General features: G+C 44.6%; 2 protein-coding genes across 3 annotated transcripts; both read left to right on the forward strand.

Annotated features, from left to right (window-relative positions):
* The first annotated feature begins 100,326 nt into the window (after positions 1-100,326).
* GCK (glucokinase) lies at positions 100,327-392,868 on the forward strand. 2 transcript variants are annotated; one of them, XM_085636115.1, is made up of 10 exons: positions 100,327-100,719; positions 253,707-253,869; positions 336,696-336,850; positions 338,220-338,339; positions 339,996-340,091; positions 340,263-340,362; positions 351,792-351,975; positions 369,089-369,244; positions 370,199-370,432; positions 391,519-392,868. In XM_085636115.1, the coding sequence occupies exons 1-10, from the start codon at positions 100,327-100,329 to the stop codon at positions 391,661-391,663; spliced, it is 1,746 nt and encodes a 581-aa protein (XP_085492241.1). In that variant the 3' UTR covers positions 391,664-392,868. The 2 variants fall into 2 exon arrangements, with proteins under 2 accessions (XP_085492241.1, XP_085492242.1); XM_085636116.1 differs by lacking the exon at positions 100,327-100,719 and adding an exon at positions 220,155-220,326.
* A 72,544-nt stretch (positions 392,869-465,412) lies between these two features.
* MYL7 (myosin light chain 7) lies at positions 465,413-532,605 on the forward strand. The gene is made up of 7 exons (XM_085636117.1): positions 465,413-465,527; positions 489,312-489,416; positions 491,734-491,809; positions 509,854-509,958; positions 511,368-511,446; positions 524,790-524,838; positions 532,124-532,605. Exons 1-7 carry the CDS (start codon positions 465,525-465,527, stop codon positions 532,226-532,228), a joined length of 522 nt encoding a protein of 173 aa, XP_085492243.1. The 5' UTR covers positions 465,413-465,524; the 3' UTR covers positions 532,229-532,605.
* The last annotated feature ends 44,111 nt before the right edge of the window (positions 532,606-576,716 follow it).

Genomic DNA, 576,716 nt, shown 5'->3' on the forward strand with positions numbered 1-576,716 from the left:
TCTCTCCGCCCTGTGGTGTTTTGCATAAATACCGCTTCGCGGCTCTACACAGTATGTGGGGGATACTAATCGCCCGATGCGCCACGCTGCAGAGCGCTAATTAAAGATGCACAGAGACCGTCGCTTGCTCTGCCGGCGCGTATCTGCTCTGACGCACAGACCGCGCCTTTAGACATTTATTGGGTGCGTTCTGCTGTACGCGGAATAAACTAACCACGCACGTAGGCGGGGAGAGAAGGCATCTCGCCCCTGTAACATTCACGATACGATACCAGTGGACTTTTCCACATGATATCGCGAGACACAAACATAACATTCCTCCTAAACAATTAAAACGAAACAACCTGCACGAGTCCATTACGTTATAATGGAGAAACCACACTTTCATTACTCACGACCTTTTCATGAATTTCCAGTCCAGATGAACATCAGTTCAGCAGTGAAAATCTCTCAGCTGGCTAGAGGGTGCCGGATTTCTTTGCAGACTGTATTGAGTGCGTTGACCTCGGCACTTGTCTCTGTCATTTGAAATAGCTGCTGGCACTTCTATGTTGGGCAGGGTTGATCTCTCACTTCCTGATGGTCCCTCTTGGGGCCTGGGGAACCTCTCAGATCCTTTCGGACTCGGCAAAGATAATTCACTCCCAGTCCATTCTTCCCACTGACGATCATCATCCGCGGACAGTTCTCTTACCTGGCACATCGTGATACTTCCTGAAAAATGTAACATTTCTGGTAATAAGCTTCATTCCTTTCTTAGCCGTGACCTGGGTGCCCTGGATACGAACAATGCACCAAGGATCTTTCTCAAAAGATAGCTGGAACTTGCTTCCCAGATGTCTATTTTAAACCAGGACCATGTCTCCCACTCCAAGGGTCGATGGCTGGGCCCGTCGTCGAGCACTCACTTGATCATTGGCATGCCTTTGCTGGCGCTCCACAGCACCGTTGTTGATCCCCTCGGGAGTCCATTGGGGGTGATGAGTAATGGAGTCATTCACGACCCTCCCCAGGGATAGATGTCCGGGAGCCCGCTCGGTTGTCACATGGGGCCTGTAGTCAGGCAAGAATTAATATATAGACTGTTCTACCAGATCTCCATTGGCTAGAGCAATGCAAATTACCTTGCTCAATCTTATCATAAGTCGTTCGGCCTCGCCATTCGCCTGAGGACATTTCGGGGTAACTCTCCGGTGGATGATTCCTTGTGAGGTCAGGTATGACGCAAACTCTTGACCCTGAAAAGGCGGACCATTGTCGGTTCTGATTTCTTTAATCAATCCATGTGTCACCATTTACCTTTTCTAGTTTGGGAATCACGTCTTCAGCCGTTAACGAGGATAGCACCTCAATCTCGGGATACTTGGAGTAGTCGCCCGTCAGGTAGACTTCCAAAATCCATGCTCACTTGCATCCAAGGACCCTCCGGACGCGGCTCGGTTATGATGGGTGCTGGAGCACTCGGTTCACTGGTTGCTTGACACCATCTGCACGATCTGACCGCTTCCTCAACTTTGCTGTCCATAGGGAAACCAAACTTTGGTCCGCAACCTGCTTTTCGTTTTCACCATTCCTTGATGGCCAGCATGGGCCAGCCTGACCACCCGGTCCACCAGGGAACTAGGAACCACCAGCCGGTGACCTCGAAGGAGACAGCCATTTGGGTCAGCACTGAGTTCTGTCCTCACAAGATAGAGACTTTCAACCATTTTTTTGGCTTCCGGGGTTAGCCTTGCCTTTGAGTCCCTCAGCTGACGCCATCTGTGCATCCTCACTGCTTCCAAGACCTTCTGTAGAGAGGCATCTTGACTGGTGGCTAGACACAGGTCATTGATGGAGATCGGAAGGGGACGTGATCTGTCAGAAACATATCTGACGTATGCTTCTGTTTCCTCAGCTTCCTTCACTTCACTTTGCGTGGCAGCACGAGGATGTCGAGACAAATAGCCGGGTTACTGGACCCTGGTTGATACTCAATCTTGCAGTGATAATCCCACAGCTGCAACATCCATTTTTCAATACGAGGTGGTGGTTTGGATGCGGTTCCAGCAAATAATGGGATGAGTGGCTTATGATCTGTGGTAACTAAAAACGGCTTCCCATAGACATACAGTTGGAAATGTCGGCACCCCCAATGAACGGCAATAGCTTCTTTCTCTATCTGTGAGTAGCGTTGTTCAGTGTCCGTCAGGGAACGGCTCGCAAAAGCCACAGGAGCCCACTCATCCTCATCCTTCTTCCGCTGCAGAAGAACAGCTCCTAGCCCCTTGTGCCCTGCATCAACTGCGATCTGAGTTTGTATCTGTGGGTCAAAATATCTCAGTGTGGTGGAGCTTGACAATGCTTCTTTGGTGCTTTGAAAAGCAGCTTGTTGTTCTGGGCCCCAGACCCATGGGACGGCTGCCTTGGTCAGTTCTCTCAACGGTATGGTCAACGATGACTTGTCTTTGATAAAGCGACCACAATAATTAATAATTCCTAAAAAACTGTGCATTTCCGTCACATTGTTTGGAGCAGGCGCTTCTTTTATGTCTCAGACCTTCTCGGTATCCGGAGCAAATCTTTCCGCGGAGAAAGTATACCCAAAGAACTGTAGTCTGCTTTGTAGAAACTCACACCTTTCCTTAAGAAGTGTGAGACCTGAGTCATGAATTCTTTGGAGTACTTGTCTCAGTCGGTCATTATGTTCCGTGATTGATTTGGCATGGATTAAAATGTCATCACTCACGTTGATAACTCCTGGGAGATCAGCCAGGAGCTCCCTGATAGTGTTCTGAAACACCTCAGTGGCACTCGATATGCCGAAACTCAATCTTCGGTACCGCCTCAGTCCAACATGTGTGAAGAACGTCGTTATGTACCTGGATTGTTTATCTAGGACTAGTTGATGATATCCAGCCCTCAAATCCAACCTTGAAAACCAGCAGGCCTCGCTCAGCTCTCCTAGGAGATCATCAATTGTCGGAGTGAGGTGTCGTTCTCGTTGATCACAGCGTTGGGCATCCTCATGTCCACGCATATCCTGACCTCCCCCGGTTGCTTGTGTTTTTGGGCCACAGGGATAGGTGACACCCAGGCAGTCGGACCTTTCACTTTCTCTATGATTCCCACGTCTTCAAGTTTCTGTAGCTCCTTTTCGACCAGGGGTCTCGGGTGGAACGCCACCTGCCTGTGTCGAAGGGCCACTGGTTGTATGGACGGATCGATATGGAGATGTACCTGTTTGTCCTTGAGGCAACCAATTCTGTCAAACACCTTGGGGAATTCTTGCAGTATTTGACTCACCCCTTGGTTAATTCCAAAAGCGAACTTGACAATTCCAAGAGCCTCAGCCGACTTACAACCCAGCAGCATTCCTCGCCCTTCCTCCGTGACGTACATTACCGTGTCCACTTTGTTCTGATCATATTCAAGGGTAGTTTTAAATTTGCCTTGATTGCAAGAGGTTTGGACTGTCCATAAGCAAACACTGTGATTTTGGCTGGTGTCAGGGTTGGTGGCATTTTCATCTCCCTATGCGTGTCTCGGGACATTATGTTGATGGTATCCCTGTGTCTACTATGGCTGTTGTCACATGTTTCCCCACTTTGATCTCACATTGTGGTAGTGGGCTCCTGGAGTTAGCTGCAGACCCTACCGTGAACACTGAATGAAGAACGTGTTCCTCTTGGGCATCCTCGTCCATGTCGCTGCAAGGGAGAGTTGCTTCGGGAATCAAGTTCACCTGGGGAGCCATTGCTCACCCTCTGTTCGATCTACAGACTTTCATGAAGTGATTCATCTTGCCACATGCGGTACATCTCTTTCCTTTGGCAGGACACGCTGACGGCCTGTGAGAGGGACCCCCGCAATATCCACATGTACGCGGCCTGTATTCTCGATGTTTTGTGGATTTCGCAACCCCTTCTGAAGTAACCGCATTCACAGGTTCTGTCTTGACGGGGGCCTTCAAAACTGCCTCCATATGTGCCGCCCAGGCCTTTGAGAGTTCTTTGGTTCTCCCCAGGGTAAGTAACGGCTTCCCTGATTCCTCTAGTATGCGTTCTCTCAGCTTCGCAGACGCACATCCCTGAATAATCTGGCCTCTGATTTCCTCCACCTCATCATGAAATCCGCTCGTGGCAACTATTTCTTTAAGCCTTGCATGAAACACATCTAGCGACTCCTCCGGTTGCTGTCTGGCTTGCCTAAAAATAAAGCGTTCATAGTCCCTGTTTGCCATGGGTTCAAAATAGGCATTCCAAGCAGCAATTAGTGTGAGGTGGGTCTTCGGTGCTGCTTCATTGACTGACTTGGCAATTTTGTATACATCCTTTCCCCCCAGCTGAAGTATCATTGCCCTTTTTTGTTCATCCTCCACTTGGGTGGCCTAAAAAAATAACTGCACTCGCTCTACCCACGCTCTCCTTTTTGGGGCTTGAGCTGATGAGAGGCTCCATTGCAGGGAATTGTGCCATGACGACCAGCTTGTCCAATCACCACACAGTCTACTGAGCACTTGATATGTGCACAGCGCAAAGTCACACAATTTGCTTCTACCTCTCTGGGAGGCGTCACATGCAGCGGCGCTACTCACTGGGCTGCTCTCACACTCAGGGTGTTTCCACCTGCCCCCGGGGCCTAGATCAGGGCTGACGATGGAATTAGCCTCCAGGCACTGCCCCCACCAGGTCCTTAACTCTCTTTGATGAGGCCTTTCTGGAGAACCCACAACGGTAATCGCCTGACTCCCTCCGAGGCGGTCACACCCAGCGTGAGGTTGAGGTCAAAGGGGGGGTTCACCACGGCACGAGCACTGCGCACACCAGGGGACACGTGCACAGCCGCCGCATGAGCTCTTTGTTCACCGCCGTCATCGCCAATGTGGTGTTTTGCATAAATACCGCTTCGCGGCTGTACACAGTATGTGGGGATCCTAATCAGCCCGATCAGGCCGGGCGCCACATGGCAGAGCGCTAATTAAAGATGCACAGACACCATGAGGTTTGCTTGCTCTGCCGGTGCGTATCTGCTCTGATGCAGAGACCGCGCCCACAACCATTTATTGGGTGCGTTCCGCTCTACGCGGAATAAACTAACATCACGCACGTAGGCGGGGAGAGACAGCATCTCACCCCTGTAACAGTCACAATACCAGTGGACTGTTCCACATGATATCGCGAGCCACAAACATAACACGCCCCTCCCACAGCCTCATAGCACAGAAATTTCCCTTTTTACATTTTAGCTAAGGCATCACAACTGTTGGAGTTAACTGTCCCTGTACGGTTAATTTTTTTAATACAAAGTTGGCAAACTGATTTTGTTAAATTACAAAAAAAGTTAGAGCATGTCGTGCCCCACAGATCCCACCCACTTTGACCTCTGTCTAATAAGCACAAGGGATGAATATGCAGTGGGTCTCGTGGACGACCAGAGCAAAACAGGGATCTGCTGATCATGGTGTCCAGATTCTACGTCACAACCAGAACCGAGGATTATGTATGAATTTCTTTCACTTTATTCTAAACAGGAGTTGTTGGCAAGTATATTCCTTAAATGCTAAAACAACGACATTTCTCAAAACACACAGGGAAATAGGAAGCAACAAAGTAACTACGTGCTCCACCAATAATGATAACCAGTCCCTAATATATTCCTCTATCCATGCCTTTGCTTTCTTTTTATTCACTGTTTGGAGAAAGTGAAGTCACTCTTTTCTCCTGACTTGTTTGCATTTGTGATGGTTTATGTTAGATGTATACTGTACTTAACTGGTCAGTCTCTTTTACTGTCCCTCTTTCAAGCTGCAGGAACACCAAGGGAAATAGGCTCCTCACCAGGCGCGCAACGCCCATTGGGCTCAAAGGGCTTCAGCCCCCTCCCGTCGTGTGTGTCAGCCCGGGCTGAGACAGCTTCCCGGGCAAACACACACAGACACACTAAGTACATTTACTTGTTAACGAGGCTTTGTTGTTTTTTCACCCCTTCTTAGAGCTCCTGGATCTTCACTCTGCCGATTGCTGAAGAATTAGCCCCTCCCCGAACTTTTTATTAGCCTCCCCCCAAAACAAATTTCACTCAAGTTGCGCCTCTGTTCCTCACCCATCATCAGGACGGGCCATTAGAGGGCACTGTGGTGGCCTTTCAAGTCTTTGGTCCTGACAGTATGCATTACCAGATGGGGCTGGGAAAATCCCGGAAAAGGCTCAGCTACTCTCACAGAGTGGCGAGTAACTTCTCACAATAAGCGTTTTACTTGGTGGGGTGACGCTACTCTATTCTAATGGAGGAGCCGTCCCTGGACGCAGCTGCCGCATTGTCTACAGGACTAATAATGGGGAATTACCACTGGGAACAGAGGCTCAGCTGCAGCACTGCCTAGAGTGCTTTGGGGGAGTTACTGACTGGACCAGAGAGGCTGCTGCAGCACTGCCTAGAGGACTAATAATGAGGAATTACAACTGGGAACAGAGACACAGCTGCAGCACTGCCTAGAGGACTTAGAATGGAGGAGTTACTGACGGGACCAGAGAAGCAGCTAGCAGCGCTGTGTAAAGGGCTAAGAATGAGGAATTACCACTGGGAACGGAGATGCAGCTGCAGCACTATCTGGAGGACTAAGAATGAGGAATTACCAGTGGGACCACAGAAGCAGCAATTAGCACTGTCCAGAGGACTTAAAATGGGGGGATTACCAATGAGATCAGAGAAGCAGCAATCAGCACTGTCTGGAGACTTAGAATGAGGAATTACCACTGGGAACAGAGACACAGCTTACAGCACTGTCTAGAGGGCTTAGAATGGGGAGTTACAGACGGGACCAGAGAAGCAGCTAGCAGCGCTGTGTAGAGGACTAAGAATTAGGAATTACCACTAGGAACAGTGACACAGCTGCAGCAACTTCTACAGCCCTTAGAATGAGGCACTACCGACTGGACCTGAGAAGCAGCTAGCAGCACAGTCTAGAGGACTTAGAATTAGGAATTACTGATGAGACCAGAGAAGCAGCTATCAGCACAGAATAGAGGATTTAGAATGAGGAATTACCAACGGGACCAGAGAAGCAGCTAGTAGCACTGTCCAGAGGACTAAGAATGAGGAATTACCACTGGGAACAGAGACACAGATGCAGCACCGTCTAGAGGACTTAAAATGTGGGAGTTACCGACGGGACGAGAGAAGCAGCTGTAGGACTGTTTAGAGGACTCAGAATGAGGAATTACCAATGAAACCAGAGAAACAGCTAGCTGCACCATCAAGAGAACTTAAATTGAGGAATTACCGACGGGACCAGAGAAGCAGCTAGCAGCACTTCCTGGAGGACTAAGAATGAGGAATTACCACTGGAAACAGGGACACAGCTGCAGCACTGCCTATAGGACTTAAAATGTGGGATATACCGACGGCAGCTGCAGCACTGTCTAGCGGGATGAAGAATGAGGAGTTACCGATGAGACCAGAGTAGTAGCTAGCAGCATTGTCTGGAAGACTTAGAATGAGGAATTACAGACGGAACCAGAGTAGCAGCTAGTAACACTGTCTAGAGGACTTAGAATGAGAAATTACCCCCTGGGACCGGAGAAGCAGCTAGCAGCACTGCCTAGAGGACTTAGAATGAGGAATTACAAATAGAACCAGAGAAGCAGCTAGCAGCACTGCCTAGAGGACTAAGAATGAGGAAGTACTACTGTGACCAGAGACACAGCTGCAGCACAGCCTAGTGGACTTAGAATGAGAAATTGCCACCGGGACCAGGTAGCAGCTAGTAACACTGTCTAGAGGACTTAGAATGAGAAATTACCCCCTGGGACCGGAGAAGCAGCTAGCAGCACTGCCTAGAGGACTTATAATGAGAAATTACAGATAGAATCAGAGAAGCAGCTAGCAGCACTACCTAGAGGACTAAGAATGAGGAATTACCACTGGGAACAGAGACACAGACGCAGCACCGTCTAGAGGACTTAAAATGAGGAATTACTGACGGGACCTAAGAAGCAGCTGCAGCACTGTCTAGAGGACTTAGAATGAGGAATTATCAAGGGGACCAGAGAAGCAGCTAGCAGCACGGTCTAGAAGACTTAGAATGAGGAATTAACTATGAGACCAGATAGAACTGCAGTACTGCCTAGAGGACTTAGAATGAGTAGTTACAAATATGACCAGATTAGCATCTAGCAGCACTGTATAAAGGACTTAGAATGAGGAATTGCCACGGGGACCACAGAAGCAGCTAGCAGCATTGCCTATAGGACTTAGAATGAGGAATTACCAACAGGACCAGAAAAGTATCTAGCAGCACTTTCTAGAGGACTTAAAATTAGGAATTACTGACGGGGCCAGAGAAGCAGCTAGCAGCACTGTCTAGAGGACTTAGAATGAGGAATTACCGATGACACCAAAGACACAACTGCAGTACTGCACAGAGGACTTAGAATGAGCAATTACCAATGGGATCAGATTAGCAGCCAGCAGCACTGTATAAAGGACTTAGAATGAGGAATTGCCACAGGGACAAGAGAAGCAGCTAGCAGCACCGCCTATAGGACTTAGAATGAGGAATTACAAACGGGAACAGAAAAGTAGCATGCAGCACTGTCTAGAGGACTTAGAATGAGGAATTACTGACGGGCCAGATAACCAGCTAGCAGCACTGCCTAGAAAACTAAACATTGGGAATTACCACTGGGACCAGAGAAGCAGCTGCAGCAATGTCTAGAGCACTTAGAATGAGGGAATACCACTGGGTCTAGCGAAGCAGCGGTAGCACTGTCTAGAGGACTGAGAATGAGGAGTTACCACTGGGACCAGAGAAGCAGCTAGTAGCACTGTCTAGAGGACTAAGAATGAGAACTACCACTGGGAACAGAGACACAGCTGCAGCACTGCAGAGAGGACTAAGAAAGTGGAATTACCACTGGGAACAGAGAGACAACTGCAGCATTGCCTAGTCAACTTAGAATAGAGGAGTTAGCAACTGGACCAGAAAAGCAGCTAGCAGCACTGTCTGAAGGACTTAGAATGAGGAATTACCACTGGGAACAGAGGCACAGCTGCAGCACTGCCCAGAGGACTTGGAATGAGGAATTACCACTGGGACCAGAGAAGCATCTGCATCACTGTATAGAGGAATTAGAATGAGGGATTACTGATGAGTCCAGAGAAGCAGGTAGCACTGTCTAGAGGGCTTAGAATGAGGAATTACCGACGGGACCAGAGAAGCAGCTTGCAACACTGTCTAGAGAACTTAGAATGAGGAATTACCGATGAGACCAGAGAAGCAGCTTGCAACACTGTCTAGAGAACTTAGAATGAGGAATTACCGATGAGACCAGAGAAGCAGCTTGCGACACTGTCTAGAGAACTTAGAATGAGGAATTACCGACTAGACCAGAGAAGCAACTGCAGTACTGCCTAGAGGATTTAGAATTAGCAATTACCAATGGGACCAGATTAGCAGCTAGCAGCACTGTATAAAGGACTTAGAATGAGGAATTGATACGGGGTCCAGAGAAGCAGCTAGCAACACTGCCTATAGATCTTAGAATGAGGAATTACCAACGGGACCAGAAAAGTAGCTAGCAGTACTGTCTAGAAGACTTAGAATGAGGAATTACTGACGGGCCAGAGAAGCAGCTAGCTGCACTGCCTAGAGGACTAAAAATGGGGAATTACCACTGGTACCAGAGAAACATGTGCAACATTGACTAGAGCACTTAGAATGAGGAATTACCACTGGGACCAGCGAAGCAACAGTAGCACTGTCTAGAGGACTAAGAATGAGGAATTACCACTGGGAAGAGAGACACAGCTGCAGCACTGACTAGACGACTTAAAATAGAGGAGTTACCAACTTGACAAGAAAAGCAGCTAGCAGCACTGCCTGGAGGACTTAGAATGAGGAATTACCACTGGGAAGAGAGACACAGCTGCAGCACTGCCTAGACGACTTAGAATAGAGGAGTTACCAACTTGACAAGAAAAGCAGCTAGTAGCACTGCCTGGAGGACTTAGAATGAGGAATTACCACTGGGAACAGAGACACAGCTGCAGCACTGCCTAGACGACTTAGAATAGAGGAGTTACCAACTTGACAAGAAAAGCAGCTAGCAGCACTGTCTGGAGGACTTAGAATGAGGAATTACCACTGGGAACAGAGACACAGCTGCAGCACTGCCCAGAGGACTTGGAATGAGGAATTACCACTGGGACGAGAGAAGCATCTGCAGCACTGTCTATAGGATTTAGGATGAGGAATTACTGATGAGACCAGAGAAGCAGGTAGCACTGTCTAGAGGACTTAGAATGAGGAATTACCGACGGGACCAGAGAAGCAGCTCGCAACACTGTCTGCAAAACTTAGAATGAGGAATTACCGATGGGACCAGTGAAGCAGCTAGATGCACTGCCTAGAGGACTGAGAAAGAGGAATTACCACTGGGAACAGAGACACAGCTGCAGCACTGTCTGAAAGGGGAATTACAGACAGACGGGACCAGAGTAGCGGCTAGCAGTACTGTCTCGAGGACTAAGAATGAGGAGTTATCACTGTGACCAGACACAGCTGTAGCACTGCAGAGAGGACTTAAAATAAAAAATTACCCTTGATACCAGAGTAGCAGCTAGCAGCATTGAGTAGAGTACTAAGAATGAGTAATTGCCCCTGGGTACAGAGAAGCAGCTGCAGCACTGTTTATAGGACCTAGAATGAGGAATTTTCACTGGGACCAGATGAGCAGCTGCATCATGTAAGAAACTGGCTCTATATATACTGCACCAAAGTGAGGTACAGTGTGTATAGAGTCCAAGGGTCTCCTGAAGTTTAGCAGACGTTAAAGTTAGATATAACCTTACTCTCTAAAGTGGTAGCTTGGTTGAGCAGTAAGGCAGTATCAGAGGACAGTGTTAAGTATTTGATGTACACACTCAGTCAGCAAATGAATTCACCCACTCAAGAACTGAACTCTAGGCTAATTGTTTTTGTATAAAAAATATACTGGTGTTTTATTTCTAGAACCAAGCAAGCCTGGTACAGGTAAGCATATAAATACTTTGCAGTAGTAAATTACTTGTATGAACACAGTTTAAAATAGCAGTATAACTTGTATTGGTTTTGTTAAAGTTTTAAGTAAGCAGTTTACAACACATTGCAGGTATAGTACATTCAAATGAATGGGCTTTTTAAGTAAAATGCAGTTAATTACTTTTCAGATTACTTTTACTAACACAGGGTTGGATCCTAGATTCAGCCCAGGGATATTTCCTGAAAACAGGTGAGTAAATGCGTTTTAGTTAGAGGTACGATTTAAAAAAAATATTATTGTATAAAAGTTGACACTTAAAAACCTTTTCACATAGAATCACCAATGTTATCCTATGGGAGGAAATTCACTTAGCAGGTAAGTTACTTTTGCGTTACTTTTGTAATCCTGTGCTGGACTCCTAGATTCAGCACTGGGACATCTACTTAAAACAGGTAAGTAATTAAGTTTTTGTAGTTTGTACGATTTTTAAAGAATATTCTTGTATTTCAAAAGTTGACACTTAAAAACGTTTTCACAAAGAACTCCCAAAGTTATCCTATGGAAGGAAATTCGATTCACAGGTAAGTTACTTTTTAGTTACTTTTCTTACTCAGTGCTGGACACCTGGGTTCAGCACTGGGACCTTTCCTGCAAACAGTTGAGAAAATTCGGTTAGGTTATTTGTGCGATTTTTAAGGAATATTCTTAGTTTTCAAAAGTCAACACTTAGAAACGTTTTGGAAAAAAAGTGTCAATGTTATTCTATGAGGAAAAAAAGGTTATCAGTTTCCAGGTAGGTAATCGGTATTTTGAATTAGGGTTATGGGGTTAGACTCAGGGATCTCCCAGGGTCAGTGATGCACTGTTTTTGCACCCCCAGTGGCACTAGGGCAGCCTGGTGCAGAGTGTTGAGGCTCAATGTTATCCTATGGAGGATAGGGGGCCTCCAGTTGGTGGCGGCTGGCAAGCAGGCCACGGTGTTGTGGGAGCAAAGCTCCTAGGGTTAAGCTCAGGGCAAGTTGGGGACCAGGTTAGCACAAAAGGGGCACCCCCACGCGACACAAGGGCGGCCGGGTGCAGGGTGCTGTTTTGAGGTTGGGCGCCCTGTTGATTTCAATGGAGATTCTCCAGGACAAAGAAACACTGCAGGCACGGGGGCGAGGATCTTCCAGGAGTGACCACCACTTCGAGGGGTAAGTTGGGATGTAGAGGGATGGTTAGGCACCTCTGGGTTGAGCACACAAGGCTTTGGGGCGTCGGGTGCAGGGGTCGGATTTTCTTACCCGCTCTGGTCGCGGTAGGGGGGGGGTCCTCTGGATTGAGGCTGCAGGCATCGTCTGGAGGCTTGAGGCAGGTCAGGGGTCGCCGGACCTCGGGTCAAGATCGCCGGGGGACCTCCTTGTGGTGTTTGTTCACTCAAACACGGGCCGGGCTCGGCGGGTGCAGTGTGCTGGATTCGCGGTTTCTGGCTGGCACCAGAAGCTGCAGTTTAAACACATCCGGTGTTCACGGGAGAAACAGCTTGGAAAGTGAATGCAGGCAGGTCCTCCGGGGTTTTTGAGGTTGCTGGCCGCTGGACACGCCAGGGTTTCGCAGGAGCAGGTTTGAGGGGAGACAGGCCTGTAGGGCTGGGGCCAAGTCAGTGGGCGTTGTCCTCTTGTTAGCTCTGCACAGCTTCTCGTCCTTTTCGTGTGGTTGCTGGATCTGAGGAAGGAAGGTTCATGGTGCCCCTATATACTAAATTTAGTGGGTGGGTACACGCCCAATTCTGCTACTCTCCAGTGGGAGGGGGGCAGGAGCCTGTCCCTGGTTGGCTGGGTTCCCTCATCCTCAAGTTGTCGAGGACTCGAGGTTGTGCTTCACCTCGCCTCCCCCACCTTAGGGGTGGAGTTGGCAGAGGTGGGCACACCTCTCTTCCTCACTTGTTTTTCCCACAGGTTCTCCCGCCCAAAGTGGGGGGTAGAACCAGTGGGGACCAGTTGCTGAAAGCAGCAAATGGTCTGGAGAGGCTCACAAAGGTGGCATGCCTTTGAACCTTCTCCTTCGTCAACCCTGCCCATCCTAGGGGAGGAGGCTTGGCACCTCGTCCCAGGATGTGCATTGTTTCAGGCCCCCGAGAGCAGCAGGCTCTCGACCCAGTGGTCCAGAAACATGTCTGGTGGGGGCAGCCAGCGCAGCCACTCAGTCAGGTCACTGGTAGTTGGTCGTTTCTCAGGGGGCATCTCTAAGATGCCCTCTGTGGTGCATTTTACATTAAATCCCACACTGGCATCAGTGTGGGTTTAATGTGCTGAGAAGTTTAATACCAAACTTCCCAGTCTTCAGTGTAGCCATTATGGTGCTGTGGTGTTTGTAATGACAACCTCCCAGTACCATATACTCTTAATGGCAGCACTGCACTTAGAGGGCCCAGGAATGGACCTGAGCACTGTAGGGGTACAGGGCTCATGCATCGGTACCCTCATCACTGGCATAGGGCACCCAGCTAGAGGGGTGACTGATGTATGCCAGGGCAGTGGTTCGTGGGCATGGCACACAGGGATGTGTGCCATGTTGACTCTTTGTTTTGTTCTGTACCCAGACACTCAGCCTGCAAAGGCAGTGTGTGTATGTCAGGGTACAGGCCCTCTAAGGGTGGCACAAAAAGTGCTGCAGTCCTTAGGGGCCTTCTCTGATCACAGTGCCCTGGTACCTATGGTACCATTTACCATGGGCTGACATGTGGCCAGAGATGCCAATTGGGTTTTGTTTTGGGGAAAGAACACAGGCCCTGGTCCTGATTGGCAGGGCCCCAGAGCACATCAAGTGAAAGAGCATCAGTAGTCTGGCAACACAAAAAAGGGGGGGTTTACTGCAACAGAAACCCACTTTCTCACACATCACTGCTAGAGGACTAAGACATGGGGAATGTCCACTGAAAACAGAGACACAGCTGCAGCACTGCCTAGATGACTTACAATGGAGGAGTTACAGACTAGACCAAAGAAGCAGCTTGCAGAACTGTGTAGAGGACTGCAAATGAGGAGTTAATACTGGGACCAGAGAGCAGCTGCAGCACTGCCTAGAGGAGTTGGAAAGAAGGAGTTACAGACGGTTCCAGAGAAGGTGCTTTTAGCACTGTCTGGATGACTTACAATAGTGAAATTACCAATGAGACCAGAGAAGCAGCTAGCAGCACTGACTGGAGGACTTAGAAAGAAGGAGTTACAGACAGGACCAGGGAAGATGCTTTTAGCACTGTCTGGAGGACTTACAATGGTTTAATTACAAAGGAGACCAGAGAAACAGCTATAGCACTGGATCCAGGTTGATTCAATTTAAATGTTTGCACTCCATCTGATTAACATAGAATAGATGTGGAACATGGACTCAAGCAATAATGATACGTGTTTGAGGAGACAGACTAATCCGGAGCTGTACAACCTTACACTCTCATTGGATACCAGTACAGGAGCTGTACAACCCCACAGTCTCATTGGATACCAGGGAGAAGGAGGAAGGCTGAGAAGCATGGGAGAAAGGGACGGAGGATGAAGTGGGAAGCTGCTGCTATGGAGAATTGTTCAGGCAGCAATAGGCCACCGGGTTCTCCCTCCCTGTATTTACATGTGAAGATGCCAGTGTCTGCACAGCCAGGGCCCGGCTGCGTCTGCTCCAGGGCATTGATTTACATGTAAGCTGGTGTCTGTTATGGAATGTTATATTTTAGCCATGTGCCTTCTCCTTTGCATGCCTTTTAATCTGTATCTTCAATGGGCAAGCAGCGACCTGGGGGGGATGGTGGGGGAAGGTTGCAGAGACGGGTGATGGTGCCACACTGGCAACAGAGTGCGACTGCAAACACAAAAGAAGCCACAAAAATAAACAAGAAAAGATAAGCGTGAAGCGCGTTGTTATTCAAGCAGCTGGCAAGCCACAAAAAAAGAAATACAGAGTATCATAAATAACTGTAAAAGGAAGAGTACACGTAACAGGGGAAATCCTTATGGGAAATTACAAAATCCCAAAAGGAGGGACTAGTAAGCTATTTAACCAATCAAAAGCCGGCATTTACGTAGGACAGACAGAGGAACCAATTGCGGTGCTGCAAACCCATATTTTAGATACAACATGCCTCGCAGAGCAGCGCATGCCCTGCCTAGGCTAGACCTAAAAATGTATAGAATGAATAAATTACTAGGCAGGCCTTTTAGCACCGTAGGCATTTGCAATACAATGAAGGCAAAGAGGAGTAATGGCTCCCTTTTGGGCACAACCTCTGGATGATATGGGCAAGAGGCTTTCCCTAGCTATTTTGGAGATTCTGAAACTTACTAAAAGTCAATTGCAGCCAGACTCTCAGAGCCTTTAACGGAGTAATCTCTCTCACAAACAGTTACAAGACAAACCATGGTGCAGTGACATCCAGTAGACTAGTAAGACCGCAGAGAACTGTAACGTGGGGCACTTGGAAGGATTCAACAAATTAAGGAAATTACTTGATACAAGTACGTGTATACTTAAACATTTACCCTCCACGAGAGGCTGTAGTCACTGGGGAGAATGGTGACAATGTTGCCCGAAAATTAGACCCAGCAGCAGTTCCTTCATTACAGCATGGGGGCGTCGAGCCACCACCCTGTTACAATCCCCCACACGTATTGCCATTGCCCAAAACCATGGCATAAAATTACCTACTGCAGCTCTCCGTTGTGTCGTCTGGGTAGGACGTTTCCAATCCTGCTAATTGGCAGTAAACAGCAAAAGTCTCATGCGCATGTCTGGTTGGACAGGTCTGTTACTTTGGCCAACCAGAGGCTAAACAGCCAGGGGATACACAGGACAGCTGCCCCAGTCTCCTTTGGAGCCCTGGGTTCACCTGCTCACACCAATCCTTGCCTTGCTGTCATTCTGTTTACTAATAAAACAGCATGAGAACAAGGCACGAATTGGTTGTGAGTTCAGGCTGGTCTGTCTCCACTGAGTGGTCTGAAGGTAGCGCGGGGTAGAATCACCAAATACACATACTGCCATATTTCTGCAGGCCGCTTGGTTCGGACATTGAAAGAAAACTCTTTGTTTGTAGTTTTGCACGTTACAGGCCTTCAGAACTCCTCTTATGAGGAATGATGGCGTGCGTCCATACAGGTGATTAACGTCGCTTTGTATAATTGAGGCCCACAGGAGGCTGTGAAGTACGTGTCTGCTTCGGTGATGGTGGAACAACTCGCTGCCTGGTGAAAATAGCTTGCAAGGCCCTTGTTGCGGCCTCCGTGCTCTGAGTGCAAGTAATCCAGGGTTGTGCAGCATTTCGTCTCTCAGGATCCTGGCGAACTTTTGATCTTTTTACAGCTGCCTGCTAACTGTAAGTTATTTAACTTGTATTACATGGCATGGAAACCTGGGTGGGTGAGAGCCACAAGGGTGACTTTATTAGTGCAATAACCCTGGCTATCAATACCATGTATATTTGAATGATTTGAAACAACTTAAAGTGTAAATTGTAAAGAGAGGATTTGGTGTAACTGCCTGAGCTGCTGACTTCGGAGCTGATGGGAACCATGTTTGAGTCTCGGCATCAGCATCAACAGCCTAATATGGTTAGACAAAGGACAAAGGACATGTGCAGTCCATGCTTCCACCACCCTATTTGTTTCCTATCTTACACAGTAGGGGCAGTGTGCCATGCTGCTGGGATGTTGGTGTTGATTACACACAGTGCAGGTGGATGCCAACACAGGCCATGGTCCTCTTCTCTGGTTTGTCCCACCCAGCACTGTGCAATAGTATTCCAGCACACGCTGCATCAGTTAGGCCCTGACATCTAGGTGCTTCACTTCGCCAAGCTGGCAAACATGTGCCAAACAACAGCACATGTACTCATTTTTTCAAACATTTCTCAGGGAGAGAACCGCCAAACTTCCTTTTTGTCCATTGGGCTCACTTGCTTCGCTTGCGACATAACACTCATCCATAACTTTTATGCCTCACCACTTTCAAATGTCACCAGCTGCCACTGATAGGTCCCCCCTAAAAGGGAAGGATGGCACTTATGATAACAAGGCCACACTGGAGGATGTACCATGGGGTAGCAGACCCTGGTGACCGAACCTCCACGCTGCCGGGACAGAGAATAAACCAACCACTTCAGAGCGAAGCTGAGGGTGAATTCCCCAGACCCTCTGCGGAGGACAAGGTGACACTGACATTCCATATTTATAATTAGATGTGCACACTTTTCTCCAAATACATGAAAGATCCCAAAAAGGAATTGGCTGTTCATGAAGGAGCCTCCCAGGATAAGCTCCAGAACATGGCAGGCACTCTCACACAAATCTTGGAATTAAATAAGGAAGCCAAGACCTCAGGCATTCCTATGCCAACCAAGGTAGTCTCTAGCTGGGCCTAATTGGTAGTGTACATGTTTGGCGATACCAGGTGGCCACGGTCAGCTGGAAAGCTAATTTCTGTCCTTATGAAGATCAGCCCCAAATGGAGTGGTCAGTCCACATCTGAGGTAGGACCCATGGCCGAAGGGAACCTTTTCAGAGACCCTTTTGTCAAGGAGTTGGGAAAGTTCATTGTGACTTTATTTGCCTTGGAGAAGGCTTAGGCATCCATTTACTTGTGAAGGTTTTTGCTGTGGGCTGGAAGAAGCAGGTCCCCTTCATCAAGGCTCCTTCCGAGGGCTACATAAGAGAATACTGGTAGACATTGCATCTGACAAGGTGGAACCTTCTTTCTTTTGCAATGCTTCTTGTGATGCATAGGCAGCAGAGGATTGTTTACGGGAGATGCTAATGCCCAATGGGATTTTTCTGGTAAGGTTTACCCATTTTTCCCTTCCAGAACTAGTTGGGGGGGGGAGGTTTTGAAATGGTTGAAGTACAAATGGGAAGCACTAACAAATGACCCATGGGTCTTGGAAACAGTACAAGAGTTAATCTAGAGTTGATTCAGCCTTATTATCTTCAGCCTCTGAGAGTTTCACAACAGGAGATGAGCCTCATCAATAGGGAAGAGATGGAGATCAAAGGAGCAATTTACAGGTTGGTATTACACCCCAGAGGTTATTTTAAGCAATATTGTTCTTGTTAAGAAAAAAGAGAAAGGATTTTGACTGATGATAAACGTAAGGGAGTTAAATGACTGGTTGGTTTACCGCCACTTCAAGATGAAAGGTCTCTATCTCTTGGGAGATTAGTTCTGTATGGGAGACTGGATGGTCAGGCTAGACCCGCAGAACACTTACCTGAACGTTACCATCTTTCCTAAGCATAGGAGATTCCTTCAATTCTGATAGCTTACAAATTTTGAGCACTACAGATGGGGCAGTCCTCAGCCCCACGGTTTTTTACCAAGTTGCTGCAACCTCTGGCAGAATATTTGTGGACCTGAGGAGTCGGGCTGATTATTTACCTCGACGACCTGCTCCTGATGTATCATTGCCAACAGAAATTGTTATCCAGTCTGACCATGACTATTGCAATACTATAGGTCCGGGGGTTCCTCATAAGCAAAGAGCAATCAGACATTCACCTGAACCAGACACTGTTGTTCCAAGGGTTCATCATAGATTTAGTGAAGACCAACTTCAGTATTCCAGAGAAGATGACAGTAATCAAAAAGGACCAACAGACTGTTATGTGAAGAGACAGGTTGTCCCTCAGGCAAATAACCGGAGAAGAGGGACTAATGTCATTGTTACTTCAGACTATCTTTCCGGACCATCTGCACTACAGAGTTCTTCAGAGATTGAAGGTGGGTCACCTTATGAGAGGTATGACGTTCTTTGAGTTCATACAGCTTGATCATATGGAAGCATGGATCTTGAGGGCGATATTCATAACCAGACATGGTCATAGAGTTGAACGCCAGCCAATGGGATTGGGATGTGGAGACTTCTCGGTTGGCGGGGAGGGTGAGATGGACAGACAAAGAATTGAAATTTGACATAAACTACAGGGAGCTACTAGCAGGTTAATTGGTGATAAAGTCCTGTGTAGTCCTGAAAATGGACAACCTGTATACAGTTAAATATTCCAGCCGATTCGAAGACACAATGTCTAGGAAACTTGCGGGGGTAGTAAAGGTTTTCTGGCATTTGTACCCGGAGAGACAAATATCGGTGACAACGGAACAATTGCCAGTGAAAGAAAACAAAATTGCAGATTGGAACCGCAGATTCAATTGGGACTCCAGCTACTGAAAGTTGAAACGCAAAGTATTCAAGGAATTAATGAGTTGGGGTCACTGCAAAACAGAACTTTTCACATCCAGGATCAACAATCAACTTCCAGATTAGTTCAGTTGGGAGCGACAGTGGTGAATGGATTCCTGCTGGATTGGTCACAAACACAGACGTATGCCTTTCTATTGTTTGCCAGGGTCACAGCCTAAATGAGTTGACAGCCTGTGGATCTAATTTTGGTGACCCAATCAAGAGATCACAGGTGTGGCTCTGAGCCTACTGGAGCTGTTGTAAGATGGTCCAGTAGCGCTCTTAGTCATTCCAGAAATTCTGGCAAACTGTAGAGGTCAATTAAACCCTCTGTTTATAGATGTCCATCTAAGATTGATGGTGTGTAGGATTTAACAAGATATTGGAAGGATCAAAACATTTCAGAAGTCACTGCAGATTTCATACAAAAAGCCTGGGCTTGCAGAAAAATCTAAAGATATCGATCTGCTTCGAGAAAGTGGTGTTGTTGCTGAATGAAGAAACATCTTTATCCTCTGGGGGCAGGAGTTATCTTCATCCTAAATTTTCTGTTGGAAAAAGCAGCAACAGGATTGACCTATAGAACGGTGAAGACTTCATGCCGGCGATCTCCGCTGGAACCTTTCAAGTGAATGAGACCCCTGTGGGAGAACACCCTTTGGTATGCAAGATAAAGAGATGAATAAGGTTATCTAAATCACCAGAATATAGATGCCAATTTATGGGATGCAGATAAGGTTCTAATCCTACTGTTGAATTGGCAATCAATGAATTTTTTCTCAGAATGAAACTATCAGCAAAACTGGCTATCCTTTTATGCCTAGTGTCTTCTGATAGGGCCTCCGATATCAGTGCTCTAGACATAAAAGGGCATATGTTCATGCCTGATGCTTTCACCTTCACGATTGCCAGAAGGACCAAGACTAATACCAGGTCCATATTTTACCTGGCTATTGAAAATAAGCTTAAAATTTGTACGATGTGACGTGTGAAGACCCATGAATATAAGATGCCAAAAGGAAGATCGTGAGGGAGAGACAACTCCTCATTGCATTAAAGAAACCATTCAAGCCTGTTTCATCACCATCCATAGCCAAGTGGGAATGGTGGATCATCCATGAAGCAGATATAGATGTGTCTTGTTTTGGAGCTCAGTGAGAGGGGCGAAGGCTTCCAAAGCAGTGTCAATGCGAGCACGACTGAAAGACATTGTGAACATTGTAAATTAGTAATCAGAATTGGATTTTCCGAGGCAGTTTCCTAGGTGGTAAGTAGGCTTTGAACATGCATAATCCTTACCTCTGGTTCTGACATAGGATGTGACATTTCCTAGCTATCCAGAAGGACATTTTAAGTTCTATTAAGGATGAAGAGACAAGGATTATCCCACCCAGGAATATCAGGGGAAAGATTCTTACCTCCCTTGAGTTACTTCATTCAGAGTAATTACTTTTATTGCAATTTAATAAAGATATTGTGGTGTATTGATATATTAATCAATGACTGTATTTAATAATGTTGCTTTAGCTGAAGTTATTTTGGTAATCAGTTTCGTTTTCATGATGTATCTAGTTGAGGTATTATGGAATACATGTTTGTTGAAACAAATTGGATAACTGATTTTGTATTGCCTGGTCAAACCAGAAGAATGAACATTGGGTGGCAAGGAAGATAGAAATTCCTCACAAGAAAGAAAAGAGACAGTATGGATAAAGAAATATATTATGGACTGGTTATCGAGATTGTTGGAACACGTAGGTAATTTATTGCCTCCTATTTCCCTGTGTGTTTGGGAAATATAGTTATTTTAGCATTTTGTGAATGTACTTGGCAACAACTGCTGTTTAGAAGAAAGACATGCATAATCCTCTCCTCCTTATCTTTAGTAGAATTGGAACTTTCCTTCTCCTTGCATAGGCAAATGTGCACGGATGCTCCGACGACGTCCTCACAGCTCCAGCATGAGGGGAAATCAAGCCACAGTCCTTGGTGCTCCCGGGGACCTCCTCCAACATAGGGGGGCCACCGCAATTCACTGTCCATGGGCTCCAGCCCAGTCAATATGGTAAAGTTCTCTATGCACCCCCTCGAAAGACAACAGACCATACTCATCCTCGAACTCCCCTATCGGGCCCACATTGCCCCCCACCTCAGGAAGCTCCATTGGCTCTCCATTCAGAAGAGATGCCACTTCAAAATACTGATCCGTAGTTACAGAGCCCTGCACAATCAAGGACCAGCATACATCAACAACTGCCTGAACTTTCACCAACCCTCCAGACACCTGCGCTCCACCTCCCTTCACCTCACTCACATCATGACGAAGCCACAGCCAAGGTCATTCCTTCTCCTATCTTGGGGCTAGGTTCTAGAATCACCTCCCTCTTCCCTTCTGGACCACACCCGCGCTGCTGGAATTCAGGAAAGGACTCAAGACCTGACTGTTCGAATGAGCCTCCGCAGCAAGATCCTCAGCACCTGGATACCCTCACAGTTGATTAACTGTGCTGTACAAGTCCTGATTGATTGATAGATAGCTAAGTAATTGCACATTTTTACGTCCCACTTTTGACGGAGGCCACGAAAATAGAAGTAGGGCTGCAATACTGTCAGAATATGCACACAGTTGGACTGTGAATATGACAAGTACAGATATAGACAGATGATTACTATCCAAAGACATTGTCATATTCGCAGTGAGGTGCTTCCTTCACAAATAAAATGTGTTTGTCAGAACCCCTTTCAGAGGGCCACGGGCACTCTGGGGCTCCTGGGCCCAACCATGGGGTTGATGCATTTTACTCCTAATGTTCCAAGGCCCGACCTACTGTGCATTCTGAGCCACTGGACAAGTACCCCTTCCGCACTTGACTCTCTCGGTTAGAGTGGTCCAAGCAGTCCAAGGCTCCCTCGGGGAGATGTGGACACTTGATAGTGAATACAGGCTCACAATTTAAAAGGTATGCAGCAGCAGCAGCAATAAATCATTGACCAGTAAAATACTCACTTTTACGAAAAAATAGATAATATTTCTACCCACACAAAGGAAGAATACAACTAGTGTTTCTCTGGTAGCTCCCTGTCTCACTCCTCATGTTAGCAAATGTGGATATTCCCCATTCAATACTGGTAACATCCAGGGTATGCCTCACTAATAGCCTGAGTCTCAAGAGTCCACTACAACTCTGATGAGAAGTCAGTGGTGTTCTAGCCCTATCATGCTTCAATTAAGACCAATTTCCACAAGGCCGACAGGCCCAAAGCAAGTCTTACAGACACTGGCAGGAGTGGAGTTTCTAGAGTCCTGGAGTGCGCCCCATCCACAGGCGTGGCTGCAGCTAAGTTCAGGTAAGCCGGCCACACGTGGCCCAGGCGGCTGCACTCAGCAGCTGGAGAGTCTCTCACTTGCAGTCACACCCCCTGAAGCGACTGCATGCTTTCTCCTGAAGGGTAAGTGTTTGTTTGGCTCCAACCGCAATGGACCGCACTCCGCTAGCCCCTCCTCCGGGTCGCCCCAAGGGAAGCTGGTACATGATGTTCTTGAGTGGTTCACCCCAGTGGGTGCAAGTAAGTACTTGTTGAACTGATGATCTCTAGACCCGATACATGTCCCGGGTATTAAAATATCGCCCGAGACATGGCTCGGGTTTCGGGATAACTTCCCTCATCAGTAGAGAAAATAGTTAGGGGTGGAAGAGAGGGCCGCCGAGCAACCGTCAAAGGCCTCAGTGCCCGCACAGGCACGCAGGTGCGTCGTCCAGGAGCTCGTCAGCTCAAAGCTCGAGGGAGCCATTTTTAGAAACAACCGCATTGGGGGATGGCTACGATGATCTTAATGACTTGAGCTCCTCGCCTAGGAGAAGGTGCATGGATGATCCCATGACATCCTCACGGCTCATGCTTTAGGGAAAAACAAGTCACAGTCCTTGGTGCTCCTGAGGACCTCCTCCAACATACAGGGTCACTGCAACTCACTGTCCATGGGCCCCAGCCCATTTAATAAGGTAAGGGGTGCTGGAAGCTACCGCACAAGACTTCAGCACTTACCGCACGGCAGTCTTTCCCGCGGTGCCCTCCTGGCATCAGGGTTGCTTCACTGCTACCACAAAAGGCTTCAGCCCATACCACAAGGCAATCTTTCCCATGACAGCCCTCCTGACATACGGGGTTGCCACACGACTACCACACAAGACTTCGCCCCTTACCTCATGGCAGTCTTTCACAGCTATTTTTACGGTGGCCCTGTTCTCGCATACAGGGGGCGCCGACTCTGTCCTGCACATGGGCAATGTCTCTTTCTTCACACCTGGCACAGGGAGTCCTCTTAATAGGGCTCCTCACTGGACCTCGCTCCCTCAATTGCTTTGCTCTTCCTCACAGGGCACACTGGTCTTGGAAAACAGGCAGGCGCTGGTGCTTCAGTCTCCAGGGCAGGTGATCTTAGATTCCCTGGTTGAAGTTCCCTCACCCAGCCTCACACAGCCACTCTGACTGCTTTGCAGATGACAATTTTTTAGATCTCAAACCCCCTTCTTATAGTCCATTTTCAGACACCCAATGTTATTTTTGGTCTTTGTCTTTGAAATTTTATGTTGGGGTTCTGCTTCTTTTGAATTGCCTACTCCTCGGCTCCCTTTTCCTCTTGAAAAGCAGTCTGTCACAGTCAGTGTCTCTGAAGCTGATAGTCCCATAAAAATAGGCCACAGGAGTTACTAGTCCCCACACATGGATGTCAGCCACAGTGATATGTGAAAGAGTAACCTCTGAAATGTACATGGGAGGCCTGGTACTCCCCTCCCCAGTGTGTGTCTCACCCAACTTACAGGAATGCAGCAATACACAATTCTGTCTTAGGGATCTCTCTACCTCCTCTTCATGCTTTCACCATGCAGACCTGGGTCTCCCAAAATAGAACCTGGGGCCCTCCATACAATATACCATTCAAAAGCACATTTACTCCCAGTATATGCATACAGCATACTGTACCACTCATAGGCACACATACATCCAACACCTGCATTTAACACGCATGCACTGCCCAGCACTGTATCCTCCAAGAACTGTACCCCTCATTGGCACATATACATCCAGCATATTCATGTAACATGGCGCACTGCTTACTTCATTTATGTATTGTCCCACTCCGAGGTACACATACACTCAGCATAAGCACTTAACATGCATGAACGGTACCCTTTGTCGGGAATTCCAGAGTCACCAAAATCCACGGGAGCGAAGATAATGCCTATTCACTCAAGGAAGGTCTTGTTACCTATGGCCAAGTAGGCACGCCAAAGGCAAACCAATGCCCCCAGGGAGTGAAGAGACCAGAGAGGACCACCAAACTTCCTTCAATGAGAATAAAGGTCGAGAAATACTGCAGAAAACAGAGAAGAGAGAAGAAGGGGGGTTATAATAGTGAAAACACCTTCACAACTTAATTAGGTAACTGATGGAATTAATTCACATTATATGCTTGCCCATACTCACTGCAAATGAATAGCTTGAAGTCAGAATCAGGTCTCTTGCACGAACGGAAAACGCCTTGTTACTCCTGTGACTTGTTTCGTTTCAGTCCCAAGAAGGCAAACATTGTGAAGACTTGTGATTAAAAAAGAAGTGTATTCCCCCAGTATCCACTAGAGGGGGGTGTTGTCTGAATGGTCTTTGTTTGCAAGGTTTAGACGAATGCTTCACAACATCATCACGTCCCACTACCATCGAGTGGTCAGCGTCTTACATAGCGCTGTTAAGTCTCAAGGTTTAACAAGCATTTGCAATGCAATAGGTCTCGCATTAGTCAAAGTTTGAGCTTTTGGCGTTGCAAATAATAATGCAACACCAATAGCTCTAATTTTTAGTAATGTGAGACCTAAGTATGCTACTATGGCACAAAATGCACACAAAGATGACAGGACAATGGGAGTACGTATTTGGTAAACTAAAGATATGTGATTACGAAGTAGGCCATAGAGACAACACATAAAACAAGAGTTTGTACTATTGGCATTGTAAATATCAATGCCTTTTAATTATATATGTTAAGAATGTGCAAGGGGTGCGTAAACACGCACTTTGGGCATATTTGTGCAGGCATTGCTTGCGAAAAGCAACTCTGGCAGTAACTATGCCTTTTTTACTGCCAGTCTTTCTTTTCGTAAGCAGGGACTATAAGTGCGTGTTTACGCACCGCTTGCAGCTTTTATGAACACATAAATAAAAGGCATTGTCATTACAATGCCAATAGCTCAAATTTTCGCAAATGCAAGACCTACTGCATTGCAAATGCTTGTTTAGAACCCAGAAAGTGCTGGTCACTGTTTTCCAACAAAACATTGATTTTTAAATGAATACTGAGTTATAGCACAGCTTCACAGGAGAGCAGTTACAGTACATTACCCCACCATGTACATACACATGCACACGTAATACTTTTTTACATTTTAAAGAAAGCTCTGGAGGGGTAACGTTGCACCTGCTACTTGTGTATGCAACATAGCTCCCAAAGTTTCAGAATGCTACGTGTGACATTTTTATAATTTCAGTGTAATTATGAGTAACATTCAACGACTATAAGTGACACTTCCCTCTTTCTGCAAGCAAATACATGGCTGCACGTACAATTTTTCAAAATGTTTCCAATGTTCTATTGCAAAGACCAAATGAAATGTTTGAGATAGAACCTTAGCCGCAGAAGAAGAAAATGTAGTACGGCGGTGCTCTGAGCGAAGGAGGGGCCGATGAGGGGAGGGAAAGCGAAAGCGTGCCATGCGCGCAACCCGTACGCGAGCCCGTTCTTACGGCAGAGCGCTCAGCCACCCACCTGTGTGCCCTCGGAACCTGGGAGAGATCTTGTTCAAGTCTGATGTAAAATCAGTGCCAGTCGAAGCAGTGATTTAAATGCTCCAGCGCGCTCGCTGTGGCCCCGCCCCCTTGTGTATGTCGCTGGCCCGGCTCCGGCCGGGTGTCAGAGGGCCGATGCCTGCGGTACTGAGCCGCTGCTGCCGGGTGGGGGGCGGGGAGTCCGGGGGTCAGAGCCGCGCCATGGAGGTCCGTATGGCCGAGCTCTTCTGCTCGGGCCTGGAGATCAGCGCCGCTCTGAAGCCCAAGGGTAAGAAGGCACCCAAGGAGAACCAACAACAACCGGCAGAGCACCGCGACCAGTCTGCCCCCAGAGGTGAGGCGGCGAGGAATGGGGGTGGGGGGCAGAAGTTGCGCTCTTGCCTGAGCTCCGTCCGCGGGAGGGCTGGTTTGTGGGGGCAGGTATCCAGACGTTCTTCTGTTAAAAGAGGATAAACAATGGGAGCAGGAATCACGGGACTGTGGAGGGGACCATGGGGTTAATGGTGATGATAAAAGAATTGAAAGTGAAACTTCATGCTGGCTTGCGAGGGAAGGGGGACAGGAGATGTGCACGCCGCGTGGCTGTAAGCGCGTACACCAACTCAAATCCGCCAAAAGCCTGCGCGTGCACATCTCCTGTCCCACTTCCGAGGCAAGTCAGCAACAATAGATCTCGCTGGCGATAGCAGCGCTTCGCGCTGCGTTCGCCAGGCGAGACCTAAAAAACGAATGACAAAAAAAATTGTGGCAGTGTTTAAATAAGAAACGCGTATCACACGCGTACAAGAATTCTTGTTACAGGGATGATTAATGGTGTGATCTCGCGCACTCCGAAAGTAGATCCACAGCACAAAAATAAGGCACCTTATTCACAACATTGTAAAGGGGAGGACGTCCGACCGCACTACCTCGTCCGTTGGGGGTGAACGAGAAATAATACCGCGGCTAAGCGCGGAGGTCCGATAGCGGTACAAGGAGAGGGAACGTTGAGAGCGCGTCCTCGCGCCGGCTTCAAACAGAGTTGCGTGCGGGATTTACCAAAAAGTAGGAAGGAGGAAGGTTGCACAGGAGGCGTCTTCAGCACGTCCTCACACTCATGAAGGATTTCTGCAGATAATATCCAACGGTGAAGAAAAGACAGCCAAGGCAGTGTTTCAGTATGGATCACTGGTCGGAATTCCACTTCGGAACGGAGGAAACAAGGGCGTGGTCCTGGCGTAGATAGAAAGCCAAGCACCTGTGAAAGGTGAGCAGGCTGCCTATATGCTGACAAGGTCAGCTGACCTAAATCAGCGCAGCATGGGAAGCATACAATGTGATAACCATCGCAATGCATTCTGGGAATGGTAGTTTCTGGAGGGTTCTTGAGCAAGGAAAGGGTGCACGAAGCCTGACGGTTGACACCCTTCATGTACTGTACCACTTACAGGTACACAGCACGTGTATTCATCATGCACATAATGCACAGCGCTATATCCTTCAGGTACTGTACTACTCATAGGCACACATAAATCCAGCACTTGCATTTAACACACACGCACTGCATCCTTTATGTATTGTACTACTTATAGGTACACATACAAGCAGCACATTCATTTATCTTGCACGCACAGCGCAACATTCTTCAGGTACTGTACCATTCATAGGCACATATATCTCCAGTACATGCACTCACCATGCACACACTGCTCAATACTGCAGTATCTCTGTATTGTACCCTTCTCGGGCACACATACACCCAGTGCAGATACACCACCTATGCGCTGTGCAGCACTTCACATCAATCTGATGTAGACCAAGTGTGAATGAAGTGTTCAGCAGCGGAACTTTAAAAATGAGTGAGCCTGTAGGCCTCACTCCCACAACACAGGTTAAAAAAGACCTATTGACTCCTACTGATCACTACATGGTATGCTACCACCACCGCGATCATGCTGCTTAACTCCTGGTGAAGGCGGTATCCTCCCACCACTATGAGGATAACGCTTTGGGCCCCACTCTCTGTCCAACCAGACTGCAATCTTTGAGACAGGCCTTTGTAATGGCAAACATGCATGATACGTGTTTGCCCATCACAATAAAAATCTGCATTCGTGATCCAGACTTCAGTACAGTTGGCCACTCAGGGCAAGAGTGCAGTCTATTACCATCCAGAGGACCTTTCTGTCCCAACAGGGTTTTATAGACATTTCACTGGTAATCAAAGATTACATGAAATAGGACGAGGCCTCATTTTGTTTCTCCATAACCATATGGGCTCTCATTGTGCTACCCAATATTGCTTATATGGGTTCCCCATTGTGTTAAATAAATGTGACTGTTTTGCCATAGCATATGGCCATTGGCTATGGGCAGCAGGGAGTTGAATGTAGGACCCTGGCTCTGGCTATGCCCTGCACTTAGGCCCAACCTACATTTGTACCCATCACTCAAGCTTCATCCTGTGGGAGTATTGCGGTACCTAACAGGAGAACAGCACCAGTTCCCACTGGAGAACCGCAGTACTAGTGGCATGAAAAGTATTTTTTTGACTTTAGCTCCAGGTTTGGGTGTTGGTCCCTCTAGGTCCCCCCTCCATCCTCTCCTCCCCCCAACAAGTGTCTGGGTGTCAGAGTGTCCCTACCCTGCCCCCTTATATCCTATTTTTGAAACATTTTCATGACATTAGGCTCAAGTCCCCGGGTCCTGTAATGGCAACATTTGCTTCTGAGTTGTGGCCAACAAATCAGATTGCTTGGTACAGTGGTACTGGTGCCGGTCCCACCGCACCAAAATAGCCGATGGGGAAAAAAGCTCCCTTGGCCAATCAGAGGGCCTTATTTTTTAATTTCCGGGACCTACTGTCCAGCTATGCATACTTTTTTAATCCCTCCAAGGGCAACCCGAGGCCCTCTTTTAGCATGAATATCTGAAAAAAGACAGAACAGATTTTCACCAAATGAAAAAAAGCATGAATTGTTAGTAAACGTTTTGCCAAATTTAATGTAATTCTGTTCAGCCATTCTGTCTGCAACAGACTTCCTGTGTATAAATCCTTAAAATTTTTCATGTTGATGCCATGTATACAGGACTTACATGTTTTGCATTTAAAGAAACCCCTATTGGTTTGTAACCATGAAGTTTTCTCAATAGTCTCCGGGCTAGTATCGACCAATCGGTCTTTCATGGATGGAGCCTTACTGAAAGTTATGGACGCCTTGCGAGGCAAGGTAGAGCCAATGACTGGATCGCTTAAGACAATGGGCCAATTAAAGTTAATAATTTTGTATAGCTCTGAATGCTGTTTGCTATATCCAGTAATTATTCTAAATGTGTTGGAAGGGGAAATGGTGTGGTCAGTAATTGTCAAGGCATGTTAGGGGGAACTGCTGGTTTATAGACATCAAGAAGTTCTTGTCTATTAATTCTCACTGATTTCGCCATGGCTGTATCAATGACATATTCTGAATACCCCCTTTCCAAAAACCTGTGCTTACTGGCCTGTTGCGCTATCCTTAAATCCATTTCACTGCTGCAGACCCTCCTGAGACGAAGTATTTCCCCGTACGGTATGCTTGATATCAGGTGTGCTGGATGAGCACTGCCTGCATGTAAAATCGTGTTACCAGCAGTACTTTTCCTGAACAATCTTGATTCAATTTTATTGTTATTGATATAGATCTCTGTATCCAGGTTTGTAACTGTGGATTGACTCATAGTTGCAGTGAATTGTAGATTGAGCTCATTAGTATTGATTTCAATGACAAATGCCTCTGCCTTCTCTTTAGTTCCCCTCCATACAATGAATAAGTCATCAATGAAACGTAACCAAATGACCACATTTTAATCAAAAAACTTCTTGTGTTTCACCTTGAGGACCAGTTCCTCCCAAGCGCCCATATGCAAACAGGCATAGCTTGGAGAGAAACTGGCCCCCATTGCTACACCCTGTAACTGTCGATAAAGCAAGTTGTTATACATAAATATGTTGTTGTGTAGACAGTATTTCAACATTTGGAGTAGCATATCATTGTGGTCATTAAACTGTTCCGACCTACGTGACAAAAAGTACTGTATAGCTGCTAGCCCATCCGTGTGCTTAATGCTCGTGTAGAGCGAAACGACATCAAGGGCAAGCATCCAATAACCCTCCTCCCAAGTAATCTGCTGGATCTTTAGTAAAAAGTCTCCCGTATCCTGTACGAAAGAATCCAAAGCTCTCACATGACATTGAAGGAAATAATCAATGTAAATTGAAGATTTCTCCAGTAGGCCCCCCCTGGCAGATATAATCGGTCTGCCGGGCAGTTTGTCCATATTTTTATGGACCTTGGGAATGAAATAAATCAACAGGGTTATTGGGTTGTTGATCTTGAGAAATGTAAATTCTTCTTCAGATAATAATCGTTTACTTTTCCATTTGGTCAATTTTTGATGATATTCGTTGTATGAACTTTTCATTGTTGCCTGGTTGATGCGTTCATAGCATTGTCTATTGTTCAATTGAAGATAAGCCTCCTTGTCATAATCAGCTCGTGTTAATAAAACAATGTTGCCCCCTTTGTCATTGCCCCTAATAATGACATCTTTATCTTTATTCAATTTGGCTACAAGGGCCTCATATTGTTGTGTTTGTCTGTCATATTTGCTCTTTTGATTGCATGTTTGTTTCTGTAATTTCTTTAATTGCGCCGTTACGTTTTCATGAAAGATGTCAATCGTATCTCGAGGCATAAGTGGATTAAAAGTTGATGGTGGCTTAAATAGAGTATATGGCGCTTCCTGTTTAGAGGACAAATCCATCGTCCTAGAATTGCTTTCAAATCCTGAAGGAGACCCATAGCCTGCGCCTTCTGTTACCCATAACTCAAAGATATCGCTGGAGAGCGATGTACCACTTGATACTGCTTCTTCCATTAAGTCTGGGTTGTGAGATGTAGAACTCTTATTTGTTTTCATCATATGATATTTGCGCAATTTAAGCTTTCTCACTGCTTTATAAATGTCCAATCTGGTGGTAGCATAATCAAACTTTCTATGAGGTGCATAAGAAAGGCCTAATTTTAATATTTTGTCCTCATTTCCTGTGAGTTCTAACCGAGTTAGATTAACAATAGTACAACTATTGCTGCTGCTTATTGTTGATTCTTGGGTATCCATTGGCCCCTGCCCCTCTTCTTGTTTTGATAAGGAGCGCCTCTTACTCGCCCTGTGCCTCTGGCGCCGTTTGTAATTTGCGAGTTTTCGCTGTAGTTTCGTTGGATCCTGGGTCGAAGAGACTGCATCCGCTCGTGACATAAAAAAAACCTTTCTCTTCTCCTGGCGATGGTTTGGCAGACTGGCCTAGAGCTTCTACATCACGAAGCTCTGATTCTGACCCACTGCTTATTGCTGAACTCAAATCTGATGTTGTTGTGTCCAATTGATCTTTATTTCTATTAGGTATTCTAGATTTGCTCTGTGTTTTCACATCGGACCTCGTAAGACATCATATTTTTTTCGAAAAAGTAAAAATTTGGCCTAATTCATAGTCATTGCGATCTCGTTGGAATTTGAAAGCTTTACGTTCCATTATTTTGGTCTCCTCTTTCTTAAGCCTAACCGTCATCTCATTGGTTAGTTTAACTTTTTCTTCGGTTTCATCATTTTTTTCCAAATCCTCATAAATTTCCGCAATCTCTTTAAGAAGCTGCGCTCTGTCAATATCAGCGTATTTAATTAATATTAAGACCAAGCGCTGCGATGATTCAAGATTGCTTTCCGCCCACTCCCGCATTAAATCAGGATTAGGATTTTCATAACTGGGGGCAGTTAAAATTCTAAGTCCTCTTGGAATTCGATTAACATTGATGTATCCTTGGAGGGATTTTGATTCCCACCACTTGCTTTGTTCATTTTTACATTTTTTCTCCAAGATTTTAAATTTGTCTTTAAGAGTACTACTACTGGAATTACTCTGAATGTCCCTTCTTCCTCGGATGTTAAGAGGTAACGGGAGGCTATCTGAAAACATACTTGTAGCCGCAGCCTCCCGGTCTTTCACATTGTCAGTAGACATACTCGTGATGCACTTTCAAAAAATGTATAATATATATATATTTCAACCATCCACGCTCGCGCAGAAGATTACGGAGGCACTCCATAGGCAAATAAATGATAAAGCCTTTATCATATATTTACCTATGGAGTGCCTCTGTGATCTTCTGCACGAGCGCAGAGGGTTGAAGGAAATGTGAACCGACTCACCATCGCGTTGGAGAGCACCCAGGGCGTGTGGTGCGGCGTCCGGTGAACTTTGTTGTGTGATATATATATATATGTATATATATATATATATATATATATATATATATATTAAATTTTTTTTCGCGTAGGAGAGCACCCGGGGCGTGTGGTGCGGCGTCCGGTGAACTTTGTTGTGTGATATATATGTATATATATATATATATATATATATATCCAAACAGGTTGCCCCAGTTGAGAGCGGCCCCAGGGGAGGTTATCTTCCAACTCTGGAGAATGGAGCACAGAGGGATAAAATTGCCAAGCCGTCTTGTGGCTCAACGCGTTTCAAATTTGACGTTCTTTCTCAAGAGCCTGACGACAAAGACATCACATGCAGCATACAAAGCACCACTCAAATTTATTAAAGGTCCCGCTTCAGTGGGCGTGAACTCCCGCCCGATTAGGCAAAGAGGAATCCGGTACCTGTAGTGCATCCTTTCGGTAAATGCCGCTGTGTGTCCAAATTAAGTCTATTAAATCCACAGTGGGTTGGTGTGGCAAAAAACCCCAAATGTGTAACCAATTACAAGTCTGCCAGCAGGAACCTCCGCTTCTGAACCGGCACCCGGGATTCCGGTTACCGCAGATACGCTCTCGGCGTCGGGCCGTTCTCGCGACCTGGCATGGCCGCTTTACAAAATCCAAACAGGTTGCCCCAGTTGAGAGCGGCCCCAGAATATATATATATATATATGTATATTCCAACCAAACAAGTTTGCCTGTCAAGAAGGAAGCGCTGATAGAAGGCAATTTGTCGGCACCATTAAATCTTCATAAGCACGCCCAGTGGGCGTGGTCACTACTGTGGCATGATGGTAAACGTAGTGCTAAATATTTCTCCAGTGAGCTGCCATCGTATCAACCTTGAATTTGTCCAATAAAACCACAGTGAGTTGTGATGCACAGCTCGAGTCCCCGCAAATATTGGTGTTGCTTCAAAATAACAGGCTGTTTTCCTGTCAAGAAGGAAGCCCACTGGGCGTGCTTATGAAGATTTAATGGTGCCACCAAATTGCCTTCTATCAGCGCTCCAAGTCCGGTGCCTTTGATAAAGTGGTCATCCACGAAACGCATCAGGCTGGACTTCAACTGGGTGATGCAGAGCTAGCGCTTCCTCGCATTTCGCTCAAATAAAAATTGTGGGCTACAGAACCTACCTGCTGTTGGCTTCCTTCTTGACAGGCAAACTTGTTTGGTTGGAATTTAGCGGCTGGCCTGAGCCACGGAGGGGGCCCGGGTGCTTTTCCAGCGCTCCAGCAGTTACGTCAACCGACGCCGCTGTTATGGCTGCAGGAGCCTGTTATTTGAAGCAACACCAATATTTGCGGGGACTCGAGCTGTGCATCACGACCCACTGTGGTTTTATTGGACAAATTCAAGGTTGATACAATGGCAGCTCACTGGAGAAATATTTAGCACTACGTTTAACATCATGCCACAGTAGCGGCCACGCCCACTGGGCGTGCTTATGAAGATTTAATGGTGCCGACAAATTGCCTTCTATCAGCGCTCCAAGTCTGGTGCCTTTGATAAAGTGGTCATCCACGAAACGCGTCAGGCTGGACTTCAACTGGGTGATGCAGAGCTAGCGCTTCCTCGCATTTCGCTCAAATAAAAATTGTGGGCTACAGAACCTACCTGCTGTGGGCTTCCTTCTTGACAGGCAAACTTGTTTGGTTGGGATATATATATATATATATATATATATGCACACGCAATCCGCCGCAGTACTCCATTTCACAGGTTCTGAATAAAGGACGGTACGGAACCAGATATAAGTGCAGATTTGTTTATTTCTTCAACGCCGCACTGCCGCCATGACGCGTTTCGGCTTCGAAAAAGCCTTGATCACATGACGCCATGAGGAGAGGCCATTCAATTTAAAGTGCCAGTGCAACAAACGTGACTACGGGCTCCTGGTCAGTCAAATGGACATAGAAAACATACTATTGCAATGAAACTTAACAAATGTGCAAATTGCTGCTTTCTTTGTGCAAATTCGCATAAGTTTTAAAAATGTCTATTATATTCATAAACAACTTAAAACATATTCTTCAATATTGCCATAAACATTTATCCGGCCCACCTTGGTACTCAGTCATAACAAACACTGTGCAAATACTGCAATATGTAAAGTGCAAATAACGTTCAATAAATATACCATAAATGTTTATATTCTATTTTATCACCATTAATGGAGAGAACATTATTGTCAGCTAAAATTCTTTTATAAATTACGTTAAAAAAGAAATCTTGCCAAGAGTTGATGTTAACCTTTGCAGCACAATGTGTTTAAGGAGTGTTGTAAATCTTTTGTAGTATTGCCCAAATCAACTAACTCGCCGCTCAAGCCCTTGTGGGCTATCACTATATCTGTCCCTTACAGATGGCCAGAACGAATTTTTAAAACACAACAACATCCCATAATTAAAGCATCATGTTCATAGTACCATCATATTAAGTGCATTGTTACTTAGTAGTATATATATCTTGCATTAGCAACAATTGTAATGTATTACATCCATATGGCTTTACTTTATCCTCCGCCATAGGTTTTAATTATCACATTGTATCAAAGACACCCGTATTTACAATTAAAAACGATATAAGTGCAAAAAGTGTGAAAATTTACAGTGCATCAACATGTGTTATAAAAGAACAATTGATTAGAAAATGTATATAAAATATTTTTTTTCATATAAAAATAAAATTTAAATGCAAAGGAGGTGTTTGACTGTAGAACATGATAACAATAAATCTTGATAAACAGAGTTAACAGAAAGCGCAACCTGTCACCTTATAAACACGTATAAAGATCATCACTGAAATTGAGCCCATTGGGCACTTTAGAATCCAACTCCAGGATATATTTGGTCTCTAGTTTCCTGAGTAATGCTTCACGGTTCCCCCCTCGTCTGAGCGTTGGCACCGTGTCAATCACATAATAACTGAGATGGTCAAGACAGTTATCATAGCATTCTTTAAAGTGTCGAGCGACCGGGTATGCCGCATCACTATTGTTGATTGCCCTTATGTGCTGGAGTATCCGTTTGTGAACCTGCAACTTGGTCCTACCCACATATTGCAGGCCACATGAACACTCCAGCACATATACGGCATATTCTGTTTTGCAAGTTAATCTCCTCGATATAGTTATGGGCGTCTCATTGAATGGACTGGTAAAAGTCATTTTATTTTTACCATATTTGCAAGCTTTGCATGTAACACATCTATGGAAGCCTGTTATGTTGTGGAGCCATGATTTGGTAGATGTGATTTCAGGACTACTTTTAACCAACATGTCGCTCATAGAGCGTGCCTTGCTGAAGGTAATGGCTGGTGTTTTAGGGAGTAATTCCCCTATTACTGGATCATTACGGGCTACAACCCAATTTCTGTAGATCAACTTACGTAAGGTCAAATGTTGCCTGTTGTAAGTTAAAATCAAACGTATATATATATGTGTGTATATATTTGTGTGTATATATATGTGTGTATATATATATGTATACATATGTGTATATGTATATATATGTTTATATATGTGTGTATATGTATATATATGTATATATATGTGTGTATATATATATATATATGTGATAATAAATCCTTTCCCGAATTCCCCGTTGTGTCCCTCACGTTCTTTGTGAGTATTAGAACGTTTTTTGGCATGTGTTTCGCGCTAGCCCTGAGCGCGATTAAGGTGACCCGCCTTCATAAAGAGGACAGAGCCAGCTGGGCAGCTTCGGCAACTTTTTCGATTTCACCAAGATATTGGTGTGGCTCTGACCCTCCACACCCTCGCTTGGCAGATGTGCCGCTGCTCATCGCAGTTCGTGACTTCACGGAGGAATCCTGGAACACTGTGTCCATGATTTTCAGGCCTGAGCCAACGTGGATCCATGTGGTTGAAGGCGTTGGGGACTCGGGAGAGGAAATTGCTTTTACCAACAACGTTCTGCCACAGATCACAGCAGCGTTCTTTATTTCATCCGGTACCCTTGATGGGACAAAAGAGGCTGAGCAAAGTAACTTACCTGGCATGCGGTGAGAATTGCATGTTGGGACTTGTAGTCAGCCAACGCGTCTGCAGGTCCGTTTGTAACTTTGACCCAGCCCACCTGGATGGCCACAAATGGCGGAACGACTGGGGTTATTTTAATGAACTGGCGGGAGTGCTTTGTTGAAGCTGGTATTTGAAAAAGGAATTGCTCCGTAACGCGTCATGACTCTAGCTTTTGCAGTGAAAATAAATCCTTTACCGAATTCCCGTTGTGTCCCTCACGTTCTTTGTGACTTCCTGGGGATTTCTTTATTTTCATAGCTATGTACCGTGACCAAGACCTTTATGGTCGAAACGCGTAGGTGGAGTGAGGTGGCTTGCAAATAAATGAAAATAACAAAATCTCCAAGAGAGTGCTGCGTTATTTTTGTTTTTTGGTGAACAATATAATTTCAAGGTCAGTCCAGCCTTGACGCATGCACCAGCTGTAAAGTGCGCCCTTCGTTTGTGGACTGTGTTGTTGGTAAAATATATATGTATATATATGTATGTATCGTTCCACAAGTTGCCCCTAGAGCAAGGATGCACTCGAACAGCAGCTTGCTTGTGAAAGCATTTAATTAAACAAAAACTGCAACCTGCATTCCAATTAAAGTTTCAGCCTGACGCGTTTCAGAGCTCCTTGCTCCTTTCTCAAAGGCTCAATACTGAGTTTTACAAGCTGACACACCTTTGAATGATTAGTTACCCGCCTTCTAATGAGCATTGCCTTCTGGGATCTGTAGTGTGTGCCAAAAAATACCTGCCCAAATGGGTGCCGTGCCTCTCAGGTTGTTGCAGATTTTCAGCCCTCCAATGGGCCTCAGAGTGCAAGATCCCAGAAGGCAATGCTCATTAGAGGGCGGGTAACTAATCATTCAAAGGTGTGTCAGCTTGTGAAACTCAGTGTTGAGCCTTTGAGAAAGGCGCAAGGAGCTCTGAAACGCGTCAGGCTGGAACTTTAATTGGAATGCAGGTTGCAGTTTTTGTTGAAATAAATGCTTTCACAAGCAAGCTGCTGTTCGAGTGCATCCTTGCTCTAGGGGCAACTTGTGGAACGATGTTTATCGCGGCAGCCCAGCCGTGGAGGATTGCACCACCCTGGCATTAAGGGGGCCACGAGGTTGGAATCATGCCAGAACCTAAAAGTGGAACAGCAGCATTTTAAATTGAAAAACGAACTTGCACTCTGAGGCCCATTGGAGGGCTGAAAATCTGCAACAACCTGAGAGACACAGCACCCATTTGGGCAGGTATTCTTTGGCACACACTACAGATCAGTGTTGAGCCTTTGAGAAAGGAGCAAGGAGCTCTGAAACGCGTCAGGCTGGAACTTTAATTGGAATGCAGGTTGCAGTTTTTGTTGAAATAAATGCTTTCACAAGCAAGCTGCTGTTCGAGTGCATCCTTGCTCTAGGGGCAACTTGTGGAACGATGTTTATCGCGGCAGCCCAGCCGTGGAGGATTGCACCACCCTGGCATTAAGGGGGCCACGAGGTTGGAATCATGCCAGAACCTAAAATTGGAACAGCAGCATTTTAAATTGAAAAACTAACTTGCACGCTGAGGCCCATTGGAGGGCTGAAAATCTGCAACAACCTGAGAGACACAGCACCCATTTGGGCAGGTATTATTTGGCACACACTACAGATCCCAGAAGGCAATGCTCATTAGAGGGCGGGTAACTAATCATTCAAAGGTGTGTCAGCTTCTGAAACTCAGTGTTGAGCCTTTGAGAAAGGAGCAAGGAGCTCTGAAACGCGTCAGGCTGGAACTTTAATTGGAATGCAGGTTGCAGTTTTTGTTGAAATAAATGCTTTCACAAGCAAGCTGCTGTTCGAGTGCATCCTTGCTCTAGGGGCAACTTGTGGAACCATAGATGTATGTATGTGTATATATATATATATATATATGTATATATATATATATATATATTACCTACTGGCGGTCGCCAGTAGATAGTTATAGTTAGGACCGAGTTCCCATAGGAAATCTGAAAATTCTATTTTGAATAACTTTGGCGCCGGTTCACGAATCCTCGCGAAATTTTCAAAACTAATGGGGCGCTCCGCTCAGCTCCTACCTCGAAAGTCTCGGGGTGATTCGTCAAGCGGGGGCTGAGAAAAAAGGGGGGTCCCAAAACGCGTTTTCCCCATGCATTTTCCCATAGGACCTTTAGTCGAAGGTACAGCCCGAACGGCTGAACAGAATTACTTGAAATTTGGCAAAGAGGTAGTCCTCAGGTCAGGCATGTGCCTTTTGCATATACGGTGTCAATCTGTTCAGTAGTTCCTGAGAAAATTGCAGTTAAAAGTACATAAATATCTATATGCGCGCACCAAATGTCCGCAAGCGTAATTCTGATTGGTGGTTAGATGTCAGTCAACATTCGAATCGGTCGAAATCAGGAAGTGTCGGACGCCATTTTGTGTGTGACAGTGAAAACGAAAGGTGGAGAACGTGAAAAGGGGGCAGGGTAGAGAGTTCTTGACCCCCTAGCCTTTGTCAGGGGGTCCCTGAAGGACCCCGGAGGGTGAAATTTTTTTTTTTCTTTTTTTCAAAAAATCGAGGGGTGCGCGCACCGTGAAAAACCCTTAAAAAAAAAAAAAGACATTTTACACTGTTTATAAGTTTATAGAAGATATTAACTATGCTGTTCAACTTTATCCAAATTCAAAATGAAAGAGCTGAGCCATTCCATATTAAAGGATACAGTCAATCTATAACTATATACATAGGTAGTTTATTGTAAAATAAATATATAAAAATTATAATAATACATACATAAATTAGCATTTAAAAAACCTTACAAATTCACTAAAAAAACCATAGGTTTCACACACGTTATAGTTAGGAATTAGCATTTAAAAAACCTTGCAAATTCACTGAAAAAACCATAGGTTTCACACATGTTATAGTTAGCTGGACATTTCACTCGTAAAAAACCATTGAAATTCCCCCGTTATAGTTAGTTCAGCTAACTATAACTCGCGCGACCGCAATCCACTGCTGATGACGTCACATATTACATCACTCATGACATGGTCAGTGACATCACTCATGACATCACTGATGACATCTCAAATGACATCACTGATGACATCACTGATGACATCATCCAGTGAATATGTGTCTTTCTGAAAAATAAATATTTTTTATATATGTATATCTAAAGGTTAATGGAAGAATAAATGGGTAAATAAGTGTCTAAACGGATGTTTTTTTTGTAAAATTAATTGTATAACTGACTTACTAACAGTATCTTAGTGAATACAGTGACGTAATATGTGATGTCATCAGCAGTGGATTGCGGTCGCGCGAGTTATAGTTAGCTGAACTAACTATAACGGGGGAATTTCAATGTTTTTTTACGAGTGAAATGTCCAGCTAACTATAACATGTGTGAAACCTATGGTTTTTTCAGTGAATATATATATATGTATATAAATATATATATATATATTAACTTAAAAAACCATAGGTTTCACACAGGTTATAGTTAGGTGGACATTTCACTCGTAAAAAACCAATTAAATTCCCCCTTTATAGTTAGTGCAGGCAACTATAACTCACGCGACCGCAATCCTCTGCTGATGACGTCAGATATTACATCACTGTATTTAGACACTTATTTACCCATGTCTTCTTCCATTAATCTTTAGCTATACATATATTACAAATATTTATTTTTCAGAAAGACACATATGTCATCAGTGATGTAATATCTGACGTCGTCAGCAGAGGATTGCGGTCTGAGGGGGTCAAAATCAAAGGTGGAGAACGTGAAAATGCACTAACTATAACGGGGGAATTTCACTGGTTTTTTATCAGTAAAATTTCCGCTAACTATAACATGTGTGAAACCTATGGTTTTTTCAGTGAATTTGCAAGGTTTTTTAAATGCTAATTCCTAACTATAACGTGTGTGAAACCTATGGTTTTTCAGTGAATTTGTACGGTTTTTTAAATGCTAAGTTACTTTACGCCATGCATGGGAAAAACGCGTTTTGGGACCCCCCTTTTATCTCAGCCCCCGCTTGACGAATCCCCCCGAGACTTTCAGGGTAGGAGCGGAGCGTAGCGCCCCACCTATTTTGAGAAATTCGCGAGGATTCGTCGACCGGCGCCAAAGTTATTCCAAATAGAATGTTGCGGTTTTCCTATGGAAAAGGGGTCCTAACTATAACTACCTACTGGCGACCGCCAGTAGGTAATATATATATATATATATATATATATATATGTATATATATATATATATATATATACTTGCAATTTGTCCTCTATTTGAAGACGTACTCAAAGGCAGGTGAATTCCATCGATTCTTTATTAAGACAAAATGAGCATTTCCATTTGGAATTGTTTCTTAAGCCTAACGCGTTTCAGGGCAGTAGACCCTTGTTCACAGGCATGTAAAGAGATTGCTCAGTAGTGTTTAAAAAGCACTTCCCTATACATGTAATTCATTTAAATTGCCCCCAGTGGGCTTTGCAGGTGAGTCCAACAAATGTTGCATGCTGGGTCCTGTAGTGCTTTTGTACAAATTATGTACCTCCAGTGGGTTCTGCGCTTTTCCCATATAGTTCGTACTGTTTCCTAGCCATCCAGTGGGCCTCCGAAAAAAAAAAATGTTCAAGTAGTTTATGTCTGTCTGCCTTTCCACTGACAGACTCGAACATTTCCATGTCCTGTGACACCCTGCTCCATTGTGGGGCAGTGCAGTCTTCCCGGCTAGACTGCCGGAAGAAAAAATGCTTACAATTTGTACTCCATTCGAAGACGCACTCAAAGGCAGGTGAATGGAATGCTCATTTTGTCTTCATAAAGAATCAATGGAATTCACCTTCCTTTGAGTGCGTCTTCGAATGGAGGACAAATTGCAAGTATATATATATATATGTGTGTGTGATCAGGGCAGGGGATCCTGCCGAAATGCGTCATAGCCCTTGAATATATGCAAATTAAATTAAATTTGGAGGAAAATACCTGTGTTGCTGTGTCAGATTCCGGTGCTGAGTGAAGACGCGCTGGTTTTTTGCTTTGATATATATATAAACACACTCCTCCAGGTGCAAGAAACACTCTTTTATTTCCAGGAACAGAGATGCAACCTCAATGACGATAAATCCATTTGCCTAATGCATTTCGGAGCATTCACGCTCCTTCTTCAGAGGCGAGTTGTCAGCACATCAATTAAGGGTTCCCAATATGCCCATCGTTACTGCACCTTTTTACAGGCCTCCGGTGTGCCATTTTCATGGTGCACGTTGGGATATGTAGTTTAGTACACACTTGAAACCTCCAATGGCTGTGTGCTGTGGGGCCCGCAAATTAAATTGAAACGTAACTCTGTAGCCAGGTCTACCTCAGCTGTGATGAGTTTTGCCAAGAAGCTGGGGGCAAGGCCTATGGAGGCCCTGCTGAAAGTCTATACTGCAAAAAGCCTGGCTATCGCCACTTACGGCGCGGCTCTGTGGGGCTATGTTACGCAGGATTTGATTCAAGTCGCAGAAAACAGATTCCTGCGTTCATTGCTTTCAGTTCCCCAATCAACCCCTGTTTTTTCCATTCATGCGGAGGTTGGGTTGGGCTATGTCTCTGATAAATTGAAGCTGGCCCCATTGTTATTCTGGGTGAAAACTTGGTTAAACCAGGAAATTTCTCTTAACCATCAGATTCTGAAGGACGTTTTAGCCTTAGACCATGCTAACAGAATCCCCTGGTTAGAATATATCAGAGTGGCGTTCTCTAGCTTGGGGCGTCCTGAGCTTTTTTCATCCCCCTCACTTATAGTTAAAGCTGATATTGCCTGGACCAGGCAGTTTTTTCTAGATAGGCTCACTATGGACCGCGAGGAGAGGGAAATTCGAAAACCAAGTGTGAGAGCGCATTTTCTGCTTCTCTCGTCTCCCTCGCTGGAACCCTATCTAAATATTGTTTCAAACCCGTTCCATAGATTTTTATTACTCCGTTTTAGATTTAACATGATCCACTATTCACTTGGCTCTTATTTGTCGTGGGCTAAGCCCGAATGTAGCACACCTTGCCATTGTGATGACTTCTCATGCCAGGACACATTGCACTTTATTATGTTCTGCGAGTTTTATTCTGCAAGCCGCCAAAAATATTTACTTCCTATTTTAAAGGAAGCCGGCTTGTTACAAGTCAGACCTGCTCTGTTGTTTCTTCAACAGCTGAGCAGCACTCGCATTATCTTTAGTGTGGCAAATTTCCTGGTGGCTGCTATGCGCTGCAAGGCGAAAAAACCCTTTAGCTTGTGCAATATATGAGTGATTTTTAATGAAATCTTTATTATGTTTGTATGTTGTTTTTACTATATGGATTTATTGTAACCTTATTGTGTATTGGATATGTTATGGTACATGCCTTTTTTACGATCTTCTGTGCTTTTATGATTTTTATTAATCGAATAAAGTGTTTTTTTGACTGACTGACTGACTTACTGGCTGTGTGCTTTCAAGTGTCCTGTGGACTGCGTTTCTCATTTTGGGACAAAACTAGGCAGGGATATATATATATATATATATATATATATATATATATATTCACTTAAAAAACCATAGGTGTCACACATGTTATAGTTAGGTGGACATTTCACTCGAAAAAACCCAATGAAATTCCCCCTTTATAGTTAGTTCAGATAACTATAACTCGCGCGCCCGCAATCCACTCCTCATGACGTCACATATTGCATCACTGATGACATGGTCAGTGGCATCACTCATGACATCACTGATGACATCATCCTTGTGATAGAGTGGCGGTCGGGCGAGTTATAGTTATCTGAACTAACTATAAAGGGGGAATTTCATTGGTTTTTTTCGAGTGAAATGTCCACCTAACTATAACATGTGTGAAACCTATGGTTTTTTAAGTGAATTTGTACGGTTTTTTAAATGCTAAGTTATGTATGTTTATTTTATTTTTTTTCTCCATGATTTTTCACCCTGCGCGCACCCCGCGATTTTTTTCAAAGAAACATAAAATGTTTTTTCTCCCTTCGGGGTCCTTTAGGGACCCCCTGACAAAGGCTAGGGGGTCAGGAACTCTCTACCCTGCCCCCTTTTCACGTTCGCCACCTCTCTTTTTCACTCTCGCACACACAACAAACAAAATGGCAGCCGACAATTCCTGATTTCGACCGATTCGAATGTTGACTGACATGTAACCACCAATCAGAATTACGCTCGCGCACACGGTGCGCGCACCGTGCGCGGTTATAGATATGTATGTGCTTTTAACTGCAATTTTCTCAGAAACTACTGAACAGATTGACTCCACACATGCAAAAGGCACTTCCCTGACCGGAGGACTACCTCTCTGCCAAATTTCAAGTAATTCTGTTCAGCCGTTCGGGCTGTACCTTCGACTAAAGATCCTATGGAAAAATGCATGGGGAAAATGCGTTTTGGGACCTCCCTTTTTTCTCGGCCCCCGCTTGACGAATCACCCCGAGACTTTCAGGGTAGGAGCTGAGCGGAGCGCCCCATTAGTTTTGAAAATTTCGCGAGGATTCGTCAACCGGCGCCAAAGTTATTCAAAATAGAATTTTGAGATTTCCTATGGAAACACGGTCCTAACTATAACTATCTACTGGCGACCGCCAGTAGATAATATATATATACATATTTTACCAACAGCTGTCATCCACCCAGTTTCAGAAGGAGCATCCCTTATGGAGAATTTCTCCGAACAAAGCGTAACTGCAGCTCAAATGCTGCTTATGCGAGAACTAAAAAAGATAAGGTGAACAGGTTCAGACAGAGAGGGTACTCAACCAAAATGTTACGCAAGGGAATTGCCAGAGCAGACAACACCAAAAGAGAAGAGGCTCTTTTTAAACCACCCAAACCCAAAACAGTGAACACCGACAACACTAGCCCAGTGAGACTTATTACCACATTTAACATGCAGGCTAAAGAGTTTAAACTCATCCTAAAAAAACGGTGGGATATATTAACACAAGATCTCCTATTGAAGGTGAAATTGGGTACTTCACCATCCATTATCTCTGAAGGACCTCCTAGTCAATAGCTATTTGAGACAACGTAAAACTAATTGGTTGGATCAAGGTGGAGGCTTCCGCAAATGTAAAAAATGTAAGGCCTGTAGCCATAGCGAGAATGTCAACACAGTGACATTCAACAGGACTAGGACACAATGGAAAATTCGCAAACCAATCTCATGCGGGACTTACATTTATCCCCTCCCCTGTAACACAGGGGTTAACAACTGTAGGGCCTCAAGAGACCTTACTCCCTACTAAAGCACTGCGAAACCTAAATGTTTACGTTTGATTACATGGAATATTGCTGGCGCCAGTTCTAAGTTGGGAAATCGGGTCTGGATAGGTTTTGTGAACTCTTTTGATATTATCTGCTACCAGGAGACATGGGCAACTGAGCAACTTCATATTGATGGGTATAGTGCATTGGCAGCATCTGCCCTCCCTTCTCCATCGGGTAGAGCTAAGGGTGGCATTGCCACTTTTGTTTCTATCCAATTGCCAGGTATTAATGTTACTTTTGTAGGGTCCTCTCCCTTCTGTATGGTTAGTCTATAAAATTTCCCCTGGAACAGGATATTCTCATAATAAGATTTTATTATAATAGGTTTAACCACAGAGTTTGTAATGTGGTTGATGAGTTACATTGCCTTCTAGAGGATTATATTGCACAGCTTACCCGTAAGCTTTTAATAATGTGGATAGGGGACTTTAATATTTCACTATGCCACCTTAGCAGGGAAAAGGTGTGTGGTTTCCTGGGGAAGGAAGACGTTCGGTCACATTTCAGGTACACAGCTCTTGTGGAAGCATTGACTGTGTGCATTTTGAAATATGATTTAATATTCATGAGCAACACAGTAGATAGGGCACAAAACGATATCCTACATTTGTAGGAGACCGTGGCTATAGTAAGATTAACTTTATTTTATTCTCAGCAGAACACTCACCCTTCTTCACAGATTTTAAAATCATCCTGAAGCAATCATAACCCGCTCAGTATCTCCCTAAATTATCACTCTATCAAAGCCCCTTGGGGAGAAATAAGGATATATATAGCCTTCAGAAGAAACAAGGGTTTGAAACTTAAATGGGACAAAGTGAACCTGGTTATTTTTAATCACAGGATTGTAAAATAAAACAAGCAGTTGGCTCTAAATTATTTAGAAGACGAAAGATGACCCCACTATATTAATAAGGTTTGATAGTCTCTGTAGATCAATCTCTAAAAATCTGTCTTTCGTTCAAGCCTAGCCAGATTCTAAACCATATAGCTGGTTTAATAATGCGTGTTCTAGCACACACAAACATCTGAAAAACACTCTAAATCAAAACCCCATTTGATTGATCAGGTGAGAAAAGCGTGGAGTGCCTATAGAATAACTCTTGAGACAAGGAAACAAGAAATTAGGAACAAAGCCTAGGACGATCTTATATGCTCAGCCAATACGTAAGATAGTGTTCAATTTTGGACAGATGTAAATCACCCCTTTTTCTCTGATGTAGAAGCCCCAAGGGTGGAGTGCATGATTACGGCCGATCAATGGGTATCCCATTTTTGGGAAATCTTTCAGTCAGATGCCAGCTCTCCATATACCATACCATCCCCATTTTGAAGGGCCAAGTGAGGACTTCAAAAGTACGTGTAACATACCTCTTATCGAATTAGGCAAAATCAAACTGGCCATAAATGAATCTCTCTCAGGGAAAGCCCAAGGCCCAGATGGGGTACCGGCGAATTTATATAAATCAAATATACATCTGTGGGCCCGACTGCTTACAAATGTACTGAGGAGTGCTGTGGCGGGCCCTATCCCAGCCTCCTACAGGACAGCCACCATCATCCCAATCTTTAAAAAAGAGGACAGAGGCAATCTCTCTACTAGATTCTACTGTAAAACTCTCAAGGAGAGTTATCTTATCCTAACTGGAATCCTGGGCCATTGAAAATAACATCTTATCAGAGGCTCTGTTTGGTTTTAGGCTGGGTATCGGCACAGTCGAGCAATCACAAAATCTTTTCTTTATAGCTGAGAAATATGTATTGGCCAAGAAGGGTACACCCCACATTGCATTAATTGATTTAACAAGTGCATTTGACATGGTAAACATGGTGAAGTTATGCCACATTATGGAAAACCTGGTGGTGGATTCTGGTCTTCTAGATCTAATAAATTGGCCTCATCAGAACCTAACAATTTCTATACGCTATGGCCCATTGGGAGAAAAGACCGCACAGATCAGCTCATTAAGGAGAGTGAGACAGGAGTGCATTCTTGCGCCCTTCCTGTTTCTTTTATATATTAACGGGGTCAGTAAGCATCTGATAGAATCAGGTAGGTCACGCCAAGGATGGGAATTACCACATACCCATCTTGCTGTAAGCGGATGATGTGGTTATCATGTCGCAAACAGAAAATGGTTTACAGGAAATGGTGGACTGTTTTTTGACTTACCTGGTTTCCTTATATTTAAAAGTTCACTACGCTAAAACACAGTATGTCACGCGGGAAATCTAATATGAAAACAAGGTTTTTTACGATGAGGGTACACACCTAGAGATGGTAAATACCTTTAATTATTCGGTCATTATCATAAGTTTATCCCTTGCTTAAATGCCCTTATTAATGTAAAAGTCCAACATTTTGGGAAGGAACATGGAGGCAATCTTTAGGTTTGCTAGAAAACTGAAAAGTAAGCCCATTAAAGAAATGCTTAATTTGTACAGAAGTAAAGACATATATGGTGCAGGAGTCTGGGGTTATGGGAAAGCAGGGCCCATCCAGTGATTAGAAAATGCTTTCGCTCGTAGACTAATGGCTATTCTGAAAAGTACAGCAACTTTTAATGCACATGAGGGACTAGGTCTTCCATAGATTGAGGATCAAATTGGATTAGCCTCACTTGTATTATGGATCAAATATTGGGGGAATCCAGAAGCATGTTAAGTCAGAGCATGCTTGGCTGACTGCCTGACATTAGATGGTGTAAACAAAATACCATGGGTTGTATATGTAAGGGATATTTGTAATAAGCTGGACTTGGTGGAGGGTTTTACAAACCCACAAGAATGCAATCTAAATTACAAAGAAACCATTAAAAATAGATACCTGGAGAGGTGCATGGGGACTAGAGTGGAAGGGATATCAGAGTTACAAACAGTCGTTTTTTAAATTTTTTTTATCCTCATTCAGCAATAGATTGTGTACGGAGTTGTCAGGGACCCTACAATTCTTGTTCAGACCCTTCACTGCCCCATGTTTCTATGTCTGATCTGGGGAGTTTCTCCTTGTTTTTTGTGAGGGTCCCGTTATTTCCATTACCAATAAATGTTTCCGAGGGGAGGGAGCTAGCCATCCTGGCTACTCAAACAAGCATTCTGCTTGTTTATTATTGCCATCACTTAATCATTGAACTTTGGACCTTCATAATTCAAGATTTCAATTTAAACATTATTGTGGTTACTGGTTGGACCGAATCTACTGTTCCCAAATTTCCCAGAAATTGTGTTTTTTACTAGGTTTTCCACTCCTGTCCAACCTGTTTATCTTGTGGATAGAAGCCTGCCATTCCCAGTGAGTAGGTGGTAAGGGGCTTATCCATCTGATACATATTTCCCTTCTTGCCAATAAAATTAACAGAAAGAGAAGGTTTTCTTGTTTCTTATTTAACTTATCTATGCCTTCTATTTGGCTCACCCTAAATATAATAAGGTCAATACTTACATCGACTGTTCTTTCTAGTAGAGTCTCTAGTGTCTTACCCACTTCATACCAGAATTTTTCGAGCTGGGGCACTGCCGAAACATATGCAGGTCATCTGCTTTCTCCTTTCCACATTTAGGGCAGTTTTTCGTTTTCGACCCGCTAAATTTGGATAGCCTCTTCGGGGTCCAGTAAGCTCTATGAGTGGTAAATAAATGGTTTCTCCTTAAAGCAGCAGATTTTACAATAGACAAACATTTTTCCATAGATACTTGCCATATCTTTTGTACTTCCAGCGTCGGCAGATCAATCCCCCAGATTGCATCTGGAATTGTGAAGTCCTCCTGTCCGGCTGATATGAGGGCCCAATACCAGATAAAATAGCCCAGATAAATTTTAATACATTTTTTGCTGAGATTAGGAAACTACTTAAAGTATGGGGGGGTCTCCCATTGACCTTCATGGGAAGATCAAACGTAATAAAAATGTCCATCTTACCTAGATTCACCTACATTTTTAGTTCACTTCCATTAGAGTTTAAGAGGGAATCAATAAAGAAACTACAAGGGGAACTAAACAGCTTCATATGGTCATCAAAATGTACACGAATAGCTTGGAAAAAGCTAAGGAGGAAAAAAGAACAAGGTGGGATAGCAAGCCCAGATATACTAGAATATTATAGGGCTTTTCAGTTCAAATACATGAGGGTTCTTTTAGATGAATATGAACAGTATCCCGCCTACTTGCAAGCTATGACTGGTGCAGAAGGACATTTATTATACAAATTTGGACATCCCAAATTTTTTTAAAAGGTTAAACTGAAGGTCCTCAAGTCATCAGCAAAATTATGGTATCACATTAGATGTACATTGAAGATACCATATCACAGTGAATATGCTCCCATATGGGACTCACCAGGGACTCCTGAATGCCTTAAGGATAGGCTTGCAATCCGGCCAAGGTTAGCAGGAATACTCAAATGGGGTCAATTGCTAATAGATAACAATATTATTGACTGGGACCAACTTGTAAAAACAACGAATGGCACTTTATCAAAATTTAAATATTATCAACTTTCAAGTTGGGCAAAGACTCTAGTAGACTGCAAAAAAGGAAAGAGTTACCAACAGTCGTGAGATACGCCCGGCCTCAACCACAAGATGTCTGGAGACATATTTGAGCTGGATAGAAAACCTATCCCAGCACCACATTTTAATGCTTTTTAGGCATAATATTATAAATTTGAAGGTGGCTTTCTCAATACAAAAAAACATGGTGCTATGACTTACCTCCATGTAGATGTAACAATATAATTAAACAAAATACGAGCCATTTCATTATGTTTGCCTCTTATACCAAAGTCCACGTAAATCGTTCTTGATCCCTGTCTGGCGTAGCCTAAAAATCAGAAAATACCAACTTGGGCTAGAGATGCTGCAAAGACTCCATACTGCGGAAATATGTTATTCTGTTTTTAATTTTTTCAAACAGGCTTTTGCAATAGAACAAGATATAAAGACTTATCATTTGAATAATGTATTTATGAATATTATTTAACACTTTATGGATTTGCACTAGACACTTTATGAATGTAATGCATGGATTTTATTCTGGACAGTTTTTTTAATACATTTTAAAATGAAATTTAAATTATCATTGTTACTGTAAGGATGATTGCATCTTTCTAAATTATGGAAATTGCACTGCTGCTTTCATGGCATTACGGCGAATAAAGTATTCTGAACCTGTATAATCACATTTTCTAAAAAAAACACTAATACAATTGAAGTTGTCAAATAATGAAGACATTACATGACTGTGAGAAGTTGGCCTGGTATATGCTGTCCACTAGTTATAGTGGGCACCTTGCACCATTCCAAATGACCCTTATTGATGATTAGGTTAAAGACAACCTTTATTGAAAGCTATCCCAGTGGTAACTATGGAGAGCAGCCTTCAGGCTAAGTCTCGAAGTAATGTAAAGCAGCTTGGTTTACCAGATTATAACCTCCTGAATGACCAAATGAAAGGAGAACCACACAAGGAATATATAAAATATATGTATTTATTACTAAACACTCTCTACTAACCTCTTTATGAGATTAGAGAACAAGATATACAATATTAAAGCACTAGAACGACAGCAAATAGCACAATACACAGTGGGCTCCAGGGGGAGACCAAACCATATACTGAGAAAGTGGTATAACAACCACGACTTGACTAGACACAGTGCCTATAGCACGTAGAATCGCTGGGACCCAAAGGAACCACCCAAGGCAGAGACACAGGAGACCCACGAAGGCCGGGTGCAGTGTGAGAACACAGCCGCGAGCTCCGTACAACTCTATGGGAAAGTTGCAGTTGGAATTTTAAAGATTAAGGACACTTAGGAGAGGACTTCAAGCAAACCCTTTGGAACATAGAAGGTTCTAAGGCCAGCACCCTTGAGAGTACCGAGGTACCCGTGTTACCTACCCCAGGAGAGCCGGGTGCATAGGGGTCAAGAGGTGTCGGAAACGCTCGTTGATTTCAATGGTGTGATGCGAAGAAGTGCTGCTGCCGGGAAGAGGAGAAGTGTCCAGTGTGATCCAAGCCTGGATCGGAGCTGAGAAGAACCTGAAAGTAGAGGGGACAGAGTCTGGGTTACTTCACAGTGACCAGGGGCACGACAGACGAATGCCCACCAATGTCGGGTGTTTCAGGTGAGAAGAGGTGAAGCTTGACTCTGCAGCCACGGGGACCAGGATACGTCGATGATGATCAAAGTACAGAGGTGAGCTGTTCCACGAAGGATGTCGAGTGCTGGGGGGGGGGGAGGGGGGGGGGGGGGGGTCAGTGTCCGGATTAAACACCAACAAGCCTTGGCAACTGCAACCCACGTGAGCAGAGGAAAGATGCTTCGGTGAGGACCAGCAAGGTCCTGGGGACTCTCCAAGCTATGGAGAGTCAGGGCATGTCTGTAGCAACCAGGAAAGCCCACAGAAAGTTACAGTTACCTTCACAGGGACCCACAGGTCTACGGACCAGGGATCGTGAAGGGACCTTGAGCTGAATCACAAAATACCAGCCCACGGAACACTCGTGGAGTGTAGGCCGAAAATCTTCAGTGGAAATACTGCTCGGGGTCAGGACTACAAGTAGCCCAAAACACAGCTTCAGGGATCACCAAAAAGCATTTGCTGCTGCAAATGGACACGGTGCACAGGGGTACGGGTTGCACGGTCCCCATGAGGGCTGCGGGTCTCAGGATTGCTGAGAGCACTAGTCAACCTCGGGGAAACTTGGGAACCCACCTCCTGTGTTGCAGAAATCTTCGTAGTCCTCAGGAGCTCAGGAGATGCAAACCGGTCAGATGCGTTTAAGGTGCCTGCCTTGTAGGGAGTAACTCCTTTACTCCAAGGTAGATTCTTCAGTCATCCAGCGTAGTGTAGATAGTCGAAGTACTTGGTTTCTGTAGCAGAGTTTCGTCCAGGTAAATCTAAAGTCCTGTAGTCAGGGGTTCCTACTTTATACCCAAGGAAGGGGTGGTACAAACTCGGGGGACCCACCTATGGGAGGGTGAGGACAGAGGGGTGGCTACACCCATGTCCTTTGTCCAGTTTCGCACCAGAGCAGGAGCAAATGGCTCCTGCAACCGGTTTGAGCTGGACTATGCACAGGGACACCAAATGTGCCCCCAGTGCAGACATCCAAGCACTCTCAGAGTGCACCCACCCAGCCCCAATACACTAAAGCCTGTCTGGGAGGTGGTCACACCTCCCTGTGACAGGAAACCTATTGTCCAGCCTTCCCCTGCCAGAGTGTCGACCAGCAGCAGGAGGGCAGACTCGTGTCTGTAGTTGGCAGCATCCATTTTGTGATGCCAGGGTCAAGAAAGCTGGTACCAGGTGTACCGGTGTTGTCATATTTCTCCCTCTAGGAGGGTGGAATTATACCTCCCACACCAGTTACTGGTGTGGAGGTATGATTCCAGGGTATTTAACACCAAAAACGACATGTTTCCATGCAGCCGTTTTAAAGTTAGCATTTACCGCAAGGTTATAATGCACTTAAGTATATATGGTTAGCTGCATCACAAACAACCCGAGAATATAGGTTCCGAAGGCTACAGAGGGGCTCTGCTCATGCAGGAGCACCCTCTCACATAAAACCCAGCACCCTGCCTTCAGGATTGAGAAGGCCTGCCATAGGGGTGACTGATAGGTTTATATGTGCAATGATATGGAGTAGATATAGTGAACCTATATCTAAGTAAGGGGTGCATGCACCACCTTACACAGGCTGCTGTAGCAGACCTGTTGTGTCATTTTGAATGGTCTCCCAGGGGTGGCATAATACATGCTGCAGCCCCTGAGAGGCCTCTGGGGTATCTATGCCCTGGGTACATAGTATACCATATACTAGGGACTGATAAGTGTACCCCAGTATCCAATCTGGAGTGTACCTAAAGTACATGCAATCAATTTAGAGGAGAAAGCAGCTAACCTGGGGTCCAGTATAGCAGGATCCTAGCCAGTCTAAGTCAAAAACAGTGAAACATCATTAAAAAGTGGGGGTAACTATAAGAAGCAGATCCTACTTTCCTACGATGACCTTCTGAGATTCATGAGAAACTTGTTATCTTCTATTGAGATTCTTTTGTAGAAGGGCATACACTCTTCCATATCTTTGGGTGGACTTGTGTCCTTACCGTTACACACTCTACTCGGGCTTCTGTGTTCATAATTTTCTGCTGTAGATAATACCTTGCTGTTGCTTCTTAACATCTTGGTTGCTATTAACAAAGAGGACCATAAGGACCAGACCTAATCTTTGTAGTCAGAAGTGCTGATTTTTTGACAGGCTCAAAGTTGCTTCAGATATTTTTTATTAGATAAGTTACAAGAGTTTTGCTGTGGCACTAACCAGGTCTCATCTCTTTCTTGTCTTCTTATTTCCAATTGCTTTCAGATTTTTAAAAACAGAAACTATATTTACCTTGTTAGTTGAATGTCAGTTGACCCTTGATGTCCGAATAAACATGCATTAGTAGGGCATGGCAGGACAAAACGTGGTGTTCACTGAACCTTGAGGCTCTGCTAAGTGACTTGGCCCAGCTCTAAAAACAGATCACGGTCCTGTTAATCCAAGTTCAATAATCGACCAGTAGCATGCAGGAAGAGGTGCTGACTGATGAGCTGTGGAGCCTTGGAACTACTGCATCCCCTACCTTCCTTCCTCACCCCTGCATCGACGACTTCTGGGGTGAGATCAAGGTGTTGACTTAGTAATCCATGCAATTAAGCAGCCTAGAAGTCAATGCACAGCACGTAAGTGCAGTACAGGACGAGCCTGCATCTGCATTGCTTACTTTTGTGGGGAGGAGGAGGTGCTTGAAGAATCAAGGACTCAGCCTTCGTCTCCAGCAGGAGGTGGGCATAGACCTGCTGTGCACCAGGAATGGTAACCATGAGAGATTCCAAGAGACGTACATGATGAAGAGCAGTAGGGGAAACTGCAAGTGATGGTGAGGACCGAGTGTCCTTGGGTAGAATAATCAGAGCCTGCATCTGACAGTATTCCCCATCAACCCAATAATTTTGGATCTGACAATGACTTTTTGAGGGTCATTGTAAAGTGCATGGAACATTAACGGTTAAGAGGGCCTATAAAGGAGGAGGTAGATTAAATAATAGTTGAGCCTCTGCTCTCTACTCTTGTGTCTTAAAGCTAGTGGTACCAGAAATATGCTTGTTGAGTCTCATGTCTGCAATGTCTAATTTGTCAGGAGTAGAGGACTAGGAGGTGAGGTTCATACCCAGTGCCTCCACAAATATGGAATAAAGGAGAGGTACATTGCCGGAGTGGAAATTAAAACCCATCCAGTCGAATCTCAATGTGCTCTTGCTCTAGAAATAACATCTAGAGGGTTTGCACCTAGCCCTTTCCATGAGAGGCTCCTGAGCGGGCTAGAATCAGCTCACATCCATAAAGAAGAGTGGGAAATCTATAGACTTGATCTGGACAAAGCCACATTGACAACCACGTCTGCAGTCTCTGATATGGCAACCACAAAAGAAGACACAGGGCCAGATTTATATAGGCAGATGGCTCATGTGTCCACAATGGTGACAGAGTAAATTACTCTGTCCCCATTTTTTACTACCCCATGGTAGTTAGTAAAAAATTACTACATGTCCGCTCATCTAAAGTGCATGGGCGGACATGTAGCCATTTCTCTGATGGCCCTTACTACCCAGGGTTGTTAGAGAAGTTTGGTCATGGCAGAGACAGAGTAGTCTCCGCCATGGTGTCATGTAGTTTCCACCCTAAGGTAGGAACTGCACATTTGTGCATGGCATAACTTTTGGGAAGGTGCCAGACTGATTCTATGCACCCCCTCAGAATAAGTTGTCCTATGAGCCAGCTAGCTCACAGTGCCACCATAAGTACCCCTAAACCCCTAAACCTAGGCAGATAGTGAATGGGTCTGGCAACCACTGAACATGACAACCCTGATCCCCCAGGGATCGTGGAAACAACACGACATGGCGCCCAATGTGGGGAGCCACAGTATGTAATTTCCACCATATGGTAGGAACTGCGCCTTTGTGGACGGCATAACTGTTGCGATGGTGGCAGTCTGATTCTATGCACCCCCTAAGGATATGTTTTCCTATGGGCCAGCTAGCTCACAGTGTCACCATAAGTACCCCTAAAACTATGCATGTAACATTGGTTCTAGCAATCACTGAACATGACAACTCTGATGCCCGAGGGATCTTGGAAACTCCACAACAATGGCCAAACTTAAGGTCCGCCCGCAATTAAATCAGGCGGGCGAACCATTATATTGGAGGGAAGGAAACTCCATTGCTGTTGCGACGGAGTACACTCTCCGACAAAATATAAATCAAGCCCATAGTTCTGACAAGGGATGAGCTTATACCTATCATTAAAAACTGCACAACAATTGTATGGTTGATCTCCAGCAAGAAATAGAGGAAGTCACAATGAGCTTCAGTGAAGCTGTGAGGCTGCCCACCTAATTTATAAATGACCGCCAATCGGACAGTCATTTATAAAGGCATTGGCAGGAACAGCCATCACACAGGTTCCTGTCAATCCATTTTACTGTTTGCTGCATGGCTGCGTCGGAAGAAGCAGCCCTGCATCAAACAGTATTCTTTTTTTTTTCAAAAAGAAAATCCCAAAACAGGATTTTATTTTTGAAAACAATGGAAATAATGCTTCCCTTGCTGTGGGAGGCTCCTCTGATGGTAAGGAACCGTAAAAAATGGCTATATGTCCGCCCATCTAAACTGGTTGGGCAGACCTGTAGCAATTTTTCCAACAGCCCTTATGCCCAAGGGCCATCGGAGAAGTTTGACCATGGGGTAGGCAGAATAGTCTCCGTCCTGGCCAAACTTGAGGTACACCCGCAATTAAATCTGACAGGTGGACCACTATATTGGTGAGGAAGGAACTCCGTTGCCGTTGCAACAGAGTACTCTTTCTGCCAATATATAAATCAGGCCCACAGTTCTGACACTGGATGAGCTTAAATCCTATCTTCAAGAACTGTACAACAATTGGATGGTTGAGCTACAGCAGGAAATAGAGGAAATCATAATGAGCTTCAGTGAAGCTGTGACTGCTCTACAACAGGATGTGGATCAAGATGAATGAGAGTGAGAGTAGTCAAAGTGGAAGGGCTGCTTAAAGCTATTATGAGCTGAAAGACCTGAAAACCCAAATGTAAATCCTTCAGCTGAAATACGAAGATCTTGAGAACAAGGCCCTAACAGGCAACAACTGAATTCTTACCGTGGCCAAAGAGGCGGAAGGGTCTCAAATTCATACTTATGTGCAGTCTCTGTTTGGCTACCTGAAAGAAAAGATGGTAAGAATTAAGAGGGCACACAGGGTAGGTCTTAGAAGGAGAAGGGGCTCCGTGTGTCCAATAGAGGTTGTTGTAAAGCATTTTACTGACTCACAGAAGGAAGATATATTGAGGGCATATTCAAATATATCACCTGTGCTACTTGGACTGATCTTACTAAAAGACTACACAAGTCCATGTTTGAAAAACAGGAAGCATCTCAAACAATTTGCAGAATTTCTTGATTACAATGGGTTACGTTTTAAGCTGTCTTTCCGTGTGGAGTGCACTTTCAGACAGGTGGCACAGTCCACCTTATCCACACAGTCCAAGAAGTCTTAAAGCATTGGACATGCTGACATGGCTTGAGAAGGACAATACGGGTCACAGGTCAAGATCATGTGAAAGGAAAACAAGATCCCCTTCCAGGAGCCAATGGCAGGGACATCATTCTACACAAAGTTGGCTATCAAGAACCAAACATATAAAGTGACTGGAGGCTTACCCGTTAATAAACATGAATGCCAATGTGATGATCGTTGGCTTACCTCAGCTAGTGTTCACCAATCTAAGAATGCTATCATGTCTGTAGGGAGCACCCACATACTCCCCCTCCGGAGGCAGTGAGGGATGGCCAACTGAGCATTTAAAAAGCCTGAGCAAAGGGATGTGGACTGGGGGAAACCTGGCCCCGTGTTGATACTACTTGGAACAGGTGGGAGTCTGGGCGCTGCTTCCTCGCTCACCCCACCCCCGGCCAATGGGATAAATGGCAATAGGTGTAAAATCTAGCAAACGTCTACAGAGGTGAAAAGGGAGACCCCGGACGAGGCATAAGTGGCTCGTAATTTGTATATCTGTTTAATATATAGTTGTTAACCATATATTGAAAATCAGTGTAAAAAGTTAATAGAATATTGCAGAATGCGCATCGGGCCCAATACAAACCTGGAAAATGAAAATACAATAAAAGACACAGGTGGAATCACATAGATAGCATCTAAGCTTACAAAATCCTAGAAACAGAATACGATTGAGTCAACGATAGGCGACTCTGTAAACTAATGTTAGAATTTACATGTTGTGGAATATGAGATGCTCTTTTGTATCAACCTGAGTACGAGTAATGTGAAATATGTGGTGAAATGTAGACTTGCATTAAATATTCAAAATGCGAATAACAAAGGTGTTTTTTAAAAAAAAGAATGCTATTATGTCTGTGTTGACAGATCTGAGACGTGTAATGCTTAGGTTCTCAATCATTTTGGCAGGATTTATGGAGGAGCAGGGGCCCAGAGCTGCAGATAAGGCCCACAATTACCCACAGCAAGACCTGAGGAAACTGAACATCAAAAAGGGTTGGTTTTGTTTGTTATTTGATCTGTTTTCTGTTTAACAAGCTAACTAACATGTTTAGTGCAATGGGAGCAGAGAGAGGGATTGAGCATGTAGACACAACAACTTAAAATAAGGGCAGAGTGTGACCTCCCATAGTAAAGAAAAAGTAGGACACTGGAAGTATAGTTCTATGTTCCGTCTCTTTATGCGCTGGGGTTTAATTCCTTTTCAAAGAGAATGAGGGTTCAAAACCATTTAGTATTTGAAAAAGCAGATGATGTGCTTTTGCAAGAAATCCTGTAATGAAAGAGTGACAAGGGAAGATTCAAGTCCAAAATGTTTCTTCATGCCTCTGCACCATCCAATCCTGTGGTGTGGACATTTTGATTTTGCAGTTAGTTATGGAAACACAGGGGGCTATAGAGGAAAGGTATGTTATGGTAAAGGGGAGGGAAGGAGCCAAGAACTTGACAGTTGTCCTTTTGTATGCTTCCAATCAGGATCAGTGCTGGTATTTAGAAAAGGCTATGAGGAAAGTAATGGATTTTACAGAGGGCATACTAGCCTTGGCTATGGACTTTAATACGGTGATGATTGAGGAAATAGACAGGCACACGTTGAGGGGCCTTGTGCAGGATATTTCACAGGAGTTTAAAGTGATTGCCCTAAGATGTTGGAGTATGCGCCGATGTGCAGGTATTGTGGTGCTCTCTTGGAATTCGATGTTAGAAACATTCATAGGCACAGAACCCCCACCAGTATAATGCTGCAGGGCGTTACCACATAACACATGCCAAACTGCATGTACTGTACCGGGGCACCCCCAGATACACCCCTGGTTGAGTGTGAGCACATGCATGGCAAGCAGCTACGTATGCACATATACTTGTGACAGAATTGAGCTTCATAGCCGTATAGGCGTGGACAGGAGTGAGTTAGGAAGGGAGGGAGGGGAGGGTGTAGGGGCAGGGGGTCAGGGGGTGCGGGTTGGGGCATGTTGATTTGATATGCAGATTGATACCATGAAACACTCAGTATGCATTGTTTTGTGACACTTTCACATTTACTCACAGACTTCATAGTTGGTGCACTCACAGTTAAGATGTAGTACATTGATGCTGGTTCCCCATCTGGGGCTAATGGTATGTATCTAATGACAGTGTATTCTTGACATGATATGGTTAACGAAAATCAATAAAGTATGTTTTAAAAAAATGTGTTGCTCTCTACATAGATTTTTGGGCAAGGACACTTTAAAATGTAAACCACAAATTCACTTTTGCACGTCAACTCCCTCTCACTTTAAAAACCTTGTTGAATGATGTTTTCATCTGTGTCATGTTCTCTCCCTGTTGGCAAGCTTTACAAAACCTTCCCTACGAGTAAGCCATGCCTCTTTCGGTCTTGGCAAGCTTAGGCCCCGTAGGGACCTAGCACTCTTGAAACAGATTTGTGGGTGTTTGGGTATGTTTTGTCCTATTGTCAAATAATTCTTGGTCAAGTGCCATTGTTTATGTAGAGCACTGCGTAACCTATCGTGGCCCACATTATAAGTTATTATAAACCTCTGTTTGTTATCCTTATTTTTCACTTTCTTAGATGTAAACAGAGGCCTCACCCTTTTTAATAAACCTTGCTCTCTTAGAAGCTGATTTTAAAATCCTATCTGAGTATCCCCTAGCTTTAAATTGTATGATCATTTCTGCTTCTATCTTATTATACTCTTCCTCATTACTACACAGATGTTTTACTCTCAAGAACTTCCCAAAGGGGATACTTTTAATCAGAGGGATCGGATGGAAACTCTTGGCGTGTAGAATTGTATTGCCTGCAGTAGCTTTCCTATACACTGTCATCAATAATTTCTCAACTTCCACCTTTACTAGTACATCCAGGAATTTGATTTCTGTTTTACTTATCTTACTAATAAACCCTAAGTTAAGATCATTCTGATTTAGACTCTTTACAAGCTCCTGTAAAGAGTCTAAATCAGCCTGTGTTAGTGTGCCTTTCCAAAGTAAGAACATACCATCGATATATCTGACTTGTAATACAATATGATCAGTCCATTGTTCCATAGCTCCAAGCACCTGCTCCTCCCACCAGCCCATATACAGATTTGCATAACTGGGGGTGAAGCAGATGCCCATTGCCATCCCTCTGATCTGTTTGTAAAGACTATTATTAAACATAAACATGTTTTTGTGAGACACCATTCCATCATAGTTACTAACATTTTGTATTGTTCCACAAACCTAATTGGTCTCATTCTTAAAAAATGCTTTGTAGCTTTCAATCCATCATAGTATCTTATACTTGTGTATAGTGGCATTATATCTAGTGTCATTAAATACATATCATTATCCCACTTAATGTCAAATTTTCTATTCAGCATGTAAGATGGCAACACTCTTACAAAGGGATTGAAAAAGTAATCAATGTATTTGGACACAGTTTCAAAAGTGCTTCTCTGGGCAGCAATGATCGGACCGCCAGTTGGCATACTAGGATTTTTATGCACTTTGGGAATAATATAAAACAATGGTATTCTAGGGTGTGGTTGTTTTAAGAAACTCAGTTCATCCCAACTTAAGAGACCCTGTTTGCTCCATCCCCTCAACAGGTTTGCAAACCCCTCATTAGCTTGTGAGTATTCTGTCTCAGATATTCCACAGTAACATTTGTCATTTGAGCTTGTAGACTTCTTCCAAGTATAGGTTTTTGTCCCACAACATAATATTTTCCTCTTTGTCAGAGGGTTTTACTGTAATCTTCTTTTGCTGTTGATTTTCTCAACTGTTTGACTGATTTTTGCATTCACAGTCCCTCTGTAAGAGAATTTCTTATTCCTTGTAGATATCTATGTCCTTTATCTCCTTAATCATGTTGTTGGAAAAGATGATATTGTCCTTTCATGTTTGTGGGATATATTTTGATCTCATGTTGAATGTGGTATCATCTCCTTCCTTCGTATTTATTTGAGATACTTTCTTTTCCATTAGGTTCCCTATGAGCATCTATGTCTCTGTTCTTTCCGTTTCAATTTCTAGCAATTCAATAGCAATTCATGGTCAGACACCAATAGGTTCGATTAGGGTTGTTCCTCCTCACTTGTTGCAACCATTGTCCAATTCCTTTAGTTTTTATGTATCTTTGCCAATTTTAACTTCCTAACAAAGGTATACAGATCTATTCTTGTCTGTGCATAATCAAACTCTGCTTCTTGACAAAAGGATAAACCAAGTGCTAGATTTTTCTACGTCCTTGTCACTCAGTTTCAAATCAGTTACATTTATTATGGTTTGAGGAGGGTTAGTTATTTGCGAGCACTCCTAGTGTTCCTCCTTTTAGGTTTCTGCCTTTTTGTCTTTTTGCTTGGCCTCCTCGTCTTTGTGTCTTCCTCCTCCTTTTGGCCTTCCCCTGCCTCTTTTGGGGTTGTATTCCACTCGCTGATTCCACCTCAAAAAACGGAATGCATCCGCTATCGTTGTGCAACTTGTAACCTTTTCTTTGCTTCTCGCCTCTCCTAGTTCTGAGCCAGGGTCGGAACTTAAATCAATGTGTGTTACGTCCTGATCTGTTTTATTCACACCTTGTACTCTTGGTCTTCTTAGAATATCAAATCTCTTGGCAAATGAACATATCTGTCCCTGTTTGCTGAATGTGGCTGATTAAGTATTGGTATGGGTGTTTGTATGGGTTTGAGAATGGTAGCTTGGGAATTGGAGTGGGTGAATGAAAGATTATATGGGGGTGTTAGTGGGTGTGTCAGAGATTCTGTGGATGTTGTCATTTGAGTTGTCATCAGTAATGTCACTGACCATGTCATGAGTGATGTAATATGTGAGGTTATAAGCAGTGCATTGCGGGGGCGTGAGTATAGTTAGCTAATTGTTGCTGAATTTCTCTGATTTCAGGGATGTTATAGTTAGGCTCAGGTTTTACTCGTAAAAAAACAGTGAAATTCAGCAGTTATAGTTAGCTGAGCTAACTATAACTCGCCCCCCGCAATGCACTGCTTATGACCTCACATATTACATATTACATCACTCATGACATGGTCAGTGACATCAATGATGACATCTTAAATGACATCACTGAAGACATCATCCATAGAATCTCTGACGCACCCACTCACACCCCATATAACCTTTCATACACCCACTCCAACTTCCACACTACCATTCTCAAACCCATTCACACACCCATACCAGTACTTACACAGCCACTCACTGGGTAACGTTCCTGTAACCTTTGGTTTTTTTAGTGAATTTTTAATGTTTTTTTTCATTCCATTTCCTAACTACAACGTCACTGTAACCTTTGTTATTTTTATAACCGGCTAGTTCTTGCCGGTCGCAGCGCGGGGGCGGGAATTTTGCTTTGACACCCACGCTCGTGGTGCTAATCTCTGAATCCTGTGTCTTTTTTAAATTGTTGTTGCTGCATTGAATTGAAGTGTTTTTAAAATTCGTAAATCGCTTATTTGCACGCAATTCTCCAGACCAGCTGCTGCTGGCTGTCACGCCCCGTCGGGAGCCTATCAGTGTGAAGCGGGGTGGAGCTAAGGCTGCAACCGGCTATTTCTTGCCGGACACAGCGCGGGAGCTGGAATTTTGCTTTGACACCCACGCTCGTGGTGCTAATTTCTGAATCCTGTGTCTTTTTAAAATTGTTGTTGCTGCATTGAATTGAAGTGTTTTTAAAATTTGTACATCGCTTACTTGCACGCAATTCTCCCGACCAGCTGCTGCTGGCTGTCACGCCCACTCGGGAGCCTATCAGTGTGAAAGGAGGTGGAGCTAAGGCTGCTACCGGCTATTTCATGCCGGTTGCAGCGTGGGAGCGCAGCGGACGTGCCGAAGGCCCGCCAAAGGCAAGCCTGTCTGCGCCTGTCCGCGCCCTTCCGGGGCCTGGGGCATGTCATTATGCCCAAAAAATTAGTTACACCGTCTTTGAGTTGATAGCACTTCACGAAGTCCCTGCCAAACTCAATCTCCTCATTTATTCCAGCTTAGTTGAACAGGGGATTTTGGCATCTAGAACAGCTTTTCCTGAAATCTGTGGTACTCATAGTGCTGGTTTTCCTCAGACTCAAGAGGGCAACGGTGATCGGAAGTTTTCTGTTAAATATATGAACACCCGCTCAATGGTTAAACACCAGATGGACATCTTTCTGTTGCTCAAATTCGAGCAGCCAGATTTTCTTCTGCTTACTGAAACCTGGTTATCTCAGGAGTCATCCCCAGACATTCTTTCTGCACTACCATCAGATTATCACATCATCCAAGCCAACCGCCCCCAGGAGAAAGTTGGCGGAGGAGTACCTGTCATTACAGTCCATGACTGTAAATATACTGTTCTAACTCCGCTAGATCTACCTTTGGTGGATAATCTGGTGATAAAATTTTAATTAGAATCTGATACTGCCCCTTTAGTATGCATCCTGCTCTATAGGCCCCCTCAGAGGATGCCTCTCTTTCCTCATTCTTTGGGTGAACAGGCAGCGCACTTAGTCACTAACTATGGGAAAGTCCTGCTGATTGGTGATTTTAATTACTGGGCCAATGAAACATCTGGCGGCCCCCAATCGGCTGAACTCGCCGAGCTACTTGCAGGACTGAACCTAACACAACAGGTGTCCACGGCCACACATATCAAGGGGCATATCCTTGATCAGGCCTGGACAGCTAACATCACTATGTCCTCTGTATCAGTCTCACCGTGTACATGGTCTGATCACCATGTAATCAAATTCACCATTCATGACAACCTCTTGACCAAAGCCCCTAGGTTAGGAGGGGGCACACGTAGAAACTGCAATAAGATTGAGAAACTTCCATTTCTTAACTCACTTGCCAACTCTATTCCTCTGGTCAACTCTTCTATTAACCAACCAACGCACACCATGACCGAACAACCACCCCCCACCACCACCCTCCACGCCTGGACCCCGATCAGCACCGAAGACACCATCCGCACGATGAACTCCATCCACTCAGGATCACCGACCGACCCCTGCCCTCACCACGTCTTCAACAAGGCCGACGCTGTCATCGCACCCCACCTGCGAGACATCATCAACACATCCTTCGACACCGCCACCTTCCCTGAGAGCTGGAAACACGCCGAACTCACCGCTCTGCTCAAGAAACCAACAGCGGACCCCACCGAACTCAAGAACTACCGCCCCATCTCGCTCCTCCCGTTCCCTGCGAAAGTCATCGAGAAGACCGTCAACAAGCAGATGGCCGCCTTCCTCGAGACGAACGGATCCCTCGACCCCTCACAGTCCGGCTTCCGAGCCAATCACAGCACCGAGACCGCCCTCATCGCCGCCACCGATGACATCCGAGCCCTGATGGACAATGGAGAAACAGCTGCCCTCATCCTCCTAGACCTCTCCGCGGCATTCGACACGGTCTGCCACCGCACCCTAGTACAGCGCCTCAGCAACATCAGAATCCAGGACAAGGCGCTGGAATGGATCATCTCCTTCCTCGACGGAAGAACACAGAGAGTCCGACTACCACCGTACAAGTCAGAGGCCTCCGAAGTCATCTGCGGCGTCCCTCAAGGATCATCTCTGAGCCCCACCCTCTTCAACGTCTACATGAGCCCCCTCGCGGCCATCGTACGCAAACACAACCTCAGCATAATCTCCTACGCCGACGACACCCAGCTGATCCTCTCCCTGACCAACGACCCCGCCTCCGCCAGAGCCAACCTGCACGAAGGGATGAAAGAGGTAGCCGAGTGGATGGCGACCAGCCGCCTGAAACTGAACTCTGACAAGACGGAGGTCCTCATCCTGGGCTCTTCACCCTCCGCCTGGGACGACTCCTGGTGGCCTCCCGCCCTGGGCGCCGCACCCAGACCGACAGACCATGCACGCAACCTGGGCTTCATCCTGGACTCCTCCCTCTCCATGACCAGGCAAGTCAACAACGTCTCCTCGGCGTGCTTCAACATCCTACGCATGCTACGGAAGATCTTCTGGTGGATCCCCACCGAGACCAGGAAGACCGTCACCCAGGCCCTCGTCACCAGCCGACTGGACTACGGCAACGCCCTCTACGCCGGTACCACCGCCAAGATCCAGAAGAGACTCCAGCGGATCCAGAATGCCTCAGCCAGACTCATCCTCGACATCCCACGAACCAGCCACATCACCGGACACCTGAGAGACCTTCACTGGCTCCCCGTCAACAAAAGAATCACCTTCCGCCTCCTCACCCACGCACACAAAGCCCTACACGACCAAGGCCCGAGCTACCTCAACAGCCGGATCAACTTCTACGCTCCCAAACGCCACCTCCGATCAGCCAACCACGCCCTCGCCGCCGTCCCCCGCATCCGAAGAGCGACTACAGGAGGAAGGTCCTTCTCCTACCTGGCCGCCAAGACCTGGAACTCCCTCCCGACCGACCTGCGCCTGACCCAAGACCACCTCTCCTTCAGGAAGAAGCTGAAGACCTGGCTGTTCGAGCAGTAGCGGCATCCCCCCCCCCCCAGCGCCTTGAGACCCTACGGGTATGTAGCGCGCTCTATAAGTGTCATTGATTGATTGATTGATTGATGCACAGTTAACTAACTGGTTACTGGCTGCTAGCGATAAGTTTGCACCCCCCCAGGAAGATTCATGCTACCTGTCGCCATGATGCTCAGAAATGTTTCTCCACTGAGCTGAAAAACCAAAAATTAGTTTTGCGGCACTTGGAAAGAAAGTGGAGATGTAACTATCTATCTGAAGACAAACGGTCTTACTTGAACACCTTGAAAACATATAAAAAAAACATTTTGACTGCCAAAGCAGCGTATTTTTCCTCTAAAATCCTGTCTGCAACAAATCGCTTGAGGGAGATTTTCTCTATTGTGAATGAGTTGTCTAACCCCGACAGAATCCTAATCAAGCCTACCCCTTCCCAAATTTTTGCAACTCATTGAATCTCTTCTTTATTGACATAATCAAAAAAATCAAGTCCAGTTTGACAAAATCTGGATTCTAGCTCCCATACCACCCAAAATCATAATATTTTTACGCATTTTCCTACAATTTGTGAGCACACCTTCGTGGACTTCCTCTCTAAAGTTAAATCTGGCTCCCCCACTGACTGTTGCCCTCTAAGCATCTTGAAGGAAATGTTTACTGCCTTCCCCAGTCCTGCCCTCAATCTTTTAAATGAGTCAATGTCCCAGGGCATTGTCCCTGCAACTTTTAAGGAGGCAATTGTTGTCCCCCTTTTGGAAATTATTGTCCAATCTCCCTTCTTCCTTACCTAGCCAAGGTCTTGGAAGCCTATGTCACAAGATGTCTCACAGATTTCTTGGAGGAATCTGAATTTCTTGATCCTCACCAAGCGGGTTTCTGCCCAGCTCATTCTACCGAGTCGGTGATCCTTACAGTGTTGGATACTCTCCGCAGTGAGGTCGATGGTGGCTCCTCGCAGGCCCTCGTCTTGCTCGATCTTTCTGTGGCCTTTGACATGGTTGACCATAATCTTTTGGTCGACCGTGTGAGGGACGTAGGAATCTCGAGACCTGCTCTGGGCTGGATCAGCTCCTTCCTGGAAAATCGTTCCCAAGCAGTCTGTACTGCCCAGTTCACTGCCCATAGAATCAGAATTTCTTGTGGATTCCCTCAGGGCTCCTCACTTTCTCCCCTGTTGTTCATCTCTACCTTCTCCCTCTTGTCCGAGTCCTGAAAGAGCGTCAAGTTTGTACATTTAACTATGCTGATTATTTCCAACTTATTTTTTCCATCAGCAACTCCTCGGAGTCGGTTCATGCCTTTCAGTCTACCATGCTGTTCAATAGTCAGTGGATGAACTATAACCATCTAAAACTTAATCCGGATAAGACAGAGTTGGTTTTAACAGGTGGCATCTCTAAAAATCCATGGGACCATGATTTCTGGCCTAGGGAGCTGGGTCAGCCCCCCTCTCCATCGAGCTCGGCCCAGAGCCTCGGGGTAATAATCAGTCAGGATCTCACTCTAAAGCTTCAGATTGGGTCGGTGATCTCCACCTGCTTTTTCCAACCCAGGAAAATAAAAAAGATCTGCAGATTTCTTACCCATGAAGCCCGGATTTAGGTGATCATCGCCATGGTCATGTCCCATGTCGACTATGCCAATTCGTTATACTTTGGCATCCCCCTTTATCTATCCAAACGTTTGCAGATGTTCATCAATCTAGGCACCATCATGTCACTCCTCTTTTAAAGCAACTACATTGGCTTCCAGTTGTTCAGCGCTGTGCCTTCAAGGTCGGGTGTCTTATTTTTAAGTCACTCAATGGAAGAAGCCCGAAATTGGTGAATAACTTGATTAACAAAAATGTCCCCACACGCAATCTCCGTTCAGCCCACAAGCAACTTTTGTCTATCCCCTATTTTAAATTAAAGTGCACTGGTGTTGCCAGGTTTGCTACTGTGGCTCCTATGTTCTGGAACTCCCTCCCCTTTGAAATTCGCTTTTGCACTAATCTGCTTGGCTTTAGAAGCCTCCTAAAAACTTGGTTATTCCGACAGGCTTTCTGAATAATTCTCCAGGACCTGGGTATCAATCAAAATAGCACCATGAAACCTCCCCGGTGTACGTGCGCTCTACAAATTTATTTTAACATAACAACATAACACTTTAGAAGCCACCAGCTTCCACCAACCATCTTTAATATCGAGTATCCCATATGGCGAATTCCTCAGGATTCGAAGAATTTGCAGTGAAGAAGAGGAATGACAGAGATATAGTTCAGTAACCGCGGAAAGATTCAGATGGAGGAAATACAACAAAAATGTAATCAAAAGGTGTTGGGAAAGAGCAAATGAGAAATCACGAGAAGAATGTTTGAAACCAAAAAATAAAGAAGGAAAACCTGACCCAGAACCTATCAGACTAATTATGGATTATTCGCAGTAATCAAAAGCGATAACACAAATCCTGAGAAAGAACTGGAGGATTTTACAGTTGGATGACACTGTAGGCAAGATAGTAGGTACACATCCAACAGTCACCTACCGCAGAGCAAGAAACGTAAAAGATCAGTTGATCCACAGCCACTTCAAAGGAAAAAGTAAAAGTGATACATGGCTGAAAACTGAGGGGTTTATAAAGTGTTATACCTGCAAAGTCTGCCAAATCGCCAAACCAACAAAAGAAATCAAATTAGCCAACAACAAAGTGTGGGAAATCAGAGATTTAATCACATGCAAAACTCAATTCACAGTGTATGTGACAGAATGTCCATGCCCATTGAAGTACGTGGGCAGTGCCATTTGTGAGTTAAAAAGAGGATAATGGAACACGTCAGAGCCACAACAAACAAGAATAGAACAAATGCGGTAGCACATGGAGCAATATCACCAAAGTAATTGGAAAATACTCAAATTCTATGGGATTGAAACAGTGCCAATAAATGAACGTGGAGGAAATAGAGAAAAACTTTGACGCCAAAAGGAATCAAGACACATCCTAAAATTACAAACATTAACACCTCATGGCCTTAATCAATCTGAGGAATTATACATTCATTTGTAAGTCATGATCAAACTACCCAAAATAGAAAAAACAAAAAACAAAAACCAGTAATCAAAATAAAAATAAAAATAACAAATGAAATTTTGTGTAATGGAAAACATGTTAGTGGAGGAAAGGGCCCCAACGAGTCATGAATGAGATCGATCCATTGGAGGAAATAAATACATAATATACAAACTCCTTTAAATCAAATAAGGACATAGAAAATGAACTCACATGACCCACTGGAGTGAACAATCAAAATAAGGACATTAGTAAACGAATCGATATTTCCCCTTATCCCCTCCTTTTTTTGAAAGGTAGTAATTTTTCACTGTTAACACATTAATTATTGTTATATATTGTCAATTTCACATTAATTTGAAAAATAGGGACACTACAACTCCCAAAATCCTCAGGGGTTGAGCGATCACCTGACAGGAAGTGATGTAATGAATTTCAAATGTATATCATTATTTCCTGTAAGCTTTATCTCGGGATCGTGCTCAAGGTATTTGCAATACCGAAACGCGTTGGTCTATCACCTTTCCCTTATTCGATGTAATGAGGAAATAAAACAACAAAAAAATTGCAAACTTTACGGGAGTGCGACCCGTCTTTCTTCATGGCTGAAGGATTTTGAGTAAATATATATATATATTCCAAGAACTCCGTTTGTATCTCCTTGCAGAAAACGGATACGGACCACAGTTAAGTGCAAATTCATTTATTAATTGTGCAAAAATGCCGCCATGACGCGATTTAGCCCGTCTGAGGGCCTTGTTCCCAATGCCTGCCCTAGTTGCCATGACCGGACAGAGGATCAGGAAGAAGGCACCAACACAGTTCAAAGGTTTCACAAGGTTAGTTTATTTTGTTTTTTAAATATATCACCAGCAAAGTGCAAAGTGCATTTAGGACAAAAGACCTACGCATTTCGGCCTACGGCCTTTGTCTTGCTCACAGAGTTAAAGTGCAGAGTGTCTCTTAAAGGACTGAGCCCAGCCCACCGATCACATGATCAAAAAGAGATTTTGAATAAAGTACAGGAAAAATATATTCTTCCATACACCAATTTCACATGATATTACATAATATGTTAAACAATCAAATATAAATTTAAATCTAAAAGTCTCAGGTCACATTGATTTTGTAAATATTGTATAGGTATAGGTGCAATGCTTATACAGTGAGTCTATATAATGTGCTGTACTTGTTTTGAGCCCAAACTAGGGATATGGTGGTAGCTGTGTTATGGACAATGATTTATGGCCCTGTTTATTCATATTATTATTAAGATGGTAAAGTGCCAAACTTCCAGCATATAAGAGTTCCTAGAACACAGCAAAAAGAGGTGTACAGAAATCTGGGAAAAGATTATGAGTAGATTTCAGTGATTGCACTTCACAAATCTCTGTTGTTTATACTCATAAGGTGAAGTACCTTTTTGTTTACCCCAAGACCATCTCTGGGATCTCTTATATGTTTATGTATATTAATGAGGTCATTTGTGGATGGAACTATTGCACTCTATATGGTATTTCAGATTACAGTTTGCACTAGCATAGTGTATTCTGTCATGCTGTGGAAATCGTTCATTCACTTTTAAAAGACAGGGGCTACCATATAATGGTATTAATCTCTAGAGTCCAAACTGTCAATGTAGGACCCCACTATATGGGCGGGCATCCATGCCCAACTTCTCCATTAAAAATACCCACTGTAAAGAAGGTCAATGTCAGTGTGATGTTAAAATATTTATATGTAAAGTGCAGGCGCAATTTTATACCATTGTGCAAAATAGTGCCAATGTCCCTAAGAGAGGGTGCAACTACGGCTTACTATCAAAGGCTCCTTCCGCCCTATAAAGTACAAGTGCAGTCTATTTAAACTAAAGTAGTTTAAAATATTACAATCCCCATGCATCAGTTTAGAACACCTCATCATTAACATTGACCAACAGCCCTAGTGAGTAAAAGTAGTTGTCCAACACTGTTGAGATGCACCTAAAATTTGCACTACTGGCATAGGTAGAGAGGTTACGTATTCATATGTCTACGAGCAGTGGTAGATAGTCAGACAAAAGTCCTACCCAAGTGGGCTAAAGTGCCTTATGTTTGTGCAGAGATGTCAACCATAGAGTCTGTAAATTATGCTCAGGATTGACGACGCACAACTAAAGTGCAGATTTAATGATTTGATTTGATTTTAGGTTTTATATAGTGCTCGAATGCACAGGGGCGTCTTGGCGCTGATAATAGTAATCTCCTGGATTCTTCACAATATGGTTTCAGAAAGCCCGGACAGAGTGATTCTTAATTATCAATAAGAGAACAGCAAGATTTTGACTTGCTTCCGAAAAATCACGAAGTCAGAAGAGCGTTTGATGGCTAAAGGTAGAGTGTTCCAAAGAGTGGCTGCCTTCAACAGGAAACTCCGGCCACCTCAGGCCATGAGTTTTGATCTAGGGATAGACAGTAGCCTCGCTTCCGAGGAGCTGAGCTTTCTGCTTGGCGAGTACCAGGCTAATTTACTACGGAAATAGCTAGGTCCAGAGTTATGCAGTGCCTTGAAGGTTATGCATAGTGTTTTAAACTCTAGGGGCCTCATGTAGGTAGCATACCAGTTACCACTTCTAAAATACCGAACGTTACCGAATCGGTATTTAAGAAGTGGTAACTCGTATGTAGGTAATGAGTCGGTATTTTTTACCGATTCGTTACAATTCGGTAATTACCGAATCGGTATTTACCGATTCGGTAATGAGGCATACCTTCCCATTGATGGGAAGGTATGCCTCATTACCGAATCGGTAAATACCGATTCGGTAATGGTGGAGAACATGCAAGGGTGGCAGGGTGTCACAATGACACCCTGTTGCACCCCTGATTCGGCCATGTGTGCACATGTGGCACACATACATGCCCTAAGGGCATGTATGTCTGCCACATTGCACACTGCTAAGCGCTTCAAAATGCATACACACATACATTAATTATTTACCACCAACTATAAGTTGGTGGTAAATACCGACTCCTAAACACACCCACACACTCCCCCTACATATCATTTCTGGAATCGGAATTTACCGATTCGGTAAAATTACCGAATCGGTAAAATTACCACATCGGTAACGTTACCGATTCGGTATTTTTACCGAATCGGTAAATTCCGATTCCAGAAATTGACCCCCTACATACCAATAGCCAAAATACCGGTCGGTAACGGTATAATTACCGAAAATCGGCCGTTACCGACCGGTATTTGGCTACCTACATGAGGCCCTAGGTGTTTTGCTATAGGTAGCCAGTGTAAGTTGCTCAAGGTTTGGGCCACTGACTTATGTTTAGGAATTTCAGCGAAAAGTCTCACTGCCGCGTTTTGTAATATTTGTCGTTTCTGTAGAGACTTCTTGCGGATACCAATAAATAGCGAATTTCCATAATCCAGTTTGGTCAGAACAAGAGAGGTGACGACCAGTCTTTGAAGTTCATTTGTGATGAAAGGTCTGATTTTTCCTATTAGTTTTAGCGTGTAGAATACGGAGGAAGATAAGGCTTTGACTTGATGATCAAAAAGGAGCGCATCATCAAAAATGACTCCCAAATTTCTTCCCTTTGGAGCTGGAATAGGTAAGGGTCCCATATTCTGGGGCCACCAGCTAGGAGACCAGACAGATCTATTGTTACCTAAAACTAACACCTCAGTTTTGCCAGAATTTAGCTTTAGGCAATTTGTTTTCATCCAATGATCAACTTGCGTCATACAAGAGCTGAACCTGAGGCCCGCCTCTGTAGAGTCTTTAGGTATAGACACCACAATTTGTGTGTCGTCTGCGCAAGACACTACTGAGAACCCCGGGGACTTTATCAGTTTCACCAGGGAAGCAACGTACAAATTGAAAAGGGTAGGGCTCAGTGAAGAGCCCTGCGGCACCCCACATGGCAAACTAAATTGCTCAGATGTGCAATTGCCCAGTGCAACATGTTTTCTTCTGTTTGTTAAGAAATCTTGTAGTAAGGTCAAGGCAACTCCTCTGATTCCCATGGTCCTTAGATGGTTAATCAATATAGTATGGTTAACCGTGTCAAATGCCGCCGAGAGATCGAGTAGTATCAGGACAGCTTGATCACTTTTATCCAAAGTCCATCTGATCTCTTCCGAGACGGCAAGCAGAGCCATTTCCATGCTATGCGCCTTTCTGAAACCGTATTGTGAAGAATCCAGGAGATTACTATTATCAATACAGGTCATCAATTCAGCATTTAGTGCCTTTTCAAGTATTTTGGCGGGAAAAGGGAGCCTAGAGATGGGTCTGTAACTACTGGATTCCAGGGGACTAAAGTTACTTTTTTTCAATATGGGGAGAATAGACGACATCTTCCAATCAGTAGGAATGTGTCCTGTGCTGAGCACTTTATTTAAAATTAATGTGAGTTGTTCCTTGAACATCTTGGCAGCTAGATGAATAATTTTAGAGGGGCAGGGGTCTAGTGGGGACTCTGATTTGCAAGCTGTGATAAGTTTCATAACTTGCTCTCTGTCAAGGGGGGAGTACCTATCCAGGATTATGGGAGAGTTGTTCACTGTGAATTTATCTTATTTCAAGATATGGAATTAGGGGTCTCTGCTGGTGACACTCTAGCCACATTATGTGATTGGGGGGGGGGAGGGGCTAATAGAAAAATATATAGCCTTGTGATCAGACCATGCTAGGGGAAAATATCGGTGATAACTTTGAAGGGAATGTTCAAGAAAATCCCATCCAATCTGTCGCCCGCTGAATGAGTAGGGGCTTCAATTTTTTGATCAAGGCCTATGGTCTTCATAAGTTCTGCCAGATGGACAGTATCCCGGTCATTATCGTTTTCTAGGTGAAAGTTAAAATCCCCTAAAACTAGGTCATCTGATCTTGTGACAGAGTGCTTGATTAAGATATTCAGATTAGTGAGAAATGTTTCTCTATGAGCAGGAGGGCGATATAGAAGCAAAGTGAAGTGCTCAAATGTCTACTCTCAAACTCATTCAGTGTGAAAACCTGTGTGGGAAACAAATAAAATAAGTGCAATTAAAATCAGTTTCAAGTACCATGCCACAGAAACCGCTAGAAAAGAAATTCATGTTACATAGTTAATCAAGATGCACAGTCAATTCTTCACTCAAGTTCAAACCCCCTGGATTTAAGTTTCAAAATCCACAATATATTTGACTCCATAACCCTCAATCTGTGTTCTCTGTTCCTGCCCCTGATGTCTGGCTGGATAGCATTAACAACCACACACATGAGAAGTTTTTCATTTTGGAAATGGAGTTCAGTGAAATGTCTCGCTACTGGGTACTGTTGGTCAGTATGTCTAATAGCCCGTTTATGTTCATGTATACTTTTTTTGCCTTATGAATGGTACTGTCTATGTACAGTTTTCCACATAGACAGATAAGGCAATAAACACAGTAGTCTGCGTTGCAGCTAAAGTTACCTCTGATGTTATGTACTCTCAAGCTAGTAGGGATTTTGATTTTGGTGTAGCTGGAGAGAGCTGTTACTACAGGCGTTACATTTCATGCAGCAGAAGAAACCTCTGATTCCCTCAGGATTTCTGGTGGTATCAAGTTTGGCTATATTGTGACTCTGGCTAACTCTAAGGAATTTGCTTTTCCTGAATGTAACTATTTTGATCCTGGAGTGTCAGAGTGATCCTTTAATTAAAGTCACATATCATATTGAACTATCTAAGTGGAGGTCATCAGGACTCATTACTCAGACAGAATTTTCTTTTCTTAAAACAGTATCACAGATTTTACCTATCCTGTACCTTATAGCAAAGGTACATAAGAATGTAAGCAAACTATTGGATCATACAATTATTTCTGCAATTGGCGGCCTGTTTGAAATACGTCTAAATATGTTGATTACTTTCACCAAGAATCTGTCAAGAATTCATCGTCTTATGTTCAAGACACTGAGGATTTTAAAAAACAAAGTGTATTATGTCAATTGGGAAGACGAGTATATTCTAATAACTTTGGACGAGTCGTCCTTATATACCAGCATTTCCCATGACGATGGGGTTAGAGCAGTAGAATATTTTCTCAGCTCTAGGCCAGTGTTTCCCAAACTGTGGTCCGCGGACCCCTAGGGGTCCCTGACACATTCCTAGGGGGTCCGCAGGCAGCAGTTTTGAAAGCACTGCAAAGTATCTTGTTTAAATAGCAGTTTTAAAAGAACAATAAAAGTGTCAAGAAAACACCAGTGATTAATGTCCCTGCTGGAGAAAGATGAGAGTTTTGTCCAGTGGCAGCTTCGACTTATCTAATGTAGCACAGAGGGTTAATATGCCTGCTGCAAAGAACGTGTACCATGTATTTCAAAAAACAGTGTTTTATATGCATATTTGTTACTGTGCAGTTCTTAAGTGACAATCGTAATCTAGCACAGTGACCTATAAACTGTCATCAAAGAGCTGCTTGCAAACTGCAAGGTACAAGTTAGTGACATTTTTTTTCCCAGTCTTTCATTATCCTGATGCTGCTAAAAAGGTTAATCTGGGTAGAAATACATTTTTATTGTTAAAGTCAATGCTAACCACTGTGTTATGTTCTGAATCCTGAGTTTGGGCTTCTCCAGACCAAGCACTCTTTAAAAATGCCTACCAGTATGAATGACATGTGAATTCTACACCTTGTAGTCCTCTTTGCTTTATGTAACATTTTTTATACACTGATTTACACATATGATTCACTGTCTCTATGTGTGTGTGATGTAAAGTGCTCTGACATCCTACAATGGTATGAGAGATGCTATAAAAATGAAATACAGGTGACAGAGGGGCTATGGGGAGATGAGAAGCACTTTTGGAGGGTGATAGTGGGGGAATCATTGAAGACCTCCCAGAAAGATTGTCGTATTCTGGTGCATAGTAAGGTCTTCATTTACTATTCTTTAAAAGCTAATACAATTCAATATATAATGATAAATGTGTTGTAGACTGCACCATTGTTTCCTAAATGTTTTGGGGGGAGAGCCTCCCAAAGACCCCTTTGTAGTGGTCAGGCTCACTCACTGCACTTGGTGTGCACAGTATGGGGACTGGTCTGAAATCATTTGCTAGGGCTGCTTGGATTTCCAGTCTGGCCCTGGCAGGAGCCTCATACTGCGAAATAAAACCAACCATTGAAAAGTTAGTCACGGAGATGCAGCACCAACCTTCCCATTAACTTTTTTTAATTTTTTGCAAATTCTTTCAATATAAAATACAACAGAAGTGGCGGAGAGTGTCGTTAGCCTCCTTGGCTTAACAACACACTCCGCCACTTCAGAAACGCAAGGCTGCACCATATTTACAAGAATATGATGCAGCCCTGCGTTTCCCCTGCACTGGCACTACACTTAACAGGGGAAGATTGTTTATGTACAGGAAGGTCCCCCTTCCTGCACATAAAAAAATCTTGAAATATCGTTTTGTCACTTCTATGTGTGTTGCTTAATGCAGCACATATAGAAGTTACAAAATGTCATTTTTTTTTTTTAAAGATTGTTGATGTGCAGAAAGCGTCACCTTCCTGAACAAAATCAATCCAAGGCGTTTTGCAAAAACGAGGAGAAATGAAGCATTTCTCCTTGTTTCGCCAATTTAAAACCAGGTTTTCCCTGGTCTTGATTTTGGCACTGCCTCCCATTTACGCTGCCCTTGTAAATAGGGGGCTGCATCAAAATCAATGGGTGTTGCAGGGGAAACGCCCACAGCAACACCCACTGCCCACCCATTTCACGCTAAGCATTGGGTGAAAGGGGGTCTTATTTACAAGCCAGCGTTAAGCCACGTTAAGTGGCTTAACGCTGCCTTGTAAATAAGGCGAAGCCCCTACCGCCACGGGAACGTCTTAAAAAGTGATGTTCCCATGGTTATAGGGGCTTGTAAATATGCACCTAAAATCATTAGTAATTTGAGTATTTGTTTTGTGTGCACACGTGTGTTCATTTTTTTCGAATTACTGTTTTAATGTTTGAAATTTATATCCTACAAATTGCTTGGGGGTCCCCGGCTTCCAGTGGTGAGTCAATGGGGGTCCTCAGGAGTCAAAAGTTTGGGAACCACTGTTCTAGGTTCCTGCGTTCACTTGGGACACTGCACACATATTTTTTTTGATCTTTCCTATGTACTTATTCCTTTTTATGTTTGAAACATAAAGATGCAACTGTCAAATACTGGAACATCGGTATATGTGGTTTCTTCCTCTTCTGACCTCAACCCAGCCCCTCATATTGCGATTTCGCACACTATTATCGATATTGGTTTTATTAGTCCACAGGAACCACTGATGCCCACATGAAATTGGCGCCCTGCTAAAGAGTAGGCCCATTGTCAGTAGCACCTGTCTCTCTGCTCACACATCCACAATCACTAGGCTCTGCCAACACCTGTCACAGACAACAGCATTCAGAAGCCCAAAGGTGTACGGCCTCCCCTTCCTCCCCTGAACGGTCCATTCACCAAATGCCCCCTGCAGTTAAATGACTTCAGTCCCCATGGCTAATCAGCAATGTCACAGACCTGCTGCCTGTCCGCACCGCACAAGACAAGAGCGTAACGCAAATACACTTCTGGACACGTGGATTCTGAATTTGCGCTACTATCCTTGCAATCTGTGAAGTTCACCTTCCTTAGGCTCACGATGGCTGAAAACAAAGGAAGAGAATCAAAAGACTACAAAGACCCCAAAGACAGTAAGGCTCCACATAAACGCCCTAAACCAGACCCCCCACTGCCATAATCTGCGATCAAAACCAAAGGGAACATGTCTGCCAACATTGAAGTCAACATACAACGTCTTGGGGCGCTCCACGACTTGGCGCAGGACACTAATCCAAGCCATCCACGACAACCTTAAGAGCCTCCCAGACAGACTCACTGAAGTCGAGTCTAGAATCAGTTCCCTGGAAAATTCTAAATCCTTGTCCGTTAAATGCATGGACCATTCCTATTGCTCAATGGAGAAAATAGCATAGGAACTCTCTGAGCTTGAAGACCGTAACCGTAGAGGAAATCTACGAATGTTCGGCCTGCCAGAGAACGTTGAAAATGATGCAAACTCCTGCGCTAAATTCCTAGAATCTTGGATCGCCCGCACCCTGGCCCTCAACTTCGAAAAGGACTTTGAAATAGAACGGCCACACAGTATTCCCACAGGCAAATCCTCAAGTGCATCTCGAAGTTCCCTATGTCTGAGAACAATGAGCTTCCAACCTTATCGCTATCGCCACACAGAAACAATTCTTGCTCATATGAGTAAAGTACAACAAATTCACTGGAATGGATGTCGAATCTCATTTGCCTGCAACTATCACAAAGAGACAGTTTCCATGAGAAAAGGCATACTGGAACTCCATCAAGTCCTAAGAGACCGTAACATTCCCTTTTCCTTCGCTGGTCTCGCGAAACTTGTATCAACTTTAAGGGCACAGCAATGTTCTTCAGTTCGACTCAAACTGGAATGGACGCCTGACCCTACGCTCACAGACCACACGTGCTCAAGTAGTTCAGTTTCTATCATTCTACATTTATAAACATTAAATAGACAAATAGTAAAATGGAGCCACAAATACCTAATTGTTGATGTTCCTCAAACAAGAATTCATAGTGTCAGCAAGAATGTTCTTACTCCAAGAGCCTATTCGAAGTACCTGTGCCCCATCAGGGGAGGTTACCAATGTTACTATTGTTATTCACTTATTGATTCACCTGTATGTCGGCCACATCGGTTTTCCTTACAGGTTCTACTGTTTTCTGCATTGCATGTTCATCTGCCTGCACTTCGCTCATTACCAAGCTTAAAAACTGGAAAGCTGTTACCATCCTTAAGAGGAGTTGTGACTGCTACTGTTGAGGCTTGGCCTTCTCGTGGCCTTTCACTTGTCTACTCCACATAGGGTGGGGAAATGACGCCTGCCAGGTTTAGGTGTTTTGAATTGTTCTGTTTTATTTCTCCTCTCTTTCCCTTTATCGCTTTCCCCCTTTCTCGCTCATCCTCCATGGTTCCACTAATCTCCCTTCAAGCCCGCATACACCTAGAGTTCATTGGCAGGCCTACTAGGTGTTCACTTTCTCAAACAAGTACTGTTTTTAATTGTCCCAGGAACCTATCAGTCATGCAGATGCAACTATTAATACCCCCACACGTGTCCATATCTCTTATTACTCCTACAGGTTTATCTTACACATACAGGCAAACCAGCAACTATGCACCGTTCCATAATAGATGCCCTATCACAGCGTCTCTTGAGTTTTTTGTCCTCACTACCTCGCTTTCCAACATCCTCCCATCTATTGCCGTGCCTCCACACTACTAACTGATGGTTGACCTTAGAATAATCTCACTAAATACAAAGGGTTTGTCACACCCTGTAAAACGTTAACAAATTGCTAATTACTGTGATTAACTGAGGGGGGGGGGGGCACAATACTACTTCAAGAAACTCATAGAGAGTCCACCAAAGGTGCCAGATTGTATTGCCTTTGGGTCGCTGACACCTTACTGTTCCCACCTGTAGATAAAAAGGGGATATCACATGGTTCTCCAAATCTGAAATTAAAGTCCTATCATACACACGACCACCAGGGCCATTGGTAATTTACCAGGATCTCAAGGAAAACTGGGAATTTGCCATTGTGAATATCTATCCAACTTATGGAAGGAATTAGACAAATGAATCTCGGAGATTCCAAAGAACATAGGCATCATTGTATGGGGGGATTTTAATCTACCTGTGGACGGCATTTTAGATAGACTCTGCTCACACAAATTCCAGGTCTCATAAAAAAATGATACTTTTCTGCAAAAACAAAGAATTGGTAGACATCTGGAGACTATTTAACCCCTCCGGTAGAGACTACACATTTTACTTCTCTCCCCATCATACCCTCACTAGAATCAACTACATCTTAGTAGACAAATCCCTTTTTTCCTCATCTCAAAATCCCAAACTCCATCCCATAAGAATCAGTGACCATGCTTGTATATCATGAGATCTCACCCTGACGATACCACCTCCCCCCTCCCCCCCCCCCAAAAAAAAAGCATGGCGACTCAATGACGTCCTCCTGGAGTATGAGAACTCCAAAACCGAGATCGGAATAGCAATACGCCACTTTCTGGAAGAAAACAAACCGGGGATACCTCAGCCGTAACCAGGTGGGATGCCTTGAATGCCTATCTTAGAGGCATCTTGATGAACCTAGCAGCAGCCAGAAACAAATCCCTGAATAAACAGCTTGACTCAATTCAATTAGAAATTAAAATCTTAAATTCATCGATCAGACACTCCATTGGCTCTCAGGATGTCCCTAAGCTGTGCAAACTACAATACCAATATAACCAAATGCTAAGAAAAGTGCGCACAAATAGGTGCACTTGTCCAACGTGGAGATACTGACCTATAGAAATAGAGTCGGAAAGGCTTTGCTAACTATCTGAAATTTTCCAAAAACAGGACTAATACCTCAGCCATCAAAAAAAAGCCGGCGTATCTTGGAGGCCTTTCATAAATTCTACTCTAATTTATACACCTCAAGTTCAATAATCAACATTGTGGAATGCCGAGGGTCTGGCTTCACCGCAGAGAGTGATGGCCACATTGCCTTAGGGCTCCGATAACCCTCGGGCTTTGTCCCAAATTTTTCCGTCAGCCATCCATATGCATGGCAGAATTACGACTCTGCAGCACTCCGATACCAGCAGGAGGTGAATGCAACCTGCAGAATAGCGCAAGGAATCGATAACAATGCGCTCTTTGAGTGCGGCCTCACTCTGCGCCTGAAACACCGGCCTTGATTTCCAGCGCAGCCAGCCGGAAAGAGGAGGGACTGCGGGACGGAGTGGCGGCCCTGCAGGCCAGCTGGCCTGCAGGCCGTCACTAGGCCTGGGCATAGTTTGCGAAGCTTTGCTATGCGGAACTCCGGGAAGTTACAAAAAAACTCTGCAAAGTTCCGTGAGTGGCGGAGTGAAGTGCGAACTGCAGTTTGTGCTGGTATTCCTGCAGCTTGGGTAGAACTTACCGTTTGCGATCGCGAGCGGGGAAAAAACTCTGCTGCACATCGCAAAGCGGAGTTTTCTGCACTCCGCGAGCTCCGTGGAGTGCGGAATGCAGAAAACTCTGCAAACTCCAGGAACGGAGCGAAGTTTACCACCCAGGCCTAGCCATCACAAGGCAGGAACTGCGGACCCTCATTGAGGGCCCCCGACAGGGTAGAGGACGTGCGGCAGTTGCCAATAACACCGCAGGTGCAGAAACGTCCCCGCTCGAGAGACAAGCATAACGGGCAGTCAGAGGTGAGAGGAAGGGAGTCCACTGTGCAGAGATTGGACCCATTGCACATCCTTTTGGATCTCCCTCCCGCCCTCATTCCCCTCATTGGCACGAAATTCAGTACCAGTGTGAAGGCTTGGCGGAGCCATCGGAGGTGTGAGAAGGGGAGGCTCCGGTTATATTGGAAGGACGGCTCCCGCAACAGCTGCAATGATGACGTGGCTGTAATTATATTGCTGTATGCTCCAGGGGCAGGGGGCAGTGAGGCTCAGTTCGGGGCAGCGCTAGTTGACTGCAGAGCGGCTTGAACCGCAGTGATTTCTGGGGAGCATTGACGATGTTGGCATCGGTGTGGAACCGAGCTGAATTAGAGAGCTTCCCCCTCGACCAAGGCGCAGCAGCAAAAGGGGTGCACCATAATCCCACAGACCGTGCGATAGTGCCTGACCTACTCTGTGTCAACAGCGCATAGCCAATAATTATTTGGACTCCTCTGCCCTAATCGCGTGCCTGCTGCTGGTGGCCTGCAGGGGTGGGGCCTGAGGCCTCGCGAGTTGTTGGGAATTGCGGTGCCAAGCATAAACCGGGGCCCCGTGAACTGCGGATAGCCGACACACGGGAGAGGACTACGGGTGGACCAGCTCAGTACAATATTATAAATACGCCGCAGAGACCGCAACTCTTGACTGGAGCCGCCAAGTTACGGACAGCGAGGCATCTACCACGATGTCCGTCAATAAAGGGGTGAGAGGATCCCTCTAAACCAAACTGGATAAATATGCAACATAGAAGAGACCCGAGTCGGAAGAGCCAGGGCAAGACGGAGATGGTGTGCCGCGGGGTACAGCGACTGAGGAGCCCTCCCTCAGGGACATCATGGAAGTGTTGGTTGAAACTCGCGCATCGCTGAAATTGAGAATGGATGCATTCACAACCAAGATGACTCTGAGGAGGGCTGATTTACAGAACATTAGTGAAAAAGTGAGGAATGTGGAGGTGGTCACGGCACAATTAAGCGGCAAGAGTAAACAGATGCAGAAGCAAATCAAAGAACTCCAAGACACTAGTCAGAGGATGGAAAGGCTGCTCGATGATTATGAGGGTCGATCTAGATGGAACAATGTGAGAATTCTTGGGGTCCCGGAGAATGCGGAAGGACGGACGGCTGATCTATTTGTGGAATAATTGATCTGCAATTTCCTCAAACCAAAGACTTTATCAAAAAATGTTACAGTTGAAAGAGCGCATAGAGTACCTGGAGGTAGGCCAAAAGCAGGTGCCCCACCTTGGCCTCGGCCAGACTGTTGAACTTTAGAGACCGTGACAATATTCTGCCGACTGCATGCGCTGCCCCGCCAATACGATATGAAAACAGCGAGTATACATTTTACCCAGAATTTACCAAAGCGGTGCAGAAAAAACAACTTACTTTTCTGGATGTTAAGAGGCAATTGCGTGAAAAGGGGCTTAAGTACTCTATGATACTCCCGGTGAAGCTTAGGGTGGGAAAGTATGGTAAGCCCTGGTTCTTTGACACTCCAGAATCGGCAGCGGATTGGCTGGAGGGCTGGCGACCTGCGAGGGTGCACAACACTGGAAAAGCAAAAAGCCACACGGACATGGGTAAAACCCTGCAACAGGGCAGGCGGAAAGAGACATCAGAGATAGCGACCGAAGGTGATGGATTGTACGGCTGAGCCCAGAGAACATATAAAGACGTGGCAGACCGGGGAGGTCGGGAGCAGGATAAGTGACTTACTTTGTGCTAGCAGTAAACTTGTACAAACACTGTTATAGATATTGAGTGGGGTGGAACCTGAGGAGCCGGGCCAAAGCCTACCCTTTCAATTTACTTGTAGTTAGTTGCGTAGGGCGATAGGCACACTGCATGTTTGGGGTTCTGGGTAGTTCAAAGCCCAGTGTGCAGGGGAGCAGGGTGGGGGGGTCAGTGGGGTTGTATGTTTTTGGGTATGTTTCATTATTGCAGATTCAGGCAGTAGATTGTATGTTTTTATAGGGCCAATGCTGCTCGCACTGGAGTTGCGGTCACCGGTTCAATGGGGAGACACAGGGGCCCCTCCCATTCTCCCCTTGAGGAGGTGTAGAAAACAGGGAGGACTTGCATATACATGCGTCCTTATGAACTGTGACAAATACGCGTATGAGGAATGGGAATGAGGCACAGTTCAAATTGTTATCATGGAATGTAAATGGGTTGAGGGGTAAATTGGAGAGAGGAGTAGTGTTACAATTTATCAAAAGGCAAGCGCCGGACTTACTGCTTCTTCAGGAGACACACCTGATAGGCAACATGGGCAAAGTCCTGGGACGCATAGGGTACCGCCTAGTGGCACACTCTGGATTTACCACGGGATCACGTGGAGTTGGCATACTGCAGAGATAGTCCTTCTCCATGAGTATTGATCAGGTGCATACAGACACTTTGGGGAGATATGTGGCAATATCGGCGACTTGGGAAGGAGAGACACTGAATGTACTATCGGTGTACCTACCACCAGGACTCCAACAGGTGGCCTTGAGAGGCCCGGGGAAGGTGCTAGTGACAGTCCCTACAGGAAAGTTAGTCATGGGTGTGGACTTTAATGCGGTAGTTTCAGGTAGTATAGATCGCTACCCTCCTAGGATACTTATCACGACACAGGCAGAATTCTCTCACTTCCTGGAGGCCATGGGACTAGTGGATAGTTGGAGAGTACACCATCCTAATGAAGTAAATTTCACCATTTTCTCAGGGGCCCATAACAGCTTCTCCCGCATTGACTACATCCTCACTTCTTCTGATCAGATCCAATATACTCAGCAGATCAAGCACCCAGTGAGAGGCATATCGGACCAATCCCCAGTATAGGTGCAGTTTACGATGCACTATTGTAGTACTACCCGTGTAACGCCCATAAACCCATGCAAAACCAAAGGGGATGATGGACGGAGTGTTGAACATTGCAAGCACTCGCCCCCAGTCAACTGATCTGGGTTTAATCCATCATCATTCTTTAGCTCACTCCGCCACCCCAGTTCAGACATGGCCATATGCACATGAGTCTGACCTGGTGTCTCATGGGAACAGTCCAGCCCGAACTGCCAAGCCATGTCTTCCCTGGACCGGAAACAAGCATCCTCGGACCGGTTTCGGGTTCATAACCATCATCAGCCAGCTATCTTGAATCCAGTGGCAAAGTGAGCAAGGGACCCATGTCTGGGCATACCCTGCCAACTTAGGGCGAACAAAGCAAAACCAAAGGGGATGATGGACGGAGTGTTGAACATTGCAAGCACTCGCCGTCAACTGATCTGGGTTTAATCCATCATCATTCTTTAGCTCCCTCTTTAGGTCTTTTGCTTTCTCACCCTAAGTGTGCCAGGTATGCCCAGACGTGGGTCCTGGGCTCACTGTGCCACTGGAATCAAGCTAGACTGGCTGAAGAGGGGTGAAACCCCGAAACCGGTCCTAGGATGCTTGTTTCCGGTCCAGGGAGGACCTGGTTGGCAGTTCGAGCTGGACTGTTCCCATGAGGCACAGGGTCAAGACTGATTTGCATATGGCCAGGTCTAAACTGGCATGGCATGGTGAGCAAAAGAATGATGGGTTTAACCCAGATCTCTTGACTGGGGATGAATGTTTTGATTTGTTCTGCATTCCGTCCATCAATTGTGTGTCTTTTGCATAAACCCATGGCACATTGGCACCTGCGCAACCCAGTAATTAGACAAAAACTCACCAAAGAAATAGATTACTACTTTAAGGAGAATGAAGGAACTGTAGACTCAGCAGGTACCCTCTGGGAGGCCTTCAAGACAGTCATAAGGGGCCAGGCTACTCTGTTTAGAACTGGAGATAGCACAGCTGGAATGGGTAGCCATCAGTGGGGGGGACAGGAACCCGCACATACTCATACGCTTAAGCAAAATGAATACAGGGAGAAGGCGACGGAAACCACAAAGGCATTAGCGAGGCATAAACTGAGCCGTGTTTACGAATTAGGTGACAAAGTTGGGAAATTGTTGGCATGGCTCGATAAGAGGGAAATGGCGAATTGGCTGGTGACGGAGCTGGAAGGAAGTATGGGTGACGTCCTTAGAAACCGCCAAGACATCGCTAACGAATTTGCATTATACTATGAGAACCTGTACAAGTCCAAATCCACTAGGCAGGTTTGCGAGGTGACTGACTTGTTGGAAATGCAATTAACACAATTAACAGAGGAGGACAAAGTCTCCCTAGATAGTGACCTCTCCCAAGATGAAATAGCCCAGGCTATCTGGACTCTCCAGTCGGGATAGGTGATGGGCCTAAATGGGCTTCCCATTGAGCTGTACAAATTGAAGACAGATAGGATCACCCCATACCTTAGGTCTACGTATGAAGAGAGTTTATTGAAGGGATGCCTCCCACAGGATCAGAGAATGGCCACACTTGTGGTCATTCATAAAGAAGAGAAACCCAGGAGTAAATGCTCTTCCTACAGGCCTTTTTCCCTGCTAAATGCAGAAGTCAAGATATTAGCCACGCTCTTGGCAACCAGATTGGTGCGTGTGATTTCCGGACTGGTCCATCCGGACCAGTATGGCTTTATGCCAGCTAGAATCATGTCACTGAATCTGATAAGACTCAATAAGGTCATGAGGAGGGTAGGTACACTGAGGGAGGATGCGGTGGTGATGTCTCCCGATGCCACCACGGCGTTCGACACCGTAGAATGGCCGTACTTATTTGCAGTATTGAGGAGATTGAGTTTCAGCCCTAGATACATAGGCTGGGTTCTACTTCTATACTCAGCACCACTTGCCCAAGTTGTGGTCAATAAAAAAAAATCTGTGATTTTCCAACTGCACAGAGGCACGCGACAGGGGTGTCCCTTTTCCCCACTGCTGTGTGCCCTAACTTTTGAGCATTTGGCTTATTGGAGCCGTAAAGATCTGATAATGTGCGGGCTGCGATGGGCGGAAGGCTGTGAGGATCGCATTTCCCTCTATGCGGACAACATTTTACTGTATCTGGCTTCGCCAACTAGGTCATTACATCGGATCCTCGATATTTTTATGTATTGTGGCACCTACTTAGGGTACGCAATAAATTGGACAAAGTCGGTGGTATTCGTATTGCATGGCAACCCCCCCTCCCTTCCCAGGTGCTGTCCAGTGGAGATTGCTGAGGATGGCTTTAAATACTTGGGGGTGTACATCACCAAGGATCCTAAATTGTTCTTCAATGCCAACTTACTACCACCATTACAGCGGTTGCGGCGTGATGTAGAACATTGGAAGGCGTTGCCGCTCTCTCTTCTGGGCAGAGCAGCATTATTCAAAATGATGTCACTGCCCCGTTTCTTGTATATCCTACATAACGCGTCAGATAAGGTCCCAGCAGCCTATTTAAAGGAAGTGGAGAGCGCACAGAGAGCTGCTCTGGGGTAACAGCCCACCCCGAACTGCGATCCAGAAATTGGCACAGAACTGGTATGACGGTGGCATTGGGCTACCGGACATCAAAAAGTATTATTGGGCGGCGCAGTTAACCTTCATTAATCATTGGGTATATAAGCCCCATGACGACACTGGGTATGCGAAGGACAGTTGGGTATTGCCAGGTGGTAACTACATGAGAGCCTTGCATTCTAACCCATCTAAATTGGGACTGACAGGACCCACTTACCATGCAGTTCAGGTATGGCACATGCCGCAGAAAAACATGGGATGGGAAAAGACTGTAACACTCGCCACCCCATTGTGGGATGCTGAACAGCTCAGATCCCTCTGGAAAGCGAAAGGCTTTGCTGCATGGGACACTATTGGATTATCACGTGTGGGGCATCTTTAGAAAAAGGGAGAGGTAGCAACCTTTGAGATGTTACAAAGGGAGTGTGAGCTGGCAGAGAGTGAGAGATTTAGGTATTTGCGGGTGCGACATGCATTAAAAGCGGTATCGCCTCGGGAGGGTGCGATTCCAGAGGCCTCCCATCATGAGGATCGGCTGATAGATGGAAATCTGCCTCTCAGGGTGATCTCACTGACTTATGCCAAACTGATTAATAACACCCCAGATCCACTTCACCAGATCCAGATGAAATGGGAACAAGAACTACATGAATTAGATGAGGAGCAGGGCCGTGAGTCCTTAGAATTGCCCAGGGAGGTGGCGATCTCGTCGAAGGTGAGGCTAGTGCAATTGAAAGTGTTGTATAGAATATACTATTCAGGGCACACGCTAGTGAAGATGGGCAATAGGGAGGACGCTAATTGTAGACGCAACTGCGGTCAAGAGGGCACGTCCCTGCATATATTGTGGGCATGCCCACTGATAGTAACGTACTGGGAGGCAGTCCTCAAATGCATGGGGGAGGTATTGGGCACTCCACTAGAGCTGAATCCGAAACTGTGCCTTTTGAATATCTGGAACCCATCGGACACTGGAACCATGGGTGACCCTAGGGGGAATTGTAGCAAAAAGAAACATCGCAGGAAAGTGGGGCGCACAGGCGATGCCAACAATGCGGGAATGGGTGGAAGATATGGACTGGTGTATGTTCCGAGAGAAAACAGTGTATATCGCAAGAGGGTGCCCCAAAAATAAATACAAATATGGGGTAAGTGGAACCCTTACAGAGGAGATATATGTGCTCCGCCCAAGCTGCCAGATCGCTCCTTCTCAGAGGACATGGAGATGTAGGTGGGGGAGCCCTTATACATGTTGTTGACTTAATAATTGTAGAGATTCATAGTGAAATGCTAACGCAGCCCAAGAACGTGATGTCTGCAATGCCTGTATATCTGTATTGTTTATTGTTTGTTCTAATAAAAATAATTAATTTTAACAAAACATTGAGGAATGCCGGTAATAACTGAACTCTTGCATTGCTTCTTCAGAAGACAAATGCAGGCTGGTATCATTAATCAATATCGACTGTAAATTATAAGCCAAAGACCTGGCATGAAGATTAGAGAAGGTGATATCAAAACTTATCGCTCCGTCCCAGACTGAACTCCTGAAAGGCAGGCTCACTGCAGATAATTTCCGGGTCTTCTGTCATGCACTGGAAAAAGCTCGGTCACCGCACTCACCAACTCCTGTGATGGCTCGAAATGCAGAACGAGCCTTTGATAAAGTTTCCTGGACCTTTCTGCACGAGTCGTTAAAGGAATTCCAGCTAGGCGATGATTTTATCAATATGGTCATGGCACTCTACACGGAACCAGTAGCGAAGGTCATCAGAATAAAGGGGCATATCAGCAACAACCGGGGATAATTATCGCTAAGCGCACTTAGCGCTAGGATAATTATCGCCGGCTAGCGTGGATTTTTATCGCTGAGATAGCGTGCTATTAGCAACGCTTATCTCAAAAGCGATAAAAATCCTCATACTAACTGTCTAACATGAGATTTTCGCTGGAAACCCAGCGATAATCTCACGGAATGTGGCGTTAGCTTGATTATAGGGACTCACAAACTTAGCCATGATATCCACCTTCCATAGGATATCATGGCTAAGTCAGTCCTGAAGCAGGCGTAAGGAAAGTAGCGATAACAGGGGTTATCGCTACTTTTCTTGCCGCTATGCTTCATAGCGTGGGGCTTGATGATAGGAGAAATGTCGCTTAGCGACATTTCTGTCATGTCAGGTCAGGAACGGCCACTTTGCATCTCATTAGAGATGCAAAGCTGGGCGTTAGGAATTCCTACGCTAACACAAGTTTTCACACGTTAGAGTGAGCTTGCTAATTAGGCGATAAAATTATCACTGCTTTTCGGCCGAAAACGGACGCAAAAGCAGCGATAATTCTATCGCCTCGCCTTGCTGATTGTTGAGTTGTGAGCTGTCTAGTAGTTGGTGTGGGCGGAGCCAGGAGGCGAGAGGAAGGGGCGGAGAAGTAGCGGGAAGCGGGCAGTTAGGATAAGGGCAGGGACCGAGTGAGAGCATGAAAATAAAGCTCCTTAGAAAAGCATGACACGTGTCTGTCATTATTAGTCGTGGATGCGACAGCTGGCGACGAGGGTGGGATGCTGTGGCCCAGTGTCCCAGTTAAAGAAGAGTCCCTGGTCCCTGGTGCGACCGAAGAAAGCGCGTCCATCTGAGAGCGCCAGTTCGCGCCGAATGCAGTGCCATCCTTGAGGTGAAAGCTGAGGTGCAAACGCCAACGAGAGAGCGGGAGCTCACCCCGATGACTGCTGGCAGCTCCTGCGCTGCCTGACGGTTGCACCGGAGCCTCAGGACATCGTGGCTGAAGGAGCGCTGTTACGCGCCAAAGTGAAACCTCAGCCCCGATGCGTGAGATTTGGCACGCGAGAGAAGAGTAATGTCGGGAGCCCACCCCGAGCTCGCTGTATCAGGTGAATGACCGTAAGCGATGTGCGAAGCACTATGAATGACCTGTGACTGCGGGAGTGCTGAGGGCAGTGTGGCAAGCCTGCTAAGAGGGACAGTCAATACCTCGTGGGGAGTGAGAGGCCTGGTGCAGCGGCCATCTTGGAGTCAGGCAGTCACCTGCGAGACATCCCTATGGAATCAAAGTGGCGGCCATTTTAAAGTCAGGCAAGAAACAAACAAGCACTTGGCAATTAAAAAAAAAAAAAGAAGGGAAAAAGGAAGAGAAGCAAAGAAAGCAAACAAGCACCTGCCAAGGCAAGCTGGAAACGACCAAGCGCATGAGCAGATAAGACGAGCTCAGTAGTGCGCGGCCAAGATGTCGGACCATGGTTCACCGCAAAGAGTTGAAGTCAAACCGACTGTGACGGGGGTGTCACATTTGCGCCCACCAGAGCCATTACCACTGACCGTTGGGGAGAGCATGGGCCCCAGATGGCAAGAATGGCTTGAAGACTTTGAGGATTACATTAAAGGGTCGAAGGTGACCGAGGATGAGGACAAAGTGATTGCACTGCGCAACCTGGTCGGCAAAGAAATTAGCAAGATCATCAAAGAACTACCTCGCGCAGACACGGGAACTTATGATAAAGTGCGCGATGCGCTAAACAGGAAGTTTCTGCCTAAAAGAAATGTGGATTATGAAAGATATGCCTTTCATCAAGCCCGTCAAGGGAAAGAAGAGGTGATGAGTTCATTCATAACACGACTGCGTCGATTGTCCAGATATTGCGAGTTCGATGCGTTTTCAACGGATGATGCCATCCGGTCGCAGATAATTGATGGGTGTCAGTCTGAGACACTGAGGAGGAGGCTGTTGAGGAAAAGTCACAACCTAGAGGAAATAGAGGAGATGACTCGAGTGTACGACCAAGTGGAGGAGCAAGCCAAAAGCATGGAAGCAGGGCGCCCTGAAAGACGTGAGCAGGCATGCCGGGTGCAAGACAGTCACAGACACAGGCACTCGAAGGAGCGCCGGTACCACTCTAGGCCTTCCTCTCGCCAGAGGTACACCGAGCACAGGAGACACGGATCAAGGAGAAAAGACAAGAGACAAGATGGGGGAAAGAAATACTACAGATGTGGGTATGATTTCCCGCACAGAGAAGCGTGTCCAGCCATGGGGCAGCAATGTCGGAAGTGTGGACGAACTAACCATTTTGAGGCGACGTGTGGCGAATATCTCAGGGAGAGGAAGAATGAAGCGATGAGGCCAACTCGCTCGGACACCAGGCGACACCACGTGAAAGCTGTGCAAGATCGGCCAAAATCGTCTTCCAGCACATCACATTCCAGCCGGGAGTCGAGGAGATCTCACAGGGCGAGAAGGTCACCATCCCCGGACTCTCGATCAGGGTCGGGTGAATCTGAGTACACGGTCGAATATGCCAGCATGGTTGCCGATCCAGATCAATTGAAGACTTACCCGAGACTGGACATCAGCGTGGGCAATCATGACACTCAGTTTGTCCTGGACAGTGGGGCATCACTGAATTGCATCCCGGTAACGGAGTACAAAAAGATGAAGTCACCCCCTCCGTTGTGCCCGGCGTACGTCCGGGTCTTCACCTGGATGTCAAAGAAACCGCTCCCCTGTCTAGGGAAGTTTCAAACGAATCTTCGACATCAGAACAAGTCGGTGCCCGCTGTAATACACGTGATTGATGGCCCGGAAGCTGACTGCCTTCTCAGCCTACCAACGGCAGAGAGACTTCGGTTGGTTGAGATCTTATACCGGGTCAGTGGTGATCAGGACATATTACACACATTCCCCAAGCTATTCACCGGGTTGGGAAGATTGAACAAATGTCAAGTTTGGCTCCACATCAACGAGCAGATCCGACCTGTCGCTCAACATCCCCGACGGGTACCATACCACCTTCAGCAGGCTGTGGAGCATGAGCTGCAAGAACTGCTCGCGTCAGATATCATTGAACGGACTGACGGCCCCACTCCATGGGTGTCACCCGTAGTCATCGTGCCCAAGAAGGGCACTTCTGGAAAAGTGCGACTGTGTGTAGACATGCGGCTTCCCAATACCGCGATTGAACGGGAACGACGTCCTGGGCCTCATTTAAGTGATATGATTGCCGCGTTGAATGGAGCCAGAGTGTTCTTGAAGCTGGACTTAAACAAAGGCTATCATCAGCTGGAACTACATGAACGGTCAAGGTATATAACGACGTTCGCGACACACCTGGGTCTGTTTCGTTATAAACGGTAAAGCTTTGGCATCTCTTCCGCGGCGGAGATCTTTCAGGAAGCAATACGCCAAACCATATGCCATATACCTAATACGCTAAACTACAGCGACGATATCCTTGTGTATGGGTCCAACGTCCAAGAGCATGACAAGGCCCTCGATCGAGTATGCCACGCTCTCTTGGACGCCAACTTGACATTGAACAAAGAGAAGTGCGAGTTTCATCGATCCACACTCAAGTTTTTTGGGCATGTGTTTTCTGGAGCAGGGATGAAGCCTGACCCTGAGAAAGTGATGGCTTTAAATGACACCAAGAGCCCTCAAGATGTCAGTGATGTCCGTTCCTTTCTGGGTATGGCCAGTTATTGCGCCAGGTACATCAAAGACTATGCCACCATCAGTCATCCACTTCGCACTCTCACAAAGCAGGGACAATCGTTCGACTGGACCCATCAATGTGAGCAGGCCTTCCAGGACATCAAACGGGCAGTTGAGGCAGCTGACAATCTGGCGTACTTTGACCCCAAACGGAAGACGGAAATAACCGTGGATGTCAGCCCGGTGGGCCTAGGGGCGATCCTGGCTCAGTATGACCGAGAGGAAGACCAGCGCCACATCATAGCGTATGCGAGTCGCAGTTTGTCTGACACTGAAAAGGCATATTCTCAGCCAGAGAAAGAGAGTCTGGCGGTTGTCTGGGCCTGCGAACACTTCCATGTGTTCATTTATGGCAAGCACTTTACGATGGTGACGGATCATCAGGCGCTCGTTACCATCTTTGGAAATCCCCGGTCGAAGATGCCACCTCGGATCGAGCGTTGGGGCCTGCGATTGCAAGAGTACACCTACACCATCCTGCACAAGCCGGGCAAGTCAGCCAACCTGGCCGACTACATGTCTCGCCACCCTAGAACTGAGTCAGCGCCAAGGGCATCAATAGCAGAGGAATATGTCCATTTTGTCGTGGGCCACGCTCAACTGCCTGCGGTTCCCCTGGAGGCCATTCTGGAAGCGACGCCGCAAGGCGTCATTCTTCAGAAGGTACTTCGGCGTCTGAAGACCAACAGGTGGAGATCTGATGGTGATGAGGAACCGGAAGATCCAGTAAGCCACCAAGAGCTGCAAGCATTCAGACATGTGAGTGAGGAGTTGTCTGCCACCTCGGAAGGGCTTCTGCTGAGGGATCACAGGATCGTCATCCCGACGCAACTACGACAAGGGATTGTCAATCTAGCTCACGAAGGTCATCGTGGTATAGTTGCAACGAAGCGAGCTCTGAGAGAGCGAGTGTGGTTCCTGTTATTAGACCAGATGGTGGAACGTACTCTCAAAGACTGTCTGCAGTGTCAACTTGTCAGTCAGGGAAGTCCCCCGGCTCCTCTGCGAATGACCGAACTACCCAGTGGTGTGTGGCAGGAACTTGCTATGGACTTCTATGGACCTCTTCAGTCAGGAAAGTATGTCCTAGCAATTATGGATGAGTATTCACGGTTCCCGATAGCTCAGTTCGTATCTTCCACTAGTGCAGCAAGCACGGTTGCGGTGCTGGATGAAGTGTTCGCGGCGTGGGGTATTCCGAAAGTACTCAAGACAGACAAAGGACCTCCGTTTAATGGACATGAGTTTGGTGAGTTTGCGAGACACTTGAACTTCACGCATCGCAAAGTCACGCCCCTCTGGCCGCAGGCCAATGGTACGATAGAACGGTTCATGGCCACTTTGAAAAAGATGTTTCAACAAGCGACGGTTGAAAAGAAGGATCTTCAGGTGGCTCTCAATGAAGTCCTCAGGGCCTATAGAATGACCCCACATGCTACCACGGGAAAATGCCCTGCCACCATAATGCTGGGTAGACCAATCAGGAACCGGATACCCACCTGGGAGGGTGCTCTGAGAGCGGTCTCACCGGCTCGCATTCATCGAGAAGTCATGTCAGCTGATCGTCGTGGAAAGGATAGAATGAAATCATACGCAGATGCTAGAAGGCGAGCAAGATCACCATCCATCCATGAAGGTGACTGTGTCTTAGTCAAGCAGGAACAGCAAAGGAAAACAGACTCCAGGTTCAGAGCTGAGCCTCTAACGATCATTCAAAAAAAGGGCACCATGGTTACTGCAGAATCTGACAGTCGGAGAGTCACCCGAAACACTTCACACTTTCAGAAGTGCACTCCAGTTATGCAAGAGTCGCTCCCTAGGATGCTGGGGCCTCAAGAGCGTGACGTCGGAGCACAACCTGATGGGATGATTGAAAGTCAGCATCCTGAGACTCCAGGAAAACTGGATCTGAGAACAGAAACGATGACACTTCGACCGAGACGGGATATCCGCAAGCCGAAACGACTTATTGAAGAACTGTAGACAAGTCAGTCATTTCATTTTGTTAAAAAAGGGGAAGATGTTGAGTTGTGAGCTGTCTAGTAGTTGGTGTGGGCGGAGCCAGGAGGCGAGAGGAAGGGGCGGAGAAGTAGCGGGAAGCGGGCAGTTAGGATAAGGGCAGGGACCGAGTGAGAGCATGAAAATAAAGCTTCTTAGAAAAGCATGACACGTGTCTGTCATTATTAGTCGTGGATGCGACACTGATATGTCCCAAAGTGTCACCTGTCAGAATCACTCCCTTTGGGGCAGGGCACCAGACAGGGATGTCCACTCTCTCCACTCTTATTCCTTCCAGCTATCGAACCCCTCCTCTTCTCCCTTAAAACAGAACGACAATATTCAAGGTGTATAATTCAAATCAGGCAGGCAACTAGTTGCGGCCTATGCCGATGATGTCCTAATCTTCACTGAAGACGCAGAATTTAGAAATACTCCTGGGTCTCTGGCTATACACTCAATCGCTCCAAAACCGAGATCTTCCCCAAGAGCGTTCTCTGTACCCCCTCGATTCTGGGCAATTCCGACATGAAATGGCAACCTGATGCTCTGAAATACCTAGGTATCTGGTTTGCAAAAGATCTGCAACCCTCCCTCACGATTAACGAAAATACAACACCTTCCAAAATCAAAGATCTGTTAAACTCATTGTCCCCCAAACACATAACATGGGGGGGTAGGACAGACACCACAAAAATGATGATCGCGCCGCTAGTCAACTTCTTCTCGAGTATGCTTCCCACAAACCTCTCCTGCACCTTCTTTAAAACTGTTGACAGGCACATTTCTGAATTCCTCTGGAAGGAAAAAGAGCTAGGTTCGCTGGTCCCCCTTAAATTAAACAAGAGCAGGGGTGGCTTGGATATGCCTGATTTTCACAGATAACAAAAGGCATTTTTTAGGTGCCCAGGGCAACTGGTGGTTTAGAAAGGTGGATGTCCACTCCCCACCGTGGCTCCAAATTGAATCCCACTTACCATCTCCCATCCCTCTGAGCTCCACCCTTACCGTCCGAGGTCTCCAGAAATTACCCCTGGCTCACCCACTTCCCATAAATGTGGTTACGGTCCCCGCCCTCCTGCGATTCGATACAACTCTGAACAAACGCATCTCTGATTCCACCCTAGCTTCTTTATGGCACAAGCACAAAATAAAACTTGAAGGTAAATCTATGTTTTGGCAACAGTGGTCCAAAAGGGGCATCAACTCAATTGGAGACTTAGGCACCACACTGAATCCCATCCCCTTTGCTGACTTGAGCACATGGCATGAGCTTCCCCGGACCTAAAACTTAAAAAAGCGATTACATCACTGCTGAAACCACATGCCCCAGATCTGCCTGGACTACTGGGAAATCTTAAAAGACTAGGCCACCCCGCATCGCATATCTATAAGTTACTGGACCCCGCTTAAGCACACTGCCTCAACAACTTGAAAAAGAAATGGTCCCCATACATCCCAGAAGATGTCAAGTCACATTTTTTGGGACACAAAACATACTGGACTCCATCCAGATTGCATAAACTAGAGATCCTACAATCAGATAATTGCTGGTGATGGAAGGAATCCCCCGGTTCACTTGAGCATATGTTTTTCACATGTAAAATGGTTCAGCCTCTCTGGATCAAAATACACCAGCAGATTTATGACATATTTAACATTCAGCCCACACCATCTTTCTAAACCTCTACCTTAGGTCTTGAGGCACACCCCCTAAAACACTGATCTCCCTGCACGCGACTCTTTGCTATTCGATCTTATGCTAGCACTGGGCTCCACAACAGTCCTGTTAGAGAGGAAGTTCACCACAGAAATTATTTCAACAAATGGTGTAACACCATGTGCGCCAGCAGGAGTGCGGACAACATAATGTACAAGAAATTACATAACACATCACACACACGCTGCCTATGGAATGTACTTGACTTGTACCTACAAAATCTGGATCAGCCGTAGCCCAAACACCCCTCCCGCTCACACAATTCCGCAACCCACTGAGACAGAAAGAAACCTACAACACACACTTAATAGACCGGCACTCAATGCAATCTCTGTTGACTCAGTCCCCTCTCCCCCTGTCCCTCCAATTGCACTCCCCCTCTCTTCTCTCACTAGTCACTTCCCTTCTAGTGCTCTATTCTCACCTCTCTCTCTCTCTTTCTATTCTTTTTATTTTCTGCTCACACATATTGTGCACATTAGGGTCTTCAATTCTCATCTTACATGGAGATTCCGTACCTAACTCCCTACTATCCTATGTTTTTTTAAAAAAATTATTTATTAGGTGTTCCTCCAGCACAGCAAACAGTGTACATCAATCAACAGCAATCGTTTCCTCCTCTGCCGTTCTTGTGATTATACAAATCAGGAATTAGACCACCAGTCTTATCAGTGGAGGAGTCCTCCCGGTCACTTTTCGTCATTGTTCTTATTCAGTGTTATAAACATCATCAAAACTTAACTGCAACTTATCTCCCCCTCCCCAACTAACCCTCCCTGAACCCCTTCCCGTCGCTTCCCATCCCTTCCCTCCCCTCTCCCCCCCCCCCCCATCCTGCAGGGTCTGGGTAACTCGAGGTCCATGTGTCGTATCGCCTATACTGCGTCCCCTTGCGTCTGTTCCCTTGAATCTTGGGCCGCCCCCCCTGCAATGCGGCGGCTCTGAACCTGCCTGTGTGGATTGTGCGGTGTGTGTGGCTATCTCGTGAATCATAACTCCCCACGCCAGCAGCACTTCTGGTAGTTTGTTATCTCTCCTGGTGTTACGCATATGCACTTCTTCTGCTAGTGCCCACTCCCTTAAATCAGTCCTCCACTTCGCCACTAGTGGTCCCTGCTGGGTTAGCCAATGGATCGCGATACGCCTTTTGGCGATCACGAGGCCCAGAACCAGGAACCGCCTACTCCTCTTGTGCTTAGGATCTCGTGGAATCAGGCCCAATAGCCAAGCGCGCGGGTCCAGATCAAGTACCCAACCCGTTATCCTGGTCAGGTCCTCTAGGACCATTCGCCAATATGTCTGGATCGTTGGGCATGACCACACCATGTGCGGGAAATCCGCCGGAGCACCACGACACCTGGGGCAATGTGGGTCTCTGGAATTATCAATGGCCTGGAGCCGTTTGGGTGAGAGATAAGTCATATGTATTATATTATATTGAATTTGTTTAAAGTGATTGCATACTGACACCTTCCAGACCCCTTCGTGTATCTTTTCCCAGTTTTGAGTCGTAATCTCTTGCGGACACACCCGCTGCCAAGAATCCTCTATTTTTAGGGGCATATTTTTCTTATCCTCTTGTAATGCCCTATAGAGGTGAGTGACAAATTTTCGCCCCCCAGCCATGGCGAGCATAGTGACCAGGGTGTGAGTGTGCTCTGGGGCTTCCGGGAATGAGGGCCACAGGTGCCGCGCCGTTGCCGCTATCTTAGCATACTGCAGAAACTGCCCAGAACCCAGCTAAAAGTTACTCACCGCCTCCTGATAAGTAATGAATATATTATCCGGGTAAAGGTCAGACAACATCAGGCAACCCCCGTCTTTCCATTAATCCGTGGACATCACCTGATCTATGTGAGCAAATGGTGGCATGAGCCAGAAGTCTGCCTCCGGGGCAATTGGCCGACCCTGAATCAGGCGTCGTGTCACTTGATGCCACAGTGCTGCTACGAGTCTCACCAATGGAGGTCTCTGATCCCGCTGTCCCCCCGGTCGCCAGAGGAGCGCTCCTAGTTGTCGATTCCCATAAGTACCCTCTAGTAGCGACCGCTCGCTGGAGTGATCCATGTCCAGCCAGGCTATAGCATGTTGTAATTGTGCTGCGAAGTAGTAAAGCTCTAAATCCGGGACCTCTAGACCCCCTTTTCCCCACCTGCACTTCATGATATCAAGGCTGACCCGGCATCTCCTCCCATTCCACAATAAGAGTACCAGGAGTGCATCCAATTCTTTGAATACTCTGTGCGGGAGCTCATAAAAGGACCCCTGCATCGTATAGAGGCAGCGAGGCAGGACCACCATCTTGATCAAGGCGATCTTCCCCATTAAGGAGAGGTTAAGCATGTTCCAAAAGGCAATACTACCCCGCAGCCCATTAATAATCCTTCCCATATTGCGTTGATAAAATACTGCCTCAGTCCTGCCGATCCATATCCCCAAATATCGGAGCGTGTCCGTCGCCCAAGGGAGTTCCATCACCGGATGCTGGGTCACCTCCCAGTCACTCTCCGATCCAATCGCATAGAGTCGCGACTTTATCTTGTTGACGGAAAGCCCAGAGGCGGCAGCAAAACACGCTAGTGCAGCGATCAAGCTACAAAGCAATAGGGGGTCCCCTACAATATTATGGGGCGCGACGCCACGCACATCTGCGGACCCATGCCAAGTGACATACAGGGATATAAACTACTGACGTGGAATGTTCGAGGGCTCAATAACAGGGTCAAGCGGATCCTGGTGGCCACCTATCTGAGGCGCCATGGGATAAGTATAGCGCTGCTTCAGGAGACGCACTTATGGGGAGACTGTCTTAAATACGTTCAACGTAGATGGAGGGGCCAGTTTTTCGCTACCTCCTACTCGGGGTTTGCCAGGGGCGCGCTTATATGGGTGGCACCGGGGGTTTCCTTTAAGGCCTTGCATACCAAACAGGACCCTGAGGGGAGGTTTGTGATAGTGGAAGGGACGCTGGATGGGCGCAGAGTAAGTGTAGTGAATATCTATGCCCCGAATAGTGATGATGGGGGTTTTTTAAGTCTTGGGGCAGTTGGATCTGGATCCAGACACCGAATTGATTATGGCGGGAGATTTTAATTGTGCCCTTGATGGGGAATTAGACAGACACCCTCCAAACTTAGGTGCCAAACCCAAAACCAGAGAAGCGATGGGCCAGATGCTTCATAACTATGGCTTATTGGATATATGGCGACACCGCAATCCCAATAGTCGGGTGTACTCGTGCCATACACCTGCTGCCAACACCTATAGTAGACTAGATTACTTCTTTGTCCAGAGGACGGCAGCGCACCGGATAGCAGAAATGCACTATCTGGCCCGCTACTTGTCTGACCACTCTCCACTACTAATAACGTATTCGCTAGGCCGACCGCGGTCCAAGATACCGCTGTGGAGGCTCAACACTGAAGCTTTCGGGGACCCGACCTATAAGAACGCTATATCGACCGGGTTGGAAACCTATTTTGAGACTAACTGGGGCTCAGCAGGTACCAGGGCGATCGAATGGGATGCAATGAAATGTTATGCAGATCCAGTCTTCAAGGAATAGGTCCGCTGCCGGCCCTTCCACTTTTTCTGGAAATCCCAAAAAACTGAGGTTATTTCTCCACGACCGGCCTTCTGCATCGCCTGCCCTATCTTCCAGCCGAGCCGAGTGGTCCCGAAGGGCCGTCACCATTTCCCGTAGCTGACGGACCTCCGTTTGCAAAGCATTCAGGTCACCCTCGGTTGTGGTAACCCTATCCGCCACCTTCCAGAAATCTAGGCGCAGGTGGTTAATGTCCATGGTCATTCCGTCCATTTTGGATTCCAGCACGGTTCTGGAGTCACGAATTGCTTCCAGTATGTCGGCCTTGTCTCGGGCCGCTGCATCCTGCGGAGTTTCGTGGTCTGGGACTGTCCTGTGATGATCCGCCACCGCCGGGCCCGGAACCGTGTATTGCATTATTTTATTTGTTTGGTTGCCTCGAAGGGGCCTGTCCTTGCCCATATCCGGCGCGACCTCGGTATGCCGTTTCCTGGGGTCCCGTTAGGTCAGTTACTTCGTGTGGATTTCCACGGGATCCCCCCTCAGGCGCAGGTCACCGCCGTCAAACCAGAGCCCTGGTCTCCAGTGGTGACGCTATGTCCCCGGTCGCGCCCTGCTCCAGCTAGGATTGTTGTATGCCCCCACCGGGCCTCTCCACGTGGACCGCCACTCTGTGCAACTCCAGGGTCCGCCAATGCGCGAGGCAAGTGCGTCTTCGAGGAGCTTCTGTCCCAGACCGGCCAGGGAGGATAACCCAGGCCCTGTCTGTGCGCCTTGTGGTCCTTCAGGCATTAAGAGATCTCTTGCGCTATGGGGGTGGGTGTCTCCTCACCAGTCCTCAACGTGGGCCAGAGGAGTGGGCGTTTCCGGCCTTACCCCGGGAGGGGTGAGGAAGGGGGGCACCGCACCTTCAGTGCTGGGGCCTCCGTCACAGGCCAGCAGCTCTATGCCCAGACCCGTCTTGCAGGCCCAGGGCCCCTTTCGATTTGCTTCTGGATCTATCACCATCCCTGACAACTGATATACCAACAGATGTTTTTTGCACCACTGTACATCCCCTATCATTGTCATTTTTCCTATACTATATTCCCCATCTTTACCTATGTTCAACGATGTTATACAATGTACCCTGCAGTGTGCCATCACTACCTAATCTGTAATTGCTTATTTCTTTTTCAATAAAAACAGTTTGAACTTAAAAACAGTTGTTAGAATCAATAAAATACTTTAAAAATGTAATTGCTGGAGATGAGCCTGTTAAAGTGAATGGAGAAGAAGCCATTTTGGAAAGGTGATGAGTGTTTGCAAATTGTATAGGCCTGTTAAAGTCTATGGAGGCGTTACGCTATTTTTCGAGTCAAAAAGTCAATGAAATGAGGGTGAAGTACTCCAAATGAGTGTGAATTGCCAGGTATGCTGGAGTCTCTGAAGACAAAATAATGGTAAACAGTTTTTTGGGACTATAAGGGCCCTTGGAGTGGGAAGCAGAAGCCCTGGCCACCTTGCACGGGGCAAGGCGCCCCCTGCACTTCTTGTGAATGCCCTCCACACCCGTGCTTACCTTTACCCGACATGGCACCTGTTTTCTCGTTCGCTCGACCGCAACAGATTGGACATGGCTTTTTATGACGTCGTGGGCCGATGGGGTTGCCTCGACGACAGAGGAGACCCGGTGCAAATACAACGTAGAGTTAGGAGCGGTTGCCGAGCTCGCCAGGAGATTGCGGCTGTTATGGCCCTGCCCTTCCGCCTGAGGGCACTAATGGCGGGAAGGAGCCAGCGTCATTGCCGGAGGGGCCTTAGGAGACACCGAGGGGCGAGGGCTGACAGGACGGTGCAGTGATTGCAGGAGTAAGCTGGTGACACCCGTTTCAGTCTTACCGGGAAGGCCCACCTGAGCTTGAACGTTCAGCACCTTGGAGGCCAGCCTTGTCAGCAAGGCCTCGGGACCGAGGCTGTCGAGCAGCGGGCAGGAGACCAGTCAACTGACAGAGCTAATGCTTAACCGACCGAGTCAAGGGCCTCGCTGTAGAGACTTTTGGAGGGCAGAAGTGCAGAAGCTTCCAGAGGCCGGAGAGCAGCAGGCCGAGCTGGTGGGCAGTTCCTATCTTCCAGTAACTCCTAAGCGGGCGTGTGGAGCGGGCAAGAAAAGGAGCGCGCCTGTATCACCCGCCAGCAGCCTTTTCACTGAAAAGAGGTGGAGGCCAAGGGGGCAGGAGCTCCAGGCCAGCCGACTGCAGGTGCCCACACCCGGGAGCCGGGAAGGCAAGCCCAGCAGCTCGCCCCGGTGTCTTTGGTCGCCGGTTACATTTGACGGCTCTTTCCAAGGACCCCAGGCTGCCCTCATGCTGGATAACAGAAGCAGGATGGACGCCTCCAGGATGCAGAAGGTAAGTGCCACCCAAAGGCTCAGTTGGGAAATAAAGTGCAGAGTCTAAAGTTCGCTTAGGGCCTGCCGATTGCTATATATTTAAATGCAGCTGACTAATAAATCCTCGTGCCTTTTTCTTCCTCCACCATACACTTCCGGTCTGAGTTTATCTTACACCTGCAGGTTGTTCTCTTCATCCTGGCTGTCTCACTTTGTCAGTGTTTCCCTATCTTTTTCATTCCCCTTCTTTTTCCCTTTATCTTGCTTTGGGTCAAAGTCTGATGATGAAATAACTCCTCTTCCACAAACATGAATGCTGGTGCCCTTCACTTGCAACCACCGGAACAAATTAAGCACTTGGGTACCAATCCCGCAAACAGGTCTGCCAACGTAATTTACTGCTGTCCTGGACCAACCCCTGTTTTACCATCAGAGCGAATCAGGCACAGCTCTGCAAGTGTACCACTCACAAGGCTTGCTACTGCTGTGTTTTTTTGCCTACAACATAAAGGACTGCCAGTGCATGGAATACTGCCCGGTAGCTCTTCGAATTCATGGGGTGGGGGACATGCACAGCTCTGCTAATGCACCTAGTGTACTTAGTAGGACTCTTAAATAGGAAGAATTGCTGTATATGCACTTTTCCCATGTTGACAATAATAATTCTAGATTTGTTAAGCGCAACTTATCACCCCAAAGGGTATCCAGGGTCTTGGGGCCCTTGGGGAGATTAAGTAAGCTATTGCCCAGAGTCACATGATGCTGAGTTGATCTGCCGCCGGCACCAGGGATCGAACAGTGAGCCCCGTGCTTCCAAGTCAGCCGTTCCGGCTGCTGCGCCACATCTCTTCCACAGATGTGCCCATCATTGGTGTATATGGCAACTGTAGATGACGTAGGGTACAGATGGCGGGGTAGGGTGTTGATATAGGGTGAAGGGTCAGGTGGTCGGCGTTTCTTCTGTATTGAGGTGACCTCAATACGGAAGCAACACCGACCGCTGCAAGCGAGGACTGGGGCTTATCAAGGCACCATTGCAGCATTACAATACATAGTGTCTTGGAACGTCACCCTTGATCACAAAGGAATTGGGTATGTTAACATAATACCAGTGTTGTGAATAACAGCACTATTGGGATTAACAACACTCACCATAGAGGAATATTACCAACAAATACGCCCTGACGAAGTCCACAAAGGTTGGACGAAACGCGTTGGCTGGTTTTAGAAAACTCTTGTGAAGAATAAAGAATATGTTGGATTCCAATTGACTGGATGGACTATATCATTTTGGATACTACTTTACGGTGGTGCACTTCACAGTTGTGTATAGAGTAAGTAAGAATGCAGCTGCGGTGTAGCTGTAAGACGCAGATGGAGTGTAGATGTACGTTTCAGATTGTTGGTTGTGATGTAGGGAAAAGATGCAGTAAGTGTGGGGTTTCAAGTGATTAGTTAGGTGGAGGGTCTAGGAAGTTGCCTGACTAGTGAAGTAGATGAAGTAACTTGCTTCGGGGAAGGAGTGGACGAAAGTGAAGTACTCCTGCCTTCTCTTGCGTCCACTGGATGTAAGTGCCCTCTGCAAATGAATGGGAGGAAGCGACGTGTTGAGCTGTATCTGTGGGTGTAGGATGTACAGGACGAAGAGGCAATGTTTAGGTGGTCCAGCGTGCCATGCATACACCAACCAACATACATTATACACAGCAATAGCTGCACCGATCGTGGAGGCAGAAAATGTGTAGCGTACACCGAATTCAGAAATTGACATTATTCTGAGCATTTATCCTAAATCTTTTTCCCGATGTCCGCTTCCCTTTGAGAAATTGTATATCCCCAGCTTCTGCCTGGCCTGTGCTTTCATCCCCAGCGCGGGGTTCTTCCTCCAGATAGGCATGTAGGTGTGTTGTGTGTTGTGTGCATTTTTCTGGAGTCGGTATATTTTCTGCACTTTTACAGTAGATGTATTTCTTCTCCCTTGTTTAACTCTCTGTACCCTCCGTACTCTTTGGTCCCTGTGTGTTGACTCTGATGCAGTTACAGTACTTCAGTCACACCACTTGAGCACACTCTGGAACACCTATACAATCTATACTTTCCTGGGACTTAGAGGCAGGGCTTATGGGAGGCAGCACCCTGTTCAAGTCCTAGCTCATGTACCTGTCCCTGATGCTGGCATGTGTCATACAATCCTACAAAGCACACACTGGTGTGCACACCTTCCTGTTTGTCATGGTGTGGCAGCTGCTCGGTTTTTATTCCGCTGCTGTGTTCAGGAACACAGGGCTGAAGATGAAGCTTTGCCAATAAGGCAGGTGCACAGGAAGTGCCTGGTTTGGTAGCTGCCTCTACAATTCTGATAGAGCTGGACAGAGTCTGTCTATTATGCTTACCTCTAAATATGACGTCATATTTAACTCTGAAAGTCCAGTAGAGCACTAAAGGACGAGATCTTATTCTCACCCCTGGAAGGCCGGTAGGGGCAGTGTGGAGTTAGAGATGTGCCAGGCCACTGGCGTTGCAAGATTGGTAGGGCTGGGTTAAAGGCAGTCACGTTATGCTGGTGTGTCTGTAAGGTCGGCAAGGCAGAGTAAGTCACTGGACATGGGCATTTTGTGAAACGCGGGTGGTGCTGAGAACATCACGTGTTAGGGTCGCCGAGGTAAAGGAAGACAATCAGCCTAGTTTTGATGACGCGCGCCATACCCGAGTAGGAACACTCAGAAACTTACAACCCATTAACCCGACCTTCGACCTCCGCTATGTGGAGACAGCACTGGTCAGCTGTCCGGTTTCATAAAAGGAGCAAAGTCAACAAGGGCCAATAACCAAACCTGACCCTGTCGGTGCAGAGCACCGTGGCGTCACAAGAGCAACCATTCAAGCGGTCCAAGGACAGACGCACAGCCCTGGAAGACCAGGCCGTCTCAGACTAGAAGGGAGCCGTGAACTTCAGCACCATGGGGAGCGCCTCTGCTCTGAACCCTGAAGCATGCAAGCCCACAGAGGTCCCAACGACAAATGAGGCGATGGCGGCCCCCTTTGCGCACTCTCTCTCTCCCCCTCTCTCTCTTTCCTTCTCTCTCTTATCTTCCTCTCTCTTTTTGTTTCTTGCTTGACTCTATCTCCATCTTCTCTCTCTCTCATTTCTGTCTCCTCTCTTTTTCCCGTAACCCTTTTTTCTCCACTTTCTTTCTATTTCTATTTCTGTCTCTCTTTCTCTCGCTCACATTCCCTTTATCTCCTTCTCTCTCCCTCTCTCTCGTCTCTTTCTTACTATCGGAGTCCCAAGGAGAAATGTATCGATTAGAGTTACAGAGAGTGAAAGGAAGCAAAATGCACTGGTGTGCGGAAATAATTGGGGGGGGGGGGGGGGTTAAGAATACATACACCTACTTCAAAAGACTCTCTTTGTCTGGCACCACACTATCCCACCACGAGATTTGCATCTCACCTTTTGGCATTAATCCCTCTTAGTCTTGCCTTCTTTCCACCTGCTCCTTAGTCATGTCCCCTCTCGTGACCTCTCTCCTATTCCCTTTTCTGTCTCTCATGTTCTCCTTCCATCTCCCCTGCTCCTATCCCGATCCATCTCTTCCTTTCTTCTCCCTTGTATGTCTCCCGCTCTCCTTTCACTTGTCCCTTCCTTCACAGTATAATGTTTTTTTCTTCTGTTTCTTGTTTCTCTTCCATCTGTTGACTCCTCATACCATCTCCTACTGCCATCATCATCAGTGCTTTGAAGCCGCCTCGTGCTACACAAGAGCTGTACCCGCAGACAGAAAAACCCAAACAGGCAGAAAGCAGTCTGGTTGCTTGTGCTCCCTGTTAGAGAGGGGCATTTCGGGATGGACTGTGCCCCTGAGGAGCAGGGTCAGTACTGATCTGCATGAAGAGGGGCTCTGTCTAGAGTGGCACGGTGGGCGTAAAAGCGATGTTTTGGAAAGCTACCCAGAGCGATTTCCAGTGGGAATGAGTAGCGTCTCATGACATCGGACGGATGTAGTTCTTATTTTGCTTTCAAATGTTGGCCATAGTGTACCTCATGTTATTGAGAGGTGTGTCTTGATGCTCTCTCAGGTTCTGACAAAGAACACAGGAAATTGGTTAGGTCCAACTTTCATAGATTTCTTAGGGGAGCCTTGAAATGAACTGCAGTGCTTTTGGCCTGCGACTACAGAGTTTTTTCACTCAATATCTGACATAGATGACAGGGGCTGAGCATCTTATCAGCAGGTTAATCGAAAAGGCAAACTCATACTCTGTGCTGTAGCAGCCTTTTTAGTAGCCACGGCAGCTCAATGGCCTTCATGACCCAAATTGACAGCTTGAAGGCCTTTGTGATAACCAGTCGAGTTCTCTGAGAGTGAGACCTTTATGGTGGCGTGCAAATTCATCTTCAATGTGAAGAAACACCTTCATTTCTTTGGGCTGAATAGCCAATGCTCCGTTTTAACTCATTCAAGTTTTCTTCAGAGCTGAGGGCCAATTAATGGTGACACGATCTAAGCCTAGGATCCTCCTGAGAGCCATTTGATCATATCTGCTTTACTTATCGCCAACTTTCAGGCCTGCTTGACAATATAAATATAAGCTTTTCACAAAAGAGTGCAGCAAAGCAGTATGTGATGGGGCATCTCGAGAAGTAGTCAGCGGCATTGTGCTCCTCCCCAGGCTTGAGTACAATGCAAAAGTGGTACTGCTGCAAAGAGACCAAACCACACTTCCAGGAACAGTTCCGTGCGGGAAACAACCTTTACAACGCAGTCATTACATCGCACTACCTTTACAACGCAGTCATTACAATGCATCATCCTTAACATCGCATGCCATTACAAAGCAGCCATTACATTTCATGTCACTACAACGCATGTCATTGCAACACATTTCACTACAACGCATGCCATTACAACGCAATATAAGGTAAGTAATGGGGAATAGTAATTTTTACCCCTATGCTATCCAATGCTTTCCCTACTGTTGACTCACTGGAGTGAGAATAGTAATTTTTACCCCCACACTATCCAACACTTACCCTACTGTTGACACACTAGAGTGGGAATAGTAATTTTTACCCCTACACTATCCAACACTAACCCTACTGTTGCACTCACTAGAGTGGGAATAGTAATTTTTACCCCTACGCTATCCAACACTTACCCTACGGTTGACTCACTGGAGTGGGAATAGTAATTTTTACCCTTACACTATCCAACACTTACCCTTCTGTTGCACTCACTGGAGTGGGAATATTAATTTTTACCCCTACACTATCCAACACTTACCCTACTGTTGCCCTAAAAGTAATATGCGTTGTAATGGTATGCATTGTAATGGAATGCGTTGTAAATGTCGTTTCTAAAAATGCGTTGTGATGGCATGCAATGTAAAAAAAATTGTTGTAATGGATGTTGCGATGTAAAAACTGCGTTGTAAAGGCATGCGTTGTAAATGTTTGCGTTGTATCGTCATACATCCATTCCGTGCTCATGCCCTGCCCTCCCTCCGCTCCTGCGTGCTCAATCTGCACATTGCTCCTACACGGCATATTCACTACCGGCCTCTGCTGATATACCGAACTCCCAGGGGATACCACGAATAGACCCTCTATTGCAGTGGTAGCAGATGGGAAATTAAGTTGGACATCCACCGTTAATGGCTTCAATACAAAGAGCATTGAATGTAATACAAAGTTTGAAATAAGTTCACTGAAATATTATATGGTGCTCAACCATTAAAGCATCCTGCTACTCCAAGAAGTTACAACTATTGCCAAAAATAGCCATTCACAGTCCACAATATTGATAATGGGAGCACATAAGCAGTAATCAGATACAGTCGCTAAGGATAAATTTTGAGGTTTATTGATGATAATTTGATTCTAATTGATGACAAGAACAGCCTAACAACCAACAAGTGTTTCATGCTTAGGACTTTGTCAAGTCTATGCAGCACATTCAATGCGATGTATTTTACAAAGTACAGATACAGTATAATGTCTTGCGTGTAATGTATAAAGTATGGTTGTCAGTTGAGAAACGTCTGTGTGGGACAGGTTGTGTGTGGGCTGTATGCTGGTGGCAGTTGCCGTAAAGCTCAAAAGGAGTGGTTTGGTGAACTAGTAGAGCATGGTAAGACTTTGATAAGCCAAATAGAAAGAGGCTGCCTTTGTATTCGTGGCGTAGTGCGATTCTGTCGGTTGCTCATTTTGTACGTAAGTAGAATATTGGAACAACTGGGTTGCTATCTATTATCCTGATAAGAACTTCTATGGCTCACCAAAGCTAGAGGATATAAAACCTCACAACATGGCTGCAGTGGCTTGAAATGTTGTGCTTCAGCAAATTCAAGAAACACAAACAAAAGCTTACAAAAGGTACAAAAGACTTTGACGAGAGTAGATTGATAAACACAAAGGAAGCCACGGAAACAAACCATGTACCTTCTTAGAAGCAGTGCAGTAGCTCAGATGAGCTGTAAAAGCCACTGAAGGCATCAATTAAAGATTGTATTCATCCAAAATATAGTGTATTTACAGTAAGTAAAGCTAGATGTTAAGTTCCTCTAATAGTGACATAGAACTGGATGTTGGGGTTTCAGAAGGTGACAAAGACATAGATGTGGAAAACCACAGTAGTCCCAAAGAAACACTAAATCCTAACACAGACAGATTTGATGGGCCAGCTGAAAATTGTGATTATAATAATTTGTCGAGTAATAGTTTTATACTGAATAGTTGGTAGAGGTTCAGCGTGGAGCATGTTGGCCCACAGCATGTCTGGATTTTATTAAATATTCAATTATTTCAAACATCAATTCATCATTATCCAGGATTCAGTTATTTCAACCATCAACCATGATCTATGGGCACAGGCAATTAACCCTCTGAAGTGATAGAGCATTCAAATGCTGTCCTTAATACAAACTACTTTGTATTCAGTCTTAAAAACACTGATCTCAATCATAAAAGAACAAATCACTCATACTACTTGGCCAATTAATATCAGAATGCATTTAGGAGTTCTTCATTAGAGCAAGTCCTCTTATACTGTCTTGATTTCTAAAATTCCGTATTATGTGGACAAGTTGCCTTGGAGACTAAGGCAGAAAAATAAGGTGCAAACCTAGCAATTCCAAAGGTTAAACCAGCAAATTTAAATCTTACAATTACAGAAAAAAGTGTGAAGGATGAGTTCCTTAAACATATTGCCCATGATGTTAAATCAGAGTCTCCAAAACTTAATGCAAGACAACGGAAACAAGAAAGACGGAGACTGGATGAGTGTAATCATTTGATGATGTTTTGAAACTAGGCAAAGGAAATTTTGCTTTGGATACCCAAGAAGATAGTCAACTATGAGCTAATAATTTATCAGAAAATAAGGAAACTTGTGATAGAAAAGTTAAAAAAAGAAAAGGGTTAGAAAAATTGAGATGCTGCAACTTCAAAGAGGTAACACCACTCAGGTGAACATTTTCAAAGCTGGTGCCAACAAACCAGGTTTTTAGCAGTGCAACAGGACTGAGTAAGAAGTGTCTTGTATGGCCGCTTCCTCTGTTAAAATGAATAGCAATGAGGTGATCTGATGAGAGGACCTTCTGCGTGGCTTACAAAACTAAAGAGATTTATTGTAGCAACTTTAGTTTTAAAAAGGAATGCTCAACTCAAAAATGTTTGCACACACTTCTAAATGAAAAGATGTTAGATCTAAAAACATCAAAGGAACCTGATTTGTGACCAATGCTAACAAAATGCATGCAAGTAGATCTTTAAACCATGATGATAAAAACTAGTCTCTGACGCAGAAGAACACTTGAGGTATGTTGGAATATTTTATGGCCCTGAGCAATGATTCCAGCTGTAAGCAGGAGAAACAGCCTTTCTTCAGATCTTTTCTGTGAATTATTGTTTAAAGAGCAAACTCACTTAGCAATGACTAAGGCTCAAATACACAAGAAACTGGCCTCATTAATGAGGGAGACAATGTGCAGAAGAATATTGAAACCAGATCCTTTACCAGGAGCGGCAATGATATAAAAGTATCAATAGGCAACCTCTTTACAGCTAATCAGTTTCTTCTTCCCTCTAAAGTCTCACACCTTCTCAAAAGTCGAAACTATGGACACATAATAAGCTGGGTGAAAAAACAGTAGGCAGGAACCTCCAGGGAAGATATTTATTATTAATTTCTCTCTTGGAACATATTTGGGTTTAATCTCTGGACAAGAAAGAGCTGATCAACTTTCTTGACTCCTCTGTAATTTTTTTTACTTTTTAAACTGGGTTGTTAAACTCTCCACTACTTATTATTTTTTATTACGTTTTCTCTGATTGTCAATCTCATCCAGAAAGAGTAGACACAGTGAGCTCCTTGATATTTTTGTTAATTTTAGACTAATACGCTCCTTGTTCAAACTTATGCAGATTTTAAACTTGCCCTTTTATATCATTCATAAGCAATGCAGATTTCATCATATTAGTTAATGTTTACTTTGCTGCAGGAGCTTTAGAATTTAAGCAATTGCTCCTACTTGAGAAAGAGGTGGAAAATATGTGGATTCTGTACCACATCTCTTTAATCATCATAGAAGGTGACTTTAATGTGAAAATCATTGAATCGAAAATTTAACTCAATGGGTTACTCCTATCTCAAAATTATATGTCTGTCTGTGTGGCGGGGCCTGCTACAATGATAGCCTTGTGTCATGGTGTGCCGCTTGTACCATTCCCTCATCTCTGGTTATGCTTGACACCACACCCTGTCAAGGAACCGCTGTGTGCCTGCTCCTGCATGTGGGCTCAGTTCTGGCATCCTGGGATTTCCTTCTCCACCTGTCTCTGCCTCTCAGCCAAGAGGTATACTTTGCATTCTGAGGCAAGCTGGAACTTCCCTGAATCCTGGCGTATGTGTAACACCGCATGCCGGGAAGGAATTCATTTTTAGCCATGGAATCCTGTGATGTCGGAGGTCGAGAAAAGTAATTTAAGGTATCCAAGATTCGTTTCAAGGCAGCAATATTTAACTTATGCCTGATATTGCTGAAAATTAAGTGTAACACATATTGTGCATAATAATCATTAAACATTCCAAAATGGAGGTTTTCTACTTCCTGTTCTCTCCTAGGTCACATTCTGTTCTTGTTCTATATAAGGGAGAGCATCTATTTCAAGCCTAGTTCCATTGCAATTGCTCTTTGCCTGGTTGCTTGCTCGGTGGACTCATCTGGAATTCCCATATTCCTTATGATCTTGTTACCCCGCACCTTGTTTCTCGTCTTATTTGGCCTGGACAGCTGGAATGTTTTACTGGTCTCCAGTTTTTTCTCTCTTCTGCAGCAGATTGTTTTCAGTAGCAATTTCAGATGACCAGTTCAATCCTGGAGCCTGGTGTTGCTGCTGGAGATAAAAGTCTGTGTCTGTACTCAAAGAATGCCCTACATCTCTTACAAGAAGACTTCCTCCTGACTGTAGAAGGGAAAGATATTGGGTCAAATTTTGACTTCAGTCTGTTTCAATTTAATGAATGTACGTTTTGAAAATTACCAACTATCTAGACCAACTTTCACAAGGGGAATCGCCCTTCACCTGGTTGATTACATTTCTGTAGAACAATGTCAGTACTAACGTGGACAGAAATTGATCACTTACAGATGTTTGCAGTATTTAACTCATGGAATAACAAATGCGTCTCGAGCGACTAGAGCAAGTACATTTGATGCTGTTAAGGAAGCAAATTGATAGAGTAAACAAGGGATGTGGTACAGGCTAGGAGACCACTGCTGAGTCCTGGGCTGCTTCCCTGCATAGCCCAATTGTGTCTACTGACATATTAGAAACACTATAAATTACTATTTTACGCAGATAACCATAAGTAAAGCCAATAAACGCAACAGTTAAGAACACCTCTGGTATGCCGATAAGTGTAAGAGAAAAAAAAATAAAGATTCTGGAAAGAGTAAAAATCTGCACCAAAGGTCAACGCAAAGGAAGTACGGGTAAAATACATAGATAAACTTTAACATTACAAATTTAAGTTTAAGTTTAAGTTTAAAGGAGCTTGTAAAAGCGCCTGGTGACGCCTCCCGGCGTGTCCCCGCGCTGTGGAGAGAGTGAGTTATGTGGAAAAAGAGAACCTATCACGGATTAAAGAGGCAAGTTTTCAATTTCTTCCTAAAAGAGGTCTCATTCACCTCTAACCTGATGTCCATGGGCAGGAGGTTCCAGTGCTTCGCTGCCACTGTGCGGAAGGATCTGCCTCCCATTCTGGCCTTTTTAGGACGGGCAATTCTGAGCAGACCTGTACCTTTGGATCTAAGGGTTCTGTTGGGTTCATATGGCGAAGCCAGATCCGACATATAGGCAGGTGCCTTGTTATGGAGGATCTTGTGACACCATAGCAGAGCTTTAAAAATGATCCTCTTCTTGACAGGCAGCCAATGGAGAGTTGCCAGAGAGGGTCGTGAAGGGGCTCTGCGGGGCAGTCTTAATACTAGGCGTGCTGCCGAATTTTGTATGACCTGTAATTTCTTTATATTTTTCTCTGAAGTGCCTAAGAGTAAAACATTCCCGTAATGCATATTGAAGATGAATAAAGAGAGGGGATATATAGAGCCTGGGCTAGGTTACAGGCAGATATTAAACCAAAGGGCTAAATGCTGTTCTGTAAGGTAGTTCAGTGTGGATAAAACTATGTCGTGGAGCAGTGGTTGGACCACTTAAGTCCTTCCTATTTATAACAAGAAAGAGCTGCTGCTAACAAAGGTAATTTTGGGCTGGACAAATGGTGAACTCAAAAAATTGATGCTTGATAAATTGTAAAAATCATTAATGGCATCAGTAACACCTGGGCACCATGTCCAGCTGGAGTACCAAAAACGTGGTGTATGAAACGTAGTCAAGATCCACAGCTTAGGGAGAACATTTTACACAACTTAGTAAACACACATCGTTGAAGGTGAAAAGGCACCAACAATTTGCTTGGGCCTGTTATTAAACCTACATATAAAAGAGGCAGTCTGGAAGACCCTACTTCTTACAGGCTCATCCCTGTAAGAAGTAGGGTCTTCCAGACTCATTTACTGGATTATTTGTCCAAAATATTCGTCATAAACCTGTTGATCACTTTGAAGAATGGGCCACAGAGGATAATTAAATTCTTATTGAATGGGCAGGATTTCACCCTTGAATCAACATCATATTTTCAGTCTTAATGAAATTTCTAAGAAGGTCAATACAAGAAACATGTTGATTTCAGAGCAATATTCCACAGGGTGATTGAAATTTGCTATGGGATAAACTAGAGCGAATAGGCATCCCTCGTGGCTTCCTTTTTATAACTATTGCTTGAAATAGAAACACTCGGGCAAGGGTTCAGCCTAGGCAGAACAGAGAGCTTACCAAAAAGACTCTTTTCAAAATGGACTTTAACAAGGAGGTGTTTTAGTGATACTACTTCTTTCACTTGTCCCCAGCAATTTGCCAGAGGCTTTGAAGAGGATGAGATGTGAGCCTCTGAAAATTGGAGAATTTAAAGAAAGCTATTTCTCGATGCTGATGGTTTAATTATTATGGCTACTAAGTCAACAAGCCTGTAGAGACAATTCAAAGCTTTAACAAACTACTGCATGCACAGTCCACATCTCCAAGCTAGATAAAACCCAAACAATTATATTTGTTAGAATTCCTCTGTTTGACTAGACTCTTTCTCAGGCCCCCCCCCCCAAGCTTTTTGCCTTCACCCCTCCTGTTTTCTGAACCCGCTTTGTTAGCTTTTTAGGACTCTGTGTACTGCATCACTGATAACCAATGCTAAAGTGATTGTGTTCTCCCTCTAACACCATGGTACAATTGGCTTACACCTGATTGGAGTTACACAACAAATGAAAATGAGCTTGCTACCAATCGAGTGTACCGTCACGAATACTTTTACCTCATGTATCCAGAAACACCAGTAGTTTTTTTTGGAAGAACCCTCACCCACTAACCTAGCTGTTGGGATGCTTCATAATTGGATTCCCACCCAAGATGCCTAATGCATCTCAGGTGTGCTACGACGCTTGATTACAGCGGAACTGGGTTTTTGTGAAATTGTGAATTTGTAGGCGAATTGAAACTGCCTCAAGGTGATCCGTCTCTTAGGAAGTTTATCACCCTGGTTGAGTTACAGTTGGCGTGCTTTTTAATTACAGACACATTTCCCAGTTCTAAACTGAGCGTTTTTGTGGTAAAGGTTACTTTGCACACGCTACAGTTCCTGCATGCGTAGTGACCCACCAAGTCTGGAAGGCCCCAGTTATTCATCACTTTGTGCCTTGATTTAGTTAGTTTTTGGAGCAGGTGGATACCGGGCTTTCCTTTAGACTATGGCTCCCTGAAAGAGATCAGAGATTTTTCCCAATTCAGTTTCCCTGTTTGGAGAATGCGCCAATGTTTATTTTTATAAATATCTTTTTTATTAAACAAATAACAAAAGACAGTGGCATATAGGCGTAAATTCCTTTCCGCAAGGTACAGTTTAGGTCACAGAATTGTAACAGTTCTATAACATTGTGTGCACACTATTGTTCCATCTCGGTTCTGGGACTGCTAAGTATTGCTAGTTCTTCCAGGGTGCCAATGTTTATTGATCACTTTCGTCACTTGGTTTGAAATGGTGTTGAAGGTAGTGACGATTGTCAGGGGGATCGTGGGGTTCACCTGAGCCTGGCTTTTTAACAGGACTTCCCTGTTCTGATTGTGTATCCGTTTACAGGTTGTTTTTATAATCCTTTCTGGATAATCAATTGAAGTATATTGAAGTCCATGGTTTTGCTGCAATTTCGCCTCAACCTTAAAAACTGCCCATAGGGTATATTCTCACTAAGTGACTTTGGGTGGAAACTGTCAAATCTGAACAGTGTATTCTTATCGTTGGGTTTGTGATAGATCCTAGTTTGTAGTCCACCAACTTCTGCACATATCATTGCATCCAAAAAAGTAATAGATGTGGTTTCTACTGTGTGTGTGAACATGATGTTTCTGTCACAACCATTAATCCATTCCAGGAACGGTGTAATTGATGATGTTTCCATTCCAGATAACCAAGATGTCATCTATATACTACTTCCACAATTTTATATTGTTCTTGTAAGGATTGTTGTGAGTAAGGATATGTTTCCTTTCAAAATCAAGCCCATACAATCCTGCAACTCTAGGAGGAAAGGTACTCCTCATTGAAGTCTCAAAAGTTTGGAGGTAAAGGGTCCCTTTAAACCCAAAATAAGTCTTCATCAGGGCTAAGTGCACACATTCCAGTATGAATCTTTTGGGGGTGTTGTATTCCCATTCCTCCTGCTCAATTTCAGCTCGGATATCTGTCTTGCTTCCGTCTGAGGTAGGCTTGTGTACAAGCTCATATTATCAAGGCTGACCAATAAATTATTGGTAAATTCTCACTAAATGCCTTTGGGTGGAAACTGTCAAACCTGACCAGTGTATTCTTATCGTTGGGTTTGTGATAGATCCTAGTTTGTAGTCCACCAACTTCTGCACATATCATTGCATCCAAAAAAGTAATAGATGTGGTTTCTACTGTGTGCGTGAACATGATGTTTCTGTCACAACCATTAATCCATTCCAGGAAGGGTGTAATTGATGATGTTTCCATTCCAGATAACCAAGATGTCATCTATATACTACTTCCACAATTTTATATTGTTCTTGTAAGGATTGTTGTGAGTAAGGATATGTTTCCTTTCAAAATCAAGCCCATACAATCCTGCAACTCTAGGAGGAAAGGTACTCCTCATTGAAGTCTCAAAAGTTTGGAGGTAAAGGGTCCCTTTAAACCCAAAATAAGTCTTCATCAGGGCTAAGTGCACACATTCCAGTATGAATCTTGTGGGGGTGTTGTATTCCCATTCCTCCTGCTCAAGTTCAGCTCGAATATCTGTCTTGCTTCCGTCTGAGGTAGGCTTGTGTACAAGCTCATATTATCAAGGCTGACCAATAAATTATTGGTCAGTTCTCACTAAATGCCTTTGGGTGGAAACTGTCAAACCTGACCAGTGTATTCTTATCGTTGGGTTTGTGATAGATCCTAGTTTGTAGTCCACCAATTTCTGCACATATCATTGCATCCAACAAAGTAATAGATGTGGTGTGCGTGAACATGAAGTTCCTGTCACAACCATTAATCCATTCCAGGAAGGGTGTAATTGATGATGTTTCCATTCCAGATAACCAAGATGTCATCTATATACTACTTTTCCACAATTTTATATTGTTCTTGTAAGGATTGTTGTGAGTAAGGATATGTTTCCTTTCAAAATCAAGCCCATAGAATCCTGCAACTCTAGGGAGAAAGGTACTCCTCATTGAAGTCTCAAATATTTGGAGGTAAAGGGTCCCTTTAAACTCAAAATAGGTCTTCATCAGGGCTAAGCGCACACATTCTAGTATGAATCTTTTGGGGGTGTTGTATTCCCATTCCTCCTGCTCAAGTTCAGCTCTGATATCCGTCATTGTTTCTGTCTGAGGTAGGCTTGTGTACAAGCTCATATTTTCAAGGCTGACCCATAAATTATTGGTAGGATCGTATTCTATGTCTGTGAGTACGCTCAGAAGATTTTTAGTGTCCTTCAGGTATGTGGGGGTGCCCAGTATTATCGGTTTGAGGAAGAAATTGCAGAAGCGCAATAGCGGCTCTAGAAGAAAGCTTATACCCGACACGATTGTGCGGCGAGGCGATGTAGTTCTGTTTTTGTGAATTTTTGGAAGTGTGTAGAAATAGGGTATTTTGGGGTTGGTCATACAGAGGAATTCTGCCTCTTTTTAGAAATAGCCCTATTGGACTAGGCTTTCTCCATGAGATTTTTAATCTCGTTTCTCAGTTGCGTTGAAGGATCTAGGGGGAGGATTTTGTAGTTCTCCCAGGAGACGGTTGCACTCGGTCCTGTAATCCTCTTTATTCTGTATTACAAAACCACCCCTTTTGTCTGCCTGTTTCGTGATAATTGATTGGTCTGCTTTCAATTCTCTAAGTGTTGTGGTCTCTTCCCTCTCCCTTCTGTATTTGTTTCACCTCATTAAATTCAGCTTGCTCAAATGTGAGAACCTCAATGGGGATAGTCGAAGACTGGACAGAAAGTCAATTTAATCTTCAGTCCTGTATCCCCTGGGGGTTCTATTCCCCCAATTGGTTCAGTTTTTTTAAAAAGGCTTTCAATTTTAGTTTTCTGAAATATTCTGCTAGTTCTTAGTGGTGGCAAAATTTGTCAAGGTGTGCTGTGGGCAGAAAACCCACCCTTATTTAGAATCCTCACTTGAGTATCTGTGAGTGTTAATGAGGATAGGTTGGTTACAATGCTGAGTGTGTGCTGGTCCCTGGATGTGTGTCCCTCGGCTGGCTCCTGGTGTTCATTCCTGTTGGGCTTTCTTCCCAGTGTACCTGCTTGTCTCTTCTTCTTCTGCCTCTGCCTTTCCTTCCCCTCTTTATAAAAGGAAACCTCTGATTGGGAGGGAAGTATGGGGACCGGTCCTGGTGAAAAGGGTTTCCCCAACCAAAAAATGGGCGGGAGTGTGGTGGAAGATAAAACTGTTGTTGTAACCCCATTGGATTTTGGAGGGATTGTCATTTTGAAAATTCCATGGCCCTTGTTTTGATCTATTCTTTCCATGTTGTTTATTCTTAAAGCTATCCCCACTTGACCAATTGCCTGTGTCTGATGAGACCCCATCGCACAAGTTCTTATCTGTTGAGTCATGTTGTTTATCGACGTGGGTGTAATCAGGGCTCGATCTGTTGAGTCATGCTGTTTATCAACGTGGATGTAATCAGGGTTCGAGTATGGAAATGTCTTTACCTGAGGAAAACGTTTCAATTCAATTCAATCAAGCTTTATTCGGTTTGTACAACCATAAACGCAATTACAAAAATAAACGCAATTACAATAAAAAAACAAGCATCACATTAAGAAGAATTTGCTATTGAATTACATAATACAAAATTCTTATCAATTGCAAAAAAGCAATACCTTTCTGTATATTATTGCCTTTAAAATCAACATGGCAACATTAAAACAGACCCCAACATCATTAAAGTCAGCCAAACTTTATAGCAGCTTTATGCGTTCACACATTTTGTTTTAAAAACAGTGTTTTTTTAATTATGACACCTAAAATTAGAGTAAGAATCATGCTTGGACTGTCCGTCACAGGGACAGGAGGTCAAATCTGGGGGGCAAGATTTTACTGTAGAAAAAGCAACTAAGTGATAAACAATTCCAGGTCTAAGTCCAGTTAATACGAAACAGTGTGATGGGTTTGTAACCCACGTTAAATAGCTGTGAAAAAAACTTCTCAGATTGTTTAATAAAATATAAAAGTCGATTTTTTCCCTGCCAAAACCATTTGAAATTCCATTTTATGATTCATAAAATTATCCTCGCTTAACAGTTTAGTTAAATCAGTCACCTGCGCAGGATTAGACTGGATTGACAGATTAAACAGATTGCCATATGTATTACTAATATATCTATATATTCAAGTCTTTGTTTAATTTTTGTATTTTTGACTGTGTCAGGCAGTCTTTCTATTCAGTCATCTCTTTATTGGCCTCGTCCAGTTTCTTGTTAGGTCTCGCCTGGCGAACGCAGCGCGAAGCGCTGCTATCGCCAGCGAGATCTATTGCTGCTGACTCGCGCTGGAAGTGGGACAGGAGATGGGCACGCACAGGCTTTGGCGGATTTGAGTTGGTGTACGCGCACGTACAGCCACGCGGTGTGCACATCTCCTGTCCTCTTCCGTCCTGAGCAGCCTCATGCAATTTCATTTTTTTTTTTAAACGCGCACACGCGCTCCAAGCACTTACCGGCTCCTGTTGGGACTCTGCGCTGCTCCTCTGCTGTTCCTGCCGGTCACTGCAGCAACACGCGGGGCTCCGTTTTGCTCACAGGAGCCCCGAGCCGCAGAACACGCAAAAGTTACAGGTACCGCGCATGCGCGGGCAGCCCCCTCCCTCGCAGGTCTCCTCCCCGGCCCGGATATGGAGCTGCTTTCTCTTTTGCTTGTTTTAACAAGCGGTGTAAAACAATGAATTTGTGAATCTATCTTTCCGCTGTGGTCGCTCAAAGGAAGCCTATTTAGAACCTTGGTCGCGCAACAGAAACTCATTCTAGTAGGGACTCTCTGTTTGCATATGTACAGATCTGTGCTTGTTTCTTTATGTTATATTAGGTGCATTTGTTTAGCGGATGTGGGCGAGCCACTGAAAACTCGAGCCGAGCTCAGTTCGAGGTCCTGTGAACCGTGAGCTGAAAACGAGGCAAGCTTTTAGGTGGCTTCTGCATGCACGAGTTAAAAACTAAACATCAACATTTGAGTTTAAAAGTTTACACAAATAGACAACAATTTAGTGGATGATTTGTACAAAGTGAAACCAGAAAACCTGGTCATAATTCTGGCTTCCCTACTTAAACAAACAGTGTGATCTGAGGCAGTGGTTTTATTTCCCTCTTTCTACATTATCATATATGAAAACACCTTCAAAGAGGTGCTTTCAGAATACGAGCAGTATAAACATTGTGTGTTCGGTTTTATCATAGTTTAGGTGATCCTGTGTAATTTGCATGGCAGACATTTCCAGGGCTCGGCTCGTGTACGGGCTCTAGAGCCAAGCTTGCTCGTTGGTTCTCCATGGTAATGACCGGCAAAGTTGGAGCTGAGAAATATATTATTTAGTGATGGAATATACGGCATTGTAGTTGGCTAGATTTAGCTACAACCCTAACTCACCTCCCCCCCCCCCCAAAAAAAAAATAGGATATGTTTTCTTGGCTGTATGAAAGATTTGAAACATTTTAGAGTTTAACGTAACGTCCTCAGCAACTCGTTTCCACTTACACACCAAATGAAAAGAATAAAATGCAGAGAGGTTGTGCTGTGCAAAATAATACAAGGCTTGTTTTATACATAAAAAGTGACAAATCGCAGCTATTTTTCTTGGACTGCTCTATAACATGTCTGGTGTTCTACAGATACCCTTTGTTGGTAATTTCACTTTCCACGTGAAACCTCTCTGACCTTTTAAAGTATTTCTCATTAGTCTCTTGCCACCCAGTAAGAAATAATAGTCTTATTAAAGTGGCAGAACCTGTTGATGAAGCCGAGTGCGTTTTATGAGATATTTAGTGCAGCAGCAAAAAGTGCTGCACAGGCTAGAAGAAGTTTTACAGGTTGTCTTCGCTGAGGTGGCGTAGACTCGACAGAAAGTATAATAAAAATGTCAAATAAAAAACTGCTCAATTTAGATAATTCCTCCCAAGGAGAAATGCACAGCACCGCCGTGTGATAATTAGGGGCAGCAACACGAGCACACGGGCTGGAGGGCTGCGGAGGGACCCAGCCCCATATGGTGCGGTGCCCGCCACGCACACATGTTGCGGGTTGGATCCGAGGGTTCTGTCCTTCATGCCTCGGTGTGTTCCCGGTCTGCGATGGATACGCTACAAAGTGGACTAGATCAAAGGTTACATCTATGAGCTGAAATGTCACTCTTTTACTGCGCAGACTGGCGGGGGTTGGGGGCAGCAGAAGAAAAAATAATTATTAATGTGCACTGAAAGTCTGAAGGTCACTTTACATGTCCAGCCTGTGTCTGAGAGCAAGCAGACTGTTCGGAAGCCCAGAGGTCACCAAGGGACACTTTACTGCGGAGCCACCAGGCGGCTCGAGGTCACTGTGTGTGAAGAATTTCTAGCGTCATGTTATGCGCAGCGTCGTGACACTACATAAGAAGGTAGGCAGATGTACGTATGGGAGGCGGGTTTATAGAATTCACATGTGGGATATGTCCAGTGAGACAACATCACTATACATTTGATACATTATACATATACATGTATACATAGATAATATATATTATAGCTTACATAATTAATCGAGGTTGCAGAGGCTATGTGGCTTATAGTAATAAAAGCGTAGGCCAGAGGGATCAGGCATGAAAGGCTGGGTGGGTCCTCGGACCTAGTGAGCTTTGAGGGCAGACTTGACTTGGAAGAAGAAGATAGAAGATAGTCCACGGGTCAGACCAGGGAAGGTGTCAGTCGAGGTGTCTGAACAGAGCAAGTGTGGCCAGGCATGGAGCAGAGCAGATCATTCAACTGCACACCAGGGCTTTTGCAACATAATCACAGAAATGACTAAAAGAAGTAATCACTGTTGACTTATGTTTGTTTTACCTGAATTTATCAGAACAAGGATTGGCAAAGCCAATAGGTTCAGCCTATGTGAGATCTATTGGCTTTGGCTATGTTTTTTTTGGTATATTATAGACACGTTGCACAGCAACACGGGCTGCTGTACAACATTGCTTACAGTAAAGAAAACAAGCATTTGCAATGCAATAGGTCTCGCATTTATACCAGTTTGAGCTATTGGCATTGTAAATGACAATGCTTTTTATTGAAGTTTTTTTTTTTTTAAACATAAATAAAAGGCACTGTCATTTACAATGCCAATAGCTCAAACTCGTATAAATGCGAGACCTATTGCATTGCAAATGCTTGTTATAATAGGTGATTGTTTCCGGTCTAGGGAGGACCTGGCCTGGCAGTTTGCACTAAATGGCCAAGGATATGCCCAGACGTGGGTCCCTTGCTCGCTGTACCACTGGATTCAAGGTAGCCTGGCTGATGAAGGGTGATAGCAGGGGCGGCCGGTCCGTTTGGGCGGAAGGCCACACATCAAACACTATGCGATGGGTTGTCATTGAAGGAGGTCTCAACAATTTGCAGAACCTCCTTTTCGAGAAGGAACAACGATGGATTTACCACTTGTCCATGCATAAAACGGAATTAAATGACAACGTACTATGGAATGCCATGCAGGTGTAAAGAGGTTTGACATTAGGAACCACGCTCTGATGGACACAATATGAGACTGTCCCCCCCTACTTTGTCACTCGAAGCAAGTCTGGCTTGCTAATAAGCATACAGAATTTTTATATGACCCATCACCCTTTATGCCGAATGACAGCACAGATCATAATATCAGCCTTTTAAAGTTACATAGAAACTACTTTCTGAGATTAGGATTCCGGATGTTGTGAAAGATGTGGGTTAACCCCTCTACCCGCCAACCTTTGCTACTGCACAGTGAAACAATAGCCTTGATCTTAAGAAATATGTGGGTGAATCCCACTGACTTTCAACCTTTGTCATTGCGTAGCATAACACCTTCCCCAGACCCACGGGGGACTTATAGGTGGGCTAAAATAAAATTAATGGACACTCACTTGAACATGGTGCACATTTGTATGCAGATACACCTGACAGGCAACGCATTAAAGTTGGCATATAAAAATCAGGTATTCGCCTCTCTGTCTGCCAATTTTCGAGTTTATGTTGAGGTAAGGGTTACTCCTCAGCACGTCCCTTTGGGGTGTACTCGATGTGTTGAAGGGTTTAGTTACTCCGTCAACCTGTACCGAGTGCATGTAGTCTCCAGTATGTCTGCACACGGAAACGTGGAGCCCATTGACTGACATCTGACCATGTCATGAGTGATGTAATATGTGAGGTCATAATCAGTGCATTGCGGGGTTATAAGTTATAGCTATGTCAGCTAACTATAACTGAGGAATTTCACTGGGTTTGTACGAATGAAATCTGAGCCTAACTTTATTGTCCCGGTACCCTTTGTTTTTTTCAGTGGATTTCTATAGTTTTTAACGTTATTTCCTAACTAGAACGTCCCTGTAACCTTTGTGTTTTTTTAGTGAATTTCTAAGGTTTTTAACATTTTATTTCCTAACTGTAACCTGTAATGTTTGAGAGTGGGTGTGAGAGTGGCTGTATAGGTCAGTGAGTGAGTGTGTGAGTGGCTCTATGGATCTGTGTGTTGGTGTGATAGTGGTTTTGTAGGTCTGTGAGTGGGTGTCTAAATGTCTCGATGGACCTGTGAGTGGGTGCATGAGTCTCAGTGGGTCTATGAGTGAGTGCAGGAGTCTCTTAGTGGGTCTGTCACTGGGTTTGTGAGTCTCTGAGTGAGTGTGTGAGTGGGTATATAAGTCTAAGTGAGTGTGTAAATGGGTGTGTGAGCTTCTGAATGAGTGTGTGTGTGAGTGCATGAGTGTCTGAGTGGGCCTGTGAGTGGGTGCTTGAGTCTCTGAGTGGGTGCATGAGTGTCTCAGTGGATGCATGAGTCTCAGTGGGTCTGTGAGTGGGTGCAGGAGTCTCAGTGGGTCTGTCAGTGGATTTGTGAGTGTCTGAGTGGGTGTATGAGTCTCTAAGCGAGTCTGTGAGTAGGTGTGTGAGTCTCTGAGCTGGTCTGTGAGTAGTGCATGAGCGTCTGAGTGGGTCTGTGAATTGGTGTGTGAGTCTCTCAGTGGGTAGGTGAGTGGATGGATGAGTGTCTTAGTGGGTCTGTCAGTGGTTGTGTAAGTGTCTGAGTGGATCTGTGAGTGGGTGTGTGAGTGTCTGAGTGGGGTCTGTGAGTAGGTTTGTGAATGTCTAGAGTGGGCCTTTGAGTGGGTGCATATCTCAGTGGTTCTGTGAGTAGGTACATGAGTCTCCGAGTGGGTGCATGAATGTCTGAGCGGGTCTGTGAATGTTTGAGTGGGTCTGTGAGTGAGTGCGTGAGTCTCTGAGTGGGTGTAACAGTGTGAGTGGGTCTCTGAGTGACTACATTAGTGTCTGAGTGAGTATCTGAATGTATTTTTGTTTCCAATGCGATATTCGCAAATATGTCAGAATGTTACACGGGGGCCATGCTAAGCATTGCAATGAATTCCCGAACATTGCACGTGGAAGAAAATTAATTTTTCAAAGTGTTGTACACATAAGGGGTGCCTCAAAGACCCCTTCATCACATCCATGGGGCCCGGGTACCTCAACCCTGACTCCTTAAATAACTTTCAGTATTTATTTTGTGCCCCCTGGACATTGTCCCATTATATAAAATGGTGGCCACATCTTTCTACACAGGTTTGACCAGCCGATCACATCTTTGATGTTGGCGAGTGGATTTGCGAAGCGTCAGGAACTAATCGCAAAGGATTCGCGCCTCTAGATTTACAAACTTGGAATTTTCTTTAATATCTCCAAAACTACTGAACTGATAGTCACCAGATCATAAAATGCATGCTTTCTGGATCAAGATCTAGCTTTCTGCAAAATTTGGTGTCCAGCGGTTTGGGCTGTAGTCGTGTCTAAAATCCCTATGGTAATTAACATGGGAAATACACGTTTTTGACCCTCATCTTTTTCTCGGCCCCGCTTGACGGATCACCCCGAAACATTCCATGCGCAATTAGGCCTACTGGCACAATCTCTTTGGACACTTTTGTGAAGATTCGTCAACCGGCACTAAAAATACAGGCAAGTCAAAAACTGCTTTTCCTATGGAAACTAGTTCTTAACTATAACTACCTACTGGCGTCCGCCCTTAGGGCAGGCACTAAACAGTCCATAGTACAGGGTGCATTGTATTAAAAAACCTGGACACATATTTTTAAGTTTAATATGTCCCGATAGTGAAAAAATGTCTAAATTAGTTTTTCACTACTGTGAGGCTTATCTCTCCCATAGGGTTACCTTGTTACATTTAATAAGTGCTAACGATTTGGAACAGGTAGAAATGTCATGTTTGGTCTCAAAAGAATTGTAATTTGAAGCCCTCTTTAATGGTAAGGTTGGATTTTAGATTACAATTTAGAAAAATACATTTTTAGAAAGTCAGCATTTTCCAATCCTAAACTTTCTGAGGCCTTCTAGGAGTTTCTAGTTTCCTAGGCTGGTTAATAGTTTCCCAATATATTGGGCAGCCCACCTCGCTGCCATCAATCAAGGTACATACCGCACACCAGGTGACCCAGGCTATGCCATGGATAGGTGGCAACTGCCAGATGGGACATACAACAGAGCCCTCTATGCGAATCCCAAGAAACTCCCCTTAACTGGGCCCACCATGCATTCGGTCCATGTTTGGCATACGGTAAACAAGAGTCTAGGTTGGGATCGTAGACTGACTCTGGCGACCCCCCTCTGGGATTCGGAGCAACTTGGTAGCCTACATTCCTCCAAGGTTTTTGATAAGTGGGACCTCATTGGCATCTTTCGGATAGGTGATCTTTGGGTGAAGGGTGACATGCTTGGTTTTGACAATTTACAACAGCAATTCGGGCTCACAAAGCACAAAGTTCTTTTGCTACCTGCAGGTCTGACATGCACTAACCACGGCCTTAAAAAAGGGCTCCCCCTCCCTGACTCCTCCCCACTAGAGGATAGGTTATTGGACGGGCTGCTTCCACAGAAAGCCATATCACTAACCTACAAAAAGCTGATCAATAACACACCGGATCCCCTCGATAAATTGCATGAGTCTTGGGAGGGAGACGGCTTAATGCTTGACGAGGAGGAGTGGTGAGAGGCGGTGGCCTCCCCTCGTGAGGTGGCAATCGCTGCACGTCTCCGCCTGGTGCAATTGAAAATTCTTCACAGAACTTACGTCACCGGGCCCCAACTGGTCCATATGGGAAGAGGGGAGAGTGGGGCTTGCAGACGACAGTGTGGTCAAGTCACCACCTTCATGCATATTCTTTGGGAGTGTGAACAGATTCAAAGGTATTGGAGGGGGATACATGTGGTCATGAGAGATGTCCTTCATAAAGATATCCGCCCAGAGTTCAAGAGCTGTTTGCTTAATGTGTGGGAACCCACTGACTTGACAGGGGCAGAGAAACTATGGGTCACCCTGGGAGCCGCTGTCTCAAAGTGTCAGGAATCCCCTCCCGCACATGGATTCCCTCCCACGATGCCACTTCCGTGAACCTGGTGCACTTGGAGGAGAGCGGACTACAACTCCCAGAATGCCCTCCAGCAACAATTGCCTTATGCAACTCAAGAGTTCTGGTTACATAACACCAAGGGCAACGCCTAGTTTTCATGTTATGCAACTCAAGAGTTCTGGTTGCATAACACCAAGGGGAACGCCTAGTTTTCATGTTATGCAACTCAAGAGTTCTGGTTACATAACACCAAGGGTAACGCCTAGTTTTCATGTTATGCAACTCAAGAGTCATGGTTATACAACGCCGAGAGTACTACTTAAGGAGAAGATCACTGGGACTCGGCGTCGGATATTCTGATCTTTGCCGGAGTACCTGCTTGAGGTACACGGACCCGTTGGTGAGTTGAGCGGCGGAAGGAACATTCTAAGGAGCGGAGGAGAGGTGCTGGCGTGTGCTTCCTGCCCGTGTCCTGTCCCGTTCTGAGAGCCGTATTCAACGTCATTGGGCACAAGTCCAGTTGGTAGAGCCGAAGCTCCCAACGGCCTGACAATTTGGAGAAAACGAGGTTGGTGCGAGCCGAAGCTCCCAACCCTCGTTTCTTGGGTAAACACACGCTTAGAGCTAAGACGCTATCCAGGAGGTGTTTCCGCGTCTTAGCCATCGACACTCGTAGGAGAACTGGGATAGGTAGAGCGGCTGCTCCCATCCATTCTCTGCGCCACCTTGGGTATCATCACTTAAACCCGGATACAAGAGACGCACACTAGGAGGTGTTCCCAGCGTCTTTGTGTTGTGGCAGTACTCTGGGAGATACTGGTAGAGCGGCTGTTCCCAGGTGGTAGAGAGCCCGGCCGGGTGACCCCCACGTGCCCCCCCGTAGATTCCACAACCTTGGAACTACCCTTCACAGCGGTCGAGTGGCATTGTCGGCCACTGCTTAGCACTGTGCCCTCCGTTGGAGCATACCGGGTCCGGTGTGCATGCGGAGGACGGTTAGACGAGCTGTGAATGCGTATCGTACTTTAACTGGTGATTCCAGTACCGGTATTCTTTGTTGTCTGTAGTTGTTTATCTGTTTATTAAATCATCCTTGAACCTCCATTTCTCTGGTCCGTTGTCTATTTGTCCCAACCCCGAGAAAGCCAGGACGTTACACAAAGAGAGACATTGCTCAGCAATTGGGGGGATCTCACCCTTGACTCTTGCCACGTGGAAATTAAATCTTGATTTGTGCATGTTTAGGGAGAAAACAGTCTATGTGGCAAGAGGCTGCCCCAAAAAATTGTCCCTCGTGTGGGCCAAATGGAACGCATACAGGGGAGATATATGTTTCGCACCTACGGCTACCATTGATGACAAACCAATAGCCCCTTAATACTCTTCCCAACCCATTTGATGTATTACTGTAACTGCCTAGATTCCCAGATGAACTGCCATATGAATCAATACCTTGTGTTTCTCCTCCATGTAAAATGCTGATTGGTTGTTTATGTTATTAAAATCAATAAAAATATATATTTTTTAAATAGTTCCCCAATAGGAATGTGGATTGAGCTCAGGCAGTGAACAATAGGGTCTGGGTTTAGGTGGGAGAGGGCCATCCTGTCCAAATGAGATGGGCAGAGCTGGTCCCTGTTCCACTTAAATTTCAAATGAGCTGTCTCAGCATACTCACAAAGAACTTCACACCAGGCTTTTGTCACCACAGACATCTTGGGACCTGGGCAGGGAGGAAGGAAATTTCAGAACCAACATTGGGGTGGGTGAGGGGTGAGTGGAAACACTATACGTTTCTTCTACTTCAAAGTTCGCACCAGGTATACATAGTGGACCCTCAGGCCCACTCTTCAGTGCACTCCTGGCCCTGTGGAAGACTGCAGAAGGACTACCTTGTATTCCAGGAGACTACCCCCCTGCTTGGGGTCTTCCTTGTTTCTGAGAGTACCGACTTGCTGCTTGAGGCCTGCCCTGTACATCAGAATTCTGCCCCGTTGATTGAGGCATGCCTTGCACTTCAGTGGACTGCCTGCAGCTTTAGGCCTGCCTTGTTGCTTGAAAGAGAGAGGGCATCTCCATGAAACCAGCACTACTAGAGTGACTCCAAGGGTCAGTTAGCTGACTTCCTGTTCTGAGATACAGGGACACTACAAATTCCATAGGCCTCCCTGAAACTGCTCAGCCGACCTGCTGCAACTGGCTCTGCCTGGTCCTGCAACTGGACCTGCATGGCCCTGCACCTGGGCCTGCCTGAGCCCTGCTGGCCTCTGCTGGAGTGAGTTCCTGATCCTCAAGAGGAGCGCCTGTTGTGAAATCCTGAAGTTTAGATCTCTGCTTGCCGGACTTTCGGAAGGTAACTTTTTCAGTGGGAATAACCTGGTCCCTGTATCCGGTACTCACTCTATCGCAGTGTGCCTGAACTTGCGACTTTGCCCCGGTCTAGCACGACCAGATACCCACAGTTAGCGCATTTCCGCTTCTTGGCACTATTTCAACTTAAACCTTTAAAATTTCAAATCTCCAGTTCTACTTATTGTATTTTTGTCATTTTCATCTCAAACTGTTAATTAAATCTTACCAATTTTTCTAAATTGGTTTGGGATTTTTCTTGTGTTGGGTTTTCACTTTATCGCTGTTTGTGAGCCTCATAATTACAGTGCCTCTAAGTTAAGTCTGACAGCTTTTGCGCCAGCTAACAGAGCGTTAAGCACAGGTTAATTTCATGAGTTTTGTGGTTCACCTTGACAAGGATTGCGGTTGTTGCTTGAGAAGAGTTTTCACCCCTTAATCAAAAACTCAATTTCTTACATCCTCCAAATTTATTTGCAATATAAATGGGACTAAAGTACGAAGGTTAATATCATACAAATATCTTGGAAAGGTGATGATGACTATCATCTAGGGTTGCAAGCAAGTGGTCATAAGACAACAGGCAAATTGATGCGTTTTAGCCCTATCTGTTGTTCCTTCGATTCGCACATACAAACAAAATCTCCTTCCTAGGATTACATATGGTGCTGCAGGATTAGCATTGGAAAATCGTTTTGAGTTTAAAACTTTTTGGTATCTGGTACCGCGCTGGGACACTCCTTGGAGTAGCTATTGCGCGTTATAAAAGCACTTAACAATAACAATAACAATCTTGCTTAATCTCATTATTTAATTGACCTTATCTGAAGTTTTTATGGTGCTTTTTTTGCCCTCTGAATTTTTAATCATGCATGAAACCCTTTATTTTTATTATATGACTTTTATGGCTCGCTAGAGCCGACTAAAGAATTTAATTGATTGATTGATTGAATCCAGAATAGGATACTGCTGTCAAAAGACATCCTAGCTTAGTGGCAAAGAGATTTATTTTACTAATAATCAACAGTACATTTTTACCAGGCAGTCCATTAAGTGCCTTCATACTGATAAGAGGATATGTGAAAATGTAAACTATTTAAAGAACATTCCCAGCCCAGATTCAAGAATATAGGTGATTTAAAGATATATTTACATATATACCTATCAGTATAGACTTTCACATTTACTTTTGACATCCTTTAGCACTGAAGAGCCAGACTAAATATCGAAGGCAACTTTTTAAATAAGTTAAAGATCAGGACATTTAAAGTGCTTTTAAATGTTGATTTTGGCTCGAGTCGTATAAGAGTTGCATTGTTTTTTAAAATATTTTTAGATAGACAACTGTGTTTTAAAACTTTTTGTAACGACTTTAATGCCTATATTTTAATTGTAAAGGTTTTTAAGTAACTATACAATAAATATTGATATGTTATGATTTAGAACTTCAGGCTCAGCTCTCCCCACTTAATGCAGGTTGGCTGCTTGGCTTTTTGCTCCCACAGATACTGACAAGGGCCCAATTATCTGTGACAATGATTAAACCTTTTCTGTAAATGAATAAGTGGAAGTGTTTGGATAATATTGTGGTGGAATACCTTGAGCTGTCAGAGACTAGGTCGACCTAAGCTCTTTCTACGAAGCAGTTTTCAGCTGTTGTTTGTAAATCTTTTCCAAACCAGTAAAGTTGCAATACATCTTTATTTCTTGCTGCACTCTATACAGCTTATTTGGGCATTTGAAGCCTGCATGAAAGGGATTCCACTTGAACTACATAGGAATAGCATAGCCCAGATGTCTGCTAAAGGCATTGGAAAATAATACTTTCTAAAACTTGTTTCTAAGCAATGTCTGATTTATCCACAACACAAATATTCTTGTGAACAGAACAAGACATTGGTGTTCATTTTGTTCACATAATCGTGAGAGTCTCTAGCCCAGTTACAAGTCTCATTTATGTTAATTGATTCTTGTTTGAATATAGTTTTTACAAAAGTTATTACTCAGCTTTAAGCCAACACGTGTTTCACAAATAAAGTGTGCTTTCTCAAGGCAGAAAAAAATACAAGTTACAATATGAACATTAAACATGAACTCAATAAATCCTGGATTTTTCTTGTATCCTTGTGATCAGGTTAGCTACCAAAATCTAATAATATTGTTGAGAACTGTCTGAAAATGTGTCTTAAGTTATTTTTGCATAAATTGATTATTAGGGTAATGACTCCGTAGCACAGACTATGCATTCTGAAGTATAAAAACAGATGTAAATAAAAACCTATTTAATATTTCCAGGTATAGTTTGTAATGGTGCTAGCTTATATCATTGCCATTTTGTGATATTAAAATATTGGCAAATACATTACTAATGTTAAGGTTCAATGAGTAACACTTCAAACGTTATAATTTGCTGGGTTCCTGGCATATCAATACAAACAGTACTGTATTCAAGAGTGTGACAGTTAACAAAGTTTACACTGTGGGGTGTGTCTGTGTTGCCAAGACAAGTTGTATAGAAACAAACATAATGAAACGTGCAAAGTAGACAATGGCAGAAGAAGAAGGAATGGGAAGGGAGAGTAGGGACAGTATGGTCTGTGCTTGGATGGAGTCTAATGCTGGTGTTCAGTGCTAGGTAAGGCAGACAGTAGTTACACCGCTTGATCGAATTAGCTGTAAAGGGAAAGTGTTGAAGTTCTAAGTCTGCATGGATACCATCACAAGATGACGTTTCACTTATGGAAAGTGGATATTATCACCTTACTGAGCTTTGCTGCAGGGAAGCTATAATGGGGAGCCCTCTCGGTCATGATAGCTGTTAAGTGCTCTATGAGGGATTCCCATGTTGCCGCCAAGGGGCGTTTTCTAAGTCCTCTGGCCATTTCCCTCCGCATGATTGAATCCTCCTAAGTACCCCAATTTGGGGAGAGTTTGAGACCAGGCAGCCAAAGAGAGAGGGGCTTTGGATTTTCAATGGGAAGTGATAGCTCTCTTATCTAGGATTAGGATCTTTTTAGAGCACTTGTAAATTCCCAGTGCTATTAGAGGGCAGTCTGATGGAATTGGCTTGGCCGAGATGGAAGAGAGCGTGGATAGGACAGAGCTTGTGTGTGAAGTCAGACATTTCTTCAAAGCAAAGAGGGCAAGTGGGTGATTCTCAGTGAAAGTATTAAGAGCAAAGGAAGAGATGTAGGCTCTGTGCAGTATATAGTATTGTATTAATTTGAACTTTGCTTTCTGGTGGTTGTGCGAGGTAATTCTCGAGGGTGATCATTCCTTGTTGCCAAATGTTCTTCATGTATCAGCTTCCCATTTGTCTCTCAGGGGGTCACCATCTGAGATGCAAGAAGTATGAGGGCCTTATAAATCCATGAGATGTGTTGTCGACCATGTGCCATGGTATATATAGCATGGCCCGGGTGCTAGCTTATGTAATGGCTGAGTTCCTGCTCCTCATACTTCTCCCTGTTGTTTTGGGTTGTTTTGCCATGCTGAGTGTTTGTAATCGTTTTACACTACACTTCAGGGACTTGTGTTGGACCACACAGTGTAGGATAGTGGCTACCATGCATAGGTGTGTCATTAGCATTGCACATAGGTGTCTGTCTAATGCCTGTCCAATTTGTACTAAGCAGAGTCACACTCCTCTGTTTTTACCTGTTGTGAGGGAGCCAACTCAGATGTGGAATGCGTGGTTGAAAGGTTTAATGTTTATTTGGTCGCTGTTGATGGTTTCGGGCCCATTATGGCAAAGGGAATTCCCTCCTTCCCACTATTTAGTGTGAAACATTAGGACGTTTTCCACCACTTAACAATTTGGGAAGTGGTTGGATTTACAGACCGGAATTGGCGGAACAAGTGGGCCTAATGATGCAAGATACTTGTCTATTATGAGAAAGGAATAGAAGAAAGAAAACAATAAAACAGATGCAAATTTATAGACTTAGCACTACTACCGACCAAAAGGTCAGCCACTATACACTCAAAGTTTGATAGCGTTTGCATAATTGAACAATATTTGGCAAATGTTTTGAAATGGGCGGAAACTGAGAACAAGGTATTAAATACGTTCCTGAAGAAAGGGGAAGGAGACAAGAGAACTATACAGAATTGTGAAGAATATATATTACAATTAAAAGGAAGAAACTCAGACAACAAACCTCAACAGGCAATTCAGAAGTATGTACCTTGTAAATGAAACCAGATTACTACAATGGTATAGGTATACTTGAGACCCCAATCAGTAGCTCAATGATGAACTGGAACTGTAAATAGATACATTCCAAAAGCCTTGATATATAAAGAGGAAGGAAACATGTCAGCACCGATTTGTTCTATACAAGAAATCAGCTCATTATTTATGATATGGCATGGATAACTCAATAATTCACTGAGTGTATAGGTGTAATTGAGGATATGAACCAGATCTCTTTAACTAAATGAGAATAGATGAATATATATGAGATGTTGCAAACCCTTATGAGTTGTTTACTGTTTTGTATGTAAAGAATAATGCACTGAACAGATGCTTTGGAAGGACATGCAAAAAGACAAGGTGGAGTTATTGAAGTGATTATAGACTCTCACTGTGAAGCCTATGAGAAACTGGAAGTGTATTAACTGTGTTTTAGTAAATTAGTAAAATAGTGTTTTTAAACAATTTTATTTTTGCCAAAGATCAATGAACTACTGTCTGTTGACTGTTTGCTATATTCATACTCTAGGAAGATAGTTCCAAATTAATTGGCAACAATACTCAGGTACATTGACTGCATTTGTCTATCTTGGAGGACAAATGCCAGTTCTTGTGCGTGCCTTAGACCACTCTAGTTCCACTGTCTCGCAAACTAACTGTTTGGTGATTTGGAGTGGGTTCTAGTGTTTCAAGGTGTTATCTGAAATGTTGCTGATGCTTAAAGGAGCATAAGAGCTTTAGCCTTTGTTCTGCATGCTTACGTCCCTGGCCATGAGCTTAAAGTGGGGACAAATGTATATTTTTGTGAGATGAAGGGTCATGTTATATTGAGCGAGTGGAACATTTGTAACCCAAGTTTGAACATTGCCATCCGTTACGCTCTTCTTTCCACTGATCCCGAGCATGATATTGTTTCTAGGTTTCTGTGAGTTTTATTCAAAATATTACAAGGTTTTAACATGTTAACTGAATATTTAAAATAATTGGTTAAAATGGGTTATTATATGTGTTGCCATTTTGTCCGCATGTGTAGGTGTGCCTCAGTTCGCTCTCTATTTGCATCTGGCATTTCTGTTGACTTTCCTCCTTATAAACAGTGAAGCAACGTGTAGTACAGTTCATGCCTGTCAGAAGGAGTGGGGGAGTGGAACTAGCCCTCTGGAAGATCAAAAGAGTGGTTATTTGAGGGTGAAACTCCGCTAGGCTCTGACTGTGGACAGGTGCCCTGAGATGGCGGCCAATAGAGAGTTGTATTGGAGGCATCTAGAAGTGAATTCCTGCTCTGGGGCCGAAGGTGCACTTCTCCCAGCATGCATCTTGCATCGGAGTGGAGTTGAGAGTATGAGGAACGTGTACGGGGAATGAGCCCACGACTGCCCACAATGACTTTGGACCAGTGCAGTGCACATGTCAACTATGGGAAACTTCAGGAGCCAAGTGTGGTTCAAAGGAACCAACTCCGGTAGAACACACTTGTTGATAGGTGGGGAGAACAACTTCACCGGCATATGCATAATTTAACCGAGGGTTTGGGGACGGGCTTCTGATGGTGCCGCAGGGCCGACTCCGATCACAGTTGAACTGAGATCAGCCATGGTGTTTTCTAAAGAGGACTATTCCTTTGCACATGGTTTCCAATAATGGAGTGCAATTTATTTCATATGACAAGCAGTAATTTGTGGCCCACTTCAGGGTTAAGCATCAATGCATTTCTTTGGACCACTCCCAGGTCAATACTCTTTTTGAATGGGTTACTCAAGAATTATGTCCAAGGGGCTATTGCATATGACTTAACATCCCAAAGTAGTTAATGACTATGGTCCCAATTTAGAGTTTGAAGGACAGAGTATACTGTTATGCAAATGCAATGGAATACCCTTTAAGCCATACCTTTGATCGGCCTCCATAATTTAGAGAAAGACAAACATTGAGGTTTCTGTTGAAGGAGCCTCAGTTGGCTGTTTCAACGGAAAGCTTCCTCCATTGGCTTGATGGAGTAGGAACCATGGGAGGAAGGACAATACACTGCCCACCCTATTAAGAATGCATGATGTAATGTTTGTTTTTCTTTTGTGTGTCACCGCTGGGAAAAATCAGGGGTTGAGGGACAGAAAAAAAAGAATGACACCCCATACCCTGGGAGATGTTTCCCAGGCTGTGGTGGTCATTGGTATTTTTGATTTTGGGTAACAAATTAGCACTATGGGAGGTTTTTTTCATAAAAACAAAACATTTTGTTAGTTTAGTGAACAGCCATCAAAACCAACAGCAGCCATTCACCAAACATTTTGCACTGGTTAACTAATGCACCAAATGTAAATACACCCGCTCGACAAATTAGAGCCTGTCCTCAGAGCAGCAACACTAAGTGGTTTAATGATGAACAGTGTGACCAAGTTTCGTAAAGTAAAAATATGCCCCCGCCCCTTGCAGAATGAGAAGAGGAGTCAGATCCTTCCAAATGTAAGGGATATTCATTGGCCTTTGATGGAATGGGGTCCTTCTGACTGGGGCTGCAGGGGACATGTGTTACACCCCTGGTGTGACGTAAAGCATCTTTTCAACAGGGCTGAGGCTGAGCGCCAATGAGGACATTCAATTGAAATGAACTATGTGAGAGAGATGTTTTAAGGCATAGAGAAAGTGGCCAATTGTCCAGGGCCTCCAGCTTCCAAGAGTCACCCCTGGATCTTAAACTCTCTCTCTAGCTCACTTATGTTTATTTCTCTGTCTTAACCTTTAATGTATAATGCAATATTGTTACGTAACATAGATCTTAAATTAGTAAAAAATGAGAAATGAAATGTAAAATTGTTCAAAACATGGGCCCCCAAAATATTTCTTGCCCGGGGTCCCCACAATCTTTAAGATGACACTGCTCAGTGAAGCCTACATCAAGACTACTATAAGTTGAAAACCTGTAAAACTTGTTCAGGTTACTAACTAAATAGATGTTTCAATGCACCTAATATTGCCAAGAACGTCTTCAGTCTACTTTAAGAACTCAGTTGTCCAGAATTCTGTAAAATGTTCACTCCTGTCTTTGGCTGGAACTTTGTGAGGAACTAGGAAACTTTTCTTGAATAAATTGATTCCATTTGTGCATCCTTTAAGAGTTCCCTGCATTTTTCTTTGGCTCTGTCTGTCACCCCTCTGCCTGGTCCTATTTCGGCCAGATTTGAGTGGGTTACAACTGATATCGCAAAGTCTAAAGGTACCACAATCCGGTCCACGCTCTCCATTGGATCCGTAGTATATGGCTATCATCAAACGTACTTGCCCCTATCATTATACCGGTGCTTAGAGATATCTACAGTCTTTCTATCTTGGTAGCAGCCATCAATTACTCCTCTGCTCAAAAAGTCTATGGCGGCTCCCTCCATTTATGACCACTATTGTCTTAATTGACTCCTTCTGTTCATTTAGAAGATTGCTGAATCTGCACTCAATCAACTCTCTGCACACCTTGAACAAACCTTTTTTCACATTTCCACTCAAGCTTGATTCTGCCCTGCACATGGAACTGAGTCCGTCTTGAAAACCTTCATCGTATAATAGATTCTACCGAACCTGTTGCATTGATCCTTTTCACCCTTTCCATGGACTTTGACAAAGTCTCACACCATTCTTGTTCGCCTGCCCCGGGTTGGTAGAAACCTTCCTTACCATGAGACACCAAGGGACTTCACCTTCTTACCACTCATCTCGATCAGAACCATGTAGGTTCCTCAGGAAGTCCTCCCTGAGTCCAACTTGTGTCATTTACATGGCACCTCTGTGTGACACAACATAGCACTTTGCTGTTTTACTGCTACGCAGATGATATACAGTTCATTATGTTGTTTAGGTCCCAGTTAAGTGCCACCAATTTACTAACTAAACTCCTTAGCTGTCTGGTTGATAACGCTTGGTGGATGCCCTCCAACAATCTCACACTCAGCACAGACAAAACTGAGATTGTCATTTTGTTGTCAATAACATCATCTGGTCTGAGTCCTTGTAGGCATCTAAGGTAGATACTCCCAGCAGGGCACAAGTCCGAAAAAAAGAAGTGGGGGGACGCTCCAAGTTAGGTGGTGTCACCGGAAGTGACGTCACGACAGGAAGTGATGTCACAAAAGGTAGTCTCCTCTTATTACAGGGGGACCCGCTTCACTTGGGGGGCCACGTTAACACACTGTGGAATGTAGCGTATGAAGGCAGCTATGGACTGATAATTTCTACTTGTAATGTATCCCAATGTATATCGACGTGTAATAATAAATCTCCGTTTGTGATACATTTTACCTGGATATATTGCTTACTGCGTCATTACGTGAGCAGTGCCTTTGTATCTAGTGTCTGCTGTCTGTGTCTATAGTGTCTGAAGTAATGAGCAGTTCATGCTACCAGTCAGCTGGAAGAGCGAAGAAGGACAAGTGTTGTACTGCTGTCAATATGTTCCTGGTGGGGGTCTATTACCAGTGGACTTATTTCCTCCGTACAACCCGCTTCCTGCGCCGCATCGATGCGCAGGTGTGGCTTGGTACGTGCTGTTGCGAGTTCCTTGTAGCAGTTTGCTTGTCGGAATTGGACATGCTCAATGCGGCCAGCTTTTGGGCAGGGGGACGGCGTCCACCCCAGTGCTTTAAATGGGGGGGGGGGGGAGTGCAGGTACTCACTAAATTGAGCCATGACCGAAGGGGCGGGCAAGGAAACGGGCTTAGGGTTGCGGCCAGGGGCGGGGCTACTGGCCAAAATTGACAGGAATCGGTGTGGTATGTAACTGTTGGTGCATAGTATGGTAGTGCACTGTCATTTAGAGACAACACATTTTCCATTGTCATTACCACTAAATTTACACAGACATAGTTTTACAGACAAAAACTATGCAGCGCACCAAGGATAATGTGTGGAATTGGGTACCAGCCAATGACACATCCAAAGTACCATGGGCCTGAGTGCAAGGAAGGAAATTGATTACTAACCCCTGTTTGATCTGTGAAATACAGCAATAATCTGGTTTCAATGGCCCCCAGGCCTCTGCACCTGCTGCACCTATGGAAGCTAGACCCCTAACTCCAGAGAATATTTAGCTTTCGGGCATCACCCAGTAAAGTATCCTATTAAATTCTTCCATGACACTTCAGAATAACAAAACAGCTGCTTCGTTTGTCATTTCTATTTCCAAAATTGAAATATTTGTACAGTTTATTCTCAGGTATTTATGTTTCCAAACTTTCAAAAATGCTCTCATCCTGCAGTCAGGGAAAGAAAAGTAAACATCAGTCTCCATGTTAAAAGAATAAGCAGCAATTTGTCCGATGGTATCGCCTGTCATTCAAACTCCGTGGCAAGAGAAAACCAAAAATGTAAAGGCATCTAATTGTTCTTTCATCTTAACTCGAGTGCGGTTGTTTTAACAGGTATTTTAAACAACAGTGGTATCTAGAAAGGTACAAAATAGGAAACCAAGCAATGAATATAGACTCAATCGTTGCTATATTAAGTGAACATGTCCGGCCGGACAGAGGCCTGATATTTACTTGTAAGCAATAAAGATAATAGTTACACAGTAGTACATAAAATGGGACACAGGCCTGTGTCCTACTTAGCCAGTAGAGTACACAACAGGGGGAACAAAAGAACAACAGGAGGCTCAGGCAAAGCTTTTTGGTTTGTTACACATAGACAATATACAGTGTCATGAAAAACAAATCGCAAGGAACACCTTTACAGCGAAATATACAAAAGTTTTTGGCGTATAAGGTGTATTAAAGTGTCTACGGCGTTTCGATCCATTGAGAAAATAGGCGGATCATCATCAGGACATTCAATTCATGCCTGTTAGGTAGAGCCTTATTAGCCAGCAAGTTCGATTAGGGGGAACTTGGGCGAGGGAGCGGGGGCTGCTGCAATGGCGGCTCCAAGAGTGATTGAGTTGGAGTTCAAGGCGGATTGAAGGGGAGTCGCGTGCGCGTACTCAGCTGGCACAGTCGCCGGTGTTAAGGTGAAAGAAGGCTGGATAGCGGGATTCTCCCGTGCGGTGATACAGTCGCATGCACGCGACTCTCCTTCAATCCGCCTTGAACTCCAACTCAGTCACTCTTGGAACCGCCATTGCAGCAGCCCCCGCTCCCTTGCCCAAGTTCCCCCTAATCAAACTTGCTGGCTAATAGGGCTCTACCTAACAGGCATGAATTGAATGTCCTGATGATGATCCGCCTATTTTCTCAATGGATCGAAACACTGTCGACACTTTAATACACCTTATACGTCAAAAACTTTCGTATATTTCGCTGTAAAGGTGTTCCTTGCGATTTGTTTTTCATGACACTGTGTATTGTCTATGTGTAACAAACCAAAAAGCTTTGCCTGAGCCCCCTGTTGTTCTTTTTTTCCCCCTGTAGTGTAATCTACTGGCTAAGTAGGACACAGGTCTGTGTCCCATGTTATGTATTACAGTGTAACTATTGCCTTTATTGCTTACAAGTAAATATCAGACCTCTGTCCGGCTGGACATGTCCACTTAATATAGCAACGATTGAGTCTATATTCATTGCTTGGTTTCCTATTTTGTACCTTTCTAGGGACCACTGTTATTTAAAATAATTGATTCCCAAGGTCCCTGGTCGACTGTTTTTGGGTCCCCTTGTTGTTTTAGAATATAGTTATTTTAACAGGGACAATCAAATGTAAAAAAAACAAATCTGCCTGACAGTAACAGATTGTGGACGCCGTTAACAGTGCTTAATTTGAGCCGGTAGTTTCTGGTGCGCGCCACCGGCCCTTAATTGACAACACCAGCACTTTTGACAGTCTGCACATTGTGGCGATGTTGGTGGTATCAGGTTGATGCTTCATATCAGGCAGCCAGCGCTGAAAAAAGTAAAAGGCTTTCTATGTTCCACTTCCATCTGATGTTTGACCTTGTGGAATCTAATCTGGTTGCTGTCCTTGGGCTGGCGGTTGCCATATTAAAAAATACAAACGTTATAATAAAGAGAACGTTCCAAGAGGGAGGAGGGGGCGGGGGAGGGAGAGGAAGCTACCACTAGGGAAAGAGAAGAGAAGAACACCACAGAGGAAAGTATCAGGGGAAAAAAGAGGGAGATTAAAACAACAAAATAAATAAATGAATAAATCACGCTCATCTCCTAGCCGGTGCCATATTAAAAGGAACCTACAAAATAAATAAATAAATTGCGCTCTTTTCCTAGCCCTGTAGTGGAGTCTGTTGTTGGGCAGCTCCCACTATCAACTACAGAGGCTACGGGCTTTGCTTTGTCCTAAAATGGTCTCAGGGTGGCTTTGGTGTGAGGCACAGTAAAGGGCAAACACAGCAGCATCTCTGACGGAGATCTTCTGCGCTGCGCACCTTCCAAAACATCATGCGTTTCCCGCTAATGGTGGGGGCCGTGCAGGGGGCACTCTGGGTAAACACATTACGAGGGACCGGAATCTACGTTGAGATGGCTCAGCACTTCTCGGCAGCCTGGCAGGGCCCGTGCACCTCACACCTGAGGCCTGTCGTTGTTTTTCTCTTAATTGGAGCAAAGTCCTAAAACCGTCTCGAGAACCTCAGCGTTTATGTGCGCGCGGCCCCCACCCCCAACTATAAGATGACACTTCACGTGGGCTATACGTTAATAGGCGTTGAGTGATTTCTGTTTGATGCACAATGTTCTCTCACACGAGTTGTGCTTCACTATGCTCTATTAGTGATGTCTCTTGAGTAAAACTGCACCTCACAAATGTCACGTGGCTTCATGTCGTATCTACGAAAAAAAAACAAAGTGATGAAGTGAATGCTTTACATAATCTTAGCCACAGAGGATCGCTTAGCAATGCCAGTCCATCGTTTTTCGCCCATCGCCCAGCTATTTGTTGTTTGTGCTCCAATAGAAACAGTCCATCCCGAGCTGCCAGGCCAGGTCCACTTCAGAGAGGAACACAAGCAACGTCATGTCATAGCGGACTCCTGGATCCAGTCTTTGCTGATTAGCCCATTGTGCTTAGGATGTTGTAACTTGGGACCTTACACACACACAATGGGAAAAACAGAACCACGGTACCAAGGGCTGTATTATGGATATGGTGCACTATCCCACTCTGTGACATGGCACACACGTCTGTGCGCTGGACGCAGAGTGGGGCAGTGCGCTGTATCACGGTAAATAATCTGTTCGTAGTGCAGCCGCAGACTTAGGCCTGCCCTGGGAACAGTGGATTAATGTGTTGTTACTTACCGGTAATCTTCATTATCCCGATTAAGGTCCTCCACATCCCAGTCCTTACACAAGAGAGGCAATCCTGCCTCCCAACAGGCTATTCACAACGCTAGTATTTTTTTAGGTCTCGCCACGCAGCACGCAAGCGCTGTTTAGGAGATGACCTCTTGGAATCGCTCTGTACTTTCTTGGAAACTCGTGCATGTTTTGCACTGTTTCCAATGAGTACTCGTGCATGCAGAGCGTGCGAGCAGCAGTGCCATCTGTTTGCAATTATCGCGCCACGCTGCTCGCTCCCGCAAGGCAAACGCTCTGCATGCATGAGTACTCTATAAGTTTCGCGGCCGCGGGGCCGCACTTGTCTTTCAGCGCTTGTTTTTTTTGTAAGTAGGTCCATGTGTGGCTGCCGGGTACAGGAGAAGCCGCTCTGTCTGAGCGGGTGGATGTGTGCTTTGATGAGAGGCGGTGCACTTTACCAGCCCATGGCACCCTTTCCGGCAGCAACATGTATTGTGCCTACCCCGTGCCCGGGATGGGGATCAACTCGCTGATGTATTACTACAACGGGAAGACGGTAAGGCCGCTTTTCAGTCTCCCTCGCGATGCAGTGCTTTCTTTTTAACTTGAAAATTAACTTAGTTAGTGGTTGATGTTCCGTGTTCTTTTCGGTCTTGCAACTGCGAGCAAGATGTTACAATGTAGTTCAGTTGCTTGTGTTTTCCTATTACTGTAATCGGCTCCAAAGTTGTAAATGGAATATAGTGCTCGGTTTCATGTTTGATATCTACATAACTCCAAATTGTTATCAAGCAGATGTTGAATTGATTGTATCTCTGGGGTTAAACACCTTTTGCAAGAAGTGCTCGAAAGCGATTTAGAGAATGATGTTTGCTTCCTTTGTTTTCGGTGACTTTGGAAAGTTTGTTTGCCTATAGATGGCCACGTGGGGGGTTGCATCGGCAGCCGGGTGATGGGCCAGTGTGGTGCGGTTTCCTTTTGTGCAGAGTTGTTGTACAGCACACCGTGGTCAGGCCTGAGGAAGCATCCGCCTCACATCTCAGTTAACGCAAGGCCCGTGCATCTCCAGCCCCATTTTAGGTCTCGCCTAGTGACGCAGCGCATGCGCTGATTGCTTGTGAGATCTATTGTCGTTGCGTTTCTTTTGGAAGTGGGGTTGGTGACCGCCCTGTCTCCCTTAGGCCCTGCCCACCCGGTCTGGATATTTTGCTCGTGCATGGCACCAGACAGTGCAGGCATGACCAACGCCGACCGACAGCTTGTTAAATTAACTGTGCTTGTAAATTTTTTAAGACCGTTTTCTAGATTCTGCCACAAGGTGGCAGCAAAAGGCAGATAAGAGTCTCATCCAGCAGCTCTCGCTTTTAAAACTTAGCCTTTCGCACCCCTACTGCCAGATAACACACAGACACAAGCGTGCCATTTGTATTTTAACCCAAGGTAAGAAGACAAGGTATGCAGGAAGAGTAGGAGACAGTGGTCCGCATACGCCTTCATCTTAATTCCACAAACCTCTAAGGATACGTAAACTTGAAATGAAAGCGATGGTATGAGGGCCTAGTCCCTCTGTCCAAGCCCATCCCCCATGTCATCCATACCAGAAGGCTCCTGCTTATCAACGTCATCCTGGTTATGACTCCAATGCTTACTGGAGGGTTTGCGCTGCTCAGGGATACTGGACAACACATTCAAGTCACTGAGTGGATTTCATGCGGTTGCATCACCACTCCCTCTGCTGTGGAGCAGTGAGTAGAGCTCTACCCGTGCACAGGTTCTGCGGTTTCACACTGCAGGGAGAAATACCAGTCTGTGTTTATCTTGATGCACTTGGAGTTTATTTGTAATTTGCATCTGTGAGAAATTTGGTGGCTGTCTGTATGCAATTACAGGTAAATATTGTCAGCACTTCCCTCGATGTCTCGCAGGAACGACGTAACCTCAATGGCCCCACAGCCTCATAAAAATCGCCTTTAAATTAGACAACTGTACCTAGGCGGTGGGTGGGGGAGTTTTTCTGATGTAATAACTGGTGGGTGTGAAGTCTGCAGTTCCTCTCTTCACTTTTGTCACCGCCTTAGCTCTATACCAAAACAAGCATTTGCAATGCAATAGGTCTCTCATTTATGCGAGTTTGAGCTAATCGCATTGTAAATTACAATGTCTTTTATTTATGTTTTGGTTTTTAAAACAAATAAAAGGCATTGCCATTTGCAATGCTAGTAGCTTAAACTCTCGCAAATGCGAGACGTATTGCATTGCAAATGCTTGTTATTTGCTGCTTTGGAGAACATGCCCATTGCCATTCAAGTACAACATGCAAGCCTTAGTCCAGAACTAAAACCCAGCCGGTTTCGATGTTTTATTAAACATTATATAGCCCAGTTGGAAATTAATTGATCAGTCCCCGAATACAGCCATGGAATGTAAATTGGCTGTAGTTCTTCTTTTAAAGCCCAGATTGCCCAGTTACAACATTTGCCTTTGTTCTGCAGCAGGGGGAAAAGCTTTGATCTTATTAAGTATTCCCAGGCCCGCAGTAAATGGAGGGAGCGGTGCTCACAGCTAGGCGAGTGCAGAGCGCGCCCCTGCTGTAGGTCAGAGGTCACACTATGAGCCCGCACTTGTAAACAGTTGACTGATTGCACCAGCAGAAACCCTTCCATCACCAGGGCTGGAGGGTTGTCTGCCTACAGACTGCTTTTATAGGCTGGAAGAAACCGCTCACCAGACATATGGCTGAATGCCCACCTTTAATAACTCTATATTGCAATGTGTTTGTTGTGTTTTAAATGATGTTTCGACAGGTGACACCCTTGCATCTAATATTATTATTTCTGTAGAAGGTGGTATATATTTTTTTCCCCTTCAGAATAAGCTGATACATTACTTTTGTTTTTAACACCGATTTGGGGTGGGGGGGCTGGCAGCGACCAAATATGAATGAAACGTCATGGGTAGGCGAATAAACTGGGAACCAGAGGAGTCCGTCTGGCGCTGGTCGAGAGGTCATGGTCACTCCCTGATGGCACAGGGGTGGCCTCAGCCCCGATTGGCGTGAAATGTCAGTTTATCTAGCCCACGAGGTGACCAGTCCCGTCTTTCAGGCCCAAGTTCAGACAACGGAGCTGTCTGATGCGAGATGTCAACCTCTTTTTTTTTAGTTTCGAATGCGTTATTGAGATAATAAACATAGTAAAACATCATTACAAGGTCATATAGCAAAAAAAAGAGAAAAACTGTTAAAAAAAACAAGCATAGATGACTCAAATGCAATCAAATCCCTTAAGAAGGAAAAACTATACATAGGAAGAAATGCATTTTACTATTTTAAATGAAGGAAGGGAGAGAGAAAGAGAAGAGAAGAAAAAAGAAAAGAAGAAAGAAAAAAAGAAGGAGGAAAGAGAGAAAGGGAGGGGAAAAACATCAAAAATGTATATAATATGAAAAACTTCTATGAAACCGTAAAATATAGTAAAATGGTAAAGACAACAATAGTACCATAAAAACAAGTGGAATTAGGAAGCAATTTTAGATAGAAAAGAGGTTAATGGTGACCACAACAAATCTTTTTTGATTAATAGAGGTAGAGAAGTGGCGAAGGCTCGATCAAGCCTGTGATGATGACATAACAAGTTCCACCAGGCTTGATAAGAAATTTTTGAAGTGTCCTTCCAGTTGGTAGTGATGATCTGAAAGGAAATGGCTAAATACAAGTCTATAAATTTGCTAACATAGCTTTGAACATCCCATAAAGGTGAAGAACTACCAAAAAAAATGTACAATTTCAAAAGAATAATTTGTAGATAAAATTTCATTTAGTTTCGACCAGATACGAGACCAAAAGGACTTAACCAACGGGCAAAGGAAAAACATATGAAGGAAATCACTGTTATCATATGAGCAAGACCAGCATCTTTTGGATTCTTGTAACTTAAATTTGTGTAGATCAGAAGGGGTGAAAAATGTCTGTTATAAAAAAAAATATAAAGTCTGTGTAGTGCTAGCTGAACGTGAAGAAGTGTGTATTCTGGACCAGATAGAGTCCCATGTTTGAAATGAGAAATCTTGGGCCAGATCTTTCTCCCATAAGAGTTCTAATTTAGATTTAGTTCTAGCCTAGGAGGAACGGGACAACATTTTATAAATAGCAGCTGCTTTAAGGGGGGGTAGGAGGAAACCTGGTCAGGTGTATTAGGGGAACAATCCTGGGAAATGAGGTGAGTCAGGGAAGCCTTCAATAAGGGATAATGAAGAGCATGTGTGGTGGAAATGCCAAAAGATTCACTAATATCCAAAAAGTCCCTAGGGGTCTTATCCTTCAATAAATGATCTAGAGTAATAATACCTTTATCAATCCATTCCTTCCAGAAAAGTGCTTTATTATTGATCTTTAAAAATTTGTTATACCAAATTGGAGTATGAGAAAATTGGTCCGCAGAGGAAAGGTGGGATAGAAACAAAGGAGACACAAGAGCTTTGAAATGAGTAAATATGGGAGTGGAAAAACGCTTCGGGGAAAAATCGAACGGTGAAGCATTCTGGGCTGTGTGTTTTGTCTTTGGGTAAGAGATTAATAGCATTAGTGATTTAATTCTCTACAATAGGAACATCAAGGGATGTGAAGTCTACGGAATCATCAAGAGGTTTATGGATATATTGAAAAAAGGAATCAATTTGTTCAGAAGAAGGGGTGGTCTCTGGGGTGTAAAGGGAGGTATAATATTGGATAAAGCAATCAAGAATTTTATCGTCTGTAATATGCCGAACCGGAGTTGTCAGTGATAGCCGCAATTTTGGATTTTTGCTTTTTAATTTTGAGGTAATTAGCTAAAGATTTACCTGCCTTGTTCCGCCCACCATACATTTTTGCATTGAATTTAAGGAGATTTTTGCATGCAGAATCCCAAGAGTGTTTGTTAAATTGCATTTTTGCTTTAATAAGAGATGACAGAGTGTCAGGAGAGTTGGTAGTGAAGTATTTATGTTCAAGAGCTTTGATTTGTTTTAGGATGAGAGAAGAGTCCACAAGGGCTTTCTTTTTCTTTCGAGATACAAAATCAATAATGAAGCCTCTGGCAGTAGCTTTGAAGGCATCTCAAATAAAGTGAAATTGAGAAGTAGAGGAGAGATTATTGTGAAAAAGTTCTTGTGTAAAAAGCGTGAATTGCTCAACAAATTGGAAATCTAAGAGCAGAGAGTTATTGAAGTGCCATCTACGGAATGTAGGGGAAGGTGAAGGGAAATCCATATCTAAAATGACGGGGCGTGATCTGAAATAAGAATGCAGCCAATCTCTGATTAGTCATAAACTGAAGGGCGTGTTGAGTGAGAAAAATATAGTCTATACGGTAGGGGTGGGCGGAATTTGCGAAATTCACTTTCGCAAATTATCGCGAAAATGTTAAAAATCTCCGCAAACCCGCGGAAATATCGCGAAGATGCGGAAGTTTTTTTCCCGCTTGTTCGCGGTATTTTCTGCGTGGTCGCGGCTCGCCAACTTACCCATGCGGTTGCTCGCGGGCGCGGCCATCTTGTTTTCACTTGTCTCGCGGTGCATGATCGGGAGAAGAAAGACGTGATCGCGCGACGAATGACGTTACTGCGGGCGCGAACTGTCGCGAGACAGCGCAAATGGCTACCAACAGTCCAACATCTCATGGAGAACGCGACCGGATCGGGAAAACTTGTCGGCGAACGCGGGGATTCAGGTAAGGCGATCGCGCGCACGCGAGAATGTATTATTTTACAGCGCGAGCAAGCAACAAATTTCCGGTAAAATGTGGATTGCGGAAATTTTGACATTTTTGTGCTCTCCGCGGAACGCGAAAATGTCAAATTATCGCAATTTCCGCGAGTGGAACGGAATTTTAGCCCAGGCCTACTATACGGGAGTGAGATCTATGGACGGGGGAGAAAAAGGAAAATTCCAATGTGTCACGGTGAGAGGTTCTCCATGTATCAATCAGACCTCTAGAGGTAATGGCCTCGTGGAAACATTTCTGCATCTTGTTAGGAATGTATTTAGTTTGGGATTTCCGGTCAAGGAAGGGATCCATAAGTTGATTACAATCACCACCTACAATCAAATCATCTACAGCATGTGAAGAGAGAAGAGTAGAAAATTCATTCCAAAAATTTAAATCAATGCCATTAGGGCCATAAACATTACAAAAGGAAAGTTGAGTATTGTTAACTTTAGCATTCAAAAACAACCATCTTCCATTAGTGTCATGAAATTCATTTTGTAACAGAACATTTAAAGACTTATGAAACAAAACAATAACACCATTCTTATTGTTCACTGCCGGGGAGCAGAAAACCTCTCCAACCCACTGTTTACGCAGTGAAGACAGATCTTGCAACTTATGGTGTGTTTCTTGTAATAATGCTATATTACATTTTAATCTTGCTAGATGAGATAAAACTCACTGTTTTTTAACAGGATTGCGCTTACCTTTAACATTCCATGAAATAACACGAAAACCAGTCATCGATAACATTTAAGTAATGATAAGCATGAAGGTAAAAGCAAGTTAAGGGAAAGGGAGAAAGGAAGATATATACACGAGGAGGGGATGAAAGATAGGAGATAGCAAAGAGTGTAGAAAATAGAATTAAACGTTCGATGTGGCCATAAAAAAAAGAGTAAGTGACCAATAATGTAGCATAAGCGTGAGTTGAAAAATATAGATGTAGAGGGAAAAAGACAAAGCAGGAGAAGAGAGATAAAGGGGAAAAAAGGGAAGAAGAAGAGAAGATGATGAGGTGAGCATAGTCGCCCCGAAATAACTAGGAAAGAATAGATGACAAAAAGCTGGAAGGCTTTAGTCATAATGAATAGAGACACACAAAGCATTAATGAAGGGGGGGGGCAAGAAACAAGACAACTACTCCAAGAAACGTGGAAGGGCACCGAGAAGGAATAGGTTCACCATAAGAACAAAAGGGAAAAAGTCATAAAAAAAAGAACAAGATGGCAAACTTATGAAACAAAGAGGAAGGGAACTTACCAGACAGTGGGGAACACTATAACGGAATACTCATGTATGGTGAAACGTGGAGGGGACAAAAATAAGAACATGCATCAGGAGAATCACAAGGAGGACCTAAAAGACAGAGACGAAAACAAACATGAAAACATTTAAGGCTTGCTCAGTTCCATAGCTTCTCCCTTGTGAACATGAATGAACTTCCATAGGTCAGCTGGATCATCAAACGTGTGAGTTCTGTCTTTATATGTCACTTTGAAGAAGCACGGATGGATAAGACCATAGCGAGCATTTATGGATCGTAAAGAAGGCCTGAGATCAAGAAACTCCTGGCAGTGGGCTTGGAGACATCCTGACTGAAAAAGACTTTGTGACCGGACCAAAACATCTGCATGTGCTGCTTGGCAGCATTGCGAATAGCCATGAGGTCAGAGTAGAGAAGGAAGTAGGCGATGATACCCCTAGGCCTGGATGAGGAAGAAGCACTCTGGGGGCCCAACCTGTGTGCCCTTTGGATATTAAAGTCCATAGTTTTTGGGAGACCAACAATCTGCAAAGCTTGGGACTTCAAAAAAGAGATCATGTCCGAGCCTTCAGAACCATCCGGAATTCCATAAACACGTACATTGTTGCGCCTGTTATGATTTTCTAAATCTTCTGTAGTCTTCATAAGTTGAGAGACATCTTTGGTAAGAGAATCTACTCGGGCTACAACATCTTGTGCATCGCTTATTTTTTGCTCAACATCCGAAAGTCTTGATTCGAGTCCGGACCATTTTTTTTCAATTCTCTGAAGAGTAGCAGTAGTATCTGTCATGAAGGGTCTTATAAGGCATAGTTCGTCCATAATATCCTCTAACGTCAGAGGAAGAGGTGATTTTGATGGAGAAGACTGGTCTTTTTTGACACGTCTGTTGGTGGTAGTAGAGGAGTCCTTACAACCTCCAGAACCAGGTCCAGAGGCACCATGCAACTTGTTTGAGTGTGGGGAATCCATGGCGGTGCGGGTTGCACAACTCCACAGTAAATAAAGTTTTGAAAGAGAAAAGGTCACGGTCACAGCAAATATCCACAAGTGAATGTCAACAAACCACTAGCAGAATTTATAATAAAGATGCAGCGAAGCTTTAGTTCTTTGATAGAGAGAAAAAGAGAGTAAAATAAAGCGCCTCACATCAGTCCAAGGAATAGGAGATACTTCGACATAGTAGCAAGTGTGAGGCCACAGCATGGTTAGATGATGAGCTAATACTAAGCAAGGACTGATGTTTATAAACAGCACTCCACAAGGCCAAAAGTTATTCTCCTTTGTTCAGGATGCAGATAAGAGAAAGCTCCAAATCACGCAAAATGGCTACCCCATATGAGGAAAAAAAAAGAAAAAAATTCCACGTAGAAAAGATGAAGGATGGTTCATAATAGCTCACAGCATTTGTCAAGGATGTCAACAAAGGGAGCAAATTGACTGGATTGGGGCTGCAGCAAAAGAGGAGACATGAAAGCGCATAACTCAGCAAAGCGAAGGTAATGCAAAGCAATGCAGCAGATGATAGTCAGACAATCCAGTAATAAAACGGTGGGCTCATGAGTCTTCTGTCATCATTTATTAAGCCGGCAAATTAATGGCAAAAGAGTCCAAAAATATGCGCGTTGAAGCGTTGTTGAAGTGGACAAAACGCTGAAAAGATTTGTCTTCAACAAAAATGCACAAGATGGCAGCCGTCTAAATCGGGTTCAGTGAGGTGAGGCTATCAGGGGTAAAAAAGCACCCAGGAAGACCATAAAAAGATCCCAAAACTTGCCTCAGCGTGCCCTGTATGTTCCGGAGCAAGGAGCCATGCAGAAGAAACGGAGCCGCATGCTGGAAAGGAATTCTTCAATTCTGAGCAGATCTCGGTGCCGCGGAGCGCCTCACAAAGCGGCCATCTTGAACCGCCGCTCGCCTCTAGGTGTCAACCTCTTGAAAGGACTCCTCTTCGGAGCCCTTTGAAGGCCCTTGGGCACCGGCTTCGAGGCATGGACCCACGTCCCGTGCTTTCACGCTTTAAGCCACTTGCTGTCTGCACCGCCGAGCCACAGATGTGAAAACAGAGCGTCTAGGTCCGTCAGGGCGGCTTGGATGTGTATACAACACAGATTGTAGCTTGGGAGCCACCGGCATTATGGGACCGACCTTTTTGCCTTTTATCGAAATCTAGCACTTCATTTTTATGCCATTTTTATGCTCCTTAAATGGGAATGTTGTGCACCTTCTGACCGTGCTCGTGTTAAGTTAAAGCGGTCATTTCTGAGCACGGAATCCTCTTTCTGAAAAGAACCACTGCTCGGCTCTAATAATGAAAGCCGAGCATGCCCTCTGGAGCTGGGGGCTGCTCCCCATTACCAGTTGCTGCTGGTGAGTGTCGGCTCTCACTGTAATTGTTGTGCAGTGCAGGCAGCCGGAGGGCAGAGCAGGCAGCCTGTGTTTGAAGTAGGAGGTGGTGTACTCCGGCATGTTGAGCCGAGGACTTCCAACCTCTAGACAGGAACCCAAACTATCAGGGCCCAAAAGCAATAAGAGCCCCGCTCCGTTCCTCTTGCGAGGCACACACTGGATCGGAAGTTGTGGTATACACACACGCTTGTTCCTCAGTTAGTTTATTTTACATTCTTTAAAATATTTTGTCACACTTCTGTCCAGCAGTCAGTGTGGGTCTTCGTGGTTGCAGGAACATTGTGGGTGTTAAGGAGGCGAGCGCTTAAGGTGTGACCTGGTGAAAGGAGCAGAGACTGTGTAAGAATGCTGCGGAGAGTGTTGTAAGTTGTGGTCTCAAGGGTGCTTTGTAGATTAGGAACCTTGTGTATGTTGGGATTGGTTTGCTGTATGGAAGGTGTTGGTCTCGTTTTACCATATGTTCTCCTAACACTCTTTCTTTTGAAGTTCTCAGCCGACTTAAGCTTATCTGTGAAATACGTGAACTCCACCCATGTTAATATTGTTCACTTTCTTAGTACTCCAACACTGCCATGTTCACTTCAGGGTTCTCGTGACTACCCCTTGCTGGTGTCAAGAATTCCACCTACCCTGCCCAATCCTTGGTGGCTATCTCCAACTACTTTAATTTCACCGACTTCCTGGCAGAACCCTTCCTAGCCTCAGAAACTTATGATCTCTGTTATTGCACACACAATTTTGTACAGTATGTCCCCGTACCCAGTCCTCCATGCCTGTGCCCAGGCAAATAAAAGGAGAATGTATGTTAGTTGGATGCAAGGAAAGGACTTGGTATATGTTTAAGAGGCTAAAGGGTTCTGGAGCAGGCTGTGGGCTTTGTGTGTTTTATGTGGTTCTTGGATGTAAGACATGAGGAGAAGTCTCGCTGGGTTCAAGAAGTGGGATCAGATTCAGGTGTTGGACAGAGGAAAGTGCTTTTCTGTGCGAGTAGTGCATGTGACGCTGCTGTACATAGTGCACGTAGCTTAGTGATTAAGACTTGGGTCTGCTGTGTTGTGTGTCCCTTAGTTTCTTTATGCGAGAATGTATTTACTTAAGTATGGCAGTGCATGTCACGTAGTTACCATTACATTTGGGATGGTTAAGGCTCTCCATTAATCCCGTAGTGATGTTGATGCAATATGGTACCTGCAAGGCCACTTGAAATATGCAACAGGAAAGGAGCCAATTATGGAGCACAAGAAGGCACATTATGCAGCATAATGCGGTGCATTTTGTGATGATATTGCTCCATTAGTTTGTCATTTTTACATGTTAATACTGCATGGACAAAGGTTTTACACCATTAGTACCAGTTTAACATGTGAGTACAGCAATAAGCAACAAAGAGACCAGTGAACATTTTAAAAGGGCCTTCCAATGCACAGCAACAGTTGGTTATATGTGCGAGTCAAGAAAATGCAACATGGGGTGGCTGATCTCACCCTATTTACATAAAAAAATTAAAGTTCATCCGACCCTAAAACAAACCACATTCATCAACATTTTTGTAGGATCCTTACAAGGCCAAAAACCGAACATTTCCTGGGTGGCTCTTTGGATGTATTTGAACCCAGTTCAGGCTATCGGACTAAAGCTGCTTGTCCGGATCTGCAGAACAGGATACAAGGACTGAAGACTGCCCTGACCCTCAATCGAATGTGAGCATGCCCCCACTGATTTCAATTTTAAACAAGCATTGGCATAGCCAATAGGTTTTGCTTTTGGGACCTTATAAGTATTTAGTTCTGCAGCACAATATCCTTGGTGCAACAACATCAACCGTTGCATGGCTAAACACTTATAAGGTCCCCAAGGCGAGACCTATTGGCTATGCCAATGCTTGTTGATGTTTACTACATAAACCCCTCTCACCCACCGCCATGCCTGTTATTAACAAGACCAGACACAACCACAGAGGGAGGGAGGGAGGGAACAAGACTGGGACAAGGAGGACCTTAATCGGGGTAATGAAGATTACCGGTAAGTAACAAAACATTACCTCCTCATATGTCCTCCACGTCCCAGTCCTTACACAAGTGAGGACCTCAAAAGCAAAAAACACCAAGAAAATACATGACACCAGGGATTCATGCAGACATACAAAATTTCAATCAAAAACAAGATTAAGACACAGCAGCGTTCATAACGCCAACAGCAAAACTGTCCACAGAGGCATGCAAGACATCAAGGCGATAATGCTGGACAATACTATGATGGGACTGCCAGGTAGGCGCCCTATAAATCTCCTGGATAGAAGCACCAGCCGCCTCAGCCCAGGAAGCGGACATCGACTGCGTCAAACGCCCCTGAACCTGAGCCGGAGGAGGCAGACTCACTGACTTATAGGACTGGCAAACAGCCAAACGCACCCACTCACTGATGGTGGAAGTAGACACCTTCTTCCCCTTAGCCATACCACCACAGGCTACAGTAAGACGAAAACACGGGTACGCTGGAGGTAAACCTGAAGAGCCCGGCAAACATCCAAGGTAGAAGGAACAAGAGCATCCCCATGAAAATCAGGAAGAACCACCTCCTGCTGTAAATGGAAGTTGGAGGAGACTTTAGGGAGAAAAGCTGGGTCAAGCCGCTACACCACCCTGTCTGGCAAGAGCTGCAAATAAGGAAAGGAAACAAGCAAGGCCCCCAATTCACCCAACCTTCAAGGTGATGGCCTGTTTGGCAGACAACCACAGCGAATCCACCTCCATCAAAGGTTCACAAAGGGACAATTGGAGACCCTGAAGAACAGTCTGCAAATCCCAAGAGGGCACAATCACAGGAGTGACAGGGAGACGAAGCTAAAAACTCTGCAGGAGCAAATCCACAAAAGGAGGAATACCCTCCAAGAAGGCCCCCGAGCCTCCCACAGCAGCCCATTGCGCAGACAAAGTAGAAGGGGAATGATCTTTCAAAAAAAAACCATCCCTGAGAAACTCTCGAATAGAGGCTGGATCACCAACCACATGATCCACGCCATGAGAGGCACACTAAGTGACAAAAAACCCCAATATTTGTCATTTTTAAGGGTAGAAGGCCTACGAGAATGCTGGACATCTGAGCCACCTAAGAAGAACAACCCAAAGACTCCAACGTCAAACGTTCAAGGGCCAGGCCGTCAGCTTTAATTGACCGAGACGAGGCAATGACAGAAGTGGAAACTGAGGCGGCAACGGGATCACAGGAAGCCAGAAAAACGTGGCCTGGACAGCCGCATCAACAGTGGGAACCAAAGGCGGCAAGGCCAAAAAGGAGCAATCAGGAGAACAGACACCTTCTCCACCCAAATCTTCTGCAGCACCCTCAGGAGTACGAGAATCGGGGGGAAGCCGTACAGAATGCCCGGGGGCCCAGGAATCAAGGGGGCATCCACCGCTCATGCCTGAGGTCAAACCACCTCAGAACAGAACCAGTGGTTGAGGGCGTTGAAGCAAAAAGGTTGATCCAAGGCATCCCGAACCAAAGACAAAGATCTTGGAATAGGGGAACAGACAGATGGAACAGAACCAAGAAAGGAAGGTTGCGGGTCAAGCTGTCCACATGAAAGTTCAGGTGACCCTGAATGTAAACAGCCCAAAAGGCCGAGAGGTGAGACTCCGCCTAGGCACAAATCATGGAAGCCAGCAGATTCAGAGACTCGCACCGGGTCCCTCCTTGGCTGTTCAAGTAACAGCGAGCCACCTGATTGTCGCTACGAACCAACAGATTCGCCCCCTGGAAGGTAACCTGAAAGAACAGTATTGCCTGCCAAACGGTCGTCAACTCCTGCTAATTTGAGGAACGGGTGCTGTCCGCCTGAGACCATTGACCCTTTGGCCCCCAAAGACCTCAGTGTGGGCCCCTTACCCCAAAGACTAGCGTCGGTCATCAGCAACAGGGGAGGAGGAAGAAGAAAACGGACCCCCCTTTACAGATTAAGAGTGCAAAGCCACCACCAGCCCAAGTCCTGAACCAGAACAGGGGAGAGAGAAACCAGAGAGTCGTAACTCGCACAGGAGGGATCCTACATAGACAACAGATGATTCACCAAAGGCTGGAGGTGCAGGCAAGCCCAGGGAACCACAGCGGTGGTCGCAGTCATCAACCCCTGGAACCGCAACCCAGTCCAAGCTGGAGCAGACTGCTGACTCAGGGAATCCTGCAGAAGAAGCTGCAGGGAAGAGATGGGAGCAGGAGGGAGAAACACCGCCCCAACAAGGTGTCAAAAAGTCCCCCAATAAACTGAAGTCTCTGAATAGGGAACAGACGAGACTTCACCAGATTCCACTCAAACCCCAGACCCCAAAACATGTCCATGGTTGCCTCCACCGCCAAAAGAGCCTTAGGAAGGAAAGAAGCAGAGATCAAACAATCATCAATATATGGAAACACAGAGAAACCCAGAAGCTGCAAACCCCCCACAGCAGGAGCCAATACCTTGGTAAAAGTCCGGTGAGCAGTAGAGAGACCAAAAGGCAACACCTGAAACTGGTAATGGACCCTGTCCACCGCAAACCTCAGGAACCGTCAGCTTCCAGGATCGACAGGGACGTGAAAATCGGCGTCTTCCAAGTCCAGGGAAGCCAGAAAATGGCCCTGTTGGATGAGGGGAATGATGGACTGCAAGGTGGTCATCCGAAAGTGATCCAGCCGCACCAACCTGTTCAGAGCCTTGATATTCAGAATAGGGTGGAACGCACCATCTGGTTTTGGGACCAAGAAGAGCATGTAATAGAAACCCAGGCCTGTTCTGCCTCTGGAACCAGGAGAACAGCGCCCTTTGCCAGCAACATGCCCAATCCAGACAACATAGCACTCCTCTTCACGGGGTCTTTTGACAACGGGGTAACCTGATAACAGATCTGAGGGAGAGGGGTCCGGAACGGAATCTGGTACCCCTGACCTATGACCGACAGGACCCACTGGTCAGAAATCAGAAGTGACCATCAACCCAAGAACAAATGGCGCCGCCCCCCCCCACCTTCGCTTAGTCACTTCTGCCCAGCACCCTGTGGCAGCTGCTGCTGAGGCCAGGACTTGTTATGGAATACAGCCCTGGCCACAGGCCAGTCCACGAAAGGGCTGAGAAGAGGAGAGCACACCCTGAAAGCTCTGCTTTTGGAAAAAGGACTTATTCTTCTAGACACACTGAAATGGCTTCAACAACTTGTCCTCCGCAGAACGCTGCACCATTGTGTTCAATTTGTCCCCAAAAGGCAGTTTATTAATTAAAACCTTCTGAGCAGCCTCAAGATGCCAAGGCTTTGTCCACAGGGATCGTCTACCAGCCACCTCCGACCCGGCAGTTGAGGAGAAGGCCTACAGCGTATCAAAAGTGACATCAGATAGAAACTGCGCTAAGTCCTCCATCTTTGCCAAGATAGGAGTGGGATCCCCCTGATCCTGAAGACAGTCAAACAATTTCTCAAAATCCTTGTAAAGGACCTGGGAGGCATAGGCGGAGTAAGTGCTAGCCCGAATCCCAAAATGTGACACAGCGTAGGAACGGTTCAAGGCCATCTCCACCTTCCGTTCAACAGAATCAGAAAAGGAAACCTCCTCAGACGACAAAGAAGAGGAAGAAGCCATCAAGGACAATATAGAATTGACTTTAGGAACTTGAGGAACTGGACATCAAACTCCGCCAAGCGATACCTCTTTCCCAGAAAGCAAGAAATCCCCTGCTTGTCGACCTCAAGCCATTCCTTAGCCAAAATATCCTTAATGACATCATGCAAGGGCAAGTCATCACCACTGATGTACTATACTGGGAATAAAAACCATCATCCACCAAAGACTTAGGACAAAATGCCAGGACCTCACGAATATGGGCCAACATGTCCGAAAAAACTTTACCCTGGATATGTTTCCCTGTAGGGGAACTGTCCAAGTCCTCATCCTCCTCCCCTTTAGATTTTTTGACAGAACGTTCAATCAGCGCAGCCTGAACAGCAGAATTAATAAAATCCTGCTAATCTGACCTGGAAATCTGCAACAGGTCATCCTACAGTTCCTGCACATTTTTCCGTTTGGAAATAGATTTGGCTGGCACCGGGACCTACTCCTCATCCCCCATGATGACAAACAAGAACCAACAGAAAAGAGGAAGTGCCCAGCAACTCCCAAATCTACCTTTTCCTAGCAGTCAAGTCTCAAAACCCACGAGACTTGAATTGCTAAAAAGACAGCCCTGCTGTCTCCCCCACACCCACATACAAACAAGACCAGGCTGCTGTTGGAAACCCTCAGCACAGGAACAGTCTGCCAAGCGACCGCAGGGAAATCTCCTGACACCCCTCAAGCACATGCATGGGGAGCGTATCTGGAACACAGCAGGAACGTGACCCACCAGGACACCGGTAAGGTCAGCGTTGTGCAGCACACAATAATCATGGAAATGCAAAAGAAAGCATCAAACACTCACCGCATCACAGCACCGACACGGGGGAACAAAACCTAGCGCTCCAACAGTACGTCCGTTGGACAGGAAAAAAAACACGCAAGGCAGTGTGTGGGAGAGGTTTATGTAGCAAACATAAAAAAATACTAGCATTGAGAATAGCCTGTCAGGAGGCAGGATTGCCTCACTTGTGTAAGGACTGGAACGAGGTGGACATTTGAGGGGGTAATGAAAGATGGACTAGCAGTTTGAAGCCGTCAGCCCACCTTTCACTGCAAAGGTTGCAATGCGGACTGCATTTAAAAGGAGTCAACGGGAACCAATGAGGGGATATAGTATAAAGAATAACTTAATTATACTGCAAATATTAAATATTGACAAATAGTCTCAAGAACACAGTTAAATGCAAATTATTTTGTCAGCGAAGAAATGAAAATTGAATTTCACAAAACAGAGATGCAGAATCAACCATGCTTTTTAAGTTGTGTGATAAGTGAAGAAGTGAGCACGTTGTGATCATGAGAACATATTAAATGGCGCAAGTGAAGCAGAAACAAACAATATTACAGCATAATGGCCCAGAATTCGCAGAGGAAGTTTTGCATGAACCAATATGTTAATCCAGAAATTTTGTAAAATCATGTCATAATTCACAGTCCAAATTTAGCTTGTATAAGTCAAACACAACATAGGATCAGGGCCAGCTCCTCCATTAGGGCGGAGGGGCTTCACCCCACTGCCTTCTCGCAGTGCGAGAAGCAGAAACATAAAATGGTAAAGCTACCATTTTATGTTTCTGCTTTTCACACTGCGAGAAAGCAGAAGTGCCTGGTTGTGGGCGGGCGGGTCTGTTGGAAAGAAGGCGAGGCGTGGCTAGACCAATGCTGTGGGTCCTGACTGTTAGGTCGTCCCTCTAGGGGCCGACCAAACCAGTCATGTGCACTCTCCCTTTTCTCTATGTAGGCTGCATGCAGCCTACATAGAGAAAATGGCCTCCCCATAGGCGCCCGGCTGGGCGCCGTCCGCACCAATCACAACACTGCCATTGCAGCGTTGTGATTGGCTTAGGAGCGGGAAGGGAGGCTGCCTGTGGGTGGCTGCTTTCTGTTCAGGAGAGCAGCAGGAAAACCAGGGACCCGGCCAGGAGCTGATGCGGCGTGGGACCGGGGAGAAGGTATTTTAATTTACATAAACCCCTCCCGCCCCCCCACCCGCGACTCCCCCACTCACCCGTCATGCCAGCCGCGAATGGGCACAAACGGCTACAGTGTGCGTAAACTCAGGATCACAGCTTTGCATTCATGTCCAAATGGAGTCAGGTAGATCATGATCATTAATATAATATGAATGCTTAGTAGTGAGTCTGTCATCTCTACTTACCACACTGTGGATACATCCACTATTTTGAGAGCAGTGCCCTGCATAGTCAACAGTGTGTAGATACTCTACTGAATCCGTGTGGGTAAAGAAACACTGCATAATTATTACCCAGTTGTGAAGGGGACACTTCACGGGAGTAACCAACGGGTACACATTCGCAACCGGCTAGGGCTGACTCAGCCTTACAAACTTTGTGGCCGAAAAAAAGGAGAGTCGAGATCCACGGGCTGATAATAGTGCCCGTAAAATGAAGGTCTTTAGAAGTACGTATGCTAAGTTAGAACATCGAGAATATTTGAATAGCGCCCTGAATTACCTCTATAGGAGCTATACATATCTAAGACGAGTAACAAAAATGCAAGCATAAAAGTGCTATAAAAACACACAAAGAACAGTTCAGCAACATGCGAACTCAAAGTGTCTTTACAATTGCCTGCTAATATCGGACACTTATTGTGCTATATAGTAGGAGCTTTAAGTGGGATGAAAAACGGGGGGGGGGGGCTCTCAAAGGGGCGTGGCCAATGTAATTAAGGACGTGGCTTGAAAACACAAAGGCTAACAATCTGTGCTTAGCATAGTGTGCCACCCGTGTGGTATTTTGCTGTTTCTGTCATTTCATTCAGCAACTAGCATCATACCCACAACACGGAAGGACTTTTGGCTTTGTCAATGGTTGCTAGTTGCATAAGATAAGCAGCAACTATGACTTGTATATAATATTGAAAAAGCTTCCACTTAAAGCCCTGATGACACCACAACAATGTTGCTGCTCCTGAGTTTCAAAACGAGAAGGGAGGGGGCGTTGCTGATCTGCGAGGCGCGATGGCCGCTGCTTAGCAGAGCTCCATTCCTACCCTTCTCCCCCACTTATCCGCATCATTTATCCGTTACCCATATCATGTACCTGTGTGGCGGAATCCCTTGTGACCTTGAAGTAGCCGCAGCGGAATCCACGAGAGCACAATTGACCCGCAAAAAGGGGACGAATCGACATTGGGCCTGCGGGAGGAGGAGTCGCCAGGACCTCGCGTAGAGGTGGAGGCCAGGCGAGAATTTAGTGGGCCACTAATCTCGACTTCTAGTGCGGCCTGCGGGAGATTGACGGCCGACGCTGTTGTCCGAGGGACGGATCGGGTGTCCCCCTTGCTCCTGGGCTGTATTCGTGGGCATCGCCTCCTCCCCCTGCTGCGCTGAGGAGCCACTGAACCGCGTGAAGGACCGGAAGGACCTTGGGCCTCGCCGGAAAAGAGAAGCCGGGGGCTCGAGTGATAGTGGCGGCTGTGCGGGAGGTAGGCGGGCCCGTGACCTCGACCTTCGGGGGTGCCCGTGGCAGGATTTTGATACCGGCGGGGGGGGGGGGGGGGGATGCCCTGTTGGCCCCCTGAGGTACATCTACAGCAAATTGGACCCCTGCTGTGAACACCTATGCCTCGCGATCTGCGAAGGCGGAAAAATCCTGGACTGAACATGGCGGCAGAGAGGACGACTTCAGGGACTTGAGCTAATTGGGACCAGTGGCTATACATATCACACCTGGGCATCGTATGGTGGTGAGACTCAATCCAGCGCAGCATAAATAGAGACTGGGTCCAGCTGGAGGTGGTGGCAGCGATCCGCCTTAAGCTGGGGCAAATGAAAGTATAGGACCGCTCTGTAGTGACATGCCACGGGTGAGGCCCATTGAGGCAGCAGGGGGCAGAAGACAGAGATCCCAGAGAGATCCCACGGCGACCCCCGCATTTTGTCATCTTGTCAATACAATTGGTGCAGTAGGCCCCCAGAGTGGCCGCATCCAGTTCTGTGCTCATAGGAGGAGGGACTCGGGCTACCCATGTACTTATGGAGGTGGGGGACATAAGTATCCTTCGAGCTGCCTGCATAAGAGTTCAGGCAAGAAGTAACGCTCCATGGCAGACGGCCTTAGATAGTGTGCTCCCTTGGTTGTGCTGTTCCATGGGGGCGCACGAGTGACCAGTCCGAACAACAGCGTGGCTACTAGCCCCCACAGGGTTCATACATTGGGCATTGACTTGCGGTGGACTTACGGCGGACCTCCTTGGCACCAGCCATATCCCACAGTGACTGAGCACTTGATCCTGAGTGGGTACTGGCTTAGGCACCTTACATCGAGCCTCGCAGACCTATATCTTGCATCGAATCCCAACTGTGGCTATTATCACTGTCTGGCCACTCCTGCAGATTAGATATAGGTATACTGTCCGAGACGTCAGGGGCCTTGGTTCCTGGGAGAGGTCCTAGTCGGGTTGCTGACCAACCAATCTGCCCAACAGATGAGAGCGGGAGAGACACGGGTGGTAGAATGGCATAGTCGAGAGGCAACAAGCCAGTGCAGCAGAATAGGCTTGACCGCTACACCCTCCCCAAGACCTCGCTGCCGGACCCTTCTCCTACAGGCAAAAGCGGTGGGGTGCAGCCTGAGTCGGACCCGGAACCTACCCTCAAAGACGTGCTGGAGGCAATAGCGGCAATCAAGATGTCGTTGAAGCACAAGATGGATGCCATAACTGTAGAAGTTAACCTACTCAGGGCAGACCAGAACAAAAACAGCGAGAAAGTCAAGCAACTGGAAATCACAACTGCGAGTTTGTGAACGATACTTCTCAGATACAAAATGATATTAAAGAACTGCAAACCTTCCGGAAGTACGCGGAAACAAAGATGGATGACTACGAAGGGAGACTGCGACGTAACAACGTGCGTATCCTGGGAATTCTGGAAAATTCAGAGGGACAAGCTACTGACCTTTTTGTGGAAGACCTCCTCCTCAAGCACCTGCAACCTAAGGGACTGGGAAAGATTTTTGGTATTGAAAGAGCCCATAGAGTGCCGGGGGGTCATCCAAAGCCGGGGGCCCCCCGCACCCAATCCTTGCCAGAGTATTGAACTTCAGGGACCGGGACGTGATACTCCAGCATGCCAGAGCGGGGCCTCCGCTCCGATATGACAATTCTGAAATCACTTTCTTTCCGGACTTCACCCAGATGGTCCAGAGGCAGAGGCGCTCTAAACATTAATATAGATGGGCACACAGTGGGACATCGGGGTTAGGGTACTTAGTTGGAACGTGAATGGACTGGGTGACAAGATCAAACGCGGCATGGTCAACCAATACATTAGGCGACAGGCCCCAGATGTCATCCTCCTGCAGGAAACATATCTTATTGGGAACACGTGCCATGCTCTGAACAAGGGAGGATATAGGTTGGTGGCTCATGCGGGCTTTACTACGCGGTCTCGAGTGGTGGGCATGTTGACCAAGAACTCGTTCCCCTTCATTGTGCAAGCCACATGGTCTTATGTACGGGGTAGATATATTGGGGTCTTGGGTGTATGTCAGGGTAAGACGGCCACAATTGTTTCAGTGTACGTTCCCCTCGGCCTTCACAACGACTCATTCAAAGACCTAGGTACTATACTCCTATCACGCCCCGTAGGCCTCCTAGTGATAGGAGGAGATTTTAACGCAGTGATGTCGGGAACACTTGACCGTTATCCAATGCGGGAAATCAGACCCGCACAGAAATGGTTACCGAACTTTCTGGAGTCCATGGGGCTGGTGGACGGTTGGCGGGTGCACATCCCGGACAGGACCCAATATACGTTCTTGTCGGGAGCCCATCATAGATTCCGAATTGATTACATCCTAGTCCCGGCAGCACAGGCAGTCAGTATCTGGGAGGTTTGTCACTTGGGCAGAGGCATCTCGGACCACTCTCCAGTCTTGATGAAGGTAGTCCTGGGCCAAATGAATGCCCGGAAAGTAGCCCCCATTAACTCCTGGTACCTGCGGGACCCGGACATTCAGAAGAAAATAGACCAAGCTACGGACAACTATTTTCAAGATAATGAGGGGACGGTTGACTCAGCTCAGACGTTATTCGCGGGGAAACCCTGTCCCTGATAGCGGGAAAGAAAAAAGAAAAACAGGCAGATTTAGTATGAGCAGAAGAAGAAATACTGAGAGTGGAGGAGGAGTTAGCTCAGGCGGTGACACCCGAAAAACTACATCTCCTTAACCTGAAACAAGACGGTTTCAAAAGCATAGCTGAGGACAGAACCAGGACACAGGACAGGGGCGCACAGAGCAGAATCTATGAACATGGCGATAAGGCAGGGAAGCTCATTGCATGGTTGGATAGGAGGGAATGGGTGGCCCGTCTGGTGCCCGAGCTACAGGGTGAGGACACTGTCCCCATAACTGACCTACTGGAAATAGCTGACCAGTTTGCAGGCTACTATCAAGGAGTGCATTGCATGACTTGTAAATACACAGAGGACGACAACAGTGGACTGCTTAGAGATAACAGACTTCCTACCCTCTCAGATGAGAATAGTAAATATCTCGAGTCCGCTCTCACAGACGATGAGAAGGCACAGGCAATACGGGGGGGTGAATTCGGGAAAGGCGTCAGGTCCCAATGGCATCCAGATTGAAGTGTACAAATTGAGAACAGACAAGATAGCTCCGTACCTTCGTTCAATGTTCATTGAGAGCAGGGAAAAGGGAATGCTCCCCTTTGATCAACGAGTCGCAAATATCGTGGTCATTCATAAGGAAGGGAAACCCAAAATCTGCTGTGCGTCCTATAGACCATTATCGCTACTGAATGCCGAACCGAAAATCCTTGCAAAACTATTAGCTGCGCGCTTGATTAAAGTTATTGATACACTAGTGCACCCCGACCAGTCAGGCTTTATGCCACATCGTAATACCGCCCTCAATCTACACCGCTTGCATGGTGTTCTCGGCAGAGTACCAACTATCCTAAAACCCGCCATATTGGTATCCCTGGACGCCACCATGGCATTTGATATGGTCGAATGGTCATATCTCTTCGCTGTGCAGGACAAATTGGGATTTGGTCCAGACTTAAGAGCTGGGTCCGTTTGCTATATTCCTGCCCCATGGCTCAAGTTGTTGTGAACAACCACAAGTCTCTAGCTTTCCAGGGGGCGTGGCCTGGCGTTCGGCAAGATGGTCACACAGTAGTGTCGCTCTGCCGGCCACCAAATTAATCCTGTAATAATCCTGCCCCTACCCAGCCATCTACCGTGATATTGCATGTAGAAGTGCTGCCGACATCGCAGGCGTTCTGGTGGTGTCTCTATGGACGGTGCACTCTGACCAATCGTGTAATGGTGACCGCGAGGTCTCAGTGGTGAAGACTCCTGAATTCTCCAATCGCGGCTGCTGAACTGACCGCGGTGCTTCAGGGGGCCTGGAGAGCTGTGTGGACGGCAGCGACTGCCGTAGTGGGTTGAGGTGTGTCCCCCACAACACGAAAGGGAATACGGAGTGCGGCAAGGTGAGCGCGTGTGTGGTCCCTGAGGCGCGACGGGAGCCCTGAACAACGCAAGCGGCCGGCGCTGGTTGTCGAGATAGGCCGCGAAGAGTCAGCGGAGGCTCCCCGTGCGTGCTGGAGATTGCTGCCCTCTGATTAAAGGCGACGCCCCTGGATTGGACTGCGCCGCTCCCCACTCATATGGGCGCCCTTCCGAAGTGCGCCGTGGGGTTGTGGAGCTGCCGGTGAGATACCGAGCATAGCGTCGGAACTCTGCTGCATGGAGGGGGGGCCCAGGAGCAGTGAGACTTGAGCAGTCGGAGCTTAAATATATAACGCACACGTGTTGCAGACAATTGTAGATTCAACTATCTGCCTTGAAACATCCACACTTGGATCCTAATACCGGGACAGACACCGAGGGCCGTTGGGCCATGGTGCAGTGCAAGCTGGGAATGGCACTAGTGACATTGGTAAACATGTATGGTCCTGTGGTAGACGACCCAACTCCTTTTCTGCAAATGTTTAAGGTGTTGCGTGTATGGCCTGAATCTGCGATTCTATGAGGAGGTGACTTAAATACCCACCTAAATCCACAAGTGGATAAATCCAACCCATCAGGCGCACGCACGCTCAAAGTCGCCCAGTGTAGCAGGGATGCCATGGCAGAAATGGGGTTACTGGACGTTTGGCGACTGCGCAATGAGGGGGCACTGGAGGGCACACACATCACTCCTGCATTTAATAGCTGGTCTCGCCTACATTACTGGCTGCTGAACGAAGAAGCTAATGGATGGGTAGAAAAGGTACACACTCTTCCACGCACATTATCTGATCACAACCCCGTTGTCCTTGCCATCTGCATTCCCACAAATCCTCACCGCCCTTTCACGTGGAGGTTTAGAGCTGAGGCATTGCTAGATCCGATATACAACGACGCTATAAGAACAGCTATTATACACTACTTTGAATTCAATGTGGGCTCAGTGGATAGTCAGGCTATCTTATGGGAGGCGTTTAAGGTGACCATACGGGGGGTACCACGGCGGGGATCCTAAAAGACATTAGAGGCCAACTGACCAAAACAGAACGGGCTCTGGAGTCGCTTGAGAAACAATACATGCATTCTCCGGCCACAGATACACTGGCGCGTATTCACGAGTTACTAGCGGAGTATAACGACCTAGCGGACACTGAGGTGAGATACCTATCCAGACGGCATCTGTCCCGGGCCTATGGGGTGGGGGGGAGACCGGGTAGAAATCTAGCTGAAAAACCGCTCTAGAACTGACAACCCCCCAATTGATCATATCATCGATACTCATGGGTCTGCGCACTACACTCCACATGCTATAGTTGGCCAATTCCAGCAATTTTACACAGCTATGTATACTACGCGCGGCGAAATGGCTGAAGAAGATATGGATGAGTACTTAGCAGATACTGCCTGTGCATGGCTCTCGGATGCTCACAGAGAATATCTGAGTCAGCCCATAGACGAGACCGATGTTAGAGAGGCTATTCTTTCTCTCCCAAATAATAAGGCCCCCGGGCCTGACGGCTGAGTTCTACAAGGCCTACGCGGATCTCCTCATACCACACTTACTAGAGATGTATGCAGAAGCCCATGAAGTTGGGACTCTTCCTCATTACTTGCGTCAGGCCTTAATCATTACTCTCCTTAAAAAAGATAAATCACCCACACGATGCGACTCATATTGCCCACTTTCATTAATAAATTTGGATGCCAAAATCTTAGCGAAGATTCTGGCCACGAAAATACAACCTTTAATGCCTCTGCTAGTGCTCCCGAACCAATCTGGGTTTATTCCAAAACGTTCCACCTCACATAATCTACGCACCATTTTTGCCATGTTCCACGTTCTCAACCCTGACTTATCTGCAGCTGTGGTTATGTTGGATGCTGCAAAAGCATTCGATTCCATAGAATGGAAGTATATGATGCACATATTACATAGAATGGGATTCCCCTTTATTTTGACACTCTGGATACAGGTCTTCTATACTGACACCTCGGCGAGAGTACGCGTAGGTGGACTCACGTCAGAACCTTTTAAAATAGAACGTGGTACAAGACAGGGCTGTCCTTTGTCCCCACTCCTTTTCGCCCTTGTTCTGGAACCTTTGGCATGTAAAATCCGGCAATGTCATAGAGCTGCTGCCCTTAATTTTAATCACCGGACGGTTGGGATCTCCATGTACGCGGACGATATGGTCCTATTTATCTGCGATCCCCAACTTCACTTATCCCCGATTATCCAGTAATATATTACATTTGGATTGTTTTCAGGGCTCCAGATTAACTGAGAAAAATCTGTTATCATTCCCCTAACACTGGCTACGACCCCTCCCCAGTTAGAATACCCATTTGTGTGGTCTGTGGAGCCGGTCAAGTATTTGGGGGTATGGGTGCACCGAGAGCATGATATTGTGATCAAAGAGAACTATGGCCGAGCATACAGCACCCTGGTGCACCAAGTAGATAAGTGGTCCCATCTGCCATTGTCCCTGGCGGATCGTATAGCAGTAATTAAAATGGTCATGCTTCCTAGGTTCTTGTATTTGTTTTGTAATATCCCAATCCAATTGACGAAACATTTTTTTAAAACGGTGCAAACCCAGTTGCTGAGATTAATATGGGGGAATAAGCAACCTAGAATCAGCTGGCTTACATTAACACTAGCCTATGAAAAGGGGGGGTTCACTGCTCCTGACTTTTATGTCTACTATCTTTGCGCGCAGGCCCAATACGCTTATTATTGGTTCAGGCCACATGAGTATATTCCCCATGTGGCTGTGGAGGACGGCGACGCTCACCCTGTATCTTTGAGTGTCATCACACATACTCGTAGGCAGACACCCAGGACAGAGATTAACACAATTGACACCACTATCGCGGCCTGGCAGGCGATTGGGAGGCGCGCACACAAGCTTCCTTTATATGCTCCTGCGTTACTCCTCGCTGGGCAAGCAGCTTTATCTGTCATGCAAGAAAGTGGGCCCATAACCGCTTTAAAGGAGGCTGGAATTACACACATGTGCGATCTATACCCGAGGGGAAGGTATATTGCAGGCGACGATCTAAATTGTATCCAGAACCCTACCCCGCTCTTCCAGTACACATGCTATCGATTGCAGCGTGCGGTAAAAGGCCACTATACTGACTTCCCTGCTGAACCGGTAACACTTAAGTCACTTCAGTTATTGCTAGTAGCCCCAACTAAGAAAAAACTGTTTATCAAATTATACAAAGCGGTGCAGGAGGAAACAGCCCATAGGCCAGATAAAAGTATGGAACGCTGGAATACCATACTGACTCCCCCGATCAACCCAAAAGAATGGGAACAAATTTGCATGCTAACTGGCCACCTGACTCACGATGTGGCCGAAACAGAGCTGACTTCCTCCATCTTGCATGGCAATGTAACCCTGTGTTCACTTACTGGGAGAACGTTACGGCACATATACATACTATGACAGGACAGGTGTTGCAGTGCACGCCCCTGGAGTGCCTCCTTGGCTACGTCCCTCATCTAAAGGCCGCAATGGGAAGGTTCGTGAGAGTGGCCCTCTTACTCGCCAAGAGGCGAGTGCTATTCACGTGGGAGAGTAAACTTGCTTCGAAAGTTGATGACTGGGTTAAGGATATTGTATTCTGCCGTGAGCAGCTGGACCTCTATGCTGAGGAATTGCCGGCCACATCCAAACCCACGGATATCTGGGCCCCTCTGAGAGAGTATTTATTATCCCAGTCTACTGCTGACGCCGTGAGAATCTGTTTGTGACACTGTGCTTGATAAGTTACCGCACTACACGAAATGTTCAACATCGTAGCAAATGCAAAATAATCCGTATGCATATATGACCTCTCCTGACCATTGGAATGTACCTCTTGTTGTTTTTATTTTTTATTTGTATTGTTTTCTTACATTGGAGATTTGAAATGCATTGTTTATCTGGTATGTTCCCATGCTGTATACTAATGCAAAACTTTAATAAAAAATAAAAAAAGTCTCTTGCTTTCCAACTGAGCCGTGGCACGCGCCAGGGGTGCCCCCTATCTCCACTACTCTTCGCATTAGCTTTGGAACCACTGACGGCGTGGATCCGTAGAGATCAAGTGATTTGCGGGATGCGGTGGTCCCCGGGTTGGGAAGATAAGATATCGCTATACGCAGACGACATTCTGCTATATCTGACCTCCCCAAGAGCCTCCCTGATCGGCCTCCTGGATATTCTTGCGGTGTTTGGGAGATATTCTGGATTCACCCTAAACTGGTCAAAGTCAGTGATCTACGTCCTGCAGGGAGAACCACCCACTATCCCAAGGGGATGCCCGGTACAGATAGCATCAGACGGCTTCTGTTATCTTGGTGTCTTCATCACGCTGAGCTCGGAGCTCCGCTTTGCCCGCAACTTGGTGCCACCTATACAGAGGCTGAAAAGTGACGTCAAGCACTGGAATAATCTACCCCTCTCGTTGTTAGGTAAAGCGGTCCTTTTCAAAATCATGGCACTGCCCCGCTTCCTATACGCTCTCCAGAATTCAATGGACCCAGTTCCCACATCTTACTTCAAAGAAATAGAGACCCTTCAAAGAGATCTCCTATGGGACGGCAAGCTCTGAATCGCCTTCACCAAATTAACCCTTAATTGGTATGACGGGGGCATCAGCCTTCCAGATATCAGGAAGTATTATTGGGCAGCCCATTTGGCAGCTATCAATCAGGGGATCTATGGTCGGCCGGATGATCCCGGTTATGTCATGGATAGATGGCTACTCCCAGGGGGGGAGTATGGTAGGGCACTGTATGCTAGACCTCGCATGTATCCTCTCACGGGACAGACTGCACATTCGGTCCATGTGTGGCATGTAGCAAACAAACAGCTGGGATGGGATCGTAGACTCACCATGGCAACTCCGCTGTGGAGCTCTGAGAGGTTGGGAAGTCTGTGGCAGTCCAAAGGCTTTGATCAATGGGACCTTATTGGAATCTCGCAGGTCAAAGATATCTGGGGTAAGGAGTCTATTCTTCCCTTCGCTTCCCTCCAACAGCAATACCGCCTGGCGGATACTGAATATTATCGGTATCTTCAAATATGGCATTCCCTGCTCACACATGTTACCAGTAAATCCACACTTCCGGAGGCCACCCCTTGGAGGACAGACTACTAGATGGCCATCTCCCAGAGAAAACCATCTCCCTAATATACAAGAAATTGATTAATAATATGGAAGATCCACTGCAATCATTGAAGGAGAAATGGGTTAGGGAATGGCTTAGAACTGGATGAGGAAGACTGGCAGGAGGCGGAGAGAGAAGAGGCAGAAGAGAGAAGAGGCAGTCCAGACGAGGCTACGATTGGTACAACTTAAAATTCTGCACAGGATTTACATCACAGTGCCGGGCTTGGTACGCATGGGCAAAGCAGAAAGTGGGGAGTGCAGGCGTGGGTGCGGGGAGATTGGCATATTTATACATATCTTATGGTGCTGTGTGCACATACAATCGTATTGGCAAGCCATACATCGCACCTTACGGGAGGTACTCAATATCGACCTGCAGCCTGAGGCCCGCAGGTGCATCCTAAATATTTGGGAATCTACAGATCTCACCTCTCACACTACACAATGGGCGATGCTGGCACTAATGGTCGCGAAAAAGAATATTATGCAGAACTGGGGGGCCCGTCAGCCACCTACACCGGGAAAGTGGGAGGATGACCTGGATTGGTGTATGTTTCTGGAGAAATCGGTCTATATTGCAAGGGCGTGCCCTGGGAAATGGAATAGAGTGTGGGGACCATGGAACCACCATAGAGGTGATAACTGTACTCCCCCGATTCCTTTGCATGACTCTGAGACTCTTGTGGCGCCTTGATTTATCTTGTACTGCAAAATGCTGACTGTCTCACTGTGTTCCAGTTCGAAAATTCGGAACTGATAATGCCCTTACGTATGTAATACAAAGGTGATTTTGTCTGCTGTTTAATACAAAGAGTTAAAAAAAAAACAAGAAGGGAAATCCAGAGAGAAAATGACTCTCTTTAAAGGATTTCCCTTCCCCTACAACGCTCACCTGGCATGACGTCATGCCGTAACTTCTCCACTAGTGAGAAGTGAGCAGTGTGAGCACGCGCACACTGTCACTGCAGTCCGGAAAACAACGGACCGGCTTTGCCAGGGCACAAAACCAGGGCACGAGTCGGGGGTACACGCGGGTGGACGGTGTCCACCGACTTTTTTCACAGGGTGGACGCCGTCCACCCTGCCAAGAAGTTGGGCCTCACTGAAAAAGATGCTGAATTCGTCCTGGTGTAATTTCCAAACACTGGGACACTTTCAGCAGGGCCTGCACGTTGTTATCTCATCTGCTTTCGATCCGCACCAACATGCAGGCGGGGAGGGGGCTCTCTTATTTCTGACTCCTGCTGGGCCCATAACAAAGGCTGAATCTGAGGGGCCAACAGGCCTTCTTTTGTTCCAGTCTCCTGGCTGGCAGCAGTCAGGAGCCTCACACCAACAAGCAAATGCAGCAGAGGGGAAAGGAAGGTTCACATCTTGTCAGCACTTCATACATACTTAAGAGAGGCTGCTTTTCACTTTGTTCAAGCTCTGTTTAGGAGATACGCATGCACTGTAAGAACTGCAGATGTGTTGAACTTTCCAAGTATTTGCACAAATTAAATAGCATTTATGTAGCACTTACAACCCCTGAGGAGGCATTGTAATAATTTAAATATCACAATCTTTTCATTTAAAGCACTATGGCGAGAGGAAGCTTTACGCTGACAAAAGGCAACATTGTTTTATAAGTGTGAATCTTCTGCCTAAATCAGGAGGGTTTGCAATTATACTCGAAATGTGCTCAAATGTACTCATGATACACCTGTTAAACATAGATGTGAGGGCTTAAGATCTGATGTCAATTCTTGTGATGCCACTTCCTGAGAAGTCATGCGCCTCACACGCTGCAATGTCAGCCGCCGTGATGCCACTTGCATACGGACTAACTAGGTTAGTCCCCCCATTTCTTTTTTTAGGACTTGTGCCCTGCACAAAACAGAGCCCGATAGGGACCCATTTCGAGGACCCCTTTAAAAAACTACCGGTGCTCAGAGACCCGGCCCACTTAAAGCCCTGTACATAGTGCTACCTGCGTGTGCTTTCCGACCCTGTTTGTTAGATGTTTTGAACCCACCCACATACTGGGAAGAAAGCTAAAAAAGGGACTTTTTATGTCTTTAGAAGTCCCAGAGAGCATTATCAATAGATAATTGCCCAGCCCCTTTATGTACAGGCCCAAAGGCGATAGCGCATAACGAGGATGACGGGCGATTGTCAAACAGTCATTGCCCGTTAGAGCGTTTGTTGTTATAACATGTTCAGTAGGAGCAGCACGGGTTCGGAGACATCCTAATGTGTACGAGGTTTGTAATAAACTCTGTGAGTTGGTGTCAAATGTACTTTTTGTAATACGAGTAGCAGCAGCAACAAGTGACATGGAATCAGACTCTGGCTCGGTGATGGAGTAATGGTCCATGATTCAGCGTTGTGCAAAGCGGGCCTTTACTGGCAGTTTATGCCCTTTTAATAACAAACTGATTGGTCGGCGCAGCCTGCACATTCCATTGCAATTGCAAATGAAAAAACAGCATCTCCTCTTCAGCAGATATGACATTATCACATGCCCACGTGCCATTCAGCAAGCTACTCGACTCCCGTTGCCTCCACTTGAGCCCACATGCCCCACTGAGAACGTAGTATTTTTATATTAAACGCCACATGAGTTTTGAAAGGAATTGCTGTCTTGTAGACTTCTTTCAGTATGTCCTGGCAAGTCCGCTCACCCACCGACAGATATCCTGTTCCTCGCCATTCCCCACTCCCCACTCCCCAGCCCCTCATCTATTTTGAACCTCAGCTGCTTGTCGTCCTGGGAGCCGAACTCTTCCAGCAGGGAGCTGAACAGTCCCCCGCAGGCGTTCTGGATGCCGAACATCTGCCGCACTTAGCACAATGTAAGAAAACAATGACGGTATTATTATGGGATGCGAAATTGGTTGCGAAAGACTAATGTTGGGGTAGTAATTAAGGCATGTCTGTTTTCGTACATCTTTCATTCAGACTATGGACCAACGATAGGAGTTTCTGCGGCAAGAAGCGATATTCATAATGCACAATGTAAATGTATGTAACCAATCATCTACATCATCAATCAGTAATACTCTACGCATGCATCCGAAGTGAATTAAGGGCTCCGGGTGTTTTGTTATCTGCAATAATGGTATTCGTGGAATTCAAGGAATACCACCTCACTTGTTAATGAATAGCACACAGTGGCACAGATGGACAGTGCACGTGGTAGGCCGGCGTCTGATATGCATCCGATTAGACTGACAGTTTTGTCAGTCACTGTCTGTTAGAACAGATTCACAATTGCTTTATTAACCTGCCTGCTTTCTCAAATTTGCATGAAAATGCACCCTTTGTCCACCCTTTTTCCCAAATTTTCTCAGGGGGGATACCCCCCGAACCCTCCCAAGGTTGTTCGGGCACGCTTTCTACGTTCACTCGCCACAGTGCAGTACGACAATAATTTTACCCTGCACCACTTTCAAATGTCACCAGCCGCCACTGCATAGGATGATAACTGCCTGTAAGGATTCGTAGGTACATGGGAGGATTCATGCTAAGTATATGAATCCAAAGTCTGGCGTGACAGTTGGCAGCCCACATCCACAAGGGTCCGGATGTTTTGGAGGGGATAATTCCAGCCCTTAGAACGAGCAGGAGGAGGGGCTCCACCTTGGGAGGGTGGGAGTGAAAGGGCTCACTACAAGGGGCAAGATCAGGAGTAAATCGCTGACCAAGCTCAATGATGAATCAGCTGGAGAGCGGGTCGCAGCCCAGGTTCTGGCAGGGTGTGTAAATCAAAGAACAACTGAAGCCAGGGTCAGCGAATCCTTAATAAATGAGGAACTGTGCGCCGATTCGACCAACCATTGCAATTTACTTCTGATCTCAGCAACATATTATGAGCTGGCAGTGTGTGAAAATCAGCCCGCAGGCACGGTATTAAGCCACTGGGTAGTAGGCAGACGTGGGCTCCAGCCTCTAGCTGGTCACTGAGGCAATGGATGGGCCAGGTAAGTCCTCCTCCAGGTGACAGGCAGTGAGTGCAGCAGTGAGTGCAGACAGGCTTCTGCTCTTTTTTGGTTTGACCTGCGCCCGATACAATCTACACTTTATTGCGTAGAGAAGTCTTTCCTTTAATAACATCATCGCAGCATGACCAGAATCTGATAATGCAAAGTAGAGTCTAGTGGAGCAGTGGGATAATGCATCCACTGCGGGATCTGTGTTTGACCTCATGGTCACAGATCCAAACTCAGACAGGTACACTCAGCCTTTCATAGTACTGAGGTTGATAAAACGAGTGCCATTGAGTTGGGCATAGTGCAGGAAAAGAGGCGGGGATCCAGCTGGATTGCAGATCCAGCAGCTGCTACTGAGTTGGATCTGGGATCCGGGCTGGCCCCAGTGAAATATGCTTAGTTATTTCTGGTGTGATTCGCCAATGCCAGAACACATTCAGCAGTACTTGCAGGTTGTCTGCTTTCCTTTCGAAGCAGCAACATGCAGTGGGCGAGAGGAGCTTCTTATTTTTGTGTTCAGCATGGCTCATCAGTAAGGCCTCACTTAAAGAGCCATCAGCTCTCCTTTTATTGGCATCTCATCGTGGTTGGGAGCTATCTGGAGCCTAACACCTAGATGCCAATGCATTGGAGGGAAATGAAGGTGCTCAGTTTATTATCACTTCACAAATACTTAAGAGAAACTATACTTTGGAGACACGTTTTTGACTTTGTTCAATCCCTGTATGTAAGCGACATGCATATATATATATCATGTGATCAAGTCGCCTGAGAGGGACGAAACGGGTCATGGCTGCTGCACTATTTGGAGAGTTTGAATAAAATTACAGCTGACGAGCCACGGTGGACGACGATCTTTCTTTTTGCCCTAGGAAGACTGGCTGTACGGGAAGGAGTTGATTTGGATATATATATATCTGCCTCCGTCTTCTACCAGTTCGCAGACCGGAGAGACCCCAGGGTATTTGCGCGCTCTATAAATTGCTTAAATAAATAAAAATAAATAAATAAATATATATATATATATATATACATATATATATATATCCACAGAAAAAGTCCCCGTGCAGGAAGCCCCCGACCCTTCAGGGCGGCCTCTTGACGGGCACGGAGGAGCCCGTTGAATCCACACATCAGAGGCAACAAAGAATAGAGGCCCATTCCGAAAGTGAAGCGCTTTACTCAAAAGCGATGCCGCACACATGCTTCCTTTCATCCTACATGTTTCGGCGTGTTGTCAGCCTTGATCACGGACAGGAAGCGTAGACAAAGTGCTTCCGTGCTGGCATTTAAATAATCCACAAACACGTGACTGCTTAGTAACTCCAAATCCCACAATGCACCACAAAGCACAAATAAGTCTGAAATTGAAAGGACAGTGCTTGATTAGTTCAAAGAGTTCATTAATTCACACGGAATCATGGTGCTTTCAATCCTTTCGAAGCAGCAACATGCAGTGGGCGAGAGGGGCTTCTTATTTTTGTGTTCAGCATGGCTCATCAGTAAGGCCTCACTTAAAGAGCCATCAGCTCTCCTTTTATTGGCATCTCATCGTGCTTGGGAGCTATCTGGAGCCTAACACCTAGATGCCAATGCATTGGAGGGAAATGAAGGTGCTCAGTTTATTATCACTTCACAAATACTAAGAGTAACTATACTTTGGAGACACGTTTTTGACTTTGTTCAATCCCTGTATGTAAGCGACATGCATATATATATATCATGTGATCAAGTCCCCTGAGAGGGACGAAACAGGTCATGGCTGCTGCACTATTTGGAGAGTTTGAATAAAATTACAGCTGACGAGCCACGGTGGACGACGATCTTTCTTTTTGCCCTAGGAAGACTGGCTGTACGGGAAGGAGTTGATTTGGATATATATATATCTGCCTCCGTCTTCTACCAGTTCGCAGCGCCGAGACGCCCCAGAGTATTTGCGCGCGCTATAAATAAATAAAAATAAATAAATAAATAAATATATGTATATATATATGGCGGTAGTGCTGGGTGAAATAAAATAGAAACTTCTTGCACTGATACCTGGGTCTGTGTTCGTCTTTTCCGAAGCGACGTGGAAGCTGGTGACGAATCTTGCAATATATATATATATATATATATATATATATATATATATATATATATATATATATATATATATATATAAAAAATATTTTATTTTATTTATTTTATAGAGCTATTTGTCCCAGTGTAAAGAGTCAGAGAGATTTACATCACACTATTGTATACAGACAGTGAATCATTAAAGTGTGTAAATCATTATATAGGAAATTACATAAGCAATGAGGGTTACAAGGTGTAGGAATCAGATATTTTCATATTGTTTGGCACCATATGTTAATCGTGCTTGCCCTTGAGAAACGCAGCCAACTTTAAACATCATGTAGTGGTTGGGATTGCCTGCACAAATGAGACTTTATTACTACCCAAAGAACCCTTTTTGAGAAATCTCAGACTAAAGAAAAATTGCTAAACAAAAAGCAATACGTTTCTAAATCCATGCTTTGCACTTTGCATGCAGCTCCTTAATGCTGGCTCATAGCTCACTGTGCTGCAGTGGAAGGATTTTAACTAAAATCACTAGAATTAGGTGATTGGGTGGCTGCTGCATTTTCCTCAAAAATATTGATTTGCCGTATCTGACACCTAATCCACCAACCACTGTATAATCTGCAGATTTTACCAACAAATTTTGTTTCGAACTCAATCAGTTTAAAAGTTACAAATAAACGCAGCAACTCATGTTCCTGCGCATTGGAAGGCTCTTGGCAACGATTAACTGTTCATCTTTCAATTGTTTATTGCTGGATTTGGTTGTTAAACTGATACTAATGAGGTGAAATATTTGACCAGACAGGCTTACAATGTTTAAAAATGAGAAAACAATAAAGCAGTACTATCACAAAATGTGCCACGTTATGCCACATAATTCGTATTTTCTTGCCACATAATTTGGTCCTCCCCATCCTCATAATTCCAGTGGCTCTGATTATAACCTATGCGTTGCAAGTAACAAAATAACCTCCATGTCAAAAGAAGTAACTCACTGACCTATCTACATAAAATATAACTGTGACCTGCAAGCTACACGTTGTGCTTTGCAGTAAGCACACTAACCCTATGTGCTAATTTATGATGAGTCAAAACTGTGACCAGACACAACACAGATCTCTCGAGAAAGTATATGTCACTCTCTGAAATATGGGCATCTGCTAGTAAATTAAATAAGGAAATTCAGGCCAGACAGCTCGAGGTGAAAATAGCTACCCACCTGACCTGACCTTCCAGCGAGGCCTCTCAATCTTTGGGCACCCCCACTCCCGCCCACTTTGACCTAAATATGAAGGCCTGGTGGAGGACTGGGTCAGATGAAAGACGTTGCTTTGGTTGTGGGCAGGCTGGACCCATGGGGCCGAGGTGAGAAAGGCCCAGCAGGAGTACAGCAACAACTTTCCTCTCAGTGAGATCTCTGCACACTACCCCCTCCCTCCACCACCATGGGCTGATCGTGAAGCCCCAGTGGGGTCAGGATCACATAAAGGACACAGCTTCGTCTGAGCCGCTGGGGTGGGGGAGGGGAAGAAATGGGGTGAGGGGCAGAAGAAACGGAGCAAAGACGGCAACATCACTTTGCCTCTTAGCATCTTCACACTCCTCCCTCCCCCGCTCATCATGGCCTCAATGTAACGGCTGGTGGAGGACGGGTAGAGGAAGTACACTGCTTCTAGGGTGGGGGTCGGCCCCACAGGGGCCATAGTGAAGATGCCACAGCACTGGCCGCCCATCGACGTCGCTTCAAGCCCAAGCATCCCTGCCCAATCCTCTAAACTTAGCACTATTTGTCTCTAGCCCACCTGCCTCTGCTGGCCCCATATGACATTGGCCTGGGCAGGAAGGCATGGCGGCTGGCTGCGGAGAAAAGTGGGGCACTGTGGGCAGTTGGCAGATGCCCTAAAAAGAAAGTCCCACAGCTGACACTCAGGCATCGGCCCATGGCATATGGCCCGCTTTGCCATTCCTAGCCTCTGGTCTTCCCATCTCCTTCCCTGCTGCCAGCACTTACAATATCTGGTCAGTTGCGGCATCCCTACTGTAGATCTCTTCTCTCTCAGACAAGCGGGATCCACCCACTCCCTCAAGTAGCCTGCTTTCATTTGGCCAGCCAGATTCCTCCTTTAGTTGAAGATTTGTATCAGTTCTGGACCGCACCTGGAAACTACGTTAGAGGCCCAGGAATTGTAAAGATTGCAGTCCTCCATGCACAGGGTCGGACTGGCCTACAGGTCAATCTGGCAGTGTCCGAAGGGCTGGTCTCACTGCTCTGTGTATGCGCTTTTTAGGTTGAAGCCTACCAGACAGCACAGCTGTCTGGTTTGCAAACTATATCTTGGGGACATTCGGAATGCTTCCCTGGGAATACATTCCCCCGATTGCTTACCATTGGCTTTGTGGTTTGTAACTCACATTTGCTTGCTTTCTATTTGCTGGCTCTATTTGCTTTAGGCTGTCGAGCTTGAGTTTGTCCCTTCTCTTGTTCATTTCCTATTTACTGTATTCGTCCACCAGTACTCGATTTCTGTAAACAAGCCTTAAAATATTGTTCTTATCTTGTCCCACATGCTGTGCATTCAGACAGAGGGCAAATTTCAATCTCTGTGTTCCAGGAAGCTCAGTGTTTACTTTTCTGTCTCTGACTTCAAAATGAGAGGATTTATGATACAATTACGCTGGCTCTGGGGGAGTGCTTGAGGAAGGGTGTACAATGTCATATGTTTTCTAGCACACAAAAAATGTAAATGTCTGTAAATGAACTGTGCAGATATTTCAAAATAGAAAAGCCCAAATAAGGCACATTTTTGGTAATCCTGAAGCATGGTGGAAACAAATATTTTATAAGCGATCAAAACAAATCTAGGTGATGGCATTTCCACACATTATCGTTTGTGCACTGTATGCTTTTATTAGTGAAACTGTATTTCTGTGCAAATGTAATGGTGATTTCAATTGAAGATGTGTTGTCTGTAATGGAAGTATGCTACTCCACCATGCAAATTCCGATCCATGCCACTCCACTTCACACCCCTCCACACTACGCCTCTCCACTCCACTTCACACTGCCTCACTGCACTCTACACTGCACCACTTCACTCCACGTCACTTCACTCCACGCCTATGTACTCTACACCAATCTACTCTATGCCAGTACACTCTAACCCGCATTATTCTACTATGCACCACTGCACTGTTCGCCACTGCACTGTACACCACTTCACTCTATACCATTCTACTCTATGCCACTCTACTCTGCAACACTGCACTCTATTCCACTGCACTCTACGCCAATGCACTCTACTCTGTACCGTTTCTCTCTATGCCAGTGCACTCTATGCCAATGCACTCTAAAATACTCTGCACTCTATGCGACTGCACTCTACTGTGCACCATTCCACTCTACTCTGAAACAATCTACTCCACGCCATTGTACTCAGCACCACTCCATTCTGCGCCTCTCCACTCTGCTCTGCACCACTCCACTCTGCACCAGTGCACTCTACCCTCCACCACTGCACGCCAATACAGTCTACACCAATTTACGTGTGCTCTCTATGCCACTACACTCTACACCAACTACGGTGCACAACTGCATTCTGTACCACTATACTCTACTCTGCAACACTTTACGCCACTGCACTATACGCCATTGTACTATAAGCCACTCTATTCTACTGTGCACCACTGTACTCTTTGTATTACTGCTCGCTAAGCCACTCATCACTGCATCACTCTTCGGCACTGCACTCTACCCCACTGCACTCCACGCCAATGCACTCTACGCCATTCTACTCTGCAGCACTGTAATCCACTGTACACCATGCCAATGCACTCTACTCTGCTATACACCACTGCACTCTACTCTGCAACACTGCAAGCTCTGCCACTGTACTCTCTGCCACTCTATGCCACTGCACTCTACTTTGCACCACGCTATGCCAATGCACTCTACACCACGACACTCTATGCTACTGCACTCTACCCTTCACCACTCCACTTTACACTTCACCACTCAACTCTGTGCCACTTCACTCTCCGCCACTGAACTCACCGCCACTTTTATCTGCACAAATGCACTCTATGCTACTGCACTATACTCTACATCACTCTAATGCACTCTACACCAATACACTCTACTCTACTCTATACCACTCTACTCAATGCCTGTGCTCTGTATGCCACTGCACTCTACGCCACTGCACTCTACTCTGAAACTATCTACTCTACGTCTCTGCACTACTCTATTCCACTCTGCGCCACTACTATCAACCCTACGCCACTCCACGATATTCTACATCACTGCAGTCTATGCCAGTGCACTCCACAACAATGCACTCTATGCCAATGAACTCTGCACCGTTTACTCAAAACTAATACACTCTATGCTACTGCACTTTACACCAACCTACTGTGCAGCACTGCACTCTACGCCACTCTACTCTACTCTGTAACACTACCTTACACCACTGCACTCTGCACCACTCTACTCTACACCATTGCACTCTACATCACTTTACTCTGCCCCACTGTACTCCACAGCACTCTACAACACTCTACTCTGCAACACTGCACTTTATGCCACTGAACTATACACCACTCTACTCTGTGCCACTTTATTCTGCATCACTGCGCCACTCTACACCAGTGCGCTCTACACTAATACACTTTACACCACTACACTATACACCACCACACTCTATACCAATGTAATGTACTATGCACCACTACACTCTTCGCCACTGCACTGTGCACCACTCCAGTCCAGGCCACTCCATTCCACTTTGTACCACTCCACTCTATGCCATTGTACTTTGCAACACTGCACTCTATGCCACTTCACTCTATACCAATGGACTCTACACCACTACTCTATGCCACTTAATTCTACCTTGCACCACTTAACTCTACCCTGCACCATTCCGCTCTACTGTGAAACAATCTACTCTATGTTGCAGCACTCTATGCCACTGCACTTTACGCCACTGTTCTCCACTCTGAACCACACCACTCTATGCCACTGCACTGTACGCCACTCTACTCTATATCACTGCACTCTATGCCAGTGCACTCAACACCACTTTACTCAAAACCAATTAACTCTATGCCACTGTAATCCACGCCAACTACTCTGCACCACAGCACTCTATGCCACTCTACTCTACTCTGCAACACTCTGGGGCACTGCATGCAACGCCCCTGAACTCTATGCCACTCTACTCTGCACCACTTTACTCTAAGCCACTGCGCTCTGTGCCACACCACTCTAAACCACTGCACTCAATGCCAATGCACTCAACACCACTTTACTCAAAACCAGAGCACTCTATTCCACTGAACTCTATGCCAACTACTCTATGTCACTGCACTCTACCCCAATGCACTCTATGCCATTGCACTCTACACCTTTCTACACCATTGTGCTCTATATCATGCACTCTGCGCCACTCTTGTCTACTCTGCACCACTGTACTGTACGCTACTCTGCTCTGTGTCACTCTACTCGGTGCCAATCTGTTCTGCGTCACGCCACGCTACTGCATTCTACCACACTCTACAAGACTGCAATCTCCGCTACTGTACGCTATGCTACCCTACACCACTCAAATCTATGCCACTCTACTGTGCTCTACGCAAATGCACTCCATGCCACTATGCTCTACGCCACTACACCCTACGCCACTCCCCACCATTCTAATCTATTCTGCACTGCTGCACTCAATTCCACTGCACGGTACACCTCTCTATTCTACACCACAGCACTCTACCCTGCACCACTCCTCTCTGCCCTGCACCACTCCACTCTACGCCAATTCACTCTACTGTGAAACAATCTACTGTACGCTACTGCACTCTATGCCACTGCACTCAGCACCACTTGAATCTACTCTGTACCAGTCTTCTCTATGCCACTGCACTTTGCATCAATGCACTCTACACCACTGTACTTTATGCTAGTTCCCTCAAGGCCACTCTACTCCACTCTACAATACTCCACTCTACGATACTCTACTCTATCAAGCTCAATGCCACTCCATGCCACTTTACTCTTGTCCATTTTATGACACACTACTCCACTCTTCTCCACTCAACTACTCCACTCTGCTCCACTCTGCTCCACTCCACTCCACTCTATGACACTATGCCACTCCACTCTACGACAATACACTCCGCTCTACACCACTCTACTCCACTGAAACCAACACCGTCTGCGCCACTCCACTCTGCTGTACACCGCTCCACAACAATTTGTGCCACTCCACTCTACGACACTGTACTCCACTCTACTCTACTCCACTGTACGCCCTTCCACTCTACAGCACTCTACTCCCTCCACAACACTCCACAACACTCTACACCACTCCATGCCTCTCCATGACACTCAACTCTACACTACACTACTTCATAACACTTCACTCTACTCCACTTTACGATATTTCACTCTGCATACTCTCCTTTACCCCATTTACTCTTAGCCAAGCTGAACAGCAGCCACACGTGTGTACAACATGGCTAAAACATATTGGCAAAACCAGTAATTCTTACATAGGCAAGAGCTATTGGCTTTGCCAATGCTTGTTTTGGCTGTATGTTAGCCTATTATATGGTGTGATGGCCGCTTTTTACTGTTGATTTCTCTGATGTTACCACAAACATTGTGTGCAGCAAACATAAATGCATGCAGTCCACCATACCGCACAAAACACTTGTACAAGTTCAAAACTGCCCTGATTTGCAAATGTGGGCCATTTGTTTGCTATCTGATTCGCTAATGGAGACCACTTTTAATTTGGTGCCAGGGCACTTTTTTCCCAGTCTGCTCTGGTCTGTAGCAGGACCAATATTTCAGGTAAATCCAATTTCCTGCAGGCCACACAGAGTCCAGCACTCTAGCTCTCACACTGAGCCTAGCCCACCACTCTGCTCATGTTAACCAATACAATTATTCTTCAATTATCAAAATACGCATTTAGTTTGTATGGGAGCAACTAAATGTTACTGAGCCCGATTCAAGAATTCAATTCACAAACATATCCAGAGGTACTTCTGGAAAGCTTCGCGAGGGAAATATTTCCAGGCACACTACTGGGAAGGTCTTGTGACATCTTCTGCAAGCTACTATTTGTCCTTTGTGTAAATTCTTCACAGCATAGAGTTCAGCGCAAGGGTAAGGAAACTCGCTGTGCAATTGCGATTTTTGTTTCTCCGTGGGGAACACATTTCCCCTGTGGAGAAAGCCCTTCCCCTACATCCCTTCCAACTTTGGAAGTAATCTGTTCCAACTTTCCGACCATTTTCAGGGTAAAATGGAGTTGGATATAGGTTCCTCAATACCTACAAACATACATGTTTGTGGGCATTCACAACCTTACAAGTCAAAACACACACATTCTAGCCTGTTGATAGAGATTAAGTGTGTCTACCCAAGTAGTAAATAAAGAATATTTAAAATCCTTCGATATCTCTTAAGGAATTCTTTAATATTTTAGTCGGTAACAGGTTCTTTATTCCAATTTAACACAGTCCTACATTGAATTACACATGTCCTGTGTGATAGTACAGTAATCAGCCGACATGCGTTTCGCCCCCTATGTAGCTTGATAGCCTGGGGCTTTCTCAAGGCTTTTGCAATTACTCAGATTCTCCAATGTGAGACTCAGTTTCTTCACAATCTTAGTTCAAATAGTATATTGTTCTTTTCAGATTCTTACAGGTTCAATCCCAGGAGTGTTCAGTTTGGTGTGTAGCATTCACTTCCCTCCCCTTGCTTGGGATTTACTACTGCAAATTGTCAGCACTCGTAGACTCTGCCATTGTACCTAACATCCAGGAGACTGACATGGCTCTCCTGGGCTGGGACGAGGTATTGATTGCCTGGCATATGGAATGCTCACGCCAGAGCTCTGCTAGGCTGGGCTTACAAGAATACCATGACTTGGTTTTATTGTGCTTGTTAGATTAGATACTCGGGGCAGGGCTCCAGAAAACTGCACACATCATATGACCCTGTCTGTGTTTGGATCAGCTAGCATGTTAAAATCCTTGGTGGGCTGTAGTGGGCCTCCGGCAGGGATCCATAGGGCTCGCTGATTTAGATACCTATGACAAGTCAGTGTACCGGTGGTCTGAGCACATTAGATGCCCATGGTTGGAATTTAATTGGTAGGACATAGCACATGAAGACAGTACTACAATACCCTGGGCATATGCCATGGCTCTACAAGACTTCTCTGGGTTGGACACTACATACTTATGGCAGAATTTGGCATATGGCATAGCTGTGGCCATGCTAGTGCGGTCTGGGTGTTTGACATACCCATGGTAGAGCTTCAGAATGCTGAGCACATTATATACATATGCCAGGCCTGTGATTCAAGTATACCCCATGTTCAGTGCACAGGTGTCTGAGACGGCCATTTCATTCATAATGCATGGAGATTCTAGGGTATGAATCACAGAAGGGTGCAAATGTGCAGTTTACTTATGCACATTCATTTGCAGTACTTTTTGTGCCTTTTCTCATCATGAGAATACTTCTTTTTAGGATCTGTTCAAAGAAGTCTTTCCATGATATCATAATAAGCAAAAGGTGCAGCAAAGAAATTCACCAACGTCATGTGCACATGCACACGTCTTTCATTTATGTAGACCCAGGTACCTAATGTGTCTGCCAGGTGGATGTTTGTGTGTAACGTGCACATCTGCAGCCCATGGCACACTTTGGCAAATAGCATTTGAAATTGCTAACAATGGAGAACCCTTACATAAATAGTAAGGCCAGAGAGAAACCCAGGCTATGTGCAATGGTAAGCAGCAGGAAGTTCTTTTGAGCAGTTATGTAAAGCTGTGAAGCTGAAGAGTGCATATTTTCTGGTCTAGTTCTTTTGCTGTTGATAGTGAAGACCTAATTTATCGTGGTACTACATATAAGTCAAAAAGCATGTGGTACCAAGTAGTTATTTTACAGATGGTTATTCCTACTTCCTTCTGTCCTATCAATGAGAGAACCCAGATTATTTCACCTGCCAGTAATTGTGTTCTGTTGAACGCCAAAATGCTATGTAGGTACCCCATCAAGACTGTACACCCACTCCATACTATATGATGCCCATTCACTGGATGTAACCTGACGAAACGATGGGGGCTGTTCCACAAACAAATGGAGTTTGCAAAGCAATCCATGAAGGAGAGACAAATAGCTAATCCCCTCAACGCTACACTGCTGTAGAAGGAGGTTTCAAGGCTATGCTCTAGAGCCATAGAGGGGACACAGCTGACTTGTAGAGGAGGTATGACTGTCGCAGGGGACCTGAAACAACAGTCATTGGAGGGTAAAGAGCAGCCCTTATATCTGCATGTCTAGTCTGTGAGGCTGCTTGGCCAGAGAATTATAGGTTCAGGCCATGGTTTGTGCTGGATCAGGCCATAGATTTTGCTCATTATTAAGGTCAACGTAATTACTCAGCCCTGCACCTAGCTCCAAACCCTTTATGGTCAGTAACCTTCCTGACCTACACGTAAATAGATTCTTAACAAAAGGAGTGCACATTCTCAATACTCAATAGTCCATATACTCATACATTCCTAGAAGAAGAGAAATTCCAAAGAAAGGAATAATATTTCATTAATCAATTCTTTTACTATACAAAAAATATATAGATACAAAAACATACTTTATGACACACCTCTATACATTCAAAGTTAAAAGAAGAGATACATTCCAAATTGAGATTTGAAAATAATGTGTAAATGTAACTCCATTTAATTTGTTTTTATTTTTACCTTATTAAAAGCCAAAGTCATCATTGATAAAGCTGAGATCCTTGACGTAATTTTTTCAGATACAGTTTATAGATGAGGCAAGCCTAATTTTGAGCCACGGTTTTTATAGATGAGTCAAGTCTATACATATTTCACGACATTCTGCCACTCCCTCAGGCTCTAACACATGATATGAGTTTTTTAACACATTTATTTCAAAGAAAAAGAAGAGAAGAAAATATAAATACAAACAGGAACCAGAAAAGGCAAAACAATCATTAATTGTATAACAAACAAAACTTATCTCTGTCACTTCAAATAACAATATACAGTCATTTTAGCACTCTCTAAAATATCTAATAACAACACACCATAAGGTTCTCTTCTTCCAGAAAAGTTACATATTATAATTCATGGCTATGCTTCATTAGATCAAACTCAAAACATATATATATATGAAAAGTCGTCAGATTCAAAATATTCAAATATATGCATAAATGACCTGATAGAAAGTAATACTATAGGTTGAAATATATTTCTCCATTAGTCTCAACACATAATGTTCGATAGCCTTACAGCTTGTATATAATAATAGTGTGTACTTTATATTTCAATCTATATATTGTCAGTTCTCATTAGTAGCGGAACATCCAGGAGAAATAATTTCCATAAAATTAAACTCAAATATGTAAATGTAGGGAGGTGGAGACTGTACTCCGATCCAATTATGGGGTGGTGGTGGACCGCATAGAAACGCAGATAAATAGGTGGATCAATCTCCCTCTCTCAATAGCAGATAGAATATTGTTAATAAAAATGGTATCATTGCCCAAACTGCTATATTTATTTGTTAATATACCGATACCGCCACCCACCTCACTCTTTAATAGGATACGTGCTGCCTTTGTTAAATTAATATGGGCTGGAAAGCAAGCTCGTATCAGCTTGAAAACCATGACACTCCCATACACCGCCGGTGGATTTGCAGTCCCTGACATTTATATATACTATCTATGTGCCCAGGCACAATACGCCTACTACTGGTATCACCCGGTAAAATACCTCCCACACCTAGCGGTGGAGGATGGCGATGCGGATCCGATACCACTACCCCAAATACTGCCGCATGTGCGATCCCACCTTACATCACAGGAAGTCAATACGATACGCACAACGTCACAAGCATGGCAGCGCATCAGTCAATTAGCGAACAAAACTCCTATATATACACCGAACCTACCGCTAGCACACCACCCTGCTATATCTGTCACACAAGAACAAAAGAGTATGAGGATGCTAGAACAGGTGGGAATAACAAAGATGGGTGACCTCTATCCCAGCTGAACTTTTCTTACCCCTGACGATTTATCGTATGTGCAAAACCAATCGCTCCTTTTTAGATTCACCTATCACAGGCTCAGAGCGGCCATAAAGGAATTATATCCTTCCTTTCCCAGAGAGCCCCTTAGCCTTCAACCACTACAAACGCTGATAGCTGCGACCACGCACTCCAACTTGATTTCACGACTCTATAAAATGGTGCAAACGGAAATAGCCACAAATACTTATAAAGCACAGGACAGATGGAATAGCTTATTGGAAACTCCACTAACCGATGCAGACTGGGTCTCATGTTGCACGCTCACTACACTGCTCACACCTAACGGAAACCTCCGCATAATACATTTTAAATACATTCACCAAGCATATCACACCCCAGCCAAGCTGAGTCGGTTCGGATTACGTGATAATGCGCATTGTAAGAGATGCGGAACTGATCAAGCAGACTTTATCCATCTTTCATGGGCATGTCATAAGATACAGAAATTTTGGGAAACTGTAACCAATCAGTTGGGAATGATGGTACTGGAATTATTACCATGTGAGCCCCGACTATGCCTCCTGGGCCTTGATATACCTGCACGATCAAAAAAAAAGAAACTAATAGCCATCATACTATTGCTGGCAAGAAGTAAAGTGGCGATGCATTGGGACAGTAAGACATCCCCTACTCTCACAAGCTGGATTTTAGATGCTGTATATTGTAGGGATAATTTTTCGATCTATGCAGAAGAACTGCCGACCAACTCTAAACCCTCGGACATTTGGGAACCTTTGACAAAATATTTGTGTGAGCATCAGGACTTACTTACATCAAAGCACTAAAAATCATATACCAAATTGTTGTGAGGGATATTGTTAAGATATGCGGGTTGTTTCTAATATGTGACGATAGATGCCGTGTACTGCCTGATCCATCACTGAGCTGTAATTGTGTAGTTACTGTTGTGTAAATTGTCAGAACCTTCAATAAAAGCTTTAAAAAAAAAAAATGTAAATGTACAATTTTCATAAGGAAACAGACAAAGCTTATCTGCATAATTAACAAAACATTAATTCATGAAAAAAAGTTCAATATTTATCTTATAAGATGTTGATGTACCTATTCTTGAATTTCACTTTGAAGGCCATTCTGTAACCCACCCTTTTAGATACATAAATAATTTCTAGAATCATAAATCTTTATCATTTCATCTACCCATTTTATCTTATATGATTTCATCACCAAGTAACCTCAGTTCCACACCACTCGAATTGTTCTTCTCTCAGTCAACAACATAATTCTTTTTAGTCAAAGGAAAAGCAAAGAAAAAAGAGAAAATGTAACAAACACTCCTAAGGGCTAAAGGGCCCTTGACTTAAAGACAAAAATCTGCCGACTACTGCTGCCCCCATAAAAGTTCAATACGAAGTCTGAGTAATGCCAGCTTGGTGTATTAGGAGTTAAATAATGCTTAGTTGGTAATACACTGAGAGAAAGCAGAACAAACATAGCAATCAGTGGTGAATGCCCACACTCCATGCTTATGTGTGCACAACAGCGTTTACACACTAACACACACCAGCCAACCCCACCCCATTAACCCCATTCACTATTAACTGCAGGTTCTCTAAGCATATTAACAAAAGACAGCGCACAGGTTGCATCAGTTCTGTGTTCCCTTGAACACAAATCAAGTACAGCACAGGCATCAACAAATTGCCACACACACTGCTCATGACACAGTCACAGTTTCCTATAAACTAATTTAGTCTCACGCACAGTTGCGCCCTGCCTTACACTGTAACACCTACAGCCTTACATTGCCACGCATACTAATCATCACTGTCACACACTTGTTGCATGTCATGTCCAATCAAACATATCCCCCTGCTCAATCACACATATCCCCCCATTCACCAACTGATCATTGCACCACCCTTATTCTTTGTAATGGCTAGAAGTACAGCTGATGGGGTTACCATTACAGCACACAGGCCACCCCATCCAAACTGCAGGATCTAGTCATGCAGGCTTCTTTGTGCTCTCTTCAAGGCTTGGCCAACACATCTGTGGAACTGAATAATCGCTCATTAAATACCATAATAAAAAAAAAAAATTATGGTAAGAATATTGAACTGACAATTGCATATCATAAGACGAGTTTACAATTTTTGGGTCTGGAAATATGTGTTAAAGATGGCAATCTGCCAAGTCGCTCATTTAAGAAGCAAAACTGTTAGTAATAGCATTCTCCATTATAATTATGGACATTCTGTGGTACAGAAAAGAAACATTCCATATAGAGAAATGTTAAGACATGAGGGAAATTCCACTGAATCGGAAGACTACAAAAAGGAAGAACAAGATGTAGTTAAGCGACTTCTCAATACAGGGAATCTGATGAAAACTCTTAGAAGATCTATAGATAAAATTAAATATATTAATAGACGAGACCCCCAGTAGATTCGAAAAAAAAGTAAGAAAAAAAGGGACAAGATCAAGTAAGGTTTGTAACCAAACATTTGTGCAGAAAATAGTAAGATCTTCAGTGCTCTCAATAAGCACTGGAAAGTGTTGAATACTGGTAAGGATTTATTGAAGGTTCTACCACTAAGACCCTAAATCACGTTCAGAAGGGCAGATTTTAAGTCCACGCGATACAATACGGAATAAAACTGAGAAATCATCAAATTGGTTGGCAATGAAACCGCCAAGGTGCCACAAATATGGCAACTCTGTATGTTGCCAATTTGTCAGAGACAAAACAGACCTGTGCGCTGTCTTTTGTTAATATGCTTGGAGAACCTGCAGTTAATAGTGAATGGGGTTAATGGGGTGGGGTTGGCTGGTGTGTGTTTGTGTGTAAACACTGTTGTGCACACATAAGCATAGAGTGTGGGCATTCACCACTGATTGCTATGTTTGTTCTGCTTTCTCTCAGTTTATTACCAACTAAGCATTATTTAACTCCTAATACACCAAGCTGGCATTATTCAGACTTCTTATTGAACGTTTTATGGGGGCAGCAGTAGTCGGCAGATTCCTGTCTTTCAGTCAAGGGCCCTTTAGCCTCTAATTTAGTGGGTTTCTAAACTAATCTCTGAATACCACTGAATTTGAGGCTAAAGGGCCCAGTGTAGAACATTGCAAGCAACGACCGGCATTTGAGAGCGCAGTTCATTAATGCGTTTGTAGTAAACATGCTTGTGTAACCTATAGGTCAAGGTCCAACTTCAAGTCCTAGTCAAATAGCAGATGTTTTTCTGAGCTTCCCGCAGATATATGGATTTAACCAGCAACATGTAAGTTTGAATACTCGCAATAATTTTAAGCTCAATGTTTCATTGGTCCTAGGTTGATGAACTGAACACCAATAAGTTGGGTAGTAACAGCAATTGTTTAGTACCAAATACAATTCATTTTGTATTGTGTTCTATATACGTGGTAATTATCAGTACCATTGCAGGACAGTACATTTGTTTATCTAAGAAAATGTGAGAAAGTAAAATGTGTTCATATCTTGACCAATGGGCTGTTGAGTCTGGAAGTAATGTGTGCCAGCATCCAGTGCACTCACTTTGACTTCAACACTTGTTCTCAGCCAATAAACTCAGACAAAAACTAAACAGAAACACGTTAATACACACGCTGCCTTTGTTATGGGTTCCTTACTTTGTATTGCATGTCACTTTCTTGATTATATCGACGCCTCAGTTGTATTGGCGAGTCTAGTTTTCCTGTACGGCTCCATTGCTGGTGGGGGGTGGGGCTGGCCCCTTCTAACGAGATGACATCTGAACTCCTAAGGGTGAAGGGACTGGGCCTCGGGAGGGCGGGGGGTGGGCGCGCCAGCAAACACCTGACTGTTCCCCCCCCCTCCCCCCGATAGTTGGCATGATTCACCAGTATGTATAGATTTCTGACTTGATGTCTATGTAATGTGATGCCGTATGATATGCTTATGTATTATGATCTAAAAACTCAAATAAAACAGATTTGACAAAAAAAAAAAACTAAACAGTGATTGTCCTGGAGTGTGGCATTTGGAGCAGGGTCAACTGACAGGGCAAAAGAAATTCTAGTCCCCGAACCTCTCCACTAGGGTGCATCATGCTGTTTAGTACAGTTTTGCACACACTCGGGTATTTTTCAGGTCCAAGGCTGTGGTTGCAAAATGACTTCATGTGAGTATTCTGAAAGCTTTCCTGGAATGCATACCGTCCATTGCTTACCATTGGCTTTGCAACTCATATTTTCTGTCTTTATTTGTTTTAAACTGTGGCAGCATGCCTTTGTCCGTTCTGTGGACAAAGCTTGCTTACCATTCCCCCTTGTAGTCTTCTACAAGTCCTCACTTTCTGTAAGCAGGCCTTTAAATTGTGTTCTTGTCTTATCAGATTTGTTGTGCGTTCAAAGGCAGAGGTCAAATGTCAGGCTCTGTCTTCCAAGGGAGCTTGATGTTTACTTTTCTTTGTCTGACTTCAAAGTAAGAGGATTTATGTGACAAACTTGCCGGGTCCTTGTAGAGAAAAGATTTTTTTGTAGCACACAAGAACATTTAAATGTCTGTAAATTAATTGTGCAAATATTTCAGGCTATCACAGAATTAGGAAAGTACAAATGAACCACATATTTTTTGTAATTCGGAATTGTGGTAAAAACAAATATTATAATACAATCAAAACCAATCAGTACATTAGGTAATGCCATTTCCACATATTATCCTATGTGCCCTAGTGTAGTTTTATCAGTAAAACTGTATGTACAAATGTAATGGTCATTTCAATTGAACATGTGTTGTCTATAATGACAGTTAACTACCACACGATGCATACTCCACACTATGCCACTCCACTCTTCACCCCTCGACTCTACTACACTCTAACACTCTATGCACCTCCACTCTAAGCCGATCCACTCTATGACACTTTACTCCACGACACAACACTCAACTACCCTCCATCACTCTGCTCTCTACGTCACTCTATAGCAGTTCACTCTAGGCCGCTCTACGACACGACGCTCTATGACACTACAAGCCACTTCACTCTATGACACTCCACTCTACGCTATTCCATGCCAATTTACTACACAATTCAATTCAATTTAATACATTTATTAAGAATTTGGATCTCAAATGAGGACTACATAAAATATACACAGAATTAATGCACAAATGACATTAAAATACAGTCTAATAATAATAATAATAAAAAGGATCTTATCGTGCGCAAACATAGCCCAATGGGCGTCAAGGCGCCTAATTCTAAATCCAACTCATGACAAAAGCCCCTGCAGCTCAACCTGTGTAGGCTCTAGAAAAGCACCACGTTTTTAGGGCCTTTTTAAACAGCGCTAAAGAGGGTAAGGTCTTTAACTCTGTCGGCAAGATGTTCCAAAGTTGTGGAGCAACGACTGAAAAAGCCCTGGCTCCCCATCTAGTGAGCTTAAAGCGAGGGACAACAAGTTGGAATAGTCCCGAAGAGCGCAGACACCTTGTAGGGTGGTAACGGGTAAGCAGGGAGCTGATAGCGCCTTTAGATCCATCCTCGAGTGCTCTATAGGTCAGACAGAGAATTTTAAAATAGATTCTGTGCTGAATAGGCAGCCAATGGAGGTCTCTCCTCGCAGCAGTAGCAGAAGAGGACCTGGAAAGATCCAGGACAAAACGTGCAGCAGCGTTCTGCACGATTTGCAGTCGATGTATAAGGCCCTTGTTGGATTCCATGTAGAGAGAATTGCAATAGTCCAACCTGGAACCAACAAGGGCGACTGCAATCTGCTTGCGTGCTTGAAGAGACAAATAGCTGCGAATTCTGTTGAGCGTCCTGATCACGCCCCAGCAGGTCGAAACAGTCCGATTCACCTGTAAGGACATCGAGAGTGAGGTATCAAACACTACACCCAGATTTCTGGCAGATTGAGAGGTAGTGGGGCAGGTGCCAAGAGAAGAGGGCCACCACTCACTCGACCAGATATCTTGGTCCTTCCCAAAGATCAGGACCTCAGTCTTGTCGCCATTTAGCTTCAGGGAGTTGGTAACCATCCAATCTGCAACATGTTGCATACAGGACCTGAAGCTAAAGGCAGATGTTAAAACAGAGGACTGAGTTAGTGAAACCATGATCTGGGTGTCATCGGCGTATGATACCACCTCCATCCCCTGCGATCTTACTAGCCTAGCAAGGGGGGCCACGTAGATGTTGAACAGGGTCGGACTTAATGCCGACCCCTGTGGCACCCCACATTGCAGAGACTTTGCTGGGGAGAGGTGGTTGCCGAGCATCACTCTCTGTTCCCTATCAAGGAGAAAGGAGTTAAGGAGACTCAGGGCCGAGCCAGTGACACCTGCCTCCCTAAGCCGAGATGTTAGAATGGCAGGAGACAGAGTGTCGAATGCGGCTGTGAGGTCCAGTAGCACTAGAACAGTAGTTTGTCCAACATCAACCTTGCGTCGGATGTTGTCGACTACAGAGGTGAGAGCAGATTCTGTGCTGTGATGTTTTCGAAATCCATGCTGGGTAATGTCAAGATACTCCGAAGCTTCAAGAAAAGAGGATAAATGGCGATTCAGGTGTGCTTCTAGAATTTTAGCGGGTGCAGGGAGCAGAGAGATAGGTCTAAAATTTTTCAAGAGGCCAGGATCGAGTGAGGGCTTCTTAAGAAGCGGCTTCACAATGGCCTTCTTCCATATTGATGGAAAAATACCTTGAACAATTGCCTTGTTCATCACCTCAAGTAGGGGAGGAAGAAGGCTGTTCCTACACTCTTTTAGCTTTTTGAGAGGCAATGGATCTAGTGGAGAGGAGGATTTCGTCTTGTCTAGAAGAAGATTCAAACCCTCCAGAGACATAGAAGGAAAAACAGAAAGGAGGCTGGAAGGGACTATATCCAGTGTCTCAAAAGAGCTTATGCCTGGAGGGAGATTTTCTGCCAAGGAGAGACGTTGTACTTCCAAGGAAGTATGAATATCAAAGATTTTTGTGTGAAAAAAGTCTGCAATGTCGTCACAGAGACGTTGAGAGCTAACTACGGGGTCTGGAAGTTGGAGGGAGCACAGCGAATCAGCAATTTTAAAAAGCTCCCTAGAGGAGGTAAGTGAACTGGTAAGGTTGGAGAAGTATTCCTGCTTCTCCATTATCACTTTCTGCTTATACTCCCGTAGAGCAGACTTGTGGGCCTCCCTATCCATGGGATCCCAGGATTTCCTCCATCTCCTCTCACTGCTTCTACAGCCCTGTCTTAATACTCTGAGATGGTCCGAAAACCATGGCGCTGATGGTTTCCGCCGGGCTACATATCGCAAGGATGCAGGTGCAAGTTTTTCTACTGCATTAGTGATGGAATCGTGCAGATCTTGTGCTGCCTCATCCGCGTCTTTTAAGGAGAGAGCCTCTGGTGTGGGAACAAGAGGGGCAAAAGCCTCATTCGTAAGGTTTCTAAAATTTCTTCTAGAAACGAAAGGGGTAATCCCTTTCTTAGTCGAATGCGAAGTAGAAAAGGCTAACTGCAGAGGAACCGCAAGATGATCTGTCCACACCAACGGTAAAGGTGTGCCGCTGGAGAGTCTTAGATCATTAGAGAAAACCCCATCAAGGATGTGACCTGCTATGTGAGTAGCATTGGTAACAAGCTGAATGAGATCACACGCTCCGAGTGCTTCAACCAATGATATAGTATCCTTAGAGTGAACCTCATCAAGATGGAAGTTAAGGTCACCTAAAATGGTGAAGGAGGGCTTTCCGAAATAAGGTTCAAGGATTCTCAGTATGTCCAAGGCAAAATTAGCTCTGTGACCAGGCGGCCTATAAATCAGTATACCCGTAAAAGAGACTGAAGGGGCACATGTAATACAGAAGTATAGAGCTTCAAAGCAATCTTGGGGCGAAGAAAGTGGATTAATCGTACATAGCAGGGAAGATTTAATAAGAATGGCAATGCCTCCTCCTCTACGTTTAGGTCTATCATGTCTATGTAAAGAATAGCCCTCAGGAATGGCTAGCAGAAGGTCATGACCCGAGGAATCAGTGGCCCAGGTCTCTGTGATAAACACCCAGTCTGGCTGCCTTTCGTCCACAAAATCATGGAAGGCGAGATTATGTTTAATTAGCGAACGCGCATTCAATAGAAAACCAGTATTCTGAAAGGTTGTGGACTTAGAGGAAGAGGAACAGAGGCTAGTAGAACAGGTGACAAGGGGATGGAAAGAGGAAAAACAGGCCGTACAACAGCGAGAATGTAATAACCCCAGCGGAGTAAAACAGTGTAGAGAAGGGCATGTGGGAGGTCTGAGGGACCGAAGCGCAGATGAAGAATAACGCATAAATGTCTTACCAGGGAACGAAGGTACGAAAGCCGGGTCCAGCCCGACCTGCAGCCCGTCCTCAGCGCGGACGGGCGCAGACGGGCTGAACTCTGGCGTAACTCCGGCGGAAGACCGGCGACCCCGCTGCGCGATGACGCTGCGCGTCTGCATGACTGCCATTTATGGAGGTCGAGCCTCCTAGATGAAGACTAGAGCGCGAAATGGATCGCTCCTCACGCAAGATGGCCGCCACCGTGACAAGGGCGAGGGGCCCGCAAAAAAGCGGTGAGATAGTCCGATTAGAGTGCAAGTTGAGATGACAGCAGTGCAGGTAAGCAAGGACAGTAATTAAAAACCGGGAATACTTTAGAAACGAAAACTAACGAAATATAGAGAAACGGGGGTTTAAAAACAGCAATAGCTGTACAATAGTCGAGCGCTGCACGCTAATGCGCTGAGTTACACGCTAATGCGCTGAGCTAGTAGACAGAGGTAGTTGTTAAGAGCAAGGAATACAATAAAGTAAAACAAACCAAAATACAAAAAGCGGGAGTTTAAAAACAGCAAGAGCTATACACTAGTCAAGCGCTGCACGCTAATGCGCTAAGCTGGAATAGGAGCCCTGAAGTTACCTGCCATTTATGGAGGTCGAGCCTCCTAGATGAAGACTAGAGCGCGAAATGGATCGCTCCTCACGCAAGATGGCCGCCACCGTGACAAGGGCGAGGGGCCCGCAAAAAAGCGGTGAGATAGTCCGATTAGAGTGCAAGTTGAGATGACAGCAGTGCAGGTAAGCAAGGACAGTAATTAAAAACCGGGAATACTTTAGAAACGAAAACTAACGAAATATAGAGAAACGGGGGTTTAAAAACAGCAATAGCTGTACAATAGTCGAGCGCTGCACGCTAATGCGCTGAGTTACACGCTAATGCGCTGAGCTAGTAGACAGAGGTAGTTGTTAAGAGCAAGGAATACAATAAAGTAAAACAAACCAAAATACAAAAAGCGGGAGTTTAAAAACAGCAAGAGCTATACACTAGTCAAGCGCTGCACGCTAATGCGCTAAGCTCAATTCATTTCCATCGTCAATAAAAAACCAAAACAGAATAAGAATCTCAATAAAACACTTCAAAATTCACTAAGAAGCAGAATTTATGACTATATGACCAGGGATGATTCAAATTCGAATTAGTCCATCTTAGAGAAATCATGGCCCTTCATGGCCAGTTCTAACCTCTCTATTACGCAACAAGATAAGATATCCACAAGCAGATGAATACATTCATTGGCCCCAAATAAGCCAAAGTAACTAAAGTAGTAGTCATTAAGACAAACAAGCAAATTACAATCCTATAATTACGTTCTTTACTGCCAGAAGTACATCAAGTTTGAATACATATGCAACTTATAAATGTGAAATACGTACAATAGCAGCATCATAAGAAGACCTGATTTTAAAATTAAGTGCATCACATAGCAGCAACGAGTAGAAAGAGAGAAAATCCTGAAGAAAACTAACGCATTTGTAATGAATGATTCAATTTCCGTTAACAAAACAAATAAAACAACATGTAACCCAATTTTAAACAAAACATTTAAATAGCAGCAGTCACAAGTGTAGGCATTAGAGTACTATACAATAGCAGCTTCATAAGAGAAACAATTTTGGATAACATGCACCATGTAGCAGCAGAAGAATAACTCTAGGAAGTTCCAAGGAAAGGGCTAACACCTATATCTCTAGCCATACATTTTCTCTTAGCAACATTGGTTATAAGCAGAAAATATCCCCGTTGTGTGCAAAAGGCAGATCAAATTACAGCCATAGCAGATGCTAAAATACAATTCTTTTTTTTTTTAGTTAAATATTTGTTATTGGAGATAAGAAAAACACAGGATTACAAATATAAACTTAGTCAATAACGATCAAAATATAAGCATACAAGTGTATATAAATAGTAACTGCACAATAGGTGAATTATATAGAAAAGGTTACAGAATATGTAAACATTTATATTAATGTGCCTAAAATGGTGACAATTAAAAAAAGATTTATAGATAAAAGAGGCACTAGGAATAGTATCAGTAGAAACTTGATATAGTGAAGTATCAGGAATAAAGGAAGTAGGAGTTGGTAGAGAGAGTAATTTCTGTACACACCCCTGTAGTATTGGAGCTAAAGTATCATACTGCTGAATACAGGAATCAGGTAATTGAAAAGACTCTTGCAACTGATGGAAAGAAAGAATCACATTATTGACAATCATTTGGTGTACATAAAAAAGACCCTTTTCTTTCCATTGTTTAAAGTAAAATGATTTGTGACGAAACTTAATATATTTATTAAACCAAAGTGATGACGCTAGAAAAGATTGATAATTATCCAAATTCTTAAAGAAAAGTGTATGTAACAAAAATTGAGAATGTTTCAAAATAGGGTATTTGGAAATAAAAGTACAATTAGTCATTCAACATTAACCCATGAAGGTTTAGGTAAATCCTGATAATCTTTAGACAGAGCATAAAATTGACGAATCAGAAAGGCATTATGGTATAAGTTAAAATCAGGGAATCTTACCCCCCCCCCTCATTTTTAGGACGAATCAATTTAGACAAAGCAATACGTGCATGTTTGTTATTCCAGAGAAATTTAGTGCATAACGAATTAATCTGAGAAAAAAATTATTTAGGAATTTTAAATGGTAACATAGTCAATATGAACAGAATCTGGGGGACAATCATCATTTTAATTGTATCAAGTCTGCCCACCACGAGAGGAACAAAGGAGACCAGAGGTTTAGCAAATTAGTAATTTTAAGTTTTAAGGCAGAAAAATGATGGGATAATGTGTCGCGAATGTTGGGGGAGAACCATATGCCAAGATATTTAATTTTTTGGGGACACCATGTGAAGTTAGTCAATTCAAACAGATACCTATAACATGAAGGATTTAAGGGTAAAATCTCAGTTTTAGAGAAGTTTAATTTGTAGCCTGAAACCTTAGCGAATGATGAGATTTCCTGTAAAAAGGGGGGTAAGGAAGATACAGGATTGGACATATAAATAAGAACATCATCAGCATATGCAGACAATTTGATTTGTTGGGTCTGTAGATTAAAACCAGTAATGAGAGGGTTACTTCTAATACGTTCCAGAAATGGCTCTAAGCATAACAAGAAAAGCAATGGTGAAAGGGGGCAGCCCTGACGCGTACCTCTTTGAAGAGAGAAATAAGGGGAAAAAGGACCATTAACAAAAATACATGCTTTTGGATTGGTATATAACAATTTAACATATGAAATAAACTTCGGACCAAAACCGAACCATTGTAATGTGTGAATCAAGAACTCCCAGTTAACACGGTCGAAGGCTTTTTCTGCATCCAAGGATAGAGCAGCTAGTGGGGATGGATAATTTTAACTAAGAGCAAGAATATTGGAAAATATTCTGGCATTATCAGAAGCCAAACGACCTTTAACAAAGCCAACTTGATCTGGGTTAATGAGAACAGGGATAATTTTCTCTAAACGAGAAGCAAAAATTTTTGCAAAAATTTTACAATCATAATTAATTAATGATATACGACGAAAATGTTTGCAATAGGAGGGGTCTTTATCTGGTTTGGGGATTACAATAATAAGGGCTTCCAAAAAAGAACCACAGGCTTGGGAATTGGATATAAAAGAATTAAAAAGTTCTAACAATTTAGGAGCAAAAATTGAGGAGAAAGCAGAAAATAATTCAACTGAAAATTCGTCAGGGCCAGGAGCCTTCGCTTTTTTCAGAGGTTTGAAATTATCCTGGGAAGTTTTGGGCTTGGGGATATCTCGGAAAAAAGAAATAAAATCTTCTTCAGAGGGCTTAGTAGTTTCTGTATATAAGAGATTGTAGTATGATTGAAATGTGGAAGTAATATCAGAATCAGATGAAAGGAGTGTATTGTTTGATTCTGAATGAATGGGGCCAATAACTTTACGTTCTGATTTAATTTTTAGATAATTTGCTAGTATTTTTCCAGCTTTGTTTTGGCCTCCGTGATATTTCGATTTAATCTTAAGGAGGATGTTACAGGCATCCTCAGTGACTATTTTATTCAGGGTGGATTTAGCTTTGATTAATTCTTGTAGTGAAGAGAGAGATTTAGAAGAGTAATAATTATGTTCTAATGTTTTCAGAAGGGTTAGGGTTTCTTTATATTTAGTATGCAGTAACTTTTTCTTCTTTGAGGAATAGGCAATAGTGAAGGCTCTAAAGGATGCTTTAAAAGCGTCCCAATTATTGTGTAAGGAGGTGTCTAAAGAATTATTAAAAGTAAAGAATTCCTTAATAAAAGAGGTCGCTTCTAGAATAAAGGTACGATCTGATAAAAGGTAATTATTAAAACGCCATCTGCCTTGTTTACATGTGGTGAGAGATAGGTCAATAAGGGTGGAGACAGGAGCATGGTCAGATATAAAGATAGACCCAATGTCAGATGACTGGAGACATGGTAGCAGTGATTTGGAAACTAAAATATAATCAATACGAGATCTGGTATGGTGTACAGGTGAAAAGAAGGTAAATTCTGAGGTATCTGGGTCACACGTTTTCCATGTATCAAATAGTGGACGAGAGGAAATGGCTGACTGAAATGATTTGTGGGATTTGTCAGGTTTGAACTTGCATTTGGATTGCCTGTCAGTAAACGGATCTAACCAATTATTAAAATCACCACCAACCACAATATTAGAATTGGAGATCGACAATAGTTTCAGCTTTATAGATTGCCAGAATTCAGAATCTGGTTTAACAGGTCCATAAATATTGAAAAAAGTTATTTGTCTTTTATTTATGATAACCTCTGCCAGTACCCATCGACCATCAGGGTCACAATCTGATGATATAATGTGTGCATTAATAGATTTATGAAACAATATAGCGACACCACCATGATGATCAGTAGCAGGAGAAAAAACAATTTGATTAACCCAATGGCGTTTAAGTTTAAGTGATTCTTTGTCATTACAGTGGGTTTCCTGTAAAAAAGCAACCTGGGTATTAAGTTTAGCTAGATGAGACAATACCTTTTGACGCTTGACAGGATGACCAAGACCACGAACATGCCACGAAATCACATTAACCATAACTTTGGATGCAGGTGAACATGAGGAAATAGGAACACAGGACTGCGGAATCGACAAGAAAAAAGAAGGAAAGACATTGTTCAATATGTAAAAAGAAAGACCTAATATTAAAAATAAAACAGGTACAGAAAAACAGGATTAAAAATGAGGAAGAATGAGTAGAAGAGAAGAAGAGAGAAACAGAAGGAAAAGGAAAAAGAAGCAAAAGAGAAAAATAGAGACATGTAAACAGATCAAGGAATAACATCCAGATCTGTAAAGAGCGAAGAAAAATCTAAAAAAGAGGAGCATAGTGACGCCAGAGGACACGGACCACATTAATAGATATAGAGGAGTAAAGAGAAAAAGAGCCTCATGAATATTAATATTATAAACCATCAGCAAGACGTTAAGTAAACAAATTAACTGAATTCAATGTAACAATCCATAAAAAAAAAGGAGAATTCAAGGATTAGTATCCATTCCATGTGACGGGAGACTATGAAGGTAGAGTTTAAGTTTTTCCCGATCATCAAATGAACGTGATCGACCCTCATGCGTAATTTTGCAAAGACATGGATAAAGGATTCCATATTGGATGTTGAGACGTCTCATTTGTGGGCGTAAAGCAAGAAATTCTTTGCGACGAGCATTGGTTGCATTGGAAATATCTTGCGATATGAAGAGAGTATGACCTGACCAAATAAGACGCCTTTTAAGTCTGACAGCTTTCAAAATATGCATCAGTTCAGTAAATTTAAGAAAGAGCATAATAATTCCACGTGGTTTATTAGCGGCAGGATTTAATCGACCTAGGCGGTGTGCTCTTTGAATGTTAAGAGGACCTGTTAAAGTTGTTAGATCAAGGAGCTGTGGAAGAAATTTCTGAAGAAAGGATACCATGTCAGACCCTTCAATATTTTCCGGAAGACCATAAAGACGTAAGTTATTTCTGCGATTACGATTTTCAAGGTCCTCAGTATGAAGCTTAAGTTTATGAATTTCCTGTTCAAGGAGTGGAATTTTTGTAGAGGCATCCTGTAAATCACTAACACGTTGCTCCAGATCAAAAGCCTTACTTTCCATGATGATCCATCTTTCCTCAATCTGTTTCAGTTTTTCATTAGTAGCTGACATGTAGGGTTGAAGACCACGGACTTCATCCAGGATAGAGTCCAAAACAGGATTTTGAGAAGAGTGGATAGGAGAAGGCGGGTCGTTTTTATGCCGCTTAGGTTTTGTACCAATAAGTGGAAGATTTGGTAGAGTGGGAGTCAGTAGACATTGTGCTTAGCAGAAGTAATCACCAAAAAAATTGTATCAAGGGTGAGGTGGAGCCACCAAGTGCCAGAGAGAGTTCAAAGATATCAAAATCGTAGAAGCAGGTCTTCCAATAAGTGAACAGGATATGAAAATGGCACCAGTAAGCAAAAATACTATATGAATACAGATCAGTGCGGAAAAAAAGTGAGCGCCTTGACCTAAAATGGCGGCCACATACGCTTCTGTGAAGAAGGAATTACCGCCTGCTGAAAGATGTTGAGGCAGACTCTTGGCACGTGAAAGCTGTGAGTATAGGCCTCAAAAAGGAGGACAGAGCCCTAGGATACAATGTAGAGCATATTGTTGCTTTCAGGTCTGCTCACGCACAAGTCATGACCACCAAAAAGACGTTACTCACTCATCCATTCAGTGAAGTATGAGGACTGTTATCACCACTGTCATCATGAAGGTAGTTGAAGAGTATAAAACGAGGCGGCATAGATAAAGCCCTTGCTGTTGTGCCTTATGCTGAACTCTCAACCAATGAGGAGTGATAGAAGTAAGCGGAAAAACTTACATCGTTGAAGAGGTGAGCAGCAGTAATATCCCAGCATATAAAAACAGTCGCGAGCTCAGCGGCCCAAAATGGCGGCCGCTCGCGTCTCTGTGAGGCGAGAATAACCGCCGGCTCGAAGAGGATGAAATACTGCGTCAAGAGAAACTTGAAAGCGGTATCCAAGCTCACCGCATCTTTACCGGCAAGAAATCATCACTCGCCGTCGAAAAAGGAGGCATACGAGGCTCAAAAATGATGTCGGAGTCCCGCGACACAGCGAAGCTCACATCGGGTCCGCCATGCCCCCCCTAAAATACAATTCTGACAATACTAAAATTCTCTTGACCTTATTTGACCTTGTTTGGTCAATTATGAGGTCCATGCATTCCTCGACAAAGGCAATGTTACCACCTTGTGGGTGGTAGATTTAATTTATTCTGAAAGCAGAATTGTGTTGAGCATGCAGGTGCAGAGTGAGGCATTGGAAGGTTGAGAAAAAACCATCTGGTATCTCCTTGCATTTCAGTGAAGTCAAGGTTGTATTGAGAGATGGTGTCATAAATGTTTAGTTTGTGCTTCATAGCAGATCTACAATTGTGAAGCTTGCAGCGTGGAGCTGAGATAACTGATTTAGTGTGAGGGGTGTCAGGTGTTTTGATTATGATAAAAATATTGTTCCTGTTGGCAAGAGTCTGCTTAGGGCAGGGTTGGTGTTTGGAACAAGTCGAGGAGATAGCTGGAGTTCTGTGCTGGCTGGGGTTGTCTAGGGTGGAGGTGGTAGGAGGAGTAGAGGAGTTGGGGGTAGCGGGTGCTGTAACTTGCAAGTAGGTTGACAGTGTCAGCTTGGGAGAGAATGCGTGTAAATCTGGTGGGGCGAAGTAAACAGCTACTTGTTTTTTTTAACTCATCTTTATTGAGTTTTATAGCAGTACCTAGCATGGAATACACAATGATCATATACGTTTAATTACATTACATCATGCACTCATCAAAAGTTTATTTAGATCTCGGTTCTAAACTGAAAGTCTTCATCCCTGAGGCAGGGTTTTGCAAAGTTGGATGTATAGAGGTCTTTGGTAGCATGAGTAGGCTTGCTGCACCCCCAATTAATATGGAATGGCACGAATATCCGGTTATCTGAATTCTTAGACGCCTTTGGCTTAGTGGATGCCTGGCGTTCATGGTTCCCACAGGAGCAGCAATACACCTTCCGCTCGGGAGTGCATGACAGTCTCTCGAGAATAGATTACATTTTCACACTGGCGACGGGTCTAGAGAGAATATTGGAGATATTGCACCTGCCTAGGGGTATTTCAGACCATTCCCCAGTTTTAATTAAATGCACATCCCATGTCCCGGGACGACGACGCATATTCCCCGTCAATCCAGGGTTCCTAAAAAACCCTAAAATATGGAAGGGACTACTAACAACCACGAGACAGAATTTTATGGAAAATGAGCACTCAGTCACATCCCCAACAACATTGTGGGAAGCATATAAAACGGTACTTAGGGGCCAAGTAATCTCATTAATTACCTCCTATAAAAATGACCAGGCACACCAAGTAGAGGCTCTGGAGAGGGTGGTGGGTCAAGCCGAAGACGATCATGCCTTGGACATCAATGACACTACGGCACACAAATTAAACTTGGCTTGACACTAGCTATAGGTGCATTGGACATTGGAAAAGCGCTGGGCCCGAATGGCATGCCTATCGAACTGTATAAAAAAGAAGCGACCCACATTGCGCCACGTCTGCTAGATATGTACGGGGACAGCCTGGAAAAGGGAGAGCTGCCCCAGGATCAGCGTCTGGCGACAATAGTGGCAATACATGAACCTGGAAAACCACTGCAGGAATGCACATTGTATAGGGCGATTTCACTGCTAAATGCAGAAGCTAAAATACTGGCTAAGACCTTGGCCACCAGACTACTGCCTTATCTTACGAAGTTAGTACACCCAGATCAATCTGGTTTTATGCTGGGTCGCAACACGGCTCTTAACCTGAGATGGCTCCACGGCGTCATGGCACGCATAACACTTATTGAGAAAGACTCTGTAATTCTCTCCCTGGATGCGCGCATAGCCTTCGATTTAGTTGAATGGCCTTTTCTTTTTGCAGTCCTCAGACACCTGAGCCCCGGCCCCAAGTTCTGCGCATGGATCCAACTACTTTATGCGAAACCCCTAGCACATGTGGTAATGGATGGACACATTTCAGCTGACTTCCCCTTGGGTCGAAGGACGAGGCAGGGTTGTCCCTTATCACCGCCTCTGTTCGCATTGGTGCATGAACCATTGGCCGCCTGGATAAGACGGGACCCGGTCATTCGGGGACTTAAATGGACGGAGGGTTGGGAGGACTGCATTTCTTTGTATGCAGATGGTGTATTACTATATATGGCATCTCCCGCACGCTCCATTAATTGCCTCCTGGATATCTGTGGGGCATATGGCAGGGTCTCAGGGTATACCATTAACAGGGCAAAGTCACTGTAATACGTGCTTAGTGACCCTCCGCCGCGACTACCAAGGAACTGTAAGATACAGATCGCGGATGGTGGGTTTAGGTACCTGGGAATATATATTATGCCCCAACCCGAGCAGTTCCTGGAAAAAAACCTCCTAGAACCCCTTGGACGGTTCCGCCATGATGTGAAACACTGGCGCTCCCTACCGCTGACATTGTAAGGAAGAGTTTCCCTTTTCAAAATGATGGCGCTCCCTAGATTCCTTTACGCCCTGAAAAATACCCTGTTTCCGGTTTCCCCCACCTATTTTAAAGCAATAGGCACTGAAGTAAACAATCTACTCTGGGATGGGAAACCCGCACGAATAGCAATGCATAAATTGGTAAAGAGCTGGTTTGAAGGTGGAATTGCCCTCCCGAATATAAAGATCTACTACTGGGCTTCACAGCTAACTGTCATAAACCAATGGATCCATGCCCCGCAAGAGGAACCGGCGTACCGTATGGACAGATATGTCCTCGGCACGAGGGGCGTTATGGGAGCACTTTGCAACAAGCATTGGGAGACTACCCTTATAGGATGGGAAGGGGTTAGAACACAGGCCACAACGCTTTGGGAAACCCGACGCTTAGGTAAACTACGCAATAGCAAAGGTTTTAAACAATGGGACCTCATAGGTATTTCCCATGCGGGGGATCTGTGGAAAAAGGGCTCGATTGTTACGTTTGATCAGCTTCAAGAAACATATGGAATGGCAGCGACTGAAACATCCGTTACCTCTAGGCACTCATGAAGACCATCCCAACAAGCACTGAGCTGTCGAAGGCTTCACCATTAGAAGATAGACTATTGACAGACCACATAACTAAAAAGGCGATCTTCCAAACATACCGCAAGATCATAAACAATCAACCGGACCCCACAAAAACTCTAAGGGACAGTTGGCAGACTGACATTGGGGAAATGGACGAGACAGACTGGCAGGAGGCACTCGCTTCCCCGCGAGAGGTGGCAATACCCTTCAATTTGAAGTTAGTGCAACTTAAAGTCCTCCATCGAATCTACTACACACGCACAACTTTACATCGCATGGGCCGCGCTGATACACCAATCTTCCTGAGGAACTATGGTGGGCTGGGTACCTTCTATCATATGTTGTGGCACTGCCCGGAGAACACACAGTACTGGGAGGTTGTCATGGGTACCATCTCATGGGTGGCCGGATCTACGGTCGAACCTGAGCCCAAGAGATGTCTTTTAAATATCTGGGAGCCGACCGACCTTACCCAAATGGACCAGAGCTAGGCGATGTTAGGTATGATGATAGCAAAGCGGAACATAGCTCAATACTGGGGGGCGAGAAATTCCCTCCTACTGTCAGTGGTGCCGCAACATGGACGGCGCAATGATAGCAGAGAAAGTGATTTATGTACATAGGGGATGCCCTAAGAAGTGGACCAGGCTGTGGGGAAAATGGAATGCTTTCAGGGGAAACATTTGCGATCCATTTCCAGATGAATCGCTGTCAGACGTCAGTGACTAACTGTGCGGATTGGGGCAATGCGGCACTCTCAATGTCTATCTAAATGCGAAGAATTTAATATGAGGGGAGATTGCGGAGAAGAGCATGTAAATGTAATTATTCATTATGTAACTAATCGATGCAACATCATGTATCAATACCTGTCAGAGTGTAATATTAAGTACCAATTAATGAAAAATGCAAATAAAAATGTTTATTTTTAAAAAAGAGGTCATCCAATGTGCCCAGACCCGGTGAATCCTGCATCTCTCATCCATCCCTGCCTGCTGCCGCTCAGAAAGCTGCCAAAGACAGCAGAGGGATTTCCAGCGCATAAGGCGTCACACCCGGCATGACACGCAGGCCTCGCTGATAGCTAGTAAGAGTCTCTTGAAGTAATCCACTTGGTGACGTAGGCAGTGATGCGTTAGGATCCAACAGCTCTCTTATTTTATTCAGCCGATGACAGATGATACCTCTGTCAGGTTACGCCCTGCCAACCATCGAGCCGACCATTGAAGCTGAGGTCCAAGATAGTAGTGCTAAAAAATCAGAGCTCTCAGACCGCTGCCATCTGTGTGTCACTGTAATTTGGAAAGGGCAACTCTGCGCCTGCTGGTACTCGAAATCAAGTTACTAAGCATTCCATCCAACATGTGGAACACCTTGTGGGGAATGGAGATAGAGGTGGTTTGCAAAGTAGTTAGTAATCTTGCTAGCATCAGCATCTTAGATAACGTGACCCAGCCCTGAACAGTGAGAGGAAGCGACTTCCAAAATGTGATTTGATCCCAGAGAGCAGAGATGGCACTCAATAATCTGCCCTAGAGGAGATCAGGGACGGAGGGACATATATTAATACCCAAGTATCGGAACATGTGGGGCTCCTGTTTAATCAGGTGGTTGCCTACCACGATAGGATAAGCAGGGCCTATCCCGGTGTAATGGAAACTGGCAGGTTTTTGACCAGTTAGGCTGCCATGCCTGGGGTATTCCGGACGTGGCACAGTTCATATGCATATCAAACACACCATCTCACACATCCTGGACATAGATGAGAACATCATCAGCATACAATGATAACGCGGAGGCTTCACGTCGCAAAGGAATACACCAGACCCTTGAGGAGCGGCGCAGTCGCTGTGCCAGTGGCTCCACGGCTGGAGTGAAGAGCAGGAGTAACAATGGGCAGCCCCGACCCACTGGGAATGGGTCTGATATCATTTGACCAGTTTTTACCCTGGTCACTGGTTCCATGTACAGCAATTTGACCAGGCGAAAACTACTCTTTGGTATTCAGTGCCAAGGACAGTGTGTCTTCAGCTGGGAGGTAAGGAAGGAGAAGATAGCTTGGAGCATAGCTGGAATATAGTTTCGTTGAGCTGGGAAACTTTCAAATTGAGGAGATGTAGTTGGTGTTCTAGGGGCTGGATTATGGAAGTGAGGGTATGGGAAGAGTGGAGATTGGAGGGTGGATGGGAGGAAGTGTGGTGTGAGGTATTGGTGATTCATAGCATGCTTGGGCCACACACTAAGGGTTATAAACGTTTTCGAAGGGGTATAGCTGAGGTCACAGGCTACAATACGTTGCGCTTTCATATCTGCCCATGCTGCAACTGGACAGGAAGGACAAGAAGAAAGCAGCAACATTGAAGCTTCAAAGGATGGTGAGCAAACACAAAGTCATTGCAGTGGGGCTCCTAATTATGTTTAAAGGAAGTATTAACACATTTAATTGGCTTGTATCATGATTACTTTGTGCAGAGCAAACACCTGCTTTGTTGCGCTTAAGGCTCTGGCATCCATTTTAGACAAGATGTCATTGAGACAGAATTGAGGCCTAGTTCGCATATGCAAGGAAAACACACTTTAACATGCAAAAGCACATTTATTTTACCTGCATTAGCATCATGTCAATATACACATGTGAATTTGAGAATAGATTAATAATGCACATTTTTTTAGATGTATAAACATGTCATTAACTCCCCATTTAATTATTTTGTCATCACTAAAAAGGTAAACTATTTGTACCACTTTCGGTCTCTTGCCTCTTTGCATCTGGATTCTTCCAACATCTTAGGCCGATTATAGACTCGGTCTCTGGAATCTTCCTCCATCTCCACCTTTCTCTTTTAGACGTCATCTCCCTCCTTTTACACCCACAATTTAGACCCATTTTTATAAATGATTCAGTCAGAGAATTTCAACAGGAGAAACAGAATGATTGCACAAATTAACACAATGATTCTAGGGGTTAGTGTAACCTTTAGAATGCCCCCTCCAAAACTATCAAACAACTCACCAACCTTCCTAAAATCCTTTCCAGTCTCATCAAACCAGAAACCCACTGATTCCCATAAGCCATGCTCGTCAAAAGATTTGACTTCACAAGAAATGTAAGTTATATTAGCAACATAGACATTAATAACCCTGTTGTTATTCGGGATGAAGGTACAGCATTCCCTCTCACCTTCAAAACCACACAGACTCCACTCTCTTCCTCAAAAAAGATGTCTAGCTCAAAGTGGTTTGCACAAAGCAATTAATTCATTATTTATCTGTGTTAATGCACTAGCAATGTTAGAAGCCAAGTGATCCACTAGCGTATACAATCTTCTAATTTTACATTATTCTTAGCCACTCCAATTGATGGTATCATAGCTCCTACCAAATCCAGCACACTCTGTCCAAATCCTCGTTTCACTCTCTTCAAACCAATAGCATCACTTATCTAATTCACATGCTAAACCCTTGAGAATACCAAAGCCAGGTAGCAGCTGCCCTTCCAGTTATGGGGTAGGTTAAAATAAGGCAGTTTGTCCGCACACATAATACATTCCTCTAAGTATTGACTCTTCACCTGCCAGAAATTCACCACTAACAGCATAATTCCTTTCCCACTCACTCTTTCCAACAAACTCTATTGAACTAACTCCTGTAGGTTCATGACACACCACACACAATTTACCCTTTCTCACATGCTCCATTCTCAATCTTGGAGGCAAATTTGATTTTTTTAAATGTCTCTTCAACCTCAAACTGCTCTCATCATTTCAGTATTTTAATGTTCAAGTTAGATTAGACAACCCCTTTTAAAAATGTAATACAGGTAAAAGGATTCTCTGAATCTTCAGAAACAAGAAGATCTTCCAGTGAAGCGTTGAAGTCCATCAGTTACGGCTACAAAAACTATTACTTACAAAATAAACTTACAAAAACATTGCAGGCTAGACTGCACGAGAATGGTAGTTGATAATAGGTTGGTCCTTCACCTGCAGAAGAAGAGAGAAAAGTGCAAACAAAGCAATTTCCAAAAGTTATGATTCTGACATACTCTTCTAACAAATTAGCATTAACATTCTCCCATAAGAACTCACTAACCTGCCCCCTCATGTTAATGTCATGTATTCTACTTTATGTACTGTAGTCTATTTAACTTGTGAGAGTCATACCCAACCAGAGAAATCAGACATAACATTAGACCAGTTAATACTATGTATCAATATTAATGAAACAATACCACACATTTGACAGCACTTGCTGTAGGCCATCTTCTAATGACATCAAAAGCAGAAAATAGCAATTCAAATTCTGAATAATAAACCAGACTTCAATATTTGTTTTTAAAAACAATAATCAGTCTTCTTTTGCTTCTGTTTTGTAAACAAATAATCAAAAAACAAAATCAGATTTTTATGATCTTCTGTTTTCCCAGTCTTTATACTTGGAATCAGAAACAAAAAATCAGCAGGTTTCTTGCAAAGTTCAAACTCTTAGTTTTAAAATCATTGGGATTTAACACAAATATCAAGGTGGCTCTTCTTCTTGTGGTTTGTCTTGGAAAATGAATTTGTAACAGATTATTGGATTGTCAATTTATTCATCTGATTTTTCTTCTGACACAGATGCTAGATAGGTCCACTCAGGTGATAAATACTTTAAATTTGGGATTCTTTTTATTATTGTTCTGTTGGCAACAGGTAGTTAGTTGTCATACTCAGAATTTATTTCAATTGTCTCTGGTTCTTCTCCGATTGATTATGATCTCTAATTCTTCCACTGCCTCTTTTTACTGGTTGTTTTCACTGCCTAGACCCCTTATCTCCTCAACGCACTTTCTTGACTCTTTTGTCTTCATGTGTGACTACTGCTGAGTCTTCTCCGCTCACGATCAAACTTGTTCTTTGATCAGCATTAGTAGCTTGACTCACTGTGAACTGCTGTCCTTTGTGAGTTCTCAAGACTCGAATTTTCAGCTTGATTGTTTCATGAACTGGTTCAGGGACTGTTTCATCCTGTTGCTTTTGAGTTTGCAATAGTTCTTCACTCTGATTCTCAAACTGAAACTGACTATTGATATCTTCACCAGAATGAAAAATTTCCTAGCTATCGTAACGGAAAGTTTCAATTCTATTAAGGACTCGGAGGCGAGGATTATGCTTTATCTTTCTTTACTTTTAAAGATAGCAGCCATTTTAAAGTCAACAACAACAAGTGTTCCCATGTACATCGTGAATCACACAAAAAAACAATAGAGTGTTCGCGTCTAGAATGTCTCCTGCTCTATAATCCAATCACAGGTTCCCTTAGGTACAGGTAGTCCTCTTTCGCTGTTTAACCTCCCTCTTTCGTTGCTGTAGGCCAGCCAGCATGGAACTTCAGGAATCTTGCTTTCTAGAATCTCCTGAAACGCAAAAGAGAATATAAGCGAAAGTCGTGTCTAAGGTTTAGCCTGAAAGGCAAACAAAGCTCGACGGTATAGCATCATGTAGACTTTCCAATCGCCAAATAAGTTAAAATTCAGAAGCATTAAACACTTTACTTACTCCAATACGGGGAGGGAAGGATTCAAAGAAAGAAGCTTTGTACCCTGGGTGGGATAATCCTCGCCTCCGAGTCCTTAATAGAATTGAAACTTTCCGTTACGATAGCTAGGAAATTTTTCATTCTATGTCAGGACCGGAGGCGAGGATTATGCTAGTTTAAAGCTTGCTCACCACCAAATGAGACATATCAAGGATCGGTTTAAAATAAAACCGTTAAAAGGTGGAGTCGGAAGACCAGTCCGCAGCATTCAGGATGTCCTCCAGACGAGTGCCCAGGGTAAAAGCTTTAGAGGCCATCGCCCCTCTGGCCGAGTGTGCGGGAAAAATCCGCAGGTCAATGCCCGCCTCCTGCATTACCCACCGTACCCAACGGGCAATGGTGGGGGAAGAAACCACCTTATGAGGTTTCCTAAGTGAAATGAGCAATTGTCGTTCCCCAGGGGGACGAAACTCCTCCGAAATTTCCTCATATGCCTTGAGGCAAGATACCACGCACAGTTTCGAGGAGTCTGGGAAAGCCGGATAAGATATAGAATGCGGTCCACACTTCGTTCGCCTATGGATCGTAAAAGTGACCCCTTCGGGGGGAAAAATCTGACTGGTAACATCCAGGGCTCTAACATCAGAAACCTCCTGCACGAAACAAGGCAGAGAAGCATCGCCAGTTTGGAGGATAGCTCCTTCCTCGAGAGGAACCTATTCGGTTGCCATGATAAAAACAAATTCAACACTCGGTTAACATCCCACAGGTGGGAGTACCGCGGCTCCGGGGGTAGGGAAAGGCGGATGCCTCGAAGCAGGCGACAGACCAGGGGATGCTCACCCACCGGGGAACCGTCCAGCATGTTGTGGCCCGCGGAGATGGCCGAACGGAAGGTATTGATGGTTCTATAAGCCAAACCTTCCTCCGCCAGAGAGGCCAAAAAATTCAAAATGGAAGTCACATCAGTTGCCACGGGTTTGAAACCCCGTCGCACACACCAACGACACCACCGTCTCCATGTGGAACAGTATCGTTTGATTGTGCTGTCGGCCCCGGCCTTTGACATGAATTTCTCAGCTGCTCCCGAAAGGCCTGGGACCGCCCAGCGTCCCCTGTAATCCTCCAAGCCATGAGGGCAAGCCCGCCCTGCTGTATCAACGGATGAAGAACTCCATCCGAATTGAGCAGAAGCGTTGGAAATAGGGGGAGTGGGATTGGAGAATCCCAGGAAAGTTCCAGAAGAACTGGAAACCAGGCTTGAGACCTCCAAATCGGTGTGAGAAGGACCACATCCGCCGACTGATGACGCACCTGGGAGGAAATTCTCGTGATCATGGCAAACGGGGGAAAGGCATAACCTCTCTCGGTCCGCCAATCCTGCAGAAATGCATCCGTTTGCACTGCTAGGGGATCCGGTCTCCAACTGAAAAACCGGGGCAGCTGGAAGTCCAGGCGGGAGGCAAAGAGGTCCACTGAAAAGGGACCCCAGAGGGATTGAAGGTCCGCGAAAACCCCCGGATGCATTCTCCAAAGACTGCTGTCGTGGAGATGCCGAGACTGAAAATCCGCCACCTGGTTGTCCCGGCCCGGGAGATATTCCGCTGTTACCGACACATGATGGTCCAGACAGTACTTCCAGAAATTCGCTGCCATGTCCGACAGTGCCCTGGAGCGTGTTCCCCCAAGATGGTTTATATACCGGACGGCTGATATATTGTCCATCTTGAGTAGGACGCAAGAACGGACTGACTCCTTGGTCCAGCACTGGATCGCAAAGGACCCCGCCAGGAGCTCCAGGCAGTTGATATGCAACTGTTGTTCCAAAGGAGACCACACACCGCCGGTAGCGAAGTCGCCACACCGCGCGCCCCAGCCTGATCTGCTGGCGTCGGACTCGATAATATTATCTGGCGCCGAACCGAAAATCACCCGGCCATTCCAGGCCTCCATGTTGGAAAGCCACCATTGAATCTCCTCTTTGGCTTCCGCCGAGAGCGGTACTTTCCGTGAATAGGACAGACCTCGTCTCAGGTGTTGCGCTTTGAGGCCCTGTAAGGCTCTGTAGTTGAGAGGGACTGGAAAAATGGCCTGAATGGATGCCGATAGCAGGCCCACTAAGCGAGCAATCTGTCTGAGGGAGAGCTGATGCTGAGTAAGCGCTCTCCTTAACTCGTGACGGATTTTCGTCATCTTCCGAGAAGGAAGGCTGAGCGTAGCGGCCACCGAATCGATGGAAAACCCGAGGAAAACCACCTTTTGGGAGGGAACTGGCGTTGATTTTGCCTCGTTGATTATGAAGCCCAAACTCTGGAATAAATTTACCGCCGTCTGAAGATGACGAGAAAGGGTCGTGGGACATTGTACCATCAGCAAAATGTCATCCAGATACACTATGAGACGCATCCCGGACGCTCGCAGGCGTTCGATCACCGGACGCAATACCTTGGTGAAACACCACGGAGCCGAGGATAGTCCGAAAGGAAGAGTGGTGAACTCGAAGACCGTGTCCCTCCAAAGAAACTGTAGGAACCTCCAGCGAGGAGGGAAAATTGGAATGGTCAGATACGCATCCTTTAGATCTAGGCGCGCCAGCCAATCGTTGGGTCTGAGGAGGTCGCGAAGAAGATGGATTCCTTCCATCTTGAAATGGCGGTAAACTAGCCACTTGTTGAATTCGCGCAGATTGATCACGGGTCTCTGCCCCCCCCATCCACCTTGTCTATCAAAAAGAGATTGCTGAGGAATCCTTGAGAATGGAGAGTGGTTTGAACCACCGCCCCTTTGAGCAAAAGAGACTGGACCTCTTGATCTACTAAGGCGGAGTCCTCTACCGAGAAGACTAGGGGACGTGGAGGAGCCTTCTGAAAAGGCTCTCCGCAGATCTCGATATGAAATACCTGGACAGTCTGGAGCACCCAAGCGTCGCCCGTGACAGAAGTCCAAGCCTGGAAAAAATGCGCCAGCTGGCCCCCCACTTTTAGTTGGGAAGAAGGGAGAACACTTACCGGAAGAACTGGAGACGCCTCTGCCTCTGCCGCCACGGTTCTTCCCTCGCCGTCCTCGTGTCGGGTAGAAATTCCCGAATCTGGCCTGGTCCTGGTACGCCGACTGGTTGGAGCCTCCTCTCTGCTGATTTGGTCGGCCGGACGAGCCGCCCCTGCCTCGACCGGCCCCCCTGAAAACCCGTGGGCGAAAGACTTTACGACTGGAGGATTGTGCTCTATCCAAAGTTGTGAAGGTATTGACGAAGCGCCCTAGCTCTTTCATGAAAGGTTCACCAAAGAGGCCGCCCTGGGCAAGCGGGCCCGCCTCGGAGTCTGCTAAATCCCCCAGCTTGGGGTCCACCTTAATCAACAGGGACCTTCGTCGCTCCGTCGACAATGCACAGTTTGCGTTTCCTAAGAAAATGACCACGCGTTGGGCCCAAGAGGAGAGGTTGTCTGGAGATATCAGGGGCCCTGACGACTTAGCTTCTTTGGCCATATCAAGTATTTTGGTGATAGGCCCGAGAATATCCAATAGCTTATCTTGGCAAGCCCGCCATGATCTATCAATTCCCTTTTTGGGGTCCTTGATAAATTTCTGCAGAAACGTTGCCATACGCGGATCAATTTCAGGAGTTGCCGCAACCTTGTCTTCTAATGACGGCCGCGGGAACTCTGCCCTAAGGCAATTACGAACAGAGGCCTCCAGAGGTCGTTGAATGCGACTGGCTGCATACTGGGCCACCTTGTCACAGGGCGCCCAGTCAGAGGATCTAGGATGCAAAATATCCTCAGGATCGAGCATATCGGCACTGAGGTTCTGGGGAACCGCGCCCGAATCCAACGCAGCAGGCTCTGGCTGCGGCAAACCGCAAGGACGAGAAGGCCCGGCACCGTCATCACTCCCTTGATTCGAAACTCCCGGGTTAGGCGCCGCTGGAGGGGTCTGTTGGCCAGGAACACCTGCTTGAGACAGGCGAAGGCGTCAACGTCCACCCCAGTATACTTGGCCCGTTTAGCGGGAGGAGGAAGGGGATCCTCATTGGGTGTACTAGAAGGTTGAGAAGCCGGAATCGCGTGGGTTGCTCTGGCCAACCTGTCGCAAGCTAGCTCAATTTTGCGCGAGAGGCGATCCTCCAATGGAGCCATGGCCTGCTCCACCGCCTTATGAATGGAGGAGTCCACGGCGTCGTAGATGTCGTCGTCCCACTGTAGCGCCGAAAGCGGCTCTTCATCCCACTGCTCATCCTGGTCATCCCGGTAAGTAGCGTCATCATAGGCCTCCATTATAGGGACACACAGAGCAATAAGCTCAAAGAGTATATGGCGAAAGACCACGGAACAAGTGGAAACTCTGAAGGAGGTAAACTCCGTGATATTGAAGGCTGGGTGTCAGCCAAGTCAGGGCAAGAAACTTTTGCGTGAAGGCACTAAGCCTTGAGACTCGACAGCCCTGGTGCAAAAATGAATGGGCAGCCTGTCCTCTCACTGGGTCTCAGCAGGATTCCCCTGCAAAATACAGACTCCTAGGAGCGTTGAGAAGTGGCCTAAAATACGGACCCCCACGACCGGGTGCACTCCACCGCAGCCTTGAATGCTGTTACAGACCTTATTCAGGCGTTCAGGGGGCGTAAATATGAATAAGTGCCCACAGGCAACATACAGACCGTTGAAACGGCGTCTGGACAGGCAGGGGCTCACTCGCTGCTATGCGTTCTGAGATTCAAGCGCGCGGAATGCTCGGAACGCAAGCAACGACGACAGTTCGTAGACGCGCCCTCTAGCGGTGGAATGTGGCACCGCGAGCAGCACCACAGACGCGGCCGCTAGGGAGGAACACTCCCGCGGCCGAATAGCGAGTCAGCCGAGTAGCGGCTGACACGCGACACCACAAGAATCACCGGAAGGTATTCTAAACAAACAGAAGCGCTGGGTAAACCGAATCCACCGAACGAAGAGCGCGAACACTCTGATGCGAGGGAAGAGGAGAAAACCGTTAAAGCCGTACGCGCTGGCAATACAAGCAAAACACTCGCTGGCAATAATCAAAGCACTCGCAATAGGAGTAAATTACTAGCGAAATAATGTACAAGTATAATGATATTAACAGTACGTATGAATTGAGAGAAAAGAAAACCTGACATCTCAGGCTGCAGCAGTAAAGAAAGAGGGAGGTTAAAGAGCGAAAGAGGACTACCTGTACCTAAGGGAACCTGTGATTGGATTATAGAGCAGGAGACATTCTAGACACGAACACTCTATTGTTTTTTTGTGTGATTCCCGATGTATCATGGGAACACTTGTTGTTGTTGACTTTAAAATGGCTGCTATCTTTAAAAGTAAAGAAAGATAAAGCATAATCCTCGCCTCCGGTCCTGACATAAAATTGTGTTTGCCTTCTTCTTTACTAGTCTCAGCATTTACTTCTCCTCTCCCCTCTGGATCCATGCAACAAATTTGAGCTCGACTCTGTGAGTTAGTGGTTGTTGTCACCACTTCTTCATCGACCATCTTCACTCTTCTTGTGTGAGCTGCATGGATCCACACTTGCCCTCTTCTGCCCAAAATCGTGTACCACTTCAAATCCATACTCGATATTTGAGTAAATCATCACACTCAATTAATTTGCTAGGCAGAAAGTTCTTGTCAGAGCAATCAGCTCTGCTACTTGTGCAGAAGTTACATCAGGCAAGTATGATGCTTCAAGGGTTACAGAAGTAGAACAGACTGCTGAAGCTGCTTTCGATACTCCTTGATGGTCTCTCAAACAAGAACCATTTACAAACAAATTCAGATCAGCCATTTGAAGGGTAACATGTTTTATATCTGGTTTTGGCTTTGTACATAATTCTCTCACATTTACACAACCATGGTTGGGGTCTTAGTCATCAACTTCATCACTGTTTGGAATCAGAAGCATCACTGCAGGAAGTACTGCACCTCTTTCATATTTTCAGCTGCCAGTATTGTTTGCTAATACTTTGTGAGGCTGCTGTTTGTCATAGGCTACGTTTTAGTATGAGTCAGCAAAATCTCAACTGAGTGAGGGACAAACACAATTCAATTGAGTGAGGGACAAACACGATGAGTGTGTAACCCATTGCCATTTCTTCATTCTGCTCTGTGACAAGGCAAATACCTATGACCACTTTCAGACAACCTGGAAAAGCTGCGGCTACTAGATTTAATGTAGCAGAGAAGTAAGCAACAGGCTGCATCACCCCACCATGCCTTTGAACGAGTATGGCAGTGCATACCTGCTCTTTTCGGGGCAGAACTGAAAACCCACTCTTTCAAACTCAGGCATTCCAAGGGCGGGCCCACTATCTAGATTTTCTTCAAGTTCTTGAAGGCCTTTATGCATTTACCATCAAATGGTACTGGATCCTTGATATCACTGCAAGTAAGTAAAGGCTTTGCAGTTAGAGAAAAGTTTGGAATCCACTCACAACAGTAGCCAACTATTCCTAAAAACATCCTCACTTCCCTCTAGCAGTTGGAGGATTTATCTTCAGGATAGCAGAAATGACTTTCCTTACCTGTTTCTCAATGCGATGACCAAGGCAAATAATTTCTCTTTTACACTGCTCCATCGTTTTGGGGGAAACCTTGTGACCATTGTCAGCAATATGATTCAAGAGTGCTGTTGTATCTAATTTCCAATCTTATGTCTTAGATGCCACTTGTGGGTCATCTATACATTTCACTAACACCGAGTTACGAGGTAGTTGCAAACTTTCCAAATCTTTCTGAAGGTCTGACTAGAGACTGAAAAACTTTCTGTATACCCTTGTGGGATTCAACACCAAACGAGAACTGTATTTTGGAACATAAATGCTAAAAGATATCGGCTATCCTCAGGTAGAAGAATGGAAAAGAACACTTGGCACAAGTCAATGACTGTGTACCATTCTGCATCCCTGGAATTTGGAACATACTTACAGCAGGATTTGGTACCACCAGACATCGTGGGGCTACATTTTGACTGATTTTCTTAAGGTCTGGCACAATCTTCACTTACTACTCGGTTTTTTAATGCCCATCCCAGGAGAATGCTATAGACTACCAAGTACCTCCCTTAAGATCCCCTGCTCTAACCTTTTTTTCTATGATGGGCTTCATTTCCTCACTTTGCTTCTCATTAAAGTTTATAATGTCAAATTATGGGGTAGCTTGCATTAGGTTTGACCTGTATTCCTTCTGGTTTTGCACTTTGAATCCATTCTATCTCTTTCTGTGAAATCCCATACCTTTTCTTTGGTAGTATGCCTTAAATCAAGAGGCAGGTAATTTGTTGACAAGCAGTGATCTTCTTCAGCAAATTTACATTCGCATTCATTCCATAATCGTTCATAAACCCTCTACCTGACCCTGCATCTGCACCACATCACTCTTAGTACCACTCCTTGCATTTCTTGCATCTCATTCATACTAACATTTCCACAATTTCCAGGCGGCACAAAATCTGAAGGATGAAATTATCTGCTGATTTCTGTGTTTCCTCTGGTTCTGCTTCGTCTGCGCAGTTATCAACTTCTCTTTGACCTTATTTTGCATCGCATCAAAACAGTTACTGCAGTACTTGGGATACTTCGATATCTCATTGATACTCTTAGTCTGCCAACACATCACCCTCTGCTAAATATGAGAGCTAAGCTCTGGTTCAAACTCTAAACGAATCCTATAACACCTTCCCTTCCTTTCAGCTTCACTGCACTTAGCGTGGGTCTACATAAGCCTCTCGTAACCCATCTCCGTTATTTCTGTTTTACATATCTCAGCTGCAAATTCATCACCTAAATCTTCAAGATTATTATGTGCCTTATTTGCACGCCTTGCAGTTTCTCTGATCAAGTATCTCATTTCATCTGAAGTATAGGACATTATTATGTTAATACCAATTGTACTCTATAAAATCTCTCTAAATTCAGTTTTCAGATCAGCAATGTTAATTTTTATCTTCTTATGAGGCTTAGTTGCTACCGATTTTACAACAGAGACAGTATCAGAAACTACTGTTCCTGTATTCAAGGCAGTTGTAATCCAACTAGGGACAGGTAAGATTTGCCGTTTTGATCTTGAGCCACTTCTGTGTTACCTTGTACTAGGGCTGTATGGTCTTGGCTCACAGCTGGATGATCGAAGGCCAATATTTTGGGGCCTGCAGAGGCCATTAACTGCAAAGCGATCAAGGTGAGCCTTGGGGACTGGGGAATGCCTTCATACATGAGTTAGTTATGTGAGGGCCCAAGCATTTCATGCCCCATTACTGATGAATTAGTAAAGCAAGCAGCACTTGTACACGTGCTCACACATCAATTCTTACCAGGTTTTGCTTTTGAACCAGGAAATATCAATAAATATTCATGTGGTGCTGGGGACACCATAACTATCACGTTGCACCCAACAGCAAAAACCACCAAAACACATTAGACTTAAATGCAACAGAACACATCAGACAGAATATGTTATTTACATCCAGTACAGATATGCGATATTGTCACCCATCATGTTTCTCCCAAAAGCAGTAGACGCCAAGAGTCTCCTCAAAGAAACACAACAAATATATATTTGCCACTGTTTTCCTGTTACTGAACCCTTTAGATAAAGCTTCCCACATACATCCAAGATAGCACAGATATCCCTGGTAGCCGAACATCACAACACTTCTAGCTGCACTTAGGGCCCGATTCACAGAACTAAATTAAGACAAAATCCTAAACTTACTACTTTTGGTATTCACAGAAGGCATTTAGTAGTAGTAAAGTTAGGATTTTGTCTTAAGTCTGTCCTAAGTCTGTCCTAAGTCTGTCTTAAGTCTGTCCTAAGTCTGTCCTAAGTCTGTCTTAAGTCTGTCTTAAGTCTGTCTTAAGTCTGTCTTAAGTCTGTGCTAAGTTTGTCTTAAGTTTGTTTTAAGACTGTCTTAAGTCTGTCTTAAGTCAAACTTAAGACAAAATCCTAACTTTACTACTACTAAATGCCTTCTGTGAATACCAAAAGTAGTAGGACAGACTTAAGACAGACTTAAGACAAACTTAGAACAGACATAAGACAGACTTAAGACAGACTTAAGACAAACTTAAGACAGACTTAAGACAAACGTAAGACAGATTTAAGACCAACTTAAAAGACAAACTTAGGACAGACTTAAGACAGACTTAAGACAAAATCCTAATTTGCTACTACTAAATGCCTTCTGTGAATACCAAAAGTAGTAAGTTTAGGATTTTGTCTTAAGTTAGTTCTGTGAATCGGGCCCTTACTGTTGTGGAGATATCGACATAATCTCCAAACAGAAATGGCATTGCTTTGTGCCTGCACCCCGCCATACTAAAATCATAGTTTTACATCTGAATTGATACGACACTGCCATTCAACCATCTGACATGATTGTCTATGTCTATATACCCGCCATTGATCCACCCTACCGTTCATCAGTCACAATACTGTTCTAGTGATAGAGCAGAACACAATACCTGAAGTACATCAGTGATTGACCGATCAGACCGCAGTCTGAGAGGAAGACCTAATAGCAGTCTGAAGCATACATCTCAGAAAGTCTCAGTGCTATGAGATCATACTAGAGGTAGGTATACACCAAGTTATCATAACAACATTAAGAATCATAGAGCCATTGGTATAAAGATTAGGGTATTGTGATTGCCAAGTGACGTTCCTCTGAACTACCTATAATCGAGGATCGATCTTGTAAGTAGACACCTGATCTCTTGCTTACGGGGACTAGATCTATGCATGGTGATCTGTTTCTTTTTTAGCCTGACTACTTCGCCTAGAATTATGTATAATGCAACTGTACTATGCTATTATTGCCTTATTTATTACTTTTATATGTATTCTTTCGTGGATTGTATTGGTTTCGATGGCCCGTAGGGCCACTTCTTGTTGTAATACTGTTTCTAATAAAGAAGAGAACTATGATAAAAAAGAATCATAGCCTCATATACAAAGCCCGTTTAGAATAGCAAACCCTGTGATTCACTAAACCACGGGTTCTGCAACTGCAAAAAAACTTTTTTTTGTTCACAAAAGACTCTTTCCAATTTGTAAAAGGACTTTTGTGATCTCTTCCGAAATGCAAATAGAAGATGGGGTGAACGGGGTATTCTCTTCCTCTTTTCGATTTGAAAACCATTAATGAGTTACCAACCCACGAGTTAGGGTGGTGGCGGGATTTACAAGTGATGTTGCTGTGCCATTAAAAGTATACTAGCCCTGCCGAGACATGCCCATCTAATTTTACACAACTATGGCCTATACAAGGAGAACTTTAGCTAATTCATGCTTAATTCCTATGAGACAGTTGTACACCAGTTGTAAAGCAAGAAGCATTGGCTTTGTCAGTGCTTGTTAATTACTGATGTTGGCCTTGGGGTTTCTTCCTCCTCACTTTCTGCTTTCTACTAACAGCCCCAGGAGATAGACATACAAAGGGACTATAACAAAGCACATCTTTGGGCATCTTTACATCCAGACCTAGGGACACTTGTACTCGCTTCCACTGATTATCCAAGTCCACAGATACATTTTCATGTCTTGCGCCCAGTTGTGTCAGCTGAAGGAAGAGTAGCTGAGGCATAAGGAATCACAGGCTGGACTACATGTTCCAGTGAGGAAGCCGTGATTTGATCAGCACCTGGTATATGGTTTGAAAGATGGTACTCCATCCGTCAGGGTGGCCAAGGATATTACCTCTGCCGTCATAATGGACTAGAGTCTGTCAAATTTAGAGTTAATCTCTGTACATTTAAAGGGACCGCAGTCATGTACATTGAAAAGAACTAGTCACAGCACTTCTTTTCAATGTACGAAAAGATTGGTGACCGCCCAGCATCAGTTTTGATAGCTGTTTGGTCATCAATCTTTTAAAATTTTTTTTGTTTTTCATAAACAAACTCTTAATATGGAAATGTGTTTCAGGAAGACAAATAAGTAATGACCCACACACATTGTTAGCTATCTCCCCAGGTGAAGGGGTTCATTATTTGTTTCTGTCCCTCAGCCCCAGGTTTTTCCTGCTGGGGAAAAAAGACATTACACTGTGTAGTGCTTTACGTGCTTACTACACACTGGCCACTCTAAAAGGGTGGCGAGCATATGTCCTTACTATGAAGGCCCCTACACTGTTGGGCCTTTGGAGGATGGCTTCTGTCGACAGAGCCAACAGGGGCCCCGGCCATGGAAAACTCAAGGACGCCAGTCTCTAAATGCGGCTGGCGGACCGGGGGTTTGGCCATACTGTGATTCTAGCCCAAGTCTGCAGATTCCACTGTTGACGACTCCGGCAAGGGCCCAACATTCCACCCCCTCTGTGGGCGAAGGACTCTGTTTAGTCATTTATCCTGGTGTTTTCTATCGAGATAACACTCCACGTGCCACCATTTTTTGGAGCAGCTCACATATACTAGAAAGCGTGATATCATTATATTTGAGCAACCCGCTGAAGATGCATTCCGACACACAGGGATATGAGAGGTTTCCCCACAGGCCATCGCTTCCACTGGTCCACAAGAGGTACCTTCTGAGGTTCCTGTCGGCCCAAAAACGTTCCATTTACTCATAGGCAAGGCTGCCCCAGTCAGGGTCGAGAGTCCCAAAGGAAATGACCCTGAATTTAGGGGTGGAATACAGGCCCCTGTGGCCATAGAGGAGCTGTGCCTCTGATGGCGGCCCACCGCTCGGCCCAGGTCCTTAGTATATGTGAGGCAGCCAGCCTACGTGAACATTTAGAGGCCTCTCCCCAAGTTGTGCAGAGGGGAGGTGGGTTTCTATTCTTTTTACTATTTTTCAGCATACTCCCAGCCCCACTCAGTACCTAAGCTTTAGTGAAGCTAAAAAAAGGTGTGCACATTGGACCGACGAGAGGCCCCTGCCTGCCCTGGGCGAGGGAAGCAGGCAGGCCTTCGCCGCTGTTTCAACATTGCATGAACCTTTATCAGGGTCAGCTGTAAACTCTAGGCCAGGGCAGGCTATCGCCGCTCCTGGCCTTGAACAAACTACAGCGCCTGCGAGAGTGGGCGAGTGAGAGGGCACGGAGAAGCAGGGAAGCGGCTAGGCGGGAGCTTCTGTCCACTTCTCAGCGCTACCGCGGCGGGCATTGAGATTTCAACAGGAACCTTCCCAGCACCTACTATGCCCTTTGGAGGTCGAGGGCAGACAACCGAACGCGAGTAGGACAGCATGGACCTGGTAAGGCACTCTCATCTGACCTTAAAACATTTATTCTGCACTTTTTGCAATAATCCCTACTTAGGGGTTGATGGATGTTGTTAAAGGGGGGCTTCAATCAGGTCTGGATGTATATATAATTTAACCTAATGTGGAATAAAATTCACTACGTTATACGTAAAAATAATATAAAGTCACCCCAGAGTTTAGTGCTCTTAAAAAGGGAACCGACCTTTGCCCCTTTCTCAATACAGCCAGAGGAAGTCATACATTTTTTCCATGGCTGAAAATTAGGAATTCATATACTTTTTTCCCCAGAAAATCTAAGTTCTTTTCTAAGCTTTGAATTCTGAAAAGGAACATATGGTCTGATTTTAAAAATGAATGTCAACACGTACATGAATTAGCAAACTGACTTCCTTTGCTTTCAGTTTTACAAGACTGAGAACAAAGCGGTACACGGAACCGCCAGTTCAATTGCAGGACCCCCGATATTGGCACCATGGATTGGGTGGCGATAGCGCCTTGGGGATGCTGGCATTAAAAGATAATGGGCACCGACCAGGTTAAAAAGAAGTCTGGGGCTTCACAACTGGACTCAGTGTTGCAAACACAGCGTTCGGGGGGAGTTTTGACGCACTGGTGAGGAACGCTCTCAAAAAAAAAATACCCGAACGAGATGCGGCCAAAGTGAAGGATCTCTGCTTCCTCAGGTTGTGGGGACATTTTCTGAAACCTATGGACTGTAAGCCGCAGCAAGTGGCTACTTGCAGCAGTATTAAGTGATATAGAAATTAATGTGTACATTAAATATATGAGCTTCTCAGATGTCTCTGCCACCTCTTAAATAACCTTTAGCATTTTAATGTTTTTCACGAGTCAGAATAAAGTCTTATAAAACATGTGGGAAGCTGACATTTTGTGAACTCTAAAGTAAAACTGGATTTGTTTTACCCATTGTAATATTTATCTGGATTGCATTCGGCATCCACAAACTTCTTGTCAGATCCATTTTACAAATGTGTTTATTTAGAAAACTGTCTGCTTTATAATGTTTAGTTAATGTTGTGGTATTTTGTTAGATAGAGGTATTTGGGTTCCAGCGCACTGTAGCATGCGCAGTCTGTGCTCAGCCCTTCATTTATTTTTTGTTTGAAAGTGTCTCCCAAAAACTGCAGCTAGCACAACAAGTCGATACAAGAACCATTAGTTTTGTCAATGTTTTGTTTAGCCATGTTGTTCAGCAGTGAGGCTGCTCTGCAGCATGGCTGAAAGTAAAGAAATAGCAAGCATTGGCAAATCCAATAGGTCTCACCTGTGCAAGAGTTATTGACTTTGCCACTGTTTTAGCCATATTGTAGAACAGCCCTGCTGCTGTGCATAATGGCTAAAAGCAATAAAAAAGTACTATGACGATGCCACATCTTGGTGCTTTTTTTTCTTATGGAGGGTGGGCATGGGCAATAAGGACAACGGGAGCGACGGTGAGAAGGAACGTGCAACACTGACAATGAAAGTAATGGTGGAAGGTAAAGGGAAACGTCACAAAAAAAACGCTTTGATGTGCCTGGTACTGGCTGTGTCATAGTGCATTGTTTTCTTGTGGGGGGTGGGTAACACAGACCATTGGAGGGTAAGTAGCAGCAAGGACAAGGAGAAAGGGAAAAAAAGCAATAGGGAAGAGGCAATACAGACAACAGGCGGTGGAAGGGAAAGAAGCACGATGGACAACAGGGGTGGAAGGGGTAGAAGCAACATGGACAACAGGTGGTGGGAGGGGAAGAACCAACAGAGTCACAGGTGTGGGAAGGGAAAGAAGCAAGACAAACTTGGGGGTGGGAGGAGAAGAAATAACATGAAAAACAGGTGGGTGGCAGGGAAAAAGCAACACGGACAAGGATGACAGAGGAAGAAGCAAAAATAATAAAAAAGAGTTCCTCAATCACAGTATGATCAGCAGAAGGACAGTAAAAAAGCTGAAGCAATCAGTACTTGGTCTTTGCTCCAGTCGAAATAAAAGGCAGGGAAGCCAGCAACCACCGGCTAGTTAGAAGGCAGTAAACAAGAGTGGCAATGAAGCCAACGAATAGTAAGTAATGGGCAGGCTGACAGCCCCTTGTTGTATACCACATCTCCTACAGTGCATGCGCTATCGCAGGCGAGACCTAAAAAGAGATGTCATGCAGTGGGTGCAAACCTTGTCATAGCACTTTTGACGCATAAGTGAGACCTATTAGTTTTGCCAATGCTTCTTTGTTTGTACTTTGAGCCCCTGCCCTTCCTCCCCCTGTTTCTGGGTCTTACTAGGAGTACATGCACCCCCCTTTTTTATGGATCAGTTAGATGACAGGGATTGAAATAAAGGTTCTGTTTAGCATCCGACAATATTGAGCAATCACCCCAGCACTCTCAAACACATAGGGACATAGTGTCATGAGGGGAATAAATGGGCTTGGACATCCACCTAATAGTCACATTGTCGGTCTTGGCCTGACAGTATCAGTCGTATCAGCTGTCTGCAAGAACAGTGACATCAAGGCACTGTTGCTGCAGACTTGGTAGATGTGGGCGAGCCAATATATTAGCAGCGTGAGGCGAGCCAGAACTAAGGCAAAGGGTAGTCAGGCTTGGCTCTAAAAGCCAGTACAGGAGCCTAGACATGAAAATATTTGGCACGTAAATCATGCATCAAAAATGATGTAAAAATATGATAAAGGCGCTTTTAAAAAAAGTGCATTACTTTACCATGCGGACGCGTTTCACCTCAGTACTTCAGATTATATCAGTGCATTGAGAGGCGTTAAAACTGATAGTTTTAAAACCTAAACCTAGAAATATTCATGCTTCCCCCCTCACCCTGATGACGATGGCTAGTGAAATCAGAGGCAAGTCAGTCGTCATGTGTCCCCCATATGTGGCCTAATTTCTTATAGATGGAGCATCATTATATAATGTTAAACACAAGAAGTTTTGTTACAGCGCTCTTGCAGAATTCATGCATTTGAAGGGTCTCTCATTTGTGATGACGGAAAAACAAGGAGTGATAAAATAAAGTATTTGCCTAGAAGCCTCCTCTCCAGCTCCATAATGTTTTGACACTGTACCCTTGATCTGGAGCACTTCATTAGGATGGAGCTTGATTTCTACTGGTCTTGGCACTTTTTGCGGCCTTTAGTCTGTTACTGCACTAGGTATGGGGTTATGCTAGCCTGCTCTCCTAGACATCTTTGCCCTACATTGCTCTGAGGAGGAACAGGAGTAGAGTGGTCAACATCTACAGTGGTCCAGACAATACCACAGAAGCTGTACACTGGCTGAACTTACTTTCCCTAAAACCCAGGGCTTTAAGTGGAATGAAAAAACTGGGGGGGGGCTCTCAAAGGGGCGTGGCCGATGTAATTAAGGTAGTGGCTTAAAACATGTAAACTAAAAATCTGTGCTTAGCGTAGTGTGCTGCCCAACTGGTATTTTGCTGTTTGTCATTGCATACAGATATATGATAGAACAAGTAACGTTATACCTACAACAAGAAGGACTATTGGCTTTGTCAATGGTTTTTAGTTGCATTAGAGAAATAAGCAACAACTATGGCTTTGTTGTATATAACATTGGAAATGCTTCAGTTCTGAAATGATGAGACTTTGAAAGAACTATAATGAGTCTCTTTGAAGTTACATCAAAGGCAGTGAAGGGTGGCACTGATGCAGAGCAAAGAATTTTTCCAGCACCTGCTTTTTGGAAGTGATCACCAGCATGACTCGGTCCACTTAAAGTCCTACTAATACCTGAAAACCAATACCCCTACCCATGTCAATTACCACCGCCAAGTGGTGCCAGCCCAACTTATTCTTTTTAGTTGGGAACACCTCATTACTTTTTGGGAAATCTCAGACTCAGATCCCTAACAATACTGACTAAGCTACGCTCCTGCACACACACACACACACACACACACACACACACACACACACACACAACATAAAATGTGCCTTTACTTTCACATGCTTTTGCCAATGTTTGTGGATAAAAAGAAGCACTTTTAAGTGTTACAGTCTGAAAAAAGTTTGTGATGGGCTTTATATTTATGACAACAGAATTAATAAAATAAAAATCCATCTAGAGTCAGTTAGACTTCTGGGGTGGAGGGTCATGTGGGGTATCTAGTCAGTATCGTCCAGTGAGATTCTAATTTACGACCCTCACTTCCTTCCTCTCCCTCCAAGGTGCATGCAGATATTACCAGTAACCAGTCCTGCCACTGTCTGTCGATAGCAGACACTTACAGAGTTAGATGCATACTGACACCATGCCCAGGATTAAGGTGTGTGTTTGTACGTCTCTGCTTGCGCTTCAATACTGGTGCCACGATATATGGTAAGCCCGGAGTGGGTGTCAGAGAGTTCGCTTAACTCCTGGTCTGGGCAGCCTGATTTGCTCCAAAGTCAGAAAGTGTATTTTAAGCGGGCAGGCATCCCTCCCACTGAACCAGGAACACAGGCTGCATATTACAAGAAAAATTTGGCAAAATATGTAAAATTGGAATTTGGTCATTACAAATGCAGGTTGTTACAAATACTCGAAAATGTTGGAATGTGCCACATGTCTAGTTGGCTCTGCGCTAAGCAAGAAATAGACCTTTAAATAAAATAGGAAGAAAATCGCATTTTACATGATTCATGTTAACAAGAAATGTATATTTTAAGAAACAACTACAAAGAAATCGCCTTTTGGATAGCGAGTAAACTTCTACTGGCACAGCATCGTAGTGCTAGTTGTACTCTAGGGATGACTTTCTGAGCTGAGCCGGGGGAGAGCAACATGGAAAATAAGACTGGCGGGAGAGGTGGACAAAGCAAAACGCTGGAAGGGTGAGCAAGAGGGGGGGAAGCAACAGGAAAGGCAGGCAGAGTCTCCAAGTAACATGGAGGCTGAAGCAATAGCGAGGGTGAGCAGGTGGGGGTGGAAGCAACAGAGATGGAGGGTGGGGGCGGAGCAACACAGAAGGCTTGGGTGGGGTGCAAATAAGAAAACATATCTCCAAAAGTGCCACAAGTGGAAATATAAACTGGCCAAAGAAGCAGTATTTCGGCCAAGCTCCAGGGGAGAGACAAACACACAAAGAGGAAGTGTAGCCGGAAAGCACTGACCAAAGAGAAGCAAGGAAATGAGAGTGACAATTAAGCCAAACGGTAGTTATCAATATATGGGGTCTAAGCATCTCGTAAGTAAATATAATGTTTTGCAAGTGTGAATGTGCATTCTCAGGTGAGACCAGAAACCTGGAAACTTCAAAACCAGGGCCAAATCTTATTAAAAAGTTTATTGCAATTTTACAATGACATGCGATTGCTCATTTTTAAGTGGGTGGCGATGTTGCATGTTCAACACGGAATATTCATGGTAATAAGAAATGTGACCCCTAGTGTGTGCCATGCTTCTTGTAAGAAACTGGGTTGTTAAGCTGAGGAGGAGGTGAGAGGATAAATAAGAAGTCACATTTTTGACTTGAGCTGTGAAAAAGTACGCGTAAGAAAGCCTAGCTCACCCTTGGTAGCTGGGTCAAGCAGAGTAAGTGACCGAAAACTGCGTGCTCTATGTACAAGTGACCAAAACAAAATACGGTTAAAAATAATGTACAGGTCCAAACTAAATTTAGTTAACAAGATAAGAGTTTAGAGCTTCATTTAAGGTTTAGCAAGCCAACAGCCCTGCCTCTGATGTGACTGAGGCACAACCATCTTCGCCCCATGGTGGTTCCTGTGTCTATGACGTGATGGTCGGTACACCATGCCAGGAATATTTCGTAAGATAAAGAGCAAAGCAAGACTTTTTATTGGAAATAACATACCTAGTTTGTCCCAGCTGCGGGGAACATGTGTGGGCTTTTTCTGTCTAAGGCCACCATTGTTGAAATGGCCGAATGGGCACTGGTGGGTGCAGCATTTGATAGATCACCTACAGAGGGTGGCCCTCCAATGCAATTACCACTGGAACCTTTAAATGGGGAGGGTTACTAGTAGTAAATATACAAGTGGGTTTCTCATCTATATTTATAGGCTTAGATCTCTTGGAAAGCATAAGGAATAACGTTCACCTGAGCGTCTTTAACACACACATGACTCACATTAACACTGCAAAAACATACATACATTCATACCACATCCTGTGTTCTCCCTCTTCTGCTTTGATTACATGACCCTGAACAAGTCTTCTGGATGCAGAACACCACACTCAAGAAGAGGAACTTTACTGATCAGGAGACATACCTTTTCCTAGGCTTTGTTGTAGAACACTAACGGAACTACATGGTCGGCCTCCATACACCCTTAGTGGAGCGGGGAAGTAAGCTATGTGGCAGGAGGTGACAGACTCTGTCAGTGCATTGGAGGTGGAAGCACTTACAGTGGGGGACCAGAAAAAAGAGGTAGGACATAAAGAAGTGGGTCAAGGAGAAGTTCTCCAGGATCCAGGTGGCAATGGCTCATCCCAAAGGTGGACTTCACCCGATGAATGTATTCTCTCCACTACAAACTCTGACGTGCTATATGGCCGGTCTTTTCATGAAAATCCCAATATAAGACTAAGTAATAGATTATATCACTCTTTTTCATTACTAGATTTGTACTCCACACATGTCACACTTCCCCCTGCCTCACAGATAGGCACACACCTCAAACATACACCTCACACGCAGTTTAACCCCCTTTGTAGATTTTAAAATGATTAAAGTTCTCTTAATGTACTATGTTTTTATAGTACAGTTCTCACTTCAAGTGCATTAGTAGCTGCAGCAGGAACAGAAGTAGTATATTCTGTGGTAGGGCGATAAACTGGTGTGCTGATCTCATGATGCATCTCATTATCTCTTGCAAGGAGCATGCTGGGCTTTCCCGTGAGATCCCCTCAGTGTCCCACTAACACGCTGGAAAGATCCGGTGGCTGGGAAATGAAGGGCAGCCTATATTATTTTGGCATCGGCAGGTTTAGCCTGGGTGCAAGCTGTAGTTGAAGGGAGCTACTGCTTCCAATCTTCAAGCATACCAAGAATCATATCAGGTGAGAAGCAGTAACTTGCAATGACTGCTTCCCTGAACATGCCAAAAATATAGATCCTCTGACTGTAAATCCTGTCTTTCCTCCTCAAATAATTGCTCTTCAATAGGAGGGGCAAGACAACAAAGGTGTTCACCAAGTTGGCAAGAAAAAGTTTTGTTAGGACTGTAGCTTTGTTTTTTATGTGAGCAAGCTGTGTGTGAATGGTTGTTATTGTATTGAGTTTCATCTGGTTATGGGTGTGGTGGAGTTATGACTGTTCATCCCTTCCCCCAATTGCAGTAGCAAGTGGGTTGAATGTGACCATAGCCGTTTGCTATATGTGGTATTACATAAAGCAATAATTATTGTTACGCAGAACTGTTTTATAAAAATAAAAATGTTGACTTTCTTTAAACATAAAAAAATCCTTTTGTTTTCCTATTTTTCCTCTTGCATTGTTCACGTTATTATTTTCCTGCATTAATTTATATGAGAATGTCTTGGAGTACTAGTAAATGTCTTAGTGTGGTGATTAACTTATTCCAATGCTTGGCTGGAGTAAACTTGAGCTTGTGTTGTCATTATGTCTGTTGTAGCAGATGTAGATATAACTTTGTTTAATAGGAATCTTCTAACTCTTTTGTGGTTATGTTTTAATATTTGTACTTTGTAATCCCGCCTTGATTTCCCCTAAACTCCACCTATAGAGTAGTAAATATCCCCTGTTTTCCAATCACCCCCTACCCGCCCACATTTACATCTAAATCGTATACATCTTTGTGCTGAGTTCTCTGTATGCGTGGCGGAGAACTTCATACATGAAATGGGGCGGTATTTGCAGAAATCTCTACCTGGAAGTTAGTGAATAGCATTAGTGAGTGCGTACAGTAGAACTAACGGAGTACTACTTAACGTTGTCAACAATGCGTTTGTGAATACTCCACTTCATGTTTACAGGTACAATAAACAATATTCAGCACATTTTATTGCAGGATGGTTTCACAAATTGTCTGAAATGGCATTAGAGCCAACCAGTCTTGACTTATCTCTCTTGCCTTAAACTAGCCCTGAGAATACATTACTACAAGACTGACCTGTGGTCCACCCACCCAATTTCAAGGTAAATGTTACTTCCCTCTTTTCACAGTTCACTCTCTCTTTCAATCTTATTCTATACGTTCTTGACCAAAACTAACTCTGAAGTCTGAGGTAGGGTGGGCCTTCCAATATTACAATGCTAACGGTCCCATGCGTGGTGGGCAGCTGGCTTGGGGTTTTCCACATGGGAGCCAGCTCAGGGTCTACTGTAGGACCGACAGCAGTTGGTTCCCGCCTCTAAATGACATGGGAATGTGCAGTTTTGGTGGGTATAGGACAGCTGATGTTTTACAGCAGTTGTCCTGCATCCACAAGACAACAAGTGAAGCACTTTGAGTTTACCGTGGTGTCTGTCCATCATTTGATCTGGGTTTTCACAGCACAGCTGTCAAGTTGGCCTATAGCTAACAATATACATAGAGTGGACTTTCAGTCCGCCCCTTTTACCCATTGTTTTTCTTTGTCGGTCTCGGTCATCCATTGGCCTGAGACTTTGTCAATCACGTTTTGGCTCAGTTCAGTGGAGTATTCATCTCTCACCTTCTCTCAACTAATGCTATTTGCTTTTTGGGTGTTTCCTTCCACCCCCACTCAAGTGATTACATTGAACTGCATTTAAGATTAAAACTATAGCCCTCTCTGTTGGCTCGTGCTGTTCCCTCTTGAGTGTGACATTCCAGTGTGCTAACCAAGAGTGGCGTGAGCATGTAGGAGCAGTGGGGCGGGTGGGGGTTAGGAACTCGACAGACTTCGAAGAGGGAAAATTAAATAAATAATTAGGTTTCCCTCATTGTTTGTTGAGTCACCACCGCCCCACCACCCTTACCTGTATGTGCCACTCCTGGTGCTAACACAACCTTCGTTAGCACATTGAATCCAGACCTGTCCTTTTGTCATTGCTTGCTTTACTTTTGTACTCAATTTGTGTGAGGATATGTTTATATACAATGAAGCATCTGATGTCTGAATTCATATTTATTTTTATACTTTTTAGTCAGCATCAAACTGTATTTGTGAATGTAAAATTAAACAAATACCCAGATATATATTGGCAGTCGCCAGTAGGTAGCTACGGTAGGACTTGATTTCTATCAAAAAGCTGTTTTTCAATTGCCTATATCTTTGGTGCTGGATGACGAATCTTCATGAAATTGTCCCAAAAATTCAACACTAACTTAAGCTTGTGTCTGGAATGTTTTGGGATGGTCATGCTTTTTGTGATTTGGTGTAAATCCATTAATTAGTTTTAGAGATATTAACCGGAAAACAAATTTGTATATATAGGGACGCGGATCCTTCATGGATCCCCCTTGGGGGATCAGCGGATTGACGTGACACAGCAAAGTCCTGATTGGCTGGCTGCCCCTTCATAGAAAAGTTGCAGCTGAAAGTTTGTGTGCAAAGTGAATAAAGGAGTCAGGGTAGAGGTACCCTTACCCCATGGGTCCCATAAAGGCCAATAAATTCCTTTCTAAAATTGATTTCTCAACGTGGAGGAATCCGCGGATCCCCGAGGAACTCAGCGCAATCTCCGTCCCCTGTGGAACCGTGATTCATGATGCAGCTCATCAGAGGTCCCACCCCCTTACACACCACTCTGCAAACGTGCCTCCTGGCACACAACTGGTTGTGGGATGAAGTCCCTTTGAATGCTGAGGGTCCTTGGGGTCAACAACCTCCCCTGCTACCTCCAGTAAGTCCCACACACTGGCGCACTTGCCATCCATATTTCCAGGACCCTTCAAACATTTAGGGTTGGAATTGACAAACTGGAACTCTTGCTGTGGAGCCTCCAGATGGGATTCCCTGTGATATATATATACTTTTTGAGAAACACCCTGCTATGATTCGTTTACATTCCTGATATAGCCCTGATGAAGTTCTTTTGTAAAGAACGAAACGCGTTGGCTGATGTCTGACTGCATGTTTTACTATAAAGAATAAAATAAACTTAAAGGACTTCCTGATTAGCTTTTGGACTCTTTTCCTGGTGCACCTTCCAATATCTTAGAATTTCTTGTCTGAATTCCAGTGGAGCCCTACTGCGGCGGACTTCGGAAGTGTTTTGCACAGGACTCTTCCATTTATCGAACACGGATTGAGGTGCTGAACTAAGGGTCAGCAACAGTTTTGGAGTTTGTAAAGCTGTTATTTCTTTGTATCTCGAGACAAAGAACAGGGTATTGTGATAATGGTTTGCTGTAACAGATCACCAAGCATCCCACAGTACATATCTCATGCTGTAAGTAGACAAGGAACATGTGTTGAGGGGGGAGGTGTTGGGGGTGGTACACCCACTAATAAATCTATTTACTGGTAAATAGTTGAGTACAGGTGCTTTCATTTGGGTATGGTGATGTGCCTGTCTGATTTCACCAGAAATGTTGACATACACACAGACAAAAATGCACACACACTCTTTCCCTCTCTGTTTCGAAAGTCTTAAAAAATGTTGGTTAGTTTACAATACATCATTTTCCCCTCACTTAGTACCCCTACCAATTTGCATTCCTCTCCCTTTCTACTGCCCCTTAAGGCCCTCTTATGTGCCCTGCTTGTTGTATAATGTGTTTTAACATTATATGCCAGAGTGATTGTTGAAAAATCTGAAGCTCACTCCCCCCGAACCTTACTGACTGAGTTATATTCCCCTGCATGTGTTAAATACACAACATTAATATTTTATTTTCTACAATCAGATATTAGTGAGGTGCAAACATATCTCCATACATGCACATTCTTTTAAATCATTCCCTTCCACTCCTTCCAAAATATTTATTATTCTTAAATTATTTCTTCTGAGATTATTCTCCTAGGCCTCTAGATTCTCCTGAAAGTTCCTTTCACTCGCTCTCAAAAGGTGGATTTCATCTTTATTCTTCTTTTAGTTCTTTTACAGTATCCTCGAGGATTGAGATCCGAGCTGCCAGAGAGTCTAACTCCTTTTTGAGATTCTCGCATGCTCCTTGTATTTCTTTCTGGTTTGTTTCAGAAATAACAAACCTGTTTCTAACTGCTGTGGTAAGGGAAGGTATCAGTAATTTCACTGAAGCAGTTGAAGACCCCTCTGTCGTGGCCGTTTCATCAACTTCCACAGAAACCAGGGTGTGAGCTTGAGATTTTTCTTTGGCTAATTTGCCACCGGGTACCTGGAGATGCCCCTCAGCCATTAGATATTGTTGTTCCAATGGATTTGTTGCCTCTTTCTTCTCCACTTCCTCTAAGACCTGGTATCTGTTGGGTCCAGCCAAGTTTAAATTGTTTTGGGCAAAACTTAAAAAAAAATTCGTAGTGAGGGGGTGAGGTTTACTTTTTGCTGATTAGCCTAAGACGCTCTAATCTTAGAATCGCTACCCTTCCCTAAGCTTTTTTTGTCTGCATTTGCTGGTTTTAGTGCAGCTGCCTCGGGGAGATTTACTTCAAAAAGTGACTCCCTCTTACTCTCAGTCTCCACTGTTGTATACAGGAGTGATTTTTAGTGCCTTACGGAGCCATCTTTGGCACTTTCTTACAGGCACGCCTTAGAGCGTACCTAATCTTTTCATCAGGCACTCTCCCCATATTTTTCCAATCAGACCTCTTGGTGTCAGACCCTGTACCCACAATAGCCCTCTGCCTCCTTATCCCTGGTTCTTCCACTCCACTCAGCCCTGATGCCAGGCCCACGGAGTCTTCTGTTGCAGGAATCAGACAGGTTCCTTTGCATCTCTCTCCCATGCCGGCTACCCGAGCAGCAGACTCCACGGTTCCTATGCTGATGCTGCCTCTGTCTCCTTTCCCGGGAAGGAAATCCTCCCTGTAGATCTCCACCCTTTTCCTAGCTTGAGCATAGCTCTCAAGCAGCTCTCACAAACTCCAACACTGCTTAAGTCGCATCTGCTATTATTCAGGAAATGTGTACCCAGGCTTATTGTTTCTCATCCTAGCACTTGTTTGCATCCATCTCCAGAGTTGGGTGCTCCCGGGACCTGCCGCTAGCTGGCCACCATGTTCTCCTCACTCACTTCCAAATCCATATATGCACATCCTTGACATGGGGTGGGACTCGATTGCTAAAAGGGGGGATTTGAGTACTGAGAAATCATACTGGCAGTGAGGTAAAATAGATAAAAGTTATTTGAAAGTGCAAATTCAAGGAAAGTGCAGAAGCTTGTAGATCTACAAAAAGGGGAGGAATAATTGACCATATGCATGAAGAGGTAAATAGGAAAAAGAAAGCAAATCTATTTATAATCTCTTTATATGCACTGGAAGAACACCATTCAGTAGTTTTGTATGCAGCACAAAAATAGTAAACAATTATAACCACAAATTTTTTACACCTTTTGAAAACATTAGAAAACACTGAAAAAACCACTGTAGTTCACAAAAACCAGAAACCAAAAGCCAGACAGCCAAAGCACGATCATCATGCAGTAACTGCTTTTCTTAAAGATGATTCATACTACAAGAATGCCAGTAGTGGAGATTTTTATTTTTTATTAGCATCAATTTCCACAGAATAAGGTTAGAACTTTGTGCTTCTCCAATATGCAATACTGCATGATGCAAAGCAATGGATGCAGTCTTTTGTGAAGGCTAGACGTGCCCATTCCAAACACCCGTAACACCATCTCACTAGTTTTCATTGCAGGAAGATCACTCGCCTTTGGACTTCAGTAAACTGAAGGCTGTTCTGAGTACAATTATATGAACTCAGGACTGATGGCAGATTCATTTGGGATTCTGCTGTAGCAATTGTACTGCAATTGCCTTGGCTGGAGGACTTTCAGGATTTAGTGTAAAATGTGTCTAGATTTCATTGTAGCATAGCGAACCTTATACATTGCCATGGTACTTACTATCCTGGTCAATGGAGTCTCTGCTTTTGCGGCAGTTTAACTTTTAATGCTTCCAATACTGAAGGCCTGGTATGGAGATACACTCTTGAGTTGCGGAACATAAAACTTCAATCAGCTGATACTTCTTGAAGCATCATTAACAACTGGAAGGGTAAGGGCCATGTCTACATTCCTAAATTAACAGCATTGGATCTTATAACTTGCTCCCAAATCCCTGCCTGTATATCATGGGAATAACAAAGCAGATTTTTTAAAATCAAAATGAGATTGGAGTTTATGGCTGTTGGGGAAATGTGATTAGCTACAAATTGTCAATTCCACAGTTCAACCAAGTGGAACATATGACTAGCAAAAGATATTCAAGTAGAGGAGATTTAGCCTCATTATCTGATAAATATTCAGTAGAGACACCTGTCAGCATCTTTGGTCTTGAATTTATTGCTTCATATGAGCAGATGAGGTTGGCTCTTTCTTGCTCTGCCTATGGCTTATTTCCCCACTCCATTTAGAGGCAGGGGAACCACGCCATCATTATTGATGGACGGTCCCCCACATTTCTGCTGCCTTTGCTGCATCGGAGGTCCTCACAATTTAGGGAACTCCTTCTGATGCAGATCTTTCCTGTGACTGTCTGCTATATGAGGAATTGTTGTCCCAGGTAGGTAAAATCAACAATGGCCCCCATGCACTGGGAGTTTTCCCAGATCAAGGTCATTGTTTTTTTGTTTTTCAGAAACGATCCCTGATTACCATCATTGGTTGGTATAGTCGAATCCAAAACCTGAGTCAATTAAACCAGGGCTTGATCATGGATATTAAATGAAATTAGTAAAATGACGACCACCATGGAACACTACAACACACAGTTTTATCAATGGAACAAAACAGTGGAAAAACACCAGTTTCAATTATCTATTCAAAAAAGATGTGGATCATTCAAAATCCAGACCAACAGTAACTATGTGGTCTATCAGGATGTTACTTTTGACCTTATCCGATGCTAATAACAAACACACCAGCTAGTATGCCAAAATCTGTTGTGTTTACATGGTTTTGTATACTTTCATATAAGCAAATAAAAATCTTGCCCGTAGTTGTGTTTTAGCTACACAAACCCTCCCAAAACTAAAAAGTAGTGGAACGGTGACCAGAGGGTGGAAAGGACAGGCTCTTTGAGAATGCAATTGTTTGTGTTTGGGTATTTAGTAAGAGTTTTCCCGGTGGATGACAAATGGAGTTGGGTAGACAAGAGCAAAGGGAGCAAGTCTGTAGGTCATACAGACCTTTTTTTTTTGTCAAAACAGACATAATTTCAAATGCTTCCCAGCTCAACAAGGGAATAAGACTCACAGTGAGTACTATGTACAGTTATGCAGTGAAACGGAGATGATCTTTTGTATTTTTAAAGGACCTAAGCCTCATACCTTTCTTAGCGCTCGCGCACAGCTGATGGATTAGCTGCTTCGCGCCCTTCCTGGTTCTTCCAGCCTGCCGCCGCCATCACCACCGGCGTGCACGCTGACTCCGCCCCTTTCTGAGGCCACGCCCCCCGCCCAGTGTACATAAACAGCCGATTCTCGAGCTGCAACGGAAACCATTTGACCCAGTTCCTGAGGCGGAAGCCGGGAACTGGAGGTACTCTGTAATTTTAACATTTAACTGTGTGGTGTCACAAATTCGATCTTTTGTATTTTTAAAGGACCTAAGCCTCATACCTTTCTTAGCGCTCGCGCACAGCTGATGGATTAGCTGCTTCGCGCCCTTCCTGGTTCTTCCAGCCTGCCGCCGCCATCACCACCGGCGTGCACGCTGACTCCGCCCCTTTCTGAGGCCACACCCCCCTTGATCTCCCATAAATGTGCCTATACAAGACGCGCAGCGGACGAGCGCAGCGGGAGCGCCGTTTGCGCGCCGAAGGCGCGCCTAAGGCAAGCCCGTCTGCGCCCGTCCGCGATAAGACCGCGACAGGCGCAGGAAACTCTGCCCATTTTACCTCCCGCATTTCCTACCATTCTAACGACCTCCTGCAACTACAGGTCACTAAGCAGTGTCCATGTATACTCGACCCAGCCACACTTTCTGGCCCAGTCAGTTGCAAACAATGCCACTGGACCACCGGGCTCATCTTAGCGGTCCCACCGGCCAACATGCCTCTGGCCCCTCGGCCCCCCTTCAAAGGCGGCCTGATCAACGCGCGCTCCATGTGCAAACACAACCAAGATATACACGACCTTATCTTGGAGTCTGACCTCGACTGCCTCATGATAACTGAGACATGGCTAACAGCAGACAGTAACCCTGATATTGCTGTCGCTCTTCCCCTGGGCTACTCACTCTTCAGGGAAGACAGAGCCAAGGGCCGTGGCGGAGGTGTTGCAATCATTCTCAAAGACACCTTCTCTTGCCACACCTTTAGTCTTGAGTCCCTAAAAAAGACTGAAGGATTAGGTTTCTCCATTAAACTTAACGACCACACTTCATTCTCAGGCGGACTCATTTATCGCCCACCCGGCAACACTTCTGAATTCCTCGACTCACTGCATGACTCGCTAGGACAACTTTTACTCAGATACCCTTTCTTCACCCTCCTTGGAGATTTTAACCTCCATTTAGAATCAACTACAGACATTCATACCATCAATTTCGTACACACCCTCGATATATTCGATCTTAAACAACTTGTTACCTCACCCACCCACTCCATAGGTCATACCCTCGATGGAGTCTGCACAAACTTCTCTCTCTTGACCACACTATCGCCCTTGCCCCTGATCTGGTCTGATCACCTCTTGATCCCATTCCACATCCTTAACGAAAACCTTTCCAACCGCAACAAATCTGCTTCCCTGCCCGCCAATCACATCAATTGGAAAAAGGTCCAGGATAACATTACTCTCAATCCGTTAATACAAATTCAAGCACCTACCCTCTCAGGTAATATTGATACCGATGCCGATCTTTTTCACAACTGGATCACCCAAGAAATAAATTCCAGAATCCCGCCCCCACGTCCCCGCACCTCCCGGGGCAAAACTAAACCCAACGCCCCCTGGTTTACACCAGAACTCGCTAATGCTCATCTGCTTTGTAAAAAAGCAGAAAGAAAATGGCGGAAGGCCTACGAGGTTACTTATCGTTCCTCCTATATCGCAACTAGGAAAAAATACCTTTCGGAAATTAAACTGGCAAAGAAAAACTACTACACCAACGCCATAAAAAACGCAGGCCAAAAACAAAAGACGCTGTTTGCGATAGTCAAATCATTTACTCAACCCAAGGCTCTGTTGCCTGAAATCCCACCCTCTCAGAAACTCTGCGATCAAATTTCTGACTTCTTCGAGGAAAAAATTGCCTCGATCCAAATCAACTTTCCCCCCCCTGCCACTCTCCCAATCCCCCCCCCACTGGTCTCCCAAAACTGTACGCTAAGCCGCTTCTCCCTTGTCACGCTTGAGCAGTCGAAAAAAGCCATCCTGGCCTGTAAATCGGGCTCCCCGTCCGATCCTTGTCCTCCCAAGATACTTCACCAACTAATCAACGAGGTTAACCCGACCATCAACAACCTAATCAACTCCTCGCTTAGCTCAGGCACCGTTCCTAGCCGCTGGAAAAAAGGAATCGTCAAACCCCTTATGAAGAAGGCGAATAAACCCCCGACGGATCTCACCAACCTCCGCCCAATCTCGTTACTCCCGGCCTTGGGAAAAATCACGGAACATCTAGTCCACAATGAACTGAAACACTATCTAGATGAAAACAACCTTCTCCATCCTCAACAATCTGGATTCCGCCCCAAGCACTCGACAGAAACCGCCCTCATTGAACTGTCTGACACTATAAAAACCCTGCATGATCAGAGAAAAAACTCCATCCTCATCCTTCTCGATCTAACGGCGGCGTTTGACACTGTCTCCCACACTATCCTTATCAGCAGACTCAGGGACATCGGCATCTCTGACTCTGCCCTTTCCTGGATCTCCTCTTTCCTCTCCGACCGTTCCCAAGCCGTTTCTTTGGGCCCATTTCACTCCAAAGACAAACCTGTCTCCTCAGGTGTCCCGCAGGGCTCCATCCTGAGCCCTCTCCTTTTCAACGTTTACCTCATTCCCCTCCTTAATCTAATAGAATCTTTCGGCATACCTGTTACCTCCTATGCCGATGACACACAGCTCATTGTGCCATTAGACAAACTATCCACCAAAGCTGAACTCAACCTAAAACACTGCCTGACTGAAGTATTTCGTTGGATGGACAATAACCACCTGAAATGCAATTCGAGCAAAACGGAAATCCTTCCGATCGGTACTAACATCTCCTTTTGTCCATCACTTTGGTGGCCTGACAATTCTGTTGCCCCCCCCCAGACAGTTTCGTCAGCCAGGAACCTCGGCGTCACCTTTGACTCCGACCTCTCCTTCGATCAGCATGCCAGAACCGTCGCAGGCAAATGCTTTGGAATGATCAGATCCATGAGAAAGTTTTTTGACTTTCTTCCCATCGATGCCAGAAAGACGGTGACAGTAGCACTCATTATCTCGCGACTGGACTACTGCAACGGCTTGCTCGCAGGAGCTAAAAAGAAAACCATCCAAAAACTGCAGAGCGTACTACACACAGCCGCCCGTCTTGTCCTGGGCCTTCCCCGCAGATCCTCTATTTCTGCAGCACTTCGCTCACTTCACTGGCTCCCCCTTCACAAAAGGATTCTCTTCAAGATCCTGATTATAGCCTTCCGTGCCTACAACAAAACTGGCCCTAAATACCTCACCAAACGCTTCCCCCACTACCTGCCCAGCCGTCACCTTCGCTCAACCAACGACAACCTCATTCTTCTCCCCAAATACAATCTGAAAACGAAGGGCGAGAAGACCCTCAGCTTCCTTGCAACCAAAGCCTGGAACAAACTACCCAAATCCCTCAGACAACAAACCCAGGAAAAACCGTTTCGAAAACTGCTAAAGACCTGGATCTTTAATCTCCCGGACGATCACTCCAAAGCTTCCATCTAATCCTCTTGCACTGGCTCACTTAGGTTCCCTAGCGCCAAGATGCTCCCTCCGGAGCGAACGTCGCGCTCTATAAATACCCCACAAATATACAAATATTTATATCTGCAAATGTAAACAAATTTAAAGTTGTTACTAAGAAGTAGCGTAAGTATTAAACAGTTAAAGAAACTGTTGTGTTCTGTTAAGGTTCCCTTCAGCATCGGTTTCCTTTTCATTACTTGACAGTTAACAGTAGCTTGATTCAATTGAGTGAAACTGTAGGGTTCTTGTTTCATAGTGGGAAGAACAAACAATTTTGTGTCCTTCTTCTACAGTCCCTGATTTTGTTAATCATTTACGAAGATGGCTGCCAAACAACAAGGGTAGCCCCCTCCCCCTCCATGAACTACATCCATATCTTTGGTCAGAAGAATCTCATTCTAGCCCCTTGCTTTCTCTCCTGTTTGTTGGGTCTTTCTTCACTTTCTAGTGACCTCTCCATGATGTCTCTCTATCCATTGCACGGTGTTTCTCTGTACTAGTTCAGCTCATGTTTTGAGCAAAGATATATCTCAATTGCTGTGATAAGAAGTCAATGGCTTGCAGTGGAAGGTCAGGGAGGTTCCTGGAGATGGTGGGAATGTGGCAATGGAACCACATCAAGGAAGGACAAGAGTCTTTAAAGCTCTGTTTCCAGAGTTTCTGAATCCTTCTGTACTCCATACCTCCTGAAAACTGGAGACAGAAACAGATTGTCTTGAAAGGCAATCTCCAGTGTCTCTTTCAGCTGCTGTACCTCACTTGTGATATGGGGATAACTAGTGAATCTGAGGCCATTTTACATCTATCCCAAGAGTGAGTCACCAAGAGATTAGAAGCAAATCACTCTGAGCGCATCACTAAACAAGATCTTTCTTTGTAAGTTTTTATCTGTATAATGCCTCTATTACTTGGTTGGGATTCTGTTTAGGAACAGAGCTTTAAAAGGTTGCAAAAACAGAAGGGGACTTTTAAAGGTTTCTGTTACAAATTCTTCCTCAAGGGCATTCTTAAGGATTCCTAATTTAGGTTATGTTGGGTATTCCCGCATCATGGCCTGCACGATGACTCTCAGGCACTGTATGATGGCTCTGCTTTACTTCAAGCACAATCGAATATAGAAGCTTCTGACAATTTAGGGGCTTGGTGCTGGTGGAGTTGTCAGATTGATTGAATCATGGCATAAAGCCTGTCACAGTAGCACCATTACTTACTCTGTTCCCTAGTTTCTTCTTTTCACATTCCTTCTAGTATGAGGACCTCAGAGCGTGCACTGGTTCCAGTTTCTCACAATGCCTATCAGTGTCAAATTCTCAAAGTGAAGCCATCTCACTGACTAACCTGCAACAACTTCTCACATGGCCAGTGGAGGGTTATTCTGATCTCAGTGATTTGCATCTTACCTCTTTAGAAGACGAGTGATCTGGTACGGCACGCTAGAATTACACCTTGTGTTCCAAACTGCACCTTAAGCATCAAAATTAGGTTCTTATGCTGCCCATCAGTCCCACCTTCTCATGCCATTACCAGTGGGAACTTTCTCCCCCGCTCACCATGACAGTTTCTCACATTACGCAGTAATGCCCACACCCTCCACCGGTGCAAGAATCCAACCAGTGTCAGGTTGTTACACTGGCAGTGTCAGCTTCCCATTCTATCAGCTACTTCTCACAGTGCCCAAAAGTGCAACATTCCCTCATGGCCCAACGATGCAAGCTGCCGTTCTGTCCATCGACAGAAGCCTTTCACACTACACATCAGCGCAAGCACAAGTTCCTTTGAGTGCAAACTCCTCACATTTCTCACCAGTGCTACTTTCTGATTTATACTGTTCTTTAGTGATAATTTCCATACTCTTCACAGGTCCTAGCTGGTCATACTGGACATGCCACCTGCTTACAGAGGAAGCTGCCTCATGATTCTCTCTCATCGTGCCCTAGTTCCTTGCATTGCCCACCCAGGTCAGCTTCTCACACTCCTCACTGATGAACATTTCTCCCTGGTCTACTGGGGCCAGAATCAGAAGCTACAGAGTAGAACGCCATTCTTTTTGGGCCGCGAAAACGATTCCTTCTTTGAAGGATTTACGTAAAAGGTGAGTTTGATGGGGCATGATTTCTGCCTATTTATTATGGATTTTATTTGGCAAGTTGTTGCTAACAGGGGATCTGCCCAGGTGACTTGTGGTTTTTTTTTTGTGTTTTTTTTTAAAAGTCCTCATTTTGCAATAATTTTTGTAAGGAGTTATCAGGGACCCCACCTTTCACTATCCGACCCTTCACTACCCCATTTTTTCGTGGCCCGATGGAGTATTTCCCATTATTTGTTGCTAGGGGTCCCCTTATTTCCATTACAATTTTCAATAAATGATGGTTCCAAAGGGGAATGAGCTTGCCTTCATGGCTACTCTGGCAGACCTTCTGCCTATTAATTTATTGCTATTGCATAATCATTGGACATTGAAAAGCATGGAGCATGTTCTTGGGAAAAATATGGTCAATTTCTAGAATTTATTAAAAATTTCCCCAAATTTCCCAAAATGTATATTTCTTACCCGAATTCCCCCTCTTATCCAATTTATATAATCTATGTATAGAGGACATCCATTCCCAATGTGTAGGTGATACAAGGCTTACCCATTTAATACATATTTCCCTTCTAGCCAATAAAATTAACACAAAGAGCAAATTCTCCTGTTTTTTAGTTAGCTTAATTGAACATTCTGCCTGGTCAACTCCGAATATTACAAGATCAATACTCACATCAGTTGGTCTTTCTAATAACATGTTGAGCGTCTTACCCACATCTTGCCAGAATTTTTCGAGCTGGGGGCACTGCCGGAACATATGCAGGTCGTCCGCTCTCTCCTTACCACATTTTAGGCAGTGCTTTATCTTTTCCCCGCTGAACTTTGATAACCTCTTCGGAGTCCAGTAGGCTCTATGAGTGGTAAACAGATGGTTTCTCCTTAGTGCGGCAGATTTCACAATTGACCAACATTTTTCCATAGATACTCGCCAGATTTTTTTTGCGTCCAGCGACGGCAGGTCTTTCCCCCAGATCTCTTCTGAAACCAGACATTCTTCCTCACCGGCTGATATTAAGCCCCAGTACCATCGTGAAATCTCTTTTTTTAGGGGCGCATTTTTCTGCATCTCCGTCTCTATTACGTTATTTCCTTCCTTGTTTTCTGTTAGAGTTTTTGCCCAGCTAGTAAGTTGGTAGAATTTGAATTTTGATAGAGACGAGTTTGTTATTGTTTCCAAATAGTCCCATTCAATAATGTTGTTTCCTGACATCAGTTGACCCCATTTTAATACTCCAAATGTTCTCAGCGGGGCAGCAAGCCTGTCCTTAAGGCATTCCGGGGTTCCTGGTGAATCCCATATGGGAGCAAGATCACTGTAATATGGTATATTCATAATGTTTCTAATGTGATACCATAATTTTGCAGCTGAATTAAGAACTTTCAATTTCACCTTTTGAAAAAATTTTGGATGTCCAAATTTATAAAGATAGTGGCCTTCTCTGCCAGTCATTACTTGCAGATAAGCAGGGTAATACTCAAAATCTTTTAGTAAGATCCTCATGTACTTACATTGGAAAGCCCTATAGTATTCTAATATATCCGGGCTGGCTATTCCACCTTGTTCTTTCTTCCTTCTAAGTTTTTCCATGCTATCCTTGTTCCTTTTGATGACCAAATAAAACTGTTTAATTCCCCTTGTAGCCTCTTTATTGAATCTCTCTTAAATTCTAGTGGGATTGTACTGAAAATGTAGGTAAATCTAGGTAAAACAGACATTTTTATTATATTCGATTTCCCTAGAAATGTCAGCGGAAGACCTCCCCATACTTTAAGTAGTTTCCTTACCTCAGCACTAACTTTTTTTTAAATTTAACTGAGCTAATTTGTCAAGGTCTTTGACCAGTTCAATACCTAAATATCGTATCTTTTCCTTGACTAAATGATTATTACTACAGGTATTCCACTCCATAATTTCTGTTTTCTCCTGATTTATCAGGTATCCAGATACTTTCCCAAAGTTATTCAAGGTTTCTCCTATAGTATTGATTGACCCCTCCAGGTTGTTCGTAAAGATCATCAAGTCGTCTGCATAGAGTGCTACCTTTTTCACCCACCCTTGGTAAGAGAAGGGGTCTATTCCCAGATTATTTCTCAGGTTATGTGCCAGGGGTTCAATATATAGGTCAAAGAGCAGGGGAGACAGGGGGCAGTCCTGTCTCGTACCTCTCTTGATCTCTATATTATCTGTAAGATTCCCATTAATTAATATCTTAGCCCTTGGATCTTTATATAACCTCTTCACCATACCTTGAAAGTTTTCTCCCAGGTTATATTTATCTAAGACCCTATTTAGAAACACCCAATTCACTCTGTCGAATGCTTTGGCTGCATCGAAGGTGATTATAGAAAGGGGCATCTTACCCTGTACTGCTAATTCTATTGTTCCAATCAGTTCATGGGTCAAGTCTTGAATTTGTCTGCCTTTTACAAACCCCTTCTGATCGTTGTTAATTAGGGCTCCTGCTACTTTCCCTAACCTCTTTGCCATAATTTGTGTGAAGATCTTATAATCACTATTTAGTAGGGATATAGGACGATAGGACTCACATTTTCCCGGGTTCTTCCCTGGTTTTAACAGAACATTAATTACTGCATCATTCCATGAATCTGGGAATTCACCCCTCTCCTCAAAGATTTTGTTTAACAAGTCCGTAAGAGGGGAGACCAAGGCTTCTCTTAAAGCAATAAAAAATTCATTAGGTAAAGCATCTGGTCCTGATGCCTTTCCTCTCTTTAAACCCCTGATGACATCTTCAACTTCTCTTTTTGTGATTCTGACATTTAATTCTTCTTCTTCCTCTTGCGTTAATACTGGGAGAACTAATCCATCTATATACTCACGAAGTTGTTCATCTGTTGGTTTAATGTCTTCAGTATATAGGTCCGCAAAGAATTTAACAAATTCCTGCATAATCAGAGAATCTTCGGAACTTATTTCATTGGAGTCTCTTAATTGGATACTTGCTGTCTTATTTCTGGTCTGATCAGTTTTCATCTTCCATGCCAGCATCTTACTGCACCCTTCTCCATATTCATAATGAGACAGTTTGCTGGCCTCCCATTTCTCTCTCACTATGTTTTCCAATAGTTCTGCTAAGGTTTCCTTATTTACTGATCTTTCAGACTCCATTTTTTCCCTTTTAGATGTTATCGTTTCCGTTAATAATTGCATATCAAGTAATTTTATGGTTGCTTCTAGTTGGCCAAATTTTTGTTTCGTTATCTTTGATTTATGGGCAGCCAAACTTAACAGCCTTCCTCTGATAACTGCCTTATAGGCATCCCATATTATTTGTACAGAAGCGCTGTTTTTATTAGTTTGAAAATAGAGCTCTGTTTCTCTTATAAGTACTTCTATGTTTTGTGGATCTAATAAAGTTGTACGGTCTACTGTCCATCTTGGTTGTGTGGAGTTATGTTTCATTTGAAGTTTTAATAGTACTGCTGAGTGATCGGATAAATGGGCTGGCAAGTGCTGTTCCATCTGGGTGCTGTCCAGTAAGGCTCTGTCTAGTAAAAAATAATCTCTTCTCGACAGTAAATTTAATTTTTTATTTTGAAATGTGAAGCCTTCCATGTTTTCTCCTTTCTCTTTCCAAATGTTTACCAAGCCCAAATCTTTTATACAGATCCCCAGCCATTCTCTCATTTTAATCAAGTTTACTTCTCTTCTCCGGGGGAGGCGGTCCAACCCAGGTGACTTGTGGTGATCTTGGCGGTCGTAGAAGTGATAGATGTGGAGAAGAAACCAGATCTGTAGCTAATTTGTATTCTCCATATCTGTTTTTACACTAGGTAAATTGTATGCTTGTATGCCATCATAGGTTTTGGTGATGGTATCAACACAGAAGGGTGGTAGTTTGTCATAGACCAGTTGTGTTTGATTGTATTCAGATTTACATTGGGGGGGGGGGGTAGTTAGGCTGATTGACTTCTCCATTGTGATTTATTTCATCAACAGTTCTGATAAAGGGCTCTGGTGAAATGTTTAAACGAGCATGCTCTACATAGGCAGATAAGCATCTCCTCCTTTGGTGGGTGCTGGGATATCAAGCAGCTGATTTTCAGTAATGCTTGCTGGAGTTCACTGAGTGGATGTGCACAAACTGGCTGAAGTTCAAGGCCGATGAAACTGAAACCCTAGTTGCTGGCAAAGTGTGCACCTCTGGAGTTCCTCCTACTGGGGATCTGCTCTGGGCTTCCGCCCTAAGGCAGTGGGTTTGTTGAACAGTCGGTAATGGATGAGATGTGTAAAGTGGTTGGTGGCTGGTTTGAACAGGAAGCTGACGCTTCCCTGCAGATGGTGCAGAGCGCGTTCCAGCTGCCATAAAAGGCATGGGGTAGCAACACCGAGGGAGGAGGTTCTGTGATGGCATCTTCATGGTGACAGAATGTAGCTAGCTATATATTGCGGAATGCTGCAATAATCCAGGAAAATTGAATGATGGCAAATTCTCATTTCCTGATCTTACTGTATTTGAGACCACGGTATTTGGCCAGGAAAAGGGATGTCTTTGAAGAGGAAAACAAGGTGGGTGCTCAGAGCCTGGTGCCATCAATGGGCCTACTGAAATATATGTTTACACTACAAGTGGGTATCGCTGCTCACTACTTCAATGCAACTGGGATAACGGGGTGGCACGATCATTGGTTTACGATACCATGGCTCTCCTCGTGGAGGGGTTTATGGAGTAAAGGAATTGATTTTGGTTAGTATTGTTATATGATTCTTCGTGCTTTGTCCCTCTGCTTTCTCCCATTTTTCCTTTGAGGACTTACTGTGTCATGGTCTGTGCATCTATTTAGCTCTGCCTGCTTCCACTGTCCATTATTTGCAGTTGGCTTAAAACGTGGCTTCATGCTTTCTGCTTAAACTCCTCCACCCACCTTACAGAGCTTCATTGGCTTCCAATTCCTAAATGTCTCGTGTTCAAAGGCCTCTATATTTGTCTCAAAGCTTTGTACTGCAGGAGCCCCCTCTTCTGACAAAAACTATTTTCTTCTAACATCCCTTTGTGACCTCTGCCTTCGGCCATGCCTCTCTCTGCTTTCCTAAGATCAAATAATCTTGTCACGGTGGACATGCCATCTCTTATATGTTGGCATTCCTCTGGAACTACTTGCCCATTGCCCTAGGAAATCCATGAAAATCTGCTATTCTAGTTGCAGTAAAGTTTCTCCCCGTTTTTCTTCAGATTGGGCCTATGGACATCAGTGTGCTTGACAAACTCCAGAAATAAATTAGTGTTTAGTATTAGGTATGTATCTTCAGTAACTTTCTCTGTGTGGAGACAACAAGACGATGGAATCCTTCTGCAGATATCTTTTCATGTTATCTACATATTTAGTGTGCAATACGTTTGAAATTTGCAATGCATTTTAGAGGTTTTCTTTGTAAAGTTTAAGTGCAATGATGCGATCACCCCAACAGGGATGTTGTAACAGGTGATTGGATCCTGCCTCATTTTGTTGAAACAAATACGATGGGCCGGATTTAGACTGTGGCGAATGGCCCACCATTCGTTAGGGTGGCGGATATAGTTTCCTCCTCCATTTTCGCTGGACAACCACTTGCCATATTTTGAGATCTCCACCAGCCCGGAGGATTCTTTGTACCCTCAGAGGAGGCGCCATCACGGCAGCTCCTCTGGATGCACTCAAAATTTGATGCCCGCTCTCCATGTTTCATGTCTCATTAAACCTTTTCGTTTTCCAAAAACAAGCGCCCACTTTGGGAGTTTGTTTTTGCAAAAAAAAAAAAGTAAATGACCCAGACACCGTGGGAGTTCTCTCCCAGAGAGTGGGAATCTTTTTTTCTATTTTTCAGACCATTTTCTATATATATGGGCGAATTGTCTGATGCACCTACACCAATGGCTCCCACTCTGTTGGGCTGTCAGTGTAGGGCAGTGATACTCCATGTACGGCACAGGGGCCGCATCCGGCCCTCCAGACCTTTACATGCGGCCTCCTGGGCAGCAGCAGCTCAGAGGTTGCTGTTTGCTCAACTCAGCACTAACATGGAAGAACATGTTAAATATACAGCAAGCACTTACTTAAAGGTTAATTGCAGTTAGGGAAAGGAAATAGCTAGGTCTTTAACTGAAGGAACACCATTTTTAAAGAGAGACACTAAAATATACATGCTTTGCTTCCCCTACACCCACTTTACAACCCCCGCTGGCATCAGTGTGGGCCTCAGACACACCATAGACCAAATTTGCGGCTCCCGGGAAAATGTTATAGGGTTTCTGACAGCAGGGCCAGTAAGTGCACCACCGTCAGGAACATAACAAGCCGCTCGCCTCAAAGATACGCTGGTATCGAATACAGGGGGAGGAGGAACAGATTTTATGGCTTAGCTGCCATCTTCATAAATGATTAACAAATGCAGGAATTGTGGCAGAGGACACACAATTGAAATCAAGCTCCTGCCAATTGTCTAGTAATGAGGAGGAAACAGATGTGGCGAGGCAGACCGTCAGTTTGGCGGACAAAGTACCCTGCCCTCCAAACTCTAAATCAGGCCATTGGACTTACCGAGACCTTCGCATACTGTAACTATTCTTTGGGTTTTTACCTTGAGGTAACTGCATATACAATATATTCCATCTACACACTTACCTGTTTGTTAAACTGGAATGTTTGCTGCATACGTTTTGACATATAAAAAAATGCAAAACGCATATCATTTTTAACAACATTCCAAAATGTCAGTGCCTGGCTTCCAAGAAGCTATCTCAAACTTGTAACATACAGGTTAGATACAGATCCCTGCAACAGGTCCATCCATCCACTGAGTCATCTCATTGGGATTAGAATCAGTGTCCTACAGGATACAGACGACTCTCTGCAACAGGTGCATATACCCACTGAGCTTTCTGATAATGGTTATTATCTGTGACCTGCGTGTCTTAAAGGACACAAACCGTAGATGCATGATAGCTGAGGCACGCACACACCAAATGGGTGATGTGTTGCTTCGTGTGTCGAGCCCAGCTGAGCTGCAGTTCTTTCTCATGGAAGACCTGCTGGGAAGTTCCAGCCCCCTTTATTTTGATTGCTAATCAATGTAATTGCCATCATGAGTTGCTGACTCTCTTCCTCTCTACTGTTAAGCAAAGGGAAGACTGTGATATCAACAGAAAATATTCTCTTGCATTCAATTACACGTAATGTTCTTCCAGGAAAACGTTTTAACCTTTTATTTTCGATTTTTATTGAGAGAGACTGAATGAACATGCAGGACTCGCAGTCCCCAGTCTGCATCACGGCTGCTGCCCGGGTGCACTGTAATGCACTACTGAGACCCGACCACTGTGGACTCCTGAGTGCCATAGTGGTCACAGGGTTTGGTCCTGGGTGACAGGTACCCCCATGTCTGGGCAGCAGGAAGAGACAGTGCCAGGCCCTAGACTTCTTGAAGTTACTGTGCAGCCCAGTCTCACAGCTCTGGGAGCCAGATTAGAATACCACAAGAGGAGAGTGGACCGGAGTCAGCCTGGCTCTCCTCTGTTGCTATGTGACATTACTGTTAGTTGCGGTCACTGCTTAATTTGTAAAAGAGTAAGTGCAGAGGCCCAATGTTTGTCAGAAGCCCGCGACCAGAGCTATCAAAGGTCGGCATGCCGAATTCCAAGCCTGTATAGTATGGATTCACCTTCATGCCTGTTTAATCCACCACCAGACACTCCCTGCCGCTTTAGCGCACAGATTCTTTCATCCCTACTTTCTTCCTTTGTCACTGTTTTTCAGCCTTTCCATTCCTCCATCATTCCTGCTTTTGTGTTTTTCTCTCTCTTTCTCTGGATCATAGTTTTAGTTAAAATAAGTGCTGTCCACAACAAAATAGTGCCAGTGGGCCCCACCTGCAACTACTAGCTCAAAGTAAGCACTGGCTGGTGTGCACCAAACTCGTTAAAGGAAACTGTAATAGAAAAGACAAGACTCCTCCTGGCAAGACAAAAGCAGATTTACTGTCATGGCAGGGAGAGTATCTACCTTCATACACACCTGGGATTTGCAGCCCCATATTCCCAGTCCAGGCTTCCACAGCATCTTCCGGATGCATCATGGTCCTTGTTCTCCTTTCTGTCACCAAACCCAGCCCTGGTCATGCTCTGATGGTAGTGCTCTTTCTCTTTATTCCTGGATCCCAATGCCTTTCTGGCCCTCTTATACCTGCCTTCGGGACTTTTCACTCTTTTGGCTCCAACCCACCCCCCGTTCCTGGCTTTCCTGTGTCCTGTCTTGTGTCTGCTTGCTTCCCTGGCCTTCCCCTTTCCACGTCCCAGTTCAGCCTCCCATTTATTGGTGGCTCCCAGATTCCTTGCAACTGATTCATTCCTTGCAGTTGGCCTTTCTCTCTGCACTCTGCACCTCCCCTGAGCTTTCACCTGTATCCACCCTGAGAACTCAGTGTGCAGTGGATTGCAGCTGACCTTGCTGCTCAGTCTCCTGAGCTCTGTTTGATCGTGCTACTATATTCCAGGCTTGCCTTTTGATTTCTGTTTTCATAGTTGTTTGATTCTATGTTCCTGTTCTGATTAGTTATTTAAGTATGTTGCATGTCTCTTGTTTATCCTGTCTCTTGGTTCCAGTGTTTGCCTTGTTTCTAGTTCTGGCTGCACACATCCAGACCTGCCTTGCATATGCAGATTCCTAGCCTTGTACTCCATGTTCCTGTTCTGATTGCATATTCCTGCCCTATCCTAGTTAGTGTGCAGATTTCCAGTATTCATAATTCTGTGTATTCCAGTCCTGATCATAACCCTAATTTCAGTCCAGCTTTTCCCGAGCACACTTTCTGCTTCTGTGAACCTTCCACTGTTTTCCTAGTCTTCTTGTGTGTTATACTATTAATATGATTTTTATAGCTTCCAAGGGAGCCAGTTAGTCACCAAGGCCTGTGCCTTTGTCACAGAGAACCACCCAGTGCTTCTTCTCCATAGGGGTTGCTGGGTCTCTCCCTGATTAATCTGCTCCTTGCCTGCTTGTGAGATCTTTTTCACCTCACAGAGAGATCAATTCCATGCAGATCGTTTCTGAAGGGAATGATTGACAAACTATCATAAATGATAACCTGTCTATTATTTCCCTCTTTCACCTTCCCATTAGTTGTTCTCATGTTAACGTCATATGTTCCACTGCAGACGTCCCAGTTCCCTCTTCAGTGCCTGTTTCAAACTGCTTCAGTCCTCAGCTTCTGTCTTGCTTACTCCCAGCCTTCAGGTGTTCTCTTGATTATTTAGCCCCTTCTCTGGAAAGCATTTGTCCGTGCATAGAGCACACAATGCTTTTTTACTGCGCCTTGTCCTAAACTCTGCCAGTGTCCCTGACAGATTGTCCCAAGCTTCGCTAGATCCCTGACAGGATTTGACATTCAAGCTGGATCTGATACTGTATAGGAAACTAAGACTGAACAAGGCGACGGACTAGTGTACGCAAACCTCTGGGAGTTTTTTTTATTATCAATATACTGCTGTAGACTGACCCCATCCCACCACCGTGCTAACTCTTGTTTTTTCAAACTGTCCAACTTCAAAAAGAGTGCGAGCAACCCAAAAATACCCTTTGCATCTTGTGCCACAGGCGGGGCAGTGGAACTTCTGCCAAATAGGCCCTGTGCCAGTTCTTCCCGTTCGTCATTAAAACGTGGCATAATATAGTCGTGTAAAACAGTAATGAGTGCAACCAAGTCCAATATTTAATAGAAAACCAAGACTGAACAATGCGACGGACTAGTCAGGTTGCACCTCATTTGTTTTCCGAAATTAAGTGTTAAGACCTGTGCACAAATCATCCGCACTTGTCGCCCTTTAGTGCCACTGTAAAACAGATTCCAAACTTGATGAAAGCAAGGAGGTGCACCTCAGCAGATCCAGTCCAATGTAATTCAAGACTCGTGTTCTGCAGTTCTGTGTGTGAACACACACGGAACTGCGGAACACCTGTCTCGCCACTTAGCAAGGTGTCAGACAGTATGCCTGGGATTTCCCTTTTGTCATAAGGTGACCATTGATTAATGATGAATGTATATGGCGTACTAGCCTTTTCTATTATAGATCCCTGATGAAGTTCCATGAATTTATTTGGAGAACGAAACGCGTTGGCTGGTTGTTCATTTAATGTGCACAAACTTTGAATAAAGGATTTCTTCAAGAATTACATTGGACTGGATCTGCTTTCTTCGTGCACCTCTTTGCTTTCATCAGGATCTGATACTCTAATGTTCTGTTAGGTTCTGAGGAGTTATCGCTGCCCATTCAGGTCATCCTATTGTGTGCTCCTGGGAAACACTTTACACCTATTCACACTATTTACTGGCTGGCAGAAGTGGTAGAGCAAATGCAAATTTAGCCTCCAGAAACGTCAGACAGGGAAAAGCTAACTTTGTAAAAGTTAATTTTCCTTAATATTAATTAAAAATCCGACTTCATCATTGAATTGGATTTCTAATGACTATCAAATAATTGTTTAATTATTTTTCTAGCTGCTCCCATTTCTGAGATATAGAAGTAGGATTTTAAATCGGTACTCAGGTTTCCTACATAGGACAGCTAGGCCTGCCGCAGTGAGAAAAAACCTTGTTGGGTGCTAGTCACGGTAAGGATAAGTTAGCAATAGATTTCTACGTGTCCTACTATTATATACCAAGCCTTAAATACCTTGTAGGCGACAAAGCCTGCATAGGTCTGATTTATTCATATTTAAAAGAGAGTTTTGGACCTGTCTAAAGAGTTTATTTGGATTGGCCGAATTGCATTGTTTAATCTGCCAAATAAGAGCTATAATGACTTTTGGCACATTACAATTTAACTATAATTAGAGCTGACAATAATAATACTAAACAATTGGGGAAAACAGTCATTGATATTTTGGAAGGAGGGGTAAGGAAAGAGCTAAAGCCCATTTGTTAAACACTTCATAGTATTCTTATGCACATTTCAGCATAGACGTCTGATGAGGACTGATCCAAATTCACTTAGCAAATCGAAGAATTCAGGGACAATATACAGAATTTATCAGACATGTTTTATATAAGGTTTGGGGTAAAGTCAGTGTACAAAAGTCATTGGGTTAAGAACCGCTCCCTTTAATACCTTGTTTTTTGTACCGTTCTCACACATTCTGCACCACACTCTTGTGTGATACCTTAGTAGTGTATTGTGCCTCTACATGTAGGAAGGAAGGGATGCCACTGATCCAGCGCGAGACTGGAGGAAAAGGGGAAAGTTTATATATACACAGCTATCCTCCCTGCGTGGCAGACCCGACGTCACACTAGCTCATTCACACATGCAGTCATTGGTGGGGCCCATAACGCCAACACTCACACATCTCTTACTCACGAGTCTGCACACAGGAGGAAGAATGGTTTCACGCTGGACATGTGGGGGGTGCCTTATTACCTATAGGGAAGAAAAGTTATTTTACAAAATATACATTAGTATTCACCACCTATAGATTCCTAGAACCAGCTAAAACACATTTTAAGACTCAGAATCCTTTATTCTCTTTATCGAAAAACCACAAACTCATAATTTCTGTTAATCAATTGTTTGTTTATCTAAATATTGTTAGCAAATAATTTCGACATTTATGATTAATCAAAGTTTAGTAGTTTAGAAATGTAGTCAAGTAATACAGATCGCAGGACATTTTTTTTATTGACCTATTCTTGCTATCTGGATTTTTCTCTAATTCATTTGGCTCTGCAGAACCGAATTTAGCCATTAATTGTCCAAATAAAGCAGGCCAAAGCTCAAAGTCCAAAAGTTCTTTGCTCTGCACGTTACAGTCACAAAGATCTCTAAAGGACCAGAAATCGTGCAAGCATCTGTCATCGCCTGTGGGGTTAAGGAGGGTGTGCAGTCATCGAAACCGCCGAATGCCTCCGCTCGTCAAGAAAATGGGGAATGGGAGATGCCCTCTCTATTCTACTACTCTTTTTATAATACATTTCGGGACAACATGAAACATTTTTAGGCGACGGAAAGTTGTGATTGGCTGATTGGAAAACGTCCGATTTTTATTCTATGAGGTTCCCATGGATTTTGCTGGTTCATTTCCGTAGCTGATGTTGCCCTTATGCAACAATGTTTAAGGTTTGCTTGCATGTCCCAATTGTTCATTTAGACCAGTTTTTACTGACTGAAGTTTGGCAGTCCACCAAGATCCTATCCTTGACCAGGAACATGGTGACCGGAGGTTGTCAGGAAGTTCACGGAGCCATCCGAGTCTGCGCAGTAGGCATCGCGCTCACGAGACGGTGGCCACTTCTGAACTCCATTTCGGACGCCATTTTTAGGTAGGCCCAAATGTCAACTTAGGCGAAACAAACACAAAAGAATAATTAATACAAAGAATTGATGATTCTAATGTTAAACCCTCACTAATCCCTTTATGTATTAGTATTTACCTAGCATATAGCAACATTTAAAGCGATAATACTCACCTTTAGGATCCAAACAGGAACGCAAACATCACAGAAGCAACATAAATCATGCGATATCCATTACCACATGTACTACTATTAATATGCGTACATATTTTAGTTATTAGGGTTATTTTGCCATGCAAATAGCAATTTCCCACGTGTAATTAGTGTATGCAAATGGTTGGTTTCGTTTCACCCAGCAATCCGTTAGTTAAATTATAATCAGTAGGTTATATAGTTAGTTTTTTCATGCAAAATAGAGGAGGTATACAAAATTTTGTTCTACCTGCTCCCTCACCAACTCTACGAACGTTTCCCACCAATGGTGCTGCAGCAGTCTGTTCTTTATGGAAATTACACAGGTCACTGTGAAACTGGATTGACATTGTGGAGCCACTTAGTACTCTGCTACCACTTTTGGGCATCCACTTTGCATATGCAGACTAAGACATTGACAGTTTGTTCGGCATGGGGTGGCTGCTGGGCCTCCTTTGAGTTGTCCTGCTTCTCATTCCCCCATTCCTGAGCACTCCACTGCTGCCATGAATTCTCCGCATACCACTGTATGAAGCTACTACATATATCTTCTGGTGAGATTTTGTAAAAGAATGTCCTTGGATTACAAATATTTAATGTATAGATGAAGTTGATTTTTTACTATAAGAGGCTGATAATAATCTCACTAGTAGAGCCATAGTTTTGGGGTTTTGCGTAAGATAAATGCCATAGATATGGCGTTGGATAAATTGTATCAATGGAATAGATTGAAAAAAAATTAATGTGGGTATGATAATTTATTATACATTTTTTAAAGAATGTGACATTTATGTGAGAAAACGAAAAATGCATATTAATAATTCTACCCAACTCAGGTGGACCAGATCCTGTCTGAATTTCAACTGCAAGAGGATGATCTGAAGAAGCTTATGAGAAGGATTCAGAAGGAGATGGAGAGAGGCCTCCGACTTGAGACGCACGAAGAAGCAAGCGTGAAAATGCTGCCCACCTATGTACGCTCCACCCCAGATGGTTCAGGTAACAGAATAACATTTGTTTTCGTAAATGTGGCTCTTCTGTTGTTAGAACTGTTAGGGCCTGTCAACAACTGGATTCTATTCAAGAGAGTTTATGAACTTCAAGAGTTGACCCATGGAATTTCCAGATGCTACGTGTTAGATGTGAATAATTTAACCTTACTCCACCCATAGATCTCAAGCAATTCCATATCAGGTGTCCCAAGCTGCCAAGTTGTGGCAGGCCAGTTGTGAGTGGCTCCGCAGATCTAAGTTCTTGAGTTGTTTTATGTAGAGCGTGAACAGCCCATACATCAGGTCGCAAATTGTCACATGTTATGAATGAGTAGCTCATTTAGGCCACAGATCTCAAGGTGCCCATGGCATGTGAGTATCTTACAAAGTCCTGATATCTCAGATGATCATGTGTCAATGTTAAGTAGTTCACAACAGTCTAAAGAGTTCAAATGGTGCCACACCAAATGTGATTAACTAAACGTTCCAAAGGTATCAGGATATTCCATGTCAGGTTTGAGCAGCTCATTTCAGATAAGATGACTGTTAGCCTACGCAAGGCCTAGTAGAACTTTCAACCAAGTCTCTTTTTTTTGCTGAACATTTGATATATTTCTAACTACCAACCCTCAATATTATTCTAATAGGTTCTAAATATGAATTTGATTGTGTCACAATAATGTTTAAAAATGAATTGATAAGTGAATAATTGATTGAGTCATCACACACTTATTTACAAAGCATACAATTAAGATGCTAAACAAAATGCATAAATAGGTAACATTTCTGATAAGCAGTCACAGAAAGAAGGTCACAACATACAACCCAACTTCCAAAATCCACAGTTTGTGCTTCCACAAAAAATGGGGCCTCATTACGATATCGGGACACTGTTGCGAAATTGGGACCGACCGACCGACCTCCGGTCGGCATTCCCGACCGCAGTATTAGGATGCGACCGCACATGGTGCAGTCGCATACTCTCATTTCTCTATGGGAGCCTGTGCTGCGGTCGGAAACTGGCTGCAGCACAAGCTCCCATAGAAAAAAGGGAGTTTTTGTTAATCCCTGCACGACGTGGCAGGCAGCACACGGTGCCTGCCACACAGTGCAGGGATTGACAGGGGGGCACCATATGTGTCCCTTAGGCGCCAAACCGGAGGCCACTATTGCAAGGAGGCCCTGCTAGGGGCCCTCAAAGTTGCATTCCGACAGACTTTTCATGTCGGAAAGCCCGACATGAAAAGCCTGTGGGAAACCGACATCATAATCCCGATGGCGGAAACGGCGTCCTTAAGGGATTATCTGCCGGTTCCAACTGGCTGACGGGCTCTTTGAGCCCGTCGGAAGCAAGCCAGAATGACCGTCGTCTTTCACTTCCAACCGCGTCATTGTAATACGAAAGTGAGACCAGCGGTCCGAGTCTTTCCTACAGATATCAAAATGAGGGCCTAAATGTATAATATTCAAGTACAAGCTCTTTACAACCAATGTACAAAATAATGTGCTTTATATATTATTATTTCCATTTTTTTTCACAATGGTCATAGTATCATGTATGTATGAGAGCTTCTTTTTTTACTATTGATTGTAAGTAATCTATATATATATTGATAGTGGTTGAAACATTCAATCTATACCTTCTGCAGTAATGAAACACATGATAATCTTGATTTCATGGGTTTTCAAAACCTTGTGTCGTACTGGTACGTTTGGATATTCCAATGTAAGGAATTTATTAAGTTCCTTTTATTGGAATATCCAGAAGTGCCAGAACCATAAATGATTCAGTGTTTCGCGTGAATACCATACATTTAGAACCAATGGAAAGTCCGCAAAAGCACGCTTAAATGTGAAAGACTGCAATGCCAAAGGTTCTGTAATGCTTGTTTTAGGATTAATGCCAACATACAGTTTCTTTACGAGGAAAGATAAATATTTTTAACAAGTGACAGGATTCTCAGTGGGATTTAATTTAACTCCATCTGGAACAAAACTCATTATGAAAAGGTTAGAAGTAAAAAGTGAACTTGAAAATGAGGAATTGAAAAGGGTTGATATAATCTAAAAAGCTACTTAGACAAAATTTTTATGGTTTGACTAGACTCAAAAATCATATCATGCTAATTTAATATGACACAAGAAAAATGTTTGGGGAATATAGACAATATCTTATGAGAATGGGAGAAATCTAGCAATGGAACTTGTTAAAGCATCAGTGGATGATAAAGAAAAACAAAGATTAATAAATTCTCAAAAAAGTAACATACACTTGCATAAATTGTGCACATTGTACATATGTGTTTAGGGGCGATCGGTGTGCACCCGTACCTATGCAAAAAAATGAAACTCCAACATTATACATCATGCGAGAGCAAACAACGTATTTTAGGCATTAAGTGTTCATACAGATTTACTAAATAAAAATTACTGACAGATATTTCAAGTTAAAGTTAATCTCAAATGAACATAACATTTAAGGTTAAAAAAGGAAAGGACTGTTGGTAAATCATGTTTTGGAAAAGAAATACCAGTTTTCACAACCTAAGTTTCATGTGTTGAAATTAATAAGGAATTGAAGGCAATATAATGGAAGAAATCCAGAGGAGAGAAATGTTCTTGATCAAATTATGGTATCTTTAAAATTTCTTTAATGTTAGATATTTAAAGAACGGAATTGAAATGGTGTACTATATGCTGGATTGAAAATAATGATATCAGGATTGCGTGAAATGCATGACCCACGTTGTGATTCTGAATGTTTCCCTTGAAGGTAGAAGATTCAAAGACTAGGAATCAAGACATGACTAGGAAATGTCTATTGAGTTAGAAAAAAAGACTATGGGCCTGATTACGACTTTGGCGATGTGGCAGCGGGCCGCCACGCCAGCGCCCCGCTGCTACACCACCAAAGCCATACTGAGACCACCTGCCAGGTTAGGAGTTTTCTCTTGGTCTGTCAGGTGGTGCTTTGGCGGTCCCTGGCAGTAAGCCTTAGAAAGGCAGCGCAATGGTAACCCCAAAGCAAAATCCTGCATGGCATAGACTGCTAAATCCATGCTGTGCAGGAACTGGGGGTGCATGCTTACAGAGGGCACACAATGTGCCACCCTGCATGCATCCCCATGGCCCTGAGGCACCAGGGGGCCCTGTAGGGACCCCTTAGTTTCCTCACCGTCGCAGTTTCATGGCGGGCTCACTACCATAAAAACCGTGGTGGTGAGGAACATCAGAATATGCTTGGCGGTGTGGCAGCAGCACCACCAGCATATTGCTGGGCCAGACTGATGCGACTCCGCCGAGGGATCATGGATCCCCAGCAGTTGCAGAGGTCCTGTGGTGGCGGGACTGATGCACTCCTAATGAGGTGGTTGAACTTCCCACCACACCACAGCAGGTTTGGCGTTCAGATGGACTGCCAAACTTGTAATCTGCCCCTATGTCTCGTAATCTGCCCCTATGTCTCAGCAGACGTGTAGAAAGAAAAAGACAGAAAGACCTGACTGACATAATGAATAGATACTGATGAAAAGGAAATGAAAGATGTTGATTGCAAGAGATGTCTACTTCAGTAAAGAGCATTACACTACAGGTTTTTGCATTGCAGTGGGGATAATTGTTCTGTAATTCTACTAATTCATGTTTTTTTTTAAATGAAATACAAGAGAGAAAGAGAAGTTGGCACATGAGTACATGAATGCTACAGGATTGGGAGTGCCTAATTTGTATTTCTGGTTAACCATTAATGGGAAGGTCCTTCATAACTGATCCAGAACCGTGAAGAACAATGACATTCATATTAAAGGAACATAATGGAGGGTGGATGTTATTAATTGATAAAAGGCTGTATTCTACATGGTATGAGTTACAGCCAAGCCTGTTAAGGTTTACGATGTGGACAGCTTGTGTTTTTTCTAGCAATGTATATCCGTGTGTCTTAGCATATATCACATTTTGAAGAAAATTGTCAGTTCTGATTGTCTACTCTGGACAGGCACGCAATTCAATGATATTGTTCGGTTAATTAAAACTTTACAAAGCAAACAAGCAGGGTTCTATACAATTAATTGAGAAGACTCTTAAAAGACATACTTGGTACTGTGGCCATTAATTTAGCAGATTTGCATTATTAGAAAGACCCATTTCAAATCCGCTTTAGCCTGCATATTTGGATTTTAAAAGCATACTGGTTGCATGTGCCATATATTTTACAAATTTACAACTCAGTTGGATGTTCTCTTCAGAAAGACATAAAATCAGTGTTTGGCGACTAATTCTTACACGTGAGTCCAGATATTCTAACCATAACAGTTTCCTTTGTTTGTCAGTCAAAAGGGGCCAAATACAGAGCACCTGCAAAATGGTCTCAGCCTTTTAAACACACATTTAAAATGTCATTGTAGGCCAAGTGTGTTTCTAGCTTGGTATGTGATCCTTTGTAGAGATCCTTTGTAATATTCGTATGTGAGTTTCCGATGTATTGCGGGGATGGTTTTAGGAATAATCCAATCACTGATCAGCTGATCAGGCATGATGCATTGTTGCCAATCAGTTTTTGTCTTGTTGGAATGAAATATTTTTTTATTTTTAAATATTTTTTTATTTTAACTTGTTCTTCCACAGAGCAACCCAGTATGTTACAATCAGAATTCCCACAATCATAAAACAAATATTCTCATTACATAAATCAAGGACAATGCAATACAGTGTCATTTGTAGGAAGAGCATCTACCTGATGCCATATACTGTACACCTCCTTAAATAGTGGAATTAAAGATTTTATAGAAATATTGGCTGTGTTTTTCAGGCAGTCTTGTGACACGAGGACTGCCCAAGCCTCTTGCTTGGGCAGTCCTCATGGAGGTTTTTCAGAGCTGTGGTGAAGTACTTACCCCATGAGTTCATGGCACTTGGATGCTGGATTTCCAGCCAACAAAGATTGTTCAGCGTGCCAGTGAGAATGTTGTATAGTTTGCCACAAAATCTGAAAACAGTCCTTTCCTTGTGAGGCCTTGTATAGATAAGCTGAATTCAAGGCGTATTTGAGCTTGTGAGAAATAGTTTTGTAATCAAAACAGATCTATATAGGTTTGTTTAGAGCTTGTCTAGTAATTTGGTGTCTTCTGTACACTGCACCTATTTTCTAAGGACTAAAACTTAGAAGGTCAGGTGGATTAAAGGATCTTGTGGTTGCTAAGCCTGTGACTCACAAAATCTTAAGGAGAATGTATGGTATAGTGTGAAAAGTCATGTTTGTCATGTGTTTCCTGAAGTTTGTATATAAAGGAATGGTCCGAAGAGTAGAATATAATTTGTTCCATGTTCCATGCTTTAGTTTTCAGATGACCCACTATAACAGTTTTCTTTGTGCTGGGGATAGATGTCAAATTAGCAGTGGCATATCTAAGTATGTGGGAGCGGTATACGATTTTAATATGTCCCAGAGACAGGCGAAGCATTGATTATGACCTGCAGAATGACAGTAGACAGGGCTTTAAAATTGTACCTATTCACTGAAGTGAGCCAGTCAAGACATGCAGAAGTGGGAGAAGATGGGATCCTATTTATTAATCTCCAAGAGGAGACAAGCTGCGGAGGTTTTAATGATCTGAAGGCGTGCGTCTGCTTCTAGTAAAACAAAGATGCAGAATTCCAGTCTGGCTTACACAGTCTTTTCCCAGTGATGTCTTAGAATAAAAGGCAGCACTTTTTTTTTAGCCCCTTAAGGAGAAAGAAGCACTTATACATAGTTTTTGAGATGTGTTTGTAGAAAGACTGGGTAGTGTCGAAAATAATCCTTCGTTTTTTTGCCAAGAAGGTCGGAGGACGCGTAGGGCACCACCAGTTGGAGTTCCAAGTAGAGGTATCTCCAAACACTAGTATTTCAGTTTTGGAGGAGTTGAGTCTGAGCGAGTTGCAGTTCATGCTGTCTGCTGTGGAAGACAAGCAGTGGTGGGATCTGGATTTAAGAGATATAAACATCCACATCTAATCTTAGTATTCACTGGGTATCCTCCACACAGGAAAAATGATAAAACTAAAAGAGCGAACAATAGCAGCAAGTGGAGTCTCATAAATGTTGAAGAGAGTGGGGCTCATGGCTGAGGTTTGAGATACTCCACATTTGATCTTTTTAAATTCTGGTTTAAATGGGTGTTAGAAATGAATTTCTGGTTGGCTAAGGCTTGCGCCAAAGCCAGGCAGAAACCACCACTCTAGTCAGGGCAAGGAAATTACACACCAAAGATAACCCCTGCTCACCCCCTTGGTAGCTTGGCACGAGCAGTCAGGCTTATCCCGGAGGCAATGTGTAAAGCGTTTGCACGCGCACACAGCAACAACACCCCAGGCACACCAAAAAAGGAACTCCACACAAGGTTATATATAAAAATAGCCTTTGTATTATAATAAACACATCAGATCATAATCACATAATATACACTGTGCCAACTGGCCCTGGGCAGTATCTACAGGGGACTATTTACACAAGACTGGGCCAATGGACCACCGTCATAATCATCACAAATCACCAATTGTAAATGTAGAACATATAGTAAATGTAGCGCACAACCAGTAACTACTGGTAACATTATGAGCTTAGCATGAGATCCGGCAATGCAAAACAGAGGATGCATAAATCACCTTGCGCATGAACCACCTTAGGCATAAAACTATATTAGGCCCAACCCTCATTGGCATCACACATTACGCAATAGGCATTACAGTAGGCATCACAAACATAAACACCTTGGGAAATAAATTGACATAAAATGCCCCAATCGGGGGCACAACGCACTGAACTTGGCCCCAGGCCAGCTGGCCTCTCACAGGGCTGAAATGCCCAATGTCCAGAATGTCTGGGCTGGTTGCGCATGCAGCAAAGTAAAAGCGCGCAGGGGCACAACCTAAATGTTGCAGCTGCCCACTAAGTGCTGGACAGCTGTGACAATGAGCCTGGGCACCAGTGTGCCTCCTGAGCCCCTCTCTAGGACTCTGTCGCTAGTTTGCGCAATGTTGCAGCTGCCCTCTGCCAGGTGGGGCAGCTGATGAAAATGGCACTGGCACCACGGTGTCACAGAAGCCCCAAGAGCCAAAATGAGCACATGCTCTACTGAGACCAATTACGGCCCCAAGTCAGTACTGTCTGAAGTGGGGGGGGGGGCATCCTGGGCTTGCTCTGCAGTGTCACCAGGGACCCAAATTGGCCCTGTTACCTCGTAGAACACGCAGCTGCCCGCAGCCATGCGGTGCAGCTGCACTTAGGGAAGCAAAAAAAATCAGGACTAAACTTGACGCTCCCTATGTTCCTTCATTGGGCTTGCGGATGGCCCCGGGGGTATAAAAAGAACAGCGCGGACCGGGATCAGGGAAACTCTGGTCCTTTAGGCACTCACCCGCAGTCAGGGCCGTCTCTGTGGTCGGCAAGGCTCCTGCGGAGTCTCCGTGCCCCTCTCCTCCTTGGCGGGTAAGATGCAGGACTTCACCTGGCACAGGGAGGTCGTCCAGCCCGGAGCGAACTCTCGGCGGACCCCGTCTTCCAGTGCAGGTACTTGGGGTTCTCCTCCTCGGTACGGGAGCCCTCGAGGCTCTGGACGTTCTGGGCTGCACGCGGGGCTCCCTTCACTACCACGGGAGCTCCGTGCACTTCCAGGTCGCTTGCCCACTTTTTGTAGAAGACTGCCTGACTTCCTGCTTTACCCGGCTGCAACTGTGATTTCCTCAATGCGGCGGCAATGAGGGGTAGGCTCCCTCTTCCTTCAACATACACAGTGGGGTGGGCACCCGCTCAACATCACAAAAATGCGGGGTAGGCACCCGCTATGAAGGTACCGATGCGGGGTGGGTTCCCGCTCGGTTTTCAAGCAGTACTCAGCGGGGTGGGCACCCGCTCGAGACGGCGCAACTGCAGGGGGATCCCCACGCTGGGGATGCCCTTTTAACAAAAATGGTCACAGCTCCGTGCTGCAGCTCATAAATAGGAGCGCTGCTCCTCTCAAGAAAGGCACCACAATAAAGCGCTCCTCAGGGAAGGAAGATCAAGCGCTTCCCAGGCGCTGGAGTCACAGAGTCCAGAGAAAGTCTTTTTTTTTTAGAATGAAGGGGGGCAAAGGCTGGGCCCAGGGGCCAGCTCACAGGGCCCTCAAGCAAGGAGGCAGTCCCCAGTGGCGGTATCTCCTGGCGCCCAGCAGCAGCAGGCCCCCCTCAATTAGGAACACAGAGAGAGAACATTTTACATGGGGTCACACCCCCTTTTTATACACAGATTTCCTTTGTCACCAAGGTGCAGGCCAAGGGGAAAACCAGATGCAACTGTTTCTGGAGCACTTTGTTTTGCTCAGCCCCTCTCCCTATTCACAGGACAGGCTAGGGACATCAGACGCACCGCAGGTGGCAGATCCAGCATTGTGGAGGGAAGGCACAGCCCTATTCAGGTCCCTGTTGCAACTCCCCCCTCCCATCTAGCTGCTGATCTCCCTATTCACCACTGGGCTGACTCATCCTAGCTCCTGGAATTCCCTACACCATCCATCACCTGTCAATCACAAGCCAGACATGCACTCCACATCAGGCAGGCAGACACACAGCACACAGAAATGCTAACTTCTAGAAGTGGCACTTCTCCACCAGTCACAATAAATCTGCGCACACCATTGCACAGCATTTATTCTCACGAGTTCGCACTTACTAAACTCGACCCTGCACTCCTCTCACATCAGGCATTACCAGGGACACACATATCCCCATGCATTCCTAGGGGAGGGCAGGCCAATCTCCCCACATGCACTCAGAGTGCGCAAGCACTTTACACGGGGACACCGTGCTAAAGTGCGCAGAAGCCCAAAACAACTAACATCAGGTCACATTAAAAAGCAAAAAGTTTAGGGGTGAACCTGCCAAAAGGGCCAAGTCCAACAATGGGCTAAGGAATACTGCCTGAGAGCAGGCAGATAAAAATGAGGTAAGCCTGTAAAGGGCACGGGAATTCCACACCTGAGTCAATAAGATTCAATAAAATGCTGAATCAGGATGGAGTGGAAGACTGTGTCGAAAGCGACGGATACGTCCAGGAGGATCAGAATGGATGAGTCAAGACAAATATGAATTTAATTGAGGATACTCACGAGCACTGATTCTGTATAAATCCCTTCGCAGAGGCCAGATTCATAAGCACCATAGTACTGGGTGAATTCTACGAGAGCTGAGAGCTGCTTCAAATAAGAATCAAGCATTTTTGAAGAAGAGAGCAAGGAAATCGGCCCATACTTAGATAACAATTTAGAGTCTGTGTAAGACTCTTTATAGGTTAAGTTCTTATTTTGTCTAGAGTCAAGAGACAGATAAAAGAGCCTGGTGAGTTGGGGGGGGGGGGGGCAGTAACAGGGGGCCTTAACTTAGGATATTTTGTTGAGCAGGACTCAAGAGGCAATCCAAAATTTTGGGACAAGGTTTTTGTAAGTACGTAATATTCCTCTGTGAGTTAGAAGCACAAGTTTGGAGTCATTGTCTGAAAGATGGACTCACAGGCATTTTTTGAGAATCTGTAAGATAGCCATGATTTTGTTTTGAAAGAGATCAGACAGGTTATCACATGGGTCGGCTTCCGGTGACTTGAAGCTATTAAAAATGTTTTAAAAAGTAATTCATTTTATTCTGCACCTTTTGGATCAGATAGAGTGACTGACTGATACATAAACTTTTAGCTAGATACAAACCCACAAAGAGACATTGTAGACAATAATAATAAACTTTCTTAAACATGATAGTGTTTAGATGAGGTCAGCACAATAAAGCTCCCTGCTTCAAACTTAGAAAAGCAGTATCAAGATAAATCAGTTTTCTGAAAAAATTCCATGAATTTGGTAACAATCGTAGTGCTGTATGGCCTTCTTGGAGGGTGCAACAAACCCCAAGCAGTTTGTAGTTCCTCCTATAAATAATGTGCCACTATGACTAATACAATAAAACATTTTACTCTTCACTGCAAGCTTCCATATTCTTATAGTAGTGACCATAATGAAAACAACAAGAAAATGTCAGACTTTGTAGGAAGCAGACATAATACTAACACTTCTGCTCGTGTCTAAAACTTCACAGTTTCTACCAGAAAGAGATGAAAGAATCTGCAAGCAAGTACATGATAAACTTAGAAAAGGTCTCAATGGGATTTGCCACAGTGTTCACAACAAAAGTAGGGGTGAAGATGGCGCAAGCACTGAAGGCTTTGGTCACTGCCAGTAATTTAAGTTGTTAGTGTCAGCAAGGGAAGTCAATGGCAGCCACCTAAGAATATTATGGATTCTGTCACAGATCACTGAAGGTGGTGACCTTAATACTCTATCACAGGCTGGGCCGTTAGAGAGATAGGAGCCCAAGTATGGTTATGAGCTCCAAATGTAGGAAGAGTGAGACTAACTTAGCGGATCACTGGCACAATATTGAAACCAAAAATATTTTGATACATAAATATTGTGTCAAGAATATCGATAACAAAAATATAGTTTTTATACATATAATGGTAAATACAAAAATATTGAATTTTTTTTTGTTTTACACTAATATCGAAAAAATATATACAATAATATCATTTTTAATATATATATAAATATAGTAAAAAACTGTAAATATTAAATATATTGAAACATATAACATTAATATAATGTAAATTAAATATGTTTAAGTAATATTTAAACATATATATAAATACTTTAGGCCCTATTATGATGTCGGTCGGACGAGCCTCTGATCGACACCGCAGTGGGATTTAATCTGCCCGGATATTAGTCTGCGGTTCCACACGCAGTAATAGGATGCGACCCCCCTATGGGTGGTTGGAAACATACATTTTTCTATTGCAGCTTGCCCGGAGGGCGGAAAAGGGCCGCAGCACAAGCTGCAATAGAAAAATTGATGTTTTCAAACAACCCTGTACCGTCTAGCAGGCACCATGCTGTGGCGGCCACATGGTTCAGATTTGTTAAGGGGCACCACAGGTGCCCCTCAGGCCCCATAGGAGAGGCCAGGGGGTATAAGTCAATGCAAGGGGCCCCCAAAGTCAATTTCCGCCTGCCTTTTCATGGTGGGTGGACCTCCATGAAAGGGCAGGCAGAAAGCGACATTGTAATCCCGACGGCGGAGCCGAGGCCAGCTCCACTGCCATTTTGGGATTACAATTTTGCCCATCAGAAGCAGAGCGGAATTCTCCTGTGGGTTTCTCTCTGACCTTCAGTATCATAATACAGCAGTCGGACAAAAACCTATGATGTCGACAGAAAGCCTCTGACGAGCTGTTGGATGGCTGGACATCATAATGCCAAAGTTATTTAAACAAACACACACACATATATATGAATGTGTGTATATTTATATACACCTGGAATTCCAATCCTGGCAGACGAAGAGCAGACAGGCACAGACTCCGTGAAATACTGGCAAAAAGAAGTTTAATCCAACAACAGCAAGACGCGTTTCGACGGCGAACCGCCTTGTTCACTTGTCTGTTACACATACCAGTGACACTTACATATGTTAATGTGCAGTTGTCAAGGCAACCACCACTCTGTCATCATAGACATAAAGAATCATGACCGAGCTAATCGGCATGACTTGACAAAAAACACGAGCAAACTGATAAACGTGTTCAAATTAAATACATGTAGAAATTATAACACATACATATATTATTAAGCATATATATATGAAAACGACAATTAATCAAGCTTAACTAAAATAGAAACAAAAGTGCCTCTTGTGTCTCTCTGTCCTGTGAACATGTATGGACATAGAAGACATGAAAAGAAGCCCACAGGGTAAAATACCAACTTAAACTATTCTAAATACACACAGTGAATGTATGATGCAGCTGTCAGGAAAAATACCCAAATGAAATTACTAGATACATTTTTAAGTCCTAAAGGAAGAAGCTTTCAGTATGACGTGTCTCTCCCGGGTGTCCGTCAGTAAGTGGAGAGTTCAAGTGAACATTCGCAACAGAGACAGGAGCAACCTGGGAGGGAATAGGATACCTAGACAAAGTGTCGGTCTATTAAAAGCAGAAAGGGTCTTTGGTGGTCCTAATACAGCGACTAGTGGGTAGAGGAATAAGAAGGAGGGTACCGCCCAAGTGGGCCAAGTCTGAGAAAAAAGGTGCAAAGAAGTGTAATTAAATACAAGGGAGTGTGCGGAAGCGTTCCCTGGGGCACTGATGAAATCAGATTAAATGGGACAGATAGAGAAGCAAGGAAAAAATAACTTTAAGTATACATGTAAAAAGTGGGTTGCTAAGATGTCAAACACACATAATAAGGAATTAAAAAATGTGAACAGACTGTAGCAAAATATTAGAGAGAGATCAGGAATAGCAGCCAGAGACCCGCTAAACTAAAGGTGAACATTTAGCGCTTCATCTGCGTTCATACCATTAGGAATTTTTGAATTATACAAAATAATGTAACGGGATTCCAATCTCCTAAGAGCTAGAAGTCGGTTACCTCCCCTAGGGTTTTTGGGGATGCTGTCTACCACATAGAAAGTGAGATCTTCCGCTTTGCCGTTGTGGTAAGTGTTTAAGTGTCTGGCAACTGGGTATGTGACGTCATTGTGCGTAATGGCTCTCAGGTGCTGTAGAATGCGCACGTGTACGGGGTGTATAGTGCTTCCCACATATTTTTTGTCACATGTGCAGGTCAATACATAAACAGCATAGTCTGTTTTGCATGTGAGATGCCTTCTGATTACATGAGGTGATTGTCTAAATGGTAAGACAATTTCTTTGGTATTTTTACCATGTTTGCATGCCTTACATTTGGCACATTTAAAGAAACCTGTAGGCAATCTAAGCCAAGAGCCTTCAGCTTTGCTTCTGCTTGGGGCATTATTCACTATTTCTTGTCTCAAAGATTTGGCTTTTCTGAATGTGATTTGGGGTTTGTTGCTAATGGATGTGCCTAGAACTGGATCATTCCTTACTGCATTCCAATGCCTATAGATGATTTTACGGACTTGGGCATGATAGGCATTGAATCCCGTGACCAGTCTATATAATATAAAACTATTTATTATAATCTATATTTTAATTTTCTGTTTTTCAAATATACCAATATAACAACTATATACATATTTTACATACACAAATAAAATAATTAATCAACGTAACAAACAAACAGCAAAAACATTTACATTATTTCTAATTTAATTATGCATATAACAGTAAACAGTATATAAAAATACATTTTTACTAAAAATATGTTACAAATTACATAAAACTACAAATATTACATTAAATACATAAACACATAATAATAAATATGTAAACAATACTAAAAAAACTATCAATAAACTCCAAGAATAATAAATACTTCAGTATGTGCAACAGTAGGGAAAGCATTAGCCACCAAAGGGGTAGAATGTACTATTCCCACTTCAGTGTGTGCAACAGTAGGGAAAATGTTGGACTCAGGAGGGGTTACATTTACTATTCCCACTCTAGTAGGTGCAACAGTAGGGAAAGCGTTGGACTCAGGAAAGGTTAAATTAACTATTTCCACACCAGTCGGTGCAACAGTCTGGAAAGTGTTGAACTCAGGAGGGACTAAATTTACTATTCCCACTTCAGTCTATGCAACAGTAGGGAAAGTGTTGGACTCGGGAAAGGTAAAATTTACTATTCTCACTCCAGTCAGTGCCTCAGTAGGGAATGTGTTGGACTCAGAAAGGGTTATATTTACTATTCTCAGACCAGTCGATGCAACAGTGGGGTAAGTGTTGGACTCAGGAGGGGTAAAATCTACTATTTCAGTGTGTGCAACAGTAGGGAAAGTGTTGGCCTCAAGAGGAGTAAAATTTACTATTCCCACTGCAGTCGGTGCAACAATAGGGAAAGCATTAGACTCAGAAGGGGCAACATTTACTATTCCCGGTCCATTTACTGGTACAGTAAAGAGAGAGTACTTCACTTCAAACAAATAACATATTTTAACAACTCTATTAAATAACCAAAAATATAAAATTCTTAATATAAAAATTAACCCTTTTGCTGCTAGGCCTCCCCGGTGGTAAGCTTTTTTTGGGCTATTTGGGGTAGTTTGCGCTTAGGCACCTGTAACCTTTTGTCCACATAAGGTATCCACGCCAAATGTGTGTCCTTTTCTTCCAACATCAAAGGGATTTTAAAGGTACCCAGGGTTTGTAGGTTCCTCTGGAGGGGACCCAGAAATTATCCAAAATACAGCAAGATTTTGTTGTTTTTGGGAAAAATGGGGGGAAAGTGCTGCAGAAGAAAATGTCTGTTTTTTTCCCTGCAAATGGTATCAACAAAGGGTTTACGGTTATGAAATCACCATCTTCCCAGCTTTCTGGGACAGGTAGACTTTTGTCAGAAAACCTAAATTTTTTATACAGTTTTAGCATTTTCCTGGACATAGCCTATTTTTGCTACTTTTTGTGCTTTCAACCTCCTTCCAGTTAGTGGTAGAAATGGATGTGAAAACCATAATAGATCCAGGAATGCTATACATTTCTGAGAAGTAGTCAAAATTCTGAATTTAGCAAGGGGTATTTGTGTAAATTCTTCAAGGTTTTTTAATAGAAACTAACAGTTGAAAATAAGTAATATTGAAAATGAGTTGAAAAAAACAGCCATTTGTGCCAATGTTTTCACCTGTAACTTCTTCTGAGTATGACAGATTTTTAAAAGCAATATACCGTTACATCCGCTGGACCCTTTATGGATGTGGGGACTTACAGGACTTGTAGGTTCACCAAGAACCCGAGAAACCCAGAGCCAATAAATGGGCTGCGTCTAGCAGTGTTTTTTCATTGTGTTCCGGGTACATAGCAATTCATTTGCTAAAACATAAAGAGTGAAAAATAGGTATCAAGGACATCTATGTATTTCCGAAATGGGAACAAAATATAGATTTTAGAAGCAGAAGTTATTTGCACATCTCCGAAATTGTGGGTACCCATCCTAGCATATATTTTATAGAACATTTTTCAAACCGACTTCTTTTTTACACATTGTCTTACATTTGGAAGGCAGAAATGCATAGAAAGTCAATTGATAATAAGAGTTGTTCTACAATTCTGTATTTCCTTAAGTCTCCTGATGAAAATGGTACCTCACTTGTGTGGGTAGGCCTAGTGCCCGCGACAGGAAACGGCCCAAAACTCAACATGGACACATAACATTTTTCCAGTGAAAACGGACCCTTTTTTTGCAATGTGCCTAGCTGTCGATTTCGAGCCCTAGCTCAGCTGTCACCTAGAGAAACCTAGCAACCTATACATTTTTTTAAAACTAGGCACCTAGGGAAATCCAGGATGGGGTGACTTGTGTGGCTTTCACTAGGTTCTGTTACCCAGAATTCCTTGCAAACCTCAGTTTTTGTAAAGAAAAACACATTTTCCTCACATTTCTGTGATGGAAAGTTCTGGAATCTGCGTGGATCCACACACTACTACGCACCCAGCATTCCCCAAGGTCTCCTGATAAAAATGGTACCTCACTTGTTTCGGTAAACTTAGTGCCCGCGACAGGAAATGCCCAAAACTCAACATGGACACATTTTTCCAGTGAAAACGTACCTTTTTTTTGCAATGTGCCTAGCAGTGGATTTTGAACCCTAACTCAGCCGGCACCGAGGGAAACCTAACAAACCTATACATTTTTTAAAACTAGACACCAAGGGAAACCCAGGATGGGGTGACTTGTGTGGCTTTCACCAGGTTCTGTTACCCAGAATTCCTTGCAAACCTCAACCTTTGTAAAAAAAAAAACATTTTGCTCACATTCCTGTGATGGAAAATTCTGGAATCTGCGTGAATCCACAAACTTCCACCCACCCAGCCTGCATTCCCCAAAGTCTCCCAATAAAAATGATACCTCACTTGTGTGGGTAGGCCTAGTGCCCACGACAGGAAACGGACCAAAACTCAACATGAACACATCACATTTTTCCTGTGAAGACTGACCCTTTTTTGCAATGTGCCTAGCTGTGGATTTTGAACCCTAGCTCAGCCCCTCCTAGGGAAATTTAGCAAACCTATACATTTTTTAAAAATAGTCACCCAGGGGAATCCAGGATGGGGTGACTTGTGTGGATCTCACCATGTTCTGTTGCCCAGAATCCCTTGCAAACCTTAAACTTTGTCAAAAATAACACATTTTCCTCACACTTCTTTGATGGAAAGTTCTGGAATTTCTGTGGATCCACAAACTTCCACCCACCAAGCATTTCCCAAAGTCTTCCGATAAAAATGGTACCTACCTTGTCTGGATGGGCTAAGTGCCTGTGGTAGGGAATGGCCCAAAACGTATTGTAGAGACATCAAAATTACCTATCACAAAACAACCTGGTTTTGCAAGGGGTTTCTCTTGGGTTTGTGGCCCCGCGTTTGGCGGCTGTGGTATCCTTGATATCAGTACATGTTTGCATAGTATGTAAGTAATTGTTAACAAGCTGTAGAATGTTATGAGTAGAATGGAATGTAATGACATGTAATGACATGGTGACTTGATGATGTCGCTATTGGAGGCAGTTGATGCCTGATGTCCTGTGGATGAGACCTTGGATGATGTATGTCCTGAATACACATACATCAACGGACTGAATTTTTACCAAGGTCTCAACGCGACTTTCATCACTGCGTCTCAAGAAGGTATTTATTCTCTTGATCTGAAGTACTTCCACGATACCGTGAGACTTTTTAATGGGAAGCGGTGCACCTTTCTTACAAGCCGGGTCCTCTTATGTGCGAGAAACCAGTTGGCTTTTGTGCTAATTTTTGACATTGGGCTAAACGTTACAGTGAAGGGGATTGTTAACTGGTTTTTACTCGGGCCACGGACAGGCAACAATCCTCGAGACTCAGAGTGAAGGCGTTCATCGTCTGTGTTTGCCCGATGCTCAAGGGAGTATCTAAACACATTAAAAACTATTTCCTTGCTTGTGTACGTTTAAAAGCTACCTTTGACGCGTGCTTGCTCGCGCTCCAATTTTCTTAGTGTTCGTCGTCTGGGCTCGAGGTTCGTCATCTCTCAATCAATAGACGCTCTTGGCAATGCCTGCGCTGACGTGCTGAGCTCCTGTCCACGTCACTTGACGACCAGCTTTGCTTGGTTGCTGGGCTGCATTAGCCTCGGAAGGAACACAAACGACGGGCTCTGGTTGCGCGTATACTAGCAACGCTTGTAGCATTTGAAGAAACACTTTCTTTCTTTGACTCTTGATAGTATCGAGCCCTCATGTAAATAACGTAAAACATTACAATCGAGGAAGTCAGCCTTTAGACCTGCAGCTAAATACTACCCACTTGGAAGATTTAGTTGCTAACTTAAGCAAACAGTTGCTAATACACACATTCTTCATTTAAATAAACAGGAGGAAACTGACAGACAAATCACGCTGATGTGCACAGCTTTGAAGATAACACTCGGACGTGCACAGATTAAGATTCAACTACGCTGATGTGCACAGCTTAAAAGATAACACATTGAGGTGCACAGATAAATTTGTAGCAGCGCTACATCAATTCATGATATAGCCATATTTACATATCAATCTGTTTAAGGTGTTACTATTGTCATACAACGAAACGAACAATAGTATTTGCATAGTTTTACAGTTAAAATTAATTTTGCTCTCGCTGTCACATTATATCTCAATGATTACGGTATTTGTGCACTGAAAATAACTATTTTTCCTCTAGGTTCAATTCACAAGTTAATTTCTTTTGTGATTTTATTTTATCTTTTATTTTACTTAAAAAATAAAAAATAGAAATGCAAAATGTAACCTCTGCTCCATTCTTTCTTTCTGATCCTGGTGATCCACCCATTCGTTGGTCTAAATGGAAAAAAGTCTTTTTAAACTATGCAAGGGTGTGTGGTGTGTCACTTAGCGCTGAGAGGAAGTCTGCGCTCTTATTACATTGTCTTGGTTCAGAGGGACAAGACGTTTTTGAACATTTACCAGACTTAAACGAAGAAGAGTCAAGGAATTTAAATGAATTTGAGATAAACATAAAGAAACTTGATAAACACTATCTTCCGAAGATAAGTACAATCTTAGAACAATACCATTTTGGAAAACGAACACAAAAAGAAGAGGAATCTGTGGAGACATATGTAACTGCGTTACGAAAGTTGGGAGCCACATGCAAGTTTGAAGACTCTCTTGAGGACCGAATACGTGATCAGTTCATGCTTGGTTGCAACATAGAAAAAATAAAGGATGAACTTTGGCAAAAGGATGATCCTGATCTGGACGAGGTCATTGCCATAGCAAAAAGAATAGAGCACTCTCTTGTGTGTGTTGAGACGATAAAGAAGAAAGAAAGGAATGTTCCTGAAGAAAAAGTACTTCATATCAGTAAGAAACAATCTCAATCCAAGTTTTTGCCTAAGTCTACTGGGTCACAACGAGTCTTCATGTCTTCTTCGAGTTTTGCTAAATCCAAAACTGATGTTAAGCTCAAATGTTACCGGTGTAATGCCTTTGACCATCTGGCTAATGACAAATCATGTCCTGCGGTTAAGTCAAAATGTCTTAATTGTGGGAAGGTGGGTCATTTTACAAAAGCATGTAAATCACAAAATATAAAAAAGGGTAGAAGTGTCAAAGAAATAATGGTAGAAGAAGAAAGCGACTCAGACTATGATGATGTGGACTGTGGGGAGGTCTATTTATCTAATGGTGATAAAAAATGTAAGGGTCCTCTAGATGAAGTACGTGTTAACAATTCTTGCATCAAAATGCTTTTTGATTCAGGAGCTGAGATCTCGCTCATACCGAAAGTTTTCTTTGATAAGGAATTGTGTGGTAAAGTCAAGGTATTCAAGCCTGATATCAGACCTCTAGCATATGGTGGACAGCCCAAAAAAATATTTGGATATTTTTTAGGTGATATTGAATATAAAGGGAGGTTAACTGCAGGCAAAGTTTACATCTCCTGCAGAGGCGACAGCATAATAAGTTGGTTTCATCAAGCCGATTTAGGTGTGTCATTGGTTCCTGGCTGTGACCCCTGCATAGTTCTCAGAGATCTAGGTGCTTCCACTAGAGATGCTTCTCATGATTCTATTGCTTTGAGCTGAGTGTCATGCAATAGTAAATCAAGTACTGCCTGGCATTCTGAATTTCAACAAGTATTCAGCGATAAATTAGGTTGTCTCACTGGGTTTACTCACAGTATAACTTTAAAATCAGATGCCAACCCTGTTACATGCAAGGTACTTAATGTACCTTTATCGATGCTAGAGCCTATGCGTCTTGAGTTAGAGAAGCTAGAAAGGGAAGGTATCATTGTGGAGACAGAAGCATGCGAATGGTTGGCTCCAGTAGTTTTGGCACGGAAGGCTTCTGGAGAGGTGCGTTTATGTGTGGACTTACGCGCTCTTAATCGTGAGGTTGTAGCTGACAAATACCCTTTACCTAACATCACTACCATGTTAACCCAGCTTGGGGATGCGTGTGTTTTCTCGTCCTTAGATTTAAGGGCTGCATATCACCAGGTTAAAATTGATGAAAAGTCTATGAATCTTACATCTTTCATAACTCCATTTGGAACGTATAAATTTACACGGCTGCCATTTGGATTGATCTCTGCAGCATCTGTGTTTCAGAGGGTTATGGAAGATGTACTGAATGGGATTCATGGGGTTAAAATATACCAGGACGATGTGTTAGTGCACGGATCTTCACAAGAAGAGCATGATCAGAGATTGAGAGCTGTCTTAGAACGTTTTGCGGACAGGGGTTTGACCTTGAGAGAAAATAAATGCAAATTTAATCTTGCAGAGATTGATTATCTAGGACACTGTCTAACGTCTAGTGGGGTCAAACCCAAAGAGGGTCTTGTTAGGACCATAAGTGAACTTCCAGTTCCACAGTCAAGAGATGAGCCGGTTACTTTCTTAGGAATGGCGGAGTACTATAATAAATTTGTTCCACATTTCGCTTGCCGTACTCCCAATTTGAGATCTCTTTTAAAAAAGGGAGTCAAATTCATCTGGTCTTCCAAGTGCCAACTTGAATTTGATGATGTAAAAATGGCCCTCAATTCTGCTCCCTCGCTCCAGAATTTTGATATAACATCAAACTCCATTCTTGTTACTGATGCAAGCTCACGTGGTTTGGGTGCTGTTCTTAAACAAGTCAGGAATGGGAAGTAGGTTACCATACTTTTTCTTTCAAGAGCTCTGGTAGGTGCGGAACTTCTTTATTCCGTGATTGAGAAGGAAGCACTGTGCATATTCTGGGCCATCAAGAAATTAAAAAAAATTCTTTGGGGAAATACTTTTATTGTTCATTCTGATCACAAGCCTTTAAAAGATGTGTTTTGTAAGACAAGTCTTGATGTAATCTCATCACGCATTTGCAAGTGGGTGATTGCATTGCAAGACTTTGATTTCGTGGTCAAATATATACCTGGTGTGGACAATAAGGTAGCAGACTGTCTTTCTCGGTTGATCCCAGCGCAAAATGAAGATGGCGTTCAGGGCGTTGAAGACTCATGGGAAGTTGATGAATTCAAGGTGTGTGAAATTGTTGAGGGTGTGGTCACTGAAAAAGATTAGAGAGATGCTATGTCTGAGGATGTAGATTTACTAGAAATTTGTGGGTTAATGACGAATGGTTGGCCTTTGTTGAAAAATTTGAGCGAAAATGCTCGCAGATATTGGAATGTGAGAAATGAGCTTTCTGTGAATGAAGGACTATTATGGAGAGGGACAAGATTGATTCCTGCGTCTTTGATCAGAAAAAAAATTGTTCACCTTGCTCATCAAGGGCATCAGGGTGTATCAAAGACTAAAGAAAGGGTGCGATTACATTTCTGGTGGCCTGGTGTTGATATGGTGGTGGAACGTTTGATAAGAGATTGTATGGACTGTAACATCTCTGACAAGGTATGCAAGACTAGGGTACAACCCATGGTTATTCGTGAAGCACCCACACGATGCTGGCAGGAGGTAGCGTTGGACATCTTAGGGCCAGTGTACAGTAAGAGTGGGCAGTTTTTTGTTCTGGTTCTTATAGACATGTATTCCAGGTGGCCAGAAATAAAGGTCACACAGAGCATACAGACAAGTAACATTACAAAGTTCTTGGAGGATGTGTTTGGTTTCCGGAATCTCTGCTGACAGACAACGGAGTACAGTTTGTCTCAAATGAAATGGAGGAGTTTTTAGCAAAGAAAGGTATTAAACATAAACGTTGTTCTCTCTATCACCCTGAATGTAACGGAATGGTGGAGAGATTCAACCGAGTGTTGAAGGAACCTATTCAGTTAGCTAAGGTGCAGGGGAAAGACTGGGTAGCTGGGATACATGAGAGAGTCAAGGTTTACAGAATCACACCTCACTCCACCACCGGTGGGATTCCCTTTGAGCTCTTCAGAGGTCGCACTCCGAATAGTTATTTGTTTCAATCTTGGATGAGGGAAAAAGGGGCTGAGGCCAGAAATCCCAGTGATGCTCAAATGTTGGCAAGACAACGTGCCAAGTCCATACAAAGGAAAAGTAATTTTGACTTTAGACATGCTGTGGCTCACACAAGTGTAAATGTTGGAGATTGTGTTAGTGTACGGCTTCCTCATAAATTGTCTGGGACAAAGTTCTCTTCTCCTTTTAAAGTTGTTAAACTTTTTAATAATGCGGTTAAACTGAACGATGGACGCATTTGGAACTTAAATAGGATATCACCCATATCTGGTAGTTTATCTGAGTGTAGTGACAAGGTACCTATTTCTGTAAATAAGTCTACCCAAAGTGTTGGTAATGCCTTGCTGCGTAGGAGCTCACGTGTTATCAGAGTTCCAACAGCTCTGCATGATTATGTGTTAAAGTGACTGTAACTTTTGACATTTTTACAATTGTATTGTTATTGTTGGTTTGGGGTGAGGTGTGTGGTATCCTTGATATCAGTACATGTTTGCATAGTATGTAAGTAATTGTTAACAAGCTGTAGAATGTTATGAGTAGAATGGAATGTAATGACATGGTGACTTGATGATGTCGCTATTGGAGGCAGTTGATGCCTGATGTCCTGTGGATGAGACCTTGGATGATGTATGTCCTGAATAAAGGAGATATATGACAGATTGGTGTCAGCAACTTCTTCACAGCGGCCATCCAGGGAAACCTACCAAACCCAGACAATTCTGAAAATTAGACACCCAGGGGAGTTCAGAGAGGTATGGCTTGCGTGGATCCCCCAATGTTTTCCTACGCAGAATTCCCTGCAAAGCTCAAATTTAGCTGGAAAAAATCACATTGTCCTCACATTTCCGTGATGGAAAGTTCTAGAATCTGGGTGGATCCACAAACTTCCACCCACCCAGCATTCTCCAGTCTCCCAATAAAAATGGTACCTCACTTGTGTGGGTAGGCTAAGTGCCCGCGGCAGAGAACGGCCCAAAACGTATTGTGGAGACATCAAAATTACTGATCATAAAAAGACCTGGTTTTGCAAGGGGGGACACCTGGGTTTTTGCCCCCAGGCTCGGCCGTCATCCAGGGAAACCTACCAAACCCAGACAATTCTGAAAACTAGACACCCAGGGGAGTCCAGGGATATACTGCTTGCATGGATGCCCCAATATTTTCCTACCCAGAATTCCCTGCAAACCTCAAATTTAGCTGGAAAAAATCACATTTTCCTCTCATTTCTTTCTGGGATTACCATGCCGGCACAAATGTCCTACCACACAGCGTTCCCTTCATTCTCATGATCAAAATGATACCTCACTTGTGTGGGTGTCTAATGAAGAAATCGCCTAAAACATATTTTATTAAAAATATAGCACTGAGAGTGCGTTGTCCTATCCTATTAATCCCTATGTATCTGGCCCTTCCTAGTCGCAGGCCCTTAGCCCACCCACACATGTGAGGTATCATTTTACTCAGGAGACTGAGGGGAACGTTGAGCGGTAGGACATATGTTCCGGTAATGTGATTCCCCCCAGACATGTGAGGAAAATGTGATTTGAGGTTTCCTGGGGATTCTGGGTAGGAAAATGTTGGGGGATCCACGCAAGCCATACCTACCCGGACTCCCCCCGGGTGTATAGTTTTCAGAATTGTCTGGGTTTGGTCAGAAAGACGGTGGCAATTCTTTTTTCTGCCTCCTGGAGGGGCAGTTTGGGGGCTATTGTCCCTAGCTGCCTCCCAGGGGTGGCAGAAAGACTGTGGCAATTCTTTTTGGGGTGTGGGGGCATTGGCAAGGCCATTTTAAGAAGCCTTCACCTCTACATATAAAATAAAAACTATCTCGGGTGCCTAGTTTACTTTCTGCCCCACCAGGGAAGATGGGGGGCTATTGTCCTCATCTGCTTCCCAGGGCGGACAGAAAGACTGTGGAATTTGTGGGGTTGGTGGGGCATTGCAATGCCCATCTTGGGCAGCCCCCACCCCTAAATATGCCCTAAAAATAAATCCCTGGTGCCTAGTGCGCTTTCTGCCCCCCAGTGGGGGCAAAAAGACTGAATATACCACAAATTAATTGAGGGGAGCAAAGGCCCTTGCCCAAGGGGCTGCTCCCTCCTACTTGGTGTCCAGTGGGTGGATCCCTGCTTGGGGATCGCCTTTCGGGACGATCGCCAAGCAGGGATCCACTAGGAAGGGGTACTATTGGACAGGGGAGATTCTCCCCTTTCCAATTATACCTCTACTCTCTTTCTACGTGCTCGGGGGGCTTAGATAGCCCCACGGGAATGTGAAACTGAAATGAGCATGGGCTCATTTCAGTTTCGGTTTCTCTAAAATGACGTCAGCGCGACGTGCGCGCTGATCGTCATTTCAGAGAAACCAGGGGAACAGCCTTAGGAGCTGGGGAAGGTCTTCCCCAGCGCCTGAGGCTGTTGGGGGAAAAGGAAATCCCTCTGGTGCCTGCACCAGAGGGATTTCCAGTGCCATGGCGGCTCCCACGCGTTCGACGCATGGAGCGGATTAAATTCCTTAATTTTAACAAAAACATTAATTTTTAATAGTTGGTATTATTGTTATCAATTAACACAAATATTGTTATCATCATTAAAATACCTCACTATATTCCCACAAACATAACACCCAACAATTAAAAATTAATAGTAACAAACAAAGCATAACACAATTAACATATTAAATAATTATATATAACTTTCCCCCATTCCTCTACAAACTAAACACACATATAAAATATAACTTAACAAATATGATAAGTTTGTAATTAACATGAGTATCAATTAAGTCATATATATTAAAGTAAAAATTATCAGTAAATTATTTCTTAATTAATTTCCCACCCTGTAGCCCTAAGAACATAATTACCAGCACCTGACATATAATTTTAAAAATATCTTAATTACACAATTTACATAATTAATTATCAAATAAATAACTGATAATTTAAATTAATTATTAATTAATTATAATTAATTTACTTCCCACCCTGTACCCCTACAAACCCAACAACCCACTCCTGACATATAATTTAAAAAATATCTTAACTACACAATTTACATTCTGTGACCTGCGTACCTCCGGGGAACATGGCGGCTGCGAGGTAAACGGTTCCAGACCGCCGGAGAGACAAGGAGGATGGGTGCATAGGCGTGGTGCTCCGCCCCCCGCCCGCCGTCGTACCTAGTCAGATAGTGACAAAGTAACTCACTGCACATCGGCAGAATTGAATTAATGCAGTTACACATCGGGGGGAATAGGACACTTACAAAGCAAACATTTACGACCCATGCCTTTACAACGCGGTTTTTACATTGCAACATCCATTACAACGCATGATTTTACAACGCATGCTATCACAACGCATTTTTAGAAACGACATTTACAACGCATTCCATTACAATACATACCATTACAACGCATACCATTACAACGCATAATACGTTTAGGGCAACAGTAGGGTAAGTGTTGGATAGTGTGCGGGTAAAAATTACTATTCCCACTCCAGTGAGTGCAACAGTAGGGTAAGTGTTGGATAGTGTAGGGGTAAAAATTACTATTCCCACTCCAGTGAGTGCAACAGTAGAGTAAGGGTTGCATAGTGTAGGCTGGTGCTGCCGAAGGGGCCCCCTTTCGCTTCCAGCTGTGATTCGATTGCTGTGGTGGGGACAGCGGCCTGGCCCCTCCCCCCTTCTCTGCTTGCACAGTCTTGGGCCCCGGTGGAAGTGTGGGCCCTGACTCACTGCTCAAGTGTGGCGCTGTGGTGACCTGCGGCTCTCTCCCTCTGTTGTACAGCTGCGCAATCGGGACTGTCCTGGTAGCTGAAGTGCCTGAACTGGTGGGGGTGCACCTGAATCCCCGGGGGCCGCCCCGAGGCCCCGTAGGATAATTTTAATTCACCGCGACTAGGCCCAGCAACCAGGATCCCCGAGTAGCATCTTTCCTTGTAAGGCAGAGGAGGTGGGGATGTACTACACCTACGTAGGTTGGACAATGCACGAGGTCGAACATTGCACCCCTCTTGCCGAGCTGTCCCACATAGGGCTTGGGTGCGCGCAGAACTAGTGAGACTCTTTCCTTTCCCCTCTTGCGATAATCCGCAAACAGTGGCCTGGCTGCTTAACCCGGTTGTGGGTTCTGGATCCTCCCTTAGTCCCAAGCGGAGGTGGTAGGCGGGAGGTGTAATACTCCCCCACCGGGTGGCAGATACGGCTGAGTTTTATTTCTGGGCCTACATAATGCTGTTGACCACTTGATATTGCATGGAGCCCATAGACGCGATACACTCTGCAACGCGGTTGGGCTGCCAACAGTAATGGGCAGGAGTAGGAGGAAGACGATGGTGGGCACCAGCAGGGCTGGCTCGCCACCTTCACAGACCTCCTCAATAGAGTCTCGTCGGAATGAGGATGGGGCACAGCTATACCTCCTGCTGATAAGCTGGACATGATACCCCAGGAAATCCGAGAATCACGATCGGCTATAGCGCAACAAATAGGCACTATATCCACTGAACTAAACTTGCTCAAGGATGATAATAAGAAACTGGCAGATAAGGTGAAGGTCTCTGACCAATCAATTTTAACACTACTGCCGCAGGTGAAGGAGCATGACGTGCAAATACAGCAGATGCTATAGCAAATTGAGGCCTTGCAGGCCCGTGCTGATAATGCGGAAGGTAGGGCCCGACGCAATCACCTTTGCATTGTTGGGCTCCCTGAAGGTGCTGAAGGACAACACCCCACGACATTTATTGAGGACTGGCTGAAGACCAGTGTAGCCCCCACTGGTGCTTTTCACGGTGGAATGGACCCACCATGAACCTATGCGTAAACTCATTCCCTGCGCAAACCCACACCCGATGCTGGCTAGAATCCTAAATTACAGAGACCGTGATCATATCTTGCCCCATCCACTTTGACAACATAAAAATGTCTATTTTTCTGGATTACACACTGGCAGCCTTACGCCTACGCTATTCATTCATGCAGGCTTGGCATTTGCTCTTTTGTTCCCTGCCAAACTCAAGATCATCCACAACCATTGTGCTTGTTTTTTTGACATGCCCAAAAGTGCATGGGAATGGCTGGACAGGAACTTTCCGGACACTGTACATGTTCCACACCCTACACAGTCACAGACAAAAGCACGGCGCCCTCCATGTCGAAGGAGGAAAGGGCTCACCACGCAGAGCACGGCGGCTATTCCCCCCTCTCAGCAGTCGGTGGTGGAGGGCAGACGTGAGGTCCTCCGTTCGGACTCAGCATTGTGGACCCCTCATGCATCTATCAGCTCTAGTCCGTCAGTGGAGGTGTCCTCGGACTCAGACGCTGGGGGCAGCATGGTGTTTTTCCTTTCTGTGTCTACGCAACTCAGCAATGACCCACTGGCCTAATAGTATTGTGAGTGTAATGAGATCTGGGGTATTGTTTCATGTTTTCTGATAAACGTCCATCCCTCGGAGGGAATGCCTTGTTACCCATTGTCTTACATATATCACCTATTATACTATGACCCATACATGGGCGGCTCCACTGGAAGCTGCATGATATGCTTAGCTATTGTGGTCCTGTGGCCCAGCCCATCCTGAGTTAGTCCACTCTTTGTTGCTGATACTTACGTAACCAGAGTAAGCAGCCTACCCCACAGGCGAGAAGCCTTTACTGTTATGTAGTGTGTCATGTGTTTTGTTCGCACACAGTTTGGTCGACCGAAGTTTAGTCGTTTGACCCTGTATTGGGATTATGTTTCTTTGTTTGAGCTACTGATCTGTTTCCTGACATTCCTGGGGGTGGGAGGCGGGGGCCTGGGGTTGGTGGGGGGATGGAGTTTATATTCTTGATGTCATGTCTGTAGCGAAATCATACACTGTCATTTCCTGGAATATATGGGGGATGTGTTCAATGCAGAAACGACATAGGATTGCGGCCCAGCTGCATCACTACCGGGCACAGATAGTATACCTACAAGAAACACACTTGATTTCTTCTGAGCTTAGCAAGGTGCAGAGAAGATGGAGGGGTCAGTTGTTCGGTACTGTATACTCTGCCTTCTCACGGGGAGCGGCAATCTGGCTGCGAGCAGGAGTCTTCTTCTCATTGACTGACAGCAGGATTGATGACCAGGGGAGATACGTACTCTTACAGGGGACGTTAGATGGTGCACAAGTGGTCTTGTGGTCAATCTACGCACCTAACACTGACCAGGACGCCTTTTTTTCCGCCTCTCATGAGGCCTTTCGGACTGGACGCAGTATGCGTGGATGTTAGGGGGAGACTTTAATGCAGTGTTTGATATTCACTTGGACTGCTCACACCCTCCCTTATCTAACATAGCCGCTACTGTGCAAGCCACTAACTTGACTAACTGGGCCAGGGTATGGGGCCTGCTAGATATATGGAGATTGCAGCATGTTGGTCTGCGTGAATATTCGTTTAATTCCTACCCTCACTCCCTGCATACACACCTGGATAATTTTCTATGCACCCCAGACTTGTTCCCCACGGTTGTGCACAGCACTTATCTGGGAAAAAACTATCTCAGACCACAACCCGTTGGAGTTGGTACTTAACTGTGGTCGGACCCTCACGTCAATTCCTACATGGCACCTTCAACCATTACAACTTGAGGACTCAGTGTTCTGTGATAAGTTAGCCACTAACATCGCTACATATTTTACTGAAAACGAGGGCACGGCGACATCCAAGGCTGTTGAATGGGAGGCATTTAAGGTGACAGTCCGGAGAGTCTCTATGGGGACACTGGTAGGGGTCAGGCGGGAGGCGACCCAGGATCTTATGGACCAGGAGGACTTGTTACGTACGCTGGAAGTGGCAGCCCAGTCTGACGTGGAGAAGAGGCCAGACCTCCAAGAGGCCAGGATTAGATATGCCGAGCTGTTAGAACACTTGCATGCGAGAGATCTGCGTGCGTACACACTGCGCACTCATGCTAAGGCGGACAGGTCAGGCACATTATTAGCTAGGCTGATTAGGCCACAATCCACCCCTACACCTATTCTGGCCATGCATGATAACTGCCATACATTAATTACTACAGAGGTCGAAATTATTAAAACATTTCAGAATTACTATGCAGCCCTTTACGCCGCCCCCCTCATGACATGACGGAAGCAACGGCAGCATTCCTAGAATCAGTGGAGCTTCCCACTATTATTGAAGCGCAGACTGCATCCTTGGTGGCCCCTCTGACCCCTGCTGAGATCTGCAGTGCAATATGGGGACTTGCCCGTAATAAAACCCCAGGCTCTGATGGGCTCCCCATTGAGTTTTATTCCACTTTTGCAACGCCCTTAGTTCTCAAACTATTACAACTGTACACCACCGCCTTAACAGAGGGTACCTTGCCCCCACGACCAGGGAGGCGATCGTGACCTTCTTGTTGAAACCTGATAAGTCCCCGACAGACCTCACAGCATATAGGCCCCTATCGATTCTTAATACAGAATATAAAATTCTCAGTAAACTTCTGGCATGGAGGCTACTTCCCTTACTCCCCAATTTGATCCACACAGATCAGTGTGGCTTCATACCCAAACGCAGTACCTCATTGAACAGTCGATGCTTCTATGCCCTTTTACATTCTGCCCAAGACGGTTTTTCCCGAGTGGGTTCCCTCTCCTTGGATATACGTCAGGCATTTGATTCCTTAAGTTGGCAGTACATGTTGGCTGTGTTGGTTAAATATGGGATCCCTCCAGAATTTATCAAGTGGGTAGAGCTACTTTATACTAGACCCACAGCGAGGGCGAAAACTGGGACCACCATCTCCCCAGCATATGCCGTTTTTCGGGGTACACAACAGGGTTCCCCCTTGTCGCCCTTGCTGTTTGTGCTTGCTTTAGAACCCCGGGCACAACGATTGCGTTTCACAATGGCACCATATGGCAATCCGGTTGGCCGGCTACGTCACTCAGTTTCGGCTTATGCAGACGACATGTTGCTCTACTTTGCAGATATGCATGTAGACATGACACCTGTGGCCTCGCTGTTTGAGCAATTTGGGGAGATATCTGGTTTGCACCTTAACGCCTCCAAATCAGTAGCTTCCTTTTATGATCCATACACTATTCCCATGTTCCAATTTGGACCAGTGCAGTTCAAAGTAGATCCTTCCACCTTTAAATATCTAGGGATCCACATCTACAGGACCACATCGGACACCGTAGATGGAAATGTTGTCTGTACACTTAACAATCTCAAAGTCCAAATAGCGTTTTGGAATACTCTGCCTCTAACAACCGCAGGCAGTATAGCCGTTTCTAAAATGGTTATGCCCCCTAGATTATTGTATCAATTTGTGAATCTCCCATCATCCTTCCTGCCTGGATTTATAGAGCACTAGACATGTTATTGACCTCATTACTATGAGGACACGGCTGTTACAGATTGCCTCTTACCAAAATGCAGTTAACAAGCACTGAAGGGGGCATGGGAGCACCGGATTTTAATGCCTATTCTATACTGGGCCAGCTGCAGTGGATGGCTTATTGGTTGTCCGGCCATAACCTATTTGAGATAGGTTATTCCCCCGAACAATTACGGGCAGATCACTGCAATCACTATTATGTCCTGGTGCAGATCGAGTGTGATACCCCCCCCCCCCCATTTCTATTACACATTGCACTCCACTATCGGAAGTTAGCGATGAAATACACTGGCACACCTGGACCATACGCCCCAAATGTCCCCCTGTGTGGCCTACCCACGTTACGGGGAGTACTATCTGCCACTAGAATACACAGTTGGGAGGAGGCCGGCGTGTAGACCGTAGATGACCGTAGACTTATTCCGCCCCTCCCACACTGTTTTTAACACATGCTGTGGCTACACAGTATGTGCGTAAGTATTGGCTGGTGGACCAGAAGGAGCCCCCAACTTTCGGACTATTGCAGACGTTGCACATAATGGGCCATGGCAGTCATCTGGCCAGATGGTTGTGATAGAGATCAGGGTGTGTATAATATTCCCACTACCACAGATAGAGTAATCTCACAGTTACACGCACATACATTCATCATACGCTAGGGCCCATTTCACTAACATACGCTCAAATACTCTACCAGCAATAAACCTGTGGAAAGAAAACTCCTAGTCACCCTGCATCTATATCGAGGTCGATAAGACCTGGTTATTATGACTGTCCATAAACATAATCTATACAACCTATACGGCAATAATCAAAATATAATACACAATAATTGACAAGAAATAATATCCAACACCATGTTCAAATTATATTGCTTTATCTAAAATTAGTCAAAATGGAAATCAATCAGAATAAATCATTTTTCTCATAGTTACCTATTCTAGCTAAATGTCAGAACGGGTCAGGACAAGTCTCTCGGTAAAGTCTCTCAAGACGAAGTCCCTTCAGCATCAATCCTCAGCAACGCAGATTCGGTACGCGGCAAAGGCAAATGGCAAGTGGCAAGTGGCCTCTCTAGGCTAACAATTCTTATAATGAATCGAACAAAGGAAAGATACATAGAAAAGTTGTAATGTCCGCTGGACCGCTGAGCAGAGCGAGAAGGAAAGGATGTAACATTGCTACATTTGAAAATCTCCGCTCAGGAAAAATCACAAAATAAAGACTACGGAACAGGAACCAAGAAACATAAATGTATCTTGTTAGTTCTACTTCTCCTCGGCAATGATACCATAGTTCAGAGTCTTTCTCTAAGGCTCCTTTGTTTCCCAAGGCTGCCAAGGACGTTCCATTTCACTTGAAGATTACCCAGGCTGCTGCTGTCCTCACGGAAATTTTAGCAAGGCAAGCAAGGACTGTGGTCAGCTGACTTCAGGACCATATTCAGCAGGGCTCTCTCCCATCACGGTTTTCTACTTTCAAATCGAGGCCAGGCTTACAAAATCGGCCATCTTTGTCTAGGCCACCATAGGCCACAATAGACCATCTTAATTAAAAGAAACAAAAACAACGTTACCACAGCATAGTGATTAAACAGTGCTAACCCCACTAATACCCTTATGTGTATGTATCTATCTAGCACTTGCAACATAGAAAAGCATTAATTCGGAAAGCGTTTTGTGCTCAAAAATAAACAGCACATAGCAACGTTTAAACATGAAAACACGCACGTTATTATTAAACAGCACATTTATGCGTACCCACGTGTAACTCTTTCTTATTAGGACAAACGGATTGATTAATATAAACACACTTGCACAAGACAAATAATTAATTATTAGTAATTAATAAATTAATATGACAAATAGACATGCCAGAGCTTCAAAAACCAACGAATTTTCAAACAGAAAACTCTGCTCCAGCAATCCCCCCTTTGGTGATTTTATCACCAAATAAACCCCCAAAAAAAAATTCGTGAAAATTTAGTCCCATTTTAGGAGAAATCGGAAATGTCTTTTTCCCCTTACACAACATTACACACCAGTCACTCTTTCATCATCCCTTTTTGTCTCTAAGTAAACACTCTCCCTCAATTCTTCCAATTCAATTTCTTGCGGTTCTCTTTTCAACCTCTTGTTTTTCTTCTTTTTATTCAATTTCTTCTTCCCTCCCCTGTTTTTACAACACACACACACTAATCTCAGTATCAATAAAGCAACAATTATACAAGTTAAAGGAAACAATATTCTACCTATAATAGTACTACCTATTTTTGCAATAAAATCCTTAACAGCTATCATTTTATTAGCTATTTTAGTCCATAAATTCTCAGCTTCAAGTGGTACTAATTCTTCATGCAAATCAGTAATATTTTTGATATAGACCTTCAGGTCTTTGCTTTCGTCTGGAATGTAAGTGCAACAATGTTGAACTTTCAGCATTCCACAGACTCCACCCTCCTTGGCCAATAGAATATCAAGGGCAAGTCGATTTTGCATAGACATGGCACGTACGGCACTTAATTCCGTATTCACCAAAAGAAACCCTCCAGCGGTATTTGTCGATAAGCGATCAACCACTGTGGACAGTTTCCGAATTCCATAAGCATTCAAAGAAATTCCCACTGCTGGAATCAAAACTCCAAAAATATCACCCACTATTTCAGACCAAGTTTCTCTCTTAAAACGCATTAGTAAATTAATATGTTCCACATCTCTTATCTTATCTATATGAAAAATCTTTGGAAAAACCAGGCCCACATAACACGTGCCATACCAATGGTCAGGCAACTTGTAATAAGCCTTGTTCCCACAAACATAGTATACTCCTGGAAAAATTGTATCTTCTCCACCTCTGAAACCCCAACCTGTTGCAATGAAGTATGTATCATGGCACTCACTAGTCCCAACAAAATATGTATCATATTGGGATTTCCTTCTTGTAATGCAAAGTTTACCCTTCTGTGGTGCATCTAAAGCTAAAGTTGGACTAGCCCCATTCTTCAACTCTTTTCCCATCTCAATGTCCCAAATTGTCTCACTCACTTTATATTTTCCTGCTTTCTCCTGCATGTTCAATCTCCTTTCCTCTACCATATCCAGGAAAGCTTTCTCCTCTCCTTTCAGACTGCAAGTTAAATTATTCTTAAAAATGTAATCTAATGTTAATCCTTTTTCTTCAATAAAAATTTCACCAAAAGTGTTAGCTTCTTTAGCTGGATTCAGCTCCTCGTTCATTGGCAAATGCCCAAAAATACTATCTCTGTTAGACATCTAATAATCTACTTTCCCTAACAAATAAAAAACACTACTTAAAATACTACAAGAAATACCATATGTAGCTGGTAAATGATGATAAGTAACACCCTCTGAAACGGATGCAGGTAATTGCATACAAACGTAGCAATCCCTTACTTCCATTCTAATCGGAACTACTTTTTGCGAATTCTTCTCTACATTTGTCACATTCTCTGTATGCATCTCAAACTCAACTTTGAAAGTAACTAATAAAACTAAAACACCCCATAGAAGCATTAATAATCCAGTACAGCAGCAGCACATTCTACACCACCTTTTAAAGAAGGCACATCTATTTCGATTATCCTCTATGTTAGCCATTTTACTACTTTAATTTAGTCTCTACTACTCCACTACTGAAATTGGAACTTTTTTTTTCTTCAGTTTTTCCAAATGATCCTTTCGTTCACTTAATCCAAGTGAATCCTTCCTTTATTCAGTTTGGATACTTGTCATTCTTCACTTCAATTTCTTCAACATCAAATTGTATTAGATCTCCAACATCAAAATCCTCAGTACTTGACTCTTCTCCAATGTCAGTCAAGAGTACTTTCAGAATTTCACCAGCATCTTCCTCAACCACTTCTCTCAAGATCTCTTCCGGATTATCTCGAGTCACTGTTTCTTCTTTTCCTTCTTCAGACAGTGCCACATAAGACCATTCCGGTGATCTGTACTTTTGGTTGGGTCTTCTTACTCTTTTTATTTCTACTGGTTCTTTTGATTCCTTTGATTCTTCTCCTTCAGCTTTTGAACTTTGACTCGATACTTCATTCACTTGTTCAGCTTTTGATGTATTTGCTCTTATTATTCTGTATCTCAGCCTCTTAACTCTGTTGTTAGGCCAACGATCTCCTTTTATCACCTTTTTCGGCTTTATATCTTTATTACTTCTTTCTCCAATCCAAGTTCTCTTTCTCAGAACTCGACCCTCTGTTTGTTCATTCTCATCATCCAATTCTGCTTCAAGTGCCTTCTGTTTTCGTTTTCTAGCAGTTTTCTTCTTTTCCACAGATTCTTTCACCACTGTTTGAGATTTCCCTACTTCTGTCCCTCCTCGAGTCTCCGACACGCAATCTTCTTGCTGTCTACTTGTCCCTTCACCTAGCTCATCAAGAATGTTCCCTACACCTCCTCGGGGGTCTTCCGCAATCTTTCCCTCTCTATCTTCTTCTGACCCTACTTCTTCAAGTATAATCTCAAGTGGTTCCTCAATCTCCTCCTCTTCTGATTCAGGAGTAGTCTCTGTGAAATTTCTCTTTTCTTTTCTTTTTCCTTCACTGCTTTTTGAAACTTCAGGCTTTCTTACAGAATCTGATCTTTTCTCTGATACTCGCAGTGGTTCATTCGAAGCTTTTCCTGCTTCTTTCCCCACTGATTCTGTATCTTCATCATCACTGGAATCTGACTCTTCAAAATACTCTTTACCAGTCCCTTCTTTTGGGTTTGGAACTCTCACAGTATGACTTGCATGTACCCAGTGTTTCACTCCAGCACACTTTACTGCAGTCGTCGTAGTCAGAATAACTTGTCTCGGCCTTCCCCACCTTGGAACCAAGCAATTTCTTCTTCTGTGTACCTTAATCCTCACCCAGTCTCCTGGACTCAGATCATGGGCTTGCTTCTTCTCAAGTGTGGTAGCTTCTTCTCCAACCTGGTGAAACACAGAATGAACTGCGTCAGCCAGGCCTTTACAGTAATCCAAAATCATGTCATCAGTTATTGTCACCAACTTATTGACAGGCACAAATGCATGGCGCATTGCACGTCCCATGATTATTTCGTGCGGACTCAAGCCAGTAGTTCTATCTGGAGTAGATCTAATAGTCATCAGCACTAGAGGTAAAACATCTGGCCATTTCATGCCAGTGGCTAAGCACATTTTTCCAATCCTGTTCTTGATTGTGCCATTAATCTGCTCAACCACACCAGAAGCCTCTGGTCGGTATGCACAATGTAGCTTCTGCTGTATTTTCAATGCTTCACAAATCAAACCCATGAGTTCATTTTGAAAGTGTCCACCTCTATCAGACTCAACTGTTACTGGAAACCCGTACCTAGGAATCAACTCCCTTAACAGTAACTTTGCCACTGTTATTCCATCATTTCTTCTAGTCGGGTAAGCTTCCACCCACCTTGAAAACAAACAGACTACCACTAGAACATACCTCAGTCTGTTTACTTGGGGCATTTCAATGAAATCAATCTGCATTCTTGTAAAAGGACCTCCTTTTCTGCCTATTGTCCCCAGACTCACCACTGTCTTTTTCCCAGTGTTAAATTGCTGACAAACCAAACACCTTTGACAGATGCTTTCTGCAATTGTCCTGAACTTTGCATTGTACCAGGTTTGTTTAAATGACCTAACCATCGCATCCCTTCCCAAATGTCCCTGGCCATGATACATTCTTGCCATTGACGACAAAATGGAGTTAGGCATTACTGGTCTGCCATCTCTGTAGACCCAAACATGGTCTGTTTCTCTTGGAGCACATCCTGCCTTAATCCAATCTTTTTTCTCTTCCTCTCCTGCCTCATCTTGCAACTGTTTCACTTCATCCCATGTTTCTAAGACATTAGTAAACATCACAGAGAGAAAAGACATTTCCCCCTCTCGATCCCGATTAATGGACTGATTTGTTTTGGCGCAGTATTGCGCAACATCATTTGCGTAACGGTTTCCGACCGTTATAAAATCTTCTCCTTGTCCATGGGCAGCACATTTTACAACTGCTAACTCCTTAGGCAGCTGTATCGCCTCAAGCAATTTACCAATCATTTCAGCATTCTTTATCGGAGTTCCACTCGATGTCAAGAAACCTCTTTGTAGCCAAAGCTGGCCAAAATCATGCACAACTCCAAATCCATACTGACTATCAGTCATCACAGTTGTCCTCAAATCTTTCCGAATTTCGCAAGCTTTTGTCAATGCCATCAATTCAGCAACTTGCGCAGATTTCACTCCTTTCAATGGTGATGCTTCCATGACCTCTGAAACTTTGCACACCGCATATGCTGCACATAACACACCATCATCATTTCTCAGGCATGATCCATCCACAAACAACACATGATCACTCTCATGCAAGGGAAGATCCCCTATGTCTGGTCTCGGTTTTGTACAGTACTCAAGCACATCCAAACAATCATGATCATCTTCCATCTTTACACCCACGTTTTCAATATCCGGCAAGAGTGTCGCTGGATTCACATTCACACATCTCTCAAGAGTCACATTTGATGCTCCCAGAATCACTTTCTCATATTTAGTCAACCGACTATGTGACATGTACTGGGTTCTGCTTCTTGTCAAAAGAATTGCCACATTGTGAGGTACGAATACCCTTACAGGATATCCCATTATGATTCCCTCACTTTGTTCCAGACTTCTGCATGTTGCAGCCACAGATTTCAGACAACCTGGTAAACCCACAGCTACAGGGTCAAGTGTCGATGAGAAGTACGCAATAGGCCTTCTCAGTAATCCATGCTTCTGAATTAACACTGAAAGTGCACATCCATTTCTCTCACTGCAGTACAACTCAAACTCCTTTTCATAGTCAGGCATACCCAAAGCTGGAGCCTCACACATTTTACTTTTGAGCTCTTCAAATGCTGCCATTTGTTCTGCATCTAGATCCAATGGGTCTGTCATCTCACTTTTTGTCAGTTTAATCAGTGGCTTTGCTATCAAAGAAAAATTAATTATCCACTGACGACAATAACCCACCATACCCAGGAACATTCTCACTTCCCTCTGAGTTTTTGGGGCTTTCATTTCTCTGATTATTCTGATCCTGTCATCCGTCACTTTTCTCAGACCCTTTTCAATATTGTGTCCAAGATAATGCACCTCTTTCTTGCAAAATTGCAATTTAGCTGGAGATACCTTTAACCCTCCATCGGCCAGATGATTCAGTAAAGCTATGGTATCTACTTCACAAGCTTCACGTGTCTTTGATGCCACAAGTAGGTCATCAATATACTGCATTAGTACTGAGCTCTCAGGCATGATCAAACTCTCCAACGATTTCTTCAATAACTGATTGAATATCGAAGGACTCTCCGTATACCCCTGTGGGATACGACACCATGCTAAAATACGCTGGCCAAACCTAAATGCAAAAATCGGCTGGCTATCATGATGTAATGGAATTGAAAAGAACGCATGACACAAATCAATTACTGTATACCACTCGGCATCATGTGGAATTTGATACAGGATCACTGATGGATTTGGCACGATAGGACAACATACCACCACAATTTGATTAACTTTTCTCAAATCCTGTACGATCCTAAATTTCCCATTAGGCTTTTTTAGTCCCATTATCGGTGAATTACATGGACTACTCAGTAGTTCTCTCAGGACTCCCTGCTGAATCATTTTCTCAATTATAGGAGTTATTCCTTCAATTATTTCTGGTGTCATTTTGTATTGAGGAATGTTAGGATATGTAATTCCCTCTTTTACTGCAATTTTCACTGGATCTACATTATTCATCAATCCCACATCCTCTCCAGTAAAATCCCAAACTGTCCTTTTCACTGTGTCTCTCAGCTCTCGAGGCAAATCCTCCGGATTAAACACAGCAAATGCACCAATTAACTCACTTTCTCTATTCTCTAGAGTCACTCGGTACAAAACATCCTCATCTGGTGTCTCAAAGGCTATTCCATCCGGTGTACAAACAATTGTGCAGTTCATCTTGCACAACAAGTCCCTACCTAACAGGTTTACTGGACTCGTGTCACAGACAATGAATCTGTGCATGTCTGAAAATTTTCCTATCTGTACTCTTACTGGTTCAGTAAGACGTGTTCTGATTTGCGTATTGGCTACACCAACTACTTGGATTGCTTCATCCGAGAGAGGAAGATTTCTAACATCTGTTGACCTGACAGTTGATCTTGTCGCACCTGTGTCTACCAAAAAAGTAACACTCTCCTCATTTATTTTCCCATCCACAAATGGTCCTGCCTGGTCTATTTCTAGAGTTGCACCAAGTATGCACTCTTCTTCCTCTCCTCGGCACCGTCAATAATCACCCTCAGATTCACTCCCTTCACTCTTTAACAAGTACTGTTGTACCTTGTTTGAACGTCTTGGTTTGTTTACCTGTTCATCATTGTAGAATCCTGAATCCTGATTATACTTTTGTAACCCTTTATTCTGCGGCAAGGGCGGTTTTGGCTCTTGACTCTGCTGTCTCACAACTTTCTGTTGTTGCTGCTGTTGATTATTTCCTTCATTCTGCACCTGTTGATTTAAGGATTTATTCTCATTACTCACTAATGGTGGATTAGGACATTCTGATCTCTAATGCCCCAATTGGCCACAGTTGTGACAAGGAAACTTTTTTTTCGCTTCCTCAAGACTTCCTTTTCCTTTCCCTGCATATCTAGGTCTATTCCCTGCATTGTTTCCTGAATTATTCGCCTGTTCCACTAACTGTGCTTCCTGTCTTTCCGCAACTTTCACTTGTGCCCACATTGCTTTCTCTTTCAGCTTTCTTTGTTTCGCTTCAATTTCATCACTGAAGTATTTCGCATGTCTCAGAATCTCATCTACTTTCTTACTCTGCCAATCCACTGTATGCTCACGAATTCTCTCACTAATTTCAGGTCTAAGGCCATATACAAATCTGTATACAAAATGACTCAAATCTTTGTCACCCAGGTGTTCATCTCCACTGAATTGTTTAAATGCTAGTATCAGCCTCTCGTAAAAAGCATGAACTGATTCTTTCGCTTCCTGTTGTGTTCGATCTATCTTTACCCAGTCTGTCTCTTTTGCAGGAACTTTACTCTTCAGGTATACCATCACCTGATCATACTTTCTCATTACCTCTGGATCTGGTGCCCCTGTTCTTGGGTCTCTTGGATATTCCTCAGTAGGCCAACTCACAACTATTTTACACTCAGTCCACAAGTCTGCTGGAACAATTATATCAAACAGACTATTCAGGTCAACCCACAGCACTTTTGACAATTTCACAAACCTATCTACCTGCCTATACCACTCGACGGGCTTTTCTCTCAATCGAGGGAAATCATTCGTGAATGATAAAATATCCTGTCTGGTCCATGGAACATGTACATATCCTCCTCCAGGTATTTCTCTCATAGGATAATTATCCACCGGTTTCTCTTTTTCTCTCACTGGAAATGCTGAATAAGTTGTTCTATCTTCAGCTTCCTCTCTTTTCTTATACCACCTATCCTTCCACTTTTCTACATCACCCCATCTTCGCAATAATGCTACCATTTCCTTAATCTGTCCTGTTCTACCAGTAGCATTCAAATTTTCAATATCCTTCTCTGTAAAATCCATCCTGTAGGTTTTTTGTAAAGCTTTCACTTTATCAATGTCAACTCCCTGCTCATTCGCTATTGCTCTTAGCCTGTCATGTGTATTTCTTGCTCTCCAGGTAATGTTCTTGCACATAAACATTAATTCACCATCATGATGACTCTTCAGAATTTCTGTTGGAACTGTTCCTGTAACAAGCTCTTCTAGTTCTACACGCAACCTAGCCACATCAATTACTTGTGAATCTTTATCCTTTTTCTGTAGAACTTTCATCCAATCATTCAAATCTTCAACTGTTATTTCAGCAGTTTTTCTCACTGGAACCACTCTCTTCTGCGGTTCTAAAATTGGCATCCCTGAACAACTAGCTTCACTAGTATCCAATATTTCACTACATATGTCATGTCTTGATTGTCTCAGGTCACTTCTTTCTGCTCTTTTGCCTGAATCTCCTGAAGGACCAACTGAATTTATCAAATTATTCCCAACATATGGAATCACCAGTCCATTTTCACCTGTCCTCTGTTTGTCAAACACAGGCATAACCGGACCTATAGTTACAGGCACCGTAACAGCTTCCAGATTCTTCGTTAATTCCCTAATCTTCTCAGTCAACTCTGTTGTAGTTCTGGCTAATTGTCTGGCATTCTCATCAAGGTAGTGATCACTTTCTAACTCAGGTGTCTCATTTTCTGTCTCATTGACACAAACTGTATCTCTTATCGGAGAAACAACTGGTGTACTCTCATCCGGTTCTGGTCTATATGGAGGTGGTCTCTTGTAAATCATGTCATTCAAGACCTCATCCTCATACTCATTAACTCCATATTTTCTCATTTCTGACTCAGGAACCCTTTCTGCTCCTCCTTTAACTAATCTCATCGGATATAATCCCTCTGACATACTAACATCTCGCCACCTTTTCATTCGATCATGATGAGTCTCACGATCATGTCTCCTCCCAAACATGTACCTGTAGTACCCTCCAGATCTCTGTTTTTCTCGCTCATGTGCTTCCTCTTCCCATTCCACTAAAGCCTCGAACTGTGTAGGTCTTGGTTTCGGGTCTAGACATAACATCTTTTCCCGTAAATTTCTCAACACGGCCAGATTAAATGAACCATGTTCTGGAAATGCTAGAACACCATCTTCTTTAGTATACCTAACCCAATTCTCCAACCATATACAGGTATGAAACCCATATTTCGCAGCCATGAAGGATGCAGGTGTTTTCGTTGGAGGTAACAACTCACCCTCTCTCGTTTTAACATCTTTATCCTTGTTAAACCACTTTTTAATTTTACCAAAAAATGTTTTCTTCTTTTTCTCTTCTTGGTAATACATTTTAACGTTTACCAAAAACTCTACTCTTTCCGTATTATAAATATACAATACGAATTTTCAACCAATAGCAGCGCGACTCACACCAACACACCAATCCTGGAGCGTCTACGTCACTAAATAGCTCTTCCAATCCTTGCGCGGCTCACACCAATGCACCAATCCTAGCGCGAACACTATTCTGATCCACTATCCCATCAGAGCGCGGTCTTTCTGACGTCAACAGTCGCTGCAGTCGCTTGTCTCCTGTCTTCTGTGACTCGTCTACCCCTCCTTTACAAAATCTTTTCAGTAGACTTCGTGTCAAAATTTCTACAAAATCTATTAGTTACAACATAAAAACATCTCCATTGTCTGCTTCGCTAACCACAGAATAGTAAAAGAGAGTCTATTCCTCAAGAGTCAACAAACTTTCATACATCTCTTAACTGTTTCCTCTAGGACTTGTCCAAAGAGTCTTACAATCAATTAAATGTATATACATTTACGCACATTCATACAAGAAAATATAGTTCATACATACAGAATCCTGCTTCCCGAGAACAGCGAATAATCTGTCCCACTACAGAATTATAACATACATCAACTAAACAGCTTTCCTCTGCCCAGTTTCTCAAACAAGCTCAGAGAATACCTATTACTTCTCCCGCGATAAGCTTTAACGGTAATCCTTACGGATCCCTGGGACTTAAGACCAGAGTTTCACAGATAACCTTCACTATCATACACACTCCTTATATGCCAGAAATATCTAATAGTAACATACGACAATGTCACTGATTCCGAACCCAGACAATGTGACGCGCAACTTCAATTGTCACACGTTATTCCTTACAATTCCGTCTTTCCCGAGAGCAGCATATACTTCCCTCTGCCCTACTACGGAACTGCTACCAGCTCCCAAGTTCCAGAAGCACTACATATAACTCAACATTACGACTCCAACATATAGTATTAGTACATATACCAACATCAACCAATAATCAATAATCAATAAGCTAATGTACAAGCAATCTTATCAGATCAAGACAATCATCAATAACCATCCTACTCTGCTACCAGGAAATTGATAGAGATCAGGGTGTGTATAATATTCCCACTACCACAGATAGAGTAATCTCACAGTTACACGCACATACATTCATCATACGCTAGGGCCCATTTCACTAACATACGCTCAAATACTCTACCAGCAATAAACCTGTGGAAAGAAAACTCCTAGTCACCCTGCATCTATATCGAGGTCGATAAGACCTGGTTATTATGACTGTCCATAAACATAATCTATACAACCTATACGGCAATAATCAAAATATAATACACAATAATTGACAAGAAATAATATCCAACACCATGTTCAAATTATATTGCTTTATCTAAAATTAGTCAAAATGGAAATCAATCAGAATAAATCATTTTTCTCATAGTTACCTATTCTAGCTAAATGTCAGAACGGGTCAGGACAAGTCTCTCGGTAAAGTCTCTCAAGACGAAGTCCCTTCAGCATCAATCCTCAGCAACGCAGATTCGGTACGCGGCAAAGGCAAATGGCAAGTGGCAAGTGGCCTCTCTAGGCTAACAATTCTTATAATGAATCGAACAAAGGAAAGATACATAGAAAAGTTGTAATGTCCGCTGGACCGCTGAGCAGAGCGAGAAGGAAAGGATGTAACATTGCTACATTTGAAAATCTCCGCTCAGGAAAAATCACAAAATAAAGACTACGGAACAGGAACCAAGAAACATAAATGTATCTTGTTAGTTCTACTTCTCCTCGGCAATGATACCATAGTTCAGAGTCTTTCTCTAAGGCTCCTTTGTTTCCCAAGGCTGCCAAGGACGTTCCATTTCACTTGAAGATTACCCAGGCTGCTGCTGTCCTCACGGAAATTTTAGCAAGGCAAGCAAGGACTGTGGTCAGCTGACTTCAGGACCATATTCAGCAGGGCTCTCTCCCATCACGGTTTTCTACTTTCAAATCGAGGCCAGGCTTACAAAATCGGCCATCTTTGTCTAGGCCACCATAGGCCACAATAGACCATCTTAATTAAAAGAAACAAAAACAACGTTACCACAGCATAGTGATTAAACAGTGCTAACCCCACTAATACCCTTATGTGTATGTATCTATCTAGCACTTGCAACATAGAAAAGCATTAATTCGGAAAGCGTTTTGTGCTCAAAAATAAACAGCACATAGCAACGTTTAAACATGAAAACACGCACGTTATTATTAAACAGCACATTTATGCGTACCCACGTGTAACTCTTTCTTATTAGGACAAACGGATTGATTAATATAAACACACTTGCACAAGACAAATAATTAATTATTAGTAATTAATAAATTAATATGACAAATAGACATGCCAGAGCTTCAAAAACCAACGAATTTTCAAACAGAAAACTCTGCTCCAGCAGTTGTACCGAGGCTTACTGTCCTATCTGGGAATCTCCTTGTTGACTCTTCATCATAAATGGGAAGCGGAAGTAGCCAGGGAGTTTACTGACAGGGAATGGGTGAAGATCCTTGGGTATCCTAGTCGCGTCTCCCGAAATGCCTGGCTCAAAACAATACAATTGTTCGTACTTCACAGGGCCTACCTCATGCCCCGGGCGATGAAGCGTATGTAGCCAACATCCTCCTCTGAGTTTACTAGATGTCACTGCTCAGTGGCAAATTTTGTACACATGTTATGGACCTGCCCCTCCCTTGCAGAATTCTGGACAGAGGTTATACAGGGTCCCACACACCTTACTGAATGCTCCACCTGGAATATTCTTGAAGCCTGTCTTCTGGGTGTCTTTCCTCTTCCCAAGAAGGTAAAGGTACTGCGCTGTTTTACAGGCCTCACCTTAACGCTGGCCAAGAGACTCATCATGCAGCGGTGGAAATCACACAGGGCGCCACGTGAGGGAAAATGGCAAGAGGAGGTCATAAAATGGGCCACTGCTCAGAGAGAGGCGCTGCAATGTGAAGAGTATAGAGGGCTGGGGAAGAAACCAATATCAATGGAATGGGCTCAATTACTAGAACATTTCAAAATACAATCTACAACTCTTGCTGACTACTGATGTACTGCTGAGGTCACGGCCTACTTCCTTTTCCTTTCCTCCCCCGTACCCCTCATCCCCACCTGCCTCCCCCTCCCCCCCTCCTTTCTTTTCCCCTTGCCCCCCTCCCGCCCCTCCAGTCCTGATGCCCTCCGCCCTGACCAGCCCGACAGGTAATTGAAACAGACACTTAGTTTGTAGTAGCTCAGTTCTTTATTGTTGTTTCTTTGTTCTTGAATTAGATTTATTATTTGATTGAAAGATGGTAGATGATACATTTGTGATTATAGGCATAATGTAACTCGTCCATGTATAACGTATACCAAATTTTTCCACCTTTTTCATGTATGCGATCTATATATGCAAATGGATAACCTGGAGATGCTATAATTGTAAGCTTATTGTTGCCATGAAACCTTGTAATCACCAGACCTGTATGTTACTGATTGCCTAATATGTACATGATGGAATGTAATGTGTACCTCAACAAAACTGAAAACTCAATAAAATCTGTGTTAAAATAAAATAAATAATATATATATATATATATATATATATATATATATATATATATATATATATATATATATATATATATATATATATATATATACTGCCGGGGTATATTTCAGATCACGCTGCGGTCTGTGTAACATTAGCAGGGGTAAGAGCAAGCCATAACGTGAGATGAACTTTGAAAAGGTCCATCCTATTAGACCTAGATGTGTCTACCCTCCTGAAAAAAAAAAAGGATTTCTTCCTGGATAATGCCCATTCTGCCCCTATTGGAGTAATCTGGGATACCTTCAATGCATATACACAAGGGGTTTTACAAAGCCAGGTCACTCATCAGAACAAGCTCGATAGAGCTGAATTAAGGAGCTTGGAGGAAAAAGTGGGCTTGTTAGAGGTCAAATTACAGTAAATGACAGGGTCTACCCAGGATATAGAGAATATAACAAAACAGCTGGAGGAAGCAAGATTAAATTACAAGATCAATTTAGTGGCAAAGTGCTGTGAGAGATGGGTAGCGGGACGCATGCAACAATTTGAATATTGAGAAAAAGCTGGAGCTTTGTTAGCATGGAAGTCGAGGGCTGAGAGGTCACAAAATTATATCGGGGAATTGATCATCAACCCTCAGGGCGAGATTTCGAATAAGGAAGAGGAGATGCAGGCTCTCCGGTCTCACTTTTCTCTGAATTATATACGGAGGAAGTGCGATCAGATGAGGGGAGCCTAATGCTGTGGTGTGATAATCTAGAATTTCCAGCGCTTACAACAGAGGGTAGGAAGATAATGGACGCCCCAATCACCGAGGGAGAAATAAGAGAGCAGCTTTTGCATCTAAAGAATGGTAAGGCAGTGGGCCTGGACTCACTACCGGTTGAGGTATATAAATTAATTACTGACTAAATAGTTTTGGAAATGAAGTCGTTGTTCAATTCAATTTACAAGGGGGAAGAGCAGATTTCAAGTTCATGGAGGGAGGTCACAATAGCGCTGATTTTAAAACCCGCAAAGGACCCGAGGAGAGCCGACTCATATCGGCCTATCTCCCTGTTAAATGTAGATTATAAAATCTATACTGCCATTTTGGCAGGGAGAAAGGCAAAGGTGGCCCCTCAATTGATACAAACAGACCAGAAGGGTTTTGTCCAGAAAAGACAAATCAAAGAACTAACACTATCACTGATTGGGCCTTTAGACTTAGCAATTGCGTGTTCGATCCCCCTGGCAGTGATTACCATTAACGCCGCCAAGGCATTCGATCGTGTTAGTTGGGCATTCCTCTGGGCAGTCTTGGAATTAATGGGCTTTGACATAGGTTATAGCATGGCACAAAAAACTATATGAATGCCCTATGGCTAACAATCCTCCTAAATGACTCGCTGACAAAGAGTTTTAATTTCTGCAGAGGTACGAGGCAGGGTTGTCGTTTGTCTCCCCTCCTGTTTGACATTTATATCAAACCTCTAGCACATCTTTTGAGGAGAGATGATCAGATAATCCCTATCAACTCACTCCCCTCTCTCAGTAAAATAGCATTATATGCGGGTGATTTGATAATCTACAACTCAGATCCTACCCAAACACTACCAAGGGTGGAGCAGCTAACAAAAGAATTTGGGGAGATATCCGGTTATTCAGTGAGTATTTCCAAGACAGAGGTGATGAGTTGGAATCTGGACGGTTGGGGAGGCAGAGCTTGTGCTGAGATCAAATATTTAGGGATTATCATAGTTTACCAAATTGACGAGATTCCATTGCGGAACCTAAAGAGGGTGGCCAAAGAGGTTGATCGGTCATTATCCAGGTGGAAGAACCTTCCAATAACCATCTATGGGACGGTTAATTTAGTAAAATGTCTATTCTTCCGAAGCTGACATATTTATTTAATTGCATTCCACTCAAATTTCCCAAGGAAATAATCAACAAAATACAGGTGAAAATAACTAGTTTTATTTGGGCTTCCTGCTGAGTACGGCTCGGCTGGAAAAAGCTAAGGCGTTGTTTGCACAAGGGCGGCTTGGGCCTGCCAGAACTTAATTTATATTGTATGACATTTCAATTTAAAAACCTCCGCATAGCCGGGTCTGGTGTCTCAGTGGACTAATGCGTCCATTGCAGGGGCCTGTGTTGTACCTCATGGTCACAGGTTCAAATCCCGGCAAGTCCACTCAGCCTTTCATCCATCTGAGGTCAATAAAATGAGTACCATTGAGTTGGGTAACAAGGAACATCTGTTATTCAGCGCCAACAGACCTCTGGGTGAACGTGTGCTTTACAAATATAGATGTTATGTTATGCTTATTGGGGAGCCTGATTCTTCCATTTGGGGAGTTTTATTAGGGAAAATGACTAATGAGTTTGGGACAGCAGCCTTTTTATATACATTTGGTGCTCAAAAATACTTTTTAAAAAGTAAGGTTGAAGGTCCTAAAATCAGCATTAACTCTTTGGAGTGCAGTGAGGAAGATGTTAATTATTGGGTATTACTCAGAATTTGCGCCGATCTGGGATTCCCCAGGGACACCGGAATCTCTGAAGGATGGATTGAGCCTCCCTTTGAAGCAAGCAGGGGTGTCCAAGCGGGGCGACCTGATAGCAGCTGATGAATTGTTGCCTTGGGAGGTGCTGAGTGCGAAAACTGGTAATAGACTGTCTAGATTTAAATATTTCCAGCTCATGTCATGTCATGGTTTTCAACAGCCTTCCAGGAGAAAGGTGGGCTATGGGACTTTGAGGTCATCCTTCAGGATGTTAGTGAAAAAAGTAAAGAAGTTTCAAAGTGGTATGGGCAATTTCTGGAAGCAGAGGAAAAGAAACTGGAGACTCCTCATGCCCTCTGGCGGGACACATTCCAGGAAGAGAATCTACACCTGCTTTGGACGGATTCATTAAAATTATTATACTCAATAGTTAAACCTGTAAACTTTAAAAGACATCATTTTTTTGTAATAAATAGGTTGTATTGGACTCTTCTAAGAGTGGTTAAGTTTGTGTTACAGCCAGTCCCCAGATGTAACAGATGTAATCTTCCAAAAGCCAATGATGTACACATTTATGTTACGTGCCCCGAAAAAAAAAATATTGGAAGGTTGTAGAAACTACTATGAGAGATACTTTAGGGGGACCCATAATCTTGACAGTGGCCTTAATACTCCTAGGGCTGGATAATAATTTACATAATACCCTGAACAGTAAGCAAAGGGGCCTAATATTTGATCTATTGCTTCTGACCAGACGCAAGATATGTAAACATTGGACAGACCTGGTGCCCCCACATCTCACAGGATTCTTAAAAGTGGTTAAGTGGACTAGCAAAATGGATACCGAATGCAATCCATGAAAGTCGGGGGAAATTTGGGAGGACTTTTTGAAAGTGGTTAAGTTAGCAAAGTAAGGCTGTGTCAGAATATAACGATATCTTCCATAGTCCTATGATTACACCAGTTCATGGTAGCTTGGGAGGTTATTCCCCCTGGATGCGATAAGAGCTTTGGAAGCTCGAGCGAGTGAATGCAATGGACCATGAGACGAATAAGAGTGACAAAAAATGGTCCAAGACTTGCAGAATGTCATGGTGATATGAGGACAACAAACCTTTTTTTTTAAACTACACAGTTTACATAATTATTAATTAAATAATAAATAATAAATTACATAAATTATTAATTAATTATAATAAATTATTTGGCAGCCTGTACTGTAACAAACCCACAATCTGCCCCTAAAATGTAACTTAAAAAAATAAATGAATTGCATAATTATCAATTAAATAATGAATATTTAAAAATGTGTCATTAATTAATTCAAATTCATTTTCTTCACACCCTGTACCCCTACGAACCTCACAACCTGCACCTAAAGAATTACTTAAAAAATTATTTATACAATTTACAAATGTCATTATCAATTAAAAACTTAAATATCAATTAATTATACTTAATTTATTTCCCACCGTACACCCCTACAAACCCCACAACCCACACCAAAAACATAACTGAAAAAATAAATTAATTGCACAATTTACATAATCAATTATCAATTAAATAATGAATATTAAAAAATGTGTCATTAATTAATTCAAATTTGTTTTCTTCACACACTGTACCCATGCTCTCCATGCCACTGGAGTCAAGCTATCCTGGCTGATGAGGGGTGAAACCCAAAAACCAGTCCTAGGATGCTTGTTTCCAGTCCAGGGAGGACCTGGCCTGGCAGTTCAGGCTGGATTGTTCCCATTGGGCGCAGGGTCAAGTCTGATTAGCATATGGGTGGGTTCAAAGTGGAATGGCAAGGGGAGCAAAAAAAGGATGGACTTAAGCCCAGATCTCTGTACTGGGGTGAATGTATGACATTGTTCTGCATTCTGTCAATCAATTCTTTTTGCTTTTGTCACCCCGAGTGGGACGGGTATGCCCAGACATGGGTCCCGTGCTCTCCATGCCACTGGAGTCGAGCCATCCTGACTGATGAGGATTGAAACCCCAAAACCGGTCCTAGGATGCTTGTTTCCAGTCCAGAAAGGACCTGGCTTGGCAGTTCGGGCTGGGCTGTTCCCATTGGGCACAGGGTCAAGACTGATTTGCATATGGCTGGGTTCAAAGTGAAATGGCATGGGGAGCAAAAAAACGATTGATTTAGGGCTAGGCACTGTACTGGGGTGAATGTATGAGATTGTTCTGCATCTGTCCATCAATTATTCTATTTGCATTTGTCGCCCTGGGTGGGACGGGTATGCCCAGACGTGGGTCCGTGCTCTCCGTGCCACTGGAGTCAATCTATCCTGGCTGATGACGGCTGAAACCCCGAAACCGGTCCCAGGATGCTTGTTTCCAGTCCAGGGAGGACCTGGCCTGGCAGTTCGGGCTGGACTGTTCCCATTGGGTGCAGGGTCAAGACTAATTTGCATATGGCTCGGTCCAAACTGGAATGGCATGGTGAGCAAAAAAACTATGGATTTAGGCCCAGATGTCTGTACTGGGGTGAATGTATGACATTGATCTGCATTCTGTCCATCATTTGTTCTTTTTGCATTTGTCACACCGAGTGGGATGGGTATGCCCAGATGTGGGTCCTGTGCTCTCCGTGTCACTGGAGTCCAGCTATCCTGGCTGATGAGGGGTGAAACCCCGAAACCGGTCCTTGGCTGCTTGTTTCCAATCCAGGGAGGATCTGGCCTGGCAGTTTGTGCTGGACTGTTCCCATTGGGCGCAGTGTCAAGACTGATTTGCATATGGCTGGGTTCACAGTGGAATGGCATGGGGAGCAAAAAACGATGGATTTAGGCCCATATCTCTGTACTGGGGTGAATATATGACATTGTTCTGCATTCTGTCCATCAATTGTTCTTTTTGGATTTGTCACCCAAGTGGGACGGGTATGCCCAGATGTGGGCCCCGTGCTCTCCATGCCACTGGAGTCAAGCTAACTTGGCTGATGAGGGGTGAAACCCCGAAACCATCCCTAGGATGCTTGTTTCCAGGCAAGGGAGGACCTGGCCTGGCAGTTCGGGCTGGACTGTTCCCATTGGGCGCAGGGTCAAGACTGATTTGCATATGACTGGGTTTTAAGTGGAATATCATGGGGTGAGCAAATAAACGATGGATTTCGGCCCACATCTTGGTACTGGGGTGAATGTATGACATTGTTCTGCATTCTGTCCATCAATTGTTCTTTTTGCATTAGAAAAAGTACTTCACATCAACTTTCTCTAAAGGTTCAAAAGGGGCCTGTTGTAATGCATGTAAAACCAACAGTAAATCCCAAGATCGAGCAGGAGAATGTCTCACTGGTCTTTTCTAAAAGAACATTCTTAACAGTCTAGAGACTAGAGTCTCTACGTCCACAATCTGATGGGTTCCTAAACGCCCTTACAGCTGCCCATTGGGTCCTAAAAATGGAGGTTGCTTACCTCATCATGAACCTGTGCTTAAAAAATCCGAAATCTTCATATGGTCCATAAGCAAGTCAGATAATTGCCTGCATCTACACCATATATTGAAAACTTTACAATGGTGTATGACTCCAATTTGTAGTCGCACCTGGATTACCCAATCAACTCTGCTATTTTCAGTAAATAACGTTGACCACTATGCTTAACCTTTCAACAGTGAGGATATCTACTGAAGCCAAGAAAATACCTGCTATGGGAGACGAGGACCTTTCATATGGTATGGAGACATTGGAATTCTCCGAAGGTGTGAATTTGATAGCTGTAACAGAATTGGAAACCAAAGGTGAAATTCCTAGTAAGAAACTATTAAATAAAGTGCTATCCGGTCCTCCCTGACCTTCTGCAACACCCTGGAACCATAGATATCAGAGGAAAAGCCTACATCATTAATTTGGGGCACTTGACCAAAATTGCATTGAGTTTCCAAGTTTCTGGGCATGGTGTAATTGTGCAAAAGCAGAGAAGGAAAACATTCTACTTTAATGCAATAATATCTATCCTCTCTAACCCGAATCGTTCCACAAAGTGCTAGAATTTCTTCGGAGTCAAAGATATGGAATTTGTTGGGAGTAAAATTTTGCTTAGATGATTTCCTGCCCAGTTTTCTCTTCCTGGTCAGTATACTGCTCTTAAAGACTGTAGATTGCCTTCTGCTCATATCCCAATCCCTTATGCCAGAACACTCAAGGAATGTACACAGAACGTCACTGAGAATTAATGTAACTAATCACCACTCTGTTGGTCTGAATGTGTTGATTTAGAGTCTCTGTAACCTGACTGGTGAGAGCTAGGTTAAGATCATTCTTTTCCCTCTAGTTGGATAAAGCTTTTGATTTTTGAAGCAGCCACTTCCCCTAGATTGACGATTATCCCAGAGTGGCACCCTTCCGTAAACTGCTGGCATCTGTGGACTCTATTCTGGTTGAAACCACATCAAAGAGAAACCTCTGAAAATGATTCTCCTCTCTCAACCACCATTGAAGTGTTTTCTGAACATGGACACTCATTGGAACCGCCTCCTCATAATCCTGTGAGTCTAGGTTCCAGTGCTTTAACGAATGATTTAGCTAGAGGTACATGTGTAATCTGGCCCAAGGAAGGATAGTTAATGTTGATGCCATCAACCCCTGCACCCTTAACCAGTTTCTGGCAGACAGAGTTTTGCGGCCTAACAGTACTGACAAGTCCCAAAACTGTGTTGAACTGGACTTCTATACTGAGATCATGTGTTAAGTGAGGCTTAACATGATGTAACAAACGTTTGTGTCTCAGGACCACCTTGGATACTTCCTCCACATACTTTTGTGCCGTAAGGAAAAGCCAAACATCCAGATAAGGAAACCACAGAATCACCTTTGACTTAATAACTGCCACCAAAGTTGCTAACACCTTAGTAAATACCCTCATTGAAGATGAAAGGCCGAAGGAAAGTAGCTAAAATTGAAAATGTTCTCCTTGGAAACAAAAATGAAGATAATTCTGCGATGCGGGATAAATGGGCACTTAGTGGTATGCAACTAGCTGATTCAATGTCGCCAAAAAATCTCCCTTCCTTATCAAAGAAAGTATTGCTTGAAGGATTAGCATTTTGAATTTCATATGTTAAATGAAGGAATTCTGCATCTAAGTCCAGAACTGGTCAGAAATCTCCGTATGGTTTTCTTATCAGAAATAAAATTGAATACATCCCTTTCTACCACTTATGGACGGAACTGGCCTCACTGCCTTCTTCTGGATCAACTTCTGGCCTCCCTCTTGCAATACCAGCCTCTTTATTAGATATGCTGAAAGAGTAGTGTTACAAAAATCGGTACACAATAGTTTATACTATCGACTTCAAGTGCCACTTCAGAACCGACGCCGCTGCCTACACCACAGCCGTGGTCCACGCTCAACGCAACGCAAGGACTGTGGCTTACAACGCAAGCTCCGACACAGCATCTCTGAAGAACTGCCACTGTGTGAGTCTCGAGTACCGCGCCACCAAAATCCAAGATGCCCGACTACGCCGTAGCACCTGCGGGGCCTTGCTGTGACATACACGCGCAAAGTCGACGCCTCGCAGCTTGGTCCTCGGCGCTTTATCGGCACTGCACCACTATCAAAACTGACCCCTTGCCACAACCGATGCATCACCGTCCCTGGGCGTCAGCGACTCAATGATTCTGCACCGCCTCCAGGAACCGACACCTCACTTGCTTCAGTGACACCTTACCTCCGTTGTGTAACGCACCGTCCCGAGCGATGACATGCCAATGAATTGCATAGCAATAAGGAACAGACGCCGCAAGGGCCTCAGAAACACCTCACCTCCCCGGCACTTTGCATCGTCTTTTATTCTCAACATCTCCAAGGTACTGTACTGGGGTCTGCGCGACTCCGTAGCCAGCCCGCGCTCCATCGCGGTCAGCCTGAACTTGTCAATTTGTCACCGTCAAGTATAAAGGACTGTGGAGAGGAAGAGGAGGTAATTAATTTTTATTAGATTCCTGATTTAAATCAGTCGAATGTGGGGAGTAATGAGACAGACCTAAGTCATCTCGGAGCTGCTTCCAATGGATGGGATTAAGCAGGTCAAATGACCGTCACCTCATGACAGGAAAGTCTTTGAGGTTAGGGTGCTCCAAGCAGGTTTTAGGTGGCTGAGGAAAGCGTGAATGAAGGCACATATTGGGCAAGAATTTAAGATCTGTGTTTGGGTGTTTGAAAGCTATTAATTTAAACAGAGTTTCTTTTCCTGCTTTATAGATGGTTGTCCGGCTCATGGAGATTGTAGAGGGTTGTTTGTCCCAGGTACCTAATCCAGAGGCCAGAACCACATTATGTCCAGACGTATTGAGGGGAAGGTATATGTGGCAGAGGATTGCCCACCAATATTGGGTTGGGTGCATCAATATTACTTACATATTGTGATTGATTCCTATGCTCCCAGTCAAGATATGGTGGTGGATGAGTTTAGTGTTGAGGATGTGTTGAAGAATATGTGTTTGATAAAAAATTGGGACAGTTGAAGGGATACAGTCACAGAATTGTTCTGAAGCAAGGTACCATCCCAGTTAAACACAGGTTGAGAAGGGTACCTGCCATTTTAAGGAGTAGTTAAAAACATTTTGGAAGGCTTGATTAAAGAGGGGTGTCATAGAGCCTATAGATGCCACTAGTTGGGTCCCGCCTGTAGTAATAACTAAAAAAACGCAGATTAAGATCCTGTGTGGCCCTGCGTAGCTTAAATCAACACGTTGTTACAGACACATTTCCATTATCTAATATCAATTAGCTACTTCTACTGCTCAAAGGGGGGAAGTTTTTCTGTAAGCTTGACCTCAAAAGTGCATACCATCAAATTTGCTTGCATGAGGATTCAAAGAGTTGGACTGCCTTTATCGTAATGGAGGGCACATTTCAGTTTACGAGGATGCCATTTGGGTTGGCCTCCGCTGCAAGTGTCTTCCGACACATGATGACCTAAGTGTTAAAATGTATAGGGAATGTAATTTACTTCCAAGATGACATCTTGATGTTTGGGGAATCTATACAAGAACACAATTGCATCTTGAAGTTGGTTTTGTGCAGATTACGTGAGGCCGGAATCACCTTGAGGAAAGACAAGTGTAGGTTCTTAGTTAAAGAAATTGAATACCTGGGCCATACCATCTCGATAATAGGGTAAACCCAAGGATGATCTACTTATTGCCATCAGATCAACATCCATCACTCAAGAAAAGGATCAGCTGCGATTCTTTATGGAGCTTATCGAATACTGTTTGAAATTTGTCAACAATTTTGCAGAGAAAACTGAAGGATTGAGAATATTGTTGAGGAAGGAGTGCACAATTAGGTGGGGCGAGGAACAATAAGAGACTTTTGATAAGGTGAGAAAGAATGTATGTGAGGTGGGTGTATTGGCGCCGTTTGACACTCAACAGCAATCCATCTAAACAATGGATGCTAGTGCATATAGAGTGGGTGCTGTATTGTCCCAGTTGTATGGAGGATGTGAAATAGTGGTTGCGTTTGCTTTGCACTCATTAACTGAGAGCAAACAGAACTACTCCGTCATAGAGTGTGAAGCGTTAGCCACAGCATGAAGTGCAGAACATTTCAAATGTTCTTGTGAGGTGTGGAGTTTGTATCCACATGGATCAAAAACCTTTTATCAAGGTTCTGACTCCAGGAGGGGCTCGTAAAGGTTCTGCCAGATTGGCAAGACTAGCGTCTAGGTTGCAGGAATACAGATTTAAGATTGAGCACATTCTGGGTTGGCGGAATGCCCCAGTGGACTGTCTCTCTGGCTTGTCTCTAGATTGGACTGAGGTCGATGAACAAGCTGTCTTGGCCAAAGAGCAAGAAGGAGCTGTGACGTGGCTGTCTGACGTGGAAGAATGTGCATGTGGAGTGTTCCCTGCAGAGTAATGCAACACGTGTATGGAAAATGACTATGTACTAAAAGGTGTAAAGCAAATGGTGGTGGAAAGGGGATGGAGGTAGAGTACAATTGCTCCTCCTATGATGCCTTTTGTGAAAGTGTTGAATGAGTTGACACTTATAGAAATGATGACTATGTACCACCTGAGGGATTGAAGGAGAAGATCATTTGCATAGCACATAAGAGTCATTCAGGGCACACTATGACTAAAAAAAGAGCAAGAGAACATTCCAGGTGGCCAGGTATGGATGACCAAATCACGTTGTGGGTGGAAAGGCGTGACTGATACAAAGAGAGTGAAAAGAAACTTTAAACAGGAGTTCAGGCTGCATAAGGTCTTAATTGAGGACCCAGGCAACCCGTGGAGTACAGCATGTTTGGATTTTATAAGACCCATGATTAATGCGAGAGCTGAAGTCAAGAATGCGTTGGTAATAGTGGATGTATATTTCAAATAGATAATAGTTACGTTTTTAACAGAGGTGACCACCAGGTGTACTATTGAAGCTCTGGAAAGAGTGTTTTTGGAGGAAGGTTATCCCCAGTTGCTGATCACAGATAATGGGACTCAATTCACTTCGCAGGAGATGAGATCATACTTGGAAAGGTGTGGAATAAAACACCATTGCAGTGCGCTGTACAACTTCCAAGCCAACGGGATGGTGGAAAGGGCCAACCGATTGGTAAAAGGTGCGATATTGATGGCGAGTCAAGGAGGGAGTTATGTGAAAGGAATGGTGAATGCCATGGTATGGGCCCATTGTACCGCAGAGAATGGTGTGACCAATACATCACTGTCAAAGAATGAGAGGGAGGAAGCCAGGCACAAAAATGACACCAATATCATTGATGAATAACTGCAATGAGGTAAAAGATGAAAAGAGGCAGGGTGTGTTAAAAGGGGTCATCAAAGCGGGGGATTAGATGAAGGTGAAACATGGCAGAATGAGTGGAAGATTTCTACATTTTGGAGTCCTTTCGAAGTAAAGGAGGTACATGAGGGGTACATTCGGTTGGCGAATAGAAACTAATGGAATCATCGTAAGGTGGCACTTTCCCAGAGAGGGGATTGTGGCAATGACAAGGAGGAACCCAGTCAAGCAGGTATCAGCAGTTTCACGTTGATAGATGATGAGGAGTTGGTAAGAAAGTCTGTCGGTGACATGAGAAGGCATTTTGAAAATGGTGGTGAGGGTGTGAGAGAGGGAGTTGCGACAGCGCTCACATTTGGGTGTAAATGAGGTACGTCATTAAAGATGTCGCAGACGCCTCGTTATTTAGACGTTTGTTGAACACTTAATGCTAGTCCATTGTGCTTGGAGAATTACTCAAGTTATCTTCATGTTTTGTCAGGAAGTTATTTTTTATTACCTCAGGATTGTGCATATAGTTTGATCTTATACTATTTTTTACTTTAATTTATTTGTTGGGTATAAAGGGAGGGAATGTGTAGTAATGTGTATCTTTGAAGTTTTAGAATCTTTCATTTGTGCATTATATTATGTGTGTGTGTATGTGTGAAGTGACCTGAAGTGAAGGTTCAACTTTTGTCAGTTAATGTGTGGCTGACAAGAAGAGGATCACACTTTTCCAGGCTGTTGAAATTAATACTTAAAGCCTGTATTGGACTCATTGTCTTTCTTAGCCACATATTGCAAGGTAGTTCGGCATGATTATGCTACACAGAATTACTGTTACGCTCACCCCTTGTGCTGTTTGGAAGGAAATATATACTTGATACCTTGAATGGGTTCAGCAAAGGGTAATGGAGTGCCATCTAGTGGTGGAACACCGTGAGGCATTCAGGGATTTATGATTTGGGGTCAGAAGAGAAGTAAAGAAGCTTTGGGTATAAGGATAAGAGAATCCAAAGTAGGAGATAAAATCACCTTGGGACATGCTGATATGCTGACTACACTGTCACATGTAACACACTGATGTGGGTGTTTTGCTTGCCAAGAAACCACGGGTGGTGTAGTTTTGCCCCTGGTGATTGGCAGTATCTGACTACCCAAATGAATAAATGCCAGGATATAGAAAGTTTGGCCAACGACTGAAGGAGCGTGAAGACCAGACTAACCTCTAATGCCAAAAAGTGGTTGCAGCAGGAAGCTCATGAGGAAAAGTATGTACTTTTTCTCTCGCAGTTGTCTCTCTCAGCGCTTCTCTTTTTTTCTGTAGTCCTACCGAGCAGGGACCCGCACATAGTCCATTATCCTGGCACAGATGGCTAACCTGAGTTTCCATTGCACTTTTCACCAGAAACAGTGTGCGAAAGAGATTTGGTAGAGATTGTCCTATTCAAGCAAGACTTATCTTAAACTGCTGTGACAGCTTCTAGGCCGGGGATAGAAAACATTGCAACAGAGCAATGTATGCACGGTGTGGAGGGTGCAGGTGAGGTGATCTGATACAGAAAATGACTACTGGTTTTGTAACCTCCTCCTGTGGGCAGGTCCTTAAGCGTTTGCAGGATGGCGCGTGTGCACGAGTGTTTATTCAGACAGGTGACTGACCTAGAGAACACTTCAATATGGGATTGACATTGCATTGCAATTTGGCAGTGCAATAACTGCCAATATCACTGGTGGCAAAGAGTAGAAAAAATACAAATATTCACAACTGATTAGGATGTGTGTTTTTACGGATCTTTTTAGTCTTGAGGAGTCGCTGGCTGTATTTTGGGGTTTCATTTCATAATACCCATCTCTAAATCCTGCTCCCAGCTCCTTAAATGATGTAACTCTGACCTGGTATTGAGTTTATCAATCGCGATTACGGTCATACTGTATCTGCGTTGTGGCTCTACACATCCTGAAGGTATCCTTGACTGCTCTTTATCTCTGCCCATAAGTGCACAAACAGAGTAACTTGGCTTTTGAGTGGAATTAAATAGTACCCTGGTACCTTCTGCCAAAGTTAAATGACAGAAACAATTACAAATAATGCCCGGTAACCACCACCCGTCACACGACCCATAGAAAAGGCTCTACAATCTTCTGAGTTGCTCCCTGTAAAGATGGTCGGAGACAGGGATTGAAGATTAGTTGTGTTTATTTTTGAAACACTGGATCAGCAGTGAAACGCCTCTGCACTCTTCTCCACTCAGCATCCACAACTCCACGCTCTAGAACATACATTGACGTGGAGGAGTGGAGCGAGAACAAAATGAGAAGCGCGACACAGAACAATGTAAGAAGCGCGAGGCATACAAAATATATGAAACATACAATAAAACATAACACATCTTCCCCCTAACAAAATGAAACAAAAAAACCCCAATAAATTAAGATACATCATCACAAAATGAATCTGACATCCATTTAGGTTTAGAACGAATACGTTTGTTGTCACAACGTGGAAGGTCAACATCAGCATTGACTTGGTCTCCTCCTTGATCCCCTCCAGATGGTAATTCCATGTTGCTTTGCTCTCCACTAGATGTTAAATCCACATTACAACCTCCACCAGAAACAACAATACTATTGTTCACATTTGAAGAATCCGAATCAATATTAACACAATTAGAAGTGCTATCAAAATTTCCATCACAATTGGTAGGAACATCATCCTTAGTGATAATGTCCCACTCATAGTGAGTATCATGCGAGCGGGTAATCTTCAAAGGGGGAAATTTGTTAGACAAACTTGAAGGATGGCGAAAAATGGCTATCCTTTTAAGGTACCAAACTTTACCATCCGACAATTGTACAGCATCTTTTAAGACTTTCTTAACTCTTAAAGGTTTAAAGTATTGACTTTCCCCTTACTAGTTTTCCAGGGTTTCTTGCCCCTGACCCAGGAACCAGCCTTGATAAACATCCTTAGGATGATGTTTTTGATTACACACTTCTTGGTACTTGTTACATTTATCAACAATTCTAGATCTAATGACTTCAACAGGGACAGTAGTGGAAGCAGTTTCTGATAACGACTCAGGATTGCACTTGGTTCTGGCACCACGACCTCTCATGACTTCAAAAGGGGATACTTCCAAAGATTCATGAGGTGTAGTTCTGTACATCCACACTGTTTTAAAAATTTGAACTTCCCAATCACAACTGTTCTGGACGGCCATTTGAAGAGAACTCTTTAAAACTCTATTAAATCTTTCCATCATGCCATTACCAGAAGGGTTGTAAAGAGAGGTTGTCCTGTGTTTAATACCAGCTCTTTTAAAATACTCTTGGGTCAAGTTAGACATAAATTGGACTCCATTGTCAGAAATAACTTGGACAGGTAAACCTTCTTCAATGAAGGTTCTGTCAAGAAACTTCAAGATTTCTTCAGAATAAATTTTGTTAACAACTTTGATGACAGGCCACCTAGAAAAAGTGTCAATGAGTGCTATAACATATTTCTTCTCCAAGCCAACTGGACCCATAATGTCAATAGCAATAGTGTGCCAAGGTTTGTTGGGAATAAAAGACTCACCTAATTTTGGTCTCAGAGTGACTAAGGATTTATCAGAATTACAGCAAGGTAAACATTCACGAACAACTCTCTCAATTAAAACATCAATGCCAGGCCACCAACACCATTGATTGACCCTCTGCTTATTTTTAACGATGCCACTGTGCTTCTCATGACAAAGTTTAACAATTTTCATTCTCATTGAAAGAGGAGGAATAACTTTGTCACCCCTGAAAATAGAACCATTGGTAACAGAATGTTCATGGCTGATTTCCCAAAAGCCTTTGAAAGCCTTAGGAAGTTTGTTTTTGCAAGGCCAACCATTATTTATAAGAACGGTCAGTTTTTGTAAAATAGAATCAAGTTTATAACTATTTGACCATTCCTTCTCATCAAGGTTGGATAAGCCTTGATTGTGAATCAAAGCAACTTGTTCAATGTCCAAGTCAGAAGCGGCACACTCATGCATCTGGATAGGTAATCTAGACAGGAAATCTGCAATGACATTCTTTTTGCCAGGAACATACACAATCTGGTAAATGTAATCTGGTAACCGCAAAGACAATCTAGAGATTCTAGCTGAAGCATTCAAAATTCCTTCTGTAGTAAGTAACTTGACTAATGGTTTGTGATCAGTACGTATCACACAGGACTTTCCCCAAATAAAAGATCAAAAATGGTCCAAAGCCCAAGCACATGCAAGGGTCTCTTTTTCAATGACAGAAACATTTTCTTCAGAAGGAGATAAGGCACGGGAAGCATTACCAACAATATTCCCTTTGCCATCAGCTCTTTTTTGAGATAACACACCACCCAAACCCTTGTTGCTGGCGTCCACAGTAACGACATTATCGAAATCAGGATCGAATCCCTTTAGAGCAGGGGCTTCTACAATGGCACGTTTGATGTTGTCAAATTCAGATTGACACTCTGTGCTCCACAAGAACTTGACTTTATTCTTGAGAAGTTGCCTAATGTGGAACATTTTTGAAGAAAATGTTTCCACAAATCTGGAATAAAATTCAGCAAGTCCCAGAAAGGACCGTATTTCTTCCTTGCTCTTGGGGTTGGGTGCATCACGAATTGCATCAATTAAAGAGGGTTTGGGAGAAATACCTTCTTTACTGATAGTGTGACCTAAGTATGTGATAGATTTGACGGCAAACTTGCACTTGGAATGCTCAACAGTTAACCCTTTGGACTCCAGGATGGTAAGGACTTCATTCAAAATGTTGTCATGTTCATTCCTGTCAGCACCAAAAACAAGAATATCGTCTTGGAAACATCTGACGTTTTTGATTTGGCCAAATAAATGGTACATTAACCTCTGAAAAATAGCAGCCGCAGAAGCTAAGCCAAAAAGGAGTATCTTATATTGGAAACAACCGAAAGGGGTGATAAAGGCTGTCAACTGTTTGCTCTCATCTGCAAGAGAAATCTGATGATAAGCAGCAGAAAGATCTATTGAAGAAAACCACTCTGAATTTTTCACCAAGGACAACATTGCATACATTTTTGGAAGAGGAAATGTATCTACTACAATATTATTGTTTAGATACCTAAGATCAATACACAATCTCAATTTGCCGTTATTATGTCTAGCTACTACAATCGGAGAAATCCATTCTACGGATTCAGTGGGTTCAATGATGTCAGCTTTAACCAATTTATCCAGCTCTTTTTCAACATCATCCCTGAGGAGAACAGGAATTTGTCTGACTTTGTGTATTTTTGGGCAAGCATCAGACTTCAATACAATGCGATGCTCAAAATCATTAAGATTCCCTACGCTTCCATTAAATACTTTGGGAAACTTCTCTAACATTTCCTTGCAAAGCAAATCATCCTCATTAAGCACCATGACAGGATCTGGACTGTTAGGGTTGAGAATTATATCTAATTTACCCTGGTCCTTCCAGCCTAAAACTGAAGGTCCTTTCTTGGCAACATATAGTTTGCTGGTGGTCTGTCTATTCTTGAATTTAAAGACTAAGGACCTGTACCCAACCATATCTTTCTTCTCTCCAGAGAACCCTACTGGTTGAATATCAGGTTCGAGAAGTTTATCGCCCAAACGTGCAACAAAAAGAGATTTCCATGTTTCTTCATCAATAATAGTATATGGCGATCCAGAATCAGCATAAATTTGTACTGAAATCCCTCCGATAAACATGGTACGCAAAGGTTTTTTTAAGGTTCTATTATTACTGTCATAGATATTCCAAATAAATAACTCATTCGGATTCAGATTTTGAGAATTACTGGAATCATTGATGACAAGTTTCTTAATACTACCTTCACAATCACTCAAATCACAATCACCCTCATCCAGACACTTGACTTTCTTTTTGCTTTTCCTTTTACAAGCTTTGGTAAAGTGACCCACAATATCGCAATTTGAACATCGTTGCCTTAAAGTAGGACATGTTTTACTGGATGCTAGATGCGAAGGACTATCGCAACGGTAACATCTAAAATTGGTATTGTGATTATACTCTTTTTTTTTTTGTGGTGTCATTTTTATATTTTACCGGATTATTTGTTTTGGAAGTAGACATTTTGGCTTTGATCTTGCTGACTACCTCTGCAGAGCTTTCCGCAATAGCGGCATCTTGTTTAAGCAACTTTGCACTGCGACTAGACATTTCAGCCTTTCTTACAATGCTTAAAATATCTTTTAACTCAGCATCTCCATTTATCCACAACCTATCTTGTACAGCTGGGTCATTATTGTGCATTACTAATTGGTCTCTGATAAATTGATCAACTAAATGATCAAACTTACAATCATCAGCAAGTTTTCTCAAAGCTGATACGTATTCGTCAATGGTTTCATTAGCTTCTTGTTTCCTGTGAAAGAATTTAAACCTCACAATTACAATACAAACTTTAGGTGCAAAGCAAGTGTCAAAATCATTCATTATAGCGTCAAATACATTGGCATCACCACCTCCTAATGCTTTGGTCGTTCCTTCATAAGCCTTTAACCCTCCTTGACCAACAGAATGTAATAGCAGTTTCTTTTTTCTCTCATGCGTCATTTTCCCATCTTCATCGATAGTGTCTATAAAGTTGAGAAAATAGGCTTTCCATTCTGACCACTTCATGCATGGATCAGATCCAGCAGGCCAGAACTCTTGAGGAGGCTGGATTGAATAACTTTGACTTGTCATCTTGAAAATCAGATAAGGTAAAAAAAAATAGAGAAAAGAAAAAACAAAAACTCAAATTATCCAATTTCAGAATAGTAGTAAAGGAGGTGTGCTCGTCACCGCGCTTAATTAAAATAAAATCTCGTAAGGTGCAACTAAATAAGTGTGCGCATCACTGTAAGATCGAAGGTAAGATGGTGCACAGGAAAATGACAGAAGCAAACACAAGGTGTGTGTATCACCGTAGAGAATTATACTATTAGATGCGCAATAACAATTAAAAGGGTTTGCGCATCACCGTTAGCATTAGCAATAGAAATATGTTTATGGTAGGATATTTGCAGGCAGGATGCGCAAGTAATTAGGTGTGCGCATCACCGCGTATGTTAAATACAATTATAACCAGATTATTGTTGTAAAATTCTTGTATACGGGATGCACGAGTAAATTGGTGCGCGCATCACCGCGTATTCTAAATAGAATGAAAATCAGCTGTGTAACGAGGAAATGCGTTGAGCGTTGGTGCCCGACAAGATGGCGGCACGTATAGGTTACAGAACGTGACCTCAGGCGTCACTGCGTGAAGACGTACCAAGGTATGGCAGCAAGGAAGGCGAACTCTGCTGAGTGTTCTGAAGAACAAGACGCGAAAGGTAAGAGCGCTCGTGGACAGACGGTTGAATGTTTTGAATTTCAACAAAGGTAGAGAAGAGAGATAAAGTGAATTAAATCATTTAACAGGCAAATACGACCTGTAGTATAATGTTCAGCACATCACCGAGGACAGAAAATCCAATGAAGTAAACTGCTGCTTCCCGATCGCTGAAGTCCGCCTTCCGATCGCTGGGTTCTGCAGTCGTATCTTGGTACAGCAGAAAGCACGGCAAAGCGAATATTAAAGCGTAGGTTCTTCCTGTGTTCCGCTCGTCGCCAATTGTAAAGATGGGCGGAGACAGGAATTGAAGATTAGTTGTGTTTATTTTCAGCAGAGAAAGGCCTCTGCACTCTTCTCCACGCAGCATCCACAACTCCACGCTCTAGAACATACATTGATGTGGAGGAGTGGAGCGAGAACAAAATGTGAAGCGCGAGACAGAACAATGTAAGAAGCGCGAGGCATACAAAATATACGAAACATACATTAAAACATAACACTCCCTTATTTGCAGACATTGGGAGTACTTAGATACAGGCTCATTTGAGGTAGTGAGTCCTATCAAAAAAACTAACATCGACAGACCTCTGAACAAGGTGGTCAGTTCACTAGGCAGACATCTCCACCACCACTAGGCTCCCTACTGTCATTATTTGACACCTTTGTAACAGGTTAAATGCAGGGAATGGTCATCATGTTCCCAGGACATGCCCCAGCACAGTTTTCCTTCATACATGATAACTGTTTCTTCATATTTCCATGGCTCACGGAGGGCTAGTAGAGTGCCATTGTCCCTTACTAATGCATCACTATAGCACACTATGTTGTCACAAGTTCTGTCTTTGCTCATATATATAGATTACAATTGAGATGTGCAGAATTTTCAGATTTAAAACATACCCTTGAGTGAGGAAAGCTAGATTACAAAGATGACACCCACTGGTTCTGGGGCACGTGGCCGCAGGTGTTCCTGTTCTTCTTTTTTAGCAGATCTAAATACAAACATGCTCCTAGGGGCGCATGTGCAGGGCACCGTCTTTGCTGCAGACCACCTCTCCCAGTAACCATGTCAACAAATGCTGACCCTTCACCCATGCCTCTGCATACTGCACAGATTCAGCGCTGAGCTTTGCCCTTCAGGCTTCCCAGCCAGCCCAGTTGATTTTCATCTCCCTGATTGATGGTCCTCACTGAGAAGTTTAGTCTTGTCTTCTGAGAAGGCTTTATAAGCCAATCAGCCTGCACGTCACATGATGAGCAAAACGTGGGAGACGTGGCAACGCGCATGTGGCGTCGCGCACCAGCGGACAGCAGGGCACTGGACCGATGTCACAAATGCTGGACAATCCCACAGATACAGGAATGACTGAGCACTGTACCTGCATATGATCTTAACCCTTGGGAGTGCCTCGCGGCATACATTTTTATCATGTTTATGCCATTGGTCATATTGCACTTGCATTCTAGAATGTTTGGCGGATTTTCTGTGGTATTAGTGATTTCGGAGGGCTGATCCTTACACTATCCATGCAGTGTGGGGAAAGATGTAGTCTAGTGGCTGAGCTACGGACTTTAGGACAAGGGTCACCTCGTTCTAACCTTGGTTTAAGCACGTGATTCATTCTTGTTATTCTGGATAGAACATGTATTCTTCCTGTGCCTAAAATGTTAAAATAGGAATAATGAATTGAAGTGTGACTTTTTCCACAGTTGATTTATTGTCTCTTAACACTGACGCCCCCTCGCCCTCCTCGGTTATTGTCCAGCACTCCTTTGATGCTTTGAGTCCCTCCTAATTCCAAGCTGTGTAAATCTCAATAAATATACAAATTCTCCTGCCAAACCAATCCTAGGCACGTAATGCAAGTTGGCTGGATTCAAGCGTGGAGATGCCAACGGCCAAAGAAACTCTGAATCTGTATAGTGCACCCGCATCTAAATCCAACCATCACAAGTTTAGTCCCCAAAATGGGGAATAACTATGTGGATCCAGAAATACTAGCTGAAAATCTGCATGTTTCATTGATTCCAGTAACTATGCTCCAACCAGGGTGGGTTTTGGTCTGATGGTGGGGAAGACTTCTCTGGTGTGTGAAGTTATGGTCTTGCTTGAAGGAGTGTTATCTGGTCCCCCTGTGTGTTGGAAGGTGGAAGGGGTGTCTGGGCTGCACCTGTGTCTGCAGCCGCTCTTCAGCGACATGTTTACTGCAAGTAGAGCCACAACGAATAAAACGGGATCTGATGTTTCCAAACGCAGTAATTTCAGGTCCAGAAACACTGGGACACTTGTGATTGTCCCGGAGGGATACCGCTTAGTCATCTTGTAAGGAAGTAATCAGCAGGCAGCCAAAGGAATGGTACAAGAAGACAACATCATACTTGTAACAAAGTTTGAATCTACTTGCACAAACCAGATGCCATACCACAACAGGATCACACTCATAACATTCAGCCTCTCTGATAACACACACAAACCCAGGATGGGCAATCTAAGATCTCCATGCAAGCACAACCACATGGCCCATTATCCAGAGAGGAAGTTCTCAATGGAAGGACCCATTGATTGCTTCAGAGGATGGTTAGAAGATCCACCTTCATCCCTTTGAGCCACTTGTGACTGAGACTACCCACCAAATGCAGACTCATGAAACATGAACAAAAGATTAGTTCAACTACAAACAACCCGTGACTGGGTCTCAGAGTGTTGAGGGATCTAGGGTATACGTTCTTTGGAATGAATGGAGGAAAGAAATTCACTTGTGCGCTAATTCTCAGTGCAGTCACCTGCTTTGGTTTGGCCCAGAGCAAAACAATAGGGTTGTTCTTCAACCCGTGGACCAATACTGTGCCTTAATAACATCAGTTTTCTTTTGGGATGTGCACATCCCAACATACATCATCCAGGCAGACCCCAAACACCTCTTTCACTTGTTCCCAGTCTAATAGTGGGGTTCACGCAAAGGCTAGAAAAGGTATTGGCGGTGTCATGTTCTATATTACCTTGTAACATGAACCCTGAATCAGTGGACAGACACACAGATAAACGTTCAAGAAAAGCATGCTGGACCTCAGATCCTATAACATAGCGCCCAGAAATTGAACTCCTCACAACACACAAGCTGAGTAAATGCATCAACACAGGTAAACAGAGGACTACAAAATGAGCAATGACTAAAGATGCCAATTCTAGTGGTCAAACCGGCCACAAGCAGATGCTGTAGCTTTACCCACTAATGATAGCCCCCTGGGCTGGCTAAGGCAATCTAGCCATTTAGGTCACTCTCAGCCTTTTAAAATATTATCTTCAATAGCCCCATCAACTTTGATTGTTGAGTCATCGTCCAAACAGAAGCATATAGTTACAGAAACACAGGTAAACAATAGCATGACAGAACAGGAAAATGGATCAGGGGTGACAAGTTAGCTAAATACAGTGACAGAGACAAATAGAAATTATAGAAATCGAAAGAAAACAAATGAGAGGCAAATTGAGGGGGAGAAATGAAAGAAAATTCTGTATTGCCGAAAATGAAAGATGGGGATGAGATGGGGAATTGCAAAAATATCTGAAAGATAGATAGGAGAGAACCAAGGAAAAAGCAAGAAGGCATATAAATAGAAAATCAATGATAAGAGAAGAGAAGCAAGGGAAGAAAGGGAAGCAAGAAAGAAAGGGCAAAGGAAAAGAGGAAGATGAATAAAGGAAAAGTTAAAAAGAAATAGCAAGAACGAAAAGAAGACAGAAACAAGTTAGACAAAAAAACAAAATGAGATAAAAATTGAAGAAAGGACAAAAAAGAAGCAAAGAGAGGAAATAAAAATAAAGGGAAGACAAAATAATCTAAGACTGAGAAGAAAGGAAGAGTATAGTAAGAAAGAGTGAGATGAAAGAACTAGAGAAGAAAAACAGTGCTAATGAAGAACGCGAGAAGAAATAAGGAACAAAATAGTGAGAAGATTGGAAGAGTAAGAAAGAAATAGAAAAAGTGAGAAGAGCATCAAGAGTGAGAAGAAAGGAGAAGTGCGAAGAAATAAAGTGAGATGAAAGAAAAAATAAATGAAAGTGAGAAGAGCAAGAAAAAATAAAAAGTGAAACTCAACAACAGATGACTAAAGAGTGAGTGAGAAGGAACAAGGAGACATGGGGAAAACAAAGTAAAGATAAACAGTGAAAGAACATAAACGGAACAAATTGAGAGAAAGAAAAAATGAAGGTTGAGGTGAGAAAGACGTGTAGATTGATTAAAAAAAGAGGTATATGGAAATAAATAAAGGGAGGGCAAGAGATGAAAAGAAACAGCGAGATGTTTTGAATAAAATGCTTCATTGAAGTAAAGAAGAAATAAAGCAATAGAAAAGGAAGTAAAAAGGAAGAAAGTAGGGGAAGATGCAAAGACAGAGAATGACACACGGAAAGTATATTAAAGATGGAAGAAAAAGAGAAAGAAAGAGGAAAATGAATGCAACAAAGAAAAAAAGATGGAATGAGGAAAGGTAAAATATAGAGGTGGGAAGATGAGTGAGACACTACCATGATAGATTGGCAAAAAACATGTTGGTGCAAATATAAAGAAGAGAAGGGGTGGTATGGGGAAAATGATGTAATAGTAAAAAGGGAACGGGAAATAAATGAGATGTACAAGATGAAAAGGAGGTTGGAGAAAAATGTTGGAGTGATGAATTAAGGGAAAAGAGATGCTCATAGGAGAACAAGGAGCCCAAAATGGGTAAAGTAACTCTTGCCGGCAGATTAGGACAGGGTGATAGCAGAACATAGCGCCAGGAGACTCCGTCAGGAGTGACAGTCGCGCTATATAAATCTTTCTTTTCATTTCATTTCATTTCATAAAATACAGTTTGAATACCCTGTGAAGATTATGGTGAAACCTGAAGTTTCACAGTTCCCGTCTCCAGGCATAAACCCATTTCAGAATGCTATATGGGATCACTTTGTGCCGATGTGTCCAATGGGCCAAAGTTCCCGTCCAAAAGTATTTTCTTTTTGGCTGTGCGTAGTACCAGTAGGCTCCAGTACATTCTGGTACCAGTAGATGGTGGGACTAGAAGCTTTTGGGCAAGCCCGCCAGGCAGTATAGACCAGTAATAGTACATATTGGTATTGCATGCAGAATTAGAGTGAGTTGTCTTATTAAACTTTGGCCATGCTACGTCGTAGTCTTAGTGTCTTAACTTGTGTATTTCATGACTTCAGAGTTGTTATTCTCTAGCCGGTCTTGTCACCCTTGTCAACCTTAACTTCTCCATAAATTGAGTTTTTTAATGAATTTCTTTGGTTTTTACAGATTTCCAGTTTTTATAGAGGTTGAGGTGAACATTATCTGAAATTGTTTTGAATATATACTGTTGTTTGTACACATTTACTTTAACATTCTATATAGTGTTTGCAACCATAGTCATATATCGTTTAGAAGCCATCACACACTATTGTTATGGGTTTTAATCGAACTGTATATTTTTATTTTGCTGCGTTCTGGTTGATGTTTCCAACAGTGGAGTGTCTTTCATTTTTAACTTGGACCCTTCAGGTCAAAGGCTTTGTCTATGTGTTTCCTTTGATGTTTGCACATATTGGATTGCGCTTGAACTTTGAACCTACATGTTGGGTGCATCCAAGGGGGCAGTATTTGGGAGCATCTGCCGTGCCCAAGGGTAGGTCGAGGTGTGTCATGCCCACCCCATCCTGCCCATGGTTTGGGTTGGATATTTGTAAGTACCCCACAGCTTGCAAAAGGGCGGGGGTGCCATATGAGTCCGCATACCACCACCACAGTGGCCTTTTGGTATTTGCCAAATTAATACTGTGGCGGATGTTGGTTTTCTGAGCCTTCTTCTGCCTCCTGGGGGAAAGGGGCATCTTTAATCGGTCTGTGAGTTTTTAATTCTGTGATACGGGGGCAAACATTTGTCCCTATTATTAAATATGGAGCATGTTAGGCTACTCACAAAATTGAGGTTAGAAGCTTCAAAGTTGGGCTGAAATTGCTGGAGTTAAGATACAAAGAACACAGCTTTCTGCAGCTCTTAATTACCTGGCAGGATCATGCCCCAAGTGCGACGACACATAGCCGCAGACTTAGATGTGTCACACGCATAGTAGTAAAGCCAGGAAAATCTCACAAATTCAAGCGAAAATTTGAAAGGTTCTGTCTGTGTTAGATTTTCCATCTTTTTGGCCAACAACCAGTGCGTGGTGTGGACAAAGAAGAGGCATGTCGGGAGTCCTCTGAAACACTATTAACTCCTTCCTTCACGTCAGGAGCTTTGTATCGATCTCTACGTTGAGAACTGCACCAGTGAATTGAGGATTCTGGATTGGAGCCAACACTGGCCGGTACAATTTATGCGAGCCTTCAGGGCTTCAGAAAGACCGAGACCCTCAACATGAATTGGCCGGATGAAGTTGCTGGGATACTGTGGGCCCAGAATCGCCAATTCCGGACGTTATCCCTACAGCTACATCCAGTTATTATACATTGTTGTACTTGGAATGGGAAATAACCATACAGTCACTGGGGATAAAACAGTGCACGTATGGAGTACAGGGCGGGCATCTGTGGTGAGGGGAGGCTGTGGCCTGGGTGAGGGGGCATAGCCCGCTCCGCCATAGCGCAATAGGGGTTGGGGGTCTGCCCGCATCCCTTCACTTATTCATTTCTTTATTACTTAGCATAAAAGTGTTTGCATGTCAATGATAGCGGAACTCGCTCCTTCTCCCCTTCACTGAAGCATCTATATATGATTTAGAGGAATATGACGGTAATATGGTGGAAAGGGTTGACAAAGATTAAAACACTGGGCCTCATTTACAAGAGGCCTGCGCCACCGGAGCATCACTATGTCAGTCATATCTATGAGGCAACGCAACGCCACCCTGCGTGGCTTTGCATGGCCTCATAGATAGGGACTAAGGCAATGCAGCGCAAAGTGCTGCGTTGACTTACTCTGCGTCAAGGAGGCATTCCATGGGTATTGTGGTGGCTGTTCCCGCGCAACACCCATGGATTTTGACGCTGCTCCAGATTTACAAACTCACATAAACCTGGGGCACCGCCAAAACCTCAAGCTTCCCCAAAGGAGGTGTAACAAGGAGAAATGTTTTAATTTCTCCTCATTTTTTCCTCTTTCCAAGTGTGTTGCATTCTGCAGCACACATAGAAGGAGGATAATGCCTCTGTTGATTGTTTTGTGTGCAGGAGAATGTCCCTTCCTGCACAAAAACAATCCTTCCTACAGCGTAGACACCCTTGCACCATGGTACAAAGTTGCCTGCATTGGCGCAATGCAGCAAAAACGGCACCAGTGCAGTGAGAAAGGACATGAATGTGCCATATATCATAAATACGACACATTCATGCCCTTTCTTATTGACGGAGGGCAGCGCAGCAAAGTGACTTACTGTGCTGCCCTGCCTCATAAACGTGTAAATGAGGCCCAGAGTCCCACTGTGGTATTGCGTTATTTCACTCCAATGAGACATATAAGATGTTAAGTTCGTTATGGAGTTTAGAATAGGCATTGCTGGATGTGCTGTGGAAGCATCAAAGCAGTGAACGTTTACTGCAATTCACCTTCTGAGTTTTGGGATATAAACCTAATCTTACATGCTGTGCTGTATGTACGGAGCCTTGTGTGTGCTGGTCGGTAGGTCAGGGGGAGAAGTATAGACCTTATCCATGCTTCCAAGACTAAAGATACAGGGGCATATTTATGGAACAGTGGCGCAGCGCAGCATGTCACCTTGCTGCGCTGCACTGCATCACTGGGAAAGGGCAGGAATGTGCTGTATTTAAGGCATACGGCGCATTCCTACTTTTCCCCTTGCGCTGGCGCCCTTTCGACAGTCTCGCACCAATGCAGACCCCCTTGCACTATGATGCAAGGGGGCCTGCATTGCATGCAGGATTGTTTTTGTGCAGGAAGGGGCACCTTCCTGCACAAAAACCTATCCTGAGAGGATTTTTCCTCTTTCTATGTGTGCTGCAGGATGCAAGGAAAGAGGAAGTAAAGAGGAGAATTAAAGATATTTCTCCTTGTTATACCTCGCCTGGGGAGACGTATCTTTTTGGCACATTCTCAAGTTTACCAGTCCTTGTAAATCTGGGAATGCGTAAAAAAAAATGACCGTTGGGTGGAAACACCCACGCAATGCTCATGGAACACTTACCCAGGGCAGAGTAACGCAATGCAGCGATTTGTGCTGCGTTTTGTTTCTCCAGATTTTAGGAGCCACGCAAAGTGGCTTTGCGTGGCTTCACAAATCTGACTTAAGGTTTGTGTCGCTCTTGCACCTCGTTGCCTGATGCAAGTGCAACGCAAACCGAGTCATAAATATGGCCCACTATGCCTTCCTTCTTAGGCAAATCTGCCGAAATGTAAGCAATGCTTTCAAATTTAAGAGAGTGAGAATGAGAATTTGAATCATGTCAAAAACAGATTATCATTAATCATTGAAAAAGATCTACAAAGATTTCTCAGGGAGTAGGTATGACTTATTCCTGACTCATCAGGAGTTAGGTGCGCCCACGCATGATGAAAAGCCTTTTGAATCAACCCCCTTATGATTCCATGGATTAAGAAAGAAAGATGGAGTCAGCTAAAATATTTACATGTTGAAATGAAATGTTATTTCCGAGGAGAAAGATGACTGATGAAAACGGTATGTTTTAGGGTATTGAATACTTTCTCTTCCATACATACACTTCCCTTTCCCGTCGGCAGGGAAGAATAAACATACGTCCTCTGTGTGACAGCTAACCCTGAGAGGAGTAATCCCCTTTGGCATAGGGGCTAAAAAAGATGTGAGGTGTCCTCCTCAATTCTATGCATCAGCAGGGTAACTAAAGAACAACACTGCCACATGGTGGTGACAGAAGCAATTGTTGTTGCAATGCAAGACTTCAAAGCTGATATAAAGATTATTCGAATATTTGAAACAGAGGCCTGTTAGAAACCATTTGGAATCACGGCTTATAAATTTTATACCGGGCAAACTCTAGTCCATACGAGAAGCCTTCAGGAATATATGCTAACATTTGTTTTTTCAAATAGATTGGCTGCTAGCCGTGGAAGATTGCGTTCTCGAAAAGAACATATTCAATTCAGCGAATAGCAAAACACATGTAATGGTGTGGGGCCCTAGGCCCCCATGCACTATAAGTAATCACACGGACACAGTATCTTATTTGGTGGAACTGGCCCAGGGCACGTGCGCCCGGCCCCTTTTATTGTCAGGGTCACATGTCCTGTGACGCCTGTGGTGGATGTGTGTGGTTAGGGTGTAAGCCAGCCCTCGGGATTGGCTGGTAACATAACCACTAGAACAGTGACCAGCAGGTCACTACATCCCTCCCAAAATGTATTCAAACCGGAACAACAAAGTCCAACCTGTGGGAGAGGATAAAACAATAATAGAAACTTCCACTGAGTCTGTTCAGCTGCGTGCAGAAACAAGACGATGGTACAACTGCAGCTAGGATCACCAGTTCTGCTTGGCACAGTTCAGTGCTGTCCAGCGGGTCTGGTCCTCCTTGGACTCAAAACGTGGAAGTTGACACTAATGTCTCTCTATGTACAGTTCTCTGTGACGGTGCAGGAGGAGTGATAGTGAATCTGGTAGATGTCACGTTTTCACCAATCAGATCTGGTTGTTGTTGCATCTTCACAAAGGCAGCAGTGCTTCTAGCTACAGAATGGTGGAGTAGTTACAAACATTCCTCTCTCACCAGGAGGGCTATCTCACGGGTGTTCCCCTCTCACGTGAATTACCGGTGGCCCTCTTCACCAGGCTTCCACTGGATTGGGTATACTTTGCCGTGTCACTCCAATACCACCCTCTAGGTTCATGGAGGAAGTGCTACAAGTCCCACCAACAAGTCCCTCGCTCCACCTGGAGGGTAGTTGTTTCTTGATAGGATTACTCCTGCCACCACAAGATCTTTGTCTTCCTGGGTTGTGCAGAAGAGCGGCTGTAGAGTCATCTTTCATGGCAGTACCCGGTCTCACTGGTGTCCCTGAGGCCTTTGCCCCTGGGTCGCAAGGGTCTGGTGTGGAGTGGTCAGATCCTCTTCTTCAAGATGTCCAAGCAGTCTCACCGTCCAGTCTCCCGTGCGACCCCAAAGGTGGATGTCACCAATGGTCCAGCTTGCTCGCCTCTGCTGTCACCAGGTTTGCTTGGCGTTACGAAGACTCCTGGATAGCTAGCTTCTCATGGTGACAGCAATGTCTCCAAGGTACTGTGCTCCACTCCAGAAGTTCTTGTACTTAGTCGTCTTCTTTACCTTTTGGTGTGCAAGTTGTCTGATCACACACTCCTCTCTTCTTTTCTCTTCTTCTTAAAATTTTTGTCTGCAGTGGCGTCTTGCCACACAACTTCCTCTTTCTGGTTCTTTCACTTTGTGGCGCGGTCTTGTCCCATCAGGTCTTGCACTGCTTCCCTGACCAGGTCTCTCCATGTAAAGTGCATTTCACACGGGTCTCCCTGGCCCTGTCCTACCCCTAGGACAATGCATTCTCTTCGTTTGGTGACCAGACTTGTCATTGCGACCTTCTTCCTTTCACGACTCTTCCTTGGTCTTCATTCTTTGATTTCAGGTTTTTCTTCTCTGACCTCTTTGGTCATCTTCACGGACCTCTCCTCAGTCATCTTGTCAGACCGCTCCTCGGTCATCTTCTCTGTGACCTTCTGGCAGGTCAAATTCTCCATGACCTTCTGGCAGGTCATCTTCTCCGTGACCTTTCTGGCAGGTCATCTTCTCCGTAACCTCCGGCAGGTCATCTTCTCCTTGACCTTTGGCAAGTCATCTTCTCGCCGACCTGTGGCAGGTCATATTCTCACCGACCTCTGGCAGGTCATCTTCTCACCAACCTCTGCTAGGTCATCTCCTTGCCGACCTCTGGTAGGTACTCTTCTTCCTGACCTCTGGCAGGTCATCTTCTCTCTCTAACCTTGCTGGTCCTCTTCACTGACTTCTCGCTCTCAGGCTCCAGCCCTTACCATCAGTGTCTAGGGTATGATCTTCGGTGCTGTTCTATCCTTGCGCTCTCCTTTCTTCATCGGATGGTACTCCTCCTTTGGGGGGCTTGCGCACATTACTCCTTCCACTTGTGGTGGCGTCCTTTTGCCACCGGACGCACCTGCTGCACGCTTACATTAGTCTTGGCTAGTTTGAGCTTCTCTCTCCAGGGAACACAGTCCGTTCTTAGCTGCCTCTCTGCACACAGCAGTTCAGGGCCACAATGTTCCTGTTCATGCTACCCCAGGGCTATCCTTGCTGCTGCAGTGACCACTTATGGCCACTAGGTCTTACTGCATTCTCCTCACCAGCCATGACAGCCTTTGTCCTCACAGTTCCTTTCAGTGCTCGCTGATCGATGATGTAGTCCTTCCTCCCCCCCATAGCAAGACAGAGTCTTGAGGGTGGCTGCAATTTCAGTCTCTGTGTATTCTTTTCCTCGAGCATTTTCCTTTCACCCTGTCCCTTCCACAGACTTTTTATTTGTTTTCTGGCACTGTTCCTGAATGGAGCCACTAGGTGGCAGTACTGCACTCTTTCCAGCACAGGACACTCGGCAGGGACAGCAGTGTGTCTCTTTCGACCTGCTGCATGGTAAATTTAATCTCTTTTATTTCTTTTTTTAGCCGCTTATAAGTTGTCCTTGTGGGCCCTTTTGCAGTACTGGCGCGTCCTCTTTGACCACCCTTCCTGCAGTAGCAGCAGGCCAGGTGGAACACTTCTCCCCATTCTCTCACCCGCTGGCAGCCCCCTTCCTTAGCTATTCATCTCACTGAGGTGCTGGTGTATCCAGTGCAGTGCCTGTAGCAGCCTCAGCCAATTCTCTCCCACTGCTGGTCGCACCTGGCCTTCCTGAATCCAGGTAGGCGGGGCACCATCTCCTCCAGCCGCTACCCCATCACACGCGGCAGGAGACTCCCAGTCTGATAGCAGCACCTCCACTGCACGGTAAGCTTTTAACTTTGGGGCTGTGCAGGAGTACAAAATGCATGTTCGGTGTGTAAGGAGGGACACCACTTCAACCTCCTGACTTCTAAGTTTATTTCTCGGCAGTGCCGCGCCTCATTCTTCCCTTCTTTAGGCTAGGCCCCTCACTTAGGCAGCCACATTCTCTCACAGTTATGGGCCGCGTGGAGCCTCGCCTTGGGCTCGCGCTGCCCCGTCCAGCTCAGCGCCGCACCCCTGCAGCACAACCACCAGGCCTTACAATACCCGCATCGCTGAGCGGCCGACCGCTGCTCTCAGCCTCTTCATTCACTCCCGTCCCTCCGCAGCAAACTCTCTCAGCACGAGCAGAGGCATCCGCAGAAATTTTTCCAGGGGGGGGGGGACAAAATGCTAACTCATTACCACCCTGAACCCTAAAATTACCCCTGGCACACCAAAACTCATCACCACGCTGAACCCTAAAATTACCCCTGGCACCCCAAAACCCATTCTCGCCCTGAACCCTAAAATTACCCCTGGCACACCAAAACTCATCACCACGCTGAACCCTAATATAGCACTAATTCGGAAGATAAGCATATCTGACGAATTTTTTATAAGAAACGTATGTTCAGCCTGCTATTACTTCCTGCTGAGCAGTCAGTTTCTGGGTAGATGCACTCCAACAGCTGCCTGGGGGTGCTAAAACGTTCTAAAAGTGCTGTTTGCGGAATTCTGATTATGTTTGCCAAAAGTAAAACACCTGACAATGACTAGAAAGCGCTCACTATGGAGGCATACACTTTCAAACAAGAGAGAGCTGGTATGTTATGTGCTGATTTTTTTTCTTTATTTCATAAGTATTGTTTAAGATGTATTCGCTTTGGAAAATATAAAACCTTGTAAATTATTCCTCTCGTTGCGCACTTACAGTGAGGTCTATTGATTGACGGCTTCTTTGTCAACCCAAAGCCATCACAATGGAGTCCTCTGAAATGTTACATAAGCCAAAAGACTAAAAGTGTAGGAGTCACATGTCATCCATACTGGTAGGCAGTATAGTTTAAGAGTGCTTGGTGTGGAGAAGCCCAAACTCAGAGTCGAAAAAGAAACTGCATAGTTGGGAGTACTCTTTAATAATAAGAATCGATTTCTAGCCAAATTAATCCTTTTTGCAACATTAATCAATGTTCTAATAATGTATTATTTGCAATGTGTATGCAGTTCTGGGATGAAAGTTAATAGCTCACTATTCTATATTAGGCCTTTAAGTTATAAATTGCAAGTTACAAAAGGAGGTTTCTTTTGAAAGCAGTAACCTGCTGATCTGTACATACGCAAACGCACTCTGTAATCACTTGGTACACGTTCTTTGCAGCAGGCATATTAACCCTCTGCACTAACTTCACATAAGTCAAAACCTCAACTATGCAAAATGCTGATCTCTCTTGGACCATAATTAATCACAGGAGTTATTGTGACATTTATGTGAGCCTGGTAATTGCCGGGGGAAAGAAACGCTGCAGCAGGTGCTTCAAAAGCGTAATAAACGTTCAAGCACGGCGCCCCCAGGAAGGTGGCACGGTGGCACCGGTCGCACCGCCCTAAAGCCGGCCCTGGCGCTCCATGCTTCTTTAAGTTATAAATTGCAAGTAACAAAAGGAGGTTTCTTTTGAAAGCAGTAACCTGCTGATCTGTACATACATTCTGTAATCACTTGGTACACGTTCTTTGCAGAAGGCATATTAACCCTCTGCACTAACTTCACATAAGTCAAAACCTCAACTATGCAAAATGCTGATCTCTCTCGGACGATAATTAATCACATGAGTTATCTTGACATTTATGTGAGGCCTGGCAATTGCCGGGGGAAAGAAACGCTGCAGCAGGTGCTTCAAAAGCGTAATAAACGTTCAAGCACGGCGCCCCCAGGAAGGTGGCACGGTGGCACCGGTCGCACCGCCCTAAAGCCGGCCCTGGCGCTCCATGCTTCTTTAAGTTATAAATTGCAAGTAACAAAAGGAGGTTTCTTTTGAAAGCAGTAACCTGCTGATCTGTACATACATTCTGTAATCACTTGGTACACGTTCTTTGCAGAAGGCATATTAACCCTCTGCACTAACTTCACATAAGTCAAAACCTCAACTATGCAAAATGCTGATCTCTCTCGGACGATAATTAATCACATGAGTTATCTTGACATTTATGTGAGGCCTGGCAATTGCCGGGGGAAAGAAACGCTGCAGCAGGTGCTTCAAAAGCGTAATAAACGTTCAAGCACGTCGCCCCCAGGAAGGTGGCACCGGTCGCACCGCCCTAAAGCCGGCCCTGGCGCTCCATGCTTCTAACAGGTAAGAAAAACACGTGCATTTGAGTTTTAAATGTCCGATCCTGCAGCAAGCCAACACACTTCCAAGGCTCATACATGACAGTAACCCGATTCAAGGCCCCATTCTCCCGATTTTTTTTACAGAATCTCCCACTTTGCTCTCCTGAAATGGTGGCATGTTTGGGTAAGTAAGTACACCGTGACCCGGCCTCAATAAACACGGTGTCCGAATTCCCCTGTCCTTGCCCACTAACTGTAAATTTAATTAAAAAATAAACACTCACGTGCTCCGACCTCGAGTGGTCCGAGATGCCGGAATGCTAGTGTTCTTACCCGAAAGCGGAGACAGGGCGTTGGGCGGCAAAATGCTCCTGGGCTAGCCACAAACGCGAGGGAAGACGCACTGCCGTGCGAACGAGCGTGAGCGCCTATAAAATAATAAGCCAATCACCCTTCAGCTTCCACCCCAAAGCTGAAATGGTGATTGGCCCGATTTTTTTTGGTCCTGCCGCCCTGGCCTGCGCTGTCATTCAGTGCTTGTAGCCGAAAGTAGCGCATGGGCGCTTCAATATAATACGATCCAGTTCGCGGACCCCCTGGGAATGTGTCACGGACCCCTGGGGGTCCGCGGCCCACATGGCCCAAAGAGGGGTGCTCTGGGGGGGCAAGTGCCCCTCCTTGCCTCCCCCCCCCTGCGGACCCCATGAGCACGAGTTGTGTGGGGGCTGAAGCTGCCTGCAGCTTGCCTCAGGTCAGACCGGGGTCCTAGATCCAGACCAACACCACCTCCTCTCGCTGATGGTCCCCTCGCCTGGACCTGGTGCTTGACCACGGGGCAGCGTTCCTCTTCACGGGGGTGTGGAGGAGTGGGCAGCTGCTTCAGTCTTTTCGCTGCCCCATTTCCTACACTTAGAGTGCACCTTCTTCCTGATAGCTGATTGGGCCATACCCCTCCTCATGCCACTGAATGCGGGGGCGGGCTGGCGTCTCGGCAGTCCGGCCCCACTCTCTCTCTATTTGGGGTCTCACCACACCTTTGCTAGGGCCTTTCGCCCTCACCACTTTCTGCAGTCAGGTGCTGCTATGTGTTCACGGGCATATCAGGTGCGGGGTGGGCTCCCGATCACCTCCTTCTCCCCATGGACTTCTTCAATGCCCTGCGGGCAGTTAGGTGCTTCCTACGCCTGCTAGCAGGGGGTGCCCTTGACACGGGCTGCTCTCTCCCCCTCAACCATCACCAAGGCGGCTGCACATGCAGGCTCACCTGCTCGTCGCCAATGTAATGGTGTCGGGCCCTAGGCCCCCATGCCCTATTAGTAATCACACGGACACAGTATCTTAGTTGGTAGAACTGGCCCAGGGCACGTGCGCCCGGCCCCTTTTATTGTCAGGGTCACATGTCCTGTGACGCCTGTGGCGAATGGGTGTGGGGTGGGGTGTAAGTCTTCCCTTGGGGAGTGGCTGGTAACATAACCACTAGAAGAGTGACCAGCAGGTCACTTACTACACACGTGTATCTCACATCACGCAGCTTCAGGACCGGCTTCCTCAATGTAGAACAGGTTAAGCACAGGCAGGAGCACAGATGCCAACGTTCTAGAAGAGAAAAGTGGGAGATATTGAAAAAAAATCGAGGAATACGTTTCCCCCATTTATACCTACTGAAGCATAGGCTATTTCAGGCGGGAGGCACCCAAACCAAAGCCATTTTTTTGGCTTTAGAGTAAGTAGACACATTCGCTCAAAAACTCTCTCTCACACTCTCCGACAATTCTTCATTGTAGTTAGCCCTGATGTATACTCCGCAATTGCTCAGCAGGGGTTTTTGGAGGCAGCGGCCCTTCCTTCCCGCTCTGAGGTTGCAGGGGAGTGGAGTGGACATAACTGTTCGAGCTGAAGGTGTGGCCAGGCAGGGTTGGAGCCGGCCTGAGTGCTGTGCTGCTAGTGCTGTCGCATGAATCAAGCGGCCTGATCTCCCAGTGTCGGAGAGATTTGTATCCCCATTGCGGGTGTCTCCCCCCTCTAAGATTTCTGAGTGCTTCTTCCTAACGCAACAGCCAGACAGGCTTTTGCGATTCTGGGAGAAAAATCTTTACGTGGGGCCTTCTGGACGCTTCATTCATGTTTCCCATGTGTCATAAGCACTTGTTTCTAAATATTAAAAATAAATTGTACCCCAATGAAAGAGAAGGCATGGCATCGGGTGCTATCTAGTGGTGTTGCACTGCAAGCTGCCTCTTTATTAATGAAGACGATAGGCTTTTCTTCGAATGTATAGACATGTATAGACACATTTTGCTGAAGGAGGATTTGGACCTGAAAGGAGCAGACTTAAAGTATAATGCCCCTTGTGCCAGGCACCCCCTTGTAATGACCCTGAACCAGGCGTCACAAGCAGCTAGCTATAAGTTGAAAAGGTTTCTTATGGGAAGACAGCAACAGTGTATCTGGCAGCTCCAGCAGGTGGCGCCATCCGGCGCCCTGGCCATTGTTAACTGTCTCACCATGAAGGAACGCCGGCTTTGCTTAAGATTTTCCCCCAGAAGGGACCCTGAAAGGTGTGGGCCTGAGGCAAACAGCCCCAGCTCATGCCAGTGGCACCGCTGCAGCGACGCAGGGCTGGGCCTGCAGTACAGAGATGTCAGGCGAGTGCTTTAGAGTGTCACCATCAAAAGGCAGCGACACTGGGTTTGAGTTTGATGTTTACCTGCGTTTAGCATTAATTGCTTTGCTTAGACATTTTTCTAAAAAGCCGTCAAAGATTTTAGGAGGAATGAACTCCTGCCTGAATTGCAGGACAGCAAAATCAGCGGAGAAGATACGATCAATAGGTCAACAAGTGGCAGCTGCAGCTTGGTGCCTGATGTACAGCTCAGGGTGATTGGATCCCACCCAGCTCCATGGCCCTATAATCCCCAGGAGCCACCCCAGCCCAGCAGCAATAGAGAGAGAAACAGACAGAGGGAGAATGTCTCGCTCAATGCTCTCTCATCTGTGTGTCATTGTATAATGACCTCTTGGGCGTCACACACTTACCAATACCTATGATTCATGAATAAACCAACATCAATGCTTCTTGCAATTTGGATAAAAGGTAAACTTTGTTTCTGGAAACATAAATCTATAATTACTATTAAGGAGCCCTAGAAAGATCTCTTTCAACAACCAATTGAATGTTGTCACTGCCAAGGAACAGCGTGAGGCAAACTATCAGAGAGGCGTGCAGGTTTCAGGATCAGAACTGCTGCCCTGCACATACTGTATGGCATGGCTCCCATCCCAGACAAAGGAGGCCCTTTTAAATTGTCCTACTAGACCTATCACTGGTCCTCGACACAACCAACCATGGCAGGATAATTTGAACAATGAGCTCAGGTGCTAGGTTGGCTTCCCTAATTCAACAACAGCCAATACCAAGTGGCGAGGAGTGAGAACTCCACCGCAGACAAAGGAGCAATGCCTTGTGGGGATCTCCAGGGTTTAATTCTGGCCTTTGCCCTTTATAGTCTTTATAGGGAGATACAAAAGTGCAGTTTGTGAGTAACGAAAAGTAGTAAACTTACTCAAAAGTGTACATTGTGGAGAAGTGTGGTTCAATGGTTAGAGCGGCAGACCCTGATGCAGAGATCTGGCCCGGGACCAGGATTCAATTCCCGCCTCGGCGGGTCTTGGGCTCAATTTCCTCGGACCTGTTAATTCTTGCCTCGGTGCCTATTCTAATCATGGGTCCCACTATGCAACTCTGGGCAATAGCTTGCTTAATCTCCACAACAGCCCCAACAGCGCTGGGATGCCTGGCTTCACCTTGGGGGTGCCCAGGAGTGGACATTTCACAGGGAAAAGCCAGGAAGGGTTCCACAGCGGTAGGACTACAGCGCCAGGACACCCTAGGGTAACAGTGCGCTATACAAGTACAACACATTTACATTTACATTACTGCAAACATGCAGTCTGCGAATAGCATTTTGTAGTAAGTTTTGTAGGAGTACTACTGTAATTCTTCAAAACATACTCCAAAGTGAAGTCTGTGAATCAGGCCCTGACTTTTGGAAATGCACCAATCAAAGCACTTCTACATTCACTGAAAAGGCTTCTTAACTACTAAAGCATCATGGGTGGAATTCAAGAATTCACTTCAGACTTTTCTGCCTGTTCTACAGTGCCGTCCACTACAGCAATCCTCCTTGCCTGGCAGAATTCCTCCCCACCTCCAGTGCTTTAAGAGGCATCAGAAGTACAAATCCCCTTCATTCTGAAGTATACAATACAGGACAACATCTGGCCTATCACGATGCTTCACTAGTGCTGCTGTGGCCGCCGTGCACTCTTTACTCATTGACGGAAGTCGGTGCATAAACTAAACCCTTCTGAACCTACTGAAGGTGTTAGCCATGAGTTGCAGTGTTCTGATTTCCTGATTCCCGATGATTCGTCGTGCAGTTTGCCACAGTTAATTGTCCGCCCTACTTACTATTGTATGTTTTGGTTGAGTACTGCGTAAAGGGTCGTAATCCTGCACGATTCAGATGCCTTATATACAAGTCACATCGGTCACACCTCTAATTGACCAGTACAGTTGGAGCACAGTGCTTCACCGTCCTGGTACCTCAACACATGACGGTGTCCGTCCTTGCACTGCTTGTTTGTGGTGCAGGTGGTGATGTCGGTGATTGGTGATTTTGGATGTAGGTGGTGTACGTTGGGGAAGTTGTGTATGTGCTGCAGTGTGTAGGAGATGGTGTAAGGTGTTGTGGTAATATATGAAGTACAGATGAATGTGGTATAAGTGTAGGTGTTGTGTGGTGTGAGTAATGGTGGAGAGTGGTGAAGTATGAGGCAGTGTAGCTTGTGATGGTAACGGTTTGGCATGGACATTTCAGTGATGATGGGTGTTTAGGTATTGTGTTATGGTAATTTATTTGTAAAGTGCAACGATTACCCGGAGGTGTCTTGGCGCTATATTGGAGCAGGTGAAGTCAGACGGTTCAAATGGCAGTATATTGTTTAGGTGGTAATATAAGTGTAAAAAGGTTCAAAAGTGGATGTAGGAAGAGTGGATAAAAAGTGAATGTAGGGTCAAGTAGTAGTGTAGGTGATGTTGTTTGGTGTAGTTTCAGATGTTAAGGCTGGTGAGGTGAGTTGATGTGGTGGGTGGGGAAGTGTTGCTAGCAGCTTATCATCCCATGGTGTGGCACTAGAAGCCGTATAGAGTGAAGGTAAGAAAGGAAAATGCGTTTGGGGTGGGCGTAAAGTGTTTAATATGGTTGTTGCAGACTCAGATTATGAAGTTATGTATCCAGAGATATCCTGCCTACCCAAAATAGTCTTCATGCTTCACATCACTTCAGAGCGACACCAAACTCCTGAGGGGATTATGCATGTCTGTGCAGTTCTGGAGTGCTCTGCTCTGGTCTGCCCAGGAAAATTACACACGAGAAGGTAAGCAATGGCCCCATAAAGGCTGCTCCCATAATGGTGTACCACTAGACCTGTTGCCTCCGTTAACAATTCCTGGCCCCATTGCATTGAAGGTTCCACATCTTGCCCACAAGGAGATAAGCATGTGCATACTTTGACAATGCCTTTCTCTGTTCCCTGCTCTTGTAGAGGTAGGCGACTTCCTGGCCCTGGATTTGGGAGGTACCAACTTCCGAGTAATGTTGGTGAAAGTAGGAGAAGACCTGGAAGGGCAGTGGAAGGTGGAGACCAAGAACCAAATGTACAGCATCCCAGAGGATGCCATGACAGGCACAGCACAAATGGTAAGAGAGATTCACTCTGCAGTGGGCCTATGCAAAGTTTCTTTAAGATCACAAAACTGTTGTTGAAGAATCCAGCCAAGTGTTTGCCTTAGAGACCCCAGCCTTCCTTGGGTATGAGTTACTCACCTGCTACACTTGCTACAGTGTTATGGAGTCTCTAGCGGTTATTTACAGTTTGGCGGATACAAGAGATATGCCAAAAATTGCCAGACATTCAGTTTGCCCTATTCAGAGTGTATACATTGGTATACACTCTAAATGTAGCCTCGTCTGCCCTATTTAGAGTTAATACATGGTTATAAACCCTAAATAAGGTGGGTGGGACATCCGCCAAACTCTAACTAACCCCCTATCCGCCACGCTAATTAAAAGAGGAGACACTAGAAACATGAGTGAAATCATGAGCAAACCAAAAGTTGCTAGGGCGATTGCACAACCAATCCAAGGTAATGTTTCTAAACTTTCATTGAACGAACCAGTGACCGTGTTTGCATGAAGTCATGAAAAGTTATTGTTAGCAACAATGCCACATACCTCTGATGAACTTTGAGCAACTTCTGGCAGGATACCATGATATGTCCAAGTAGTGGTGTTCTCCAAAGGGCCTCACTATTATCTTAACATAATAGCACTGTCATTCAAGGAGAGTCTATCTGGCCTTCTCACCCTTGTGAAGGTAGGTGGCTTGAACATCTCATAGGGCCTCCTGGCTAACAACACAGAAGAATTCTGGCAAAGAGCCCTACCGTGGGGCCCGTTGGGCACTGCAGCGCCGGTCCAAGAAGGGGGCTGCCCTATGATGAAACATGACACCTATCGGGTGTGTGAGGGCCCTTGCTCCTATTGGAGCTCTCCCCTCCCTTTCTTCCTTCCCTTACCTGGCTTTCCATCCCTTACTGATCATCCCAATCACCTCCTTAGGAACTGCATGCCTTCTGATATACCTGTATTTCTCACAACCATTCAGAACAACCACAAAGCATTCTCTGCATATTTCTTCTCCACATGCTTAATTTGACTTACACAACGTTCACCTACATGCAGCCTTTGCATAGTAGTCAACATGCCAATAGGCGTGTCTTTATGTGTTTTGTACATATATAATTCAATAATTGTGTGAGGTAATAGATTGTCCAAAAGGAGTGATTGTGTGATGTCATGGGACTAATATGAACCAATCCCTTTGCAATGTCAGGACTCAGTCATAGCCAGTTTGTGCAATATTATGGGTCTCAAATAGCCCTTGATTGTGTGATTTGGTAGCCTACTCAGAGCTTGGTGTGGGGGGTATTTATTAGTTTCCACCATCTCTGGATCTCCCCATTGTGAACATATTAGGTTCTCACTGATGGATGGTTTCTATTCGCAGCTCTTTGATTACATTGCTGAGTGCATCTCTGACTACCTGGACAAACATAACATGAAGCACAAGAAACTGCCCCTTGGCTTTACTTTCTCCTTTCCAGTACGGCATGAGGATATTGATAAGGTAAGAGTGTCAGGGGTATGTTCTGGTATATGGATGCAGTACAAACATTGTAGGTACTGTAGGACTCATACACAGTGAGCAGAGGAAGAAACTGTGATCCTGCTCCCAGCTGTCAAGGTGATCAAAAGGTCTGACAAGTCTTTGCTTCATCCTACCCCGAAACACTATTGGGCCTTGATATCAAAGACACCTGGGTCCAAATTTGTTAAAGGTTTTTACTGACACAAATTGCAGCGATTGATCAAGTTTCATGTGAAAACAATATTTTGTGCTGAAAGATGACTCTTAGAGGCTGATTATGGGTGCGGCGGTCTTGAGATCGCCGTACCCGTGGTGGCGTTCTGACCACCACCAGTCCACTGCAACACTGCCGGCATCACCAGGGTCCTGAATCCCGTGGTGCAGGCGGTTTTCAGAGTGGGGAGGAATGGAGGCGGTGCTGAGCCCAGCACCGCCATCCATATTCCAACTTGCCCTTCTGTAAGCCTTTTTATGGCAAAGCTGGCGGAACGGCAAGGAGGGGGCTCAAAACAGGGACCTCGGACGTTGTTGCCCATTTTGTTATGTGACTGAGGGCACATATTGTGCAACCCCTGCCTTCACTGCCATTCGTGCACTGCGTGGCCAACACAACATGTTGCACGCCAGCAGTGTGTGCATGGCAGTGCAGGTGCTGCTGGGTTGCTGTATTAGCTTCAGGCTCACTCAGTGAGCCAAAGCATGCAGACAGCCAAGACTGCAGCTGGTACGCTGCCGGCCCTGCGGTCCAGTCGTAATGCAGCAGTCATAAGTCCACCAGCATTGCGGTCTTGTGCTGGATACGGCTTCGGTGGCCCAGCGGTCAGACCGCCAAAGTTGTAATAAGGCCCTTATACTGTTCCCAAACGTCTCTGGACAATCAATGGTAGTGTATGGAAGGGGGTGTGATTGGGGGTGGGCCAGCACTAAACCCCTAGGTTTTGGCACAAAGCAAAATCTACAAAAATAGCTTAAGCAGACTTTGCCCCTAGATTCTAATCCCATAAAGTAGCAGGCACAAAAAATGGGTTAAGTTGTATATCGCCCCATAGACCACATAAACCATAAATGTGTCCTTTACTTTAAAGCACACATCTTACATGTCTTACCTCTGTGCAGGTTTCTACACTTAGAAATTTGTACCGGAGGGTGTATTTTCAGTTAAAATTCTAGGCTAGACACTGCTGACTCAGCATTATGTTGCAGCTCCAGGTTTGGCGTCACACAGAACAGCCGGATATAGCAGGAGCGCCACCGCAGATGACTCTTAATTAAATCTGGTGCTGCACTATTTTCTGCTCTTCATGTAACACAGTGCAGCAATATTTCATGCAGTGCTCCGTTGTGTGAAAGACCGCAAATCTGGGAACTTGTTTCTAAGCCAGGTAGAGTGTATCTGAGGGATAAATGAGGAAAAGCCCAATAAAGCTAAACCATTTTGATGTGCTCCAAGCTCTACAACCATACATGTCGTACCAAACCCCCATCTTCGATCCAAGCTCATCTGCTGCCTGCTGGATCCTTCATCTTTCACAAGATCCTTAGTAAAAACCTAGGATATCCTGAAGCAAACAAAATGTACAGATTCTCAGAGCTGCTTTGGTCTCACCCTTTCTTTGTCTGGCACTCCCCCCACAGGGTATTCTCTTGAACTGGACGAAAGGCTTCACAGCCTCTGGGGCTGAAGGCAACAACATTGTGGGACTTCTGAGAGATGCTATTAAAAGAAGAGGGGTGAGTCCTAAATTAGGATTTGCGGGTGACATTCAGTACATATCTTGATGTAAGAAGAATGAGGAAAAGCCAGGGACAAGTGATGTTTTGCAATGCTTTTGATGTCTAAGAACTTCTTTATCTTTGTTGTTGTTTTGGCCCCTTGTTCCGTCACCACATTCGTGTTGACAGGATTTTGAGATGGACGTGGTTGCCATGGTGAACGACACCGTTGCCACCATGATCTCCTGCTACTATGAGGACCACATGTGTGAGGTCGGCATGATAGTAGGTGAGTATCCTGGACTCTTTACTTCATTACTTCCAACCCATGCCACTTAATATTACTACAATCTACTCTGCTGGTTTTGTGTGGTTGGGAGGGAGTTCGTAGAGGGAGATGATCAAATGAGACACTTTCCCGACACTTTCCCGTTAGTGTGTATGTTTTCAACTTACGTTGCCTCTCAGTACCTTCTGTAAACAGACTTGACCACGAGGATAAGTGCTTTTGGATGTGAGGTAAGAGGTCAGCAAACAGACTCTGCATTAAGATCAACAACTCATTCACCAGCATCAGGACACACGTGACAATGAAAACAAAGCACTTAAACTAGGTGCCCACTCCTCCCAACCCTGTGAAAACTCCATCTCTCTGATTCATGACTGCAGATTGACAAATGCTCCTGGGTTTCAGGAAGGAAAAAGACTGATAAAGTGTATACACAAATGGAGAAGTAGAAACAAGATAGACAACAACATGTTAAACAACTTTCCTTGGCTTTTAAAGCAGAAGCAGATTGTGAGAGATCGGTTGGTGGTACACGTGACACGTTTTCCTGTGAAATGGTTTTATGTAATGCATTGGTTGATTTGTTTTAAAAAATATATGTTTTAATCATATCGAAAATAAACGAGGAGATATATTTTCCACCAAAAATAAAGCCTATAGTTTGTATAGAGTGTATGAATGAGTGGATAGAATTAGTGTGATGGGCAGTCAATCCAGGTAGAATAACATAGGGAACAATTTCTTTGTTGGTTATTTGAAACCTAGCTCCCTTTATGTTTGAAGGGTCCCTCTCTTATTTGTTTTTTGGTGCAGCTTAAGCCTTGGTAATATAGCCTCATTAAAGGATTTTGGGCAGAGTTTAATGCTACTTCATCTCAGTCAATTGAAATCAAAGAGTATAGGGCCCTTGAGTCCCGAGAAACACAATTTGCCCTACTTAGGGCCCCATTAGGATGGCAGGCGTACTTTAGTCCGCCCGCAACACCTGCGATGCCGGGATCTGCCGCCAGGGGTGCGGCGGTCCCGCACCGCCAATTAGGATGCGACCGCCATTCTGGCGGTCGCATCCCGCATCTTTGACATTGCAGCGGGCAGGGCTGTATGCAGCACCCGCTGCAATGCCAAAGAGGCATGTTTTGCATTGCCATGCACAACGTGTGCCTGCCACCTTGTGCATGGCAATGAAGGGGGGTACCACGTGTAACCCCCCAAGTGCAGCCAGACCCCTCCCGAAGGCCCACAACAGGCCCCCATAGGCATTTCCCGCATGCCTTTACCACCGCAACCATCATAATATGGATGGCGGTGCCTGCAAGGCCCCGCCACCATATTGTGGGCTTTTTCCGCCCGGCTGGCAATCGTGACAATTGCCTACCGGCGGAAAAGCGGCGGACGGACTTGCCGGCCACCGCGGTACCCCCGCCATGGTACTATGGCGGGGGTAAATGAAGTTGTGATGGCGGGCAGATCGCCACCGCCAGCCGGGCGGTGGCAATCCGCCCGCCATCATAATAGGCCCCTTAGTGTTTACAATGGCAGTCAGGTGATATGTTGTGTACATTCCATTGTGGGTAAAGCCTCTAAATCCCACATTTACAGTTTACTTTTTAAAATATTCGGGAATGCCAACACCATTTAATTATTCCAGTAAAGGATGCACTACATCTTTTAAAAAATGAACGATAATAGACGATAGTCGACAGGTGTTTGTAAATTTTTATTGCCCAATAGGTGAATTGTAATTTCACTTGGTTTGGCATCTTTTTCACAAAGTGGGACCAGCATTCGTGTTGTAATGAAAAAAGTGGCCCATTGTCATGAACAGTGGAAGCTTCAAACTGTAAGTTAACTATTTCTATAATTAAGTATTTCTTGACATATCAGAAAGATAGGAAAATAGTGGTATGGAGGAGGCATGGGATAGAGGTCTGGGTAGCAAAATTCACATTGTTAGAACTATTCACAGAATTGTTTAAATTCTATAAAGGTCAGAGTATTTAAGAGAGGCCTGAGGGCCATTTTTACAAGAGATAGTGGTATCAATGATATGTTGTGGTGTGGTAGGAAATACATAATGGTCAATCAGACCAGCTATGCATCTGGAGCTGTGTCAAAGCTATGATGTGGTAGGGAATGAGGCATGAGGTACTAGATTAGCACAGGCAGTCCAGAGGATTGCATTATGCATATGAGGTGAGGTGGTGTGGTTCGTATAGGTAGTCTAGTATGTAATGTAACCATACCAATATCACAGGTGATTGTGATACAGTGGGTTATTTTGGGTTTATTTAGGTCAGGTGATGAGGTGCTTGTGATCGTGGGCTGTAGGCGGACTGGAAAAGCAGGCAAGGAGGCCGGATATAGTGGGCAATATTGACTTTTTATTGTACACAAGTCAGGTAGTATAGAAACGAAGGGGTCCCAGAAAGGTCTCAAGTCGGGAGAAGGACGGCACTCCGAGTCGGGTTCTTCCTCTGTTCCCGTCTTTGTGGTGCCCCAGGACCTTTGGTTCGTTGACGTTGACTTCGGCACCCGGCACCCGGCGGGGACGATTCCTCGGAGGGCAGTAAGAGAGAGAAAAGGAGCCGTTAGTCCTACTGAGGTTCGTTGGTAGAAACCGTAACCATAACCAGGGGTGAGAAAAGCGAAGAAGTGACCGTGAGGGCAAAGGGGAGAGAAGGGAGACGGAGCTGAGCTGACAAAGGGGTAAAAGGGTGCTCGGAATGGGGCGTGGGGGACAATATTTACAAAGTGCACGGTGCTGTATATGATTTAGACGGGTTCTGTCTGGTGAAAAGTACGTGCCTAGGGGAGAGGGGCATTTACACGGGAGTTTACACTATTTACACAGAGCACCTAGCGTGCTATAAAGATGGTAACTGGTACTCACGCGCTCCGCCGTAACTCTCCTCCGAGTTACGGCCGCTCTTCAGCCACCTCCGTAGGAGTCCACCACTCTTCGGACCACTCTTCGGTTTCTCCGCCACCGCCTTCACCGTTCTCCGCACCTCCAGTCGAAACCTCCTGCCACGATACTCCGACGCCCGCTGAATCCTTCCTTCCGTCTTTTCTCTGGCTGGCCGGCAGTATGGAGGAGGGACTTCCGGGGTCACGGGGCAGTCCTTCCGGTCCGCTGTCGTTCTGGATTGGTTCCTGTAATAAAGAGAGGGGCGGGGTCTCCGTTGTCACGGACGCTGTAGATCGTTTTCCGTATGTTGTACCCTGGAAGGGAGAACATTGGAGGGGGAACAATCCAGGGGGGGGGGGGACACGGGTTTTGGGTGGTCGGGCACTACCTCACAGTGCTGTTGGTAAGAGTTGTCATCATGAAAAAGACCATCGGGAAGGCTAGCAAACCTGATTGGGCCTACTGGGGCCATGGGGTGGGGCCATGTGAATATGTGCTATCGTAATTAGAAGGACCAGCAGGAGGAGGAGCAAATCCATCAGGGCGGCAAGACAGTGTAAGCAGAAGTAAAGGAGAATCATTGTTGTGATTCCTACCTTTCGGAAAAAATAACTTTATGTCGTGACCTAAATGTAAAAAAAGTAATGGTAGCCTGAATAGTTTACTTTGACAATAAAGGAGAGCAGATATCAATGTAAAGAGGAAGTGAGTGTTCTGTGCCAGTAATAGAACAAATATTTATCATACCTCGAATGAAAGAGGATATGATAAATGGAGGGGGGATTTACGGGTTGTCCAGCAAGCGGGTGCGGCGAAGTGGTGGAAGGATCTGCAGTAAGGTGCTTAAATGGCCTCCAGGGAACGAGTGGGGGGTACGTGGGAGACAAATTCCTAATTGCATTCATGGCATGAAAGGGATAAGGAATTTATCTGCAGCAGGAACTGCTATATGTTACTTTTTTGGTCGTCAAGTCTGGAAAAAGTGCGAGCAAGGAAACAATGTCTCAGTCTCCTGCAGCTTCAGGGATTAGTAAGAAGGAGATTGCTATTTTCTGTAGTAAACCCCACAGAAATGGAAATACATCATGCATGATGGCAGCAGCCATTTTGAATTTGAAGTGCAATATATGTGTGCCAAAGTTTTCAAAAGAGTAACCATTACATCAAAAGGAGTTTTAATGGCCGTAATGCATTGATTGTATTGCTCTCAAATGGATATAATGTTAATACAATATTTAATTATTTGGCAAACCGGTTCTTCTTTTTCACGTCAGATTATCTGGAGCGTGAATGTATTGGAAAAGGCCAATAGTTAGCCTGAACTTATTGGAAGTAGCCAAAAGATACTTATAAGAATGAGTGAACATACCTTGAATTCCATGATTGGGTACCAGTCCCTATCAGGGTCCATGTGTATCATGCTTTTTGTATAGTGTATTCGCATAGGAACATATTTAAATACAATAATGCTTTGCCAACTTATATTTTGAGATCTGTAGATAAAGAAGTTTCAACTTATTATGAGCAAACAATAATTAAAAGAAATATGCATAATGCATCAGAACATTGGAATGTTGAGAGCTTCTTTGAAGACAACGGAGCGTCAGCAGCCTCTATAAACTGGTATAGGCCCTCTGCTTTCAACATTTCAATGTTCTAGTACACAGGCTCTGCCTTTCTCTTAATCCTGCCTCTCAAAAATATATGGACTGGGCCGAGGAAAGCAAAAGGTAGAGGCTGTGCTGCAGGGCCCGCCGGAGCCGTTCACTCTTTTCTCCCATAGCTTACAGAGTCACTGAAGCCTTGGAGGAGAAAAGGAATGCTGCTCAGCTCCCGGGTCTCTCTGGCTCCGCTGAATGGGAAAAAGCAGTTTAGCCAAGCCCAGGGGCTGATTTCAGCCTCCTTTCACAGCTATTGCTCTGAATATTCAACAGCTAACAGCTGTGGCCCTGCGCACGACTGTTAAACAATCACAGCAACAGCTGAGAATCTAAGGCTTTGGAGTCTCATAGATTTCAACTCCCTTGGCCTCTTAGAGGCCTATGTTTTCCTAATTAGGACATTCTGCCCATAAGGGGCGAAATGTTCTCATAGCAGTATTGCCTGCCTTAGCGCCTATCCCAACAATTAAAGGCACTTTCCCTTGTTAAAGGCCCTTGCCTTTGTCTTGGGTCTTTATCTCTGAAGGCGGGCTTTAATGGCTGGCATAGCCCGCGGGCTATAACACTATAGTTTGGTATTATTAAGGAATCTACTGTCAGTTGTTCGGAAAAAATTAGATGACTGGTTTCAGCAAGGACTCCTCAGCACGGAAGAAAAATATTGTCTGTATATCAGTTGTCATACAATGCCTCCCTTTCATCTGTTGCCCAAAATCCATAAAAAGGGTTTTTCCACTACCAGGACATAAAATAATTTCAGGAAGTAACTCCATCTGTTTCAGAATAGGTGAATACATAGATCAATATATTTACCCTTCTACAAAAAAACAAGTGGACAACATAGAACGACGGTTTCACAACATTCTACCAACTGCCAACATAGTACGTCTCTCCATCATTATCAAACATAACATGGTATTCAAGCAGCAAGAAAGGCACTCAGAACCAGATCTGGTCACTACATGGAATCCAGTAATATAATATAGCCTTATAGCCCGCCGTAGCGGGCTATACCGGCTATTAAAGGCCCGCTGCAGCGTTAAAGACTTTAACAAAAGCAGCGGTATAGCCCTGTTACGAAGGGCTATAAGGCTATTAGAACATTCTGCCACTAGAGGGCAGAATGTTCTAACAAATGAAACAAAGGCTTCTCGAAGCTCGAGGGGAGCTTCGAGAGGCCTTTGTAAAACATTGGAATGTTGCTCTGCGGGCCTTTACCGGCCCGTAGAAGCATGGAGCACTCCATTGTCTACAATGGAGTGCTCCACATTCCAATGTTCTAATAAGTATTAGAACATTGGAATGTTGGAAGCTCCATTGAAAACAATGGAGCGCTCCCGGCTTATAATGGCTGGTATAAGTCCGGAGCACCAACATTCCAATGTGTCTTTGTTCACAGCTCTGGCTGTGAACAAAGACTTCAGGGAGCCTGAGGGGATTTGAATCCCGCAAAGGTTGGTCGCACACTGCTCGTCACACCAGCAAGTTGCCCCAAGGAACTGTGGTAAATGTAGTGACGACGGCGAGTATGCCTATGCCACGATGTATAAAGAACAGTATGTGTTGCGTTAGCCATCCCTGGACACGTGTTTCGAGGTAGTTGACTCTCGTCAGCAGGGAGCAGGTCAGTGTAAGGGGTGCCGCGTGGACTGCCAAAATGTAATTAAAACAGGTCAAGTACCTCTCATGGCGCGCAGGTGCAGATCCAAGGCTCGTCAGCCCGTTGGCTCAAGGGAGCCGTAATAAATTGTGCAAAGGTTGGTCGCACACTGCTCGTCACACCAGCAAGTTGCCCCAAGGAACTGTGGTAAATTTGAATCCCCTCGCGCTCCCTGAAGGCTTTGTTTTGTTAGAACATTCTGCCCTCTAGTGGCAGAATGTTCTAATAGCCTTATAGCCCTTCTTAGCAGGGCTATACCGGCTTTTAAAGTCCCTCTGCTTTGTTAAAGTCCTTCGCCTTCGGCTCGGGCCTTTAATGCTGCAGCGGGCCTTTAATAGCCGGTATAGCCCGCTACGGCGGGCTATAAGGCTATATTCGAACATTGGAATGTTGGGAGCTCCATTGAAAACAATGGAGTGTTCCAGGCTTATAATGGCTGGTATAAGCCCGGAGCTCCAACATTCCAATGTGTCTTTGTTCACAGCTCTGGCTGTGAACAAAGGCTTCAGGGAGCCAGAGGGGATTTGAATCCCCTCGCGCTCCCTGAAGGCTTTGTTTTGTTAGAACATTCTGCCCTCTAGTGGCAGAATGTTCTAATAGCCTCATAGCCCATCGTAGCAGGGCTATACCGTCTTTTAAAGTCCCTCTGCTTTGTTAAAGTCCCTCGCCTTCGGCTCGGGCCTTTAACGCTGTAGCGGGCCTTTAATAGCCGGTATAGCCCGCTACGGCGGGCTATAAGGCTATAATATACTGGGATTTTTCTTAACAACAGTTTAAAAAATGAATTATTTTTGCAGATGCAAGGCACAGCCATGGTTGGCAATTTTACAGCATTCCACACACGTATCTTTATGGGTGAAATTTTGGCTATGAGATGAAACCTTCCAAGAATTCCAACTAAGTACCCATCTTCTGTGGCTGTTATATTGAAGGCATCGTAGTGATGTGGCAGGGACCCAGACAAACCCATGAAAAATATTGTACAAATATGAACCAGTAATACTGGTAAATCTGCACCACTTATATCATCTCCAAGGCACAAGTCTTTTTTAGACTTGACAATTTAAATTAAAAACAATAGAATACAAACTATAATCCAAAGAAAGCCTACAACTGCTAAAACATACTATCTGCTGATAGTTGCCATCCTCCAAACACTATATGAAACTTGCCTAAGGGTGAACTACTCAGATTCAAGAGAAACTGCAATGAAACTGTTGTATTAACAGAAAAAGCCAAGAACCATGTGGATAGACTTGAAATCCATGGGTGTAAGCAGACACGTGATTAAAATTACACAAGAAATAACAACCCTAAATCACACGGACCTTCTTCAGGAACCAAAGGGACATAGTAAGACCAATCCAGAACAAATCAGACTTGCTACCAGTTGCCACACTGGCCACCAGCGAATCAGAAAAATACTAAGAAAGCAGTAGCAACTACTGATAAGCAACCGCACAGTTGATGGCAATATTATCATGGCGCCACAAATGGGCTTTAGACGTACACCAAACTTTGAAAAACTACTGTGACACTCTGAGTTTACTGACAAACGTCATCAACTTACCACCTTTCTCGAAAAACCTAGTGGCTTCCACATGTGCCGTGACTGCTCAGTATGTGAATTTGGTAAAAAGCATTCCTTTTCAAGAATGCTGTATAGCATCCCCAAAACAGTGGATAAACAGCAATAATACATATGTGATCCTTGTCATTGAATGCCCCTTCCAGAAACAATATGTAGGGAGCACTATTAGAGTGATACATACAGGAGCACTGCCTCAATATCAACAAAAAAGACAGACAGCTTCCTATAACTAATGGAACATTACTTGCGACATCACAAACACAACAGGATCTTTACTTTCTTCAGACTTAAACAAATTTGACAAATTCATGTGACGGCAACAAGGAACTACAACTCCATCCCAGAGAAAGTGAATGGATTCTAAGAGCAGACACCGTAAAAATGGACTTAACAAAGATGCGGAAATTTGCCATTGGCTACAGTGAGCTTGGGTGCTCCTACCCAACCGACTAGCTCCGCTTGACACACAATCAAACCTTGTACTACTGCAACTGAGCATTGCCATTACCTCATTACCCTTTTTCCAACTTCTCTTACTTCTCTGTGTATAAACACAGTATAGCCCCTATTCACATATGTATCTTTATTTCTCCACGATACCTATGCTCTAAACATACCCTCACAATTCTTTGAAGTAGTATGGTCTGTGATGTTCTCTGATATCACTTTTCCACGTTAATGATTATTCCGTGACATGATTGTTACTCTATGTATCTGGCTCAGACTCTCTAGGCACATCCAAAAAGTACAAGCTTTAGATGTACCCACTTTAAAAACAAGAACCGGTTTGAAAAATAATTGAATCATGGATTTACATAATTTCTATGTGCGTAAAATAGATGCAGTGCATTACACCCATTCAAGATGGCCACCAAAGAAATACTGTTATGCTTTGCCTTGCAAGTGATGGCATTCCTTGGAAGGTTTTTATATGGAAGGTTTTTACACCCATTCAGATTTTCTCCTGGGTGCTCTCCACAAACCAACTCATATATCACGCCGCAACAATTTATGCTTTACTTGCACAATTCAAGCTCGTTTGATTACTTTCACGAAACATTTGGCAGGAATATACTCCACTCTAACATGGTTGCTGCACCAAGCATGACGTATTTCCATCGGGTTTACTTCACAAAATGGGGACCTCCTTCCAACCATTCAATAAACACCACAGGAGACCAAGATACCGGTTTCCTGTTGGCACTTTTTCCAGACTTGACTTGATAAAACAGGTAACATATAGCAGCCCCTGCCTTTCCCTGTCATGCCACAGATGCTGCTGGGAATATACGTCTCATGAAACTCAACCTCTTACCTTGTAGGCCATTTTGGCACCTTACGGTAGATGATTTGGCTGCTCTACTACATTTCCTTACCAAACAACTTAATAATCCTCTCCCCAATTATCGTATCCTCAATAATTCCAAGTATGATGAACATTTGTTGTATTTACTGGCACACAGAATGCTCCCTTCCACTTTACATTGAACTTTACTCTCATTTATTCTCAATTATTCTATTCAGGTTGCCATTAGTTCTGCTACCCTTGTGTCACAACACAATATAGTTATCTTTTCACATCCGATTATATTGACTTGCCTACCTGATTCTTTATACAGGGTTCACTAATCCTCCTAGTGGTCCTTCTTATTATGATAGCACATATTTACATGACTCCACCCCTTACCCTAGCAGACGCACCAGGTTTGCTATCCTTTTTATTTTATGATGACAGCATTACCGACATGGCCTCACCCCTGATCTAATTAAACGGAACAGGATGCACTACATCGCAATTACGTAACATAAGATTATGGCTACATGACTTATTGGACACCCTATGCCATACCACTTCATCTCATATGCATAACAAGGCCCTCCAGATTGTCTGTGCTAATCCATTACCTACCAAATCATGGCTCTGATACAGTCTCGAGATACATCGTTGATTTGATTGACCACTACGTATATCCTCCCCAGCTATAACATGTTGCTAATACATCTGACCCCTGTACAAATGACCCTCAGACCTCGCTTAGATATTCTGATATTTATAGAATCTAAATAACTCTATCCATAGTTTTGACCGTGTGCACTTTAGTGCCCAAAACTCAACCATTCTTCCCAATTCACATCACTTGTTTCATCTCTATTTACCATGTCAAGAACTACCTAATTATATAAATAATCAACTCACAATGTCATGCCACCTCTGGTCAAGGAGATATGCTACTTTTTTTCTACCACGTTACAACATGTGTGTTGTGCCCACTGTGAAAATGATGCATGATAATCCAACCGAACTGTAAGTAAAATTACATTTTCTGTTTGCTATGGTGATTACCTTCAGTTCTTCATGCATGAAGGTTCCTACTTGTTTCTATGTGAAAGAGCCCCAGGGCTGCGCAAGCAGAAGTGGCGATACACGAGTTGGCTGTTCTTATCGAACAAAGTAAAAATAAACGTCATCTATCGAGGATGAACAGTTACAAAACAGCTGTCAACTATCACCTATTATTGTAAATGTTTGATGTAATGCAGCGGTTCCTACAATAATGAAATAGTATTGGCATTCTTTAATATTCAAACACAATAAAGAGGTGGTTGTGTTGTGATGGCCATGCTCAGCTCTGGCAGTACATCTGACATGACCGAGTGACTTCATGGTCGTTCCATTTGTGGATTTATTGGCATTTTTGTTTTGATCCTTGACAAGTTGTGTGTTCATGCTTGAACACGCCTTGAATAGGTTTCTTAAAAATACCTTGTTGTACTACTTAAGATTCTTAAGAAAAATGAGATACCCTGCGTATATTTTCGATTTCAGACTGTTTTGTGTGACAAACTGATTTCTGAATAGATGTAAAGTGGCTTGTGACATGTCCCTCTCCCGAAGAGGGGATGTAATTATCTTTAGCTGATTAGCTGTCAGTTTGCAGTTTCCCCCTTCAAGAGGCACAGAGCTGTGTTGTGTCCTCTTGAGTAGTTTATCCACATATCACCTTGGATCACATTGGGTTTTGTATTTACAAGTAAAAAAGTATGTGTTGATCAACTTAGAGTAAGTGTATGTGCGACTGTATTTAGCACTGACGTGCATTGAGCCATCTGTTCTTTTCACGATGCAACATCTCCCTCTTGGAAGTGGATATGATCCACACAGATGCCGCGGTAGCTGGCACTGGGCAAAGTTCGATGCATGCAACTAACACACACAATCATGAAATCAAAGTAGAGTGCATTTTGTATGCACAGCACGAGATATAGCATTTTTTGTAATCTGTAAGAGTTTGAGTCCTGAGTTTGGGGGCAGCAAGATGTAGGCATAAACTAATAGGTGAAGGAATATGCCCAACACCTGCTAGCTTTTGATAAGATTTCTCCTGTCACAAAATCTCCCAGTTTTTGGAGTCTTCGTTTAACTCTGCTATCATCATGATCCAGCTAAACAAAATACATATTTTGTTTACTCACGGTGGAAATTTTGCAGATTAAAAAAATTTGATCAGAATGAGAGTCAGACCCTTTAGACAAGGTTTTGTTCATAAGTATGATCTTAATTAAGATCCTAATTTGCTTTGCCTCTTGTTTCTCTCCCCCCATCCTCAGGTACTGGCTGCAATGCCTGCTACATGGAGGAGATGGAGAACGTAGAGTTGGTGGAGGGCGAGGAGGGCCGCATGTGTGTAAACACTGAGTGGGGTGCCTTCGGAGACAACGGTGAACTGGAGGACTTCCGTCTAGAGTACGATCGAGTGGTAGACGAGACCTCTCTTAACCCCAGTCAGCAGCTGTAAGAGGATAAGAGTTCATTTCACATCTGGATTTGGTTTGTTTGTAATGTTGGGTGCCACAGTTTCAGGCAAGACTGCTCCCCAGTGGCGATCAAGAGAGAGAAGTGGCCAGGACATGGAGATCGGACACCCTGGGTCCACTATCCTCAGGCATGCAGGGAATACCTGCCACTCACCAAAGTCTAACTTGAAAACATTCTACTATCCCTGTGTATATTCCCTTTACCATAATATCAAGTTTCAAATTTCAATTTATAAATATATCAACTCCAGATTATTGGCAACAACTATAATGTCAAGGTTAGTACATATAGTTAATTATAGATTTTCCACTCTTAACCCTACATCGACTTACCCTGGCGATATGTGTAACTTCAGGGTGTGTCGAAATGGATTTAAGAATAGTAATTCTATACTTACTTATGTATACTTACCTTGACAATGTAGTGGTAGTTGATATTCTACAATTGATATTCTTTTAGGTTGGTATTTATAATCTTAATATTCTGATACAACTCATTTATCATTAGTGGATCGCATAATATCCACCACAACTTACACTGCCAGCCACCTCTTCCTGTCTTACCACTTCACCAAACCTCACATGACGAGCAAGCCTTGACACAGCCATTAGATCGGAGTTTAAGGTGATAACGCAAACAAGGTTAGCACAATTGAGCGATACACATGGTAGCTAGCAGGAGTCAACAGTGAGGATTACAGTTGTAAAATAGTTTCTCATGCAGTTCAAAGCAAGCACTCACATGGAGGTGGAAGAATACACCTGAATAGACAGAACATTTATGTGAGAGTTGAATACTCCACTGGGCTGAACCAAGTCATGATTAACAAATTCCCAAGCAAATGGCGGGAAAAGACTGGTCAAAGAAAGCTGATGGTTGAAAGAGTGGCCTCAGAGGCAATTGTATGTAAATTGTTAACAATAGGTCTGTCGAAACCCAGATCTAAAAATGGGGGGCTGGTTGTTTGCTTATCAGGCAGGAAGTGTATGAAACATCCTTCCCCTCTGTCTTCCCTAAATTGAAGGCTAATTTCAGTCCTGGAAAAAGCTAAAAAACGATCTGATCCATTGGATCTCAGGTCTCTCTCTTGATCAGTGGTTCTTTAGTGTGTGTTTGTTGTTTGGATTCTCGCTTCTCTATTACCAAGCAGTCTCCAGGCATGCAAGTCCTCCATAAAGCCCAAACCAGACAAAATAATCTCCGTTGCTACACCGTCTCCAGTATACAACGAATGACTGTATTGTTTTCTATTGATAGAAAGGGAACCCAACCCCAGAGATTTTTAAATTGAGATTTCTATGTATGGAACTGTCATTGACTGCCTAGGTTTTGATAAATGTCAGAGGTGTCTCCCTGAGGTTGGATCCACCTAAATAATCCCAAAGAAGGAGAGACCTTCTCTTATAGTTCTCTTTTATTGTGTATTTTATATGTCTGGCCCTCTTTCACTAGCTTGGATACTTCTCACATCTCTCTCACACAGGGATTATTAATAAGCAGAGTATTCAGGGGGCTCAGTCTTGTACAAAGAATGTAAGAGGTAGACCAACTTGTATAATGTGCTATTTGGTGTCTGATCAAAGAAACTGATTATTTGACCACAAAAAGTCAAAAATGATGTGGTGGAGAATAACACCAAAAACAAAAAGGTGAGACTATATAATCCTTTATCTAAGAATCCTATCTGAATCCAGTTGCAAACACTTGACCTTGCAAATCTGCCTTAATTCAAGTTATACTTAATTAACCAGACTCGATAGCACAAGCTTTGCTGTGCCAAACCTGCTGAATTGAGACACTTTTTTCCAGCAGCTGACTGTGCCATCTGACAGAGACACCCAAAAAGCCCTCTCACCAACCCAACCTACTAGCGACAATTTGAGACTTGCCTGTTTTCCCAACAAGAAAACAAAGTCCTGGTGCCCCCACTCATGAATAACTAAGTTGCCCCTTGATCACACCATAACACAATACAATGCTTTTTCTGAGCTTTTCACTAATAAATGTAAAGGGCCAATGCGCAGGATCACGCTGTGTGTGTCCCAAATGACGGGGGCCCTTGCTCAAATGAAGAAAACCATTGTAGGATCAATTTCAAAGTGAAAACCGTAAATGTTTTTTCAAATTTTAAAAATAGTTAGAGAAGCCAAAAAGTAGTTTGTCAGACTCAATGATGTATAAAAATAAAGCCAATTGCAACAGGTCATAATGCAAGGGAATTAGCCAGAACCAAAATTTAGTTCTACAAAGATTAGCATAAATCTACCCAGTTTGTAAGTCAAGGGAGAGTCTAAATACAAATCAAAGAACAGTCCACCTTAGAGATGGCTTGAAATGAAAGGCAGGGAAAGTCTAATTTTAAATTCAGAGAACAGTCCAACATGGAGACTGCTTGGTATGAAAGGAAAAGAAAGGTCTGCCACACATCTCAGAAAGGGCACACTTCATAGTTTCAAATAATTGAAAAACCACACATGACATGGTGTGAAGTGTGGCCATAGAGCTGTACTAACAAAGATACATGACATGAACCAATTAACATTGTAGACATCGTTCTACATAAAGTAAGATACTTTAGAAAACACCTTCATCATCAGTAAGAAATGGACTCCCTTCACCCTGCAAACACTAGAAATGACACTGCTCTATTGCAGCAAACCAAACAACAAGCCATTTAGAAATTAATGAAGTACAGTAGTGGCCTGGGCAGCAGCAAGCCTTCAATATTGCAACATATGAGAACATGTTGACTTGACTCCAGCATAAGGCAAACAGGTAAATATATTTTATTCAGTAAAAAGAAACAACACAGTTTCCCAAATATTGTACGATTGTTCCCCCAATTTGCAATAACTTTAGCATCCCTGTAAGTCCCTAGTAAATGGTACCCCTGATACCTAGGGTAGGGAGGCTAAAGAGCAGCATGTATTGTACCACCCTAATTGACCCCTCATCACCATCATGCAAACTGCCATTGCATGCTAGGTGCCAAGGTGCAGAGAAAGATGAAGGCATGAGATAACACCCCCCCCCCTTTCTGTACCATGCCTGCAGACACTGCATTTAGTATGGGTAAGTCACCCCTACAGCAGGGCATGCAGCCCTTAGGCAGGGTGCACTATACTACATCCCAAACCTCATTCTACTATGATGTCCAAAATAACCCTTTCTAGAATCTTCACTCCGTTTTCCCTCCTTGGATCACCCCAAACCCCATTTTGATACTGTCATCTCCCAAACAACCCATCTAAATTTTTCCCTCACCTACAGGGTCGGACTGGCCTTAGCAGGCACTGGGCATTGCCCCAGTGGGCCGCCAGGTAGGGGCCGGTTTTGGGCCCCTAGGGGGCCGTTTTTGTTACTGGGCCGTTTTTGCAGCATAGCTGCGATATTGGCCCCTAGAACAAAATCGTCCAAAACCGGCCCTGGCAAACAGCTCGGCGGCACCACTAACCCCCCAGGGGCCGGGCGAGCATTTTGCCAGGGGCGGTTTTGGTTCCCAGTCCGGCCCTGCTCACCTATCCTTCCTTTGACTCATCCCAAAACCCATCTTACTACTTACTACATTCTAGATTTACTCTGGAACACTGCATGGAAGTGTGAAGGGAGGAAAATAATTAGTCAATCAATCATTACCATTCCTATGAACTATGACTCCCAAGAATCACAAACTCCCAACTAAGTTTAATGAATGTATTACAAGGCCAAGAACAACAGAACATACAAACACCTCAAGATGAGGGTGTAGAAACACATTGGAACTACTACAAACCCAAACCTATGTGTGAAGTTAAGGCGGTGCAGCATGCACAGAATAACCAGTTCCCGAATCAGGATACATAAAATGATGGCTCCAACATCCAGATTCACCTTCATTGGAGTTTCATAGCCCTACACTACCACTAGTGTGAAATGCCAACTTAGCATTTTCCCAAGACAAGTTCTGTAAAGGTGTCAGCCCATGAAGGCTTCCTAAGAAGTCCACTCATGTAGAATGGGTCAAGTAGCATAAGCTACAAATCTCGTTCTAAGATGGTCTCTCTGGAAAGGCAAGGCAGAAGTCACCCAGACGCTGTCCCTACTTCAGTACATGAACTTGTAGGTAGCATCCCAAGCTGCAACGCAACATAACACCATCCAAGCAAGCCGCCTCCTTTCCAGTAACTTTCCATGCATCAGCGACGCTCCCAAGTCTTGGCTGAATGACCTTGATTCCCAGGCTCTCTCTGCTGGTAAAGTACAGCCGTCCCGTATTATCAGCATTGCCATTCAATGTATCTTCTGCTCCCTAAGCCTAACTCCTAAAACAAAGACATTATTCTAACTAACAAGGATGAATTTCTCCACCTGCAACAGAAACGTGAGAAAGAACAAATTCCACATGCATATAAAATTCACTACCGAGTATAATGCGAGAGCTTCCAGGGGAAAATACAATTCAGACCTACAGAATTCGGTCAACATAATAAATGGTTCACAATGTCATAAAAAGCACACATATAAATGACCATTATTACTGAGCACCCCCAAATCAACACATTACATAAGCACATTAATTGTGAAACTATTCATTAACTATATTTACAAATACTACACGGTGAGGTTTTCGTCTAACCACATATAATTGCAACATAAATGTATTCACATTTACGTTGAAATATACCTAATACTTCAACTTTCATTTTTTTACAGTACACGTTCTAATGACCTATTGTTAACACAGTTAAGGATTATATGCTGGTGCGAACTACCCATGATTATAATTCAGCCCTACAAATGAAAGAGCAAAATCTATCTAACACTATGATCTCCCAATAAACTCTTTCTAGACTCTTCCGTCTTCTATCTCCCCATTATCCTTTTCAATCCAACGAACAGACTCACATGTCCACCGCTCTAATGAACTCAAATTTCAATACACTAATCCATCACTAATCGTTTTCGAGTTCCAGAGTAGCGTGCTACTCACCGAAAGTGCTTTGACGCCTCATCAGACGTAGTAATTACAATGCAATGTGTGCCACAGCTGTATGTGCTCCACTAAAAGTTTACTGTGCAACTTTACAAACTATGTAAAAACGACTTACACATAAACAACCACCTAATATTATTTTGCTTAGTACCCGGATTTGATGCGAGTTTGGGCACACCACAGGTGAAAAAATAATCGCAATTTCATCTACCCTTACTTATCTTTGAAGTGTGGAGAAACAATTTAGGTTGAGGTGCATGCTTTATAAACTAGTTGCACGTTAAATATGTTGTGTTATTGTGTAAGGTACTAACAAGAGACCTCAGTGCTGTTCTTTACAGGCATTTTACTTGCATGGGTTGTCTATTTTGAGTACCACCAACTGAGTAAAATTAAACTCTGTTATTTGTAACCACTTCGAAATTGCAGAAATGGGGTATCTAGCCCAATATAAAAAAAAAACTTGTATTATTATTTTCTGCTTTCTGTTTGGTTTGTGGGGAGCAGAAGTGCAAGCCATTGTAGCTGTCTAGTTTACCTCAAATTGTAATACAGACAGAAACCTATTGAGGAATGGTGACCGGAGGGGTTGGTGACCTTGCTTAGTTTACGTTACAGTAAGAGAAAGGACCCTCTGTCTACTCCTAAAAGTCAAGACTTTCCTTGACTGGAGACACTGGGAGTCGGCTTCTGCGAGACAGCAAAAATATCTGTCTGGAAAGAAACTTTACATTGAAGAGCATCTGTCTCCTTGCTTAGGCGCAGGCTGATCCCTTATTTGCACTGTTGGATATGGCATAGGCAATTAGAAGTAATAATTTGATCAAGGTGCTTGCATGGGTCATTCCCCAAGTGGAAGGTCTTTTGAATGTCATCCATGTATTTCTAGGATTTAATTTTAAATATTCTGGGGAGTTGGCGCTAGTAATTATTGAAAACTGATGAGACGAGCCTTGAGGAACCTGCTCTTGTGGTTGCTGCATGAACTGTGTTCAGGTCCTTATTGCCGTTGGAATCTGTTTGCGAGGAATGATTGAGTCTATCATAATGGTTTGATTGAGATCCTTGTGTAAGTTTTCAATGTTTGGTAAGGAGTTCAGAACTATAAATTGCATATGGTGCAAAAACATATGTTCAGATTACCTCCCAGATCTTGAGCTTGTTTTGTGACCAAGGTCAATCAATCAATCAGGGGTTTATATAGCGCTCTACTCACCCGTGAGGGTCTCAAGGCACTGCTCCTTGTGTGTGCTCCTTTCAGTCAGCATCAGAATTGTTGAATAAAATGGTTTGATTAATTTCGCTTAATTTGCTGACTCAAAGTGGATTATCTATCGACTTGTAATAGCCTGTATGTGGTACACTGACAAAATATCGACGCCCAAAATATCCCCATACAAAAATATCATGACCAAAATATTGAATTCAAAAATATCTACATCCTATACTTATAATGGTAAGTACAAAAATATTGAGAACAAAAATATCGGTCATAAATATAGTTGAACAAAAGATCATGTTATATATATATATATATGAAATAAATTATTAAGGGACCGATTCTGATCCTGGATTTTTATTTTCCATACAAATCTGATCCGTATTTTTTTCCATACAAATCGTACAAGTCCCTTACAACCCGTGTAGTACGAATCGTATGGGAAAAATACATACAAATCGGGCCGATCCTTACAAATCGGATCGGGAAAAGCTGTACAACACGGACTTGTAAAAAAGACCATACAATTGGTGAAAAGGCTGTCCAAACCGTCAAGTACGATTCTTACCGGGTTGTCCCCATACGATTTGTATGGAAAATGGCCTGTATACAGGGAGCGACTCATACCAGGTAACGAAGCGAACCCCTATACGCCTCGTACCCTGGTATGACTCGTTTTGGGGGTACGACTCGTACCGGGGTACGAGTCGTATAGGGGTATGAGGCATACAGGGGTCCCCCCACATGCGAGGCGTGTGTGGTGCGTACCCCAACATTGCGCATGTACGCACCGTACATATGCAATTTTGGGGTACGCACCGTACATACGTGACTTTGGAGTACGGTGCGTACACAAGCGATTGTGGGGTACAGTGCTTGTACGGTACGTACACGACCAGTACCCCTTCAGCGCGTATATACGCACTGTACCCCACTTTCTGTGTCATCTGTACGCACCGTACATACGCACCGTACCCCTGTATTCATGGTGTGTACGACGCGTACATTGGGGGTCCGTCTCGTACTGTTTTCGGGGCGTACAATGTTTTCCTGGCACTTTTTGGCTCCTGTAAAAAAAGCCGTACGGAGTGCCGTTTGTACGAATCGTACTTGACGGGTTGTAAACTGCTGCCGGGAATACATGTGAGCGTCGCGTACTGGGCAATCCGAATAGGAATCGCTTGTAAAAACGAGTTGTATGGTCTTTTTTACAATTTGTATGGAGAGCGTCTATTTGTACGGATCGTACTTCCTAGGTTGTAGGGGAATCCTTACAAGTACGAGTTGTATGGAGAAAACGCTCCATACCACGATTTGTAAAGCGTTTTTCCAGGATCGGAATCGGCCCCTAAATAATAAATGTAAGAATTACATTAATTAAAAAAATTGATTTAATATACATTTTAACAAATATAACAAATGAACTTAATTTAAAAAAGTTAAACGCACATACATAATAATTAATATGTATATCTAAATATATATATGCACATATATATGTACTTTAAAACAATTATTAGACTGATAATTTGAATGTATTTTATCATTTTAAAATTATATAAAAATGTACAACAAAAATATATATATACCAATAATATAAAAATCATTTAAAAACATCTATTTTATATTAAAACATAAACTATTTAAGAATCCTTAAACTTAAATTTCCCACTCCAGTGAGTGCAAAAGTAGGGTAATCTTTTGATAGCAGAGGGGTCAAAATTACTATTCCCACTCCAATGAATACAACATTAGGGAAAGTGTTGGATAGCAGAGGGGTAAAAATTATTATTCCCACTCCATTGAGTGCAACAGTAGGGATGGCGTTGGATAATGGAGGGATAGAATTTACTATTCCCACTCCAGTAAGTGCAACAGCAGGGAAAGTGTTGGATAGCGGTTGGATAAAATTTACTATTCCCACTCCAGTAAGTGCAACCGTAGGAAAAGTGTTGGATAGCGGAGGGATAAAATGTACTATTCCCACTCCAGTCAGTGCATCAATAGGGAATGTGTTGGATTGCGGAAGGGTAAAATTCACTATTCTCACTCCAATCAGTCAAAAATTAAAAACAAACAAAGTATCATCAACAAAATAAAAATATTTTTATTAAAGTAAATAAAAAAAAGTATAAATATATTTAATATTAAAAATGTAAAAAAATAAAAACTTATTGGAGTTGTGCCCAAGGGTGGAGCAGATGTAGCCCATTCTATATCTCATTGGGTGTCTAAATCAAAAGAGGCATTAATCTCAAAATTGGATAGTGAGTATCAGAGGGGACCTGAAATGGTCTATGTCAGTCCAATCCAAGCTAAAAGGCACGGAATGGGGGTGGGCTCAATGATCTCCTGGAATGTTGCTGGACTGAGGTCAAAAATGGATTCTCCAGAATGGATTACATTCGTTGGTGGCTTTGATGTCTGCCTCTTCCAGGAGACTTGGTCCTGTGAGCCCCAGTTTATGCAGGGATTCCTGAACTTTTGGGTTCCAGCAACCCAGGGTCCCAGGGGACGTCCCACGGGTGGCTTGGTTATTTGGGTTCGACAAGATTTATTTTCGGCAGTTAATGAAGTGTCAACTAAGTCCCATGACATCCAACTAGTCAGGCTATCAATGGGCCCCCTGGGTGATCTGGACATTTATAACCTGTATATGAGAGGGACAAAGGGGTCTGGATCACGGGTCCTGGCTAATTTGGATTCCCTCATTGACCTGAACTCAGGTGAGAGTGGAGTGCTCGTCGCCGGGGACTTGAATGTCACTTTTGAACCGCTTTTGGACTCTGAGCTCGGGTGGGGTGTTGATCCCGAGGAAGATCAGCTTTGGGGAATACCCGAGCTTGATCTTGACTCAATTAAAAGGTGGACTGAGACCATCGTCCAGGTCAATGCTCTTTGTTACGAGCAAGGTTTGAGGGCACTGAATGGCAGGACACCAGGTGATAAACCAGGGGCCAACACATTTGATAATGGCCGGCACTCTAGTAGGATTGATTATGTCCTTTGCAGCTTGAAGCTATGGCGATTCGTATTAGATATGGTGGTCGAGGTAAGAGTCGAGAGCGACCACAATCCTATTTGTGTAACCCATCAATGGTGGAATAGTAGCTATCCAGCAGCTGAGGACATGGGATCCAAGCCACCTGAAGTCGTCACCACAAATGACATGCGTAGACTCAAGTGGCGTGAGCTCAAGATTAACGACAAGGCTATTATCGATATAGATAACAAACTAGCCGGAACCATTCTGGTACTTGAGGGCACGCTGGCCAATGAGACAGGTAGCGTAGCAGCCACCAAACTTCACGATACATTGTTCGAGGGAATAAGTTCATATTTTATTAAACCTGTGAGGAAATCTAATAAGGTTTCACTCAAGCGACTTAGATGGTATGATGGCGATTGTAGGCAAACCAGGGCCAACTTGACCATCGCCCTCTCTTGTGGACGCAAAGATTGTGTTCGCACGGCCAGGAAACTATATAAAAAAGCTGTAAGACTGGCTAAAAAGAAATGGGACGAGCTCTATTGGCTTGACCTAAAAGGAGCATGCTATGCCAGGGATACCCGGCTATTCTGGAACATCATTAAGTGGGATAGAGGAGGGCGGCCTGATAGACCTTGTAACTATGTCTTTCAAGAAGAGTGGTTAAAATATTTCGAACCACAATACACTTGCAACCCCTCATTCAACATTACCTGGGTTCCAATGTCTTTTATTCCCAGGGCCCCTTCTGTATACAAGAAGCCCTGATGGCCCTGAGTTCTGTTGCTAGTGGGCGTGCTCCGGGACCAGACGGGGTCCCCCCTGATGTTTTTCTCCACAAAAAAGCCAGTTGGAGTAAGTACATCACCTTTGGCAAATGCTGTGGCTGAAGGTGCGCCTGTTCCCAAGTCATGGGGGGGGGGCAGTCATAATCCCCGTGTTCAAGAAGGGAGACAAGGCACTCCCAGGCAACTACAGGCCAATTAGCTTAATAGACTCTATTAAGAAGGTCATTGGGAGGATGGTCTTGAACCAGATACTAGAGTGGATTGATGATAACAACATTCTGTCCCCCTTCCAAGCGGGCTTCCGAAAGCTAACCAGTACAGTGGACCAGGTATTCAGTTTTGTCCAGCTCCACTGGAAGGTGGTGACGTTGGGCAAGGGCAGCCTCTATGACGCTTTTGTGGACTTGAGAGCTGCCTTTGACCTAGTGCCTCACCTTCGGTTGTGGGCAGTACTGGAGGGCCTTGGTCTTCCCAAAGAAATCCTGACCCTGGTAATGAGACTGCACGAGTCTAACTACGCTAGGATCCAGTGGGGTGGGCCTGGTGAGGTTACTCCCGAGTTCCCGGTCGAGCGTGGTGTGCGCCAAGGCTGTACTATGGCACCCACGCTCTTCTCATTATACATCAATGGGATAGTTGATCACATGCTTAGTGCAAACATTGACGCTCCAAGGTTGGCTGGAGTTACTACTCCAATATTGATGTTTGCGGACGACACGCTCATTGTATCTAAAACTCCGAGTGGTTTGCAAAGAGCCTTGTGCGTGTTTGACGACTTTTGTTTTGACCATGGCCTGGAGGTAAATGTGGCCAAAACGAAATTCATGGTTTTTAACCCCCACCCTAGTTATCGAGGGAAAAAGCTATTTATGAACGGCCATCCATTAGAGATGGTCAACAACTTTACGTACCTTGGCATGCATATAGCAAACGACAACAAATGGCGCAAGCACATTGAAATGGCCACCTTGAGATTTAAGCAACTATCAGGTGCCTTAAGTAGGGAGCACAAGAAATCTTTTACAAAACCTATATATCCTGTGCTCCAAGCTTATGAGGCCAAGGCCTTAAGCTCTGTCCTTTATGGGGCAGAGCTATGGGGCTTTGACCAGCTAGCATCCCTATCCAGTGTGGAAAACAAATTTCTTCGAAGTATAACTGGCCTTCCCCAGAGTACTCCTTTGGTACCCCTAAGATATGAACTAGGTAGGAAGGCCATCTCGGATATAGCTAAACTTCGACCGATTCTATACTGGCGGAGACTTTGGACTACCCCTGAGCTCTCGCATTATGCTAATGGTCTCATGGACATCATAAAATTAGATGTGTTTCACAAAATTGGATGGCTGAAGAACCTCCATGAGGCACTGAAAGACTTGGGTATGGAGGGGTTATGGAGTGACCCGGTGGCCGCTCTGTTCCCCTCAAAGAGATCCCTTAAAATGGCATATTGGGAAAAAGTCGAATACCAGGTATGGAGTAGAGCATCTGGGATGTCTAGTTGTTACCTAGAGGCAAAAATTTCACCCGCTCTAGAGCCATATTGGGATCTGGTTGCTAAAGCTGGTGATAGGAAACTTTATTTCCAGTTCAGAGCTGGTTCTCTTCCTCTTAGGTCTTTGACTAGAAGGTGGACTAGGGCGCACGAGGAAACATGCCCTGTTTGTGGGGCACAAGTAGAAACAATTGCTCACTTCTTGTTTGTTTGTCCGGTGTTTGTTATCCCAAGGCGAGTCTGGCTGTCCCCTATATGCAAGACCCTAGGTACTAGGAGCAGTGCTGTGGCATTGCGAATCTTGCGCACAAGCACTTTACCAACTATTTCTATAGCCCTAGCCAAATATCTGGGATGGGCGTGGTCTTTACGGAACAAAGCCATCAAGCTCACCCTAGAAGTCCCCTAACTAAAATACTGGGGCTCGGGCTTCCTTTTAAGTACCATGATGTGTTTTTTACCAAAGTGATTACCACACTGTAGTAGCTTGTGTGTCCTTTTTAACTATGTACATCCATTTGTCAGCATCTTGACTTGTTTAATGTTTTTTTTAACACTTTTAATGTATTTATTGATGTCTTGTTTTTCTCTGGACACAAAATACTGAGTTCTTTGTTTTATGTTTGTGTCTTTTATGATTCTTTTAAATCGAATAAAGACTGATGATGATGATGATGAAAAACTTATTATAATGTGAAATACATATCACAAATACCTACAAATATTATATTAAATAAAATAAAATAATAATTTTCAAACGAATACATATTTTTATTTAGAAAGTATTTATTAACAAAAACATTAATTATTTCATCAATTTAGGTGCCGGTTACAATCCTGGAAAAAAATTCCCCGTACGACTCGTATCCGGTCTTTTTACCGTACGAATCGTACAAGTGCCGTACAAACTGCCAAGTACGATTCGCATGGGAAAAAGTCCATACGAATTGCATTGGGAATAATACCCCACACGTCCTCGGGTCGGAAAATGTGTCCGACACATCCTCGGACGATTTACCGTACAAATGTGAAAAGTGAAGTCCGACCGCGCAAGTACGATCCATCCCGTGCGTCCGATGTTACAACCGTATGGAAAAAACACCGTCCGCACCGAACTCCCATAGCAACCATGGAGACATGTGCCCACATACGCGCCGAGGGTTCGTGCCGTACATACACGGGTGGGGGTACGGTGCGTACGTACACTGGTGTACATACACGGGTGGGGGTACGGTGCGTACGTACACTGGTGTACATACACAGGTGGGGGTACGACTCGTACGTACACTGGTGTACATACACGGGTGGGGGTACGGTGCGTACGTACACTGGTGTACATACACAGGTGGGGGTACGACTCGTACGTACACTGGTGTACATACACGGGTGGGGGTACGGTGCGTACGTACACTGGTGTACATACACGGGTGGGGGTACGGTGCGTACGTACACTGGTGTACATACACAGGGGGGGTACGGCGCGTACATGCGGGGGCTGGGGAGGTACGGCGCGTACTTACGGGGGCTGGGGGGGGTACGGCGCGTACCGGGCCCCCTAATCTGGTCGTTTTGCGGCGTACTTCGCTTTCCCGGCACTTTTTGGGTGCCGTAAAAATATTGGCGTCCGGACTGCTGTGGGTTTGATTCGTACTTCCTGGTTCGTGAAACGCAGGCTGCATGCGTCCCGACGTCACGTCGGCGCTTTCCCGAATCACATTTGTATGTATATTTTCGTTGGTCGGTGTTTTGTACGAATCGTACGGAAATGGTATTTCCGTGCGAATCGTACTTCCATGTTTGTATATTGTTCCGACCGGGTACGCGTCGGACGGAGAATATGCTCCGTCCGACGGTTCGTACCCGGTTTTTGCAGGATCGTAATCGGCACCTTAGTCTAGTTACTTTCTACCCTATAACACCACACAACTCACATCAAAAATAAAGAAGAAATGTAGTTGGATAATTGATGTAATTATCAATTAAACAAATAGTATTAATTAAAATACTAATTAAATCACATAAAATGTAATTAACGGCCCACTCTTTACACCTATAATCCCACCAACCCACACCTAAACTTAAACTGTAAAAGAATTAATTACAGAATTAAAAAACTTTTTACATTAAATAACTAATAGTATTTAACAACTAATTATAAAGTAAGTAAAATTAATTTACTCCCCACACGCACCATAATAATTAAACAATTACACTAATTAATTATCAATTAATTAAATTAATTATTAACTAATCGTTATTTAATTAAAAATAAATTAATTCCCACCCTTTACCACTAAAAATCCCACAACCCACCAGTGAAATTAATTACACAATTTCCATATTTCATTGTCAAATAATAAATTCATATTAATTAACAACTAATTATTAATTAATTAAAAAATCATTACTTCCCACCCTTTACCCCTATAAACCCCACAACCCACACCTAAAATTAATTACACAATTACCATAATGAATTGTCAATTAATATTAATTAACAGCTAATAATGAATTAAAAATGAATTACTTTCCACCCTTTACTCCTATAAACCCCACAACATGCACCTAAATTTAATACTCAATTACCATAATTAATTGTCAGTTAATTAATATTACCAACAAATTATTAACTAATTTAAAATAAATTACTTCCCCCCCATTACCCCTATAAACCCCACAACCTGCACCTAACATTTACCCCAAAAAATTAAAAACACAATTAACATTATAAAATCTCAATTAACATAAGATTACTAAATAAATATATTCATTAATTTATTAGAATTAATTACTTCCCACCCTATTCCTCCATAAACCCACAACCTGCTACAGAACTAAAAAATGCAAAATTGAATTAAAATAAAATGAATAACTGCTAAAAATGCAACACATATATTAAAAAACATAATACTTATACAGAAAAATACATCACATACATTTAAAATATACACTAAAATACATAACACTAATAAAAAATCGCTATTTTAAACACCTATACTTTTGCATATGATATTAATGACTTCTATATTTTTAAAATCAATATTTCTTACCTTAAAGTCGATATTCTTGACCACAATATTCTTGCTGTCGATATTTCTGTGTCAAAACTCGATATTAGTGTAAGTCAACATTTCCAACTCGATATTCCAATAGAATACCCCGGTATGTTTTGTTTTTAAAGGCAACAACTCATGCATGTGTTTGAGTGAGTGTAGACTGCACTGAGGAGTAGGCATCAGTGTTTGAAGAGTAACCTATGCAGCGACAAATTCTCTGAAAATTCTTGATGTCCAACAGTGCATATTACATTCAAGATCATAAATACTTTCATCATGCAGATGGCTTTGGCCATGTCCTTGCATGACCTAAGAATTAATTTAGTACATGTTTATTAAAATGAGGACATGTGGGACGGTCCCAGGTGTTGTGGGTTGACTCTTTTTTGATCCCTGCTTCAGTGATTCTTAAAGAATATTATTTTTTCTGTCAGATGCTGCCGTTTGAAGCTCTTAACATGCCTATTTGTGTTTGAAGTCACTGCAGTAGCACACTTGGCATTCTATGTTTAGATTTATCCTCTTGAAGTTAGGTAATTTCTATCTGAGTTAGTTGCTGTTACTGTCCGTAGCGGACTTTCTGTCATGCTGTAATAATGGTGCTACCATGCCAAGTTCAATCTTCAAAATGATAAAAACTTCTATTCTCCCCTTATGGTCAAATATTGTAAATGCCTCTCTTGGGCACGGCACTATACCTGACTGCCTAAAAGTAGGGCAGGTAACACCCATCCTGAAAAAATCCAGCACCCTCTACTCAGATCTCAACAACTACCACCCAATATCCAACATCCCCATGTTGGCGAAACTGCTAGAAAAATGTGTGCAAATTCAACTCTGCAACCACATCGAGAACTTCAATCTCCTGGATCAACACCAGTCCGGCTTTCTTCAAGGACACAGCACAGAATCAGCACTCACCCACATCATGGACGACATATTAAAAATCCTAGACCATAATGAATCTTATCTTTTGATACTTCTTGACTTATTCTCTGCTTTCGACACAGTTAAACTTGACAACCTACTGTCCCTACTGGAATGAAGGATGGGTCTATCAGGACCCGTGCTACAATGGTTTACTTCATTCCTACAAAACACATCCCAAAGAATCAAGATGAAGCAATGCCTCTCTCAACCCACTGTGGTCACCCTAGGGGTTCCACAGGGGTCTGCACTAGCACCCATTCTTTTCAACTTATTCATGGGACTCCTGGTAAATGCATTGAATTCTGCGAACATTCTTTATCACATGTGTTCAGATGACACTCAATTGTATATGAAAATCTCCTCCCCAGAAGACTATCTACCTCAACAATATTCTGCATAATATTCAAAGCTGGCTCACTGGCAACCACCTCATGCTCAACACCACCAAAACAAAACTCCTCCTCATCTCTCCCCCTAACCATACGCCCAAGAACAACCTCTGGCTGAAGCATCTAACAGCCTTTAACTGCTCTCCCCACATCATTGATTCTGCTAAATTCTTGGGATTTACCTTTGACAAACACTTGAATATGCAGGCTCATATCAGTAATGCCATCAAAGGAGCTAATCACCAGATGAGAATCCTAAGGAAACTTAAACCCTTCCTTCCACAGGACTACTTAATGATGGCGGTCCAAGCTGTACTGTTGCCAAGATTGGACTACAGAAGCACACATATCTCCGACCCTAAAAGCCCTGAACTGGCACCCCTATGAGGCAAGAATACAACTAAAGATCACCTGCATGACACATAAAGCCCTTCATCTCAAAAACCCCAGTTACTTGGCACAAAAGCTAGAGCTATTAGGGGCTGTAGATCTTCATGAAGCGCAAGCTCACTTCTATTGAAACCACAGACTTTCCACAAAAAGAGTGTGCAGAGACTTCTCTGGTATTGCACCAAAGATATGGAACTTCTTGCCACCAGATGTCGGCAGAATCTCTTCCTCCTTCAAAAAAGAAGTGGAAATGCTTCTAATGAACAAGTTCACACCCTAAGACTTTCACCCATGTTTTATTGATATCACACTATGTTCTCTTATCTACTCCTGCCTACCTTGTTAATCGACTGCATGTCTTAACACACTGATGATTCGCCATAGTTATCACTTTGCTATGTTCCGTTCACATGTGTGACAAATTTTTACCTCTTCAACTTTGTCCTGTATCCATCTAATGTAAAGTGCTCTGATACCCGCTAGGGTCATGTTCGCTCATACAGAACTTTATAAATAAAATAAGTTTAGTCTCTATGTCAAAAGAGAATGCTTGTGGGAAACCTCTGACTCTTACTGAGTTTTACTTGTTGACCATGATAAAGGAAAAGACTCCTGAAAGGTCCGGTAGGGGCTTTGTTGCATAAGTTGTAAAGGCGGAGCTGTCCTTCTGTATGCATGTGCCCCTTCATATGTATGGTGAAGAGAGGTAGAACCAGAAATCCTTATAATTATAGATTTAGGGCTAGCTGTGTTCATGTCCCTTCAGTGCTTCCTGCCTTTATGCTCTCTTTGGGGTTAGGATAGAGGTATCCAAAGGTAACAGAAGTTCTAGTCAATGGTTGCTTTCTCTCACCTCCATAGGTATGAAAAGATCATCGGGGGCAAGTACATGGGGGAGCTGGTGAGGTTGGTCCTAGTGAAACTTGTGAACGAAAGCCTACTCTTCAGCGGCGAAGCCTCTGACATGCTCAAGACACGGGGCAGCTTTGAGAGCTGCTACGTCTCCATGATTGAAGGGTGAGCATTCCAGTCACTAACCACATAGAGACATTGTGGCAGGAGGGATGGAAGCAGGGAGGAAGAGAGTTGAAAGAAGAGAAACTGGAAGAAGAATTAATGTAGGAAAACAGGGACAATGGATTTCAGAAAGGGAGGGAGGGCTAGAAATGCATATGTGCCAACTTTGGTCCTCTAGCATCCACAAATAGAACTATAGCTAAACACCTGCCATGCTACTGCATCCTCAGAAATATAACAGCAAGGGAATGAGGCTTTGGTCATTGATAGATTAAAGAGCCATCTATTACTGTGGTTGAGGCTTACAACAAGTAGCTATTGCTGATGCAGAGCCGTGTAAGACCTTAGGACCTCTGCACATTATAATTCTGGAGAAAGACAAAGATAATAAAATGTAGCTTGTCCTCCTTGTACAAATGCACACCTTATGCTGAGCTAGACAGTAGTAAAGCTAACAAGCAACTTGTTGTGCAAAAAAAAGGGAATTACAAAGCAAAAAGTTATTTTATTTCACATACTAGTGGGAGAGTCCTATGGATTGTAAAGATTTTCACACCACGAAATCCTGCATATCTCTGCTTCTTAGGCCGGAATCTCTGAGCAGCCTTTATAAAAGGTGCTTTAGGTGTTAATATTTCCTCAGCCCTTTCTACATGGAATTGTCTTACCTTCCTACTATGTAAGCAGCAGCATCACTTGTACATCGCAGAAAAATTTGCTGTCGCCCATAAGAGGAGATCTACTAGTTATCATCGCTATCAAGCTAGTTATCATGCTGGCTATTAGTGTGTAGAGCTTCAATCCCACTAGAAACAACAGGGCATCTGTTGAAAGAATAGCTTTCTAGAATGCTTAGTAGACTGCGACCTGACATGCCTGCCAATGTTTATGCTAAATAGGCTGTAGCACAGTTATCCATGATAATGTCTTTTTTACTCCCCTCTGCCACTACAGAGACTCTGAGGACCGCAAACAGACGTACAACATCCTTACTTCACTTGGGCTACTACCCACCACAACGGACTGTGAGATTGTGCGAATGGCATGTGAGAGCGTCTCTACACGGGCAGCACAGATGTGCTCCTCGGGTTTGGCAGCTGTAATCAACCGTATGCGTGAATGTCGCCACGAAGATGTGCTGAGGATCTCAGTGGGAGTGGACGGGTCAGTTTACAAGTTGCATCCCAGGTGAGATGTGTTATGGCCCCTGAAAGCCACGGCTTGACATCGGTATTCAGACAAAATATGGGGTTGAAAATATTGATGTACATGAATATGGGTTTAAATATATCATGACATGAAAATATCGATGTCAAGAATATCGATTTGAAGGTAAGTAATATCGATTTTTAAAATATTGAAGTTATTAATATTGTTTCATAAAATATAGTTGTTTAAAATATCGTTTTTTATTTATTGTTATGTATTTTAATATATATTTTACATATATATGATGTACTTTATTGTATAAATATGTTTATGTTTTTTTAATATATCTGTTAAGTTTTTTCTACTTATCATATTTAATGTAATTACTTTTTGTGTTGTTTAGTTTCGCAGGGGGTTGTGGGTTATATAGTGGTATATGGTGGGAAGAAATTGAATTATAATTAGGGCTCCCGGTTTTATGGTATTTATTTTTTTGCCATTTCCGTCTGTATTTATCCATATTTAATTTTTGGGCATTTTTTCTGTATTTATCCACATTTATTTTTGCCACAAGCAAAAGACGAAGCTACAGCTATTATTTTTCCACATTTATTTAAATTGACAATAAACACATGTGCTTACTTAAACTAGCGATTTGCTGTGGCTTTAGCAGTGCTTTAAATGCTCCAGGACTGAGTAATTTGAAAAGGAGAGGACCTGTGCTTCTCAGTTCTGCTATAAAACACTTTAGAATAGAGTACAAGCACTTATCAGGAGCAAACATGTGCCAGCGCTTCTGTATTTCCATCTAAAGCCCTGGGGTGGAGGTTGGTTGAGATGCGTGGAATCCAGGGTGCCTGTCGTGAGCTCGAGCTGCTGGGATCTGCAGGCTGTGGGATTACACGTCATTATGTCATGAACATGCGGAGTGGTAACACAGAAAGGGGGGGTGAGGAACCAAGGGTGCCAGGTGGGAGTGGGTGATAGTGATGGACACTCGAGGCAGAGACAAACACATCTGTCTGGGGGGTGGGTGGGCTAAAGGCATCAGTGGGCAGAGCTGGGCAACTGTATGGGGCCTGGGACAGGAGTAGTCAGGGACGTTGGAGGAGGCTACGGCATGATGTTGGCACACCTAGGTGGAAAAGGGGCAGGTGAGAGCCCGGACAGCACAGATGTGGGAGTGCGAATTTTGGGGACTAGTTACCGTAATAGGGTAGTACTGCAGAGAAAGTGCCGATCTGCCAGGCCCCGATGTGTGGGTGGTGGTGTGCCCTGGTTCTTTTGGAGTCTCAGATATTTACTTTTTACATAAGGGAAATACACGTACCTTTCGAGTTGAAATGGCGGAGGGCTGGCGCCGAGGTCACATGAGAGGCAGAGCCTTGGAGATGGTGAATTCTCCGACGGGCCGGGGAAGCAACAAATGCTCCTACCTGTACACAGATTCCAAATGTGTTTCAGAATATGTGGGGAACTGAAGCTGTCTTTGTTCAATAACGTCGTACTTACTGGAAATATGGGTCTCCTAAATGGAATGGGATGCCTTTAATTCTCCAATCAATGTGTACACGTTACACAATTCTTCAGATTAAAAAACAGGAGCGTTAGTCAAGATTGTATGAGAAGGCCCTATGTGTACATATGTACAGTATGATACGGGTACTTCATGCAGGCGTGCCAAAGGTATGAACATGACTTTGCAACAGTTAACATGGGAAGTTATTTACGGTAACAATGTTTCTGCTCATTTATTTTATTCCTCATGTTAGCATTCTCCCCTGCTTCTCTGCCACCAGCCTTGTGCTATCAGTTGGCAAAGACTGGAATTAGCCATGTGGTGCGTATGTAAAGTTTCTGGAGTGTGCATTGAAATATGGGAGTGTATATTTAAATGTTGTTAAAGAATCGCTGTATTTTTTTCTATGCGTTCCAGAGCCCAAATATTGTTCTCTTTATATAGAGAATAGAACAAGACAATACTGGCTTCTGAGCAGCTGAAGCCCTTTGAGCCCAATAGGCTTTGCGCGCATGGTATTAACCAATGTGCAAGATACAGGTCCCGCGTTCAATCTCTTTGCGGTCTCGGTTTTAACCCTTTCAAAGCTGGGCACATTATCCCATTTGCAGTGCTATGAATCCGTAAGAATCTGGCAGCAAGCACTACACAAAAAACTGTAGTTTGCTGTTTGAACTTCCTTTTATTGTTCCAATGTCCAGGTCAAAGGAGTTAGCTGAAAATCGGTTTGGTTCCCGAGTAGCGCTATAGGGCATATGGGTAGAATCCATGCGCTATGTAATTATTTATTATTTACAGCATTGTTGCCCTTAATCAGATCTTCAGCACAGGTGTGTGTGAGTAGGTGTGCGTCTGTGTGTGTCGCCACCAATCTGCGCTTGTCCTGAAAAGCTGGTGATTTCCGTTTCCTTCCACACTCTAAATCCAAGACTAGAAAGCTCAGTAAAAACCCGGTCAGAGTGACGCGTTTCATTCTTTTATTAAATAAAATGATTTTATCCGGGACCTTCTGTTGATAAGGAGTTCGTATGAAGAACATGTCACAAACCCTTGTAATAAAATGTTCAGCCCAGAGGTGCAACTAGAGCCACATCTCGGGGGGGGGGGGGGGGGGGGGGGGGGAGGAGGGGTGCTAAGTAAAGAATTCGGTGGGGGGGCTGAATCTTTAAGAAATACTCAGAGTGGAGCTGCAGGGGCTCTTAGAATGGGTGAAACAACAAAGCCTCATTAACATGCAAATGGTCTTTTAAAGACTTGTGAAGTGCTCGGATGCAGCTGTGTGTGTGCCCGGGAAGCTGTCTCATCCCGGGCTGCCACACATGACAGTGGGGGCGGGCTCGTTCAGCCATGTAGGGTTGTTTAATATGGGGGTCCAAGCCTCGGGCAAAGACTCAGTGCCGCTCAGAGCCCACTCAGTGACGCTTCAATCTGACCAGGATTGGTTCAAGGGCACAGCAGTAGGTCACTAAAAGACCCTGGCTGGAAGGATTAGAAGGAATTTCCAGCAGCAGGAAGGGGGCGTGGCGAGATAGCTCTGGATTCGAGCACTGCAGCGCCGCAATTTTGTAGTATTTTGTCGTTTTTACATATAAATACAGACACAGGAAAAATTGTTTTCCGTCTGTATTTATATGTAAAAATCCGTTTAAACGGAAAACCGGGAGCCCTAATTATGATAAATGTATGATTTTTTTATTATTGTTGATTTTATTGATATTTAATTATGTTAATTGTGTGCAGGTTGTGGGGTTTATAGGGGTCAAGGGTGGTAAGTCATTTATTTTTCATTAATTATTAATTGTTGATTAATATGAATTAATTAAAAATTAAATATGTTAATTGTGTGATTTTTTTGTGGTGGGGTTGTGGGATTATAGGGGTAAAGCATGGGAAGTAATTTATTGTTAATTCATTCATAATTTTATGCAAATTATTAGTAATTAATTAATATTAATTATGTTAATGCTTTAATGACTTTTTCTGGGTGTGGGTTGAGGGGTTATCGGGTAAAGGTTGGGAAGTAATTTATTTTTAATTAATTATTAAATACTTACTAATTAAAATTAATTAATTGCTTGATAATTAATTATGTTCCATTGTTTAATTACATTTTTTGGGTGGGGTTATTGCGTTTTTATGGGTAGAGGGTGGGGGAGTTAATTAATTTTGATTAATTAATAATTAGTTTTTATATTTATACATTAATTCATTGACAATTTAAGGCCTGATTACGATGTCGGGCGGACGAGAGGTCTCGGGACTGAACGACCTCCCAGTCGCGTACTCCAATTTCTCTATGGGAGCTTGTACTGCGGCCGTCAACCAGCTGTCGCACAATGTCCCATGGAGAAATGTGGGATTCTGTTAATCCCTGCCACGCAGCGCAGGGAATAATCGGAGGCTGTGGAGGAATGGGGACCAATCTAGGGGCCCACAAAATCGCTTTCTGACAGGCTTTCTATGTCGGAAAGCCCGACATGGAATGCCTTTCTGAAACCGACATCCTAATCCCGATGGTGGGAATGCCGTCCTCAGGGATTACGGTGGGGCCTCCAACTGGCCGCAGTTAGAGGCTATCCGACCGACATAAAAATAGAGCCCTATTATTTTAATTGTGTAATTATTTTTTTTGTGTTTGATTTTAGATGTGGATTATGGGGTTTATAGGGGTAAAGGGTGGGAAGTTATTTAATTTTAAAGAATTTATATTTTTTTAACTCTTTTTTTTATTGCATTTTTTAAGAGACAGTACAACCAAGCATACATTCAGAAGCTAGCAGTCCGTAAATGCCAGACCTGCTGTATCATTATATCAGATAGTGAACATTCTCTTCCAACAAATACAAAAAACTACAAACAAAGGAGCAATTAACAAAAAAAAATATAGCATTAATTACAGTACAGCAATATATCAGTAGTCAGTCGTAATATCATTACCTTAACACATATTTGGACATCTCTCGTAACGTGAGTCATTCATCTTGCGCCTATTCCACGGTGACATCTGCGATCCTGTACTGCCTATCCGTGTGTTCACCTATCTCAGTCATTGTCTAGGGAGTGTGTCTGTAAATAAGCCTTAAGTGGTTGCCAGATATCGCAGGGGCGGGAAGTGATAGGCAGTAGTGTGGCATATGTGTCACTCATAGTATCACAGTAAGTGAGGTCTCGAAGCCATGCCCGCACCGGTAGTACCTGTGCCCTAACCCAATGTAATGAGACCTGTCGTTTAGCTATCAATAAAGCTATTGCAGAGAATCTTCTTATACTTCTTTTGAGTGGCTTGACATACCCCAAAAGGGCCATCAGCGGTCTGGGTTGTATAGTTTGCTCCACCATGATGGACAGCTGTCGAAAGATATCTTCCCAGTATGCGTAGACAGGTGAACAGTGTCATGCGAGGTGTGAAAAATCTGCTTTTGGAGTGCCACATCTCATACACGCGTTTGATACAGTTGGATTCATTTGAATAACAGTTTTGGGGTTACATACACTCTATGAATATATTTGAAGTGTAATAATTTGTGTCTGTAGTTATTGGAGCCGTAACGCGTCTGTATACAACAGTAACGCCATACATCATCTGTAATAGTAATATTAAAATCCTGCTTCCAGGCTAAGTGGGCTTTAGTACCCACAGGTGGACGAAGGGAGAGCGATAGGTGATAAAGACGTGACACTAGAGGAGTATTAACAGGCAAATTTATGACAAGTGTGAGTGGGGGAAAGTCATCCAGTTCAGTTGTGGTTTCTGGCAAAATTTTCAATAAAGAGCCACGGAGTCTATGAAGCAAAAAATTATCCATGTGTGTAGTGGCTCCGCGAGTAGCTAGGTCGGCAGGTGAACAAGGTCTAGAGTCATGGAACAAGTCGCCCACTTTGAGGAGTCTATGTTTAAGTAGTGTTTTTTTAGTGAGCATTTCCAAGGTAGGGGGGAGCCACGGGTTATCTGCCAACGGTAAGTGCGGCGAGTAAAGGGACTTGTATTGCAGATATCTCCACAACGTGGTCAATGCCCAGCAGTTCCTGGATACTGTTTGGATTTCTGTAGGGCATCTCGGAAGGCCTAGAGCCAGGACTGTCGATAAGGACTGGGGATAAATCTGCGATCTGTCAGCCTTGAGATATTGCAATCGGGCATCTGGGTGGTACCAGTAATACGTAAAGTGAACTTGGGCCAACAAGTAGTAGAGGTAGAAGTCGGGGACCCCGAAGCCCCCCTTTAAAATGGCATAGTTAATGTAGCCCAGTTTACTCGCAGTTGTTTACCCGTCCAAATTAGTGGTATCAGGAGTGATCGGAGTGTGCTAAAAAAATTCACAGAGAGCGGGATGGGGATATTTAAAAAAAGATATAGAAATCGTGGTAGCACAGCCTTTTTTATAACAGCAACCCTGCCAGCGATGGAAAGGGGAAGTTTCGTCCATGTATTGATTTGTGTCTCGAGGCGGTCGATAGCGGGCCCAAAGATTAAACAGAAGACCTCACAATGTAAATAGATGCCCAGGTGCTTAGGAGGATTAGTGCACCACCACAGGGGGAACTCAAGGTTTCCAGGCTTAGTGGCCGTGGTCAATGGAAATATTTCAGACTTGGTCCAGTTTATGACCAAGCCCGAGTGTACCCCAAAGCAGATCACCTTTCTAAGGAGAGGAGGAAGTTATCAATAGGGTTGCGCACAAACAGCATCACATCATCTGCGTAAAATGATATGATAAGTGGGCCTGTATGCAACTGCAATCCACAGTGCAAATGCCGTTCCTGAATGTGCCTGGCAAGCGGGACCATAGCTATAATAAATAGCAGGGGTGAAAGTGGACACCCCTGTCTGGTTCCTCCTGTTGGAGCAAACTGGGGCGTAATCAGACCATTTATTTGCTACACCGGATTAGAGTATAGTAGTCAAACAAGATTTAAAAAAACAATGGGCATTACAGCATACAGAAAGGACCACTTCAAAGAGTCAAAAGCCTTCTCGGCGTCCAGCATCACTGCTGCAGCCTGTAAGGTGGGTTCCATTTGATTTATCACCGAGAAGACTGCGCGTAGATTAAATGTGGTAGACCGTCCTGAGATAAAACCGGCCTGGTATGGGCATAAGGTGGTTTCGACTAGTAACGCCAGCCGAGTGGCAAGTATTTTTGCGAGTATTTTATAGTCGTGGTTAAGTAGTGATAATGGCCTGTAGAACTGACATTTGAGGGAAGATTTGTCTGGTTTAAGTAATAGTGTGACAATAGCTTCGCGCATTGTTGTTGAGAGTGATCTGCTCTGCAGCGCCTCATCATACACCTCCAGGAGGCGGGGAGCGAGTTTGTGTTGATAAACTTTTAAAAAGTCACTAGATAGTCCATCAGACCCCGGGGCACGGCTGCTGGCTAGGTCTTTTATTGCCTGTTTGATCTCATCTTCATCGATCGGGGAGGCCAGGAAATCAAGCTGTCCCTCTTCAAGCCAGAACATAGCAATCTCCTGTAAATATTCATTAAGGGCCTGCCCGGTGGGTGGGCATTTCATCTGATATAAATTGGTATAATACTCAAGAAAAGCTGTACTAATGTCAGCTCCCTTCGTTAGTGAGTCACCTGCGTCAGTGTCTAATTGGGTCACAAATGTTGATTGGTACTGCTGGCAAAGGAGATGAGAAAGTGTCCTGGCGGGTCTTTCTCCTTCCCCGTACGTCCGGGCCCTAGCGTACTTTCCCATGTACTTGACCTCCCGGGCTGCAGCATCAGTGAATTCAGTCATTAGGTTGGAACGGTCCCGAAGCATTGCTAATGACGGGGTGCCTTGCATGGCAATGTCAATATCCCTTAGTTTATGTTCTATTTTTTTCAGCTCTCCACGTATAGAGCTCAACACTCCAGCGTGCTTCGAGATGCAGACGTCCCGGATATAAGCCTTAAAGGCGTCCCAGAGCACAAGCTGGGAGTCTACAGTGCCAGCATTCAATTCAAAGAATACTGTAATTACGCCCCCTAATTCACTGCAGAATACTCATTCTAGAAGCACATTTGTGGGAAACCTCCATAAGGGGCGCTGCCTGGGGATCAAAGGGTAAATGACCTCCAATATCACCTGGGAATGATCAGAGAGGGTGCTGGGCAAATATTAAACTTTCTGTACTTTGAGGAGTAGCTTCGGTGTGAGGTACCAGTGGTCGATTCAGGACCAAGTACCATGTGGGGCAGAATAAAAGTAGTAGTTTCGAGATCCAGGATAGTTGATACACCAGGGGTCAGCCAGTAGTGCTGCCTGCAGTAGAGTAAGAAGGTCTTTTGTCGCTTGCGGTTTTATAACACGCCCAGGCCCAGTAGTATCAGTGGTAGGATCTAATGTGAGGTTGAAGTCCCCGCCCATTAATCCATTAATATAGTATCCGAGTTAAGTCGGTCAATGTGCATAGTTATTCTGGAGAAAAAATCAGATGTGTCAGTATTTGGAGCGTATATGTTAGCTAGCAACACTGGCATTCCCCCAAGGGAGCCCTGTGCAAATAGGAATCTGCCTTCTGGATCCGATACCACAAATATGGTCTGCAATATGATCTGGAATGGAAGAGAGTGGTGTACTAAAGTGCATACCCCTGTGAATATGTACTATAACATGAAAAGAACCAATTCCGGCCCCATGTCACTGCGAAACCGTGTGTAGTGAGCAGCGCGTAGTGTGTCTCCTGGAGGAAGGCGATCTGAATGGAGTACCTTGCTAATTAGGCCAGTACCTGTCTACTCTTTTTCGGGCTTGAGAGTCCTCTTACATTCCAAGATAAACATTTAAGGTGCAATCCAGAGGTGGTCATTTCCCTTGCAATCATTTAACCAACGGTGATCTGTTGGAGGGAACTGGTAGAATTAGACTGCTACTAGTCGTGCTATGTATTGTGTTGTGCTCCAGACAAACTAAACAGCTAAAAGCTAACAAACTGAAATGAAAACCCTATTTTAACTCCGCCCCCCACCCCCATCGGATACTCAGATATGCGGCACCGGTGAATCCCAAATAGGTAATGAAGAACATAGGGAAGGGGGGGAAAGAGGGGTGGGAGAGAGAAGGAAAGGAAAAAGAACCGAAATTCATCCTGAGGGAAGTAGTAATGCTCTATCGGAGCCATTTTGTTTTCGGATATGCACTGTGGTATATATGCCCACCCGTTCCGCCAACATGGCTTGAGTCTAGGATTGTGTTGCTGAAATAAAGAGGTGACATGCGGATCCCAGGTTTACAACATGTAGAACAGTTGACTATCCCAATACTCTTAAAATGATCGATGCACCATCAGTTCGTCAATGTTGGCCTTGCTCCAAAGACGTGCACCCCGCCGGAGTACAAAGATCGCCAAACATCAGGATCTAGCCATCTGACAGTTTCTAGTTGCTGCACCGGCTGCGGCTGATGTTCCCAAAATATGGTCACTGCATCTGGAGCGTAAAGAGCTGATATGGCAATAATCGTCTTATCCCATACAATCTTGCAAACATTATTAGTGCAGGTAAGGCTTTCACTGCGCCATCAGGTTGATAGCGTAAGCAAAGGTCCAGGGATATGTCACATCAACAGATATCTAAGGCCATCAATCGTCAGTGGCACCTTCAAACGTCGTTGTGGAGGCCAGGGATGCCTCACATCATAAGCGCCTCCAGCATGCCGTCGATAGCCGCCGTACAGCACATATGCGCCGGTGGGTGTATTTTAAGGCGCGATGGCTCCGGAGCTTTTGGGTCAGACTGCCACCTTGGTCGTCGGCTCGGCCACGCCCCCATTTTAATGAATTTATATTCAGTTCTTAATACATATTTGTTTAATTGATAATTCAGTATGTTAATTGTGTTATTAAATTATTTTTTTCGATTGTATATGTGGGCTGTGGGTTTTGAAGGGGTATAGGGTAGGAAGTAAATTTAAGAAAGTGATTAATAATGTTTAATTATTATTAATTAAAAATTTGATAATTGTGTAAACCATTTATGATTAATTGTATAAGTGTGTTGTGTTTTGTGGGGGTATATTGTGGGAAGTACATTAATTTTAGTTAATAAATAATGTTCGATTAATGAGGTTAGTTGTTAAATATGTATAGTAATAGTGTAAATAATTTTTTAGAAGAAGATACTTTTTTGGTGCAGATTGAGAGTTTTGTTATGCTATACAGTGGAAAGTAAGTAAATTAAATTTATGTAATATTCATTTTGTTGTTAAAAATACTTTTTAAATAAAAAATGTTTATTTGTACGAAAATTATTGTTTTTTAAAATATTTGTAGGTATGTGTCCTATGTATTTAACATTGTAATATGTTTTCTATTTTTAAAATTAAATACAGTTGTATGTTTTTCAATTTATTTATATTTTATATTTTTAATGTGTTTTTGAAGAAATGTAATTTTGTTTGAGATTTTTTTATTGTACTAATTGGAGTTGGAATAGTATATTTAACCCCTCCCCTCTCCAACATTTTCCCTATTGTTGTATTGAGTGGAGTAGAAATTGGAAATTGTACCCCTCCACTATCCAACACGTCCCCTACTGTTGTACTTATTGGAGTGGGAAAAATAATTGTATTCCTCCGCAATCCAACACTTTCCTTACTGTTGTACTTGCTGGAGTGGGAACAGTAGATTTTACCCCTTCGCTATCCAACACTTTCGCTACAGTGGTATTAACTAGAGTGGGAATAGTACATTTTTCTCCTCTGCAGTCCAACACTTTCTCTACGGTTGTACATATTGGAGTGGGAATAGTAAATGTTACCTCTCCGCTATCCAACAGTTTCCCTACTTCTGTATTGAATGGAGTGAGAATAATACATTTAACTCCTCTGCAATCCAACACTTTCCCTACTGTTGTAGTGGCTGTGATGAGAATAGTACATTTTAATCCTCCGCTATCCAACACTTTCCCTACTGTTGCATTTACTGGAGTGGAAATAGTAAATTTAACACCTCCGCAATCCAACATGTTCCTTACTGTTTTACTTGCTCAAGTGGGAATAGTAAATTTTGCCCTTCCGCTATCCAACACATTCTCTACTGCTGTACTGGTTGGAGTGGGAATAGTAAATTTGACCCCTCTGCAATCCAACACTTTTTTGACTGTTGTAGTGGCTGGAGTGGAATAGTAAATGTTATTCCTCCCCTATCCAACACTTTTCCTACAGTCCTATTAACTGGAGTGGGAATAGTACAGTTTTCCCCTGTGCTATCCAACACTTTCCCTACTGTTGTAATGACTTGAGGAGAATAGTAAATTTAACCCCTTTGCAATCAAACACTTTACCTACTGTTGTAGTCGTTGGAGTGGGAGCAGTACATTTTACTCCTCCACTATCCAGCACTTTCCCTACTGTTGTATTGACTGGAGTGGAAATAGTACATTTAACACCTCCACAATCCAACACCTTCCCTACTGTTTTACTTGCTGGAGTGGGAATAGTAAATTTTGCCCTTCCGCTATCCAACACTTTCTCTACTGTTGTACTGGCTGGAGTGAGAATAGTAAATTTGAACCCTCTGCAATCCGACTCTTTTTCACTGTTGTAGTGGCTGGAGTGGAATAGTAAATTTCATTCCTCCGCAATCCAGCACGTTACCTCTGTTGTACTTGCTGCAGTGGGAATAGTACATTTTACCTCTCCGCTATTCAACACCTTCCCTACAGTTGTATAGACTGGAGTGGGAATAGTACATTTTTCTCCTCTGCAGTCCAACACTTTCTCTACTGTTGCACATATTGGAGTGACAATAGTACATTTTACCCCTCCGCTATCCAACAATTTTCCTACTACTGTATTGAATGTAGTGAGAATAATAAATGTAACTCCTCTGCAATCCAGCACTTTCCCTACTGTTGTAGTGGTTGGATTGGGAATAGTAAAGCTTACTTCTCCGCTATCCAACACTTTCCCAGCTGTTGTATTGACTGGAGTGGAAATAGTAAATTTAACAACTCCGCAATCCAACACGTTCCCTACTGTTTTACTAGCTGGAGTGAGAATAGTAAATTTTGCCCTTTCGCTATCCAACATTTTCTCTACTGTTGTACTGGCTGGAGTGGGAATAGTAAATTTAACTCCTCTGCAATCCAACACTTCACCTACTGTTGTTGTGGCTGGAGTGCAATAGTAAATATTACCTTTCCGCTATATAACAATTTCCCTTCTGTTGCACTTATTGGAGTGGGAATAGTAAATTTTACTCCTCCACAATCCAAAACTTTCACTACTGTTGTACTTGCTGGAGTGGGAATAGTAACTTTTACCTCTCCTCTATCCAGTACTTTCCCTACTTGTTGTATTAACTTGAGTGGGAATAGTAATTTTAACCCCTCCACAATCCAACACTTTCCCTACGGCTTTACATGCTGGAGTGGAAATAGTACATTTTACCCCTCCTCTATTCAACACTTTCTCTATTGTTGTACTGGCTAGAGTGGGAATAGTAAATTTGACCCCTCTGCAATCCGACTCTTTTTCTACTGTTGTAGTGGCTGGAGTGGAATAGTAAATTTCATTCCTCCGCAATCCAGCACGTTACCTCTGTTGTACTTGCTGCAGTGGGAATAGTACATTTTACCTCTCCGCTATTCAACACCTTCCCTACAGTTGTATTGACTGGAGTGGGAATAGTACATTTTTCTCCTCTGCAGTCCAACACTTTCTCTACTGTTGCACATATTGGAGTGACAATAGTACATTTTACCCCTCCGCTATCCAACAATTTCCCTACTACTGTATTGAATGTAGTGAGAATAATAAATGTAACTCCTCTGCAGTCCAGCACTTTCCCTACTGTTGTAGTGGTTGGATTGGGAATAGTAAAGTTTACTTCTCCGCTATCCAACACTTTCCCTACTGTTGTATTGACTGGAGTGGAAATAGTAAATTTAACACCTCCGCAATCCAACACGTTCCCTACTGTTTTACTAGCTGGAGTGAGAATAGTAAATTTTGCCCTTTCGCTATCCAACATTTTCTCTACTGTTGTACTGGCTGGAGTGGGAATAGTAAATTTAACCCCTCTGCAATCCAACACTTTACCTACTGTTGTTGTGGCTGGAGTGGAATAGTAAATATTACCTTTCCGCTATATAACAATTTCCCTCCTGCTGCACTTATTGGAGTGGGAATAGTAAATTTTACTCCTCCACAATCCAAAACTTTCACTACTGTTGTACTTGCTGGAGTGGGAATAGTAACTTTTACCTCTCCTCTATCCAATACTTTCCCTACTTGTTGTATTAACTTGAGTGGGAATAGTAATTTTAACCCCTCCACAATCCAACACTTTCCCTACGGCTTTACATGCTGGAGTGGAAATAGTACATTTTACCCCTCCTCTATTCAACACTTTCTCTATTGTTGTACTGGCTAGAGTGGGAATAGTAAATTTGACCCCTCTGCAATCCGACTCTTTTCCTACTGTTGTAGTGGCTGGAGTGGAATAGTAAATTTCATTCCTCCGCAATCCAGCACGTTACCTCTGTTGTACTTGCTGCAGTGGGAATAGTACATTTTACCTCTCCGCTATTCAACACCTTCCCTACAGTTGTATTGACTGGAGTGGGAATAGTACATTTTTCTCCTCTGCAGTCCAACACTTTCTCTACTGTTGCATATATTGGAGTGACAATAGTACATTTTACCCCTCCGCTATCCAACAATTTCCCTACTACTGTATTGAATGTAGTGAGAATAATAAATGTAACTCCTCTGCAATCCAGCACTTTCCCTACTGTTGTAGTGGTTGGTTCGGGAATAGTAAAGTTTACTTCTCCGCTATCCCAACACTTTCCCTACTGTTGTATTGACTGGAGTGGAAATAGTAAATTTAACACCTCCGCAATCCAACACGTTCCCTACTGTTTTACTAGCTGGAGTGAGAATAGTAAATTTTGCCCTTTCGCTATCCAACATTTTCTCTACTGTTGTACTGGCTGGAGTGGGAATAGTAAATGTAACCCCTCTGCAATCCAACACTTTACCTACTGTTGTTGTGGCTGGAGTGGAATAGTAAATATTACCTTTCTGCTATATAACAATTTCCCTTCTGTTGCACTTATTGGAGTGGGACTAGTAAATTTTACTCCTCCGCAATCCAAAACTTTCACTACTGTTGTACTTGCTGGAGTGGGAATAGTAACTTTTACCTCTCCTCTATCCAGTACTTTCCCTACTTGTTGTATTAACTTGAGTGGGAATAGTAATTTTAACCCCGCCACAATCCAACACTTTCCCTACGGCTTTACATGCTGGAGTGGAAATAGTAGATTTTACCCCTCCTCTATTCAACACTTTCTCTATTGTTGTACTGGCTAGAGTGGGAATAGTAAATGTAACCCCTCTGCAACAGTTGTAGTGGCTGGAGTGTAAATAGTAAATGCTATCCTTCGGCTATGCAACAGTACTGCAACAGTTTTTTTCTGTTATAGTGGCTCAAGTGGTTATAGTAAATAAAACCTATCTGTAATTACATTTTTTACTACTATTGTATTTATTGGAGGAAAATTTGTAAATTTTAGAAAGTTTTTTAATTTTTGTGTTGCATGATATGGAAATTGTCAATTTTTTAAATACATGTATTATTATAGTTTGCATGGTTTTAAATAAACTGTTGTGGGAATAGTATATGTATTAACATTTATATTCGATTTTCTATTGTTAGATTTTATATTATTGTCTTTTTGTTTATTTAAAATTATAATATTTTTCGTTATTGATGTTTTTCATGTGTGAAATATTATTTACTAAATTTAGAGAATTTTAAGTTGTTTCGTTTTTTTAAGGTAATTAGAATGCTTTGTTTGTTAAAACAATTATTTCATTAGTATATGTAAAAATACATATATATATATATTTTATAATATTACATTATTTAACAATTGTTCAGTTATAATATAAATTAAAATTAATATCTTAAACATTGTTTTTAAGTAGATATATGTAAATATATATATTAATTATTATATATGTGTTTAACTTTTTTTAAATTGAGTTAATTGGTTATATTTGTTAAAATATATATTATATTTATTTTATTCTTTAATTAATGTTATTTATATTATTTAAAATGTATTCATTAATTTTATATATTTTTTAAAAATACAATATTTAATGTACGATATTAATTACATCAATATTTCTCTCTCGATATTTTTTGTACTTACCATTATAAGATGAAGATATTTTTATCATCGATATTTTGGTCACAGTATTTTTGTAGTGCGATATTTTGGGGCTCGGTAGTCTGTCAGTGAACCCTTGACATCACTGCATAGACACCAATGAAGTATAGGAAGGTATTTTACAGATAATCCTTATTACCTATTCAAGTGCTCCTGAACTTGCTGTTTCGTAATGGGACATATACACTGTTCAGACAATGCACCTAAATACTTACCTACAGCAATCCATACTCTTCAAGTACAGAGACACAAACACAGCTTGATCCCCTCAGTCCATACATGCTATGTTGTACTGGAACAAACAGACAGCCAAGCAAGTTAATGGTAACATCACTCCCTGCTGCCCAAGTAAGTATGAAGAGGGTATTAGATAGTGATGATGTTCAATCCTTCTGTCTTCTCCCCTGTCTTGTCAGAGAACATGATATGTGATTTAACTCTGGGGTCTAAAACTTCATACCTTCATTCTAGAGGGGCAATTCTAATGACTTGGCAGTCCTATTGTTCATCACTGATGAATTCCACAATATCCATTGAATGCATGATTGCCAGCCATGCATGTATTAACACTTGACACCAGAGGTAGACCACGAAGGTGTATTGGGAAAGGAACAGGTTTGCTTGGTTGACAATGCTTACGACAGAAACTATAGTAAACCATATATGACTTAGAGCCATAAAACTAGACTAAAGCAGTGCAACATGAGTTCATTGTGCTTAAAGCTTACTTCTGCCAGGCAGCTTCCACATGTAAATATCCTGAGTACCTCACAGGGGTTACATAGGGAACTTTCCTCCAAAAACATGCAGACCAGATATTCTTCTGTTTAAAAAGATAGCAACCATAAACAATACTCACATTAAATTAAACCTGTACTTTTAAAAATAACACCTGCAGTCAGTAAAGATTGGTAGAGTGCGCCTGCAGTGGGATTGTACTACTGAATAACGAGCCGAAGAATACGTGCATACAAGAATACTGTAGACAGAATATTGAGGGAAAAAATATCGAAAGGTAAGTACATATAGGGAACTATAGATTTACTGTTCCTAACTGTAGGACATCCGCCTTTTCTGCGTGGCCACTCATTCATTTCACCTTTTGCTTAACCCAATAATGTTGTTGGTGTTAAACCTCAGTGAACTTTAAACCTGCTAATCAGTGGTAATGTGCCTGTGATCCCCTTTTAAGCATAGTCGAACTGGCATATTCCTAATTTGCATATTTAACTTATCTATAAGTCCCTCGTATATGGATCAAAATGTACCTAGGGTCTTTAAGTTAAATGTCACTAGTGAACTGTAGTATACAAAAAAGTGATGGATATAATGCTTAAATTACTCTCAGCCACTGTTAATTAGTAAGCGTTGCATCCCAGTCCATCATTATTCTGCACACCTTGCCACCTCGGTTCGGACCCAGCCATGTACAAATCATTCTTGACCCTGCTCCAGTCGTAACAGTTCAGGTGAACTGCTAGGCCAGGTCCTCCATTAACCAGAGCACAAACAAGCTAAGAATGGCTTTGCCCTTTTTAGGGCTCATCAGTCAGGAGCTAGATAGCTCAATTTGGCACAGCACGCAGAGGACGCACGCCTGGGCATACTCGTCCCACCTAGGGCATAGTACTAAAGTATACAAAAATGATGGATGAAATGCTTGAACTAATCTCAGACACTTTAAATTACTCTGGCTGAATCCCTATACTGCTTCATCTCCACCACTGCAGGCCAAGGATGGGTGGAGGAATTTAGCTCACATGTGGCTGGCTGGTGCTAGCCTGCTCACACCTGATGCATGTGATTACTGTGAGCTCTTTTAAGCCCCAGCTCCCTGTTGGTCATTGTAGCTGTATACATGTGAGACCGACCTTTGTTTCCAGTGTTTCCTGAGCTTTTGATATCTTTGTTTCCAGTGTTTCCTGAGCTTTTGATATCCTTCTTTTCAGAATTCCTGTGCTATAGCTAGTCCGTGTGCCTGAATTAGCACTGCCTGCAGTGCTACCTTGTTTCCTGAGCTATAGTTATTCTTTGTTCCTGTGCTTCAGCTATTTCTTGTTCCTGATTTGCACTGCTTGCAGTGCTCTCTTGACTCTTTTTCCTGAGCTGTGGCTATTTCCTGTTTCCTTGAGCTAGCACTGCCTGCAGTGCTTCCTTGGCTCCTGAGCTTTTGCTCAATTCTTGTTCCTGCCCCAGCACTGCCTTTAACGCTACCTTGTTTTCTTGATTCCTGAACCTGCACTATTCTAGTATACCCTTGTAGCCTCCCCTTCTGTATATCTTTTTCCAGTCCCTGCCTTTCTTCCCATTTCCTTGGTTCCGGTTCCTAGTTTGCTGTCTTTCTATGCCTGCTGTCTTGCTTCTAATTACCTTGTATGTTTGTTACTTGCTTTCTGCCAAGTGTGTCCTGTGATTTCCTTCCTTTCCTATTAAGCACTCCTCCTTGCTAGCTCCTTGTCTATCATGCATGTGTTTAGTTCTACCCCTTGCTGGTACTGCCTTTGTGTTCCTGTTTGATTGCCAGGATCCGTGGGGACAGCTGACTACCTAGGTGGTGTTTCGTGTTCACTGTGTGTATTGTCTTTGAGTTACATTTCTAACATCACCATAGGTATCAGCTCCACAGACCCTGCCTTTGCAACCATATCCTATATGTGGGTATTTGCAGTCCGTATCTGAAACAGCAATTGTGGGTGAGGAACTTATTGAGCTTCAGTCTTACCGTGTGGAGCTCCCAAGTGCTTTACCCCACATTCCCTTTATTGTTAATGTTGATTTATATATATGTCTTACACGTCGGTCCTGGGTGTAGCTAGTCTGAATGCTAAATTGCCTTGTGAGTGCCCTTCCTCTCTGAGTCTTAGCCATCTTTTTCACTGTACAGGCTTCCTCTTTGGATCCCTTTTTCTCCTCTGACTCCCTGTGTGATCCTGGGCAGCGCTGTACTACTCTTTCTGTGCACTATACGTTTTCTACCCAGTCCATGCTCAAGTCCATGACTGTGTTCCCGACATAGTCCCGGACAGTCCCTGACAGACATGTAGAAATGTAATGCTAACATGCCCTTACAGTGAGTAGCAGCCAATGGCTATTTTCCTTGTGGCTGTCCTAGCTGCCCCATGTATAAAATCAGATACTAAAAATACTTAATACAAGATATTAATATACTAATATATATCTCAGGGTTGGGACTAGCTAGAAAAATATTTAAGCAGCTATTTTAATAGTAATTAAAAATCCAAATCAAGGGTGATGTAAGAATGCTTCATAAATATTAAGGAAAAGTAACTTTTAGAAAGTTACCTTTTGTGGAGGGCAATGCTCAACGGCGGACTCCAATGGCCGCACTTCTTCGCTGCGTTCCCGTTATAGAAAGTCGATATTGTAGTCACAATTGGTGTGCACAAACTGCTCCTGCCGTTGGGAGATGCAAACTGCCAGGCAGATAAACAGGAATCTGGAAAAAGATGGAGCGGTGCACTACCCTGGTCCTCTGTTTAAGTAACAACAAGTAGTCAATTTTCTTTTAGTAAAAAAATTGTTTGTTCTTTATTCCAAATATTCCAACCAAATTGTGCAAAGAGTCTCAGCCAACGCATTTCGTTCAGCAGAATGAACTTCGTCAGGGCGTAAATAATATTGAAGAGCGATTCCAATGGGTTCCGTCGTGGTGTGGTCTCCTGTAAGGAATTGACCGGGTATCGCTGAAGTAGCAGTCACGAATAAAATAACGGATCCAAGCCTCCTTGATAAGGGCCCAATATAGAGATCTGGAGCCGTGGTGTAGCCGTGCTCCTTCCTCGCAGCGCCTCTGGATGATAGTGGAATCTTTACCTTTTCCTTGCCTCAAGTTGCTGGGGTTTGTTTGCATATGCTCTCCAACTTCTCACAGCCAGAGATTAGCATTTGCCTAGGTGTGAATGAGGTGTGGAATTCCTCTAAGGAGCTACTAAATAGGTCATAGTGATTGACAAGTTGCCATGCATGGGTAGAGATGACCCCTTCAAGCTCAGTAGATGGGTGGAGCCTATGAGCGTCTTTATTTGACTTTACATTGGCCAATTCTGCTGGAGTGTAAAATCCTGCTCAACAGATTTGCTGGGCTTACATATAACACTGGGGGCACACTTGAAAGGAAGAAAACAGGATGGCAAGACAATTCTAGTGTATCCGTTATCTGGTTGCTGATGAACCTTGCTTTGTTCTACAAGACTTTTGTCTTCTGGTTTATTGTGGGTACAATGGGTGGCCCAAACTAGATTTTAATGTTAGATATGGAAGAACACTAGGATTGACATAGTAAATTCTCCCCACACACACCCAGCTCTCAGAGCCCAAGTTTAGTGTGGCCAAAGACTTTTGCCATCGAGAAAATACCCAAATGGGAGGCAGTGGGAACTCTTACCCCATTGGTTAGGGCATACCCAGGAGTTATTCCCACCCAATAGCTTGTGCTAGTCATCAATGGGGCATCTACAGGCATCAATTTAAGAACACCACTGGACCTTAGGAAGAACAGAAGGGGACTGGATGTGCTGTCTGTGACCGGCTCCCTCTTGTACCCAGGATAAAGAAGTGTACCCCAAAGGTCATAAGACTGATCCATTGTTCAAGATACAGGGCTACAACAAGCTACAAGAGGACTTTCCTGCAACTGCCCAGCTACCCAGTGGCAGCTGGACCTAGACTGGACCCTGCTGTTGGCCTCTGCCTGACACACCGTGAGTCTCTAAGTACCTCTCCTGAGGTCCGAGGGGTTTTAGAAGGGTACTCCGGTGGAGGATTGGGTCTTAAAGGACTAAGTCAGAAGGTAAAATCTTTGATCAGGACAAACCTGTTTGGCATATGAGTCCTGCGCTCCATTTTGGGCAACCTCAAATTGCACCTAGGTCTCAGTCTATCGCAATCATTGACTATAGTTGGCACTTTATGCTCCATTTCTACTTAGGTCAACTATGTGTTTATTCAGTCAATATTGACCATAAAAGCTCATTTAAGGATGACAAAATAAACCAGAAGAGAAATTCATACATGTAAACATACATTAGGATAGAAAGTGCAAGATGACAAACTTAAAATATGGATTAAACGATGGTGACAATATACAGACTGAAGCATCCTCTTGACATGTGCCTGACAACAAATACCTCAAAAGGGTCGGCTATGTTAACCGTTAAAATTGGGGCCACTGCGAACAGCAGTGGACTGTCAATCCGCTTAGACTATAAATGAGATAATACCAATACAGGTAGTCTGAAAACTCAAATATAAAAAGATTTACAAAAGACAATACCAAAACATGAATCGGTTGTAAGAAAATAAATAGTATGTGTTAAAAAAATTAGCTCTAGAAAACTGACGTTCTATGCTATTTTAAAAAGCAAATAGATAAAAAGATACATAGCAACTCATATCATTTTGTAAGGTTTAAAACCAATATGTTAACTGAATAAAGATCTTAAAACACTTGCATCATTCCACAGCATACTTTTCTAATCTTTAGCGCCCAGCAGATGTAGATAATCACAGTATGATCTATAGATTGTGATTTTAAGCGCTGTATAAATAGCAAACCTTCTTTGTGCGAGAGGAAACCCTTTAGGCACAATTTGTGGCACATTGTATTCCTACTTAAACTTTAAAAACTCATACCTGCGGTTCTCCTTATTGATTGTTTTGCATTTTTAGTGTATTTTTGTTTGGCTTTAATACTGTTTTGGTTCTTCATGATCACTTTACACTTTGCCCTAAATTAAGTCCGTCGGCTTTGTGTCATAACTTTCAGGGGATTGAGCTCAAATTCATTTCGTAACTTTAAGGGTTCACCCTGACAAGGATGTGGGTTAGTAATCCACCCCAAATATTAATCCACTAACTCCCCTTCTGCGTACCTTGATGATATATATTACCAAGGTACATACATGTGAAGTTATGTATCGAAAATCTGCATTTACTTACCTTTAGATATTTTGGATTCAATATTTTGTCCTCAATATTTGCATGCCTCGATATTCTGAATTTGATATCCATAGTTCACACGTATACACTTGTTTGTCTTCTGCTTGTCCATGTTTTGTGCGCTCTAAAGCTGGAGATGTTCAGTGTCTTGTTTTCCTGGGTAGCTGTTTCTGCTGGCTCCGTGTTATGTCTGAATGTCATGGGTGTTACAAGGAGCCATCCTTGAAGTTACCCAGGACCTGAATAAAGGCTGAGCAGGGGAGATATTCACTGTTCAGTAAAGGTGCCTAAGCCCCCCTCCCCCCAGTTTCTGTAACTTCCTGCTAATAAAAATGAAGCTCTTTTCTACTTCACGATACTTTTGAGAAAACAGGATCAAGAGTGCTTTATCTGTCACCACTCCTATAGATGTGATGAAAAGAGGATCTCTTGAGCTAATATTTGCATCTTTTGTGGTTCATCTCTTACAGCTTCAAGGAAAAATTCCACTCCCACGTTAGGATGCTGACACCACATTGCCAGATCACCTTCATCCAATCAGAAGAGGGCAGTGGCCGGGGCGCAGCCCTCATCTCTGCAGTGGCACACAAAATGGCCTGCTTGATTGGCCACTGAACACTGGTGGCAAAATGGACCCAACCTCCCCGCAAAGCAGGTCTCAATGGAGGATTCAAGGGAGGAAGTCCCCTCCTTTAGGGATGCTGCTGCCTTGGATGAACACAGTATCAAGGGAGCAGACTGAACAAGATGGCAGGAGAGAGTTAAACATTGTCCTTTTTGTGTTTGTCTGGAGGTCTAAGCATCTCACAACATGTCCTCATACACACACAAATATGTCTGTTTTAAGGTGTCAAACAGGTAAAGGGGTATAAACCTTATGAATCAGTTTCTTGTGTGCAGACCTTAGCCTTCCATAATAATGATGATGTGTTGTGCATTATATAGTGTTTGCTACAAAGGTCTTGCAGCTCCATCAAACTCTATGTACCTGTTACCCTTCTCAACTATACTTGTTTTATTTGCCTAGAAAGAAAGTCTAGACAAAAAACATTTTTTGAACGTTCAGAAGCTTGTCCATAGCAGACTCCTTGAACTAAGATCTATTTAAAGAATGAGAAGAAACCTGAGTTACAGCAGACAGAGTGAGATAATAGCTCTGATACAGGAGACTAATGGTCTTAATTATTGACGGATTACCATGAGATTGTGCACATTACTAACCATCCGTACAGATGTAAGCAGAGGTTGATTTACCTTTAAGGAAATTGAGTGATTACCCTGACAGGCCGGTTCTTCGGAAAGGTTAGTAGGGCTGTGGGTCTGTGCAAAGTCACTTGTGTGAGAAGTATATAAGATAGTGATGGTTAGAAGTGATTGAATCATTCTGTCTTAAGACAGCTTCAGGTGTTTTACCAACCTTATGTAATCAGAATTGAATTTATTTATGCCAACCTTTGCACCAAAGTAGAACTTTGTTCAGAAAGTGTGTCTTTATTGATTTGATGTGAATCTGCTCCGTTTTTTCAAATAGCACGCTTTAAAGGGTTGACACTTTTGTATATCTTGGTTGTTGTAGTTCACTGAGGTTTGTGGACAGGCCGTTGGACCATCTGCAGACTACAAGTTAAAAACTGAAGACCTTCTATTGGTCGAAGGAGCTTTCAACTTCTGTCTACCACTTCAGGTCAGCAAACTGTCGCGTCCACAACCTCACAAACCTGAGGCTATGGACGCAACAATGGTGATTGATGGGCTGCCGAAGAGAAGTTATTATGTACCCCCTCCCCCATTACAGCACATTGGCAAGGTCCCCACATTCCAAAAATAAAAGATAAAGGACACATAAGGTGGCGTAGTAAGAACACACTGACACCCAGGCCAAAGTCCAAGGTGCTTCAGAGGACCCCATAAAAGTTTTTTTAAAGTTTTAAATAGGCCAAGTGGTAAAGTCTGCGGACTAGCTTTTAAGCATGCGGACTAGGTACACCTAAAATGGCAGTGCCAGCTCGTGGCCTTGAGAACTAGACTGCAGACTTCATACATCAATATCCGAAACCTCTACAATGAGACCGCAGACACCATCTCAGATGTATCAAATTTTCACCCGAGTATCGAGGCCGCAAACTTTTAGGTGTACCAAGTCCTCAGCCTTGAAAGGTAGTCCTTGAGACCGCTGACGCACATGGAGAGCATTAAATAACAAAACGTTGGGTTTATGAAAATCGTCCCCCTTGTTAAAGGGGGTTGTTCATGTCCAAATTTACTTTTTTTAAACTGCGCCAAGTCTGTGCCCCCCTCACAAGACCGCAGCGAGGACTTTAAGTTTTGTGTGGTCTTCAGACTATTTTACATTTTGAAGACCATTCTGATTGACAGCCAACTTAGGTAAATTTGCCCAGCAAGACAGAAGCACTCTTTTGGAAAGAGCAGGAGACTTGAGCCCTTGAGTTTTGGGGAGAGCTCACTGCAACAGAAAAAGGTGCAGACAACAGCCAGCAAAATATTCCTAAACCATCAACACTGCAGCTGAGGCTGGTGAGAAGGTGGTTGGCACCATAGACACAATGGATGCATAAAAGGCAACCATAGACTCCATTGTGTGGGAGTTTTTCAACCATCCTCATGGGGAAGGATAACCTAATGCGCTGATGGTGATCTGCAAGCTCTGTGAGTCAAAACGTAGCCAATGCCACTGAGGACTTTACTCATTTGGTATGTCAATCATGCAAAGTCAGCGGAGGTATAATCATGAAAATTAGTACATGAGGTGCAGCGAGAGCGGAGCAGAAGCAGAACAGAGTGGCAGTCCTCCAAGTATGTCACTGAAGTTCCTGTACAACATGGTGTAATAGGCCCACCCACATCAACCATTGGATCTCTAGCACTGTGAGTGGTGTGATTTTCAGTGATCCCCTGCACATCCACCAGAAAAAAGTGCACCTTAGGACCATGGCTGGTGGGGTAGTACTGTGCTTTGCCAATGCTTTGTTATTTCTACCCTTTCTATTTTGTTAGTTATTCTTGAGTGTTTAAACGATGTCTTCAGGTTACAGTAATTAACAGCCACCAAAAGGAGTTGCTATATTTATTACGTACACATGACTTCTGGGGAGCACCTGTACTAATTTATTAAAACTATATGCAATGGTTATTTTTTATTGTAAATGGTTATTTTAATCAAATTTAGTCAACATCATTTTTTTTTTACATTTTTTTTTTGGCCCATGCTTGCAATAAAATATGAAAAACATTTAAGGATCGCACCACCTTGCCAAGACCAAAACTATTTTATTTTCCGATGTCAGTGTCATTGTGTGCCGTTACATACAGGAACGAAAGGTTTTCAGACAAAGGCATGCTCCTTTTCCACAGTGTAGAGTCTAGCCGAGGTATGAGGCCACATCCCATCTGAAAAGAAACACATGCAAACCTAAATGCAGTGCAGCCTTGTTAAGTCTCATTTTTAGGTCTCGCCTGAGCCAGCGCATGCGCTGCCCTGCGAGACATTTAGTTAGGGCTTTTGAAAGTGCTGCCACACTGTCTAGCGCTTGCGATCACGCGCGCAGCCGCCAGCTTTCAGCGTCCTGGCTTTCCTTTATGGCTTTCCTTTGCACTCGCAGGCTCACCTCCTGCTCCCCCTCCGGCCACAGAGTGCGTCACGCGGCCGCGCGTTTTTTTTTTTTTTACAGTTATGAGCCGTCATGGCTCAGTAAGTGATTGTGCGCGCACCACTCGCGTTAAACAAAACAAAACCGCACTCTCAATTTGCTTGTGTCTCGGAGCCCTGCCAACTGAAGCGCTTACTGTAAATGCCTCAATCCGTTCTGCATCCATATGGCCAAGCTCCTATGTATATTACTAATCACCCCTATGAACACACAATGTGTACAAGATAAATTGCCTACGATCGTCTTTATAAACAAAATAGACTTTGATTACGATCACCTTATCATAGGTGATTACAATTGAACACCATGGACATTTGATTGAATGATGTGATAATATGCTGCCCTCCCACAAAATAGATTTCTAGAAGTTGATTTGAGTTTTACGGGCAGTCAGAAATGTTGGGAGTAGCCACAAGGACAAGAGAACTGAAAACACTGACCGGTGCAGTCTTGAAAAACGCTACTGCCACCCATTTGTACACTATACGTGCTGGACTGCATCCAGTTTCGCTCACTCCCTTCTCTTTGGTTTCCTGCCAGCGGGGTCTGGAAGCTATCAACACTTGATATGGGCGGGCCCGTGGTTAATAGTTTGGTTAATTGGCTTTTATTGATTGCACTTCGTAGTTTTAGGAGTGTTACTTGCTTTTTCCTGTGTTATTGGACTTAAAAGCCCTTCATGAGAGGTGTCAGACTAATGGTAAACATTGCGGGATTGCAAGTCAGTTGACCGTTCAATTTCAATGATGAGTCTGCTGACTTCCTGCTATCTGATGTGCAGTGAGCCCAGGCAGGATGGTGTCTCAACCAACAAGACGCTATCCACTGCATAAATATGTGAATCCTTGTTACAGATTTTTCCATTTGCCCTGAGGGCTTCCAGTCCATTCCTGAGTGTTGTCAAATTGCTCACCCAGGAGGGGACCTAGGACCAGTTCACTCCCCTAAGAGTTATTTTACAGTGCTGCCTGCTTTACCACAACAATGTGAATTGGATACACCACAGCACGAGGGTTTTCATGACATACCGTATTTGCTGCAGACTCCTTTGTGTTACCAGACAACAGCACTCCCACTCATGACATACCGTATTTGCTGCTGACTCCTTTGTGTACTTACCTCCGTTCATCCATATTCCGGTGTTTACATTTCCCCACCCTGCCCCTCCCCCGCCCCGCCTCACTGCCCTACCGAACTCCCTCCACGAGCCGCTACTGAGCACTACCCATGCAAACCTTTTCTGGGGAAACTCTGCTTTGCCGGTGATCCACAAGAGTTGTTTCATAGCCCTGTTGGTGGGTTTTTTAAGGTGCTAAATTCCAATTTGGAGGACCAGGCATTGGCAAGTTTTATCTTGTGAAGGGCAGTTTGCACCACCATTGGCCAAGATAACCTACTAGGTGGCTGCCTGTCCATTTCTGCCCAGCAGGGCCGGCTCTAGGGCGGTGCGACCGGTGCCGTCGCACCGGGTGCTGAATTTGCGTGGGGGTGCCTGTCTGCTAGTTTATATTGTTTTTAAAAGCACACGCTGCAGCGTTCCTAGCCTCCAGCAATTTTCAGCCAACAATAAAAATGTCAAGATACCTCCGGTGATTGATGTTCTTCCTGGAGAGAGACCAAGTTTTGTCTAGTGGAAGGTTTGCCTGGGGGAAGTTTTTGATTCTTCATAAGGTAGTGCAGAGGGTTAATGTGCAGGCTGCAACAAATGTGTGCCATGCAAATCACAAATGGAACATAACATAAATAGGTCAGGGGGTTACTGCTTTAGTCAGAGACTTCCTTTTGGTACTTGCAGTTTATAAGTTAAAATCCAAATAAAAAACAGTGAGCTGTTAACTGTCATCAAAGAACTTAAATGCAGACTTCAAGTATAGATTAGAGCGTATTGATTTTCCCCCCAGGCTTTCAATATCCTAATGTTGTACAAAGTGTTGATTTGGGTAGAAATCGATTAGGATTATCAAAGATAATCCCCAACCATGGTGTTACGTTTTCAATTCTGAGTTTGTGCTTCTCCAGACCAAGCCCCCCTAAACTATACTGCCTAACCCAAGCTTCCAGCTCTGTCAAGAGATTTTAAGCATAAATCTTTGAATCAACTTCAATTAAGGTAATAAGTGGGTTAGATTGCGGGCCGGATTTATAAATTGAGAGAAGGATACTACCTCGCCAGGAGGGCTGTATGATGTCGGTTTGAAAGCAGTTGTTAAAAATTCGGGTCAAATGGGTGGCCCAGAACTGTTGGTCATGCTTGCATAGAGCATTTGTGAGCCATTTAGTGCCTGGGGCCTCCTTTGTTCTAATATGCTTAAGATAGTGCCAAACCTGTGACTCCTTCCTCCATGGTTCATCTGGGTGGAAAGATGTTGTTCCTTCTGTCAAAGTGGTATAAGCGGAGGACCCTGGCAGTGCTAGCATCTATTTGCCAGTCGACGGTTATGTCGGTGGCATAAACAGCGGTCATATATCTGATCTACTCTGCTTCTGTTATGCCGACATTGTGATGTCAATGGCTCCCATTCGCCAATTTATTGATTTCAGCCCAAAATAATCTGCTGTTCGCTAGTTTGCTTGTGTGGAGCAGAGCATATGTTTGTTTGGTGGATTGATTTAGCCGACCGGTTGGCTTTTCTATAAGCTTTCCTCATGGCTGAAGTGTTTCTTCCTTGTCTCTTGAGTTTAAGAGAAATCTGCTTTAAGGGCTCGTTGAGACTCCCTCTTTAACTGCCTCTTCATCTGTAGAAGCTGTTGGGTGAACCAGACTGCACCAGTCTGAATTTTAGATGACAATGCAACCTTTATTGAGAAGGCACCAGTAAGGGCAGTGACCACAGACTCTCAAGCCTGAGCTGGCGTTGATTGACAAAGTATGCTTGATTGGCGAGTAGTCACATGACTGGTGAGTACCTGTTTGGTCTCTGTCTGTAAAGGCACAGATGAGCTAAAAACAACAGAATGGATTACTTCATTCAGTGGTTCTGATTGTTTCAAGCATTTTCACCCATCACCACTGTGTACCCTGTGTACTTTAGAGCTTAATAACAGTATCTGTCTCTGGTGTATAGCCCTTTAAGAGGTACCAAGCTCTATGTATTGCAGGTATATTGTGTGAACCTAGCTACAGGTCAACAGATCTCTGTGCACCATGGGGGTTTTACATGGACGGTGCAGGAGAAGGAGGTGAGCAGAAGGGCACAAGAACAGCCGCAGTGGTGGGATAATAACAGAGAGGGGATGGGTACCGAGGTGGTGTTACATGCGGCTCAGGTGGTGAGGAGAATGGTAGCCCTGTGATTGGGAGCAGGAGGGCAGAGTTCTAGTCTACCAATATTGTTGCCCCATGTTGCTAAGCATGGTGGAGTTATAGACATCCTTGAGGACAGAGAGGTACTTCATTGAGCCACTGCACTTCCACTTCCCAATACTCCTCTGAATTTATAAGACTAGGAGACTCTGTTTGTCAGGAGAGTGTAGAGATTCCAATATTTTTTTGCGTTCCTGAAGAGACAGAATAATCAGAAATATTTTATTATACGATAACCCACTCTAATCCAAACAGTTAAAATAATTGAGTAGTGGGACGTATAGTAACTATTAAGGTTACTCCCCCATTACCTTGTATGGTTCGACATGTTTCAGCCCCAGATGGTGTACTAGCATATCTCTGGGCTTTCTTTTCGACCGAGCAACCCTTCTAGTGAGAAAATAGAATGGTCTTGCATTATCTGTAATTTCTGTCTTGGGAATCCTATTAAGAAATCCTGTAGGAACAGAAAACTGCAACATAAATACAAAGTAGGGAGAAATTTCTGATGCATCTGGTTTCTAGGAGCAGCTAGTACCATTCACCACTTAATTGTCACCCCACAAGTAAAGCAACAACATAGCACTTCAAATAATGTCTTTTAGTCTATTCTGACACTCCACTAACTACATGGGTACTAATACTACATGTGACTGTAGGACAGAGCATCTGGCCTACTCCGTACCACATGGTGCAGGTTCAGCAGAGAGAGACAATCATTAATAATATTTCATAATGTTTGTAACATATCAACAATCATTAAATTGAGGATCATGAGTTTGTTTTATATTACAAGAATCCCTTGATATTGTTTTTGTTGTGACTGGCAGAATGTAAATCACTTTTGATGGTACTGCAGCGGTCAAGGCCACAATCAGTTTATATCTCAGATCGCCCTTGGTAGCTTAATTGCACTCTATGGTTTTTTGTTTATTTGTATCATATGACCAACTTGAGTTTGTTGAGGTAGAGTAGGGTGGTCAATAGGTATATAATTGTGTATTAGAACTACCTTTTCGTTTGGGTCAAAGTCATTGACTTCTGGGCAAAAACAAGTAGAGTTGAGCGACTGCTAAAATCAACTTTATTAGAAACCCCTCCATATTATAGCAAGACGGGCATCTGTTATACAAAAATCAGAAAGACATTCATTCCCGACCGACATGGTCCACATTGTTTCTGCCCGTATGAGGCGGCTTCCTAGGCTGTTCGTCTACAGTAATCCCTCTGGTCTTCGCTTTTCCTAGCAGTACAATGTATGGTGCAATGCTAGAGCTGGCTACCTTCAGTACAATACAGCAGATCTGTAATGTGTGGACCGGTGGGCAGAGGGGCCAGCGGAGGTCTCTGAGGATCCGTCTAACCATGGAGTTCTTGCGAAGGACTTCGATGGATTGCGGATCCTCTTAAGTGGAGTCAAGTGGCTCTTGATCACGCCAGCCAACAAGGCATTGCCTCTGTGAGGTGCCAATAAATCTGAGCCAGAATAGTGGTTTTGAAGCCTGTTTCCAGTAGGGGTAAATCTCCTTATTTCTCCACAGACCATTCTACCTCCAATAAATAAAAGAAATTCAACCGACCATCCATGCAGGCTTTACTGTTTGTTTTGCTTTAGAACGGACAATTTGATTTGTTGAAACCTCAGCTTTCGCGATCCTCCTAGGGGAAGGCGTGGTCAAAATAGAGTCGAATTCGAAATTTAAGGAATTCATGAGCATGCAAGAGATGGAGTGGAAAAGCTCTGCACACAGAACATTTGTTTTATAAGGTTTATATTCTATTTGGAAGCTGCAGTATGTTAATTTTGTTACAAACCTATATCAATAACTTTATATAAATATATTTGTATTGTTGTGTTTGGACATTAACATGTTAACCTTTTGATTATGATTACGGGTGTCACAGAGAACAGGTTTTAATATATAAGAAGTGCATAGGGACAATTCAGCCGCTCTCCACGCCCTTAGTTTGCTGGTATCCCTCTGGGGGTACTGCTCCTTAAAGTAATCTGAGTATTCGGATAGCTATAAATGCATTCCACGGAAGGTGAAGGCCTATCCCGCCCCACCTCATCTTTTTCCCACTGTATGTCCTTGGAGCTGGAGAGCTGCCTCTCCTCACCGCTTCATCTCTCAATGCCCGTCACTTGGGGTGAACCTCTGATCCCTCCCTCTTATTTCTCATTGCATTTCATCAGAGTGGTTGATCTGCTCTCAAGCCCTTGCTACTCAAAGACTGTCACTGGGAGGTGAAGGCAAGCGTTCTCAATATTCAGCCAATGCTAGGAGGTAAGCGTCTGTCTCTCCTATTTTGTCAATCTCAAAGCTTTTCTCTCAGAGTTGAAAACATTTCCCTCTATCATCAGTATCCAATGTCTGACACTTAGGTGGCTTTAGCCCTATCCACCCTATCTCACATGAAGTGAGACCTATCACTGGACTGTGGCGATCCAGCCCTTCTCCTCATCCTCTGCTCATGTCTATCACTGTTGGTATGAACAGATAATGGGTGCAACTTACATTTAAATTTCCTTCTTTAGGGTTACAAATCCTAAGATGGTGAGAGCTCTTTTGAAAGGCACTAATTATCATTTGCACAATGTGACCAATAAGTATCTTCTTGGAGCAGTCCTCTCTCAAAACCTAAGGCGCACAGTTGGGAAAAGGTACTCTAACCTGAAATTGTTGTATGTTTAAATTAGGTCTGAGGTGACAGTGAAGCTTTTAAAAGGACCTTTTATTTAGTGTGTGCTTTGCGTCTGCCTCTTCAACCATTAGCATATGATGGCTAGCCCCTTTCAGCCTCTGGCTTGACACGTGTCAATCACATGGAGGTTCAGCACTGAGAAGAATTTCTCGCTCACCTGGTGCAGTTGGCCACAAGGGTGCATCTTTCTGCCTCCAATGCAGTGCTTGCATTGAACTGTTTGTAGGACCCCTTTACAACTATAGGCCCCCCACAGTCCACATAAGCTGTCTCGCTCACGTGTCTTGTTCTTCACTTCTTCTGCTTGCTGCCCTCTCTTGTTCCACCCTCCTACCCCTTCCAATTCAGCTTGTGTGCTCCTTGTTCCCACCAGCGAGTGTTACTTCCTGTCGCATTTTCCTATTGTCTTTTGTCGCCCACTCGCTACGCCCTCTTGTTCCTCCCTCTTTACAAAGTGGGCTCCTTGTCTACCATCTTTTGTACCTCCCTGCTGTCTCTTCCTCTTTACTTTGTGCACTCCTGTTTCCGCCTGCCTGCCACTCCCTCTGGTTCTCTCCTAACGCCTTCTCATTAGGGCCACCTGCATTTGTTTTTTCATTTCCTAGAAATGAAAGGTGGACTGTGTGGAAGGCTTCCTTGCCTTCAATATGGTCCTCTTTTTGTTTCTCTGTCAAAAGAAAGATGGGTGGCAAGAGAGTCTTCATTGTAGTACTTTCTTTCTTTCAATTCCCTAGGAACTAAATAAGGAATGTAACAAAGCCTCCCTTGCACTTTGACCACTATTTGACATGGAAAGAAAAACAGGACTTCAGGTAGCCTTCAAAACAGACCACCACATTTTTTTCAGTCCTTAGCTGGGGTGGCCGGCATTACTCATAGGTCGCGGGGCGGACGCGGGGGGTTGCTAGGGGTTGCAGGGGGGGGGGGAAAGAAAAAAAATAAACGCACTTTTCCGCCGAGTCCCGCGTCTCTGCTCCTGCTCTCCTGCTCTCCTGTCTCCGCTACAGGAACAGGAAGTGGGCAGCCAGACTCCCTCCCCTAAACCAATCACAATGCTACAATGCAGCTAGAAAGTGCACAGTGCAAAGCCTGAGCCTCATCAATACAAATTTGTGGCGTAGATCTCCCACCTATAGTAAATATGGCTCAGGAGTTTCATCCGGGCTAATCCACATATAGGTCTGGACCATAAGTTTTTCTGCAGCACACCGCATTCTCTTCTCCAGGCATCCCTCTAGAAACACATACTTCAAAGTCCTAATAGAGGTGGCTAAAGCAGTGCTAGGAGAGGTAAACAAGTCCTCCCATCCCAAGCTGTGACGTAAATTCTGCGTACACTTCAATCAAGGAATACTCAAGCAGTGGTAGAGTGTTAAGCAGTCTGCAAGCACATCCCTATTAAAGGATGTCTGGTTTTGGTCCAGATTCTAAGCCCCAAAAGGAGGGGTTGAATTTTAATGAAGTTGTTAATGTAGCCAATCCCTACCTCAGTGTGGCAAACAAAAGAACTAGCGCTTTGGGGGACAGCTAGCAATCGCTTGATAAAACTATTCTCGATTTTTTCCAGAGCCCCCTAATCTTCAGTGCCCCACACCTCTGCCCCATAGAAAGCAATAGCGCAGCATTTGGCTTTGTAGACTGTAGAGAGTTCCTTTATTGGTTTCTGACCAAGTTTACAGGCAAAATTGAGGATGGCCTCCACTGATTTGGAGAAGGCAGCAGCTCTACTAGTCTTCAGCGGTCCACATGAGAGTCGAGTATCAAAGGAGATGCCAAGGTAGGTAAAGGTGGGAACAGAGACAACCTTCTTGCTGTTCACTACAAAGGAAACTTTATCCTTCTTCCTTCCCCCAAAAATCATTTTGTGGGTCTTGTTTTGGTTGACCATGAGATCTAGACCAGCTATAAACTCACAAAAAACGTCAAGCAGATGTTGTAAGCCATTTACAGGACTAGCAATTAGAACTGTATCATCTGCATAAATTAGTGTGGGAATACTTCGACCACCTACACGAGGGCAATCATCCCTGAGATTAACTAATTTATACTCCAGGCTGTTTATGTAAATGGAAAACAGAAAAGGAGCCAGGATGCAGCCCTGGCGTACGCCATTAGCCAGGTTGAAAAGTGGTGTGGTTTCCCCACCTGGGCCGTTCCTTACCCTGGTGGTGATATCATTGTGCAGATCTCTAGGAATGTTAACGATATAGAGATCGAGCCCCGTATCAATCAAGATATTCCTCAATATGGAAATGTTTATAAAGTCGAAAGCAGAACTCCAATCCATAAAAGCCAGATACAATTTGCCACACTTCGCCACAGTGTATTTGGCAATTAGAAGATATAGATTTAAGGACTGCTCGACTGCACCAAGGCTGGAACCAAAACCGAATTGAAGATCCGAAAGAATGTTACATTCCTTGGCTCAAAGCTGCAAATGCTCCAACAAAATTCAGCCAAAAGTCAGTCAGTTCTAGGATGCACGGGGAACTTTCCGCAACTGCACCTCCCTCAAAAAAGCCATACCTTTGGATAAGCACAAAAGCTTGTGCAATTTGTTATTGTCCACCTGTTTTCTCCTGCATAAGTACCTATGCAAGATCCTTCCATTTCTTCCAGTTTACACTCACTAGATAGTAATCCAGACCACAATATTAAGTCTGCTAGAATTCTGTAATTTGGTTTTCCTTGGGTCTCCCACTTTTATCCAGCACAGATTTTAACTGATTCAAAATGTAGTAGTTCGTCTTGCACTGCAGCCTCCTAAGCAAGCTTCAGCGTCAGCTGCACTCACCAGGTTCTATTGGCTGCCTATCACTAAGTCATTTTTCCAGGCATCAATCGCATTGGCCCTATCTACCTCCAGGAGAAGTTTGAGCTCTACTCTCCACGCGCTCGCTCTGGTCCTCAGGGTCACGCCTTCGAACCATTTCCAAGCTTCGCTGATCCAGGACCAGCGGCTGAGCATTTTCTGCAATGGGGACAGTTATGAATGGGATCTCTTCCCCTGTACCTCAGAACTTTTGTTCACCTTCTTCCTTTTCAGAAATCCTTGAAAACTTGGCTATTTTCGAGCTGACCTTCTCACCCTTTCCTCTGCTCTCTGCTTTCCTCTCAAATCCCGAAGATCCAGGCCAACGTTTAGGTGACAGTTGGCCACTTTAAATAGCATTACACAATATATACGTTCATACAAACCTCCACTTCACTGACCCATTTACTGCTTGATTTCCTTCCCTCTACATGTCCTCCCTGCCTGGTTTTCTTTTTAGCATATTATCTGGCCTTTCTCAGCTCAGCCAACCCCACCTGTCCATTCCCATTGTTGCCTGAGACAAAAATTATGGAACACTCCCACCGTCAGCCTCTTCCGAATACTGCAAGTGAGACGCAGCTTTGCCAGTGCTTGTCTTCCTGCTTCATGTCTGAAGTCTCTCCCTCGCTCTTTTTCTTCCTTTAATGCCATGTGATAACCTCCTGACATCTAGAGGGTCATTAGTATGGCGGGTGGACTTTGGCCGCCCGCCATACCCCCGGGAAAGGGGACTGCCCACAATGCATGCGGCGGTACCGCAACTACAATTAGGATGCGCCCGCCACACTGGCGGGTGCATCCTGCATTCATGACATTGCGGCGGGCGGTGCTTTTAGCACCACCCGCCGCAATGCCACAAAAGCAAGTTGTGCCTTTCAATGCACAACGTGACAGGCACCACACGGTGCCTGCCACGGTGTACATTGAAATGCAGGGGGGTACCATAGGTACCCCCCATGTGTACCCCCCAGAATCCATGGGGGCCCGCTACGGGCCCCCAATGTTGAAGACCGTTGAAGACCTTGTTCCTACATGTATTTGCTCTGAAACGTAACTGCTGACTTTTGTACTATAACTGTAAAATCTATGTGCATATGACTATATTATGGTTATTCAGTGCAAAGGCTATTTACTATCTCTAGTTTAGTTCTCAGAAGACCTCGCAGCCAGTCATAGTGTATTAAACTGTAAACATCAGTAAACAAACATTGGCATAACCAATAGGTCTCGCCTTTGAGATCTGTTGGCTTTGCCAATGATTTGTTGGCAACGCTGCACAGTATTGGTTGCAGACACTGTTCAGCATTTTTATATAAATAAATACATTTAAAAAAAGGGTGACGTAGCCACCAAGGTGCACCATTTTGCATTCGTAATGACACATGCCCTTGCATACAAAAATATATATTTTTTTATTTTTATGTACTGCTCTGATATGGATTGATACATGTAAAAAAAATATAGATATAATGCGAACGCTCTTTGTATTGTTGGTGGGCAGGGAGTGGATGTGGGGGGAACAACACAGAGTGGGTGGGGTTATGGGACAACAGAAGCACACCAGGGAGAACAACATGATGGGGTGAAAAAACACACAACGGGAAAGCAACACGTGGGTGGCACTCTGGGAGTGCTGGATTGGGGCAGTAACATAGAACATTTGGGACAGGAAAAGCAGGAAATGGAGAGCAACACAGAGTAGTTGGGAAACAAAACTGTAGAGGAGGAGAGCTGGAAAACGCATGCACTCTGATCGAATGCTGGGGTAGAAACACATAGGGTTACATATAGTGAGATGGAACACAGGGGGCAGATGTAGAAAGCTCGCACTTGCATGCACTTTCACAAAGTGCTTCAACAAAAAAGTTGTGCTTGAAATGGAAGCAGACATGCTGGACAATCAAAGCACCAGAAAAGAGGCAATGATCCATTGGAGGGACAAACTCAAGATTGATAATCTGGGGCACCAAAAGGAAGCAGGTTAATGAGAGTGACAAGGAAAGCCAACCAATGGTAAGCAGTGGGTGGGCTCCAAGTCCCTCTATGTTGTTGGTAAGCCACGATATGCCTCGCAACAGACAGCGTATGTCATGTCTAGAGGTTCAATCTAAAATACAATAATGGAATGGAGAGTTTTGGGGACAGTATCCAGCAAATGAAGCAACCTACATTAAGTGTAATGTGTAAATTGCATGTATGTGACTAACAGAACGGCAAATCCTATTTGAAATAAAGGTGAAACATAAAGTTTATATTGAATAAACTAAACTCACTTCTCTAATATGTTTTGAATAAACGGTACATACCACATTCAGTGAACTAAGTTTTTTTTTCAAAAAAAGCTCTTCTGCATGTGGGGAGGAGGTGTGACCTAACAGACAATGCTGGGCACTTCAGATTTGGTGAACTTGGTTGGAAGTCTGGGACTGGTGATATATGTGGAGTGGTGTGGCTCACTGGTTAGAGGTGGCAGACCCGGTAGCAGAGGTCGGTCACGGACCAGGGTTCGATTCCTGATGCGGCAGGGTCTTGGGCCAAGGTCAGCGGACTCGATAATTCTCGCCTCGGTGCCTACTCTAATCATGGATCACACTCAGCAACTCTGGGCAATAGCTTGCTTGCTTAATCTCCACTAACGGCCCCATCAGCGCCGGGGATGCTTGGTCTTCACCTTGGAGATGCCCAGTAAGGGACCATCTCACAGGGAAAGCCAGGATGGGTTCCCCAGCAGTACACAGTGCTGGGACACTCTGCTTGAGTAGCTGAGCGCTCAATAAAACACCAGATAACATATCTGGTGATTCTGGGCAAATCACTTACTAACCCTAGTGTCTAAAGGAAAAAACATGACTGTGTATAATGTAATCTGGGGAGCTTAGTAAAGCCCGTAAACCTAGTTTGAAGGGAAGAATGTTTTTTAAAGGGACTCGTAGTAATACCAATTTTTGCAACACAAGGTGGCAAAGGAATGTGTTTTATTGTAATCTAACAATTCAAACCTCCACGCTAAGTGCAGGGGGTAGCAATGCAATGTGTATGCTGTGTGTGTGTTTTTGCACTGGTATCTACCCTTCCCCAGTGTTCGTTAAGGAAAGTGGTTTGCGCATGATCTACCAATCGCTTTCCCATCTTTGGGGCTGCGGTCTTGTTTGTTCTTTCTTGAAAGGTTTTGTTTGCGTCCTATGTTTGATTTCTAGGCTGTTGCTCGTTTATTTCTTTACAGCCCTAGTAAGCTGGTTTTTCGCTGCACCGTGCTCAAAGATGATGATAGCGTTTTCGAATAAGGGATGAGTTAGTGAGTCAGCATTTCCACCAGTTGGAAAATTGATCACCTGAGTAGCTTGAGTAAATATGCTATAGAAATCTGTCAAAGGGTAATGGTGACCTTAAGTTTGTCCATGTAGACATTTTAAGTGCAAATTTCCCTGTTAATCATTCTGTGCTTAATTGAAGGAAATCAGTCATGGTGAGGAGAAGTGGCCTAATGGACAATGCAGTCTACTTTGGATCGGGCAACCTGTTTTGAACCCCTGCTCTTGCACAACACCTTGTGATTCTGGGCACATCGCTTAATCTCTCCATTCGTGAAAAAGGAAACGATATGATATTTGGCAAGAAAATAGACGTGGCCTAGCTCATAAAAGAAAAAAAAATGCATCCATGGCCATGTCTTAGTGAAAATACATTTGGAAGCAGATAACATCTTTTGCCAGGTTGTGTCAAACATCCATTTAAAAGGTGACAGACCTTCTGTGAGGTGTGTCTAAATAGTAAAGCATAGCTACAAATGGCATAAGGTTCAAAATGGCAGGTGTCTGTTAAGTCGTCATGTGCGCAGTACTGCCTAGGGCGGTGTACGCTTCATGGCTCAGAAATGGGAAATTCTGTGTATCATTGTGAAGTGAACCCCTGAATAATGTGACAGTGACAAACGTCAGACTGATGTTTTTCAGCAGAAGATAGCAGTAAGCATGACGTTATGGACACAAATGGTAAGTGGCAAGTGAGGTGGGAAATAAAAAGTGAATTCACAGAAGCACACATTTCTAAAAATACAGTAATGGAATGAAGAGTGTGGGGGGCAGTACCCAGCGCAGAAAGTAACGTACATAACAGTATAACATGAAAACTGCATTACGTGACTAACAGAACGGTGAATCCCATTTGAATTAAAGGTGAAATGTAAAGTTTTAATTGAATAGTCTAAAATCATTTCTAAAGTATGTTTTGAATAAAAGGTATATGCCTCATTCAGTGAACCGACTTAAAAAAAAATGCACTTCTGCATGTGGATATGTTAAACAAGCATTTGCAATGCAATAGGTCTCGCATTTACGCGAGTTTAAGCTAATTTATTTATATTTTAAAAACAAAAATAATAGACTTTGTTATTTGCAATGTCAATAGCTCAAATCCGCGTAAATGTGAGACCTATTGCATTGCAAATGCTTGTTTAGGGTTGAATTTGGTAATAAAGGAGGCACAGCCCACCATCTCCGTTTCATTAATTGACATTTCGTTGAGTTTTCGCTGCAGCCATGGGGTAAGGACAACAGTAGAAAAAAATCCAGGGATTCAATAAATGGCTTATCGGTAAGGGTGACCATAGAACTTCTTAGTTTCAGCCTTGAGTCGGAACTGAGGATGGCCGCTGTGCACATAACATGCTGAAGGTACGTTTTATGAGGAGGTGTGTTGTAAACCGTGTTCAGCATTTAGATTTGGTAGGCACGGCAAATATCGAAGGATTATTGCAAAAGCAGAAAGTAGTTAAAGCGTATTTCTGATATGGAGTTATCGATCCTTAATAAATAGATCATGTGTCCCCATAAATCTGACCTCAGTGGTAAATGGGTCATTCACAGTTATTTTAAAGGAACCCCAGATCAGTGGCCCAAAGTAGGCTGATGGAGTAGCAGCTAGAATGCCGAAGTATTATCGGAGCCTCTGTGCAAGCCTTCTCATGGCCCACTTTAATGCAACCCTGCAAAACGCCACTATTCCGAGCCCTGGCCGGCAGTGCCCTGGTGCCCCCTGCATAACAAAGGCGACAACATGAAGCAATCACAGTTTCAGGCGTTGAGGTGACAGTCTTCGCCACATCATTATCTTTACATTTAAAGATTTCGAGCACTACCAAGAAGAGAGTCCACAGCCTCAGGCAGTCACGTCTATATTGCTGTTCTGTGTGGTTCAGCGCTGCGTCTCATACCGCCGAGAGAGGCGACTCATACTGAAAGATAGGGATTGATACTGCTGTGCTAAAAGGACGGTGGAAATACTGGAGTTGATGCATTTGCCGAGAACAACTAGAAATGGCACATGTTTAGCGAGGGTGTGTGAAACCAGAAGTGGTGAAGGGAGATGAACTAAGAGCGGAAGCAGACCACTTAAAGACAAGATAATTGGGGCAAACATAGGCTGTGTCTTAGCATCTATTTCTCCATCCAAACATGCTTACGATTAACTTTAATAAAATCACCCGCTTTGCAAACACCTTTACAGCCGCAAACGAGTGGTGCGCGCGCCACAGCGAGACATCTGGTTTCAATTATCGCGCCCTTGTCTGGGCACGATAATTGAAACCACATGCTGGCCGTGCCTGTAACCGACACCAATAGGCCATGGGCGGAGCAATGCGCCCGCCTTTGGCCAATTGCGTGCTGTCTTTGTTAAAAAGACGCACGCAAAGGCCAATAGCGTGGGCCAAAACAAAAAACACACACACAAGCGTGTGCGATTCTTAGGTTAGTTTTCGAAATCCCCTACATGAAGTCTTCGCCAGAACAGCGCATGCGTGCTGTTACAGGCTTGACCTAAAAAGATATTGCACTCTAGATTGGGAGGAACTGGTACGAGTCGCTAAGTAGTGCCCTTTTATTCTGGACAAATCACTTAATTTCCCCACACATGAAAAGGAAAACAATTATGACCTTTTGTGATGTAATCTGGTGTGAGTGCAGAACCGTGTAATGCCCATAAAGTATTTCGCAACACAAGGCAAAGGAAAAGAAACGAGGGAGAGAGATGGGAAAACATGCACTCTCATGGAGTACTTACACAAAAAGAAAACGTTCCCTGAGCACAAACACCATCCAAAGAAACAGATGTGAAAGAGGCAATGCTCCATGAGAGGGAGAAAGACAACAGTAACAAACTAGGACACCAATAGGAAGAACGCAAATGAGAGTGACAATGAAAGCCAACCAATGGTAAGCAGCGGGCGGGCTCCAGCCTCCTCTATGTTGTTGGTAAACCACAAAACACCTCCCAGTATACAACACATGCACTGTCTAGAGGCTCGACCTAAACATGCTCATACACATGTACATGCTGATATAAACAGCTGATATTGCTTCCTGTGTAGCATTTAAGAGAGAGGAAGCCCATATCTAAAGCTGAGACAAAGCCACAAAGTAGCTACTGGCTGGACATCCAGGATACAATGGAATCACTGCAGTCTAGTCGAATCTATTGCAGCAAACATAGTAAAGCAGACAAGAGTGAGCTCCAGGGAGGTGTAATCACTTTCAAGAAACTCACAGAGGGTGTACTGCCTGATGTGTGGATATTTTGATATAGAAGTTGTTGTCCTGGCACGGGAAAGGCGGGATTACAGGGATATTATGCCTGCTGCACGGTTTTCCAAAACGCCTGCACCGACAGGCAACTACAGCAATGGAGCCCGGAGCACAATCTGGGTGCATTTTCAAATTTCAAAGAAAAAGTCTCTGAAGAGTAGAATTTCACATTATCAACTCCTGAAATATTGAGCAACACATATATCTAGGGGTACGCGAAATTTGCATAATTTACTTTCACGTAAATACTTCGAATTTTGACAAAATTACATGTTGTTGTGCAAAATCCAAATCCCTTATTTAGCACTACATTTTAGAGTGAATTGTGTCCTCGCCTCAATTTGTGACGCAAAGATGCATTTCGCACTAAAAACAATTGTACAATCAGAAGCACAGCAAGCAACAGCCACTCGCGTTCACTGTAAATGTTTCCACCGAATAGCATGCTCTCTGTACCTCAAACGGTGCATAATTACACAAAGTGGTATAATGGTGTAATTTGGGGGATTTCATGTAAAAAGTGCAACCCCAAATTACGCAAATTTCGCTGTGTAATTTAAATCCTGCCCAGGCCTAATTGTAACTATGATTTCAACTGCTGACAAATAGTCATGGCAAATGTCGATTTAATATTATTAAGACTGTTGAAACGATATTTTGGAGACAATATTATGGTTACGATGTATGTGTAGGGCGATATTTTGATCGCAATAATGTATTACGCAACCTCTGAAGCTATACAATATCTTTGATGCGCTCGTCATAAGTATTTATGGCATATCTTGACTGTAGGTAGTAACACAAGAAGATATGTTCTATGATGCAATACATGTAAAGTTGAGGCGGGAGAAACGCAGCCCACAGCAAATTTCTCACAGTGTGGAAGTTTAACACCATGCACTACCTGGGGGTGGACAAAGACCAAATATTGTTGTAAGTGCTGAACAAAAGCAATAGGGTGGCTGGTAGTTCAGAAGGGTCTTAAACATGGGCACTCAGAGTTGGGAGAAAAACTTATGGAACAGTTGCATTTCAGGTGTTTTGGAACTGTTGACGATCTTTAAGGGAAGAGTTACCAGAGCGGCAGTTTACCTGGGTTCGATTCCCGGCCAACGCAGTACACATTTTTATCTATTCTCCAAGCAGGATATATTTTAATGCAACATGTGACAAAACGGAAATATCATAAACAGATTAATCAGCCATTATATACAAAAATAAACAAATACGTAGGCAGGCATCTCGATCGTCCCATCTGCTACATTCATTGTCCTAATATATGCTATTTTCCATAAAGCAGAGTCACCACTCACATGTGCTGCTAATAAATATGTTGCAGGGGGCAGACAATGAAAGGGCCGAGCCCCGACCAGACATTATAACTCCAGCATCTCTATGTTAAAAAGCATTTCTAGGCAATATCTAGGGCCCAACGAGTCATAGTCCTATGTTTAAGTCTGGAAGAATAAACACAGCTTGGGGCATTCATGTCTAGTCATTTGTGAGCTATGTTAAATTTTAGACTTTGCGATTAGAGCATCAAGAAAGGTGCCAGGCAGCACTTGTGAACTTTATTTGTTACACCATGAAACTGTGTCACCGCTGTTGTCTTTGGTGGTTTGTTAAATAAAGCTCTGTCTTTACAGAAACTAGTGCCAGGCATCAGCTGGACCAGCCCTGTGTAGATCACTCTTTTCATTTCCATGACTAAAAGAAGTCATCTATTCCCAAACGGTTCACCACTTACCACTCTTATCTTATGCCCTATTCAAACGACTTACTGATTGGGAAGGACTGAGTTTAGAGAAATGTCAACATAAGCTAAGTACAACGTATGAGAGGCAGGCAGACTAAAAGAATGTGTGGAGGAAGTTTGGGTTACATAGAAATGTGATCGCTCCTCAACAGACAGGATAAATATTAGGTGGACAAGGTACGTCTATCCAGCATCCATCTGTCTGTCCATCCTTCTGTCCATTCGCTAATCCCATCATCAAAGTTTGGGCCTTGTGTTGTCTGTGAGTGCATGCCTATCTGTTCGTTTTGCCTGTTTGTGTGTATCCGCCTCTGTGAATGCATGTGTGTGTCGGCGTAGGTATCAGTGGGTGCATAGATAACTGCTACCATTTATCTGCGGAAAAAGAGAAAAAAAAGGACATAAATGACTTTATAAAATGCAGTTTTAGACGCAAGAACTTGGCTAAACCCGACCCAGCTACGATACCCCCAAAAAAGGAAAGCTGTCATAGAAAGCCTGGCTAGAGATTCCTCCCGAGACCAGAATGGCGATGAATCTGAGGACACACAATAACCCACGATTATACAGTATGATAGCGATCGAGGCCGGCAATAGGGAGAAGACCCTGATGGTAGCCGCTGGCAACTATGGACCCCACCTTTGTCTCCGCTCCGGAGATGGCGAGTACTGACTGTCTGTTCCCGTCCACTCCAGAGACTATTCAGATTTTTGTTTGTGTTGTGGTTATCTTGTTGTTTGTTGTTCTGTACCATTGCATGTATCCACTGAGGGCAGTAGGCCCGACAAGCGCAGCAAGCAATATGTCTATTCTATCTTGGAGAAGAGTCTTAGCTAGCACAGCGATATCTCTACAAGGACAGATTATTAGCAGGGTTTCACACTGCTTTAGCTGCTACACACATCGAGATGGCCCGTGACACGTTAAAAGTGCTTTCCCTGAGGGCGTGGCTTGCTGCCGATGGGAATGGGCGCGCAGTAGCGAAGCTCTGCAGCGCCACTCCCGAAACTATCCGTAAAATGTGTGCCCCGTGGCCCCAACCCATGCAAAACAAGGGTGTTGGTGGCCCTGAGGCCCCTGCGGACCTGCCGGCGAAGTTTGGAGGCGATTGGAGGTGGGGCGGACTCTGGGCCCCGCTCTCCGTGTACTGGTGCGCTGCCGCGCGGCTGATCGCCTCGACCTGCCTGGTCGCGACATCTACGAGAGGCCGCGGCTGCGGCCTAGGAGTGTGAGAGGCGGAGCGGACGGAGCCGCGGCGACCGGAGTGTCTCGGGGGCTGGTCTCGGGGGCCCTCCAACTGGCAGGATATTTTGGAGTTCCTGGAGGAGGTGTGGTCGGCGAGCCGGCGCTACACCGAAGGAAGAGTGCGGAGCGGCGGGCCGGGTGGTGTGACCGCGGTGAGTCCCGCGCTGGGCAGTGACGGCAGTGACTGTGGAACCAGGATTCGAGCCCGCAGCGTGGACAAACGACTGTATCTGCCCGTCGGCTCCAGGCCCCGACGCGTTGCTGACCTGGCCGAGTGTGGGGTGAGGCCCCGGCGGGGACCCCTCAATACGAGACTGTGGTGGCGCCTATTGGGTGCCCGCTGTGGATGCGGCGCCTCCCCGGTGGTGTAGGACCAGGTGATTTCCTCGGCGCGGGGGACAAGGGCGCGGCGCCGCCCAGAGGACTCGGGGGCAGCAGATTTCAGCGACGACTGGCTGACGGCCGGGTGGCTGGTAAGGGAGAGGCCTCGCTACTGGCATTGTGGGGAGAGTGGTGGCGCTGGAAGCGACGGCGGAGTGAGACTTGCTGCGAGTGGAGAGCCGTACTGGAGGTCTGACCTTAGCGCATGATATACCGGGCAGTGGGCCCTGCAGGGGTGCTTGGGCCGGATTGACACAGCCGCACAAGCCGGATCGGCAGTGCTGGGGGTGGCGTTGACCCCCCCGGAATTTGTAGCCTGCGAGGAGGGCTAGAGTATCGCTTGCTGGGCGTGCCACGGATATACCTGAGAGTGTGTGAAAGGACTTACCGGTGGATCTCCGAGAGCCCGTAACTACGACGGCACTGACCCGGGCCGTCTGGTAGGATTAAACGACGACCGATTCGGGACGGGTGAGATACCGCCCGGCCGAGCGGATTGATCCCGGAGCTGCCATCTGCACGGCGTCACCGGACTCTGGAGAGTAGAGGCCTCTGGCGCGGGCGAGCTCGTCCCACAGTGGTGCAGCGGAGATCGCTGTGGATTGCGATCGGCCTTCTCCGCGTTCACCGGTAGAGCCCCGACCGCGGGTGGTGTGCACTGGCGACGAGGGCGCAGTCAGCGAAAACCGACAGGCCGGGTGGAGGCTAACGCCGCAGGCGGCGGGGAATAGCGGCTGGGCCTTCTAGCTGGGGTGTGCCCACCTCAGGGTGGCCATGCCACCTGGGCGGACCGGTAAAACAACGACACAGGCTAAGCTGAAGAAGTTTGCCTGGCACCAGCAGCCAAATGGCGACAGGGCTGAGATGCCGGCCTCGGACGGTAAGCCTGGTCCATCGAACAAAGACCTGCTGGATGCAATGCAGGCTGTCAAGACGTCCCTCGAGCAGCGAATCGGCACCGTGGCCACTGACGTGGGTCTGATTCGAGAGGATGTCCGAAAGATCGCCGACCGGGTGGGGGCAGTGGAAACTGTTACCAAGGAACTGTCTAGCGAAACCGACCGCCTCAAACGAGAGGTCAGTGACCTGCGCGCTTCCCAGGAAGGACTTGCCCGACAGCTGGATGACTACGAAGGTAGAATGCGACGGAACAATGTGCGCATTATGGGTGTTCCGGAACGGGCGGAGGGGCAGGCGGTCGACCTCTATGTTGAAGACTTGATCCTCAATCACCTACAGCCGCGAGGACTCTCCAAGTGTTTCACTATTGAGAGGGCCCATCGGGTGCCGGGGGGGTCGCCCGCGCCCCGGGCCCCCCCTAGACGTATCCTGGCCAGAGTGTTTAACTTCCGGGACCGAGATGTAATCCTTCAAACGGCGAGGGCGGCACCACCTGTCGTCGTGGAGAACAGTAACATCACGTTCTTTCCAGACTTTACCTTGCAGGTCCAGAAACAACGGCGGAGCTTCCTTGAAGTAAAAAAGGCACTCCGCGAGAACGATGTCAAATACGCAATGTTGTTCGCGGCCAGGCTCCGGGTGGAGGCTGAGGGCAAATCCTGTTTTTTCCTGCGCCCAGAGGATGCATGGGACTGGCTGGAAGGGTGGCGCACCATAGACAGTCGGAGAAAGACGAAACCCTCGGCGGCAGATTCGGCCGCGGACTGGCGCCGGCAGCGGCGCTCCCCTTCACGTTCTGATTCTGGGGCCTTGGGCCCGGTGGAGGAACATTGACTATGGACGCTGGTAAGCTGGCCGGGGATCCTACGGGGCGGCCCGAAGCTCCCACATTGGCTGTTTAGGGGGCGAAGTGCTATCTTTGGGGTGGCGGGGGGCCTTGTATAGGTGCTAGTGTGGTGAGACTTGAGCTGCTCCCCTGATTTGACTGCCAGTGGGCCCTTCCTGATCGCGCCCGAGGGGTGCGAGCCGCTCCTCTCGATACGCCACTGGGCTACTGGGTGGAGGGAGGCCCGGGCTAGCCGGATAAACTCCCAGAGACTCCATACGGCCTAGTGTGAGTAGGGTTTGGGGACATGAGAAGGGGCTTTGTGAGATATTGGCCGCCATGATGGGAGTGGGGCAGAGCACGTTTCCTCTAAGTGTTTCTGGGGGGGCGACAGGAACTTTGCAAGTTGGGGGGGCGGGGGGTTCTAGCCCCATTCGGCAGGGTAGCAGGGAGGGATGGGTTTGCTGTGGGGTTGCATTTAAGGGGGGGGATGTTTTGCACTGTTCTTCTGCAGCAGCTAGGCACAATACCTTTTGTCAGCATGGGGCACGGACGGATCATCCATTGATGTCAGGTCTCCTTTCAGCCACATTTAGAAAGGGCGGGGGACAGCGGGGGTTGTCACTGGGGTTGAATGCTATGGTACCCATATACGGGGCTCACTTCGGCCGCTCAGGAATGATGATACTGAGGTCAACCAGCAATGGCTCGGAGACTTAATCTAATGACCTGGAACGTTAGCGGACTGGGCGATAAAATTAAGCGTAGCGTAGTGCAGCACTACATACACAGCCATCGTATTGATGTGGTGTTGCTCCAAGAGACACACCTTATAGGCAACGCCTGTCATGCCCTAGACCGAAAAGGATACCGCATTGTTGCCCACTCGGGCTTTACCTCGGGTTCCAGAGGGGTGGTAATTCTCCTGAGAAAGAGCTGCCCCTATGTGATACAAACAACTTACACTGAGCCTCAGGGTAGATATGTAATATGTTCAGGAAGCTGGGAAGGGAGTGCCCTTAACTTGATCTCGGTTTATGCACCGCCAGGTCTGCAGGTCCAGACCCTGGTGGACGTTGGAAAGATTCTGCTGACCCTGCCGGAGGGAGCGATGATTATGGGCGGCGACTTCAACCTGACGATGGACGATACGGTGGATGGTACTCCACCCAGGCGGGCGGGCAGATAGGCTCGCAGCTGAGCAAGTTTGCGGATGCATTCGGTTTGGTAGTTGTCTGAAGGTGGTCGCACCCCGGGACACTCTCTACACTTTTCACTCCGGAGTGCACGGAAGTCGCTCGCGGTTGGACTACCTGTTTACGCTCGCACAAGATATTCATAATTTCACTGACGCCTCGGGCCTGGCACCGGGGATTTCCGATCATTCTCCGGTCATTGCCTCTTTTGGGGCCAGCCTGGATCGTCAACCGGGCCCCATCCGGATTCAGCCATGGTTGCTGAAAATCCCGCACATTAGGGACTCCCTGCGACACGACACTGATTGCTATTTTAAAGAAAACGAGGGGTCGGTGGATTCGGCGGTGACACTATGGGGGGCCTACGGGGCAGTTATTAAAGGGAGAGCACTGTCATTGCTGGTGGGACACAAAAATGAACGGCGACGCCGGGTTACCGAGCTCGAGGCGGAGATACTTCAGCTCGAACAGGGAACCGCACACACCCCGGCCCAAGATGCCCCACACTTACTCGAAGTGAAAAAACGAGACTACAAACAGCTGCTCTATGAAGAGGCCAGTCGCCGATCCCTCGCCACCCAACACAGAATTTATGAGCTGGGAGAACGCACGGGTAAAATGCTGGCATGGTTGGAGCGGAAGGAAATGGCGGCGCGATGGGTGGGTGCGATCAAAGGGCCAGACGCGACGTTGATCACCGACCCTCAAAATATAGCAGAGGCATTTGCGGCGTACTATGAACGTATCTATAACCCGCCGCTGGACTCGCAGGCCGGTTGGGCACCAGACCTCCTTGCAACCATTGAGTTACAATGTCTCTCCCAGCAAGACCGGGAAATGCTGGAGTCGGACATCTCGCTAGAAGAAGTCCAGACAGCCATCCGAGACACACGCTCTGGGAAGGCTATGGGTCCCAATGGAATCCCGATAGAACTCATGAAAAGCATGTCGCTGATGGTGGCACCCCACCTGTTAAATCTATATAAAGAATGCTATGAGACCGGCACTCTTCCGGCTGAAATCCGCATGGCCACGATAGTGGTATTCCGCAAACCCGGCAAACCAGCGAATGAATGTACATCATACAGGCCCATTTCCCTGATCGCAGTGGAGGCCAAAATTCTGGCTAAGCTACTGGCCAACCGACTGCTTCCGTACCTCGCGGCCTTGATCCACCCCGACCAGTCGGGTTTCATGCCGGGCCGTAATACCGCCCGAAATCTGCGTCGAGTCCATGGCGCCCTGGGTCGAGCGGCGACAATTCAAGAAGATGCGCTGCTACTAGCGCTAGATGCCAAGATGGCGTTTGACACAGTGGCGTGGGAGTACCTGTTTGCCGTTTTGGCCCGGGTGGGGTTGGGCCCTCGGTTGATGAGATGGATCCAACTGCTATACACCATGCCTACGGCCTGTGTATCGGTCAATAACCACCGCTCGGCCTCCTTCCCCCTGGGTCGCGGCACGCGGCAGGGCTGCCCCCTGTCACCGCTCCTGTTTGCCCTGGCGCTGGAGCCCCTGGCGGTCTGAATCCGAAATTACCCCAAAATTCGTGGCCTCAAATGGACGGCTGATCATGAAGACCGCATTTCGCTGTATGCGGACGATGTTTTACTATACTTAGCCTCCCCTGCGCGATCGCTTCGTGGGGTACTCCATATCTTCCATATATTTGGGGCCCACTCGGGATACCAGATCAACTGGTCCAAATCCCAGATGTACCCACTCCGGGGTGCTCCACCGCTTAGCCCCAGGGGATATACCATACCGGTAGCACTACAGGGCTTCCAATATTTAGGAGTTTTCAGAACCTTAGACACCACAGTATTTTACGAGCGAAACTTAGATGGCCCTCTACAGAGGTTCAAATCTGATGTGGTCCATTGGAAAACGTTGCCCCTTACACTCCTGGGCCGGGCAGCCCTCTTCAAAATGCTGGCGCTCCCCCGCTTCCTCTATGCCCTCCAGAATACTCCTGGAAGCCTATTTCCTAAAAATCGATGCAACGCTGCGGGGATTGCTGTGGGATACCGGAACGCCACGTATAGCAATGCAGAAACTGACAATGGGCTGGTACGACGGTGGGATTGGCCTGCCAGACCTGCGCCTCTATTACCAGGCCACTCAGCTGATCGCGATCAACCAGTGGGTGTTCGGGACGCAGGAGGACCCTAGCTTCCGAACCGACCGCTGGCTCATGGGGAAGGGTGGATATAACAGGGCACTATATTCAAATCCGAAGAAACTAGATCTTACGGGACCCACGGCCAGGACGGTGGAGATTTGGCATCTTCTCCAGAAGCGAATGGGGTGGAATGGGCGGTTGACTAAGGCCACTCCGTTCTGGGAACCGGACTGTCTGGGACGGCTGAGCACTTATGCAGGGTTCGACAAATGGGACCTCATTGGTATCTCTACAGTGGGGGACATATGGGTTAAAGGCAGGAAGGTGACATTTCCTGAGCTACAGCTTAAATACCAACTTGCTCCCTCAGAGCAGTTCCGTTACCTACAAATTAGCCATGCAATCGACGTGGCCCTGCCCGCTGAGACTCCCCTTCCAGATTCCTCGCCCCTGGAAGATAGATTGTTGCTCGACCCCATGGACCGCAGGGCGATTTCCCTAACGTACAAAAAGTTAGTCAACAACCGAGCTGACCCGATGGAGAAACTACGGGCTAGGTGGGAGTTGGACACAGGCGATATGTCGGACGAGGTCTGGCGAGATGCGCTGGCCTCCCCTCGGGAGGTGGCGATATCGATGCGGCTCCGCCTGGTCCAGCTCAAGGTTTTACACCGTGTATATTTTGATGCGGTCCTCTTGTACAAACTAGGTCGGCGTCCTAATGAGCTATGCATCCGTAACTGCTCTCACGTAGGCATGTTTACACATATTTTATGGGCTTGCCCCTCCATACAACACTATTGGAAGGAGGTCACCCGCCAGATGGCACGGGACAACGGGAAGTCGATGGTTCCCTCCCTTCGGCTATGTCTCCTGAACGTGTGGGAGGACACAGACCTTACCCAAGCAGAGCAGGAGTGGGCGGCGTTGGGTTGGGCCCTAGCTAAAAGAAACATTGCCAAGAAATGGGGGGTGGCTGCCTCGCCGTCCTTGAGCGCCTGGGCCATGGATATGGATTTCTTGATGGTGGCGGAGAAAACGGTCTATAAAGGTAGAGGGTGCCCCAAACAATGGGACCTTAAATGGGGACGGTGGAATAAATATCGGGGGGAACTTTGTATATCTCCCACGGTGGAACTCCGGCGAGAGAGACAGGCTCTACTGGATAACTTGGACACAGAGGGAAAGTCCAGAGCCTTGGGAAACACCTAATCATGCACTATGTGGAGTTCAGCCCCCGGGACGTGGGCGGGTCGGTGGGTGGTCTGTATGGCGCTTTATGTTGGGTTGGTGTCTGAGCGAACTTACCCCTGAAGTGATGTTGCTTTTGTCGGGTGCCTTTACATGTACTTTGTATAATTACAGACTGCTATGTGGTCGTGCCTACTGTAACTGCTGCGGATTTAATGTTAATAAAAAGTTTATTATAAAAAACAAAAAGTTCTTTCCCTAAACGTGAAGGGCCTGAACAACCCAGTCAAATGGAAAGCCATTCTTTCATATCTTGAACACACGGGCGGATATCTGTCTCCTACAAGAGACACATCTCTTAGCTAAGGACACCCACAGACTCAAGACTAAAGCATTTCCCCACCAACTCATTTCCTCTTCTGGGCGTAAAGCGGCAGGAGTGGCGATACTTTTCGTGCAGCTAGGGACTCGGACCCTCTCCCTGGGCTCATTGTACGCCCCTAATGAGGGACAGGTACACTTCATGAGGGACGCTATAGAAGAATCTCTCACACCCCAGGATCCGCTGGTTCTGATTGGAGGCGATTTCAATATTGTCTTCGACAATGAGGTGGACCGCTCAAGCTCTAGGGAAGGTGGCTCAGGGGCTCTCACGAAAGAGGGGCTGGAGTGGCTGAGGGAGATGGGGATGGAGTATCTCTGGTGCTCTCTACACCCACAAACGAGAAAATACTTGTTCTTCTCCCATGCCCATAGGACATATGCCCACCTAGATTATTTTCTTGGGACCCGAGAGGCTCTCTCATTGATTCACTCGGTAGAGATCGAGCCTCGATCTCTGTCGGATCACTCTACCTTGATCCTGGAGCTCAAGCATCCATCACGAGGGAACTCCAGCTGAAGATGGCGGCTTAGAGAAACACTCCTACAAAGACCAGCAGTAGTCACACAAATACAACAGGCGATCCGCGATCCTATGGTTCAATGACACACCAGGCATTTCTGTCTCCACTTTATGGGATGCCCTGAAGGCAGTTGTACAGGGACAATCATAGCTATAGCAATGGGAGAAAACCGCCAATGCAAGACTAAGCGGAAAGAACTACAAGAGCAAGTCAGGGAGTTAGAGCATGCTCATCAATGACTTGGGGCGCCGAGTTTATGCGGAAACAACTGGCTATCCTAGATCTGGACAGAGCAGAATACTCACTTCTCAGATTGAAACACTCCTTCTATGTTAATGGGAATAAGTGTGGTAGGCTACTTGCCGCCCGACTTCGCTCCCAGAGACAGCATGCCAGAGTAGACACCCTGCTTAATGGTGCTAATGAGGAGATAGACGATGATTGTCAAATAGCAGCACGTTTTAGAGAATTTGATGTACTGCTATACACCGGGCAGCCTGCTGCCCCTGATGCTCCCTCGCACTATCTGAGGCAGGTGGCGACAACTCACCTGACTGACTCCCAAGCAGCCTTCCTAGACACACCCATCCGCATCAAAGAGATCATCTCTGCCATCTCCAGGCAGAAGAACCTAAAGACACCGGGCCGGATGGCTTCCTGGCAGGATTCTATAAAACCTTCTGCTCTGACTTGGCTCCAGTTCTCACTCGACTTTTCAATGATATAGCGTCCTCGGGCACGCTCCCTTCCACAATGCAAGAAAGAGAAATCGTTGTAATCCCGAAGCCGGGGAAGGATAAACACCACTGCGCTAATTATCGCCCTATCTCACTCCTGAATTCAGATGCAAAGCTCTTCACAAGTATCTTAGCAGCTCACATAAACCCTTACATGCTGGGCATAATCGCTGCTGATCAAGCAGGTTTTATCCCACAGAGACAGTGTGCGGATAACACCAAGTGGCTGCTACACATCATAGATAAAGCGCACCATACCGGGAGTGCCAGGATGTTGCTATCGGTCGAAGCCAAGAAGGTCTTCGACCGGGTGCATTGGCCCTTCTTAGAGGTGACGCTGGAGCACTTTGGTATAGGAGAACGATTTCACGCCTGCATTTTCAGCAGCTAAAGGTCCCCCGATCGCCAAGGTGAGAATCAACGGGTTTAGCTCAGGCACATTTCCTATACAACGCGGTACTCTGCAGGGCTACCCCCTCTCTCCCCTTCTCTTCGCCCTATACATGGAGCCCTTTGCTCAACGGGTGAGACACCATCCAGATATCACCGGGATATCTCTAGGGGGGGAAGAACCCTGAATTAGCTTGTACACTGATGATGTGTTGGTTATACTGGAGGAGCCCCAAGGAGTCTCCCTCACTTTCTGAAGGAGATGGAGGCATTTGGCGAGTCCTCGGGATTCTGAATGAATGTCCAGAAGTCTCAGGGTCTCAACATCACGGTCCCGCAGGCAGTGGTGGAGAACCTGCAACGCACATACCCGGTGATGTGGTCGGATGGATCCCTCCCCTATCTGGCAATTCAGTTGTGCTCTACACTAGAGTGCACAAACAACCCTAGCTATCAGAAACTCACAAGAACAGTGGTCGTGGACCTGGATCACTGGAAACACTATCCACTCTCTTTGATGGGCCGCATCGCTGCCCTAAAAATGACTGCCCTGCCTAGAATCCTTTTTTATTTTCAGACCCTGCCTCTGATTCCCCCGCCGGGCACAATCTCAACACTACAAGCTGCCTTTCACCGATTTGTATGGGATGGGACGAGACCAAGGATGAGCAAGGAGCGCAGTTGGCTTCCAACAATGGAGGGAGGACTCGGAATAACCTGCCTCCTTCGCTATTTCCAAGCAGCCCAGTTGCGTTACTCGGTGGAATGGTCCAGAACAGAGTCCGAAAAACATTGGCTGTTCATGGACAGAGTAATAGCAGGGACGTCCTTGGGGAAAGTACCATTCCTACAGCGCTGTCATCGGGCTCCTAGCTTATATATATCTCCTGTCACATGGTCACTTATGAGGGTGTGAGACGGATGTGCACGTAGGGGACACTTAACTACTTTTGCCTCTCCAATGCATCTGAGGTCGACAACCCTGCCTTTTTCCCTGGGACCAGGCCAGCTTTCCAGATTTGGAGAGAAACTGCATGTAAAGCAGCGGGCCACTTTTTTTTATATCAACGGCCCAATACCCTTCGATGTCCTTAAGAACGACTACTCACTTACCGAGACTGAGCGCTTCAGATTCCTCCAGATAAGGCACTGCCTGCTCCACTCGACCATGAGGAGCAAAGTCGAACAGCCCCGGACGCCTTTTAAGAAATGGCTAGTGAGTAAGCTATCAGATAAGCGGATCCTGTCTGAATTATATGTCCTCCTGTGCCCCACACAAAAGCCAGACAAAACCCCGGCTCAAAGACGTTGGGAGAACAAATTAGGGCGGCAGCTCTCCACAAAGGAATGGCAGGAGATATACCACAGAGCTAAGCGTATGACATACAACATAGCAAGCACTGAGACAGCTTTGAAAATCACTTCCTACTGGTATCTTACTCCGGTGCACCTACACAGGGGAAACCCAGCCTGTAGCGACGCCTGTTGGAGGCAATGTGGCGAGAAAGGCACACTCACACATATCCTCTGGGAATGCACAAAGCTGGCACCTTTTTGGAACTCAGTATTGAACAACATTGACACTCACTTTTCAACACAACTCCCAAGGTTCCCATCCTACATCTTGCTGGGACACCCTAATCCCCTCACATAACCCCTTACTTCCCGCAGAGGTCGTCAAATTAGCATAGCTCTGAGAGCTGCACATCAATCTATCCTCTCACTTTGAGGAACTGCCACTATCCCAACACACCTGAACAGGCTGCACTGGATAGAGTGTCTCACCCTTACACTGGCAGGGCGACACCTTCCATACTACATGGCAACAGCTCATAGCACTGCTCTCTCAGGAGCTCCGCGAGCTGACATGTCCCCGGTATTTGCATATCTTGGGACTCACCCATTCACCCCATTAGCCCAGAGGGATACCCCACTAAAAGCGACTTTTATGTAGACATAGATGCCTAAATCGTTTTAGTCAGTGAGCCACTGGTACCAGGGGGAGGGGGAGGTGGTGGATGTTGAGGGAGGGGGGGGGTGTTAATCGTTTTTCTGTTACTTATTGGAAATGCCATGTACGCCCCTACTTCTATATAACGTTCCTTCCTTGAAGGTTTGTATTGTGATAACATGACAACAATAAAACAAATTTAACCATGAAAGGCAGTTTTTGCAAAAAAGAAAAAGTGATCAATCCTATTGGGAAACATAAGTAAAAACATCAATCATCACAATTAAGACAGACTAATGGGGGAAGGGAGGGGTAATATTACAAAAACAAAATGAAGGAAGGATGCATTTATACAGAGCTTCGATTTTAAGGTGACATAATCGGTAAAACATACTGTGTATATATATAAATACTACAATTAGAACAATCTAATACACACGGAAGGTCGACATGTTTCGGACTACATGATTGCATCAATGCCTTTCATCAGGACAGGTACAATTGGGGCCTGATTCACAAATAATTGTATTAGGTTTACACTTAGAGTGTTCCTGGCTTACTATAGAATTACTGGCACACACTCCTAAAATTGAGGAGGAAGTCAGGATTACTATAAAATAGACCTACAAACAGCCAATGTTTTGCCAATCAGACACCTAATCTATTCCTACTAGTGCTGAAGACGTAGCTGTCACTCCCTGTTCATGGGGAACAGAAAAAGAATAGGCAGGGAGCAGCAAAATACATGTATGTGGCAAGTTCTGGAACCTACCAAGAATAACAACAAAAATGACAGATATTTAGAAAAAAAAACGGACAGTACTTGACTGTAATATCGTGGATTCTCAAGGTGAATTGCGACGCATCAGGTTTGTGGGCTTTGTGGCTTTTAAGGTGTTCCAGTAGGGCAGCGTGTTTTGTAGGAGGAACCTGAGGAACATAAGGGAAGCAGATACATGGCAAATAATGGAATAATAGGAGACTAAGGAAGTCTAGAGGGTGAAATCAAAAGAGGACATAAGGCAAACAAGTAAGGTACCCATTGGAATGAGTTGCATCAAAACTGGTTCAAATAATGAGTCCCTTACCAACAGGATGTTGAGCAACTGTGACCAGAAAGCAGTGCAACAGCAAGGCGTATTGTTTCACCTTCGTGGTAAAACCTTAAATGACCCTGAAGAAAAAGCGTACGAGTAACCATCTTTAGTCGAACTGAGAGCATGACGATATAGAAAACATGTTCTTGCCATGCTAAGCCCAGCATGCCATGCCAGACATGGCCACAATGTGCACCGCCATCTAAGATATTGCATCCCTTAGCACAGTGGTTCCCAAGCTGTGCACCGTGGCTCCCTGGGGAGCCATCAAACCTAGCCAGGGGAGCCGCACACCAAGCACTTGAATGCATTTAATGTTGAAGGGTCTGTTGGCTTCAGTTAAACTAATTAGACTGAAATGCATGATGTTGATGATTTGTAAATGACATGCCTAAAGCTGAAACGTAGTGCTTAATTGATGGCATGTCGAGGGAGAGGACCTCCATATTTCACTGGATGCCCACGTTCCAACACTCTCAAAGTAAGTGCAAGATGCCTGATTTATTTTGTTAGACTCTTTAATAGTTTCATTTTTTAAGGCATTTTACACCAATGCAAATTATCAGGAAAGTACAGTTGTCCTGTCTATTACACACTAATTGACCGATTACGATGTCAGTGGAAACTCTTCCGATCGAATTGGGTTCGGAATGGTTTCCGGCTGAATCGAGTTCTGCGAGTCCGACCGACAATTACTATGCTTCCCAACATCGTTCGGTCAGACTCGTATTGACTTCAATGGTAGCCTGTGTTCCGAACGAGAACACAGGCTTCCATTGAAAAAAGGTGTGGTTGGGGAAAACCTTGCACCCTGTGGCGGGCACCTCATGGTACCTGCCACACTGTGCATGGTTGGAAAGAGGGGTCCCGTGGGTACCTCCACGGGCCCCAACTACAGGCGTACTGGTAAGGAGTGCCTGCTACGGGCCTGCAAAGTCAGATTCTGACAGCCGTTTTGTGTTAGGCAAACCAGTTTGAACCGGCTGTCCAAATCGGTCATCGTAATCACTCAGTCGGAACCGTGTCTATAGAGCTGTACGAATCGGCTCCGAATGACTCGGGCTTTCCAAATGCCGTCCGGAACCGAATCAGACAGCCCAAATGGATTCCCTTCATTGTAATCGGTTGGTCGGAAAAGTATCTAATTTGGTTGGAAACGTAGGTTCCGAATCAGGTTCAGAGAATCCGAATCCCGTTCGGAGCCTCTCGGACCAACATCGTAATCGGCCCCTAAGTATTATTAAGTATTGACATTTGTACTTGAACCATAGGTACTTCTAGTACACATTTCTTTCAGTACACACACATTTCCAGACAGGCCATCTCTCTCCTTGAGCACAGGGAAGTAAAATACCATATACAGCTTAATGCCAACATTTGGAAGCAAGAAAGACGGTAGTTAAAAAAAGAAATCTGAGGAATTTATTTTACTTGCATTGATTTGGAGGTGATTTTAGGGAGGAGACAGCAAAAATAAAGCTGCATGTGGTTTAGAAAAGCGAGAGTCACTCTGCTGAGACAGATGTGTTGGCACATATGTCATGGGTAGAAATGGAAGTGCATGCAAATATTCTTCAAGCACAGAAACACTTTGGCAATGGGGCCTACATGCATAGGGGTGCTATCTAGCACTGTAAGTGGGATAAAAAAGTTTGAGAGGGCACTCTGAAAAGGGCATGGGAAAAGAAGTGTAACTAGGAATATTTTATTAGAGGCGCCGCCTTAGTAATACGAAACACCTTGCGTATATGATTATAATACCTTCATCAGCTCCATTACAATTACTTTTAGGAAGAAAATTGCAAGTACTCCCGAGGCTGTGTTTACATATCACCCACCGTCCCAAAAAACTAACAGTGGGGAGCATTGGGCAATGGCCAATCGGTCAAGGGAGCTGTGGGTCGAAAGAGTTTGGGAACCACTGCCTTAGCACCTAGAAGATCAAGTCACTTACCTTCAGCAATGCATTATCTGGTAGAGACAATATCTAACTGCAATGTTCTTTTCTTTCCGGATCCAGCCTGATGCCTGAGGAATTCAAAGATAAGGAATCTGCAGCTAGAAGTCTCTATCAGAAAGACCTTGCTGTAGCACATGACCCCATTCCACTGCCGTCCCTTGCACAACCAGTACAACTGTAGAGTCTTAACAATAGCATAGTAATTATGATGACTGCATATTAATTACCTTTGTATTGCTTCGCTATTCCAAGGACTGCTTTAGACTGGCAGTGCCAAAACAACATAATTGTTTTCTTACATAATTGATGATACATCCACAATGTTATTAAGACAATGCAATTATTGCTCTTCTATGCCCAGCAAACTATATAAAAAAAATTAATTGCAGAGAAGTCTGGAGATGGCAAAACACTAATAAATGGAGTTGAAGAGAAAAAATCTAAATAAAATTTAAACCTGCATCATAAATTATTATAATGTTACCTGTTGCAGTCCCACAATTCGTATCACCCTTGACTCGGATTCCATTATTGAGGGTACCTGCTGGATGCTATCTTTGTTTCCTTTGAACTGGGTTGTGATTCCAACCCATGCATCCCTCCCACCGGGTCTGACCTCTTTTTATAAAAAATGAACAAAACAGAACTATTACCCAACACATATTACCAGTGCTTCAAACATGTCTAGAGAACTGTCGAACTGTCCTGAGTGATTGAAGATTTGACTGCACCTCCAATCAGAGTCAGATTACACATTCCCAAGCTTTCTGTCATTCTTTATCCACCTTCTTCATCGCCAAAATAGACAGGATAAGATTTCAAATAAAGGAAGACCTTGCTTCTCTGGACAGTTCTTCAACAATGGATCCATATCTGCATCAGTGAGGTTTCAGAGATAGTAAAGCTCATTAGGCTGCTAGACCCACTGGCACACTCTCAGACAAATGCCTGGCCAAGATTTTGGACCAGCTTGCCTCTCTACTGGCCTTGGGTGAGGCTACCCATTCCAATCAAGTAGGCCTCTACTCAAGGCACGCGAAATTTGCAATGATTAACTCTTTTGTTGACAAACTCTATCCTTTCTCAGAATTGCCCCACAATTATCGGCCTATCTCTCTGCTGCCATGTGTTGTAAAAATATTAGAAAATCTAGATTTTGCTCAGCTGCATACATTCATAGACTCCAACAGTCTGCTCCACTCAATGACAATTTCCAAGCAGGAGATAGTACAGACCTTGGTACTGGATGATCTACACAGGCTGACAGAGAGTGGAGCACTGCGGGCCCAGGTTCTCTTGGACTTGTGGTTGCCTTCGATTCGGTCAATCACTCCCTTCCTCTGGACTAACACAAAGCAGTACACCTGAATGATTCAGCCATCAAATAGATAGGATATTTTCTTAACAACTGTCATCAAACTATATTCCTCCCATCATTTATATAAGAAGCCAGATCCCGTAAACTGTGCTGTCCCTCAGGGGTTAGTGCTTTCACCACTGCTGTGCAGCATCTATATGTTACCAGTGATCTGCACTTTACATATTATGGGCATCCAGTTTTATATGTATGCTAAAGTTACCCAGCTACTAGTCAAACTATCCTCTTTCTCAACCAAATTCCCTGAATCATCTCTGACATGGCCAGTATCTTAAGGCTAGTCCAGCACTGGAGAGCCACAAACATTTTAAAACGTAATCACGCCAACAAGGAGATTCTTGAAACCAGGGATTTTTTTGCTAAACGGAGTACAGCCAGCTGGATTTCAATATTGGACTCCTTACTCCTCATCAACTCAAATCATTCTCTTGAATCCCTGATCCCTTGAGTTGTTAACATCTACTTTTGGCACGCCAAGCCAAAATCTTTATTTTAATTTTGTAGCATGTCCACCATATATCTGTGTGTGGTCACTGCTTGAATGCAATCATGACTAGACTTCAGTAAATTATGCTGCCTAACTCTACCTTAGAAATTACTAACGAGACATCCCCTTGAACAGAATGTTGGTGCATGGTTGATTAGGGGCTCCTTCGGCAGCGATCATGTGTCCTCCATTCTTGCCCGGTTACCCTGGTTGCCAATTGGAGAGAGAGCCCTATTTAAATCAATAGCTATTATTTATCGGCTTATTCATTGCCAGTGGCAGCTGGAAGGGAACAGGGGTGGCGGGGGCAGTGGGGGTTGAAACATATTTTTTTAAAACACTTACCTCTTTCGCCGTCTCTCCTCGCCGCCTCTCTGCTTCTCTTCCTGAATTCGAGTCCGGAAGAAACAGGAAGTACACAGGCTCCCCTAAGCCAAACACAATGATGCAATGCAGCATTGTGATTGGTCTGAGCGCTGTGGTTCGGCACTCATACGGGGACAGGGAGCCTGCGCATGTTCTCCACCCAGGTTGTGTATTACAGCCTGGTGGAGAACATGCAAAGTGTGCATGACTGTTTGGCCAGCCCAAGACGGCAGGCCAAACCATCATGCGCACTCAAGTGCATGAACCACTCTTCCTCCCTGTGCCACCATCCCCGCCCGCCCTAACCCAGCCCTACAGCAACGAAAAATAAAATGATAATATTGTTGTTATTATCATTTTATTTTTTCCTTTTCGACTGCTCTGAGAGCAGTGGGGCGACGCTCATCTGCCTTAGCGGAGAAGCCGGCCCTGTTCATTGCTCCACACTATTGTTTTTAACCTCTAAATGCCATGCCCACACATCACAACATGTTCTGCTTTCCGCTGACAACTTTTGTTTGATATCCCCACAGTTAGGGCTCCCTCTTTTGGGCATTGGCCTTTTCTTTGGCACCAGGTAAGGAATGGATTAACCTACCTATTGAAATATGCATGCCCACATACCTCCCGATGTTTACGAAACAATTAAAAACTGTATATTTTAAAACTGCTCTTAAATTCTCTTAAGAATAAAGTTTAATTTGAATGTTTCGGTAGACTTACTTTATCTTCTGAGCTTCAGAAATACATATAATATAACATAATATGGAAATAAATTCTTAAAGAAAGTCTAAAAAGTGTATCCTCTGGTATATGTCCTTGCATTGGTGCAGATTTATGACTTTCAGGAATTCACAAGAATTTAAAGAAGTAGGCATCAAAACTGTACTCTTGACAACATTTGGGAAATGTATTTTTGAATCAGCAAACAAACAAGCATAAATATGTTTGTGCGAAAATCAGCTCAACGTTTGCAAATTTACTTTACCTAAACCCTATTTCCCTCTTTTTCTCCCAGAAGACGTTTGTCTCCTGCTCTTGCAAAGAGTACATTTCCAACCCTTTCTAGAGTGGGAAGAGACTAGTGAGGAGTTTGTGAAAATCAGAGTCTTGCTAGAAGCCAAACCCTAACATAATATGAGCTCTGATTTATGCAGAACTCTGATGCTTGGAATGCTGACACAATTTTTCACATACCTTCTTCAGAAAATCACACTAAAGTCCATCCAGCAAATATGCTTTAAGTCCAGTAAGAGACATGCATTGCACAGTATCACAGAGCTTGTCGCTAAACCTGTGCCCTAATATAGGTAGAGCTGTGTTCACCTGCCTTGAGTGAGTGTTGCTGTTGATTTCAATCTTGGATGAAGATTCCGAACTAAAATTGGAATAACATTTATATTATATACCTACTTAGCTGAAGCTTGAAAAGTTTAACATGGGCTTTCTAGAATTTATTCAGTACTTGCCATCAATTGATTCTGTGATTCTAATTAAAGTTATATGGAAGATCTTTGCAGACTTGTCCGTGTCACCATTATCATATTAGTGCTTAAATGGGATCCTAGAGTTTTCGCACTCCTCATTTTTTTAATGTCTACCAAACTCTGAACAAAGAAGGGTTGCCAACCATCTAAAGAGCATTTGGGAAGGAGTTTGGTGGCCTCTCCTCATCTGTTTAGAGGGAACTCTGAAAATGTCACAAGAGGAGATTACTTGGGTGAATGCCCTCACCAGAGCACTGTGAGTACCCCAAGAGAGCGAGACAGCCGTCACTTCAACTGGCGCACAGCAGTACTGGAAGTCAGAAGGTGAATGAAAAATAAAGATGCCTATGAATTTTGTTGTTATCTTATCACATCAGCTATGCATTCAAAGATATAGGTCAAAAGGCAGGCTCTCTTGACAAATTACTGTTTATCCTTTTAACATTGAGACTGGTGTTTACTTTTCTTTGTCTGACTGCAAAGTGATAGGATTATGTTAAGTCAACTGTGACAATCTTGTAGGGGTACAAGGACTGTGACTGGAAAGGCTGTAGGATGCCACTCATTTCTAACACACAACAAAATGTAAATACACGTAAATTAGTTGTATAAATATATCAAAATATATCAGCAGTTAGAAAAGACCAAATGAAGTACAATTTTAATTCTGTGATGGAAACAAAGATGTCAATAGGATCAAAATAAATCAACAGACTTTACTTGGTGATGTGCAAATGATAAGTAGTCACTGAAAATTGTTTTTTTAACGTCATTGTTTGTGCACAATATAGTTTTACCATGTCTGTGCAAATTTAGTGGCCATTTCAATGGAAAATGGACTGTCTGTGAATGACAGAGCGCTGCCACACCATGTTTTAGTAATATATTTGCAATAGTGAGCTCCACCTGCCTGATCACTGTCTGGCTGAATAGGTGTGCCTCATTGCTACGCTTGTTCTTTGTATAGCGCTTGGTATTTTCACAATGTCTGTGCCTTCAGCGGTGTAACATTGATGGCAGAACTCTCACTCTGAAAATTGTTCCAGCACTACTGTACAATAGGCAAGCCACTTCTCATAAAAACACAGCAGCTCAGTGCACATTCATAGAGCACACCAAATCATCTAGTTTGAAAATAAAACATAATATTATTTCTCATAATCAGGGAAACTGAATCAGGTCGGTAAGAGGAAAGGCCTTGCAGAAAAATACACTGGTCAGCTAGGTCTCTCCCAGGTCCCATAGCTGACAGAGACTAGTATCGTATAAAATGTTAATTTGCGATTTTCTATGTTGTGGCTCTGTGTGTGTGCAGGCCCTACACATATGTTACTCTGTTGTGTTTATATTGGTCTATTTGTGATAAACACATGGGGAGGAGAAACTGAAAATCAGAAGGAGAAATGGAAACCAGTTAATGTCGGACGTGGCAACAAAGACTATACATGAGAACAAGATGGAGGCAAGAAGTAATTCAGTTTGGATGGGAAGAGTCCGAGAACGAGGAGATAGAGAAAAATCAAGCAAAAGTGAGATAACAAGATATCTAATGAAAGAAGGGAAAAGAGGAGAGGAGTGTAGAAGCGTAGGAGAAAACAAAACAATTTTAACAAGAAAGATGCAAAAAGAACAATTGATGGACAGAATGCAGAACAATGTCATACATTCACCACAGCACAGAGATTTGGGCCTAAATCCATCTGGTTTTTTTGCTCACCATGCCATTCCAGTTTGGACCCAACCATATGCAAATCAGTCTTGACCCTGCGCCCAATGGGAACAGTCCAGCCCCAACTGCCAGGTCAGATCCTCCCTGGACTGGAACCAAGCATCCTAGGACCGGTTTCAGGCTTTCAGCCCTCACCAGCCAGGATAGCTTGACTCCAGTGGTATGGAGAGCACGGGTCTCACGTTTGGGCATACCCGTCCCACTCGAGGTGACAAATGCAAAAAGAACAATTGATGGACAGAATGCAGAACAATGTCATACATTCACCCCAGTACAGAGTCATGGGCCTAAATCCATCATTGTTTTTGCTCACCATGCCATTCCATCCTGAACTGCCAGGCCAGGTCCTCCCTGGACTGGAAACAAGCATCCTAGGACCGGTTTCGGGATTTCAACCCTCATCAGCCAGGATAGCTTGACTCCAGTGGCATGGAGATCACGGGACCCACATCTGGGCATACCCGTGCTACTCATGGTTAAAATGCAAAAAGAACAATTGATGGACAGAATGCAAAACAATGTCATACATTCACCCCAGTACAGAGATCTGGGCCTAAATCTATTGTGTTTTTTGCTCACCATGCCATTCCAGTTTGGACCCAGCCCTAAGTTGGCAGGGTATGCCCAGATGTGGGTCCCTTGCTCACTCTAAAAATACAAAGGTATGCTGTTCCTAAGGAGGCTGTTAATGATTATGGAGATGTATGAGTCAGGAGGAGATTCCTCCTTCAGGAAAAAGACCCTCACACATCCGGCAGACTAGCTGTCATATATCGTCAGCATGTGGCCCAGATGTCATGTTTCATCATAAGGTCTGCTTCGAATCGGGGCGGCGCTGCAATCCCCGATCAGCGACCTTAATGGCGCCTTTTAGTGGAGATCTTTATTCCATTCATAGCCTGAAGGTGAGTGCAGGTGAGGGCCCTAAGGTGAAGTGTGTGTGAGACTAAGTGTGTTAAAAATAAGTAGTGGAGATCCTAAATGACAAATTTTAATGAGGGAGGTCCCACTCTTAATTAAAAACAATAACGTGCGTAATCTTCCAGTGAAGGTGTCTGAATTACGCTCTAGTGAATAGTGGTCAACATGTTTCTTGCAAAGGTCAAACTGACTGCAATTCTTCAGGACCAAAAAGTTCACACACTTATTGGTAGTGGTAGCAACTAATACTTACCACTGATACAGCACCCTAATAAGTGGTTACTTTAAAAATTATGATAATTGCGCCTGTATAAAGAGATGAAAACAGGGGGACAAACCTACAAGTCACATAAACATATTTACTAAGAACAATCTTAAGTAAAATCGCCTTATTTACTGCACCAAAAAGGTGTCATGCAGTGTTTGTGATGTGAGGGTGCATCGTATAACACAGGAGTGGCAAACAAACTTATTAGTGGCTAAAGGAAAAAGATACTTTTGTCTGGTACGCGCTGTAGCAGAAATAGTGTATGTCTTGGTATTAATACATTGTGGATGTAGAAATTGATAGAAACCTTATCAGTAGGTACAACTCACCATGTTGTTAAAGGCGTCAGGTTCCAACGAGAAGGCGCTGAGTAACTCAGACACCTTCACTGGAAGATTACGCACGTTATTGTTTTTAATTAAGAGTGGGACCTCCCTCATTAAAATTTGTCATTTAGGATCTCCACTACTTATTTTTAACACACTTAGTCTCACACACAATTCACCTTAGGGCCCTCACCTGCACTCACCTTCCGGCAATGAATGGAATAAAGATCTCCACTAAAAGGCGCCGTTAAGGTCGCCGATCGGGGATTGCAGCGCCGCCCCGATTCGGAGCAGACCTTATGATGAAACATGACATCTGGGCCACATGCTGACGATATATGACAGCTAGTCTGCCGGATGTGTGAGGGTCTTTTTCCTGAAGGAGGAATCTCCTCCTGACTCATACATCTCCATAATCATTAACAGCCTCCTTAGGAACAGCATACCTTTGTATTTTTAGATTGATGCCCGGGCTACGTATGCTGGACCTGTCTTTAATAGCCCCCTGTTCCTTCTTGTTATATATTGTCCCTTGCTCACTCTGCCACTGTATTCAAGCTAGCCTGGCTGATGAAGGGTGTTACCCAGAAACCGGTCCCAGGATGCTTGTTTCCGGTTCAGGGAAGATCTGGCTTGGCAGTTCGGGCTGGACTGTTCCCATGAGGCACAAGGTCAAGATTGATTTGCATATACCTGGGTTTGAATTGGGGTGGCGAAGTGAGCTAAAGAATGATGATGGTTCAACCCAGGTCTGTGACTGGGGGTGAGTGTCTGAAAAGTTTCAGCGCTCTGTCCATCATCTCCTTGTGTTTGCTTTGTTCGCCCTAAGTTGGCAGGGTATGCCCAGACGTGGTGTGGGTCCCTTGCTCACTTTGCCACTGGATTCAAGCTAGCCTGGATGATGATGGTGTTGCCCAGAAACCGGTCCCAGGATGTTTGTTTCCGGTTCAGGGAAGACCTGGCTGGGCAGTTTCGGGCTGGACTGTTGCCATGAGGCACAGGGTCAAGACTGATTTGCATATACCTGGGTCTGAACTGAGGTGGCTAAGTGAGCTAAATAATGATGATGGATTCAACACAGATCTGTGACTGGGGGTGAGTATCTGAAAAGTTTAAGCGCTCCGTCCATCATCTCCTTGTGTTTGCTTAATACTAGAAAGAAGAATATTTGTATGAACAGTTCAAATACATGATCAACAGGCTAGGAGAATGCAAAAGGAAGCAACTTTAATACAGTTGAGGAACAGATGGTTTTCAGCAATGAGTCAAAGTCATGGTGTAAGGAAAGTATTAGTTGACATGTTGGCAGATGAACTGGAACTGTTTCAGGCATCGTTTAAAGACCAGATGTGAGGAGGTCAGTTGGAATTGTGAGGTGAGAGAGTGACAGACTTTGGGTGCACCACCACAGAAGGATGGCTGTGATGGAGCAGGGTTTTCACGAAATAAAATTTGCTCAAATTGAGCCCTCAGTAACATTTATTAACAGTGTGCGGTGAAAACTAATGGGGAGAGAACCTAACATGAGGGAAAATGCTACTGCGCAAGTGTGTACTAAAAGCACTGAAGTAGGCCGCAAATGCTTCTTGGCAAATTGAAAATAAAAAGACTAATGCTGCTTTTGTGCACTTTATTAACGTTTGCTAGGAAAATAATATGAACTCTGGTTGCGCATGGATAAATGCAGCATTGGGAGGGTGCGTAATGGGAAGCATTATAAGTGATTAATAATGCCTGTGTTTGTTTTCCGTAGAAGCATGGTTTTCTGGTCTGTAGGAAACTTTTGGGTTAATGAAATAAAAAATAAATTCAGAAAATAATATTGAACGAAATGGGGAAAGTTGAAGACGAGTGTCCATCATGGGTCCTGTCAGCCTGCCAAGAGTCAGCTGGAAGAACAGTTTCTTCATCGAGTAAAAGAACATTTCCTCTGAATGCGGCACGGATGGACAAATGAGACACAGAGTTTGCTACATGACCGGAATGAAGGAAATTAATACTATGACAGTGGCTTGAATTTGTATTTCTTGGAGTGGAAGTATATAAATTGAATAAATAAACAATAAGACATTGAGTGAGATGGACATAACGAGAGTGGGGTGACAGTACACCCCCTTCCTTAACCAATCATCGGTAGAGAAATCTTCTGTTCTGACACGGGTGTGGGTTGGACATCTGGGTTTTAGGGTATAATTGAGGTTCTTGGTGGGAGGGGTCAGGTTTGACGGTGGTTTGCTTTCCTACCTGCGTGAGTAGAGGCCTTGTTTGCTATCGTCTGTTCTTGAGCTGGCTGTTCCTGTCTGCTGATTCCTGACTTAGTCTTTGCCTCTTCAGCTCTTCTTGAGGGGCCTTACTGCTCTCATGGCCAAGGAGTAGTTTTACTTTCCAATTGGGTTAGTATAGACAGAAAACTAAATGTATTATATAATTGTAATGGAGATGTTCACTGCCGGATATTCTTATTGCCAGTTGACTGCGGTTTTCTATCCTACTTCAAGTCACATACTATACCGGGTTATTACTAATTCCCCTCCCCTCTATTTCATCTCCTAAGGAACTCGGAGCCCTCGGCTTTTTGGGCACTGTTACCACCCGTTTTTGACAAGACTTCCCTGCTTTACCGCTTCACTGTTGCAAGCACACAAAGCCCGCACCCACGACCACCCGTGGATTTAGGCATGCTGACCCACCCCTACCACTCCATGACTCGTATATCTAGAGTACATTCTCACCACACACTCCTTGCTTTATTACTTTGACATAGAACCTGGAGCCCACACTGACGACCCTTTATGAGATTCAGTAGACCCCTTGACTGACCATCATCCTCCTGTGATTCCGACTTTTGGAGAACCAGCTGACCACTCACTCCTTGCTTTACCTATTCGTCAAATAACTGGGAGTCTGCACTGATGACCCATTAACAGATACTAGTCCCGCACAGCATCCGTGCCACACACGCACTGGTACCATATATGTCCATTCCACACCACCTGAGATCCACCAGTGCAGGATGTTATCTCATTTTACAGTCTAATGTTGTTGTCCCCAAATGTTCAAAATGTACTGGTTTAAGGAAAGTGCGTGACTCATGCGTTGAATGCTGCCTTTTGGTTTCTTTCCTTTTCTTTTTCAGATTTTAATGTCATTGCGTCAAACCAATATTTGAGATGTACTGCTTAACAAAATGGCTTGCACTAGACTTCTGACCGTCTCCATACTTACAGTTGTGCTATTTGTGTCATTCATTGCGCCATGTCTGCAGGAACTGGCCTTTTAACATTTGTGCATGTTTTGTGTTTATTTTGAAATGTACGTTTATATGTAAAGGCGTGAACCATGCATCAGGTTCTCACCATATTTTCAGTTGTGTCTTTTGTATGGATTGTATTGTGCCTGTAGGAATTGTTTTTTAACATCTCCTGTCCTGTGCCTATGTCTATTTATATGTGTACTTATACGTTTTATGTTACACCTCTTTTCAGCCGTGACGAAGTTCAATCTCTTTGAACGAAACGCGTTGGCTGAGGCTTGTTGCACAATTTGTTGGATTATTAAATAAAGAATCTTTTTCAAAAAAGAAATTGACCAATCGTCATTACTGAAACAGACTACTGGGGTAGTGCACCGCTCCACTTCTTCCTAATTCTTGTATATCTGCCCGGCAGTTTGCATCTTCCAACGGCAGGTGCAGGAGCTGATTGTGCACACCAATTGTGACTACATCACCAATTACCAAAACGGGAACACAGCTAAGAGGTGCGGTCACTGGAGTCCGCTGTTGATCCCCGCCCTCCACAGAAAACTGAATTTGCATAATCATTTGTAAATGTATTTGTATCTGAACCTTTTGTCTCTTCACCTTTCCACTCCTTTATGCACTGTCTAATGAGATGTGTTTTTATCATTATTTCTCTGATATCGTTACTCTGTGATGATCTATGATTGGTACTGTATGCTGGTATTGATGAGCATTTTATTTCACATTATTTAGATAAACATTATAAATATACAAATGACTCTGTCTTTATTAGAGGTGTTTATTCTAGTTTTATGAGTATTTTTAGAACCAAGTATTAGTTTGCCAAACCCTGCCAATTATATAAAGATTGCATCGCTATAATTGGTATTCTAGAAATTAAGATTCAAATTGGATTTTGGTAAGTTTGGTATTGGTTTAGAAATTCACTAACCCAGCTTGAAGGGACTTGTTGGGTAATGAAATTGGGCCTTGTCTGTGGCAAATTATTAGTCCCAGTTTGAAGGCCAGAAGTGAGGAGGTCAGTTGGAATTGTGAGGTGAGAGAGTGACAGACTTTGGGTGCACCACCTGAGAAGGATGGCTTCAAAGCGTTTTGTTTACTGAATAGGGGAGTTTCAAGCCACAGCAAATTAGACCTACTGTGAGGACGGCCCTGGGTGGATAGGGTCAGTTTATCTTCCACGTACCTAAGAGTGTCACTGAAGAGAGTTGTGTAGGTTACGCAGGCAGTTATGTGAACACGCCAATTCTCCAATGGGTACTGTTTTAGGCAGATCAGGACGGGGTGAAGTAGTTAGAGAGTCTAGTCACAATTGCAAGATGGGCTGCTGAACGGAGCGAGTGTTAAGAGGAGGAATGCATATATTGGGGAGACCTGTCACAGGGGTGTTGCCATGATCCATCTGGGAAAGAACCATTGCTTGTATGGTGATATGACTGTCTGTAGTTGAGATGTAGGTCTTGATAGCTTATAAAAATAAGAGCCGCTGCTGATAGCATGCACTATTTTGTTTGCTGGTGATGCAGCTGATAAGCAGCTAGACCCTTTGATACATATCTAAACTGATTATGAGACATTTTGAATAACACACGAATAAACGTACACTAATGTAACGGGGTCATGGCGTCTCAGGATGAAGTACGGGATAGCCTGGATTGGTGGACACCTGCACCCCCACTACCTTGTTCTTTTACCCATTCACAGGACGATTGGGATACTTACGGGACTGCTGAAGCATTCTGTGAGAACGAGCCGGATCCCTTTAAGCCGCACTGCCTGTTTGCGGTCGCCACGCCCACCTCGTCACGTGAGCACACCGGATTGGATATTGGGCCGGAAGACCAGACGGAGGCGTGTGACATCACCAAAGAGTGGAGTGCCGGAGACGAGGAGCGGAGAACGAGGACAGCGAGCGGAGAAGACGTACCAGCGGAGGTTCGGGACGGAGACTCCACGACGGAGCGAGGTGTAAAGCCAGGAGGCCAACGTACCCACGCAGCGCCGAGCCACACTCCTGGAGGGGTGTGGCTACCCCAGGTACGCGAACGGGTCAAGGGCTGGATGGGGTGGCGAAAGGGTCTTTAGAACGCCGTATTCCCCTTCTTACCTGCCCCCTCACTAAAACCACTCACTCGTCGCACAGAAGAGAACTGAGAGATAAGCACTATTAGAAAGCACAACAGAAGGTGTTTCCTCACTCCCGGTCCCGGTTATAGGGTTTCAGAACGCCACACGTTGAGTCCTAACGGTCCCCTTTTTTTCCTTCTTTTACACGCGCCCTGTGGATCCTGGAGTTCCCCCGGAGTGCCCGTAGAGGACATCCCATAGCTGGCGAGAGGACCAAACACCCCGCTGTAACCACGGAGCCCGTCAAGAAGGCCGAAAGACTGCCCAGCAGATTGAGACGTGTAACATCCTCAATAAAACCTTACGTTAAACGACCTGGTCTACGCGCTGTTCCTCCCACACCTCTACAACTGGTGTCAGAAGTGGGATATCCTTCCGTCAGTACCCCTGTGATGGAAAACGTCATTCAGCACCTCATAAAAGGCCAGGAAAAGCTAGAATGGGCAGTAGGACAGCAAATGGCCACGGCACAACAAGACAGGGAAGTACTCCAAAAGCTGATCACAGCTCAAATGGAAGGCCTACGTACGGCTCAAACAGCCCCTGAGTACCCCGCATCCCCGGACCGAAGACCCCATGTACCACACCCAACGGGAGTGACACTACAAAAATATGTAGGAGGAGAAGATCCTGATGCTTTTTTCTCTAACTTTGAGAGAGCTGCAAGGGCCTATGGGTGGCCCGAGGACAAATGGCCTTTTTTCTTAGCCCCCCTGCTCTCGGGGGACGCACAGTCCGCGTACCAGGTTGCCAACGCCACGGGGACGTCCCCGTATAACGAGGTTAAGATGATTATTCTGGATCACTTGGGACTAGATGAAGAGGCTTACCGGGTGCGATTTCGTAAGGAGAAGGGAACCCCAGGCGAAAATCCGAAAACACAATTTTTTCGCCTGAAAATGGCAGCTGATAAGTGGCTAAAACCGGTAACCAGTACGAAAGAAGAGATCATGGCCCGCATTTATTTAGAACAATTCTTGGAGGCTCTTCCCTATGGGACTCAGAGATGGTTACAGCAGCATACACATTTGACCCCCGAACAAGCCATTGAAATGGCTAGTACCTATACGAGGGCCCAACCAAAGACCCTCCCGTGGGACACAGAGAGACACACCAAGACCGGACTAAACCCAAAAGTAGAAAGGAAAACGAGAGGCCAACTAGACCACCGAAAGACGATGCCTCTGCGGATCGAAACACCAGTGATAAAAGGACCCCAGTGTTTTGAGTGCGGGGAGTGGGGCCATGTAGCGAGAATGTGCCCCCGAAAAAAACCATCCGAAGAACCCATGGAAGTTGGTTACCTACCCAAAGCGGTCCTGTATTCCGCCGAAATGGGACCCTCCTTCCATGTAAGAGCCAAGGTCAACGGCAAAACAGTAAAAGCCCTGTTAGACTCTGGGTGCAAGCAGTCTGTCGCTCAAAAAGGGTTAGTGACCCCCGAAAGCACCCTTCCGAACACCCTAGTACAGATTAGGTGTGTCCACGGGGACGTGAAGCCTTACCCTGTAGCAATCCTGACAATAGAAGTAGACGGTCAAAGCCCCTGTACTGTTAGGGTTGGGGTGGTGGACTCCCTGCCTGAAGATCTGATTATAGGGGTAGACAATCCTCATTTTATAGAAATATTTCAAGCGCAATTGCACCCTCAAAAGCCATTGCTGTCTCTTCCTTGTGCCGCCTATAATGTCCGCGAACCCTGGCTCTTGGACCGGAGTTTTAAGTTTGCTCAAGCAAACGATCCGACACTAATCAACGCCTGGGAAAACGGACAGGCTAATACCGATTTCCCCTGCCAGGTCTACCCTCGTTTTGTTATCAACAACGAGCTGCTATACAGAGAAGGGAGGGAAGGCGACCACCCCCTGCTAGTGGTACCTATGCCCTTTAGAGAACAAATTTTGTTTTATTCCCATACGCAACTTACAGCCGGACATACCGGCGCAGAAAAATCCACCCAGAATGTCTTGCGATTTTTTTTCTGGCCTGGTATTTATAAAGATATTCAGAGATATTGTCAGGCCTGCGACATATGCCAATTAAAAAACCATCAGCGGCCCCCCGCAGTTCCATTACAACCATTACCGGTAATAGGAAGACCCTTTGAAAGGGTAGGTATGGACCTTATAGGTCCACTGCCTAAGACACCTAGGGGTTACGCGTATGCATTAGTCATTGTAGACTACGCAACGCGCTTTCCTGAAGCCTTCCCCCTAAAATCCCCAACAACCAAGAATATATCGGAGAAACTGATCGAACTATTCTCCAGGGTGGGTTTCCCTCGAGAAATTTTAACTGATCAAGGGACACCCTTTGTGTCGAAACTGATGAAAGAAGTGTGCAGCACGCTCAACCTACATCACCTAAAGACGTCTGTGTACCACCCACAAACTGACGGGCTGGTCGAAAGATATAACCGTACCCTCAAATCCACCTTGAAGAAAATGCTATCCCTCAAAAATACGGATTGGGATCGCTTGCTTCCCCTTGCCCTTTACGTAATTAGAGGACAAGTGCAAAGCAGCCTGGGCTGCTCAGCATTTGAAATGTTGTATGGCCGACAGCCCAGATCGCTGCTAGAAATTACTAGAGAAGCATGGGAAACAGAATCCACTGAGGATCAAAAAACCTTCCTAGAGTACACGACCCAACTGCGTTCCCCGTATAGGTAAAATACGAGAACTAGCACACCTAAACTTAGAAAAACATCAAACATCTCAAAAGGTGCAATATGATAAGGGAAAAAAACTTAGAACACTGCAACTAGGTGATTGGGCCCTAGTTCTTCTGCCCTCTTCTACGAAGAAGTTCCAGAGCGAGTGGACAGGTCCCTTTAAAGTGATAGAAATACTGGGAAACACCACATACCGGCTACAAGTAACACCCAAACGGAGGCAGTGTTATCATATAAACCTGTTAAAAAAATGGATAGGTCCCCCTCCCAAAACTGCTCACGGAATATGGCCTGCAGTAAGAACAGAATCCACTCTACCACAGATGCCCGTAAATCCGGAGCTCTCCAATGACCAGCGGTCTGCCCTACTACAAACCATGAGCCCCTTTTCGGACTTGTTCTCCGATCTTCCTGGCAGAACCACCCTGGCCGAACATAGAATCAACACAAAGGATGGGGTGACTGTCAAACAGAGACCGTACCGCATACCCGCAGCCCGAAAAGGGGTGGTAAAAAAAGAGGTAGAAGACATGCTACAGCTCGGCGTCATTCGACCCTCCAAGAGCGCTTGGGCATCACCCATCGTCTTGGTCCCTAAACCTGATGGCACAACCCGTTTCTGTATGGACTTTAGAGCGTTAAACGCCGTTTCCTCCCTGGATGCCTATCCGCTACCAAGAGTAGATGATCTTATAGAGAAATTAGGGGAGGCAAAGTACATCACAACATTCGACCTGACAAAGGGATATTGGCAGGTGCCATTAAGGGAACAGGACAAACAGAAAACCGCCTTTATCACTGATGAGGGACTGTACGAATTTAATGTGTTGCCGTTTGGCCTACATGGAGCCCCGGCCACTTTTCAAAGATTAATGAATACAGTGTTGCAACCTTATGCCACCTTCAGCTCGGCGTATTTAGATGATATTGTAGTATTCAGTAGCTCTTGGGCCGAGCATTTGGAACATCTTACCACCATCCTTACAGCCTTAAGTCGAGCAGGGCTGCACATTAATGCAAAGAAGTCGTGTGCAGGGTATTCACATGTGAAGTATCTCGGATATGTCCTGGGGACGGGGTGATAGCGCCACAACACGAAAAGGTGAAAGTCATCAACGCTGTCCCTTTCCCGTCCACCAAACGAGACCTCAGAGCATTCCTTGGTCTTATCAGCTATTATAGGAGGTTCATCCCTCGATTCGCGGACACTGCCAGTCCGCTGACCGATGTACTGAGGAAAGAGGTAAAACAAACCGTTTTAACACACCCCTCGAAAAAAATGCTAGAGGCGTTCATCACATTGAAAAACGCCATAACAACCGAACCTGTATTGGTCTCGCCTGACTTTCGCAAGGAATTTATACTGGCCACAGACGCGTCCAATAGCGGTCTAGGGGCAGTCTTGTCACAACTCGGGGAGGATGGGATTGAACACCCTATCCTGTACATCAGTAGGAAACTGTTTCCTCGTGAAGTGAAATATTCGACCATTGAGAGGGAGTGTTTGGCGATAAAATGGGCGATAGACAAACTACACTATTACCTGGATGGCCGACATTTCCTCTTGTACACTGATCATGCCCCACTCCAATGGTTGAACAAGTCCAAATCACAGAATCCCAGAGTCCTCAGATGGTTTCTGTCTTTACAGCCCTACTCCTTCACCATCAAACATCGTAAGGGTAAAGACCATACTAACGCTGACTTTCTCTCCCATGTTCCCCCTCTCCCCCATCGGGAGAGTCTAGGGAGGGAGGTGTGTAACGGGGTCATGGCATCTCAGGATGAAGTACGGGATAGCCTGGATTGGTGGACATCTGCACCCCCATTACCTTGTTCTTTTACCCATTCACAGGACGATTGGGATACTTACGGGACTGCTGAAGCAGTCTGTGAGAACGAGCCGGATCCCTTTAAGCCGCACTGCCTGTTTGCGGTCGCCACGCCCACCTCGTCACGTGAGCACACCGGATTGGATATTGGGCCGGAAGACCAGACGGAGGCGTGTGACATCACCAAAGAGTGGAGTGCCGGAGACGAGGAGCGGAGAACGAGGACGGCGAGCGGAGAAGACGTACCAGCGGAGGTTCGGGACGGAGACTCCACGACGGAGCGAGGTGTAAAGCCAGGAGGCCAACGTACCCACGCAGCACCGAGCCACACTCCTGGAGGGGTGTGGCTACCCCAGGTACGCGAACGGGTCAAGGGCTGGATGGGGTGGCGAAAGGGTCATTAGAACGCCGTATTCCCCTTCTTACCTGCCCCCTCACTAAAACCACTCACTCGTCGCACAGAAGAGAACTGAGAGATAAGCACTATTAGAAAGCACAACAGAAGGTGTTTCCTCACCCCCGGTCCCGGTTATAGGGTTTCAGAACGCCACACGTTGAGTCCTAACGGTCCCCTTTTTTTCCTTCTTTTACACGCGCCCTGTGGATCCTGGAGTTTCCCCGGAGTGCCCGTAGAGGACATCCCATAGCTGGCGAGAGGACCAAACACCCCGCTGTAACCACGGAGCCCGTCAAGAAGGCCGAAAGACTGCCCAGCAGATTGAGACGTGTAACATCCTCAATAAAACCTTACGTTAAACGACCTGGTCTACGCGCTGTTCCTCCCACACCTCTACAACTAATCACATGGTAAAGAGTCATGGAAAATAATATCTGAAAAAACATAGGTACTGCAACATAAAAGTATGCAGATAAATTATGGGATAGATGAAATCATATCTATCTATCTATCTATCTATCTATCTATCTATCTATCTATCTATATATATATATATATATTCACTGAAAAAACCATAGGTTTCACACATGTTATAGTTAGCGGAAATTTTACTGATAAAAAACCAATGAAATTCCCCCGTTATAGTTAGTGCAGGCAACTATAACTCACGCGACCGCAATCCTCTGCTGATGCTAATACTGTATTTAGACACTTATTTGCCCATGTCTTCTTCCATACATTTGTAGCTATACATATATTACAAATATTTTTTTTTCATAAAGACACATATGTCATCAGCAGAAGATTGCGGTCGCGTGAGTTATAGTTGCCTGCACTAACTATAACGGGGGAATTTCATTGGTTTTTTATCAGTAAAATTTCCGCTAACTATAACATGTGTGAAACCTATGGTTTTTTCAGTGAATTTGCAAGGTTTTTTAAATGCTAATTCCTAACTATAACGTGTGTGAAACCTATGGTTTTTTCAGTGAATTTGTACGTTTTTTTAAATGCTAAGTTACTTTACGCCATTCGTGGCGTGCTCGCCCACTTAACGCAGTTCGTTCCGTGCGCGCGCGGTGCGCTTCGCGCACCGTGCACGCACAGTGAGCACGCGGTGCGCTTCGCGCACCGCGCGCCCACTTTACGCAGTTAGTGCCGTGCACGCACGGTGGGCCATGTACCATCTAGGGTACATGGCCACGATGCGCTTCGCGCACCGTGCGCACATGGAGGACATATGATGCACTTCGTTTTGAAAGGTAATATTTTAATTTTTCGTATGTGTTATAAGCCATGCACACGGGGTGGAGAGAGTGTGGATAATTGTTTTTTTTATTATTTTTTTTTTTTTAATATTTAAGTTTAACACATATTTAATAAGCCATGCACAATTGGTGCCCTTCGGGCAGCGATTGCACACGGGGTGGGGAGAGTGTGGATAATTTTTTTTTTTTTATAATTTTTTACCGTACGCGTACGGTAAGCGTAATCGGCGAAATTAGCGAAAAAATAAAAATTCCGTTTTTGGGCTTGGGGGATCTTTGGGGACTCCCTCAACATTGCTATGTGTGTGGGAGCTGTCTAAACAGCCCCTTTACATGTTTTTGTGCTTTATATTTTAAACATCTCTCTCAGTGCGAGAGAGAAAATGGCGGCCGCCGCTTCCTGGTTTCGGCCGATTCGAATGTTTACTAAGATCTAAGAGCCAATCAGAATCGCGCTCGCGCACGCCACCGTACGCGTACGGTAAGCGTACCGTAAGCGCACCGTAAGCTGGCTCAGATATATATATTGATTTAAAGGCTATTTTCTCAGAATCTACTGAACAGATTTACACCAAACCTACAAAAGGCACTTCCTTGACCTGAGGACTACCTCTCTGCCAAATTTTTAGTAATTCTGTTCAGCCGTTCGGGCTGTAGCCCTGTCTAAAGGTCCTATGGAAAAATGCATGGGAAAAACGCGTTTTGGGACCCCCCTTTTATCTCAGCCCCCGCTTGACGAATCCCCCCGAGACTTTCAGGCTAGGAGCGGAGCGTAGCGCCCCACCTATTTTGAAAAATTCGCGAGGATTCGTCGACCGGCGCCAAAGTTATTCAAAATAGAATGTTGCGGATTTCCTATGGAAACGTGGTCCTAACTATAACTACATACTGGCGACCGCCAGTAGGTAATATATATATATATATATATATATATATATATATATATATATATATATAGTCCACAAGCGATTGGGAACACCCGCTGCCTTCAAACCATCGACACATGGACCTCCCAGTCACGGTCCAAAATAATTTGCCACACAGTTCAAACAAAAGCAGTTGACGCCATGTCTGTGCGCAAAATTAATTTAATGCCAGCTGAAAATGCTAGACGCGTTTCGCCTGACCTGCAGGCTTGTTCACTAGCAATTCAATAAAGTTTTCTGTACATTTTTAACTGTGAATGTGATCAAGTCACGTGCTGAACTACAACAATAGAATCAGACAACAGACTGGTAGTTCTTTTGATAAAACATACAGAAATTGCCAAAATAAATTCTAAGAAATCTGGGTAAATGCTCTTTCATGTTCTGATGTAATAAAACATACTCCTATTTAAAACAGTATAAACTTTTACCATTTTAAATAATGATTTGCATCGTAGAAGTTAGCCATATATTGCGCATCGCGCTGACCTGGAATTACGACCATAGTGGTCTAAATTGCAACTTATAACTATTTCATTCAGCACGAAAACCATTGCGGATCCAATGCTATACACAATGCAAAGTTTAACATTTAACAATTTTGCCCAAGTGGGCACAAGTTAGTATCAACCATTGAGTTGACTAAAGTATTGTTCAATTAAGCGCTACCCACAATCAAGCCCCAGTGGGCCAATCCCAATTCATATAACTCGAGATCAGCTTTAAAACCTGTATGTACACATATTTCACCATATCAATATATTTCTTACATATTCAACCGTCTGTGTCAGAAGTGCTCATGTGTAAACAAAAGTTGAAAACAACAGAGAGTCAGGAGGAACCTATAAATTAGTATGTAGGTCTTCTTCCATATTGAGACCTTCTGGGGTCTTGGTATTAAGCTTAATGATGTAGCTAGATTAATGTTTTCGCAGTTTTTTCTCCCGATCACCACCCCTTACACTTAAAGGGACAGCATCGATTACAAAATAAAAGAGACCTTCAGCATTTTTGGTGTGGTGCCGCTCAAAATGTCGCGCCGCGGGGTAGTATTTATCCCCATTTTTCATGGCACGCAAATGCTGTAGCACCCTCTTGTGGACAGGGAGGATGGTGCTGCCTACGTACTTCAAACCACATGGGCATTGAAGCACGTAGACAGCATACTCTGTTTTACATGAAAATTGCCCTTTAATTTGTTGGTGAGACTTCTGGGCAAAGCCTAATGGAAAACTGGTGGTATTTTTTCCAAATGTGCACGCCTTGCACTTTAGGCATTTAATAAAACCATCCTTTCTACTCAACCATGATGAAGTCGGTCTCCTTTCAGTACTGCTAGGTAGCTAGCATGTTACTGACCAACGCCTGATGGAGAGATCTAGCTTTTCTGAAAGTGAACTGCGGTCTCCTTTGAATAAGTTTACCCAGAACCGGGTCATTGCGAATGATGTGCCAGTGTTTGTAAATGATTGTCCTAAGCTCACCTTGCTGGTTGTTATATGTAGTGATAAGTCTACACTGGGTGTTCCCCTTTTGGACTGATTTAGCTGGTTTAGTTTCTTTGTCAAAGAGTATCTGTTCTCTAGTTTTCTTTTTTGCTTTACATATAGCTTCATCTAGACATGTTTCAGAATAGCCTCTGGCTAGAAAGCGAGATCTGAGGCATGATAATATATATATACGTATATCAATCGCCCAAGCTTTGAAGGGAGCACTCACAGCTGATGTGAGCCATTCGGTTCAAATAACTGTAGAAAAACAGCAATGACATTTCCAGGCTTCTTTATTTTACTGCTGCGATGTGTTTAGAGGCTCCAGCCTCTTCATCTGGCAGCTGGTAAGATGCGGCATAGATTTCCAAAACTGCATGCTTCTTTCGATGTGTCCTGCCCTCAGTGGGTCGCCAGTAGGTAGTTATAGTTAGGACCTATTTTCCATAGGAAATCCGCAACATTCTTTTTGGAATAACGTTGGCGTCGATTGATGAATCTTCGCGCAATTTTCCAAACTTTTGGCCAGCTCCGGTCCGCTCCTATCCTGAAAATTTCACAGTGATTCGTCAAGCGGGGGCCGAGAAAAAAGGGGGGTCCCAAAACGCATTTTCCCCATGCATTTTCCCATAGAACCTGTTGACGCAGCTACAGCCCGAAGTGCTGAACAGAATTACACCAAATTTGGCAAAGAGGTAGTCCTCAGTTCAGACTCGTGCCTTTTGCTTAAATGGTGTAAATCCGTTCAGTAGTTCCTGAGAAAATCAAAAGTAAAATCACATATATATCTGGGCGGAGCCTAACCACACATCTCATCGTGAGATCTGATTGGCTGTCAGCACTTCATCCAAGAAGTGTTGGCAGCCATCTTGGGACCAATATACATGATAGCACCTCATTAAAAAGCATTGCAGTTAATAGAAGGTTTTAAGACTTTAGTTACATTATAAATCATTTGTTGATGGCACCATACTGTCGCCTAGTAGACCCACCTGCGTGAAGTCGTAGTCCCAATCCACAGGAACGACGAGAATACCCCCCACACTCTTGAGGCCAGTCCACGGAAGCGTGAACCTGTTTACACTCTAGCAGCAGACTGACCCTGAGAGATGTGGGGACAAGGTTTGGAAGAGCTCACTTGAATCCCCCAGCGGGCGTTTCCTAATAAGCACAGCAGAAACAACCTGCAGCAAAGACAATAAAGACAATAAGAGTAATTACTCTCTGCTCTCTCATAGGGTTGTAAAACTATCAAACTGTCTAAGTTAAGGTGAACTAAACTCTACCCCGTTTCCCTCTTCCCCGCTGGACATCTCGTTAAGCTGCAAACAGCGACTCAGCTGGGACTTGGAGGAAGCAGCAAGGCAGGGGAGGAAAATCCGCCAGGCAATGAACAGGAGATCAGGGCCACTGTTGGAAACTAAAAAGGAGGAATACTACACGGGGTAAATTCAGACTTGGAGGCTCAAATAAGACTCTACAAAAGAGTATAAATGAAAAGAAGAGGAGGATTTCTTTAGGCTTCAGAAACCCTGTGAGTCAATATCGAAAGAAACAAAATGTGACCAACAGGCCTATGTACAAGCACCAAACAAGTGCCAAGAAATTACTTGAGGATCCTCAAAGGAATTTCCTAAACGCGCACCAAGCGCGTGTAAAAATAAATACAATCCCCTTCAGCAGATTACAAGGCGCGGTGAGCTCGAATACAGGAAACAATGTATCCGACTGACTCTGCTGATGCCTAAGGCTCTGGGAATGCAACCGCTCTAACCGAGCGTAAAGGAATGAGGAATGCAACAATGTTGCAAGTTCACCGCGGTCGCGTTGCTCAGTACAACACACACGACTGCATCCAATTGGAGACGGGGAGAATCAAGGATTAGATACACATATCAGGTTCTGAGAGGGGCATGGACAAAGGAAAGGTTGCAGGAGAACAGCAAAGGGGCCTGGACAAAGGAAAGGTTGCAGGAGAACAGCAAAACAGCAAAGCGGGCTCCCTAGGACAACAGGAACACAGCGAGGAGGGGCGTGGACTGAGGACTCTACGAATCTGAAAGCCAAGCACCGGTTTGCTGCTGAGGAGAGCTATTTAAGGGAGAAACTCAGTGGACACTCCCTCCACCACTTGCACTAAGGGAGCGTCTAAAAAGTACAGGTTGTTATAGCTGGCACTAAGGGAGCTTCTAAAAAGTACAGGTTGCTATTCGCTTCTTTCCCTGAATCCCCGCAAGGACACAAGAGGCTTGTCGTGTAACAGTTCTCCCACCCAAAGGCCGCTGCACAGGGCGAGGTTTGTCAGGATGTAGTGCATGAAATCTACGAACCAGAACAGGAGCATGCACGTTTTCTGCCGGTTCCCATGACCGATCCTCAGGAGCAAAACCTACCCAATCTACCAGGTATTGTAGTTTTCCCTGATATCTACGAGAATCCAAGATTTTCTTGATTTCATATTCTAGCTTGTCCCCAACTATTATAGGAGGAGGAGGGACCTCAGGTGTCATGGGGATTCGATGTTCTTTCAACAGGGACACATGGAATACTGGATGTATTTGCATTTCCTCAGGTAGCTCTAGTTTCATGGATACGGGAGTGATTGTCTTGATGATTTTATAAGGTCCTATGTAACGGGGTTGCAGTTTACGTGGACCTGGCAATTTGAGATTCCTGGTAGATAGCCACACCTGATCACCAACTTTATATTCCGGGGCTGGTCTTCTATGCTTATCTGCCTGTCTCTTCATAGTCTCTTGAGTTTTATTTAACTCCCTTGAGGCAGCCTTCCAAGTCTCTAAAATGGTAGCATGATGCCGTTGTACTGCAGGTATGCTTTCTAGGTGCAGAGGTACTGGTAAGGGCATGAACCTAGGATTGCGGGCATGAGCAAAATAGAAGGGGGAAACCCCAGTTGCGGAATGCATGGAATTGTTATAAGCAAATTCCGCTAACGGGAGGGCATGCACCCAATTCGAGGTGACTGTTGACAGTAAACATCTCAGATATTGTTCCAGCGTCTGATTCGTTCTCTCAGTCTGGCCATCAGTTTGGGGATGATAAGCTGTGGACAATCTATGATCTATTCCTAATGCTGTACATAAGCCCTGCCAGAACCTAGAAACAAACTGAACACCTCTGTCCGTGATAATAACAGAGGGTACTCCATGCAATCTGATGATTTGCTCTATGAATACTTGTGCAAAGTCCTTCGCAGTAGGCAGCTTTTTTAAAGGAATGAAATGTGCCATTTTAGTGAATAAATCCACCACCACCAATATGGTATTGTACCCCTGTACTGAGGGCAAATCAGTGATAAAATCCATACTAACAGTATGCCAAGGAATAGAAGGTATGGAAATGGGACGAAGCAACCCTGCCGGAACGGAATGCGAGGTTTTCTGTCTAGCACATACCTGACATTTGGCTACATAAGACAATACATCTTTGCTCATTCCTTTCCACCAAAACCATCTTTGACATAACTGAACAGTCTTGTCAACCCCCGGATGAGCCGTTAAGGACGAGTCATGACACCACTTGATTATTTGTTGTTGTAGAGTGGCAAGAGGGATGTATATCCTCTCTTGGTGTAGGTATAATCCATCCTTGATGGTTCGTTGCTGATCAGTGGTCCACTCTAGCGGAGAGATCTCTCCATAGGCTTCCATAAGCTGCTCCATAAATGTTGCAAGGGGTTGGTCTGGAGCAGTAACTCCTATTATTTTATCGTAAGGAATGAGTGGAGTGGGCTCATGAATATGTATTCGATGCTCTGCATCTAATCGAGACAACGCATCAGCTTTTCCCTGTTGTGCCCCTGGCCGATAGGTTATTATGAAATCGTATTCACTAAAAAATAACACCCATCTCAGTTGTCTAGGGGTTAAAGCTTTGGCAGATCTGAAAAATTGTAGATTGCGATGGTCTGTGTAGATGGTAATCGTATGCGGGGACCCCATTAAATAATGCCTCCACTCCTGAAAGGCAAGTTTTATGGCCAGGAGTTCCCTTTCCCCTATATTATAGTTCTGTTCGGCAGGGAGGAGTTTCTTTGAGAAATACGCTACAGGATGTAGGCACCCAGTGGTGGTGTTCCGTTGTGATAACACTCCTCCTACCGCGTATTGTGAAGCGTCGGCTTCCACGTAATAGGGTTGGGAGTTATCTGCATGACCCATGATAGGTGCTGTTGTGAATCTTTTCTTCAGTTGCACAAACGCATTTTCTGCTTCCTCTGACCACTTAAATTGAATACCCTTACGCAATAACTTAGTAATGGGTGTGATGACCTCAGAAAAATGATCGATGAAGCGTCGATAGAAATTCGCAAACCCAATGAACGATTGCACCTCCTTCACTGAGGTGCGACTAGGCCATTGGACTAATGCTTCGATCTTTTTTGGGTTCATAAGAATTCCTTCGGCCGAAATGATGAATCCCAAAAATTCCACCTTTTCTGTATGAAACGAGCTTTTGTCTAATTTGGCAAACAGATGGTTGTCCAGTAGTTTTTTCAAAATCATTTTTACATGACCGACATGTTCGTTCTCATTTTCGGAAAATATCAAAATATCGTCAATGTAAACAATGACGAAGAGGTCAAGATATTCACGTAGGATGTCATTGATGAAATACTGAAATGCGGCAGGGGCATTGCATAGCCCGAAGGGCATGACACAGTATTCATATAGGCCAAACTTAGTACGAAAAGCGGTTTTCCATTCGTCACCCTGTTTTACCCTTATCAAATGATAAGCACCCCGCAAATCCAATTTGGTGAATATCTTAGCCCCTCTCACTTGATCCAGAAGTACTGAAATGAGCCGTAATGGGTACTTGTTCTTGATGGTTGCCTTATTCAAGGCACGGTAGTCTAAAGAGGCGCGTAGACCCCCTTCGCGTTTTGGAATGAAGAAGAGGGGAGAGGATACAGGGGAGGTAGAGTGTCGTATGAACCCCTTGTCCAACATTTCTGCCAGATATTGTTGTAAGTACTCTGTTTCCGGTTCCGTGAGAGCATAGACCCTACTCACGGGCAATTCGACCCCAGGGATCAGATCTATTCTACAGTCATAACTTCGATGCGGTGGTAAGGCCGCGGCCTTCTCCACATCGAATACTTCTGCGAAGTCACGATACATAGGCGGAAGCGCTGACTCCATCGTCTCCATAGCACAACATAGAGGCGTCTCCCAATCATGGGCTTCGTTGTAACAATGTAGCATACAATATGCGGATTTAAGGGTGATCTTGCGAGAAACCCAGTCAATATAGGGGTTATGTGTCTGTAGCCATGGCACCCCTAGGATGGCCCCAAAATTTGGTGTGTCTATCAAATCAAACTCCACTTGTTCTGAATGTCCATTGCTGCACACCATAGTCAATTTAGGAGTATGATAGGTGACTAAACCAGATGATAATTCCTTCCCATCCACGGCTCTAATGGGTTCTGGTTTGGATTTCTGCAAAAAAGGAATACTCAGGGTTTGAGCCAATTGTATATCTAGGAAATTGCCAGTCGCCCCGGAATCTAAAAGAAGGGATAGCGTCTTGCGACTTTGAAGGGACACAACAAGAGTGACTGATAATGTAAAATGGCGTGCCACCGGGGTGTGTATACTAGCCACCACTCCAGAGACCTTCCGATTTATATCACTCGAAGAACCGGTCTCATCTTTCTTCAAGTGCTGTAGTTTTCCGAAGGTGCACCATATTCTTGACACAGAGCTGCGGTCTTAGGAATCGTTCCTGTTTTACTAGGACAACCTCTTGCATAATGTCCCCCTTTACCGCAATAAAGACATAAATTCTGTTTCCTACGTCTGTCTTTTTCTTCGATGGTTAAAGGACTTCTCACCCCTCCAATTTGCATCGGTTCACTAGTGTCTTTGGTTTCTTTATTTTCTCTTTTATCTCCTCGCACTATAAACAGTCGTGCTAGGTTCCCACGTGATTTCTCCCCTTTTCTTTCCGTTAAACGGTGATTAAGCTTCACCACTAAGTCGATAAAGGAAGAGCAATCCTCTGGAGGGTCCACTATATGAGACAAAAGATCTTTCAAGTCATCATTTAAACCTCTATAAAAGAGAGAGGTCCGTTTCTCTTCTGGCCATTGCGTTTCTACGATTAATCTATTGAATTCTGTCACATAGGTCAATAAATCCTTACTCCCTTGTTTCAAGCTTAATAATTCGCTATCACTAGCTTGTACATAGGTATGCTTCGCGAACAGACCTTTCAATTTATCCTTAAACAGCGTGAAATTATACAATAGGGGATCATTGTTTTCCACTAAAGGAACCGCCCAATTAGCAGCATTACCACCTAAATAGGACACTACAAACGCAACTTTGGCCGCGTCATCGGGAAAGGCATTAGCCTTACAAAGAAAATGTAACTGACATTGATTAAGAAAAACATTAAATTTAGCGCTGTCCCCATAAAACCTTTCTGGGACAGCTAAAGGAACGGGGATAGGGGTGTGCACGTCTACCTGTATGGCTTGAGGATTGGAAGTACTAGCAGTCACCTGCTCACCCAACGGAGAAGGAACTAGAAAACGAGCAGGCTGTATATATGTTCTTTTACTCTTCTGTGGAGTTTCAGACACCGTGCTCCTCTCTACTTGGTGTTGTCTTTCTAACTCTAGGTGTAGTTGTTGATTTTCTGTCCTTAATCTCCCTACTTCTCTCTGTAAATCTAACAGGGCTGCTGCCAACTCCTCTATAGTAGGGCTAGGATGAGGAGTCTCAGATACTAAACCGGCTCCTTCCATATTCGTCGTCGTTCGGGTGGACTTAATACGTGGGCTTGGCTTTCTGTCGCCTAGTAGACCCACCTGCGTGAAGTCGTAGTCCCAATCCACAGGAACGACGAGAATACCCCCCACACTCTTGAGGCCAGTCCACGGAAGCGTGAACCTGTTTACACTCTAGCAGCAGACTGACCCTGAGAGATGTGGGGACAAGGTTTGGAAGAGCTCACTTGAATCCCCCAGCGGGCGCTTCCTAATAAGCACAGCAGAAACAACCTGCAGCAAAGACAATAAAGACAATAAGAGTAATTACTCTCTGCTCTCTCATAGGGTTGTAAAACTATCAAACTGTCTTAAGTTAAGGTGAACTAAACTCTACCCCGTTTCCCTCTTACCCGCTGGACATCTCGTTAAGCTGCAAACAGCGACTCAGCTGGGACTTGGAGGAAGCAGCAAGGTAGGGGAGGAAAATCCGCCAGGCAATGAACAGGAGATCGGGCCACTGTTGGAAACTAAAAAGGAGGAATACTACACGGGGTAAATTCAGACTTGGAGGCTCAAATAAGACTCTACAAAAGAGTATAAATGAAAAGAAGAGGAGGATTTCTTTAGGCTTCAGAAACCCTGTGAGTCAATATCGAAAGAAACAAAATGTGACCAACAGGCCTATGTACAAGCACCAAACAAGTGCCAAGAAATTACTTGAGGATCCTCAAAGGAATTTCCTAAACGCGCACCAAGCGCGTGTAAAAATAAATACAATCCCCTTCAGCAGATTACAAGGCGCGGTGAGCTCGAATACAGGAAACAATGTATCCGACTGACTCTGCTGATGCCTAAGGCTCTGGGAATGCAACCGCTCTAACCGAGCGTAAAGGAATGAGGAATGCAACAATGTTGCAAGTTCACCGCGGTCGCGTTGCTCAGTACAACACACACGACTGCATCCAATTGGAGACGGGGAGAATCAGGGATTAGATACACATATCAGGTTCTGAGAGGGGCATGGACAAAGGAAAGGTTGCAGGAGAACAGCAAAGGGGCCTGGACAAAGGAAAGGTTGCAGGAGAACAGCAAAGCGGGCTCCCTAGGACAACAGGAACACAGCGAGGAGGGGCGTGGACTGAGGACTCTACGAATCTGAAAGCCAAGCACCGGTTTGCTGCTGAGGAGAGCTATTTAAGGGAGAAACTCAGTGGACACTCCCTCCACCACTTGCACTAAGGGAGCGTCTAAAAAGTACAGGTTGTTATAGCTTGCACTAAGGGAGCTTCTAAAAAGTACAGGTTGCTATTCGCTTCTTTCCCTGAATACCCGCAAGGACACAAGAGGCTTGTCGTGTAACACATACTCATTTTAGGAATTGTGGTGTGTTCTAAGGTGATTTTACCATGTGAAAAAGCCTTCTGCTGTGATATCATGAATCATGTTTGAGAGAAAACTATTTTCTCATGCTTTTCCCACAGAGGTTTGGAAGGTGATCTATGAGCTAAACTGAGAGCATATTTTCTGTAAATTCGCATTATCTTTCTCAGTCATGTGAGAATGAAGTCTGACATTCTCAGTAAAACATGTACATCCAACAAGGGCAGAGGCTGTCAGTTGATTCCTTTGTGTTCTACTGCAGCTTCCCAGAGTGTTCTAAAGAACAATTAGAGCGCTAACAGTCCTACTTATGACAAACGTATGGCACACCTGAAGCCATCTTGGTTGGAATAAAGTGGTAACTCTTAAAACATTTAATTTAAAAAGGAACAAAATGAGGTGGTTCATTTTGCCATAGAAAGTATGATTAGTGCTGCAGAAAGAAAAATTAGGGCACATTTTGAGTGACTTCTCAAATCCTCTTCTATTTCATTAAATAATTCTGACATGCAGACTGAAACATGCACTTTCAATACCAGCAGCAGACTTCCCTGGTGAGCAGTAGCTTTACTACAGTGATCTAATGAGCAACTAGAGTGCTAACATTCAGAATTTATGGCAAATGTGTGACACATCTGAATGCCTTCTTGATGGAACCAAAGTAAAAAACTGAAAGTATTTCCTACTGAGGAGACTGCAGGAAATGAGGAAATTAGGAAACTTCATAACAAATAAATCTGCCAAGATGGCCACCAGAGACAAAAGAGCCCAAATGTAGCCCAAATATCACCCAGATGTAGCCCAAGTATAGCCCAATGACAGAATGTCCCAGAGTGTTCTAACGAACAACTAGAGCGCTAACAGTCTTACTTATGACAAAAGTATGGCACACCTGAAGCCATCTTGATTGGAATAAAGTGGTAACACTTAAGACATTTAATTTACAAAGGAACAAAATGAGGGGGTTCATTTTACCATAGAAATTATGATTAGTTCTGCAGAAAGAAAAATTAGGTCACATTTTGACTTCTCAAATCCTCTTCTATTTCATAAACAAATTCTGACATGCAGACTGAAACATGCACTTTGAATACCAGCAGCAGACTTCCCTGGTGAGCAGTAGTTTTACTACAGTGATCTAATGAGCAACTAGAGTGCTAACATTCAGAATTTATGGCAAATGTGTGACACATCTGAATGCCTTCTTGATGGAACCAAAATAAAAAACTGAAAGTATTCCCACTGAGGAGACTGCAGTAAATGAGGAAATTAGGAAACTTCATAACAAATAAATCTCCCAAGATGGCCACCAGAGGCAAAAGAGCCCAAATGTAGCCCAAATATTACCCAGATGTAGCACAAGTATAGCCCAATGACAGAACGTCCCAGAGTGTTCTTAAGAACAACTAGAGCGCTTACTGTCTTACTTATGACAAAAGTATGGCACACCCGAAGCCATCTTGATTGCCAGTTAGTGAGCAGTGAGCGCCACTGCTCTGCGTTGCAGAGAGGTGGTGCAGGCCGTGCCCCTTTTTACACCTCTCTGCAATGGCGCTTACTGGACGTACCTAGTGGGCTATTTTGCCCCTAGGGATCCTCAGGATTCAAGGGGACTTAATCTCCCAACTTAAAAAACGGCCACAGGGCGTGTTTAAACAGTGGGGAAGGGAGGGGACGGGGCCTGAGGTGACGTGTGCAAACACGCCCTATGGCGCGTTTTAAGTTGGGGAAATAATTCCCCTTCAATCCTGAGGGACCCTGGGGGCCAACTAGCCCACCAGGTGCTTCCAGTAAGCGCCACTGCGCTGCGTTGCAGAGAGGTGGTCTAGGCCGTGCCCCTTTTTTACATCTCTCTGCAACGCAGCTCTGTGGCGCTTACTGGAGGTACCTAGTGGTCTAGTTGGACCCTCAGGATTCAAGGGGACTTAATCTCCCAACTTAAAATGGCCACAGGGCGTGTTTACACAGTAGGGAAGTGAGGGGACGGGGCCTGAGGTGACATGTGCAAACACACCCTGTGGCGCGTTTTAAGAGGTAGTTTTAATCCCCTGCCCTATTATATACTAGGGGCTCACAGAGGAGGTCATACTGATCACAGGGGGACCCCAACTCATAGTGTTCCCTAGTGTATGTAGGTGTTTTCACTGTATTCTGAGTGTCTTTTAACATAGCACTGGCTGTAGGACTGGTTAGTCAAACTCAGTTACCACCAGTATCCGTCTGAAAAAGTTGATTTTGCAACAAGGCTTCTTTCTGCTCTTCTGTTTGTTCTTTCTGCACGTTATCCTTCTTCCTGCACTTTTCTTCGTCTTTGAGGACTTCTGTTGCTTCTTTCTGCATTTCTTTTTTTTCTTTCTGTGCGTTTTTTCTTCTTTCTTCACATGTCCTATCTCTGTAGGCATAGTTAGAAATTAGCATTTAAAAAACCTTTGAAATTCACTGAAAAAACCATCAGTGATGTCATGAGTGATGTCACTGACCATGTCATGAGTGATGTAATATGTGACGTCATCAGCAGTGCATTGCGGGCGCGTGAGTTATAGTTAGCTGAACTAACTATAACGGGGGAATTTCAATGGTTTTGTACGAGTGAAATGTCCAGCTAACTATAACGCCCCTGAAACCTATGTTTTTTTCAGTGAATTTCTAAGGTTTTTTAAATGCTAATTCCTAACTATAACGTGCCTGAAACCTATGGTTTTTTCAGTGAATTTATATATATATATATATATATATATATATATATATATATATATATATATATATATATATATATATATATATATATAAATAATATAGTTGCATATTTTATTAATCAGCTTTAGTTGTTATTTCAACGTATATTAAAAAATGAAAGTCTTATACTCACGTGTTATAAGATTTATAAGATTCATAACCATCCTTAGTGAAAGAATATGTGTGAAGATTTTATGAGATCTAACATGATTTAGATAATTTTATATGTGATATTGAAGGGTTTCATTCAGAATTTCATCATTGCTTATGTGAAAATGTGCACCGAAAGTGAGAAGAGAAAAAGTGGTGCTGCATAGTCATATTTAGTGCAACTGTTCTGAAACCTTCAGGTTATGATCTTCATACATGTACTAATATAAATCATTTGAAACAATATTAATATTGTATGATGTGAAATAATTGTATATGTTAGTACTTTGAAAATTCTGTAATATGCTATACCTATATGTGATCTTTTCAATACGACTAATGACATATTCTTTGTGCATATAAATGTAAAGAATCTTAGAGAATTGTTTTCATTCATGAAACTCATATTTCAATTACTTTATATTCTGCTTTTATTGTAGGCCTGGTTTATTCCCTATTCTGTAGTGCCTTACACTTGTGAGAAAGTTTCATAGACGTACAATGTGGAACTAAACTGTGTCTTACTAGAAGAGTTCTCACTCGCTTACAAGGACTTTTTGCTACAAATTCAATACTTTGGGAACATTTGCTATGGGAAACTGCGCTCTTGAACACGTTCATATGCCTACTGCTAAAGGATCATTATTTAAAGGTTTACGTATACCGGATGATCTGACAAAGTATGTGCCTTCTATCACCTTTTTCTATAATATGTGTCTTCTTTTTATCTCACGACATTCATCCTACATGAACTGACCAATGGACTGAGTGGTCTGACACGATGAGGTGACCAAGGAGGTGTCAACACCGGAACTAGAGAATTATAATATACTTTAATCTGAAGGAGAAGAATTATTTTGATTTTGGCAGCACTTACTGACCAGGCACTGCCTTTTGGAACTTTGCGAACTCTACGTGCTTTCCTTTCGTACTGATGCATATGCTGTGTGCGCCATTTGTGGACTCTTTCTCAATGGGACACTGCACATGAGCTGTTATGGCTCATGTCCCTGCTGAATTTTCCAGAGTGTTTTGTCACCTTATGGCAACCCTAAACTAATGTAATTCACTAGCACACTTTAGATTCTATATTTTTAATAATTATGTACTATCCTTTGAATAACTTTGAAACATTTTACCTATAATCATTGACTCTGAGTCTTGTCATGACTTGTCTGCTTAAGTTGATTGTTCATTTCCAATTTATTGATTAATGACAGGGAAAGATCAGTATAGAGAGATCGCTAATCATCAGGTATTAATGTTATTGTTTTGAAGTGCTTTAAACTGAGCTATTGTTGTACATGTTCTAAGTCAGTGTAAATTTCTTTAGAAGATTCCGGCTTGCAGTGAAAATTCTTTACATTTATATAGTCTGGAATTGAGAGTCATAGACATGAATCTAATTATTAATTGGTGGATCGGTTATCCAATTCCTGATCCTATTGGATATCCGGATGTTAGATCTCCCATATCCAACCCCTCAATGGCACAATACAAGATACATCGGAGGATCAAGTGAGTGTCAGGAGAAATTAAACTGAAGATGAGATTAAAGAAATAAATGGGCCCAAACAAAAGATTTCCGCTGCAACACTGGTTTATATGGCACTGAGAGAAGTCACTGGTTTTGCATTGTGGACCTTAGAGAGTCCACATTGTTAGTGAGAGAGGGGGTCATGGTCACATTTCTGAAGGATGAGAACCATGCTATTTGTGGGGAGTTAGGGGAGCAAGTACAAATGGATAAATTTGGCTGTTTGTAGGTTCATTCTAAGTTTGTGTTGAAACATCCTAACTTTACCTAGATACCTAGGTTTGCCTCTGCTAGAGATGGTCTCCGGCAGCTGCACTGGCTACCAGTTATAAAACGATCACAATTTAAGGCACTGTGCACAGTTTTTAAGGCATTGAATGGCAATGGCCCGGAATTTCTGACTAGCTGCTTTGAATGGTATGTGACGGGTAGAGCGTTGAGCTACACCGATGGTAGACTAATAGCCGTCCCCGAATAAAGAAGGCCAGTTGGGGAGGCAAACGTTTCTCCTATGGGGCGACGAAAGCCTGGAACAGCCTGCCATCACATCTTAAGAAGGCCTCTGAGCTCCTTTCCTTCAGAAGGGGGCTGAAGACTTGGTTATTCACGGTTTAGGCCCCCCTGCTTACAGTGAGTTAGTGTGTAGCGCCAGGACACCCATGGGTAGAAGTGCGCTTTATAAGCTCCAATAACATAACATAACTTTAAGAGTGTTCCAAGTTGAGGGGAGATTAAAGATATGGTTTTCAGAGGAAACTCATATAGAGTTGCTTGTCAACAACATGTTGATGGTAAGACACTCAGGAGTCATGAAGTAATGTACTTGAGGTCTAATGTAGAGATTGAACAAAGCTCTTTTGATGAACAAAGGCTCAAAACCATGACGTGGCATTAAGTTGTCCACAAACATACTTTATAACTGCCAGGGAATTCATGATAAACTATAATTATTGAAACACAACTTGTGTGGTAATTAATGTTGGGAGATATTTGAAAAAAAACACAGATAGCAAGGCCTGAAGGTGTTTAAGGGAGTCCAAGTGAGCTGTGTCACTAGATTATTGGTCTATGCCGCCTATTTTCTGGTTAGAACCGTGCCTTAAACTCCTCTTGTGACTATAGTATTGAAGATGTCTCCACTCCTAGAGGAAAATGGGTGGGGCCTTCCTTAGGGCTGGAGAGTTTTGCAACAAGTTGCCTCCAATTGGATGACTAAACAGTGGATGATTTAATTATTCCAATAGTAAAAAAAAACGTTGTGAAGCCACCAGGGGAGCAGCCAGTGGTCACTTGGACAAATGTCCTCCCGAGGCCACCCACAATGCTTCCCAAATGGAAACTTTCCTTATGCAAACATGTTACAACAACAGCGCAGGGGTCAGTAACTGATCAATAGTTGATACATACTTTTAGAACCCATGAATAGGGTGGGGATACCTCCTTCAAGGCCCCTACTAGTTCTGACTTGGAAAGATTGGAAAATGTCATTTGTGAGCTGGATTGATTTTTCCGACTCACAAAATGGCTTTGATATATTTGTAGAACGGTATTTTCAGGTTGTACATCATGTGATTTTGTGACTTTCAAATACTATTGTACATTTGTCTCATTGCCTTCTCATATATTTGCTTAGAGCGTTTGACACCGCGCTCTGTCTAGCAGGATCCCCAAATGGCACCCGGCCAAGCCTCGGCCTGTCCACATAGATCGTCTTGTAAGCATTGGGGCCTTCCCCGCAGTAGTCTACCTAATGAGTGATACACTTGGGTATTCCAAACTAACAACTAGCTAACAGAAACCCATTTTCAAGTCCCATGCTCTTTTTCCCAGACTCAGCATCTTCTTCATGGACAAAGGCTCCGGTTGTTCATTGTTTCTTGCTATTCGTATATCATCTTTAGTGTCAACCATAGGCAGGGCAAACTGAGTCAACTATAGGCTGCAAACAGGTGTAAAGTGTGTGCCACCTGTAGTGTGGATGTGTACCAATACCCATGCATTTTGTGCCTCTTTAAGCGTTTGTTCCTGAGGCCCCTCACTCTGTGCCTCCTCCCCACACGCCTCTACTTTTACCCCCTTTGCTTCATTGTCTCTTTTTCCAAGGGAGACACCAGCATTTAAAATATCATTGGGCCTGAGTATATCAATCAATCAGTATTTGTAGAGCGCGCTAATCATCCCGAGGGGTATTCAGGCACTGGTGAGGATAGAGAGAGAGTGAAGCGGGGATGGGGTCAGGGGTGTAATGTATGTTAGGTAAAGGTTGCATGGCACAGCTGTACTCCTTTTGTATTGACGCAAAGTACATTTGCTGTATATACTGGCCTTAGATGAAAGGATTGTTGTCCAAAACATGCCTTTCATTGAATAGCATCAAATTTGCAGAAGGCAACATATACATCCAGCACAACAGATCAAAACCTGCTATGCGTGTATGTGTGAATAAAGTTACTCTGCTGCTTCGCATGCTATACAGTGCCTCTATGTGTGAGGCTGCTTGCATTTACTGGTGTGTGTTGGTTGTAGAGAGAAAGTGTGTGTGTTTGTGTGTGCATGCGTGCATGTGCATGTCTGTGTGTGTGTGTGTGTGTGTCGCTTGCACTCCTGCTTCCCATGTTAAGGGTACCCGTTCTGTGTGAGTCGTGCTTGCACTACATAATTGATACTGTGCCAGTTCCATGTGTGTAAGGATGCTCTCACTGCTACTTTCATATTGGACTGGACCTGTGGGGTGGGAAGGGGTGATGAACAATGAAGAAGAATGTCAGTGACGACCACAGTTTTCGACTTTTCAGTAACCCTGGGCGGGTAACTCCGCTCCGCCAGCGGAGTTTGCGGAGATTTGCCTACTCCGCGCTCCATTGCGAACGCGGAGGTAGGCAAAACTCCGCCTCCGTGGTGGAGCGGAGTTAGCCGCTCCCTCCCCCCTCCCAAATTTTTTAATAATTAAAAAGAAGCCACTTACCTGTGTGTCTGCCGCCTCCCCTGCCTGGCCGCTCTCCTTCCTGCTCCTCGTGTCCTTCTGTAATTAAAAAAACACTACGCTGTACGTCTTGCGTGTTTTTTTAATTACAGAAGGACGCAAGGAGCAGGAAGGAGAGCGGCCAGGCAGGGGAGGCGGCAGACACACAGGTAAGTGGCTTCTTTTTTAATTTTTAAAGAATTTGGGAGGGAGGAGGGAGCGTAGCGTATTTCCATTGAGTTTTTTTCAAACTCCGTGGAAATACGCGTAGAGGCACTACGCCTGCTACGCCCAGGGTTACTTTTCAGGAGATTCAAGAATCTGCAGACAAACTTGTTAGTAGTCTCTGTGACTTCCAAGGCTTTAAGTGGGTTGGGTTCTTCCGGGGTCTCAGACCGAGTAGTAATTAAAAATGGACATTGTAATGAGTCTCTTTTGGGCCCTATGTTCATCTCCTTAACTATAATGGTAAAAACACTGATTCAATACCAAACAATGAATGTAAAAAAAGTTAAGGTAATCCATGTCAGTGATTTCGGGCCAGATGTACCAAGAATTGCTTTTGCGATTCTTAAATAGCGAATTTTACCGATTCGCTATTTAAGGATCGCAAAATGCAATCTTAGAAGGATTTGCAAAACAAATTGTGAATCCTACAAATTACTTAATAGCGAATCGCAAATTGCGATTCGCTATCAAGGAATACCTTCCCATTCATTCCTATGGGCTTAGAGGCCCAAAGGAATGAATAGTATTGCATTTGCAATTTGCAAGTACCAAATAGGTACTCGCAAATTGTGAATGAAATTTCAAGGGTGCTAAAAGGACACCCTGTTGCACCCCTGAAATATGCATGTGTGCACTTGTGGCGCACATACATGCCCTACATGCTGCCTTACAGCAGCATTGTGATTGGTCTGAGCACCATGGTTCGGTGCTCAGAAAGGGAGTGTGAGCCTGTGCATGTTCCTCACCAGGCTGTGTATTACAGCCTTTTGGGGAACATGCAAAGTAGCATGACAGTTTGGCCGGCCCAAGACGGCCGGTCAAACTGTCATGCGCACTTTAGCGTGTGCTCACCACTCCTCCCCCTGCCCCCTCCTCTGGAAGCCCAGCCCCACCCGCACCAGGAAACAGAATACTAAAATGATAATAACCTTGATTATTATAATTTTAGTTTTCGTTTAACTACTGCTCGCAGAGTGGTGGGGCGATGAGCCACCGCTGGAATATGCTCGTTCTGACACCATTTGTTTACATGTGTTTCCAAGTCAGCATCCTGAAAGAGCTGCAGCTGTCAGTTGAAGGCCTGCTGTTTGTGTTCATTCCTGGGTGTTCAGTGTATTGAGAGGTAGCGGTTATATCGTAGGTCAGTGTAATTTGGAGCAGCTCAGCCACAGTCTAAGTAACCATGCCATAGACCAGGGGTCTTCAAACTGGGGGGGCAGGCCCCCCTGGGGGGCCTTAAGTGATTGCAGGGGGAGGCACCAGCCTCTAGCCAAAAGAAGCATTCTGCTGATAACAATGCTTGGTTTTCATAGGGGGTGGGAGGTGAGCTGCAGTAATCCGCTCTATAACAGGCCATCATTTGTCATGTATATTGTGCCTCGGAGAAGGTGTCAAAAGGAAGGGTCCAAATATTCCTGAAAACCCTCACCCCCACTTCTAATAATCACACTCTGGATTCTTTTACGTTAGTAAGGCCTACCTGACCAGAATAGTATGTTTGGCAATCATGTCTTTCATTGCATTTTTAAAACAGTGCAGAATTTAACTTCATTGTTTGAGTCTAGACATATTTAAACATTGCCAGCTTAATAGAAAAATTGTGAATTTGTTTTGAGGGGGTCCTCAAAGATTTTTTTTGCCACAGGGGCGGCGTGGTATTAATAAGTTTGAAGACCACAGGGTTTAGTATGAATGCTCTCACCAGACGCTGTGCACTCCTAGGCTCGGTGCTGCCCCTGTTCAAAACGTCGAGGGCCGCCAGTGACGCAGATAGTCAGACATGAGTAGATATCCCACCGAGGCAGCCATGTATAGATGGACAGACACTTATCCGTCATGTGAGAGTGGGGGGGGGGGCGTCGGGGGGCCTCTATCTCTGGGGCCTGCGCTGGAATCCGGCCTCTGGAGTGGGCTTATCTTGTGCAGGCCTCCCTGGCTCCAGACTGCCATGTTTGGCGATGCCGCCTGGTCCCTGGGCTATTTTAACTCGGAAACAGATAAGAGGCGGTATATAACCCGGCCCCCCCAAAGAGCGCCCGCATTTCTGAGGTGACCCCGGACGGACGGAGAAATGGTGAGTACCTGGCCGAGGAGCCTTCCTGTAAATGCCGGGGTGACGAGGTTCAGGATTCGGGGCGGGGAGGATAGCCGGGGCTTACCTTTATGGCTGCTGCACTGCACATATAAAGAAATGCCATTATGTACCCGACTTTCAAACAATGGGCGTTGCTGTTTAACTAGAGGAAGAGCGCGCGGCTGCTCAGCTCCGCTAGGACGAGTCCAGGATTTAGAACCTGCTCCTTCGTGCATATATATCCTCATCTATGCAGCAGCTGCCTTACCTCGATGACATTTTATGCTAATCTGTAACTCAGAAGTTGTACACAGACGTGTGCGGCGAACGCGTAACCCAATAAGCTGCATACTGACTAGGAAAGTGACCTTACAGTATCACCAGCAACACAAAGGTCGAACCCTAAAGCATCTCTCTCGTTCACCGGTGCAAATCAGTGTACAAGGCAGCATTGCTCAACTTTCCGGACCAAAATATATTTGCGTTGGAGTGTTGAAGCAAGCACGGCACCTCCGATCTAATCGGGGCCACAAAAGGGCGAGTAGAGCTCAAACACACATAGGTATTCACATAAACCAAGGTCAACTAAAACAGCATACCCTGGCTTCGTGTAAAATGCTAGCACACAGTAAAACCAGACTCAAACAAAGGGCTCGTGCAATAATAACAAGTGATAGTCATGCTCATACGATGTGTAATCGCATCGAAATTGTATATTTTGGGGCATATTTACAAGCCCCTTGCGTCACTTTCCCTATGTTAAATATGACGCAAATGTGGCGCAAGGGGCTTGTAAATCTGCTCAGCTGTATTTAGTTTACTCTTTAACGTGTGTGTTCTTGTTGAAATGTGTACTGGGGCTGTACATTCAGTACTTATCTTACACTTGGCAGCGCTGGGTCGCCTTACCTGTGTAGCGTAGAACTTGCTTTAGAGTCGTGGTAAAACTTTTATTTAGTGCCAGAGTGGACAGTGGCCCAGACCCCGCTCCCCCAACCAGGTAGAGACTCTTGCGTAATACGCCGCTGCGCAGTTATTCCTCATTCGCGCAACGTTGCGCAGCTCATTTTCACGGGCCTCCGTGAATGTCAGTTGAAGTAAAGCTCAGGCAACGCCAGTCTCTGCTTCCAGCAGGCGAGTCGCGTAGTACAGGGGCATTTATTTTTTCATCTGCAGTGACTCGTCGAAAGAGGAGTGTGTGAAAACACCTTGAAAGTGGGAGACCCAGAAAAATGTTTTTGCTCTGCAACTTTGTAAAGTTTTATTTCAACATTCACAATTGTCAAAGACTTCAGAATGTTTTCTAAGTTATAAAGAAACCACATATTGGAAGAATGCATCTGATGGTAGGAGGTTTACAGGCGAAAACCTAATTCACAAAAGGATTTGCGATGAAATGTTCACGTTTTTTTCTATGTAAGAAACGTCCGCACAAGTGAGGTGGGACAAAGATGGTGAACCTTGGCATTTAAACTGATCCTGTGTAAACTGCGAAATTTGACAACTTGGCCCAAATCAAGATCAGAATTTGAAACGAGTTTAGGGTTGATTAAGACTAAAAAGTCAAGAGTTTTCCAGCAATTTTCGAAACAGGGTGGATTACTTTATTCTGCATTAAAAGTTGCCGGATGGCTCAGTGGACTAATGCACCCACTGGAAGGGTCTGTGTTCAACCTCATGGTCACATGTTCAAATCCCAGCAGGTGCACTCAGTCTTTCATCCTTCCGAGGTTGATAAAACGGGTTTTATTGAGTTGGGTAACAATGAACATCTGCTATTCAGCACCAAGAAGGTGTACTTTATGAATACACATGTTAAGTGCATCTTGTAGAGGAAGAACGAAGCAGCCATGTGAATTGGATCGATTGTATTGGTATTTGTATAGATCTTTCAAACTCTCTTGTGGGGCCCATATCTCTTTCTGAGTGGCTCACCTGCATTATTAGGTCTGACCAAGGCTATTAATAGCCAACCTTTTAATTTTTGTAATAGCATATATATATTTACTGAGAGGGATTTTTTGCCAACCCTCTTCCCCCATTGGTCTGTTGTGCCATTCACATTTTTCTTCCGCCCAATACAGCATGGGGCAGCGGGTTAACCCACTGCAGCAATTGGTTAACTTCGCTTAGAGTGACAGCATTCTTCTCTTTCACAAGGAGCACAGTCACACACAAAGTAGTTGCTTTTTAACCATTTTTTTAATTGTGGGTGAAAGGGTGCTGAAGCTTCTACAACATTGTTTTATAATAAAAATAAGGCAAAATAAAACAAGCATTGAAAAAGCCAAAAGGCTGACAGCGAATGCCAGACCGATTGGCATGTCAATGCTTGTCCTTGTAGGGCTTCCTACCCCCAGGGAGGTCATGGAGATGATACAGCAACATGTCTAGCGAGACGAAAGTGGGACAGGGATGCCTGTTCACGGTGGGACCTTGGAGAGCTTCATATCAGAGGTGAGTGAGATATCCCTTGAGGGCGTGAGTCTCTAGTTCTTTTCTGAAATCTGGGACTGGTTTTTGGTTTCTGAGGCTGCATCACAACATTCTACAACCCGCAAAAAAAGCAGACAGAGACACAAATTATAGGCAAAAATCTACGTTCAAATGTCTGTGAAGATAATTTCCTGAGATTTTAACTTAATGCATAAATGTAACTCCTTCTTTTGAAGTCTTACTATATATGGCAGTTAAGCAGTACTATCGGGTAGTAAACTAGCTGGGTGGGTGGAAGTATCTAATGTAGAGTGTTCAATGTCACTTGAAGGTCACAGGTTTGAACCCCATTGGATCCTCTCTGCCGTTCCTCCTGCTGATCTGGATAAAAAGAGTTCCTAAAAGTTGGGTGATAATTAACACCTATTATCCATAACTAGACATCAGAAAAATGGTAGTGTGTGCTATCAAAGTGTAATTATTATTATATGTGGCATCAACGTAAGGTCAGCCTTTTCCTAATTTAGGCACAGTTTTATCTCCAACCATAACCCACCATATGCATAACTGCTATTGATTTCCGGAGTTAATGGGGAACCTACTCAACGACGAAACCATTGAACATCAATGCTATTCACTGTGCCTGGAAGGAGAGAGGTCGACTCAGTGATGCAAGATGGTTTACAGTGTAAGCAGCGCTACTTTTAGCTCAAGTCATTGGATTTAAGTCCAGGTTGGATGAATTGTTTGAACATCGCACTGGCCAGTACTGAGCTTTTGGAAGACACACAAGACATATTTGGAGTACTGTATTGAGTTCTGGAGACCTCACATGGAGGACGGCTGTGTCCAGTAGTTCTGGACGCCATATATACCTGGAGTACTGTACTGTGTCATGGAAACCTCACACGGAGGGTGGCTGTGTCCAATTCTGGACACCATATCTGGAATACTGTATTCAGTTCTGGAGACCTCACTTGGAGGATGGTTGTGCCCAGTTCTGGATGCCATATATACCTGGAGTACTGTTTTCAGTTCTGTAGACCTCACATGAAAGGTGGTTGTGTCTAGTTCCGGATGCCATGTCTCGAGCACTGTCTTGAGTTCTGTAGACCTTACATGAAGGGTGGCTGTGTCTAGTTCCGGACGCCATGTCTGGAGCACTGTATTGAGCTCTGTAGACCTCACATGAAAGATGGTTGTGTCTAGTTCCGGACGCCATGTCTCGAGCACTGTCTTGAGTTCTGTAGACCTTACATGAAGGGTGGCTGTGTCCAGTTCCGGACGTCATGTCTGGAGCACTGTATTGAGTTCTGTAGACCTCACATGAAAGATGGTTGTGTCTAGTTCCGGACGCCATGTCTCGAGCACTGTCTTGAGTTCTGTAGACCTTACATGAAGGGTGGCTGTGTCCAGTTCTGGACGTCATGTCTGGAGTACTGTACTGAGTTCTGGAGACCTCACACAGAGGATGGTTGTGTATAGTTCTGGACGCCAAATATACCTGGAGCACTGTTTTCAAATCTGTAGACCTGACATGGATGATGATGACTGTGTCTAATTCTGGACACCATGTCTGGACTACTGTACTGTGTTCTGGAGACCTCACACGGAGGGTGGCTTTGTCCAATTCTGGACACCCTATCTGGAATACTGTGTTCAGTTCTGGAGACCTCACTTGGAGGATGGTTGTGCCCAGTTCTGGATGACATATATACCTGGAGTACTGTTTTCAGTTCTGTAGACCTCACATGAAAGGTGGTTGTATCTAGTTCCGGACGCCATGTCTGGAGCACTGTACTGAGTTCTGTAGACCTCAGATAAAAGGTGGTTGTGTCTAGTTCTGGACGCCATGGCTGGAGTACTGTACTGAGTGCTGTAGACCTCATATGAAGGGTGGCTGTGTCCAGTTCTGGATGCCATGTCTGGAGTACTGTATTGAGTTCTGTAGACCTTACATGGAGGGTGCCTGTGTCCAGTTGTGGACGCCATATATACCTGGAGTACTGTTTTCAGTTCTGTAGACCTCACATGGAGGATGGCTGTGTCCAGTTCTGGATGCCATGTCTGGAGTACTGTACTGAGTTCTGTAGACCTCACATGGAGGATGGCTGTGTCCAGTTCCGGACGTCATGTCTGGAGTACTGTATTGAGTTCTGTAGGCCTCACATGAAGGGTGGCTGTGTCTAGTTCCGGACGCCATGTCTGGAGCACTGTATTGAGTTCTGTAGACCTCACATGAAAGGTGGCTGTGTCCAGTTCTGGACGCCATGTTTGGAGTACTGTACTGAGTTCTGTAGACCTCACATGGAGGATGGTTATGTCCAGTTCCAGACACCATGTCTGGAGTACTGTACTGTGTTCGGGAGACCTCACACGGAGGGTGGCTTTGTCCAGTTCTGGACATCATATCTGGAATACTGTATTCAGTTCTGGAGACCTCACTTGGAGGATGGTTGTGCCCAGTTCTGGATGACATATATACCTGGAGTACTGTTTTCAGTTCTGTAGACCTCACATGAAAGGTGGTTGTGTCTAGTTCTGGACGCCATGTCTGGACCACTGTATTGAGTTCTGTAGACCTCACATGAAAGGTGGCTGTGTCTAGTTCCGGACGCCATGTCTGGAACCCTGTATTGAGTTCTTTATACCTTACATGAAAGGTGGTTGTGTCTAGTCCTGGACGCCATGTCTGGAGCACTGTATTGAGTTCTTTATACCTTACATGAAAGGTGGTTGTGTCTAGTGCCGGATGCCATGTCTGGAGCACTGTACTGAGTTCTGTAGACCTCACATGGAGGATGGCTGTGTCTAGTTCCGGACGTCATGTCTGGAGTACTGTATTGAGTTCTGTAGGCCTCACATGAAGGGTGGCTGTGTCTGGTTACGGACGCCATGTCTGGAGTACTGTATTGATTGCCGTAGACCTCATATGAAGGGTGGCTGTGTCTAGTTCCAGACACCATGTCTGGAGCACTGTATTGAGTTCTGTAGACCTCACATGAAAGGTGGTTGCGTCTAGTTCCGGACACCATGTCTGGAGCACTGTATTGAGTTCTGTAGACCTCACATGAAAGGTGGTTGTGTCTAGTTCTGGACGTCATATCTGGAGCACTGTATTGAGTTCTGTAGACCTCACATGAAAGGTGGTTGTGTCTAGTTCCGGACGCCATGTCTTGAGCACTGTATTGAGTTCTGTAGGCCTCACATGAAAGGTGGTTGTGTCTAGTTCCGGACACCATGTCTGGAGCACTGTATTGAGTTCTGTAGACCTCACATGAAAGGTGGTTGTGTCTAGTTCCGGACGTCATGTCTGGAGCACTGTATTGAGTTCTGTAGACCTCACATGAAAGGTGGTTGTGTCTAGTTCCGGACGCCATGTCTTGAGCACTGTATTGAGTTCTGTAGACCTCACAGGGAGGGTGTCTGTGTCCAATTCTGGACACCATATCTGGAGCACTGTATTCAGTTCTGGAGACCTCACTTGGAGGATGGTTGTGCCCAGTTCTGGATGCCATATATACCTGGAGTACTGTTTTCAGTTCTGTAGACCTCACATCCAGTTTTTGAGGCCATGTCTGGAAAACTCTATGGAGTTCTGTATACCTCACATGAAAGAAGGCTGTGCCCAGTTCTGGAGGCCATATCCGGAGTACTGTATTCAGTTTTGGGGGGTTTGCAGTGAGTATTATCAGGTGACAGAAATGCTTGAGGAAAATGTTCGTCTGAGATGAGGAGGAGGTATAGGACTCAGGCATTCACATGCCTGAAAGTAATAATAACTATAGGTATGGGAAGAGGACATTTACAGATCTAGGTATAACTATAGTATGTGGAGATTGGTGACGTGACATTTACATACGCCTGCTGTTTGTGGACAAGGAAGCTACTGAAATGGACATTTACATATCTGAGAAGTAATATGGTATGGTATATGGATATGGGAAATATGAGGGAGAAATCTACATACCTCAGAGGTAAATCTACGGTATACGGAGAGGGAATATGTGAAACAATCTTGTGCATACAAGAGAGGTAGAACTAGGTAGAGAAGAGCGAAGATAAAACATTTAAATACCTCACGAGTATAAATACACTGGGGAGTGAGTCTCCTTTGCATTATTGTGAATTCAGAAAGGTTAAAAGAAAAAAACAAAAAAGAAAAGAGCTAATAAGCCAGAGGCTTCAACAGACTGTAGTCTGTTTAAATGAAAACACCCGGATTTGGCGCTTTTGAAGTATCTTGGACTGGTATACATCATTTCCCCCTCTGGTGTCTCCCTAGTTTCTACCCCTCCAATCACTGTGTTCAGTCAGGGACTTCCACTAATTACATTGGCTACTCTGCATTCTCATTACCTGTTCGGATTGTGAGGCCCAACAGATGGACTCAGACCGTACCGCGCAGAAATATTGATTTCCGTTTTATTTATTCTGGTTTTTGAAGTCATGCACTCCCGAACCTTTTAGTATGTAAGTATTCACAATTCTACAGGCCCGGCTCAGGGAATTTTTATTTGGGGGGGCCAAGGGTGCATTCGGGTAGGCCACTGCGGGCCCTATTTGTCGCTTATATGTCTAGCCAGGCCTGCTTCTGGGCCCTCCTTTATGTCTTGTTAGTCTTACAAAGCCCAGTAAAATGCACTCTTTTCCAAATCTCTTTCTAAATTTTATTACTCTCAAAAAGTGTTTTCTTTCCATGTAATGTCGCTTTGATGGGAAGAGAAGGTTTCTGGTGGCAGTATCAGGCAAGTGACACTACTCGGGCTCCCTCTGTGTGAGCCTTCAGGGAGAATCCCTCTTCATTACTACCTCCACCTGGCCCCTGACTTTGCAACGCACTCCCTTACAGTCTTGATTATCCACTTCTCTACCACCCCTTTCCAGTGCATCTTATCTCACAGCTGACCTTGATCCACAACCCCATACCAGCCACCATCTGGTTCCACTTTCATATTCCCGGTAAAAAACATTAGTAAAATCACCTCCAAACTTGAAACATTGAATATAGCAGTAAATATAATTAGTAGGCACTTTAAAGTATGTTCCACAGTTGCCCTAATGACCCGACTGCTAATTAAATAAACAGGCATTTGCAATGCAATAGGTCTCGCATTTGCAAGAGTTTAAGCTATTGGCATTTTAAATGACAATGCCTTTATTTATGTTTTAAAAACCAACACATAAGTAAAAGGCATTGTCATTTACAATGCCAATAGCTCAGACTCTAGCAAACGCAAGACCTATTGCATTGCAAATGTTTGTTTTAAATCTCGCGCCTCTTCTGGCCATGACGCTCCCTCGTCCTGCGGGTCTTCAAATTCTTCACTCACAACCTTCGTTCATTGAGAGAGCACTTCTGTAATGAGGACACGTGTGAATGGCAATTTATATATATAGCACTTGCTACTTCTGATGAGGCATCGTGATTCACTTGTTTCAGCTCTGAATGTACATAATGTACAGAGCCTTTTAAAGGGCTCTGACGTCAACTCGGACTACATGCACACCATATCAAAGAAAATAAGCATCTCTGCAGTGTGAACCCTCTGGCTGTCCTTCAGACAGACCCTGTCCGCCACCCGTTCACAGCCAGCCCTTAAAAAGACACGCCCGTTGTGGAGCCTTCCAGCACATAGGCCATGCAATGAATAAACATGACTGCCCCTAACGTATGTCTTCCCCGCATGTCCACATCAGTGTTCCGACCTGCCATTGGTTATGGAGGGCTTGTTGAGTGTAAAGTGATAGGTGCAGCATGCCAATGAAAAGCACTGAGTAGATAGATTTCTGTACTGAAAGGGCCTGTGTAAAAAACACAAATCAATGTTTTTCATGTGTTATCAATTGCATGACTTTTTAAAAAGTCAAAAGTTATTGTTTTTTATGTATATTTTTGTATGTTTGTTTGTACCTGTAGGGGACGGTGGTGCAGTACACCTTGTGTTTATTTTAAAATAAAATTCCCCTTTTGAAGGATGTTGGTTGGAATGGGGAGTGCTGTCTCGAAGGATTTAGGCGAGCGCCACGGTATTGTTTCACATTGTAACTCATTCTCAGGGCACAACCATACAGGACTAGGTCATCTGTAGGTACATGTCACCCGAATTACAGTGCCCATTTCAAACTCAGAGGGATGGAAGGCAAAGCTGGTCCAGTAAGAATGTTTGTCTAAGCTGAGTGTTGCACAGAGCAGCAGGCGCATTGACACGATGGGCCATACTGCCTCGCTTTGTATCCTATTAAGTCCACTGCGTTGCATGGTTTCACACAAGCCTCAACTTTCTTTTGATATGCGAATCTCCTCACTTTGAACCCCATTTACAACGTAAACGGCCTCTTCCTGTTGATTGTTCAGGAGGTAGGAAGAAGGGGGAACATGCAGAGTCTCTGTGACAAAGGTAGTAACCCACTGAGCTATCTACATAAAATTTAGTTTATATGCATTTGAAAACTACCTACAGACAATATGATTGCTTTCCAGCAGGATCATAAGTCACCAGATTTATCGGTACATCTTTTTATTATTGTTGTGCATCGTTGGCAGATTCACTGTGAGGACCAAAGCTCATGTTTGGGTGGGCCAGGCTCATGTTTGGGTGGTCCTGGTCCACCCGGCCCACCCTCTAAAACCGGGCCTGCAATTCTAAATAGCGGAATGACTTTTAATATTTCAAACATGGCATGGAAGGTTAAGACTTCTTACAAGCGTGAGTGAAGCTCTGGTTAGATATGACAAGAGTCGTTTAACAGTATGAAAGGGGGGGGTGGGGGGGCAGCAGAGGCGTTTCAGTACCGTAGGAAGTTAGGTTTATTAAAGGGGCTCCAGCAGAGGCATGGCCAGAACATGGGCGGTCTGTGAGGTAGGTGTTGTTCGCGGTGGTACTTAGGCGTTGTGGACAGTAGGGAAAGTAAGATGCCTTACAAGTAACACCGTGCGGTCCTCGCAGGGTGGCGGCACATTTTTGGGAACCGCCCATAACAGACCTATTGAGTGTAAATGTCAGGAACTAGGTTCAGTGATTCTGAAGAGGTAAAGCGCAGAGGCATTGTGCTGCTGCAAAGCGACACATGGTAAAAGGTGTTTTGCACTGAAAGTTGTCTTTTCTCAGCACGTTTTGCCCTGCTTTGCGATGCTTTGTGTTAAGCAGGCGTAACTGGGGTGGATCAGCGCAGGTATCCATACATATAGACGCAAAGTCCGATCTCCTTAGACAGCCAGACTGGGCTTTGTGCAAAACATTAACAACTACTTGGAAGAGGTGTAAAACAATGGGAAATGTGTTAATTTCTTTAAAAAAACATATTCAATGCATGTGTAGATATGGCTCTGCCCCCCCCCCCCCCCATTCGCAAGACTTAGCTGCTGCCTCCTTTGTGTGAAAAATGAATACATCTGAGCCTAGCAGTCTTTTACGGTGCCGAAGAACAGATCCAAGGCTGGTCTACCCTCCCCTAACACCCATTCAATATACATGTATTGAATATTTACCTCAGGGTTTCCGGATGTAAATTTAAAGATGCGTTTTAATTTCAGCTAAAATTCCAGGTAGAAGAAGTTGGGGGTATACAGAGTCTCAATGGGGATCACCAGCTTTTTCTGCTGGCAAATTTCAAGCACAATTTCATAATGATGTCCTCATGTAAAGACAGTCACTTTAGTCATATTGTAACTCACACGTCCCTGACTTGAATAAAAGTAATAGTAGAGCATTGACACCTAGAGTCAATTCTTGATACAAACATTGACGGAATTTCAGGCGGAAAAAGAAAGTCATCAGTGCTGGAATGACACCCCATAGCCAGCCCGAATATGGCATCGTCTGAGTTTTTGGGGAAGCAGAATGGTTAACGACACAGCGCAGACACCCCGTGGCTAGTCACAGAACAGCATTAGCAACGGTAATAGAAAGGGTAGTCCGACAATCCTAAATTACAGACACAGTGACGTACTTTAAAAGACCCCTAATGACTGCTGAGTCTAAGAGGGAGCAGACATTGTTGGGGCAACAGTGACACCCATTTGTGGTGAGCCACCCGGCCGCTACAATACAATGTTTGCATGCACCTCCCTTAGCCGGCCGCGGACCAGGGAGTACTTAATAAAGGGTGAAGTCAGCGCACGTGGCTGACGGCACGGACCGAGTATCTGTGTGGACGTTCCTTGTGTGTGCTCTGCTGTTAGGCCTAGGCCTGCGCACCCCTGCCCGGGACTGGAGGTGTTACATTGGCGACGAGGCGGGATCAGACTCCACGAGCAACCACGTGGCTGACGCGTGGGCTGGCCGTGTAAGCAAGCGAGCGGCTGAAGCACGGAGGGCATCCCACTAAGAGAGGAAGTGTGGGGTGTGAACCGAGGCGGCCATGCCTGATTCACCGGAAAGACCAGCTGTGGCGGGGGCGGCTGGAGGGCGGCCAAGCCGCGCGACTGGAAAAGCTATCCTGGAATTTAGTCAGCTGGCAGACCCCGTGACAGCGGCACCGCAATGGAAGAAATGGCTGGGGCAGTTGAAAAACTACTTTGTTGCTACCCGAGAGATGGACGACATGGTGAAGAGGTCGTTGATGCTACTAATGGGTGGCGATGAACTATATGAGCTGTTCCAGGACCTGCCTGATACCGGAGACAGGGGAGATTATGACAAAGCGGTGCAGGCCTTAAACCGGTACTTTGATCTGCAAGTAAACCCCGATTATAAACATTTCAAGTTGCGCCAAGCCAAACAAAGGGGGAAGAGTCGATCGACATGTACTATGCAAGGCTAAGGAAACTGGTCAGCACCTGTAGTGGGGTCGATCGAGCCTTCGAGACGAGGGCCCAACTGATCACAGGATGCAAGTCACCGGAACTGCGCAAGCTGATTCTCCGCCAGGCGGGGATCACGTTGGAAGAAATACTGGTACTGGGAAGGTCACATGAACTGGCGGACGCACGTGCAGGTGAAATGGAAATGGCACTTGCGAAGAAATCATTTGGGAGTCAGCCTGTATATCCAACTCCTATCAAGGTGGAAAGGATGGAGGCGCTGAAGAAGGTGTATGGCCGTGTGGCCGGAAATGGGGACAAGACGGAGGAGAGGTGCCGGAGGCGCAAGTGCCGAAACTGCAGCATGGGGGCGCACGCTCCAAGAGTATGCCCTGCACAAGGGAGGCAGTGTCTGAATTGTAACAAGTATGGACATTTTGCTAAAGTATGCCAGAGGGGTAAATCACAGGGTGACATCAGACCTCAGGAGTCGAGGCCCACCAAGTCAGCCAAGAAGGTGCAGGAAGCAGGAGAGGTGGACAGTAGGGGACATTGTCAACGACGGAGGATGAGGAGGACGACGTGTTTGTGATTTCCCATATCCGAGGAGTGAACGCCACTAAGAGACCACCCCCTACCTGCCTAGTATGGATTGGAGAATCCTGCATAAGGGCGCTGATTGACACAGGGGCGTTGGTCAACATACTGGATGCGGGTCAGTATAAGAGACTCAAGCCGAGACCCCGACTGATGCCGACGGCAGGCATGATTTTGACATATGGAGGAGTTACTCCGAATCCGCTACAAAGAGTAGTCGACGCGGAAGTAAAATACAAAGACAGAGTCACGGCCACCCGGTTCTATGTTACCTGTGACAGAGCAGGGTTGTTGTTAAGTTGCCACACCGCCAAAGATCTGGAACTAGTGACATTCGCGAAGCACATACATCAATCCCAGGTGGACCAAATCCTGGAAGAATTCCCCAAGCTGTTCAGGGGACTTGGATGCCTGAAAGGAGTGGAGGTCCAACTCCACATCGACGAGTCGGTCCAGCCTGTAGCGCTTCATCACCGGAGGGTACCGTTCCATCTCAGACCCTTGGTGGAAGCGGAGTTAGATCGGTTGGAGAGGGAAGGAGTCATCGAAAAGTCGTTGGGACCCACGCCGTGGGTGTCCCCCTTGGTGATAGCCCCCAAACCGAAGCAGCCTGGGGCCATCCGGCTGTGCGTGGATATGCGACTGCCGAACAAAGCCATTTGCCGTGAGAGGCACATCACTCCAACTATTGATGAGATTGTGACTGATTTGAATGGGGCGCAGTGGTTTTTAAAGGTAGACTTGAACTCGGGGTACCATCAACTGATGTTGGCGGAAGAAAGCAGGTACATCACAACGTTTTCCACCCATGTAGGACTGTGCCGTTTCAAGAGACTGAGCTTTGGGGTGTTCTCGGCGGCCGAGGTGTTCCAAGAGGCTGTGAGAGAAGCGCTGTCCGGTTTAGTAGGAGTTATCAATGTGAGCGATGATATCCTGGTCTTCTCGAAGTCGCTGAAGGAGCACCACATGAGGTTGAGAGCCACTCTGAGGTGTCTGGTGGAACAAGGCCTAACGCTGCATCAAGCAAAGTGCAAATTCTATGCCACGGAAGTTGGATTCTTCGGATACCGATTCTCAGCCAAAGGATTACAGGTGGATCCTTCCAAGGTAGAAGCCATTAGAATGGCGGCCATCCCTCAGACGCCGTCGGAAGTGAGAAGCTTCTTGGGGAGGGCCAACTACTGCGGCCGATTCATTCTGCGACTGGCCACCCTTTCGAAACCTTTGCTGCAACTAACAAAAAAAGACACTACCTGGCAGTGGACGGACAAGGAGGCCCAAGCATTTGCTGATGTGAAGAAAGCCCTACTAAAAGGGACCACGGTGGCATATTTTCGTCCGGGAGCAGCCACGGAAATGATAGTAGATGCCAGCCCTGTAAGGTTGGGGGGCCGTGCTCCTGCAGAGGTCAGACCAGGATGAGTGGGTACCCATTGCCTATGCCAGTCGGTCACTCACGGTGGTGGAGTCCAGATACGCGCAGATTGAGAGAGAAGCACTGGCCATCCGGTGGGCGTGTCAACACTTTCACATATACCTCTGTGGGCACCGTTTCACCGTTGTGACTGGCCACAAACCGCTGGTACTCCTCATTGCGGGAACGGCACGAAGCGGACCACCGCGAATTGAAAGGTGGGCCGTCCAGATCCAGCAGTATCAGTTCGATGTGGTGCACCGTCCAGGAGCAAGCAACCCCACAGATTATCTGTCGAGACACTCGCTGGTTCCGAGTGGAGCACAAGGGCCGGAGGTTGACGAGGGTGCTGAAATCTACGTGAAGCAGCTGCTGGAAGATGCTCGTCCGCAAGCGTTGCTAGTGGAAGATATCCGGAAAGCGTCGGCCGAAGATGAATGCCTACAAACGGTGGGCCGCACGCTACAAGATCACCAATGGAAGTGGTTCCTTAGCGGGAATGAGCGAAGGTCGGCCGATGAGAAGGAATACTGGGAGAGCATGTGGAGGTGTCGAGGAGAGCTGAGCACGGCAGGAAACGGAATAATCCTGCGGGGTTCGAGGATCGTAATACCTGCCATTCTCCGAGAGCGCACAATCGAGTTAGCGCACCAGGGACATCAGGGAATCGAGAAGACCAAGGCTCGTCTGAGGACAAAGGTATGGTTCCTGGGTGTGGATCGAATGGTGGAAGACAAGGTCCGGCTATGCCATGCATGCATCATAACGGGGGCTGATCCTCCGGAAGCTCCCATTGTCACCGAAGGGCCCAGCTTGTCACCATGGGAACGAGTGAGTTTGGATTTCAGGAGTTTCCCTGATGGCCGGCAAATGGCAGTGTTGGTTGACAGCCATTCGAAGTTCCCGATAGTGGAGTTGGTGGCATCGACGGCATTTGAATGTTTACAGCCTGCACTGGAGAAGACATTTGCATTGCTGGGGCTGCCGGTGGAGATCCGTACAGTTAATGGACTGCCGTTCCAAGAGCAAGAGTTTCAGGAATTCGTCAGACAACATGGCATCCGACACCACAAAATAACGCCACTGTGGCCGCAGGCCAATGGGGATGTCGAAAGGTTTATGAGGACACTGAACAAGGCCCTATGGGTCGGGGTAGCTCAGGGTGTAAATCTAGAAGCCTGTTTACATCAGTTCCTGGGAGCCTACCGCCAAACACCTCATTGCACAACGAAATGTGCTCCCCATGACCTCCTGCTAAAGAGAGCGGTGAGGGATGGAATACCCAGCAGTGAGTCATGGACCCCGGCGGTCATAGACGTGGAACGATCCCAGGCCCGCCGCAAAAACATCAATGACCGGGCCAGCCAGAAAAAAGGGGCCCGACCGGCCGACATTCAGGTTGGGGATTATGTGGTGGGAAAAGATCGACACACCCTTTGAGCCTGACACATGGAGAGTGGTGCGGGTCCAACGGACTCTAGTAGTGGCCGAAAAGGGACACCAACGTATAACCCGCATCGTCTCCTGGTTCAAGAAGGTCCCCAGGCTGAGTGCGCCTGCGACTGAACCCAAGGTGGAAATGTGGAGAGAGGAGGAAGCAGAAGTGCCGAGGGGCAGAAGCCAGACAATGGGAGTGACCCTAGAAAGACCTGTCGAGATGGCCGAGACAAGTGAAGCTGTGCCTCGAGGTTACAGCTCTAAGGAAGGGGCCGAGTGCGGAGAAGGGAGGAGTCAACACCATCGTTATGACTTCCACAACAACCCAGTGCCGAACACCAGGCTGTGGGACTTTGTGCAGTAAGACTCATTGGAGGGAGGCTGGTCAAGTGTAATGCCGGATGAGAGACACCGGTGTGTCTACCCAGACGTTGCCATATGACCGGCTGTGTTACTGTGTGAACAGTCTATTTGCAAATTGCCAGGTTGGATGGGATGTGGTGAGTCACCCGGCCGCTACAATACAATGTTTGCATGCACCTCCCTGGGCCGGGCACGGACCAGGGAGTACTTAATAAAGGGTGACTTGAGCGCACGTGGCTGATGGCACGGACCAAGTATCTGTGTGGACGTTCCTTGTGTGTGCTCTGCTGTTAGACCTAGGCCTGCGCACTCCTGCCCGGGACTGGAGGTGTTACACCATTGACCAGTCACGATATATGTTTTTGTAGATTTTATATAGCGCGAACTTGACCCAAAGGTATTGGCGCGCTTTACATGAGCACCGGTTTCGTTACACATTCAGGCACGGGGAGATTAAGTGATTTGCCCAGAATCCCAGGATGTGGAAACGAACCCGAGGCTCGAACCCTGGTTTCCAGCACCAAAGTCGGCAGTCTAGCCGACTGACCACATCCTCTCCCCAATATGGCACTAATTCAATTGATGCAGAGCAGGCTCAGCAGCGAGGTGCGGGGCACAACCACACTGTGCCATTGGCGGAGGTAGCTACTCAGATTGTAATAAATAATTAGGTCCTCTATGAACAAGTAAACACTGGTGCAGCAGTGACACACACTGCTTTGTGTACAACACTAGGTGAACTACTGGAAGGTGTGGGCTGAGCCCGGAACATCTGCAACACGAGGTGCTCAGTCACAATATGGCATTGGCTGAAATCTTGATGGGAGCAGAAAAAAACCAACGCAGGAGTGACACCTGGTGGCCAAACACGTTATGGCATTGGTGAAGACCCGAGAAGTAGCAAAGAACCACTGGTGCAGTATTAATACTCAATGGACAGTTAAAATGATTAAGTAAGTAATTAAAACATTGTATTGTTTAGTTATTTAAAACCATAACTAAATTTCGAATTAAAAAGAGAAGAATCGAATAAAATGACAAGACAAAATTACCATAACTTAAAAAGCTAAAATTTTACTTTTTGTACATAGAGCTTTTTGACCGAGTGGTCGATGACGTTCATTTACATACCTGAGTTCATTGTCCTTTTTGAGCGTCCCAAGTAGCTGCGGACGCTTGCTAGGCTGCCAATTTCAAAGCCCGTTTGTGAAATTTAAGAAGCTTACGTAGCTTACAGTTCATTTGAGGATCAGTCGGGCCTAGTCCTTTCATTATTGCTGCTCTACAAGTCCTTACCCTGTCAATAAAAATCATTTCTTATTAGAGTTGCTCGTGCGACCTGTAATTTTGGGCATATACATATTAGGTGGATGAAATCTTTTTTGCTACCACAGAGGCGGCATGCTCTGGGGCCTTTGTATGTCCAGCTTGGTTGGTCCGCTATTGACGGGAGCTTTCCAAAGCAGAGAGCCATCAATTGTTTTTTTAAATACAACGCGAACGTGATGTTTAGGTAAGCTGCTGGTGTGAGGATTTGGTAATTGTTGATCACCATCCAAGCGTGTGATCTATGGGCAAAAGTGTTTTTTAGGTCTCGCCTGTCCCAGCGCATGCGCTGGTCTGGCGAGACTTCTTGAGAGGGCTCCAAAAAGTGCTACCAGGCCAGCCTAGAGCTACAGTGCATGTGCGCGGGCGCGCGCGCCGCGCTTTACCGCGATTACTTTAATTTTCGCGGCCGAAGGGCCGCTTTGATGTTTGATCGTGATCGCGATCACTTTCACTTAGCCAATAAGTCTCGCTTTTGGGACCTTATAAGTATTTAGTTATGCAATTGTTGCATGGCTAAACACTTATAAGGTCCCAAAGGCGAGACCTATTGGCTATGCCAATACTTGTGTTTAATAGCAAAGAGTGGAGTTTGGCAGATTTCTTTATGGATTGTTTAAACGTCGTAAAGGGCAAGTTTTTATTCCACTGCATGCGTTTCTTAAACCTCTTTGTAGGTATTGATTGAATGCTGATTTTTTATCTTTTTCGACTTCAGACCACAATGCTTTGTTGAGGGCGGAACACATTAGATTTTCTTTCAGTCTATACCAAACCTTTATTGTGGAGTACATTCTCTCCAAATTCGAGCCAGAATTGCGCCGGTGAAGCAGACTGTAGTAATTGAAAAACTTTTTGTATGTAGTCGCTACCAGCTTGTTCAATAGATTGGCCTCTTTGCCATGTAGCACAGTGCTGGCATCTGATATTGTTGGTAGCATTTTTGCTGCTATTACAGAGAGCAAAGGTTTGTCGGATAGGATGGACCCTCCAGTTTTTTCGCCAGGGATGTAAAAGCAAACATTAGTGCGCTGGTTCGCTGTGACATGAACCTTTTTTGTTCTTGATGACTCAGCCTGTTGTCAATGTAATGCCCTAGGTATTTAGAACAGGTTACTTCCTCAAGGGGTTTCCGGTCTGCCCGGAGATTCAACTGGGGACTAGGGCGATTACTGATGATCATTGTTTTGGTTTTAGAAGCATTAATTTCTAATATGATTAGTAAAATAAAATCCAACGTTCCAGTTATTAGCCTATGGAGGCCGGTTTTCGTTAAACCTATAAGATCCACATCATCTGCGTAAGAGAGGTGCGATAGAGATAGTGCTCCCAACCTCGGTGGGTGGGAATTGATCTTATTAAGCCTTTGGGACAGGTCGGACAGTTAAAATGACATCCACGACGTCTGGAAACTGCCCTCAGTGTCTCTCTCAGCCACAGGCATCACTGTTGTGACTGTCTTCTTCATAGCAGGGAGGAACGTAGCAGTAACACACAATGGCCAGCCAGTAAACAGCACATGCTTTCCCTCCCTTATGGTCACAAGGCGTTCCCATTATTCTCCTATGAATATGGAACTGTTGGCCATGGAACCATGGCTGTGCAAGGAGGCTGTGTTACTGTGCAGATGAGAGCTGCAGTCGAAGAACAAGACAATAGGACTGTGTTCTACAGGTCCTGTGAAGGTTGAGGGCACAAAAAATAAACATTTCAGACACAGCATGCCCTGAGTGGGATAAGGGTCACAGGGCAGGATGTAATAGGGCCAGGGGCAGCATAACCTAAGGTGCCTAACAAGGATGGGCTGCCTTGAGTTTGGGTCTGTGATGGTTTTCCAAGTACAGCGCCTGCATGCCCTATTAGCAGAACAAACTACCACTGCGCGACGTTTTACCACTCCAGAATCATATTACACATTCCCCTTTGGTAAAGTCCCACTGACATAATGGGTGCCATATCTTCCTAATTAGGTGTTGCAGTTCGGGGATGTGGTCATCATCTCACCGGGGAACATGGTAAGAGAATCATTGTCTGGTAGTTTAGTCTCCGCCCCACATTTCCAGCCATTGTCATATAGGGCGCCACATACACAATTGCTAATCTCCAGGGTATACAATACACGACGTATGGAACAATAGAAGCAGATGTCTGGCAAACGACTACTTAGGTTTGCACCTGGGAAACTGCTAAGACAGGGGGCAGCACTCACCCCGGGCAAATCGTAGGCAGCGGACCCTGTGTACAAACAACCAACATGGTTGGTGACCCTACTGGTGAATTACACTCTGGCCCATGGAGGTACCCGTTACAAGTGCCTCGTTGCTGACCTTGTAAGTCCGTTCCACCCACCTGAAGATACTAATCAGGACCGGCACTAAGCATGGGTGGTGTGGGCAACTGCCCAGGGCCTGCGCTCAGCCCACCAATATGGGTTTTCTGTGGGTCTGGGGTGGCCAACCATCCTCCATTTTGCAGGTTTGTCCTGCAATCGTTGCTTCTCTCCAGCAGCCCTCATAGAAGCAATGCAGAAAGCCCATTGTTCCACATTTTGGTTGTATGCCACTTTTAACCTTCTAAAAGGACAAGCAAATCTCACTCTTTCGACCATACCGAGCTGTAAAAAAAGTGCCCGTCAGTGGCATAGAAGGAAGAGCTGCGCCACAGGTGGGGTCCAGCAGCATGAGCTGTATATACAGCCTCCTGCCTGTAAACAGGCCTCTTTGTGTGAATGAAAACAGTGCTGGGGACCTGTCTTTTATACTAAGTTCTTTTTGTTTATTTCTTCAATTAAACCTGTTTCAAAATGCTGGCATATTTTCAGTTCAGTGGGCAGTAGGCATGGGGAGACTATGATATGCCCAGGATCAAACTGTTTCTTAAATTAGTAGGCCCGAGATTGCAGCACACTGCTTACTTGCTGCAAAGACTCTAGATTTACCACTGTACCACAGAGCATTCATCCCTCTTCGTATTCGCCACCACCTTGGTGGTGGCGAATACGAAGAGGGACGAATGCTCTGAACACATTCGGAAGTCAAGGTTTCATATGACCATACGTCATCTACAGTATCGGACCCGCAATACCGACACGACTGAGAATCTATAAATAAGGAAGTACAGCCACTGATGCTGCTTTCTATTAAAAAAAATCTACGATGAATATAGAGTGACAAGAGCATCCTCCGAACAAGGATTCCAATACCGTAGGGAGACAGGATTATTGCAAGGTCTGCTCGATCTGAGAGGAGGGATCATTCATACAATAGAACGGACATTTGATGAGCCCTGAAGAAGTCCTTAAACAGGACAAAACACGTTGGCTACCTGCGAAGAAAAGAACATTTATAGAATAAAACAAATTTGCAACAACTTTACTTGTTGGAACGGTTTCTTTTCCTTTTATGTGTGCTGATCAAATCTTCATTGCAAAAGTTTGATGTGGAAATTTTTCACATTTTTAGGAAACTATGGGGTCTTGTTTCCTTTGATCTTTGCACCATATGTCGTTACCCGATTTCCCTAAACACAAATAAGTGCGGTATTAAACCCTAGACCTCGTTTTGTAAATCATTCTGAGGTATTGGGCAGTATGCTTGGAAGATTCTGATATTTACCATTAGTGTTTCCAAGTTTAAGGCTATTTCATTTAATTTGGAATCCTGAAATGTTCATTTTATAAACTTGCCCATCAAAATTTACAATATTGAGCTTTCAAAGCTAAGTCTAGGAGATGGTAAACCGATTAGAACTCAAACATAGGATGAACATTTAATCACTCTTGATAAACTCTATCTGCAGCCACATTTTCTTTTAAGATGGACTGCTTTAGGTTTAGGAGATTTAGAAAGAAACCCCAAAAATGTGCTACGTAACTCACTGCCCTCTTGCTCTCCAAAAACATCCTCTGATGTCGCCCTGCCAATGTGTGTCTGCACAGGCAACGTGTTGCCACAGGCATAACATGTCCTGTAAAGTGATAATGGGAAGTTGGCCAACTGCTTGGGCCTTAAAGTGTTAAACCATGGCTCACAGCCCAATTAAAGAGAACCCCCTTCCGCTGTGCTTTACAGTGCTGGGTCAAATCTGTGAGGCACAAGGAAAGGGGGTTCCCTTCCCCTGGGCCTGCAGCGCTAGGCTATGCCTGCAAGTCCACGAGCAGTGGGGCTCCCTTCCATTGGGCTTCACAGCATTAGACCAAGGGTCATACCCTAGTCCTGTAGCTTTAGTGCAAGATCTAGGGGAGAGGTCACCTCCATTGGGCCTCACAACCATGGTCCAGCAATACGAGGCCCAAAGGAATTGGGCCTTTCCCAATTCTTTGCAGCACTACACTATGACTGTGAAGACCTGGAGAGGAGGACCCTTTCCTAAGCCCACTTGCAATTGCCTCACAGTGCTGTAATATCACTATGTGAATGGGTCCATGTCAGAGGCATAGCCATCCGTAGTGCAGAAGGTGCAATGCCAGAGGGCCCCAGGGGTATTTGTTGCCCAATATACCCAAATTATGACTGTATTTTACTGTCTACACTTGTAATGTGCACCAGGGCCCATGGCACTGTTGCTATGCTACTTGCTTCTCTTCCGTAGGCCTCTATGCCCTATTTCAGAACTGTGAGGCACAGAAGAGGCCATCGTTCCACTGGGTCTTGCCGCCATGGCTGGGGTTCAGGGAGAGGGCGCCCCTCAATAGGTCTTGCAACATTGACTTGTGGGTCGAAGCTCATGGGATGGGGCCTCTCTCAGAGGTATACTATTAATAGTGCAGCACGTGCAGTGGCAGTAGGACTCAGGGATGTTAGGGACCCAATGCACCCAAAATGGGGATGTGTTTTACTGTCCAGCATCATTTACTTGCATCATGGGCCATGGTGCTCTCGCTATGGCACTACACCATCAGGAAAAGCCCATCCTCCCCTGGTCCTTGCAGTCATGGCCCACTGCTGAGAGTCCCTAGGTATGGAGCCTCTTCCTCCGTGCCTCGCAGCTATAGACCATGGCTGCATGGCCCAGGGCAAGATGCCCCTCCGAGAAGCATAGATATCAATAGTGTAGCAAGTGTGGTGGCCCTGTCAGGGTATGGGGGCAATGCACCCAAATTATGGATGTACTTTACGTCCAGTCCGTGGACGGAGGAGTAAAAGTATTCCATTTGCCTTGCTTTCACAAGAACCCATGCCACTTAAATACAACATACATACATAGTAGGGAACTAATATGGGGACACTTTCTTAATATTTGATTAAAGATATAGGTTTTGAACAACTAGCTAAACCTTTCCTCCCAGCATGACTGATTGTAATGTAATAGAACTTTAAAACATATCTACTTATTTTATTAGGGTTATTATTTATGTTTTTATTGTTGTTATGATAGCCACATCAGGAAAGTTGCTTCTTGCAAAGTTGCTTCAACGGAAGCCAGATAACTCATAGTTGAAGTGATGGCAATTCCTATGATGTCATGCTGTATGCAAATTAGAAGGGCCTTGCACAGTCCCTTTCCGGCGTGGCCCCCCTGAGCCTTAGAACCGTCCCTGATCCCAACCCTGTGGACCTGGGTTGTCAGCCTTGCAGAACTCCTCAGGATCCGGGCGTTGATATAGAGGTCCACCTCCAGATCTCCCCGGACTCCAACCAAAAGGTTACAGAGCCCAGAGGTGATCAGGCGAGGGAAAGGATAGGGGGGGGGGGGGGGGAGTCAGCAGGGACTAGGTTCTGAAACGAGAAAACATAACAAACATAAACACAAATACAGTCTACTCTCATTCGGTCTCACTAGTACAGGAGGTTTATCCTAGGTATAAAGTGCATGTATTTCACATCCTGTGACTACACCTATCTCGTATCCCACCTGGGATTCAACACGCCCTGCCCTCTTGCGTGTGTCCCTGCTATATTGTCCTAAACGGATCTTACTACAGACCCTCGCTATTTGTAAGTAATCCCTCTCTTCCGGGCATGTCACGTTTGAACTAGAATCGGCTTCCACGGTGAAGACACCGCCGCCTGGAGGCCCCTAAGATGTAGCGCTCCCTCACAGGGTGAGTATCAACACGCTAGGGTCTGGTGACGTCTTCCTCTAGCTGTGGGCCACTCCTGACTTTCCAATGTCTCGCTCTCCCACTGTCAGCCGACAGGCGCTCTTCTAGCGCTGGGCAAATGTAGTAGAAACGACCATTCGCTCCTCCGAGCGTGTATTACCAAATCACTGGCTACTTCGAGCCGGAAATGAACCTTCGCTCCTCCGAGCGTGAACTATCAAACCATATAGCTCCTCCGAGCTGGCAACGCCACTTCGCTCCTCCGAGCGTGATACAACAACAGTTTAGCTCCACCGAGCTGGCAACGCCACTTCGCTCCTCCGAGCGTGATTCGAACCACAATTTAGCTCCTCTGAGCCGGAATTCTCTGACGCGCTCTAGAGCGCTCAAACGCCACGGCTCCTCTGAGCCTGTATGTCTATGGTCGGGAAGGCGGGTTTCGAGGTCCGCAAGGCGCGGAACGTTGGGTGGCTCAGCCGAGCTCCTACCCTCTCACCTGCTTCCCTTTTTGGCTGGATACGACTCCGTCCACGCCTCTCCCCGCCTGGTCGCCAAGCTCCGAGGGACGGGGAAAGTGAGGTCCTCGGGTCGTCATCCTGTGGTGCTGCAAACTCCCTGCCCCGCCGGGACGCCTCGCTCCGAACGGCGGAAAAGGGAAATGTTCGGCTTCAGAATAACGCACGTCTTCAGACGTGCGTGACGTCCTTAAGTAGCCGCCCACTTCCTGGTTCCGGGGTAGTTGGGACTTGTAGTGCTGAGACGCTCGGTAGACGCCGTAGGTCCCGATTCCTCACATGGGTACACCAGAGGCAGACATAAAGGGGGATTACAAGTTGGACCTTGTGGATCCACATAAGTAATGAGGAATTACTGGAGTAACCCATAATTCTGGCCCCAATTTCCCTGGTTGTTCCTTATTATTTTATGGTATTTTAACCAGAGAGTTCACAAGATTTGCAGAATTACTGCTGCTCTCATAATCCTGACCTAATCTTAGGAGGCACCGCAGGTTTTGTTCCAAGTTGGAGGTGAGGTTGATCCATGATAGAGCATTTCAGAGTGCTAAGTACATTTCTCCCTGGAGGCCTCCACCCTTCTAAGTTTCCAATTGGTTCATTCCAACAGAATGTGTAGCCCATCAAACCCATCTACCCTATCACACATTGGCAATTAAACCCCGCCCTTGCAGACTACAGCACCACTTTCCCTTTGCTAGGGGATACATATCAATTATCCCACCCGACTAGATGGCTATAACTACAGCTGAAACAGATCCATGGGAACATGCACTCTACCATGTAAAAATTAGACCTAGTCACCCCTGGCTCTCACTCACCTTGTAGAGAGAGACCTTAAAAGATGTTTTCCGATCTCCCCGCCCCACCAACATTTAACGCTTACTTTTACTCATTTCTACAACAGGCCAGCCGGAAAGCGGGGACGAGGAGCAAGGCAGCAGCCAAGCAGAGGGGATCTTCGAATGTCTTCTCCATGTTTGAGCAGTCACAGATCCAGGAATTCAAGGAGGTAAACTGGCCACAGAACTAAGAAGCAGTTGTGTGCTTTGGGACTTAGGGAGGCATGTTAGATAACTCTAAGTCTTCACCAAAAGCGCAAGACCTTGTTGCTTTCAAGGCTGGTGTCCAAGAGCGCTAGCGTACTGTCAAACTCACTACTACCCCATGAAAGAGATTACCCAGTGTAGAAATATGGAATAATATGGCATCCACAATGAGGTGGCTTAGTAGTCAGGCTGGGGTCTGTAGAACTAGGACAACTGTTTATTAAATAATTCCTCGGTTCCCCAGTTTACTATAAGTGTTTCATTCTGGAAAAAATCTATTTTCCTCACTGTGCCTCGTTTTTCTAATCTGGTAAAGTTGGGAAAACTTGTAAAAGAGATAATGTCAGCATTAAGCGACATTTACACACAAAAATGGACTTTTAGGCCCTTTGCATTTTGAAGTGGGCAAGACTTGTATAATTTCCACAGCTTATCGAAGAAAAAATCCTCGTATCACTGTTCACACATGGGAAAGATGTGGAATAATTTCAGACACAATTTGTTTACACAGTTTCATATTCATGAAGTGACACAGGTTGCACACTATTAATTTGTCCCAATTGTCCTATTTGGTTGCAGATACAATAGAAAGGTGATCTAGACATAAAGTGATGTAAATCAATCCTTACTGCCAATGTTAAAAAGTCACTTGTTCTAACTTTCTAATGATGATCCTCATAAGATGCTTTCCCCATGCTCTCTCTTCTGACTTCATTTGCTGTAAGAACCCCAAATCAAAATTCTCTTTCAAACTCAGGGATCAGAACAATTTATTCCCACCTTAAAAAAGCCCGAGGTTTTACAGCTCCTGGGCGAAACTCGTGTTGGCTGAAATATGCTATGAAAAGCCCTGTAACCAGAGAAGAAAAAGAAATAAAGGTCCCTGTGAATGTAAAGCGAAGAATATTACATTCAACACATTTAATATTTGTGTTATGTGTGCGAATGTATAACAGAAATAATATGTGTGATTTTCACTTTTAATCTAGGTACTCGCAACTCTCACTGTGCTTTGTTACTATATACTTGATGGGATAGAGTGTCCTAACTGTTTCCTCCAGCGTGTATTCAATACCACCAATAACCATTTACACCCTGAACTGGCTTTTTAGTGTTTGTAGTAATAGCTCTAGAATGGTTGTGGTGTAGGTCACCACATACTGTATCGTTTCCAAAGGACATGTATTCTACTGCCAGGGCTAACCATCCCAGAAACACCCCAAACTTCATAACATAACATTACAAAGGAGTAGCACTCAATATATGAAAGTCTAAAATATGAACCTTTGTATTGTCGTAACTCTGAGTAAACAATTGAGAAAGTTACCAATCAGCCGAATATATTCAAATCATCCAAAAGCTTTGTGTTTGTTACTGCACATGAGTTCCAATTTGTTGATCAAGGTACCACAGGCAAATATATAGAAAAATTAATTGTTTATTTCTGTCTTGAAAAATGCAATAGGGACATAGATACAGCCAGCACGTTTCATGACTCGAAAACGCACGCCAAATCAACTGTGGGCATTCCTGCGAAACAATACAAGACTTTTGCTATTACCACATGGAGGTGAAAGATATATACGAACCATATGCTGGAGCATTTCATAATAATTTGCCCTGAAGAAGTCCAATGTGTAAGGCGTGAAACGCATAGGATTTGTCCATGTGTATATTGCATTTTCAACATAGAAATAAGGAATGAACTTTTTAATACATTTGTTCGTGGTACTTTGAACAACAAATCAGAATTCTTGTGCAGTAACAAAACTTTTTGATTTGAATATATTCGTCTGATTGGCTTGCATAGATTTATTTATTTAAAAAGTTTTCTATAGCGCGAACATGACCACAGAGGGTATCAGAGTCCTTTACAGTATATAAATTGGATTAATCTATTTGCCATTGATTTTGTTAGCTAAAACAATTTTTTCTTTGATTTGGATCTTTCTAAATTGTTTACTCAGAGTTACGACTATATGAATGTTCACATTTTAGATTTCCATATGTTGAATGCTTCTCCTTTGTAATGTTATGTATTTTTATTGTGCTTACGGAGGAACCAGGAGCCACAACCTTCATTTCATAAATAGTTTGGAAACTGCTCTCCCAATAAACCACTTCACCGGCATCGAAAACATTTTTTAATATTGCAGACCATATGTTACTCTTCAGACATGATCGCCCTGGCCTTTGCTCTGTTTTATTGCACCTTTGTGAGTGAGAATGTGCAGAAGTACAGAGAACCACATAACAAGAACTTTTAAAATATTTTCTTAGGCATTCAGTTGCATTGACCAGAACCGTGATGGCATTATCACTAAGCCAGACCTCAAAGAGACCTACATGCAGTTGGGTGAGTAAACTGTTGGGCTGGGGATTAATGGGTGGGTGGTTGTATATCGATATATTGCTGCTGAAATATTGACATACAAAAATATCACCACCACTGTATCGCCTACCATAACATCAAGGTAAGTACTTCTTAACCGCACATCCGTTTATCTAGACTTACTTTGCTTTGTAGTGGAAAGGCCAATATTGTGGAGGCAACATTTCTGTAGGTCAGTATTTCAAACATCTTATAGTTTTTAGACCAATTGCCAAGGCTGCAGGCTTTGAACGTCACCATAAAACCCTGAACTTAAGGGAGTTAACCAGGACTTGTTAATTGGCTCCCTGATGGGGATGTAGCTGTAAACTCTCTAAAAATTATTACTATTTCAACTAATTTATACAAACAGACTGCAGAAAAGGAACACAAGGCCCAATAAATTGAATATGAACCAAGTAATGTATTCTAGGTAAAATCCTTATCTAAATTGGGTAATATCAATTTCCTTCTGTGCTGCTCCCAAAATCAATTTTCCTTGTCTCAGCCGCGCTCCTTTGTTTACAACATTACTACATCAGTGACTAATCCCGGGAATAACAGTGCTTTACAAAGAGAAATTTAAAAATAGAAACAGGAATATATCGAGTAGGTGAGAAGATCAGTACAGCTATGGACAGAGGGTTGAAAAAAGGCTCCTGCTCCTCGCATATTGCATGTTTTTCCAAACTCCTACAAATGTGCATTTTGCAATGAGACCGATTAGTAAAACAATCACATCACCAAATAAAGGTGGCTTTAGAAACCAGTTGGTGTACAAAAACATTGACTGGCTTGAGATCCAACCTGTACATCGAGCCCTTAATCACTTTCTCTGTGATTAATGTATTCACCTGGCTTTAATGTGGAGGGAGGAAGGTTGTTCATGAATTAAATGGAGACTAGAGTATTCCAAATACAAGTAAATAGCATTACCTTCTCTCTTACTTAATCCTCAATAACCTTTTCCCTACAGTATGGCTGTTTTTTGTATGCACGAGTATAGTGGGCTTCATCAGCCGGTGGCATGTGCACACACACACACACACACACATATATATATATATATATAAAGGTGAGGGTGGAGCCATATCTTGTTTACAGCTGCATCTGAGGAAGGCCTCACAGACCGAAATGCATTATGCATATGCTGTTTTGATTAAAAGATCTCCCGACGTTCTCCCCGTGTGGCCTCTACTTCTTCCTTGTGGAGTGGAATGCTGTGGATACTGTTGCGCTGGCCAGAGGCGCATTAGAGGCCCCGTTCCCTGATGAAACCGGAGTATCACTGGCACCCGCTGCTGTTGCAGCTTTCTCGTCGTCAAGGTATTGACATGACTTCGGTTCGCCTATGAGTGCACGCTATGCCAGCGGCTGCTGCGGATTGCAGTCCATTATTAATGGGGAGCCAGGTTCACTGATGCCGGCTTACAGCCCTGCCAGCAAACGCACATCAAGGCTGGAGCGTTGGAGGGGACTCGAGGGCGATCTACGGAACACCGTTACACAAGAACTCTTGAATTCTATCACTCGGCACCTTTCAGTTGCATTGCCATTACCCACAGAGGCTTTATTTCAAAGGTCCCTCCCAGGCAACACTCACCCAGCTATACAGCATTCTGGGAGCTGTAGTTTACTATAGCGAAGTTGTGGACATGTGACCATCGGTCAGCGGACTACCACCAATGGGAGTGACTTTGGGTAACTAAAGGTGAGGGTGGAGCCATATCTTGTTTACAGCTGCATCTGAGGAAGGCCTCACAGGCCGAAATGCATTATGCATATGCTGTTTTAATTAAAAGATCTCCCGACGTTCCCCCCGTGTGGCCTCTACTTCTTCCTTGTGGAGTGGAATGCTGTGGATACTGTTGCGCTGGCCAGAGGCGCATTAGAGGCCCCGTTCCCTGAAGAAACCGGAGTATCACTGGCACCCGCTGCTGTTGCAGCTTTCTCGTCGTCAAGGTATTGACATGACTTCGGTTCGCCTATGAGTGCACGCTATGCCAGCAGCTGCTGCGGATTGCAGTCCATTAATAATGGGGAGCCAGGTTCACTGATGCCGGCTTACAGCCCTGCCAGCAAACGCACATCAAGGCTGGAGCGTTGGAGGGGACTCGAGGGCGATCTACGGAACACCGTTACACAAGAACTCTTGAATTCTATCACTCGGCACCTTTCAGTTGCATTTCCATTACCCACAGAGGCTTTATTTCAAAGGTCCCTCCCAGGCAACACTCACCCAGCTGTACAGCATTCTGGGAGCTGTAGTTTACTATAGCGAAGTTGTGGACATGTGACCATCGGTCAGCGGACTACCACCAATGGGAGTGACTTTTGGTAACTAAAGGTGAGGGTGGAGCCATATCTTGTTTACAGCTGCATCTGAGGAAGGCCTCACAGGCCGAAATGCATTATGCATATGCTGTTTTGATTAAAAGATCTCCTGACGTTCCCCCCGTGTGGCCTCTACTTCTTCCTTGTGGAGTGGAATGCTGTGGATACTGTTGCGCTTTCCAGAGGCGCATTAGAGGCCCCGTTCCCTGATGAAACCGGAGTATCACTGGCACCCGCTGCTGTTGCAGCTTTCTCGTCGTCAAGGTATTGACATGACTTCGGTTCGCCTATGAGTGCACGCTATGCCAGCGGCTGCTGCGGATTGCAGTCCATTAATAATGGGGAGCCAGGTTCACTGATGCCGGCTTACAGCCCTGCCAGCAAACGCACATCAAGGCTGGAGCGTTGGAGGGGACTCGAGGGCGATCTACGGAACACCGTTACACAAGAACTCTTGAATTCTATCACTCGGCACCTTTCAGTTGCATTACCATTACCCACAGAGGCTTTATTTCAAAGGTCCCTCCCAGGCAACACTCACCCAGCTGTACAGCATTCTGGGAGCTGTAGTTTACTATAGCGAAGTTGTGGACATGTGACCATCGGTCAGCGGACTACCACCAATGGGAGTGACTTTGGGTAACTAAAGGTGAGGGTGGAGCCATATCTTGTTTACAGCTGCATCTGAGGAAGGCCTCACAGGCCGAAATGCATTATGCATATGCTGTTTTGATTAAAAGATCTCCCGACGTTCCCCCCGTGTGGCCTCTACTTCTTCCTTGTGGAGTGGAATGCTGTGGATACTGTTGCGCTGGCCAGAGGCGCATTAGAGGCCCCGTTCCCTGAAGAAACCGGAGTATCACTGGCACCCGCTGCTGTTGCAGCTTTCTCGTCGTCAAGGTATTGACATGACTTCGGTTCGCCTATGAGTGCACGCTATGCCAGCGGCTGCTGCGGATTGCAGTCCATTATTAATGGGGAGCCAGGTTCACTGATGCCGGCTTACAGCCCTGCCAGCAAACGCACATCAAGGCTGGAGCGTTGGAGGGGACTCGAGGGCGATCTACGGAACACCGTTACACAAGAACTCTTGAATTCTATCACTCGGCACCTTTCAGTTGCATTACCATTACCCACAGAGGCTTTATTTCAAAGGTCCCTCCCAGGCAACACTCACCCAGCTGTACAGCATTCTGGGAGCTGTAGTTTACTATAGCGAAGTTGTGGACATGTGACCATCGGTCAGCGGACTACCACCAATGGGAGTGACTTTGGGTAACTAAAGGTGAGGGTGGAGCCATATCTTGTTTACAGCTGCATCTGAGGAAGGCCTCACAGGCCGAAATGCATTATGCATATGCTGTTTTGATTAAAAGATCTCCTGACGTTCCCCCCGTGTGGCCTCTACTTCTTCCTTGTGGAGTGGAATGCTGTGGATACTGTTGCGCTGGCCAGAAGCGCATTAGAGGCCCCGTTCCCTGATGAAACCGGAGTATCACTGGCACCCGCTGCTGTTGCAGCTTTCTCGTCGTCAAGGTATTGACATGACTTCGGTTCGCCTATGAGTGCACGCTATGCCAGCGGCTGCTGCGGATTGCAGTCCATTAATAATGGGGAGCCAGGTTCACTGATGCCGGCTTACAGCCCTGCCAGCAAACGCACATCAAGGCTGGAGCGTTGGAGGGGACTCGAGGGCGATCTACGGAACACCGTTACACAAGAACTCTTGAATTCTATCACTCGGCACCTTTCAGTTGCATTACCATTACCCACAGAGGCTTTATTTCAAAGGTCCCTCCCAGGCAACACTCACCCAGCTATACAGCATTCTGGGAGCTGTAGTTTACTATAGCGAAGTTGTGGACATGTGACCATCGGTCAGCGGACTACCACCAATGGGAGTGACTTTGGGTAACTAAAGGTGAGGGTGGAGCCATATCTTGTTTACAGCTGCATCTGAGGAAGGCCTCACAGGCCGAAATGCATTATGCATATGCTGTTTTGATTAAAAGATCTCCCGACGATCCCCCCGTGTGGCCTCTACTTCTTCCTTGTGGAGTGGAATGCTGTGGATATATACGCGTTTCGACACGTAATGTGTCTTGCTCACACGATAAATAAAGCTGTACTGAATCCACATTTATCTATTAACAACATAGAAGAAGCACTCTGGTTTGTACATACCCATCTCTATGCAGTTAACATGGCAGCCATCTTAAGCAGGTAAAAAGTAATGCATTTATGGACTAGGAGGCCACAGCAATGTATTTTACGTTAATTCAAATATATGTACACAAGAGTGGATAAAGCGGACTAGTGCCTTTTCAAAGCGGATAAACATAATTATATTTGTAATAACAATAATTATGGTGAATACGTTTGTACCCAATCAAATTCTCTATTTACGAGTCTCATACATTCTGTGCAAGTGCTTACAATGGTTTTTAGTATAATTGATCAGCCTAGAGTTATGGGTATGTACAAACCAGAGGGCTTCTTCTATGTTGTTATTAGATAAATGTGGATTCAGTACAGCTTTATTTATCGTGTGAGCAAGACACATTACGTGTCGAAACGCGTAGCGATTTTTTGAAAGAATAAAGAGCTGACCTCTGAGAGTGCGTTATTCTTGGATTGTTTTTGGAATACTTACTTAACCGGTTCTGGGTTTGCCGGTAAACGCACCACCTGGCGTAGGGATTGATCCTGGAAGGACCCGTGTTTGTTGATTTATATATATATATATATATATATATATATATATATATATATATATATATAAATTGCTCATTAAAATATTTACATATTTATGCATGAATGACCTTGCAGACATTTTTCAAACGTAACACACCAGCAGTACAAGGGTTAACAATAGATAACACTTCAAAAGTTTACAAAGCTCATCTCTCATTACAGGGTCTTTGTAGGAACAAGGATGGCATTGGCATAGGTGTCAGTTTAAATTATTGCTTTCACCCTGCCTTTTTTTTAAACCCTTTATTTTCATTTAACAGTTGGCATACAACATTACATGGTTGTTCACTGTAGTCGGCAACATTTGTACAACATGCTTTCACTCTACCTTAGTTGCTTTTTTGCAACATCAAAGAATAGTAAACAAAGCTGCCTCCCTATTGATCAGAGACGAGAAGCTCTCATTTGGGATTCACCAAACATTTTAATGCGGTCTGTAACATTATAAGATGTACTGGGTGCTAGGACCAGCTCGGAAGGTCTAGAAGTGGGAGGAGAATGGCAGGCGGAACAGGAGGAGTTATGGGTCAGGAGTTAGTTCGGAGCAGGGAAGTAAGGGAATAAGTTACATGCAAATAAAGCTCTTCACCACATATGCGTGTCGGTGTCGTCCATTCATCCAAGGGGACACTACACGGTCTATCTTTTGTCTTTCTATTCGCAATGTAAGGCTGCCCGGGGTGGGGGTTGCGCAGCGGCCCGCCCCCTTGAGGGCGGCCGCCTTAGTGCCACAGGAAGGCACAGGGGTGGGAGGTCTTGTCCCTGGGCTTGACCTAGGGAGACCCCAGTCAGGTAGCTGCTTCCGGCGGGGAGGAGCCATGAGGGGGGTACATATTCGGTCCCCGCCCCCTCCTCGCCCTCTTGTCCGCTCGTTTTGCCTTGGGTTGAGGCCGCAGCCCGCCGTCGTGGTCTCGTCGTAGTGCGCGCTCAACCTCCTTCCAGCCTCAGTGGTGAGTCTTGCCGGTTACCTTACTCTCGCCCCGGCCCTGTCCCTGGGCAGTACCAGGAGACGGGGCCCTGTGGTCGGTGTACCACGGGCGGGGGTGAGGGCCGTGCGCGGGGGGCTGGCTGTGTTGCGTTGTTGTGGGGGGGAGCTGCCGATCTTTGTTTGCACGGTGAGTGCATCCACCCTCCTCTCGCCCGTTCCTCACCTTCGGGGAGTTGCATCAGGGCGGTGTGGCTTTGCTGTGGTGGGCCACCTTGGGGGGGTTCGGTCAGCTCCCATTTGTTTACGGGCATCCCTGCGGGCTACCCAGGCCCAGAGCGGGCCTTGGGGGTGCTGGCCTTGGGGAAGGTGGGGGGCAGCTGGGTTCGAGTGCCCCCCTTCTCTCCTTCGCCCACCGGCAGAGGCAGCTCCGGAGGGAACAGGGCCTCTCCCGCATTTCCGGAGGTTTGGCTTGCGGGGTCCCCTGCCTCGCGGGCTCTGGGGGCCCAGGTCTAACAAGTCTGTCACGTTAGGAGGGGGAGTGGGCAGCCAGGCCTGCGGCAGCTGCCGAGGTCGCAATGTCGTCCCCGGGGTACTTTACCCCCCCAGCATGCCTTCCCGCCACCCGCTTCCACGGCGATTGTCGAGGATCTCAGGGGTGGGGGGCACAACCGCGATCGCAGTTGCGGGGAGGGTCAGCGGGGTCCTCTATGCTATGCTAGTAGGCGAGTCCCATCCGTCCTGTGGGCAGTACTGGTGGCCAGCCGGGGGGATGTGGGGGGACTCCTGAAATATTGTGTGAGCAACCGGTGCAGCCATCTCCTGGCGTGGCATGTATTGTGGGGACCGCATGAGCAGGTTGTCGGGGGAGGCCATGACTTCCTACCCGGCTTGGATTGCGTGCCTCCCGGGGGTCGAGTCGCGCTAGCAGTGGACTATACCGGTGCACCAAGAGTCGAATCTAGGATGCAGCCTCAAACATCCCCCCCCCCCCGCCTTTCTCGTTAGTCAGTCGCGCACAGAGGTGAGCGCCCCCCCCCTCGCCGCGCGCCACCACCTTGTGTTGAGGCGCGCTCCAGTCCATCCCCACTCCTCATAGTCTCCATCTTGCGGGCCAGCCATGCCGACCGGGCTTGCTGCCATGTAGGACCGCCTCCTCGGGTGCCACGGGTGGCGATCTCTGGGTATTGTAGTCCCGAGGCAGGGAGCCCGAGCTCCATCAGGCTACCCCCACTCTTTGGGTCAACTTGGGCGTGATAATGCATGCGGTGCAGGCTGGCGGCCTCAATTTCGTTTCCTGGCCTCTCCGCTTCGCATATCATGTCTCTCTTCAGGCAGGGTGCGCAGCGGAGCGTGTTGGCTGCGTGGTGCATCAACCCCCTTCTACGTTGTGGGGGGCAGCGTTTGTGTCAGAGGGCAATGCTCAGCACCGATCGGAGGCCTGCAGTGTCGCCTTTCGACCCCCCCCGGCGCTTATAATGATTGTTTCGTTTTCGTGTGCACGCTTCCTCCCTCTCCGTCCAGCCTCAGTGGTGAGTCTTGCCGGTTTCCTTACTCTCGCCCCGGCCCTGTCCCTGGGCAGTACCAGGAGACGGGGCCCTGTGGTCGGCGTACCACGGGCGGGGGTGATGGCCGTGCGCGGAGGGCTGGCTGTGTTGCGTTGTTGTGGGGGGGAGCTGCCGAGCTTTGTTTGCACGGTGAGTGCATCCACCCTCCTCTCGCCCGTTCCTCACCTTCGGGGAGTTGCATCAGGGCGGTGTGGCTTGGCTGTGGTGGGCCACCTTGGGGGGTTTCGGTTAGCTCCCATTTGTTCACGGGCTTCCCTGCGGGCTACCCAGGCCCAGAGCGGGCCTTGGGGGTGCTGGCCTTGGAGAAGGTTGCAATGTAAATACGGGGGTCATGTAAAGCCTCCAATGCCCTCGGGTCGAGTTCACGCTATTTGCATATGGACTGTGCCTGATTGTGCAATGTAAATACGGGGCTCGTGTAAAGCCGGAATGTGCAATGTAAATACGGGGCTCGTGTAAAGCCTCCAATACCCTCGGGTCGAGTTCACGAGATGAGCGGCAACAGGCCCGGTACCAGGAATTCTCGACTACTGTCATACGCGACACCTCCCAGCTTCATGCGACAGGGCCCACTTCCCAACGGCTACGAGGTCGGGAGGGGGGCGCGTGTAGTGGGCGCACCCCCCGTACGTTGTTGTGTGGGGGCTGAGGTGGGCGGGGCCAAGGGGTAGCCGTGGCTACCTGATAGTTGGGGGCGGATCTAGGGTAATCCGTTCCGGCCCGCGGGATCGCGTCCGGTTCCCAGGGGAGGAGAGTTAGCCTAACCGGCGTTCGAGTCTCGGCAATGACGTTGGAACAGCCTTTGATTCTGTGCAAATCACTTAATTGGTGCCGAACAATATGTATGTGCTCTCATTCTATTGTATTCCGAATGACGCGCTTAGTGCCTGCATGGGGTAGGAAAATAGGGCACTCAGGTATAGCGCTCCAATACCTGTGGGCCGATGGCGCGCTACATCCATATGCCAATAGGTAATCGTGGCTGCCCCCATATATGCGTCTCACGATGCCAGTGCGGGCATTGCTCGCGGGTTGTTGCTCCAAGAAACTCCAGTTCACAAGATTGCCTTGGGGCGAAGCTTTCAGTGCCTACACGGGAGAGAAAATGCGGCACTCATGTGAAGGCCATCAATACCTTAACCTCAATCTCCAATAACGAAGATGTTATTGCCATCACGGGCCGAGTTAGCGCCATCGAGGCAACGGTGACACATGCGGCTGCATGATTAGGTGTTTTGCGCGGAACTAGCGGCCGTGAGCGGTCGCGAGTCGGTGGTATCGAGCCGCGGGGCCGCGTTCGCATTCGCGGGTCAGATCTCGGGTAATATGAGATCGAGCACCGGTGCCCTGTGTGTCGATTTCGCGTTCGCACGCGGTACGGAGCTCCCAAGGCCTGGGGCAATGGGGATGCAATGCACATGAAGGCGCTCTCCCAGTGCCCATTGTGAGGGAATACGACGCTCTTGCAAGGTGCTCCAATACCGCGGGACGCTTTCGTATTCAAGCGGTTCCATGTCTGGCTTTGGAGATATCACCTCCCTCGGTGGAAAGTCTGAGGCCAGTGACAGGAGTGTGTGTCTAGCACTGGGGCCCCTTGGGGCACCATAGCTCACCCGGGCCCTATGCTGCCTGGGACCAGCTACCCTCTGCCAGGAGGAAGAAGTGCCCCTTTGAAAAAATATACGCTATTTGTGAACCCGACGGGCTGGTACCAGTGCTCAATCATCTCGGGTCGCGTCCACATCCTGTTATTCCGGCCAATCATTTAAGCTCCCCATGCCTGAATGCGTAAGGAAAATACGGTGCTCGTATAAAGCGCTCCAATACATCAGGTTGATTTCGCACTATGTAAACAGACAACAATCTTCTCAACCTTTCAAAGAGGTGCAGCTCCCGTCTTTTCGAATTGGTCGTCGTCGGGTCTCCAGATTTTGGTGAGTCTTGCGCACCCACTCCGCCCCGGCCCTGTCCCTGGGCAGTACCAGGCCGACAGGGCCCCTGTGGCGCGGATGGCCACGGGGCCAGGACTTTAGGAAGCTCTCCCTAACAATTGTAGTATTGAGGAGCACTGCAGGTCGTGCATGATTGAATAGTGGAACGCTCATTGGTCAATTGTACCCTTGCGTCACAGCTCAACACATTATGAAACGCGGTGTGGTATATGATTAGACATAGTTAGAAGTTCATGAGAGGGTAGCTTGCCAAAATATATGAAGGGGTAGACGATTGGGGATTCGTGAACATGACTATGCCCCTCAAATGTCTACAGTTAAGTGTCCATGACTCATTGCTTCCCTTCCAGGGGAGGGAAACGGCGAACTGCAGCTATATGCAGGGGCTTTGAGTTGGAAGGCATTCGTTTACATAGCTCATTGCGGGAGAGTAAGAATTTGTACAAACTCCCATAAAATCCTTACTACTGGGACAGTGAAGAAAGAAGTAGGGAAGGAACTCTGTCAATACGCAGCAAGAGCTGCATAGAGCTGAAAGTGGAACTTAATTAAATGCAAAACATGGCCTCGTACTGTCCCCTTTAGGGCCTTTAGTGAATCAATTGACCTCCTGGCAAACTTGATGCACAGCCTTTTCTACTTGCACGTGGAAGCTGGCCGGATGCTCTTGGGATTTAGACGTCTACCATTATGTCTTAACCACTTTCATTATGAAGGAACTGTTTAGTCTCCGGTGCCTCTATTCTCAATTATTGTGCTGATGGTTACGACTATCTGATGTATTGCACACTGTATATATCCTGTACTAATGTATCAGTTGCCTTCATTTTCACTTCGCCGTCACATGTAGCACCTTTTATTGGTTGGAATTGGCAACTGTCACGCAATGGCGGTGACTTACCGATTTGGTAGCTCAAGATGTTTTAAATAGACCTGGGGAAGCAATGATTTGCCTGACTCTGCCTGGGCTCACCAGTTTTGACTTCGGCTCTCACTGTTGGTACTGCACATACTTCATCGGGATGGGCACGGGGCCCGTAGGCACCAGGGGCATTTTGATTCAAATAATATTTACACTGAAAGGGCATGGGAGTGTAAAACTTTAGGAAGTTTGGCTAGTAGTGTGGTTGACCGGGCCGTACCATGCCTGAACGGAGGCACTTTCAAGAGGACATGCCTGTTAGCCTCATTGATGAATGCATAGTGAAGTAAACTCTAAGTTGACAGCAAGTTATAGGAAAGGAAAGGTTTTAACGTCTCCCCTGTAAGGGGCCTACAGTCGGAGATACATGGATGTTTAGGTAAGCATTTATCTACAGATCAGTATCTGTTACAACAGCGTAACGCTGTCAGCGACATAGCCACAGTCCTGGCTGGCCACAGCTCCGGGGTATTAGGGTGAGTTACCACAGGTATCAAGAGAGGGAGCTCCTAGCGACAGCCCGTCATCTCGCACAGCACAACAGCAATTTACGGGCTATATCCAATTGGCATGCACGGGCAGGAGGTTGTTTGACCTCAGTCACAAGGTCAGAGCTCAGCAGGCACACGCAGTTAATTCCCTCGCTGTGGTCGATAAATGAGTCCCAGTAAGTGGGTTTTGACACACACCGGTATGCTGCTTTTGTCTGAAATTTATCAGCAAAAGGCTGGCGGGTTGGGTACTTTTTCTGTGTGTGATATCAAGGGTTCACCTGACGTAAATTCCGAAATCAGGGAAATTAACTAAATGTTAATATCGCAGTTGGGGAAGTAGACAACAGTCTTGGATCACCATACTACATGTGGTAGACTTGCATGCTACCGCAACCAGTGTAGGCAGATAGTAGCACTTATCAGGGAAGGAATGGTGGTCTCAACGGCATGCCGCCATGCAAGGGGACCATGTACCTAGGTCACGTACATCAGGCAGTGACAGGTGAACAGGGACCATGTGTACTAGAATATCAGGAGTGGTTCCCACCACGGTCGGGCAGAAGGGGAGCTGTCATCTTGATGCTCGATGGACACCCTTACTCCATCACACCCATTGTAAGCGGAGGATGCCTGTTGACGCTGTTAGACCTGCTATTAGTTAGTACACTCACTGTTGTGCCTTGGCTCGGTTTGTCTCGCATCAGGGCCAGTTGGGGTTACTGGCGAATTTTTTGCTCTAAGGCCGAAGCGGGCGCTTCTAGAACAGGGCAAGATTGGTTAGGCCAGGCAGCATGACAAAGGTCTTCTCGGCACGGGCAGAATGGTACAGGCTGTGAAGTAGAGCCTTTGCAGAACTTAGATTTGTCTACATCCGGCTAGGGAATGTTTAGCAGCAGGAAGGCATTGAACCATCATGGTGAGCAATTGGTTTTGGGTTCGTGCGCAACAGGAGCAAGGGAATTGCGTCCTGTTCCATCTGGGTACGGGGACAGTCTATACCACCAGTTACTGTAGAGCTGCCTTTTTCGCGCTGGGCTGGGGTGTCAATATCTTCCAACTTTACAGCCAGACTCTGAGCAGGCAAAGGCATACTTGTGATGGTGCAACGGGCACTCAACAGTAGAGTTAGATGTGTCTTCATACCCCGATATAACGGTAGTGAGGTAACACAGGTTGTGGCTACACACGACCAGGCACTCTAGGGCAGCTGGGGCGGGGGTGTGCCAGTGCCAAGAGGGTGCGGGTTGCCTGGGTAGGGCTGCTGGCTTGAAGGGAGCACTACTCGGATCGCCACAAGGGCACGTTTGTGTCATAGAAGGCTGAATTGATACTTTTATGGCACGGTGCCAGTTGCTCTAGTTATGCGCATGTTGCTTGGCAGTGTCAGAAACATTCAGAACGCAAGGCTGGTGGTTAGCCTGTTGTCATGCTGTTCAGAGGTATTTTAGCTCAGGCATGGCCATGCAGGGGTTATAGGCCGGTTAACAGGCAGGTGAAGCGGCAGAACGTGGAGGGGCTTGGGTTGGACCTCTGGATACTAGGGCGGAGCTTGGTTGCTCACTTGGTAGCCCTCCCTTGATTTCGATGAAACAGGAACCTTTGATGCAAGTATTAGTACCGGGTAACTTCTCCCGCCCTTCAGCACTGGCTGGTAGCTATGCAGGTTGTGGAAGTGGCCTTCCAACAGGGGCGTATGGTCCATATGATCGAGGGAAACACCGGGGTAACACTTTTGGGCTCTATTCCGCAGGAGAACATTTGGCTTTCTCAGTATTCAATTAGAGAAGCATTTCACAAGTTTCTCTCCTCTGTGGTCACCCTGACCTGTCCCTCCCTGGTATACTAGCAAATTTTGGGAGGGCAAGGCTTTCAGTTGATGGGGACTGATGGAATGCGATGGGCGTACTACAACGGAGTGAAAGAGGAAGCAAGGCGGGCTTGTCATCTCCTACCACCTCCCGCATGGGCACTGCCAGGCAGGAGTGTCTTGTCAAAGGGTTTGCTCTATAGCCATGCAAAGGCAACCTTGGACCATCGTTTAGTTTGGTGTAGGTCATTTCAGTCAAATCCATGGGAAAGTTTAAAAGGACTGTTTAGAAAGGTTGGGGGAACCTGTCCTGTTGGTGCACGCTGGCCGCCGGCCCGGTTGGGCGTAGACTTGTTTTGACTGGACCTGGGAGATGCCCGGTATCAGTATGCTGTAGGTATGATGGCCTACCAGGAGCCATGCGCGGTTGCGCAGAGCAAAGAGGTCTTGGCTTCATCAGGCATGGTCTTATACACGCCAAGTCCACAGGGTGCCGGGAGGGAGATGGGGTGCACCTCCCTAGTTTAGGCACGGTCTTTTCCTACTGGACCTAGGGGAAGCTTTGGCTGCAGCAGGCTGTTAGTAATAGGCTACCTACGCTAGGCATGAATTTAATTTTACTTGACCTTGGTGAAGCCTTGGCAGCTGCGGGTTGCGAATAGACTGGTCCTACCGGGCCTAGGGGAAGCTTTGGCTGCAGCAGGTTGTAAGGAAATAGGTCTACCTTGGTGGGGGGCCCTGGTAGTGACGGTGGCCACTCCCAGGGCTGTGGAGGAGTTACAGGGCGATCCAGGGTCTGCACATACCAAGGGGTATAGCATGCAGCAGCACCGTGTGGTGCTAAGCCAGGATACCCAGGGATCTTTTAGCGTGTCCACTGGAAGACCTACGGCGCCCCGCTACCGACAGGCGGTTGTGGGTCTGAGCAACCGGGGGCTGCCATGTATGCTCCGCCCACCCATCACGGGGGGGCGTGGTGAAGCATGTGGACTGGAGGTCCACGGATGGGAGGGGTGGACCCTCCCAACATTTGGTGGTCACCAATTGGCGCTGCCATGGTGACCCTAGGCTTATTAGACGGGCAGGCGCCATGGGGCTGGCCTGCCCTGGGATCGCCCGTAAGATAACCCACCGTTTTTGCATATTTATTATGCTAATAAACCTGCAGCAATATTTCTCCACTTACATTCAGTGTCGTGTGTTTTATTATGATTATGTACTGATGTATGATATGATAACGGTTGCCGATATTGGCACTATGTAAGGCTGCCCGGGGTGGGGGTTGCGCAGCGGCCCGCCCCCTTGAGGGCGGCCGCCTTAGTGCCACAGGAAGGCACAGGGGTGGGAGGTCTTGTCCCTGGGCTTGACCTAGGGAGACCCCAGTCAGGTAGCTGCTTCCGGCGGGGAGGAGCCATGAGGGGGGTACATATTCGGTCCCCGCCCCCTCCTCGCCCTCTTGTCCGCTCGTTTTGCCTTACCCGCCCATCCGCTTACCCGGCATCAGGAGGGACAAGAAGGGGGGGGGAAGGTTTTTTTTTCTAACAACTTTCACTTTTGTGTTGCAGGAGGAGTTACAGGGCGATCCAGGGTCTGCACATACCAAGGGGTATAGCATGCAGCAGCACCGTGTGGTGCTAAGCCAGGATACCCAGGGATCTTTTAGCGTGTCCACTGGAAGACCTACGGCGCCCCGCTACCGACAGGCGGTTGTGGGTCTGAGCAACCGGGGGCTGCCATGTATGCTCCGCCCACCCATCACGGGGGGGCGTGGTGAAGCATGTGGACTGGAGGTCCACGGATGGGAGGGGTGGACCCTCCCAACATTTGGTGGTCACCAATTGGCGCTGCCATGGTGACCCTAGGCTTATCAGACGGGCAGGCGCCATGGGGCTGGCCTGCCCTGGGATCGCCCGTAAGATAACCCACCGTTTTTGCATATTTATTATGCTAATAAACCTGCAGCAATATTTCTCCACTTACATTCAGTGTCGTGTGTTTTATTATGATTATGTACTGATGTATGATATGATAACGGTTGCCGATATTGGCACTAATACAGCGACCGCTAAGATGTAATGAAGCACTATAGGCAAAGAATGACTCCCACTGAAAATACAAATTCGCAAGCAGAAAAGAATGGGGGTGTGATTGTGATTTCAAGCATTTTCTCTCTTCCGATTGGTCAGTGCAGAGATGTGTACACCGTAAGGTCATCAAGCATTATTGGGGCTACCTTGTCATTCATTATCAAATGATGCAGAATGTGATGTGAATAACTTGTGTTAATGTTGCTGTTCCATTACATTCCATAACAGGTGCGGGTAATTGACTCTGTGACTGCCTTTTGAAATCGGCCCGTGATCAAGTGCTGAACGAGCATGAAACGCGTTGGGCTTTTGAAGAAGGAAGACACTGCCCTGACGTGCAGGCTGCTGCTTTCACCTTTATTAAAACGCTGAAACCTTACCTCTGGCTATGTGGCTTCACTCTTAAGAGGGCAACCTTGTTCTGGATTTGATGGCGGCTAGCCTGGTCGCGAGTGAAGCCCTGCCGCCATGCGGACCTTTGCTGCCGCCAACCGACGACAGCGTTTAGGAGTTGGAGGAGCGTAATGTGCAGGCAATGAGTACAGCCTTCAATGTTCAGGACAATGTACTTCAACCCACTGGGGTTTTTATCTGTCTTTATTTTGGCACTCTACGAGCAAACTCACTGAAGTAAAACTGCCCCAGCACTACAAGGACCATCAGGCAGCTGATGCTGCCACGCCCACGGAGGCGAGCGTCACTGTGTATAACAGGTGCGGGTAATTGACTCTGTGACTGCCTTTTGAAATCGGCCCGTGATCAAGTGCTGAACGAGCATGAAACGCGTTGGGCTTTTGAAGAAGGAAGACACTGCCCTGACGTGCAGGCTGCTGCTTTCACCTTTATTAAAACGCTGAAACCTTACCTCTGGCTATGTGGCTTCACTCTTAAGAGGGCAACCTTGTTCTGGATTTGATGGCGGCTAGCCTGGTCGCGAGTGAAGCCCTGCCGCCATGCGGACCTTTGCTGCCGCCAACCGACGACAGCGTTTAGGAGTTGGAGGAGCGTAATGTGCAGGCAATGAGTACAGCCTTCAATGTTCAGGACAATGTACTTCAACCCACTGGGGTTTTTATCTGTCTTTATTTTGGCACTCTACGAGCAAACTCACTGAAGTAAAACTGCCCCAGCACTACAAGGACCATCAGGCAGCTGATGCTGCCACGCCCACGGAGGCGAGCGTCACTGTGTATAACAGGTGCGGGTAATTGACTCTGTGACTGCCTTTTGAAATCGGCCCGTGATCAAGTGCTGAACGAGCATGAAACGCGTTGGGCTTTTGAAGAAGGAAGACACTGCCCTGACGTGCAGGCTGCTGCTTTCACCTTTATTAAAACGCTGAAACCTTACCTCTGGCTATGTGGCTTCACTCTTAAGAGGGCAACCTTGTTCTGGATTTGATGGCGGCTAGCCTGGTCGCGAGTGAAGCCCTGCCGCCATGCGGACCTTTGCTGCCGCCAACCGACGACAGCGTTTAGGAGTTGGAGGAGCGTAATGTGCAGGCAATGAGTACAGCCTTCAATGTTCAGGACAATGTACTTCAACCCACTGGGGTTTTTATCTGTCTTTATTTTGGCACTCTACGAGCAAACTCACTGAAGTAAAACTGCCCCAGCACTACAAGGACCATCAGGCAGCTGATGCTGCCACGCCCACGGAGGCGAGCGTCACTGTGTATAACAGGTGCGGGTAATTGACTCTGTGACTGCCTTTTGAAATCGGCCCGTGATCAAGTGCTGAACGAGCATGAAACGCGTTGGGCTTTTGAAGAAGGAAGACACTGCCCTGACGTGCAGGCTGCTGCTTTCACCTTTATTAAAACGCTGAAACCTTACCTCTGGCTATGTGGCTTCACTCTTAAGAGGGCAACCTTGTTCTGGATATATATATATATATATATATATATATATATATATATATATATATAGCTCATTAAAATATTTACATATTTATGCAAGAATGACCTTGCAGACATTTTTCAAACGTAACACACCAGCAGTACAAGGGTTAACAATAGATAACACTTCAAAAGTTTACAAAGCTCATCTCTCATTACAGGGTCTTTGTAGGAACAAGGATGGCATTGGCATAGGTGTCAGTTTAAATTATTGCTTTCACCCTGCCTTTTTTTTAAACCCTTTATTTTCATTTAACAGTTGGCATACAACATTACATGGTTGTTCACTGTAGTCGGCAACATTTGTACAACATGCTTTCACTCTACCTTAGTTGCTTTTTTGCAACATCGAAGAATAGTAAACAAAGCTGCCTCCCTATTGATCAGAGACGAGAAGCTCTCATTTGGGATTCACCAAACATTTTAATGCGGTCTGTAACATTATAAGATGTACTGGGTGCTAGGACCAGCTCGGAAGGTCTAGAAGTGGGAGGAGAATGGCAGGCGGAACAGGAGGAGTTATGGGTCAGGAGTTAGTTCGGAGCAGGGAAGTAAGGGAATAAGTTGCATGCAAATAAAGCTCTTCACCACATATGCGTGTCGGTGTCGTCCATTCATCCAAGGGGACACTACACGGTCTATCTTTTGTCTTTCTATTCGCAAATACAGCGACCGCTAAGATGTAATGAAGCACTATAGGCAAAGAATGACTCCCACTGAAAATACAAATTCGCAAGCAGAAAAGAATGGGGGTGTGATTGTGATTTCAAGCATTTTCTCTCTTCCGATTGGTCAGTGCAGAGATGTGTACACCGTAAGGTCATCAAGCATTATTGGGGCTACCTTGTCATTCATTATCAAATGATGCAGAATGTGATGTGAATAACTTGTGTTAATGTTGCTGTTCCATTAGCCAGTGCTGAGGTGACAGCATTGTGATACCATGAACAAGAACCTACCCACTTAGTGCATTAATATTGTACACAAAATCTGAACAGTACCTAAAAAGACTAACCAAGTACTCAAAACACATACTCCTATAGAAATAATTATCTGATGTTGAGGTCAAGTAACACGTGTGCACATTGTTAATGCTTGGATGATGAACTATCGCCATTCCAAAGTTCTGTAGTTGTTCCTAGCTTTTCCTTGCCGTTGACAGGTTGGCATAACGCCAGATGTGGTGACACATTACGCAGCTTTGGCATTGTTTTAGAAACAAACTTGTAAAAAGACTGAACATACCTCAATAAAACAGATAGTGATGGCTGGCTGGTTCTTTCTTGCAGGTAAAGTGAACGTGAAGGATGAGGAGCTGGAGGAAATGCTGAAAGAGGGGAAGGGACCCATCAACTTCACTGTCTTCCTTTCGTTATTTGGCGAGAAGCTCAATGGTAAGACAATGACCTGTACATGTCTCAGACAGCGGAGTGGTCTTATATATATATATATATATATATATATATATATATATATATATATATATATATATATATATGTGTGTTTAGGTTCCACAGACCTCACCATCTTGAGATTAAACAGCAAAGATATCCCTAAGCAGGCAGCCATTTTATAGGTTAAGATAATCATGTTAGACACCAGAGATAACTATTATATTAAATTGATTTACAAGTGCAGGTCTTAGACAGGAGAGCTATTCATATGGCTCCACTGATTTTAGAAACTTGGAATAATGCTGTAGAGAAAGCCCTCACCCGACAAATATCATGGATGTAAACAGAGTGGGGCTTATGTTCTTACGTTGACTACTTTTACTTCATATCCTTTAGTTTTTCCCTCTTTCATTTCACACAAACAATGTTTTTATTTTATTAAATGTACGAGTTACTTTAGTATAACACCACCACTAACCCCAACCATCAGTTAAATGTTTTTTTAATAAATATTAGCCCTAAGCGCTATCCTTATTTTGCTATTAAATACAATATAATTAATTACTGTATTGTAACTCTAATGCTAACCCTACTGTCAAGGTACTTCTAATAATTTAATGAAAATAGCTTGACCTTTTAGAAAATGTAATTAATTCTCAGCCTAACTTTAAATGAAATCACATTTATTGTAAACATTATTCTAATTCCAGTACTAATCCTTGCCTTTATACATGTTATATATTAATTTTTAAGTTAAATGTATCCAATTTTAATACTTTTACCACGTCTAACCATAAATGTTATTAGAGTATATTCATTTAATTCTAATTCATGCACTTACTAAATCTTTTTTAATTTAAATTAATTAATTAGATGTCTTTGAATGAAACAAGTCCATTATTGTAAGTTATTTAGAAATATTGTTATAAACCAAATACAGGCTTAGACTTCCATCAAAAGATACTGTGTCTGAATATTTGGGTAAAGTGATAGTATAACACAGGAAAAACAGAATGAGTAAATGTCAGATGGAGGAAATGAGTAAAGATCAGCCACCTAATAAGTTTGATAGCCAAGGTCACCTACAGATTACACAAATGTAATAACCCCCAAGAAATACAAACCGAACCATCTTCCTGGATCAGTAATGGCTGGTGGAGGGCTGTTAACCCCTTCCATGCTCATGACGGAACGGTTCCGTCATGAGCCACGGTTGAGCTGTGCTCATGACGGAACCGTTCCGTCATGAGCCCGCCCGCGCTCGAACCCTTCAGCACCGCGGCGGAATTCGCCCAGCGCTGAAGGGGTTAAAGATGAGGCAGTTTGCAAACAAGGCACTGTTTTGGATGGGTGTGCTGGGTGTGCATCAATGAAGTTCTTGATACAACATTTCTATTTTTATGCCACAGGTTCAGACCCTGAAGACTCCATTGTCAATGCATTTAAATTGCTGGACCCCAATGGTACCGGTCATGTAAACAAAGATGAGTGAGTAACATGAGCCCATCCGATGTAATGAGGAACATTATATATGGCATGGTCTGTGCTTATCGCAACTTATACCTACAAAGTAGTGGATGTGAACTATGACCTACCTTTCATGTCTCCATTGCCTTTCAACAGTCTGTCATACTCTATATCAGAGGTCTTTAAGCTTTTGTAGGCTGTGCTCCACCCCCCCCATCTAAACCTTTTTACACATTGAGCCACCACATCACCACCACCTGACAAAAATGTTCCGGAAGCTGGTACTCTGCATCATTGATGGCCATTCCCTCCTGCAGAGCCCAGGTCGTATAGGGCAAATAATATTAAATAAAGTAAGAGTGTTTAGTAAACTGAAGTTTTTGTAGTGCTTGTGCTTCATATAAAGTTTAAATGAAAAGTCTCCCAAAAAAAATTAGCACAAAAAATTACATTGGTGCTTTATTTTTCACATAAAACACAAATTTAGGATAGATTAGTAAAAACACTCCCAAAACACAGGTGAGGCATGTGCCTATTTTACTCCACAGAGCTAGTCAATGTGTGGATGGATTCTTGCTTCTGCCATCCTTTGTTTGTGCTCCACTTCCAGTCTTGAGCAGTACCTGGAAACGGGAGTGCTCACAAAATTTTGTAATATATTTTGTGCAGTTTTATATAGCGCGAACATGACCCAAAGGTATTGGAGTGCTTTACAGGAGCATCTTTTACATTACACAAGCACACATACATTTTTTTAAGCACAGGGAGATAAAGTGATTTGCTCAGAATCACAGGATGTTGAGCAGACATCAAGAACTGAACCTGGTCCCCCAGCGCCACAGTCATCAGCTCTGGCTGTTGCACCACATCCTTGCCCTTAAACAAGATATCAGAAAAAGGGGTTCCACAAAACATGCTTTCTGACACAACTGAAAAATGCATGATTATGTGGAGTATGGCCAGGTGTTGCCATGTCAGTAGGAGACCAGCCAGTTTTCCAAGAAGGCCTAGGGGACATTTATATCATACAGATGCGATATAAGTGATTCAAGATGATATATACATCTTTAATCTGTAGCAGTATCAAGAGTCAATTTATTAGCATAGTTGGCTTATAAAGAAGGTCGCCTTCCAAAGCTTCAGAAACAGCTGCACAAGAAAGCATTTCAATTTGGTCTACGAAAGAAGTGCCGACAGATGGTAGGCATACTTCACAATATTTGTTATATTAGGCTTGTGGACTCAGCTCTAGGGATTGGAACATGTTAAACAAGCACCAGTGACTTTAATCAAGGTCAAATTCATTTTTCGTAAGTCACTGTTAAATTAAGTGATTTTGCCCAGGATCACATGATGTTGAGCCGATGCCAGGACTCAAACCCGGGTTCCCAGAGCCAAAGCCAGCACCTATGGCATTAAAGTCAAATCCGCTCCACCTTGAAACATCCAATATTCCCGCTAGTAGTGGGACGAAGGGGAACGGAGCGAGGCTTTAAAAAAATAATACAAAAAGCTCTTCACTCTTACCTGCCAGAGAATAGAATCTTCAGGAAGGATACAACCGTTGTGAATTCCTTGCAGTGAAATGCAGTAGCTGTGAGGGTACAAACCAGGATAACCTTGAGGGAGAAGGGTTCAAGAGCGAGGCGAACGGCAGCAACCAGATGTTAAATTCAGCAAACACGAGGCAAAAGACAACAGTGAAGAAGTGCTGTTTCATCAGCAAAGTTGAAGTATTTTGCAGCTTTATGCATACAAAATTTGCGGCACTACCTGGCATCTCTTGTGATGTCCCGTTCATTGGAGGAACATCAGTGCTGACGTCAAAGCAGTGCTCTGCTGCAGGAACTACATGCTGTTTGGCGGTTCTGAATGACTACTCCAATCAGAGAGGCTGAACTCGAGATGGGGGATGAAAACCAGGCAGCAAACGTACTTCTGATGTGTGAAGCAACCAGGGGCGCAACTAGACCCGAACTTTGGGGGCGGGGGGGACTAAGACTCCCAGCCAGGGCTGGCCCTAACACTGGTCGGGCACGGTGCAACAGACGTTTTGTGCGCCCCCTCTCCCATTTCCTCCTTCTCCATGAATTCCCTCACTACCACTCACCAACAATGCACCTAATCTCTCTAGAGCCCCTTTCTGACCAACATTTCACTTTTTTATAGGGCTATCCATAGTTTACTAACACTCAGGTCTGTGATCTGCATGGTACACATTCTTTGTAGCAGGCACATTAGCCCTCTTTGCTGTGTGGGTGACAGGAGTACCCATGTGAGTGCACAGTGAGCGATGCACCAGTGTGAGAGTATGGTGAGAGGAGTGACTGCAGAGTGTGTGAGGTGACCATATGAATTTGGGTGCAGATATAAGTGCAGAATGGGACAAATGGATGTATGGTTAGTGATGGGCTTGTTTGAGTGGGATTGTAGGGTGAGCAGTGAGGGAGACAGGTGAGCGAAGTGTCACATGAGCAGGTTGAGTAGTCTGCTCGTGTGACTGCAGGATGAGGTACAGGGTGAACCGCGCAAGTGCATTGTGAGTGCAGAGGGATCACTGTGAGTGCAGAGTGAGCGGTGTGCTCATGTGACCGCAGGGTAAGTGGAGGGAGAAAGGTGTGAGTTTATGGTGAGTGGCATAAGTGCAGTGTGGTCACTGTGAGTGCAGGGTGAGTGGGTGGTGTGAGTGCATGGTGATCAGTGTGAGTACATTGTTTATCCCTGTGAGTGCAGGGTGAGTGTGAAAGTGAAGGGATAGAATGAGGAGAGAGTTGTCTGAATGCAGGGTGCATTCCCAGTCACAGTTGAAGTTACTCAGCATGTTATTGAGGGCTGGCATAGGGCTTCAGATATAAGTTAAACTATTGCTTTTATGGCATTTTTCAGGGTCCAGGGATCAACGGTGGAGGAAATAAATATTGTGCTCATCCTGCAACAAATTTCCAGTCTTGCGTTTAGGGTTGCCAGCTCATTATTTTGATGTCCCAGCCGCTACAAAAACAAGCAACCCCCTAAAGCCTATTTTCAGAACTTATCTGTGCATACTTGGAACAGCAAAAATAAATAGATAGCATTTTTAATTGTGTTCTAGGACTGCCTGAGTGATCCATGACTGATAATTAAAGGGAACAAAGATTGAAAAGTCACATTACAAATGAATACATACTATTTTATTTATAACCCTATTTAGTGTCAAGACAAGGCCTTTGCGGGCTCTTTAACCAACACATGGCTGGCATTTTTCATGTGGTAACCCCACATCATATTCCTTTTCATGAAATGCATTCTCACACTAAGGCAGTAAGAAATAAAATCCAAATGTAAGGAATAGGCAAAGTGGGGGCCCAGGGGGTACTGGAACCAGAAAAAAACAGCCTCTGTAATCAGTTTACAAAGGTATGTAAATATGCACATGGTCTTTAAAGACCTGTGAAAAACTCAGTCATGTCGGAGATAAGACCCCAGACACTGCCCAGCCGAGCCCCCAGCAGCTCGAGCTGCAGCAGCAGCCTGGGCTGAGACACATGACGGCGGGGGCTGAAGCCCTTGCAGCCTAATAGGCGTTGTGCGCCTAGAAGCAACAATGGAAGGTGAAGTGGTGGGCTGGTGTGCGCACCCCCCCCCCGAGGGGATGCTGCACCCCCCAAGGGGGGCACGCCCCACACAGATTGAAGACCTATGCTCTAGATAAACAACATTGCCCTCTAAGCAGATTCGGAATAGGTCAGTGTTAGGAGACAGACTCCAGTCGCATCTTAGTCCCTCAGGGAGACAGTACCAGATTTTTTGTGCTTGCCATAAGACGACCTGTTCACAGTTTCTTTTTTTCAGGATTCAGAGTTGGAGACTATCTTCACAATCATTACCTATCCAAGTACATTTTTTAGACAATGTGTAACTGTGGGGATGTGCTTATGATGGAAGGCCTGGTTGTGGGTTTTTTAGCTAATAATTGCACTGGGTCAGGAATTGTTCCTGGATGTCCAGTAGCTCTTTCTGCTGAACTTGGCAAGGATTCCAAGGGGCAGATGTACGACCGTTTTTTACGGTCGCCAACGGGAATTCGGCCCATTTGTGACCGCAAAACTGGTCACCCCCATGCACAAACCATATTTTGCGAGTCGCTAACCTATTAGCGACTCGCAAAATATGGTTTGCAACTCACTATTAGGAAGGGGCGTGCCAAGGGCGTCCCTTCTAATAGCAAGTCTAACACCAATGTATGATTGTTTTGCGACCACATTTGCAGTAGGTAGGTGGTAAGCGACTCGCAAACGGGAAGGGGTCCTTAGGGGACCCCTTTGTGAATGGTTACGAAAATATTTTTTAAGAGCAGGCAGTGGTCCCTTAAAAAATGAAACTAAAAAGTTTTCTTTTTCTTTTTTAAATGCATCCCATTTTCCTTTAAGGAAAACGGGCTGCATTTAAAAAAAAACTGCTTTATTGAATTATGTTTTAATTCCATTACATTTTCTCTTTAGTGTTATCCTCTTTGCTTGGCGAGGAGGGTCTAGCTATCTTTGGGCTTGCACTGTCTACCTCCTCCCAATCTATCTGTGATACTAAATATGCATGTAAGGGTGACCAGGAATCTCGGGGCCATGCTCTGGGATGCTGCTCCTAACTTAATAATTCTACCTGTTCGCAACAATGCATATCCGCAGGGTTTTAAGTGGGATGAAAAAACTGGGGGGGGGGGGGACTCTCAAAGGGGCGTGGCCAATGTAATTAAAGGCGTGGCTTAAAACATGTAAGCTAAAAATCTGTTCTTAGCATAGTGTGCCGTCCGACTTGTATTTTGCTGTTTCTGTCATTGCATTCAAATATATATCTATATATATATTCACTGAAAAAACCATAGGTTTCACACACGTTATAGTTAGGAATTAGCATTTAAAAAACCTTGCAAATTCACTTAAAAAACCATAGGTTTCACACATGTTATAGTTAGCTGGGCATTTCACTCGTGAAAAACCAATGAAATTCCCCCGTTATAGTTAGGTCAGATAACTATAACTCGCGCGACCGCCACTCTATCACAAGGATAATGTGATCGGTGATGTCATGAGTAATGCCACTGACCATGTCATGAGTGATGTAATATGTGACGTCATGAGCACTGGATTGCGGGCGCGCGAGTTATAGTTATCTGACCTAACTATAACGGGGGAATTTCTGTCCATGTGTTCCCATACCTGGCGTGTCAAGCAGTTTGGTGCTTATTTTCCCTCCATGTTAAAGAACAGTAGATGTTTCAGCACCCAGGCTAATGTGCTGCATAGCTAAATACATATAAGGTTCCAAAGGCTAGACCAATTGCATTGCAAATGCTTGTTTTTTATGGGCCCACCTTCAGGGCACGTTCAAGATTAAGTACCCACCTGGGGCCACATGTGCTAGAAGATATTATATTCACAAACCCTACTTGCAAAATCACTGTGTTTGTGACAGCAAAGTTCCTTGTTGTAATGTACAAAACCCATTTTTTGAGTCAGAAAAGCAATTTTGACTCGTAAAACGGGCTTGGTCCACCATAATGAACTGCAATTTGGAAGGGGCCAAAAAAGGGGGTGCTCCTTCCAAATTGCAATTTGTTATAGAATGTATCAGCGGTTTGCATCTGTAATTCCTGTTACAAACCATTGTACAGTTACTGACACCTCAAAGGGTAGGCCAACTGAATCACAAAGGGGAGGGAGTCCCTTGGGATACTTTCCCATTTGGGAATCATGGTGGCGGCCTCAGCAGGAGTAGCCAGTGGTCCAGGAGTATCCACGGTATCTTTCAAAATGCTAAACGTATTCATATTTTTTTAAGCGGCTCTGGTTCCTTTAAGGAACACAGGCTTCTTTCAAAAAAAGTTTTCTGCTTGGAAATTAAAACGCATGGTTAGTGTGTTGTCTCTTACAGGCCACTATCCCTGTATGTGTAGCCTATCACGGGGAGCTGCAAATTGTGACCTGCTTAATTAATATTCATTAGCAGTAGTGGCTGGTGCAGGTAAGTGTGGTGAGGCGGGGCATTGCGGGGGGATGTCGACAGATGACAGAATAGGAGTTGATTATTTATTTAATTTGCCCTATTCCAACCTTTTGTTGACATCCCCCTGCATGCCCCTACGCGCTTACCTGCACCGGCCACTGCTGTTCATTAGGCAGGTTGTTTGATGAGCCCCCTGCGAATGTTGGTTTTGTGAATCGACCTAACAGTGCATAGGTTTGTTCACAAAAAAAGATAGTTATTGCAAAAATGTTGGTTGGCAATTTGCAACCACTTTTTGCTATCAATATATTAGTATATTTGGCACTTAGTGACTAATGATGCACACTCGACAGATGCCTCCTTCCAGTAAATCACTGGATGATTCCCAACAACCTTAACTCAACCCAAAAAAGACCAAAATCATTATCTGGGGCTACCTCTATGGTGCTACCTTCATTCTTACTTCAATCAATCAATCAATCAGGGAGTTTAAAGCGTGCTACTCACCCGTGAGGGTCTCAAAGCGCTGGGGGCGGGGAGCAGCTCTGATTAGCCACAGAGTCAGGTCTTGAGGCTCTTCTTGAAGGTGTGCAGAGTAGGGGAGTGGCTGATCTTGACTGGAAGCTTGTCCAGGCTTTGGCTGCAATGTAGTAGAAGGCTCTTCCGCCTGCTCTGTTTCTGAAGATGTGCGGGGTTTCTGCCAGGGCGAGGTCAGTGGAGCGGAGGTTCCTTTTAGGTACGTGGAAAGAGACTCTTTCGTTGAGGTGTTTTGGTCCGATGTTGTGGAGGGATCTGTAGGCGTGGATGAGTAGCTTGAAGGTTACTCTCTTCTCGACGGGGAGCCAGTGGAGGTCTCGCAATTGTTGGGTGATGTGCTCATGTCATGGGATGCCGAGGACAAGTCTGGCCGTGGTGTTCTGGATGGTCTGGAGTTTGTGTAGCAAGGATTTGTTGATTCCAGCGTAGAGGGCGTTTCCATAGTCCAATCTGCCAGTTATGAGTGCGTGGGTGACGGTTTTTCTGGCTTCGGGGAAATTCACCAGAAGGTCTTGTGGAGGATGCGGAGGGTGTTGAAGCAGGTGAAGGCGACGGCGTTGATCTGTCGGGTCATGGTGAGGGAGGAGTCGAGTATGATGCCGAGGTTCCGGGCAAGGTCCGCGGTGGTGGGGGGTGCTGAGGGCGGGGGCCACGAGGAGTTGTCCCACGAAAAGGGTGAGGATCCGAGGACTAGGACTTCTGTTTTCTCCGAGTTGAGCTTCAGACAGCTGCTGCTCATCCACGCTGCGAAGACTTTCATTCCTTCCTCGAAGCTGAGTCTGGGGGCTTATGGTCCTTTGCGAAGGAGAGGATGAGCTGGGTGTCGTCGGCATAGGATACTATGCGGAGTCCATGCTGTCTGCCGATGGCAGCGAGGGGGTCCATGTAGATGTTGAAGCGTGGGACTGAGCGATGATCCTTGTGGTACTCCGCAGTTGATCTCTGTGGGTTTGGAGAGGTAGGGCGGGAGTCTGATCCTTTGGGTTCTGCCGGCGAGGATGGAGCGGAGCCAGCCGAGGGCGGTTACCTGTATTCCTGCGTCGTGGAGTCTGGCTGAGAGGATGCTGTGGGAGACGGTGTCAAAGGCTGCGGAGAGGTCGAGTAGGATGAGGGCTGCGGTGTGGTCTTGGTCAAACAGTGTGCAGATGTTGTCTGTGGCGACGAGGAGGGCAGTCTCGGTGCTGTGGTAGCTGCAGAATCCAGATTGGGAGGGGGTCGAGGATGGAGTTCGCTTCAATGATGTTTGTCAGCTGGGGGTTGGCGATCTTCTCTGTGACTTTGTCTGTGAAGGGAAAGTGCGAAATGGGTCGGTGGTTCTTCAGGTCTGTCGGGTCTGCAGAGGGCTTCTTGAGGAGGTGCCTGACTTCTGCGTGTTTCCAGTCATCTGGGAAGGTTCCGGATTCGAAGGTGGCATTGATGGTGCGTCGTAGCTGGGGTGCTATGGCGGCGGCGGCTCTGTTGAAGATGTGTGGAGGGCAGTGATTTATGGGGGCTCCCAAGTGGGTGCTCTTCATGGTCGTGGTGGTATCTTCAGTGGTTACCGGGGTCCAGGCGGTGATGGTGGACCGGCTGTCGTCGTTAGAGGGGAGGGTGGTTTCTGAAGTCTGCTTGCTGAAGTTGTCGTAAAGGGCTTTGATTTTCAGGTGGAAGTAGGAGCCGAGCTTGTTGCAGAGGTCTTGGGAGGGAGTGACATCTGTGGCTTCGCTGTGGGGCTTGGTGAATTGCTGTATGATGTTGAAGAGTTCCTTTGAGTTGCTGGAGTTGGTGTGGATTTTGTTCCGTAGGAAGGTCTTCTTTGTAGATCTTTTGCTTTGGTGGTAGTCTGTCATGGCGTTCTTGTAGGTGGTCAGGTTTTCCGTGGTTTTGCTGTTCCTCCGTCATTTTTTCGAGATGTCTGCAGGAGTGTCTGTCTTCTTGGAGGTTGGTGGTGAACCAGGTGGCCTTCAAGGGGTGTTGTCTGTCGGTGGTGCAGAGGGAGGCGAACTCGTCTGCACAGTTGGTGATCCAGTGGTGTAGTTCCTTTGCTGCAGAGTTGGTGTCGGTCGAGGTGGGGTAGGGCGGGGTGAGGGGAGTTGCGTTGAGGGTGGAGTTGCGGTGCTCCTCTGTGACTTTGCTCCAGTTCCTTTGCGGAGGGAGAGGAGTGGGTTTGAGAGCAGCGGCGGTGTTGAAAGAGAAGTGCATGCAGTGGTGGTCTGTTCAGAGGGGCTGCGTGGTGTGGCTAAAGCGGATGTTGCCCCCACTTAGCTCCCAGTAGTCATTCCACCACCCCCACCCTGACAGATTTAAAGACACCAAAGTTCACCTGGATATAAGCCTTTCTCCAGTACCCTAAATTAATTTCTTATGAAATCCCACTTCTGGTCGTAACGCCTTGCTCCAAGGACTCCCTGACCCCACCTTGGCACCCCTTAAGGGCATCCAACATGCTGTGGCAGTTTCATCCTGGGCCTCAAGATATATGATCGCATGCCCCCATCCTATTAGAATTACATTGGCTCCTCTTGCCAGCCCTCACCATCTTCAAAACCAGCTGCATCATTACAAAGCCATTACGGCCAACAACTCCTTTCGCCCGAGCAGACCTACAGGCAAGTCACCATCAGACTACAGACTAAGAAGTGTGAAAAACAAAAACAAAAACAGTAGATCCATCCATCCAATCAGAATCTGAAACAACATCTCCATCAGGACCACCCCAAAGCTGATCCAATTTAGGAAAGAGTAGAAAACGCACCTCTTTAAAGAACATTACAATGCATTGACAGTCCACAAACCAGCTGCCACTCCTATCACACGTTGAATTCATGCTTGTCTTTGAGCCTGTACTGTGCTCCGATGCCTTTAAGCTTTGTTTGTGCTTTAAAATACCACAAATATACATACCTAAATAGATACTTCTTCCATCAGGGAATCCTAAGACACATCTTCACATGTATGTTCTTCCCCCGTAAGTGCAAGCACTAATTGGATTGGTTATGTCAAATCCTGATTATGTCATAAGGCCATGTACAGGCCTCCCTAACCACCTACTACGGTGCTGCCATCCCTCCCATAGGATGCCATTATCACCGGGCACCCCCCAGACCAAGAGGCCAAAAGAACGTCCAACGTTAAGCTACAAAACGAATGACTAATATATTGGTATATAAGTAGTGTGAAATTATTATAATTGCGGTCAGTGAGTTTATGAGTATTAGACATTATGGTTCAGATGTACTAATCTTCCGACAATTTAATGCTGCTTGAAAAATCACCATGCTGCTTGTTACCCAAAATATACAGCTTCAAATGTAAAACACTAAACATAGAGTAGTGTTGCAGTACCTTTTATGGATAGCAATATTGAGCATTATTATTGGGTCATGTTTTTACTCTAGGCTTACGTTACAGTACACAGTGCTTAATTAGAGACTGTGGTTTCAGGCGGGGTCCACCAGCACTCATTTGAGACCCGGGACTTACTTTTTATTGTTAGACTTGTCAGACAATGGCAAAGTGAGAAATCAGGCATGGGAAAAGAACCTGCAAGAGTGATGTAAAGGGTCAGGGCGTTTAGAGTGGTGTATTAAAGAGGCATTAGGTGAAATTAAGGCTTGGCAGCCTTGCTATTTGGAAATCTTGACATTCAGCAGCACCGGAGGTCGGCTTCTGAGGAAAAACTCTGGCCCCGGTACTTATTCTTTTCCAGATCAAACACTGAGGGACTGAATTTCAAACTGCACTGTGTAGCACGTTTTGCAGTGATACAAAAGGTATTACAAAATCCAATTCACAAACTATGTGTGGAATTTTACAACTCCGCACTCCCTATACTTATGTGTGTAGAGTAAGCCTGGGTGGAGTTCGCGTAGCGGGGCTACGCGGAGTGCCACAGAGTTGGCAACAAACTCTGTGGAACTCCACTACGCCGCCCACCTCCACCCCCTATTAATATATAACTTAAAAGTACATTAATGAAAGTTAAAAAGACTTACCTTTTAACCGCGGCGTCCACGGGCTGCCCTTCTCCTCTGCTTCGGCATTAGAAATACTTATAAGAAAACTGTGCATGTGCGCATGCCCGCGCATTTCTTACGAGAAATGCGCATGCACGGGGTGGCCGCATGCGCAGTTTTCTTATCAGTATTCCTAATGGCGAAGAAGAGGAGAAGGGCAGCCCGGGGACGCCGCGGTTAAAAGGTAAGTCTTTTTAACTTGCTTTAATGTACTTTTAAGTTATATTATTAATAGGGGGGTGGAGGCGGGCGGCGGGCCAACTCCGCTCCGGAGTGTGCTGAGTTTTGCCTACTCCGCGTTCTCTGCGGAACGCAGAGTAGGCAAAACTCAGCACACTCCGCAGGCGGAGCCAAGTTCTCCGCCAACAGTTAGTGTAGAGTTCTCAGTAAGCCTGGGCGGAGTTCATGTAGCGGGGCTACGCGGAGTGCCACGAAGTTAGCAACAAACTCCTTGGAACTCCGAGTAGCTCCGCTACGTCTCCCGCCTCCACCCCCCTATTAATATATAAGTTAAAAGTACATTAAAGCAAGTTAAAAAGACTTACCTTTGAACCGCGGCATCCCCGGGCTGCCCTTCTCCTCTTCTTCGGCATTAGAAATACTGATAAGAAAACTGAGCATGCGCGCACGCCCGCGCATGCACATTTCTTATGAGAAATGCGCATGCGCTGGTGGAGGCGTGTGGCGGGCCAACTCCGCTGCGATAGGAGTATTAAAACTTCGTACCTAGTTTGTGAATTCTGAGAAAGTAGTAAACTTACTACCAACTGTAAGCACACCTTTGTGAATCAGGAGTACAAATTATGAGCATTCGACCACTCAAAGGTATACTACGTGAAATATCACATCCATTAATAGTTGAAGAATAACACAATTTCATTTACCACCACTTTTGGCTTTTGTTTAGTCCAGGGTTTTTTTGGCACCTATTTTCTACCATGCGCCATGTGAGCGGATGCTACGTTGGATGTCTTACATTAATATGGGTTTGGCCTTTAGTTTGCACCCACTCAATCACACCCACTTTCCATGAATTAGCATGTATTTAACACTAAGTATGTAATACATCACGTGCTGTGTCTGCATCAATAGCAAAAATTCCTTTTATGCCTAAAAGTTAATTGGCGCTAACATTTCTGCCACTGTTATCAAGTAGTAAGTGAATAAATGGATAAGAGGTTCTTATATAGCATGCGGCTACTCCAAGAGTGTCCTAGCGCTCAGGCAATTAGAGACGAAAAACGAAGAAAGGAACAGCGGGAATCCTACAATCCGTAAAGTTTGAATCGAAATGTTTTCACCTCTTTCATGAATTTCGTTTTCTCCGTGATGGGTCTCCGATGCCCAGGCATCTGATTCCACATGCCGGCAGCCCTGACTGCAAAAGAGGAGCCCCCTCTGTGCTGTGTTTTTTTAAGGGGGGGACTGAAATTAGACCAGCATTATTGGAGCACAGGGACCTCCCTGGTCTGTATTCCTTGATCCTCTCATTTAAATAGGTGGGCCCTTTGTTGTGGAGGGCTTGATGTGTCAGTGTCAGAGCCTTGTACATGATGCATTGCCGAATCGGCAACCAATTCTCCGGTAGCTGAGAAACCGACGCATGCGTGTTTTTTTTAGAGTAGGTGGATCGCCATGTTCTGAACTACCCGTAACCGCTGAAGCAAATATTCAGGAAGACCCAAGTACAGAACATTGGCATATTCCAAACTAGAGAGATTCAGTACCCCGAGTACAGTGACTTGCGTATCATGAGGCAGAAAGTTGAGAAATTTCCTTAGCAAGCGACAAATCCAAAAGCATGATTTCACAACTGCTGACACCTGAGCTCTGAAAGATAGTTGAGAGTCAACCATAACACCCAGATTTCTGGCCACCGCTGTTGAAGGAGGTACAGGGGGGACGCTGTATACCATGCTCCTGCCCATCTGGGGAGGAGATTCAACCCAAACAATAAGATCTCGATTTTGTCTGGGTTGCACTGCAATGTATTGCCTCTGAGCCATTGAAGCAACACCTTCATTTAAAGTGCAAATGCTCCTTGGCACTTGCAGAAATCCCATCTTAAGTGAGCAGGAGCTGAGCATCACCCTGTATGATGTGAACTCAATGTCAAAGGATTCAACCACATATGACAAGGGGGTCATATAAATGTTGAAAAAAGTCTGACTCAGGGAGAAGCCATGCGCCCCTCCCCCCATTTCAATCTTTTTGCTTCAGAGGCATAATGCTTCATCCAAGCTACCTGCTCTCGTCTCTCAAGAAAAGAGCCCAGCCAGCCTAAGGTTGAGCACGTCAGCCCCAGATGTCCTAGCCTGTGTGCAAGCGCTTGTGCAAAATGTTGTTAGCTAGGGAGATACTTTTAGTAAATACATAAAACATGATTTGTATTAAGATGCACAGAAAACCTGTATATGTGATGGGTTGGAGTCAGGGTAGGTGAATACACAATAAACGCCTTTTTGCCAAGACAGGACTGTTTTCTTTTCTCCTTGGTCTATCCATAACCTCTTGTGTTACATTTCTTTTGCCTTCCTTTTTATAGCTCATTCTCGTCTTAGTCATCTTGTGTCTTTCCTCCTTACTTGCTTCCTGTTAATTTCCCCTTCAATCAAAGAAGGGTGGCCTAAAGGAAAATGAAACACATCAGTTGAGTCTGGGGTAGATACAATAACATGCCCGGCTGGTCCCTCTGACCAGTCATTAGGTATGGGGTGGTATCTGTTGCATGTGTGATATGTGAATAAACACTTTGTCTAGATGCCAAGTGCAGGTGTAGTGGAGTCTGAGACCACTTCCTTCACCGATGGACAGCTCTAAACACTTGTGTCTTTTCTCTTTTGTTTCTAGGCTAAAACTGCTCCTAATGAATCAAGCAGACAAGTTCTCAGAAGAGGAGGTGAGCATGTGTCAAAGACTACAGAACTGACCTTGGGAAAAGCCAAGTATAACTCAAGTCCTTGAGGTGGTCCTTGGGGTACACATTGTTTAGGCACCTCGTCTGTGCATGGCCAGAAATGCCCCTCACCCATCCCAGTGAACTGTGTGCATTGCCAATTTCCACATGGTATCCTCTTGAATACCACTCCACCTTTCATTGTGGGAAGCTTTAGGCCGGCGGCATATTAAGCGGTGGGTCAGATGGATAAAACAATGAGCTCTGACAAAAACCTTCAAATCAGCTCCCACACTGTGGTGGCCGATGCATATTAAAAGTGCTGAGGCGCGGGTAGGCAGAATAAAAAAAAGATTATTTTTTTACCTCATGCTGCTTCTGCCACCTCATGCCTCGGACCTCCTCTGCTTCCTGGTCCCTGGAGACACTGGGACAGCAGCAGACTCACTGTGCAATCCCTGCGCTGCTGTCATGTTATGAGAGCAGCGCAGGGATTGGCCTGAGCAGGCTGGTTTGACGCTCCGCTCAGGTCAGGGAGTCTGTGCTTATTCTCCAACCCGGCTGTACAATACAGCTGGGTTGGAGAAACCTAACTGCGCATGTCTGTTTGGCCGGCCTAAGACGGCGGGCCAAAAAGACATGCACAGTTAGTAGTGCTCAAAACTCTGCCCCCCTCCCATGGCCCAGCCCCACCCATCCCCACACACGCTGGCTCAGCCAGCAGCCAAAAAAGAAAACAATATTGTTTTATTTTTCAGCTGTTGGCTGAGCAGTGGGGCGACACTCCTCCGCCATTGCGGAGGGACCGCCGCTGCTCCCACATCGCACCATGTGATCGAGCATGGGATGCCGTCAACCCACGGTCCTTTTAGAACATATGAGGCTAAACTGTGCACTCTACAACACGGGCTGTAAGGTACTGCTTAAACAAGAATATAATTTGGTAGATAGTTCTGAAGGTACACCAATGAAATATTACACTTCAGGAGATGCCACAGCACCCTAGAGCACAATTTCTTTAAAACCGAAAATCTTTCTTGTGCCTATTCAGAAATTATATGCCAGATATATTTAAAAAAACTGCATTCACAAAATGCAAACATTTGTGCCAATGTAGATGCAGTGTCTATCTGATGCATTACACTCAAATGAATACATACCTAGGCAAAGAAAGAGAGAAAACTCAAAATGTAATTTCTGTTTCAGGACCTAATGCTCATTTCTGTTCCACTGTGCTGCTAATAATATGCTAGTAAATATTCGTCGAGCCTCAATGAAGCCACAGGGCTGGTCTTGCAGAGAAAAGGACTGATGCTTCTCTCCTCCACTTTAGATTCCTTGAGCTTGCCAAATAAGAAGAATCATAAGAAGAAACAGACCCTGTAAGATCAATGTTCCTTCAGAGGAAAAAACAAAGGAAATGAAAAGCCTTTGGAAATTTTAGTCTGAAACAGATGATTTGAGACACATTGGAATTCAGGATGAGTCCTGTAAATAGGAATTGCTGATGCATCACCTGGAAGTGATATCAGAACCGGAAACACAAAGGCGGCCTTATTAGATAGCATTAACGTGGACAGGAAGGAATGAAAAATACAGACACTCTAAATGGAAGGATGATGAAAACCTAGACATGAAAATGCACAATAATAAGTGAGCAACAATAAGACCCCAAAATATAACTGGACTATTGTGAATGTGAAAATTGTAAGTTCTCTGTCAGCTGGGACAGCAAAAAATGGAATGTGCCAATAGTGACCACTATAAACCTGAAGGTAGAATGCTGGTCAAAAGACACTGCGAACATCACACGGGTGAAAACACCTGATATGCAAAGGCAGGTGACGGTAGGGTTCCCAGGTACCCAAGGCCAACCAAATATAAGACAGTGCTGGAACCTATGTAGCCCTGACGCCCCAGCCTGAGGGCTGCCAATCTAAGCATGTGTATACATGGCGCAGCGGGAAAAATCCTAGAATATGCCAGACTAATAGAGGTGCCGATGAGGTATACCAGAGTATTGCTCAAAATACCAGAATTGGTCTTCCATGTTAAAAGACAAAAGTCAGTTCTCATCATTGCAATGGGACAGCTCGCCGGGTGGGTGGGGGCTGCTCAATGTGCCAAGGCTGCTGTTTAACGTGTTAGGGTGCTGTGGGTAACTGTACATCATCAAGCTAGGGCACAGACTTTGGATTTATCATAAGTTGACAAACAGTGTCATACTACAAACCCCAAACCCCCCTGTCCTCCCTTACTCACCCTTCCTGTAGATTTGAACACAGTCTGGAGTGGGTGCTAGGAGCTGCTGAGCTGGGACTACATGCACTCGGTGCTGAAGGACCACATTTGAATGGTCCTAGAGCCAAACGTCTACACACTGCTGCATAGACAAAGGTCTGCGCTTACTTCTTGTACCAATGTTCTTCCATTTTTGCTTGGTGGGAGGGTGAGTAGAGTTCCTGCCCTCGCAATCAGCAGATGAGACATAATTGTATGCTATGCCATGTATGCATTTGCACTTTAGAACCATTTACAACTTGCTTCTTCTCACAGCAAGGGAAAAAAAGCTACCTGTGAAAACGTTCAGCAAGGATTAGAGAAAACACAAGATGTTGGGACAGGGATATCCCCTGCTTGGTAAATGGATGTGTATCCTGTCTTGGGTGTATGTTTAGCTGGAATCCTGACTTTTTGACGGCCCTTGCATCACACTAATGTTGCTTATGTGGGGAGGCCTAGATCTCTCCCTGGTAATGCGAGTTCCAGAACCTGTTCCGTGACCTGGAGGGGTGCACAAAGTGTGCCCTCATATAAGCACCATTACTGTCCATGCCCTGGGTGAATAATGTAAAGCTGTGGCAGCAGCATACTGAGTTTGTGTCAATCAGTAGTGTGAAAAGACCTTTTTCTCTTTGTCAGAGAGAGGAGAGTCTACTAACCCCCCTCATGTAAAGCTCTACTGTTCTGTGAACTGTAGAACTAGGCACTGAAATTTCATGTGTGTTGAGTGTGTGCACATGCAATGAGTGTTTAGCACATGTATGGCAGTAGTAGTCTCTCTGTGGTATGAGTTGGAGTACTGGTACAAGTTGGATCCAAATTGGATGGCCTCCGGTTTACATTGCACGGAATGGAGGGTGCTGCAGCTTAACCAGACAGTTCAAGGATATTAACTGCATTCCTGTGCCTAGAAGGTGGAGATCCAGGCACTTAAGTAAAGGAGGATGAAGACCAGGTTTCCTTTAGAAATTCCGTGAAGATTTTCTTATCAAACAACTGTCATTAACTCAACCTTTTGGTTGCAGGTAAAGGTGAGGCGTGGGATGACAGTTTATGTTGTGTAAAGTGAGGACATTTCTAGAAATGCCCTTCTCCTTTGTCTGCCCTGAATACTGCTTTGTAACTCCTGAAGAGGTGCAGCTACCTCATACTTCACTGTGCCCTTGTTTTAGATACTCCTGCTTGGAGTCAGGTTCTTTGCTTCCTCTTGCGATAGCATCACTTTGTACAAGGGCTGTGTCTGAGGAGCAGCCTGAAAATTACATTTCAAAGAACCCCAGCCCAGGTCTGAAACATTTGACTCTGGATTCACATTCAGTCTGGAAATGTGTATAAAAGTGGGATCTAAACGACCCGCTTTGTTCCAGTTCCTTGATCTTCTTGACCAACAAAGGGAGTGATCCACGGTGTAATCGCAGAGGTGCCGTGTGAACAGAGCTAGTGTTTCCACAATGGCGAGTCTCCCAGCACCTCAAATCTGCACACGTTGCTGGAGAAGCTGAATGTCTGCCTAGCACCCAGAACCATGCCTGATCAGAGAGGAAAAAAGAGTGCCTGGCGCTGCAGAGGGGACAGTGTTTAGGAAACACCAGCTGTATTCTCTGGGTGCGGGAGACTCAGAGGCTGCTGGGTGTTCTTTGGAGCAAAGCTGGATCCTACCCGTGTTGTGAGGGGCCTCCTTGTTTCCCAGCATCTCCCAGGACCCCTCCCTGCTGAGCAGGCCAGCCATGCAGCTCACCTACCGTGGTCCTAATTCTGCATGAATGTCCTGGCTGTCAGTGGAGTTGTTGCTGAAGACGCCGGCCAGGAGAAAGTCCGCCAGCGCTGAATGACCGCAGCAACGTGAGTAGGTAATGGGGACTCACACGAAAGATTGAGTTAGACCCATAGGCCTTGTTCTGTAATGGGAGCACTGACTGTTACTTTAGCAATCCCAATTCAGGTATGAACTGAACAATGAAATACTCCACGCGAGTTGAGACCTTATGAACCGCACCTGTGGTTTAGCTTTGCCTATGCTTGTGTAGAAGTCCCCTAGACACTAGAGAGGCCCCTAGAACACAGAGAGGTTGCCATACAAGGTGTACAAGCTTATCTAGAAGTTATAATTGGAATCACAACTCTGTAGGTGAGCCCCTTTACATTGTTTTGCATTACATTTTGCTGCTAATAAAGCACTTTATTTTTTACTAAGATAAGCACTGGGATGGAAAGCATATTATTGCATCAGTTTTTTTTTTAATGTTGAGTTCTCAGCTGTTGCCACCCACACTACCTCCCACAGAAACTTTGGACTGCTCGCCCTCATTACCCTGAGTGTCATGTGCAAAAATGGTATAGTTGGCCCAATTGGCAGAGCAGCAATCAGTTTGACCCCAATACACCAATGGCAGCAGTGCTTAATTTGTGCCGGTGCTTTCCGGGGCTTAGCACCGGCACTTATTTTTCAGGGCCGGGTCTACAACTGAGGGCCACTGCCAACTCACATGAAGGACTTAACTGCACGTGATATGTTACATTATATGATTGACTCACTGTAGTGTAGTTCAATCTCTATCACAGTCTCCTGAGTCCCTGGTGAAGAGTGCTGCTGTGCTGAGCCGATACTAAATCCATATTCGTGGTTGCTTTCAGTTCAGTGTTGCCGGTGGGCGGGCCACTCATTGGACAGGATACGGTTCTGTGGCGTAGGGATGGCAGCAGAGTGCGTGTGCGTAACCTTTTTTTCAAAATTCCAACGCCTGCACCCACGCACTGCACGAGTCACCGCCAGTTCAGCAGGACGTATTGTAGTTTTTGAAACAGCCAGTGTGTCGTGCAGCAGAGTGTGTGCAGCAGCAGGCTTAATAAAGGCAGTGCCACCAGTAAACCAGTAAGTACCCACACCAAAGTGCTTTTTAGGTCTCGCCTGACCCAGCGCATGCGCTGGTCTGGCGAGACTTATTGAGAGGGCTCCAAAACGTGCTACTAGGCCAGCCTAGAGCTACAGTGCATGTGCGCGGGCGCCACTTTTACTGCGATTACTTTCACCTTAGCAGCCGCACGGCCGCTTTGATGTTTGATCGCGATCACTTTCACGTTTTGCGGCCGCACCGCTGCTTGGCATAGCCAATAGATCTCGCTTTTGGGACCTTATATGTGTTTAGTTATGCAACTGTTGCATGGCTAAACACTTATAAGGTCCCAAAGGTGAGACCTATTGGCTATGCCAATGCTTGTTATTGAGTGTGGTGTGACAGTCACCGTTTGTTAAACAGACTTCGAGTACGAGCAATCATGCAGCCGGCACTGTGTGCATTGCTCTGGGCCTGGTGGCTGGAAGGATGGCAGGGCCTTGTCTTATGGCCTTAACCCGTTTCTGTCTAATCGTTGACATAGTTGTCTTGCATGAAATTCTGTTTTTCCATGCGTTTATATCTCTTTCGCATATACTTTGGTTTTGGTATTTTAATACCTATCCTCCCCAGTGCTCCTGTTGAAAGTTTATTTTCAACGTCATCAAACCTTGCGCTCGTGGCTCAGGTTGTTTGTGCAGTTGTGTGGTTGCTGTTGTGGGGTACGGTGTGCATCCTTCACCCGCCGGTAGTAGAGTGATGCTTTACATTCTAGTGAACACATGGCACCTCTGTAGTGAGACACAACGCACACACCCCTTAGCTCAGCTGTATTTGTTTGCTGGCACTGGCTGTGGCACACACCCTATGCAGAATTGACTCTGTATTTACTTTTTTTCATGTATGATGTAGGTCGAAATACATGTTGTGCCAGCAGCCAAACCAGTCTCTGGAGCGAGTCCCTGTGAATGCTGCTGGTTTCAGCAAAACGCCGTGGGCATGTTTTCATTTTATTTCTGCCCTTGTCCTTATCGCAGTCCTTACACAACACTATCTACACACGCAGTGCCTGTTGTAGAGGGGAATTTGGGTTTACTGGCAGTGTTGCACCCTCTCTGTGCCACGGTGAGGTAACACTGTGACCCCGGTATTTAATTGGTTTCATGGCCGGCTCTAGGGTAGTACGACCGGTATCACCACACTGGGTGCTGGCTTCAGGGAGCGCAGTGTTTCAAATAGGTCAGTGCTTTTCTAAGAGACATGCTTTTGTTACAGTTTACATGTTAAAATTCCTAATTAGAACAGTGAATTAGTAACTGTTGTCAAAGAACTGCATGCACAGTGTAAAGTATAGGTTAGAGCATAGATTAATGTTGCAAAATGGGTAAATTTTGGTAGAAATCAATTTTTATTATTAAAGAGAACCCCAATTATGGTGTTCCATTTTCAATTCGGAGGTTGTGCTTCTCCAGACCAAGCAGTCTTAAACTATACTGCCTACCCATATGGATGACATGTCACTCCAACACCTTGTGATCTTCTGGGTCTGGCTTATGCAACATTTCCTATTTGCTGATTTACATACGTACGATTAATTGTGGGAGCCAGTGGAGGAAGTGGGTGGAGCCGGGGGAAAGTAGGCGAGGCCTCCGACAAACACTTGAGCACCTGGACTTCATATTTTACAAATTAAGCACTGAGTGGCAGACAACCTCGGCAACCATATTTGGGACCCTCTAGTCGCTGTCTATTCAGTGCCCCCCCCTACCCATCAGACAGGTGTCTGACAAAGGCCCCTTGAATGAGTATTAGTGGTGGTAGCGGGCTGTGGCTGGAACAGGGCATATCATGCAAGCTTATCCAATCCTGAAAGCAAACGCTTAGTGGTAAGCCCAGTGGTGGAAATTCCAGGTGTAGTGCTTTTACTCACATTAAACTAAATTCACTTCTATCATCTGATGGATGCAGAGCTATCTAGTTAAGAAGTGTAATCCATGGAATGAGGTGGGTCTCATTGCCCAGTAAGTGAAGGTTTATAAACTGGCACAGGGACTGGTATTAAAATATGTTCCTGTGCAGCTGTTAGCACTTCTTTCAGCACAAAACAAACTGAAAAAAACCAAAGCTGCTTTATACTCTAGCATGCTCATTCATTATCTTTTCATTTACAGGTGGAGCAGATGTATGCTGTGACGCCGATTGATGTGGCGGGAAATATTGACTACAAGTCGCTCTGTTACATCATCACCCATGGAGATGAGAAGGAAGATGCCTAGTCAGAAAATAGAAGCCTGCATCTGTGAAGAACTATAAGCCATTCTTTGTCAATCCCCATTTTAACTAGCCAAGACTGACAAATAAAATCATGTAATAGTCGATTCGAATTAAGGTATATATATGATTTTAGGATGTGTGAGTCCACAGCACTCTGCATTTGAACCAGACAGAAGATTTTCTAAAGATATTCAGGAAAATATTTGCTTAAAATGTTTATATGGGATTTACACTAGAGGTTTGGAGGGAAATGGTCATTGTGTCTTTTCAAGGCATGTTCAGGATCACAAAAAAATAAAGAAAAAATTAAATTAAAAAAAAGCTTTATAAGAAGACGTTAGACATCGTTATGTTTGAAATAAATATTCCTATTTCAAAACCTCGGGCAAATGTGGTGAGCATCCCTGTCAGATGTTGCCTTGAGATATTTTACATTTCTTTTGATTTATGAATATATTGAGCTTGTAATTTCCTGTACCTATTGTGTCTCAACATAGCTGTGAGCTTTTTTGCCAAGATATGTTAAAATGATCTAGGATGTATTTACATTTTGATTTGCAAAAAAAAAACAGCAGCAAGTTCATTTCCTGTTTTGCTGTGGTAACACCTGTATTTGGAGAGTTTTTAATCATAGAAAGTTTTAAAAAGGAAATTTCCTGAAATGTGTGAAAATGTCCTTAGAATTTCAGGAAAGGCTGCACTTGCTGTGTTCCTCTGTTTTACACACCTTAAATGCTCAACTGGTGAAGAATACAAGCTCAATAGATTATGTAAATATAGTTTTAAAAGGTTCTCTCGTGATGGATACCTTTTTCAAAGTCGTAAAAATATGATATAAAAATTCATCCGCCACTAACGAGAGGGCTCCTTAATTGCAATACTATAACTTAAACTTTAAAATGACCTTATTTTTTTAGATTGGCCAAAGCCACTTTTCTATAAAGTGCCAACACCAGGACATACGGTTAAAGGTGCATTTGTATTTACACTGAATACTTCAAGTAGTTGGTGTCAGCTAGCGGTGATGCTTGTCAAACAAATTTGTTATTTTTCCAAACCTGGGTATTACATAAGACTACATAATAGATTTTACAAAAAAGCAGAAATATGCAAAACGCCACAAACATCTTTTATAAGTAGTAATATTCCAATATGGTATTTTCGGTCCCATCAGACAGATTTACCAGTCAGTTAGTTCTCTGCTTTGTAAGGCAGTGGTACTGATGAAGCCGGATTCTTGCCTACCTTGCAATCACTAAGAATCCTCTCAGGTCACCAGGATCTTTTTATCTGCTAAATAGTGTAAAGGGGAGGAAATCCAATTCTTAGTACATAATCAACAGAATCAAATCTCATTCCAAAAGGACCAATGACTCCGAATCTAAAATTTTTAGGATTTTATTACAACCAAGAATAACTGCACATACAAACACCTCAATACAAGGTGAAGGAAAAAAATGGTCATTAATACAAATGCAAGTCTATGCAAGAGTCTCATACGACTCAAGATAAGAACTACAATTAATTATAAATTCTAAAAACAGTTCTAGCTCTAAGGTGACCCCCCGACTTAACATTTCCCTCCCAGGCAAAAGAGTAAAAAGGTGTCCGAAGTGAAGGCTTCCTTAGAAGTACATTCACTTAGTCAGAGCTCGTTCTAAGATGCACCATCTAGCTTCCCATCTAAACCTCAACTCCTCCATCCTCGGGGCACTGTCCCTAATACAAAATCCCAAAAACATAGAACACGCCCTTCGGCAACCCCTCTTCAACCAGGTCTTCTTCCAGTACTTTTCCAGCTAAACTTGTACTTCATCCAACGACGGTTAGCTTGACCTTGGGTCCCAGGCACCTTCTCCGCTGAAAGTATCATCCGTAAATTCCAATATACTTCCCTGTTGGCTTCTTGTACCATCCTAACTCCTAAAACAAAGACCTAGTCTCTCTAACGAGCTAAATGTCCTTGCACCTACAACAGAAACATGGGAACGAAAAACTTTTCACTTTTCTAAGATTTTCCATTCTCCTGAAACCCAAAGCCTTTACCAAGGGAAATCATTTTCGGCCTACAACATTAGCTAACATAGGAAATGAACAGGCCTTTCTCTTTAAACGTATATGCGATCAGGCCTTTACACTGTTAAACACACTCCTAAATCACACTTTAAGCATTAGTTCATTACTCCTTTAAACGTAAGTAAGCAGACTACACGTGTAACTTTAACATGGCACACGTTAAACTAACACATTGCATTACATAAAATCAAACATTATGCGTTTACTAAAATACTTTTGCAATCCCCTACGACATTACTCTTCATGGGAAGTATGGTTACGTTTCTAATCATGCCTAAGGTACACAATTCTAGTGATACAATTTCTACGTCACACCTAAACTACTTCAATTAATATGTGGGTGCGGACTAACAGTGATTATGATGCACCCCTACAAATTTCAGAATAACGTGGCACTCTATCAGTACAGATAAACATAATCACCCTTTTTAAACAGTTACACATGATCCCAAGTAGGCTGGCAAACGTTCATGCTTAGAACTATAGGGCACATAACATGTTACCATCAGTTATGCTGATTTTGTTATACTGTTAATATACCTACATTAAAATTGTGGAGACAGTTAATATTCGTCCATATTGTAGTATACAAGGGGATCCTTTAAAGTCATTTTTGTTTGAGAATTTCCGCTATGGCATTACCTGGTTCAATGGCTTTTTTACTTCAAATAAGAAATAAACAATTAAAATGAGATAAAATGACTGAAGGAATACATATAACAAAGAATGCTATTCCACACTGAACATTGTTTATGTTGGAAAAATATTGTCTTTTTGGCCAACAGGATTTGGGTGCATGTATCCACATGTAAAGTTACTTGAATAATACAGCCATGGGCACCATTTGGATTTAGTGAAACGGATTATCAAAGTTGCCTTTTTACATTGCACTTGAGAATACAAGACAGAGCTCAGATGGAATCATCCATATTTCTGATCAATTTAGATATCCAAGAAAAGCAATAGCAAGTCTTCCACTTGGAACAAGACTGCAATCACACATTTCTAGAACTGACCGAGAAAGCTCCTGAGAAAGAATCTGGTCTCTTTCACACCTACCTGGTATTGACCATGTCAATAAGCGAGTTTTGTTCCAGGCTTGCAGACTTGAGGAAATTACGGAATAAATGATAAAAGGGCAGGGGTGATGATTTTCCTTTTCAGAAAGGTGATGGTTTGGGGTTGATTTTAGATTGTCTTCATATTATCATTAATCAAGACCTTCAGCATTCCAAATAATCTACTGGATAATAAATAAATGTGGAGAACCCAAATAGGGAAACTGCTGGATAATGGGCAGACAAATTAAGGGGCATATCAGCAAGGGCCGGCGATAATTATCGCTCAGCGCTCTTAGCGCGAGGATAATTATCGCCGGCCAACTCAGAATTTTACGCTTATCTCCAAAGCGATAAAATTCAGAGCGTAAGCTGCCAATTGTGAGATTATCACTGGAAATACAGCGATAATCCCACAAGGTTTGGTGATAGCTTGCTGATAGGGATAGACATACTTAGTCATGATATCCACCTTACATAGGATATCATGGCTAAGTCAGAAAAATACCAGACGTAAAAAAGCAGCGTTAACCGCGGTTAGCGCTGCTTTTTTATCGCTAACAGGGTGAGCGATATCCTTGATAATAGGAGAAATATCGCTTAGCAACATTTCTCCCATTATTTTACTCTGGAACACCCCCTTTGCATCTCATTAGAGATGCAAGGGGAAGAGTAGAGTAAAAGGGTGCTAACATGCAAATTTGCGTGTTAGCACCCTGTTGCTGATAGGGCGCTAGTTTTATCTCTGCTTTTTGGCTTTTAAAGCCAAAAAAGCAGAGATAAAGCCCTTGTTGTTATGCCCCTAAGTAAGGCTTGTCGTGCATGGGCTTAATTTCTGCTTAAACCACCAACTTTATTCTGGAGCAAGTTGATAAAACAGATCTTAAAATTGTCCTCATCTTACCTAGTAACATTCTCAGATGGTGGGTCCCTGGGTGGGGGGTGGGTGGGTTGAGTGGGGGGTTGCATTAGTTTGTACCACTAAGGGATAAAGACACCATCTACGCAGTGGACCACTATAGTGAAATTCCTTTTCTACATAATTCCCTAGATTTTATGAACATATGCAGCTGGATTTACTGGTTCCTGGAATGTGATCTAATCCATACAAAGCGATACCAAAGGGGATGATGGATGGAGCGTTTGAGCAAATCAATGTATGTATGACATTGTTCTACATTCTGTCCATCAACTGTTTTTATGCATTTGTCACCCCAAGTGGGACAGGTATGCTCAGACGTGAGTCCCGTGCTCTCCATGCCACTGGAATCAAGCTATCCTGGCTGAAGAGGGGTGAAACCCCGAAACCGGTCCTAGGATGCTTGGTTCCAGTCCAGGGAGTACCTGGCTTGGCGGTTCGGGCTGGACTGTTCCCATGAGGCACAGGGTCAAGACTGATTTGCATATGGCTGGGTTCAAACTGGAATGGCATGGTGAGCAATAAAACGATTGATTTAGGCCCAGATCTCTGTACTGGGGTGAATGTATGACAATGTTCTATATTCTTTCCATCAACTGTTGTTTTTGCATTTGTCACCCCGAGTGGCACGGGTATGCTCAGACGTGAGTCCCGTGCTCTCCATGCCACTGGAATCAAGCTATCCTGGCTGAAGAGGGGTGAAACCACGAAACCACTCCTAGGATGCTTGGTTCCAGTCCAGGGAGGACCTGGCTTGGCAGTTCGGGCTGGACTGTTCCCATGAGGCACAGGGTCAAGACTGATTTGCATATGGCTGGGTTCAAACTGGAATGGCATGGTGAGCAAAAAAAACGATGGATTTAGGCCCAGATCTCTGTACTGGGGTACATGTATGACATTGTTCTACATTCTGTCCATCAACTGTTGTTTTTACATTTGTCACCCCGAGTGGGACGGGTATTCTCAGACGTGAGTCCCATGCTCTACATGCCACTGGAATCAAGCTATCCTGGCTGAAGAGGGGTGAAACCCCGAAACCGGTCCTAGGATGCTTGGTTCCAGTCCAGGGAGTACCTGGCTTGGCGGTTCGGGCTGGACTGTTCCCATGAGGCACAGGGTCAAGACTGATTTGCATATGGCTGGGTTCAAACTGAAATGGCATGGTGAGCAATAAAACGATTGATTTAGGCCCAGATCTCTGTACTGGGGTGAATGTATGACAATGTTCTATATTCTTTCCATCAACTGTTGTTTTTGCATTTGTCACCCCGAGTGGCACGGGTATGCTCAGACGTGAGTCCCATGCTCTCCATGCCACTGGAATCAAGCTATCCTGGCTGAAGAGGGGTGAAATCCCGAAACCGCTCCTAGGATGCTTGGTTCCAGTCCAGGGAGGACCTGGCTTGGCAGTTCGGGCTGGACTGTTCCCATGAGGCACAGGGTCAAGACTGATTTGCATATGGCTGGGTTCAAACTGGAATGGCATGGTGAGCAAACAAAACAATGGATTTAGGCCCAGATCTCTGTACTAGGGTGAATGTATGACATTGTTCTACATTCTGTCCATCAACTGTTGTTTTTGCACTAATCCATACAAGGCACCATCTGCACATGTTTGGATTTGTGGACATGCATTACACCAATTAGGACCAGCTGCCGTTACTATCTGAAGATACCTCTCCCATAAGCCCCCATCTCCTGATGAAATGTCGACATGCTATCAGGCAATGAAACATGTTGACCGTTCCTTGATAAATGATCATAACATGTCCAGATGTTTTAATATTTACAGTGAGTACACTATTAGAAACTCACACTCCCTAGACACATTTTCAACTTTATGTAATCACACTCAATATTCTGAGAACATGCATCACATGAATGAGTGTTGACCCATTGACCTTCATAATTAGAATATGCTCAGGAACAGGTATCGGTTGTAAGCCTCCCCTTTTTCGACAATGATGGTGTACACAGAATGCTATAAAGTGATTATTATCCCTTTCTCCTGATTTGGCCTGCCACAACCTGAGAGTGAGACCGCTAAGAAGCCCAGACCACAGCTGCTTCATATCTGCATTCACAGTGTGTTGCTTTCTTGAGGTGTCTCTTCCAGAAGGGGTAGTTCCCTCACACCTTCCATTGTCTCATTGGTACTGCTGATTTGTTTAAGTATCAATATTGGTCTGCAAGACAGGAGTTCCAACTTATATTCAAGTTGTTCCAGATACTGAAGGAGGTTACCTCTTCCCTGGGTTGAACACATTCAAATTGTGGCAGCTCCTTAACTGGGCTTTTGTTGTGAGTGTGCTACTTCAAGTGGAAGGTCACCCCAAATCACCTCTATTCCCTCTTGCACCAGCTGAATACTACTGGTTTTACTGGGATTTTACTAGCCTATTTTAACTCTGGGCTGTAGGAGACTACTACACAGAAGCCAAGTAACTGGATAATTACAGATGCTATAGATGACCTTGAAGCAAGGCCACAGTAAATTGGCACAGAATGTACACAAGTGGCAAAATAATAACATGTCACATGTGGGCTACATTGTGGTTTTACACCACCTAGGTGTGTGCTTTCAAAAGCATGGCAGGACTGCCACTGCAACCCTAAAATGTTGCAGCTAGTAAATGTTAAAAGAAACTGCTCATCATGTATGAAAAAAAAACATACATTTTAGATTAGTTAAATCACAGGTAAGTAGTTTCTTGGAGCCCACATGGCATACATATTGTAACAAGCATTGGCATAGCCAATAGGTCTCGCCTTTGGGACCTTATACGTCGTTAGTCATGCAGCACATTATCCTGAGTGCTGTCCCGCCATGGATTGAAGCATTCTCGGGCTTATCTGCACCACTTTTGCATTTTGTGCAATAGCTCATTGGATGCCATGGAAAAGAAAATAACGATGGACTTTTTACATGGGAGTTCTAACTAAAACAAATAAAAATGGTACGATTAGGATTCCCATCGACTCCCTTCTTGTTTCAACAGAAGGAAACATTGAAGCGAGATCACAAACTCAGAGTTCTCAGAGAAGCCTTTATTCAGAGTTATTCCCTTTTGTTAATCTCATGCTAATAGGACCAGAAATGCGCCACAAATATGATCAATCAAACAAAGCACTGCTGGAGTTCTCTTTGTGTGCATTTGTACATTTATCACTATTGGTTGAACCTTCTCATAAAACCTTTTGAAATAAAAAAAAACATTCTTATAGTGGCCCCAGATGTTAGCAGGACAGCCGCGGTTAAGGCCATGCTGGCTCCATAGAAGAGGCGCAGCAGGCCGCGCGCTGCTTTTTCCGGTGTTATTTCCGGTGGCCTGAGCTGGTGGGTCGGCTAGGAGCAGCAGAGGGGGGGGGAGAGGGGAGTTAGTGATATAGAGCGTCCTAGCTGGCTCCCTCGGCGGAGGCAGAGATGTTTTTTAAGGGAAGAAGTGCGTATAAAAATATTTCAAGCAATACCATGAATGGCAGGAAATGTCTCTCGGCTACAGATTTTCTATACAAAACAGTGTTCGACTTATCCATATGAGGTGCTCTCACTTACAAATGTACACGAAATCAAACAATGCAATAGGTCTCGCATTTATGAGATTTTGAGCTATTGGTATAGTAAATGACAATGCCTTTTACTTATGTTTTGTTTTTATAACAGATTAATAAAATGCATTGTCATTTACAATTCCCACTGATGAACATAACTTGTATTTAATTTTTATTTAAGCTGTGCGTTATTTTATATGTAGTTACCAGAAGGTGAAAGACAGAAAAAAAAGTCACAAAATCAGGGTCGGATTGGTAACGCGGGAACTCAGACAATGCCCGATGGGCCGGTATCCGAATTCCAGCTGTGGGCTGCTTTTGTGAGCAGCCTGGGGGCCCGATTTGGGCGGTTTCTGCGTTGTTCGATGCCACCAGCGGCCCAGTGGGTGCCTGAGTGGCCTTTCTGGTGGGAGATGAGCGTCCATCACCTCCCTTTTATCAACGGCAGAGGTGTCACTCCCTTTCTCTCCCTGGGCTGCTCCATTAATATATGCATATTGAGCGGGGGCCTGAGCAAAAGTGGCCTCACTTGTTTATAGGGATTTCATGAGTGTAAACTAATCCGTGCATTTTTATTAAAGCCCCTCCCCCCCTTTTTTTATAAAATTTCGCCGAAGCAGTGTTTTGCGGAACGGCAATATGCAAATGTGGCCCACTTTTTTTTAGCGTGCCCGGGAAGATTTATAATCCCAATCCAACCCTGCACAAAATATTTTGTTAAAACCAAGCCCACACGGCACACGCACACCACGGACCGTTGCTTGCAGCAGCACAGTTCCCATCATTCTTTTAATGCACTTTGACTACTGAATTCAACTGGAAATACATTGTATGTTTTCCAGCTGGATGCCCTGTTCTTGTGGTCTGACTCCTACCACTGGCAATATGATAAAAGCCTCACGGTCAGACAGAATTTAACACCTTGGGATAACCTCCGCACGGGGTATGGTGGCTGTTAACAAGCTGCCGTGCTACGGAGAGAAGGGTATCCCTCATGACACCAAGAGTAGAGCAGGATGTCTTGTATTAAAGAGGCATTGGCTAAGCTAGCACCACTACATATACAAGTGTTGGGTAAGTAGAATGTTATGAAATGTGCACGTATAGGAACTTCTACCGAGACGGCATGCATTGACAGGAAAGTCAACTTTTGGGTAGTGAAAGTGACTGCAAGGTCATCAGCACTTGGATTCTAGTTCAGAAAATATCTGCAACAGCACAATCTTATGGAACAACAGAAAGTGATCTTGATGGAAACAGTGGCTTGCGGCAAATAAACACTGCAGCCCCTGAAGTACTGAGGAAGGTGGAATAGGAATGGATAAAAATAGCAAGAGTCGTTCTGTAAAAACATATAGTCCTGTAGCAGTCCGGAAAGGACAAATGCCAACTCCCCCTCTGCCGATCAGCCCCACACAAAAACGACAGGTGATCATTGGCAGCAGAAAAAAGAACAGTCTTCATCAATAAATAGATGACACATCCGCATGGCAAACATTCAAACAAACAAGAGGACGTGAGTATTCATAGAGAAACATGGTTCAGGCACTCCGAATGATGCACGCTAGGTCCGAAGGCCGGAGCTCCAGGTCACCGTCTCCGCATGCTTTTTACGACAGCATTTTACACCTGGGAAGAAAACAAGCAGGCTCCGTTCTGTACCTTGCAGGTTCTCACCCCTCTTCCCCCAACCCCGCCCTTCATAGTTCTAAAGCTGCAAGGAACTGGAGCATATGAAAGACAAACAAAAGGAAAGAACAGGGACGCCAAAGCAGCTCGTTTGTGTAAAACGCACAGCAACAAGTCAATATGAAGACGTAGGAGCCGACCTGAAATATGAAGAGTAGATAACGTGAATGTGTGCATTAGCTGCTTTTGTGCAGAGCACTGTGAATGACCTCTTCCCATGGTTATGGAATGTCTCATTGGCTGGGATCATACTGGACATAAAAAGGTACCTGGGCTCAAACATGGGTCCATCCAGTGGAGTGATTTAGGCGATGCTTCGCAGGGCACACGAGGAATCTCCAGTGAAGTGCTTCAGTGAGGCTTCCTAGTGGTTCGGTAGACTGGCTAAACTGCGTTTGTGTGTATGGGATTTTTGCAATTTATACAGAGTGAGCAAGCCTCAGAACCTTGCTATTAATCTCGCCCAATGAGGGTCATTGTTTGACGACTGTGTCTGAGCAGCTGCGACGGAATGATAGGAGGCATTCAACTTTCAGAAATCATTCCTAGGAGCCAAGCTACGTGCACGAGCAAATTAATCTAATGGGAGCAAGCGCGGTGTCCCCGAAGTGGGCAGCGGCGCCGCGCTCAGTGCTGAATTTAAAAAACAAACAAACAAGCCTTTCCAAGGTTGTGCTTAACCTCGCGTGATCCACAAAGCAGACATTTGCATTTGGAATTTGCCATTGCTTTGTAAAAGGAGACAGAGATGGTAGTAAGTTTTTTTTTTTTTAATTGGTTTTCTTATGCTCCATCAACAAGTGTACAATTCGGCATCTGCCCTACATCCCCGTCAGGGCCGGCTATGCGACAATACAAATGTGTAGTTCACATATTGCAAAGGGTAAGGGGGATACACGGCATGCCGCCTACAACCCCTTCGGGCCTCACCGCGTTGGGAGGAGCTTTAAACTATCATCATACAATTAATTTTGTACACACAGAGCATTTAACAAATTTCCAACTACGTCACAGCTCACATTCGGCTCCACTGATTCACCCCCCCCCCCACCAATGTGTAAGGCGTCTGAGAGGGTGTTATGACCTATTAAACGCGTATCCGTGTATGGTTATGGGTACTGTCATCCATTCGGCAGTGTGCATGGCCCTGCTAAGTGGCTACGTCCTAAGAAATTACGTGGTAATGTCAGTATTATCAGCATGCTCTAGTAAGTATGTCTGCAGAGGGCTCCAGATATCTTTTGGGCGGGATGACGGGGGTTGAAGATCTGCATATAGGAGGGATTGCTCTTGACTGTAAGTGAGGTCCCGGATCCATTCCTTGAATTTCGGCGCCCTACCCCGTCCCCATCTGCACGCAATTCTTCTTTCGGCAAGCAGTAGCGCCAATGATGCATACTTGCGCATTTTGGGAGCTGTGGGTTCTGTGTACCCCAGCAGGGCAGTAAGGGGATCTGTAGGTATGTGTAATCCCTTCATACTATCCAAAGCCGGAAGTACTTCCGCCCAAAATCGCTGTATTAAAGGGCAGTCCCATGCCAAGTGTCGGAAGTCGGCCTCTGCATTGCCGCATCGGGCGCAATGGTTATTGTCATGTAGTTTGAGTCTGTAAAGCCGTGCCGGCGTACAATATAATATAATAAACAATGGAGATACTTGTAATGGATAATACGAAGCCTGCTGCTCGCCGAGATCTCTCCTGTCTGTTTGCAACAGTAGGCCCACTGTTTATCGGTAATGGTGTGACCCAGTTCATTCTCCGATTTCGACCGGGCTAAGGGTAAAGCATAATCCCTGTTAGCTTGGACAGTGCGGTATAGGACTGAGAGCATGTGTGCGGGGGTGTCTTGGTGTAGCAGAGCATGCAACGCAGACATTATAGGTGGTTCTTTAGGGAACTCGGGTGTGGCCGCTTTCACATCTTGCCGGAGTCTTATATAATAGAAGCGGTCTAATGGGGTGGGATTCCCTCACTTAAAGAATACGTCACTAGTACAGAATGTCCCGTTAGCATATAATTGTCCCCAGGTGCGAAGGGAGAGCTTACTCAAAAGCCGACCGCATCCCCCTTCCTGTGTAACCGGGAGATCCTGACACCCAGCAAGGGGCAGAAGCGGAGAATACAGTAGAGGGTATTGGGTAATCTTAGCCAGATCTCTCCATGCGCTGACAGTGCATTGGACTGTGGTGTGTGCAAGGTGGCGAGGGACTCCAGGAACACTTAGATAAGCAGTGCTGGGCGTGGGACCCATGAAGCCGTCTTCTATCGCCAGGTGAGGCATGTAAGGGGGAGGTTTCATCCAGGAGACAGCGAATTGGGCCTGAGCGCAGCTATAATATAACTCAATATCCGGCACTGAGAACCCTCCCGCCCAAAAGGGTCGTGTAAGTATTTCCCATCGGAGTCGGGCCTGTTTTCCTCGACAGATGAGTCGGATACATTGGGACTTAATGGCCGAAAAAAAGTGTCGACTGGGGGCAAAGGGGATATTAACAAATAGGTAAAGGAGTTTAGGCAGAATGATCATCTTGACATTTGCTGCTCTGCCGGCCATGGATAGGGGCATTGCAACCCATCCCGTCACTTTATCCATGATGTATTCCAGCACCCGGCCATAATTTGCTCTTATAAGCTCCTCCCGGTTTCGGGAGACGGTGATTCCAAGATATTTGATCGAATCTGCACACCATGTAAGGGGATACTCTAGTTCAAAGCGCTTGGTGAAGTCTGTGAGGGGAAAGATCTGCGACTTGGCCCAGTTGAGATTGATCCCTGACAATTGACCAAACAGGAGAAAGAGGCGTAATATGGGATGAAGGCTACTGCTTGGGTGCCGCAAGTAGAGGGTCAGGTCATCAGCATATAATGAAACGAGTATCTGTCGCTCTGGATAGATAATAGCGGGGGTGCGATAGTGCTGTCTGAGTTTCGCAGCCAGGGGCTCAACTGCCAAGGCAAATAGGAGAGGGGAAAGGGGACAGCCCTGTCGAGTACCGCGTGCCAGGGGGAAGGAGGTAGAGCGTAGGCCATTAACCAGTACGGAGGCTCAGATCCCCGTGTATAAGAGGTTGATCCAGGCCAAGAAAGGGGGAGGGAATCCCATGCGCACCAAGACAAAGGACAGGTAGTCCCATTCCAAGGAATCAAATGCCTTGGTGGCATCTAGGAAGACGGCTGCTGCATCCTCCGCCGGATCGATATCGTGCAACAATGCGAACAGAGTACGCAGGTTATGGGCAGTACTTCTGTGTGGAACAAAGCCCGATTGATCAGAAAGTACCAGTGCTGGCATAAGGGGGCTAATACGATTTGCAATAAGTTTGGCCAGGATTTTTGCGTCCACATTTATAAGGGAAAGGGGCCGATACGCCTCAAGATGCGCGGGATCTTTCCCAGGTTTGGGTAGGGAAATAATGAGCGCCTCATGCATTGTGCGGGGTAGAATCCCGGTCTCGCGAGCCTCCTAAAACACATGCCTAAGCACAGGGATGAGTAAGTGCCTATACATTTTATAGAATTCGGCCGGCAGGCCATCCGGCCCTGGAGCTTTGCCTGAGCGCAGCTGCATAATCGCAGAGATGATTTCCTCATCCTCATGATGCGCAAGGAGGAACTCCCTTTGCCCATCTCCCAGCCAGGCTATAGCGGTGTCTTTGAAAAATGGGTCAAAGTCTGCTGGGGCATGACGCTGAGTAGCATATAACTGTTTGTAGAACTTTTTAAACGCTGCAAGTATACACGGGAATCTCTAAGTGTCTGCCCTTCTTCATCCTCTATTTCCAAGACCGTATTTGCATGGCGTGGGGGTCGTTTAGAGGAGGCAAGGGCCCACCCCGGCCGCTCACCCTCTCCATACCTCCGAGCTACATGGTACTTACCTCTGAATTTGCATTCCCGCTCAGCAGCATCCTGATATTCCGTGAGCAGCGTCCGCAGACGCGCCAATGCCACCGGGGATGGCGCAGTTTGCATCTCAGCCGCGATTTGTTTAATAGCTTATTCAGTCTTGCTGAGCGTATATTGAATATCTTTTAATACCCCCCCCACTCTTGGCCATGCATATGCCGCGTATGGTAGCTTTGAAAGCGTCCCATATTGTGGAATATTGAGGGACAGACCCGATGTTGTGCCGGAAGTAATCCGAGATTTCCTGCTCCAACTCAGTTTTGAACACCTGGTCCAGCAACGACAATGTATTGAGCCGCCATGATAAATAAGGGGATCCTCCCTGAGGTGGGGTAAGGGCCAATAGCACAGGAGAATGATCCGAGTATGTGCGGGGTAGATAGGATATATGAGATGCCCACGCTGCCAGTCCCCGGTCAAGCAGCCAATAATCAATGCGCGACCAGGTGGCGTGCGCGGAGGAGTAGCATGATCCCTGACGTGTCTGAGGGTAGCGTATTCTCCACGGGTCTACTAGGTCACCCTCCGCCATTAAAGTATTAAGGGCCAGTTGCGCTGTTGTATAATGGTGTGACTGCGGGTGCGACCTATCCAAGCCGGAATTGAGAACCTCATTAAAATCTCGTCCCCATAACAAATGTGTGGTGCCCACATCTTGTATTTTCCCCCAAAGCACCCGGAAGAACTCCGGGTCGTCCGAGTTAGGCCCATAGCATGACACCATAGTAATGGACTGTGCCGCGAGCCTTCCCCACATTATATTGAACCGACCCTGTGGATCTGCATAAGCCCCATGGGGGTGTACGGGAACGTGCTTTTCATCAGGATGGAGGTGCCCCGTGCGTAAGTGGAGTAGCACGAAAACGCTCTATGGTTGGCCCACCGGGTGGCAAACGTCAGGGGTGCACTAGGGGATAGATGAGTTTCCTGCAGCATCGCACAGTGGACATTATGTCGATCTAGGTATGCCAGGATATGCCGGCGCTTTCGGGGATTGCCTAGCCCTCTCACGTTCCACGTTAAAAAATTAAACTGTTGTGCCTTATGGTCCGATTCTACCATTCGTAGTGAAGATTATGCGAGCCTAGGTCAACATGGGCGTGTCTGTGTGGCAGGGTGTTCACCAGTAGAGCCATGACATTAATATGCAAGTAAACATCAAAACACCTTTCCCCCCTTTCCCTCCCCCTCCCACAACAGCATCCCCAACCAGCTGTGCTATCTCCCTCCCCCTTCCCTAACAATTCCCCATAACCCGGTCCCATCCAGGGACACTGAACGAACAGTTCTACAATGATATTTCAGATTCAAACAACAGGGATCACCTATTGAGCAGCTGACTTATTCATTAACGACAAAGAGCGCTGGTGTAAGTACATTCATCTTCTTATGAATGCTATTGCACTGGGTGCAGCGATACCAACATCTTGGCAGGGTGCAGTCATCATACCTGTCTTTAAAAAAGGTGACCGGTCTCAGCCGGGTAACTATAGACCAATAAGCCTTATAGATACTATTCAAAAGGTTGTGGGGCGAGTGATCGTCAATAGGCTCCTGGATTGGGCGGAGGAGTCTAATGCCCTTTCACCCTTCCAGGCAGGCTTTCGTCGGTCCACAAGTACGGTGGATCAGGTCTTTCGTTTTACCCTGTTGCAATGGAGAACTGTTGTGCTGGGTAAGGGAAGCTTGTACGCGGCTTTTGTTGATTTGCGGGCCGCTTTTGACCTTGTTCCCCGGTCTAAGTTATGGTCGGTACTCAAGAAGCAGGGTCTGGCAAGCGAGTTATTATCTTTGATAATGAGGCTCCATGAATCTAACTATGCTAGAATTCAGTGGGGGGGACTAGGCTCGGTAACTGCGGACTTCCCTGTCGAGAGGGGAGTTCGGCAGGGATGTTCGATGGCTCCCGTGCTTTTTACATTGTACATCAACGATGTTGTTGCCCATATGCTTTCTGCACAAGTGGATGCCCCTTTTTTAGCTGGGACTAAAATCCCTATTTTAATGTTTGCAGATGACACGCTCATCCTATCTAAAACTCCTAGCGGTTTACAGCGTGCCTTGTCTATTTTTGATCAATTTTGTGGGGAGTATGGCTTAGAGGTTAATACAGCCAAAACAAAACTAATGATTTTTGACCCCCATCGTAGTTTTAAATCTAAAATTACCTTGAATGACCGCTCGTTAGAGGTAGTGAATACTTTTATATATTTAGGAATACATATATCTAGCGAGAAGAGTTAGCGGCATCATATTGATATTGCTACACTTAGACATAGGCAATTGTCTGGTGCTATTTGTACAGAGCACAGGAAATCTATAACTAAACCTGTAAAACCTGCCCTACAGGTCTACGAAGCAAAGGCTCTAGGCTCTGCGCTTTATGGTGCTGAGCTCTGGGGCTTCGAGAAGGTGGTTGCGCTTCAATCCTCGGAGAATAAATTTCTTAGGTCAATAACTGGTGTCCCTAAAAGCACCCCATTGTTGCCCCTTAGATATGATTTGGGTAGAAGAGCAGTCTCAGATATGGTAAAGCTTCGCCCAATCTTGTATTGGCGCAGGCTATGGACGACTCCTGTGCTCTCTCATTACGCCGAGGGCTTCTTAGATATTATACGATCTGATGTATACCACAAAATTGGATGGATAACATCACTTAAGATATCCCTGAATGAACTCGGTATGTGCTCACTTTGGGAAGATCCGGCGAGAGCAACTTTTCCATCTAAAAGCACTTTAAAGAGTATTTACTGGGAGATGGTTGCCTCCCGGCACTGGAGTAGCTCCAGTGCCGGTTCCATGACTGGAGAATTTTTAGAGGCCAAATGTACCCCTGTCTAGAACCCTATTGGGACATTATAACTAAGCCTGGAGAAAGGAAGCTCCTCTTCCAACTCAGAGCAGGTGCACTTCCCCTCAAATCTTTGACAGCTAAGTGGATAGGTAGATCTTGTGATAGCTGCCCTGTTTGTGGTATTACTAAAGAAACTATCGGTCACTTTTTATTTTCCTGTAAATCTTATGCGGTTCCCAGACGTATCTGGTTGTCCCCGATGTGTGAAAATTTAGGGACAAGCAGTAGTATAGTAGCCCTGCGTATTATATGCACTAGCACTTTGACTTGGATTTCAGTAGCTACCGCAAAGTATTTAGGATGGGCATGGTTGATTATACAGAGATTGCTAGTCACTTGACTATTCTCTTGATCAGACAGAGACTGCTAGTCATTTGACTATTCTCTGCTATGCTACTTTTCTCTGCATTTTTATCCTGTATGTCATTTTTAAAACTACTTTTACTTAAATTATTTCATTCCTCTTTATAACCTACAATTACTAATAGAACAGTGCATTCTATTTATATAGGTTTAGCAACCAAGTCAGAAAACTTTAAGAAGTATATTTTGAATTTTGATGCTATTGACTGGAATTTAATTCTATTTTATAATGTTGTATATATTGTTTTTATTGTAATTTGTATTCTGCTTTTATGAATGAAATTCGAATAAAGCATACTTTGACTGACCTACTGAGCAGCGGCCAGGGGGCGACCAAGTGCTCCTCGCAGGTGCGAGGGTGCTCGGGCATAGTATCAAATCACCATTGTGGCATTGAAAATTGACTCATTTCAGAGTTCTGGTCAGTTCAGTTCAAAAGGGTTGGATCAGGGTGCAGTATACAGCTGGGTCTTACAGGGCCATCCACAGGGCGCTGACTAGCGCCTTTTGCCTATAATTCCTCTCACTCAATATCTGAAGCGCCTCCCTCATTTCCTTTTTGTTTCACTGGAGACCGGCGATGCTCAGGCAACTTAGGCAAATTTTTGATGAAGTCTTGTGCATGTTGCGGATAGGTAAAGAAGTGCATCTTGCCCTGTGAAGCCACCCTCAGACGCGCCGGAAAAAGCATGGCATACAGGATGTTAAGCTGCTGCAGCTTCTTCTTGACCTGCAGAAACTTGCGCTTCTGCTCTTGCAAGGCCATTGTGAAGTCTGGATAAATGGAGATTTCAGCTCCCTCATGCGCGAGACGACCTTTTTCTCTGGACAGTCGGAGGACTACATCGCGATCCCGGTAGTTCAACACTTTAGCTATTATGGGCCGTGGGGGAGCCCCGGGTGGAGGGCACCCTGCAAACGACCGATGCGCTCTCTCCACCACGAATACCTCCGAGAATTTCTCTCTGCCGAACAGCGCGATGAGCAGGCGTTCCACATACTCCTCCATCTTCCCGGTAGCCGTGGACTCCGGCACACCCAAAATGCGGAGGTTATTCCTCCGGGAGCGCGATTCCAACTCCTCGTTTTTGGCAGTTACCACCTTTAACACTTTGTCTACTTCGAGGGCGCGAGCGGAGGCGGCATTGGAAGCATCTTCGAGGTCGGATATTCTCCTCTCTGCCTCAGTAAGGCGATCCTCGTGCTTATTTACCCTGCAGTTCAGCCCCTCCATACTGGTCGACATGGTGTCCATCTTAGAGGCAATTGCCGTCAAACTCTCCTGCATGACCAAAAGCAAGTCTTTCAATTCCGCCGTGGACGGGGCAGGGGTCTCAGCAGGCGCTTCATCCGGGCCTGGTTGGGAACGAGACATCTTGCGGGAATCAAAGGAAAGCTTTGCCTGCCTACCCTCCGATTTCCCCATTGTGGCCTCTCAGGAAGGTGGAAGAATGAGCAGAGCGCAGGAATAGAGTAGTGGATGGACACAGCGGCGGGGGGGGGGGGGCCCTATGTAGCCATTAATGCAGTCGGCCCCTACCACTCAGCCATCTCATCTCGCCCTCCTCTCGCTGAGTAGCTTCTCCTGGCCTGCAGCTCCTTTATGGGTATCTAGACTGGGGGGGGGGGCGCTATCGTATGCTGGCAGTTTCTACGAGGCCGGTATCCCATGCATATGGCAGCATTACAGGCCTCTCACCCCTGTGCTCCACAGACCGCCCCCGTTACTCCACTCTGGCTGCACAGCTTATTTTCAGGCCTCTTAATGTCCCCCACTTGTTGGGGGCCAATCCAAGAATTTTAGCAGCTTCCGGGCCCCACCGGCAGTGCCTCCCTGCAGCCGAGATGTCAGCGCGCCTTCTTCAGTGCGGCGGGTGGCCGCAGCTCCCCCCTCCCGCCGCCGCCTCGCTCGCGGCGCTCCCGCCGAGCCAGAGCGCTGTCTCAGCCCTCAGCGAGGAGCGGGCAGCACGGACAGGGCCTCACGTCCCAGCCCACGTCGCCCGCCCCCCCTGCCCACTCGGCCTCGAGCGCGCCTCCGCTTGCACCCAGCGCTCTTACTGCGGGATTCTTCTCTCTGCACTCATGGGACAGCGCTCCTCAGCTCACGCGTCCCGCGGCCGCCAGCCCATCGGCCCCAGTCAGGCTACAGATGCTCCTCTCGGCGGGTCCAGGCCCAGCGGACGCCGCTCACGAGCCGCAGTGAGGGGGAAAACGGGAGGCAGCTCCTCCACTGTGCACCTTCAGAGGCCCTTCTCTTCCGCCAGCAGCTCAGCCCAGAAATGACTGCCTCTCCGGACTGCCTCCGATGGCTCACCCCGTCCGCCTAGCCGCCATGTTGTTCCGTAGGACTGCGCCTCCGCTTCGCAGAAAAGAATAGGGGTGAGCAATGCACATTTTCTGTACACCAGTCTGCTACCCCGCGTCTCCTACACTCATATGCCCACTTGCGCCATGTTAGATTGCCAGGATGGTGAGGATTAGCAGCGGATTAAGTCCCGAGCTACAAGAGCCTTACTCGCGTGCGGCCATCGTGTTTGGCACCCCCTAGCGCCCCCCAGAGATGGTAGTAAGTTATATATACATTAGAGTGGCTGACCTCTGTGACCTTGTGCATTGTGGACACGGACAACGGGAGAAGGGCGGGAGCAAAGCGACAGAAAATTAAACAAGCGCGGCCGTGAAAGTGACCGCGCTGTGTTTATTTAGTAACCTGATCCACGACATAACAAGGGAAGAATGCAGCTGCCGCCCTGCACAACCCTGCTCACTCCCGAGAGCAAAACACCGAGGGAGTGAACCTTTAGAGAAAGATGTGGGACATGCACCCGCCTTTGGCCATTTGCGTGCTTTCGTTATGATAAGCCACACGCAAAGGCCGATCAAATGTGTGGGAGTTGCCAGACCCACACGGAGAATTTTAGCGGAAGTTTGGAGTGCTCACAAGAAGCCTCCCATAGAGCAGCGCATGTGCGCTGCGATAGGCTCGACCTAAAAAGGGAGCATAACAGAAAGAGGAAAGTGTCAAGAACCATGGCTGGAGAAGTGGCTTGTATAAACACTTAGGGGGAAGAAAAAGGCTGAAAGGAAGCCTTCACAGGTGGTCTTGTGTGACACCTGCTGGTTCTTCCAACGTTATACTCAAAATCAGGTGCCTCTCATTGTTTGCGCCGAACGGGTTAGTGCCCATTTGCAGCAAGCAATGAGAGGCACCTGATTTTGGGTATAATGTCGGAAGCACTGGCGGTGTTACACATGAGACCACCTGTGCTGGCTTTCATCTGAGCACTTTAAATACGCATGCACAATGCACACACTCCATTCTACCAGACAGATGTTGAAATCGGCAGCTAAGATGAAAGCAGGTGTTTTTTTCTTGCTGGAGTAAGTGAATACCGCCCCCCTCCACCCCCAAGGACCAGTTCCTATAGATTTTGTAAGGATATGGCTACCATCAACCTTTCTGGAACAGGGGCTTTGGCACCTTATACTTGCGTCATAATGATCCTCCTTTATCACTTTTCAACATTTCAGTGTGTGACTATAGGAGACGCCCCCACAAAAGACCAGGAGGCAAATAGCCCCCGGCACTAGGTAAGGTTGCACAGGGATACTCTACATGAGCATGTGTTCCTTCATTTTCACGAGTATCCTCATCACTTATGTTTGTTTTATAAGTATGCATGTGTGTGTTTTTCCCACAAATGCCACTTCAATTGTGTATTTTAAAGAAATATATGCTTTTACATGCCACTACTACTAGGATACTGCACCATAGGTTGTAGGTGTGTTAAAACAAATCCGGATGAGTAAATCCGGTAACATGCCTGATATATTTATTGCTAATATATCCTTTTTTCTCCTCTAAAGGTATAATAACCAGGTGTTCACCTTCAGAGTTAGGTCCCCGCTGTTCATATTTTAAATTTTCTTTCCCTCACTTTAAATCAAGAACAGGCTCCCAGACAATAAGCCTGATGAATGCCCTAGACAGTTCAGGCTTATAATAGGGCAGAATCATGTCAGTTCAATGCAAGGGTACGCAAGGATGATATTATCCACAAACATACCCTGTCAAAGCCTAATGGTACTTTTAATTATACCAAGAGTACCACCTTAATAAAAGGATACTTTTGTGGTAAACTCTAAGGTATTTTTAGCGAAAAAACTGGACCCTAGTTCTCCTGTTAAGAGATTGTTATCTAAGAACTCCCTCATGATAGCCCGAGGTCGAGTCTGCCCTGGTAGTATCATCTTACAAGCGTGGGACAAGGTTGCCTATGTCTGAATTGAGGTGGCGGAGTGAGCTAAAGAATGATGATGGATTAAACCCAGATCAGTTGACTGGGGGTGAGTGCTTGCAATGTTCATCATTCCGTCCATCATCCCCTTTGGTTTTGCTATGATGAAGCATGTCATAAATCCGTGAGTGAGCCCACCTCGTCCAATGCTTGGAATTACCAGGTTTAGTAGGAGACACACTAGCAGTATTCAAATAGGATCACTAGAGAAGCAACTGGTACCTACCCCAGATGCTCTTAACATAAGGACACCACACCAATAGTTGTGTTTTGGAATAGTGGCTTACCAGCTAAGACTTGGCAAGTGCAGAAAAACATTACTCCAAACCTATTCCTAAGAGAGTCCATCTCAGTGAAGGAAATTTTGGTGATCCTTCTAGAGTGTCAGTGCTATTTAATGGTGGCTTCAGAGGCATGGAGAACGCATCATACAACAGCGTCCCAATGATGATGATCTACATTTTCCTGCAGGCCATGAACTCCCACATTGCTTAGAAATGCAGCAGCCACCTTGGATTTCTGGGTATAACTTTCCTCCTGGTTCCATGTATCTTTGGTAGACAATTGCGATAGTACAAGGATCTGGAAGTTTAAGGAACTGTGTCTCCTAGTTGGAGATGTTTAAAGGACATTGGGAATACAGAGAAATATTATGAAAGTCAAGTGAGTAAAACAAACTTTGAACATTTTACTTGAACTTTTCTAAGACCATAGGATTATCACAATTACTTACGCTTATTCTTAAATCAGAAATACGTTGCAAATATTTATGCATTTATGATTACGCATATGGTATCAAGAGTTCCAATAAAGTTTATGAGTAGTCAAGTTAGGAATCATAGGATATTAATGTTTGAGAATTACCATAGAGTGGCACAGGATTCAAAGAGAAAATATAACTCCTCTTCCATAGAGATTGAAATGTGACTAAGTTTGATGAAGGTGTAATCTTAGATCCTAATCTTTTATGTTTAGTTTCAGGAATACCAAATTCCACATCAAAGTACAGAGAGTTGGTTATACAGAGATATCACCATGGTATATCCATTCACTGTTAAAATTTAGTGCAGAATTGTTATGAGCAGTTGATAAGGATATTTGTATTAGCTTTTAGACAATGCACTATGCCTTGCAGATCTCAAAGCTGGCAAAAGTGACAAGTCAGAGTGGTGCAGTCCAATGTCCCTGTTTTCTCTCTTATCCCATTCTGCATGTTTACAATAGGCTCATGTGTTCTGGTATACGTGGTCACTGGCGGATGTCGTGAGTGCATAGCTTCTGATGGATCTCGGGTACAGTTAGCGCTCTCTGACAGAAGGCCTTATGCACTGTAACGAATTGGATCCAAATAAACATTTTGAAAGTCCCCATGTAGACCACCAATAAAAATGCTCTACTTTTGTATAAGGGGACATGCTCAATATTGGTATTCCCATGTCCCTGCAGCAATCACTCACTGTATAGACCTCTGGAGCCTTTCCACGTTCCAAAAGCATGCTTAAGAATAAAGGTAATTTTTTCACAAGTTGCCTTTGGGAATGCCTAGGAAACAGATCTGTTTGTCATTTTAATTCCTATAACAAATGCTGATGCATGATGATACTCAGTTTTTGTATAGCCCAGTTACGGTTTTAATAAAAGCTGTTCATCTCTGCATGAAGCCCAGATAGCTATCAAGCCAGTTCTACCTGGCTTTCCATCTTCTTTACCTGGTGTCAAATAGTTCTCTGGGAAAAATTAAGGTCTGGCATTCCAGCAAATCTGTGGCAGGAAGGTAGGGCAAGGGGTTTGATTATAAGCACCCATCCATGCTAAACCTGGAAGGAGAAGGCAGGAGCTCCCAGGGTAACATATTGAAAAGAGGGTAAACAGAGATCTGCTGTGAGGCTCATCCTGAACGGTGGTCTACTCCCAGCCAAAGTGACTGCTTTCACTGTTGGGGGTGGCCTGGGATCGGAACCAGACTGAATTGGTTTTCCAAAGGAGTTTCATGATTTTACTAAAACAGAGCGTGGGTGATCATGGGAACTCATAGAACACGCTACACGCGCCTGATATGGTGGCCAGGGGTGGTGTGGGGGCATGTGGGCAGGTTCGAGGTGTCAATTACAGTTGCTATAGATGCATGATACGTGTGATTCGTGGTAGATGGAGGGCAAGCTATTCGATATTGTTGCAATGTTGAACGTAGTTCAGTTTCAAGCACCAAGCAATTCTGTTATGCCACTGCATTCCGTACAAGAAAATTAACAGCTGTCAGTTATGATGTAATACACTGCGCTAAATAGAGATCTGCACTGTAATGCATTGCCTCTAAAAATAAGATGTATGACATGACTATTGGTTTGCTATGAAATTTTTCACAGAAAAAGTATGATAAAAACAATAAAATAAATTTAAACAAAAAAAACCAGCGCGTGGGTGAGAGCAAACCGCTACACACATAGACCCTGTGCCCCTGCTATTTGGAAAGACGGCTGTAGCTGAACTAACTGGGGTGGATTTGGAGTAATCCAAAGTAATGAAAACAAGCATTGGCATAGCCAATAGGTCTCGCCTTTGGGGCCTTATAAGTGTTGAAACATGCAACAGTTAATGTTGTTGAACCAAGGATATTGTGCTGCATAACTAAATACTTATACGGTCCCAAAAGCGAGACCTATTGGCTATGCCAATGCTTGTTCACCATCCGGTGATGCTCGCCACCAAGGGCAACACTGAAACAGCAATAATCAAATTCTAATGTAAAAGAAGTCACGTCATGTCAGCTAAATGTAAAATTAATTTAAAAAAGTGAAAAATCAATGGAGGCTTACTGGTATGATGGAGGTCGTGACCCCAAGTTTTGCCTTATCTTGTATACCAGTTTTTTTCACATTTTTCAGGTGGAAAAAGCCAAAAAACAGCCAAATGGTTAAAACAACCCTTATAACAGTTGTCCTTTGGTTGTATATTAAGTATGACGGAGCTCGATGGCTCCAGTTTCTTCATACAATAAAAGACCTTATATGAATCAAACTTGTTTTTTTAGAAGAAGCAAACGAGTTTGAACTGACTATTTTACTGTAGTATCACTGCCAATCTGAAGCGTGTACTTAGTTCTTAAATATTGTCCCCTAATCTCTATAAAGGAGCGATGAAGATTAAACAGACTGTTTTACAGCAGTGTCACGAAGAGTATCGTGAATGCAGCTGCCAGTCTAAAGCGTAATCGCTGTTTACGTTGAGACAGGCCGATCTCGAAAGAAATGCTTTGACATTAAAACGGGCTGGTTTACAGGCGTGCTAAAGACTAACAACGAAATCAATTATTTACCGGAGCACCACAAAGTATCATAATCAAATGCAGCATGGTAGGAAGAGCGACTTACTTAATTTCGCTATATTCAGTCACGGCAGTGTTGCTCTAAACGAATGCGGACTTTGGTTTACCTCTGGTTCATCGCCGGCTTCTTAAAGGATGTTTCCAGGTCGTGCGGTCTTTTTTTTGTTTTTCACGCTCCGAATCGCTCTTTATACCATACTGCATTTTCAAAGCACATTCTCGAACTTGTGGCGCGCCGCTGCGTACTCCCGCAAGCTGTATGCCGCCACAAGCACGAGTATGTGCTTGGAAAAAGAGCTGTACGACGGCTAAAGGTCTCCTATGCAGCGCATGCACGCTACGTAGGCGAGACCTAACAAGATGACTGTGGGAATTTTTTTGAGGATAGATTGATGATACATCGCAAATCAATAGTCAGTGGAGAGTAAAAGTAAGTCTTCCCACCAACAGCTCCCGAAAACACTCAAACTCTCCAAATGGACTTGGAAAAGCATAGAAAAGGAAGAACCCGCTGCTTTGTCTGCCTGGAAATTTACAGAGGTCTGGACCTGCTCCCACTTGTGTCCAAGAACTGTGATTTTCATGGGTCAAATTGTATTGTATTGTATGGTAATTGCATTTATATAGCGCTTACTACCCTTGATGAGGCATCAAAGCCCTCTTCCTGCAAGTGGCACACTCCTCCAGAACCCATAAAGGATTACTGGTTAGCTGCCTCCTTTAGTCCCAGGGGCGCAAAGAGCACAAAGGCCATAATTCCTTTGAAGAACCAGCGACCAGTGGGCACTGAGACCTTTGCAGGACCTCCAGCTTAAAAAGCGATTGAGCCTTCCTTTCACTGCTGTCTGTACTCTGGTACCAGGGATGGAGGCTGGCAATGAGGCCTGGAATTTTGGAATAAACAGGTGAAATAACTTCAGAGACCAAGAAAAATTGGAACTTGCAAAATGTCAATCTCTAGAGGTCCAGGAGTAGATTCCGGTGCTACATGAGAAAGGCACATCCTCAGTGTCAAGATCTCCTGGTTTGTCCCACTTTAGAATTTTTCTACAATGAGAAAGGCAGCTTCAAGCTGATTCAGGATTCAGGATTTTACACTCAATAATTTATGTCTCAAGGTAAAACTCGAGGATGGAAAAGGCAGCAAAAAGATCCTGTAGAAAGTCACTTCCTGGCTATGTTTTTTCAAATGTATCCCACTCTGATCATTTGGCAGCAAAACTCAAGTCTTCAGTGGGATCCCTCATTCAATGTAGCCAACTGAGTGGGACCCTTGCCAGAAAGTGTGTTCTTTCCTGTCCGCCATAACATTTTGACATCCATAATTTCAGTGAGTCAGAAGCTAAAACTGTAGACTAGGGTGAACTCACCTGTATCCAACCCGAGCTCGGTTGTGGTTGACCTGAAAATGCACCTAGGTCTTCTTCGCCTGCACTTAGATTGGTGCTTTATGTTTTCTAGAAGCTTTGACATTTAAACTTAAAAAAATTATATCTTGTTATCTTAATTCAATTTTGACTATTTTGGGGTCAGTTCACATATTGGGGCCGATTCACAGAACTAATTTAAGACAAAATCCTAAACTTACTACTTTTGGTATTCACAGAAGTTAGGATTTTGTCTTAAGTTTGTCTTAAGACAAACTTAAGACAGACTTAAGACAGACTTAAGACAAACTTAAGACAAACTTAAGACAGACTTAAAACAGACTTAAGACAAAATTAAGACAAACTTAAGACAGACTTAAGACAAACTTAAGACAAAATCCTAACTTAAGTCTGTCTTAAGTCTGTCTTAAGTTTGTCTTAAGTCTGTCTTAAGTCTGTCTTAAGTTTGTATTAAGACAGACTTAAGACAAACTTAAGACAAAATCCTAACTTCTGTGAATACCAAAAGTAGTAGGTTTAGGATTTTTTCTTAAGTTAGTTCTGTGAATCGGGCCCTTAAAGTTTAAAAATACATATCTCCGGTTCCCTTCATTCAATTTTGACCATTTTTGTGTCACTTTACATATTGATTTTTTTTCTTCTTTTTTCTAAATTGTTATATGGGAATTCTATTAGTGGGTTTTAAGAACTTGATGTTACGATGCTGCTTTAATACTTTACTTGCATCTCTCTTAAGAAGTCTGTTGCATTGTGGTATAGCTGCCATGAGTAGGAAAAGTTTTTAATTGAAACTGTATTTACCTTTCAAGGCAATGGTTTATTAACTTTGTAGGAGCTCCTCCCTTGCTCTACCACAGATAATAGCTGTTAATAGAAAGAGAGAAGGTTGTACTGGACGATGCTAGAGAAAGCAAAAGTATTAGTTCTGCAGAATCCAAGATGGACACAAACCATTGCCTCGGCACTATATGGTCCTTCAATTCAACAAGTATCATAAATCTAGGACATCTATAGGGTTTGCTGTAATCCACCATGAGTCACTCAGTCTTCTTCTTCAGACACAGATTGTTGACTGAGTCGTCTCTTGTAAATGCCCCTCACTGTGCTGAGCACAGGATCCTGTACCATACGCTGAGAAGAAGACTGGCTATTAGTAATCACAGATGCCTTACAGTATACATCCCATAGAGGCTCAGAATACATTCAAAACTATCTGCTAGGAGTGTTATTACTAAAGGAAATAATATAAACTTGAATTTGATACAGGATCCTAGCAACAAGATATCATGTTGAAGGTGCACAGGAGAAGAAGAAATGCTCAAAGCATTCATAAACCACTGCATTACTTACAAACCCCTGCCCTGTTTCCATCCACGAAGTAACAAAATGGTTTTAAAGTCCAGAATACTATTGGCAGGTATAGTAACAAAAGCAGAAATTAGTTTGACACATTAACTAAACAAAGTCCAACAACTAAACTCAGTATTGGCCACTTTTCCCATGAATCAAAATACTCATGATACCCGGTAAGGGAGACGACCTTTACATCTCGGTCATCACAGCGCGATGCCATTACACCGACCGCGTTGCTACCACACAAAGTCATTACTACGCAAGTCATTACATCGACTTGCAGTAGATGGCGTGCTAACATTAGGAATAGTATAGTTTACTATTCTAACACCTTCCCGACTGTTGTAGGCTGGAGTTTGAATAGTAAAATATACAGTTCTAATGTCAGCTCGCCATCTACTGCAAGTCGATGTAATGAATTGCGTAGTAATGGCATTGCGTGGTAACGACTGTGTTGTAATGCCACGCGATGTAATGACTTGCATTGTAACAAGTCATATTCACCTGGGAATGAGGGCCAACAACAATTAGTGGAGAGCGTGTTCTCGCTGCCAAGAACAAGTGGGAAACAGTTTACAAGACAAAAGTGGGCACTGCAGTACCGTGATCATGTCCATGTCTGATAACAGCATGGAATATTCCTCAGAAGGCTTAATAGCGCGCCAAGTTCAAACAAGCATTTGCAATGCAATAGGTCTCGCATTTGCAAGAGTTTTTGCTATTGGCATTGTAAATTACTATGCCTTTTATTTAGGTGTTTTGAAAACCTGCAAGAGGTGCGTAAACACGCACTTTGTACAGATAGTCCTTGCTTACGAGGTAAAAGAGGCACAGTTATTGCCAGCCTTGCTTCTCGTAAGCTAGAGCTATAAGTACAGAGTGCATGTTTACGCACCTCTTGCAAGTTTTCAAGACACATAAATAAAAGGCATTGTCATTTACAATGCGCATAGCTCAAACTCTGATAAAAGCGAGACCTATTGCATTGCAAATGCTTGTTTCACCTCCAGCTGGGCCGAGGTTAAGGGGCCATCAGGCCTCCTTTTGATGGAGTATCCTGACTGGAGGCTGCGTAGAACCTCACACTTAAATGCAAATGTGATAGATGGGAAACAAAAGCACACCGCTTGTTATCTCTTCACAGGTACTCAAGAGAGGCATGCGGTGGCGCTTTTTACTTTGTTCAGTCCCTTTACACAAGACCATGCACTGTAAGAATGTCACACGTGTTGGTCTGTTCCAGTATTTGCACAAATAACAATTTAAATAGCAGTATTTTATTCCTTTTATAGCAGTAGTCATCCCAGTGCAGGGTGTTAAACCGCTTTACATAACATACATATTATCCATTGACAACTCATGTAAGTGTGCATATCAATGTACAAGATGCATTACATGGTGTAGGAGTCTCATGTCCTTTATAGCTCACTGTGCTATATTAGAAGGATTCAAATTTATGAACTGCAAGTAACAAAAGGATCTCTGTGTTCTACATAAAATAAAAACATTCATCTGCGTGTTACACAAAACATAGATCTCTCCAACAAAAACATTAAGTCTCACCATTATTATTCCCTGAGGTTCACTTGGCACATCTGCAGCAGATGCCTTATTCCCATAAAATATTTTAAAATGCAGACTTTGCAACTAATTAGGCAGAACAGATCTACTGCCAGGCTTCTCATTGTTGCTAGTTTCTTTGTGGCAGGGTTTGTAAAAAAATGTATATATAAATTGAGGCCCAGATTTTACCTCAGGATTGCGCCACTTATTTGACCCAACCCCAAATTTAATTTGTTAAATTTCATAATGCGTTTAAAATGTACTGATGATAGATCTGATGAACATATGTGTGAGGTCTTGCTATCTGATAACCTGGCTGCACCGGTGGGAGAATATATGCCAGTGCCCGGGGGGGACACCCCACCTTTATAGGGGTGCAGCCGGGTTATTTGTATACAAATCTCCAGTTCAGAGAGTGATACCCAGGAGCACGGTACACCTTTATGAACTTTCATATAAACCAAAGCTGTGCGCGAACTCCACTCATTTGTCTTGCTATCTGATGTCTCTTCTTGTGATGTCACTTCGGGTGAGGTCAAGTACAATGTCACGCGGCGAGACGTCGTGCGCTGTGATGGCACGTGCCATGATGTCACTTGCTGACTGCCTAACTTGCTTAGTCCCCCCACTTCTTTTTATAGGACTTGTGCCCTGGGCCTATTCCTACCCACAAGAGCGCTCCCTCTTTTTCTTGTACAGAGCCTGCTCGCTTATTCCTTGAACAGCACAACTATCCCTCAAGTTACACACATTTTGCATGCCACCCGACTGTCTGCCAAGTTACAAAGATGTTACCAGTCCATTCAGAAGCACCAGAGGACTATCTTGTGTGTTGCATAATCTAAGCCCCATTCGACTGACAGCAGAGCTATCCCTCTAGTTACAGATATGCTTGCTGCCAGGGCACGTGTCGGGGGTACACGCGAGTGGACCGCGTCCACCCACTCTTTTCACAGGGTGAACGCCGTCCACCCTGCCAAGAAGTTGGCCCCACTAAATAATGTGCTTAACTCGTCCCGGTGTAATTTCCAAACACCGGGACACTTTTAGCAGCGCCTGCACGTTGTCAGCTTTCCATCTGCAACAAGCAACAACGTGCAGGCAGGGAAGGGGTTTTCTTATATCAGACTCCGGCTGGGCCCATAACAAAGGCTGACTTTGAGGAGTCATCAAGCCTCTTTTTGTTGGAGTCTTCTGGCTGGGAGCAGTCAAGAGCCTCACACCTAGAAGCAAATGCAGCAGAGGGGAAACAAAGGCTCACATCTTGTTACCACTTCACACATACTTAAGAGAAGCAGCTTTGCACTTTGTTCAGGCTCGGTTTACTAGATATGCATGCACTGTAAGAATGTCAGATGTGTTGGTCTCTCCCAGTATTTAGATAATACTAAATGTAATTTATATAGCGATTACTACTCCTGAGGAAACGTTGAAATAATTTAAGTACCACAATTTTTTCTTGTATAGCGCTCCTCATTCCAAAGCAGAGTGTCAAAGCCCTTTACATCACACCTACTTCACCTACTTATTAAAGTCATGGCTTGTGATGCCACTTCCTATGATGTCAATTCCTGTGATGCCACATGTAATGTCATTTTTTTTTTTAGGGAGTTTTATATAGCGCAAACTTGACTAGAATCGGGTATCAGAGCGCTTTACATAGCACCAGTTGCATTACATGAGGACAAATTCATTTTTGTTAGGCACAGGGAGATTAAGTGATTTGCCTAGAATCACAGGACGTTCAGCGTCATTGCCGAGACTCGAAACCAGTTTCCCAGATTCAAGTTCGACCACCCTAGCCGTTAGGCCAACTCCTCCGATATGTCATGTGCCGTGATGTCACGCGTCGTAATGTCACGCGCCGTGATGTCACTTTCATACTGCCTAACTAGGTGAGTCCCTCCACTTCTTTTTTTAGGACTTGTGCCCTGCTTGCAGCGGGAGTGTCCCACAATTGTCTTAGGTCATGTAAACTCAGCAGCATTGCAGGTCCACCCTGGAGGCAGCTATATGTGAGGCAGAATGAGACGGCAGTGCGGCAGGAATACACCCTGGGCACCGCTGCTGTAAAACTAGGGTCGGAGGGAATCAGTACACAGGGCTGCACCACAGGGCTCTTTGCCGACAGACAGGAAATCCTCAGTGTGAATTATACAGCAGTAAAATGCATAAACCAGCAGCTCCAGATAGCTCATTGGATCTGTTGCGCTGTGCTTCATAGCACTTTGGGGCAAATGTACTATTTTTTCAGGCAGTGCAACCACCAACGTTGCTTGAATGGGAGAAATCATGATAGCGCCATATCTACTAAGCTCTGTTCCCCAGCAATGGAGTGTTTTCTGGCTGCCTAATGCCTCGCACACACATTAGCGTCACAGTACAAAAGTGTGTGTGCGCGTGCATGTGTGTGTGCGTGTGTGTGTTTGTGTGCACGTGTGGGACTCGCTTGGGTTTTGTATTTGAAGGGTGCCCATCCAGGACAAGTAGTTTTAAATATTTCTCACTTTGTATGTGTGTGGTATTGTTCAGCTCATATGTAAAGTTGGAATCTTTGCTAAAAATAACACTTTTCTCCAACGTTGGACCTGCCGCAGGGAGGTGTACATTGCTGGTGCAAGGCCCTGTCTACAAATGTTAGTAGGTAGGGCGTTGTGTCAAAAACCATGGACTCCCCTTGACGCAAAGTAGTACAAAATGTTACTTACTTTGCAGGACTTTAGGACTGCTTTCCTACTCAGAAAAGTTTGTACACTAAAAGTAAATCCTTAATCACATTTTGTGCTATCATGCATCACTTATGGTCACTTTTCAACTGCTGCGAGATGTTGATAAATGTAGCCCTCAGGCTGGTATGGGGTTGTGTGGCGACCAAACCCTTAATATGCAGATTGCAATCAGATCTCAGCTGCAGGCGCTCAACCACCGATCTACCTCCCGTCCAGGGTTATTAGTTCATAGAGCAGTCTCGCCACAACAGTGCAAACCTGTCCACGGGAACCATATTAATCTCAATAGCATAATCTGATAATACAAGCTAACACTGCTCTTTAAATCTCGCTGGGTTGTCTAATTGATGGAAATCCTATTTGAATAGAATAACCCTGCAAGTTCCCTAGAGCGCCCAGAAAGTCACTGAGATCAAAATATAGGCACTACAAAATGAAACTCCCTGGGGGCAGAGACCAGTTATACGAGCCAGCCTGCAGAATTTACATTTTAACCAACTTTTAACACTAGCCAGTCAACAATGAGCAAGTCCTGAGAACTGGAGACTGCCCTGGTGACGTCCGTGTGATCTTGGACACCTGCACTTTCTGTGAGTGTCTAATCTTGGGTGCTCGCCACAGGTCATCTAGCTCACACCCCCGCCTCCCCATTCCCTCTCCCTCTTCGTATAGTTAACTCCCAATCTCGCATACAACCCCCTCCGCCGCACCTTGTGATACCGTATCTTGTACAGTCAGCTGCGTTAATGGTCGCTCCCTTTAAAGTAGGGCCGGATTTCGACACCGCTGGGCATCATTGCACAAGCCGTTGGGTTCACCCGTGCCATACTGTGTTATCGAACTGAGAACTGAGCAGCTGTCAGCAGGCACGGGAGACAGTAGGACAGCCACCATTATCAAAGTAAATAGTGCTCACCCACTAGATAAGCACTGGTTTGCGGTGGTGGGACACGACGCAAGCCTCTCAGAGAAGGGGGGTTCGAGCGTGAGGCAAGGACACAACGTGCCAACCTCAAGTGCCAACATGCCCACCGCCTCGGACACGCATGACGAGCAACAGAGACGAGTCCAGTCTGGGTGGGCGGGGCCTAAGGGAGACAGGGCGGTCACCAACCCCACTTCCAAAACCAAACCAACGACAATAGATCTTGCAAGCAAGCAGCGCATGCGCTGCGTCGCTAGGCGAGACCTAACAAGCGAGCAGCGCATGCGCTGTGTCGCTAAGCGAGACCTAAAAAGGGTGACACAAGTTGTCCTCTGTAACCAGACTTGAAAACATCTGTTCAGCGTAGCCTTCTGTGATGTGTCTGTGCAGGGAACAAACATAATGGTCCCGTAGGTCAAATTAATGCAACGATGTACTAACATAAACCTAACCAATTGTCTATGGGTATAAGTAGATCATTAAATGATTCAAGGCCTAACTCCCTTTATAAATGCAGTGTACTATTCCATCAATATCAATCAGCATATGTCAAAGTCTGGTGCAGACGCGCAAGGTGCATAAAGTGCTCCTTGTGTGAGATATACTTACATATATAAACAAATAGCACAGGATACCCACATATTTTACACCACAGAATATCCTGAACTATCCAATTCCTGGAATAAACACGAGGGAATATGCTGTGTTTATATGACACGCTAAATTGAGGGTGTTTTTAGGTTCACATTGAAACGTGGTAATAAACAAATTGTGGAAATGCTCACTATTTATAAAAGTAAATGAGTATCTGCAGCTGTATATGGGGGTGGTCTGTGGAGTTACATTAATATATTTATTTTACAAACCCAAGAGAATTATTTTGTGCTGCATTTTCTTGCAGTCACGAAATCTACATCTACCTAAATTATACACAAATAATTGGGAATTACTTTTATTAAGGATGCCTTGTATTGGAAGCCTATTCTTTGATGGCACGCTATTTGGATTACGGAGAGACTACACTCACCAAAGCTATTATCATGGATCTATTGAAAAAAAATGTAAATTCCATGGATAACTCACATTAGGGAGGCTGTGAGTATGCTTTTTGTTTAAAATTTGTTTATTGGGATTTTACATTATAAGTTACATATTGACTTCTTACTTCGTTATTATGCATTAACTCATAACTGCAATTGGGAGCGGAGTGATTGTAAGTAATATCATTCATAGTTTTCCTGCATCACAGCCACTGTAAAAACTCAGACGCAAGAGAAACTGGTCAGGAGGAGCCCCCCTGTTGGTTTGTGCTTTTCACCGGTAGCGTCATACGATCTAGCTGGGCATACTTCTTATGGGCATGCATGCAAAGTCCACTGCTGTGAGTATGCTTAATGATCCTGTTCTACTTGGAAAACCAGATTCAATAACTCAGCATTCAAGAAAATAATTACAATTGGTGTTTACCAGTTTAAGAGATGATCTTAGAAGCTCGAAAGAATTTATTAAAACATCTGTACGGGATTATTTACCTGTTTCTCAGTTAGATGGTATACAAAATTATCTGTTCATTATTCTGAATGTACGTCATTGTCTTAATTTGACATGTCTTTGTCTTGGTACTGTACACAACATGATTGCTTTTCCTGGAAGAGAACAGTAATGTAAGGATCTGCCAAACTGTCCGTGTGATGGGAAAGCTAAACAAACAACTTTGCACTTTTCTCTTTGCGGACCATTTTATACGATTTTAAGGAAGTGTTTTTTAAAACCATTATTTATTAATACGTTTCTTGTGTATTTTAGAATGGTCTTTTTATTTTTAAGCAAACTGGAAGATATGCAGGTATGTTCAGCTGTACTGTCTTTTGTCTTAGGGGCACTGCAAAAAATAAAGCAACAGAATCAATTGGAGTGACTGAATCATTAATTTTTGTAGTACATATTTTAAATAAAAACAGAATTTTATACTGCAAATCTTTTAATGATGTTATATATTGATGCACTTTCATGATTTTCTTTGACTATAAACCGTATAAAGATTTGGATTAATTAATTGATAAAAAATAGACATTGGAAGCCTGGTGTTGTGCACAACTATATTACTCCTTAACTATCAGTGCTGTCACTTTAATAACTACACCAGTGGCCACAGACCGGCCAACTCACAAGGAACCAAAAAACGGTTTTGGCACTCAAATACACTGCCACACAGTAAGAAGGCATGATCACACTGAGACCTGTAAGGTGAGCCAGAGAACATTACCTATAGGAAGTTTCCAGATTGTGCATGATGGTTCTCCAAGCAGGGTTCCCTTTACATTTTTAAAACCATTCACGACGAAGCCCTGGAATGGATCAGCTCCTTCCTCACCGGCCGAACACAGAGTCAGACTGCCACCGTTCCACTCTAAACCTACAGAGATCAGCTGCGGAGTGCCTCAGGGCTCATCACTTAGCCCCACTCTCTTCAACATCTACATGGTCCCACTCGCAGCCATCGTCAGGAACCAAGGACTCAACATTGTCTCCTACGGCGACGACTCCCAGCTGATTCTCTCCCTCACCAATGAGCCCACAGTCGCCAAGAACAACTTCCACGATGGGATGAAGGCTGTTGCAACATAGATGAAGAACAGCTGCCTCAAGCTCAATTTAGTGAAGACCAAAGTCCCTATCCTGGGCTCCACACCCTCCACTCGGGACGACTTCTGGTGGCCCGCAGCACTTGGAACCCCCACAGACCACGCAAAACTTTGGCATCATCCTGGACTCCTTGCTCACCATGAACCACCAGATCAACGATGTCTCGTCTCATCATCCTGCTTCCACTTGCTACGCCTGCTTCAAAAGATCTTCAAGTGTACCCCACAGAGTCCAGAAAGACGGTCACCCAGGCACTCATCAGCAGCAGAATCGACTACGGCAACGAACACTATGCCAACATCATCCAGGAACTCCTCAAGAAACTGCAAAACATTCAGAATGCCTCTGCCAGACTCATTCTCAACATCCCCCGCCACAGCCACATCACCAGCCACCGGAGAGACCTCAACTGTCTCCCAGTCAACAAAAGAATCCCCTTCAAGCTCATCACACATGCCGACAAAGCCCTACATAACGTGGGACCTGCGTACCTTAACCACTGCCTCGCATTCCACGCACACACAAGAGACCTCCGCTCCACCCAACTGGCCCTGGCTACCGTCCCATGTATCCATAAGACCACTGCCAGAGAAAGATCCTTCTCCGACTTCGTAGCAAAGACCTGGAACACCTGTCCTCTCCACCTCAGGCAAACACCGTCACTGCCTCAATTCAGGAAGGACCTCAAGACCTGGCTCTTTGACTGACCCACCGCGCCTTTGACGGATCAGCAGTCGCCCCCCCGCCCTCGCCCCTCCAGCTCCTTGATACCCATATAGGTGAGTAGTCGGGCTCCACAAGATGATAGATTGATTCACGACAAAGACAGCAGCCCTAAAGGAATTTTGTTCTTTTAGTGGGGTGTGGAAGGTTTCAATTTTATTTTATACTGTGCGAGCTCCACCTACAGGCATTCAAGCGCTTTAAATGATTACCAGATCACAGATTATTTGGGTTTTTTTGGTTAGGCATGGGGATATTAAGCAATTTGCCCAGAATCATTGGATGTTGAGCTGCAGCTGTGAATCCAAACTGGCTCCCCAATCCAAAAGAAGGTAGATTGGTTGTTAGGTAAGTTGGGTTTAAAAAAAGAAGTTACCTCTCCCTTGATCCACCCAGTCAACAAAACCATCCCTTCGTTCCCTGTAGAATCACATGTTGAAATTATCTTAAAGTTAGCAGGACTTACAATTGACACCCGTGAAATTGCACACACTATCTTGTGAGCAACTGGAATCTATTGACGGCCATCTCACAAAGGTAGTGGCATACACAGTAATCAAAGAATTAGCCTCTAGTAAGGTTCCTGGCACTGACGGATTCCCATCTGAATTTTACATGGAATACAGGACCTTCCTGATGCCACGCTTGCACTATATATGAACAGAAACCTTGGGGAGGGGTGAGCTCATGGCCTCCACTAGGGAAGCGCCATTGATTGCCTAGCTAAAACAGAGCTCGGAGGCACTGAACAAGGCTTCCTATCCCCATCTCTCAATGATCAACACTGACTCTAAAGTGTTGAGATAAATGTGCATGAACCACTTGGTTACTCAACTTCATGAATTCATCCACCCAGACCAATTCCGATTTTATTCCTCACAGGAGCACCACTCTGAATATCAGAAGACTGCTGCACGTTACGGCTGACACAGGACCAAACAGGAACACCCCAGTGGTGATGTACATCGACTTTGATTATTTAGAGTGGAGCTTGACTAGATGGGATTGAGCACTAGGTTAATTAAATGAATTCACTTATTATACACAAAACCCCTGGCTAAGGTCAAAACAGGTCGCTACATCTCTGGACAAGTTGTTATAGAGTGGGACATCAGACAGAGGTACTCGCTCTCTACCATTCTCTTCTTCTTAGCAGGGGAACCCCTGGCAGTCGCTTTTAGGCAAATGGCAAAATGCATGGGATATTAGAAGTGGAGGATCCTTGCATATCATCTCTTTATATGTTGACAATAGCCTTCTTTACATACACAATGCAGTGACCTTTATGCCCAATGCATTGTTGGTTCAGCTGATATTTAGCAAACAACCCGGACTCCACATTAATAACTCCAAATCCTGCATTTTCCCTTCAAACCCTGTAGTCAATCCAACCCAACTTGGCTACCACAGCTGCCACTTTGACGGGAATTGAATTCATTTAAGTACATGGGTGTATGGATATTCCACTTCAATGTAGACATGATTGAAGGTAATCTGTGACATTCACTGGCGAACACAAGGGCTTCAGTGGGTTTTTCGAGACAGCTTTAACTGTCACTATTTAGCAGGGTCGCCATGTCTAAAATGATCAGCCTACCTCAGTTTCTTTACCTTTTCACAACAATCCCACTGTACCTCCGGCCCCGGTTGTTCTTATCTTGACTCCCTTCTTCAGGATTTCCTGAAGCGGCAAAAACTGGCACTTGGTGGGCTGCAGTGCCCCATGGTCGAGGGGGGACGTGCAGCCCCAAACCTTCAACATTACTATCTCAGTGCCCTGCTGCAATGGGTGGTACACTGGCTGGCAACTCTGGTGTCTTTGTAGACTGGAATCCTACGAGCACTGCTCGGGGCAAACCTGTATTTCGTGCGTGCTGTCCTAGCTTCAGACCCTGGCAGATTGCATGACAATCCCCTTTTAGAGATGGCACATCACTGCTAGAATAGAGTGGCCTGTAGAACATCCATCCAAACATCATTCTCTCCTGGTATGACCATATGGCAGTTTCCTAACACTCAATGGCTTTTCTTGACTAGATATAGGTGAACATGGGTGGAGGTAGATGTTTTGACACTGGGCAATCTGTTCACTGACCAGGGGTATCACACCTCAGATTACTTTATCTCTCTTACTTTCTATTACTTTCTTTACTCTATTTGGCCCTCCAATAACATTCACACTACTAAAAAGGAAAATTAAAATAAAAGATATGGCGAATCTAAAAACATTTGGTTTTACGGATGACGATTTCGTCTCCATGGTAGGAGCATCTATGAATTTCGATAATAGAGGCAATTCAAATCTAGACCATAATGAAGATTTAGTAAAATTATTGTCTCTCAAAAAAAAGACAAAAAGGATTGAGTTACATGGCCAGTTCATGTTGGAATGTTTGAGGGCTGGTGTTATCCCTCAAGGACTACAGATTAAAAACATTCCAGGGCTTTTCTTTCAGATTAAAGAGTTTTTAGAAAAATGGTCTTTAATTGCAAATAGGTGCTCAAGGGACCTTATGATGTTGATAGTTGAAACTGCAAAAGAAATGCTTTTGCAGTTATTGAATGAAATTCTAGAACTAGAAAATAAAATAAAATCTTCGACGGCTGTGGAAGATGCTAAAAAGAAATTGGAAGAATTAGACATGGAATTAAGTACGTATAATGACTATCTTACAAAACGGAAAACGGAAAAACTTAAAAAAGATATAAGATACTTTAGTAAAGAGAGTGTATACCCTTATCTTGTAGATGGTTATTACACACAATCTGAGTCATTTGGTCAAGATAATTCTTATCAACATAGCTCTGGACAATTCAATAAAAAAGTAACTACTTTTTCGGATACCTCTGACTCTGACAGTGATCGCACATTGCCTACTTTTGAAAACAGAAGTAATAGATATACTCCGCGCCAAAATCAAGGACATCGTCCTTTTTTAGGGAGACGCAGTCAATACAGAGGGAATTGGCGACCGCAATATCAGCCGCAACATCAGTCTCAATCTCAACCTCGACAACAATACCAGCCCCGTGCCCAATATCAGACGCAATTCCAGGGCCATCAACCTGCGAACCAAAATCAATTTCTGGAAACCCGGAATGCCCGATATTGGAGACAATAAAGACCATACCTATTTTCAATTTGAGCACATTAAGACCAAATGAATCTATCTACTCTCTCTTGTCCAAAGGGTTATCTTTTGTACCCCATTCAGGACTAAACAAATTCGAATTATTTAACGACCTGTTGTCATTTTTCCGTAAAATTCGATTAAAATGTTATTTTGCTAATGTCGAAAATGCTCCTTTGGATACTAACAGATCTGGGTTGGCACCTAAATCAATTGTTACCCCTACTTTGAAGCAAGTTACTCCAGAAGTCAAAATATTTGAACGTGTGGTATATAACAAATTAACAAATGCTACAAAATACGTACCCAAAACACCTTTCAACATCTCAATTGATGAATATGAGGCTCTACAAAAACTAAAGACTACTAGTGACATCACAATAAAAAGTTGCGACAAAGGAGGTGGAATAGCTATATTAGATACTACATCTTACATTAGGAAAATTGAGGACATGTTGAGTGATGATACATTCTATACTAAAATAACTAGAAACCCCACCGAAAAGATCAAAAACAAAATACATAGACTCACTACAAAAGCGTTACGACATGGTTCCATTTGCGAAAAAGAATATGAATATATGAATGTAGAGTTCCCTAGGATAGCTAGCCTGTACGGCATACCGAAAGTCCATAAAAATGAAACAGACCCTCCATTTAGACCAATAGTAACCACCATTGGTTTTGTCACGGAACCAATTTCCAAATATTTGGATACCATTCTACGTCCATATGTAAAGAAAATTCCAGGTTACGTTCAGGATACACGTCATATTATCAACCTTATGGAAGGGACATCTTTTAACGCAAAAAGACAATGGATGGTTACACTAGATGTAGAAAGTCTATACTCAAATATACCTTGTGCTGGAGCAATAACAGCAGTATAATGGTTCATAAACGTATAAAATATAGAATGTGATACCATTTTTATTCTTGATTGTTTGAGAATTATTCTTGAGGAGAATATCTTTGAATTCCAAGGTAACCTCTATAAACAAACCAAAGGAGTTAGTATGGGCGCATCTTGTGCTCCAACTATAGCCAACATCTATGTTTCTCACTTTGAACAACAATTTATTTTCAATGAGGTGGCCCCATTTTTTGAATCAGTATTCTACTGGTCTCGGTACATAGATGATATTGTATTCATATGGGACGATAGTGAAGATACTTTGATTGAGTTCATAGCATGGCTCAATTTATGCGATATCAATCTAAAATTCACATCTCATACTAGCAATACTGAATTGGTTTTTGGACATCTTGATTAAACATGAATGTGGCCAATTATTTGTAGATCTTTACACCAAGCCCACTGCCCGTAATACTCTTTTACACTATAATAGTTTTCATCCAACTACTCAAAAAAACAGTATCCCTTTCAGCCAATTCTTACGTTTGAGACGTAGCTGTACTAAACTGGAAGACTATGATAATAGAGCTATCGAAATGAAGAAAAAATTTGAAGATCGAGGTTATCCTCGTAGACTGATCAGAGAATCATACAAACGTGCTAGATTCTTTGATCGCCAACATCTTCTACAAAATACACATCAAAAGCAAGAAGCCAAACTAGTTTTTGTGACACGACATTCTCTCATGAATAAACAGATTCGACAAATCATTTGTCCTAATTGGCATTTACTCAATGTCAATAAACCCAAACCTGATCAAATACCTAAACCACTTTTTGCATATCGCAAAAATAAAAATCTGAAAGATTTGGTGGTTAGATCGCGTATGCCCCAACAAAAAGAACCAATACAGCGAAGTATTGATGGCATGAACCCGATTGAAGGTAATTTCAAGTGTGGCACATGCAAAGTCTGTCCCCTGGCGATAGAGACAAAAGAACTGCATTTCAATGGACAAATTATAACACCAAGAAATATTAATAACTGTAAAACTAAGAATATTATCTATTTGCTCATATGTCCCTGCAACAAAGGATATGTAGGTGAAACTTCTGGTACACTTAACACCAGATTGACAGAACATAAATTAGCCATCAAAACTAAAAAATTGGCTGCACCTATGGTTCTCCACTTTCTAGAAAATAACCACACTTCTGACGATATTCGTTGGTTCATTCTGGAAAGAATTGTAACGAAAGATGGGCAGTGTTCAGATAAAATAAGAAAAAAACGTGGTCTATTGGATTTTCTCTCTGGATGCGGTTACTAAGGGTTTAAATCTTGAGATACCATGGGAGCAGGCTATTGTATAAAATGCAAGATACAAATCTCCGTATATATATCTGTATGGTCGTACGTTAAGTAAGGCAAATCCATTACGTGGTAAAACTCTGCTTGAATATATCTGATAACATCTTCATGTTGATGGTGATGTAACAGGTCAATACTTTATGGCTTATACTTATACAATATCATGACTGAACATAGTTGTTAGAAATAATATAATTGCTATTACATATTACTCTCTATACTAATTTCCATTTAATGATCGTGCATTAATTTTAGCGATATATGGAAATTATTTAAAGCCCGTCTTCTCAGCCTTAACTAGTCGAGCTTATACCATCCAAGATGGCACTCAAGATTTTACAGATGAAAGCCTCTGTAACAACAAGGTACACCGTTAAAATAAGTACCAATAGTCTGCTTTTTTCATCTACGCTCGCATGTTGCCTGACCTAAAGATGGCGCCTAGGAAGATAACACTATTGGCTTACGTTTTCGCCAATTAGTTTTTGCGCGGGAAACCAATTCCTAATATAAGGTAGGCTGTAGAAAACGAAGGGCTTGCATCATTTCCGTTTGCCGCCAGAAGACACGGAAGCTCTATCCGTGAGGTCTCTTCCATCTATCATTAAGGTACGGGTATGAACATGGGATAGATATTACTGACCTTGAGTTTGTCAGGCTTTTAGAGGCATCTGAGTTCATTATACAATATTCTTGACTTTTTAGATATCACGAAAAAGAAAGAAGTGATTATTCGCTTATATTACGTTTAAACAGCCTCTTAAGTAAGTGATTAACCTTTTATGAGTAACCATTTGGTTATGGAATGGATATATCAATTATGAGCTAAAACTAGAAGTCGTATTTCATGTTTTTAAAAAAATAGGGTGTTATTCGCCCATTAGAAACGCAATGGCATTTGATGAACTATCGACGCCTCCGTGATATTTTGGTAATACACATATTTTAAACAACTGGTCCTCTCTTATGTTGCACTGCCAATGATGGGACATAATCTATTATGCATCAAAGATGGAGATAAATATTTTCTCTCACTTTGTCCTAAAGACATTTAGGGGAAAAAATAAAGCCCTTGCCTTTTTCTTTCTTCTTTTTTGCATAATAATTACTTAATGTTGTTTACCTACAGAAAAGAATTCATTCCTCTTGCTGGACCATCGATATCGAGTTTTTATCTACATACTTTGGCCTTTGGAGCACAGGTCGGCTCTTCAGTGAGTTCAGCTTGATATACACATTACTAGTAGTTAAAGCGTCATATTAAAGATTTAGAATATGTGTAACCAGAATGACTCAATATTATCTCTTTACAGGAAAATTTATATGCTTTGCGATATGAATATTACTGGATAAAAAGAATGACTGCATTATATATTTTCAGACATCATATATATCCTGGGATTTCAAATACCGCATAGATTTATTGTAAGTATAATAACATATAACAGCAACTATATCTTCAGGGTTGTCCTATTAGTTGCTATATATCGTGTAGACTTTTTTTTTAAAAAAGTCAAATGAACCTCTACATGTCTATGTAAGCTAGAGTTTATAAATCTGGGGTAGAACATTACAACTTCTACCATCTAATCAACCTTACCAACATGAGTGACCGCCATCTACATGAGATCTCTGCTTATCTTGAGGTGCTAATAAAATTGCATGGAATTCATCCGTAGGAAAAAATATAACTGTATGCTTATTGTCAAATGATATCATTGCTAAAAAAAATTCGTGTGGACAGGGCTTTTCTTGATTACAAACATTAGAGTTATAACTCTTTTACTTTTCTCTTTACCATAATAATTATTATTTATCTTTTTTCTGTTTTTCTATTCACTACTAGGCCACGATGTATAAAAATATCTACAATCTTGACTTTCATGATGTTATAATCATTCATGTTTAGTGGAATGTACATAGATTTGAGGAAATCTGGGTTATTTTTATACTTTTGTACATATATTTTGTTATATATGTTTTGTAAAAAGTGATTCCATGTACTTTTTCTCTTTTTTTCTTCTTTCTTATGTAAATATATATAAAATGTATTATATTTGATATAATTGTGTGTTTTCCTATCAACTATAATTAGCCGTTATGATTAAGTGTTTAGCAAAAAATGTTATGAATTTAACTATTGACCAATTTTCTAGGTGTACATATATATATATATATGTTAAAAACAATTTTTTTGTAACCGCTTATTTATCCTTTTATGTTATTTTGTGTTTTACATAGCTGTTTTGCAATAGACGGTCCCCTGATGAAGGCAGTTTTGCCGAAACGCGCGTAGTCTCCATCTACTGCATTGCTTCTATCGACGAATACACTGACTGTATTATTACTGTCATTAGATCAGATCAGTATACCAAATTATGAATTGTTTCCTATATGTAATGTTTTTGATATTTGTGAATTAATTTTTGTAGATAATTATCACTTTTGTGTATATATATTCTACCCCCTTATTTGCAAAGAAAATAAATAAATGATCTTAACAAATGAAATTGAAGAGATACATTTTTATATAGAAAAATAGTTGAGAAAAATAAAAATTATATATATAACTTCAAAAATTATACTTGTATTTTTTTGATCTATATGTTGAACTGAATTATAGATTATGTTTATATATACACCTGGAAATTATTGGCATGTTTTTATTATAGTTTGCTATTGATGCTTTCCTAGTATCACACCTTTGCTACATTGAAGCAAAGCTTTCCCATCACCTCTGGGAAATTTGTGCGTTTTCTTATAGCAATTAATATACTCAAAAAGGGCTGCTCCAATCAGCCTGTGCCACCTATGACATACCTATGACACACCAGGTCCTAGAGACTGTATTGCAGATAGGTAATGCAAAAAAAGGAGACACAAATCAGTCAGTTAGTCAATAAGTTTATTTCGAATTTAAAAACCATAAAACCACAATAAAACAATCCAAGCATTAACCAGCCTAGCTAAACTAGCAAACAATATTTTTTTTAAAAAGAGAAAAGAAAGAAGTACAGTAAATAAAGCATATTTACACTGAGATACCATCAATCACATTGTATAGTGCAAATGCTTTGTAAAAGGAAGAAATACAACAATCGTTATTGCACAAATCCTTTCCAAATCAATAAAGTGCTTCTATAAAGAGTCTAAAGCCCGTTACATCTCTGATCGCCCACTCCATTTCTACGGGAGTAAGGATCTTTAAGAACATATTTGCACTATGGTGCCATTTATCAAACATGTAAAGTGCGGGTGCTCAATAAACAAGCATTTGCAATGCAATAGGTCTCGCATTTACGCGAGTTTGAGCTATTGACATTGCAAATAACAATGCCTTTTATATTTGTTTTCATTTTAAATACATAAATAAAAGGCATTGTCATTTACAATGCCAATAGTTTTAACTTGTGTAACTGCGAGACCTGTTACATTGCAAATGCTTGCTGTGCCAGCAGCACCATCGCAAACCCATCTCCGAAAAACCATCAACATCTCCTTCGAGACAGCGACCTTCCCGGAGAGCGGGAAGCACGCAGAGATCAACGCCTTACTCAAGAAACCGAAGGCGGATCCCAGGGACCTCAAGAACTTCCAACCCATCTCCCTGCTCCCGGCGAAGATCATCGAAAAGGCCGTCAACAAACAACTGACCAGCTTCCTTGAGGAGAACAGCATCCTGGACCCATCCCAGTCCGGGTTCCGCAGCAACCACAGCACCAAAACTGCCCTCATCGGCGCCACCGATGACATCAGGACCCTG

Source organism: Triturus cristatus, chromosome 11 (assembly GCF_964204655.1).
Source record: "Triturus cristatus chromosome 11, aTriCri1.1, whole genome shotgun sequence".
NCBI lineage: Eukaryota > Metazoa > Chordata > Amphibia > Caudata > Salamandridae > Triturus > Triturus cristatus.

What these genes read in the sequence shown, in the direction of transcription:
- GCK (XM_085636115.1), top strand. Translation starts at nt 100,327, where the DNA reads ATGCTTAACCGACCGAGTCAAGGGCCTCGCTGTAGAGACTTTTGGAGG. An exon ending in TGAGGTCGGCATGATAGTAG is followed by an intron (nt 340,363 to 351,791) that starts GTGAGTATCCTG and finishes CCCCATCCTCAG; the next exon opens with GTACTGGCTGCAATGCCTGC. An exon ending in GTTTACAAGTTGCATCCCAG is followed by an intron (nt 370,433 to 391,518) that starts GTGAGATGTGTT and finishes CATCTCTTACAG; the next exon opens with CTTCAAGGAAAAATTCCACT.
- MYL7 (XM_085636117.1), top strand. An exon ending in ATTTGGCGAGAAGCTCAATG is followed by an intron (nt 509,959 to 511,367) that starts GTAAGACAATGA and finishes TTTATGCCACAG; the next exon opens with GTTCAGACCCTGAAGACTCC. An exon ending in ACAAGTTCTCAGAAGAGGAG is followed by an intron (nt 524,839 to 532,123) that starts GTGAGCATGTGT and finishes TTTCATTTACAG; the next exon opens with GTGGAGCAGATGTATGCTGT.